This window comes from Hemitrygon akajei, chromosome 3 (assembly GCF_048418815.1).
Source record: "Hemitrygon akajei chromosome 3, sHemAka1.3, whole genome shotgun sequence".
Taxonomy (NCBI): domain Eukaryota; kingdom Metazoa; phylum Chordata; class Chondrichthyes; order Myliobatiformes; family Dasyatidae; genus Hemitrygon; species Hemitrygon akajei.
In genome coordinates, this window is record NC_133126.1 from 62,561,029 (window position 1) to 63,116,574 (window position 555,546).

General features: G+C 40.0%; 4 protein-coding genes across 13 annotated transcripts in view; 2 read left to right on the forward strand and 2 right to left on the reverse strand.

The window, feature by feature from the left end:
- Nucleotides 1-465: 465 nt before the first annotated feature.
- mipol1 (mirror-image polydactyly 1) lies at nucleotides 466-308,504 on the forward strand. Of its 7 annotated transcripts, none has more exons than XM_073039993.1 (14): nucleotides 471-601; nucleotides 10,899-10,950; nucleotides 91,697-91,743; nucleotides 110,138-110,678; nucleotides 126,337-126,472; nucleotides 127,083-127,188; nucleotides 142,436-142,565; nucleotides 147,237-147,270; nucleotides 147,524-147,694; nucleotides 194,272-194,379; nucleotides 198,102-198,152; nucleotides 255,851-255,945; nucleotides 287,994-288,224; nucleotides 307,766-308,504. In XM_073039993.1, exons 3-14 carry the CDS (start codon nucleotides 91,707-91,709, stop codon nucleotides 307,830-307,832), a joined length of 1,707 nt encoding a protein of 568 aa, XP_072896094.1. In that variant the 5' UTR covers nucleotides 471-601; nucleotides 10,899-10,950; nucleotides 91,697-91,706; the 3' UTR covers nucleotides 307,833-308,504. The 7 variants fall into 7 exon arrangements, with proteins under 7 accessions (XP_072896093.1, XP_072896098.1, XP_072896097.1 ...); XM_073039995.1 differs by lacking the exon at nucleotides 10,899-10,950 and adding an exon at nucleotides 54,900-54,956; XM_073039992.1 differs by lacking the exon at nucleotides 10,899-10,950 and having other exon boundaries at nucleotides 466-601.
- A 10,084-nt stretch (nucleotides 308,505-318,588) lies between these two features.
- On the reverse strand, nucleotides 318,589-322,266 carry foxa1 (forkhead box A1). Of its 2 annotated transcripts, XM_073040008.1 has the most exons (3): nucleotides 322,019-322,266; nucleotides 321,312-321,376; nucleotides 318,589-320,650 (listed from the first exon to the last, which is right to left on the reverse strand). In XM_073040008.1, the coding sequence occupies exons 2-3, from the start codon at nucleotides 321,363-321,365 to the stop codon at nucleotides 319,448-319,450; spliced, it is 1,257 nt and encodes a 418-aa protein (XP_072896109.1). In that variant the 5' UTR covers nucleotides 321,366-321,376; nucleotides 322,019-322,266; the 3' UTR covers nucleotides 318,589-319,447. The 2 variants fall into 2 exon arrangements, with proteins under 2 accessions (XP_072896109.1, XP_072896108.1); XM_073040007.1 differs by lacking the exon at nucleotides 322,019-322,266 and having other exon boundaries at nucleotides 321,312-321,542.
- Nucleotides 322,267-347,594: 25,328 nt separating this feature from the next.
- The window catches only part of ttc6 (tetratricopeptide repeat domain 6), a 273,996-nt gene continuing 66,044 nt past the window's right edge, over nucleotides 347,595-555,546 (forward strand). The window contains exons 1-24 of the mRNA XM_073038984.1: nucleotides 347,595-347,685; nucleotides 377,388-378,427; nucleotides 399,503-399,634; nucleotides 402,010-402,255; nucleotides 408,210-408,355; nucleotides 418,752-418,961; nucleotides 442,913-443,072; nucleotides 450,659-450,772; nucleotides 465,566-465,658; nucleotides 471,218-471,310; nucleotides 471,864-472,351; nucleotides 472,451-472,988; nucleotides 478,060-478,189; nucleotides 478,504-478,676; nucleotides 483,991-484,127; nucleotides 486,783-486,952; nucleotides 494,975-495,095; nucleotides 514,075-514,225; nucleotides 525,646-525,728; nucleotides 536,439-536,515; nucleotides 544,473-544,630; nucleotides 550,035-550,175; nucleotides 551,824-551,973; nucleotides 555,080-555,220. Of these exons, the coding sequence (XP_072895085.1) occupies nucleotides 377,411-378,427; nucleotides 399,503-399,634; nucleotides 402,010-402,255; nucleotides 408,210-408,355; nucleotides 418,752-418,961; nucleotides 442,913-443,072; nucleotides 450,659-450,772; nucleotides 465,566-465,658; nucleotides 471,218-471,310; nucleotides 471,864-472,351; nucleotides 472,451-472,988; nucleotides 478,060-478,189; nucleotides 478,504-478,676; nucleotides 483,991-484,127; nucleotides 486,783-486,952; nucleotides 494,975-495,095; nucleotides 514,075-514,225; nucleotides 525,646-525,728; nucleotides 536,439-536,515; nucleotides 544,473-544,630; nucleotides 550,035-550,175; nucleotides 551,824-551,973; nucleotides 555,080-555,220 (4,869 nt within the window). The 5' untranslated portion in view covers nucleotides 347,595-347,685; nucleotides 377,388-377,410. The remainder of the gene's footprint in view (nucleotides 347,686-377,387; nucleotides 378,428-399,502; nucleotides 399,635-402,009; nucleotides 402,256-408,209; nucleotides 408,356-418,751; nucleotides 418,962-442,912; nucleotides 443,073-450,658; nucleotides 450,773-465,565; nucleotides 465,659-471,217; nucleotides 471,311-471,863; nucleotides 472,352-472,450; nucleotides 472,989-478,059; nucleotides 478,190-478,503; nucleotides 478,677-483,990; nucleotides 484,128-486,782; nucleotides 486,953-494,974; nucleotides 495,096-514,074; nucleotides 514,226-525,645; nucleotides 525,729-536,438; nucleotides 536,516-544,472; nucleotides 544,631-550,034; nucleotides 550,176-551,823; nucleotides 551,974-555,079; nucleotides 555,221-555,546) is intronic.
- LOC140725052 (uncharacterized) lies at nucleotides 380,133-383,994 on the reverse strand. Of its 3 annotated transcripts, none has more exons than XM_073040013.1 (2): nucleotides 383,811-383,994; nucleotides 380,133-382,764 (listed from the first exon to the last, which is right to left on the reverse strand). In XM_073040013.1, exon 2 carries the CDS (start codon nucleotides 382,700-382,702, stop codon nucleotides 381,371-381,373), a length of 1,332 nt encoding a protein of 443 aa, XP_072896114.1. In that variant the 5' UTR covers nucleotides 382,703-382,764; nucleotides 383,811-383,994; the 3' UTR covers nucleotides 380,133-381,370. The 3 variants fall into 3 exon arrangements, with proteins under 3 accessions (XP_072896114.1, XP_072896113.1, XP_072896110.1); XM_073040012.1 differs by lacking the exon at nucleotides 383,811-383,994 and adding an exon at nucleotides 383,330-383,780; XM_073040009.1 differs by lacking the exon at nucleotides 383,811-383,994 and adding an exon at nucleotides 382,815-383,780.

Sequence of the window (555,546 nt, forward strand, 5' to 3'; positions counted from 1 at the left end):
TGTTCACCCCTAATTTCTAAATAAAGGGAGTATAAACCAACGGGGCAAGATTTGCTTCCTAAAAGGACACTAGCAAACCGGCGGGATACAAATTCGTCTCAGATCAATGGTCTAGAACTCTGCCTGCTTCTCTAATTTATCATTTGTGCTTCCTGCTCTTCCTACCTGTACGATACAATCTACACAGTTTGCCAACGTTAACTTATGAGAGCTGTAGTTGACGACATGCACGCGTCTTGAGAGTTGGAGCTTTCTGCCAGAATTAATTCCGAGTTGTTATGGAGATAGTGGCCAGCAGAATAAAAACAGATAATATTGGCAAACACCTCTCGTATATTGCGCTTGAATCAATCTAAGCAGACTCCATTTGCAATGACAACGGGCGAAACAGCCGACCGACCCCGAGGTGAGGCGGCGGCAGGTGACGGTGCCTCGTGACCCGGAAGCTCTGCTTGGGTCCGCCTCGAGCTGCGGTGGAGTCGCACGCCGGCGGCTGAAGTGCGCTTGGGGTCTGGGTGGGTGGAGGGACTCCATTCCTCTACAAGTTCGGAGAGTCTTGCAGCCATTAAGTTTCACTTTTAAAGCTTCGAGTCTCCAAAAAGTAAGTAGGTAGTAATCTTCATTTTAATTTTGCAGTGTGGGGGAAGGGGAAAGGGGAGGAAGAAGAAGAATTTGATGTTATGGTTATCGGATGAAAGCAACTGTCTGTAATGCTGTCACTATTTGGAACCGGTCGGTAATCCTTTAAGCGAAGAGAGAATTTTCAGATATCTGACGTTTTTCTCTGATCGAGTTTAGAAGCACATTTGACTTGTTGTAGCTCTTTGATATCCATTAAAACTATAACATGTAGTACTGAAAGTACCCAGCAGATCAGAGAATGTGAGGAGGAGATAAAGGAGTAGATACTTGAGGACTGAACTGTTCTCATTTCGCATACGTTCTCTGACTTGAGTGTTTTCTAGGTTTTTTGTTATTTTTAGATTTCCAGTATATTTTCTAATTTTTTAATTTTTCTAATTTCTAATTTTCTAATCTGTATTTTCACTAATACTTGTGAAATTTAGTCTGTAACAATAGATGCTACAAACTCAAGCAAATGTAATCTGACGTGGTTTGAACGAAGTGTACTTGTTAATTCAGAATATGGCAAAGAAAATGATCGCGTAGGTCCAGTCTTAAGGATTTTTGTTTTATCTACACGGACTCTATTCCACCTTAATATGTTCGAGAAAGAATGGTGCACTTGAATATGAAAGCCGTAGATAACCGTATCGTGTGTTCCTATGCTACATTGGTCGTTTACTTAGTGCTACCATCAATGCAAGCATTACTTTAATTATCTGACATACCGATATGATTAAAGATTTATGGTAATTTATGATCTGATACTAAAAGTAATTTGAACGGTTTTACCGCCTCGCTTTATCGACTTTCTGGTATGAGTGGAAGAATTTTCAGTTTGGAATTACGATTGGTATGCATTGTTAGTTGCTTTGAGTAAAAGTTGAATATGGGTGTGAAATTTTTGCTGTTTGAAATACTCCGCTGCTTGATCATGTTTAGACATTTAATTACATGCATTGGTAGGGGTTATAATATACAACTATATAATGCAAATTTTAGAGGGCATACTTGATAATGAAGTTTGAGATCATGCCAGGATTTGAAAAGATGATGATGCATGATTTATGGTGTTGTGCCAGGAGGTTATTCTGCATAGGATAAAAGTTAAATTATAGATGAGTTTATATTTATACCAAAGAGAGCTTGGGAGTTTGCAAATTAAATAATGAGATCCCATATTTATGGGATTGGGATACAAAGAAAAACTATTTAGTAAAACTATTTCAGTAAAAACTATTTAGACCATATTCTCTTGCTTTTGCTGTTGGATAAGAGATTCAGACGTTTTAGGTTCAAAAACAGTTACTACCCTCCCACTATCAGGCTCCTAAACTAGCTTGGATAACTTCACACCCCTCAATGCTGAACTGATACCACTATCTTTGGACTTCCAATAAAGAACTTTAAACTCATGTTCTCAGCATTGTTTATTTGCTTACCCGTTTATTTATTTATCTATCTATCTATTTATTTATTATTTTTACATGTATTTACATAGTTTGTCTTTTGCATGTTGGTTATTTGTCAGTCTTTGTGTGAAGTTTTCCATTGATTCTGTTTGGTGACATATGCTATAGGTACTTGGATATTTACCTTGAATATACTGGCTCACTTTCAAGGACCCTGCAACTCATGTTCTTTTGTTTTATTTGCACAATTTGTCTTTTGCACATTGGTGGTTTGTCAGTCTCTGTTTATATACAGATTGTTGTATTTTATTTTCCTGCAAGGTAGTATATGGTAACATATACTTTGATAGTAGGTTTGCTTTGAAAGGTGGATATAGACCAGTGGTCCCCAACCACCGGCCCGCAAAGCATGTGCTTCTGGGCCACGAGGAAACAATATGATTTGGCGATATGAAACGATATAAGTCAGCTGCACTTTTCCTCATTCCCTGTCACACACACTGTTGAACTTGAATGCACGTGAGGTCATTACACACGTGTCATCCATGTCAGCGCGGGAAGAAGATCAACTCCTCGAGCTTGCAAATGACAGTGGGCTGAAAAGTATGTTTGACGTAACATCTCTGCCAGCATTCTGGATCAAAGTCAAGGCTGAGTATCCTGAGATAGCCATGAAAACACTAAAAACGTTGCTTCTATTTCCAACATCGTATCTCTGTGAAGCGGGGTTTTCTGCAATGAATGCAACGAAAACTAATTTACGGAGTAGACTAGACATATAAGGAACCCCCATCGAGTTTCACTGTCTCCCGTCACCCCTCGATGGGACCATCTTGTTGCAGGGAAACAAGCCCGGGCTTGCACTGATTCAGCAATATTGGTGTGTTGCAATGATTTTACATGTTCATACGAGGAAAATATGCGCTGTGTGTTTAATATCCAAACGTTACTTAAAATGTTATGATGCTATTGACTTATAAGTGATTTATAATTGACTTACCCCTATATTCATGTGAGGAAAACATATGCTGTGTGTTTAATATTAAATTTGTTAGATAAACCCTTTTAGAAATGAAATTGAGTGTATTAACCACTTATAAGTGACCTGTAGTTGACTTATCACCTATATTCCGGTTGATATTCACACCCCCCCCCCCCCCATCAGCCGATCCACAAGAATATTGTCAATATTAAAGCAGTCCGCAGTGCAAAAAACATTGGGGACCTCTGATATAGACAATTTTGATCACATATAGGATATTCATTAGTTCATCAGATTCAGCCTGAGCAAATAGTTGAAAAGAGAGAATTTGATGTCAGAAGTACAGTACATAATGCCTGAGCTGAGTTGTCAACCAGTTAGGTAGAAGAATTTTAGAGAAAACTCTCTGGCCATGGTATGAATGTTAGTAGGTAACCTTGCAGTGCTCTGCAACCCCCTGAAAGATTCCTTTGGATTTGCTAATGTGATAAATTTGTCATTAATATTCAAGAAAAATAATTCAAAATATTCTTGTCAATTAGCTCCTGAATTATTAACAGTATCTTAATTTTTGGGGGAGGTAAAGATGTCTTGAATTATTGCCCAATTGTTAAAAAAAATAAGAAAATGTTAAGAGTGACAGAAAGGCAAGGAGAGTAAACCATGTATACTGAAAGTTATAAAAATAAATTGACCAAACAAAAAACACTATATTTGGATACTCATAGCATTCAATAGAGGAATAGAGGAACTTGGAATACCATACAAAATTAAGTCAGATCTTTTACCAGTTCCAGAAACATGTCGGTTGGATGATACATTCCTTATTGAAATACAAATTAGGAATGCGGTTTTATTCAGCTATATCTGTGTTTGGCTTGAATGACGATTAAACTTGATTTGACAAGGCAGTCAGGCAGTCAAGTGTTTTTGTGAAAAAGAAATAAAAAGAATTTGAATGTTTTATTGGATTATTTACAACAGTAACCTGTGCATAAATGGGAACCAGTACTTCTACTGTACTTAGTTTTTCCAAAGGTATTTGTTTCTTCATCAAGTTCTCATCAAAGACTATTGCAGAAAATAAAAGCTTATTGCATAGGAGGCAGTGTATTGGCTAGTAGAAGACTAGCTGGCTCCCGGGGATCGAGTTTGGGTATTAATTGGTTTCTTTTATGGTTGAGGAATGCTGAGCCATGTGATTCAGTCTGGGGCCAAGACTCAGGAATTTTATGTAAATAGCTTGTATAAAAACATTGAAGGGTTGGTTGATAAGTTTGTGAATGATGCAAGGTAGGTAGGTTGTGAAGTAAGTTGTGATGAGGAAATAAGAGGCAACAAAGTGGTGTAGATTAAGTGAATGCGAAAATTTCTGGCAAGTAGGGCACAATATTGAAAAATATTGTAATGATCAATTTTGACAGGAATTATCAAAAAGAAGCACACAAATGGCGAGAGAATATAGGATCATCTAGTCCTAGTGGAGAATTCACAAAAGACTAGTGTAGGAGCCTTGAATCTATTTTCTTTTGTATTGTATTTTGTGGCACATTTATTTTGTATTCTGTCATGTGGGTTGGAGTGTGGTAGAAGCGAATGAGCATAGTTACGTATTCCCGCTTTGTCTTAGTTTGTGTAGTCTAGTGGAGAGTGATATTTTTTGTTGACGACTATTCAATTGCTAATTTTGTTTGAATGCTAACTAGATCACTATTATTGTTAGACTGATACTTAGATCATTATGTCACTAATAATAAGCGAACATAAGTGGAGATGTGGAGAAAGCGAACCAGCTGAACAACTTCTTCAACAGGTTCGACAGCTCAATCTCATCCTCACCGCAGAAATCCACACCAGGCTTACTTCCCTCACAGGAAAATAGCCACTCACAGGAGACCTTGCCCACGCCCAGGATTATGGCTGCACAGGTGGAAGGTCAACTGAGGAAGATCTGTACCAGCAAGGCGGCTGGACCGGATGGAGTTTCCCCACGATTACTGAGGGCCTGTGCGACTGAGCTGGGAGAACCACTACAGCGCATCTTCAACATGAGCCTGGAGCAGAGAAGAGTACCCAGACAGTGGAAAACATCCTGTATTGTCCCGGTACCGAAGAAACCACAACCAAAGGAGTTGAATGACTTCAGACCTGTTGCCTTGACGTCGCACGTGATGAAGACCATGGAGCGGCTGATAATACAGAATCTGAGGCCACAAACCAGGCACGCCCAGGATCCTCTTCAGTTTGCGTATAAGGAGAAGGTGGGAGTGGAGGATGCTATCACGTATTTGCTGCACAAATCACTCTCTCACCTAGATGGGTCAGTTGTGCTGTGAGGATTACATTCCTTGACTTCTCTAGTGCCTTTAACACCATCCAGCCCAAGATCTTAAGGCACAAACTAATGGAGATGGGAGTAGACTCTCACATGGTGGATTGGATAGTGGACTACTTGACAGATAGACCTCAGTATGTGCGGTTGGGAGACTGTAGGTCTGACACGGTGGTCAGCAGCACAGGAGCGCTGCAGGGAACCGTACTCTCTCCGGTCCTGTTCACCCTGTACACATCAGACTTCCAATATAACTCGGAGTCCTGCCATGTGCAGAAGTTCGCTGATGACACGGCCATAGTGGGGTGTGTCAGGAATGGACAGGAGGAGGAGTATAGGAAACTGATACAGGACTTTGTGATATGGTGCAACTCAAACTACCTGCGTCTCAATATCACCAAGACCAAGGAGATGGTGGTGGACTTTAGGAGATCTAGGCCTCATATGGAGCCAGTGATCATTAATGGAGAATGTGTGGAGCAGGTTAAGACCTACAAGTATCTGGGAGTACAGTTAGACGAGAAGCTAGACTGGACTGCCAACACAGATGCCTTGTGCAGGAAGGCACAGAGTCGACTGTACTTCCTTAGAAGGTTGGCGTCATTCAATGTCTGTAGTGAGATGCTGAAGATGTTCTATAGGTCAGTTGTGGAGAGCGCCCTCTTCTTCGTGGTGGCGTGTTGGGGAGGAAGCATTAAGAAGAGGGACGCCTCACGTCTTAATAAGCTGGTAAGGAAGGCGGGCTCTGTCGTGGGCAAAGTACTGGAGAGTTTAACATCGGTAGCTGAGCGAAGGGCGCTGAGTAGGCTACGGTCAATTATGGAAAACTCTGAACATCCTCTACATAGCACCATCCAGAGACAGAGAAGCAGTTTCAGCGACAGGTTACTATCAATGCAATGCTCCTCAGACAGGATGAAGAGGTCAATACTCCCCAATGCCATTAGGCTTTACAATTCAACCGCCAGGACTTAAGAACTTTTTAAAAGCTATTATTAATGCTTTTTGAGATAGTGATTTAGATGCATATCATATTTTTTACTGAGTTAAGTATTGTATGTAATTAGTTTTGCTACAACAAGTGTATGGGACATTGGAAAAAAAGTTGAATTTCCCCATGGGGATGAATAAAGTATCTATCTATCTATCTATCTATCTATCTAATTTAGTTTTGTCCTGACAAGATCTTTTGTCTTTGTTGGTTTTGTACTAAAGAATCAAATGTACCTTTTTTGATTTGAAAATTTATTTTGTAGCACGTCATAGTGTTGATTGCCCTGGTTGAGTCGCTCAGTGATTTTGGTTTGTTACCAAGTAACTACTATAGCTAGTGTACAATTACATTAGATAATTTGTTAATCTAGCAACATTTAATGGTAAAGGAACTGAAAATAAAAAGAACAAAAGGAAGCTTCCATGATATACAATACAATCATACTTTGCCCTTGTTGAAGAGTGGATATGAATGAATTGGAAATGGTTTCAAAGAAGGTTTACTGGATTAATTGGGCTGCTTTGTGAAGAAAGGTTGGATTGGCTAGAGTGGATCTGGTGAAGTTTAGGTGAGAGTCAGGTCTTGACAGCGTGGATGTGTGGAGGATGTTTCATGCTGACAGAAGAATGTGGAGCTAGTTTGATGATGGATTGAATCCTTGGGATTAGGTTATCAGATTCATCTTGGGCAATAGCCAGAGTTCCCTCCCTGGATAAAAGTTTAAGGCAGATGGGACAGTCTTTCTGATGACACAACTTTTTGGAACTCTTTCTGAAACTATGGTGTATACAGTCATTGGCTGTTTCTAAGGCAGAGATATGTAAATTCTTGATGCGTTTGAAAGGTTGCCATGAGTGGCTAGGAATGCTGAGGTTATCATAATTGATGCCAGCATTTAGTACTATCATTCCCACAATCCTGATTGAGAAGTTGCAGAACCTGGGCCTCTGTACCTCCCTTTGCAAATGGATCTTCGACTTCCTAACTGGAAGACCATAATCTGTGCAAGTTGGTGATAATATCTCCTCCTCGTTGACAAACAACGCTGGTGCACCTTGAGTACGTGCTTACCCTATGACTGTGTGGCTAGGCATAGCTCAAATACTATCTATAAATTTGCTGACGATACAGTCATTGTCAGTAGAATCTCAGGTGGTGGTGAGAGGGCATACAGGAGTGAGATATGCCAACTAATGGAGTGGTGCTGCAACAACAACCTGGCACTCAATGCTAGTAAGATGAAAGAGCTTGTTACAAGAATCGTCCCTTGTAATAATGCTCAGTAAGGTACAGAGAATTTGTATATACCGGCAAGTAACTTTTATTATTTCAATTAAAAGCACATGGTTTGCAAACTGCCTTTGTGTGCATCCTACTAGAATTCCCTGACCCTCCATTAGCAGTCAATGAAGAGAAAAGGTATTACCCGGGAAAGGAGTCTACGCTGGCCAGGCGTCTCTCTTGGTCCCAATCCCCACACGTGTGAAGAGAAGCCACACGTTAATTGCCCTTAAATCGGTGTTTTTAAAAAGTCCGACCTGCCAAGCCTTGTTCAAATTTTTTTATATAGTGGATTCTGGTTAATTTGGCTATCGCATAATCGGGGAGCCTCTAATTTGGAACAACTCTTTATAAAAACAAAACCTAATCGAGAAAATTGCTGGCGTTCTCTTCATTTATTTGGGACACTTTAGGACCGTAAGATATAGGAGCAGAATTAGGTCATTTGGCCCATCAACTGCTCCGCCATTTTATCATGGCTGATCCATTTTACCCCTAAGCCGCAATATCCTACCTTTTCCCTATAACTCTTCATACCCTGATTAATCAGGAATCTATCCACCTCTACCTTAAATATGACTTGGCCTCCACAGCCGCCTGTGGTAATGAATTCTACAGATTCTCAACTTACTGGCTAAAGAAATTCCTTCACATCTCCAATCTAAATAGACGTCCCTCTATTCTGAGGCTGTATCCTCTAGTCCTAGACCACCCCACCCCCACCCCACCACCATAGGAAACATCCTCTCCATATCCACTCTATTGAGCCCTTTCAACATTTGTTAAGTTTCAATGAGGTCACCCCTCATTCTTCTGAATTCTAAAGAATACAGGCCTACAGCCATCAAACACACTTCATATGACAAGCCATTCAATCCTGGAATCACTTCTGTGAACCTTCTTTGAACCCTTTCCAGTTTCGGCACATCCTTTCTAAGAAAAGGGGCCTAGACTTACTCGCAACACTTCAAGTGAGGCCTCACATACTTTATAAAGGCTCAGCATTCCATCCTTGCTTTTATATTCTAGTCCTCTTGAAATGAATGCTAACATTCGTATTTCCCTTCCTTACCACCAACTCAACCTGCAAATTAACCTTTAGGGAATCCCTGCATGAAGTCACCCAAGTCCCTTTGCACATCAGATTTTTTTGAATTTTCTCTCCATTTAGAACAAAGCTTCACAATCCTTTAACTTTCTACTGTTTTTTTTTGCTCTATTATATGTCCTCTCTTTGGCTTTTATGTTAGCTTTCTCTTCACTTTCAGCCATGGTTGTGTCACCTTGCCTTTAGGATATTTAGAATACTTATTCTTTGTGATGTATCTATCTTGTCTCTTCCGAATTGCTCGCAGGAACTCCAACCATTGCTGCACTGTCACCCCTGCTAGTGTCCCCTTCCAATCAATTCTGGCCAACTCCTCTCTCGTGCCTCAATAATTCCCTTCACGCCACTGTAATACTGATCATCTGACTTTAGCTTCTTTCTTTCAGGTTGCAGGGTGAATTCTGTCATACTGTGATCACTGGCCCTGAGGGTTCCTTTACCTTAAGCTAATCGATTCTGGTTCATTGCACAATACCCAGTCCAGAATTACTGATCCCCTAGTGGGCTCAACCACAAACTGCTCTCAAAAGCTATCTATTAGGCATTCCACAAATTCCTCCTCTTGGGATCCAGCATCAACTTGATTTTCCCAATCTATCTGCATATTTAAATCCCCTATGACAATTGTAAAATGGCCTTTTTCCCAATATTTTTATTAAATTTCATATACACAAATACAGAATTCATTAGGATACTTATTATAAATCAAAATAAGATGGCACAAAATGCACTATATATAAATCCCACTGACACAATCATGGTATTCCATATTGATGATCAATCAAATCAAATAAAATACAATAGTATGGTTAATTATATTATTTAAAAAATCTACACCCCCTACCAAGACAAAGCTGGTTGGTAAAAAAAGTAACAAGAGGAAAAAAAATAGTGTTTTATAATAATAACCCAGATCTATATTTTAATAACAATTCAAAGATTTTTAAAATAGTTTAGAGAGGATCCCCATAATGTTTGAAAATCTTGGTTAGAATCAGAAATTGAACAACTAATCTTCTCTAGATTTAAATATGACATAACATCGCATAACAATTGAGCATGTGTGAGGGGGCAACCTCCTTCCATTCAAGCAAGATCGCCCTCCTAGCCATAAGAGAAATAAAAGTCAGTACACGCGAATGAGAAGGCTCCAAAATTATAACTCTTTCCTCAACAATACCAAATAAGGCAGTCAAAGGATTGGGCTTAAAACTAACTTTTAAAAAGTACAGAAAAAATTTGGAATCCATCCTTTCAATATTTTTCAAGGCTCAAACATAACCAAAACATATGAATTAATGAAGCCTCTCCATTATTACATCTGTCACAATAAGGAGATATATCTGCAATATAATGAGAGGGGTTTTATTTAGACATATGAGCCTATGTACTACTTTAAATTGTAGGAGGGAATGATGAGCACATAATGATGAAGAATTAACCATTTTGAAAATAACCCTCCAGGTTTCAAGTCTGTCAATCCTCTTCCCAATCTTTTTTAATTTTATCTAAAGGAGCCATTCTCAATCCCGACAACAGACCATAAATATAAGATATTGAGCCATGTTCAAAAGGTTTCAAATTAAAAATTACATCTATTATGTTCTTATCCGGGCTAGTAGGAAATGTATGTAGTTTAGATCTTAAAAAATCTCTAATCTGTAGATATCAAAAAAAGTGGGTATTTGATAGGTTATATTTCACTGAAAGCTGCTCAAAAGAAGAAAGATTGCCTCCAACAAACGGATCTTGAAATCGTTTAATGCCTAATCCCATTCTCTTAAAAAAAAAACACAGATTGGTCGTAGTTGGTTTAAAAATAATTAGAAAAAATAGGACTGGAAAAAGAAAATCTCAATAAACTGAGATGTTTTCTAAACTGTGGTCAGATCCTCAAAGTGTGTTTAACCACCAAACTGTCAGTTAATTTATTTACAGATAAAGGAAGAAAGGATCCAAGAAGAGAAATAATAGAAAATTTTGTAACAGAATTGGCTTCCAAAAAGACCCATGTTGGACAATCCTCACGATTAATATAATATAACTAGAACATAAGATTTCGTATGTTAATTGCCCAAAATTGGGTAAAGCAAGGCCACCATTCTTTTTGCTTTTTTGAAGGTAGGCTTTAATTTAATCAGGGTTTTCTGTTCTTCCATATATAGGAAGAAAGAATCGAATCCAGAGAATCAAAAAAAGACTTGGGAATAAAAACAGGTACGGCTGGAAAGAGGTATATAAATTTAGTTAAAATATTCATTTTAATAGAATTAATTTGACCAATCAATGATAAAGAGAGAGGCGACCAATTAGAAAGTGTCTTTTTCACATAATTCATTAAGGTTAAAAAAATTTCTTTGAATAGATCTTTGTAATTCTTAGTGATTGTTATGCCCAAATATGTAAATTGTTTTCTTACAATTTTAAAAGGAAAGTTAATATCGGTTCATATCAAATTATTTAAAGGAAGCAATCCACTGTTAAGTAAATTCAATTTATATCCTGAAAACTGACTAAAATTAGTCAGTAAATGAAACATAGAAAGTAAAGAAGTTGTAACATTAGATATAAAAAGCAATAGATCATCAGCATAAAGCAAGACCTTTCCTTAAGATACTGGTGATATCTTTAGACTCTCGAAAGGCAATTTGCTAAAGGTTCTAATACCAAATCAAAAAGCAAAGGATTCAACGGACATCCTTGTCTGGTTCCACGTTGGAGTTTAATTGGTCTAGAAATCTGAAAATTAGTAAGGACCTGAGCAGAGGGAGATATGAATCCAATTAATAAAATTGGGCCCAAAATTAATTTTTTCTAAGGTTTTAAATAGGTAATTCCATTCAACTCGATAAAAGGCCTTCTCCACATCCAGAAAAATCACACATTCCAATATTTCCTTAGATGGAGAATGCATAACGTTTAACAGTCGCTGTATATTAAAATGAGAATATCAATTTTTAATAAATCCTGTCTGATCATCAGATATTATAGAAGGTATAATATCGAGTCTACGGGCCAAAACTTTAGATAGGATCTTAGCATCAACACTGAGTAAAGAGATTGGTCTATATGAAGAGCATTCAGTGGGATTTTTATTCTTTTTAAGAATAAGCGAAATGGAAGTTTCATAAAAAGACTGTGGCAACCTACTGACCTTGAAGGACTCAGTAAGGGTAGAATCTAAATAAGGTATAAACAATGAAGAAAAAGCCTTATAAAATTCTTCAGAGAATCCATCGGGTCCTGGATTTCCCGGAATGCAATGAACGTATAGCCTCAGCGATTTCCTCCTGAGAAATAGGTTGATCCAACTGCTTTTGATTATCAACTAAAAGTCCAGGAATATTTAATTGATCTAAAAAATTGTTCATTGCAGTATTATCTTTAATAAAATCAGAACTATACAATTTAGAATAAAATTCTGTACAAGTGTCATTTATTTCAAAATGGTCAGTTGTCATTATCACCATTGGTTTTGCAAAATTGTTTAATTTGCCATTTAGCTATAAAGGTCTTCAATTGATTAGCCAATAGTTTACCAGTTTTTTCTCCATGTATATAGAATTGGCTTCTATCTTTTAAAAGTTGGCTTTCAATTGGATATGTTATAAGAAAATCATATTTAGTCTTAATTTCAATACCTCTTTTGTATATAGTTCAGGGTCCGGTGCCAAAGCATATTTCTGGTCTAATTGTTTTAATTGATTAACTAAATCAGTTCTCTCTTTATTAGCTTTTTTCTTAATATATGCAGTATAGGAGATAATTTGTCCTCTGATATATGCCTTAAAAGCATCCCAAATGATGAGACTAGAAGTCTCTTACAACACATTTTCTTAAAAAAAAAAATTGATTCTTCAGAAATTTTAGAAAGTCCTTATCAGATAATAGAGTTGAATTAAAACGCCAGGATTTGTTCATATGAGTGAAACCAGGAAGATTTAAAGATAGAAATACAGTGGTCAGACGCAGCTATTTCTTGATATTCAATGGATCGAGCTAATGGAATCATTTGACTATCAATAAAAAAAATAATCAATCCTAGTATAGGAATGATGGACATGAGAGAAGAATGAATACTCCCTTTCTGCTAGGTGAAGAAAATGCCAGACATCAACAATATCACATCTCATTAGAAAGGATTGAATAAATAAAGCTGATTTATTAGGCGTGGCTGATTTAAGAGAAGAATGATCTGGTACTACGTCTAGACAACAATTAAAATCTCCTCCCATCACTAAAGAATAAAAACTCAAATCTGGCAAGAATGAAAAGAAATGCTCAAAAAATCCTGGGTCATCCACATTGGGGGTGTACACATTAGCAAATACAATCAATTTATTATCTAGTTTCCCTGACACTATGACAAATCATCCATTAGGGTCAGAGACAGGTTAGCAATGACATATACACACACACATTATTTATATATATATATATGTATGTATGTGTGTATGTATATATATAGGAAAACCAAGCTTCTTCGTCTAGGGGTAAATAGATACAGTCTTGCGTTGATGAGTGAAGTTCAGTTCAATTTGTGGTATTGAGTCGAGTAGTGATGGGGAGAGGAAGAAAGAGATCTGTAATCCAAAGGCGTATGTTGTGAGAAGGCAATTATGTCAATATTCCAAAATAACAACAACAGTAGGTTTTATCTCCGAAGTTGTTCCATTCCACACACGAAGTACCACCAACAGTGATCTTCAACGAATATCTTTTCAACACAAGTGGTATCACACCCAAATTCAGCTACGGGTCATCCCAAAGTGGTGGCCACAGGATATTCAAACAGAATCCACGTATGGATTATCACCAACAGTAGCTTATCACTGAGGTACCATCTTCAAGTGGTAAAACTACCAACCCAGGCCAGGATTATCACACACAGGTAGATTCCACAACGTTACCTCAAACATACAACTGTGATAGCCACTTATCCAGTTCCACAACATATGAAATAACTCCTACAGTGTTTTGCCACGGGTGCCTTTCTTCAGTGAACTACCACACCCAAACAAGGGTAAAACACAAGTGGTAATCACAAAGGTTTCCCCCTCACCAGAGAACCCACTCCTGTGGATTAACTACATTACGATCACACCTTTGTATTCAAATGGAACTCAACTCACCCTTACGGGCTACGGAGGAGAGAGTCCAAACAGTGACCTCTTTGTCACTAGGTTTCTTCTGTTTTAAACCTTCCTCTCCCCTCTTTCTTTAAAGTCACCGAATGTAACCACACACAAAGAGGACCGTTCTTCTGTGGTGGAATTATTAACCCAGGTGAGGGTTGGAAACATGAATAACTCCCCAGCTGTCACACCCTTTTCTCTGCTTATCTGCCTACCCTTTCAATACTATGTGTATCCTTGGAAGTTAAACCCCAGATATAATCTTTCAGCTATGATTCAATTATGCCCATAATGTCATACATGCCAATCTCTAACTGCCTAGTTCATCTACCTTATTCCATATACTGTGAATTCAAAAATACCACCTTTACTCCTGTATTCATCACCGTTTTCATTTTCTTTCCTCTTTTATGTTGCAACTCGACCCACTTCTTGCAATTTTGCTCTATCTTCAGTTTGTCCTTGCTAGCAGTCTCACTCTGCATTGCCTCTTTTTGTAAACCAACTGCCCGTCCTCTGCCTTATCATGCCTGTTCCCATCCCCCTGCCAAATTAGGTTAAACCCTCCTGAACAGCTCTAACAAACCTGCCCACAAGGATATTGGTCTTCCTCTGGTTTGGGTGTAATGCATTCCTTTTGTACAGGAGTGATCCCAATGATCTAGAAATCTGAACCCCTGCCCCCTGCACCAGTTCCTGAGCCACAACTTTTTTTCTACAAATGTTCCAATTCTGACCCTCACTGGCACATGGCACAGGTGGCATTCTGCGATTACGAACCTGGTAGTCCTGCTTTTCAGTTTTCTACCTAGCTCCTGAAAGTCTCTCTTCAGGACCTCTTTGTCTTTCCTACCATGTCATTGGTGCCAATATTTACCAAAGCTTCTGGCTGCTCACCATCTCCTTTTAGAATGTTGTGGACCCAATCCGAGACATCTCTAACCCCAGCACCTGGAAGACAACATACTATCTGAGTGATTCTATTGAGTCCAGAAAATCTTGTCTCTATTCCTTTAACTATGGAATCTCCTATCACTATAGCAGTCCTCTTTACTTCTCTTCTGAGTTTTAAATTCCTGGGCATAAACATCACCGAGGATCTCACATGGTCTGTACCTACTGGCTGTGAGGTGAAAAAGGCATAACAGCTTTGAAGAAGTCTGGTATGGGCCCCCAAAACCTAAGAACTTTCTATAGGTGCGTAATTGAGAGCATTTGATTGGCTGCATCACTGCCTGGTTTGGGAACTGTACTTCCCTCAATCGTAGGACTCTGCAGAGAGTGGTGCCAAAAGCCCAGCACATCTGTAGATGTGAACTTCACATGATTCAGGACATTTACAAAGACAGGTGTGTAAAAAGGGCCCAAAGTATTATTGGGGACCCGAGTAATCCCAACCACAAACTGTTCCAGCTGCTACCATCCAGGAAGGAGTACCACAGCATAAAAACTAGGACCAACAGGCTCCAGAGCAGCTTCTTCCATCAGACTGCTTAATTCATGCTGACACAACTGTATTTGTGTTATGTTAACTAACCTGTTGTGCATACTATTTATTATAAATTACTATAGATTGCACATTTAGACAGGGATGTTATAAGGATTTTTACTCATGTAAGAAGGATGTAAGAAATGAAGTCAATTCAATTCAGTGCCAGAGACCTGGACACTTCCCCCGGTAGATCATTCCCCTCAACAGTATCCAAAACAGTCTACTTAATTTTGTGAGGAATAGCCAAAGGGGTACTCTGTACTGGCTGCCCATTTTCCTTCTTTCTGACAATTACCCAGTTACCTGCCTCCTACATCCTTGGGTTGTCTCTCTCCTTGTAGCTCTCATCTGTCACTTCAACCAACACACACAAAATGCTGGAGGAACTCAGCAGATCAGGTAGCATCGATGGAAAAGAGTAAACAGTTGACGTTTTGGGCCAAGATCTTTTATCAGGACTGGACAAAAAAAGATAGGGGGAGGGAAGAAGGTAGCAGGTGATGGGTGGAACTAGGAAAGGGGAAGGCTGAAGCAGAGAGCTGGGAAGTTGATTGGTGAAAGAGATATAGGACTGAAGAAGGGGTAATCTGATAGGATAGGAGAGATGGCCACAGAATGGGGAGGACACCAGAAGGAGGTGATAGGTAGGTAAGGAGATGAGGTGAGAGGGGGGAATGGTAAAGGGGTTGGTCAATTACCAGAAGTTGAAGAAATCAATGTTCATGCCATCAGTTTTAAAGGCTAACTAGATAGAATACAAGGTATTGCTCCTGCAACCGGAGTGTGGTCTCATCACAGCAGTAGAGGAGGCCATGGACTGACAGATTGGAATGGGCAAGGAAGTAGAATTAAAATGGGTGGCCATGTATCTATCACTTCCTCCCTCTCCCATATGTGCTGAAGATCATCAAGCTGCAGCTCCATTCCATAACAGATTTTCTGAGGAGCTGCAACTCGGAGCATCTCAGAAGATGTGGTCGAAAATTAGAAGATTTCACTACTTCAGAAAGTTAGGAACTATGACAGATTTGAAGATATTGAGACTCCGGTGACGTCATCATTGAGAATAGCAGCTTAAGTCACTAGCTCCTCCGGAAAAACGCGTATTAAGCCCCGTTAACCTGTCAAATATAATATTTTTTGAAAAATATTTGAACTGAAAAGAGGGGCAAGAATGGGGAGAAGAAATGGAAATTAAAAAAGCGACACTGCGGATCCTGCGTCCGAGAGGAGTACAGCAAGCGGCTCTCCGACCGGACCGCTTGTTAGCGAGGCGGCTGCTGGGCCTCGTTCAGTTGAAGCGGCGAATATCTTCGAAATCCTGAAAGAAATAATGGAGGTCCAGAAAGATATGAAGCAGCAGCTCCGTGATATTAAGGCAGAGCTCGCCAGCGTTAATCAAAAAATAGCGGTGGCAGAGACTCGCATTGAGAAGGTGGAAGATTGTGTTCAAAACATGGAACGGATACTGAGCAAGTCAATAAAAATAATACATCACCAAGAAGGTAAACTGCTTGACCTGGAGGGAAGATCATGGCAGAAAAATATCAGAATCTACAACGTTCCCGAAAGAGCGGAGGGCTCGTCCATGACGGAGTTTGTTGGAAAGTTACTGCGGGACGCGCTGGATCTTCCCCCGGCTATGAAGCTGGAAGTCGAAAGAGCCCACTGCATGTTAGTCCCGAAACCTACCCAGGGTAAAAAGCCACACTCAATAATAATTAAATTCCTTCGGTACAGCACCAAGGCAGAGATTCTACGAAGGGCCTGGGGTAAGAAGAGAGTGTTTTTAGATGATAAATTAATATATTTCGACCAAGATTACCCCCCCCCCCCCCCGCGGTCCTCCAGAAATGCAAAGAATACTCCGAAGTAAAGCGAGTATTAAAGCAAAATAAGATTAGATTTCAAACTCTGTACCCTGTTAAACTTCGAGTGTTTTATGACAACAGGACGCGGTTGTACCAGACAGTGGAAGAGGCGACTACAGACATGAAGGCCAGAGGGTTGCCCGTCAGCATGACCAAAACGAAGGAAAGCCTGGCTGAGGAATTGTCCCACTCGGCTTTAGAAATAGTGCAAGAAATGAGAAGGCAGGAGACGGGAGGAGGCCGAGAGAAACATGTCAGGAAGAGACCGGGAGTTTCCCAAATTCAGTCCTCACCCCCTTCAGAAGAGCCATAAGGTTTGGCTAACTTTAAAAATGTTGAGAAGCTAAACGGAAGCAAAAGTAGACAGTGATATACCTATCTCGAGAAATACTTATTATAATGTGGATTTTATATTACTTAGTTGTTATTCTTTATTCACTCACTTACTCCTTTTTCCCCCACCAAAATGAGAATATGTATATATGTGTGCATATGTCTGTGTATATATATGTGTGTATGTGTATATATGTATGTATATATACATATATGTGTGTGTGTGTGTATATATAGGAGGAGTACACAGGGAAATCTTTTCTGTGTAATGGATTTGTTCACTGACTTTTATGAATATTGCAATGGGGGCCCTCAACTCACAAGTAGGAGGGGTTATCCCCCACAGCTAGACATTTCCTCTAGCTCAACGCAGGGTCATTTACTAGAGACCACAGCCTTGGAATCACACGTTCATTGCCATTTTTGTTATTATTTGAGCTTCTTGGTTCTTATTTGTTCAGAGAGTAGATCGATTAAGTTTTATTCTAATTTCAATGATACATTGACAGATAAATACAGATGGCTAAGGACAAGGTAAAATTCATTTCTTTTAATGTAAATGGGCTATTAAATCTAATCAAACATAAGAGAATTTTATCCAAATTGAAAAAAGGACAAGCCCATGTAGTATATTTACAGGAAACTCATTTAAGTGATAATGAGCATAAAAAACTAAAGAGAATGGGCTTCACTAATCAGTTTTTCTCCTCATATAAATCAGGACATAGGAGAAGAGTTGCTATTATCTCAAGTAAGCTAAATTTTGAAAAAATATTCAAAATGGGAGATAAAGAAGGCAGATATATTCTGGTAAGGGGGAATATAGATGGAAATTCAGTTACTCTATTGAATATATACGCACCCCCAGGAAGTGATATTGGTTTCTTTCAGAAAATTACTAATATTATGGTAACAGAAACAGAAGGTCTCCTGGTATGTGGGGGAGACTTAAATTTACAATTACAACCAAACTTAGACTCTTCCAATAGAAAAACCTATGAAACAAAATCTTTACATAAGAAAGTTAATACACTTTTTGAGGATGTTGGTTTAATTGATATATGGAGGGACTTTTTCCCTGACAGAAGGGATTACACTCATTATTCTGCTCCACATTCTGTATATACAAGACTAGACATAACATTTGGAAAAGACAAAGACAAAATAAACACCTGTGGAATTGGGACAATAGATGTAAGTGACCATGCACCTATATATTTATCTGTTGATTTTGACCTACAACCAAAGAATACTATTTGGAAACTAAATTCAAGTCTACTCAATGATCCGTACTTTAAGGAACAAATTAAAAAAGAAATTGGACTCTACTTAGAATTTAATGATAATGGAGAGGTTTCACCTCCGATTTTATGGAATACTCTGAAGGCGGTCTTAAGTGGGAAAATTATAGTGATATCTTCATATAAGAAAAAAAAGGAATAAAACTTTAGATGAATTACAAAATAGGCTGAAGGAACTAGAGAAAAAACACAACTTGAATTTGGCACCGGATACATTAGGGGAAATTAAAAGAATTAGGAATGAAATTAATAGTTTGGCTACTCAAGAAATCGGGAAAAACTTAATGTTTCTGAAACAGACATTATGAAAGTGGATCAAAATCTATGAAAATACTGGTGTGGAAACTGAAAAAAAAATAGCAGAAAATACAATTCATAGAATTAGGGACCCAAGAACGAAAATGATAAAAAATAAGCTGTGAAATTCAAGAAACTTTTGAAGTGTTTCACAAAACTCTATATTCCAAAGTTCCAGGGAGAAGCATAACCCAAACTGACACCTTCTTGAATTCTCTAGAGTTACCCACTTTCAGCGAAGAACAAAATAGAAGGATGACTGCTGACATAACTGAAGTTGAATTAAAAGCTGCAATTGGTAGGCTTAAATTAAGCAAGTCACCAGGATCAGATGGGTATATGGCAGAGTGGTACAAAGAATTTAAAAATGAGTTAATTCCTGTCTTACTCCCCACACTGAACTGGGCTCTAAAAACGGCACAAATGCCACCCAGTTGGAAGGAAGCGATAATCTCAGCTATACCGAAAGAAGGCGAGGATAAAATGGAATGCGGGTCATTTAGACCAATATCCATTCTTAATGTAGATTATAGGTTATTTACCTCCATCATGGCCAAATGATTAGAGGAGTTTCTACCCATACTGATACGTAACGATCAGACAGGTTTTATACGACAACGCCAGACACAGGACAATATACAAAGGACACTTCACATTATGGATCATATACAAAAAAATAAAATCGAAGCAATAGTGATAAGCGTGGTCGCTGAAAAAACATTTGATTCGGTTAATTGGAATTTTCTTTACAGAGTTTTACATAGATTTGGTTTCTAAGACACAATTATTAAAACTATACAGACACTACATGACAATCCTACTGCTAGGATTAAAATCAATGGATATTTATCAAATAGCCTTACCCTAGAAAGGGGCACGAGACAGGATTGTGCATGGTCACCACTACTTTGCGCATTGTATCTGGAACCATTAGCTCAATACATCAGACAAAATGAAGATATCAGGGGAATTACTATTAAAGGGACAGAGCATAAATTAGCTTGTTATGCGGATGACATTTTGATCTACCTAGGGCAACCAACATACTCTTTACCTAAATTGATGCAATCCTTTGAACAATATGGTAAGTTATCAGGATACAAGATCAACATAGATAAAACCCATATTATATATATTATAATATTACTATAGCCCACCAAGAGAAATTGGAAGTCGATATCCCTAGGCATGGCACACGGAGTCTTTCAAATATTTGGGCATCATTAAGCCAAAAGATTTGGCAAAATTATCAGAATTTAATTATCAGCCTTTATATAAAAAAATTAAGGAAGATGTGGCAAGATGGAGCCGGATTCCTTTTTTCAGTCTCAGTTCAAGGATTGAGTCTATTAAAATGAATATACTGCCCAGACTGTTATATCTCTTTCAGGCCCTACCAATAGAGATTAATCAAAATCAATTCAATGAATGGAACAAGATGCTATCAAGGTATATTTGGCAGGGTAAAAGGCCTGGAGTTCGTCTCAAAACTTTGCAATTAGCAAAGGAAAAGAAATTATTATTTTGCAGCACAGTTGAGAGCTGTGATATGTTGGTGCATCCCATCATATGACGCTCAATGGAAAAACATTGAGGAGTGGGTACTTCCCATCCCCATACAAGCAATTTTGGCTGATAACAACCTGCAAAGGTACATAAATACTATTGGGTGTTTATGTTTATGGGTGTTTACCCATAAAAACTCATGGGTGAAATTGACTCTTAAAATATGGAAAACTACTATAAAAGAATATGATCTAGAGGGATATATTGCAATTCTTAAATGGTGTGCATATGACTCTGATTTTACACCAAATAAATTGGATGCTAGATTTAAGGACTGGACAGCTAAAGGAATAACAGTTTTTTTTGCAACATAATGAAAGAAGGAACACTGTTCAGTTTTGAAATGCTTAAAGAGAAACACTTATTAGAAAAACAAGATTTTGATTGGTATTTACAGATCTGACAATATGTTAATAAGACACTTAAAAATGAAACCAAGGCAAATACATGCTTGATAGAGCTCTTTAGAAAAGCATATAATTCAGATAATGGTAGTAGACTTCATACATTAAAACAAAATGGGAGAAGGAAGGAGGGATAATTATATCTGAGGAAGAATGGACAACAATATGGAGATATCAATGGAAGTTTACCAGTTCACAGAAATGGAGGGAGTTTGGATGGAAAAACTTGATAAGATATTTTATTACACCCTCTCAGAAATCCCATTATGATAGTAACCTCCCTGTTTGCTGGAGAAATTGTGGAAATCAAAATGCAAATCATTATCATATTTTTTGGGACTGCCCTGTTATCAAAGACTATTGGAGGGGGATACACAATGCCCTACAAGACATCTTTAAATGTGAAATACCCTTGGAGAGTAAGACCATATATTTTGGATATATACCTCAAGAATGGTTGAAAAGAGAGAAATATTTAATGAATATACTGTTGGTGGCTGGTAAAAAGACTCTTACTAGGAAATGGTTATCACAGGAGAGCCCAACTTTAAATACATGGATGGAAATTACAATGGACGTTTACAAAATGGAGAAGATAACAGCATCTGTTAAGCATAAGCCGGAACAATTTGATTCATACTGGGAAAAATGGTTTAACTACATAATGCCTCATAGTCCTGATTTTATTCTCACAAATCAATGAATCTGTTGTAAAAAAAAAAGATTACTCCCTACTTGTACATAGTTCTTCCCTTTTGCTTGTTTTTTTCTTTCCACTCTTTTCTATAAGTGTATACCCCAGATAAATACTTTGTAGAGATTTTGTGGATATATATGATTATATGATATATATGTACAATGTCTGAAATACATCTTATGGAAATGTTTGTTTGAGGAACTTCAATAAAAAAATAAATTACAAAGAAGATATTGAGACTCATGTTGAATGTTTCAATGAAATGGAAGATTTGGAGGATGTAATCATCAATAGTGTTGTATGAAGGCAGTCCATTATCTACACCGTGTCTACATTGATTTTGTTCATTTACAAATGAAAATGGCAGTGGGTGCTGCATTAATAGCTGTTACGAGCTAATGCATAGTTTTGTAGTGTTGTCTCATTGAGAGTTTTCTCATGTCTTCTGTTTTTTCATTTAAATAGATTTTCTTTACCCAGTTAAACAGTAGTTGGTCTTTTTTAAAATATCCCTAACTATTTCCATGAAACCAGATTAGGGCAGCTACTTAATTGGGCCAAAATGTACTGGTGTTGATGTGTCCCAGTTCACTGGAATCCACTGTATTTCACGGAGTTCTCATTCTTGTACTGTAATGACCTAGCCAAGCCAGTCTCTTTTCATTCTTTTCACCAGTCCTGCCATCCCAGGTAAATTCACCAGGGATTTCAATACTTCATTTATGGCAAATATACACTCAGTGAAAACTTTATTAGGTACCCCTTTACACATTGTTAATGCAATTAACTAATCATATGGCAGCAACTCAATGCATAAAAGCATGCAGACATGGTCAAGAAGTAAAGTTATTATTCTGATGTTTGGTCTGAACAAATAAGGTATATGATCTCAGTGACTTTGACCATGGAATGATTGGTACCAGATGGGATGGTTTGGGTATCTCAGAAATTGCTGATCTCCTGGGATTTTTCATGCATAACAATCTCTAGAGTTTACAAAGAAGTGAAAGGGCTACAGTAGCAAAAGACCATGAACATATATCAGTGGCCTCTTTATTAGGTATGGGAGCTACCTAATATACAGCGGCCACGATGTTTTTTTTTGACAAGGGCACGGAAATTTCAGGGTGTAGCCCCACAAATACCCTGTGTGGTGATGTTCTTGTGTTCAAACACTTTTGCAGTGATATTAGCCACATAATTGCTTGCTGCACCTGTTGTGTTGCTTTCAATAACTACTTACAAGAACATCCAGGTCCCTTTCGTACATAAATATTTCCCAGTGTTTCACAAATTAAATCTACTAATTTTTTCTGCTACAGAAGAGAACATAGAACACAGAACACCTACAGCACAATGCAGGCCCTTTGGCCCACAATACTTTGCCAAACATGTACTTCAGAAATACTTAGGGTTACCCATAGCCCTCTATTTTTCTAAGCTCTATGTACCTATCCAAGTGTCTCTTAAAATACCCTATTGTATCCACCTCCATCGCCGTTGTCGGCAGCACATTCCACACACTCATCACTCTGCTTTTTTTTAAAAAAAAACCAACACACTAAAATAAAACTTACTCCTGACATCCCCTCTGTACCTACTTCAAAACACCTTAAAACTGTGCCCTCTTGTGTTAGCCATTTCAGCCTGGGGGGGGGGGGGGGGGCAGGGAGAGCTTCTGACTGTCCACACGATCAATGCCTTTCATCATCTTGTACACCTCTGTCAGTTCACCTCTCATCTTCCATCGCTCCAAGGAGAAGAGGCCAAGTTCATTCAACTTATTCTCATAAGGCACACTCCACAATCAAGGCAACATCTTTGTAAATCTCCTCTGCACTCTTGCTATAGTTTTCGCATCCTTCCTACAGTGAGGTGACTAGAACTGAGCACAGTACTCCAAGTGGGGTCTGACCACGATCCTGTATAACTGTAACATTACCTCTCGGCTCTTGAACTCAATCCCACAGTTTGTGAAGGCCAACACACCATATGCCTTCTTAACTACCCAGTCAACTTGTGCAGCAGCTTAGTGTCCTTTGGACTAAGACCCCAAGATCCCTCTGATCCTCCATACTGCCAGGAGTTTTACCATTAATACTATATTATGCCATCATATTTGACCTACCAGAATAAACTTCCTCACAGTTATCTGGGTTGAACTCCATCTGCCACTTCTCAGCCCAGTTTTGCATCCTATCAATGTCCCGCTGTAACTTTTGACTGCCCTTCACACTATCCACAACACCTCTAACCTTAGTGTCATCATCAAATTTACTAACCCATCTCTCCACTTCCTCATCCAGGTCATTTATAAAAATCACGAAGAGAGGGCATCCCAGAACAGATCCCTGAAGCTCACCACTGGCCACCGACCTCCATGCAGAATATGACCCATCTGCAACCACTCCGCCTTCTGTGGGCAAGCCAATTCTGGATCTGCAAAGCAAGGTCCCTTTGGATCCCATGCCTCCTTACTTTCTCAATAATCCTTGCATGGGGTACCTTATTAAATGCCTTGCTGAAATCCATATTCACTACATCTACTGCTCTTCCTTCATCAATGTGCTTAGTCACATCCTCAAAAAAAAAAATTCAATCAGGCTTGTAAGGCACGACCTGCCTTTGACAAAGCCATGCTGACTATTCCTAATCATATTATGCCTCTTCAAATGTTCATAAATCCTGCCTCTCAGTATCTTCTTCATCAACTACCAACCACTCAGGTAAGACTCACTGGTCTATAATTTCCTGGGCTATCTCTACTCCCTTTCTTGAATAAGGGAACAAAATCTGCAACCCTCCAATCCTCTGGAACCTCTCCTGTCCACATTGATAATGCAAAGATCACTGCCAGAGGCTCAGCAATCTCCTTCCTCACTTCCCACAGTAGCCTGGGGTACATCTCGTCTGCTCCCGGTGACTTATTCAACTTGATTGTGTGGATAGTCAGAGGCTTTTTCCCAGGTCTGAAATGGTTGCCACAAGAGGACAGAGGTTTAAGGTGCTGGGGAGTAGGTACAGAGGAGATGTCAGGGGTAAGTTTTTTTTAACAGAGTGGTGAGTGCGTGGAATGGGCTGCCGGCAACGGTGGTGGAGGTGGATACGATAGGGTCTTTTAAGAGGCTTTTAGATAGGTACATGGAGCTTAGTAAAATAGAGGGCTATAGGTAAGCCTGGTAATTTCTAAGGTAGGGACATTTTTGGCACAACTTTGTGGGCCGAAGGGCCTGTATTGTGCTGTAGGTTTTCTATGTTTCTATGTCATACTTGATTGGTCCTATTCTCTCATGTCTTATCCTCTTGTTCTTCACATACTTGTATTACAGTCCAAAATAAGCATGCACTGTATTTATTGGTCTTGTAATATCTACCAGTTAACTTCTAAAAGATTGTCCAGTGATTTTTTTTCAAACATAACTTCCCTTCCAGGATTCCTTGTTGACTAGGAGATGCAACAAGTAGTCAAAACCTGTTTCTTAATTTCTTCAACTTTCTGTAAAAAGGGGAGAAGTAGGCTGTAAATGTTCACAGACCATTCATGGAAGCAGTGCAGTTGTAGCAATCTTGCAAACCGTGTGCCGCCTTGGAACAATTTAGAGCTTCTGAGCCAGCTGTCAGTTACGGGTCATTTAAAGAATTGGCTTAGTTATTTTGGGGACCAGGGTGAAACTAAGATTGCATGATCCTTTTACAATCAAGTAACAGGATTATATTATTGACTTAGTTATTATCTTAGTCCTAACCTGCTGAACATTTCCAGATCTTTCGTATTGTCAACATGTCTTGTTGTTTTTACGGGGTGCTCTTTTGTGCCTTCAGCTAACCTGAATATTAGTGCAGGGCTTTGGAACAGTTTATTTCTGACAGTGGTGGGTAGCTCTAATCTTAAAATTCTTTACAAGTAGTAAAGCAAGCGCTTGTTTACATTAATGCTGCCGAATTTTCAAACTGGATCTCCAAGATGCTAGCTTGGAAAATTAACAGAAATACGCACTTTGAAAACTGAAGGCATTGCAGTTATTGGAAAGTTGAAATAAAAGTATGAAACCTTGGAAACAGCAGTTCTGGCAGCATCTGTGGAAAGTGCAAACAAGAGTTAATGTTTCAGGTTGATACGTACAAAGGTCAGAGTGTATTAATTAAGAAGGGATAATCTAAAGCCCCTCCTTGGTGCACTGAAGAATTGATCTTGAATGAGCATACCATTATGTGTTTACTGTTGCCTCATGTAACCTTAATTCCTTTTCATCAGTAGTTAAGTCTGCCAGATGTTCTATTAGTAATTCCTTTCCATTATTTCTTTGGGTAATGTAAGGGTATTTCTATGTTTCTTGGATAAAATTTTGACTTGAACCTTGCATTTGAAAATCGTGGAGGACATCATCTAGAGCTATTAATTCTGTTTTTCTCTTTCCACAGATGCTATTTGTCCTATTTAGGATTGACAGTATGTTCTGCTTATAAATTGCATTAGAAACTCAAGTGTTCTTAATTTCAAGCTGCATTTTTGACCAATACAAAACTCACTCTAAATCTTAGGAAATGCTAATAATGTGTTCATCAAAGAAGAAGTAATTTTTGTCAATGTATGGTTTAGTCTTGGACCCTTCTGAAATGAAATCAAAATGTGAAGAATTTTCATAACTGAAAGAGAAGACCTTTTGGCTGGGCAACTTTAAAAAGAATGCTAATGTTCTCATTTAAAACATGACATCTTTATTTAGAAAATAAGTATTTCTTTTGTTTAGGCTTCAGTTATTGAATGTGTCTGATTTTCTGTCCTGCACATGCTTCATATTTCACATTTAAGTGTTTGAAGTGCAAGTGGTTGAGTGAGCCCTGAAGCTCACCTCTTTATATGTGACATAGACCTCTGTCAGAACAGCTTCTGGCCACAGTAGAATTTCTGAAGTGCTGTCATTTTCTTTGACAATATCAAGCTTTTCTTTTGTTTTTGAAAATTTGGTTGTTTCTGCTGAGTGTTACGGATGCTGGATATTACAATAATGATATTTGGTTCTTCAACTTGTTTCTTGGCATTCAGATTAGTGTTGCATCCTTAGCAAATGCCTTGTATGAAAATGTCTAATCATTGTAATGTTGATGACTTCTGACAGTAAAGAGCAGCACCAGCAGTATCTCAGAAGATGCTGTGAACCAGGGCAGGACGAAAGCTAGAGCAACACACTCAAAATGCTGAAGGAACTCAGCAGGACAGGCAGCATCTATGTAAAAGAGTAAATAGTCAAAATTTCGGTGCTTGAGTCCGGCTTCTTCCAGCATTTTGTGTATGTTGCGTTGGTTTTTTTTATTGCATCTGCAGATTTTCTCGTGTTTGAGGGCTAAAGCTAGCATTATTTGAAGAACAGGTTATGAACAAGAAAAGGTAGTTGATTTTTGTTAAAGGAATATGAAGTCAGGCAAAGTAAATTTATGATCAAAGTAGATGTACATCATCCTATACAACCCTGTGATTCGTTTTCTTACAGGCATACTCAGTAAATCCATATTGAATCAGTGAAAGACCGCACCCAACTGGATGGACAAACAACCAAAGTGCAAAAGAATGCACAAATGCAAAACAAAATAAATAAGCAATAATTATCAAGAACATGAGGTGGAAGAATCCATAGGTTTTGGACTTCAGTTGATAGTGTCCATGGGGATGGGGTTGGGTAAAGATTAGAGAGAGCACAATGGATTCCAGGAAAATTGGCCTTCACTTAGTAATTTTTCTGGCTGGAAATGGAAAAACCATCATGGGTTTTCATCATGGAAGGAAAATTCAGGAAAAGGGCCATTGCCAAGGTTTGATCACTGATTCAGTGTTTATATGGCTGAATTCTGTTATTTGACAATAGGAAATGCTATATAATTTTTATCTTTCAATCTTGTGTTTATTCTAGATTTCTTCAGTCCCTTTTCTTAGGTTTCAGTTATCTTGGATCTTTTTCTCCAGACGTGATGTAAACAAAAACAGTCCTTTGATTATTCATTGCTCCAACTCCTTTTCTGGATCTTAACATTTATTTTAATTGTAAATCAAGCACTTAGCAACTGAAAAGTGGGGAGACAAAGATGGGCAATGTATTGCTGGAAAGCTGTTAGTTACATTCTAGCAAATCTTCCTTTAATTATCATTTATCTAATTTTTGTGTGACTGCATTATTCGACTATTTGATTTTGGGAAATAGGCAATAAATGAGAGCTTCAAAGTTCAAACTTGAGCTTTTAAGAAGTCTTTAAGTTTATTTTCAATATTGTTATTAAACTATCATCCTTTCCGCTTGCCTCGTCAAAAAACTTGAAACTATTTTCATAATTTAGTTCTTCAAAAAAAGTTTAAGTATTGAACACTATTGCTTTTGCTTTTTGCCTTGTAATTCAGTACTTTCTGATGATTTGTCATAGTTAAATTATCTTTAACAGTTGGGGAACTACAAATAAATTTACAAGAGGATTCACATAATCAAATTATATCAGACCTCAAGGTGGAGCTCTCTACTAGAGTACAGGTCATATGCTGCTTAACAAGTTTGCTTTATAAACATTTTTGAAGATTTTATTTAGAGGTACAGTGCAGAATAGGCCTCTCTAGCCTTGCCACTCAGCAACCCCTGCCAACCTTGATTTAACCCTAATCTAATCACTGGCCAATTAACCTACCTGTATGTCTTTGGACTGTGGGAGGACACTGGAGGAAAGCTCACGCATTCCACAGGAAGGACATACTGAGACGCCTTACAGACAATGCTGGGAGTGAATTTCAAACTCCAGTGCCCCAAGCTCTAAGAGTGTTGTGCTAACCACTATGTTACATTGGCACCCATTTTACTGTAAAATGTTTTCAATTTCAGAATTGTGAATACATAATAACGTTTCGGGTCTCGGCCCGAAACATCGACTGTAAGTCCTGACGAAGGGCCTCAGCCCAAAACATCGACTGTACTTCCTATAGACGCTGCCTGGCCTGCTGCGTTCCACCAGCATTTTGTGTGTGTTACTTGAATGTCCAGCATCTGCATATTTCCTCGTGTTTGCTTTTTTATTCTTTAGTTGTACAGTAGGGGCATAAAATAATTACTGAATCTCTACAGACGAATTTTTTTTATTTCCTCCTTGGTGACTGCTCTGAATTTTTAAAGTTTTTAATTTTAGATCAGTAGGATATATTAATTTACCTTTTTTCAATATTCATTCTGTATATTTAGTTGTAACTTCTGTGGTTTGGAATATATTGAAGATAAAAATGTACATCAAAATGATAATGAGTAAAAGAAGGTTAAAATATATTATTCAAGTTTTTATCTATTTGGGTGTTAAGTTTATCATGAAGATTTTTGCTCTTATTTCTTTTGATATAATTTGTGATGTTATCTGGGTATTCTCATCAACAAACTCTTAGTTGTTGATACGCCAGACAACATCAAGAAAACTCTGCCCAATTATCACCAGCACGTAACTTGTTGCATCAGAGGACCTAACGCACAGGACTACTGCTGCACTCTGATAATGAATGGCTGTTGTTCCTTTCCAAGACCACATTTTGACAAGTCAGATTATTTGGCTGTGCTCCTGCTATCTGCATACAGACAGTTTAAAGTGCAAGGCTCCAGAGATCAAGACAACCAAGAGGTGGTCGCGGGAGGATGAGGAACATTTACAAAATTGCCTTGAGTCAGTGGACTGGGCTGTGTACAAGAGCTCATCTATTGACCTGAATGACTATACCAGGGTCATAACTCATGTTCCCTCTAAGTTTTAGTAGTCAGTGTGCGCAAAAATCTTCTGTTGTGCAAATTATTTTCCTGTGACAGAAGTATGTGCACACTGAATGCACACATGGTACAGTTTATGTAGGCTTACAAAATATTTGACATAAAACAACACAGAATAATGACAAAACATACATATTTAAGTCACTCAGTTATTTTTTCTCTCTACTGTCCTTGGCATTTAGCTAAAAGATTATTTTCAATAAGTATAATTATTATTACATTAGGTCATAAGGAATTACTGCATTAGGGAACATAGGTCATAACAGACTTTATTAAAACAGCTATGGATGAGTGTGCCTCACGAAATCATACAGGTCAGAAGCCCTGGATGAACAATAAAATCCAGAACCTGCTGAGAACCAGATCAGAGGCATTCAAGCCTGGAGATCAGGAATCTACAAGAGATGCAGATATGATCTCTGGAAAGCCATCTGTTGGACAAAGTGGAGATTCTGGATTAGACTGGAATCAGCGAAGGCTGCTCTACAGCTGTGTAGGGTTTGAATGCCATGACCTCCCTACAAAGCTAAATCTTGCGACACAGAGGACAGTAGAGCTTTGCTCTAGATTATCTCAATGCCTTTTATGCTCACTTTGACCACTATGATGGGGAAGAACCATCTCACACCTTCATGTCTCCCGATGATCATTTGGTTTCAGTTTCTGAAGATGACGTGCAGACTGCCTTTACAAGAGTGAATCCAAGGTCCAGATAGAGTACTGGCTGAGTACAGAAGAGCTATGCTGACCAACTGGTTGTGTATTCACCGATATCTTCAACCTTTTGCTCCAGTAGTGTGTGTGGTACTCAGCTGCTTAAATGACTATTGCCCAGTGGCACTTACATCTACGGTGATGAACTGTTTTGAGAGGCTTGTGTTGAAGTATATTAGCTCCTGTATGATGATTTGGATCCACTCCAATTTGCCTACTTAAGCAACAAGTCTATGGCAAGTGCTATCTTGTTGGCTCTTCACACAACCCTGGAACATCTGAGCAATGAAGATTCATATATCAGAATGTTCTTTATCGATTATAGCTCGGCATATAACATTATCATTCCCTCTAAACGAATCAGTAAACTCCAAGACCTGGTCTTCAATAATCTATTGTGCAATTAGATCCGGGATTTTCTCACTTGTAGACCCCAGTCAGTTCAGATTGGCAAAAGCATCTCCTCCACAATCTCTATCAGCACAGGAGTACTGCAGGCATGTGTACTTAGCCCCTGCTCTACTCGCTTTACACCAATGACTGTGAGGCTAAGTACAGCTCCAACACAGTACACAGGTTTGCTGATGACACCACTGTTGTGGGTTGTATCAAAGGTGGTGATGAATCAACATACAGGAGGGAGATTGAAAACTTGGCTGAGTGGTGTAATAACAATAACCTGTCACTCAATGTCAATAAGACCAAGGAACTGATTGTAGACTTCAGGAAAGGGAAACCAGAGGTCAGAGAGCCTCATCGGAGGATCAGAGGTTGAGGGGGCAGTAACTTAAAAACAACGTCCATCATCAAAGATCCTCACCACCCAAGCCATGCTCTTTTCTTGCTGCTGCCATCAGGTCGAAGGTACAGGTGCCTCAGGACTCGCACTACCAGGTTCAAGAACAGTTGCTACCCCTCAACCATCAGGCTCTTGAACAAAAGGGGATAGCTACTCTCATTTAAGGACTCATTTATGGATTCTGTTATCTTGTTATTTCATGCTTGTTATTTATTGCTATTTATTTATATCTGCATTGTCACAGTTTGCTTACAGTTAATAGTTCCTGATGTTTACAGTTATTCTTTAGTTTTGCTAAGTATGCCTGCAGAAAAAGAATCTCACTGTTGTATATGCTGATAATAAATTTTACCTTGAACTTTGCTGCACAGTATTTCCTGCACAGCTGGATTGTCTTAACAACCACAGATTCCACCTTAGATTTAATCTAATTCAACTCCAATATTGTATATTAGTATTATTTTGTGGGGTGTACATAAGTACTGAGTTTTGCACCTTGATCACAGAGAAATATTGTTTTGTTTCTGCTGTTTATGTGTGTCCAGTTGAACTCGAACCTCTGCTTTTTCACTAAATACTTAATGGCTGTTATTTTTAATTATTTTGTAGTGAAGTATTAAACTGGAGGGTGGCAAACTATGAGAGCATCAGACAGCCCTTGTCAAAAGTTAACTGGATTGTTTTTGGAAAAATCCATATCTGACAAATGGAGATGGATTGAAGACCAGCTGCATTGTATTCAGGACCAGTATGTTCCCATAAGAGGGAAGGATAATGATGACAAGTTATAGGAACCTTGCTTGACAAGAGAGGCAGTTTATTTAGTCAAAGAGGAAGAAGCCTATGTTAGGCTTATGAGGCTGGAATTCAACCATGTGTTTGAGGACTATAGAGGAGCCAAATGGAAACTCAAGAATGTACTTGGAAAAGCTAGAAAAGGCTCATGAAAAGTTGGGTTAAGGAGAATCTCAAAGAATCCTACACGTATTTCAAGGGTAAGAGGACATTGACGGTGAAGGTAGGACTGCTCAAGGATGAGGGAGGGAATTGATGCTTGGAGTCAGAGGATGTAGACAAGGTTCTAAAAAAAGATGCTCCATCATATTTACTGAGAAGGATGTAGAGGTCAGTACAATCATTGTGGACCATGTTAAGATGCTAGGATATTTTGAGATTAGGTCGTGTTAGGTTTCTTTAAAACATCAAGGTGGTCAAGTCCCTCGAACTAATGGGATATACCCCTGGTTATTGGGAAACACAAGATAAGATTGAGGCATTTGATTAATATTTTTGTATCTTTGCTAGCCACAAAGTGTGGTGCTAGAATGCTTGTGGGCAGATAATGATTTTCTTTTGTTCAAGAAGAGAAAGGGGAATGATCCTGGTAATTATGGAGCAGCAATTTTAATAGTATGGAACCAAAAGGGATAGATTCTTTGGGATAGGATTTGTGAATGTTTGGAGAAGCATGATCTATTTAGGGGCAGTCAGTCTGGCTGTCTGTGGGGCAAGTTGCGTCTGACTTATCTGAGTTTAATGAGGAGTTGAAGATGATTGGTGGTAAAACTGTGGATGTTGTATACATAGCATTAAGTAGGGCTCAACAAGGTCCGGCATGGTTCCAGAAAATAAGGGTGCATGGGATCCACAGTGATTTGGCTGAATTGAATCAAATGTTGGTTTACCTGGGGAAGATAAAGGATGGTGGCAATTGGGTCTTACACTGGGTGGAGGTATGTGACTAGTGGTGTTCAGCAGGGAGCTGTACTACAATCTTTGGTGCATATATGAATGGATGAACATATGGTAGGGTGGGGAAGTTTGCAGATGACACAATGATTTGCTTGTAGATTGCATAGAAGATCACCAAATAATACAGTGCATTATAGATCAGATGCAGAAATGGACAGAGGTAGCAGATGGAGTTTAATCCAGCCAAGTATGAGGTGCTACTCTTTGGGAGTTCGAACGTAAAAGAGTACAGAGTTGATGTCTGGATTCTGAAAGAGGGATCTTGAGGTCCAGGTATTTGACTCCTAAAAGTAGTTGGACAGAAAGATGATGTGGTTTTCAAAAAAAAAATGTAATGCTTACCTTCATTATTTGAGGTATTGTTCAAAAGCTGGGAAGTCATATTAAAGTCTGATAAAACTCTGGTTTGGCCACATTTTGAGTAATGTGTTCAATTCTGGTTGCCTTATTATAATACAGATGTAGAGGCTTTGGAGAGTCCAGAGGAGTTTGCCAGTGTAAGACATGGGAGCAGAAATAGGCCGTTTGGCCCATCAAGTCTGCTCCGCTATTCAATTTTTTGCCTAGTTTGGAGAACTCATGCTATGTGAAGAGAATGGACAAGCTAGGGCTGTTTTCTTCAGAGCAGTGGAGGCTGAGGAGAGACCTGATAGAAGTTTATAAAATTATGCAAGAAGTAGATGGTCATAGCTTTTCCCAGCATTGTACTCTCTGGAACTAAAGGGTATGGTATTTAAGGCAAAGGGGCGAAAGTACAAAGGTGATATGCAAGGTAATTTTTTTTTTAACAGTGATGAGAACCTGGAACACACCGCTGAGGGTGGTGGTAGAGGCAGATATATGGGACTCTTAGACAGGCACATAAATATGCAGAAAAGGAAGGGATGTGGTCAATATGGAGGGAAGAAGGATTAGATTACTTAGGAATCATTGGTTTCACTGAGCACCTATGCTTCATCCACTAGAAAAAGCGGGATCTCCCAGAGACCACCAATTTTAATTATACTTCCCATTCCGACATGTTAGTCCATGGCTGCCTCTACTATTGCAATGAGGCCATGCTCAGGTTAGAGGAGCAACACCTTGTATTCCATCTGGGTAGCCTCCAACCTGATGGCATGAACCTCAATTACTCAAACTTGCGGTAATGGCCCACTCCCTTCTGCATTCCCATTTCCCCCTCTCACCTTATCTCCTTACCTGCCTATCACCTTCATCTGGTGCTCCTCCCTTTCCCTTTCTTCCATGGCCTTCTGTACTCTCCTATCAGATTCCCCCTTCTCCAGCCCCTTACCTTTCTCACCAAATGACTTCCCAGCTTGTTATTCCACCCCTCACCCTCTGGTTTCACCTATCACCTACTACCTTCCTCACTCCCTCTACCTTCTTGTGCAGACTTCTCATCTTTTTTGTCCAGTCCTTATGAAGGGGCCTGAAATGTCAACTGTTTACTCTTTTCCATAGATGCTGTCTGGCTTACTGAGTTCCTCCAGCATTTTGTGTGTGTTGCTTGGATTTCCAGCAACTGCAGATTTTCTCTTATTTGTCATTAGTTTAATTAATTTGGCCAATGAGCCTGTGCTGTGCTGCACTGTATTTTTGGACAATAAGACATTGGAGCAGAACTGGGCCATTTGGCCCATCTAGTATGTTCTGCCATTCTATCATGGCTGATTAATTATCCCTCTCAACCCCATTCTCCTGCCTTCTCCCTGTAGCCTTTGACACCCTGACTAATCAAGGACTTATCAACCTCTGCTTTAAATGTACCCAATGATTTGGCCTCCACATGAATTCCACAGATTCAGCACTCTCTGGGTAAAGAAATTCCTGCGTATTTCTATTCTAACTGCAAGTCCCTCTATTCTGAAGATGTGCCCTCTTGTTCAAGACTCCACCATTAGAGAAAACATCATCTTCACATCTGCTCTTGTGGCCTTTCAATATTCAGTAGGTTGCAATGAGATCCCCTCTCATTCTTCTAAACTCCAGCAAGTATAGGCCCAGAGCCATCAAATGCTTCTCGTATGTTAACCCTTTCATTCCCAGAATCATTCTTGTGAATATCTTCTGGACTGTGTCCAATGCCTGCCACATTTCCTGGATAAGGGGCCAAAATCTGCTCAAATACTCCCAAGTGCAGTTTGACCAATGCCTTATAAAGCCTCAGCATTACATCCTTGCCTTTTATATTTTAGTCTTGAAATGAATGCTAACATTGCATTTGTCTTCCTTATCACTGGCTCAACCTGCAGGTTTATCTTTGGGGAATCCTGCACAAAGACTTCGTCCAAGTCCCTTTGCACCTCTGATTTTTTTTAAAAAAATTCTCTCCTTGTTTAGAAAATAATCTATGCCTTAATTCATTCTGCTTTCTCAACACTACCTGGCCCTCCACTATATTTGTATCATCTGCAAACTAGGCCACAAAACCATCAATTCTCTTATCCAAATCATTGATATATAATGTGAAAAAAAAAAGTGGTCTCAATACCAACCCCTACAGAACAACACTACTCACTGGCAGCTAACCTTAGTAGAGCCCTTGTTTCTAACTCTGTCTCCTGCCCATCAGACAATCTTCTATCCAGGTTAGTATCTTTCCTGTAATACCATGGGCTCTTATCTTAGCAGCCTCATATGCAGCACTTTGTCAAGGGCTTTCTGAAAATCCAAGTAAACAACATTCACTGACTCTCCATTTGTATAACCTGCAAAGAATTCCAACAGATTTGTCAGGCAAGGTTTCTGCTTAAGGAAATCATGCACTTCCAGGTACCCCAAAAACCTTATCCTTAATAATGGACTCCAACATCTTCTTAATCACTGAAGTCAGGCAAACTGCTCTATAATTTGGTTTCTTCTTGAAGAGTGTAGTGGCATTTGAAATTTTTCAGTTCTCTGGAACCATTCCAGAATCTAGAGATTCTTGAAAGATCATTACGAGTGCATCCACATCACTTGAGCTACCTCTTTCAGAACCCTGGGGTCCATCTGGTCAAGGTGAATTATTTCCCTCTCAGCTTCCCAAGCACTGTCTCCTTCGAAAGAGCAACTACACTCACTTCTGCCTCCTGACACTCTTGGATTTCTGGCACACTGCCATGTCTTCAGTAGTGGAGAACTGACACAAAATGCTTATTCATTTCGTACTGATCCCCCATTCAGCGGTGTAATTTTCCAGTGGTCCAATATCTGTTCTCAGCTCTCTTTTACTCTTCATATATCTAGAAAAAACATCAGGCTGTTTTTTAAATCAAAGAAGTCCAGAAATGAAACAGGTCATCAATAACAATATCAAAATACTTCAGGTGGGATTGTAGAAAATTGCATGGAAACTATTCAAGGATGCTGTTGAAAACTTTTTTGGCAACTGGAGCACCACTGCAGCTGGTTGACAATGTGCTTCAAGTCTACTAAACCATGAAGTACAACATATCACTAATTTTCTACATTCTCTTTCCTGCAAAGCTTGGTGCTGTCAGTGATGAGCACGGTGAAAGGTTTCACCAGGTCATTGCAGTCATTGAGAAACTGTGTCAGGGCAACTGGAATCCATCAATGCTCGCTGATTATTACTGGACACTTAAGCAAGAAGCCTCAGACACTGAGTACAAATGAAAATCAACAGCAACATTTTTAACTGCATTGAACTATTGCAAAGCATCAGCACAGATATGCAATTAAACACATTATATTCAATAAAAGTTAATTTCTTGTTTCTCCAAATTCCTATGTGATACAAATAGGCTGAAATTATATTTGCATTCACCTTCCAACAGTCTACTGAAAACAAAAAATCTGAGGAAGCAACACCTTTTTTAAAAAAAAACATTTGTTGCCCACTTTGCCTTCATATTTAATCTTTTCTCTCCTTAAGACTTTTTCAGTTGATTTCTTTAGGTTTTTAAAAACTTCCCACTATTTTTTGCTATATTATATGCCCTCTCTTTTGCTTTTATGCTGTCTTTGACTTCCCTTGTCACCCATGATTGCCTCAACCTTACTTTAGAATACTTCATCTTTGGGATATATCTATCCTGCGCCTTCCAAATTGCCCCCAGAAACTCCAGCCATTGCTGTTCTGCCATTATCCTTAATGGTGTTTCCTTCCAATCAACTTGATAGAGTTACATAATACAAATTTCATGATACAAATGTTTGATTCTTTGGATGTGATTTTTTTTTGCTGTGACTTTAACAATGCACCATGTGTATATATAAAAATCATTTGTACAAATGTGACCTTAAAGCATTTAAAGGCAACAATAAATAACTTCAGTACATGCAAGGACAAAAAGAACCTTTCAAATTTACCTCTTTTCAGGGGCATGTATGTGAAGATTAGAAATGAAGTGAGGAACTTGACATTTCTCAATCATTTCATCTGCTGTCGGAATTTTAATTGACTTCTTGGACTGTTACTTCAGTGACTGTATATAAATAAACTTCATTCCGCGCAATTTTTGTGGGTTTCATTTACTCAATGTTCTTTAGTTATTTTTGGAGCTTTTCACCAACAGTTTGCTCGAAACATTAGCATCTTATCTTAAATTTTTGGATATTTAATTTAGAACCACCAAAACAATGTTGGTATAAATAAATCCATACAATGGAATGTTTTCAGCAAAACGGCCGTATTGAATTACTGTAGGGATGCACATGATTGTGTTTAAAAAGTAAACAAATTATTAGTGATATTCTTATTATTGGACCATGCTGTGATAATGGGATGATGAATTGCTGTTTTCAGAGTATTAACGGGAGTTATTAAGGAAGATGGAAACTGTTTGGACATTGATTGGATGCATAGCCAGGCTGAGAAGTAGCAGATCAAGTTCAATCCAGAAAAGTATGAAGTGATTTACTTCGGAAGATCAAACTTGAAGGAAGAATACAAAGTTAATGGCATGATTCTCAGTGTGGAGAGGGATCTTGGGGGTCCATGTCCATTGATCTCTCAAAGTTGCCACACAAGTTGATAAGGTAATTAAGGAGGTATATTGTGTGTTGACTTTCATTAGTCTGAGGATTGAGTTCTAGAGTTGCACGGTAATGTTGCAGCTCTATAAAACTCTGGTAAGACCACATTTGGAGCATCGTGTTTAATTTTGGTCATGTCGCAAGAAGAATACGGAAGCTTTAGAGCAGGTGCTGACGGTGTATACCTGAACTAGGACTTCTTTGAAGTGAAGTAAGATGATAGGTGACTTGATAGAGGTGTATAACAGGCATAGATAGAGTGGACAGCCAGCACCTAGGAAATAGCTTCTGCAAGAGGGCATGATTTAAGGTGATTATAGGAAAGTATAGGCAGTTGTCAGAAGTAGGAATTTACAGTGTTGGGTGCATGGAACGTGCTGCCAGGAGTTGTGGTAAAGGCACATACATCAGGGACATGTCAGACTCAGATAAGCTCATGGATAAAAGAAAAAATTATGTCTATGCAGGAGGGAAGTATCAGATTGATCTTGGAGTAGGTTAAAGGTTCAGCATATCATCATGGGCTGAAGGCTCTGTCCTCTTCTGCTCATTACCCATTGTCTGTTGTGTACCCTCTGGATGAGCTAACCAGGGTCGGGCGTATTGCTTGAATATACAGTAATAGCTGCACTTCTCCAGATTTGAGTCAGAAATAACTCGAACAGAACGTGGAAGAGATTTCAAACTTCAAGTGACAAATGATTGGTCAATTACTTTTGTATACAAATATGTTAACCACATATTTGGGTGGAAAATTAAATGCATGGAATTTTGCCACAGATCAAACTTAACCTAATTGGTCATTGGAATTCGCCTGACAGAGTACAAACTAGCCTGCACTGCCTTCCAGCTTATTGATATACAAATATTAGAAGAGGGATAAGAAAGAATAAAAAATAAGTTACCTCAAACAGTCTAGTGAGCGAAGATCATCACTTCTCCAACTACAGGCTGATTCATCATAGAACCTAATGATCTCATATAGAGTAGTTTGTAGTGGCATAGTTGTCTTAGTCTATTACTAAAAGTGTTCCTTTTTTCAGCCAAGGTTGTATGCAGAGGGTGAGAAACATTGTCCAGAGTTGTCAGGATTTTCCACAGGGTCCTTTGTTCTACGACAGCCTCCAATGTGTCCAAGTTAGACTCCTATAACAGAGCCAGCCTTTCTAATCAGTTTATTGAGCCTTTTGGCATCACCTGGATTGAAAATTGTATCACAAAGAAAATTGTACCGGCAACATCAGACTGGTAGAACATGTGAAGGAGAGGCCTGCATACTTAAAATGACCTTCGTCTCCTCAAGAAGTAGAGGTGATTCTAGCCCTTGTACACAGCCTCTGTGTTGGTGCTCCACTCAAGTATGTCATCTAGGTGCATTACCAGGTACTTGTAGGTCCTCATCATACCAATGTCCTCACTCTCAATAGCAACAGGGAGTAGTGCAGGCTTAGTCTTCCTAAAGTCCATCACCATTTCTTTTGTCTTACTGATGTTGAGCTGAAGATGATTCAGCCCACACCATTTGACAAAGTCCTCCACCAGGGTCTGGTATTCATCCTCCAGCCCTCTGTTTGCACACCCAACTATTCGACCCCGCACACGGTTTAGACTTGCAGGCTCTGGCAAAATGGCCCGGTTTTCTGCAGCTGGAGCAGGTCGCTTCTCGAGCTGGGCAACGGTTTCGAGGATGTTTCACAAGCCCACAAAAATAACACAGCTTTCGGTTTGACGAGTTCGGGGAGTGCGTGGAACCGCGACTGGCAGCGGCGTTGGCGAATTCGCTCGCGGGAACCGGTGGCGGCGGGGTCGGAGGTGTCCATGGACCCGGCGGGGAATCACGCGGCTGGACAGCGTCAGCGTTGTGCAGAGCAGCCTCCAACATATCAGCCGTCTCGATCGCTGAGCGTAAGGTAAGATCAGCCTTTTCCAGCAGCTGCTGGCGCACATACATTGACCTGATTCCTGTAACAAAGGCATCTCGTACCAAGAGTTCCGCATGCTGTTCCGCCGTGAGCATTTTGCAGTCACAAGTCCGCACGAGTGCCTGCAGAGCTTGGAGAAATTTGGCGGTCGACTCCGCAGGGCACTGTCTGCGCGTGGCCAAGCGATGTCTGGCGTAGACGGCGTTCACCGGCCGCAGGTACTGTCTTTTGAGGGCGTCAAGCGCCCCTTCGTAGGTCGAGAGGTCCCTGATGAATGAATAAACTTTTGGGGCGACTCTCGAGAGGAGAATTCTGTGCCTAACAGCGGGGTCAGTTGCACGAACCTCCTCCAAGTATGATTGGAAGCATGCAAGCCAGAGTTCAAAGGCAAGAGCTGCTTCAGGGTCTTGGGGGTCCAAATCCAATCTTTCCGGATGTAAAACGGTTTCCATGTTTTAACTTCCAGTCAATAAAATTGATGCACCATCAATAACTCACTCTGAGACGTAAGAAGCGAGATATCGGCTTTTATTGACTGGAAGAATGAACAACACTACATCCTGGAGAATGAGGCTGGGCACAGGCCTCAATCGCCTTTATACAGGGGTCTGTGGGAGGTGCCACAGGAGCAGTCAGCAGGGGTCTGTGGGAGGAGCCACAGGAGCAGTCCAGACAGGTATATGTAGTTCACCACACACACACAACTATTGTTGAGTCATGAGAGAATTTCTGCAGATGATATGACTCTGTCGATTCTAAAGGCCAAGCCATACAGGGTAAACAGGAAGGGAACCATTACAGTCCCCTGTGGGGCCCTGGTGCTGCTTATAGTCGTGTCTGACACTGTTCTGAAGCCACAGAAGCTGTGGTCTGCCAGTTAGGTAGTCCATTATCCAGGATACCTTGCAAGTGCCAACCCATCTACACGGAGGCTTCGGGGAATTATAGATAGGTTAAATGAATGAGAAAATATATTGAATATAATGATAATTGGGAGCACATTAACTTCAGTGGAAAAATAAAGATTGAGTACTGTTTTTCATGTTTGAAGAAACTGGGTATCTGTATGTTTGATATACTGGATAGGATGGGCTTGTTTTCCTTCAAACAGAAAAAAGCTGTTTTTTTTAAGGTATATTTAAAAAAAGTATAAGGTATATTTAAAAAAAAAATTGAGCAGCATAGATGCCTTAATGACTACCACTCAACAGCCCTGTCATCCACCAAAATGAAGTGTTTCAAGAGGCTGGTCTTGGCCCATTTGAGCTTCAGCCTCCCAGACTATATTGATCGACCACAATTTGCTGCTACTGAAATATGTCCACAGTGTGCACCTTCTCCTTGAAGCACCTGGACAATTAAGGACTCCTATATTTGACCAGTTTATTGACTAAAGCTCCACTTTCAATACTGTAATTCCAAGCATACTCTCTCCAAATTCCTAGGACTCAACATCTTCCTTTGCAACTGGATCTTTGACTTGCAGATCAACAGCCCACAATCTGTAAGGATTAAGAGCAACATTTCTGGAATTTGGAGTGAGTATCTTCAGCATGATATCCTGGAAGGCTGTGTCCTCGGCCCTCTACTTCACTGCCTATTCACCAAAGTCTCTGTAGCTAGATTTGACTCTAACTCCATTCGAATGTTTGCAGTTGAATCCACTGTAGTGGGACAAATCTCCAATAATAGTAAGTTGGTGTACAGGAAGGAGATAGGTTAGCAATGTGGTGTCATAACAACATCTTTCCTCCAATGTCAGGAAAACAAATGAGTTTATCATTGAATTCAGGAAGGGGTAGGGTGTTCACATGCCCCTGTTTACATCAGCATTGAAGTTGAGAGCTTCAAGTCACGAAGAGTGAACACGACCAGCAGCTTGTCCTGGTCCATTCCATGTGGACTCCATGACCAAGTAGGTGCACCAGCATCTCTACTTCCTCAGGAGGTTAAAGAAATTTGGCATGACCAACTTGACCCTCACCAAATTTTATCGATACCCTATAGAATGCATTGCTGCTTGGTGCAACAACTGTTCTGGCTGAGCCTGCAAGAAACTGCAGAGAGTTCTGGACATGGTTCAGCACATCAGGGTAACCAGTCTCTCCGTGGATTCTGTCTACATTTCTTGCTGGCTCAGTAAAGCAGCCAAGGTAATCAAAAACCCCACCTACTCTTTCTTCGGCCTCTTCCTATCCCTCTAACATCTATTACAAAAGCCTGAGAGAATATACCACAAGGCTCAAAGACAGCTTCTATCCCGCTATTAAAAGACTATTGAATGGTCCCAGTATGATAGGATAGACTCTTGATCTCACAGTCTACCTTGTTATGGACTAGTGCCTAACTGTCAGCTTAATTGTGATGAAGTGATCTGTCTGGACAGGATGCAGAGCAAAATTTTTCACTATACCTTAATATTGGTATGTGTGTCAACAATAGACCAGTTTATGTGCCCAAGAATCCCCCAAGTTAAAAACACTTGCAAATGAGTTGGTGAATATGGTATACTGTATAGGATATTTGCCAGCAAGTATCAGCCAAGCTTTCGGGTTTATTTACCGGTATTTTCTGATAGGAGATGAGAACATATCCAGAGTGGGTGGGATTTTTGATAATGTTGACAACTAAGGCTGTGAAGTGTAGATGAAGTCCATGGAGGGGAGACTAGTTCCCATGATGTAGTGAGTTATTGCTGCAGTTTCTTGCAGTCATTGGTAGGGCAGTGATTTCCCACCCCATCACCAAATACTCACCTCCCATCGCCCATTTCTTCTTGATTGGCTAGTCCTCAACCAATTAGGTTTCTGCTGTCCTACCTTGTTTTAAATTGTATTCCAGTTCTTGGAGCGAGACATTCATCTTTGTTGAAGTTCTTATTCTCCAGTTTTATTTCAATGGCTTCCTTCGCCAGGTGGCCCCAAAAGCTATTGGTGCTTATGCGGTCAAAGATAACCTTGAACAGGATGGCTGGCCTTCACAGAATTCGCTGTGAATACAAAGCAGCGTATATTGGCTAAACGGGGTGCACTGTGGAAATCCGCATCTAGTAGCACATAAGTTGTATCCGTTTGGGTTACCTGCAGATATTGGCAGTAGCAGAACATTGCATACGCAATAACTACAGGATTGCCCTTACACAAAACTATTGTGCTGCGCCAATGGCTTTTGGGACTGCCTGCTGAAGGAAGCCATTGAAATTAGACTAGAGAATAAGGATTTCAACAAAGACTGTTGTTTTGCTGCTCGTCAGAACTGGAATATGATTTTAAACAAGGTGGGACAGCAGAAACCTGATTGGTTAAGGACTAACCAATCAGGAGGGTTGGACGACGGGAGTTGAGCATATACACCTCTGGACTAGACATGCCTAGTCATCATCCCTGATGAAAGTGGTGGACTTTGTCATCAAAACATTGGTTAAAATCAATGCCTGGGCCCAGCTGGAAGCTTGTGAAGAGTTTATGTGTCATATACACCAGGAGAACACTAGGTCCTTTTTAACTTAGTTGATGTTTGGAGTAATCACAATTAGTTGATCATTGCATTTTCTCTATTGTGCCTCACCTTCACAATGAGAAGACAGCTGCTGGTTGTTGTCCAAACAATCCACCCTATAATAGGAATGATGAGGATAATGATTTCAGAAATTTTGATGTGTTTTAAAGAAATAATTAAGGGGTTAGTCCACAGATCATAAAATGAGCACAGGAATTTATTTCATTGCCAGCAGTTGATAGCTTTAGATACCTGACAATTATGACCTCATGGCCAAGCAAAATTCAAGAGTCAGATCTCTAGTGTATTTTTCTGGTTTCTTTTATGTTTTTGTTCATTTTCTTGATGTATGAAACATTTTCTATACTGACTTCATGAAAAAAGATTGCCATTGTATACATTGCAGAAAATTTCTTCACTGTATTAAAGAAAACAATCCAATGGGATTATTGATGGTTTAGAATGTTGATGTCTGTCCTTGCAAGAAAACAAACTAATATAAAATGTCCATGTAGTGTGAAATGTGTCTTTGGTAAGCAATTTACAATATCTGAAGGGAAAACTACTGTCAACTGGTGGAAGCTTATTGAGTTATACTTGCAGGGCTGACAATAATTTTAAGTTTCATTCTCAGTTTTTTATAACAGTGGATTTGGAATATGTTATTGAGGCACACAGCATATAAGCAAGTCATTCCGTGCATTTCATCTGTACCAACCAAAGGACATCCTTCTGCCCTACTCCCATCTCCCAGCATTTGTGCTGATTTCTGCGCCATGTTGACCTTCTTGACTTCATCAACTTTGCCTCCAATTCCCCTGCCCTCAAATTTAGCTGATCCATTTCCAACACCTACCTCCTCTGTCTCTCTGTCTCGCTCTCTGGAGACAATTTAGAAACATGGAAAACCTACAGCACAATACAAGCCCTTTGGCCCACAAAGCTCTGCCAAACATGTCCTTACCTTAGAAATTTTCTCGGATTACCCATAGCCCTCTATTTTTCTAAGCTCCATGTACCAATCCAGGAGTCTCTTGAAAGACCCTATCATATCTGCCTCTACCACCGTCGCCGGTAGCTCATTCCATGCACTCACCACTTTCTGCATGTGTATGTATAAATAAATAAATATACCCCTGACATCTCTTCTGTACATACTTCCAAGCACCTTAAAATGGTGCCTCTCGTGTTAGCGATTTCAACCCTGGGGATAAAACCTCTGACTATCTACACAGATCAATGCTCCCATCATCTTATATGCCTCTATCAGGTGACCTCTCATCTTCCATTGCTCCAAGGAGAAAAGGCCGAGTTCACTCAACCTATTCTCATAAAGCATGCTCCCCAATCCAGGCAATATCCTTGTAAATCCTCTCTGCACCCTTTCTATGGTTCCCACATTCTTCTTGAAGTGAAGCGACCAGAATTGAGCACAGTATGAGACACTGCTCCCTAAAGATGTCCTTTGTACTTTGTAGGCTAGTGCCCAAGATGGAGGTGACTAAATTTACAACCTTCTGTAACTGCTTTCGGTCCTGTGTAGTAGCCCCCCCCCCCCCCATACCAGACAGTGATGCAGCCTGTCAGAATGCCCTCCACAGTACATCTATAGAAATTTTTGAGTGTATTTGTTGACACACCAAATCTCTTCGAACTCCTAATGAAGTACAGTCACTGTCTTGCCTTCTTTATAATTGCATCAATATGTTGGGACCAGGTTAGATCCTCAGAGATCTTGACATCCAGGAACTTGAAACTCTCTCCACTTCTGATACCTCTATGAGGATTGGTATGTGTTAACATAGAACATAGAATAGTACAGCACATTACAGGCCCTTCGGCCCACAATGTTGTGCCGACCCTCAAACCCTGCCTCCCATATAACCCCCCACCTTAAATTCCTCCATATACCTGTCTAGTAGTCTCTTAAACTTGATCTTACCCTCTTTCCTCTTACCCTTCCTGAAGTCCACAATCGGCTCTTTCGTCTTATTTACGTTGAGTGCCAGATTGTTGCTGCGCCACTAGTTGGCATATCTCATTCCTGTATGCCCTCTCCTCACCATCTGAGATTCTACCAACAATGGTTGTATCACCAGCAAGTTTATAGATGGTATTTTAGCTATGTCTAGACACACAGTCATGGGTATAGAGAGAGTAGAGCAATAGGCTAAGCACACACCCCTGAAGTGCACCAGTGTTGATTGTCTTTGAGGAGGAGATGTTATCACCAATCCGCACAGATTGTGGTCTTCTGGTTAGGGATTCAGGGATCCAAAGACTCATCAAAGACTTAAATATTCGTCAATGACCATGTATCCACTATTCTCTCAGGTAATGTACATTCCAGATATTTGCCTACAAGGACCTCCTCATATCCTCTCCAAACATCCTCTTCCTTATCCTAAATCTATATCCTCTTTTTTTTCTTCATCTGTGACATAGGAAAAGTTTGTCTTCCCTTCTAATTTAATTAATCCTCAATTGTGACCCCTCTTAACCACCTTTGCTCCATGGTGAACAGATAGGCCTTCTCTAATCTGTCCTCTAGACTGAATCACTCTATCCCAAGCAAAATTTTGGTAAATCTCCTCTGCACCTTCTCCAGCACCATCACATCTTTCCAGAATTGCATGCAGTACTCCAGTGAGGCTTGCCAAAAACACAGCACAACTTCAATGTTTGTGTATTTGATATCCAGACTTAAACATACGTCTAATGATCGCAAGATCCTGCTATACATTAAGAACTCAAAAGTATTAGAAGGTCTGCACCATCAGCGAGTTGCTCGCTGGTGGAGATAATGAAGGAGCTGCACAACATGCTGCTGCCTGTGCCGATGGAGAGGACAGTTATATAGCGAGTGGCCAACATGGTTTTATCTGGTACTCCGCAAGTTAGATTTGCTGATTTATTGGATGTGAGTGGGGCGGATGGAGGGGGCCTTGTCCTCGGTGGTGACAAGGATTAAGCCTGTAGCTTATAGTGTTACCTGTTTGTAGCCGCCCAGAGTGAGGGGACAAAGTCATTGCACTTTGCCAGGGCTGGTGTCCAGAACGGAGATGGAGCTGCAATTCCAGGTTTCACTTGGCAGAAGACAAGCTCTGTTATGGCTGACTGCAGATTATTTTAGCTGCACTCAATGGACTCAGGCAGGCCTAAAGCTGTAGGGTCGCTTTTTAGCCATTAGAGGAGAGGTCTCCGAGCTATTGTGCTCTACCAGGGGCAGCATAGCATAGTTGTGGCGACTGAAGATTTAAAATAGACTGAGGGGTCTCGACTATGTACATATATATTTATCAGGTATTTTGTATATGCAAAGATTGGGCCTCAAAGCCATGGTGTTGCCTAGCAAGCATCGGGGGCTAGTCAACAAATTGTATCAGTATGCTGGGGGTCTGAACTGCATATATACATGCATTTTCTGTGTCGTATTTTTACTGATATTCTATGTGTTTATTGACTTGTATGCATCAAGCCGCTGCATCACTGGGGGGGGGGGGGGCGGGGGGCCTTGGGAGTCTTAATACGTGATTGTGATCTTGTGTGTGATTTCTGTGTTTTGGTAATGTCTTTGCACCTTGACCCCGTAGTAATGCTATCTCATTTGGCTGTATTGATATATTGTTAAGTAACAATTAAATTTGAATTGATAAAGATCTATATCTCACTGGGGACTAATATCCTAGCTGGTAAGTTTGGTAGTGCTGCACAGGGGGTTTAAACTAGACTTGCAGGGAGATGGGAACCAGAGTGCCAGAAAGACAATAGAGAGGGTGTGGAGACAGATACTGTTAATATCTCAGATAAAGTCAGGAATTTCAAGGTTGAGCATGGTGTGACTAATGTTCTGAGCTACATGTATTGCAATGCAAGAAGTATTGAGGAAAGGGCAATAAACCCGGGGCATGGATCAACACACGGAATTATACTGTAGCCATTAGTGAGACTTGGTTGCAAGGGGGCCAGTACTGGCAGCTCAGTATTCCTGGGTTCTGTTGTTTAGATGTAACAGAGTGGGAGGGATTAAAGGGGGAAAGGTATTATTATTAGTCAGGGAAAATGCCACGACAGTGTTCAGTCAGGACAGATTGGTGAACTTGTGAGGCTGTAGGGATGGAACTGAGGAATGAGAAAGCTATATGAAGCTATGTAATAGTCCACAAGATTTAGAGGGACAAATTTGTAGAGAGATCACTGACTGTTGGAAGAAACATAATGTTTTAGGTGATTGTAACTTCCCACATATTGACAGGGACCCCATATTGTGAAAGGACTAGATGGAATAGAGTTGGTCAGATGTGTTCAGGAATATTTCCTTAATCAGTACATAGAAGTCCCAGAAAGAGTGTGTGATACTTGATCTCATGTTAGGGAATGAGACAGGGCAGGTGACAGGTTTATGTTGGGGATCACTTTGCATCTCATGATCATAATGCCATTAGTTTCAAAATAAAAAAAGATAGATCACAAATTGTGATGCTAAATTGGAGAAAGGCCAATTCTGATGGTATCAGAAAGGATCTGACAAGTGTGCATTGTGACAGGCTGTTATCTGGCAAAGGTGTACTTGGTAAGTGGGAGGCCTTCAAAAGTGAAATTTTGAGAGTACAAAGCTTGTATGTGTCCTTCAGAGTTAGAGGTAAAGATAACAGGTTTAGCGACCCTGGGTTTTCAAAAGATATTAAGACCTTGATTAAGAAGCAAAATAGGAGGTACATCACAGGTATAGGAAGGTAGGAATAAAGGAGGTAGTGGGGAGTATAAGAAATGCAAAAGAACACTTAGGAAAGAAATCAGGAGGACTAAAAGAAGGCACAAGGTTGTCCTAACGGACAAGGTGATAGAGAATCCTAACGGTTCTACAGGTACGTGAAGAGCAAAACAAGTGCAAGGAGCAAAATAAGTCCTGCTGAAGATCAGAATGGTAATCTATGCATGGAGCAAAAAAAAATGGAGGAGATCTTAAACAGACTTCATGCATTTGTATTTACTCAGGAGATACAGAGTCTGTAGAAGTGAGGCAAAGCAGCAGCGAGGTCATAGATTCAATGCAAATTACAGAGGAGGAGGTGTTTGCTGTCTGGAGGCAAATTAGTGTGAATATTCCCCATTGCCTGACAAGGCATTCCCTTGGACCCTGTGGGAGCCAAGTACTGAAATTGCAGGAGCCCCAGCAGAGATATTTAAATAATCCTTAGCGACAGGTAGGTACAGGGGGATTAGAGGATAGGTAATGTTCTTCCGCTGCTTAAGAAAGGCTCTAAGAATAAACCAGTAAATTACAGATATCAGGCTTACTGGCATATAGTGGGCAAGTTATTGGAAGGTATTCTAAGGGACCAGATATATAATTATTTGGATGGACAGTGACTGATTAGGCATTTGTGTATGGTTCGTTGTGTCCAAACAATCTTTTTCCAGGAAGTTACCAGGAAAGTTGAAGGTAAGCCAGTGGATATTGTCTACATGGACTTTAGCAAGGCATTTGCCAAGGTCTCACAATGGAGGATGGTCAGGAAGGTTCAGTCGCTTGGCATACAAAATGAACTATTAGATTGGATTAGACATGGGCTTTGTGGAAGAAGCCAGGGAGTAGTAATAGATGGTTCCCTCTCTGACTGGAGGCCTGTGACTAGTAGAGTGCTGCAGGGATTGGTTCTGAGTCCATTGTGTTTGTTATCCATATCAACAATCTGGATGATAATGTGGTTAACCAGATCAGCAAATTTGCGAATGACACCAAGTTTGGGGGTGTAGTGGACAGTGAGGAAGACAGGAAGACTATCAGAGCTTGAAGCAGGATAAGGACCAGCTGGAAAAATGAGCTGAAAAATAGCAGATAGAATTTAATGCAGATAAGTGTAACGTTTTGTACTTTGGTCAGACCAAACAATGTAGTTCTTACATAGTGAATGGTAGGACATTGAGGAGTTTGGTAGAACAAAGAGATCTGGGAATACAGATTTATAATTCATTGAAAGCAGCAACACAGGCAGATGGGGTTGTAAAGAAAGCTTTTAGCACACTGGCCATAAATCAAAATATTGATTACAGGAGATGGGATGTTATGCTGAAGTTGTATAAAACTTTGGTGAGGCTTAATTTGGAGTATTGTAGGAATGATGTAAACAAGATTGAAAGAGTGCAGAGAACAGTTACAAGAATGTTGCCGGGACTGGAGGACCTGAGTTTCCAGGAAAGATCAAATAGGTTCGGACTTTTTTCTTGGAATGTTGAAGTTTGAGAGAACATATGATAGAGTTGTACAAAATTATGAACGGTGTTGATAAGGTATTGACAAGCAGGCTTTTTCCACTGAGGTTATGTGGGACTACAACTGGAGGACAAGGATTAAAGGCTGATTTATATTTGTGCATATGGGCTACACCGCAGCCTACGCCATAGCCCTGATTTTCACTTCTGCGTCGCTCTACGCCATAGCGAGCATACGTTGGTGTGTGCCAAAACACTAGTTGGCAGTGAGGTTTCTATGTCACTGTGTTGAGTTTCTTTGTGAGGGACATGGACGAGGAAATGCACTTCAAACATTTTCGCATGTCGGCAGGTAGATTTGACGATTTGGTTCATCTAACTTGCATCAGTGTACAGACATGGTGGAGAAGAAGCAACCAGAAATGCATAGGAGGAAATGCAATGCTACCAACCACAGTTGTTGCAGTCTGCGTCACCGCAACGTGTGAGTGAGTTTTTTGGGGAGGTGCATGTCACCCTACAGCATAGGGTACGTGGTATGTATGGTGTAGATGCAACGCACAAGTATAAATCAGCCTTAAGGATGAAAGGTGAATTGTTTAATGGAAACATGAGGGGAGCTTCAACCCAGAGTGTGGAATGAGCTGCCGGGGCAAGTAGTGCATGTTTGCTCAATTTCAATGTTTAAGAGAGGCTTCAATAGGTATATGGATGGGAGGGATATGGAAGGCTATGGTCCCAGTACATGTCGATGGGAATAGGTAGTTTAAATCGTTTGGCGTAGACTAGATGGACCAAGGAACCTGTTTCTGTGCTGTACTTTTCTATGACTCAATATACAACCTTAAGTACATTATTTAATTGCTCTGCTACCTTCAAAGATCTCGACTTGTTCTCCAAGGTCCTGTGCTCCTGCTCCCTTGCCTCATTACTACCCCCAAAATATCCCTCACAGTTATTCAGTTTGAATTCCATATGCCATTTATCAGCCCTTTGTGCAAACACATTGAAATGCCTCTTCAGCCTAAGACTCCCCTCCATGCTATCCATGACGGGCAGTCTTTGTCAATATAAACAGTGAAGGTCTTGGCACTGATCTCTGAGGAACACCACTAGTAATAGGCAGCTAGTTGCTAAGGCACCTCTGTCTCCTAGATTTCCAATAGTAGGAAAGTCTCAGTAGGTACAGCCTCGGAATCAGGGGACATCCCTTTCAAATTAAGTTGAAAAGGAACTTCTTCAGCCAGAGTGTGGTGAATCTGAAGATAAATTGCCACAGAGAACTTTGGAGGCCAATTTATTGTCTATATTCAGGCTGAGATTGATAGCTTTTTGTTTGGGAAGTGGGTTAAGGATTATTAGTGAAGGCAGGATAATGGGTTTTGAAAAAAAAAACATGAGCCCTGATGGTGCAGGTTTGATGGGCCCAATTTTGTTACCATGTCTTAAGGTCTTATTGACAAGCCAATTTTGGATCCACATTGTCATCTTTTGTAACTTTTTGGACCTTTTCTAAACCTTACTGAATTCCATGTAAGCCATAACCACTGCACTGCCCTCATCAATATACTTCAAAAGAAATTCAATCAGATTGATTAGACGGGATCCTGACTTAAGGCTTGTTGGCTGCCTCTGACTAGACCCTGTCATTTAAAATCATTGTTAATCCTCTCCTTCAATATTTTCTCCAATAACTTTACTACAACTGAGGTAAGCTCCAAGATCTAGAATTGCCAGGCTTTTTTCCTGTTGCCTGCCTTGAAAAGGGAAACACATTTTTCTGCTGTTCTTGGGTCCACGAGATTTTCACTTCCGGTGAATGAGGATTTGAAAATCTCAGTTTAAGCCACAGCAATGTCTTGCTTGCCTGCTACAGCAGCCTTTGATAGATCCCTTGAAGCTCTGGGGATTTACTCACCTTTATACCTACCAAGACATTGTGTACCTCTTTTATCTATTAAGACTTGCACAATACTTTAACTTTCACCTTTCCTTTTACTAAACTGTTTGACGACCAGGTGTATTTCTTCATCAAATACTGGTGCAAAGTAATCATAAATAAATAATTTTGGAGCTGTTCTCTATTGCCTTTCTTGTCCTTATCAGGACTCAACTCTTTCCCTGGTTGTTTTTTTTGCCCTTGATGTACTTCTGGAATGTTTTCAGATAAATATTTCGTGACATCTCTTCAGCTTCCCAATTTAATTTGAAGCACCTTGCTACACATTAGTACTTTTGACAGGCCTTACTCATCTTTAGCTTTGTTGTCCTTCTTCCATATGGGTTTTTTTTACATTAATCCAACACTCATACATTCAACATCCACAATTTCCTGAACTTGTTTACTCGTGATGTACTGAGCTGAATCCACTACCTTTTCTTGGATTTTCTGTTCAAAAGCATTGGCGTTTTCATACCAGGCAGTAATGCAGCTAATCACTAAACTTTCCACTACACATCTATAGAAGTTTGGCAAGGTTTTTGATGTCATGCCGAATCTCTGCAGACGCCTAAGGAAGTAGGCATGTCGTGGTTTCTTTGCAATTACATTTATATGATGGGTCCAGGATAGGTCCTCTGAGATGGTGACGCCCAGGAATTTAATGTTACTGACCCGCTCCAACTCTGATCCTCTGAGGACTGGTTCATGGACATCTGTTTCCATCTCCTGAAGTCTACAATCAGTTCCTTGATCTTCCTGACATTGAATGAAAGGCTGATGTGACATAATTCATCCAAATTTTCAATCTCACTCCTGTATGCTAATTCATCACCCCCTTTGATACAGCCCACAACAGTGGTGTCATCAGCAATCTTGAATATGGTGCTGGAGCTGTACTTAGCCATGCAGTCATATGTGTAAAGCAAGTAGAGCAGGGGTCTAAGCACACATCCCTGTGGTGTACCTGTTCTAATGGAGATTGTGGAGGAAATGTTTTTGCCAATCCGAGCAAGCTGATTGGGGTCTACAAATGAGGATACCCAGGATCCAACTGCACAAGGGGGTATTGAGGCCCAGGTCTTGGAGTTTATTGATTAGTTTTAAAGAAATGTTGGTATTAAATACTGAGCTGTAATTGATTAAGAGTATTATAGCTGATTGTACCTCTCCACCAAACATCTATTCTGCACCCCATTCCACTGTAAAAACAGTTTCAACATTAATCTCGTCATCATTCACTTGGAATTTGTCACACAAAGAGTCATGCGGACTTCTGTGCAATTGTTGAATATCAATAATTTTATCAATAATCAGTAAGTTTTTATCAGCATGGATTTTTTTTTTACTTTTCATTGCTCACAAAAATGCATTTAAGGTTTTTACTTATGACTTCAAATGTCAAGAATTTCCAATAAATTGCAGTTGTGTCAAAATGTCAAGCAGCCTGAGTGGTACATCCAAGACTGAAGATTTGTTAAGAAATATAATTTTGAATTAAATATTACAAATCATCTGATGTTGTAACTTGTTCAGCCATTTTGACTATTAGTAAATGTATGGCTTACGGCTTGAGGTCAAAAAATTTAGTGCTGCGCCAGCTTTAGTGATGTTTTTTCAGATGAGCTGTCTGTTCTTGTAGATCAAAGTGGCAAATTTCAAATGTTTTTTATTTTTGTCAATATCATACATGCCAAAAAAAGTCATCACATTGCAATCTAAAGACGTTGACTGAAAATTGATTGTTTTTATTTTAATTGTACCTTTATGTTTCACTTCAGGTATACTTAATATCTGAAGTGATTAGGATGTACAGATACATGAAAAGTAGTGTTATTTTAAAAAAATATAACATCTTGTTGAGTTCTGCTAACGTTTTAACTTGAATGAGTAGCATTTGGATGGTTTAGTATAAACTTCATTACGAAGAATCAAAGATAGACTATCATATCATGGAAAAACTGCAAATCAGAAATTACTCTGGGGGCAGTGTTATGTCTTTTGCATAAGATGTAGGAATTCTGGGAGATGAATAGCCTCTCCGATAACCACATGTGCACCAGGTGCACTGAGCTGCAGCTCCTCAGAACGTGTGAGGGAACTGGAGCTGTAGCTTGATGACATTTGGCTGATATGGGAGACTGAGGAAGTGATAAATCAGAGCGACAGGGAGGTAGTCATCCCTAGTTTGTAAATGGATGCCTGTCAGGTGAAGGAAGAAATGGGCAGCCAGTTTAGTAATTATTGAGGCTTCAATAATATGTGTACTATTTTGGACATTACTGTTGGGGGGACAACCTACTGGGGGAGCGCCACAGCAACCAGGTTTCTGGCATTGTGGCTCAGAAGAGAGATGAAGAGGACAGCACTAGTGATAGGAGATTCCATGGTTGGAGGAATAGAGGAGCCATTTATTTATTTTCTTGTCTGTGTTGTATTTTGTGTTGCAAGCTTATTATGGGTAATTTGTCACATGGGATGGATGTGATAGAAGCGATTGAATATAGTTCCATAATCATGTTTTATCTATGTTCAAATTTGTCTGTTTCAAGAGAAGATCGTGAGTAGCTACATTATTTCAGGATTGGAAGTGGCTGGCTTAAATGCTGAAAATTGTGAACGACCTGATATTGATATGCAGGAAAGTATGTGCCTAAACCAATGGAGCCATTGAAAGTGATTTGCAGTATTAATGATGGACCCTATGCAATCAGAACAATGTTAAATTGGACTGTGAATGGCCCACTGAAAGGAGACCATGTTGTTGGGTGAAACTGTGCTCAGCCTTATCTGACAGTTAACAGGATCTCAGTTTTGAACTTAAACTGCTGCTGCCAATGCTCATCCAAGGCAGACTTCCCTGAATGTAGTCAGGATGAATAACCTGGTTTATCAAGAGAAGACCACAAGTTCATATAGCTGGTTTCAAGTTTTCAAAATTGATGTTGATGACTGCCTTGTGCAGTGTCCTCTGAGGAAAAGCAGTGTCTCTCTATCCTGACCTTGTATCCATTTGTGCTAAAGGGGGCTTTGAACTCACAAAGTGGAAAAGCATCAGTCATAGTGTGCTACCTGTGATACTAAAAAGACTTGAAGGATTTGGATTTGGATCAAGATATTCGTTTGGTGGAGCGAGTACTGGGTGTGCAATGGTACATTCAGTTTGATACTTTTTTTGTAATTTTTTTAATTGAAGTTCATTATCAAACAAGCACTTCCATATGATGTATTTCAGATACTGTACATAAATATCATTGATATTTGTCACAAATCTCCACATAATATTTATTTGAGGTATACACTTACAGTGGCATGCAGAAGTTTGGGTACCTCTGGTCAAATTTCTGTTACTGTGAATAGCTAATCGAGTAAAAGATGACCTGATTTCCAAAAGGCAGAAAGTTAAAGATGACACATTTCTTTAATATTTTAAGCAAGATTACTTTTTTATTTCCATCTTTTACAGTTTCAAAATAACAAAAAAGGAAAAGGGCCTGAAGCAAAAGTTTGAGCACCCTGCATGGTCAGTACTTAGTAACACCCCCTTTGGCAAGTATCACAGCTTGTAAATCCTTTCTGTAGCCAGCTAAGAGTTTTTCAGTTCTTGTTTGGGAGATTTTCGCTCATTCTTGCTTGCAAAAGGCTTCTAGTTCTGTGAGATACATGGGCCATCTTGCATACACTGCTCTTTTGAGGTCTATCGACAGATTTTCGATGTTTAGGTCGTGGGACTGTGAGGGCCATGGCAAAACCTTCAGGTTGCGCCTCTTGAGGTAGTCCATTGTGGATTTTGAGGTGTGTTTAGGATCATTATCCTGTTGTAGAAGCCATCCTCTTTTCATCTTCAGCTTTTTTACAGACGGTGTGATGTTTGCTTCCAGAATTTGCTGGAATTTAATTGAAAAGTTGCAGAACAATTATCTATGAAAAAATCTTCAAAGCACCTAATGCCCTTTCTGTACTAATCATGAAATGTTGAGTCTTGCATAGAAGGTAGGAAAAGATGATAGTGTAAAATAGGACTAGAGGGAGAGAAACCATGAAGGCCATTATATTTTCTGAACTGAGCCCATATTCTCAGAGTGTGTCTAATAAGAGAATTAACAATTAGTCTAGGCAAGTGACAAGGAAGTGCGGATCCAAGAAGTGTAGAAATGGAGAGATCCTTACTAGAGTTCAGCTCCATTGCCACTCATTTTGGGCAGTCAAACTGATTATGAAAGAAGGACCAAAAAGTAAGACAACGAATATTGGCTGCCCAATAATATAAATGAAAATGAGGCAAGGCCATACGACCTTCCTTTTTACATTTTTGAATGTGAGCTTTATTAAGTCTGGAACGTTTTACCCTTCCATAGTTAGGACGAAATAATAGAATCTAACGAATCAAAAGAAACTTTAGAAATGAAAATTGGTAAAGATTGGAATGAGAATAAAAATTAGGAAGGATATACATTTAATTCTACCTACCAGAGTCATGGACAAGAGTGACCACTATGTCAAACTCTGTTTTGTAGAATTTTAAGGATTAGCAATATTTTCTCGAAAAAGATTCTTGAATTTCCTTGTTACTGTAATACCAAGCTAAGTGAATTGATTATTAACTACTTTAAAAGGGAGGTCATGAAATACTAATGCTTGTGCTTCTCTATTGATTGGGAAGAGTTCGCTCTTGTGTAAATTAAGTTTGTAACTTAATTGATTAAGAAGTAAAAACATTGGGGGTAAAGAAGTAGTTGGAATTGATATAAAAAGTAAAAGATTATCGGCATAAAGAGAAACTTTGTGCTCAACACCTCCCTTCCAAATCCCCATCAATTCAGCACAGCTACAAACGCAATTGCCAGTGGCTCTATGGCCAAATCAAAAAGTAAGGGACTTAAAGGGCATCTTTGTCAGGTACCACGTTTAAGACTAAAAGACTGGGATTGCTGAGAGTTGGTCAAAAGCATTCTGATAATTTTGCCAAATCTTTCAGCATAATGATGCCCAAATATTTGAAAGATTGTTTGCCAGACCCAGGGATATCTACTTTCAATTTCTCTTGGTGGGTTATAGTTCTATGAGAGTAATTGGGTTTTATCTATGTTGATTTTGTATCCTGATGATTGATCATATTGTTCAAAGGATTGCATCAATTTAGGTAAAGAGTATGTTGGTTGCCTTAGATAGATCAAATGTCATCCATGTAATAGGCCAATTTATGCTCTGTCCCTTTAATAGTAATTCCCCTGACATGTTCATTTTGTCTGATGTATTGAGCTAATGTTTCCAGATATAATGTGAAGAGTAGCGGTAACCATGCACAACCCTGTCTCGTGCCCCCTTCTAGGGTAAGACTATTTGATAAATATCCATTGATTTTAATCCTAGCAGTAGGATTGTCATATAGTGCCTGTATATTGTGTTTTAATAATTGTGTCATGTAAACCAAGTTTATGTAAAACTCTGTAAAGAAAATTCCAATTAACTGAATCAAATGCCTTTTCAGTGTCCATGCTTATCACTATTGCTTCGATTTAATTTTTTTTGTATATGATCCATAATGTGAAGTGTCCTTCATATATTGTCTTGTGTTTGGCGTTGTTGTATAAAACCTGTCTGATCCTTATGTATCAGTGTGAGTAGAATCTCCTCTAATCGTTTAGCCATGATGGAGGTAAATAATCTATAATCTACATTAAGAACAGATATTGGTCTAAATGACCCACATTCCATTTTATCCTTGCCGCCTTTTGGTATAGCTGAGATTATCACCTCCTTCCAGCTGGGTGGCATCTGCACCTTTTTTAGAGTCCAGTTCAGTATGGGAAGTAAAACAGGAATTAACTCATTTTTAAATTCCTTATACCACTCTGCCGTATATCCATCTGATCCTGGTGACTTGCTTAATTTAAGACTACTAATTGCAGTTTTTAGTTCAGCTTCAGTTATGTCAGCAGTCATTGTTCTATTTTGTTCTTTGCTTAAAGTAGGTAACTCTAGACTTAGAGAATTTAGGAAGGTGTCAATTTGGGTTCTGTTTCCTCCTGGAACTTTGGAACATAGAGTTTTGTAAAACACTTCAAAAGCTTCTTGAATTTCACTTAGTTTTTTTTGTCATTTTTGTTCTTGGATCCCTAATTCTATGAGTTGTATTTTCTGCTTTTTTTTTTCAGTTTCCATGCCTGTATTTTCATAGATTTAGATTCACTTTCATAGTGTCTCTGTTTCAGAAATATTAAATTTTTCCTGATTTCTTGTGTAGCCAAACTATTAATTTCATTCCTAATTTTTAAAATTTCCTCTAATGTATCCTGTGCCAAACTCAATTTGTGCTTTTTTTCTAGTTCCTTCAGCTTATTTTGTAATTCCTCGAATGTTTTATTCCTTCGTTTTTTCTTATATGAAGATATCGCAATAGTTTGCCCTCTTAAGACAGCTTTCAGAGTATCCTATAGAATTGAAGGTGAAACCTCTCCATTATCATTGAATTCTAAGTAAAGACCAATTTCTTTTTTAATTTGTTCCTTAAAATAGGGATCATTGAGTAGACTTGAATTTAGTTTACAAATAGTATTCTTTGGTTGTATGTCAAAATCAACAGATAAATATATAGGTGCATGGTCACTTACACCTATTGTCCCAATTCCATAGGTGTTTATTTTGTCTTTATCTTTTCCGAATGTTACGAAATAGTCTGTTCTTGTATATAAAGAATGGGGAGCAGAATAATGAGTGTGATCCCTTCTGTCGGGGAGAAGGTTTCTCCATATATCAATTAGACCAAAATCCTCAAAAACTGTGTTAACTTTCTTAAGTAAGGACTTTGTTTCATAGGTTTTTCTATTGGAAGAGTCTAATTTTGGTTGTAATTGTAAATTTATGTCTCTCCCCCCCCCCCCCCCACATATCAAGAGACCTTCTATTTCCATTACCATAATATTAGTAATTTTCTGGGGGTGTGTATTTATTCAATAGAGTAACTGTGAATTTCCATTTATATTCCCCCTTACCAGAATATATCTGCCCTCCTTATCTTCCATTTTAATACTTTTTCAAAATTTAGCTTGCTTGAGATGAGAATAGCAACTCCTCTCCTATGTCCTGATTTATATGAGAAAAACAAATTAGTGAAGCCCATTCACTTTAGTTTTCCATGCTCATTATCACTTAAGTGAGTTTCCTGTAAATATACTACAAACCCCATTTCCAGAAAAGTTGGGATATTTTCCAAAATGCAATAAAAACAAAAATCTGTGATATGTTTATTCATGTGAACCTTTATTTAACTGACAAAAGTACAAAGAAAAGATTTTCAATAGTTTTACTGACCAACTTAATTGTATTTTGTAAATATACACAAATTTAGAATTTGATGGCTGCAACACACTTAACAAAAGTAGGGACAGAGGCATGTTAGCCATTGTGTTACATCACCTTTCCTTTAATAACACTTTTTAATCGTTTTGGAACTGAGGATACTAATTGTAGTAGATTTGCAATTGGAAATTTTGTCCATTCTTGCTTGATATAAGACTTAAGCTGCTCAACAGTCCGTGGTCTCCGTTGTCTGATTCTCCTCTTCATGATGCGCCATACATTTTCAATAGGAGATAGATCTGGACTGGCAGCAGGCCAGTCAAGCACACGCACTCTGTGTCTACAAAGCCACGCTGTTGTAGCCCGTGCAGAATATGGTCTAGCATTGTCCTGCTGAAATAAGCATGGACGTCCCGGGAAGAGACGTCACCTTGATGGCAACATATGTCTCTCTCAAATCCTAATATATGCCTCAGAGTCAATGGTACATTCACATACATGCAACTCACCCATACTGTGGGCACTGACGCACCCCCATACCATCACAGATGCTGGCTTTTGCACCTTTTGCTGATAACAATCAGGATGGTCGTTTTCATCTTTGGCACGGAGAACTTGACACCCATTTTTTTTCTGAAAACTAGCTGAAATGTGGACTCATCTGACCACAGCACACTGTTCCACAGTCTTTCAGTCCATCTGAGATGAGCTCGGGCCCAGAGAACTCGCCAGCGTTTCTGCATAGAGTTGATGTATGGCTTCCTCCTTGCGTAATACAGTTTCAAGTTGCATTTCTGGATGCAGCGACGGACTGTGTTAAGTGACAATGGTTTTCCGAAGTACTCCTGAGCCCAGGTGGCTATCTATAATTGTCACAGCAGCATGGCGGTTTCTTAGGCAGTGCCGCCTGAGGGCTCGAAGATCACACGCATTCAACAGTGGTTTCCGACCTTGCCCTTTATTCACTGAGATGTCTCTGAATTCTCTGAATCTTTTCACAACATTATGTACTGTAGATGTTGAAAGACCTAAGTTCTCTGCAATCTTGCATTGAGAAATGTTCCTTTTGAACTGACAAACAATTCTGTCATGAATTTTGGCACGAAGGGGTGAACCACGACCCATCCTTGCATGCAAAGACTGAGCCTTTGATGGACGTTACTTTTATACCCAGTCATGATACCTCACCTGCTACCAATTAGCCTGCTTAATGTGGATTCTTCCAAACCGGTGTTACTTGAATATTCTGTGCACTTTTCAATCTTATTTTAACTCTGTCCCAACTTTTGTTGTGTGTGTTGCAGCCATCAAATTCTAAATTTGTGTATATTTACAAAATACAATTAAGTTGGTCCGTAAAGCTATTGAAAATCTTTTCTTTGTACTTTTGTCAGTTAAATAAAGGTTCACGTGAATTAACATATCACAGATTTTTGTTTTTATTGCATTTTGGAAAATATCCCAACTTTTGTGGAAATGGGATTTGTACGTGGGCTTGTTCTTTCTTCATTTTTGATAGAATTTTACCGTTTTTGATTGGATTTAATGGTCCATTGACTTTAAAAGAAATGAATTTTACTTTGTCCTTAGCCATGTGTATTTATCTGTCAACATATCATTGAAATTAGCAGAATAGAACTTGATCTATTTCCTGAACAAATAAGAACCAAGAAACGCAAATGGAAAAAAAAGTAACGAAAGTGTGATTCCAAGGTTGAGGTATCTAGTAGATGACCCTGGGTTGAGCTAGAGAAAATGTCTAGCCGTGGGGGATAGCCTCTCCTACCTCTGAGTTGAGGGCCCCCACTGCAGTGCCCAAAAAAGTAAGTGAAAAAATCTGTAAAAACACAAAATGCTTCCAGAACTCAGCAGGCCAGACAGCATCTATGGGAGGAGGTAGTGACAACGTTTTGGGCCGAAACCCTTCATCAGGAGTTGACGTTTCGGCCCAAAACGTTGTCACTACCTCCTCCCGTAGATGCTGTCTGGCCTGCTGAGTTCTCCCAGCATTTTGTGTTTTTATTTATTTTCAGCATCTGCAGATTCACTCGTGTTGCTTTTGAAAAAATCTATGTCCGTTACACAGAAAAGACTTCCCTGTGTATTCCTCCCATGTATACTCATTTAGGTGGGGAAAAAGGAGTGAATGAATGAATAAAAAATAAAATAATTGAGTAATATAACATCCGCATTGTAGTATGTACTTCTTGAGATAAGTTTTGCACCGTCTATTTTTGCTTCTGTTTAGCTTATCAACACTTTTGAAATTAGTCAGACCTTATGGCTCTTCTGGAGGGGGTGACGGCTGTCTTTTGAAAACTAACGGTCTCTTCCTGATATTCTTCTCTTGTCCTCTTCCCGCCCCTGCTTTCTCGATTCTCTCACTATTTCCCAAGCAGAGCGGGATAGCTGCTCAGCCAGGCTTTTGATCACACTGATGTGCAACCCTCTGTCCTTCATGTCTGCAGTTGCCTCTTCCACTGTCTGATACAGTCGCATCCCGTCTTCATAAAACACTCGCAGTTCAGCAGGGTACGGAGTCTGGAACCTAATCTTTCTTTGCTTTAATACTCGCTTCGCTTCAGAATATTCCTTACATTTCTGCCAGTCTGGCAGACTATACGCATGCCAAGGAGCTGGAGACTACCCAGACGGTATATGATATGTTGCTCCTCCAACCTGAGTTTGGCCTCATGGCAGTAGAGGAGGCCACGTATGGACATACATGGGAATGTGAAGCAGAGTTGAAGTGGGTGGCAACCGGGAGATCCAATAGATTACCCCAACAGACTCACAAGTGAAGTCTGAAGTCTGAAGTCACAAGTGAAGGCTAAAGTCGTATGTTGAAAGTCCGCAAAAGAATGAATGTGGAGAAGATGTTTCCTATGATGGGGAACTGAGGACAGAGAGCACAGCCTCGGAAGAGAGGGGCATCCATTTAGAATGGAGATGAAGAGGCATTTCTTTAGCCAGAAAGTGGTGAATCTGTGGAATTTGTTGCCACAGGCCGTTTCGGAGGCCAAGTCGTTGGGTGTATTGAAGGCAGAGGTTGATATTGATAGGTTCTTGATTTAGTTAGCGCATGAATGGTTACGGGGGGAGGGTCGAGGTGGGGTGGGCAGGAGATGGGGCTGAAAGGGAAATGGATCATTCATGATGAAATGGCAGAGCGGACTGGATGTGCCATGGCCTAATTCCATTCCTCCATCTTGTGGTCTTTTATTTTCCGAAATTGAGCTTAAAACCAGGAATCACTGTATTAAGCTCTGACTGTAATAAATAGGCATGTGGACAGTCGCCACTGTTTCTCCTCTACAGATTGTGGAAACCTGAAATGAAAACAATGCTATGAATACTCAGTAGAGCAGGCAATAATGGCAGAAAGAAAAATAGATTATTTTAGGTTTAAGACCCTTTACCATAACCACGAAAGGAGGGGGAAAACAGTTTTAATTCTTTCTTCCCAAGTTCTGATCAAGTATCCAAAACCGAAAAGGTTCACTGTTTCTCTTTTCACGGATGCTGCCTGAGCTGCAAAGCTTTTCGGCATTTTCCATGTTTATTTCATCCACAATATTATCTTGAATTGTCTCTCAATAGATGCTGGCTGAATGCTGTGTTCTGAATTTTAGCTTCAGCAAGTAGTTATTTTTTTCCCTGATTGCCTTCATTCATCTCTGTATTTAAACTCCTGTTTGATCAGTTATGATTAATGAAAAAGGCATCAGAAGCAATTGTATCACCTTGACAATGACAATCTCCACCCTATCTTAAACATTTCCTTTGTTCTCTCATGGTTGAAACTTAGAATACACTTGGCATGCCAAGGCTGCCCCCTCTCCCCACTGTTATTTACGATTTTTTGGAACCATTGGCAGTCACGATTAAAGCAGATCCAAATATTAGAGAGGTGAAGGGAGGCAGAAAGGAGCATAAGTTGATGTTATATGCTGATAATATTTTATTATTGATTAGTGACCCTCCTAATTCCTTACCCCCACTAATGAAAACAATTCAATTATATTCTGAAGTGTCTGGTTATAAAATCAACTGCAGTAAATCTGAGGCTATGCCAATGTCAAAAATGTGTTATTCAAACTCAGTATTTCAGTTTAATTTCAGATGAGTGCCAGTTGGAATGAAGTATCAAGGGGTCAAACTCAGTCAGAATTTGGATGAAATAATTACTTTAAATTATGATCAATTATTGAGTAGGATAAGAAATAATCTGGATAAGTGGGGGGCACTGAGACTGTCACTCTGGGGTAAAGTCAATGTAGTTAAAATGGTCATAGCACCTCAGTTTAACTATCTTTCTATGATGCTTCCTTTAAATATTTCAGATTTGATCTACAAGCAATGCAACAAAATTACTAGTGACTTACTATGGGATAAGAAGAAGCCCAGAATTAAAATGAGTAAGATGTGTATGTCCAGGGACATGGGTGGGCTCAGTCTACCAGACGTCAGGGCATATAAATTATTCTTTGAAATGACCAAGTTAGCTAAACATTGGGACAGGGCTGATGTTGATTTAGATTGGGTAGTTATAGAATGGAGCTTGGCTGCACCACATTCTCCCCTTAACATTCTATCACAACATGTGGAAAACAAGACTATTCTAAATCCTATACTATTTCACTCAAGGAGTGTGTGGAGTACAATTCATAAAGCTTGTAAAATGTCACATTTAAATCAGTTATACTCCTCGCTCTGGAATAACCCTGCGATATGCATTGGGAAAAGAAGGGTGTATTGGAAAGAATGGAAGATCAAAGGTGTAAATACAGTAGGTGATCTCTATGAAAATGGGATTTTTATGTCCTATGTGGATTTGCAGAGGAAATATAACTTTGTAGTTAAAGGGAATTTCTGGAAGTATTTACAAATAAGACATTGTATTAGTAGCATATTCAAGAATGGTGGCCCACAAAGTAACCCTTTAACTGAAGACGTACAAAAAAGCTGGATGAACTCAGCAGGTCAGATGCTGCCCGACCTGCTGAGTTCATCCAGCTTTTTTGTACGTCTTGATTTGACCACAGCATCTGCAGTGCACTTTGTGTTTGCTAACCCTTTAATTGAATACTTTACACTACCACAGGAAGTTCATAAAGCATCAGTGTTTTATAAAATGTTCAAGCACTCTGTGGGTGAACCGTGTAACAATGTCAAAGCAGTATGGCAGAAGGATCTTGGAAGTGATATTGAAGATAATGAGTGGTCAAATATTTTATCAAATGTGGGTAGACTTATTAGGGAAGCGAGAGGGAAATTTATTCAGTATAAGATAGTACACAGATATTATTGGACACCAACTAGACGCTACAAAATGGGGATTGTTAATAATCATTTATGCTGGAAATATAAAAATGAAAGTGGACATATTTTCACATGATTTGGGAGTGTTCCATGGTTCATCCATTTTGGTGTAAAGTTCTTGATTTGTTGGGGAATTGGTTGGGTCCTACACTGCCCTTGTGCCCACGGCTTTTTCTCCTGGGTGATAGGACAATGATACCTAATGTAAACAATGACAAATTTACTATTTTAAAGGTGGGTCTCATCACAGCTGCAAGAATTATATTGCAAAACTGGAAAAAAACCAGATATCCCACTGTGAGGGAATGGACTGAGGAAATGGTTAAGATTTCATCATATGAACACATATTGGGAAGAATTAACAGTGAGGGAAAAGTGCAAGATGTGTGAGATCAATTTTGATTGTATGTTAATTTAAACTTAAATTAGAAGTTTTTTTTCTGTTTCTTAGTTTTATATGTTTTCCTGTCATGGGATGGCTGTATAAATATGCTGTACTGTATCTGCTCTATGATATGCTGTGCTGCTTTGTAAAATAAGAATAAATAATAATAAAAATTTGAATTACAAGAATACACTTGGTTCCTCATCTTTTCCAGCTCAGATGAGTTATTGATGTCAAATGTTAACTTGGTCCTGTGGTGACCCACTTTCCAGCGCACTCGAACCGGCTCACAAAAGGGCGCGCGCCGGCAGAGAGGCCGGCCCCAAAAAGGGTACCAGGCCTTCTTCACCAGCAAGGGGAAAAGCCCGTTCGCGGGAAGGGACAGTGAAAATGCGCCCCCTATAGCATTCCCGCCCGGGGAGGGCGGAAATGGGAAGGCTTAAAAGCAAGGCCGTGAAGTTTGAATAAATCTTTGTACACAACTGCAACTCACCGTCTGTGTGTCGTTATTCCAGTGCTGTGTGTAGCACACCGCTACAATTGGTGACCCCGGTGGCCCAAATGATATTTGGACCGAAGATGAACGACGCCGCATCTGTTCATGCAGTTTCGTTAAAACTGCCAAGATTCTGGACGCTGCGACCTCACCTGTGGTTCCAGCAAGCAGAAGCCCAATTCCACATTCGGCAGATAACCTCGGATTCCACACGTTACTACTACGTGGTGAGCTCCCTCGACCAGGAGACAGCCACCCAGGTTGAGGAGTTCATACAGTTGCCCCTGGAGGAGGGCAAATACACAGCATTCAAAGCCCTGCTCATAAGGACTTTCGGACTCTCACGGCACGAGCGAGCTGCCCGCTTACTGCACCTGGATGGTTTGGGAGACAGGCTGCCGTCGGCTTTGATGAACGAGATGCTGGCCCTGGCTGAAGGACACAAGCCCTGCCTTATGTTTGAGCAGGCGTTCCTGGAGCAGCTGCCCGAGGACATACACTTGCTGCTGTCCACGGATTTCAGCGACCCCCAGAAGGTGGCGGCCCAGGCAGATGTGCTGTGGAAAGCCAAGAAGGAGAGTGGGGCGTCCATCGCACAGATCACCAAGCCACGTGCCCAACAGCAGACCAGACCAGGCCCGGCAGCAGAGCCCGCAAAACCCAGAGGCAGGAGTGCAGAGGCCAATGAACAATGGTGCTTCTCCCACCAGCGTTGGGGCACAGAAGCCCACCGCTGTAGCCCGCCCTGCAACTTCCCGGGAAATGCCAGGGCCAGCCGCCGCTGATGGCTACAGCGGCTGGCCATCAGGATAGCCTCCTGTATGTCTGGGACAAACAGTCAGGATGCCGCTCTTTGGTCGACACCAGAGCTGAGATAGATAGATAGATAGATACTTTATTCATCCCCATGGGGAAATTCAACTTTTTTCCAATGTCCCATACACTTGTTGTAGCATAACTAATTACATACAATACTTAACTCAGTAAAAAGAAAATATTATATGCATCTAAATCACTATCTCAAAAAGCATTAATAATAGCTTTTAAAAAGTTCTTAAGTCCTGGCGGTAGAATTGTAAAGCCTAATGGCATTGGGGAGTATTGACCTCTTCATCCTGTCTGAGGAGCATTGCATCGATAGTAACCTGTCACTGAAACTGCTTCTCTGTCTGCATCGATAGTAACCTGTCGCTGAAACTGCTTCTCTGTCTCTGGATGGTGCTATGTAGAGGATGTTCAGAGTTATCCATAATTGACTGTAGCCTACTCAGCGCCCTTCGCTCAGCTACCGATGTTAAACTCTCCAGTACTTTGCCCACGACAGAGCCCGCCTTCCTTACCAGCCTATTAAGACGTGAGGCATCCCTCTTCTTAATGCTTCCTCCCCAACATGCCACCACAAAGAAGAGGGCGCTCTCCACAACTGACCTATAGAACATCTTCAGCATCTCACTACAGACATTGAATGACGCCAACCTTCTAAGGAAGTACAGTCGACTCTGTGCCTTCCTGCACAAGGCATCTGTGTTGGCAGTCCAGTCTAGCTTCTCGTCTAACTGTACTCCCAGATACTTGTAGGTCTTAACCTGCTCCACACATTCTCCATTAATGATCACTGGCTCCATATGAGGCCTAGATCTCCTAAAGTCCACCACCATCTCCTTGGTCTTGGTGATATTGAGACGCAGGTAGTTTGAGTTGCACCATATCACAAAGTCCTGTATCAGTTTCCTATACTCCTCCTCCTGCACCTTACCTCCGAGTTACGACACCCGCAACAGAGAACCGGGTCCCACCCTGAGGGCCGCGAACAGCAGCACAATAAGGACCTACGGCACCCGTACGGTGTGGCTACATTTCGGCTCCAGCCGGTTCATGTGGGACTTCACACTGGCTGCCGTAGCCCAACCGCTTCTGGGAGCGGATTTTTTGCGAGCTCACAGCCTACTGGTCGACCTGCCAAGGAAGAGACTGGTCCACACCGAGACCTTTCAAACGTTCTCCGTGGGTGAAGCCAAGTTGCCAGCTCCACACCTGGACTCCATCACGCTGTCCAACAACGAATTCACCGGAGTCCTGACGGACATCCCATCAGTTCTGGCACCGCAGTTCATGGCAGCCATGCCCAGACACTGAATACAGCACCACATTCCGACCCAGGGACCACCCCTCCACGTCCGTGCTCGAAGGCTTCCCCCGGACAAGCTCTGACTGGCGAAGGAGGGTTCAAGAGGATGGAGGAATTGGGGATCATACGGCAGTCCGACAGCCCATGGGCCTCCCCCCTGCACATGGTGCCCAAAGCAACAGGGGGCTGGAGACCGTGCGGCGACTACCGCAGACTGAACGAGGCTACAACACTGGACTGCTACCCTGTGCCACACTATACTATAGTGTTATATACTTTATACTGTATAGTGTAAACTGTTCTTAGAGAATGAATGCAATTCTTTAAAAAAATATGGTTTGATGATGAATTCCTTGCCACTATCTGAGATTCTTCCAATGACAATTGTCATCAGCAAACTTATAGATGGCTGCTTGAGCTGTGCCTAGCACCATAGTCATGAGTGGAGAGGATGTTTGTATTAAAGAGACAGAAAATATCTTAGCAGCTCTTGAGGAGAGAGAAGCAAGCTACTATTTTGGGTCAATACTCTTTCATTTATCATTTCATTTCATAATTGTATTCCGAACCAATGTTGGCTGACTTGCAGAGTATCTCCAGCTTCTGTTTTTATTTCAATTTTCTGGCATCTGCAATTTGCTTTTTGACAATATCTGTGGCCTTGGGGGATATCCACAGCAAAGTGAACATCCATGTGTTATATATGTATATGCTGCCTGCTTCAGTTGACTAAGGGAAATTAAAATAAGACCTTCCCTTTTGAGATTGGGAGTTAGATAACCTCCCTAATACTGCAGTGAACAAGAAATGCGTATTGCAGAGATCAGCAGCAGCCGCTAGGAATGATCCTGAGCCAAAGAAGCTGGGAATGATCATGACTTTTTGTTCAGTGGAAATGTTGTAAAACTGTTTTTGAGATTTCTGATCTACAAGAACTGACTTGGTGAAACCAAAACTACTTTGACACTTATTTAGCAAGACCTCCTGAGAATGGCTTTTCTTTAGATGTCTTGAGTAATGAGGTTTTTTTTTGTCTTCTTCCACATGGTCTCCATAATTCTCTGTAATGTCTCTGAACCTACCTACAGTCCATCTACTTGCCATGCAGTAAGATAAATGATGCTTGGTGTAGTTTGAGTCAGATTGGGAATTCAAGTGCAGAAAAGTTTTTGGAGGATACAAGGAAGGCTCCTTCATAAGTAGTATACTAAATAAGCAGTACATTCTTTGGAATAATCTGATTCCAATGCAGTTGTTCTGGAGGAGAGAGGACTAATGAAAGCTGATAGTTTTTGTTTACTCGTGGTACAATCCCTTACTTTAATAAAGTTGAAATTTTAATATCACGCTCGAGACAATCATTGGACACCAGGATGTTATGCACCAGAATAATATTTCTTGAGAAATGAAAATAAGTTCCATTATGTGCTGCTCCTGATTCAGCTTACTTTCAAAGTGCACATCATTCTGCTAAGTTAATTTAGAGATAAATTAATATAGTATTAATAGTGGAACATTACTGAAGGAGTCCCTCTGCTGTTCAATCCATGCCCTATCATGAGCTTTTTACTAATGATTGCACATTGATTAATTCCCATCACATCTCCTTGTTAGTTGAAGCAGTGCATTTTTGCATACAGCAAGACTTGGACCACATTCAACTTTGAATTGATATACCACACTTAACATGTGCCAGATAAATTCCAGACAATGACCTTTACAAGAGTGAATCAAGCAAGTAGCGAGCAACTCTTGAATGTCATCACTATCGGCAAGTCCCCAACTATTAACATACTAGGGGCACTGTAGAATGCAGATTCAATGGAATCACCAAAATATCATGGTTATGAAAGCAGGTTGAAGGCAAGACACTGACCTCATGACATTGCACAGCTTTTCCACAAAGCACGATAGAAGAGTGTCATGGAATGTAGTCCACCTGACAAAATGGCCTGGAGCTCCAGCAACTCTCAAGGAGCTCAACTCCAATCAAAGGGACATGGTTTTCCACCACAGTAGTTTCAGTGTGCATGATTTAGAAGATGCAGTGCAATTACTTGCCACCACTAAGGACAAGGGCTTTATTTGTATGGCTATATTAACAATTATTTCACTCAAAGTCTCGTAGGTAACACCTTGGTCTAATTACAGGAGCTCCCTCACCAACAATACAGGAAATACCTCTTAAGAAGAACTGCACATTCTTGAGCACTTACGGATGAACAGTAAATATTGGCTTTGCCAGTAATAGCCAGGTGCTTAAAGAAACATATATGGACAATTTGTGAATTTGAATAAAGCCCTCTATAACAAATTTTAGCAAAATATAGTGCTCATCGAAGTAAGCAGTGTTGTTATCCATATAACAGTTAATGCAACATGGCTGCTATATATATTGAATGTGTAAGTATTGAAACTTGTGTATTATTTTGAAAGGATGTCTCCAATTATATAACTAGAGTTTAGACAACAATTGTAGTATTACCACCACTGATTCCCATAGTTATCTTGACTATACCTCTTCCTACTTTATCTCCTGTAAAAATGTTATTCCCTTTTCTCAGTTTCTTTGCCTCCATCATATCTGTTCCCAGGATGCAGTTTTCCATACCAAGATATCAGAAATGTCCTCATTCTTCAAAGTACAAGATGTTTCCTCCCTCCATTATTAATGCTGCCCTCTCCTGTGTCTCCTCCATTCCCCGAGCATCTGCACTCACCCCATCTTCCTGATGCCTTAACAGTGGTAGAGTTCCTTTTGTCTTACCTACCACCCCATCAGCCTCCATTTCCCACACATCATCCTCTGCACCTTCTGCCACTTCCAAAGGGATCCTACCATCCTACCACTAAACATATCTTTACCTCCCACACCCACCTCCAGTTGTCTGCAGGGAATGTTCCCTCTGTAATTTTCTTGTCCATTCCAACCTCCATACTAATCTCCCTTCCGACACTTATCCCTGCAAGAAGTCTAAATGCTACAGTTGCTCATACATCACCTCCATTCAGGGCCCCAAACAGTCCTTCCAGGTGAAACAATACTTCACCTGCAAATCTACTGGGATCATCTGGTACTCCCAATGCAGCTTCCTCTACACTGGGGAGACCCGTCATAGATTGGGACACTGCTTCATTGAGCACCTCCCTTCCATCCGCCACAAGTGGAACTTCCCTGTGGCCAAATTTTAACTTCCATTCCTGTTCTGATATGCTGGTCCATGACCTCCTCTTGTGCCAAGATGAGGCCACCCTCAGGGTGGAAGAGCAAAACCTTATATTCTGTTTGGGTAGACTCCAACCTGATGGCATAAATATCAATTTCTCCTTCCAGTTTAAAAAAAATATTCCCATCCCCTCCCCTCTTCCTTTATTGCCTGGTCTGACACGCTACCTCTTTTCAGCTGCCTTTTACTTCTCTCTGGGTCCTCTCCTCCTTCCCTTTCTCCTATGGTTCACTCTTCTCTCCTATCAGATTCCTCCTGTGTCACTCAACCTTTCCCACCCACCTGGTTTCACCTATCTCCTTCCAGGTAGCCTCTTTCTTTTCACCTCTTCTTTTTATTCTGGCGTTTTTTCCTTTCTTCTCGGTCCTGAAGAAGGGTCTCGGCCCAAAACGTGACTGTATAGTCATTTCCATCGATGGCTGCGTAAACCTGATGAGTTCCTCCAGCATTTTGTGTGTGTATGTGTTGCTTTGGATTTCCAGCATCTTCCGATTTTTCTCATGTTTGTGGTTCTGGATTTGATTGATTTCAGCAGAAAAAATGTAATATGCATTCATCCACAATAATGGTTTGTAAACAATTTGAGGATTCCCAACAATAAACTTAATAAAACAGGTAAGCCATCCAGAAATAATTATTCAAATAGTTAAATTTTGGGTGGTATTTTTATGTGACTATTTTGATACATACTAATAATAAACTCACCTGTCTTTCATTGAGGCACACTCAAAATATTACAAGCCTATAAGATCATAAGATATTGGAGTAGAATTAGGTCATTTGGCTCATCGATTCTGCTCTGCCATTTCATCATGGCTTCATATCCCTTTATGCCCTGACTAATGGGAGTCTATCAACCTCTGCCTTAAATATACAGAAAGATTTGGCTTCCACAGCCAATAAATTACACAGATTCACTATACTCTGGCTAAAGAAATTCCTCCTCATCTCTGTACTAAAAGGATGTACCTCTATTATAATCGCTAAAAAAGAAAATCTGCAGATGCTGGAAATCCAAGCAACACACAAAAAATGCTGGAGGAACTCAGCAAGCCAGGCAGCACCAACGGAAAAGAGTACAGTCAATGTTTCGAGCAGAGACCCTTTGGCAGGACTGTAGAAGAAAAAGATGAGTAGATTTAACAGGTGGGGGGAGGAAAGAGAGAAATGCAAGGTGATAGGTGAAACTGGGAGGTGGAGGGGTGAAGTGAAGAGCTGGGAAATTGATTGGTGAGAGAGATAAAGGGCTGGAGAAGGGGGAATCTAATAGGAGAAGACAGGCCATGGAAGAAAGAAAAGGGGGAAGGAGCACCGAGGGAGGTGATGGGCAGGCAAGGAGATAAGGTGAGAGAGGGAAAAGGGGATGGGGAATGGTGAAGGGGGAGGTGGCATTACTGGAAGTTTGAGAAATCAGTGTTGATGCTATCAGGTTGGAGGCTACCCAGAAGGAATATAAGGTGTTCCTGCAACCGTCTATTATGAAGCTGTGTCCTCTGATCTTAGACTCTCCTACCATAGGAAACCTCCTCTTCACATCCACTCTGTCATGGTCTTTCACCATTCAATAGGTTTCAATGAAGTCATCCCTTATTCTTCTAAATTCTAGTACATAGAGGCTGAGAGCCATCAAGCGCTTATCTTATGACAAGCCATTCAATACTGGAATCATTTTCGTGAACCTCCTTTGAACCCTCTCCAGTGTCAGCACGTCCTTCCCAAGATGAGGGGCTCAAAACTGCTCAATACTATGAGTGAACCCTCACCAGTGCTTTATGAAGCCTCAACGTTACATCGTTGTTGTTGTGTTCTAGAGTTCTGTAAAGAGTTCGAGCATCACATTTGCCTTCCTCACCACAGACTCAACCTACACATTAACCATTAGATTAATGGAATCCTGCACAAGGATTCCCAAGTTCCTTTGTGGTTTAGATCTTTGAAATGTCTCTCGATTTGGGGGAAAAAAGTAGTTTACCATTTCATTTCTTCTATCAAACTGCATGACCATGCTCTTCCCAACATTGTATTGTATCTGCCTCTTCATTGCCCATTCTCCCTAATCAAAGTCCTTCTGCAGCCTCTCTTTTTCCAGAAAACTTCTTGCCCCTGCACGTATCCTTGCATCATCCGCAAACTTTGTAATGAAGCCATTAATTCCATCATCGAAGTCATAGACATAAAAGGAAGCAGTCCCAACACAGACCCCAGTGCAACACCACTAACTGCTGGCAGCCAACCAGAAAAGGCTTCCTTTATTCTCACCCTTTGCCTCCTGCCATTCAGCTATTTCTTTATCCATGCTAATATCTTTCCTGTAATATTGTGAGCTCTTAACTTGTTAAGCATCCTTGTGTATGTCACCTTGTCAAAGACCTTCTGAAAATCCAATTACTCAACATAAACTGATTCTTCTTAGTCTATCCTGCTTGTTATTTCTTCAAATCATCCCAAAAACTCTGTCAGGCAAGGTTTTCCCTTCACGAAACCATGTTGACCATGGCCTATTTTATCATGTTCCTCCAAGTACCCCAAAACCACATCCTTAACAATCGACTCCCAACATCTTCCCAACTCTGGTTCCCATCCTCCTGCCAAATTAGCTTAAACTCCCTGAACAACTCTAGCAAACCTGCCCACAAGGATATTGGACCCCTTCGAGTTTAGGTGTAACCCATCCCTTTTGTACAGACCTCTTCCCCAGAAGCAATCCCAAAGGTCCAGAAATGTGAACACCTGCCCCAGTTCCTCAGCCATACATTCACCTGCTAAATCACTCTATTCTTACCCTCACCGGTACATGGCATAGGCAGTAATCCAGAGATTACTACCTTAGAGGTCCTGTTTTTCAGCTTTCTACCTAGTTCCCTAAAATCTCTCTTCAAGACTTCTTAATCTTGTCCACCCATGTCATTGGTGTTTATATTCACTAAGACTTCTGGTTGCTGCCCTTCCTCTTGAAAATGTTGTTGACCTGATCCTCAACATCCCTGACCCTGGCACCTGGGGGTCAATGTACCATCTGGGTGTCTCTTTCGTGCTGCCAGAATCTCATCTCTGTTCCTCTAATTCTGGAATATAACAAATGTTTGAGACAATTACCGGGATTCTCTTTGTTTATTTGGAACACTATACTGTTTAACTGGGGCAGGAACATGTTGCCAAACAGGTTCCAGCTAATATCAGTCAAGTACATACACTTGTGTGGCCATTAGATGCTACACTGCTTTGAGCAAACAGTTTTCAGATGGTCAAGAATCTGCAGATGCTGGAAATCTAAGCAACACACACAAAATGCTGGAGGAACTCAGCAGGTCAGGCAGCATTTATGAAAAAGAGTAAACAGTCGATGTTTCAGGCCGAAACCCTTCATCAGGACTGAGGGAGAAAGGTGAGAAGTTGGAGCAAGAAGGTGGGGGAGAGGTGGAAGAAGTACGTGGTAAGTGGTGATTGGTGAAACAGTAAAGAGCTGGGAAGTTGATAGGTGAAAGAGGTAAAAGACTGGAGGAGGGAGAATCTGATAAGAAAGAGTGGAAGACCATGGAAGAAAGAGAGGAGGAGCACCAGACAGAGGTGATAGGCAGGTAAGGAGATATGGTGAGAGAGGGAAATGGGAATAGTGAAGGTGGTGTGCGGTGCACAATTAATGGAAGTTCGAGAAATCAATGTTCATACCATCAGGTTGAAGGCCACCCAAACAGAATATAAGGTGTTGCTCCTTCAGTCTTGAGTGTGGCCTCATCGCTGCCATTTAAAATTTCTCAATCTATCTTAAAAAAAAGATTTTAAGTATTTATATACACCACACATAATGCACCCTACAGTACAACAATCCCTTGAATCATTCATAACTTGTACGGGAAACAAATCTTGAAAAGAGACTGAAAGTATTTCGACTTTAACAAAGAAGTTTAAATGAAATGTCAGTTGGTAAATTGTGATTTGTCGAAACATTTGTATAAAGTTGTTACAGCCTTACCAAATGAGGAAAGGTTGATACTCCTGCTTAAAAACATGAATTGAATTTAAGGGTTAATTTTAATTTGCTCCGGTACCAATATAATGAACAAGTGGCTTTCATCTGTGAATGACTCATTACTGTGGAGATAAAAAAGAAATGTGTACAATTGTGTGGCACTCAATAATTAACTTCTTGCATAATAGTTAAGTGAAGCTGAGGAATGTATGAGAAATATTTTTAACATTTCGTAAATTCATTTGTAGCATCAATTCACTTGCTGAGATTTTCACTGTTCTAAAGGTTTTTTGAATTGCCGTTTTACCCAAAAATATGAAAAGAGCAGTAGAACTTAAAATAAAGCAGGTGTTGCTGCAATGTCATAGAATTTACTAACAATTCAATGATTGTTTCCAATCAGATAATATACTTTCTGTAGCTCTTACAAAGTCATGCAATCAAAATAGGAACCTTTTGTTATAGCTTGTTTTTTTACAATAAGTCTGAATAAAAATTATTTACATTGAACTAATTCCTGTTAATCTTTGCTTCATAAATCAAAGCATAACTCATCAAATTAAGGAATGATGGATAGCTTGAACAGTAGCAAAATCACGGAATCAATAGAGTAATCTACCTTCTTGCTAGGTCTCCATCATCAAAACATGCAGGGTAAAAGAGTAAATGTATATAATAGAAGAACAAAAATGATTTTCTTTCTGCTTGCTTTGAGGGAGGTGGAGGGGGGGAAAGTACATGAGTGCAGTTTGTCTACTCATCAGTAGACAGTAAAAGAAAATGCCACTCAGTGACCATTTAAAATGCAGGTCAAAGAAGTGAACAAAGTAAATCAGCAGGTTAAAAAAATCCATGTGGTGGAACAACACACACAAAATGCTGGTGGAACACAGCAGGCCAGGCAGCATCTATAGGAGAAGCACTGTCGACGTTTCGAGCCGAGACCCTTTGTCAGGACTGCTGTGTTCCACCAGCATTTTGTGTGTGTTGTTTGAATTTCCAGCATCTGCAGATTTCCATGTGGTGGAAAATAGTTACATCCCTTGAATCAAAATCAATTTTGGGTCAATGCGTAAATTGATTTTGAATGGATTGGCATTTCGCAGCATCTCAGTTTAATTATTACCTGACTTTCCCAGCTGCATCATTCTTCAAATTTCTTTGTTTTTTTAAGACTCCTCTTCTATCGTATAGTTTATCATTTGCATACTTTGTATTTCATGAAGTCCTAGAATTGTACAACATGAAAGAGGCCATTTGGCTCCATGTGCACACTGTCCATTGGACTCCTTTCTATATTAATTCCATCTCCCAGTAATTGGTCCTTAATTTTCTTTTGCCATTTCAGGTACTCATCTTGCCACTTCTTAAATACAGTGGCAACTGTACTTCAGCCCCTTTCTCAGGCTGTGCATTGTAGGTACTTGCCATTCTTGGGCTGAAGAAGGATCCCCTCATCCCTTGTAAACCTCTTTCGCTTGACCCTAAATCTGTGTTCTCAAGATCTGTGCACACCTGATATGGGGAAAAGTTCCCAGCAGTCTACCATATTTTTACCCAAAATTTGTATACCTCCATCATGGTCCCGCTTAACCTCCTCTGCTCCAGGGAAAATAGACCTTTTTTTTCTAGTCTGCCCTTCAAACTGAACTACTCTGGTGAATCTTCTCTGCACACTCTCCCAGCTATACCACTTTCACCAGATTGGCATACAACACCCCAGCTGGGGTTTGACCAAAGTTTTATAAAGTTGGCTCATAACCTACTTCTCTATTCATTGCCCCGATTAATGAAGACCAATATCCCATGTACCTTGCTAATTATGTCACCTTGAACAGCTAATTTCAAGATCTACAGACATAATCCAATGTTCATCTGTTACTCAATATTCCTCAAGATCCTACTAATCATGTATATTCTAGCCTCATTACTATTGCTAAGTTGCATCACAACTGTTGCTGACAGAATCTCAGATGGTGACAAGGAGGCCTATAGGAATGAGATAGATTGGCAGGTTGAGTGGTGTCATGAAAGCATCCTTGCATACAATGTTAGTACGATGCAGGAATTGATTGTAAACCTAGACAGTAGATTTGACAGTAGATTTGATTGTAAGGCCTACACAGTAGATGTGGAAAGGATGTTGCCCATGAAGGCGGCATGACGCAGTTTGCAGCGGCCACTCCGGAGTTGATATCTGTTATTTGTTAAGCGGGATGCTGTGCACAATTCTAATCTGATGAAAAACAGATGTGGGAGCACGGAGGAACATCTGGAAATCTCCAGGAAGGCCTTCTTTGTTGCTGCTGCTGTTGTGAGGTCCGGGTCTCTGTTGAGAAGAACAGGCCCTCAGACCTCGGGGTCGCGTTGCCGGTGGTCGTTGGTGGGGGCGTCATAGTGCGCTTGGCAGAGAATGGTACTCAGAGAGGCTGTGCTGGAGGTGATGGTCGGAGGCTCAGAGGTTCGATGGACTTGGAGTCCACTGTGGTCGGGGCACTTTCACTGTGTACTGTGTCTGCGAGGCTGGGTCCGGTGGCGCCTTGTAAGTCCATAGCGGGAGTATTCCCTTCTGCCGCCTGCGTGGGATGATGAGTCTATCGGGACCCTGAGGATTTGTGGAAACTGTGTGGTGGTTTCTTTCGAACTTATAGTCTTTTAACATCTTTGGTCTATTTTTACTGTGCCCATGGTCTGTTTTTTTTTAATCAATTATGGTATTGTCTGCACTGTTGTAACTATATGTTAACTATAACTATATGTAACTATGTGGTTTTGTGTAGGTCTTGCAGCTTTAGTTTTTGGTTTGTTGGGTGGTAGAGTTGGTCTCTTGACTTGGTATGTCTGGCTAGTCTTGTTTTGTTTGGTGGATTTGGAGCTCCTTTCAGGGGAATGCGCTAAGTTGGTAGCGCAATATTAATATGCAGCAGCCTCTCCAGACTCTGGATTTGGGGATTACCAAACATTATGTGGATTTTCTGGTGTAGTCTGTTTTGTCGTGTGCTTTTGTGATATCATTCTGGAGAACGTCGTCTCATTTTTTAACTGCATTGCATTTGTGGTTTCTAAATGACAATAAACTGACTGTGGAGGCCAGGTCATTGGGTTCATTTAAGGCAGAGATTGATAGGTTCTTGATTGACTATGACATCAAAGGTTACAGGGAGAAGGCTGGGGAATGGGGCTGAAGAGGGGAAAAAAGAATCAGCCATGATTGAATAGTGGAGCAGACTCAATAGTCCAAATAGCCTAATTCTGCTCTTATGTCTTATAAAATTGCAGGTACTGGAAATTTGACATTAAAGCAGAAGATGCTGCAAGTACTCAGGATATCAGTCAGTAACTGTACAGGAAAGATGAATTAATATTTAGGGCCAATGAATTTTCATCAATACTTTTGATGATTTTGATCAATGTTGTTAATTTCTAACTGGTAGTACCCTTTTCTGATTTTAAGGTTGCAGATCTATACCTTCCTGTGTGAGTAATGAACTTGGCTGACACTTAAGCATTGAGAGAATTCTGTATTACAGGGAATGTTTTTTTTCCAAAGAAGTTAAACAAAACATCATATGCTCCTGAAAAAGAGCATGGAATTCTCATTGTGACCGAGCCAACACTACCAACAATGGCATATTGTCTAGCCATTCATTAATTTGCCTTTTGTAATAACTTGCTCTGTGCAAATTCTCCACTCATTAATTGGTTGTTTATGTCATTGCTCTCTGTGGAACCTTAAACCAACTGGTTGCCATATTTACCCAAAAAGGCACCAGCTGTGGAAAGGAATTTTTATATGAACATGCTTTTGAGTTATAAAATTAGATTTCCATCAGAATATTTGAATTATTTGCATATTTTATTTCCAGTTGTAGTCCAGAGTACCTTTCTACTATGAGAATAAAATCTGTAAATAGTTTCTTTCTTAAATTTCACCAATGTTACTTGAGTGCAGAATTGAATACTGTCTCCATTCTTTTTTGGAAGCTTAATGTAAGATTGAAGTTCATTACATTCTATATGGTGCCTTGTATTATTTAATAGCTGAAATTTAAATATTCCTGAAACAAACAGTTGTTTAATTTGATGCAGATAAATTAAGTCATTATATGTGCCAATTTGCCTCAGAAGGCAATCAAAGATAAAATTAAATCTCTTAAGCATTTTTCACCAGTTTCATGTCTGAATAAAAATTCATAAAGAATATGAAAAATGAGGTGTCATTAGAGCTACAGGATTCATGGGGATTTTATATGAAGCCTGTTTAATCAGAATAGCACAGCCATTAATATTCATAAAGTCAGCTTGAATACAAATGACAGTAGTAGGAAGCCCAGATTTCATATGTTTTCACAGGATGAATATATTAAATGAAGCTTTAAAAAATAGTGCATTGTTGAAATTAAAGGACCATGGAATTTTAGCAGTAGTTGTCAAAAATGAAATTAAAACTTTTTGCCATGTTGTGATTATAGCTGTTTAATGATCCTATAGATTTCAAATGCATTTCATGAGATTTTAAGCTAGAAGTATGAATATTTTGTGGGTGAGGTATGATAAAAGAAAGATTCAGTGCCAATTATAACATAAATGATTAATAGTGTACTGCAAGCTACAGGAAGACATTCTCTAGAAAAAAAATTCAAGGTGCTTTTGGTTTAAAAATAAATGCAATGAATATGCCTTTGAGACTTATTTTAGCTACAATGATTAAAAATTTTGAGGTGAGCTATTGGTGTTGAATTCTATTTCGAACATTTCAGAATCATACTCAGGTTTAATTTAATAACCAGAATATATTGTGAAATTTGTTGTTGTACGGCATTGGTACATTTCGATAAATAGAAATTAAATCTATAAATTACAGTAAGTATATACAGGTTGAGCATCCCTTATCCGATATATTCGGGGTCGGAAGTGTTTTGGATTTCACATTTTTTTTCAGATTTTGGAATATTTGCGTCTATATATTGAGATAACTTGGAGATAAGACCCAAGTCTAAACACAAAATCAATTTACATTACATAAATAGCTTATGGACAGCTGGTATGAAGCTCACAGAAGCTTGTAGTCAGAACACAGTATGACTTAATGGAGCTGGGTCCTCCACAGACTGCTGGAGTTCAATGATTGCCCCCTGACTGCATCTATTACCAGGTTCCAATGCTATGATTGGTTTCATTCCGTCATTGATTTCAAACAGCCACTATTCCACAACAATTATGGGGGATGGGTTAGTTTTATATAACAATTACTGTATCTTAAATTTTCAGTTCATTGTGATAGATTTTTGTATGTTTCATGATCAGCAGACCCTTGTGGCATATGTTCACTTCATTGATGAATCTATATTTTCAATACATGATCGAGATCTTCATTTTTTTCTGCTTTATGCAGTGTCTATTTTTCATTAACTTTTGTTCATCACATATGTGAGGTTACTTCACAGAACTGCCTGTGGTGTGCAGAGACTTGTTCACCACCCAGAAACCTTCCCAGCCCCTTGTGGAATTTTCCATTTGTGACATCATGTCAGTGCTTAAAAACATTCAGATTTTGGAGGCTTTTCAATTTTGGAATTTCAGGTAAGTGGTATTCAACCTGTATTTAAAATAATAAATTAGATAAGCCAAGCTAAAAGAAAGGGGGTGTTAATACTGAGGAACCGTTCATGGGTTCATTGTCCATTCAGAAATCTGATGGCGAAGGGAAGAATCTGTTCTTGAAACGTTGTATACCTGTCTTCAGGCTCCTATACCATCTCCTTGATGGTAACAATGAGAAGATGGCATGTTCTGGGTAATGCCTTTTTGAGGCATTGCTTTTTGAAAGTTCCTGGATGCTGGGGAGGCTAATGCTCTTGATGAAGCGGGCTGAGTTTACAACTTTCTGCCGCTTTTTCTGATCCTGTGCAATGGGCCCTCCATCTCAGATGGTGATGCAAGCAGTTAGAATGCTCTCCATGGTTCATCTGTAGAAATTTGCGAGCGTTTTTGGTGTCATACCAATTCTCCTCAAACTCTAGAAATATAGATTTGTAATGACTTTTTTTTTGTAATTGCATCAATATGTTGGGCCCAGGATTGATGCTTAGAGATGTTGACACCCTGGAATTGAAACTGCTCACTAATTCCACTGCTGATCTCTCAATGAGGACTAGTGTGTGTTCCCTCGACTTCCCCTTTCTGAAGTCCACAACCAATTCTTTGGTCTTACTGACATTGAAGAGTAAGGTTGTTGCTGCTGCACCACTCAACCATCTCATCTATCTTGCTCCTGTATACTTCCTCATCACCATCTGAAATTCTGCCAACAATAGTTACGTCATCATCAAATTTATTCTTTATTTTTAATTTTTTCACCAAATTTATTCTGACTGTTTAAAGTGCCTAGTTGCAAAATATCTTCCTGGAACAAAATGTCTATCAATGAAATATATTGCTATAGATGCTTAAATCAGCCAGCAGTAGAGATTGAGAAGAAATCACTTGAATTGTGAATCTCCAGAAGTTATGCTTCTTCACCTTTTATCGTGGGATAATTTGTATCTTGCCTTAGGCTTCTGTTATTTTTCAGAACTTGTCAGATTTGTACATGAGTAACCCATTAATTTTTTCACAGCACATTTTAATGCTCATAATTAATACCTTTAAGAACCTTTAGAGAAGTATAATTTTTATGTGATGCCAATATGCTCCAGCTCTTGTCTATAAATGATCATTTTCCACAGATGAGTTTTTTGGCCTGAAGCAGGCCAATGAAGCAACTTTGGTTTTTATCCAATTGTGAGAGAAAATGCCAAGCTTTAAAAAAATATGCTTTAGAACTCTTTCTATGTCAATCTCTTTGCATCTCTTTCAGCTCCAAAATTCTGACCATTACTTATTATTCCTGTTCTTGCAGAACTGCCTGCAATTTCCTCCAGTTATAAAAACCCTTAAAATTAATATACTTGCTGCCTGTTCGTACATTCACCTCTAAGCAAACGTTTGCCCAGTTCTTCTAATGTCAACTTTGACTTGGGTATGCATTTTGGCTGATTACACATTTGAGATCCTGCAAAGTTATGTTAAAAGTTCAATATGATACATATAGCTATAACATACACCAATTTCATGCATTGACCTTGTCAGCTGAAACAAAAGTAGAACCTAGAGATGGAAACATAATCTTCCTGGATGATGAGAATCATCAAATGATTCCAACTGCTTACGCAGTACAAGAAATGCAAGAGAACACTTAAGAAAGAAATCAGGGGGCTAAAGGAAGGCATGAAGTTGCTCTTGCAGATAAGGTAAAGGAAAATCCAAAGGGATTCTACTAATATACTATGAACAAATGGATTGCAAGGGACAAAACTGATCCTCTGGAAAATCAGAATGATAATCAATAATAACCAAAATTGATGGGAGAGATCTTAAATTAATTTCTTTTATATGTATTTACTCAGGAGATGGATGAAGAGTCTATAGAAATTAGGCAAAGTAACATCAAATTCATGGGCCTTGTACAGATTACAGAGACAGACAGACAGACAGACAGAGATACTTTATTGATCCCGAGGGAAATTGAGTTTTGTTACGGTCGCACCAACCAAGAATAGTGTAGAAATATAGCAATATAAAACCATAATTAATTAAATAATAATAAGTAAAATATGCCAAGTGGAAATAAGTCCAGGACCAGCCTATTGGCTCAGGGTGTCTGACACTCCGAGGGAGGAGTTGTAAAGTTTGATGGCCACAGGCAGGAATGACTTCCTATGACGCTCAGTTTTACATCTCGGTGGAATGAGTACTCTGGCTGAATGTACTCCTGTGCCTAATCAGTACATTATGGAGTGGATTGGAGACATTGTCCAAGATGGCATGCAACTTGAAGGAAGTATTTATTGCCCTGAGGCTGATCAGGATGGGTGAATCACCAGGCATGAGAAGGTGTTCCCCTTGGATTCTATGGGAGGCAATTGCAAAGATATTTAAATCATCCTTAGTAACAGGAGTAGTACCAAAGGATTGGAGGATAGCCAATGTTGTTCTGCTGTTTAAGAAAGGTTCTAAATATAAACCAGGAAATTATAGGCCAGTGAGCCTGACATCAGTTGTTGAAAGTTATTGGAAGGTATTCTGAGGGACTGGATATGTAAGTATTTGGATGGACATGGACTGATTGAGGAAAATCAGCATGGCTTTCTGTGTGGTTTTAAGGAATTACCAGGAAAGTTGATGTTGTCTTCATGGACTATAGCAAGGCGTTTTACAAAGTCCCGCATTGGAGGTTGGTCAAGAAGTTTCAGTCGCTTGGCATTCAAGATGACTTAGTAAATTGGATAAGACATTGGCTTTGTGGGAGAAGCCAAAGAGTGGTTGTAGATTGTTACCTCACTGACTAGAGGCCTCTGACTAGTGATGTGCTGTAAGGATCGATCGTGGGTCCATTGTTGTTTGTCATCTATATCAGTGATTTGAATGATAATATGGTAAACTGGATCAGCAAGTATGTAGATGACATCAGGATTGGGGATGTAGTTTACAGCAAGGAAGGCTATTGTGGCATGCAGAGGGATTTGCATCAGCTGTTGGAACTTAATGAAGACGAGTGAGGTGTTGCACCCTGGGAGGACCAACCAGGTCGTCTTACACAATGAATGGTAGGGCACTGAGGAATGTGGTAGAACAAAGGGACCTGGGAATACAGGTCCATAATTCATTGAAAGTGGTATCACAGATAGATAGGGTCATAAAGAAAGCTTTTGACATATTGGTGTTCATAAATCAGTGTATTGAGAACAGGAGATAGGATGTTATGCTAAAGTTATATAAGATGTTGGTGAGGTCTAATTAGGAGTATTGTGTGCAGTATTGGTCACCTACATACAGAAAAGATGTAAATAAGGTTGAACGAATACAGAGAAAATTTACAGTGATTTTGCCGCATCTGGAACACCTGAGTTATAAGGAAACATTGAATAGTTTAGGACTTTATTCCTTAGAATGTAGAAGATTTGGAGATGTCAGGGGTAAGTTTCTTATGCAGAAAGTGGTGAGCATGTGGAATGGGCTGCCAATGACGGTGGTGGAGGCGAAAACGATAGGGTTTTTTAAGAGACTCTTAGATAGGTATGTGGAACCTATAAAAATAGAAGTCTAAGGGTAACCATAGGTAATTTCTAAATTAAGTACTTGTTCAGCACAGCATTGTGGCCGAAGGGCCTGTACTGTGCTGTAGGTTTTCTATGTTTCTAAGATTGAGAGGAGATTTGATAGAGGTATACAAAATTATGAGTGGTATAGATAGGGTAACTGCAAGCAAGCTTTTTCCACTGAGGTTGGGTGGGACTACAACCAGAGGTTATGGGTTAAGGGTGAAAGCTGAAAGTTAAAGGAGAATATGAGGGGAAATGTCTTCATTCGGATGGTTGCAAGAGTTTGGAATGAGCTGCCAGCACAAGTGGTGCATATGTGCTTGATTTCAATGTTTAAAAGAAGTTTAGATAGGTATATGGAAGGTAGGAGCATGAAGCACTATGGTCCCAGTGTATGTCAATGTTGGTGGGTAGTTTAAATGCTTTCAGCATGGACTAGATGGGCCAAAGAGCCTGTTTTATACTATACTTCTCTATGACTTTATGATTCAAGCAAGAGGCAATTTGGCCCAAATCTGCCTCTTCTGTATAATTATCCAACTAATTCCACAGGTTTTTTTTGCCATTTTCCAGTAATTTACTTTCTTTAAAGTAATTAATAAAACCTCTTTTGCAAGCTATAATTAGGTCTACTTACAGCTATCCTTCCAAGTATTATCTTTCAGATCACAAAAGCTTATTAAAATAAATTCCTCTTGCTTATAGTGTCTTCTCCAGCATTTTGGCCACTCCTTAAAGTTTCAATCTTTTGATCAGTTCTTTGTACTAATTGTAGCTTTTATGATTTTGAATAATTCCGTAAAGATTCTTCTTAAACTTTTTTCCTCTGTGGAGAACATCACCATCATCTCCTGTCAAGCCATATTGTTCAGGCCTATTATTTCTGGTATCATGCTAGTTGATGCTGTTTTGCAGCCTGTCCAAGGCTTTGCTATGTTAAGGTGTATATTGAATTTTATTAGGTTACCTGAAAGCCAATCCATATTTTAAAGATTTCACATTGCCAGTTTGTTTCTTTTAAGGATTAAAGTCCTCAAAAATCATAATGTTTCAGTTTGTTGCCAAATTGCTGAGTCTTCAAGTAAAGCAATAATCTAGCTGAATATTCGGCTATGCCTTTTGTTCCCCAAGTCTATTTATTATTTAAAACTCAGAAAAATTTAAAGTACAACCAACTAAGCAAAGGAGGTTTTCTCAGTATTTGGAAAAATAAAAATATAATTTAAATCTAATAAACACGAGAAAGTGTGCAGATGCTGGGAATCCAAGTAACATACACAAAATGCTGGAGGAGCTCAGCAGGTCAGACAGCATCGATGGAAATGAATAGATTGTCAAAGTTTTGGGTCAAGACCCTTCTTCACGACTGGAAAGGAATGGGGAAGATGCCAAAATAAAAAGGTAGGAGAGGAGGGGAAGGAGGCTAGCTGGAAGGTGATAAGTGAAGCCAAGTGGGTGGGAAAGGTCAAGGGCTGGAAAAGAAGGAATCTGATAGGAGAGGAAAGTGGACCATTGGAGAAAAGGAAGGAGGAGGGGACCTATAGGGTAGTTATAGGCAAGTGAGGGAGGTAAAAGGTCAGAGTGGGGAATTGAGAAAGGGAGGCAACTTAAATATCACTTGTTTTTCTCTCATATGTTCCCATATCATTTTCCTGAAATTCTGCAGTTTACATCATCACTTGCCTACATTGGAATTACCAATTGATGTGAGCTACTCATTGTTTATTTAATTTGTCATGAATTTTTCTCTAATTTTAAACTAAATTCACTTTTGTTCCCTTCCTTTCCTCCGCTAGCTTGCCTGCTCTTTCCAGAGCAAAGTTTTGTTTCAGATTTTCAAAGCAATCACTTTTCACACCTACCATTCCCTCAATTGCCCACTTAATGTTGGAATAGTAGCTGTGAATTTAGAACAGAGGTACTGACACAGTGAACGAGAATTTGTGGTTACAGTGACTCCAGAGCCCTTTAAAATCTTAAGTGTTGGAATCCTCACACTTTTAATTATTATCACGTCTTTAAATTGGAAAGCCTGTTTCTCCACAGGGTGGACAGCAACAGCTACGATGAACACTATAAGGCATTCAGCACAGGCTAACTTTTTTGTTCACATCATGCCACGAGAAGTAGTGGATGCAGATTCAATGATAGCATTTAGAAATGAGCTGAATGACTATCGGAAAAGAGAGAATTTTCAGGATTAAAGTGTGTAGGGTGGTGGGACTATTGCTTTCACATTGACCGTTTATAAATTTTGAGGGGCTGAGTGGCTTCCTTCTCTGTAATAATTATTCTGCGATTATATGAAAAGCTAACATAACGGAAACATTTATAATGTAAGTTGCATACGGCAGCGGAGATTTTTTAATAATTTTAAATATTTTTAAATAATACTTATATTTATTCTGATACAAGGCTTCTGAAACACTCTACTTTCTAGGTCTTTATGGGAAGAGATTACCATGAAGACAGAAAAATGATTTCAAAGATGTGCAATCAAGGATGTGGAAACTATAGAAAGGGTTAAGAGAAGATTTACAAGGATGTTGCCTGAATTGGGGAGCATGCCTTACAAGATAAGGTTGTGTGAACTTGGCCTTTTCTCCTTGGAGTGACAGAGGATGAGAGGTGACTTGATAGAGGTGTATAAGATGATGAGAGGCATTGATCGTGTGGATAGTCAGAGGCTTTTTCTCGGGGCTGAAATGGCTATTATGAGAGGCCACAGTTTTAAGGTGCTTGGAAGTAGGTATAGAGATGTCGGGGTAAGTTTTTTATGCAGAGAGTGGTGAGTACGTGGAATAGGCTGCTGGCAATGGTGGTGCAGGCGGATATGATAAGGTCTGACAGACAATCTCCCAGTTGTTATAGGGGCCAGAGGACCTAGGGTAACGGAGGAACTGAAGGAAATTCACATTAGGCAGAAAATGGTGTTGGATAGACTGATGGGACAGAAGGCTGATAAATCCCCAGGGCCTGATGGTCTGCATCCCAGGGTACTTAAGGAGGTGGCTGTAGAAATTGTGGACATATTGGTAATCATTTTCCAATGTTCTATAGATTCAGGATCAGTTCCTGAGGATTGGAGGGTAGCTAATGTTATCCCACTTTTGAAGAAAGGAGGGAGAGAGAAACAGGGAATTATAGACCAGTTAGCCTGACATCAGTGGTGGGGAAGATGCAGGAGTCAATTATAAAAGATGAAATAGTGGCACATTTGGTTAGCAGTAACAGGAGGATGTAACTGTGAAAATGGACAAGGGAGAGCCAGTGGATGTCGTGTACCTGGACTTTCAGAAAGCCTTTGATAAGGTCCCACATAGATTAGTGGGCAAAATTAGAGCACATGGTATTGGGGGTAGGATACTCACATGGATAGAAAATTGGTTGGCAGTCAGGAAACAAAGAGTAGGGATTAACGGGTCCTTTTCAGAATGGCAGGCAGTGACTATTGGGGTACCGCAAGGCTCGGTGCTGGTACCGCAGCTATTTACAATATACATTAATGATTTAGATGAAAGGGTTAAAAGTAAAATTAGCAAATTTGCAGATGACACAAAGCTGGGTGGCAGTGTGAAGTATGAGGAGGATGTTAGGAGAATGCAGGGTGACTTGGACAGGTTAGGTGAGTGGGCAGATGCATGGCAGATGTAGTTTAATGTGGATAAATGTGAGGTTATCCACTTTGGTGGCAAGAACAGGAAGACAGATTACTGTCTGAATGGTGTCAAGTTAGGAAAAGGGGAATTACAATGAGATCTAGGTGTCCTTGTTCATCAGTCACTGAAAGTAAGCATGCAGGTACAGCAGGCAGTGAAGAAAGCTAATGGCATGTTGGCCTTCATAACAAGGGGAGTTGAGTATAGGAGCAAAGATGTCCTTCTGCAGTTGTATAGCACCCTGGTGAGACCACACCTGGAGTATTGTGTTCAGTTTTGGTTTTCAAATCTGAAGAAGGACATTCTTGCTATTGAGGGGGTGCAGCGTAGGTTCACGAGGTTGATTCCCGGTATGGCGGGACTGTCATGTGTTGAAAGATTGGAGCGACTGGGCTTGTATACACTGGAATTTAGAAGGATGAGAGGGGATCTGATTGAAACATATAAGATTATTAAGGGATTGGACATGCTTGAGGCAGAAAACATGTTCCCGATGTTGGGGGAGTCCAGAACCAGAGGCCACAGTTTAAGAATAAGGGATAGGCCATTTAGAACGGAGTTCAGGAAAAACTTTTTCACCCAGAGAATTGTAGATCTATGGAATGCTCTGCTTCAGAAGGCATTGGAGGCCAATTCTCTGGATACTTTCAAGAAAGAGTTAGATAGAGCTCTTAAAGATAGTGGAGTCAGGGGATATGGGGAGAAGGCAGGAACAGGGTACTGATTGTGGATAATCAGCCATGATCACAATGAATGGCAGTGCTGGCTCAAAGGGCCGAATGGCTTACTCCTGCACCTATTGTCTATTGTCTTTTAAGAGATACCTGGATAGGTACATGCAGCTTAGAAAAATAGAGGGCTATGGGTAACCCTAGGTAATTTCTAAAGTAAGTGCATGCTCGGCACAGCATTGTGGGCCAAAGGGCCTGTATTGTGCCGTAGTTTTTTCTATGTTTCAATGTGCTCAAATCCTTCTTGAAGAAGTGCAAGATCCCTATTTACTTCTGGCGAATGACTTCTCCACTGGAGTAGGAGCATTCAGAATCACAAGGGCATTGAGGCCATGTTCAGAGGCACACATAGGCCCTGTGTCAGTGCATAAGTAATGTTGTACTCCAGATGCAACCCATACACACCACTGCCCATCTGTCTTAGAGTCTGTGGTTCCCATATCGCCTTCATAAGACCATAAGATTAGGGAGCAGAATTAGGCCATTTGGCCTATCGAGTCTGCTCCACCATTTCATAATGGCTGATCCAATTTTCCTCTCAGCCCAAATCTCCTGCCTTCTCCCCTTATTCTTTCATGTCCTGACCAATCAAGAATCCTATCAACCTCTGCATTAAATGTACATTAAGACTTGGCCTCCACAGCTGTCCATGGCAAAGAATTCCACAGATAGACTACTTTCTGGCTAAAGAAATTCCTCCTCATCTCCATTCTAAATGGACACCCCTCCATTCTGAGGCTGTGTCCTCTGGTCTTAGACTTCCCCATCATAGGAAACATTCCCCCCCCCCCCCATCCATTCTATCAAGGCCTTATTAGTCATTTCAGAATACACAGTGGAAGGAGGTTATCTCGTCCTAAGTAACTGCTGAAGAAATACATTTATTGGCTCCCTATTTCCCTTTGAGGAGTTGATGGCATGCTACCATGTTAAATTACTGCAAACCTATTTAAAGTTTGATGGGGAAATCTAGGATTTAGATTCTAGATTTAGCAATGAATGAAGCATAATTTGAAAAATTCAAAGGAAGTAATTTCTGACTGTGGTGATGAGGCCTTGTGAATTCAGCTTTGATGGACTGGAAGCTGAGACTTGGACAGGCAAGTGTATGGATGGTCTCAGTGTGCTATAACAAAGTCCACAAGCTTCTCCTATTTGTTGGGTGAGGAAATTGGGAGAGGCAGCAAAGCTGAGCTTAAGGGCTTAATTGATGCTAATGTTACTTCCAGACAATCTTATAGAAGACAATTTTGAGAGAAGAAAGTGAAAACCAATTATGTTTGATCTAGACAGAATAATGAAATGATAGATATCTAAATTCACACCAGAAACAGTGAAATGTCTAGAATTGCAAAGTGTGAATGCTTTATTTAGATTAAGTTTTTTTAAATAGAGGAGAAAAACATAGAGGAGAGGTATTGGTTGAGTGGCAAATATGTCAAGATTATTAAGTAGAGGGTTAAAGACTGAATTGTGAGATCAAGATTGTGGATTTTTTGATTTTTTTTGTGCTTTACCTCTGACTTTCCATCTTGTTAACCTGAACATAGCTTTCATAATATAGTCTGCCTAATGAATTTTACAGCAACACGTGCAAAATATTGGAGGAAGTCAGCAAGTCTGGCAGTATCTATGGAAAAGAGTACAGTCAATGGTTTGGGCTGAGACCTTCAAGACCTTCATCAGGAATGTCCTTCTGCCTGGTCTGCTGAGTTCTTTCATTATTTTGTATGCTTTGCTTGGATTTCCAGCATCTGCAGTTTTACTCTTGTTTATAACAAATTTTATAATCATTTTATTATTTCTAACTCATGTTATACTGTTATAGTTGTATAATTCAAATTTCAAGTTGCTTTATGTGCTATTACTTTTAAAAGCTGTGCCTTAAATGTGGGAAGAATTCTGTAATTTAGTTTTGGAGGACTCACTGCAATTCATGTTAATTTAACAGTGCAGTAAACAACATTTTTGATCACCCATGCTTGCTAATTCTTCAAAACACTCATATGGGGCTTGACAAATTTAAATGTTAATTAGTATCGTTAATCTATTATGGGAGGGAGGATCTATCTGGAACACGTTACAGTTTGCTTACAGTTGAATTATGTTGCAAATGTATAAAATGCATGGGAAACAAAATTAAGATTGCTAATTGACTTGGAATTCAAGTTTTCTAAATAATGTTTTTTTAAATTCTTTTTGAAAGAAGCTTGGAGTAATCTTGTTTTTGTATCATGTCACATCAAATTCGAGTTGTCTAGCTTTTGTGTTGCTGTTGCTGTTTTATTATTCACAATACTTGCATCACTTCTCCAGTAGGTGGCAGCCTTCTCATTTAAGCTGTACACCTCGAAAGGATGAACTGAGGATGTCAGTGTTTCTTGTAATTGCTCCCAGTCTATTTGTTGCTTACTTATGAATTAACTTGCATTTATTGAACTAAATCATTTCAATCATTTAATTACACCTGAGGAGCTGAACTATAATTGCCTGCAGCTAACCAGGATCTAATATGGCTTCAGCTGTATTAATTTGATGTTTACTTTTCTGAGCGCTAAAAGCATTAAAATGATTGCGCGATGGGATTACATTTTGTTAATTGCTGGCAATCATTATCTTGGAAATGGTATTGAAGAAAGAGTGTACAATATAGAGGGATGAAATTTATAATTTATGTAATGAACAATAGGGCAGCCTGTCTTCTTTTAAAATGCCCATGAGATTATTAAAAATTGCTTTCTTTCTATGTCTTGGTATATTAAAATATTAAAAGACTGAAATTATTATTCACCTTTTTGTAGTTCTATATCTGCATTGACTGAGACATGCATGGTACATTTAATTAATGTAATAAAACACCTGCATTTCAGCTAATCCAAAAGTAAATGAGGAACGGATGGAAAGATTGCCTGTTTCTAAGAAGCTCCATTGAAGACTATTGGAAATAAAAGAGCGAGACATTTCATTGGAAATATTCTGTAAAGAATTCATTGTATTAGCATTTAGGTGTGAAGATAATGGAACATGGTGAAATCTCAGCACTTTTTGGATTGTAACAATCATGATCCATGTAACTTGTCCCCTAACTTTCCGCAAATGTAATGTTTTCACTCTTTTTTTAAGTAAACTCTACTGAAGCAAATTCAGTTAAATGGCCCAATTCATTTTGCTGTGACTCGTACCATTTTTGTAGCTGGCCCATAACTTAAAGTCTAATATAAATGTGAGAGCTTTCAGGAGATCCCAAAAAACTCTTATAATGACCCTGATTGAGGGATATTGGGTAGTTTGCCAGGAATAACTCATAAGTCCGCTTTTAAAATAGTCTAGTGGGTTCTTGTACATTGACCTATGAAAATAGAAGGATGTCTCCAGCTGTATTATTCCCTTACTATTACATTTGTTCAAGTTTCTGTAGTGGAATTTCCACCCCCAATCTTTTGACTCCTGACAAATTGTGCTATCAATTGGGCCACAACTTGCAAACAGCTAAAAATAATGTAAAAAGATGAAAACTGAAAAGTCAAATGTCTTTAATATGTGGTATTTAATTCACTGTTATTTATTATTGTTCTTTGAGTATATTTAGTATACTATTGCTTTGTTTTGTTGCTATTTCCCAACATGTTATTCAAAAAAGTTTGAGCACACAAAAAATCCTATTTATTGCTTAAACTGTTATTGTAAAAAAAAATCAAGAAGTAGAATGGAAGTTAAGCATTGGTCATGTTATAAGTTCTATACATACTGCATATATTTGAGCTAAAATATTTTAACTGCTGTAAAATATTTTAACTGCTGTATTTAATTATTGAATTTTATATTAATAGATTTTTAAGCAATACTAACAAGTGTGGCAATACTTGTTTTTGAATCTTTTTTTGTAACTTCTTGTTGCAGTTCAGAAGATATGGAAGAAAACGCAAGATCGCAAATACAGACGGAAGGTTGGTAAAATATAGATTTACTTTACTGTCAATGTGAAAAATATTTGTCCTGTGCCTTCCAATTTTCCAATTAAACAAGTGTTTTTCTTGAGGTAATTTACTATAACAATAAAGAAGGAATGTGGGCAAAGTAGTTGGAGAAGCATGCCACCTATTTTGAAGTACTTTTAAAATAATAGTATTATTGTGGCGACCCACTTTCTGTGCAGGCGAACCGGCTCACAAATAGCCAGCGCATGGGGGGAGACTTTGGTAATGCACCTCTGATGTTATTTCCGCCCGGAGAGGGCAGGCGCTAGGGATTTAAATGCCAGCGCCGCGGTTTGAATAAACTGTCTCGAAACAACTTACCGACTGCGTATCGTTATTTCAGTGCTGTGTGTAGCACATCGCTACATTGGTGACCCCAACGGTCCAAACGGGATTTGGACCAAAGATGACCGACTCTTCATCTGTTCACGCAGTTTCGCTAAAACTGCCAACTTTCTGGACGCTGCAACCACGCGTGTGGTTTAGCCAAGCAGAAGCCCAGTTCCAGATTCGGCAGATATCCTCTGATTCCACGCGTTACTACCACGTGGTGAGCGCCCTTGACCAGGAGACGGCTGCCCAGGTTGCGGATTTCATACAGTCGCCCCCGGAATAAGGCAAATATGAAGCATTCAAAGCGCTGCTCATTGGGACCTTTGGCCTCTCACGGCGTGAGCGAGGTGCCCGCCTGCTTCACCTGGACGGTTTGGGAGACAGACTGCCATCAGCATTGATGAATGAGATGCTGTCCCTGGCTGACGGACACAAGCCTTGCCTCATGTTTGAGCAGGTGTTCCTAGAGCAGCTGCCCGAAGACATACATCTGCTGCTGGCCGACGCAGATTTCAGTGACCCCCGGAAGGTGGTGGCCTGGGCAGATGTGCTGTGGAAAGCCAAGAGGGAGAGTGTGGCATCCGTCCGTCAGAATACCAGGCCACACACCCAACAGCAGACCAGACCAGGCCCAGCAGGGGGGTGCACACAACACAGAGGCAGGAGTGAGGAGGCCAGTGAACAGTGGTGTTTCTACCACCAGCGGTGGGGCACAAAAGTCCGCTGTTGTCACCCGCCCTGCAAGGGCCAGGGCCAGGGCCAGCTGCTGCTAATGACTATGACAGCTGGCCACCAGGACAGCCTCTTGTACGTCTGGGACAAACAGTCGGGATGCCGCTTCTTGGTCGACACCAGAGCGGAGATCAGCGTCTTGCCCCCGATGGGGTACGACACCCGCAACAGGAAGCCAGGACCCACCCTGAAGGCCGCAAACGGCAGCACGATACGGACCTACGGCACCCGCACAGTGCAGCTGCAGTTCGGCGCCAGCCAGTTCACGTGGGACTTCACACTGGCCGCGGTGGCCCAACCACTCCTGGGGGCAGACTTCTTGCGAGCTCACAGCCTGCTGGTTGACTTGCAAGGGAAAAGACTGGTACATGCCGAGACTTTCCAGACGTTCTCCCTGGGTGAAGTCAAGTTGCCGGCCCCACACCTGGACTCCATCACGCTGTCGGACAACGAATTCACCAGAATCCTGGCGGACTTTCCATCGATTCTGGCACTGCAGTTCACGGCAGCCATGCCCAGACATGGGGTACAGCACCACATCCCGACCCAGGGACCACCCCTCCACGCCCGCGCACAAAGCCTCCCCCCGGAAAAACTCTGCCTGGCGAAGGAGGAGTTCAAGAGGATGGAGGAATTGGGGATCATATGGAGGTCCGACAGCCCATGGGCCTCCCCCCTGCACATGGTGCCCAAAGCAGCTGGGGGTTGGAGACCATGCGGCGACTACCGCAGACTGAACGAGGCTACCACTCCAGACCGCTACCCCGTGCCACACATACAGGACTATGCAGCAAACCTGCATGGGGCAAGAATCTTTTCCAAAGTAGACCTCATCCGGGGATACCATCAAATCCCGGTGCACCCTGAAGACATCCCCAAAACAGCACTAATCACCCCGTTCAGCCTGTTCGAGTTCCTCCGAATGCCATTCGGCCTGAAGAATGCCGCACAGACGTTCCAGCGGCTAATGGACGTGGTGGGATGTGACCTGGACTTTGCGTTCATCTATTTGGACGACATCCTTATAGCCAGCAGTAGTCGCCAGGAGCATCTGTCCCACCTCCGCCAGCTCTACTCCCGCCTGAGTGATTTCGGCCTCACGATCAACCCGGCCAAATGCCAGTTCAGTCTCGATACCATCGACTTCTTGGGCCACAGGATTACCAAAGACGGGGCAACACCTCTGCCCGCCAAGGTAGACGCGATCCACCACTTTGCCTGGCCCAACACGGTCAAAGGTCTGCAGGAGTTCGTTGGTATGGTGAACTTCTACCACCGTTTCCTCCCCTCAGCAGCCCGTATCATGTACCCTTTGTACACCCTGATGTCGGGTAAAGGCAAAGACATTACTTGGGACGAGGAAGCCTTGGCAGATGCCGCGATGCTGGTGCACCTCAGAATGGACGTTCCGACCGCCCTCACGGTGGACGCATCCAACACAGCAGTCGGTGGGATGCTGGAGCAGCTCATTGAGGGGCGCTGGCAACCCCTGGCGTTCTTCAGCAAGCACCTACGACCACCTGAACTCAAGTACAGTGCTTTCGACAGGGAACTGTTGGCACTGTATCTGGCAATCCGGCATTTCAGGTACTTCTTAGAAGGCAGGCCGTTCACTGCATTCACAGACCACAAACCGTTGACCTTCACGTTCACGAAGGTGTCCGATCCCTGGTCGGCTCGCTAGCAGTGACATCTGTCCTACATCTTCGAGTACACGATGGACATCCAGCATGTCTCGGGAAAAGACAACGTCGTGGCGGACGCACTCTCCAGCCCATCTGTCCAGGCCCTGTCCCTGGGGGTGGACTGTGCAGCACTGGCGGAGGCGCAGCAGGCAGACGACGAGATGCCCAGCTACAGGACCGCAGTCTCGGGTTTGCAGCTGCAGGACTTTCTCGTAGGCCCAGGTGATAGGACCCTTCTGTGCGCCGTGGCTACTGGCCAACCTCGCCCCATCGTCCCGGCAGCCTGGAGGCGGCGAGTTTTCGACTCCATACACGGTTTGGCACACCCATCTATCAGGACAACCGTCTGGCTGGTCTCCAGCAAGTTCGTGTGGCACGGACTTCGCAAACAGGTCAGTGAATGGGCCAGAACGTGTGCGCCGTGCCAAACAGCCAAGGTGCAGTGGCACACTAAAGCCCCGCTGCAGCAGTTCGAACCCACCCACCGGAGGTTCGACCACATTCATGTGGGTATCGTGGGCCCCCTACCAGTGTCCCGAGGAGCACAGTACCTCCTAACTATGGTAGACCGGTTCACATGGTGGCCAGAGGCGGTCCCGCTCACCGACACATCTGCCGATTCCTGCACCCGAGCACTGATTGCAACCTGGGTAGCACGCTTCGGGGTACCGGCCCACATTACCTCCTACAGAGGCATCCAGTTCACCTCCAGCCTGTGGTTGGCTGTGGCTAGCCTGTTGGGAACGCAGCTACACCACACAACTGCCTACCATCCACAGTCGAACAGACTAGTGGAACACTTCCACCGTCACTCGAAGTCGGCTCTCATGACCCGCTTGAGAGGACCTAACTGGGTGGACGAGCTTCCCTGGGTACTGCTTGGAATTCGTACAGCGCCCAAAGAGGATCTGCATGCCTCGTCGGCCAAGTTGGTGTACGGCGCGCCCCTGGCCGTCCCGGGAGAGTTCATACCAGCCCCAAGGGGGCAAGAGGAAGAATCCGCAGCATTCCTGGACAGGCTACGCGAAAGGCTCGGCAACCTGGCCCCCGTACCAACTTCACAGCACGGATGGACCCTGACCTATGTACCCAAAGACCTGCAGAACTGTAAGTTTGTGTTTGTACGAAGGGGCGGACACCGGGCACCACTACAGCGGCTGTTCAAGGTGATCAACAACAACGGGTCCACGTACATTCTGGACATTGGGGGGAGAGAGGAGGTTTTCACAGTGGACCGACTCAAACGAGCCCATGTGGACTTGGCGCAACCGGTTGAGGTTCAGGCACCGCGGCACAGAGGCAGACCTCCCAAACAGAGGCTGATCCAGACTGTGGACATTGGGGGGTGTATCGCCGGTTCTGGGGGGGGGGGGGTTATGTGGCGACCCACTTTCTGCACAGGCGAACCGGCTCACAAATAGCCAGTGCGCGGGGGGAGACTTTGGTAATGCACCTCTGACATCATTTCTGCCCGGAGAGGGCGGGCGCTAGGGATTTAAATGCCAGCGCCACGAAGTTTGAATAAACTAGTCTCGAAATGACTTACCGACTGCATGTCATTATTTCAGTGCTGTGTGTATCACATCGCTACATTATCACCATTGCCTTTCTATGGATAATTATAATTTTTAAAGATATTTTGGGTATAATCAATGCCCTTTACAGCTGATTATTCTGAAATCTAAAATTTTAATGAGTTTTATTGTTGATCTAAGTACAAATAATGAAAATTTTAAATTTACAATATATGGAAAATTTTATGTATTTACCAGATCTTATAATGATCTAAACTATTGTGTCCTTGTTATATTGAACTAGGGAGATTGAAAGTATTACAGAGAGAAATCATGAGAGAAGTTACTGATGTGAAAAGTCAGATTCAGGGAACCACACTGGATTGCAAGCTTAGAGCTTCAAGCACAAGTATCTGAATGGTGATCTCATAGACATTCATAAAGTGCATGTAAAAACATTAATTTAGTTTGAATTATGCAAATGAGTTACTCAACAGAGGTTCAAAATAATAAAATGGAATTTAAAGGCTGTTATTAGTATTTTTCCTTCAGAGAAATTTAACGTGTGAATTAAGCTTCTGGATACATCAGTGAAGAAAACTCTGGCAGTTAAAAGAAAATGACTGGGTGTCTCTGCAGAAGCATGTTAGGATCTCCCTGAATTTTAATTAACATGGGCCGATTGGCTGTAATATTGTGATAATACACTTCCTTAAATACATTTAAATATCTTGATAGTAGAAGGAAAATATATGAATGATGAGAATTTTTTTTCTTTATTTAGAAATAAATTTAAGCTGTCAGCATTTTATTTGTCAAAATAAATACAAGCTTTTGAAATCATAACTAAATCCAAGAAAGATTACTACTATGATAAAAGTATTCCTATCTACTCATAAAGTTTGTGCTTTGATTTTCTTTTTTTTTGTCTTTACTATCATGAATTTTTCCAACGCTCAGCAGTTAAGCATGTGCTACATATAAAACTGTGATATTTCACCACCATTTACTTGTAACATAGCATATTAAGAAATGCAGATATTCTTTTGCAGGTTTTAAATAACCTGTGCCCACTGGTTTTGAAACCAGAGTTTGAATATCTTAGAGCTTTGATTATACATGTACTGAGGTAACTGGAAGGAATGACAATGAGAGATAAACAGAATGTTTACCTATCTCTTATGAGCTGATGCTGATATGTAAATTTATTCTTCTCTGTTGCACAAATATACATTCTGACTCTTGCTTAAACACTTCAGAGGTCTTAGTCAAACAGCTATAATGGTGTTTCCAATATTCTGAATGCGTGACATTTGATGAATGTCTTGTGCAGTTTGATATCCAAGGAATAGTGTGAATGAACAAGTCATTGATAACTACTCTATCACTGGGAAGTAATTTATTATTTTACTGTTCATATTCATCTTGACATTTTTATCTGCAGAAGGCAAATTTCATTTGAAAAATCTAATCTAAGGTTTATTTTGGATATTGGCTTTTTCCTGTTGATCATGGGAAGAGTTCCCAAAGGAAATTGTGCATCCAGTTTCAGATTAAGCAGAAGGTCTGCTGTTGTTAAGGGAGTTACACATTTAGCATTGTGCAGACCACATGTGTATGTATTGTCAAGGAAAATAAAGGTAACAATTCAGTTTTGAAACTGTGTAACTATGACAAATAGTTTTATGGTAGCATTTATTTTCTATTATTTTTTAAATTCAGGCTTAATTCCCGAGATAGGAGTAGTAATAAATGTCTTCAGCTTTCTTATCAGTACAGAAAAATTTTGAAAATACATTTTTGCAACTTGCCTGCTCATTCACACATAATCTGATGAACAAAATGCCTTAGATGTAATGTAAATTGTCCATCCACATATGTAACAATAATATGGTGTTAATATTGCTGATGTTATTGATGAAAGTAATCATTAAGAAAATTTGATGCCAATAATGTCCTCTGATTTAAATAACCTGTGACTGGTTTTGAAACCAAAGTTCAAATATTCTACAGCTTTCATCATGCATGCACAGAATTAAATGAAATGAATGAGAATGAAAGCAAGGATTCATTGTTCTGTGTTCACCACTCTGGTCAGTTACTTTAATTTATGCTAATTTTACATTGAAATTGTGAATTTCAATGTTTGTATCGCTTCCAAGATGTGCTCCAAAATCATCATCTGCCTATTTATGCAACCACAACTATTCATTAAATTTCCAAGATTACCTCACACAATACATGCACAAAAAAATTCCCCTAGTGAAATATCTGAAACTTGGACTAAACCCATTTGATTTGGCATAATTGAGATTCTAGAGTATTTCTAGATTTTAAAAATATTACTCAGACCTAAACCATACTTAGCCATTTGCTTTAATAGGTTTGATTTTTCTTCCCCACTCTTTCCAGCTGTTTAGTGTTTCAGAATAAATGATTATTCTTTCCTATGAAAATAATTGAGAATAATCCTGGTTGGTGTAACAGAAATAAAAAGCAGTGTCAAAAGCAAAAGATGTTTAGTGGTGTATCTAGTTGGGCTGTTACCTCAGAAGATAATTCTGGCATTTTCAGATGTTGAACAAAGGCTCTTCATGCCAGTATTTTACGTTGCCCAACTTAACACCATAGTTGTTGGTATGAAAATAATTATTACGGTTTTTGTCATAAGTAAAAACAAGTTGCATATTCATAAATAAATGTGAAAAACAGGTCAACTTCTTCAACCATTGACCTGATGATAAAATGTCAGATATCTGAATGGGGTAAATTAAATTAAAGCCATTGTGAACTGGGATATATACCAAGATGAATAAATGTGTAGATTGTATACAGTACTGCACAAAAGTCAGAAGCATATGTATGTAGCTAGGGTGCTCAAGACTTTTGCACAGTACTGTATTTATCAATATGGAGCAGAGAGCGAGTTTGTAAATCTAGTGGGAGCAAAGGATGTAGGTGATGGTGGAGTGCCACAGGAGGGGTATGGGACAGCTGGCAGAGAAGGAGTGGCAGGAAATTCAGAACACTTCATAGTTTAATGTGCCACTTCAAGGTCTAATTTCAAACCAAAATGAGTGTTCTTTTATGAATGTTCCAATTTTTGCTTTACCTACCAAGTTCAATATTTTATTATATCAATACTTATTAGTTAAATGCAGGTTGTAGTTATATGAAAACATGTTGAAATCCTATCTGAAGATAAATTTCAATATTTATGTTATCATGGTCATGCCTTCAATCAGCTGAGGCAGAATAGTAAGTTCAATTTAGATAGTTTTTTCAAAGATAACTGTTAAAATTCATTTATGTCAAATTAATATTGTGCAGTATTCTGTATTAATTCAATTTTCTTAGTATCACTGGAATTAATATTTTAACATGTATCAAATTTTCCTAATACATTCCAGATGTTCTCCCAGCCAGTCCAGTCCAGAGCTTTGAAAAGCATCAAAATTTTGTCACATCCTATTAAAAGTGAATGTAGATAATAATATTTTAATTTATTCTGTATCAAATAAACTAATTTTCTTCTTTTGATCCAAGTTCCTTCAAATTGAATGCAGCTCTTAAAATGTGTTTTACTTTCATAATGTGTTTCACGATCATATCACTATCACCAAAATCTTGTAACTATGCCCATCATTCACAATCCACGTATCAAAGGATTCAGAATCGGGTTTATTATCACTGACATATGTCGTACAATTTGTTTTGCGGCAAAGATGCAATACATTAAAGCTTAATATAAGTTACCATAAGAGTGCTTTTAAAAATTATTAAAGAGATAAATTGTACAAAAAGAGAGGAAAAAAATAGTGAGGTTGCATTTACAGGTTCATGAACTGTTCAGAAATCTGGCTTGAGGAAGAAGCTGTTTCTAAAACACTGAGTGTGCATCTTCAAGCTCCTGTACCACCTCCCTGATGATAGTCTTAAGAAGAGGACATAACCAGGATAGTAAAGGTCCTTCATGATGGATGTCACCTTTCAGAGGCATTGCCTTTTAAAGATATCATTGATGGTGGGGAGGACCGTGCCCATAATGGAGCTGGCTGAGTCTATAAAACTCTTGCAGCTTTTTCTGATCCTGTGCATTGACACCTCTATACCAAAGTTCAGAGTAAATTTATGATCAAAGTACATGTATGTTACCATTGACCAATCGTGCAAAAAGACAGGGAAACAATCAATGTTCAAAAGCCAATGAACTATAGAAATACACAACAGGGAAAAAACAAAATAATAATAAATAAGTAAATAATAAGTATTGAGAATGACTTGTAGAGTTCTTGGAAGCGAGTCCATTGGTCATAGAATCAGTTCAGTATTAAGGTGAGTGAAATTATATGCTCTGTCTCAAGAGACTGATGGTTGAAGGGTAGTAACTGTTCCGGAACCTGGTGATGTGGGTCCTGAGACTCCTGTACCACCTCCCTAATGACAGCAGTGAGAAGAGAGCACAGTCTGGATGGTGGGGGCCCTTGAAGATGGATGCTGTGTGCCTACTATAGCGTTCCTTGTGGATGTTCTCAAAGGAGGGAGGGCTTTATTATGTTCTGTAACACCAGAAGCTAATTGAAAAAAAAACACAGGAGCCGAGATAACTTTCTACTTAGTTTTTATTTCCTTTTTTAAGTAAGGTTTCTTTTTTAAGTTAACGTGGCATCATAATGACATATGCCATTCACATACTTAATAAATATAACCCATAATTAATTATGTAAACAGTGCCTAATCAAAGAATAGATTTACAATAGCACTCAAATATTACTGAATTATTGAATACACAAACTCCAACTTAATATGGAATGCATCACAACTCAAATATGTAACTCTTGGCATCTTGTGCATACAGTGTACTGTGTAATACAGCTACTATATAGATGTGCACAGCATAATAAACTTTAATTTGGACTATTCAGGCATAAATATTTAATCGCAGTGGAGGATTTCTTACCTTTGTAGTATAACATCTTTCCTGATTTTGGGGCCGGTGGGGGGTCACTCTGCTTGGTAGGTGAGACTGGTTGGTGTGAAACAATCTCAGGTTTTGGGCCTCCTCTGTGGTGGTTGTAGGAGTTGACTCTGGGACTACAGGAAGTGGTTCTGACAGCTCTGGACATCTTTCTTCTCTGACAACTGACTTTGCTTTCCTCAAATGATCAAGGTGTTGTCTCCAGATGTTATCAGATGCAATCTCCACTGTGTGGGAGAGTACAAGTTCTGTCTTTAATCGTTCCAAATACCCACTTTTTATCATCTCTGTAGTCCCTTGCCAGAATTGCTTTTCCAAGAGTGAAATATTAAACCTCCTTGTTTGAGGAGCCCTCAATTTGTCGCAGTTGTTTGTCCTGCATTCTCCTTAGATTGGATTTGAGGAGATCCAAACATGAGTGCAAAGGTTGACCCGGGAACAACATAGCTGATGAATTGTTGGTTGCGGAGTGGGCTGTATTACGATATGCAAAATGGTTCTGATTCAGTGTAGTGTGTCCTGCTGACAATGTTTGCAGTGCCATCTTTAGATTCTGGACAAACCTTTTCACTAAACTATTTGTAGTTGGGTGGTACATTGCAGATGTAAGATGTCTTATTCCATTCATTTTCAGGAATGACTGAAACTGTTCCGCAGCAAACTGTTGTTCATTGTCACTGACCAAGTGTTCTGGAACACCAGTTCTTGAGAAGAGGCTTCTCAACACATTGACAGTGTGCTGCGAGGCTGTAATGGATGCCATTTGGAATGCTTTGTCGCTGCATCCACTATTAGTAAGAAATTTGTGCCCATCAATGTTCTGGCAAAATGCGCATGAATCATCAGTCAGGGCAATGCAGGCCATTCCTATGGATGGAGAGGCGCTGCTCTTGGCATCTTCTGGACATGTTGGCATCCAGAACAGTGATGGCAAGCTGCTTGGTTTAAAGAGTTCACACTTCTTATGTCATGCTCTGAGCCCCATAATCTGTTTAACACTGTCTTGAGATTTTGGATATGTTCCCTGTTATCCTGACCAGTAACAATAATATCATTCAGCTAAAGCAGTACATGGTTCATAACTTTCTGAGAGAGTGTACGTACATAGGTGCAGATGCTACTCCAAAAGTAAGCCTTTTATAGCTTTGTGAGTGTTTATGGTAAGAAACACTTGCGACTCTTTTATCTCCATCTGTAGGTAAGCCACAGCTAAGTCCAGAAAGGTTTGCCCTTTATCCTGGGCAGATGGTATTGATCTATTTTCACGACTGGGCTGATGGTGACCTTAAAATCACAGATCCTGACAGACCTATCCTTCTGAGCTACTGGGACCACTGGTGGTGTCCATCGACTCCACTTAACCTTGGAAAGAATTCTTTCAGCCTCCATGCAATCTAGCTCACTGGCTACTTTATCACAGATAGTAAAGGAGCTGGGTGAGCTTGGTAAACTTGGGTGTGGCATTTTCATTTAACTCTATTTTACCCTTGATATCTTTGAATTTTCCAGTGCCATCCTTGAACACTGCTGTGGCATCATCCAATATCTTTATTAATTCGTTTTCAGTTGACTGTATTGCAGGCAATGTGGCATGCAAATGATGGATGGATCTCCAGTCAAGTTGTAGTAGTCTCAGCCAATCATGGCCCCAGAATGCTGATCCTCCTGCATTTACCACATACAAGCACAATGTGGTTTGTTGGTTTTTCTGTTTCACAGTTGAGGATGTCATTCCCATTGGAGTTAGCTTTTCTCCAGTATAAGTTCTTAGATTCAGTCCAGTGTCTTTGAAATGCCATTCACCTCTTTTTGTGGAATGAAACAGCCGAGCCAGTGTCCAATATCTTTTTAATTAATTTGCCATTCGATTCTGTTGTATGCCATATTTTTTGTCTCTTGTTAGTTTTCAAATTGTAAATTTCAAGGCTACTCATTTGTGTGTCACTCTTTATGTGAGATACCCAGTATCTGCAGTTGTTTTTTTTTTCTAATTTCCATTATCTTTTGCTCTGTCCTATGCATTTCATTTATTTTTGACTGCCCAGCATGCTCCTCATGGGAATGGGACCCACTCTCAGGGTGTCACACTTGGCTGTTGTTTGGCATGCCAAGGCCTTGGCCTAAGAGTTTGACTCGGCTTTGGAGGCCTAGGATCTTGGGGCTCTGGAGATGGGTGGATCGAAAGTCGGTGTCACAGACCAGTGTGTCAAGGGAGCTGGAACATCTTTGGTTGTGTGCCCAGAGACCTGAGATCTTTGGGCACAGAGCTCAAAAAAAGTGACGCAGCAGACTTTTAACATTCGTAAACTAGCGAATTGTTTGTTATGTCTCCCCTCTTGCTGTGAAATAGAGACATCTCTTTCTGCCATATTAGGGAGAGAGAGAACCTGTGGTATGTTGAATGCCGGGTGAACAATGTAGTCTTTGCAGTACTGTAAGTCTGTTTCTTTACTGTTGCTTTTGCTGCATGCTTGAGTGCTTGGTGACGGGTGCTGAAGTTTTTTTTTGCCGGTAGGAGGAGAGGAGATTGTGCTTGCTGCTGCTTAAGCGCTGGAGGGAGGGGAGCTGATGGTGGGGACTTTGGGGTTCTAACATTTAACTGTCGTTCATTCTTTGGTGCACTCTTCATGGATGGTTGTGAAGAAAAAACATTTCAAGATGTATATTGTGTACATTTCTCTGACATTAAATGTACCTTTGAAACCTTTATATGTACCCTACTTTGTTGCATTTCCTGCAAGTTTTGCCTTTAAACCTGCATAGGTCTGGTGTGTGTGAGCCACTGCCACAATGGTAACATAATTTGTTCGGTCAGGCAGGTTTCTTTCTAGACAGTGCAATTCTGTTCACACCCACTTTCATTCCTAACTCCATTTCAATTTAATCTCTTTCTGCTGTTTCTATTGATACAATGATTTCAATTGATATTTCAAATGTGTGTTTCTCTTCAGTTAGGAGCCGTCTTCAATTGCTTTCCTGTAAGTTTTCACAAACTAAATGATTTCTCATGCATCATTAAGCCCATCATTGAACTGACAATGCTTATGCAATCTCTTCAATTCAGCCACATAATTTGAAATAGAGTCCTCTTCCTTTTTGATTCTACTTATGAAATGTAAAGCATTCTGCAGTCAACTGTGGTTTTGTTTCTAAATGTTCCTGCATCACATTGACAATTCAGCAATGCTCATTTCAGCTGGTTTGGTTGGAGAAGTTAAACTTCTAAGCAAACTGTGTGCTTTTCACTCATTGCACCTGCAATACTGGTACTCATTATTCGTTGTTTATTTTATTTGCTTCAAAATACTGCTCAATTCTTTCAGTATACATAATCCATTTAGCTGTTGTACAGTCAAATGTGTCCATTTTTCCAGCATTTATGCTTTTTAAGAAAAATTGTTGTTGTTATTATTATCATCATCATCACTAGGTACTCGCTGCTTGTTATTTTTCACTCCTTCTCAACCTAGCAAGGGTGGGAAGTGTCCAAGGAGCCAGTTGGATTCGAACCCAGGGCCATTTGCTTCCAAGTCCGGAGCTGATGCCACTACACCACTGGCTGGTTACACATCTGCTTTTGGCTGTATGTAATCTGCGGTCAGGATCACGGAGGAGAACTCTCTTGTTACGTAGAACAGAAGGCACTTAATCATTTGGATGGTCCAGGTTGAGAGACAAGCATGTGACAAGACCGTTATGTCCGAGCATCACAAAAAGTTTATCATAAAGCACAGACACCCCCCTCCCCATCTCTTGCCTTCTCCCAGTCAGCAGTTCGGTCCATCTGGTGGATTGGGGGGAATCCCTCTCTCTGTAGCACCATATCCACATGTCTGGAATAAGCCATGTCTCCATGAAACAAAGATCACAGCATCCCTCATTTCCCTTCAATGCAGTATTCTGGCCTTAGCTCCTCTGTCTTGTTCTCCAGTGAAGGTACATTTGCTAACAAAATACTTGGAAGTGGAAGTTTTACACCTTGACATTTTAATCTGGCTTGGAGTCCTCCCCTCCTACCTCTCTTCCGACTATGGTGATGGCTCTTCATCCACTTAAAGGTGCTGTACCTTCATACCTGAGAGTCAAGTCTGCCAAGTCCATCAGGAGATCATAAAATTGCTAGTTTGTTTCAGCAAGGGATTCCCAACCTACTGTCCATAGACCCCTCGGTTAATGGTAGGGGTCCATGGCATAAAAAAACTTTGGGAACTCCTGGTCTCGATGGTTCAGAAGTACATTACTTAAGGGAAATTACAGGCTGCAGATTGCAGTGATAGTAGTTAAGTACAGTGTATCTTGTAGTTTTGTGAGCTGCCCGCAAAACATCGCCATAAATTGTACAAACCATCTTGAGGGGGAATATAACTGTGTTGCAACCAGTGAAGATGCTCTCCTCGGTACATCAGTAGAATTTGCTAGAGTTTTCAGTGACTTATCAGATCTCCTCAAACTCTTAATGAAGTATAGCTGCTAATAAAAATAATGAGGAATCTCATCAGAACCCGTGATGGACTGCATTACGATGATATCACATCAACAGACAGAAGCTGTAAGACAAAATACTGATTGTCACATCAATAGATAATTGGATAGTGAACAAGTCATGCATCTTGTTGACTTAGAGGGAAAAGAATTAGAAGTAAATGAAAGTTCAAGTATATTATCATTCAGCTGTATACATGTGTACCACCAAATGGAACAATGTTTGTCTAGACCAAAGTGCACCCACCACAGTAAATATACTGTAACATATAACTCACACACAACACAAAGGTAATATTGCCACAAATAAATTAACGAATAATAAGGTTCATTTACACCCCAAGTTAAAAAGTAAACAATATACACGACTAGTGCTCATACGTGATGAGATCTGGGTGGTTCCATGGAGGTCAGTACTCTCATGGCCTGGAAGAGGTGGGGAGGAAGCTTTCTCTTATCCAAACAGTCCTTGTCCTGATGCTATGGTGCCTCCTGCCTGATGCTAGGGGCTTAAAGATTTTTTTGGACATATGAGAGGGTTCTCTGGAAGCAATTTGGAAGGCACAGGATACATACATCCGAAAGAGGAATAAGTATTCTAAAGGCAATATGACACAGACGTGGCTAACAAGAGAAGTTAAAGCAAATATAAAAGCCAAAGAGAGAGCATGTAATAGAGTAAAAATTAGTGAGAAGTTCAAGGATAGTGAAGGTTTTAAAAACCAACAATAAGACAACTAAAAAAGTTGTTAAGTGGGTATTAATTAAGCTAGCTAATAATATTAAAAAGCATACCAAAAGTTTCTTCAGATACATAAAGTGTAAAAGAAGTGAGAGCGGATATCGGACCGCTGAAAAATGATGCTAGATAGTAATGAAGGTCGAGGAAATGGTGGATGAACTGAATAAGTATTTTGCATCAGTCTTTACTGTGGAAGACACGAGCAGTATGATGAAAGTTCCTGGTGTCAGGGGTCATGAAGTGTGTGAAATTACCATTACTAAGGAGAACGTTCTTGAGAAACTGAAATGTCTGAAGATATATAAATCACCTGGACAAGATGGTGTAGACCCCAAGGTTCTGAAAGAGGTGGCTGAAGAGATTGTGGAATGGTTCTGGAAGACTGGAAAATTGAAAATATCACTCCACTCTTCAAGAAGGGAGAGAGGCAGAAGAATGGAAATTATAGTCTGGTTAGTCTGACCTTGGTGGTTGGGAAGATGGATTGTTAAGGTTGTGATTTTGGAGTAGCTGGTGGCACCTGATAAAATAAGCCATAATCAGCATGGTTTCCTCAAGGGAATATCTTGCCTGACAAATTTGTTAGAATTTTTTGAAGAAATAACAAGCAGGATAGACAAAGGAGAATTGGTTGATGTTGTGTAATTGGATTTTCAGAAGGTCTTTGATAAAGTGCCACACATGAGGCTGCTTAACAAGTTAAGAGCCCATGGTATTGCAGGAAAGATTCCAACATGGATAAAGCAGTGCCTGATTTGCAGGAGACAAAGAGTGGGAATAAAGAGAGCCTTTTCTGGTTGGCTGCTGACAACTAGGGGATCTGTATTGGGATTGATTCTTTTTAGTTATATTTCAATGATTTGTATGACAGAATTGATGGCTTTGTTGCAAAGTTTGCAGATGATATGAAGATAGGTGGCAGTTTTGAGGAAGTAAAGAGGCTAAAGTAGGACTTAGACAAATTAGGAGAATGGGCAAAGAAGTGGCAGATGGAATACAGTGTTGGGAAGCTTATGGTCATGGTAGAAAAATGAAAGCATAAACACACATAAAATGCTGGAGGAACTCATCAGGCTAGGCAGCAACTATAGAAAAGAATACAGTCGATTTTTCATCTGTACTCTTTTCTGTAGATGCTACATGGTCTGCTGAGTTCCTCCAACATCTTTTGTGTGTTTCTTAGATTTCCAGCATCTGAAGATTTTCTCTTGCTTCAAAATGAAAGGTTGGCTATTTTCTAAATGGAGAGAAAATACAAAAATTGAGGCATAAAGGGACTTGGGAGTCCTTGTGCATGATTCCCTGAAGGTTAACTTACAGGTTGAGTCTGTGGTGAGGAAGGCAAATGAGATGTTAGCAATCAGTTCAAGAGGACTAGAACATAAAAACAAGGATGCAATGTTGAGATTTGTAAAGCACTGGTAAGGCCTCACTTGGAGTATTGTGAGCAGTTTGGGCCCCTCATCTTAGAAAGGATGTGCTGAAACTGGAGAGGATTCAAAGGAGGTTCACAAAAATAATTCCAGGATTGAACTACTTGTCATATGAAGAGTGTTTGATGGCTCTGGCCCCGGATTCACTGGATTTTGGAAGAATGATGGGTGACCAAATTGAAAACTATTGAATGGTGAAAGGCCTTACTAGAGTGGATGTAAAGAGGGCGTTTCCTATGGTGGAAGACCATAGTCTAAGACCAGAGGACACAACCTCAGAATAGAGGGACGTCCATTTAGAGTAGAGTTGAGGAATTTCTTTAGCCAGATAGTGGTGAGTCTGGAATTTTTTGCCTCGGGCAGCTGTGGAGGTCAAGTCTTTATGTATATTTAAGGCAGAGGTTGATAGATTCTTGATTGGTCAGGGCATGAACAGATAAGCAGGAAGGCAGGAGATTGGGGCAGAGAGGAGAAATAGATCAGCTATAATGAAATGGCAGAGCAGACACAATGGGCCAAATGGCCTAATTCTGCCTCTATCTTATGGTCTTATGGATAATTGACAATGCTAAGGGCCCTGCATATTTTGTTATCTTCTCAGCAAATCATGCAATCCTTTGTAAGGTCATGTGGTCCAACGCCTTACAATTTCCATACCAGATGGTGATGCAACCCATTAGGGCACTCTCAAAGGTTCCCCTGTATAAATTGGTTTGACTGGAGATCCTCAGGAAGTGGAGCTGCTGTTGTGCTTTCATGGCTAAACAGGTGGTGTTGAAAGAAAGAAGTAAATATCCAGTAGAGAAACATCTCATAATTTTTAATAAACTAAAATTCAAAAGGGGCCAGTGCTTTTCTTGCCCTGAAATTATACAGATCATTTCTTAATACTTGCTTTTGACTTAAGTTAATATATAAACTTAATGTATTCAGCACTCTATAGTTGTATTTATGGAATGTGATCACAATTCTTTACTAAAGCACTCCTTTCAGAATCAAGAGTTCATTTTGCAACATGAAAGAACCTTTGTTGCTACAGTAAAAAGAGTAAATGGCACTGTTCTGTTCAAATAAATTCATGTGTGTCTGTGCTTTGCTAGATTTGTACTAATCCATTAATTCATGTAAATTTCCTCTATCATTTCCAAAAACTGCACACAGTCCAAACAGTGCTTCCTACCTTTGCCACATTTCAATGGGCATTTACCAATCGGTCAGGGCATCAAAGGATATGGCAAGAAGGCAGGTGTATAGGGTTGAGTGGGATCCAGGATCAGCCATGATGGAATGGCAGAGCAGACTTGATGAGCTGAATGGCCTAATTCTGCTCCTATGTCTTATGGGTTTATGGTCTTGTACGTTTCCTTTCTCTACCCTGGTATATGCTGCTATAGATATATTCAAAAAATAACAAGGTAATTAAGTTACAAGATTAAAACTAAATATTTATTTCTTAGATACTCCACCCCAACTTCTTGCATCTCTATCTATGAACTTGTGTAGATCAGTGGTCCCCTACCGCCGGGCTGCGGACCGGTACTGGGCTGCAAAGTATGTGCTATCAAGCTGCAAGGAAACGATATGATTTGGCGATATGAAACGATATGAGTCAGCTGCACCTTCCCTGTCATGCCCACTGTTAAACTTGAACACACACGAGGTCATCAGTCACCTAAACGCAGTGATACCTTCGCGCCAGGGTTCACTGGTTGGCCTCGGGTAACCGGCCGCCTCGTGTGGCTGGCTAGAAGTGCCGTTGATACTGGCCTGGAGTGTGGACAGATGGACGCCGCCTCTGAACCTGTTTACTACACCGAATGTTTGTGGGGAACCCGGTGCTAAAATATTCGCAGACGACCTAATTTGGGCTCAGGGATTCGTAAGTAGGAGAGCAGCTACCTCACTGCGATCTACTGAAAGTCATCCCTCCAGCCAAACTTTTGTCGGCTGATAGATCCTACCTACCTACAAGGAGGGCAGGCCCGCGCCCTGTTGCCCTCCTCACTCAGTCAGTTGCTCTCTCCAGACTGCGACCGCTGCAGCCCCGGCAAGGGGACCTCAAGCCCTTACCTTGTTCTCTTTCTGGTGTGTTGCAATGATTTGATATGTTCATACGAGGAAAATATGCGCTGTGTGTTTAATATTAAATTCATTAGATAAACCCTTTTAGAAACAAAATTGAGTGTATTAGCCATTTATAAGTGACTTATAGTTGACTTATCACCTATGTTCTGGTCGTGATTAACACCCCCCCCCCCCCCCCAATGGGCCGGTCGGCAAGAATATTGTGAATATTAAACTGGTCCGTGGTGCAAAAAAGGTTGATGACCCCTGGTGTAGATGAATTCAGACACATGTATACACACAACCTAAACTGTTTATAAATGTCTTTTTACCATGTAACAGTCTCTTTTTACATAGGAAATGAAATTTTTCAATAAATCTGTTTGTTTTCATTGATGCAGATTACAACCATGGATCTCAGAATATTAATGAACGATGGATGCAGGAAAATGCTGAAGAAACCTTTTATAATCAGGGTATCAAGAATCTGAAAACCACCCATTATGAAAAAGATCAGGCTAAACATCTGACTTCTCAAGTTGTGGACACCAAGGATGAACCACTGCAATCCTGTCTAAAAATAATAAATGACTCTACCAAGTTCAAGAATTATACAAATGACAGCTCAAATTTATTACAGGTAAATGAACATGCCCGTTCTTCTGAGAAATCTGAGGTGCCACCTTCTCTTCCAAATTATTCACAACAATTTATTCCTGTTGATTCCAGTGACTTAAAAGATCAGCAAAACTATGACTTTTCTCAAACTTGTAGCTCTTCCATGAAATGTAATGCATCCAGGCATGAAACAGACACCTTGAGCCCTTTGCAAAAATGTAGCACAGTAACAGTCATACCTGTTTTCTCTGCACCGAATTGTCAACAAACAAATTCTAAAATGAAGTTGGATATTCAAAGTGAAATGGATAAAAACAACATAAGGTACTGTATTTTAAGTTATTTCTTTCCATGAAGTACAATATATTGAATAAAAGCATTTTTAAAATGTAAAGATGAATGTAATTGCAGATAATTAGTACAGCTTATCATAAACTTATCATCACATTATTTATGCAACTTTCATCCTCACACAAGGAGTTGAAGAGTTTTAATCAATTTGTGCAGTTTAGAATATTGAGTACTTTGTGCCAAAAGCTACGTTTCATTCCTCAGAAGTGGTGACTTTAATAATGTAACAGGTAACATTGAATAGAATTATAGAATCATTGAGCATGGTTATTTCCCTTCAATAATCGAGTCCATATCTACTTCCACTAATCTTGTGTTGTATTCTCACAAACACGAGGAAATCTGCAGATGCTGGAAATCCAATTGCAACACACAAAAAATGCTGGAGGAACTCAGCAAGCCAGGCAACACCAACGGAAAAGGCTGAAAAAGAAGCTGAAGAGGGTTGTAAATTTAGTTGGCTCCATCTTGGGTACTAGCCTAGGACATCTTCAATGAGCGGTGTCTCAAAAAGGCAGCGTCTATTATTAAGGTCCTCCAGCACCCAGGGCATGCCCTTTTCTCACTGTTACCATCAGGTAGGGGATACAGAAGCCTGAAGGCACACACTCAGCGATTCAGGAACAGCTGCTCCCCCTCTGCCATCCGATTCCTAAATGGACACTGAACCCTTGAACACTGTGTCACTTTTTAAATATATATTCTGTTTTTTTGCATGATTTTTAAACTATTCAATATACGTATACTGTAATCAATTTACTTTATTTATTTTTATATTTTTCTGATGTATTATGTATTGTTTTGAACTGCTGCTACTAAGTTAACAAATTTCACAATGCATACCAGTGATAATAAACCTGATTCTGAAATCCTTCAACAGGGTCCTCTCAGTCCTGATGAAGGGTCTCAACCCGAAATGTCCACTGTTTACTCTTTATCATTGATGCTGGCTGGCTGGTGGGGGGGGGGGGTGTTGCTGTGTTAAACTCCCCTTATTTTCATCAACTCTCATGATTGCATTTTCACCTTTGCACTATAGTCAATTCATATTGGCCAATTAACCACGTTTTTGGGGTGTGGGAGAGATCAGCACTAGAAAAAAACCCATACAGTCACCAGAATGAGAAGCAACCTCTGCACAAACAGCAACAATTGAATTTGTATCACTGGAGCTGTGAATCAGCTAACTGTGTGTGTCATTGTGACACCCCTGTGACCATAAATGTTAGAATTCATATTTTCAGCATGCCATTATGTGGAGTCATGATGCACTTCAAATGCATAAAGATTTTGAAGACTTCAGCCTATGATATCTACAGATGCATTATATAATTTGGTGTACTAGAACTCAAGCTAGTTTTATAGTATTTATGGTGATGATATTGCAGAAACTTGTAGCAGAAATTTTAGTTCTAAGATGCCTGTTTGGCAATGACTATTTGATTGGACATAGATTAGAGACTCATAAATATTTAAAGTTACTGAGTATTGCCTGCTTTTCTGAGGAAGGTAAACCCTACTTAGTTTATTACTGACTTTCTATTGCAAATCTGAAATCAAAATGAATTAAATGAAAATCTGTAAGCAGTTCTGTTAGGCACAATTAATGTACACTCTGCATCTTATAATTGTATTCTGTCCTCATAACTCGGCAATGAAGTATTTGATGAAAGCACCTACTGTGATTAGCAGCCAAATTTACTTCTTGACTTTAAGAAAACAGACTGCGAGTAGCCAGCAAACTTCAAAGTAAATTTATTATCTAAGCACATTTATGTCACCATCTTGAGATTCATTTTCTTGCAGGCATTCACAGTAGAACAAAAAAACATTATAATCAATGAAAAACTACACAGAAAGACTGACGAATAACCAATGTGTAAAAGGTGACAAACTGTGCAAATACAAAAATAGTAATCAGTAAATAGGTGGTGGCATCCGTCAGTCTCGAGAGACCATGGATCTGTGCCTGGAGTTTCCAGGGCGCAGGCCTGGGCAGGGTTGTATGGGAGACCAGCAGTTGCCCAAGCTGCAGGCCTTCCCCTCTCCACGCCACCGATGTTGTCCAAGGGAAGGGCACTAGGACCCAAGCAGCTTGGCACCGGTGATGTCACAGAGCAATGTGTTGTTAAGTGCCTTCCTCAAGGACACAAACACGCTGCCTCAACTGAGGCTCGAACCAGTGACCTTCAGGTTACTAGTCTGATGCCTTGCCCACTAGGCCACGTGCCAACACAATCAGTAAATAAGTCAATAAATAAATACTAAGAACATATGTTGCAGAGTCCTTGAAAGTGAGTCCATACATTGTGGCATCAGTTCAGAGTTGAGGTGAGTGAAGTTATCCACAATGGTTCAGGAGCCTCGCAGTTGAAGGGTTAATCTGTTCGTGATGTGGAACTCAAGGTTCCTGTACCTCCTCCCTGATGGCAGCAACGAGATGAGAGCATGGCCTAGATGGTGGGGTCCTTAATGATGGATGCTGCTCATTGTAGAAAAATCTACACAAAGGAGGCTGGTCGAGAGGGCTTTGCCTGTGATGCGCTAAGCTGTATTCACCTCTGTCAGCTTTTCCATTTTGGGCAAAGCAGTCAGGATACTTTCCACTGTGCATCTATAGAAGTTTGTCAAATGTTTTACATGACATGGCAGATCTGTGCAAGCTTATAAGAAAATTGAGGCATTTTGTAATAGCATTTACATGCTGATCACATGATAGATTCTCTGAGATAATAATGTTTAAGGAATTGAAAGTTACTGACCCTCTCCGCCTTCTATCCCCTAATGAGGGCTGGCTCATGGGCCTCCATAGTCTGCGTGAAAGTACCCACCACCTTCTGAACTTCAGTCAGTGTCCATCCTTAACAAACTGGCTCTCTTTCAGGAGTATTGGCCCTTCATCCTTGGAGCTATTGATCTGCTCAAAGCACTTCTTGCAACAGGGACTCTCCTTCCAACAGCATTTGTGGCATCTTCCCTTGTGTCCCGCTCTGCAGCTTCCTCCAAAAGACCCCAAACCAGACTATGTCCATCACAAAACTCTCTCTACCCGGCTCTTTCTAGAATCTCTCCTAATCCCACCATCGCAATAGGCTGATGCAACATTCCTAAGTTCAATAACATGGCTTCTTAGCTTTAGCTGAGAACAAAACATTCTACCAGCAGGACACACTGCTAAAGTGAAATAATTCTACAGCATAGCAGTAGAAATCTTAACCAGGGCATTACATTGTGAAAGCTGCTTTTGTGGTGCTATGTGCCTGTGATACTGCTGTAAGTAAGTTGCGCATATGACAATAAAAACAAACTGCTGGAGGAACTCAGCAGGTCAGCTAACATTTTATATGTATTGATTCAGATTTCCAGCATCTCCAGTCTCTCTTATGTTTCCATATGACAATAGACATAACTTTGCCACTGACTGCAGCAACCTTTAGTTGTCCATCATTTTTGTTCTTCACATTTGTACTATTGAATGTAAAATCATGAATCACAATGCAAGTTGCAAAAATTTCCCATACCCTTTATCTGCTTTCTTACTCAGCTTCAACATCCTCCCCTTTGTCTTTCAGCTTTCTTTACATGCACATTCATCCAGCCATTAGTGATGCCCGAACCTCATTTTGAAACCTTTCCTTATTATGTAAGGAAAGAGATAGGTAACAGAGACAACTGGTTAAAATTGAGTAGAGTTAAAGAATTATATAGCATGGGAAAAAATTCTCTTAAAATATTTTTCAACTACATTTTGCATCATTTACCCTTTTGCTTTAAATTTCCTTGTATTTAAAATTCTATATAGTTTCTGTGACAAATTGTTTGTGTTCTTATTGAGGGATTGAAGTGTAATGAGTAATTTTATCTATCAAAATATCAATACAGTGTAGTATGCAAATTTTGAAACTTGGGGACTACATACTAATTTTTGCCTTTTCACCACTTGTTACAACTAATCATAGGTCAGCTGTTACATATTAGATGGAAAAATTCCATTGGAGTTAATTTTAAGATGTCCTGCAGTTCTATTCATGCAAATACATGTTTTCAAGAGCACGGCTTTGATAGGCTAGGAAGATCATTTAATTAGTCTTCATTAAAATTGTAAATAATCAGGGAATCCTTAAAAGAGAACCAGAATAAAATTGTCAAAGATTACTGAAGGAAAAAGCAATATTATAATATCTGAAAGTTCTGGCACTCCTGAGGCTTTGACGCTAGACTTACAGATTTTCTGTGCTTTTGGATATTACTTATCCAAATGCATAAGCATACTTTTACGGACCATTTATGCAGCAATAGAATAATTTTTCATTGAACCATGTAAATTTAGATGAGCGTGAAATACACAAGCAATTTGACTTGGCTCCAACCTCAGATCTACTCATGTTTCCTAAGCTATAATATTCCAGATCCCAAACCTGGTTCTGACTACACTGTTAGTCTACAGTACAAGCACAGGCTACACTGTAGATCTTGGTTCTCTGGCTGTACACTGTGTTTATACCAAAGTTACGAATGCAGAGATACTGAATTATTAGCATTTTGAAACCGTCAAATGCCATATTATGATAGGGTAGCTTATCAGTGAAATCATATATATGTGTCTACAGAACTGGCACATTTTTAAATGTTTGTTTATTTTATTTTTATTTAGAGATACAGCACAGAACAGGCCCTTCATGCCCACCTAGCTGCTCCACTGAGCAGCCCACAGATTAAACCCTAGACTAATAATGGGACAATTTACAATTAACCTTCTTAACCAGTACCTCTTTGGACTGTGGTAGGAAACCATAGCACCTAGAGGGAGCCCATGCACATATGGGAAGAGCATACAAATTTTCTTACAGAGGACACCGGAATTGAACTCCAAACTCTGCCCTGAACTGTATCTATATTCTGTTATCACTCTATGAATGCCACACAAGGACAAGCATATATAGGGAGAGGAAACATTTCAAACGTAGCATCGCACATGAAAGGAGGCTAAAATGTAGTGCAGAGCTGTGGTCTGATGACCAACAATGTTTTTGTTACTTTGAGATAGCACAGAATAGGCCTTTCCAGCCCCTCAAGCCCCACAGCCCCAAACACCCCCAATTCAACCCTAGCCTAGTCAAATAGGACAATTTACAATCTATCAAACAGTACAGCTTTGGACTGTGGGAGGAAACCGGAGCACCTGGAGGAAACCCATGCATTCCATGGGGAGGACATACAAACTCCTTACAGAGGATGCCAGAATTGAACTTTGAACTCCAATGTTATGAGCTGTATTAGCATCATGCTAAACAACTACGCTACTGTGGCGCCTGTTTTCAGGCAGCAAGAATAGAAGTGGAACTTGAAAACAATGAGATCGGAGCTCATATCTTAAGAAGATGGCCTAAAATGTAAAAGCTATGAATTAATAGGGATAGAGAAATAATAACATCAATTAAAAGACTGGAAGAAAGTTCTGGCATAGAATCATAGATTAGAAGAGGAGAATGTGTGTAGTAAATACTGGATAAACATCTTGAGCATGTGATCCATCACCTGATTCCTGGTTCATATTTGCTCTAACCTGTTAGCAATTCAACCTCCCCCCTTAGCCTACTTTGTAACTGATGCTGTTAATTTATGTTTCTTCATATCCGACAGGAACACAACTCTTCTCAGAAAGCAAAATCCATTGTACTCCTTCACATGTTTTAAATTGCAGAGGGACGGAGAGAAGAATGTCTGTGGCAGGGTGGACTCAAATGTTGTTTGAGTAAATCATCATTTTTGGGATGATTCACTAACAAAATCATTTTTTAAATTGTAATTGAGATGTAGAACACAACCATTAATAGGAATCTGAAACAAAAGAGAAGGCAGTATTTGTTAAAACACTGAATTAGTGTTACGGTGGATCACCTCACATCAGAACTGGCTGGTTCTGCACAGACAGAAAAGAGTGATGCACTTTAAATCCAGACCAACTGTCTGAAGGATGGTGACTCGGGATCAAAGTTCCCACTCATCTGAATAGGGGTTGCTGACTTCGATATTGGGTGAAAAAAGTACATTTAGATTTTTTTATATTTCATTTTTTGAATGTTTTAGTTATTTTCAAAGATCAGCTTTATCTGCCATATGCATGTACAGTGGATTCCAGTTAATTGGGGCACATCGGAACCAGTACATTATGGCTCAGTTAAGCAGCTGCCCCAGTTATCCAAAGTGCCATGGAAATAGTTAAAAGACATAAAAAAGACAAACCATGATTAAACTGTGTAACAAATTATGTATTTAAATGAATGACAGAACAATTTAGAACACTATCAATATCACTACAGCATTATAAAACTGTATTAGTTCCTAAGATATATATTAATGAATTCTTCCATCACTGCTGTGTTCTTTTGATTGACTGTACGCAACATCAGCGCAAACATGCAGTGCAGATAATGGACTAACTTCATTGCTTTCCTGTATAAATTGAACATAAATAACAAAATTATTAAAAGTCACTGCATTTTGACTCTACTTCTGTCAACCCATATGTATTACACAAGCACCTGCAACTGACCCTATTTAAAAACTGCTCGGTTCATAATGTCTAATGGGAGTTTCTGGCATCTCCAAGCCTGAATGTTTGAAACCATGGTGAGGAAAAGAGTTCTGAATTGTCTTACTGCTTATTTCTCGCCAACTATCAGTGATAAAAATCACTTTTTGAACACAAATACACACAGCTGACACTATTTACAAACTCTTCACTCTTAGCACGGTGTAGGGCAGGGTTTCTCAAATGGGGTTCTGCGAGAGATCGTGATTTTAAAAGATAAACATTGCTTTTTGAACATCACACGATGCACAATGCTAGTGCTTGCAATGGTGGCCAGTGACCAAGCAAACCCATTAGCAATCTGGTTAGAGGTCTGTCAGCTCAGTATGGCAGTACGCAGTAGGACAGTGTTTATTTGATTGAGTCCATTGTCAGTTTTTAGTACAAGATAGGGGAGGCCACTGATAATTCGTCAGCACTATATTGCACAGAGGGGAGGATGGTAAGTTGATGAGAAGCATGAAGTGCGTTTTCCAAGCACCAGATGGACTCATCCATTTTTATTTTTTATTAACCCCTGTGTTTTCCAGACGTCTGACAGTCCAATGTGGCCATTTTTGAATTACAATTTTCTGAGTCTGTGCTGGTGCAACAACAGACAAACTAAAAGTCTGTCTTTACAATGAGAGCTTCTTATCAATAAGTTTTACATTGACTAGTGCTCCATGGTGTCCTGATCCATTGCGCCTCGTCTGTGGCAAACTACTTACAGATGCAGCAATGGCTCCAGCAACATTGTATATACACTGAACTACAAGTAGGCACAACATTGTAGGCTGAAAGGCCTGTAATGTGCTGTAAATATCTGTTTTACAAATCACAGCCATATAACACATAAAGGTGCTGATTATTATATACTGCTATTGGAATTTCAAAACAGTAAAGCTTTTTGAATATAATCACAGTCAGTAAAAAGGCTCAGGAAGCAAGTTATTTAGTAGCAGAACTTATTATCCAGAAAAGGAAAAGTCACACAGTGGGTGAGAACCTAATAATGCAAGCATGTAAAATTATAGTGGGTAAAATGTAAGGACAAGATGCAGTACGAGAAATTGAAAAGGTTTCACGTTCAATGATGATGGCTGGTTCTTCATTTGCAAAAATCAGGAGGAAAGAAGAGTCCTCAGGAGCAACAGCATGATCATTGGTAAATGCAGAGGTCAGTCTGGATCTACAGACTCTGGAGCACTAGGGACACAGGAACAGCTGGGATGCAGGTGTTTGGGTAGTAGGATCCTTTCTAGTTCTCCTCATCTCTTCGGCAGTCACTCTTCTGGATTCTACAAAGTTCTTGGCTACACGATGGATCAGCGATTTCTGTCAAGCCAGCTGCTGCCATTCATTAACCTTGATATTTGCCTGAGAGAGGTCTTTGTACCTCTTGCACAGGGCACCATGATCTCTCTTGGTCTGAGAGAGTTCTCTGTCGAGTACTGCTTTCGGTAACCTGGAGTTGTCCATGCGAGATACGTGGCCTGGCCAGCAGAGCTGCCTGAGCAGCAAAGTGGTTTCAATGCTCAGAAGTTGAGCCTTCTCAGGGACCTTGTTGGAGACATGATCCTGCTAGCTGATATCCACGATGGGCCAGAGGCAGCACTGATGGAAGTGCTCGAGCAATTGGATTTGCTTATGGTACAAGACCCAGGCTTCAGAGCCATATAGCAGTGTTATCATGATGGCAGCCTTGTATACCTGGATTTTTGTGGACAGACACAGCTGGAGGTTCTTCCACACATGTTTCTGGAGGTGTCCAAAGGCACTGCTAGCTCTGGCAAGTCAATTGTCAATGTTGTTTACTGTATACTTACTGCCATAGTATTGTTGGAGATGAGGCTGCCCAGGTAGGTGAACTGCTCAACCATGGTGAGAGGGTGATCATCAATGGTGATTCAAGGTGGGTTATAAATGCCATGAGGGGGCTTCTGATGGAAGATCATTGTTTTCTTCAGACTGGCCATTAATCCGAAAGCCCTTGCAGCTTTGGTGAACTGTGACTGCAGTCTGTAGCCCGTCCTCTGTGTGTGTGGGAAGAGCACAGTTGTTCGCACATGGTAGCTCCAGAATGGGCTCTTGCATGGTTTTTGTTCAGGCAAGAAGGCAGCCATTCTCAAACAGTACAATAAGTTGACATGTTGATGACATATCACATGATGCTGAAGAGTTTTGTGTGATAAACTGAAAAAAAAACTTCTCTATCCAGGTTGATGAGTCAACAGATTTCGTCATTAAATGTCAGGTTGTAGCATTTGCAAGATTTGTAAATGATGGTGAAATTCAAGAATTTTTTCTGTTGTAAAGAACTGCCTGAAACAAGCAAAGACCAAGATATATTTAATGTTTTGTCTTCATATCTGGAAACAAAAGCTCTGTCTAGGAGGAACTGTGTTGGCATCTGTACTGATGGTACCCCATCAGTAGTTGCTCCATGAGGGTTTTCATTTCTCTTGTAAAAAATAAAAATCCTGATGTTGTCACAACACACTGCTTTCTTCACAGAGAGGTGCTGGTGTCAAAAGCTCTTGAAGATGAAATGAGAAAGTTCTGGATGATGCTACAAAAATGGTTAACTTTATTAAACAGAGACCAGTTTTCGCGAGAATGTTTAAAAAACTGTAAACCTGGACAAAGAGCACACTTACTGACAGAAATCCGGTGGCTTAGCAGAGGAGGAGTTCTCAGCAGGGTGTTTGAGCTGAAAGGTGTAATACAGGAGTATGTTCAAGAAACTAGTAGGCCAGATTTTGCTGAGTGCTTTGAAGATGAAGAATGGTTCCAGAAACTAGACAACTTAGCAGACAATTTTTGATCATTTGAACAAGTCTCTGCAAAGCCCTGGAGAAGATGTTTTGACTTAAAATGACAGAATACTTGGATTTAAAAGGAAACTGAATCTTTCAACATATCATGTTGCAAAAGGAAGTCTTGAAGTGTTTCCACTGCTGCTCGGTTTTGAGAGTGAGGAAGGATCAGAAAGTCTCGAGTCTTTTTGAAAATCACCTGGAAGAACTGCAGAATAAAATTGCAGTATTTTGCCTCCCCTTCAATACAAATGTATGACTAAGTGAGAGACCCTTTCTCTGAATCTTCTGCTTAGCCTGAAAACTTGACTTTGAGAGAAAAAGAAGAACTTCATCAGATGCAATCTTATCATGCACTCAAGATGAGATTTACTGACCTGCCATTCATAGGAAAGCAATGAAAATTTTGCTGCAGTGTTCAACTTCTTACATGTGTGAGCAAGCTTTGTCTTGTTTAACAAGCATTAGGAGCAAGGGTAGAGATAGTCTGATTTCAGTTGAAGGTGAAATCCGTATGTGCCTATCTCAAGTTCAACCCAGAATTGAGTATTTGTGCAGCAAAAAACAAGCACAGGTTTTACATGCTAGGCATATATTTGAGCCTGATCATGTCACTTAGTAAGAAAATGTTTTTTCAAAGTCTTCTATAAAATTGTGCCTTAGGCTATATTTTCATTCATATTGTTTTGGCTTATGGCTTTTAGTAATTTTACTATTCAATATTATCAATAAACTTTCATGTTGTAAATACCGTTAAATAAAATCAATTTATAATCATTTAAATTAAATCTACTGAGTCTACCTTTAGAAAACTTAAACCTTATTTTGGCTTAAGCCAGTTATTTAACAGAAATTTATTATGTTTGCCTTATGAGTTTTTAAACTATGAATTTAACCATTCCAAGGCATATCACAAAGATTCTGGTGAAGTATTAATTAAAATGATTGACATCATTATTTCTTGTTAAAGTGTAGCACAGCTATGAAGAGATGAGCAGCATTAAATTTAGTGCAGTTTGTGGAAATTTTTAACAGTTTTCAATTTGAATTTAATTTTCAGAAGTAAAATTAGAATTGACACAGTTTTTTAAAAAAAATAAGTTTTATCCTTAATTTAGATCAAATGCAGCAGTTAGTTTAAATTAACTATAAATCTCTGAGAATTTGGAAATTTAAATGGTTTGTATTCTAGGTTCATTTTTAAATGAAATTATATATTTCATTTTATGTGTTTTGATGCATTTAGTTTTCAACTACATAGTATTTTTTAGCAAAAAAAATGCATTCATTTGAAGTATGTTACAACTTAATTGTAAAGAAGGTAAATGACATGCTTTTCAGTTTTAACACCAGAATGAGTGCTCAGTTTTTAATAGGGAAAAAGTCATTAAATAAATCAGAAATTATTTTTTCTTTTTTATTCCAGGCTGTTATTGGCGGTGTCTAAAACAAAATAATCTTTTTGTTCCTACATCAAGTGAATAGTGTATGGCTGGGAATCAGTGAAGAACTGAGCAAGATCCATTTTGTGTGATAGGGCAAATGCATCAGCATAAATTTTTTGCCAGTTAGGGTCAAAACAAATTTCACAGTTTCAGTAATGCATCAAACATAAAATCTTACAGCAGTGATGCAGGTCCTTCAACTAATTATGTCAGTGATGACTATCAGTTACACATCTGTGCTAATAAGACCATAAGACGCAGGAGCAGAATTAGGTCATTCAGTCCATCAAGTCTGCTCCGCCATTTCATCATGGCTGATCCCAGATGCCATTCAACCCCATACACCTGCCCTCTCACCATATCCCTTCGTGCCCCGACCAATCAGGAAATAACCAACTTCTGCTTTGAATATACCTATGGACTTAGCCTCCATCGCAGTCTGTAGCAGAGCATTCCACAGATCCACCTTTCTGGCTAAAAAAATTCTTCCTTACTTCTGTTCTAAAAGGTCGCTCCTCAATTTTGAGGCTGTGCCCTCTAGTTCTGGTTACCCCCATCAGAGAAAACATCCTTCCACATCCACCTTACCTTATCTTTTCAACATCTGTCATTTCTTTGTCCCCCAGTACTACCTCATCAACATTATTTTCCAGTGGTGCAATATCAATTCTCGCCTCCCTTTTATTCTTTATATAACTGAAAACACTTATTGTATCCTGCTTTATACTGTGGGCTAGTTTGCCCTCATATTTCATCTTTTCCCTTCTTATAGCTTTTTTAGTTGCCTTTTGTTGGATTTTAAAAGCTTCCCAATTATCCAACTTCCCTTGTGCCACTTTTGCTACTTTATATGCCCTTCCCTTGGCTTTTATGCAGTCCTTAATTGAAGTCCTAAACCTTCAATAGTTTAGCAAACTATGCACTTGTTCAGATACTTCTAAATGCTGTAAGAGCTTGTGCTTCACTACGAACACAGACATTGAATTCCAGATACTTACTGTCTTCAAGGTGAAAAATATGCATGCCAGAATCAACTTTATTTATCTTATTTACTCTGAAATTTTATTTAATGAGAAAACCTATGTTTTCTGATTTGCTGGGTAAGATCTTAGTTGTGGATTATTAATGTCTGATAAGAACATCTAAGGACAAAATAAGTTACAATGTATCCTTAGGAGCATGGCTTCTTTTACCTAGAAGCTTCACAATTAGTCAGTTCAAAAAATAGCTTTTGGCATATTATTCTTTAAATCATAGTTCCAAAATATGCCAGTCTGCACAAAGTTCTATTGTACTGCCTAATCCCATACTGTGAACCCGTCCTTCCTTAACCCCATCATACAAACAAGTGATCCAATAGTTCAGTTTTCTGCATACTTTGTTCTATACAATGAAATAGAATCAAGAAATTTCAAGGATTCAGCAAATATTCTTTGTTAATGGAGTGTACAGCTTTGTGATTGTTAGTTTGGGTCTCTTGGCAGCAGGTCTGAGCTTGCAACTTTGTGAATTTAAACCCATTCTCTTTCCTGGAAAGAAGCAATTAATTTCTTCCAGTTTCATTCTCCATTGCATGTGTTCAGTTCTGTGAATAATTCAAACTTCTGGGCTAACATTCCCTCCAATATTCACAGAACTCTGAATTGCCAAGGGCGTTATTCAGCATGTATGGCAATTCTGGTTACTTTGTTTTCCAACAGTTTTTGATTTTCTTGTATCTTCATTTAATGCATTTTTGAATAGGTGAGTGCATTGCCTCTTTAAAAAAATTTTAAGTAATTTTCAAATAACAGTAATTCATATACCAGTATGCTAATTATTTACTAAGATGGCGTTAAACTGACAGAAACCAAAAAGCTCAATGCTCGATATTCTGCAAGTGATCACCAAATCTGTGCTTTATCTCTGTAATGCACAGGAAACCACATTGTGCACAATGTATGGAGCATTTCAAAACTGGAAAAGGTACAAGTAGATCATAATTTTATTTGGAAAGAGTGTTTCAAGAAAGTGAAGCAGAAGAAATAAAAGGATATGTGTTGCATTTCCTGCAGTTGATAAGGAGATGCTCTGAAAATAGTAATGGCTGTTGATGGAGATGGAAAACTGAATCATAATATCAGGAGGAGGGAAATGCTCCCCTTGGAATGGTTAAAGGGGAAAATTGAGTAAAATTTATCTGAGGTTCGCATTGGAGCTTTTGGAAATTGCAGAATTTATTGTTGCAAAGTGAGAATACTAGAAACCCTATCCTGATTCTGAAAAGGCATAGAAGTGGTTGGAAAATAAATGCAAGAAATAAAGTGAGCACAAGGGGTAGAGGTTGAGGAATGTGGAAATATATTGGAAATTCCAAATGGAAGCTTTGCATTGTCAGAAGAGATGCAGTGGATACTATGAAATTGGGAGAACCGGATGGATTGTTTTTAGAAACAGAATAAAAGGTTGTTGAGATAGCTGTGGAAGACTGTGGTTTTTATCATTTAAAAAAAGAGTTAAGTGGCCTATTCCCTGAACTGGAGGTAGAGATGATGCTGAAAGGGAGCCAAAAACAAGCTCTGTGGAAGAACTCTGCAGGTCAGGCAGCATTTGTGGAGGTAAAGGGATAGCCTAAGTTTTGGGTAAAGACCCTGCATCAGGACAGAACTGCTGAGCTTCTCCAACAACTCTCTTTTAACTCTACATCCCAGCATCTGCAGTCTCTTGTATCTTAAGGAAAGAGAAAATTGGAGTTAGACTCTGAAAATGAACACAGGATGAAAATTGGCAATGTGGATAAAGAACCTTTGCAGTTCAAGGGATATAACAGGAATGCACTAGAAAAATATATATGAAGAGTGGAGATCAAAGTAAGATTTAAACAGATTACTCTGAATGTTATAATTGCATATTTCTTATTCTTGAACTCTACCCATATTGCTTTACGGAAAGAGCCATCCTCTCTGTGCCACTAACATTCTCCCTACTCACCAGTGCAACTGCACCACTAATTTTACATCCCTCTTTCTCATGTGTGAATCTTCTGAATTGTGGAATGTTGAGCTGCCAGTCCTGACCTTCTCTCAGGCAAGTGTTTGTTATGACATCACTGTTCCAGGCTCTAAGTCCATCACCCTTCTCTGTGATGATACTTGCATTTGAAACAAATACTCTTCAGCCTTACTGTGTTCATTAATTTAGCCCAGCCTGATCTTGCACCCTTACTTGACCTTAGCCCTCAATGCCACACCCCTTCCATACAACTTTAAACACTCCTGAATAGTGATACCAAAGGTCCCTGAGAGGATATTGGTGCCCCTCTAGTTTAGGTGTAACCCACCCTCCTTTCAATAACTTCCACATTCTTTTGGCCAATCTCCCAAACTACAACCACTTATTGAAATAAAACTCTGCTGTCCGTCTCTAATCTGGATTCATCCCAATGACTTACCTTGGTACTTGCTGACTTGTATAGGTTTCTACTCAGATAATGCCTCAATTGTAAATTTCCTATCCTTGTGCTCAGGTCTCTCTTTGACCACATTTCTTGGCAGTTGCTGTAATTTCCACTTGGCTAGCTGCCTGTCTAGATCTCTGTGCTACAGTGGCACATAAAAAGAACATCCTGTAGGGCTCTTAGATGAAGTGGTATAGGTAGAGCTCAGGAATAAGGAAGGTGCAATTATTACCATGTGTATTGCAGCTTTCCTTGTACAAATTGTTTTTTGAATGCCCTAATTACAAAAATGATGACACTTAACAAGTCCTCCAAGAGTTCCAAAGGGCTTTGAGTTGCCCTGAATTCTTGGAGGTGCTGGACAACATCAAAGCTTCTTTTTAACCAGTTTTGACCAAATAGGCAAGATGGCGCTAGAGTGTGACAATTTATTACAAACTGCTCTCTGCAGCTCCAGTCATTACTTCTTTTATCATAGTTTACTGATGTGATGAAATGATTTGTTTGGATGGCACATAGACAATAATGTGTGGCACATGTGACAATAATAAACAAATTTACAAAGTGAGAGACATGGCTCTGATCTACACATGCTTCTGCAGTCATACAAGTTTTCAAAGATAGACAAGGATTAGTTTGCATTGTAGTTTGGAATAAATTAATTGATGAACCACAAACTATTCTAGTTAACAATTTCATGATGTTTGTAGATCGTTTATCAGCCAGCATAAGAAGTATTTAATTAAGTTTGTCAAAGAAATAATGTTATGTGAGTAATATAAGGTGCATTTGACAATTATGTTTGTGTTTTATCAATAAGACTAATCATCAAAAATGGAATTCTGGTGAGAGGATTTGGAGGAAAGATGAGCAGAAATTCCATGCCATAAATGATTATATCCTATAAACAGAATATGTTGCAAATAGTCAAAAATGCAGTTGTTAACTATAATGTCATAGTTTTTGTAAGAAAAAATATTGAAAAGGATTGTTGAAATACTCTTCATTGATTTTAAATAAGCCTAGAAATACTTTAAGTTTAGTATATAAGGTTGCATAATTTCCTCAATATTTTATTAACATTAGCCATCTTTACATGTTAGTTCATCGTGGTAACTTTTAATTCTTCAGATTTAGATTGCCGGTAGCACTGCTAGTAATATACGCTCCACACATATAAAGTCCCAAGAGATTAAGAATATCATGCTTTAGAATAACTAGCCCACTTTATATGCAGCCATTATTTGCTCAATCCAAGTCTTCAATCAAAAAGGTGCCATGAGCTTCTAAACTAAATCTGTGCATTCAAGTGAACTTTGAGCTCTTCTAAATGATTTCTGTCTTTGATTTGTAATAGGAGGGCTGAAAGTGGAGGTACCATTGCATTGCATGACCCTTTCACTCCAGGTCAAGTTAACAAGCACTCAGAAGATAACAGGAGAATCGCTTTCCTATTGAAGGAACTGAATGCAGTGAAAGAATCTAATAAAAAGGTCTGTTCTTAAAGTTTAGATGAACAGTGCTCTGTATTTTTGGCAAATATGTCACTTGACTTCATTAGCAATGCTTTTCTGAATTTCTGTCTATTAACAATTAAATCATTAATGTGCTGAGTTGCTTTAAAATATGTTCTATAATTTTTATATGAAATGTTTCTTTTGAACTTGCTGTGAAATTTGGAATAGACTTTACAATATAATTAATAATAAGTTCCATTTTATACCCATAGTAAGACAGTTTTACAGATAATCTATTTTATTTTTTTAATTTGATTAATTTGCATACAATCCAAATATTGATATGTTACGGTCACTAATATTCACTACTAAACTAAAATTGAAATAGATGGATTTAATTATCAGCTTAAAATATCAGGGGTAGCTCATGTTTGAATATTACTTCATACTGCAGAATATATCTGTTGAGGGTGAATTAGTAATTTAGTATTTTGTGATTAATTCCCTCTTATAACAACACTCAGAGATTTTCCTAATTTCATTTTACTGGCTTGCTAACTTTTACAATTAATTTATTTCTGACCAGAAAAGTTATGTATTGCTGATCATTCAAATACATATATTGTAATATGTTTGTACTTTTTAGCTTCAAGATCAATTGTCAGAAAATGAAGAAGAAATGGAAATATTAAAACTGAATCTGGAATTGCAAGATAAAGCAGTAGAAGCTAGAGTGGCAGAAAAGGCTGCAGGTACCTTTTTGTAGAAATTCAGTGGTTTTCTGAAGCTGCTGACATGATACCAAGAGTATTAGCTGTATTTGCTAAAGGTGCAAGGGTTTAAAGTTTTTTGGCAGTTTTAAGAGATACATAAAGTGAGTAACTCTGGGATCCTGGTACTAGCAGGCTGGATAGGTTTACCTGAATTCATACTGATATTGGCATTAAATGCATTGTTAACACCATGTCAATTCAATCACAAAAGAAGCTGTTTGTTTTGTTGAAAGGCCTTGAGTCAACATGGGAGAATAATGATTACTAGTGCCTTTACCCTCCATCCAGCAGTTCAAACATTGCTTATTGTTTTAACTGGTTCAAAGCACCAGGGCATCTTTTGTTTGGTTGCATTCACACTTATCTACAACTGAGCCTATTCTTACCAAAGTACTGGCTACACAATACAAGCTGAACTCAAGCTTTGGTATTTCACATTTAATTATTTAGTCCTCTAACTCATGAGTCCGATGAAAGGATTTCATTTAAATTACATTTTTTCTAGCCTCTTTTATCATATATTAGCTTTTAATTTTAGCTCTAAGGCTTTTATTGGTTGATCTGTTTCAACCAGTTGTATTTTTGCTTTTCATTTAAATAGATAAGCTGTTCAAAGTTAATGAATGAACAGGTTATACTGGGAAATAGCTGCTGTTCTGTTTTCCTCGGGTATTTAGTGCAGCACCATTTTATATTGTGATTATTCAGCTTTTTAGTGAAGGAAAATTTAGAATCCTGGGGCTCGTCAAATAAAGCCACCTTTGCAGTTATATAATTGTGTGAATGGAAATGCTCAATTTTAAGTTCAAAGAAAATGTATTTAAAAATGCATATATGTCACCATATACAACCTTCAGATTCATTGTCTTGCAGGCATACTCAAAAAAATTCAATAACCATCATAGAATCAATTAAAGACTGCATCAACTTGAAAGTTCAACCTGTGTGCAAAAGACAGCAAGCTGTGCAAATACAAAAAGAAAAAAATAATAAACAAGCAATAAATATTGAGAAGATGAGATGAAGAGTATATTAGAGCATATTCTGGATGTAGGGGGTATAGCAAAACACTAACTTCAGCCACCAATTTTTAGATCTGATTAAGGACGGTAGGTTAAAATAGCTCTGGACAATGGATTTCTTAAAGCTGTGAATCACAGTTGGAATGCTGATTGAACATTCATTTGGGGATCAGTAGTGTGGGTGCAAAGAAGGAGATGTGAAAGTGTATTACAATCAAAGGAAACATTGTAGATACATAGGATTGTCCTTTGATCTTTAGCATATAAAACGTCATATAATGTTGGGTCAAATAGACCTCTTCCTCCAAAAGGATGTCAACATGATGCCTGCTTTGTCTCATTGTGTCGAATAAAAGAATACTCCATGTCTATCAGCTACGTCTCATATACAACTTTGTCTGCATGACTAGAATCCTTAAAAGTGAGTTCCCAGGTTGTGGGAACAAATTAATGATGGGGCAAGTGAAGTTATCCCCTGGCTCAAGGACTGATGGTTGAGGGGTAATAACTGTTCCTGAACCTGGTGGTGTGAATCCTGAAGCTCCTGAACCTCCTCTTCGATGGCAGCAGTGAGAAGAGAACACGACCTGAATGTGAGAGTCCCTGATGATGGATGTTCCATGTAGATGTGTTCAGTAACGGAGAGGGCTTTACCTGTGATGGACTGGGCTGTATCCACAACTTTTTGTAGGATTTTTCTACACAATCTAAAAATCTACAAATATCTAAATGAATTTTTAGATATTCAGTTACACACCATGCAGTATTTTAATTGGTAAACAGATGTTTTCTTTGATCGTATATTTTGAACAATAATGATTGCAGTTTTTTGAATATAGAAAGAATGGCACATTTTGATACTCTTCGATGTTTAAAAAATAGTGAGGTTGTGCAGTTGCCATTATTTAATGGTACTGTATTTAAATAATGTATATATCCTTTCCAAGACAATTTAGGATGAATTTTCCTCTGCAGCCATCTTGAAATTCGGTGAGATCATGATGTAATTAAACAGAAACTGCTACAGGGAGAATTGATGCCAATTACCTGCCTAAAAAGAATTTCATGCCTTCAAACTCCCACCGCTCTGGTCAAAAAATACAGTTGATAATTTAGACACAGAACATGAGTTACAGGCAATGTTTTTCTTCTATTTTAGTGCTGTTGCCTGAGACCATTTTTTTTGAAAAATCAAAGTTCAAAATTTCAAAGCAAATTTATTATCGATGTATGTGTGTATCAACATCCACCACCTTGAGATTAATTTTCTTGTGGGCATTCACAGTAGCTCAAAGAAATACAATAGAATCAATGGAAAACTACACACAAAGATTGAAAAACAACCAATGGGCAAAAGAAAAACAAAAATACAAAAAAGATAATAATAGTAATAATAATGAATAGATAAATAAATAGTAAGCAAATAATACAGAAAACATTAATTGTAGAGTCCTTGATAGTGAGTGCACAGGTTTTGAAATCAGTTCAGTGTTGAGGTGAGTGAAGTTCTCCATACTGGTTCAGGAGCCTGAAGGTTAAAGGGTAATAACTTCCTGGCTCCTTCCCAATGGCAGTAGCGACAAGAGAGCTTGGCCTTGGATTGTGGGTGTCCTTGAATATGGATACTGCTTTCTTATGGAAGTGCTCCTTGTAGATGTACACTGTGGTGGGGAGGGCTTTTCTGTTTTTGGGCATTAGTCTTTCCATACCATGCAATAGTGCAACCAGTCAGGATACTTTCAACTGTGCACCTATAGAAATTTCTCAAAGGTTAAATGACATGCCGAAACTGTGCAACTTCTAAGAAAGTGGAGGTGCTGCTTTGCCTTATTTGTAATGGCAGCTACATGCTGGTCCCAGGACAGATCCTCTGAAATGATGATGCCAAGGAATTTCAAGTTACTTTCTTTCTCCATTTCCAATCCTCTAATGAATACTTGTTTATGGACTTCAGGTTCCATCTGTCCTCCAGTCAATAATTAGCTCTTTGGATTTGCTGATGTTAAGAGAGAGGTTGTTGTTGTGGCACCATTCAACACGATTTTCAATCTTCATCCTATATGCCAATTGGTCACCAGCTTTGATTCAGCCAAGAACATGGTATCATCAGCAAACTTAAACATGGCATTGGAGCTGTACTTAGCCTCACAGTCATAAGTATAAAGTGACTAGAGCACATGACCAGGCACACAATCCTTGTGGTGCGCCTGTGCTGATGGTGATTGTGGAGGAGATGTTAGAGTTGATAGAGATGTGGAAATGTCAGATCAGTGAAGAACACTCTTTCCCTCTTGTCCTTTCACTTCAGCCCTCAGGATGTATAATGTAATAGTGAGCTCAAGAAAATCCCCACACTTCCTCTCCCTCTAATGTGCACACCCCCATACCATTCTGAGTTTCCTCAAAGCATTCGTTGAAAGCATTTCCTCAAAGCACTCCACCACTTCACTATTGGTGAGTTGCATTTCGGCAATGGACATTCCACCAGGGATCTCTGTGTATTTCAAAAGACCAGTAAGGCAGAAGTCAAAGCTTAATGTAAAATTTATTTCAGAGTACATACGAGTCACCACATGCAACTCTGAGATTCTTTTTCCTGGAGGCATACTCAGCAAATCTGTGGAATAGTGACTATAAACAAGATCAATAAAAGAGCAAGTGGAGCTTAGAAGACAACAAACTGTGCAAACGCAAATATCAATAAATATCAATAAATTACAAGAGCATGAAAACAAGATAAAGAGTCCTTAAAATAAGACTTTTGGTGTGAGAACAACTTAATAGATGAATGTAGTTTTTTAAAATTAAACAAAATATACTTTATTCAAAAATAAAATTATGTACAATAAACCATTCAATGACTCTCAATCCTTTACAAATGTTTCCATTGCGGTCTTTACATTTCCACACTTTTTGCCACCCAGGTGGCACTCTGTTATTCCATATTTACATACCCTTGTTGAGGGATATACACCCCGCCCTCCTACCCCTCAACTGCCATAGGGGAAGAACCCTAAACTGTGGTCCTTCCCCACCGGGCCCTTGCGGTGGCTGCACCAGGTTTCAGTGCATCCCTCAGCACGTACTCCTGCAGCCGAGAATGTGCCAGTCAGCAGCATTCTCCCACGGACATCTCCATGTGCTGGAAGACCATCAAGTTTCGGGCCAACCAAAGAGCGTCTTTCACCGAGTTGATGATCTGCCAGCAGCACCGGATGTTGGTCTCCTTGTGCATCCCCGTGAACAGCCCGTAGATCAGAGAGTCCTCTGTTACGCAGCTGCTGGGGATGAACCTCGACACTGTCCCGTCCATCCTCCTCCACACCTTCTCCGCGAACCCACGGTGTACAAAGAGTTGGGTCACTGACTCCTCCTCACTACAGTCCTCCCGTGGGCAGCGGGATGTGGAGATGACATTCCGGGCATACAGGAGGGATCGGACTGGGAGGGCCCCTTTCACCACCAGCCAGGCAAGGTCTTGATGCCTGTTGGTGAACTCTGGTGATGAGGCATTTTGCCAGATGAATTGGACGGTCTGCTCAGGGAACCACCCCACTGTGTCCATCTCGTCCTTCTCCTGCAGTGCCTGCAGGACCTTACGTGCCGACCACTGCCTGATGGCCCTGTGGTCAAAGGCAATGACCTGGAAAAACTTTTCTATGAAGGACAGGTATGGTGGCAATGACCAGCTGACAGGGGTTTTGCGTGCGAAAGGGGCCAGACCCATCCTTGGTAGCCAGGGCGATAGGTAGAACCTGGGCACATAGTGGTACTTTGGTGCCCACATACCTGGGATCCACACACAACCTGATGCAGCCACACACGAAGTTGGCCATCAGGGTGAGGGTGACATTGGGAACGTTTTGCCCCCATTGTCCAGGGGCTTGTGCATGGTGGCCCATCTGACCTGCTCCATCTTGGATCCTCAGACGAATCTGAAGATGGCTCAGGTGATTTCCGAGCTGAAGGAGCGGGGGACAGGCCACACCTGCGCCAAGTACAGCAGCCCTGAGAGCACCTCACACCTGATGACCAGGTTCTTGCCTGTTATCGAAAGGGAGCATCCTCCCCACAGTCCCAGTTTCTGTTTGACCTTGGCAGTCTGCTCCTTCCAGTTCTTGTTGCATGCCTCGGCCCCTCCGAACCAGATCCCCAACACCTTCACATGATCAGACCTGATGGTGAAGGGGACGCTAGATCGGTCGGGCCAGTTGCCGAAGAGCATGGCTTCGCTCTTCATGCGGTTGACCCTGGCCCCTGACGCCTGCTCGAACTGTTCGCAGTTCCTGATCAGCCTGCGAATTGACCTCGGATCAGAGCAGAAGACGATGACGTCGTCCATGTACAGGGAGATTTTGACTTGGATCCCTCCACTGCCTGGCAGCGTCACCCCTCTTATGCCCCCATCCCTCCTGGTGGCTTCGGCAAAGGGTTCTATGCAGCAAATGAACAAGATGGGAGAGAGGGTAGCCCTGCCTGACTCCAGACCTGTTGGGGAAGCTGTCTGTTTCCCACCTGTTGACCTGGACTGCACTACAGCATGTCTGTGTAGAACAGTTTGATCCAATTCCAGATTCCGTCCCCAAATCCCATTTTGGAGAGTACATTCGCCATGTACATATGTGATATCCTGTCGAAGGCTTTCTCCTGGTCCAGGCTGACCAGGCAAGCATCCACCCCCCTGTCCTGCACATAGACGATGGTGTCCCTCAGCAGCGCGAGGCTGTCTGAGATCTTCCTGCCCGGTACAGCACAGGTTTGGTCCGGATGGATAACCTGCTCCATTGCAGACTTGCCTCTGTTGGTGATAGCCTTGGACAGGATCTTGTAGTCCACATTTAGGAGTGAGATGGGCCTCCAATTTCTAATGTCCTCCCTCTCCCCCTTCTGCTTGTAGATGAGGGTGATGATGCCCGTCCTCATGGATTCGGACATGCTGCCTGCCAGGAGCGTAGCGTTGTACACTTCCAGCAGGTCGGGGCCCATCCGGTTCCACAGAGCCGAATACAACTCAACCGGTAAGCCGTCGCTTCCGGAAGTCTTACCCGACTCAAAGGAACAGACGGAGCCAGTCAGCTCGTCCAGGGTCAGTGGCTGCTCCAGACTCTCCCGCTTGCCGTCGTCTAAGACCTGCGTGATAGACGACAGGAAGCTGCGGGAGGCTGTGGAGTCTGTGGCCTTTTCTCCGTACAGACCGGCATAGAAGGACCTGCAGATCCTCAGTATGTCTGTCTGCGAGGATGCGACTGAGCCGTCCTCTTCCTTAAGGTTGTGGATCACAGAGCTCCCCCTGTGCACCTTTTGGAAGAAGAATCATGAACACGTCTCGTCCTGCTCCACGGTTTGGACCCTTGATCGGAAGATGATCTTGGAGGATTCAGTGGCGAAGTGCTGGGCTTGCCGGCCCTTCACCTCCCATAGTTCCTCCCTGACATCCACCCCCCTCGGCTGCAGAAGGAGGAGTTGCTGCAACTCTGTCTGGAGTTTACGCAGTTCCCTCTGCCCCTGCCTTGCTGTCTGGATACCCTTGCAGATGAAGAACCTCTTGATGTTCTCCTTGGTGGCTTCCCACCAGTGAACGTTATCCCTTCTGGTTCAAGAGCCTGATGTTTGAGGGGTAATAACTTCATGAACCTGGTGGTTTGAGTCCTGAAGCTTTTATATCTTCTACCTGATGGCAGCAGCAAGAAAAGAGCATGGGCTGGGTGGTGAGAATCTTTGATGATGGATGCTGTTTTCTTATGACAGCGATTCATGTAGATGTGCTCAATGGTTGGGAGGACAAAAGAGTGGACATGAATCCTATCTGCAACCATTCTAATTAAGACGGAGGTTTGTGGTTACAGGTGAGGTTAGAGGGAGACTCATATATTGGAATTATGATTGGTAACAGGGAAACAAATGAAATGAGAATGCTGTCAGAATATGTAGAAAATGAATACCAAAGTATGGAGGTTAATCTTCAGTTATATAGTGTTTTGGGACTGCAGCTGGAGTAATGTGTTCAGTGTTAGTCTCTTGGTACAAGAGCTCATCCAGGCTTACTGAGTTGTATTCCTTTCTATCCAGTTCGATCCTGTGTCGGGAATTCTGGTTTCTCTTTTTACCCTGCACCTTTTCTCTGATTTCCCTCAAACATTAATCATTATTCAGCATTTTCTGTTTCACATCTTCATGCCGTACTTAAGCAACAACATTTGAAAATGTTTCTATTTTCACATATACGCTGTCTTAGTCAACATCACCTCTCCTAACCCCATTATTGCCTCTGAATAGTAGGCATCTTTCTAATAATCCTCCAGTACTGTCAGACAATATTAGAACATAGAATATTTAACTACATGAACAGGTCTTCACCCCACCGTGTCTGCATCCAACTAAGGGGTCTGCACCTTCACCTTGACTGCTAGGGCAACCTTGTGCCTTATTTTAATCTTCCTGATTTCTTTCTTAAGTGTTCTCTTGCATTTCTTATAGTCCGTAAGTTTCTCATTTGTTCATCCCTGCCTAAACCTCTTTTTTAACCATGCCTCAATATTGCTTGAAAACCAAGAGTCCAAAAACCTGTTATATTTACATTTTAATTTGACAGGCACACACAAGCTTTGTACTCTCAAAATTTCACTTTTGAAGGCCTCCCACTTACCAAGTACACGTCTGCCAGAAAACAGCCTGTCCCAGTCCACACTTGCCAGATCCTTTCTGATAACTTAGAATTGGCCTTGCTCCAATTTAGAAACTCTACCTGCAGATGTGACCTATCTTTTTCCATATTTAGTTTGAAACTAATGGTATTATGATCACTAGATGCAAAGTGTTCCCCATCACAAACTTCTGTCACATGTCCTGTCTCATTCTCTAATAGCAAATGAAGTATCGCACGCTCTCTCCTTGGGACTTCTATCATCTCATTAAGGAAACTTTCCTGAACACATCTGACACCAACTATCACATCTTGTCATTTTACAGTATGGAAGTCCCAGTCAATATGTGGAAAGTTAAAATCATCTACTATAACAACCTTCTGTTTCTTGCAACAGTCAGCGTTCTTTCTACAAGTTTGTTCCTCTAAATCCTGCGGACTGTTGGGCCGTCTATAATATAGCCACATAGCCACAGAGCAGTACCTTTCTTTTTCCTCAGTTCCACCCATAAAGCCTCACTAAACAAGTTCTCCTGTCTGTTCTGACTAACCATGACATTTTTTCTGACTAATAACTTCTCCACGTTTAATCCTTCCCACTCTATCACGCCAAAAACAATGGACCCCAGATATTTAGCTGCCAGTCCTGCCCCTCCTGCAACCACGTCTCACTAATGGCTACAATTTCAAAATTCCCTGAGCTCATCTGCCTTTCCAACAATACTCCTTGCATTGAAATATAGCTCAGGATATTAGTTGCACCATGTTCAACCTTTTGATTCCTGACTTTGTCTGAGGTCTCAACAACATTTGTCTCCACAACCTCTCCACTATCTGTTCTGACACTCTGGTTCCCATCCCCTAGAACTCTAGTATAACAGCCCCCACCACCTGTGCAAAACTAGCAAACCTTCCAGCTAGGATATTACTCCCCCTCCAGTTCAGATGCAAACTTTCTCTTCTGTACATATCCCACCTTCCGTAGAAGAGAGTCCGATGATCCAAAAATATGATCCCCTCTCTTCTACACCAACTCCTCAGTCATGTGTTAAACTGTATGATCTACTTAATTCTGGCCTCACTGGCACATGGCACGTGTAGCAATCCTGAGATCACAACCCTGGAAGTCCTGTCATTTAACTTGGCACTAACTCCCTGACAACACACACAAAATGCTGGTGGAACGCAGCAGGCCAGGCAGCATCTATAAGGAGAAGCACTGTCGATGTTTCGGGCTGAGACCCAATCCAAAGTGATAGGAGAAGACAGGAGCGGGGTGGGGTGAAGCTAAGAGCTGGAAACACGATTGGCAAAAGGGATACAGAGCTGGAGAAGGGAAAGGATCATGGTCTGGAGGCCTCAGGAGAAAGAAAGGGGGGAGGGGAACACCAGAGGGAGATGGAGAACAGGCAGAGAGATGGGCAGAGTGAGAAAAAAAGGAGGGGGAAATCAATAAATCAGGGATGGGATAAGAAGGGGAGGAGGGACATTAATGTTAGAGAAATCAATGTATCAATGTTCATGCCATCAGGTTGGAGGCTACCCAGACGGAATATAAGGTGTTGTTCCTCCAACCTGAGTGTGGCTTCATCTTCCCCCCCCCCCCTCTTTTTTTCTGTCTCTACCCATCACTCTTTGCCTGTTCTCCATCTCCCTCTGGTGCTCCCCTCCCCATTTCTTTCTCCCTAGGCCTCCTGTCCCATGATCCTTTCCCTTCTCCAGCTCTGTATCCCTTTTGCCAATCACCTTTCCAGCTCTTAGCTTCACCCCACCCCCTCCTGTCTTCTCCTATCATTTCAGATCACCCTTCCTACTTTCAAATCTCTTACTACCTTTTCTTTCAGTTAGTCCTGACGAAGGGTCTCAGCCAGAAACGTCGACAGTGCTTCTTCCTATAGATGCTGCCTAGCCTGCTGCGTTCCACCAGCATTTTGTGTGTGTTGCTTGAATTTCCAGCATCTGCAGATTTCCTCGTGTGTGCCTTTTTAAACAAACTCCCTGAACTCACTTTGCAGAACCTCATCACTCTTCCTGCCTATGCTCTTGGTACCTACGTGGACCATGACCTTCGGCTGCTCAATGCCGAGAGCTCGACCTGAGATGTCCTGGACCCTGGCATTCGGGAGTCTGTGACGTCATCCCCTCCCAATGGTATCTAAAGTGGTATTCCTGCTGTTGAGGAGGATGGCTACAGGGGTACTCTGCACTGGCTGAACTATGTCTTCTCACGCTTCAGTTTTCTGATTGCCGCTGCTCTCACTAACTCATTTAGACTTGATCAGATTGTATGTCACCTTGATACAGCAATAGAGGTGAACATCTCAACACAGTTATTAGGATCAGCTTTTTCCAATTCTACATTGTCACCTGTGTTCAATCAGTTTATCTGCTATGAAGTCCTCATTTATCTATTTGTTTCTCCAGGTTTTACTTTTCTAATGCATACCTGGCCAGTCTTTCTTACTGTTCTCTAAATAAGCCTTTAAATAATCCAAAATTCTGCTGTTTATATTCAAAGTCTCTCCATATCCTTTTCACCCAGTATCTGACAGCGGTTCCTGGTTAAGTAACATTTGCTCACACCCATTCACTCTCTCAAGTCAATTAATCAATCAAATGCCTATTATGCTGCTGGCATTTAGGGCAGCACTCTCTCAAGTACTTTGAGTATAATCATTCCATTATTATTGACTCTGGCTGCAGTTTCCAGGTTTCTGAAATCTGAAATCTTCCCTGAATTGTATCTCTACTTCTCATCAGCTTTTCAAATCTTTAAAACAAACTACGTTAAACAAGCTTATTGCTCATTATCAAATGTTAATGTTATTATGATACATCTTAGGATGTTTTACTATGCTGGAAGTACAATATAAGGAGAAGCTGGTTGCTGAGTCAATCAAGAATATGTTTCCAAAATCCCTCCTGGAAGTTTGCAAGGTTCAGAAACTGAAATACAGTAAACCTACTTATAAAGTTTTTCTTTAAAGTTAAACATGTTACTTGTAATCATGCCAGGAATAAAACATTATTTTGAAGTTAAATCAAAGATAATGCTGATGCTTTTAAAAAAAATTTTTGGAACTTCCAACTGTTTCTGGATTTCTTTATTAACCATTGCCAATATTTCAGTGTAAATCTTGGACATTGTGTACATTGTAACTTGGTTTAAGGTAACTTGCTATTCTTTGTGATTTAAGTAGTTCATTGTTGAATTGTATTTAAATGAGACATTCATGCAGAGAGAAGTACTTGCTCTGTAATTTACTTATTCTCCCACAGCCTTTCTGTGTTATTTAGTACAATTTCCTTCCCACCCCCTAAACAAACAGGTGACTCCATAGATCCTGCAATAAAATATGAAGATCTTTAAAAGCACAAGTGGATCTCACAATAGAATTTGCATTGATGTCTGTCAGGAATATTGTATTCTAATAAAGTCCCCTGACACTGGCTACAACTGGTTAGAAAGGAATGTAACTTGGCAACCCTTGTCCCAGCACTTATAGAAGACCAACACAGCACTCCAGCTGCAGTCCTGCCAGAACACTATCTAACTGAAGCATAACCTCCATTCATTGTTCATATTCTGATAGCATTCCCAATTATTTGTTCAACCTTGCATACTAGCCGTTTGCAGATTATGCACTTGAACTCGCAGATAATGCTGCACCTTAGTTCTATAATCTCTCATTTTTCAGTTTTTATTACCATAATGGACAATTTGTAGTTTTGAATATTATAATCCATTTCTAGATCTTTGTCCAATCTATATCTCAATTATAGTCATCAAAGACTTTTCAGAACTGTAATGTGGCAAGTAAATAATTACTTAACTTCACCTGCACTAAGAATGCTGTTTGTTAATCTGCTCTTAGCAAATGTGTGTCTTGAACATTTACGGTATCTCCTTGATTTTTAGATGGATAGTTTTTACCCTGTCTTTGCTCCCTTGCATTTGTAGATACATTGACTTCACTGCAACACTATTTTTGTTGATATGTCATTCTCAATAGTGATTTTTCATATAACAATCTGTCATCTATTCTGAGAACGACTTTCACTACCCTAGAACAGATATTTCATTTCAGGTGTAAGATCATATTAATGATTAACAATATTCATTTGATTACCACAAATGTCGTTTACACAGCAGTAGAAAGAACATGGATTTGGATTATTCTAGTCTATCCATAAGATGTCCTGACCTAATGGGCTCATTTGCAGTTTATTTTTTTTGAATTACATGGTTGTTCTATAGACATAAGTTTCAAATAATTTGTTCAGTGCATGTTTCGAAACACAAAGTAACAAAATATAACCAACAGCAACTTGCATTTATATAGCACCATTAACAGAGCAAACAGCTGAAGGCACTTTACAGGAACCTGTCAGATGAGGCTATCCCCAATGTTAAAGTGATTTTTGGGTTTAGGTCAAATGCCCAATATCTGGACACCTCCATAAAGAACCAAACTATCAGAATATTATTAAATTCAAAAGTGTGATGTATAAACATACATTTGTTCCTATGAAAGTGCCTAAGAAGAATAATATGAGCTGCTTTAATGACTATTGCCCAGTAGCACTCACATCTACGGTGATGAAATGCTTTGAAAGGTTGGTTATGACTAGAATGGACTCCTGCCTCAGCAAGGACCTGGACCCATTGTAATTTGCCTGTCGCCACAATAGGTCAATGGCAAGCGCAATCTCAATGGCTCTTCACTTGGCCTTAGACCACCTGGACAATACAAATGCCTACGTCAGGATGCTGTTCATCAACTATAGCTCAGCATTTAACACCATCATTCCCACAATCCTGATTGTTAAGTTACAGAACCTGGGCCTTTGTACCTCCTTCTGCAATTGAACTCTTGACTTCCTAACCGGAAGGCCACAATCTGCAGGGATTGGTGATAATGTCTCCTCCTCACTGATGATAAACACTGGTGCTGCACCTTAGGGGTGTGCGCTTAGCCCACTGCTCTACTCTCTCTATACCCATGACTGTGTGGCTAGGCACAGCTCAAATGCCAGCTATAAATTTGCTGATGACACAACCATTGTTGGTAGAATCTCAGATGGTGACAAGAGGGCATACAGGAGCGAGATATGCCAACTGGTGGAGTGGTGTCACAGCAGCAACCTTGCACTTAACATCAGTAAGACGAAAGAGCTAATTGTGGACTTCAAGAAGGGAAAGACAAAGAAACACATACCAATCCTTGTAGAAGGATCAGAAGTGGAGAGAATGAGCAGTTTCAATTTCTTGGGTGGCAAGATCTCTGAGGATCTAATCTGGTCCCAACATGTTGATCCAGTCATGAAGAAGGCAAGACAGTGGCTGTACTTCCTTAGGAGTTTGAAGAAATTTAGTATGTCAACAAAAACACTCAATAACTTTGTACTGTGGAGAGTATTCTGACAGGCTGTATCACTGTCTGGTACAGGCTGGGGGGATGTGGAGAGTGCTAGTGCACAGGACCAAACGAAGCTGCAGAGGGTTGTAAATTTAGTCGGCTCCATCTTGGGTACTAGCCTACGAAAGTACCCAGGGCATCTTCAAGGAGCAGTGTCTCAGAAAGGCAGCGTCCATTATTAAGGACCACAGCACCCAGGGCATGCCCTTTTACTCATTAGGTAGGAGGTACAGAAACCTGAAGGCACACACTCAGCGATTCAGGAACAGCTTCTTCCCCTCTGCCATCCGTTTCCTAAATGGACATTGAACCTGTGAACACTCCCTTACCTTTTTAACATATATCATTTTTGTTTTTGCACGATTTTTAATCTATTCAATATATGTATACTGTAATAGATTTACTATTTTTTTTCTTCTTCTATAATTCTGTATTGCATTGAACTGCTGCTGCTGTTAACAAATTTCATGACACCTGCCGGTGATAATAAATCTGATTCTGAATGGTAGAACTAGTATCCTCTCTCCATTCACTTCTAGTAATTTTTTCATTTTCGATGCCGTTTGTTATTATACTGTATCTCCAAAAGCCAGGCCTCAGGAAGGTGACATCCATCATTAAGGACCCTCACAATCCAAGACTTGCCCTCTACTCATTATTACCACTGTGGAGGAGGTACAGGAGCCATTCTGTTTTTTTTGTAACGTTGTGCTTTTTATGTCCTGTACACTACTGCTGACAAAGAGCGGCAAATTTCACAACATATGTCAGTGATAATAAACCTGATTTGATATTTAGGCAAAGTAGACAAAATTGACTGTAAAAACATAATCTGTTTATTACCAAGGAATGGCCTGTATATATTCAAAGAGTCAAGTTTTAAAGATTGCCTTAGTAACTAAGAGAAAAATAGAAAGTTTTAGGGGTTTAGAAACTTAACAGCAAAAGGTAGGGCATTCAGTATAGTATGACTGGATTTGGGAATGATAGGGGCAGAGTAACAGGTGCACAGAGAGAGAGAGGACTGGAAGAGATTATAATTTTAACCAAAATTAAAAAGGTGGGAAGGAGTGAGTTGGAATTATTTGGTAATCCAAACTAAATTTTTTTGATTCATAATAGTCTTAGTCAAACTCACCGATCATAACTGGCTGTTGGAAAATGAATTTTTGTTGCTCACATTCATAAACATTCAATACTATTTTAATAAATATGCAATCAGAAGTTTTTTCTAATTCATGACAAAAATGCAAGCCAATTATTTTTTAAATATTTAAACATTAAAAGCATGACAAAAAAATCACAAAGGATCTTTTACTTGCCCTTCTCCTCTTTTCAAAAGTAAGGATTTGCAGTTCTTGCATCAGATCTCTCATTCCACAGGAACAGTGGGTGAATTTCACATTGCTGGGAAAGAGCAGTGGAAGTTCACTAGACTAATTCATGTGATGGCGACGCTGTTATTTGAAGCAAGATTGGTTCAAGTAAGTCAGCGTTCGATGTAGTTCAGAAGAATGAGAGGAAATAGTATTAATATGCAAAAAAAATCAAATATGACTTGACAAACTGCGTATAGAGACAGTATTTTTCCTGCTGGGGAATCTTAAATTGTGGATCACAGTCTCAGGATGAGGGGTAAGTTGCTAAAGACTCAGATTAGAAGAAATTTTCTTCACCACAAAATGCTGTAGAGACCAAGTTGTTAAATATTTTTATGAAGGAGTTGGATTTCCTGACACAGAGTACATCAAGGAGTATGGGGAGAGTAGGGGAATGTAGCATCGAGATACACAATAGGCCACAATTAATTTGAATGAAAATGGTAGTACAGATCTGAAGGGTTCAAATGTCCTCATCCTTCACCTATTTCTCTATGATATGGTTCTGTAATTTGTTGCAGCATTTTCTTACTGTGGGTGCAAGGATGCACCAGTCACACCTACCAATGTTACCAAAGTCAACACAGATCAGAATGGTTCTTTGGTATTTTGGAAATGCATCTAAAGCCCTTTAAAACTATAATTATTTCATAATTCATTTGCTGTAGCTGACAGCCAGTCTGTCAAGTGCAAATCTATTCATATCTCACAACACTTGTTAAATGATATGTGTTTTCTCATTGGCTGTCTTTGTTTGCATAGTTTTAGTTGAAGAAATATATGGTGCACAAAGTGAACGGGATGCAGCTGTTATGTCCAGACTCCGTCTAGCCAATGAGGAAAGAGATGAAGCACTTTTGAAAAGTAAACAACTGGAACAGGCCTTTGAGGGGTATGTGTGTCAGATTTTTAAAAAATTTTCAGACATGAGTAATATCCTGAATTAAGCTCAGACTGATTCAAATGCACTCCATGCAGAACTCCCAATTAATTAGTGCACTTATTTTTACTAACATCCTAGATCCAGATAAATATTATACTCAGCGCCAAAGGTATTCAAAGATATGGCTAAAATATTATACTTGTACTTTTTACACTCTTTTATTTTTGCACTACTCAATTAATTAGAAGACAAGAAATCTGGAGTTAACATTTTTGGTACAATGCTACTCTACTATCCAAACAAAACTTAATTAAATTCAATGTAAAAGCAGTATGTAGTCTGCAATCTGCAGTTATATTTAGGAAAAAGGATCCAAAGTATGACTTATTCGCAAATAAAGTAAATTGCAAGGAAGATAAAGGTACATTTAAAAAAATATATATTCTGGTTTTATTTAAACACCAAAACTCCCCAGTGGGTTCTTAAGTTTTCACAAAATGATTTGAACAGATTGATAAAGGTATTTTCTGAATGGAAAGAAAATAAGTTACTTTAGTTATTTAATAGAATACAGGATTCTTTTTTGAAATGGTATTACTGAACACTTCCTAACCAAAGGGAAGAGAACAAAGTTAAAAACCCTGTGCCAGTCTTTATCAAAAAATATCAAACATTTGTCATTTTGGAAAAGGATGCAGGTATCTTTCAGTAATGCCAAGCTTTTCAAAAATTTGTCATTTCTTTTGAGCTTGTTCACAAATATCATTCTTTCTCCTGTCTTTGAACTAATTAAGCACTAGAGCACCCAAGTGCCTTTACTTCCTTGGGTGGTTAAAGAAATTTGCCATGTCCCTCACCAATGTTTATTGATGCACCAGGGAATGCCTTCCATCCAGATGCACTATGTATGGCAACTACTCTACCTGAGCAACACTCCATGTATATGTGCTCAATGGTGGAGATGGCTTTGCCTGTAATGTATGCACCACTTTCTGTAGACATTTCCATTCCTGGACATTGGTGTCGCCATACTAGGCCTTAATGTTAGGATGCTCTCCACTGTGCATCAGTAGAAGTTTGTTGAAGTATTTGGTGACATGTCAAATTTATACAAGCTTTAAGAAAGTGGAGACGCTGTTGTGTCTTCTTTGTGATGGCACTTGCATGCTGGTCCCAGGACAGATCGTCTGATTTAATAATGCCAAAGAATTTAAAGCTACTGTCCTTCTCTACTTCTAATCCCCTGATGTGGACTGGCTCATGGACCTCCAGTTTCTTTCTCCTGTAGTATTTTTTAATCAGCTCTTTGGTTTTGCTAATGTTGAATGAGAGGTTGTAGTTACAGCACCATTCAACCAGATTTTCAGTCTCCCTCCTATATGCCGATTGGTCTCCACCTTTGATTTGGCCAGCAACAGAGGTGTCAACAACAATTTTAAATATGGCATTAGAGCTGTACTTAGCCACACAGTGATAGGTATGCAGTGAGTAAAACATGGGACTAGGCAGACAGCCTTTGTACACCTATGCAGATGGTGATTGTGGAGGAGATGCTTTTGCCAATCTGTCCTGACTGCGGTTTGAAGTGAGGAAATCAAGGATCCAGGAGACTGAGGGCAAACACTCAGTGATTCAAGAACAGCTTCTTCTCTTCTGCCACCCAATTCCTAAATGGACATTAAACCCATAAACATTACCTCACTTTTTAATACTATTTCTGTTTTGCATTATTTTTAATTAACTATTTAATATACATGTATATACTTGCTGTAATTGATTTACTTTTTTACTTTCTATATTATCATATATTGTACTGCTGCTACTATAAAGTTCCACAGTTCCCAGCTTGCCAAAAAGGGCATTCAAGTATACATGAGTGATAGAAGCTAAATGTTTCACTCTGAATTTAAATTCAGAGATAACATATCCTCTTCGCTGATGATCAATACTGGCGCACCTCAGGGCTTAGCCCACTACTCTAGTCTCTATATACACATGACTGTGTGGCTAGGCATAGCTCAAATACCATCTACAAATTTGCTGATGATACAACCATAGTTGGTAGAACCTCAGGTGGTAACGAGAGGACGTACAGGATTGAGATGTGCCAACTAGTGGAATGGTGCCGCAGCAACAACCTGGCACTCAACGTCAGTAAGACGAAAGAGCTGATTGTGGACTTCAGAAAGGGTAAGACAAAGGAATACATATCAATATCAGAGGTGGAGAGAGTGAGCAGCTTCAAGTTCCAATGTCAAGATGTCTGAGGATCTAACCTGGTCCCAACATATCGATATAGTTATAAAGAAAGCAAGACAGTGGCTATACTTTATTAGGAGTTTGAAGAGATTTTGCATGTCAACAAATACAGTCAAAAATTTCTATAGTTGCTCCGTGGAGAGCATTCTGACTGGCTGCATCACTGTCTGGTATGGGGGGGCTACTGCACAGAACCGAAAGAAGCTGCAGAAGGTTGTAAATCTAGTCAACTCCTTCTTGGGCACTAGCCTACAAAGAACCCAAGACGTCTTGAGGGAGCTGTGTCTCAGAAAGACAGCGTCCATTAGTAAGGACTTCCAGCACCCAGGGCATGCTCTTTGCTCACTGTTACCATCAGGTAGAAGGTACAGAAGCCTGAATGCACACACTCAGCGATTCAGGAACAGCTTCTTTCCCTCTGCCGTCTGATTCCTAAATGGACATTGAAGCTTTGGACACTACCTCACTTTTTTTTTAATATACAGTATTTCTGTTTTTGCATGTTTTTTAAATCTATTCAATATATGTAATTGATTGACTTGTTAATGTATTATTATGTTATATTTTATTTATTATTATTTTTTCTCTCTGCTAGAGTATGTATTGCATTGAACTGCTGCTGCTAAGTTAACAAATTTCATGCCTCATGCTGGTGATAATAATTCTGATTCTGAATTACGTCTTGCAAAATGCTTTCTTCTTATTTATGTTTATTTAACATGTTTTTGCTGATATGTTTTGCACTGTTGAAAGCTGTTAGAGTAGATGATGAAACATAGAATTGCAGTTGCATATATATGATGAATTTTATTTTTAATGTGAATTTTGCATTTTTGAAACATGCACTTCTAAGGAATCAAACTTGAAAGCACTTCATGCAGAATTCCATCAAATGTAAAGTATGACATTATTGAAAGATACCTACATCCTTTTTCAATGTTAGTCTTAATATAGTTGTTATTCATTTTAATCATCATCTTTCCTTTTAAAAGAACTACATGATTTAATATATTTCTGACTAAAATATTACTTGTTTGTAATCCACATTAATTATATATTGAAATGTTCTAAGACAATAGTTTTGACTAATATCTCTTCCTCACAGCCTAAAGAAGTAGATTTCTGAACCTGCCTCAATGAGGGAAGCAAGGGAATAATTGCAGTATTTTTAAAAATCTCTATCTTTGTGTTGATTCACTTTACATCATTGTGAAAAGAATATGTTAAAACAATTATTTAAAATTTTGGAGATAAACATCATTACATTTATTATCTCCTATTTAAGAAATGGTTCCTTAAGGTTGTCATAGTCAGGGGAGGTAGTGGAGATAAGTTCCCATTATCTATTAAATGCTCCCAGTGGCGTGCATCTCAAATAGCCGTTGCCAACCCCATGTTCAGCTCTTGGCTTTCAATGGTGGCTCAGCTACTAAGCCTGGCGGAGCCGTTTTTACTGACAGGAGAAGGGACAAAGGCAATTTACTGGTGCCTTAACACCAGTCACTGAGCAGATGGGGCTCATCAGCTGAGGTTGGTAGCTCATCTAGGAGAAGGAAAACTGATCCAAATCCTCTGCTGTCCTGCAGCTATACCCACTTATGGGGAAGTCTTTGGAAGTAAAGCCCAAGGAAAACTGCAGAGCTGGAGTCTCCAAGGCAGTTCAATGCTGACTGGCAACTCCTGCAAAGCTGCTGCTGCCAAACTGTATCAGTCTCTGCTGTTCTTTTTGGATCCATCAGCTGCGTGGAGAGGGTAGTCTGCTGCATGGGCAACAGCTTGCTCTCTATATTGAACTGCCCTGACTTGTGTATCACGCGGATAGTCAGGACGCAATATCCATGGTTGACCCTGACCAATGGAGGGCCTTATATTTAAGAAATACAGAATGCAGTTGTGTGCATACTTGAAACAGATTGTACCAAATTTATATTAAAATGTGACTCTAATTCTGCAAGTCAGACGCACACTTTATTGATGTTGGAAGGTATCAGTACACTTTTGGTTGAGAAGCCACTATGGAAACACAGATGCAAAGCCCTTAGTGTAAATGGCAGACTATTTTTATAAATGTGAAGTGAGACATTGAAATAGATTTATGAAGTCTTAGGGCGGAAGAGGCTAATGCCGTGAGAGTGCTAGTATTGCCGCCATAGCAGCTCTCCCTTCATCTCTGCACATATGAACAGTTGATCCCTGTAGTCATATATAGCAGTAAACATTAATAACTTAACAGTCTGCAGACAGAGCTGAAGATATGGAGCATTATTGAAGGATGGAATAGAGCAGGTGGCACTTTAATATGTTTAGTGTCATGGTTGACTCTAAAGACTAGTAGAATGAAATTACTTGAGGTGGGAAGTGAACTCATTTTGCTGTGCTAAGGAAATGCTACTGATCAGGCTGTCTGTGTCCCTTTTCTAGGTTGGAAAATATTAACCCTGAAGAAAATGACATGGTAAGCTACTCTCTAAGGAGATTTTTTAATGTCACTCTTATATCTTAGAGGCTTAGACACAATTGAGTGGGTTTCCAGAGCTAAGAAGTAGGAAAATATGAATTTGACACAGTAATAATGTCCATCTCGGATGTTTTATAAAATTGAGTAATTCTATTTGGTGTACTTTTGCATGTGGCCATTAATTAAGTCTAAACTGAACAAATTCTAATTCTAAATTCATGTGTAACTATCATGTAAATGTTATTGATAGACATTGCAGGAATTACTGAACCGAATCAACAATGCTGATTCAAGATGTGCAGTTGACAAGAATGGAGATTTAATTGTAGATAAAATTCACAAAGCCAGGGAGCGGAAGAAAAGAATAACTGCTGAAGAAATGAATGCAGTTATTGAGGAAAGGGATGCAGCCTTATCAAGAGTAAGTACTTTTGGTCTTCAAATATTCTTTACATCTTTAAGCAGTTACCTTTTTTCTTCACAATGTCATCAGTTAAGTAAGCATTATTTTTTTCCAAACAAAAGAACAAAATTAAAGTATATAAATTATTCAAGTTCAAATTCAAGATCAGGATGCAGAATTAATTTTCAGAATAAGATATTTTAAAAGGATAATTTCTTCCACCATCTTTAAAACAGTCATGAATGACCATGTATTGGTTATTATTCCTGTGAAATGTGGTACTTCTAATCACCCTTCACCAATCAAATGTTAACAAGCAGTGGCTTCTGCTATATGTTTAGGACTTACCAAAATATTAGAGAGAAGTAAGCCAAAGTGAAATGAGATTAAGGGTCACCTGATAAAATACAGCTTTGTAAGCAAGCATTTCATTAATTAAAGCTGCTTGATTTATTTTTCTGGAAGACCAAGCAGTTGTTATCTGAAGTTGTAGGGAACTGGAAAGTATCATTACCTAGACTGAACCTACCAACCACATTAATAAAATAGGCACCGAAGGAGTGCGTGTAAAGGTACTTGTTCTTCCTGCTCTAAACAGGTAATTTGCCCTTCTGTGGACTGTAACCAAGTCTGAACTAGAGGCTCATATAGATGCATTCTCAACATAACCGACAGGATTGTATCTTGAGGATATTTGAACTCCTAATCTATTGATATTTAGGTCATTTTTTTATTCCATCTAACCTACTGTCAATTTGCCTCTGTAAATTCCAAAGTCATTTATTAGATTGCTGAGTAAACAGACAAACTAGTTGGAATCTGAACAAAAACAAATATTTAAATCTAACCTCAAATATTTGAAATTTTGCAGTGCATTCATATTATTTTCCATCAAAACACACAGACAGACACATAAACACGCAGCTAAATATTGACACCTTGCTCCTTGAACATTATGCGACTAAATCTTAAGCTGTATTTATTTACAACTGTTAACAGATGTTTCACCTATTGACACTTTAATGATAATATAAATGTTTGCTAGTGAAACAAATACAAAGTACATCAACCAGTCAGCAGAGCCTTGCATTTGACTGCAGATGCAGCAGATCAATGACAAAACTGCTTAATTTTGGACTTCAGTTATATGTCAAAATCATGAAAAATAGAAACACTGGTAGATTCCTTTTAACACTGCTCTTTGTAACTTGACTGATGCACTGTTCCTAAGTGGCAAAAATTTTGTACCACATAATTCCATACTATAAAATAATTGACCTTCAAAAGCTCTGGTTTCCTGGGGTATTTTTATGCTGGATTATTTTTGAGATGTCAAAGGAATGGGGCATGTCAATTCATTAACTCTATTGTGGAGCACTGGGTAACTGTTTAAATCTAAGATTTAGTAGTGCCAACAATAATTCTACATATGTTTGGTTTATTGACACATATGTGCCAGCTGAACAGGACTCTGCAAGTCCTATGGCCAGAGATACATAGATAAAACACTTAGTAATTTTCTTGCTGGCTTGGGTTGTTTTTTCTCATTTGAGTAATTATTGCAGTTCCTTTGCTGGTGAATGCTGCTTGCAATGATTGACAGAAAAATTACACAAATAAAGTCCACACTCTTTTATCCCTGAACACCACATGATGTGGACCGTACATTGACTTGGTCATAGAAGCCAAAATGTGATGGCGGAAGCTCATTGCTCTCAAGGTATTGGAGCAGATTTAGGCTGTTTTGGCCCATCAACTCTGCTCTGCCAGACCCTCTCAACCCCATATTCCTGCCATCTTCCCATAACCTTTGACACACTTACTAATCAAGAAATCCACCAAACTTTGCTTTAAATGAACCCAGCGATGGTCTCCCAAACTATCTGTGGCAATGAATTCCACAGATTCACCACCCTCTGGCTGAAGAAATTCCTCCTCATCTCTGCTCTCAAGGGGCTTCCTTCTGCAGAAGGAAGACTTCGTGTTTAAGATGGTGCTGGTGAACCTCTACAACTTCCGGCTGGTGGCTAATGAAACAAAGATAGCAAATAAATACTTAGTTAACCACACTTTTTTTGGCGAAAGATCATTGCAAGTAATGGTTTGTAACTTCCCTTTGGACTTGGAGGCAATTCAGTGTGGCAGAACCAAGGCAAAGCAAGGCAGCGGGCCCATCACCTAGAGCTTGGAAGAGCATAAAAGATTGGGCACAGGCCGAATCAAAGCCACAGGTTCCAGGAGTTGGACACGACTGAGCATGTCGTGCAGATGAAGACTTTACAGGCTGAATCAAAGAGCCAAGCAGCAGAGCCTGCTCTTCATACAGACAGTTATGTGGCGGGCCAGATTGAAAAGGTCAGGGTGTCGGAGCTGGAGGTGAGGTATGGGCCAATTAAGATCACTATTCCAAGGTATTTACTTGGCTCTGCACTAAGCTATGGGATTCTCTTGCGAACTTCAGTTCAGTAACACTATTTGCTTGCAGTTACTGTTTGCATGATGTTTTTTCATTGCACATTGGGATTCAGCATCTTTTTTATGGGTTATTTTATTTTATGAACATGATGAGTTTTTTAATTCTCTGCACATTGGGTGTTAAGCAGGCTTTTTTCATATATATGGGGTTTCTTGTTTTGCGGCTGCCTGTAAGGAGACAATTCTCAAGGTTGTATAATGTATACATTGATAATAAATGCATATTGAACTTAGAACATCCTTCTCTTCCACTACTGGAAACATCCTTTCCATGTCCACTCTCTTCAGGCCTTTTCAATATTCAATAGGTTTCAATTAGATCTTTCTTCTAAGCTATAGCAAGTACAGGACCAGAACCATCAAATGCTCCTCAAATGTTAAACTTTTCATTCCTGGGGTCATTCCTGTAAACCTTCCTTGGATCCTCTCCAATGCCAGCATGTCTTTTTTAGATAAATGACCCAAAACTATTCACAATACTCTAAATATAGTCTAACCAGTGTCTTATAAAGCCTCAGTATTACATCCTTGTTTTTATATTCTGGTCCTCTCGAAATGAATGCTAACCAGGGTACAATTGAGAGCATCCTGACTGGCTGCATCACTGCCTGGTATAGGAACTTAATTGCAGGACTCTGCAGAGAGTGGTGCAGACAGCCCAGCACATCTATAGATGTGAACTTCCCACTATTCAGGACATTTACAAAGACAGGTGTGTAAAAAGGGCCCGAAGGATCATTGGAGACCTGAGACACCCCAACCACAAACTGTTCTAGCTGCTACCATCCGGGAAACGGTACCGCAGCATAAAAGCCAGGACCAACAGGCTCCAGGACAGCTTCTTTCACCAGGCCATCAGACTGATTAACTCATGCTGACACAACTGTATTTCTATGTTATATTGCCTCTCCTGTTGCACATACTATATATTACAAATTACTATAAATTGCACATTGCACATTTAGACAGAGACGTAACGTAAAGATTTTTACTCCTCATGTATGTGGAGGATGTAAGTAATAAAGTCAATTCAATTCAACATTCCATTTGCTGCCAACTGAAGCTGCAAGTTAACCTTTAAGGAATCCTGCACTAGGACTCCCAAGTCCATTCAGACTTCTAATTTGTGTACTTCAAAGGTTAGTTTTATTGTCAAAGTATGTATGTACAGTAAAGCTCATATTTGTCTACTCCAAATAGCCATTAAATACAAGAAAAACCAAGGATGTTGATGAAAGAAAAGATATCAACTCCCCCTTCGGTATGAAAAAGAAAAGAAACAAAACTTGCAGACCCCCAAATCGACCACTCCCCCCCTCCACTTTCCTGCAGCAATAAACAGTCACAATAACAAATCACCGACCCCATACATGTGACGATCCCCAACCTTCTCACTCACAGAAAAGAAAAGTGACAGTAGCACCGAACCCCCAACACTCCCCCTTACACACAAAAAAATTGATAGGTCACCCACCCGCCAATCATCCACAAGAAAGAAACACCGAAAAACTGAAGGAAACCAGTATAAAGTACAGTCCAGTAAACTCTTATATCTCAGAATATGGGAAACATCTTTTTGTCTGCATACGAGGAGAGCGGCAACACAAACTCAGTCCTTCTGTAATGAGTGTCTGCCGACTCAGGGCTGATCGCGCTGATACAGCTGCTGACAGTGGCTGTTGGGAGCCATTGCTGACCTCTCCGCATTCACCTCGATGCTTCAGTCTTACTCGCTGCTTTGGGATGAAATCTTTCATGTACCCATGCCTCATCTCTGGTACTTGCCATGAGTCAGCTTGTGTTCTCAGACCTTTTTGGACCCCATCTCTGATCTCCACAAGGCAGCTCTCCAGGCATAGCAGAGTGTTGGATCCTTCGATCGAGTTCCAAACTCCAACAGCTCCAAACTCACAGGCTCCAACAGTTGCCATAGCACAAACGAGACAAAAAGAACAAGCAGAAGGCATAAAAGAAGTGAAATAATTGGAGAGATTTGCTATCTGGAAGCTGCCACCCAATTTGTATTTGCACCCCATTTAGAAAATAGTATACATTTTTATTCCTTCTACCAAAGTGAAGGAATAAACACTTTCATACACTTACACTTACACATACACTTTCCTATGCTGCTTTCCATCTTCACTCCTTTGACTATTTTCCTGATCTGTTAAAGAGCTTCTGCAGATTCCCTGCTTCCTCAGCAATACCTGCCTCTCCACCTATCTTTGTATCGTCTGCAAATTTGGCCACACAGCCATCAATTCTGTCATCCAGATTATTAAAATATAATGTTGCAGACACCATTCATCACTGACAGCCAACCAGAAAGCCCCCTTTTATTCCCACCCTGCCTTCTGCCAATCAGCCAATCTTCTATCCATGCTAGTATCTTTCCTTTAATACCATGGGCTCTTATCTTGTTTAGCATCTTCATGTGCAACAGTTTGCCAAAGACCATCTGATAATCTGGGTAAACAACAAGCACCAACTCTCATTTGTCTATCCTGCCTGTCACTTACTCAAAGAATTCCAACAGATCAGTGCAGGGATCCTCTGTTGTGATAAATTATCTGGATGAAAGTGGAATTTGATATTTGAATGGAGATATGACAGATGGACAAGTGTTGCATTTTAGGAGATAAAAAATTCAAGAGAAAGTGGCAGGTTTCTGAGGAATACTGATGTAGAGCGGACTGTTGGAACTCAAATCCATAGTTCCCTGAAAGAGAATAAGGAGGTAAAGAAAGCATTTAGCATGCTTGTATTCATTGGTCTGGTCATTGAATATGAAAGTCAGGAATTCATGATGGACCTTAGTTAGGCCTCATTTAAGAATATTGTATGCAGTTCTGGTCACCACACTATAGGAAGGATGTGGATGCTTTGGAAAAGATGCATTAGAAATTCTTCAAGATTTTGTCCAGATTGTAATGTATAAGGTATAAAGAGATTGGATAAAGATATGTTCTTTTCATTTGAGCAACGGAGGCTGAGGAGCAGGCTGAAAGTGGTGCCTAAAATTGTGAGAAGCATGGGTAGGGTAAATGATCATTACCCCAGGATAGAAATGTCAAACACCAGAGGGCATTTGTTTATGGTGAAGGAGGGATAATTTAAAGGAGATTGCGGAGTTTTCTAAGGCAAATATTTTAACAGAATGGTAGTTGCCTGAAATACACCATGAGGAGAGGTAGTAGAAGTAAATATAATAGCAGTGTTTAAAAGACATTTAAACAAATACGTAAACAGGCGGGGAACAACAGAAATGAGTAAGACTAGAGAGAAAAAGCCTGTTTCCTGTGTTCTCCAACTGGTTTCTTCCCTTTAGCTTTACTGGACTGAATATTTCCTTCCTCTGTAGATTAGTCAACTGTAATTTTTCCTGCTGCCTTACATTTGGCTGAACTGTACAATGACAATATTTTGAAATAATGGGAATATCAATTGAAATACAGGTCAGGCCACATGTATGGGAAGAGTTAACATTTCAGGTCAGAACTGGGAAGGAGACAGAAGCTTCTTTAATCTTTAGATGCAGTGTAAACTGCTGAGTATTTCCAGCACTTCCTGATTCTGATTTAGAGTTCCAGTAACTGCAGTTTCATTTTTTATTTTCTGTTATTTGAAGCCATAGTTTTGCTGATGATTCTCCAAATAGTGTAATGGTGATAAGTTTTCATTTTGCAGTATTAGTAAAGGAAACACCTTCTGCTATGTGTGTACAATCTATCGCTTATGCATAACAGCTAGAATTTAATGAGAATCCTGCAACATTGCAAATTTATGAGGATGCTTATGAAGACTGCTACCAGCAAATGAAATAATTTTACTTATGAAAGTATGTAGGCACAACTAATTAATTAATCTTAAACATGAGAAATTCATCAGATGCTGGAAATCTAAAGGAACACACATAAAATGCTGGAGGAACTCAGCAGAGCAGGCAGCATCTATGGAAATGAATAAACAGTTGATGTTTCGGGATGGCACTCTTCATGACTCTCCAGGTCTCAGCCCGTAGCATTTACTGTTTGTTCATTTCCATACAGGCTGCCTGGCCTGCTGAGTTCCTCCAGCAATTTATGTGTGTCACTAATTAATTAATCTTGTAGGTCTAACCAGCTTAACAGTCAAATGCCTTCAGTTCTATTTACCGAGGGAGTTCTCCTCTGTAATCCTGATCGTAGTTTACTTGCCATTGGTGGCCCACTATTATCTGAAATACTGCATGATGCTATCTCTAAGCAAGAAATGTTCCATCCTGATGAGTTTCAGATCATAGTCAGGGACTTCAACCAGACTTGTTTGAAGAAAATTCTGACCAATTACCATCAGCACATAACCTGTAGCACCAACACTAGAACACTGTGGTACTAAGATAAGGACTGCCCATCATTCTCTGCCCAGACCACATTTCGGTAAATCTGATCACTTGACTGTTTTTCTCCAACCTGCATACAGGCAGAGACTAAAGAGTAAAGGTCCAGAGATTAGGACAACAAAGAGGTAGTCGTGGCAGGCAGAGGAGAGGCTGTGTGATCGCTTCAAGATGGTGGATTGGGCTGTTTTTAAGGACTCGGCTGTGGATCTAAATGAATACACCGTGGTTGTCATGGACTTTATTAGAACAGTTGTAGATGAGTGTGTCCCCACAAAATCATTCAGAGTCTTCCCCAACCAGAAGTACTGGATAAACCATGAGATTCGCAATCTGCTGAGGTCAGGTCAGAGACGTTCAAGGCAGATGACCAAGACAGTACAGGATGTTCAGGTACAATATCCATCTCCGTGGCGAAGTGGCAATTCAATACTAAACTTGAATCAACAAAGGATACTCGACAATTGTGGCAGGGCTTAAATGCAATCAACTTTTATAAAGTAAAATCAAACAACATTGACGACAATAGGACTCTGCTTCCAGATGAGCTCAGTGCCTTCTATGCTCACTTTGACCCTCAAAACATTGAGGAACCATCACAAACTCTCACAGCCTCCAATGATCCGGTGATTGAAGTCTCTGAGGCCAATGTGTGAGCAACATACAGGAGGGTGAATCCATGAAATGCATCTGGCCCAGGCACAGTCCATGGCCAAGCACTAAAGACCTGTGCTGATCAACTGGCTGGAGAGTTCACTGATATCTTTCAGCAGTCTGAGGTACCCACCTGCTTCACTTTTACCATTGCCTAAGAAGAATGTGGTAACCTGCCTCAATGACAATGACTATCGTCCAGATGCACTTGTAACCACAGTGATGAAATATTTTGAGAGATTGGTGATGAAACATATGAACTCCTGCCTGAGAAGGGACTTAGATCCTCTCCAACTTGCCTACAGATGTAACAGGTCCACAGCAGATGCCATTTCATTGGACCTTCACTCAACCCTGAAATACCTGGACAGCAAGGATGAATACATCAGGATGCTCTTTATCGACTACAGCTTGACATTCAATACCATCATCTCTTCAAAACTAATCAATAAGCTCCAAGACCTTGGCCCCAATACCTCTTTGTGCAACTGTGTGCTTAGCCCCAAATATACTCACTTTACAATTACGATTGTGTGGCTAAGCACAGCTCCAATGTCATATTCAAGTTTACTAATGACACCACTGTCACTGGCTGAATCGAAGGTGGTGATGAATCAGCATTGTTACTTACCCCATAACTGGGTCACTTACCAGCAAAAATAGAGAGGTCCGTTGAAGTCTGCTGGTACTATTTTTAAAAGTTTTTATTTATAAAGGGGCACAAAAATAAGGTTAATACAAACATTCAGATAATATACGTGGTCAATACTCAATCTAAAGCGCGGGTATAGTAATAATTATCAATAAGAAATCACTCTTATCATTTGTCTAGGGGATAAAATATTGTCCGATGGAGATATAAGAGTCACTCAGTTTCTGCAGGCTTCCAGCTTTTGGGGACCGCTGGGTTTTCACTTGTTGGAGAGAGAGAGATTTGTGAGAAAAGAAACTTGCCCGGGTCTTTTGATGAGGCCAATCCATTGAGTCGGGGGAGTTGGTTCCCCGTTGTTAGTTCAAGAAAATCGTTTCTGTGGTACCCGCCACCGGCTCCCAGGCAAGGGAACCGAACACACGTGGCTTCCTTCAAATGGCTACCTGCTATTACGGGATCGCTAGCGTGTCTTCTGGTGCATCTGAGGGGGCTGTTCCTACAGCCCCTCTTTTATCCTGACTTGCAGGGTTGAAGATATCAATCAGGTTGGTGGATGATGCAATCTCTCCCCGTCGCCCAGTCCATGTTGCCCTGAGGGCTTGCACGTAGCCCAGTCCCCAATCCACAAAGGTGTCTCCAAGAGACAATGGCCGTTATCCGTGGCTTTGTCTTGCTGAGGGGCCAGGACACATTCCAAAACCTTGAGGTTTTCCAAAACCTCATTTCCTGTGTCCAAGACCCGAATTAATAGCGATCTTGCGATTCTCAAGAAGGAGGGGGCTGCGGTCATAACAGCATAAAGGAAAGAGATTGAAAATCTAGCTGAGTGGTGCCATAGCAACAATCTTTTACTCAATGTCAACAAGACAAAGGAGCTGGTTATTGGCTTCAGGAGGAGGAAACGAGAGGTCCATGAGCTGGTCCTCACTGGGGGATCAGAGGTGGAGAGGGTCAGCAATGTTAAATTCCTCAGTGTTGTCATTTCAGAGGACCTGTCCTGGGCCCAGGACATGAGTGCAATTATGAATAAAGCACAGCCACACCTCTATGTCCTTAGGAGTTTGTGAAGATTCAGCATGACATCAAAAACTTTGACAAACTTCTATAGATGTATAGTACAGCCTGGTATGGAAACACCAATGCCCTTGAATAAAAATCCCACAAAAAATAGTGGATATGGCCCAGTCTATCACAGGTAAAGCTCTCCCTACCATTGAGCATATCTGTAAGGAGCGTTGTCACAGGAAAACTGTATCCACCCTCAAGGACCCCGCCCACCATCCAGGTCATATTCTCTTCCCACTGCTACCATCAGGAAGAAGGTATAGGAGCCTCAGTTTCCGAAACAGTTATTACCCCTCAACCATCAGACGCTTGAACCAGAGGGGATAACTTCATTTTCCCCAATATTGAAATGTTCCCACAACCTATAGCTCACTTTCAAGAACCCTTCAATTCATGTACTCAATGTTAGTTAGTTAGTTTACTTATTTATTATTTCTTTCTTTTTTGCACTTGCACTGTTTGTTGTCTTTTGCACATGGCTTGAATGCCCAAATTGGTGTGGTCCTTCATTGGTTCTATTATTGGTTATATTCTATTATGGATTTATTGAGTATGCCTGCAAAAAAATTAATCTCAGGATTGTATATGGTGACATATATGTACTTTGATAATAAATTTACTTTGAAATGAAATTAGAAAAATTCAAAACTTGGGTCTTTCATGCTTACTGTCAGTGGTTGTTGGTAAAGTAATCATTCAGTCAAATTATAAATTGTTACACAACTTTTAGTTCTTCATTGCCACAAGTATCTGAATATATAACTTTTAAGATGTATTAACGGTGATATATTTTGGGTGTAAGAATGTATGAATTCTGAAATTCTCTGGCAGTAGCTGTCCTGTTAGGATTGGTACCCCTGCACTCCCTTGGGAAACATTAATCATACATGTGGAAGGCTATGTTTAAAGGAAGCATCATTATTCCTTTACAAGATGTCATAAAATTTCATTTCATAGTCATAGGCATAAAATTGTCAGGATTTATTGCTGCTTGTGCCCATAATGTTCTACTTTTAGGGCAAGAACTTAATCCATGATTTGGAATTTGGTTCTCAATCATGTTTCTTTTCTCTCTGCAATTCTGTACCTTGTTTTGACCTCTTTCACTATTCCAGCAAAAGATGGATTATGCTTAAAAGTGCCTTCTATTTAATTTCTTCTTCCAATTGAATGCCATCCAAATTTTAGTTCAGGTGCAGTTAAAAGCTGACTGACTCTATTCTGCTTGCATGGCTTAAAAGGTCCTTGATTCTCTATAATCTCTTATTCTGTTGGAATTCTTTGAGGAAATAACAGGCAGGGTAGGCAAAGGAGAATCAATGGTTGTTGTTACTTGGATTTTCAAAAGACCTTTGACAAGATTCTGCACATGAGACTACTAAACAAATTAAGAGCCCATGGTATTACAAAAAATATATTAGCTTGGACAGAAGATTGGCTGACTGGCAGAAGGCAAAAAGTGGGAATAAAGAGGGCCTCTTTTGGTTGGCTGGCGGTGAGTGACTAGTGGTGTTAGGACTGCTTCTTTTTACATTATATGAGAATGATTAAGAATACAGAGTTGATGGCTTTATGGCCAAGTTTGCTACTGATATAAGGATAGGTGTTGGAGCAGGTCGTGTTGAGAAAGCAAGAAGCCTGCAAAAGGACCTACACAGATTGGGAGAATGGGCAAAGAACTGGCAGATGGAATATAGTGTAGGGAAGTGGACAAAATAAAGGCATAGAATATTTTCTGTATTCGGGAAGCAAATTCAGATATCAGAGGTGCAAATGCTCTTGGGAGTCCTCGTGCAGGATTCCTTAAAGGTTAGCTTGTAGGTTGAAACCGTAGTGAGGAAGACAAATACAATGTGAGAATTCATTTTGAGAGGACTAGAAAATAAAATCATGGCTGTAATGCTGAGCCTTTGAAAAGTATTGGTCAGCCCAGATTTGGAAAGTTGTGAGCAGATCTGAGCACTTTATCTAAGTGAAGATGTGCTAGCATTGGTGAATATCCAGTGGAGGTATACAATAATGATCCCAGAATGAAAGGGTTAATAAAAGGAGCTTTTGATGGCTGTTGGCTTGTTTTTACTGGAGTTTAGAATGAGGGTTGATCTCATTGAAACCTAGCAAATATAGAAAGGTCTAGATTGAGTGAATGTGGAGAGGATGTTTTCAATAGTGGGAGAATGTAAGAACAAAGGGCACAGCCTCAGAAGCAAAGTCTGTCCTATATAGAACAGAGATGAGAAAGAATTTCTTTAGCCAGAGGGTGGTGAATGTGTGGAATTAATTACCTCAGATGGCTGTGGAGGCAAATCATTGGGTGTATTTAAAGCTGAGTTTGTTCGACTCTTAACTAGTAAGGGCATCAAAAGTTATGGGGAGAAGGCAGGAGAGTGGGTTTGAAAGTGATCAAGTGCCGAGCGGACTCGATGGACTAAATGGTCTAATGCTGCTCATGTATCATATGGTCTTACTGGTTTTCTGTCCTGTCTAAAAATGTAATTTTCTTCTATACAGCTAAGCACCTAAAAGGCTATATTATTGATAAATCTAGAACCAACCAGGCATTTAACTATAATCCTGTTCATGGTTTCATAACTACTTTGAAAGATTAAATGTAAATCTGAGAACATTTTGCAACACTTGTGTTTTAATAATGCTTATTCAATATGCCTGAATTTGCTTTTCAGTTCTTCTCCTTCAATGTTTTATTCCAGGATGAATAATCCCTGTTGATTCTTCCTGCATTGCTCGTTCACCCTTCCATCCATAGCTACAGGAATCCATTAGACATACCCTTCCCCTATTAAGTTTCACATCGTAATAAAAGGGATTCTCAACATCTTTCTATGAAATAGTAAACTAAATGCAGCAGTATTGAAGTGATAAAGGTTTTCTGCAATTTTAAAGCCCTTTTGATATAGTTTATGCAGAGGTAGAAAACCAGCAACAACATCATTTTAAAATATATTTTATAAATTTCACCATAAGTATGTTATAGTGAGAAAGAAAGCTTCTCAAAAAAGAATGAACTGGTGACTAATGAAGAGAGCTAAAAGTGACATCAAATTAAAACAAAAGACACACAATATTGTGAGGTTTAGTATTAGGCCAGAATACTAGGAAACTTTTGGTATAATAAGTAAAGGATGCTGAGAAACATTATTTTTTTTTTAAATTTTTTTATTAGTTTTTCAAAACATTTTACAAAATTAAAAACCCCAAATCCCAATGAGGAGCATTAATACAGTGCGAGATTAAGCATACAATAACAATATGCTACAAAGGAAGAGAATTTAACAAAAAAGCACCTACATTAAAGACAAGTGAGCTTAGTGTCCTCCCCAAGCCCCACAACACAAGAAAAAAACAACAACAACGCCAGACCAACCACCACACAGTATAAAGAGTATAAGTCCGGACAGTCAAACTCCTAGACTGTGAATACACCTAGCAACAGAGGATAATAATGCCTGCTACCAGAAAAAAAAGGGAGCTGGAAGCAAGGGACCGAAAAGAAGAAAAAAAAGAAAAAAAAACCCTAGTCAAGAGGAAGGTTATGAAAGTACTCGATAAAAGGTCCCCAGACCTTATGGAACTTTAGATCCGAATTAAGAACTGAATAATGAATTTTTTCGAGGTCCAAGCAGGCCATAATGTCGTTAAGCCATTGCACATGAGTGGGCGGGGCAACATCTCTCCATCTAAGGAGGATCAAGCGTCTAGCCAGGAGAGAGGCAAAGGATAGTATTCGGCATTTGGTCGGACCCAGACATAAATCTGTCTCGCCCCAAAGACCGAACAGAGCAATTAAGGGGTTAGGTTCTAGGTTCTGATTCAGAATACCCGATAATGTAGTGAAGACATCTTTCCAGAATTTCTCCAAGCTAGGACAGAACCAGTACATATGAATGAGAGAGGCCACGCCCCTCTTGCATTTATCACAGAGCGGACTAATGCCAGGGTAGAATCGAGATAGCTTAGATTTAGACATATGGGCTCTATGAACAATCTTAAACTGTAAGAGGCAATGGCGAGCACAAAGGGAGGTTGAGTTAACCGATTTGAGAACTGAGTCCCAGCTCTCCTCGGATAAGGAGATATTTAAATCCTGCTCCCAGGCCATTTTAATTTTATCCACAGGGGCCCGTCGTAAGGCTGCTAGTTTATCTCGGATAATTGAAATTAAACCTTTACCTAGTGGATTAATGGAAAGAAATAGGTCCATAGCATTTTTCGCAGGCATTTCAGGAAAGTTAGGAATTAAAGGAGCAGTAAAGTGTCGGATTTGGAGATATCTGAAAAAGTGAGCGTTAGGCAGATTGAACTTAACAGAGAGCTGCTGAAAAGAAGCGAAGCGATTATCAATGAAGAGATCTTCAAAATGTCTAATGCCCTTCCTGTACCAAACGGCATGCTGAATCGTACGTAGTAGGTAAAAAAAGGTGATTATGTGCAACAGGGCTAGAAACGGAAAACCCCTGGAAACCATAGCATTTCCTGAACTGAGCCCATATACGCAAAGTGTGTCTAACCAGAGGATTAGCTATTGATCTGGGCAGACCGCTAGGGAGTGCAGAGCCAAGAAGTGCAGATATAGATAATTCTTTAGTGGAGCTCAACTCCATTGCCACCCAGTTAGGGCACTCGGGTTGGCCGTGGAAGAAAGACCAGAAGGCAGCACAACGTATATTAGCTGCCCAGTAATATAAGCGAAAGTTAGGTAAAGCCATGCCACCCTCTTTTTTAGATTTTTGAAGGTGGATTTTATTAATTCTAGAGCGCTTATTCTGCCAGAGATATGACAAAATAATAGAGTCTAAGGAATCAAAAAAAGATTTAGGAATAAAAATTGGGATAGATTGAAATAAGTATAAAAATTTGGGGAGAACATACATTTTAACAACATTAATACGACCTACCAAGGATGTAGATAGAGGTGACCATTGTACCAGACTCTGTTTTATAGCATATGAAAGATTGACAAAGTTTTCACGAAAGAGATCTTTAAACTTCCTTGTGACTGTAATTCCAAGATAAGTAAGTTGATTATGGACTACTTTAAAAGGGAGATCACGAAATATTAGTTCTTGTGCTTCTTTATTAATTGGGAAAAGTTCACTCTTATGTAAGTTGAGTTTCTAGCCAGAGATCTGGCTAAACTGGTCAAGAAGTGAAAACATTAGAGGTAAGGATGTAGACGGATTTGAGAGAAAGAGTAATAAGTCATCAGCATAGAGAGAAACTTTATGCTCAACACCCCCTCTCCAAATCCCGGTCAATTCAGGACAATTTCGAAATGCTATCGCCAGAGGTTCTATAGCCAAATCAAAGAGAAAGGGACTTAAGGGGCATCCCTGACGGGTGCCACATTTGAGATTAAATACTTGGGATTTCTGAAAATTAGTTAGAACAGAAGCAGTAGGACACAGGTACAGCAATTGGATCCAAGAGATGAAACTTTGGCCGAGGTCAAATTTTTCTAAGACTGCAAAAAGGTAGTTCCACTCTATACGGTCAAATGCTTTCTCCGCATCAAGGGAGATAACACATTCTGGAGTCCCAGTTGGAACTGAGTATAAAATATTAAATAGACGCCGAATGTTAAAAAAAGGGAGACGGTTTTTAATAAAGCCTGTTTGGTCATCAGAGATAATGGAGGGAATAACGGTTTCTAATCTATGAGCCAACACTTTAGCTAAGATCTTTACATCAACATTGAGCAGAGAGATCGGCCTGGGGATGCTGAGAAACATTATAAAGAAGAGAAATTAGATTTAAGAAAATAAGTTAACAAACAATATCAAATTATATCTAATAGATATATAAAAGAGATAGCTCACAAACAAGAGATAGTCTGCAGATGTTGGAAATCTGAGCAACATATACAAAATGCTGGAGGAACTCAGCAGGCCAGGCAGCATCTATGGAGCAAAGTACAGTTGACGTCTTGGGCCGAAACACTTCGGCAGGACTGGAGAAAAAAAGCTGAGGAGTAGATTTGAAAGGTGAGGGGAGCGGAGAGGGAAAAGCCAGGTGATAGGTGAAATTTGGAGGGGGAGGGATGGAGCAAAGAGCTTGGAAGTTGATTGGTGAAAGAGATAGAAGGCAATGGAAGAAAGAAGAAAGGGTGGGGGCCGAGCACCAGAGGGAAGTGATGGGCAGGCAAGGAGATAACAGGAGAAGAACAAGGGGATGGGAAATGGTGAAAGGGGGAAGTGGAGGCATTACTGGTCATCTGAGAAATCGATGTTCATGCCATCAGATTGGAGGCTACCCAAATAGAATATAAGGTATTGCTCCTCCAACCTAAGTGTGGCCTTATCCCGGCAGTGCAGGAGGCCATGAATGGACATATCAGAATGGAAATGAGAAGTAGGATTAAAATAGGTGGCCACTGAGTGATCCCACTTGTTCTGGCAGACGGAGCATAGGTGCTTGGTGAAGCAAGCTCCCGATCTATGTCGGGTCTCACCAATATCAAAGGGCATCAAAGGGTATGGGGTGAAAGCAGGGGAGTGGGGATGACTGGAAGAATTGGATCAACCCATGATTGAATGGCAGAGCAGACTCGATGGACCGAATGGCCTACTTCTGCACCTATATCTATGGTCTTATGATATACAAGAGACCACACCGGGAGTACAAAATACAGTACATGGCCCCAACAGACACACAGGTGAAGTGTCGCCCCACCTAGAAGGACTGTTTGGGGCCCTGAATGGTAGTGAGAGAGGAGGTGTAGGAGCAGGTGAAGCACTTGTTCCTCTTGCAAGGATAAGTGCCAGGAGGGAGAAAATTGGAGAGGGACAAATGGAAAAAATCTGCTCCCAGGATGAGGCTTTTCATTCTAGAATGAAGGAGATGTCCTCCTTTTTCAAAGAAAGAGGCTTCCCTTCCTCCACCGTCAACACTGCTCTCAACCACATCTCTTTCATTTCACGCACATCTGCTCTTACCCCATCCTCTCACTACGCTACCAGGGATAGGGTTCCTCTTGTCCTCAATTACCACCCCACCAGCTTCCGTGTCCAGCACATAATTCTCTGAAACTTCCACCATCTCTAATTGGATCCCACCACCAAACACACCTTTCACTCCCACCCCCTTCTGCTTTCTGCAGGGATCGCTCCCTACGCGACTCCCTTGTCCATTCGTCCCTCCCCACCAGCCATCACCTCCTTGTGGTGCTCCTCCGCCACCCTTCTCTCTTCCATGGCCTTCTGTGTGTTTCACCAATCAAGTTCCTAGCTCTTACCTTCATCCCTCCCCCTCCAAGTCTCAACTATCGCCTGTGTTTCTCTCTCCCCTCCCTCCACCTTTCTAATCTATTCCTCAGCTTTTTTTTCTCCAGTCCTGCCGAAGGGTTTTGGCCTGAAACATTGACTGTACTTTTTTTTTCAATAGATGCTGCCTGGCCTGCTGAGTTCCTCCAGCATTTTATGTGTGTAGCTCGTTAATATTGGCTTCTTAGGTGGAGGGAAAGGAAATAATAATCTGAAATAGAGAAATTATTTTAAGTTGTAATTTTGCATTGACCTCCCATGGACACCACATACTGTATATCCCATCTTATTGTTTTTAAGGAAGTGGCTGCAAAAGTGGTGGAGACAGTCCTTGGTTGTAATCCAGGAATATTCTCTTGATTCTGGAGAAATCCCAGACTGTTAATGTGTTGGAACTGATCAACCAAGAATGGAGACAAAAACAAGGAAACTTGGGAAAGGAAAATGCTGGAATCCATTAATAATAGGAGGAAATTCAGAAAATTTGTACCGATATTATTTAATGAATACAGCAGGGCTAAAGGCCCTTTAGCCAAACCAGTCCTTGCCAACCATGATGCCCACCCTGTTAGTCCTAACTTCCTGCATTCAGTCCATATCCCTCTATGCACTGCTTTTCCATGTACCTATACAAATGTTTTTAAAATGGCATTATTGTGGCTGCCTCAACCAGTTGAAGTAGCAATGGGGGACAATGAAATGGTGGACGAACTGAATAAGTGTTTTGCATCAGTCTTCACTGTGGAAGACATTAGCAGTATGGTGGAAGTTCAAGAGTGTCAGGGGCAGAAGTGAATCCAGTTGCTTTTACTCTTCAGAAGGTGCTTGGGAAGCTGAAAGGTGTGAAGATAGTTAACTCATCTGGACCAGATGGACTGCACCCCAGGATTCTGAAAGAGGTAGCTAAAGAGATTGTGGAGGCATTAGTAGTGATCTTACAAGAATTACTAGATTCTGGCATGGTTCTGGAGGACTAGAAGAGTGCAAATATCTCTCCACTCTTTAAGGGAGAAGAGGCAAAAGACCAGTAAGCCTGACTTCAGTGGTTGGGAAGCTGTTGAGTCAATTCTTAAGGATGAGGTTTTAGGGTAGTTGAAGACACATAATAAAATAGGTCAAAGTTCCCTTATGGGAAAATCTTGCCTGACAAATCTGTTGGAATTCTTTGAGGAAATAACAAGCAGGATAGACGAAGGAGAATCAGTGGATGTCATTAACTTGGATTTCAGCAGGCGTTTGACAGGTGCCACACATAAGGTTGCTTAGCAAGATAAGAGCCCATTGTATTACACTAAAGATACCAGCATGGAAAGAGCATTGGTGGATTGGCATTAGGCAAAGAGTGTGAATAAAGGTGGCCTCTTCTGACTGGATGCCAGTGACTAGACATGTTCCTCAGGAATCGGTGTTGGGACAGCTTTTTATGTTATATGTCAACTATTTGGATGAAGGAACTGATGGTGGAGGGGCATTTTATGTTGAGGAAGTAGGGAGAATGCAGAAGGACTTGAACAGAGTGGGAGAATGGGCAAAGAAGTGGCAGATGAAATCCAATGTTGGGAAGTATATGGTCATGCATTTTGGTAGAAGGAATAAAAGTGCAGACTATTTTCTAAACAGGAAGAAGATCCAAAAATCTGAGGTGCGAGGGGACTTGGGAGTCCTCGTGCAGGATTCCTTAAAGGTTAACTTGGAGGTTGAGTTGGTGGTGAGGAAGGCAAATGCAATGTGAGCATTAATTTTGAGAGAACTAGAATCTAAAAACAGGGATACAAGGTTGAGGCTTTATAAGGCACTAGTGAGGCCTCACGTGGAGTATCGTGAGCAGTTTTGGGTCCTTATCTAAGAAAGGATATGCTGGCATTTGAGAGGGTTCAAAGGAGGTTCACAAAAGTTATTCCATGAATGAAAGGCTTATCATATGAGGAAGGCCTAATGGCCCTGGGCCTATACTTGCTGGAATATAGAAGAATGAGGTGGGGGGTGGGAGTGGAATCTCATTGAAACCTACCGAATGTTGAGAGGCCTAGATAGAGTCGATGTAGAGAGGATGTTTCTAATACTGGATGTCCATTTAGAATGGAGATGAGGAATATTTCTTCCGCTAGAGAGTGGTGAATCTGTGGAATTCATTGACACGGATTACTGTGGAGGCTAGTTCATTGGGTGTCGTTAAGACAGAGATAGTTAGATTCTTGATTGTCAGGGCTTGAAAGGTTACGAGGAAAAGGCAGGAGAATGGGGTTGAGATGGAAATGGATCAACTATCATCAAATGGCAGAGCAGGCTCAATGGGCTGAATGGTCTAATTCTGCTCCTATGTCCTATGGTCTTATTTCCTCTGGCAGCTTATTCCATTTGAACTAGGAGGCATAAACTGCAGTAAATTCCATTGCCATCCACCTTATCTATGCCTCATAATTTTGAATCTCTTCTGTAAGGTTGTGCAGAAGACACAAAGGTTGGGGTGTTGTGGATAGTATAGAAGGTTGTCATAGATTACTGCAGGATATTGATAGGATGCATCACACACAAAAGGTACAGAACTGAAGAAGAAGGAATCTGATAGGAAAGAAGAGTGAACCATGAGAGAAAGGGAAGGAACTTTTCTCTTTGGAGCAAAGGAAGGTGAGCGGTGGCTTGACAGAAGTATATAAGATAATAAAAGACATTAATAGAATGGATAGCTAAAGACTTTTTCCAGGAGATCAATGGCTGATATGAGGGGCATAATTTTAAGGTAATTCCAGGAAAGTACAGGGAAGGTGTCAAGTGTAAGTTTTTTTTACACAGTGGTAAGTGCACAGAACATACTGCTACACAGCCAGGAGTGATGGAGAGGCAGATATATTAGGGACACTTAAGAGACTCTTAAATAGGCATATGGATGAAAGAAACATGGAGGGCTGTGTGGGAGAGAAGACATCAGGGTCAAAGAGCCTGTTGTGTTCTATATTGCTCAATGTTTTATGTAACTTTCCCTTCATTCTCCTGTGCTCCAAGGCGTAAAAATCTAGCCTAGCCAAACTCTACCTATAACTTACGCCCTCTAGATTTGGCAATGTCCTTGTAAATCTTTTCTGCAGTCTTTCCAATTTAACCATGTACTGTATTTCCGACGACAAAACTGTACACAATCCTCCAAATGTGGCCTCTCTAATAACTTAAGCAACTGCAACATAATATTCCCTCTCCTATGCCCTGAATGATGAAGGCCAGTGTGCTAAACACCTTTTTCACTGCCCTGTCTACCTCTAATGCCACTTTCTGTGAACTATGCACTTGTTCTCCAAGGTCCTTCTGTTCCATTACAGTTCCTAGTGTTGTATTATTCATAACATAAATCTTAAGCTAGTTTGACTTTCCAAAATGTATCTCCTTTCACTGATGCAGTATGTTTTGAAATCCATTTGACTCCTCCTAGTCAAACCTTGTCTATCCAACTGCTGATAGATTCTGTTCTTCAGTTCCATGAAGCAATCTCCCCAATACTGATGTTGTGACTTTGTCACGTTTGACAAATTAGCTATCATTCTTTGAGCAGCAGCCAATCAGCCATCCGAAGTGTGAGAAGACATAGCTCTCTCAGGTTCACTGACTGAGTACATAGACCATAGAACCATAGAACACTACAGTATAGTACAGGCCCTTCAGCCCTCCATGTTGTGCCAACCCATATAAAAGTACTAAACCCACACTGCCCCATAACCCTCCATTTTTCTTTCATCCATGTGCCTGTCCAAGAGGCTCTTAAATACCCCTAATGTTTTAGCCTCCACCACCATCCCCGACAAGTCATTCCAGGCACTCACAACCTTCAGTGTAAAAAATCTTACCCCTGATGTCTCCCCTAAACTTCCCTCCCTTAATTTTGTACATATGCCCTCTGGTGTTTGCTATTGGTGCCCTGGGAAACAGGTACTGACTATCCACCCTATCTATGCCTCTCATACTCCTGTAGACCTCTATCAAGTCCCCTCTCATTCTTCTACGCTCCAAAGAGAAAAGTCCCAGCTCTGCTAACCTTGCTTCATATGACTTGTTCTCCAAACCAAGCAACATCCTGGTAAATCTCCTCTGCATCCTCTCCATAGCTTCCACATCGTTCCTATAATGAGGTGACCAAAATTGAACACAATACTCTAAGTGAGGTCTTACCAGAGATTTGTAGAGTTGCAACATGACCTCTCTACTCTTGAACTCAATCCCTCTGTTAATGAAGCCTAGCATCCCATAGGCCTTCTTAACTATCCTATCAACCTGCGCAGCGACCTTGAGGGATGTATTGATTTGAACCCCAAGGTCCCTTTGTTCATCCACACTCTTAAGTAACTGACTATTAATCCTGTACGCAGTCTTCTGGTTTGTCCTTCCAAAATGCATCACCTCACACTTGTCCGGATTGAAATCCATCTGCCATTTTACTGCCCAACTCTGCAGTCTGTCTATATCCTCTTGCAACCTTCAACAACCTACAGCTCCATCCACAACTCCTCCAATCTTCGTGCCATCCGCAAACTTACTCACCCATCCTTCCGCCTCTACATCCAGGTCATTTATAAAAATCACAAATAGCAGGGGTCTCAGGACAGATCCGTGCGGCACTCCACCAGTCACTGACCTCCAGGCAGAATACTTCCCTTCCACAACTACCCTCTGCTTTCTTCCTTTAAGCCAATTATTTATCCAAACAGCCAAGTTTCCACTTATCCCATGCCTCATGACTTTCTGGATGAGTCTCTCATGAGGGACCTTGTCAAATGCTTTGCTAAAGTCCATGTCGACCACCTCCATTGCCCTACCCTCATCAATTTCTTTTGTTATCTCTTCAAAAAACTCAATCAGGCTCGTGAGGCACAATCTTCCCTTCACAAAGCCATGTTGACTATCCATGAGTAGACTATATTTTTCCAAATGCTCGTAGATCCTTTCCAGTAATTTGCAGACCACCGACGTAAGGCTCACCAGTCTATAGTTCCCAGGTTTCTCCCTATTACCTTTTTTAAACAAGGAAACTACATTTGCCATTCTCCAGTCTTCCGGCACTTCCCCTGCAGCCAAAGAGGATTCAAAGATCATAGCTGATGCTCCTGAGATCTCTTCTCTCAACTCCCACAACAACCTGGGGTGTATCATATCTGGCCCTGGGGATTTATTAATCTTAATGTTTTTAGTAAGATCCAGCACTTCTTCTTCCTTACTCTCCACATTGTCCAGCACACAGGCCCGCTCTACTTCAACCTCATCCTGATCACGATCCTTTTCACTTGTGAATACTGAAGCAAACTATTAATTTAGGACCTCCCCAACCTCCTCCGCTTCCAGGCACATGTTGCCCTCTTTATCATCATCTTCCTATTCTTTACATACGCATAGAACGCCTTGGGGTTCTCCTTAATCCTACATGCCAAGGCCTTCTCATGCCCCCTTCGAGCTCTCTTAAGTCCTTTCTTTAGCTCCTTCCTGGCTACCCTATATTTCTCATAAGCCCCTCCTACTTCCTGCTTCTTATATCTAACATATGCTTCCTTTTTCCTCTTGACAAGTTGCCTCACATTTTTCGTCAGCCACGGTTCCCTTTTCCTACCATTTTTTCCTTGCCTCAGTGGGACAAACCTATCCTGAACCCAGCTCTAGTGGTCCCTAAACTTCTCCCACATTACTTCTGTGCTTTTCCCTTTGAACATTTGTTTCCAATTTACTCTCGCTAGTTCCTGCCTCATCCCTTCAAAGTTAGCCCTTCTCCAGTTAAGCACTTTACCATTTCGTCTGATTTTATCCCTTTTCATAGCTAGGCTGAAACTAAGGGAGTTGTGGTCACTCTCACCAAAATGCTCCACCACCAAGAGGTCTGTCACCTGACCAAGTTTATTACCCAAAAGTAAATCCAGTATAGCCTCTCCTCTCGTTGGCCGGTCCACATACTGTGTCAGGAATCCTTCTTGAACACACCTGACAAATTCAGCCTATCTATCCCCCTTGCACTCAGGAGGTGCCAGTCAATATGAGGGAAGTTAAAATCATCCATAACTACTACTCTGTATTTCCTGCACCATTCTAAAATCTGCCTGCTTATCTGCTCCTCGGTGTCTCAAGGGCTATTTGGGGGCCTATAGACTATTCCCAGCACAGTGATTGATCCCTTTCTATTTCTGACTTCCACCCAGACTGACTCCATGGACACTCCTTCTGCAGCGTCCTCCCTTTCTATAGCTGTGATACTATTCCTGACCAGCAATGCCACTCCCCCCCTTTTCGACCTCTCGTCCTATTCCTTTTAAAACACCTGAACCCCAGGACTTGCATCATCCAATCCTGCCCTTCCTCCAACCAACTTTCAGTAACAGCCACAACATCGTAGTTCCACGTACTAATCCATGCTCTAAGTTCATCCTCCGTGTTCCTGATACTCCTAGCATTGAAATAGACATATTTCAACCTCTTTAACTGGTTACAATCATGTTCTGTCCCCTGCCTGTCCTTCCTCATCAACTCAGAACTCTTAGCATCATGCCCTTGTCCTTCTACGTTAATCCCTGCACTCACATTCTGATTCCCACCCCCCCTGCCAAACTAGTTTAAACCCTCCCCAACAGCTCTATCAAACCTGCCCACCAGGATATTGGTCCCCCTGGGATTCAAGTGCAACCCGTCCTTTTTGTACAGGTCACACCCGCCCCAAAAGAGGTCCCAATGATCCAGAAATCTGAATCCCTGCCCCCTGCTCCAATCCCTCAGCCACACATTTATCTTTCACCTCATTCTATTCCTATTCTCACTGTCGCGTGACACAGGCAATAATCCCGAGATTACTACCTTTCAGGTCCTGCTTTTCAACTTCCTTCCTAGCTCCCTGTAGTCTTCTTTCAGGACCTCTTCCCTTTTCCTACCTATGTCATTGGTACCAATATGTACCACGACCTCTGGCTGTTCTCCCTCCCACCGCAGGATATCTTGGACATAAAGCATCGATTCATACAGTTTGGTGTTTTGAGAAGCAGCCAATCAGCGATCAGGATTGATTGGCAAGAACAAATTAAAATACAGCAAGGGCAAGTGGAGCGGTCTTTGTTGGAGCAGCCTTTAGTAAAGTGGACAGTGTTAGAATGAGGATTTTTGAGGGTTTAGCTCTTTAGTGAAGAGAGGCTTGAGTGAGAGTAGGTAAAAAAATACATTAAGTAGATTCTCCCCCCCGTTTATTTGTTGTTTACTACTTTATATTTGCACAGCTAGAAAAGTAGGGATACCAGGCAGGATAGTTGAATGCACCTCTTGTGTCCCTGATGACTTCATCTGCGAGAAGTGCATCCAGCTGCTGCTTCTAATGCTGTGCTTTAAGGAGTTGTATCTGGAACTGGATGAACTCTGGATCATTCAGGAGGCTGAGGGGTTGATAAATAGGCCATTATTGAGGGATAGTTACACTCAAGGTGTAGGACACAGGAAACTGGTTGACAGTCATGAGGGGGAAGGGGGTTAAAAAGCCAGTGTAGAATTAACCCTGTGGCCATCCCCCTCAACAGCAGGTATACCTTGGATACGGATGGGGGCATGGGGGAAGAAATAACCTATCAGAGGGAAGTCACAGTGGTCATGTCTCTGGCACTAAGTCTGGTCTGTGACTCAGAAGGGAAGGGGAAGAAGAAGCGAGCTGTGGTGATGGGGGATTCGTTAGTTAGGGAAACAGAAAGGAGGTTGTGTGGACAAGAATGAGATTCCTGGATGGTATATTGCCTCCCACATGTCAGGGTCTGGGACATCTCAGATCGAGGGTCAGCATTCTTAGTGGAAAGGTGAGAAGCCAGAGGTCGTTGTCCATATAGGTACCAATGACATAGGTTGGAAGAGGGATGAGGTTCGGCAAAGTGAGTTCAGAGAGTTAGGTGCTAAGTTAAAGGACAGGAACGCCAGCGTTGTGATCTCAGGATTGCTACCCTTGCCACATGCCAGTGAGGCCAGAAATAGGAAGATCATATAGTTTAACACATGGCTAAGGAGTGAGGGCATAAGGATTTTGGATCATTGGGGTCTCTTCCAGGAAAGGTACAGAACAGACAGTTTGCACCTGAACTGGAGGGGACTAATATCCTTGTGGAAAGATTTGCTGGCGCTGCACAGGGGTGGGAGGTGGTTTGAAACCAGAGTTGCAGGGGGGCAGGGGCACAGAATGCTAGAACAGATAGTGCAGAGTTTGTGCAGACAGATGTTGTTAAGACCTCAGACAAGGCCAGGAATCAAAAGGTTGAACATGATGTGACTCATGTCCTGGGTTGCATATATTTCAATGCAAGAAGTACTGTAGAAAAGGCAAATGATCTCAGGGGACAAGGAATTATCAACACATGGAATTCTGATACTGTAGCCATTAGTGAGACTCAGTTGCGGGAGGTCAGGACTGGCAGCTCAGTGTTCCAGGGTTCTGCTATTTTAGACATGACAGAGTAGGGAGGATTAAAAGGTGGTGTTACTAGTCAGGGAAACTGTCACGGCAGTGTTCAGTCAGGACAGACTGAAGAGTTCATGTACTGAGGCTTTATGGGTGGAACTGAGGAAAAAGAAAGCTATTACCACGTTAAGGCGGCTATATTATAGACTACCCAACCATCCATGGGATTTAGAGGAACAAATTTGTAGAAAGATCACAGACTGCTGCAAAAAACATAAGGTTGTAATAGTGGGTAATTTAAACTTTCCAGATATTGACAGTGATTCCCATATTGTCCCAAAAGGACAAGATGTGATAGAGTTTGTCAGATGTGTTCAGGAAAGTTTCCTTAATCAGAATATAGAAGTTCCAAAGAGAGAGCAGGTGATGCTTGATCTGCTATTAGAGAATGAGACAGGGCAGGTGACAGAAGTTTGTGATGGGGAACACTTTGCAGCCAGTGATCATAATACCATTAGTTTCAAACTAAATATAGAAAAAAAAAGAGGTCAAGTCTGCAGGTTCAGTTTCTAAATTGGAGAAAGGCTAATTTTAATGGTATCAGAAAGGATCTGGCCAGTGTGGATTGAGACAGGCTATTTTCTGGCAAATATGTACTTGGTAAGTGGGAGGCCTTCAAAACTGAAATTTTGAGAATACCTGTCAGATTAAATACCTGTCCCTGTCAGATTAAAATGTAAAGATAACAGTTTTAGGGAACCTTGGTTTTCTAGAGATATTGAGGCCCTACTTAGGAAAATAAAAAAGAGGTGCATAGGAAGTACAGACAGGTAGGAACAAATAAGATATTTGGGGAGCATGGGAAGTGCAAGCACACTCTTGAGAGGAAATCAGGAGGGCTAAGAGAAGGCATGAAGTTGACTGAGCAAGGTGAAGGAGAATCCTAAGGGATTCTACAGATATGTTAAGAACAAAAGGATTGCAAGGGACAAAATTGGTCCACTGAAAGATCAGAATGGTAATCTATGCGTGGAGCCAAAAGAAATGTAGGAGGTCTTAAATGGACTCCATGCATCTCTATTTGCTCAAGTGATGGACACAGAGTCTATAGAACTGAGGCAAAGCAGCAGCAAAGTCATGGATCCTATACAGATTAGAAAGGAGTAGGTATTTGCTGTTTTGTGGCAAATGAGGGTGGATAAATCCCCAGAACCTGATGAAGTGTTTCCTCTGACCCTGTGGGAGGGGAGGCAAGTGCAAAATCTGCAGGGTCTCTTGTAGACTTATTTAAATCATACCTAGCAACTGGTGAGGTACTGGAGGATTGTAGGATAACTAATGCCTGCTGTTTAAAAAAGGCTCTAAAAATAAACCAGGAAATTATATGCTGGTGAGCCTGACATCTGTAGTGGGAAATTTATTGGAAGGTATTCTAAGGGACCAGATATATGAGTATTTGGAAAGATGTGGACTGTTTGTGGATAGTTAGCATGGCTTTGTGCAAGGTGTGTTAGTTCTGACCAATCTTACAGAACTCTTCAAGAAAGTTAGCACGATAGTTGAAGACAAGACAGTGAGTGTTGTCTACAGGCTGTTTGACTGTATATAGTTGGGTACAGAAAGGAGATAAGCTGAATATCAACAAAAAACAGAATTGCAATATATGGCTTATTTTTGGATTGACAAACAGTAATTGGTGGAGTGCCATGATAATTAGTGCTGGGGCCTCAATAATTTATAGTTACTGTATATTAGAAACAGAGAAAACCTACAGCAAAATACAGGTCCTTCAGCCCACAAAACATGTATTTATTTTAGAAATTATCTAGGGTTACCCATAGCCCTCTATTTTTCTAAGTTCCATATAACTATCCAAGAGTCTCTTGAAAGACCCTATTGTATCTACCTCCACCACCGTCTATTCCTCTTAATATCTTGTACACCTCTATCATGTCTCCTCTCATCCTCCTTCTCTCCAAAGAGTAAAGCCCTAGCTCCCTTAATCTCTGATCATAATCCATACTCTCTAAACCAAGCAGCATCCTGGTAAATCTCCTCTGTACCCTTTCCAATGCTTCCACATCCTTCCTATACTGAGGCAACCAGAACTGGACACAGTACTCCAAGTCTGGCCTAATTAGAGTTTTATAGAGCTGCATCATTACGTCGCGTCTCTTAAACTCTATCCCTCGACTTATGAAAGCTAACACCCCATAAGCTTTCTTAACTACCCTATCTACCTGTGAGGCAACTTTCAGGGATCTGTGGACATCTACCCCCAGATCCCTCTGCTCCTCCACACTACCAAGTATCCTGCCATTTACTTTGTACTCTGCCTTGGAGTTTGTCCTTCCAAAGTGTACCACCTCACACTTCTCTGGGTTGAACTCCATCTGCCACTTCTCAGCCCACTTCTGCATCCTATCAATGTCTCTCTGCAATCTTTGACAATCCTCTACACCAGTGGTTCCCAACGTGGGGCGTACGCCCCACAGGGGGGTAATTTGATTTTTAAGGGGGGAAATTCGAGAATGAGTTATTAACAGTGAATTTTTTCTAGTAAGTCTGTGTGAGTATGAGTGTGTGTGCGAGTTAATACATATGTGTATATACAGTATGCATACATAAAAATACTTGTGTGTATGTACATGTGTAATTGCGTATGTACTGTATATATAGTGTATCACCATCATTACAACCATCAAATGGCTTTCATAATTAAATTAATGAATTGACTGATGTAGGAAGGAACGAATGAACAAGTCCAAACGCGTAAGAAACTCGTACGAGGTCGCGCCAATGCTGCTTTTTGCAGTAGCTTTCGGTTCTTGGTGGTGTGAAGGTGTGTACATTGCATCATCTCTTTTAAACGGTGTATCTGTCTTTGTATGCTGTAGAAACGAATCGGCATTGGTTTATTTATTTATTATTATTATTATTATTTTAATATCACTTAATGTTCTTTTTTTTTACAATTTCTTAGTAATTTCTTCCTCAGAACTTTAACAGTCTTTTGGTTCTTTTATTTTTCTCTTTCATGAATGCCATGTTCTTTGGAAGCTTGTTTAAACCAAGTTAATGGTCTTTTAGGCTTCCTCCAGGTGAATAGGAGTTCACTTTTTGAATAATAAGAATTATATATCACCACAGGGGGCATCAGGATTTTAGAGGTGATTAGGTGGGGCATGGCCAAAAAAAGGTTGGGAACCACTGCTCTACACTATCTACAACACCACCAACCTTTGTGTCGTCTGCAAACTTGCCAACCCACCCTTCTACCCCCACATCCAGGTCGTTAATAAAAATCACAAAAAGTAGAGGTCCCAGAACAGATCCTTGTGGGACACCACTAGTCACAACCCTCCAATCTGAATATACTCCCTCCACCACAACCCTCTGCCTTCCGCAGGCAAGCCAATTCTGAATCCACCTGGCCAACCTTCCCTGGATCCCATGCCTTCTGACTTTCTGAATAAGCCTACCATGTGGAACCTTGTCAAATGCCTTACTGAAATCCATGTAGATCACATCCACTGCACTACCCTCATCTATATGCCTGGTCACCTCCTCAAAGAACTCTATCAGGCTTGTTAGGCACAATCTGCCCTTCACAAAGCCATGCTGACTGTCCCTGATCAGACCATGATTCTCTAAATGCCCATAGATCCTATCTCTAAGAATCTTTTCCAACAGCTTTCCCACCACAGACGTAAGGCTCACTGGTCTATAATTACCCAGCCTATCCCTACTACCTTTTTTGAACAAGGGGACAACATTCGCCTCCCTCCAGTCCTCTGGTACCATTCCCGTGGACAACGAGGACATAAAGATCCTAGCCAGAGGTTCAGCAATCTCTTCCCTTGCCTCGTGGAGCAGCCTGGGGAATATTCCATCAGGCCCCAGGGACTTATCCGTCCTAATGTATTTTAACAACTCCCAACATCTGCTCTCCCTTAATATCAACATGCTCCAGAACATCAACCGCACTCATATTGTCCTCACCGTCATCAAGTTCCCTCTCAGTGGTGAATACCGAAGAGAAGTATTCATTGAGGATCTCGCTCACTTCCACAGCCTCCAGGCACATCTTCCCACTTTTATCTCTAATCGGTCCTACCTTCACTCCTGTCATCCTTTTGTTCTTCACATAATTGAAGAATGCTTTGGGGTTTTCCTTTACCCTACTCACCAAGGCCTTCTCATGCCCTTCTCATTAGTGGGGTAACAAGTTGTAAGGAAGAAACAAAGAGCCTGTGGAGGGATATAGGTAGATTAATTGAGTGACCTAGAAATTGACAGATAGATTCCCACAGTAATACAGGATAAAAATGAGCTCTTTGCCCGACACATCCACGCCAACCAAGATTCTCAAATAAGCTAGTGCCATTTATTACGTAAAACAGCAAAGATTTTGCTTCTGAATACTTCTGGATGTACCTTACGTATTTTGGTCTACTGAACATGAAAAATCACCATGAAATTTCCCTATCATGCCATTTTTTTGAAATCGCTTATATTTATTATTTCAGTTCATAATTCAAGTCAATTATTGATGCTAAGATTAAGGAAGGTTGGTCCACAAATCAAACAGGTCATCAATAACAGGCAATTTGAAAAACCTCTACTGGGACTGGAGAAAATCATATGGAAGGTATTCAGGGATGTTGTTGAAAATGTTCTCGACAGCTGCAGAGCACCAAACTACATGCAACTGGTTGACAAAATGCTTCAAGCATGAAGTGCAACATGTCACTAAAGATTCATTTTCTGCAATCCCATTTGGACTTCTTCCCTGCAAATTTTGGTGCTGTCATTGACAAACATGGTGAAAGGTTTCACCAGGTCATTGAGAAACTGTATCAGGGCTGCTGGAGTCCATCAATGCTGGCTGATTTTTGTTGGAAACTTGAGTGAGAAGCCTCAGATACTCAGTACAAATGAAAATCATCAACAAAACATTTTTAGCTTAGTTGAACTATTGCAAAGCATCAGCACCATTATGCAATTAAATGCATTGTATTCAATAAAAGTTAATGTCTTGTTTTTCCAAATTCCTTTATGAGTAGACAAGTAGACTGAAATTTGCATTCAGCTTCAAGCAATCTATTATAAGCCAATTTCTGAGGAAGCAACACTTCTGGAAAAAAAATCATTGTACAGTGTTATCAAAGTATGTGTATGTTGCTGTGTACTACCTTGAGATTCATTTTCTTTCAGGCTTTTTGGGGAAAAAAGAAATACAGCAAAATTTCATGAAAAATTATACATAAACAAAGACTGACAATCAACCAGTGTGCAAAAGAAGACAAACTGCAAATAGAACTAATACTGACAAATTGTGAAGAATTCTTGAAAATGAGGCTGTCATTCATAGAATCAGTTCAGAGTTATGTTGAATGGGCTGAGTGCGGGTCAGTGGGACTAGGTGAGAGCAAGCGTTCGGCACGGACTAGAAGGGCCGAGATGGCCTGTTTCTGTGCTGTAATTGTAATATGGTTATATGGAATAAAGTTATCCACACTGATTCAGGAGCTTATGTGCTAGTCCCAGGACAGATCCTGTCAAACATTGGTCAGACTGCACTTGGAGTATTTTGAGCAGTTTTGGGCCCCTTATGTAAGAAAGCATGTGCTGGCATTGGAGAGATTCATGAGAATTATCCCAGAAATGAAAGGGTTAGTTTATGTGGTGTGTTTAACGGCACTGGGCCTGTACTCTCTGGAGTATAAAAGAATGAGAGGGAAACCTCATTCAAAGGCCTAGATAGAGTGGATCTGAGAGGATGTCTCTTATAGTGAGGGATACTGGGGCCAGAGAGCATAGTCTTAGAAGAGAAGGATGTCCTTTTTAAAAGGAAAATCATAATTTTCCTTTTATAAATCTCTATTGTTTTCCTAATCTCATTAATATTTTCTGTGTCCTGTACGTCATTTTTTATAAATAGCCTTTAGCAAATCCTCATCATTGATGTTAGACTAACCAGTCTGCAATTCTGTGCTTCTTCCTCTATTTTGTTAGATTTAGGAACTATACCACAATTTTATACTATGAATTGTAGAAAATAATAACCATTCCATCTACCATTTCCACTGCTTTCTCCTTTGGTACTCTAGGTTATAACTTCTCAGATTCTGGAGATTTACCAGCTTTCAAAGCCGTTAATTTCTCTGGCACTAATTTTTATTAATACTAATTTCATTTAGTTTCTCATCTTCAGTAAATTATTTATTCCATAATATTTCTGGAAAGCTTCTTGTGTCCATTTCTGTGAAGGTATAACTAAAATATTTGTTTAATTGTTCTGCCATTATCTTGTTCCCCATTTCCTGTTCTAACTATAAGGAATCTTCTCTTGCCTTTACCTGTCTTTCTTGTCATTAATTTGATTCCTGAGTTTGATATCATTAAGATTTTATCTATAATGCTTCAAAAATGTAATGAGCGCATAATGCTCAGCTTCCTGTTAAACCCCAATGAGCAGGTGTGCATGAGAAATTCACAGGAACCTGGATGTTATTGCTGAAGCCATAGTCCCAGTGTCATTACACTGTTGGCAGGCAAATGTTCACTCTGCTCGCAGAACGTAACTTGTATACTATGTTCATCTAGACGTCAGGGTCCAAAAATGGCTGGCAACTCCAAATGCCAAATTTCAGAGGTGTGATAGCATACCTTCTTTACGACTGGACCTGCTGTTCTGTCCAGGGGCAGAATAGTGAAGTTATAAATGCCGAGTATTATGAAGGACAAGTCTGGATGCGTTTCGTTTCCAATGCTGAGCTATATGCAGGGAAGATTGGTATGCAAATGGCAACACTGTTCATTGAATAGGATCAACAACTCTGAAATAAGGATAGATAAAGGTTTAATTTTATTTTACCTTTTTTTTTAAAAAAAAAAATAATTATTTAATTTGTTTGTGGTTTTTAACTATTTATATATTTAAAAACTGGTATGAAAAATCTTTTTATAGTCTAGAGCTGTAAAAAGTTACTTAGGTGTTCCAAAATGGTCCTCAAATTATGTCACCTGTCATCTTCATGCTACTCAGAGCCCAGCCCACCTTATAAGATGCTTTTCTAGTGAAAAGTAAGTTTGAATAGGATGACCATGGGTGGCAAAACTTGGCAGAAAACCAGGGACAAGGTGATCCATCAAGTCAGACCATTGAAATGAAAGATAATGCTTTCAGATGATGATGAAGATCTTAATTGCAATAAGCTCTGGCAATTTTAATTGATTCTGATAGGCAGGACTTTCCAAACAAAGCAGTCCATAATTTGGTAGAGTCAATAGCCCCAAAGTGAGCTATGGAAATTCTTGGTGTGACAAAATTGTGGTGAATTGTTGGTCCTTGGTTTCTCTGGTGACAAATTTGTGGGTACAGCAGCCACCTTGTTTAATTTGTTTGTCGTATAATGAGCTGTTAATACAACAGGGATCAAAACTAAATAAGCAGAACCACCAAGCAGCAGTACCAGTACCTAATAAATATCACTGGCTCACTTGTTTGCCAAAATAATTAACTAAAAATGTACTTACTGTACCTTGTACAAATAAAGCTCCTGTTGGAGGCAATCTGCAAAGGGCCAGCACAGGAAGCTTGTGATTTCTGGAACCACAGAACATTGAGCATGTGCTGACATTTGAACATATTCACTGGTTCATTGGTTGAGTTACAATCACGTTGTTATCAATCCACTAGAGTTTGTTTGATTTCTTTTGGGAGTCTGAAAAGATTAAGAGTTGTCTTCATAGAAATTTACTTGTGCTTTTATGCTTCCCTCGAGATGATATAAGCTGAGGCAATTGTTCCTTATGGTGTAAACTGCACACCATCTGTGTTGGAAGGAGTGGGCTTTTTCTTATACCACATTTTATAATCTTTTCAAAGTCATGATCTTGTAAACTAATTTTATATATCAATACCGTGTTTAATGTAGAAACAAGTTAAATTCCGATTTTTGACATACCTTTAGCATATTGATCGCTTTGATGATCTGGAGTGTAATTTCTTCCATGCTGTGATTTTAAGTTCTTTAATTTAAAGAATGCATATTGTGGTTAACTGTACCTGTTTATAAGAATGAAAGTGGAAAATCATCAGATTAATCACGTATCTAAGATTAGTTCAGGAGCAGCAAAAGAAAATAGATTTAGGAGAAGGCTATCAATTTATCTTCTTGGGAAGGTCATTTCCTGTGGCGTACACACTACGAGTTCTCACAAAATTATGGATGACTGTTAACACAAAGGTTAGGTCCTTTGCTATGAGTGACAACATTTTTGATTTCCTGAAACCAATTACCAATAAGCAAAGCATAATTCAGATGGTTGGATGAGTGCAGCTCCAAAAGTATTTAAGCAGAACATTATCAAACACAAAGTAATCCACTTGATTTGCACTTGCCACCATCTTATATGTTCACATCTTCCATGACCCATGCACTGAGTATAGTCCAGCAGCTCCCCTAGTTTTATTCATATTTAGAGTACTCTACATTCACTGAGTCTATTTTTAAAAATATCAAGGAGCTGCCTCAGCACAACACTTTTTTCTCCCTGAATAAATTCAACATTAAATATGAAAGGACAACAGTGAAGGTAATTCTAATGAATACATGAGCATATTCCTGCACAAAGGGTTATATTCAAGTCTATAAAGAAAAATTGGCATCTGGTCAAAGCACTTCTTCAATTAAAATGCAAATAAAGCAGGCGTCTTCTGCTTTGGGATTCTAGCTAGGAGCAGACTATGAAATTTCACCTTTTTGTTGACATTTATCTGATGTGAAATAGATCAGAGAATAGTTGGAAAGTTATTTTGATTTCTTAATTTGATGTATAAATTTAGTTTAACACAGAGATCAAAGCAATGAAAGACAAATTTTGAGCAAGTCATTCTTTTCAGTGCCAGTGATAGTAAAACCTCAACCAACATTTGTAATGTCATGTCATCTGATTTTCCAATAATCAATATATAGTGAAATGACACTGAATTAGAAGTCAAAATTTTCAGCTAATAAAACTACATTTAGTGGCCACTTTATTTTACCTGTACTGCTTATTAATGCAAATATCTAATAATCATGTAACAGTAGCTTATTGCATAAAAGCATGCAGGCATATCAGGAGGTTCAGTTTTTGTTCAGACCAAACATCAGAATGGGGAAGAAATGTGAACTCAGTGACTTTGACTGTAGAATGATAGCTGGTTCCAGATGGCGTGGTTTGAGTATCTCAGAATCTGCTGATTGCCTAGGAATTTCACGTACAACAGTCCCCGGAGTTTACAGAGAATGGTGCAAGAAACAAAACATGTCAACTGAGCAGCAATCAATCCCATTTCTGATGTCCTGTTGTGTTTATTATTGAGGGATAGTGTGGAGCACACCAGGACCCCAGCATGCAGGATACTTAACTGAACTTTATTGATAACTCTGCTTGTACAGTATGTGAACTCCTCCCATGTGGGATTGGCTAACTGAGTGGCATAGAAATAACACTAGTAACCACCACTACAGTGCTGTAGGTGAAAACACCTTGTTAATGACAAAGGTTAGAGAGAAACACCAGACTGGATCCAGCTGACAGGAAGGCAGCGGCAATTCAAATAACCACGTGTTACAACAGTGGTCTGCAGAAGAGCATCTCTAAACATACAACATATTGAACCTTGAAGTGGATAGGCTACAGCAGCAAAAGATCACAAACATACACTCAGTGCCCATTTTATTAGGCACAAGAATATCTCTAATATGATTGTGTTTTCACCTACAGGAGTGAAATTGAATATAAAAAAGTATTATTATTACCTCCTATGCAATTCAAACAGGTGGTTTAATTTTTGATAACTAGCATTTTTATAATTTTGATAAATCGTAAGTTTTCTCTTTAGACCTAGATGCTGGAGTACTTACATTGATATCTGATTATAGCTTACCAAACTAATAGTTTGACTCTGTTTCTTTATGCATGTTGTTGTACCAGCTAAGTATTTCTAGCATTTTCTGCTAAATTTAGCAAATTTCAGCTATCCTTATAATATTAACCTATTGTTTGTTAATTACAAATGCTGATTTAATTCCAGTGAGGCATCTGATGCCTGTGCTTTTTTAAAGCAGGGTTTGTGCCAGCTGTATGACTTGGTAGGTTGTAAATATCGTGTGCAGTAATGGCCAGCAGCAAATGCAGTGTGTGGATCAGTGCCTGAATAATTGTGCAATACCTGCATTAGAGGGTGACAATATTCAATATTGCAGCTGCTGAGAGTGGTCAACAGATATGGAAGGTCAGTACTGGTATTGGTTTATTATTGTCACATGTATTGAGACACAGTGAAAAGCTTTTGTCTGCATGCCATACTGACAAATGATGCCATACATAAATACACTGAGGTAGTTCAAAAAAAAGCAGATTGCTGAATATGGCGTTGTAGAGAAATAAATAAAGGCAAGGTGGATTGGGAGATTGAGCATTCGTGTTTTAGCAGATGAGACGTCCATTATAGAGTCTAGTATTAGCATGATAGAACCTCTCCTTGAGTCTAGCGGTAAAAGAATTTGTATCTTCTACCGAATAGGAGAGGGGAAAAGAGAGAATGGCAGGGCTGGGAGGAAATCAAAATTTTAGTAGGAATCATTGAGTTCTTCCAAGTTTGTTGCTGAAACTTACTTTGAGTGATTTGACACTTGGTTTGTAAAGATTGTCCGCATTTTACAAGAAGTGGGACACCAGAGAGTGAAGGAATTTATCGTAACTTTGAGCTTTCTTCAAATCTCCAAGTTATTCGTCAATAACCAATTACTCTGAGAGACAGGTGGTTTAGGTAGCATTTTCATAGGAGAACAACATAAAGGAGATGGAGAGTAGAATAAGCTCCAAGAAGAGCTTATATGCGAGAGGACTTTCAGTAGAAAGTTGAATTTACATGGGATATTCAGATTGTAACTTTTTTTTAAACAATGTCTCAGTAAGGAAAATTACAGAAATAATCTGCACTGTAGTGATGATCTTATAAATAGAATATACCACATATTGCAGCCACAACTCCAACCACAGAGCAGGGTACAGGCCACTTTCCCACTGGCTGTTAATACCCTGATTACTGTGAACTTCTGTGCTGGAGTGGGAGATGCTTGACCCTTAATTGCCAGAACACAAAGTGGAATGAACACAGAGGGCACCCATGAAGCCAAATTTCATTGACTTCATATACACTGCGTTGTGCACGCCACACATCAATACAAAAGGGATTTCACCAGTGATTAGTTGCACAATACTGTATATCATGAAGGGCAAAACATGGTGTTGTTCTAGCAGTAATAGCACCTTCTTTCTGTAGGAATCAGCTGATAATTGGTGTTTGATGCACCATCAATAACTCACGCCGAGACTTAGGAAGTGAGATATCGGCTTTTATTGACTGAAGAACAACACTACATCCTGGGGAAAATGAGGGAGAGCAGCAGGCCACAGTCGCCTTTATACAGGGGTCTGTGGGAGGAGCCACAGGGGTATTCAGCAGGGTCTTGGGAGGAGCCACAGGAGCAGTCAGACAGGTATATCTAGTTCACCACAGTGTTTGATCATATGACAAAGAAAATGTTGGCCATTTGGTGACATGAGTAATCCTGTAAAGCTCGCAATTCTGTGAAACAACTAGCATCAATGAGATCATTGTGTATATTAAATGTCAAAGTCCTTTCGGCAATGTGACAGAGCAAATCATTGGTTCCAAAATTGCTCCAGAAGGGTTCCAACAGAATTGGATCATGGCTCCAGAGTAAATATCTGTGCAACGATAGGGTCTTAGCTCTTGCTACTAGCTGCATTACAGGCAGCGATAGAGGAAGAAAAGAAGGTAACATAGAAAATCTTTCTGGACAAGCTGTCCAAGATGAACTATCAAGTTTCACAAGAGACAACACCATTTCTCTTATAGCAGCAATTCCTTTCTCTGTAGAACAGGTGTTAGCCACTACAACATATGCTTGTCCAGATGGCAAAAGAAAAGTCTTCAAAAGTATACAGCACTTTTTTTTTACAGTTTCATGAATGTCACCAGCAGTTTCAATAATTCAGTCTGACTTCTTACAAATTTGAACTTGAGCAATGTTTTTGAAGGAATAAAATGCAAATTTGAAGTGGTAACTGTTCTTTTCAGTATACTCATTGACAAATTCAGGATTATCTGCTCTTGGCCTAATCTTCAACAATTTGATTATAACTCAGTGTTTTGGTTATTACTCACCCTTTGTTCACTTATTGTATTCAAGATTTAAACAGCTCTCTTGTAAAACAGTGAGACATAATTGTAAACTTATGGAATGCTAACTTTTGGTAATGAGTCAGCTACACCAACAAAACACAGTTCTTACTGGAGTTCTGCCAACCAATGCTGTTTGCGATTCTAGCTTGAGGGTGTAATCCTTTTCAATATTCTATACAGCCATTGTTTTTAAATGTACAAAAACATGTTGTATTGGCTTTAGGGGGTTATTAAGTCCTTGGGGTGGCTAGAGGTTATTTCAAAAACTTCTGCTCAGCAACAATTTTGAGAAAATTTAGTGCAGAACTGTTCTTCATTTCATTCTGAGACCATTGTTGTAGTGTAGTCTTTGTAATGTGATATGTTAAAGGTCTGGCATTCTAACGTAACTTTGTAAAAGCAAAATAAAGATTGTTAATGTGAAAAGAGAGATACATGGTTTCAATCCTCTTGAGACTTGGCTTAAATCATGCCTTTACCTTTCTCCCATCTCCTACAGTGGCAATACTATTATAAGCAAAAAAAATTAGTTTCGATGTTCGATGCTCTGAGATTTACGTGATTGGACTGTACTTTATATTGATCTCCCTTTTTTTTTGGTGTTTTCTTTCTTGTGGCCAATTGGCAGGTGGATGATCTGTTAATTTTTTGTGTGTGAAGCGGAGGGGTTGGGGTTTTGATGCTACTGTTAGTGTTCTTTTTATGAGTGAGGAGGGTTATTGTCACTTTTTTTTCTCTGCTGGGGTTGGGGATTTGCAAGTTTAGTTTCTTCTTTGTGCGGGGTGAGTTGATGTATGGCCTTTCTGTAATTCACAACTATCTGGTGAAGACAAATATCAGAATTGTATTGTACATGCATACTTTGACAATAAAATGAACCTTTGAATCTTTGAGTTTGAGATGAAACACACTATTTCAATTTCAAGATGTTATTTTCTAATAGAAGAGTGCAATTTTGAAAGCTTCTTTGTGCAAGTGTGGATTTTACATATTAATCTCAGTAAAAGTTCAGACAGTCTCTTGAGTGTTCAAAGGAACACTTCATTACAAAAGTCAAAATGGTTCTTATCCGATGATTCTTTGGCATTTCCATAGAGAGCCTTATAGTATGCAGATTAGATTATGTGAATGTTTTTGCATTCCATTTTATGTGCATTGTTAATTGTTTTTATAGATCTAATCTTGTGCAGTTCATTTGCTCACTGAACTTCCATTGTGTAACTTATTACTAATAGGAGAAATAACTACAAGAACACGTTTGAATATTGATGGTCAGTTTAAGGTATTCTCAACAATGGAAAATGGGCTAGAAAGAGTGAAGGAATTACTAGTGTGATGCATTATCTTTGTTTGAAATACTGAAGATACTTATATTAAAAAACCTTGCTGCAAACAAAAACACTTCTTGAAATTATTTAAAATGATAATTGCTGGATGGCGAGTTTCCTATATAGTAGTGGTGACGGGTGGAGATATGTCTGTACCAAAGGAAGTGTAAGGTGCTCCTTCCCTCTGCTAGCCCACAGGTCACCCTTGGGCAAAATGCAGCACTTGCTTAAACCCCCCCCCCCCCCAGATCATGGTCACGTGAAGCCATGGTAGCAGGTGGTGGATGGTCGTGCATGCAGCTGGTGCAGATCACAAAATCCAGGTTATGCAACCACTGACACGAGGCAGACAATCTCTGAAGATAATTAATAATGATCTGTCTTGTAAAGACTGCCCAGAAGAAGGCACTGGCAAACAACTTCTGTAGAAAGTTTGCCAAGAGCAATCATGATCAAAAGACCATGATCACCCATGTCAGGACATGGCACATAATGATGATGATGATGAATGTACAAAATACAACAATATTTATTTTGTTTTTACAAAGGTTAGAATGTCAAACCTTTAATGGTGGATATCACTATTACTAAGACTAAACTTCAGAATTTAATCTGAAAATAGTTATTTTGATATATTCAAATTGGTGGGAGAGAGCAGTTTCTGAAGCATTTCTTGAATGAGGTAGTAATCAACCAAGTAGTTTACTACAGTTAGGCTAATATTCTAAAATCTTATAACTCAGCAACTCTGAAAAGATATGTGAATTAAGCAAGTAGCTTCTATATCATACACAGTAGCTCATTGTCAGTGTGTGTGAAGCAATTCAGAGCTGATAATATTTAGACATGAATTTATTTCACACTAAGTATTCATGGCAATTCTAAACAATTATTTTCCTTTTTGTAACAAAATGTTTATTATATATAGTCACAAAGGAATCCAAAATTTTTGTTCTGGACTACTTTTTAACAAACCATATTCTTCAAATGTCAGAAGGTTAAATTAATGCATTTTCTCTGATAGGACTGTTTCCTTAAGAAGTTGCAGAGTATTGTGGCCAGACTGATTTCAGTAACAAATCACATAAAAAGATAAATCTAAGCATCCAATGCTGTAATCAGAATATAGTAATATACGGTAGCTGAAGGTTAAAGGAATTATTTGCCTTGGAACAATCGGACACAGAAAATTCAGGACTGTAAGATTTCAACATTCATATCAGCATAGTTTTATTATGGGAATTCAGGCAATGATATACTCACATTTACACATTAGTGAAATGGTTCTGGGATTTCATTTTGATTCGATTGTGATGTGACTACGTTGGTCTCTGCTGTCATAATAGGAAGCAAATTTGCCCAGGATGTTGTCTAATCTACTGGTGTAGAACTCACTGTTCTGTGATTCCTGGTACTCACTTTATATAAAAAAAAGAGTACATTTTAAAAGTAAAGAAGAAAAAATTCCGGCACTTTTCAGTTAAAAAAGGCCAAACCCCATATCTTATCTGTAGCTAGACAATGGATCCTGTGTCTGCTGATTTGGTAGATGTGATTTCCCTTATCATTTATGCCAATAACCTCAAATTCAAATTCAAGTTCAATTTTATTTTCTTGTTATTCAACCATACAGATCTATACCGCCAAATGAACCAACAGTCTTCCAGACTAAGGTGTATAACACAGTACATATAACTCACACACCTAACACATAAAGTAATATTCCCACAAGTCGATTTACAAATAATAAGGTGCATTTATGACACAAGTCAAAAAGTAAACAGTGTAACACTACTGGCACTTCATGCGTGATGACACCTGGGTGGTGCCAGGGAGTTCAATAATCCAATGGCCTGGGGGAAGAAGCAGTTTCCCATCCTAACAGTTCTTGTCCTAATGTTACGGTACCTCCTGACTGATTGTGGTCTCAATAGGACAAGTCAAACCTACTTAGTCCAACAAGCTAGAGCCTGCAATGCTTATGTCTTAAAACAAACCTATTAAACTGATGTTCGTGTTTGAACAGTTCTGAGTCTTTAATATTATAAATATAAATGTAGACTGATGTTAAGAAAGTAAAGGAGGAGATATTGTTGGGTTTCTTAAAGAGCATTAAGTTGGATAAGTTCTCAGGGCCTGATGAAACATACCCCAGGTTATTAAGAGAGGCAAGAGAAGAGATTGCTGTGTCTTTGTCTCCTCTACACCCACGGGTGAGGTGCCGGAGGACTGGTGAGTAGCTAATACTATTCCATTATTCATGAAGCAAACCAGGGGTAATCCTGGAAACTATAGACCTACAGGTCTCATGTCAGTGGTAGGGAAGTTACTGGAAAGAATTTTTTAGGGATAGGATTTATGAACATTTGGAAAACCATGGCGCAGGGAGAGCCAATGTGGCTTTTTGTGGGGCAAGTCAAGTTTCACTAACTTGATTGAGTTTTTTGATGAGGTGACAAGAGTGACTGATAAAGGTAAGCTGAGGATTGTTGTAAGGGGATTTTATTTTTGTTTTTCGCACTATTCTCTATAAACTCCAGAGACTGTTGTGCATGAAAATCCCACGAGATCGACAGTTTCTGAGATACACAAACTACCCCATCTGGCACTATCAATCATTACATCGTCAAAGTCACTTAGATACATAACTGAACCTCTTTTCCTTGTCTGCATGCTTTTATGTATTGAGTTGCTACCTCATTAGATATTTGCAATAACAAACGGGTTATATAGATTTATCTAATAAAGTGGCCACTGAGTGTATACATGAATAGACTGGCAGGCAATCTACGTGTAAAAGAAAACAAATAGTGCAAATAAAAAAAATGAATCAATAATACTGACATGAGCTGTAGAATGAAAGCAAATTAATGTACCCCAACAATACTGAGAACTGCACCCACCATTTCCAAAAAATCACAGTAAGTTGTAAGCATTAACATAATCTGGATATAATCAAAAGTGTACTGTAGATTTAATTTGTCAAATCTTGTAGCAATTCTAAGCAAATAGAAAAGAATAAAAACTATTGTCTAAAATGTAACCCTGAAAGTGCATCCTGGGCATTTAGAAATTGATAATTCTCTGAGAAGACTACCAACCTGGCAAATGAAGCTGTGTGTTTGAAGAAGCAGGGAAGGATAACATGTAAGAGTTATTGGAATCTCACAGTTGTACAGCACAGAAACAAGCCTACACAACCATCAAGCACTAGATTTCACTTACCCAACGAGATTTTTCTAAACACTAGTTCTCCACAAGGCTGCGTCCTCAGCCCCCTACTCTACTCCTTGTACACTCACGAATGTGTGACCAGATTCTCCTCCAACTCCATCTAAAAGTTTGCACGTGATACCTCTGTTATGGGCTACATCTCAAGTAATGATGAGTCAGAGTACAGGAAGGGGATAGAGGGCTTAGTGACTTGTCACAATAACAACATCTCCCTCAATAAAACAAAATAGCTGGTCATTTACTTCAGAAAGGACACAATGCACATGCAATATCAACAGTGTTGAGGTGTCAACATTACCTATAGCTTCTCCTAGTCCAATCAGATTGATACCAAGTCAAGAAAGCTTACCAGTGCCTCTACTTCCTCAGGCATCTAAAGAAATTTAGCATGTCCCCATAAACTCTTTATCAATTTTTGTTAATGCATTATAGAAAGCTTGGTATGGTAACTACTCTACACTTCACTGCAAGAAACTACAGAGCTGTGGGCACAGATCAGCACATCATGGGAACCAGCTTCTCTAACATTCCTCTTGTCCTCACCTATCACCCCACCAGCCTCCATGTCCAGCGCATAATTCTTTGGAACTTCCGCCATCTCCAATAGGAACCCACCACCAAGCACATCTTTCCTCCCCATCCCCACTTTCTGCTTCCTGCAGGGATCGTTCCCTATGCGACTCACTTATCCATTCATCCCTCCTCACTGATATCCCTCCTGGCACTTACCCCTACAAGCGGGACAAGTGCTATACCTGTCCCTACACCTCCTCCCTCACTACCATTCAGGGCCCCAAACAGTCCTTCCAGGTGAGGTGACACTTCACCTAAGAGTCCATTGGGATCATGTACTGTGTTCGATGCCTCCTGTACATTGGTGACACCTGACATAGGTTGGGAGACTGCTTTGCCGAGCAACTACACTCTTCACCAGAAGAAGCAGAATCTCCCAGTGGCCACCATTTAATTCCACATCCCATTCCCATACTGATATGTAATTCCATAGCTTCCTCTACAGTCACAACAAGACCACACTCGGAGGAACAACACCACACTCAGTTGGAGGAACAACACCTTATATTCCGTCTGGGTAGCCTCCAACCTGATGGCATCAACATTGATTTCTCAAACTTCAGGTAATGGCCCCACTTCCACCCCCTCTTCACCATTCCCCATCTCCTTAACCCTCTCTCAATTATCTCCTTGCCTGCCCATCGCCTTCTCACTTTTCTTTCTTTCATGGTTTTCTGTCCTCTGTTAGACTCCCATTTCTCTAACCCTGTATCTCTTTCACCAATCAACTTTCCAGCTCTTTACTTCATCCTTGCCCCTCCTGGTTTCACCTATCACCTTTGTTTCTCTCCCCTCCCCCACCTTTTAACTCTACTCCTCATCTATTTTTCTCCAGTCCTGCAGAAGGGTCTCGGCCCGAAACGTCGATTGTACTCTTTTCCATAGATGCTGCCTGGCCAGCTAAGTTCCTCCAGCATTTTGTGTGTGTTGCTCTAAGGGCTTTGTCAATAATGCTCACAGTCTCAGTAAAAGAACCATCATAATCAAAGATACCACTCACCCTAGACTTTCACTCTTCTCCCCTGTCCCACTAGGCTGAAAGCATGTTCCAACAGGCTCAAGGACAGCATCTATCCCACTGTTGTCAGACTCTTGAATGGACCTCTTATATGATAAGATGGACTCTTGGCCTCACAGTCTACCTTGTTATGATCTTGCACTATATCATTTACCTGCACTGCACGTTTTGGTAGCTTTTACACTTTATTCTGCATTGTTACTGTTTTACCATATTCTAGCAGTGTAATGATTTGATCTGTATAAATCAGAATTGGATTTAATATCACTGGCATGAAATGTCATGAAGTGTGTTGTTTTGCATCAGCATTATATTGCAATGCATGGTAATAAAAACTATAAATTACAATAAGAGGTACAGTGTATATATAAAAATAAGTAGTGCAAAAAAGAGGGAAAATAAAATACTGATGAAGTGTTCATTATCCATTCAGAAATCTGATGGCAGAATGGAAGAAGCAGTTCCTGAAACACTGAGTGCGTGTCTTTGGGCTCCTGTACTACTTCCTTGATAGTAACAATGAGAAGAGGGTGATGGGGACCCTTAATGATGGATGCTGCCTTTCCAAAGGATCATCTCTTAACTAGGCCTCGATGCCGGGGAGGATAGTGCCCATGATGAGGCTGACTGAGTTTACACTTATTGTAGCTTTTTCTGATCCTATACAGTGGCCCCTGCATACCAGAGAGTGATGCATCACCACATGATGTGAGTAGTTTTGAGTAGCAGAGGGTTGTATGACAACTGGAGAGGATAGAATAAAGGAGGCCATCCATCAGCATATTGCACAATGTGACTTTGTCGTGTCTTGGAGTTAGGTAGCAGTGTATGGAGGAATTTAAGGTGGGGGATTATATATGGTAGGCAAGGTTTGAGGGTCGGCACAACATTGTGGGCCGAAGGGCCTATAATGTGCTGTACTATTCTATGTTCTATGTTCTATACGAAATGGACCCTTTGGTCCATCGACATTGACCCGCATTAGTTTGTATCCTTCCATGCCTTGTCCGTTTAAGCATCGTCTTAAATGTTTCTTAAGTGCTGATTGTGTTTCATTCTACCACCTCATATGACAATGAGCTTCAGATGCTACCATTCTCTTTTTAAGAAAACATGCCTTCCAAATCTCTTTTAAAATTCCTTCCTCTCACTTATTAAAGCAGGCTTAAAAAAAGATTTAAAATATTTATAAGGCAAGTTGTTTAAAAGAAAAGTGATAGGAGCCTGGATTACACTGCAGTGAAGATGGTGGAAGCAAATATTAAAGCGGTGTTTAAGAAGCATTTAGACAAGCCCGTGAACAGGTAAAGAATAGCGAGATATAGCCCACATACAGGGAGGTGGGATTAGTTTCCATTAGTGTCATGCGTCACAACAGACCTCATGGCCCCAAGGGCCTGTTCCTGTGCTGTACCATTTAATGTTCCCACCTTAAACCCATGCCCTCTAATTTTTGATAACTTTATCACAGTAAGAAAATTCTATCTACCCTACCCATTAAGCTTATAATTTCTAAAGCCTATTAAATCTCTCCCCATAACTTAAGTCCTCCATTCTAGGCCATGTCTTGAGCAGTTCCTCCAGCATTTTATGCTTTGCTCTTGGATCTAACATTGTTTTTGTGTCTCTCGTCCTTCCTTCCTATAATGTGGTAACCGGAATTGTACATAGTACTTCACTGACCTTTTTTTGCTGTCTGAGTGGAGTTTGCACATTCTCCTTGTGACAGCATGAGATTCCCTTAGGTGCTCCTGTTTCCTCACACACCCCATAGTACTGAGTATTCTCACAATCAGCGTTAAACAAGTTGATACACACATGTGACATTCTATAGCTCGTAGCGCAACGATAGCTTAATAGTGATAAACGATAAATATAATACTTACTTCAAAGTGCATCAGCATCTGCAGAATTTCTCTTGTTTACATCTACTAAATGTTTACCAATATCAAGAAAGCTTAAGACTCACAGATATTGTTGTTTCAAGGCCAAGTAAAAAGTGGATGAAGATGAATGTCTTTCTACCGTGTGCTCTAAGAGTTGAAATCCAAATTACCCCATGCAGGAAGTGTTTGTTCAAAAAAAAACAGCACCTCCACAAGCAGAACAATTACTCTATGTTGTCTAACTAACAGTTTGTAAATCAGTATTTTGTAATTTTTTTAGCTTTCAAATTTTGTGCCCTGTACAAATAAAGCAACAATGCCATATATCTGCAACAAACACAAATTGCTGATCTTTTCTTTCAGTTAGTTCTGACGAAGGGTCTCGGTCCGAAACTTTGACAGTGCTTCTTCCTATAGATGCTGCCTGGCCTGTTGTGTCCCACCAGCATTTTGTGTGTGTTGCTTGAGTTTCCAGCATCTGCAGATTTCCTCGTGAATGCCAAATATCTGTTTACTGTTTGTCAGCCCATATTTGACTTTCCAAAGTGCATAACTTTACATTTGTCAAGTTTAGTTTCATCTCCACCCAACCTTCCATCTGATCTATTTCCCAATGTGAACTTCGACCAACTTTCCTCTCTGCCTATTATGCCACCAAATGTGTCATTGGCAAACTTACTAGTCATAGCTCCTACACTTGCATCCACACCATTAATATATATCATAAGTAACTATGGGCCCAGCACACAACCATATTGTACACCACTAGTCACAGATTTCCAATCAAAAAGCATCCTTCCACCCTACCCTTCACATCTGATCATGAAGCGAATTTCAGGTTCAAATTACCCATCTTACTTTAGATCTTGTGTGCCATAACCTCCTGACCCAGCCTACCATTTGGGACCTTATCAAATGCCTTACTCAAGTCCATTGAGACCATGCCTACATTGCTATCTTCAACAACCAACAAAAAGACCAGCAGCATTTGAGCTGAAGCAAAAGTATTGTTTTGCAATTGAAACTCAAACAGGTTCTTTTAATATTGATATAAATGAAAGTTTATATTGACGAGTTAATGACATTTAAATGATTGATTTTGATTAATTTACTCAAGATTTCCAAGTTTGTTTTTGGTAATTCAAAAATGCAGCATATTTTATAAGAAAGTAGGTCTTCAGTAAAATTGAGTGTATTTTTTTAAAAATTAGGTGTTAGAAGCTGAATGAATTGATTTCTCCATCAAACATTTATGTGTTCAACAACAGGATATTAAAATTGGTTACTATAAGATATTGGGAGCTATATACCTCTGTTGATCATTTTAATATAATTAATAGGTTCCAGAAATGCTTCACCATCTATAAGCTAATATGTTGCTTTATTTGTTCGTAGTGTAAATGGTTGGAGGAGGAGCTTCATCTTTTGAAAGAGCAGAACCAGTCATTGGCTAATAACACAAGACAGCTGAATACTGAAAACAATCAAGAATGTGTTTTGAAGGTAAATCTTTTGCACACTCTGTGAAGTTTGGGTGAAGTTTTTACTCTCCTCCCATCCGGTAGGCGCTACAGGAGCCTCCGCTCCTGCATCAGCAGGCACAGGAAGAGCTTCTTCCCTGAGGCTGTGACCCTGCTGAACCTCACATCACAGTGCTAAGCAGTATTGCACTCATATTGTACTGTCTCAGTACTTTTATATTTGTGTGCTGTAGCACTTACTTTTTATTCACAGTTATTTTGTAAATAACACTATTCTTTGCATTTCTGGTTAGATGGTAACTGCATTTCATTTGGCTTTGTGTTTGTACTTGGCACAATGACAATAAAGTTGAATCTAATCTAATCTAATCTAATAACCCACGGATGTCATCCCTGTCCTTTTGATATCTATTGCTTACATTTCAGCACTAGTACTTTTGCCAACAGACTCTTTTTTAAACAAGAAGTGAAGTATTCTTTTTGGGGGTTTTCATGTCCCCTAAAAACTTCTTGTAGAATGTTAAATTGGAAAATAGATTAAACATCTCAGTGTCAACATCTGATCAATCTTTTGAAATCTTTTCTAGGTATATATTTTGTGATTATTTTGAATTAAACATTGTATTCAAATATCAGAACATTCAAATTTAACTTCATTGTTTAACTAATGCTAATTTTATAATTAGCATCCATTTTCTAAAATTTATGCTTTTTTGTATAGTGACTTGGCATTGATGCACTGATGCATATGTTCATAAGGTGAACTGAAGAATTAAAAATTCTGGTGCTCTGAAAACAACCTCTTACTCTTTTTATCTGGAGTAGACTGATATTTGAAGTATAGCTGCTATTCGCTCACTGGAAACAATACACGTTTTTGCACAAAAATAATCTAGCTATTTATAGATCGGACTGACCTATATCTTACTGAGACCAGGCAGCACTCTCAGACACCTCCTCATACCTACCCCTTGAAGAAGACCCCACTCCGAACCATCAGAAGACTGTCTCCGACACCATCACTGACTGCATCAACTCTGGGGAATTCCCATATACTGCCACCAAACTCATAGCTCCCTTACCCTGCACTGCTTGCTTCTACCTCCTACCCAAGATCCACAAACCTGACTGTCCGGTTAGGCCTATCGTCTCTGCCTACTTCTGCCCCACTGAACTTGTGCCCTCATAGCTCAATTCCCATTCTATCCCCCTTGGTTCAGCCCCTTCCCACCTACCTCCACAAAACTTCTCATGCTCTTGATCTCCTCACTTCAAATTTTCTGGCATTGACCACCTTATTTTCATCATGGATGTCTACTTCTATCCTCCATCAAGAAGACCTTAAAACTCTCCACTTCTTTCTCAATAAAATAACCAACCAATTCCCCTCCATCACCACCCTCGTCCTTCTGGCAGAACTGATCCTCTCCTCAGCAACATTTCCTTCAGCTCTTCTCACTTTCTCCAGGGCCCTAGTTATGCCTGCCTCTTCGTTAGCTATGTACAACAGTCCGTGTTCCAAGCTTTCCCCAGAAATACTCCCCAACTCATCCTGCGTTATATTGACAACTACATTGGGGCTGCTTCATGCAGTCATGCTGAGCTCGTTGATTTCATTCTCCAACTTCCACCCTGCCCTTAATTGTACTATGGAGAGCATTCTGACTGGCTGCATCACCATCTGGTATGGGGGTACTGGTATCACCATCTCATTGCACAAGATCGAAATAAGTTGCAGAAACTTGTTAAATAAGACAACTCTATTATGGGTACCACCCTCTGTAGTATCCAAGACATCTTCAAGGAATGGTGCCTTAAGAAGCCAGTGTCCACCATTAAAATCTGCTTCACCAGGATATGCCTTCTTCACAGTGTTACTGTCGAGAAGGAGGTACAGGAGCCTGAAGGCACACAGTCAGTGACTTAGGAACAGCTGTTTCCCCTCTGCCATCCAATTTCTAAATAGACATTGAACCCATGAACACTACTACTTTTTTATTTCTGTTATTTTGCAGTTCTTATTTTAACTTAACTATTTAATAGACATATATCTGTATGTAATGCAACTTAATGTAACTCAGTTTTTTCTCTATATTTATCATGTATTTCATTGTACTGTTGCTGTAAAATTAACAAATTTTACAACTTTTGCCAGTGATATTAACTCTGATTCTGATTTTGAGATTCACTGGTCTATTTGTGACACCTCCATCTCCTTTCTTGATTTCTCTGTCAACATTTCTGGAGAAAAACTGTTGACCGACATCTTTTATGAACATACTAATTCCCATGGTTATCTTGGCTATACCTTCTCCCACCCTATCTCCTGTAGAAATGCTAATCCCTTTTCTCAGTTTCTTCGCCTCCATGGCATCTGTTCCCAGGACACGGCTTTCCATTCCAGGACATCAGAAGGGTTTTCCTCCCTCCGCTATTGATGCTGCCTTCACCCACTTCTCTTGCATTTCCCAAGCATCTGCGCCTGCCCATCTTCCTGCTGCCTTAATAGCGACAGCGTTCCTCTTGTCCTTATCCCATCAGCCTCCGCATCCAACACATCATCTTCCGCCACCTCCAAAGGGATCCTACCACCAAACATATCTTTACCTCCCCCTTCTCTCTCTGCTTTCCACAGGGATTGCTCCCTCTGTGTTTCCCTTGTCCATTCATCCCTCCCCACTGATCTCCATTCTGGCACTTGTCCCCGCAAGTGGCCAAAGTGCTACACATGCCCATTCACCTCCTCCCTCACTTCGATTCAGGGCCCCAAACAATCCTTCCAGGTGAGGCAACACTTCACCCGCAAGGCTGCTGGGGTGGTCTATGGTGTCCGGTGGTCCCAATGCAGACTCCTGTATGTTGGTAACACCCGTCGTAAATTGGGGAAACATTTCATTGAGCACCAAAAACAACTTCCCAGTGGCCAAATATTTTAATTCCGAATCCCATTCCCATTTTGAAATGTTAGCCCATGGCCTCCTCTCTTGTCCCAAGAGGAGACCGCCCTCAGGGTGGAGGAGCAACACCTTATATTCCATTTGGGTCGCCTCCAATCTGATGGCATGAATATCCATTTCTTCTTCCGGTGAAAAAATTTTTTTCTCTCCCTCCCCTTTTCTTCCATTCCCCAATCTGGCCTCTCTTACCTCTTCTCACCTGCCTGACATCTTCCTCAGGTCCCCTCTACCTTCCCTTTCTCCTCTGGTCCTCTCTCACGTTTTATTAGATTACTTTCTCTCCATCCCTTTATATTTTCAACCCTCCTAGCTTCACCTATCACCTTATAGCTATCTTCCTTCCCCTCCCCCCACCTTTTTATTCTGGCTTCGTCCCCCTTCCTTTACAGTCCTGAAAAAGGGCATCGCCTGAAACATCAACTGTTTATTGATTTCTGTAAGATATAGGCACAGAATTAGGCCATTTAGCCCATCGAGTCTGCTCCACCATTTCATTATACTGATCCATTTTTCCTCTCAGCCCCAATCTCCTGCCTTCTCCCTGTATCCTTTCATGCCCTGACCAATCAAGAATCTATCAACTTCTGCCTTAAATATAAAGTCTTGGCTTGTGGCAATGAATTCTGGAGATTCACCATTTTCTGGCTGAAGAAATTTGCCCTAATCTCCATTCTAAAAGGACACTATTCTGAGGCTGTGTCCTCTGGCCCTAGACTCTCCCACCCTAGGAAATATCTGCTCCACATCCACTCTATCAGGCTTTTCAACATTTGATTTATTTGCATAGATGCTGACTGACCTGCTGAGTGTGAGCATTTTGTGTGAGTTGCTTTGGATCGTGAGTATCTGCAGACTTTCTTCTATGTATAACTATTTATTTAGCACTTTTAACACAACAAAACATTCTTTTCAGGAAATTTGAATCAGAACTGCATATGGCAATACTAGGCACTTGAACAAGACTGTCAGAGAAAGGTTGAAAGATCAATCTCAAAAAAACAAATAGTAATGAAGATTTAGGAGCACTTGGAGGTAATAGGAAGGAAAGAGATTTGAGAGAAAGTGATGCAAGTCCATGAGGAATTTGAAAATAATTAGGGCTACTTAATCTGGAAGGTCAATGAGTACAGGAATGAGAGATGAATGCAATTAGGTGTAGGTTAGAAAATGACACTAGTTTTAGATGGTAGAGTTTAAAGAGCATGGATGGCCAGCGTGATTACTTTGTAATTTTAATTATAGCAAGGGCACAGAAATGAGCTTCAAAACCAAATGAACTTTTGCTTTTGTGGGGATGGGCTTTCACGATGTTGAACTCTGTGTGGCCAGAACTTATTTCAAGGTCTAATATGACGCAGTGGTTCTGCACATCACTTGTGAATAAAAGAATGGAGCTGATGGCTGTGGCAAATATTTGTGACCAGGACTAGAGCAAAAAACCCTCCAATATTTATGAGGGGAATTTTACTCCAAAGCTAGTGGTTTATTCAAGAGAGGTAATGATGAAATGAAGCTGAATGTTATCAGTATTCATAAGGACACTGGTGTATTTTCAGATGATGTCAGTGAAGAGTTGCATGAAAATGAGAAATAAGAAGAGGTTAAAGATATTTTCCTGAGACTGCCAGGGTACTGATCAGTTTTGTTACCCCAAAAATAGACATTTATTATGTGACTCTATAGTAAAACCATAACACATTTGGATTCTCAGGTTTAGCAGAGGCATAAAGAAAATTCATAGAAGCACAGAAGCTAACTCCAACTATTCCAAGCAAGCTAATTCCGATATAAGCATCACACTTGTTTTAGATTTCAAGTTGAATATAAGTTGCTAATATTTTTGTATCCTATGGCTCACCGTGGTTTCTCACAGGTTCCTGCGTTAAAAAATGCAGAGCTGTGAGTGAGTTATTCTGGTGTTTATTGTAATACACAATTGATTGTAATACTGGCAAAAGGGTTTTATCTGTTTATTTTTTCTCTAGCCTGCATGAGTGTATTCTCAAGTGCTCCTGGATTCTCTTTTGAATTGCTTGTAGATTTTGAGGTCAATCTGGTTAAGCAAAATAAAATTACTTCTTAAAGCTACTGCCTCAAACCTATTATAATAAACACCGTACTTGCATTCTCACCTCTACAGCTCTCAGTTCAATTTATGATTGGTTGATGTTTGCGATGGCACACTTAAATGGAATCAGTGACCCTTATACTATATTCTCCTGAGTCCTTTCTTCCAAATTAATGCTGCTGCTTTGTTTAAAAACTGATATTTGTTTGCTGCATACTCGTCTTTTTAGTACTGTTTTGGGTCCATATTTATGCTATAAGTCTTATTCAGTGGTGTGCACAATGGTTCCATTTTTGCAATTGCATTTTCATAGCAATGTGAATTTTTTGTGTAAAAGAAGGATGCAAAGGAAAACTGAAAAAGCTAAGTACAGTACTTTTTGAGTAACTTTATTTGTTATATGTCCATCGAAACATCAAAGCTTTCAGTGTTGCCATGCTTCTGGTACCAACATAGCATGCCCACACCTCACCAGATGTAACCGTATGTCTTTGTACTATGGGAGGCAACCAGAGCAACTGGAAGAAACCTATCTTGCACTATGCTACTGCCACAAAACAATAAATTTCATGATGTATGTCAGTGATGATAAACCTGATTCTGATTCAGTAGCTTGAGTCTGCATTCCGAGAAGTTCTTGGTCAGGCATCTCAGTCCATAAAGCTGTAGACTAGATGAGAGAAAGCAAAACTGTGAGAGCCTGTGTGAGAGCAGGGAGAGAAATGAGAATCAAGAACATTCTGTGCAGAAACTCAGCTCTGTTTCACATCTTTTCCAGTTGTGTGATAATACTACTTTCAGAACAACACAGCAGTTCCTAGTGTGGTCTGATTAAGGCTCTATACATTGTTCATCAACAATAACATAGAAACTTAGAAAACCTACAACACAATACAGGCCCTTCAGCCCACAAAGTTGTGCCGAACATGTCCCTACCTTAGAAATTACTTGGCTTACCTGTAGACCTCTATTTTTCTAAGCTCTATATACCTATCCAAAAATCCCTTAAAAGACCCTATCGTATCTGCCTCCACCACCGTTGCTGGCAGCCCATTCCATGCACTTACCACTCTCTGAGTAAAAAACTTACCCCTGACATCTCCTCTGTACCTACTCCCCAGCAACTTAAACCTGTGTCCTCTTGTGGCAACCATTTCAGCCCTGGGAAAACTAACAATAGAGAAACAAAATGGCTTACACCAGAAGTGAACTGTAAATTAATTAAAATGGAATGGGACGCTGGCTCAGCTACTTCAGTCATTGCACAAAATGAGTTTGAATGGCATTTCAAAGATACTGAACTGAAACCTGTAGATATCTTACTAAGAACTTATACTGGAGAAAAGATAGCTCCTGTAGGAATGACACTTGTAACAGAGAAATACAACAACCAACAAGCCACTTTGGGGTTGTATGTGGTAAAAACAGGAGGGCCAGCATTGTGTGGACATGAATGGCTGAGACAACTACAGCTTGATTGGAGATCCATCCACCATTTGCATGCCACATCTCCTGTAATGGAGTTAACTGAAAGTGAATTGAGAAAGGTACTGGATGATGCCACAACTGTTTCCATGGTGTACACCATGAACCATTACAACAGTTTTTGTAGTTGCTGAAGTTGTAGTTTTTGTAGTGGGCTAAAAGTTTATAGCTAAGCAGGGAGGAGTATTGTGTATTTAATATTTCTGTAGTATTTGAGTAATATTGTAAATATATTGTTTGATCAAGCACTCTTGTTCGTTTAAATAATTCATCTTGGATTATATGTAAAAATACGTGAATTGCGTTCGTCATCATACTACCCCGTGATACGCCTTGCTTAAAGTAAAAATAAGGTACTCAACTAATCTTCCTTTCGATTAGATTTTGTTTTGGAGACACAAAACGTAACAAGATAAAACCCCATGGCTGACTAATTGTCTCCTGGGACCCTGTGGGAAGCAAAGGAAGAAATTACAAGGATCCTGACAGAACTTTATGTATTTTCCTTAGCCACAAGTGAGAAACCAGTAGACTGGAGAGCAGCTAATGGGTACAAGTACAGAGTTCCCTGAAAGGAGCATTTATTCAAGAGGGGCTGCGAGGTCAAATCAGAAAACTACAAGCTTTTGAGCCTTACATCATTGATCGTTTCCATGACTTTGTATGTGGAAAATTGTGTCTCACAAATTTAATTGAGTTTTCTTTTAGAGCTGACCAAGAGGATTGACGAGGGCCATCCAGTCAAAGTTGTGTACCTGGGATCCAGCAAGGCCTTTGACAAGATTGGCTTGTCTATCAGATGCAACCACATGGGATTCAGGGTGACCTAGCCAACTGAATACATAAGTGGTTTGGTACAAGACAGGGTGGTAGTCAAGGTTTGTTTCTCAGATTGGAGACCTGTGGCTAATGGTGTACCAGATCTCTTTTAAAGTTTCTTTGCAGCTCACACCAACATTTGTGGTGTGGTAGGTAGTGTAGAACAGTGACTTAAGTTACAGCAGGTTCAAGATCAACCTTGAATGTGGGCACAGGAATAGCAGTAGGAATGTAAGTTGGACTAGTGTGATGTGATGCATTTTGGGAGGTTAAATCAGAACAGTTGATACACAGTGAATGACAGAGTCCTGAGAAGCGCTGCAGAAGAGACCTATCTCTGAGTACAAGTACATTGTTCCCGAGAGTGTTCAGTAACATAGTTAGACAAGATGGTGAAAAATGCTGATGGCATGCTTGTCTCTACAGAGTATTGAATATAAGAGGATGTTGTGATATAGCTATACACAATGGTGGTGAGATCTCACCTGGAATACTGTGTGCAGTTCTGGTCGCCAGACCATTGGAAGGATGTAATTAAGTTAGAGAGGGTGCAGAAAAGTTTCACAAGTATGTTGCAGGGACTAGTGGGTTCAAGTTATATAGAGAGACTAGATAGGCTGGGAATGTTTTTGCTGAGGAGTGATCTTATAGAGTTTTATAAAATCATGTAGGAATAGATAAGCTAGATGGTCATGGTCTTTTCCCCAGGTAATGACTAAGAGGAGAAAGATTTAAAAGGAGTCTCAGGGAGCAAGTTTTTTCAGATCTCTGCCAAATTCATCTGCTGCAAGATCATAAATGGCAAAATTTGTCAGCAAGAGGCCAGTGTAGAGCAGAGTAATAGTTTAGTTGGACCTAATTATATCTAAGCAAAGGAAATTAAGAAATGATTATGTCAATGCACAGTCAAGAGTCCCAAAGAAGGGAACTAATGAGAAAGTGGTAGCCAGCAGTTTTCAATGAAATTTTTAACATGTGAACATGATCTTGCCCAGTTTATTAATATCACTTTATAAAACCATATAAATGAAAGCATTCAATTACAACGTCACTTACCTTTGTGTATTTGGCAAATTTGAATCTGTAGGTTGCTATCCCACCATCCAAATTATTTATGAATAGTGAATAGTCGTAGCCCCAATACACATCCTTTCAGGTTGTTGCTGATTACATCTTGCAAAATCCATATAAACTGTAACTGATTTGCTGAAAATTTTCAAGGTACTCAGTCACTCTATTCTTAATCATCCATCCAAATATTTTGGTATCAGAATCAGGTTTATTATCACTGGTATGTGATGTAAAATTTGTTATCTTAACAGCAGCAGTTCAATGCAGTACATAATCTAGCAGAGAAAGAAAAAATAATAATACATAAACAAGTAAATCAATTACATATATGGAATAGATTTTTTTTTAATGTGCAAAAACAGAAATACTGTATATTAAAAAAAAAAGTGAGGCAGTGTCCAAAGATTCAATGGTCATTTAGGAATTGGATGGCAGAGGGGAGAAGCTGTTCTTGAATCACTGAGTGTGTGCCTTCAGGCTTCTGTTCCTCCTACCTGATGAAGAAAAGGGCATGCCCTGGCTGCTGGACGCTGCCTTTCTGAGATACTGCTCCCTGAAGGTGCCCACTTACTTGACAGTTGGTCTTAGTATAGCAGATCTTTAATTCCCAGACTGAGGAAATAGTTAAAATAATTATAGCTATGCTCAGGCAATTTACTTTTATACCCTGGGATTAATGCTTCCTGGTCCTGAGGATTTATCATTTTTAAGCTTTTATTGTGTGCTGCATCTGCGAGGCTGAGTCGGGCGGCGCCATGGAAGTCCTTAGTGGGGGTATTCCCTTCTGCCACCGGCGTGGGATGACGAGTCTATTGGACCTTGAGGACTTGTGGAAACTGTGTGGTGGTTTCTTTCGACCTTATAGTCTTTTAACATCTTTGGACTATTTTTACTGTGCCCATGGTCTGTTTTTTTTAATCAAATTATGCTATTGTTTGTACTGTTGTAACTATGTGGTTTTGTGCAGGTCTTGTAGCTTTAGTTTTTGGTCTTGTTTGGTCTGGTGGATTTGGAGCTCCTTTCCAGGGAACGTGTTAAGATGGTAGCGCAATATTAATACGCAGCAGCCTCTCCGGACTCTGGATTGGAGATTGCCAAACGTTATGTGGATTTTCTGGTGTAATCTATTTTGTCATGTGCTTTGTTGATATCATTCTGGAAGAACGTTGTCTCATTTTTTAACTGCATTGCATTTGTGGTTTTTAAATGACAATAATCTGAATCTGAAGTGTCATCATTTTGTTTGTTAATCTTGCACATCATTCATCTCATTACAATATTTTGTGGACATCTATGATTCTTTTCTAATCCTCTTCTGTAAATATTAATGTAAAGTTGTCAACAAATTTTCATAGTTTATTTTATTTTCATTCTTATCCTTTTTACGAAGATTGAATGTAAAATGGTTTAGACTGCAATCAAGAGATTGTTTCTCACACCATGGGTTCTGTGACTGTAGAATTCAGTTTCATTCTGCACGGTGAAAGCAGAGACCATTTCAAGCCATGTTTGCTGAAAGAAATTAGAAAGCTTGCTTTTAAATAACACGTTTTCAGACCTATGTACATTGCCAAGCACTCAAAAACCTGTAATCATTGTTCTAATATCACAGTATGAATGGTTGGGTCTTGGATAGTGGGATGTTATGCTTGCAGAAGGCATTGGTGACACTGAATTTGGAGTATCCTGTGTGCAGTTTTGGTCACCCTACTATATGAAAAAAATTATTAAACTGGAAAAATTGCAAAGAAGAGTTATGAGGATGCTTCCAGGACTTGAGGCTTGAGTTATAGGAAGAGGTTGGGCTGGTAGGAGCTTGGGGGGGGGGGGGGGGTGACTCAGCAATGGTACAAGTATATAAAGTCATTAAAAGCTTAGAAAGGGTCAACACATAAGTCTTTTTTATTTCTAAGAAAGGTAAAAAAAATAAGAGGTGAAAGATTTAAAAGAGACCAGGAAGCAACTTTTCATTCAGAGAGTGGTTTACATATTAAATATAAAAACATAGAAAACCTACAGCACATTACAGGCCTTCAGCCCACAAAGTTGTGCCAAACATGTCCTTACCTTCAAACTACCTAGGCTTACCCATAGCACTCTATTTTTCTAAGCTCCATGTACCTATTTAGGAGTCTCTTAGAAGACCGTATCGTTTCCGCCTCCACCACCGCCGCCAGCAGCCCATTCCATGCACTCACCACTCTCGGCATAAAAAAACTTACCCCTGACATCCCTTCTGTATCTACTTCCAAGCACCTTAAAACTATACCCTCTCGTGCTAGCCATTTCAGCCCTGGGAAAAAGCCTCTGACTATCCACGTGATCAATGCCTGTCATTATCTTGTACACCTCTATCAGGTCACCTCTCATCCTCTGTCGCTCCAAGGAAAAAGGCCGAGTTCACTCAACCTATTCTCATAAGGCATGCTCCCCAATCCAGGCAACATCCTTGGAAATCTCCTCTGTGCCCTTTATATGGTTTCCACATCTTTTCTGTACTGATGCAACCAGAATTGAGCACAGTACTCCAAGTGGGGTCTGACCAGGATCCTATATAGCTGCAACATTAACTCTCGGCTCTTAAACTCAATCCCACCATTGATGAAGGCCAGTGTATCATATGCCTTCTTAACCACAGAGTCAACCTGCGCAGCAGCTTTGAGTGTCCTATGGACTCGGGCCCCAAGATCCTCCTGATCCTCCACACTACTAAGAGTCTTACCATTAATACTATATTCTGTCATCATATTTGACCTACCAAAATAAACCACACTTATCTAGGTTGAACTCCATCTGCCACTTCTCAGCCCAGTTTTGCATCCTGTCAATGTCCAGCTGTAACCTCTGACAGCCTTCCACACTATCCACAACACCCTCAACCTTTGTGTCATCAGCAAAATTACTAGCCCATCCTTCCACTTTCTCATCCAGGTCATTTATAAAAAATCACAAAGAGTAGGGATCCCAGAACAGATCCCTAAGGCACACCACTGGTCACCAACCTCTATGCAGAATATGACCCATCTACAACCATTCTTTGCCTTCTGTAGGCAAGCCAGTTCTAGATCCACAAAGCAATGCCCCCTTGGATCCCATGCCTCCTTACTTTCTCAATAAGCCTTGTATGGGGTACCTTATCACATGCCTTGCTGAAATCCATATGCACTATATCTACGGCTCTACCTTCATGCATGTGCTTTGTTACATCCTCAAAAAATTCAATCAGGCTCATTAGGCACGACCTGCCTTTGACAAAGCCATGCTGACTATTCCTAATCATATTATCCCTGTACAAATGTTCATAAATCCTGCCTCTCAGGATCTTCTCCATCAACTTATCAATCACTAAAGTAAGACTCACTGGTCTATAATCTACTGGGCTATCTCTACTCTCCTTGAACAAGGGAACAACATCCACACCCTCCAATCCTCCAGAATCTCTCCCGTCCTCATTGATGATGCAAAGATCATTGCCAGAGGCTCAGCAATCTCGACCCTGGCTTCCCAAAGTAGCTTGGGGTACATCCCATTTGGTCCCAGTGATTTATCCAACTTGATGCTTTCCAAAAGCTCCAGCACATCCTCTTCCTTAATATCTACATGCTCAAGCTTTTCAGTCCGCTGCAAGTCATCCCTACCATCGCCAAGATCCTTTTCCATAAGTGAATACTGAAGCAAAGTATTCATTAAGTACCTCTGTTATTTCCTCCAGTTCCATACACACTTTTCCACTGTAACACTTGATTGGTCCTATTCGCTCACGTATTATCCTCTTGCACTTCACATACTTGTAGAATGTCTTGGGGTTTTCCTTAATCCTGTCCACCAAGGCCTTCTCATGGCCCCTTCTGGCTCTCCTAATTTCATTCTTAAGCTCCTTCCTGCTAGCTTTATAATCTTCTAGACCTCTATTATTACATAGTTTTTTGAACCTTTCGTAAGCTCTTCTTTTCTTCTTGACTAGATTTACAACAGCCTTTGTACACCATAGTTCCTGTACCCTACCATCCTTTCCCTGTCTCATTGAAACGTACCTATGCAGAATTGTGATCTCTACCTCCAAAATGCTCTCCCACTGAGAGACTTGATGCCTGACCAGGTTCACTTCCCAATACCAGATCAAGTACAGCTTCTCCTCTTGGAGGCTTATCTACATATTGTGTCAAGAAACCTTCCTGAACGCACCTAACAAGCTCCACCCCATCTAAACCTCTCACTCTAGGGAGATACCAATCAATATTTAGGAAATTAAAATCTCCCACCATGACAACCTTGTTATTATTATACTTCTCCAGAATCTGATTCCCCATCTGCTCCTCAATATCCCTGTTACTATTGGGTGGTCTATAAAAAAACACCCAGTAGAGTTATTGACCCTTTCCTATTCCTAGCTTCCACCCGCAGAGACTCTGTAGACAATCCCTCCATGACTTCCTCCTTTTCTGCAGCCGTGACACTATCCCTGGTCAACAGTGCCACGCCCCCACCTCTTTTGCCTCCCTCCCTATCCTTTCTGAAACATCTAAAGCTTGACACTTGAAGTTACCATTCCTGCCCCTGAACCATCCAAGTCTCTGTAATAGCCACAACATCATAGCTCCAAGTGCTGATCCACACACTAAGCTCATCCGCTTTGTTCATAATACTCCTCGCATTAAAATAGACACATCTCAAACTATCGGTCTGAGCAAGTCCCTTCTCTATCACCTGCCTAACCTCCCTTTCGCACTGTCTCCAAGCTTTCTCTATTTGTGAGCCAGCCCCCGTTTCCTCGGTCACTTCAGTTCAGTTCCCACTCCCCAGAAATTCTAGTTTAAACTCTCCCCAATACCCTTAGCAAACCTCCCTGCCAGGATATTGGTCCCCCTAGGATTCAAGTGCAACCCGTTGTTTTTGTACAGGTCACTCCTGCCCCAAAAGAGGTCCCAATGATCCAGAAATCTGAATCCCTGCCCCTTGCTCCAATCCTTCATCCACGCATTTATCCTCCACCTCATTCTATTCTTATACTCACTGTCACAGGCATTAATCCAGATATTACAACTTTTGAGGTCCTGCTTCTCAACTTCCTTCCTAACTCCCTGTAGTCTGCTTTCAGGACCTCCTCCTTTTCCTACTTCTGCCATTGGTACCAATATGTACCACGACTTCTGGCTGTTCTCCCTCGCACTTCAAGATATATGGAATGAACTGCCAGAGAAAATGGTTGAAGCAGGTACAATATTTGGATTTAGCATACCTGAATGATTGGCACCCTGTCACACTCTCATTTATAAGCCAATGCTTTGAGAGGCTGGTTAAAGACTTCATCTGCAGCATACTACCACCCACACTGGACCCCCTGCAATTCACCTACCGACACAACTGGTCTACCAATGATGCTATAGCCACAGCACTACACACCATCCTCACTCACCTGGAGAAGGGGGATGCATATGTTAGAATGCTGTTCCTGGACTACAGTTCAGCATTCAACACCATAATTCCTTACAGATTTGACAGGAAGCTCAGAGACCTCAGCCTGCACCCCACCTTGTGCAGCTGGATCCTAGACTTCCTATCGGATTGACGACAGACTCCTTCACTTCTGTCCCCCTGACCCTCAACACACATGCCCCCCAGCGTTGTGTTCTGAGTCCCCTTCTCTACTCCTTTTACACCCATGACTGTACAGCCACACACAGCTTCAATCTACTGATCAAATTCGCAAATGACGCAACTTTACTCAGCTTTATTTCTAGTAGTAATGAGACAGCCTACAGAGGAGAGGTTGATACCTTGACACAGTGGTGCCAGGATCACAACCTCGCCTTCAATGTCCAGAAAACAAAATTGCTGAATGTGGATTAGAGGAGGAATGGAGACAGGCTCAGCCCGATCAACATCAATGGGTCTGCAGTTGAGAGGATGAGTAGCTTGAAGTTCCTCAGTGTACACAGCACCAAAGATCTCACCTGGACTGTATACACCGGCTTTCTGGCAAAAAAAGCACAACAGCATCTCTTCCACCTCAGATGTTCGGCATGGGCTCCCAAAACCTCAAGACCTTCTACAGGGGCACCATTGAGCGTATACTGACTGGTTGTAGCACCACCTGGTATGGGAACCCCTCCTTGATCACTGGGCACTACTCAGCACATCTGTGGATGTGAGCTTCCCTCCACTGAGGACAGTTATAGCAGCAGGTGCATAAAGAAGGCCTGGAAGATCATCGGGGACCATAAACTGTTTCAGCTGCTTCCATCTGGCAAACACTACCGCAACATTTAAGCCGGAACGAACAGGCTATGGGACAGCTTCTTTCTACAAGCCATTAGACTTTTAAATTCGCATGTCTGTACATTGCAACTAAGTTATAACGCAAAGATTTTTACTCCCTCACGTTGTGGGATGGATGTAAAATTTAAATAAATTCTAATTCTAAACAAGGGATTTGGATAAGTACATGGACAAGAAGGGTTTGAAGGAATATGGGCCAAATGTGGGCAAATGGAACTAGCTTGGTAGACATCATGGTCAACATAGATAACTGGGCTGAAGGTCATGTTTCTATGTTGTATTACTCTGGCTCTACCAGAAAATGTGATAATCAATTTGCATATAAGGACCAAAATTTCACTCAGCACCGTGCTGAAGTGTTCTTGATTTTACACCTAACTGGTAGAGCTCTCTATCTAAAATTGTTTTCACCAATGACTACCACGTACACAGCTTTAATCCTTCCTCAATAAATTGCCTCCATCATTACTAGCTTAAAAATCAATCGAAGATATTTTTGATTGTCTGTCCAAAAAGACTCAAGTCTGTTTGCCTTCTGCCAAAAGTTTATTGGGAATTCACATATTGATTAAGCTGTTATGGTGTGCACTTGTGTGAATGAGTGTGTGAGAGGGAGAGAGACTGAGAGACGGACAGACAGAGTAATGGAAGGGTGGTAATGGTTAGTGGGGTCATTAGGTGTAACACAGTCACTTTACCCAACTTAGAGGAAAAAGTCATAGGAAATGGTCTCCATAAGTGCTTGGAAATAGCCATTAGAATGCTAATACAACAGCAATAATGGAATTGTCCGGTCAAAACAGGGAGAAATAAAACTAGTTATTAACAATAATGCTACGCTCTTTGTAATCACAGATATAGTTCTCTATGTGGATACATTCTTGATTTTGAGCAAATATGGCAAAATAAATGACTGTCTTTCCATCAGGTAACAGAACAAAATTAAGAAACTGATGCAAATATAAAAGAGAGAAAAAGACATTTCAAGTGCTATAGTTTGAGGCCAGTGCAGTTATTCCTGACAGCAGCTCCAGATCTACAGCACCTGTGTTTACTCTGTAGCTTTTCCTGATTTCCCTGCAAGTAGCCAAAGAATGATAGTCACTGATATCCAAAACCAAGGGCTTTTAGTGATGTTAATCATTAATGTTACTTTTCTTTGTGACTGTAGGCATTGAGAATGTTTAATTTGCATTACCTTCCGAATCACAAGAAGGGTTTGGTCATAATCATTTACCTGGTGGATCATTCAAATACGAAAAACAAATTTTCTAATTTAAATTTTTCATTTTTTGATCAATATTTGATACTATTATAGCTGTTTTATAAGTCTACTTTTTAATGCCTTGGTGATTTATAAATTTAAAGATAAAATTTAGTTTTAAACAATATGGTGAAAGAAATATAGCAATACATAATAATATTAAAATATATAAACGTATTGCATTTCAACCATTCTTATTTGGTGATAAATTGATAAAAACTCACTTAATTGCATTTTCTTCTATCTCTCATAGACACATTCACAAAATAAGCAAGGACAGTACATTTTTGAATGTCCTTGACATTGTTATGCTGCATTGAGGATAGTTAAGTAGTTTTTTTTTAAAGCTTTAATGGGCACTGCAGTTGTAAGACAGTTTTTATCAAATGTAAACCAAACTGATTTCTGCAAGGTTTCCATGTAAGAAAAATGGGAGAGCTGAAACTAAATCTGTGCATCTAGTTCAGCTTATAACAATAAATCTCAGTTCATCAACTATCATAAGCACACTGATGAAACAGATGCAGCAATTAGTGAACATTACAATATAACCTACTTGTACTTTTGTTCATGGTTGGGTGAAATTACTGGTTTTAAAATTTTGCACAAATAAGTGGAAGACAATAATTAATGTAAAGCTGCTTACGATCATCTAGGTTCTAAAAAAGTGCTTATTATAAGCTTTGTCTTCATATACTCAAGAAACCCATTGTATCACCCAGAAATGATTAAAAAATGACTTTAAATTGTTTACATAAATCAAAAGCATTTGCATGAATTTGAAATTGTTAATCCTGCTTTTTTATGATGATGAATTACTTTTTTTTGCTTAAGGCAGGGTTTCAATCAAACTCTTCTCAATTATATTTCAACTTGCCTCCCTATTCTGTGTTTTTAATCATTAACAAAGAGACGTCTCTTGTTACTCTAGTAACATTTTGTTGCTTGTAGTAGTTGCCAGGTGATATATTCCTCTTGCAATTTTATTTGGAGCAATACTATTTTATGACATAGCAAAAAGATCTCTTATCATGCTGTCATCTGTGTGCCATGTTACTGATCCTTTACTTTTTAATTCAATTATGTTAAATTGTAAAGAGAACAGGCTCAATTAGTTCTGCATTACAATATTATTCTTTATCTCTAATTCATTTAACTGCATTCTATATCTTTGCTGTCTTCATGTTGTCACAGAAAACTAACTTAACGCTGTTACATTGTTTGTCAATATCAAAACAATTTTATGCTGGTATCTCATTACTTTATACTTAGGCAGAGCAGACTTCTTGTTCATGTTCTCTTGCTTTTATTCTGAACTTTAGAAACAGATTTCTATTTGGTCTGTGATTCAGACTTAGAGATGAGGATAATGACATCTGTTACATAAATGCAGAGACCACTCTCTTATGTTGGTTCACAAGATTTAAGGACAGGACTTTACACTGTAGTGAAGATCCTTAACCTAGTACCTTCATTAAGAATTTGTTACAGGGTATTTGTTTTGTTGCAGTGTGGTTAAACCAGAAAACGTGTTCATGAGAATTCTACATGTGGCTTCCAAATAATTAACTATTGCATTCTTAGTGGTATGGGGTTAGAAAAGTGTTTGGGGAAGAAATAGTGTATTTGCAAAAAAACTCCATTTGAGGGGTTTCATCAAAAGAAGTAAGTATAGTTTGTGCAATTTTGATATGTTGATTGTCTAATTCTTTAGTGAAAATACTTCACTTTTTGGCATGATAAATGTATACTTAGAAGCAAATAATATTATTATAGCTGCTTAATATATTTCATTCAGTGGTCCATTCTGATTAAATAAATTGGAATAATGTGGTGGTGTTTAGTATTTTGTTGCAATTGCTGGTTTTCAGGAGTACTTAGTGATAATGTTTGTGAGAAAATAATTATAATTGCCTTGAAGAGTAGTCCTGCCAATCTCTGTTTGATTTCATTCCTCATGGTAAGCATTGTCCTACCTATAGTCTAACATCAGCCACATCCTTTATTAATGCGGCAAGAAAATCACAATATCACCTATTAAAATTTTACTAATCACAAGAATTATTGTCAGATCTCTGAACTTCTACCAAATGTTTTGAAAGAAAAGGAAAATTTGGACAAACAATATATGCAGGAAAAGAATTGAAACTGCAACGTTATTACCAGTTACATTTTCAATCTATAGATCTTTGAGCACTGAGTGAGGAAAATTTATTAATTTATGAATAATAATAATTGTCTATTAAAACTTTATGCAAATCATAAAAGATCATATCTACTACAGTCCTCCAACAAAATGTTGGTATTAGATTGTGCTTTATACTATTCTAAACCAGTTAGCTTGCTACCTAATTGAAGATTAGCTTTGGGTCAAATCTATGAATCCTTAGGTTTTTGGGCAGTCTTTTCAAATAGTACACAGGATTATGTTGGAATGGTCATCGTGCAAGTGGTATATGTATTTCTTAATTAGTTAAAAAAAAATTCCAAGCACTTTAAAAGAGACAAGGGAAGAATACATTGACACCAAAGTTGTTCTCAAATTTATTTGAAAGTTACATAAATGTGGACATGTTATTGGATTTGTTTTTTGAAATAATCTATGTTTGCTCAAATTTAAGCTCTGCTTTTGTTCTGAATTTTTAAAGAAATTGCTTTGCATTGATTCTAATTATATTTCCAGCTGAGTATGAATCCCTAGCATTGTGAATAATTTTCTGCAAGACTATGCCCTGCTATCAAGATTTACCTTTTCTTTGGAGCACTAAATATATGCCCCATTTAGCAGTAAAATAAAGTAATGCATAGTTTTCTTGCTTTATTTCAGCAAAAGTGACAGTTTGCACCCAAAAGTTCCATTTAGCACTGGCAAAGGACAAAATATGTTTTGTGAGATTTGAGATATTGTTTGGTTTGCAACTAATGCTGGAAAAATATCAGTTGCACAAGTGCTCAAAGCAATTTCCCATAAAGTCCATTTTTGATAATGCAGTCTTTGTTCAAATCAATTTTTATACCCAACTTGCACATAGAGCATGTGCAGTTGCCTCCAAATGTTTGCTTTATTGCAAGCTACTTAAATTAAGGACAATGGGATGTACTTGTGGCCAACTTCCTCCATACCAGCAGCTCTCAAGACCTCTTATTAATCCAAATAAAAAAGAAATTGAGTCCAAATAGAGAATCCTCACCCGAGTAGAAAAGTCCTTCCATTTGCAGCTTAATGCCGAATAAAACCACCCAATAGAAATGAAAATCATATAGGTTATATAATAAATATAATAATTATATATATGATTTTGTATCCAAGTACTAAACTGGCAAACCAACCCTATGTCTGCCCTGACTGCTTATGATGAACCTTTTTGATATTATGTGCCAAAATTGTAATAATTCTCTAAAAAAAATACTGTTGTGTTCCATGGCATTTTTTTCTTTTTCTGTAAAGCCATCATAAAGAAAAGGAGCACATTCTAACCATGATTCTTTCACATGTTTCCCATCATTGTCATTTATTGCTTCATTTAGCAGTAAAATTAAATATTATGCATCATTTTTAATTATGGGTGGGGTTTGAAAAATCAAGGGGTGGCTCTGCATACTGCATACCCATAAAACTTTTGCATATGCCTTCTTGGGCATGTATGCCGTAGGATCACTACCTATGCCTTCTCTTTGTTGCAAGGTCAACTAAATCCTAGTTCTAGAAAATAAGATAGTTATTCATTTGGAGGATTAAGAAATTCCCTTCAATTCTCAACATTCCTTCCGATATCACATTCCTTTTGTTGAAGGGGAATTGATACCACACGGGAAAAGAAAGAAGTTAGTGAGTAATATACAAGCAAAGCTATCAAAGCTATGGTTGAAAAAAGGGAGTAAGAGATCAGAATATCAAAAGAAGAACTTACTGAAACATCAAAAAATATCAGATAGGAAGTGAGTGTGTTATCATGTCACCATTATGGTGTCAGATAAATCTTGTTCAATCTGAAAGCCTTTAAAACATTCGGTAGCTGCTTAGTTGATTTCAACAAAAAGAATATTTGTGAGATTTTACATTCAGGAAGCAAAAAGGAGGATTAAGAGTTCTTTAGCTTCTGGGAAGGGCACCCAAAATATTTTCAGAGAGGAGCGATGAATAACACTATTTCAAATAATTGTAATGTAATGTTTATGGCTTCTGATTTATTGTGCAGATAAGTAATATGTTAAAATGTGTGTCCGGAATTAAGTTGTTTGCTAGAGTGCTTCGTTTCATAAGTTGTTTTAATATAGGGGTTTAGCAGATCCATCTTTCATGCAATTTTTGATCTTCTGTTCATCTCAAAAATCACATTTACTGGTAATTGACTAATATGTCTGCAAATGAACTGTAAATGCTTCGGATGTTTACAATGTAAGAATCACATGCAGAGGAAATGTTATCATAGTTCTGAATAAAATTATGGTAAATTATAATTACAGGATCAGAGGCTGCAAGTTACCTCAGTAACTCCTGAACACAAGAGATTCTGGAAATGAAAGCAATACCCCCAGAATGTTAGAGGAACACAGTAGGTCAGGCAGAATCTATGGAAATGAATAAATATTTAAGGTTTTGAGCTGAGACCATGGAATACAGAATTTCAGCATGGAATGCAATAGACGACCCCAACAGATTCCAGGGAAGAACTTTTTGGGGACCTGACTGGAGGTAAAAGAGGAAGGGAATGGGCATGTGTAGCATTTCCGTTGCTTGCATGGATATGTGCTGGTAGGGAGAATGGATGAGGGAATCATGGAGGGAGCAATCTCTATCGGAAGTGGAGAGTGGCAGGGAGGTAGAGATCCAGTTGAAAATGGTGGAATTTGCAGAGGCTCATGGGGTGGTAAGTGAGAATAAGAGGAACTCTATCTCTGTTAAGGTGGTGGGAAGATGGAGTGAATGTGGATGTCCAGGAAGTTGAGGAGATGCAGGCAAGTGGAGCATCATTGGTGGAGGAAGGGAAACCCCATTCTCTGAAGATGGAGGACATCTAATGCCCTGGAAAGGAAAGCCTCATCCTAGGAACAGATACAGCAGAGACCAAGGAACTAAGATAAAGAAATAGCATTTTTACAGGAGACAGGGTGGGAAGAGGTATAATCAAGATAGCTGTGGGAATCGGTAGGTTTATAAAAGATGTAGAGAGTTCGTCTCTAGAGATGGAGACAGAGAGATCAAGAAAGGAGAGGGATGTCAAAAATGTACCAAGTGAATTTAAGGGCAGGGTGGATATTTGAGGCAAAGTTGATGAAATTGATGAGCTCAGTACATGTGCATGAAGCAGTATGAATGCAGTCATCAGTGTAGTGCAGGAAAAGTTGGGGAGGATTACTAGAGAAGGCTTGGAACATAGACTATTCCATGTAGCCAGTGAAAAAGCAGGCATAGTAAATCGTAAGTACTTTACCATTTTGTGGTCTGTTTAAGGTTCTTTTTGCAAGAATCCAAGACTTCAACATTTAAGCCAAACACTGCAATTTTTCTGTAGGAGTACAATGCATTTCTATCTTAAGCAATTTTTTGGTAAATTGCTTTATTATTATCAGATGTACCAAAATACAGTGAGAAATTTGTCTTGTATACTGTTTGTACAGATCAATTCATTACAATAGTACATTCAGGTAGTAGATACTAAAGCAATAACAATGCAGAATAAAGTGTTACAGTACAGAGAAAGTACAGTGCAGGTAGGAAGGATGTCCCACAACTCTGAGGCTGTGCACTCTGGTCATTGGCTCATCCACTATAGGAAACATAAACTCCACATCCACTCCATCCAGACTTTCAATGTTCAATAGGTTTCAGTGAATTACCCCTTGTTCTTCTAAACTCCAGCAAGTATCATCCCAGAGCCAATAAATGCTCTCATACCTTAACCTTTAATTTGTGGAATAATTCTCATAAGCTTCCTCTGGATCCTCCACAATGCCAGCCTCATCTTTTCTGAGAAAAAGGGCCAAAAACTGCTCACATTTCTCCAAGTGCAGTCTGATCAATGCCTTATAAAACCTCAGCATTACATCCTTGCTTTTGTATTCTAATCTTCTCAAAATGAATGCTAACATTGCATTTGCCTTCCTTACCACCAACTCAATCTGCAAGTTAACTTGCACAAGGACTCCCAACTCACATTGCACCTCTGGCTTCTGAATTTTCTCCCCATTTAGAAAATAGTCTGTGCCTTTATTCCTTCCACCAAATTGTATGCAGACTCCCTGTTTCCTCAACACTCCCGCTTCTGCAATTATTTTCATATCAATCTCAACCTTGGCCACAAAGGCACCAAGTCTGTCATTCAGATCATTGACATATAACATGAAAAGAAGTGGTCCCAACACCAACCCCTGTGAAACACCTCTAGTCACAAGCAGTCAGCCAAAAAAGACCCCTTTTATTCGCACTGTTTGCCTCTTTCCAGTCAGCCAATTTTCTATCCATGCAAATATCTTTCTTATAATACCATGGGCTTTTATCTTGTTAAGCAACCTCATATGTGGAACAATGTCAAATGCCTTCTGAAAATCCAAGTAAACGACTTCCACTGACTCTCCTTTGACTATCTTACCTGTTATTTCCTCAAAGAATTTCAACAGGTTTGTCAGGCAAGATTTACCCGTAAGGAAACCATGCTGACTTTGACCTATTTTAATAATGGACTCCAACATCTTCCCAACCACTGAAGTTAGGCTAACTGGCCTATAATTTCCTTTCTCAATCCCTTCTTGAGTGGAAGGAGATGTGCAATTTTCCAGTTTGCTGGAATCATTCCAGAATTTTGTGATTCTTGAAAGATCATTACTGATGTCTCCACAATCTCTTTAGCTACTTATTTTAGGACCCTGGGATGTAGTCAATCTGGGCTATGTGAGTCCTTCCCAAGCACCTTCTCCTTAGTAGTAGGAACAACATTCACTTCTGTCCCCAGATAATCTTGAATTTCTGGCATACTGCTGGTGTCTTCCACAGTGAGGATTGACGCAAAAGTTTGTCTACCATTTCTTTGTTCTCCATTATTACCTCAGCAGCATCATTTTTCAGTGATCCAATATTCACTCTCACCTCTCATTTACTCTTTAAGGCGCATTATCTTGTTTCTCTGAGGTACTAGGATGATAGTGGTCTCCTTAAAGTAGCTGGAGCCTCACAATGAAGCAGGGAGGCATTTAAAATATCTCCAAATACACCTGCCAGCTGATCCACACAAGATCTAGGGACATGGCTAGGGATATCATCGAGGCCATGGATTTACTATGACAAATTACATCATCAAGTATTTCAGTTTATTTACCATAGCACAGCAATAACTGTATTGCTGTACTGAAGATTGGCTGACTGGCAGGAGGCAAAGAGTGGGAATAAAGGGGGCCTTTTCTGGTTGGCTACCAGTGACAGGGGTCAGTGTTAGAACCACTTCTTTTCACATTATACGTGACTGATTTGGATGATGGAATTGATGGCTTTGAGGCCAAGTTTTGCAGATGATAACAAAGAAAGCTGGAGGGACTGGTATTGTTGAGGAAGCAGGGAGTAAGCAGAAAGATTTAGTGGCTGCAGTAGAACCCATTATCTCTGTTTTTGTAAACTGCATGAGGAGACAGAAGACTTTCTCTGTTGAAGAGTTCATCAGAGCAAAATAAAGGAAACTTTCAGAATGTGCCAGAGATCTTGAATAAGTATTTTGCTTCTGCCTTTACTCCAGTAAACATAAAAATTGATAATTTCCACCCTCCAAAAACTGGGATGATCATTAAATGCAGTATTTGGTTGCACTTAAAGCTTGTCACAGTGTATGAGCACAGAAGAGCAGGTGTAGGCCATTTAGCTCTTCGAGTCTGCTCTGCCATTCAGTGGGGTTACGTCAGTATTCTTGATCACTTCCCACTCCTTTGATGTTTTTATTATGTCCAGAAATCTCTCACCTTAAAACCATTTGGCAGCTTATCATCTTTCACTTTTTGTGTTGAGAATTCCACAGGTTACCATCTTCAATGATTAAATTTCTCGTCCTGGTCTTACATTGTATCCTGAAACTATGACCCTTCATTCAAGACACCTCAGCCAGGGGAAATGTCTTTCCACATCGAGTAAGCCTGGCCCTGTTCAGATCTTGTACATTTCAATAAGATCCCCTCCTATTCTTTCAATCTCTTAAGAAATATGGGCCTGGTCAGCCAATCACTCCTCTTACTGAGGCCTTGCTATTCTAGGAATCTGTCTGCTCCTGTATTTAAAATGTTTTGTAATGAAAACCCACATAACATTTGCCTTCTTCTGATTATCACACTTGTATATTTGCTTTCAGTAAACTGCTGCACAAGGACACCCATGTGACCTTTGATTCAAATCCATTGGTTGTCTCTTAACTATTCTATATGTTATCATAAAAAAACCCAGTACCTTTCCAAACACAATTTCCCTTTTATATGTTTATGTTGACTTTGTCAAACCCTTTTGATATCTTCTAATTAACTGTTATCGCATAGTACTTTAATAATAGACTCAAGCAATTTTTATATTACTGACATGAGGCTAAGCAGTCTGTAGTTCCTTTTCTTTCTCTTCCTCATTCTATCCTTATGGCTCTAATTAAAATAAAGGGTTTCAATCAAATTCAGCTGTCCTTCTGACAGTATTCACCCTGAACAGTCAAAGGAACAAGTAACCTTTTTCAGGAAACTGTCATGGTCCTTTCTGGCAATCGCCCACCTGGCTATTTTCCTCAGGAATTGGGCCTCAATTACCTCGTTTAGTTTCCAATCATTCCCAGGTTCCACTAACTACAAACACCTGCTTTCCATCAGCAAATGTAGTATAAAAATCCTATGACCACAACAAGGAGCTGCCAGTTCATTGGTCGACTCTGGTGTGAGTAACCTCAATTCATGGGTCTTAGGACTATCAGTTCTAGGTCTAACATCGCTCCTGGATACCAACTCCACGCTCGCTACGTTAATAACGCCTCCCAACTCTGCCTTCACGCCAATGTTCTGCTCTTGGGTTCGTCCACCACCACGCTCATGTAACAGAATGAACTGGCCATAATCAACCCAGTGGACATGAATCCCCTGCAACAAGCCCTCACCAGCCAGGGCTCCCTACTGGGCCTGCACGATCATCTGCTCCGGGATGTCATGGAGAACCTCTGTTCCCTGTCAGCGGACGTAAGAAAGGTCAGTGAACAGGTCGACCAAGTATCCGCCCATCTTACCCTGTCGACTCCGGGAACTCTGTCTGAGCAGCCCGGACAGCCTATAGTGGCGACGCCCGATACATCAACAACATGTCCGCCAGGTGAGCCGCACGTACCTGAACCAGAACCCTACGCCGGAGATCTGAGAAGTGCTGGGCTTTTCTACTACAATGTTCCTTGGTGTTCGAGCAGCAGCCATCCACGTACGCCAGGGACAGATCAAAAATAGGGTACATCATGGAGTTGTTGCGAGGAAATGCCTTAGCATAGGCCATGGCGATTTGGGATATGCAGCCAGAGACCTGTTCTTCCCCACATTCATCTCAGAAATAAGGAAGATTTTTGACCGTACCGTCCGTGGTAAAGATGCCGCTAAGCGTCTACTCACCCCCTGTCAAGGCTCACGCACTGTTGCTGAATGCTCCATGGAGTTCTGGATGCTAGCAGCCGACTCGGACTGGAATGATGAGGCACTCCAGGAGGTATTCCAGCAAGGCCTCTTTGACAAGGTAAAGGACGAGTTGGCAGCTAGGGATGACACTAACAGCCTGGATTCAGTGATATCCCTAGCTACCAGGCTGGACAACCGACTCCGAAAATGTCTGAGAGAGAAAAACTTATCCCGTTCCTCGGGCCATCCCACGGTCCACCTTACCTTCTTCCACCAGCCCTAACCTCTCTCCCCCTTCCGTTCCTCGCACAGTTCCCACTCCTACTGTTCTGGTGAGTCCGATGACACTCCCTTCAGTCCCTCAGACTCGGATGCAGATCCCGGCTACTGTGAATTACCAACGACCGTCTCTGTCCCTATCTGCTTTGGTGGATTCTGGTGCCGAGGGCAATCTGCTGGACGAGGACATAGCCTCCCAGGCTGGAATACCTTGCAAGCCGCTAACTACACCCCTGGAGGCCTGGACCCTGGACGGAAGACTGCTGGCTCAGGTGACCCACAGTACGCCTCCCCTGACCTTGATCCTATCCGGCAACCATCGGGAGGAGGTACGGTTCAGTCTCATTCGTTCACCTCAAGCTCCGGTAGTTCTAGGGTACCCATGGCTGACCCAACACAATCCCCACATCAACTGGTCTACCGGGAGGATAGCCAAATAGAGCCAGTCTTGCCACGCCAACTGTCTGTGGTCAGCCCCAACTTCCAGGGAAGCTACTGTGACCCCGCCTGTCCCGAGTCCCCTCAGAATACCATGACCTGGGACCAGTATTCAGTAAACAACGGGCTCTTTCCCTGCCTCCGCACCACACATTTGATTGTGCCATCGACCTTCTCCCTGGGGCCTCGCTACCCACCAGTCGCCTTTTTAACCTATTCTGACCGGAGAGAGAGGCCATGGAGAAGTACATCAGTGAGTCCCTCGCAGCGGGCATCTTTCCCGGTAGGCGCCGGTTTCTTCTTTGTTGAAAAGGATGGGTGGCTTCATCCTTGTATTGATTACAGAGGCCTAAACAGTATAACAGTTAAAAACAAGTCCCTTTACCCCTCATTAGTTTGGCTTTTGAACCACTGCATGGAGCCACCATTTTCTCAAAGCTGGACCTTCGGTACGCATACCATCTAGTCAGGGTGAGGGAGGTGGATGAGTGGAAGATGGTCTTTAATACACCTGTGGGCCACTTTGAGTATTTGGTGATGCTGTTTGGCCTCACCAAAGCTCCCGCCGTTTTTCAAGCCCTCATTAATGACGTACTGAGGGACTTTATTAATCAGTTCATATTCGTTTACCTCTGATATCCTGATATTTTCTAGCACCCCCCAAGAACACATTCACCGTGTCCATCAAGTCCTCCAGAGACTATGGGAAAACCAATTATTTGTGAAGGCGGAGAAAAGTGAGTTCCACGTTCCTTCGGTCAGCTTCCTAGGTTATATCATCGAGAGCGGGCAGGTGAGAGCAGAGCTGAGAAGATCCGGGCAGTGGAAGAATGGCCTAGGCCCATGACCCGCAAACCACTTCAATGATTCCTGGGGTTTGCAAATTTCTGCCGCTGATTTATCAGAGACTACAGTCTTACCCAGCTTACCTCACCTACTACCCCCTTCTGCTGGGACTCTGAAGCTGACTCGGCGTTCACCGACCTGAAGAGGCGGTTCACCACTGCTCCCATCCTGGTCCATCCGGACCCAGCCCGTCAATTCATTGTCGAGGTGGATGCCTCTGACTCCAGGATAGGATCAGTCCTGTCCCAACGATCAAGTTTGGATGAAAAGCTTCACCCCTGTGCCTTCTATTCTCGCCAACTGTCCCCCACCGAGTGGAATTACGACGTGGGGAATTGGGAACTCCTGGCGGTCAAACTAGCATTGGAAGAATGGAGGCACTGGCTGGAGGGGGCAGAACAACAGTTTGTGGTATGGACTGATCATAAAAACTTGGGTATATTCAGACCGCCAAATGTTTGAACTCCCGCCAGGCCCATTGGGCGTTATTTTTCGGATAGTTCAAGTTTTCCCTCGCGTACCGTCCAGGGTCCAAGAACGGGAAGCCAGACGTGCTCTCCTGCCAATACGACTCCAAGGAGGACACTTCCAGCCCAGGGACGACCCTCCCACCATCCTGCATGGTTGTCACCCTCACTTGGGAGATCAAGTCGAAAGTAAAAGAAGACCTACGGGATGACCCCGACCCCGGCAATGGACCCGGCGATCGCCTGTATGTGCCCATTTCCGTCAGGTACCAGGTTCTTCAGTGGGGGCACACATCTCGGTTCGCCTGCCACCCCGGGAGGGATCAGACCCTAGCGCTCCTGAAAAAGCACTTTTGGTGGCCGTCCATGGAGGTGGATACGTGTTCCTATGTTTCAGCATGTTTCATTTGTGCCCGGGGAAAAGCCTCTCATTGGCCACCCGCGGGTTTACTTTGTCCTCTACCTGTCCCTGGTTGTCCCTGGTCACACATCGCCCTAGACTTCGTCACCAGTCTACCCCCTTCACATGGGAACCCCACCGTACTCACCATGGTAGACCGGTTCTCCAAGATGGTGCACTTCATAGCCCTCCCAAAATTCCCTTCTTCTCAAGAAACCTCAGATCTTCTCGTCTGCCTCCACGGAATCCCCGCAGACATCGTCTCCGATCGAGGTCAGTTCGTCTCGCAGGTATGGAAGGCCTTCTGTCAAGCCTTAGGTGAATCGGTCAGCCTGTCATCTGGCCTCCACCCCCAGATGAAAGGGCAGACGGAACGGATCAACCAAGACCTGGAGGCGACGCTACATTGTGTAACGGCAAACATCCCGTCGACCTGGAACGACCACCTCCCATGGGTTGAGTACGCCCACAATTCTGTAGTAAGTTCGGCCATTGGAAAGTCTCCATTCGAGTGTTCCCTGGGGTACCAGCCCCCGCTGTTCCCCGCACAGAAAGAAGAGATTGAGGTACCATCGGTTTAGGACCATATCGATTGCATATGGCCCTACTCAGATCAGCAAAACATAATAAGAAGACGGCCGACCGACACCGGACTCTGGCGCCTGAGTACCTACTGGGGCAGATGGTGTGGCTTTCATCCAAGGACATTTCGCTGAAGAACGAGCATAGGAAACTCGCCCCTCGCTTCCTGGGACCAGTCAAGGTCGAAAGTGTTATCAATCCCGCAGCGGTCTGCCTAAAATTGCCAAGATCCATGCGCATCCACCCGACTTTTCATGTTTCCCAGTTAAAGCCAAGCTCCATCAGCCCCTTGTGTCCCCCGGCTGAGACTCCCCCACCTGCCCGTATCATTGACAACCATCTGGCATACACCGTACGAAGACTACTGGATGTGTGCCATAGGGGCAGGGGTCTCCAATACCTGGTAGACTGGGAAGGGTACGGTCCAGAAGAGCATCCCTGGGTTCCCTGCTCCATCATCCTAGACCCTTGCCTCATCCAGGATTTTCATCGGGACCAACCAGACAGGCCTCGAGGATCACCTGGAGGCTCCCGTTGAGGGAGGAGTACTGTCATGGTCCTTTCTGGCAATCACCCACCTGGCTATTTTCCTCAGGAATTGGGTCTCAATCACCTCGTTTAGTTCCAATCATTCCCAGGTTCCACTAACTACAAACACCTGCTTTCCATCATCAAATGTAGTATAAGAATCCTGTGAGCACAACAAGAAGCTGCCAGTTCATTGGTCAACTCTGGTGTGAGTAACCTCATTTCATGGTTCTTGGGATTACCAGTTCTAGGTCTAGCATCACTCCTCGATACCAACTCCACGCTCACTATGTTAATAACACCTCCCAACTCTGCCTCCACGCCTGTGTTCTGCACTTGGGTTTGTCCACTGCCAGTCTTGTGTAACAGAAATACCTATACAGGTATTTACAAATATCCTGGAATCTTTTTCTAATAGACTAGAGATTCCTGAGAAGCCAGTGTTTAAAAAGGACCACAGGCAGAACCTGGTAATTATAGGTCCACCATTTTAACCTTAGTTGTAAAGGGATCATTGTTGCAGTCCTACAAATAACCAAATATTCATTATGACCCCATGCACCCTTACTCTTCCCCCCCCCCCCCCCCCAGTGATCCAGTCTCTAATGGCCTATTTAAATTTTAGGTCTCCTCATCATCTGGAAAGGTGATCCTTTAGCAGGAGCACATGACCTAAAACACTAGTTCTGTTCCTTTCTCCACCTATTTTCCCTTTGTATATACCATTTTTGTTCTTATTCTAGACCTTCAGCATCTGCAGTATTTTGCTGTGGGAGTTGACATGCAACAATTTATTGATTTCCTCCCTCCATCAAGTTGGTCAGTCCATCCATACAAGGTGACATTGTAGTGTCCTGTGATATAAACTTAGCTCTGCTTAAAGTAGAATACAGAACTGTGGTCAGTGCACTTGAAGTGCTAGCATTACATAGCATGTTCTTGGAGTTCCTCACTAATTATCATTTTATTGATGACTGTGAAAATGCAGCATTTATGTCCAACCATATAAAGGCAAAGTCATGTGCATTCTCCACTGTAAATTCTGACATCACGATCTGTTTTGGCTCCCTTGTGAAATGTGACAACCCAGTTGGAATGCAAATATCTACCAGTAAGGACAAATATTGTAATGTTGCAGCTATAGAGGGAATTTTTTTTTCTGGGGATGTATACTTAATGAAATTATGTAATCCTGCTGTGTGTAACAAGGCTTTCCTTTGGACAAGATATAGGTTAAGAGCATGAAATATAGGAGCAAAATTGGGTCATTTGCCCACCAAGTCTTCTCTGCCGTTTCATCATGGCTGATTCTTTTACCTCTCAGCCCCCAATCTCCTGCCTTCTCTCTGTATCCCTTCAAGGATCTATCAACCACTTCCTTAAATATCCCAGTGACATGGCCTCCACAGCCGCCTATGGCAACGAATTCCACAGATTCACCACTGGATAAAGAAATTGCTCCTCATCTTCCTTTTATTTTGAGGCAATGTGCTTTGGTCTTAGACACCCTCACCGTAGAGAATATTCTCTCCACTTCCACTCTGTCTCAAGGCCTTTCAACATTCAACAGTTTCAACTAGATCCCTCCCTCATTTGTCTGAATTCCAGTGAGTACAGGTCAAGAGCCTTCAAATGTTCCTCTTATGATAAGCCCTTCAATCTAGGAATCATTTTCATGGACCTCCTTTGAACCCTCTCCAATGTCAGCACATCCTTTCTTAGGTAAGGGGCTCAAAACCACTCAGTTTTTCAAGTGAGGCCTCACCAGCACCTTATAAAGCCTTAACATTACATGGTTGCTTTTATATTCTAATCCTCTCAAAATGAATGCTAACATTGCATTTACCTTCCTCACCACTGACTTAACCAGCAAATTAACCTTTAGAGAATCCTGCACAAGAACTTCTAAGTCCCTTTCCATCTCAGATTTTTGAATTTTCTTTCCTGTTAGAAAATTGTGTACACTTTTACTTCTGCTAAAATGCATGACCATACACTTCCCAACACCGTATTCCATCTGCCAATTCTTTGCCCATTCTCTTAAACTGTCTTAAGTCCTTCTAGAGCACCTCTGCTTCCTCAACACTGCCTGCTGCTTCACCTCTACGTATCATCCACATACTTGGTCATGTAGCCATGAATTCCGTCATCAAAATCATTGACATATAATGTAAAAGATGTGGTCCCTGTGGAACACAACTACTCACTGGCACTACCACTGTCTCTACCCAAACAGAAAAGGCTCCTTTTATTCCCACTCTTTACTTCCTGCCAATCTATCCATGCTAGTATCTTTCCTGTAACACCATGGGCTCTTAACTTGTTAAGCAGTTTTATTTTTGACACCTTGTCAAAGGCCTTCTGAAAATCCAAGTAAGCAACATCCACTGATTCTTCATTGTCTATTTTGCTTGTTATTTCTTCAAAGAATTCCAACAGATTTGTCAAGCAAGATTTTCCCTTGAGGAAACTATGCTGACTTTGGTCCATTTTGCCATATGCCTCCAAGTACACTGGAACCACATCCTTAACAGTTGACTCCAATATCTTCCTATCCTCTAACTTCCCACTAACTTTTACTATATTTGATGCCCTCTCTTTGGCTTTTATGTTGGCTTTGACTTCTCTTGTCAGCTGTGTTTGCATCATCTTGCCTTTAGAATAATACTTTTTCTTTGGGATGTATCTATCCTGCACCTTACAAATTGCTCCCAGAAACTCCAGCCATTGTTGCTCCACCATCATCCCTGCAAGTGTTCCCAAACAAACAATTTTGGCCACTTTCTCTCTCATGCCTCTGTAATTCCCTTTACTCTGCTGTAATACTGATAGCTTCTGACTTCAGCTTCTCCTTCTCAAATTGCAGGGTCAATTTTATCATATTATGATCACTGTCTCCTAACGGTTCCTTTACCTTAAGCCCTCTAATCAATTCCGGTTCAATACCCAGTCCAGAATTCCCCTAGTGGGCAAACACAACTGCTCTGATTAAAACAGGGTATTGCAACTTCATTATAAAGATGATATTTCCTGCTAAAGTTAAAACTGAAGTTTTATGACGTATATGGATATCAACAGCTAGCTGCATGGACCCTATATCTAATGGCTGGGTATACTGAAGTTTTGCTGATCTCCTTTTCTTCCTCTGCAGTTGTTAGCAGTACGATTTGTGAACAACCAGCTCCGATATCTTTCTCTCGTATGTTAAACCAAAGAGCTGAAATATGAGTGAGTTATGGACATGATAAATTGAATGTAGTTGACTTGTCAAGGAAAGCTAGGAAGATGGAAAAGATTAACAATGAGTCAAAATGGTGTGTGTATAGCTAGCAATATGTAGAAGTGCAGAGAATGAAATTAATATGTATGCATAAGAGTTGGTGTTGTAGCAAAGTGATGGAGTAGGCTCAACAAGTGAGGTTGGGGTAACACACATTGTCTCATTTAGGTGAACATGCATTTGTCCAAATCTGAGCAAAGCATTATGTTCCTGCACTTGGCCTCATCTCCAGCTACAATACTTTCTGTGTCGGCAGCAGGATTTTTCCTCTGAAAGTTGCCCTGTTACCAGTTCAGCAGTCCAAGGGAGATACCATACAGACTTTGGCTGCATTGTCCCCACTTTCATTTTCATAATCTCTTGATATCTCAAATGTTAACTCTTCAGATTTCTCGATTTGAAACATTTTTACTTCTGTTTCTAACATCTGCAGAGTTTTTTGTTTCAAATAAACAAGAAATTGTACTAAGTTCGTAGGATTTTGAAATTAAGGAAGTTTTACCAATGGGGCAATGCTACAATAAATCAGGATTCACTTGATATATCAGCATTATGTTGATGCTCATTAACAACTTTCATGAATATTTTTTAATATCTTATACCTGTCGCTGTACAAATGGACACGTTTGTTTTTATTTATTTTAATAATCACCCAAATGGTTGGATGCAAATGTAAATTCACTTGGCTTTGAAGTGAGCTTCGACTAGATGAATCTAACTAGTTATAAGCAGAATCTGTTTCCTTTCTTCAGCTTGTGCAGTTAGTATTGATCAGGCCTGAAGTATGAATTATCATTTCAGAAAGGTGAACTTTTTTATTGCCCCTGTGTTAGTTTCATTAAAAATGTAAAACAGTGCAGATGTTCCTGCCATGTAAAATGTTAACAGTGTTTGCTATTATTATGGTCTGTCTGTGAGTAAATATTCTACATATTTGTCATGGAAGAAATTTGAATTGTGACTTACCAACAGTTGCTGGATGATTTACACCATTCTATCGTTGCTCCTGTGAGACACCCACTGTCAATCAGATAAGTTATTAATTGTACATGTTTATGAAACTCACTCAATGCTTCATTCTCCCTGCTGTTTGTTAAAATATTAGACAGCTATTCATTAGAGCTAATACATTTTACTTCAGTTGCAAGCTATAAGTTTAAGTTTGTAAATTAAACATTTCAAATTGTAAATTATATGAACATTTCTATTGAAGAGAACACATGAGCAAAAGTAATGTAAACACTTGGTAACTGGTAATACTGGTAGCAAGCCCCTACTGAGCTGGTTTTCATCCAAACTGTCAATTGACAAAAGTCCCATTTTTCGCCATTTCATAATTCACGCAACCACTCCATCCAATCAAATAAGTATTTGTACTCCCCTTACTGTTTTTCCCTCTCTCCTACAACTTATGGACTCAATTTCAACTACTCTGCAACTCATGTTCTTAGTATTATTTATTTGCTTTTTTTTATTTACACAGTTTGTCATCTTTTGCACATTGGTTGTTTATCAGTCCTTGCATGTAATTTATTATTTTCCTGTGAATGCCTGCAAGAAAATGAATCTCAAGGTAGTATATGATGACATATGCACACTTTGATAATAAATTTACTTTGAACTTAGAATTATTCCCTCATTTGCCAAAGTGATGGCTGATGGTTAGTGAGTTAAGTAAGCTGCTAAGTACATTAAATATGCAGTCCACATATGACATGAGTAGTGGGTAAGACACCAGGACTTCAGTACAGTGATCTTGGTGGATTTTTAGGTTTGATTCAATCACAAAGAAATGGAGAGTTGAGACTGACGAGGTATATTAATACAAGGATAGCAAAATGAGTAGCAACAAAAGAATACTTCCAAATTCAGAATTTGCTGGTCCTGAGGCTACATAATCTGCAAGCATAGAGGTAGTAGGAGATGAGCATTGGAGTTTGGGATGTGTTCAGATCACTAGTTGGTGGAAATAGGAGGCCAACCAGAAGTCTATTCTAATAGTCTTGAGATTATAAATAGTGTGAAAGTAGAAAAATAAAATACAGAAGTTCGTCAAATTACTAATTCTTTGATTGTAAACACAAAGACTAGATCAGCACAGTGTGAAGAGAAATATGGTTTCATTGGCAACAACTGAATTACCATGCTTAATTACACTAGCTACATAGCACACACACGCAGACAAAAAATTCAATTGTGCAGTAATGTTCATTTTAGGGCTGTTCAATCAAATATGAGCTTTTCTGGTGTGTTTCATTTCATCCTGGAAATTCAACTAGATGCTTTACAGGAATTGTATTCTTGTACTTGTTGCAAATGCTTCTTCACCTATTCACTAGATGATGTTTTCCCCCCACCCCCCACCCCAGCCCCCATACAGAGATGCTTTTGACATTGCTAGGGACATAGGTCAATTTTTCACTGAAGTAGTCTCTGCTACACTGAAGCCAATTCGGTTTAAATAGTACTACTCTGACTGGAGATACCATCAAAGAAAGTTCCATTATCTTTGTTCTCCAGGCTCATTCTCTAATCCCCTGATCTACCCAGGTAGCATGTTTTCTTTCGTATACTGTGCAAGAACTAGGAAAAAAAAAGGTATCTAATGACAATTTGGGCATGGTCAGTGATCCCACCTAACTTCGCTGCAGGGGACAGCAACTGAATTCATTGTCAGTGTGCGGAGGAATTAACTGATGCCTTGTTTTCCACAATGTACATTAATTCCTCTACACAGTGATTTGTCAGTTTCACAGTGTATTGATGGCAAGCACTACCATTCCTTGAAGTTAAAATCATGAATTTCAAGCCCCTTTCTCGAATTATTTTCAGTTTATATGCTCAAATTGGCTTTTGTTTTTTCTTTATAGTCTTTCAGTGTTAAATACCAGTTTTAACAACGAGCTTCAAAACCTGGCCTTCTGTACCTCCCTCTGCAAGTAGATCCATGACTTCCTCATGGATCTAATCGCAAATCAGTAATAACATTTCTTCATTGGTGATAATCAACACAAGCACACCTCAAGGATGTGTGTTTAGCCCACTGCTCTACTCTGAATAAACTCATAACTGTAAACACAGCTCTCAAACACCATCTATAAATTTAGCAATGACACCATTGTTGTTGGCAGAATCTCAGATGGCAACGAGGAGGTGTACAGCAAAGAGATAGATTGGCTGGTTAAGTGCTGTTATAACAACATTCTTGCGCTCAGTGACAGCGAGACTAAGGAATTGACCGTGGACTTCAAGAAGGAGAAGATGGGAGAACACATACCAGTCCTGATTGGTGGAAAGGGTGAACGGTTTCAAATTCCTGGGCATGAGCACCTCCGAGGATCTGTCCTGGGCCCAGCACATAGGTGCAATCACGAAGAAGGTATACCAGCAGCTATACTTCATAAGGAGTTTAAGGGGATTTGGAAATGTCACCAAAGACTCGTTGCAAATTTCTACAAATATATGGTGGAAAGCAGTCTGACCGGTTACATCACCTTTTCGTATGAAAGTTCCAATGCACAGGATCAAAAGAGGCTGCAGAGGAATGTGTACTTGGCCAACTCTATCACAGTCACAGCCCTCCCTATTATTGATGGCATCTTCAAATGGCCTTTGGAACGCTGGCCTTTATAAATCAGAGCATTGAGTACAGAAGTTGGGATGTAATGTTAAAATTGTACAAGGCATTGGTAAGGCCAAATTTGGAATATTGTGTACGGTTCTGGTCACCGAATTATAGGAAAGATATCAATAAATTAGAGAGAGTGCAGAGACAATTTACTAGGATGTTACCTGGGTTTCAGCACTTAAGTTACAGAGAAAGGTTGAACAAGTTAGGTCTCTATTCATTGGAGCGTAGAAGGTTGAGGGGGGATTTGATGGAGGTATTTAAAATGTTGAGAGGGATAGATAGAGTTGACGTGAATAGGCTGTTTCCATTGAGAGTAGGGGAGATTCAAACGAGAGGACATGATTTGAGAGTTAGGGGGCAAAAGTTTAAGGGAAACACGAGGGGGTATTTCTTTACTCAGAGAGTGATAGCTGTGTGGAATGAGCTTCCTGTAGAAGTAGTAGAGGCCAGTTCAGTTGTGTCATTTAAGGTAAAATTGGATAGGTATATGGACAGGAAAGGAGTGGAGGGTTATGGGCTGAGTGCGGGTAGGTGGGACTAGGTGAGATTAAGAGTTCGGCACGGACTAGGAGGGCCGAGATGGCCTGTTTCTGTGCTGTGATTGTTATATGGCAGTGCCTCAGTAAGGCACATTATCATTAAGAAACCTCACTATCTGGTATATGCCCTCTTCTCATTATTAAAATTGGGGAGAAAGTATAGGAGTCTAATGACCCACATTAAACATTTTGGGAAGAGATTCTTACCCTACGCCATCAGATTTCTGAATGGTCCAGAAACCACAAACATTACTTTGCCATTCCCCTTTTGCACTTTTTATTTATTCATTTATTGTAACCTGCAGTAATACTTGTATCTTCCACTGCACAGTGAACACAAAATCACACAACGTACCGTATGTTGGTATTAGTAAACCTGAGTCTGATTCGATGTGGCTGTGACGGAGAGCACTCGGTAAATGCTCTTCTTACTCACACACAAACATTGCCTTGTCAGTGAGTGTATGTACTTCAGTGTCTTCCCCGATATATTCCCATAATTAATCCACCGCTTTCTCTCACATTGCTACGTACGTTCAGAGTCGGACACCAAAGTTTAATTTCATTCTTTATTTGTACTTAACTGTAAGTGTCGATTGTGATGAGCTTTCTGCTGTTTCACACTGTTGTTTCCTGGCAGTCACATGGCATCTACTGGGTCCTAAACTGAGCTGATGCGCTTGGGTTGGCTTTATGGTGTCTTTCCTGCTAAACACGGTGGAATATTCCATTTCTTTAGTAATGGAGATGTGTATATGTTGTTTCTATATTGTATTTAATGTAGATACTAACATTTATTTTGAAATATGATTGTAACTACTATGTGGGGTGCATCGAATTAACTTTAGTAATTAAAAATAGTATGTCCTAGTACCAAAAAAAGTTCTTTGTTTTCAGTAGGAGAGTGGGATAGGGGCTGCCAGGAGTTCACACTGAACAAGTATAATGCTATTATTGTGTTTTGTTGTACATATCATTTTGTAAATGTTAGCATTTTTTCTTTTCACTATTGTCACTAATTTTTGTAAGTTTTGATTTTGACTCGCCTAATAAGCATCCTTGCATAAAGTGCTAAGCAACTCCAGCACTTTTTTCTTTGATCATAATCCACGTTTCTAACATATGGTGGCAGCTGTGGGATGGTCAGTTGCAAAGGTGTGCATTTAACTCGGAGAAGAGTGAGATTGCAGTCCCAAGTCAGGAAATCACTGATGCTAACAAAGCAAATGCCTGGTAAACAGTGGAGACTTCAGAGGAGGAAGAACTTCAGCCGCAGACAAACTCAAGCCAGAAGTAGAAGAGCCTTCAGTCACACCACCTCCAAACCCTCCCTGGCAAATACATTCAGAGGCTTTTTATCTGCAAAGTAGAGGAGAGATGACGTTTTAGAAAGGACCTCAAACCAAGCCAGTGATCATTAATGGAGAATGTGTGGAGCAAGTTAAGACCTACAAGTATCTGGGAGTACAGTTAGACGAGAAGCTAGACTGGACTGCCAACACAGATGCCTTGTGCAGGAAGGCACAGAGTCAACTGTACTTCCTTAGAAGGTTGGCGTCATTCAATGTCAGTAGTGAGATGCTGAAGATGTTCTATAGGTCAGTTGTGGAGAGCGCCCTCTTCTTTGTGGTGGCATGTTGGGGAGGAAGCATTAAGAAGAGGGACGCCTCACATCTTAATAAGCTGGTAAGGAAGGCGGGCTCTGTCGTGGGCAAAGTACTGGAGAGTTTAACATCGGTAGCTGAGCGAAGGGCGCTGAGTAGGCTACGGTCAATTATGGAAAACTCTGAACATCCTCTACATAGCACCATCCAGAGACAGAGAAGCAGTTTCAGCGACAGGTTACTATCGATGCAATGCTCCTCAGACAGGATGAAGAGCTCAATACTCACCAATGCCATTAGGCTTTACAATTCAACCGCCAGGACTTAAGAACTTTTTAAAAGCTATTATTAATGCTTTTTGAGATAGTGATTTAGATGCATATCATATTTTTTACTGAGTTAAGTATTGTATGTAATTAGTTTTGCTACAACAAGTGTATGGGACATTGGAAAAAAAGTTGAATTTCCCCATGGGGATGAATAAAGTATCTATCTATCTATCTATCTATCTCCCTATGGAGGTCTGCTGAGGCTATCGCCTAGCTTGTGTCACCTGCCTTCCCATCTGACTAACCCTTCAACATCCCCTGCTCTGCTGCAGTAGGGTCCCAAGGTGCCTTCTCATCAACAAGGTGATGATATTGGAAACTATCTCCTCAGGTTCAAGAGGATGGCCTGGATATGGCAATGGCCAGAGGAGGAGTGGGCCTGCCAGCTAATGCATCTGCTGATGGGTAAAGCTCTTGAAGCCTATGATGCAATGGATGAAGAGAGGTCCAACAACTATCCTGACCTGAAGGAGGCACTGCTGGCTAAATTTGATATCTCACCAGAACCCTATCACCAACACTTCTGTTCTAATGCTCTATCACTGAGACATATCATCACCTGCAGGATCTCTACAACTGATGGATTTGAACAGAGCAGAAGTCCAAGGAGGAGCTTGGTGAAGCCATTATTCTTGAGCAGCTGCTGCAGATTCTTTCTCCAGACACCAGAACATGGGTCCAAGATCAAAAGCCAGTGGATGGGCTCACTGTGGCCCAACTTGCCCTGCAGTACCTCAGTGTCCACAAGGGGGCATCATGATGGCCATCATTCTGAAGCAACAGAGACTAATCTTCCAAGGGACTGTAAACTCAACTCTGTGGAGGTGAGTCGGGGGGGGGGGGGGGGGGATGGAGAAAAGAGGGTAAAGAACCTTTGGTAGTTTCTTCTAAGACTTTCGTTTGCACTGCAGACATCTCCCCTAAAACTTTACTCCATTCACCTTAAACAGATTATCTCTCGTATCGGCCTTTGCCGCCCTGGGGAAAAGGCGCTGGCTCTCTGCCTTTCATAATCTTATGTAAGATACCAAATCATTTCTCATCATCCATCATTCCAAAGAGGAAAGCTCAAGCTCAATCCACCTTTCTTCATAAGACATGTTCTCTAATCCAGTTAGTATCCTGGTAAATTTCCTCTGCATCCTCTCTAAACCTTCCTTATCATTCCTATAGAGTGGCGACTGTAATGGAACACAATACTCCAAGTGTGGTCTAACGAGTTTTATAGAACTACAACATTCCCTCAAGGCTCTTGAACAATCCCCAACTAATGAAGACCAGCATTCCATATACCACCTTAGCTACCCTTTTAATTTGCACAACAATTTTGAGAGATCTATAGACCTGGATCCCAAGATCATTAATTCCTCCTCTCTGCTAAGAATCCTGCAGTTAACCTTGTTGTCTGCCTTCAGGTTTGTTACTTCACTTTTCTGGATTGAACTCCATCTGCCACTTATCAACCTAACTCTGCATCTTTTATATATACCATTGTGAACTACAGAAACCTTCTACACTGTGTAGAACACCTCCGACCTCTATGTCATCTGAAAACCAACTAACCCATACATACCCTCTGAAAGCCATGCTGTCTATACCTAATAAGGCGATGCTTCTCCAAATGCCCGTAAATCCTGTCCCCTAAGAATACTCTCTGATAGTTGTCCCACCAATGATGAAACTTACTGCTCTATAATTCCCAGGGTTATCCCTATTACTTTTCTTGAACAATGAAACAACATTTTCATCTTCCAAACAGATCATCATCAACAAACCCTTACCTTGCTTCCTATAATAACCTTGGGTATATCCCATCCAGCCCTGGAGACTTAACATGTTTTTCAGAAGCTCCAAGACTATTCTTTCTTAACCTCAGCATGCTCCATTATATTAGCCTGTTCTGTGCTGACCAGAACTCCATCTTCCTGAAGAAAAAGATCCATTAAGGACCTTGCCTACCTTCTTCATCTTCAGATCTATGCAGAACCCTACACAAGTCATCCCTAAATGGATACCCAGTTCGGCATGGACTAAAAGGGCCGAGATGACCTGTTTCCATGCTGTAATTGTCATATGGTTAAACAGAAAGTGGTAGGTGCGTGGAATGCACTGCCAGTGAAGGTGGTAGAGGTGGATACAATAGGGTCTTTTAAGAGACTTTTAGACAAGTACATGGAGCTTAGAAAAATAAGGAACTTCTAGGCAGTTTCTAGAGTGGCTACATGGTTAGCACAACATTGTGGGCTGAAGGGCCTGTAATGTGCTGTAGATTTCTATGTTCCTATGTTAAACAACCTCAACATTCCTGCTGTGTAATTCCCTAGAATATCTATTCCCAATTATGCTCATAAGATCCTGCCTTATACCATTGTAATTAGCACTCCCCCAATTAAATACTTCCCCATATTGTCCACTCCTACACTTGGCTGTGGCTATTCAGGTTAGGGAATGTAGTCACTATCTCCAGAATGCTTGCCTATCAAGAGGTCTGTCATCCGACCAGGTTCATTGTCTGGTCCTAGATCCAACATGGCCTGTCCACATACACTGTCTGAATCCTTCCTGGACACACTTAACTAATTCTGCCCCATTGAAACATTTAGGAATAAATAAGGATAAATATTTAGGAAGTTGAAGTCACTCATGACAGCAATCCTGTTATTTTGCACCTTTCCAAGATATGCCCGTTTATCTGCTCCTCAGTTCCAGTGACTACTAAGGGGTCTACAAAATACTCCCAATAGAGTGATTGCTTCCTTTCTTCCTGTTTCTGACTTCAAGTTATACTGACTCAGTAGGCGATCCTTCCACGATGTGCAGTGGTGATACTAACACTGATTAGCAATGCACTTACCCCCCCCCATCCTGTTTCTTACCTTTAATTCCAGGTACCTATCTGTGCTCTAAGCCCTTCAACCGTATTCTTAATCCTTCTATTAAAGTAAACACATTTCAACCCATCCAACTAACTGCATTTAATCCTGATCCACTGTCCATCCTTCCTCACAGTTTCTGCATATTGCATCTATCTTTGCACCAACTGCTCAGTCGTGTTATGTATTTCACATATGCCTTCATAGATCTATAAACCAGATTGACTTTGTATTTTATATTATTTTTATGTGCAATCATGCTTGCTATATTATGACTTGACGATGTAACATTTAAACATTTCTCATTTTCTTGCTTCTAAATATTTCAGCTATGAATACTGTGGCAGGTACTGGAATAAGTAAATGATTTCTTTTGATTTGAAGAATATGTCTTCAAAAACATATTTTCAACTGATTTCTCGTTTGGAATAAACAAGGAAACTTAAAGACTGAAGATGCATCATTAAAATGAGTCACTGCTTAATGGTGTTGTAGTTGAGCATTAATTAGTTACAAATCAGAAATCAAGATATTTAGTTGGCCTTTAAAATTCAATATATTTAGAATAAACATGCTATGATAATTGATAATCAATTCAGGTGTACAGACATTATTTACAATGTATTGCTTCTGTAAGATTTCTGTCCTTGTCTCCTCTACTACTTACATGACCTATTTCACAGTTAATATTGTTTAATAGGTCAGCATTGTATGGATGATATTACACACGATTTACTTTATAACAATCCCTAATGTCCAAATGCTGCATATAAGCATGTGATGTTTTTAATAATCAAAACAATTGGCCTACTAATTATGGAACTCCGTTATGACACTTTAACAGCACCACTGTGGACCCCTCCATGATTTTAATGATGCAATTTTATGATAACCTCGGTAACCCTCTGCTTTGAAATAAATGTCTCTAAATTAATTCACTCTTTTTTGTGGTAGTATTGTATGTGTACTTTCACTATCAAGTAGAAATTGTTTTCCCCAGTTACCTAGATTGTCTGTTACAATTTAAAATATCTCTATTGAAATTTTCTTCCTCGAGTCTCTTCATAATAAAATCACCTACTGAAATTTGTATAAGGAAGTAACCACAGTTATGAAGAAGAGTGACGTGGTGAAGCTCAGTGGGTTGAGCCAAGTCAGTCACAATGCACTGACTGAGCTCTAAAACCCACTCAAAAGCAAAATCAAGCAAATTTACAAATCAATTGCAGAAAAGTGCAAAGCTGAAAAGGGAGTGATCCCAAGGTATTTCAAATCTCTTACTGCTACAGTCCTGTTAGTATTAAATTACTGTGTATAGAAGGTGTGGATATATAACAGATATAGAATTTCTCTCAAACAGTATGTTGCATGCTAAACAAGAAAAGCAGCAATTGGGAGCAAATGGTCATAATTCATCATGTGTTAGCAATGTTTCAGAAATAAACAATTATAAACTGGTGCAAGATCATATCAAGCAATAGTAAATCAAGGCAATTGGACTTGCAGTATTGTCTAGAAGAGGTTTCACCACTCATCTGAGAGGCTTCTTCAGTTCAGAACCATGGTGGGTAGTTTTCTGGCTTATAAACTTAGTGAGTTGTTTAAAGGTTTAGCAATCACATAAGGGTCATTAGAAGTCTCAGAGGTAATGAAAGGGTCATTAGTCTTACCTTTGCATGAATGGAGATGTGAACTGTTGTGGAGATGCTGGGGTAGAGATGTTAGGACTGCATTGTAAGTAGCTGATAGGTGGCGTTGTACCCCACCCCCTCTGTTCATAAGCCAGAAAACTACCCCCGTGGATCAGAACTGAAGAAGCCTCTCGAATGAGTGGTGAAATGTCTTCTGGACAACACAGCAAGTCAGTTGCCTTGATTTACAATGACCTGGATGACTGAGAACCTTCATAGACATGGTGCAAGGCTGATTTTAGTAGCCTGTTATTTGTTTTATCGTATGTGGCTGTCAGGAAAAAATAATGAGGATTCAGATCAAAAATACTTCCAATAATAGAAAAGGAGGTTTTCAGCGATATTAAGGAACACATAGTATGTGATAAATGAGGAATCATCACAATTACCCAGGGCTCATCACTATGGAAAACAAATGAGAAATTAAAAAGGAAAGAGGATTCAGAAAAAAAAGTATAACATTAAGGAAAACCCTAACACATTTTGTAAATACAGTACATGAAGGTCTGATTACCAAAGAAGTATACTAAGTTGGAAACCAATTGACTTTTGTAGTTGAGAATAAATAATAAGCATCAATCTTCACAGAAAAGGAGAAATTATATATATTGACATTAAGAAGGAAGAAAGGAGTCCAAAATCTTCAAAAGCAAATAACTGGCTGTGGCTCAGATACCTCAAGCTGCAAAAAGAAGCAAAGGAATATATCATGCAAACTCTATCATTTTCTGATGCTCTTTGACTACAGAATAGTATAAATGCAGTGTGATGGAAATAACAACAAGGCTAACCATATATTGCAAGCAGATTAATTGAGAATGTAAAAATCCATGGAATTGATGAGAAAATGGTAAGTTGCACTACAAATACATTTAGTAGGATAAAACAAAGATAATGAACAAGAGTTTTAGTAACTGGAATGTGGTGTGTGGTGGGGCATCAAGGAATGTAGGAGTTTACTGTATACTGTTTGTCAAGGATTCATTTGCAAAGAGGGGTGTTGAGCCCCAGGTCTTGGAGTTTGGAGACGAATTTGCTTGGAATTGTAGTATTGAAGCTGGAGCTATAAACTGTAAAATCTTTACTGTTCTAAGTTTGAGTCGAGAGTTAATGTTGCAGCTATATATGTCCCTGGTCAGACCCCACTTGGAGTACTGTGCTCAGTTCTGGTCACCTCACTACAGGAAGGATGTGGAAACTATAGAAAGAGTGCAGAGGAGATTTACAAGGACATTGTCTGGATTGGGGAGCATGCCTTATGAGAATAGGTTGAGTGAACTTGGCCTTTTCTCCTTGGAGTGGCGGAGGATGAAAGGTGACCTGACAGAGGTGTATAAGATGATGAGAAGATAGTGTGGATAGTCAGAGGCTTTATCTCAGGGCTGAAATAGCTAACACAAGAGGGCACAGTTTTAAGGTGCTTGGAAATAGATACAGAGGAGATATCAAAGGTAAGTTTTTTTTATATACAAAGAGTGGTGAGTGTGTGGAATGGGCTGCCAGCGATGGTGGTAGAGGTGGATACAACAGGGTCTTTTAAGAGACTTCTCGATAGGAACATGGAACTTAGAACGATAGAAGGCAATGGGTAACCCTAGGTAATTTCTAAAGTCAATACATGTTCAGCACAGCATTGTGGGCCGAAGGGCCTGTATTGTGCTGTAGATTTTCTATGTTCTTTGCTCCAAAGATGAGAGTAGGGCCAGAGAGATGGCATCCATCGTGGATCTGTTTCAGCAGTAAGTGAGTTGTAGTGGATCACATTTATGCGGGAGGTTGGAGTTAATACAAACCATGACCAGTCTCTTGAAGCACTTCATGATGTTGAATGTCAGAGCCACCAGGTGATGTTTCCATGTTTTCCTAGATACTGGGATAGTAGTGTTTTTTTTTAAAGTAAGTGGGAACTTCTGATTGAGACGGAGAGGAGGTTAATAATGTTTGCAAATACCCCCACCAGCTGATACGTGAAACATCTAAGGACACAACCAGCATCACCATCCAGGGCAGATGCTTTCTGCAGTTCACTCTCTGGAAGGTAGTCTATGGGTTCAGTTGCATTGGAAACTGTCAGGACAGGGGGAGGGGTGTATTTCAATTACTTTCTGTTCAAACCATGCATAGAGTGTGCTAAATTCATTGGGAAGGACTATTCTGTTGTCCGTAATACTGCCTAAATTCATTTTGTAGGCTTTTACAGTAGGTAAGCCTTGCCACAATTGATGGTTGGTCTAAGACTCAGTTTTGAATGGGTATTGTGTCTCGGCATCCCTGAAAGCCTTATGAAGGTCGTATCTCAATTTCTTGTATTGGTTAGGGTCATCTGATTTGAACACCACAGTCATAGACTTTAATAGGGAGTGGATTCCCTTGTTTATCCATGGCTTCAGTTTGGGAACATGGTCCTCAACACACTTGTTGAAAGAATCCATGACAGTGGTAATGTACTAATCTAGGCTGGCTACTGAATCTTTGGACAGGAACCAGTCTACTGACCCAAAACAGTTGCATTAAAACTCAACTATTTTCGCAGACCAAAACAACACTTAATAATCTTAATAGTTCTGCATCCACAGCTCTCGAGTGGAGAATTTCAACATTTCATAACCTTCTGAGAGAAAACTTCATCTCATCTAAGTCTTAAAATGATAATCATTTTCTTTGATATCTATGAAAGGAGTTACTGCGTACAGACATTTTGCCAATGCAACTGAAGATTTAATTGAGGTTTAAAAATTATGGAGAAGTTAAACAGGGCGAAGAGGCTTAACTTAGTTCACTAGGCAGAAAACTAGATTACTAGAAGAAATAGATATAAGTTAGAAGGGTTAGAAAGGAGTTTAAGAAAAATATCTTAAATGTAGCTGAATGTATCTCATTATTGAAAGGATGATGGAGGCTGACACCACCTTTACATTTTTTTAAAAAAAGGCAAGAATGAAGGGCCTTGACATGCAAAGCTGCTGAAAACAACTTGGACATTTGAGTAACTGTATTAGCTCAGTTATTGGCTAGTATGGACATGATGGATCAAATGACTGCATTCTACACTACATTCTATGAGTCAATAGCTGTAACTTTCTGGGAAATACCAGAGCATTTATTCCATCCATATCCAGTCACAGAATAAATATTAACTACAATTTTTTTAAATTCCTAGCCAAGTTGACATACACTGTTTTCAAAAAGTCAGATGTTTGTGGAAAGAGCAGAGGAAGTAGCATTGCTTCTTGACAAAAACCTGAAAGCAAAGGGCACACGCTCAAAATGTCAACTCCTCTCATTTCTATACTGATTTTTCTTGAATTTTGGGGGGGGGGGGGTGGGGGGGTAGAGGCCAAGAGGGGAATGTGGTTGTGTGTGGTTGGTGGATTCAAATACTGATTTTGTATAACACTCCTATTATCAACTGATTTTTTTCCCCCTTGTTGGTCAATTAATACTTCATTTTGTCTAAAAAGTAATGTAGTGTTGTCAGTATTGCCAAGTAGCAAAGGCGGTCTTCCTGTCACAGACATGTCATTACATTTTCATGAACTTTTGTTATACTTGGAACTCTGTAATTAGATATAATTTTACATTTTGTTATTTAATCTTTATATAGTATGCTTAGAAATAACTGCAAACTCACTTCACACTCAAATTAATTCATAGTAAATGGGTGTAACTAGTTAAAACCAGGATCTATTTCCTGTTCTGGGATTATGCAAATAAAATTCTAAAGAAAAGTGCAAATTGGATTGATTCATGCAATCAGATCATGAGCTTTCTGCTGGGTTTACAGTCTTGATCTTCATGCACGTTTCCCTCTGTTAGTCTAAGAAATGCTGTTCATTGAAGACAGTGTGGATTTCAGCCTTTATTGAGACTCCTGAAATATGGAACTAGAACCACATTGGCAAACCAAAGTTGAGCTTTGGTTGTGGAGTACAAGACTCATTCTCTTGATGATTTAGAGGTCAGCCTCTGAAGGTGTGCATGCTGAAGAGTTGTTAGCATGTTGCAATTTAATGACTGAGGTTGGAGTGGCCTTGTTTCTGGAGTGAAGTAGAGTGTACAGTTTCTATTGGTCCTGTAAATTATCTCAGAAATTACCACTTAAAAATGTCCTTCCTGGTATTGTCACCTAGACACAACAAAATCATTGTTTCAGTGTTTAGTTTCTGAAAAAGAAATGCTTTACATTTAACTATTTACAACCTGCATTTTCAATGCTCCAAGATATTCAGATGACTTCCAGAAGAAGAGATGAAGTAAAGAACATACAAACTCACTCATGAAATTGCAACAAATATGCTGTACTATTTTCAACCAATATTAAATGTACAAACAGATAAAGTGCACCACACCCTCAAATAAAACAAGGCACCATATACGCGCAGTTAACTTGTGTAAGTAGCCTTTAATAGGAAAGCTGGTGGATACTACCAGGATGTGAGGTATTCATGAGCAGAGGTGGTTGGTTGAGTTAGGAACCTGGTGATTGGCACTGTGTCAAGAGTTCTACGAGGTAGGTATTAACTATGGCAGTAAAATAACCCAGCCTAAAATGTGCCATTCTAAATAGATACAGTTTTAATTTTAAGGACGGATTGTTGCACTGCTCCCCAGAAAATCATTCATTTCAGGTTTTTACAATTTTTTTTTCAAAGTGTTTGCTTCTAGGAAATGAGCATTTGTTACATTTATTCACTGGATATTAGAAATGCAAGCAAGCAATGCCAGTATTTAATACTCATCCATAATTGCCTTTTGATGGGTAGCAGTGAACCGCCTCATTAACCTACTGCATTCCTCCAGTGCAAGTGCTGTTAGTTCCAGACTTTTGCCCAAGTTGACTAAGTAAGAATTTTTAAATATTTCTAGATCAGTATTGTGTGTAGCTGTGGGGGGAGGGGCGTGTAACTTGGACATTGAGGTACCAATGAGTTATAGAACAATATGGTATGAAAACAGGAAACAGGCCCTTTTACCCAACCAGGTTATACCAATCACAGTGCCCACCCAGCTAGTCCCAATTTCCAGCATGCCTGCAAGATCCCAATAAGCTTTCCCCTTCATTTACCCATCCAAGTGCTTCTGAAATGATACTATTGTACCTGTGTCTCCTCTACAGCTTGTTCCATATGTTCACCACCTTCTGCATGAAAACATTGCCCATCTGGTCCCTTTCCAGTCTTCCCTTTCTCACCCTAAATTTGGGCTCCTCTACCCGAGGGAAAAGATTGCTGCCATCCACGCTGTCTATGCCCCTCGTGATTGTATATGTCTCTTTCATATCGCCCCTTATTTTCCCATGGTCCAAGGAATAAAGACCCTCTTCACCTCTGATCCCCCAATGAGGGCTGCTCATGGGACTCCAGTTTCCACCTCTGAAGTCAATGATCAGCTCCTTGGTCTTGCTAACAGAGGGAGGTTGTTGTTATGGCACCACTCAGCCAGATTTTCAGTCTCCTTCCTATATGCTCGTGCATCACCACCTTTGATTCTACAGTGGTGTTGTCAGCAAACTTAAATATTGCATTGGGGTGCTGCTTAGCCACATAGGCATAAGTGTAAGTGAGCAGAGCAGGACTAAGAACACAGCCTTGTGGTGCAACTGTGCTAATGGAGATTGGGGAGGAAATATTGCCAATCCAAACCGAGTGGGGTCTGCAAATGAGGAAATCGAGAATCCAATTGCACAGAGATATTGAAGCCAAGGTCTTGAAACTTATTACATTCGGCCCTCCTTATCCGCGAGGGCTTGGTTCCGGGATTCCTCGTGGATACCAAAATTCGTGGATGCTCAAGTCCCTTATTCAACCTGTATCAATGCTGTGGACCAACCCCAGACCTTATTTAACCGTCTCAGTGCAGTGGACATTAGGACCCGGCGGCAGAGATCTGAATCCGCAGTGTTTCTGTTCACAAAAATAATCACAATAACGATTGAAAATAAAGTGGAAATAATAAAGCGATCAGAAAGAGGTGAAATGCCATCGGTCATTGGAAAAGCGTTAGGCTACGTCGGTCAATGATTGGTACAATTTTAAAGGATAAAGTGAGAAAGGCTGTGCCCCGATGAAAGCTACAATTATTACTAAGCAACGCAGTGGTTTAATTATGGGGTTTTGGGTTTTTGATCCTCCACATCAACCCGGCACGGTGGAGAGCGCACTTGGGAGTGCTCTGTCACTAGATTGAACTTGGGAACTTCTGTTCCCGAGCCCAGCGCTGAAACGTACATTCTCAAGTGTTTTATATGCATAGAAAGGTAAAATATATACTATATACAAAGACAAACGTTTGACTAACTGACACTAAATAATACCAGATGTACCTGTTCCGACTTACTTAGCAAGAGAACTTCCGATTTTTTTGATCCCAATCCACGATAACCCACGCACATCCTCCCGTATACTTTAAATCATCTCTAGATTACTTATAATACCTAATACAATGTAAATGCTATGTAAAATAGTTGTTATACTGCATTGTTTAAGGAATAATGACAAGAAAAAAAGTCTATACATGCTCGAACAACAAGTGGTGGAAGAGCACTTCCAGGTTTTCGCGATTCGTGGTTGGTTGAATTCGCACATGCGGAATTCGCAGATAAGGAGGGCCAACTGTAATTAGTTCTGAGGGGACAATAGTTTTGAATGTCAAGCTACAGGCAAAGAAGAGCATCTTGATGTTTGCATCTTCACTGTTCTGATGTTCCAGTGAAGAGCAAATGAAATGACATCCGCTGTTCATCTGCTGTGATGGTAGGCAAATTCGAGCGGATCCAAGTCAATTCTCAAGCAAGAATTGATGTGTTCCATCACCAACACCTTTAAAAGCACTTCTTCACATGGATGTAAGTGCTACTGGACGATAGTCATTATGGCAGGTTGCCACGTCCTTCTTAGGCACTGGTATGCTGTGGTGCTAGAAAGTTTGTGAACCCTGTAGCATTTTCTCTATTTCTGCACAACTATGACCTAAAATGTGATCAGATCGTCACGTACGTCCTAAAACTAGATAAAGAGAACCCAATTAGATAACACAAAAAATTATTCTTGGTCATTTATTTTTTGAGAATAATGATCCAATATTACATGTATTTATTGGAAAAAGTGTGTGAACCCTTGCTCTCAAGTAACCCCTTGTACAGCAATAACTTCAATCAAACATTTCTGTTTAACTGTTGATCAGTCCTGCACATCACCTTGGAGGAATTTTAAGCCATTCCTCCTTACAGAACTGCTTCAACTCTGGGATGTTGGTGGGCTTTCTTGCATGAACTGCTTGCTTCAGGTCCTTTCACAGCATTTCCATAGGATTAAGGTCAGGCCTTTGACTTGATCATACTAAAACCCAAATTTTCTTCTTTTGTTGCTTTACTCTTGTCTTCCGGATCATTGTCTTGTTGTATTATCCAACTTCTATTAAGCTTCAGTTGATGGACTGCTACCCTGATATTCTCCTGTAAAACATCTTGATAGAATTTTGAATTCATTATTCCCTCAAAAATTGCAAGCTGTCCATGCCCTGAGGCAGCAAAGTAGCCCCAAACCATGATGCACCTTCCACCATGCTTCACAGTTGGGTGAGATTTTGGTGTTGGTGTGCAGTGCCCCTTTTCCTCCAAACATAGCAATGTGCATTTTTTTTGGTAATTTATTTTTTTTATTGAAGTTCATCATCAAACAAACATTTCCATAAGATGTATTTCAGACATTGTACATATACATCATATAATCATATATATCACAAATCTCCACGAAGTATTTATCTGAGGTATACACTTATAGAAAAGAGTGGAAAGAAAAAACAAGCAAAAGGAAAGAACTATGTACAAGTAGGGAGTGATCTTTTTTTTAACAACAGATTCATTGATTTGTGAGAATAAAATCAGGCCTATGAGGCATTATGTAGTTAAACCATTTTTCCCAGTATGAATCAAATTGTTCCATCTTATGATTAACAGATGCTGTTATCTTCTCCATTTTGTAAATGTCCATTGTAATTTCCATCCATGTATTTGTGATAACCATTTCCTAGTAAGAGTCTTTTTACCAGCTACCAACAGTATATTCATTAAATATTTATCTCTTTTCAACCATTCTTGAGGTATATACCCAAAATATTTGGTCTTACTCTCTAAGGGTATTTCATATTTAAAGATGTCTTGTTGGGCATTGTGTATCCCCCTCCAATAGTTTTTGATAACAGGGCAGTCCCAAAAAATATGATGATTTGCATTTTGATTTCCACAATTTCTCCAGCAAATAGGGAGGTTGCTATCATAATGGGATTTCTGAGAGGGTGTAATAAAATATCTTAACAAGTTCAACTTTTGTCTCATCTGTCCACAGAACATTGTCCCAGAAGCATTGTAGAACATCCAGGTGGTCTTTTGCAAATTTGAGATGTGCAGCAGTGTTGTTTTTTTTTGGAGCAGTGGTTTCCTCCGTGGTGTCCTTCCATGAACACCATTCTTGTTCAGTGTTTTTCTTATAGTGGACACGTGAACAAAGGCTTTTAGCAAGTTCCACAGATTTCGGCAGGTCTTTTGCTGTTACCCTGGGGTTCCTTTTGACCTCCTTCAGCTTTGCATATTGTGCTCTTGGTGTGATTTTTGCAGCATGCCCACTTCTAGGGAGAGTAGCAACAATGCTGAGTTTCCTCCATGGTCTTTAGAAATGCTTTTGTAGCCTTTTCCAGTTTCAAGCATCTTTACAATTCTTCTAAGGTCCTCTGAAAGTTGTTTTGATTGAAGCATGGTGCACATAAACAGATCTTTCTTGAGAAGAGCAGGCTCTGTCAGTAACCTGTCTTTTTTATAGGGCAGGGCAACTCTACTACCCATACCTCCAATCTAATTGATTGGAACACCTGACTCCAGATACATTTTGTAGAAGGCATTACCCCAGAGATTCACATACTTTTTGCAACAAATGCACATAATATTGAATCATTTTTCTCAATAAATAAATAAACAAGTATAATGTTTTGTGTTATTTAATTTGGTTCTCTTTATCTAGTTTTAGGACTTGCATGAAAATCTTGCATATTTATGCAGAAATAGAGAAAATTCTACAGGGTTCATGAACTTTCTAGCACCACTGTAATTGAAGCTTACTTGAAGCAAGTGGGTACCTCAGGCTGCCCAAGCAAAAAGTTAAAGATCTCAGTGCACACTCCAGATCAGCACAGGCCTTTAGTACTTGACCTTGTATCTCGTCTAGGCCGGATGCTTTCCATGGGTTTACCCTCCTGAAGGATGCTCTCATGTCGGCCTCAGAGGCTGAAGTCTCAGGGTCTTCGGGGACTGTGGAAGTTCATGAAGGTTCATCCATGTTGTGACAGTCAAAGCAAGCGTAAAAAGCATTGAATGTCACAACCACAGGTCTGCATGCCCTTTGTAGGTGGGTTAACGTATGGGTTTGGCAATCATGCTCGTGTGTTTGCCAATTAGTGTTTCATTTCATTGTGGTAGTATTTAATTCCCTTCTTCTCATTTGTCTTGTCGGAACTTGACCAAAAGCAGCAACAGCAACGCTCCGTGATTACTGTTGTCCTGGTTCCAGGAAAGAAGATGCCTATTTAGACTGAAGATCTTAAGGAGGGGTATTAATTCAGTATTAAGCTACTATTACTGAGCACTGTATTAGTGTTAACTTTAGTTTGGAAGTTTTACTCTACAGCCCTGTTGGCCTAGTGTTACTGTTGATCAGCTTCAGTGAATCTGTCTCAGGATTTGGGCCATAACTGCACATTTCTGTCATTGAGCTCATTTGAGAACGAAGCCTTGTTGTCACCTATGTCACTTGGTTTCACTTTGTCAGAGGTAATAGCATTCAAGCCAAGCAACAGCTGTTGAGCATCCTTCATTGATTCAAGTTTGGCCCAGAATTGCCTGTTCGCATCTAAGATGGCTTTCTAGAGATCGTACCTGGACCTCTTGTTCTTGGTCAGCAGACCTGAACGCCTCTGATCTGGCCCTCAACAGATTGTGGATCTCATGGTTCATCCAGGGCTTCTGGTTGGAGAAGACGCTGAATGATTTTGTGAGGACACACTCATCTATGACTGTTTTTATAAAGTCCATCACAACCATGATATATTCATTCAGACCCTCTGATAAATCCTTGAACAAGGCCCAGTCAATCAACTTGAAACAATTCTGTAGCCACTCCTCTGCCTTCCAGGACCACCCCTTTGTCGTCCTTATCACTGGAGCTTTACTCCGTATGTCTGTATGCAGGTAGGAAGAGGACAACCAAATGATCAGATTTCCTGAAATAGTCTTGGCACGGAACAGTAGGTATTATAATTAGGCAGACTTCTACAAATAAGCCTGAATGAAGCCCCCAACAGTGATTTGAAATGCGTCAGGGTAGGCTCTTTCTTGTTTGCTGTTGGCAGTACTTAGTACCTTGAGTGCCTGCTTAACGTCAGCTTTTGGCAGTACGTAAACTGCAGTCAGCATCATGGAGGTGAACGTTCTTGATAAGGAGAATGGTCGACACTTAATTATTAGATGTTCCAAGTTGGAGGAAACAAGAGTGTAATAAGACCACTGCTTTCGAACACCACAAAGAGCTTATCGTGAAACACAGATCCCACCTTTTCCCTCACTGAATCAGAAGTCCATTCTATCCTGTGTATCAAGAAACCCTCTGGTCTTGCCAAAGTATCTGGCTTGTCTGGAGTGAGCATGTCTCTGTGGAACAGAACACAGCAGTTCTTCATTTCCCTCCAATACAGCAATCTTGCCCTTAGGTCCTCAATCTTGTTCTCCATCGATTTGTATATTTGCTACAAGGTACTGGGTTGAGAAAGTTTCATACCACAGCATTTTAGCCTGGCTTGGAATCCTCCTCTCCTCCCTCTCGTCTGGCCATGGCGTGTACCTTCGTCTGCTTAAAAGTACTGTACCTGCATGCTTGAGTGTTAAGGCTGATTTATACTTGTGCGTACAGGCTACGCCACAGCCTATGGCATAGCCCTGATTTTCACTTCTGCATCGCTCTACGCCGTGGCGAGCATGCGTTGGTGTGCGCCAAAATGCTAGTTGGTGGTGGAGTTTCTATGCCACTGTGTTGAGTTTCTTCGTGAGAGACACGGACGAGGAAATGCATTTCAAACATTTGCGCGTGTTGGCAGGTAGATTTGACGATTTGATTCATCTATTTCGTATCGATGTACGCACAGCCTACAAACATGGTGGAGAAACAACTGGAAATGCGATGCTACCAAGTGGACCAATCACAGTTGTTGCAGTCTTTGTTGGCACAACACGTGAGTAACTTTTTTCGAGAGGTGCACATCACCCTATGGCGTAGGGTACAGCGCAGGTACGGCGTAGGGTATGCGATACCTATGGCGTAGATACAACGCACAAGTATAAATCAGCCTTAAGTCTGCCAAGTCCTTCAGAAGATCATGGAATTGCTAGTCTGTTAAGACAGTTCAAAAGTTCATTACTTAAAGGGAAATTACAGGCTGTAGATTGCAGTGAGAGAAGTTCAGAAGAAATATATTTAGAAATTTTATAAGTTGCCCACAACATGTTGCTGAAGTTCACTGGCCCCATCTTACAATGATCAAAGGTTTCAAAGGTACATTTAATATCAGGGATATGTATACAATATACATCCTGAAATGCTTTTTCTTCACAACCATCCACGAAAACAGAAGAGTGCCCCCAAAGAATGAACAACAATTAAATGTTAGAACCCTTCAGCCCCACCAGCTCCCCCCCACGCATAAGCAGCAATAAAGCAATGGTCCCCCCTCCCCCACCAGCAAAATAAACACATCAGTACCCACCACCGAGTACTCAAGCGTGCAGCAAAGACACAGACTTGCAGTTCCCCAAAGACGACTCGATCACCCAGTATTCGACATTTCACGGGCTCTCTCTCTGTCTCTCTTTCTCTCTCTCTCTGTCTCTCTCTCTCTCTCTCTCTCTCCCTCTCTCTCTCTCTCTCCCTCTCCCTCTCCCTCTCCCTCTCCCTCTCCCTCTCCCTCTCCCTCTCCCTCTCCCTCTCCCTCTCCCTCTCCCTCTCTCTCTGTCTCTCTCTCTCTCTCTCCCTCTCCCTCTCTCCCTCTCTCCCTCTCTCCCTCTCTCCCTCTTCCTAATAAGGGAGAAAGAGGTGTCTCCGTTTCACAGCAAGAAGGGAGACATAACAAACAACTCACTGAATTATAATGTTAAAAGTTCATTGCATTACTTTTTCCGAGCTCTATGCCCAAAGATCTCAGTTCTCTGGGCACATTGCCAGAGATCTTCCATCTCCCACGACACACTGGTCCTCAACACCAACCTTCGGTCTGCCCATCTCCAAAGCCACAAGATCCCGGAACTATGAAGGCGAGCTCATCTCTTAGGCTGCATCATTGGCATATCAAATAATGGCCAGTCGTGAAACCTCGAGAGTGGGTCTCATCCCTGCAAAAAAACGAAGTCAGCGTGTAACTCCAGGTCCTGGTCATCAAAAGAACTCTGAAAGGGAAAAATAGAGATATTAAGGATGGAAATCAAGCCGTTTCTGAAGATGCAAGCAAAGGAGTCTCCATTAGGCACCATTGTCTCCTCCTAAGCAGCTACCTTAATCATGGATTCACCTTTGGGTCTGAATGAATATGTCATAACTGTCACTGACTTAATTAAGACCTCTGTGGATAAGTAGGTGTCTTTGAGAGCATACTGAGTGTTTCCAAACAAGAAAACTTGGATGAACCAGGAGCTACTCAGTCTGATGAGGGCTAGATCTTCAGTGTTCAAGACCAGTGATCCAGAACCCTACAAAAAGTCCAGGTATGACATGCAGAAGATTAATTATAAAAGTGAAAATGCAATTCCTTATGAAGTTAGAAACACAATCAGATGCACAACAGCTGTGGCAGGGTTTGCATGTGATTACTTCTTGTAAGTCAAAACATAACAGCATGAATGGCAATAATGCTTCACTTCCCAATTAATACAATGTCTTTTATGCATGCTCTTAAAGGGAGAATTAATACCATACCTGTAAGATAGGTCGGCTGGTTGAATGGTGTTACAATAACAATCTCGCTCTCAAAGACAGCAATACCAAGGAATTGATTGTGGACTTCAGGAAGGGGAAGCAGGAAGAACATATAATACACTAGTGCTTATTGAGGGGTCAGTGGTGGAAAGGGTAAGTGGCTTCAGGTTCCTTGGCATCGGCATCTCAAGAGGATCTGTCCTGGGCACAACATATTCGTGCAATGCCAGTGGCTGTACTTCATGAGGAAATTTAGAAGGTCACCTGACTGGTCGCAGACCATATGGTATGAAGGCCCCAATGTACAGGATTGACAGGAGCTGCAGAGGACTGTACACTCAGCCAGTTCCATCTCTGGCACAGCCCTCCCCACCATCGAGGACACATTCAAGAAGCGGTGACTTGGAAAGGTGGCATCCATTACTTAGGACCCTGTGTTATAGCTTTGTGAGTTTAGCAGCTTATATTTAGGCAAATCTTTGTTGCAATTAGTCAAAGTCAGCATGGTTTCTGTTAAGGGAAATGTTGTCTGACAAATCTGTTAAAGTTCTTCGATGAAGTAACGAGCAGGGTAGGCAAAGGAGAGGCAGTGGATGTCACTTACTTGGATTTTCAGAAAGCGTTTGATAAGGTGCCACACATGAAGCTGCTTAACAAGGTAAAATCCTATAGCATTACAGGAAAAATACAGGCATGGATAGCAGAATGGCTGACAGGCAGGAGGCAGCAAGTGGAAATAAAAGGGGCCTTTTCTGGTTGGTTGCCGGTGACTGCTGGTGTTCCTCAAGGGTCAGTATTGGGACTGTGGCTTTTCACATTGTTTGTCAATGATTTACACAATGGAATTGATGGCTTTGTGGCAAAGTTTGCGGATGATATGAAGATGAGTGGGGGGGAGTAGGTGGTGTTGAGGAAGCAATGCAATTGCAGCAGGACTCAGACTAATTGGAAGAATGGGCAAAAAATTGGCAGATGGAATACAGTGTTGGGAAATGTATGATAATGCATTTGGTAGAGGAACAATAGTGCAGACTATTATCTAAATGGGGAGATAGTTCAAACATCAGAGGTGCAGAGGGACTTAGAAGTCCTCATGCAAGACTGCCACAAGGTTAATTTACAGGTTGAGTCTGTGGTAAGGAAGGCAAATGCAATGTTGGCATTTATTTCAAGGGGAATAGAATATAAAGACTCAGCATCATCTGATTGCTTTTATAAGACACTAGTCAGGCTGCACTTAGAGTATTGTTAACAGTTTTGGGCCCCATATCTCAGAAAGAATGTGTTATCATTGGAGAGAGTCCAGAGGAGGTTCATGAGGATTTTTTCAGGAATTAAAGAGTTAATGCATGAGGAGCATTTGGCAGCTTTGGGCTTGTACAAGTTGCTGTCCAAGTCGCGTGCCATCTTGGACAATGTCTCCCATCCACTCCATAATGTACTGGTTAGGCACCAGAGTACATTCAGCCAGGGACTCATTCCACTGAGATGCAACACTGAGCGTCATAGGAAGTCATTCCTGCCTGTGGCCATCAAACTTTATAACTCCTCCCTCGGAGTGTCAGACACCCTGAGCCAATAGGCTGGTCCTGGACTTATTTCCACTTGGAATAATTTACTTAATATTATTTAATTATTTATGGTTTTATATTGCTATATTTCTACACTATTCTTGGTTGGTGTGACTGTAACAAAACCCAATTTCCCTCGGGATCAATAAAGTATGTCTGTCTGTACTCTCTGGAATTTAGAAGAATGCAAGGGGATCTCACTGAAACCTACCAAGTATTGAAAGGACTAGATAGGGTAGATGTGGAGAGGATGTTTCCTATGACGGGTATCCAGAACTAGAGAGCACAGCCTCAAAATTGAGGGGCGACCCTTTAGAACAGAGGTAAGGAGGATTGTTTTTAGCCAGAGAATAGTATAGCATTCTGTGGAATGCTCTGCCACAGACTGCAGTGAAGGCCATGTCCGTGCATATATTTAAGGCGGAAGTTGATAGTTTCCTGATTGGTCAGGGCTTCAAAAGATTTGGCGAGAAGGCAGGTATATGGGGTTGAATGGGATCCAGGATCAGCCATGATGGAATAGCGGAGCAGACTTGATGGGCTGAATGGTCTAATTCTGCTCCCATGACTTATGGTCTTCTGGCTTACACTTCTGCTTTCCTTATTGAACCTAGGCTGGTTTCCAGGTTTGTTAGTGATAAAGTGAGGGAAGTGCCAGGTTAGGTCACAGATTTAGAAATGTAAATGGAATACATTTCTACAGTTATTGATGGCCCACAGCCCCTAATGAATACCCTGTTCTAAGCTAATAGATCTTGTCAGAATCTGACTGCCATGGACTGCCACACCTTAGTTCCACACAATGGTAAGTGTCCTTAATAATGAAAATAGGACTTGTCTGCAGAACCCTCTGCATTGTGATGCTTACTTCTGCCAAAACTGTTGAGCACAAATGTATCTGCAAAAGGTTATTTGATGAGGATGAAGTCAAGTAAGTTGTGCTCATATTTTGTTGTCTTTCTATACATTTAGTTTGACAGCAATGTTCTTAAGGTCTGGGCCAGATTGACTAGCATAATTGCTGTTAAGCCACTTCTAGTAATAGACAATATAACACCCCACCTTGATGACATGGTGTACCCTAGATGCCTTTGGTGTTTCTTCTAAATGGAATTTAACTTCATTAGCTGAGGAAGATGGCTGGAAATAATTGGAAGTTTGTTTGCTTGTATCTGACCTGATGTCATTAGACTTCATTAGTCAATGTTCAGTGTTGAACTCCATTTGATTCTGTACACCACCTCTAGTCTTTAGTTAAGACCTCTTTGGGCCTCTAGTCTTTAGTTAAATAATCATGAAAAGCCTGATTGTCCTAAAAGTTATTTGGTTCATAAAAACATTGTCTTGAGCTAATGTTTGGCTCATTTGGTTCATTGATGTCTTTCAGATGGCTATTACTTGAATTGTATGGGTTTGTTTGTATGAATATGATGATAATATGTTACCTGCTCATCTGTCAGACTATACTCTCAAAATTTGAAACACAATTTAACTCCAGTAATGTAATAATATGTAGCATAAAGGGTATGAGTTGTGATTTAGCTTGCAAAGTGCAAACCACTGAGGTGTTCACTAATTCATATTGCATGTTTATAACTTATTTTGGGTAAATTATGCAAAGTATTTTAGAACTGTTGAAAGAAAGTAGAAGCAAATATCCTTCTAAACCGTATTTAATGTTGCAGAAAATGCAAAAACAGTGATGTGATCAACTGGCCATTCAGTCTTTTGGGGTTGCTATAGTGATTAAGAACAAGAGATTACTGCAGTTATACTGGTTTACATTCAGTACATCAAAGTTTAAGTCTTTCCCTTTGTCTGTGGGCAGGCTTGTTAGCTTGTATCACCAATCTCTGAAAATCATAGTAAAATAATATAAATCACTAATTTATCATTTACATATTATTGACTTAAGGAATTGGTTCTCTGACATAAATCCTTATTTTTGTTTTACACTGTATTCCCTTCTGACTAATAATTTAATAAATGATCTTCATTAAATTCCTAATCAATAATACTTTTAACAAAAGTCAGTTTTATTGCATGTGTTGCAAATAATTGGCAAATTTTAAATGAGACAAAAACAAGTTTTATGATTGTCAGTCTGTTAAGCTTCCTTAACAAATTATTTGTAATAGTTTAACACTCTGCAACCATATTTTGTTGTAGCTGACTATCCCTTTCTTCATGTACCAACTATGCTTTATGACATGGGTAATTACTGGAGGCAGCTGATGTTGGTTTTGGTAAATCCAGTTGTCCTCCCTCCCAGCTGTTGATCATAAGAGTAGTTAAACACATCTGTTTCAACAGCTGGCAATTAAATGAATCTGATACCTTTGGTTAAGCAAAATTTATTCAATCCTTCAAAAGCTATGCATGCTGAATCACATTAATAATTTCTCACAGTACACTTTCTATTGGTTAAATTTGAAAAATAGTTATTTTGAATATTGTCAAGGGGAAATGAGTTCTTACTTATTATTTTCATGTATAAATTAATAAAATAATAAGGAAACCATCCATAGTAAAGTAAAGAATAGTTTTGATAGCAATGTAGCCAACAAAATGACAATAGAAAGGGTCTCAAAGATCTACAGCCTTGGAACACACAACAAATTTTTAATTGTGTCTGTGCTCTTTTTTCATATTGGACACATTATCATAGAAAACAAAGGGGAATGAATTCACTTAAAAACCATGTGAATTTACATGACTGATACAGACATTGCAGTACATTGCTGCTTTATAGAATACCTCAGCTTACACACATATGATAAAGAACAAATTCAGTAGAGTTCTTATATACCATAATGTAAATTTGATGGCACATTATTTTTATAATGACATTATAATAGCATATCATGAATTATTCTACTGCTAAGGAAGAGCCCCGTAATGTCAGTCCAATTTCTATAAGCAAACACAGACTGAGGTCACCCAGAGCTTGATTGTTTGGTTCAAGAATCTTGCAGATTGACAAGAAACACCTAGCATTCTCTCCCTATTTTGCATCTGTAATTGAGTGTGTCATTGGAGTGTGACATCTGTCAGAGTTTTCATATACATTTCTAAAATATATGTTGCTGTCAATGTAATTTTCTTGTTGTAAGCTGTTGCAAACATTTGAAGCCATGTTTTTCTTCACTTTTTTGTGTTCTCTGTGATTTCTCCTGAACTTTCAGGGTCTTTTTCATTGATTTGTTGTATCCATAAACTTGGAGACCCCAATCTTATCACTGTTGTATTTATTCTCTTTTGAAGTGCTTTCAATAGCTCATTGACTCATGGTTTATTTTTCTATCTCTGAATTCCATTGCTTTATTGTTTAAATGCTGCACTTAGCTTGATGTCCACTAATTGTATGGCAATTCTGATCCTTTTAGAGGACCTGAAGAGGGGAGGGCACAGTGCTTCTCAAATAGTGACTCTATGAAATAGATTCATCTGTACTGTTGCATAGTGTGAGCAATGTGCCTCCAAAAACTGCAGAGGGATCATTTCCAGCACAGGGAAAGCTTACAACCAACAGACACTGGCATCAGTTTAATCAGTGGGTCTTTGCTTCCCAGTATACATTTTTGATTTCTGTTTTTTGAGTTTCAAGGCCAGGTCTTATTAAAAACATATATTTCTATTTTATTCTTTAACCTACTTCAGGCATCAAAGCTTAAATATTCCTGGTATAGGCATAAACTTGTTCATTCGTAAAGAACAAAATCAATTAGTGTTTCTTTTAGCGTGCAAAAGTAGCAGTTTATAGTGTTATATAACATACAGTACAACAAATGTGCACTTTGAATTTAAGCAAACAACCAAATGATAAATCAATGAGTGTGTGATGCAGTGAAACTAAATAAGTGTAATATTTTGCAGGCCCAACTAATATCAATGCAGAAAGAAAGAGATATTGCATTTCAGCAATGTAAGAAACAAGATGAAGAAATTCAGACACTTAGGCTTTATTACAGGTAAGCTGCACAATTTATCTTCAATGGATTGAGCAATATTTAACATCTGTTTTCAATTTTAAATGGTTGTTTTAGGATGCATCTAAGCTGGTCAAAGTTTATTTTGCAATCAATCATTATTCAAGGCTACTATTTAATGTTTGAATGCATAAGGCATTTTTACTTTAAAAGTACTGTACGTTATCCACAAATAAGTTCAAATGCTGAGCATTTTTTTTAAATGAAGTAGTTACATGTAGGCATCCATCATTGCTTCTTATGATAGTAAAAATCTTAAATATTGTTTACATGAATAAACAACATTCATGTGGAACCAGAATAAAATAGTGCCAGACCTATAAGGCTGGGTAACAGCTTCTTTCCCTAGGCTGTTAGAATTCTCAACACCCTGCTGCCACCCAGCACACACATACACCCTGTCTGTATGCCTTGCCATTTCCCCCACTCTGCAACTCACAGACACACTCTCATCCTGCACTGGTCACTTTTCATCTTTTATTGCTGCTCTTTCACATATTTGTATGACTGTTGGTTTTATTATAATAAAACCAATAGCATTATACTGTCTTACATAAGCATGCACCTTGTAGCATCTTACTGTATGCCAACATGTCAATCTTTAGGCCATGCCCCTCAGGGACTTGTTCTAATATATTATTTTATGGCTGCATGCGTTGGATCGTAACTATATGTGCTATGTGTACTGTGTTTTTCACCTTGGTCCCAGAAGAACTTAATAAAACAAAGTTTAATGAAAGGCATAAAGAAGGATTAAAGTGAGATAATAATGGAAGATTAGCAAGGAAATTTCAGAACTTGTTGCCCAGGAAGTTGAAGACGCCAGTAGAGGGGAGATAAAAACCAGGAATGCATCAGTCCTGGTGAAGGGTTTCAGCCCAGAATGCCAACTGTATACTCAACTCCATTGACACTGCCCATCTTGCTAAGTTCCTCCAGCATTTTATCTGTGTTGCTCAAGGTTTCCAGCATCTGCAGACTCTCTTGTGTTTTGAATCTTGAGGTTTCTAATGTTTAGGAAGCTGGGTATGAGAGAGCTGTAATAGCTGGGAAGTAACTGAAACACAAATGATAATCATGAAGTAGGAAGAACTCTGAGAGAAAAAAGGTGACAGAATGTTGAAGTATGAGCATTAGAAGCAATTTATAAACAGTGTTATGCTAAAAGTTTAATAAACCAGGGGAGCAAATTCTGCACTTCCTTATAGCTATGTTAAGAAAAATGCTCTTCCTTTTTTCAATAATGATAAAATATATATCACATTTTGTTTCTTCACCTCAACCTCCAGCCCAGGATATTTAATTTGAGTAACATTTTTGAAGGTTGCATTGTGAGGAAATAGTATGATGGAGTTAATATTTAACAAGAGACTATGATGTATAAGAACAAGAACGGTCAGGACAAGAAACAGTTTCTTCCCCCAGGCCATTAGGTTTCTGAACTCCTGGCCGCATCGTATTCGATGTGTCACTGGTTAATCTGTTCTGTACCTTACAATATTTAGTATTAATGAACTTTAGTTTCTTATTTATGTGTGGTAGTAGATTCTGTCCGTACCTTCATAAGTTATCATGTGTTATGTGCTTTACACCCTGATTCGAAGAAACTTTGTCATTTCTATATATGTAGTTAAATGACTATAAACTTGACTTGAAGTATTTGTGTTTTAAGTTCTGGCATTGTCTTTCATGTATTGAAAATTTCCAACTTATTGCTCTGAGGTCAAGAAGATCACAAAGTAATTGAAATTGAATAGAAATAATGATAGGTATCATTCAAAAAGAACTTTTTCTGGGTGATTTTCAAATGAAGGGAATGGATAAGCATGACTAAAATATGTAGAAGGTAAAATACATGATAATTATTGAGGACACTGTCAATATTCTCACAAATTTCTCATAACATTCTCACAATATTCTCATAAAGAACATGACAATTCTAAAACAGTATTCTGAATTTTAATATTCTGAAGCACAGGAAAACAGAAAGGAAAGTACATTTGGGTAAGCAGTTACACCATACAGTGGTAAGATCATTTAGCAGTAGCATGGGTTAACTACTGGTTTTCTGCACACATATATTGAACATTTTCAAGTCAGATTTACTACTTTAATGTCTTATTTTGGTTTTCCTTGACCTACTGATTTCAATAGGCATGATGACGAGCAATAAAAAAAAATCCACTATTTATAGGGGCATCACAAATGCAGCATTTGATAAATTTTAATATGAAAAAAATGAGTTTAGATAAGCCATGTTCTTCCAAGGATTACGTAATCCTGGACTCTGAGGGGTTATACAAAATCTGACAGAAAGACCAAGATAGGATAGAAGCCAAAAGCTATACAAGACATTGGGGAGACTGCACCTGGAGTATTGCATACAACTTAGTTGCCCGTTTTAGGACAGACATCATTAAACTGGAAGGTTTAGGGCACAAGTTAACGTAGATGTAAGTTTATTAAAAGGAGTAGTGTCCCTTGTCCTTAATAGTTAATATCATTAGCTATCATAATCTACATTTAGTTTTTATAAAGAGATACAGTTTAGGAACTGCTGGCCCAGCAAGACCATACTGCTCATTTACACCATGTGACCAATTAACACACTAATCCATATGTCTGTAGAACGTGGGAGGAATCTTGCGCAGTAATAGGGTGAATGTACAAACTCTTTACAGACAATGGCAGACTGTTTACCCCTGTCAAGGGCACTGTAATAGTGCTATGCTACTGTGCTGTTCCTTACACGTACAAAGAGAAAAAGCCCAGTTTTGTAAATTGTTTTACTTAGCTAGCTCAACAGAATCCACTTCAAGTGTTCATAGTGAAAATTATTCATCCTCTGAAGCCTCAGTATGACTCTAGTGGTCCCATGGTGCCCACAACAATTGATGTTATCTGTTTTCATGTTAATTTCATGTTTCTTCATTTTTTTTCCATGACCTATTCACTCATGGAAACAGATCCTGGCTTGCAATAAAATAGTTTGGTCTCTGATTTAATGTCATTTTAATTTATTAATTGATTATTTATTATTTTATTTATTAATTGGAAATTAATTGGTTATTTAAGAGCTGCTCTACCCAACAACCCACCTGTTTAACACTAGCCCTATCACAGGACAGATTACAATGACTAAGTAGCCTACTAACCAGTACGTCTTTGGACTGTGGGAGGAAACCAAAGCACTCAGAGGAAACCCACATGGTCATGGGAAGAAAGTACAAAGTCCTTACAGATGGCATCAGCATTGAACTCTGAACTCCGGAACACCCTGAGCTGTAATAGCATTACACAAACCACGACACTACCATGGCACTCTAAAACAGTGTGGTTTATTACAGAACAACCTGACAATTAGTATTCAGTTCTACTATGAAACTGCTATACAGCACTAAGTGTTGTCATGCATGAAACATAATGCATTGGCAAACATTTGCCCTAACATATGGAGAATTTCTACTAAATACTGTACGTCTTCAGTGGGGCAATGCTTTTGTCAGTTATACTAATAAAATTCTATAAACCTCTGTCCTGAATCATAATAGAGCAGTCTGCAGCCATTATCAATCTTCAACTTGATATGTTTTGTAAGCTTCAACAACCGTTTTGAAATCTTGACTCGCTTAGGTTCATCATATTCACTCACATAATGCATGCCATGCAGATCAGTTCTTGTCAGTTATCATCTAATGAAGTTTATTGTGACCTCACCTTGAGCTGCAACCAGCAAGTTACTTCAGCAGGATCCTTACCTCAGCATTTGTACCATTCAGCTTTTTGAATTTGCATTGTTCTTTTGGGAGATCACTATTGCATCTTCTGTAACTAGATTACCCAGATATACACTTCACTCTCTCTGGCTCTCTGATACTGAAGCTTACTTGTTAGTGGACAATGTGGAGCCTAGGCTTACAAACACCTTATTTCTAAGTGAATCCTTCCTGCATGGCTTTGTATTCCATCACCTCTCCAGTCATTGCTAAGTTAAATTATACCCTGTCTGCCTGGTTTTCTGTACTTATCCTTCTCAGCACCTATTCTTTACGTATCTATAAGTTCTTTCCTAAAATTCTCAATCCCTGGCATCAATCCGTACACCATAAAAGTTCATCCAAGTATCTTCAGTGGTTTCCTTCTCTGTCTTTTCATGCTTTCCTCTCCTCTCTCAATCTCTGCTCAGTATGAATCCCCAATGCATATGCACAAACTCATCCTTTATCTACCCATCTCACATTGCTTGATACAGCTATTGTTTCAAACACCGGTAAGGCTGTCTCTGATCAGTAATTTGTCTTCTTTTCTATCCACCTTCCCAGATCTTCCTCCTGGCCATACTTCCTTCTTTGTCCCTTCTTAGAAATCGATTCAACTACAAGTTTATTTTAAAATTCCAACTGCTTAACCTCCAGCTCTCCTTACTTTTGCATCTGCTAATCTGTTCAGCATTTACCTCAGCTCACTTTTGAAGTGTTCGTGCCTATTTTTTTTAAAAATCCGTTGGAATCCCTGGTCTTGCTTTCTATGTGCTTCCTTTTGTCCACAAACAACAACCCTAAATAGATGTGACACAAAATTCATTTAGCTATTCATTATCAATAGCATCTGGACTAAATTAACACAAAGCTGTAAAGCCTATACTTATTACCCCATGGGGATGAATAAAGTATCTATCTATCTATCTATCTATCTAATAAGTCTATACTATTCCGAGATCATATCTTTCAGAGATTATTTAAAAATTGTTATTGTTAAGAATTGTAAATGTTAAATGTTAAAATTGCCATTCTAATTGAATTATTTAACTGGGTTATGGATGCATTTTTGAAAAGAGAGAAAATTCACAAAATAATTTAGTTGAAGTCTTAAAAAGTCCCTTTTTAATATGATTCAGTTGTTTGCTTTGCCTATACTTCATTTTGGTTTTAGAACCTGTCGTGCAATCTGCAGGTATATATTGACCTATAATTTATGGCATTGGGTTAATAACAGTGCTGAAGACTGAAAGATATTGTATTTGTCTTGTTTTGCTTGCTATGATGGATTTTCAAAATTCTTCTACAAAATGCGATTAATATATATGCATATCAAGTAAAGAAGTTATCAATTCAATAAATGTGCAAGTTTATTGCCATAAATCTTTTTTTTATTTAACTTATAATGGAAAGGTTAGAAAAGTCATGTCCTCTAAACTATTGGAGGTGTTGAAAGCTTTTGGTGCAGATAAATAATGGATAAACTCATTAAGGAATAAAGGATGTTTGAACAGCCTTTAATTCAGCCATGCTAATTTGGGTCAGAAGTTCACTAGTAGGTAGGGCAGCCTGTGTAAAATGTTGGACATATTTGGTAGAAATACTTGATTTATTTAGTTGCATGTTTAAAAAAAAACTCGAGGAGCTGGTTTAACCAGTCATTTATATGTTCTTTTAGAGTAAAGATGAATATTAAAAATAATGAGTTAGGAAACAAAGGCCAAGTTATGTGAATTTTATATGGTTCCTCACTCAGCCCGACCAGGCGCATTTAGGCAATAATGTATTTTTTTAAATTTCACTCTCAATCTAATTGAAAGGCAACAGAAAGAAGTAATGATTTTGAACATCAACCTGTGGAACATCAGAATCACAAGAGATTCTACAGATGCTTGAGGTCCAGAGCAACACAGACAAAATTCTGGAGGAACTCTGCAGGATGGGCAGCATCTATGCTAATGAATAAACAGTCAACTTTTCGGGCCAAGACCCTTCTTCAGGACTGGAAGGGAAGGGGGAAGGATGACTAGCTAGAAAGTGATGGGTGAAGCCAGGTGGGAGAGAAACGTAAAGATCTGGAAAGAAAGGAATCTGCTAGGAGATGAGAGTGCATCATAGCTGAAAGGGAAGGAGGAGGAGCACCAGGGAAAGGAGGTAAGAGGCCAGAGTGGGGAATGGAAGAAGGGGAAAAAATTACTAGAAGAAGAAATTGATGTCTATGCCATCATGTTGGAGGCTACCCAGATGGAATATGAGGTGTTGCTCCTTCACCCTAAGAATGGCTTCATCGTGGCAAAAGTGAAGGCCAAGGACCAACATGTTTCCTCTGGTGGAAGTATCCAGAACTAAAGGACACAGCCTCAACATTGAGGGGGAACCTTTTAGAACAGGAGTAAGGAGGGATTCTTTTAGGCAAAGATTGGTGAATCTATGGAATGCTCTGCCATGGACTGCTATGGAGGCCAAGTATGTGGGTATATTTAAAGTGGAAGTTGATAGATTCCTGATTAGTTTGGGGCATCAAGGAATAGGGTGAGAGGGCAGGTGTATGGGATTGAATGGGATCTGGGATCAGCCATGATGAAATGGTGGAGCAGACTCAATAGGCTGAATGGCTGATTCTGCTCTTACATCTTATGGTTTTATGGACATGTCAGAACAGGAGTGGGAATAGGAATTTAAATGGTTGGCCACTGGAAAATTCTGCTTTGGGGGGGATTGAGCGGAGGTGCTCGGCAAAGGAGTCCCCCAATTTACCTCAGGTCTCCCCGATGTGGAGGAGGACAAATCAGGAGCACCAGAATGTTATTTTTTAAATGGCCATAGTTGCACCATCACAAACTTGGTAGCCAATTTGTGAACAACATTAACTTGGCTGCAATTCTGATTCTGATTTCTTAATGATTATTGATGTATTAGCAGAGTGCATACCTGTTCCAATTGTCAGCTGGACTCATCTGTTTCTTAATATTACATGGAATTACCAGCTTTATTTGTTATTTATAAATATGGTATGTCCTCAGGAGGAAATCAGCACATTTTCCACAGCACATTCCAAACACTTTGTGAAGCTCAGAGTGCAAAGAGTTTCACATGATTTCTGCAACAATTTTTTGGTGTTTTCCATATACCCACCACTGTCTGGATGGAAAAGTTGCTTTGCAGATCTTTTTTTTAATCTTTCTCTTGTCACCTTAAACCTAGATCCCTTAGTTTTATAATCTCAGATTGCATACCTGTTCCAATTATCAGCTGGACTCAACTGTTTCTTAATATCACATCCAAGAAACATATTCCCAGACTAGCCAGTCTCTCCTTATAATTCAAGCTGTCCAGTTGTAGTAATATCCTTGTGAACCTTTTCTGCGCCATTTCCAGCTTAATGACATCCTTCCTATACCCAGGCAACCAGAACTACACACGTTTTACAAGTGTGCTCTCACCAGCATCCTGTACAGTTGTAAAATGATGTCCCATTGCTTGCAGCCAGCTCCCTGACTGATGAATGCAAGAGTGCTTTTGTCATCACCCTGTCCACCTGTGTCTCCACTTTCAGGGAACTGCCTGCCTGTACCTCTAGGTCCCTCTATTATTCATTATCATGTGTATTAAGATGTATGTTCTTTCCTAAAGAGAAAACCTCTGTTTTCTTCTTTTAGAAGCTATTCCCACTGGTTATACTGCTCTGACAGTGATAATTACATTCCACCTACATTATACAGTGTACTTAAGAACGTAAGAAATAGGAGCAGGAGTAGGCCATCTGGCCCGTCAAGCCTGCCCCGCCATTCAATAAGATCATGGCTGATCTGGCTATGGACTCACCTCCACCGACCTGCCTTTTCCCCATAACCCTTAAATTCCCCTACAATACAAAAATATATCCAACCTTAAATGTATTTACTGAGTAGCCTCCACTGCTTCATTGGGCAGAGAATTCCACAGATTCACCACTCTCTGGAAAAAGCAGTTCCTCCTCATCTCCATCCTAAATCTACTCCCCCAAATCTTGAGGCTATGTCCCCTAGTTCTAGTCTCACCTACAAGTGGAAACAACTTTCCTGCCTCTGCCTTATCTATCCCTTTCATAATTTTACATGCTTCTATCAGATCTCCTCTCATTCTTCTGAATTCCAGCAAGTACAGTCCCAGGTGACTCAATCTCTCCTCATAGTCTAATCCCCTCATCTCTGGAATCAACCTGGTGAAACTCTTCTGCACCACCTCCAAAGCTAGTATATCCTTCCTCGAGTAAGGAGACCAACACTGCACACAGTACTCTAGGTGCAGCCTTACCAGTTCCCTGTACAGTTGCAGCATAACCTCCCTGCTCTTAAATTCAATCCCTCTAACAATGAAGGCCAACATTCCATTTGCCTTCTTGATAGCCTGTTGCACCTGCAAACCAACCTTTTGTGATTCATGCACAAGCACTCCCAAATCCCTCTGCACAGCAGTATGCTGCAATTTTTTACCATTGTACTCCACTTGACATAACCTATCTATATCTCTCTGCAGACTCACCATATCTTCTGCACAATTAGTTTTTCCACTCATTTTCGTGTGATCAGCAAACCCAGATACACTTCACGTGGTCCCAACCTAATGTATATCGTGAACAGTTGCAGGTCCAGCACCGATCCCTGTGGCACACCACTCACGCTGATTGCCAACCAGAGTAACACCCGTATATCCAACTCTCTGCTTTCTATTAGCTAACCAATCCTCTATCCGTACTAATACATCACTCCCAACTCAATGCATCCTAACCTAATGGGTAAGTCTTATGCGGCACCTTATCGAACACCTTTTGGAAATCCAAGTAAGTGATGTCCATCTGTTCCCCTCTATCCACTGCGTTCATTATATTCTCAAAGAACTCCAGTAAGTTTGTCAAACAGGACCTTCCTTTGCTGAATCCATGCCTCGTCTGCCTGATGGATCCATTTATTTCTAGATGCCTCACTATTTCTTCTTTAATGATAGCTTCAAGCATTTTCCCAACTACAGATATTAAACTAACTGGACTACAGTTACCTGCCTTTTGCCCATATCCTTTTTTGAACAGTTGTGTGACTTTCACTGTCTGCCAATTCGCCAGGATCTACCCAGAGTCCAGAGAATTTTGGTGAATTATCACCAAAGCCTCTACTATAACTTCTGCCATTTCTTGCAGTACCCTGGGATGCATTCCATCAGGACCAGGGGACTTATCTGTCTTCAGGCCCGCAAGTTTGCTCAGCACTGATTCTTTAATGATAGCTATTGTATCGAGGTCCTTACTCGCATTGCATCCATAATATCTCTCTTTGGCATGCTAGACATGTCCTCCACCATGAAGACCAACACAAAATAGTCATTCAAAGCCTTGGCCATTTCCTCATTACCCAATATCAATTCCCCCTTCTTGTCCTCCAAGGGACCTATGTTCACTTTAGCCATCCTTTTCCGTTTTATATAATTATAAAAACTTTTACTATCCATTTTTATATTTTGTGCTAGTTTATTTTCATAAGCTAGCTTCCCTTTCTTTATTGCTGGCTTAGTGGTACTTTGTTGCTTTTTTAAAAAAATTCCTAATCTTCCAGTTTCCCACTACTCTTGGCAACTTTGTACACATGAGCTTTTAGTTTGATGCCTTTTTTTTTATTTCCTCAGTTATCCAAGGCTGGCTCTCCCCACCCTTACTGTGTCTGCTTTTAACTGGAATATACTTTTGTTGAGCACCATGAAAAATCTCTTTGAAAATCACCCACTGTTCCTCAACCATCCCACTATTTAGCCTGTGTTCCCAGTCTACACAAGCCAAATCCTCTCTCATCCCATTGTAGTCTCTATTGTTTTTTAGGCATAATATACTGGTTTTAGATCAAACTATTGCACCCTCCATGAGAAACTCAGTGTTATCACTCTTTCCAAGAGGATCCCTAACTACAAAATCACTAATTTTACCTGTCTTATTGCACAGGACCAGATCTAAGATAGCAAATTCCCTTGTTGAATCAGTAACATGCTGTCAAAGAAAGCCATTACTGATGCATTCTATGAAGTCTTCCTTAAGACTGCCTCGACCAACTTGATTCATCCAATTTATATGCAAGTTTAAAGTCCCCCATGATAACTGCTGTTCCATTCTGACGTGCCTCAGATTCTTGGTTTGTTGCCTTTGTCACTGTGATGTTATTACTCGGTGGCCAATAGACAACTCCCACTGGTGTTTTTTTCCCTTTACTGTTCCTAATCTCCACCCAAATGGATTTGGCATTCTGCTCCTTAGATCTTGTATCGTCTCTCACTATCACCCTGATTTCATCTTTAATTAAGAGTGCTATCCCACCTCCCTTACCTTCCTGCCTTCCTTATTTTGAATACTATGGGCATTCAAATAAAGTGCCCTTACACTCATTGTGCTTTTAAAATCTTGTAATCTTTTTCTCTTTTGCACTTGACTTTACTTCACTCCACTCTTTCTTTTCTCTTTTTTATCTTTTGCTTTAATTTTATCTTTATCCACACTTTACCTTTTTACTTTATCCATACTTCTCCAATCTGTTGAACCCACCTCCCCACTATTTAGTTTAAAGCCCTATCCACAGCCTTAGTTATGCAACTCGCTAGGATCCAGGTCTCGCCACGGTTCAGGTGGAGCCTGTCCCATTGGAACAGCTCCCTCCTTCCCCAATACTGGTGCCAATTTCCCATGAATTCAAACCCACTGCTCCCACATCAATCCTTGAGCCATGCATTTAACACTCTAATCTCTTGGCCCTATGCCAATTTGCACATGGCTCAGATTGTAATCCAGAGATTACTACCTTTTTGGTTCTACTTTTCAATTTAGGCCCTAGCTGCTCAAATTCCCTCAGAAGAGCCTCTTTACTTTGTTCTGCCTATGTCTTTGGTACCCACATGGACCACGACAACTGGACCTTGCCTCTCCCACTGCAAATGTCAGTCAGATAAGATGTTCTGAGCCTATGCACCAGGCAAGCACCACAGCCTTCAGGACATTCTATCCTCATGATAGAGAACTCTGTCTACTGCCCTGACTATACTATCCCCAATTACCACTACATTTCTCTTCTCTCCCTGCCCCCCTTGAGTGACTCCCTGAACTACAGTGCCACAGTTAAGTTGCTCATCTTTCCTACAGCCCACACTATCAGACCGAATTTGAGACAGCTAATCTAATGAGTGTGACTGCCTCCTGAGCATCCAGGTAACTCTCCCCCTACCTGATGTGCCGCAGTGTTTGTAGCTCAGATTCCAGGTCATCAACTTTGAGCCTGAGTTCCTCGAGCAGCCAATACTTGCTGCTGCGGATGTGGTCGCCAGAAACCACAATGGGGTCCATCAGTTCTCACATCATGCACCTACAGCACATCACCTTCATTGAAGATTGAAGATGATTTTTCATATCAGACAGGCACCTGTATGCCTTTGGCAAATGACTGATAAGTCTTTTGAAAAAGGAGAGGAATACAACACTAATACATACAAAAGAAGTTAAAAATTTTAAAAATGTGTCATTTGGGTTAAATCTACACTTTTGATGGCTTTGCAATATTCAACTTAACCCCCCACCCCCATTTACTCCAGCCTCTTAAAGTACAGGCTATGTAGCACTAATTACAAACAATTATGCACAGTGGTATGAGATATTATGGAAATTACAACGTACATCATCAAAATAAAGTCCTATTGTCCACAGTTGACAATGTATTGGTCACTCCTATTCCTGCCATATGAATGATGGCCTTTGCTTGTGTTAAGTATCACTAGAAGAGTTCTGAAACTAACACTGGTGGTCTGTAATACTGGAAGAGCATTGCAAGTTACTGCATCTAATGAATCATGAAATCTTCTGTCCATCAAAAAAAAGATGTGGACGGGGACGTCACGTGATGACGTAGGATCGAGACGTGGAAATCCAGCTCTCCCGTAAAAAAACAGTAAAATAACGTTTAAGTGAAGAAAAGTTAGTAAATACTTTTTAAAAACTAGTTATAAACTATTCAGGATTGTCTTAAGATATGCCTGCTAAACAGAAGCAGAAGAAAACTACTACTCTGAAGACAACACACGTTGGAAAAGAATCAAGGCCGGTCGCTATGAAAGAGCCTCGGGCTCAAGTGCACTTTACCTCTGGCGATACAGAACAGGAAACTGCGGCAACATCAATCGTTTCCAAAAAAAAAAGAGCAACAGGAATTGCGCATGTGTGAAGGAAAGGGCATGCGCAAACACGAGCAACCCAAACTACAAACTCCAGCTACGATCGGAACTGAAAGTGAAAGTGAAGATGAGGTGGAATCAGATCCTCTGGATAAATCAGATGAAGATGAAGAGACAAACAAAGAAGAGCAACAGGAAGAGGTTGGAGGTGATGGAGACATAAGAAAAACTTTGGTGCAAATAATGCATGAATTAAAAGCATTAAAAGTAATAAAAAAGATATTAAAAATATGAAGATTATGTTTGATAAAATGATGAGAAGACAGGACAAAATGGACAAGAAAATTAAAAACTTGGAAGAAACAATGGGAGACACCATTGACAGAGTGAATAAAATGGAAGATAATATTTCTGCCTGGACATCAGAAAGAAAACAGTTGTTGGAAAAAGTGGATGTGCTTGAAAATTTTAGCAGACGAAACAATATTAAGATTGTTGGACTTAAAGAAGCTATAGAGGGAGAGGATCCAATAAATATTTTTCAAAAATGGATCCCGGAAATTTTGGAAATGGAAGAAGGAACCCAGTTAATTGAAATTGAAAGGGCTCACAGAGCCTTAAGACCAAGACTTAAAGTTGATCAAAACCCACGATCAATCTTGATAAAATGCTTAAGATATCAAGATAAAGAAAAGATCCTGAAGGCGGCTGCCCAATGTGCCAGAAAGAGAAAGGAAAGCAGTTCTTTTCTATCCTGATATAAGTTATGACCTTTTGAAGAGAAAGAAGGAATTTAACCCAGCGAAAAAAGTTTTATGGGAAAAAGGCTATAAATTTATATTGCACCACCCGGCAACCCTGATAATTTTTTTGGATGACGGAAAAAGAAGATTTTTTACTGATTATCGGGCTGCAGAAGAATTCACACAAGAACTCCCAAATATTCGCTAATTACAGTCAAAGATTTAAAAGTGAAACGGATTAAAGATGAAGATAGGGACAGTGAATGGAACTGATGGATGTTTAAGGACAGAAGAATATTTAAATATATTCTTAATTATATGATACAGGGGGAGAAAGGTTAAAATTTGAGAAATATTAATCGAGAGTAGTGATATTATTTTTCTTCTCTTATATATACTTTTTTATGTTACGGGGAGCTGGGGGAACTTCGGATCGATTGCTACAGGATTCACGTGTGTAATCACGGCGATTGCCATGACCCATACAACGGACGGGGGTAATGTTGTGTTCTTCTCCATTCACAACATTAGTAGGGGGGTATTTTGTTATTTTTTTCTTTATAATCTATTTTTCTTTTATCTTTCTTTCTTTGCCTGGACAATCGGGGTGGGGGGGGGGGGAGACACATAGCAACATGAAGAATTTTAAAAAGATTCCCCAAGGTACTACGAAAGTTGAAAGATTAGGTATTATTATAGATTGGAGTAACCCTGTTAAAAATAATGACTAATTTTCTGAATTTTTAAAGTTTTAATGTTAGTGGGCGTAATGGACCGGTGAAAAGAAAAAGAATTTTAACATATGTTAAGAAAATGAAAATAGATATAGCTTTTTTACAAGAAGCACACTTAACAGAGATAGAACATCAGAAATTAAAGAGAGATTGGGTTGGAAATGTTATCGCAGCTTCATTTAACTCAAAGGCGAGGGGAGTTGCAATTTTGGTTAATAAAACTTTACCAATTAAAATACAAAATGTATTAATTGATTCTGCGGGGAGATATGTAATTATACATTGTCAAATTTTTTTTCAAAACTATGGACTCTTATGAATATTTATGCACCAAATGAAAATGATGTAAAATTTATACAAGAGGCCTTTTTGAACTTGGCTGACGCACATGACAAAATATTAATAGGTGGAGATTTTAATTTTTGTTTAGACCCAGTTTTAGATAGATCAACAAAGGTTGTTACAAAATCAAAAGTAGCAAAATTAACTTTATCATTGATGAAAGATTTAAATTTGATTGATATATGGAGAAGAATTAATCCAAAAGAAAGAGATTATTCATTTTATTCAAATAGACATAAAACTTATTCAAGGATAGATTTTTTAAATTATCAACAAATATTCAAGACAGAGTGAAAAATATGGAATATAAAACAAGAATATTGTCAGATCATTCCCCCTTGATAATGACAATGATAATGATGGATAAAGAGGAATCGACTTACAGATGGAGATTTAATTCAATATTATTAAAACGTCAAGATTTTTGTGATTTCATGAAAAAGCAGTTTCAGTTTTTTTTAGATACTAATTTACACTCAGTTGATAAATTTATAGTATGGGAAGCAATGAAGGCATATTTGAGAGGTCAGATAATAAGTTATACTTCTAGAATTAAGGAATATATGGTAGAAACAGATCAATTGGAGAAAGAGATTACAAAATTAGAAAAAGAATCTCAAAGGTATATGACAGAAGAAAAAAGAAGACAACTTGTTAACAAGAAGTTACAATATAATACACTTCAGACTTACCGAACAGAAAAAGCAATTATGAGAACTAAACAGAGATATTACAAACTAGGTGAAAGATCACACAAGATTCTTGCTTGGCAGTTAAAAACAGACCAGACTTCCAAAACGATAAATGCAATTAGAACAAGTGTAAATAAAATTACTTATAAACCTTTAGAAATTAATGAAATTTTTAAGAATTTTTATTCTGAACTGTATCAATCAGAATCACAAAATGATAATATTGAGATAGAAAGGTTTTTTATCACAAATAACTCTTCCAAAATTGAATTCAGAAGAACAGAAGAGATTAGATATGCCTTTTACATTAAAAGAGGTCGAAGAAGCTCTAGGATCACTTCAGAGTAATAAATCCCCAGGAGAAGATGGTTTTCCGCCTGAATTTTACAAAAAGTTTAAAGATTTACTAATTCCTCCTTTTATGGAGTTAATACACCAAGCGGAAAGAACACAAACTTCAAGAATCTTTTTTGACAGCTATTTTAATAGTATTGCCAAAAAAAGATAGAGATCTTTTAAAGCCAACATCATATAGACCTATTTCTTTGTTGAACACTGACTATAAAATAATAGCAAAAATTTTATCTAATAGATTATCTAAATACTTACCAAAATTAATACATATGGATCAAACAGGATTTATCAAAAATAGACATTCGGCAGATAATGTAACTCAGTTACTTAGTATAATTCATCTGGCACAAAAGAGGGAGGAAATGAGTGTGGCAGTTGCTTTAGATGCAGAAAAAGCATTTGATAGATTGGAATGGGATTTTTTATTTAAGGTATTGGAAAAGTATGGGTTAGGAAACTCTTTTATAAAATGGATTAAAACCTTAAATACTAATCCCAAAGCTAAAGTAATGACAAATGGTCAAATTTCAACATCATTTCAGTTAACAAGGTCAACTAGACAAGGTTGTCCATTATCACCTGCTTTATTTGTGTTGGCAATAGAACCATTAGCTGAATTAATTAGAACAGACCCAGATATTATGGCTTTCAGAGTTAACCAGGAGGAATATGAGATTAATTTATTTGCTGACGATGTTTTGCTTTATTTAACAAACCCATTGTATTCACTGCATAAATTATCTTCTAGATTGGAAGAATATGGGAAAATATCAGGCTACAAAATAAATTGGGATAAAAGTGAAATTCTACCCCTTACTAAAGGAGATTATAGTCAATGTCAATTAATAACTCAATTTAGATGGCCGATAAATGGTATAAAATATTTAGGTATAAGAGTTGATAATGATATAAAGAATTTATATAAATTAAATTATTTACCATTATTGAAAAAAATTCAAGAAGATCTTGATAAATGGATGATGTTACCAATAACATTAGTAGGCAGAGTAAATGCTGTAAAAATGAATGTATTCCCTAGATTACAATATTTATTCCAAACACTACCAATACAATTATCGCAGCAGTTTTTTCAAGAGTTAAATAAATGTGTGAGGAAGTTCCTTTGGAAAGGTAAGATGTCAAGAATATCGTTGGAAAAATTGACATGGAAATTTGACCTAGGAGGGTTACAACTTCCAAACTTTAAAAATTATTATAAAGCAAATCAACTTAGATTTATTGCATCTTTTTTTGATTAAGATAAACTGGCATGGATTAGAATAGAACTAAATAAAATAGGAGAAAATATACCAGAAGATTTTATATATAAGTGGGAATCTAAATGGATACGGGAAAAGAAAGAAGCTCCTATATTAAAACATTTGATTGATTTATGGAATAAGATAAATGTTGATGATGAGATAAAGAAATCTTTATTAGCAAAGAGACCTTTAATTCAAAATAAACTTATTCCTTTTACAATGGATAACCAACTTTTATACAACTGGTTTCAAAAAGGGATTAGATATATAGAAGATTGTTTTGAAGGAGGTATATTAATGTCATTTGATCAATTAAAGAATAAATATAAAATATCAAACAACACTCTTTTTTGTTATTTCCAATTAAGGGCTTATTTAAGAGATAAATTGGGTCAAACAATGTTATTGCTGAAACCTAATGAAATAGAAATTTTAATTCAAAAAGGAAAAATTAAAAAAATTATTTCTTGTATGTATAGTTTGATTCAAAAGCAGGCAATTAAACAAGGAATTCATAAGTCAAGACAAAAATGGGAAACTGATTTGAATATTAAAATTGAAGAAACAAATTGGTCAAGACTATGTCTTGACAGTATTTCAAATACAACAAATGTCCGGCTAAGACTAGTGCAGTATAATTTTTTACATCAATTATATATTACACCACAAAAAATAAATAAATTAAACCCAAACTTATCTGATCAATGCTTCCGATGTAATCAAGAAATTGGTACTTTTTTACACTCTACTTGGTCTTGTTTTAAAATTCAACCTTTTTGGACAAATTTAAGAGTTTTACTGGAACAAATTATTGGAATACAACTTCCACATAATCCAACATTATTTTTACTAGGCGATAAAATTGAAATCCAAATTGAATAAATATCAAAAAGAATTCATAAAAATTGCATTGGCAGTAGCCAAAAAGGCTATTGCAGTTACTTGGAAATCGGATTCATACTTAAGTATAGATCGATGGAAGAATGAAATTTTTAGCTGCATTCCACTTGGAAAAAATTACTTACAATTTAAGAGATAAATATGAAATATTTCTGAACATTTGGCGTCCTTATTTACAAAAGATAGGATTAAATATATAGGTGCTCCAAAGATAAAATTATTGATTACCTGGGGAAATAAATAAATATACATATTAAAGCTATTATGAACTCCATGGAGCATATGGGGATCTTCCGATGTCCAGGCATTCTTTCTTTCTTTTTTCTTCTCTTTTTTTTCTATAGGGATATGTTAGGGGGGAGGGGGGGAAGGGTTGATTTTTTTTTCTTTCTGTAACCTATTTGAAAATTCAATTTAAAAAATTTATTTAAAAAAAAGATGTGGACTAGGGAAATGTGATTAGCTGTTTTGGAAATATAAGCACAAATGTATCTCTTTCCATTTGGGAAGATGCAGCAAAAGGTGTGCCACAGATCACTGCTGGAGGCTCAGCTTTTCGTAGTATTCATAAATGACTTGGATGATGGCACCAAAGGCACGGTTTTCATAGGAAAACAGTATCAATTCAGGAACAAAGGGATATTTCTACAAAATAACCAGCTAGTCATTTACAACTGAAGTGTGTAGAAATCTTTTTATGAATCTCTGGAAATCTTTGCCCCTGGGGGTGGTGGAGACCAAATCATTCGATATATTTAAAGATTGTGGAATTGTGAGTTGTAGGAGAGAAGTTGAGACCAGCATAGATTAACCGTGGTCATTTTGACTTGTGGGGCAAGCTTGAGAGGTCTGGTAGCCTATCCCTGCTATTGTGTGAAATTGCTGATTGCATACTATAGGCTGCTAAGAAAGTAAGATGCAAAGAGAATGCGAGGGGGTTACAAATGAGAAAATTAAATACGCAAATATATGGCAAATGTCATATTATGGTGGAAGTGTGAGGTAGTAATTTTGGCCAGGATAAATTTCTTTAAAAGCACTGCATACAAACGATTAGAAATGGCAGATCTCTAAGAAACATTGAGATCTGGGAGTCAAACTGCATGATTTGCAAAAGGCTAATAGGCAAATAGAGCAAGTACTTCTTTCCAAAAGCTAACATAAACTACGAGAAGTATTGGAGGCACAAGGTCTTTCAACCACCGCCCCCCCCCCCCCCCCAGCAAATCAAGTGACTTAGGTGATAGACAAGGCTTTAAACTAAATGGTGAGAGAGTTCAAATAAATAATGTCAGCAGAGACTGAGTCAATACTGGGCGTTGCAAACGCTTTGATTTTAGCTTGAAAAGAGAGTAAAATCCAGGAATTTTGTGAAGTTAGATATATAAAGAGAGAAGGCAAGCTAATTATTAAAAATTAGTAAGACTACAATAGAAGCAAAGCTTGACAGGAGGGAAACTGCTAATTAGTACTGATAAGTCATGAGTAATCAGTCAAATTGAGGAAAAATAATTCAAAAAGGATATTTATCTAAATACATAAAATACTATTAACAAGATGTAAATTTGTGGCACAAGAAGAAATAAATGTGTTTGGCATATCTGCTATTAAAGGCATTTGTTGCAAGGTGATCAAGGCTTAAAGCAGAATATTCTGCGGATATTCATGTATGGAAAAGGACGGAATGTAGCTCCGATAATGAGGGATTTCAGGATGGTGTGAAGAAGGATCATAGCTCAGGTCAGGAAGAAGAATCAATTTGAATGAAGATAAAGAATAAGCAAGAGCAGAAAACATGAGTAGGTGTTACTACTTATATTATTGAATAGATTATGGGTCGACTGATTATGGGTGATTTTAATCTTCATGTAGATTGGACAAGTGAAATCTCAGTTAATAAAATACAGTTTAGGCTTTTGTGGAAAACTGAAGAACAATTTAATTTTGATGTGGTGTTATTAGAGAGAACAATAGATCAGAAATCACTTCATTAAATGGTTCAAGGGATAGGAAGATAGTACAGGAAATTGGCATTGAAGTAAAAGATCAGCCATGGTTTAATTAAATAGTTGAAGGGCTGATTTCCCTCTTCATGTGTTTTTTTAAAATATATTAAATAGTAATCTTAAGAGAAAGGATATGTTGGAGAAGAGTGATCATAATTTGACAAGAATTTACATTCAGTCTAAAAGTAATAAACACAAATTTTTATAACATAAAGTAGGCATTCAGTTCATCATACCTATGCTGACTCTCAGAGCAATCCCATACCTCCACTTACTCTCCTGCAACCTGTTTTCTCTCTCAGATGGCCATTAACACTTCTGCAATTTTCCCACCAGCTGCCAACATCAGGGTAAATAGCTGATTAATGCCACGTGTGAGGGAAGTGTGAGAAAGCTGCACTACCTATAGCATACTGTGTTTGCAGACTCAGTCTCAAATTTAACAAAAGGTTAAATTATTTGTGTGTGAGTGATGATTTGGCTAAAGTACATTAGGAAATTAGATTAAAAGATCTGATGGTGATTGAATGACTGGATTGATTGGGCTTATACTCGCTGGAATTTAGAAGATTGAGGGGGGATCTTATTGAAATGTATAAAATTCTAAAGGGATTGGACAAGCTAGATGCAGGAAGATTGTTCCCGATGTTGGGGAAGTCCAGAACGAGGGGTCACAGTTTAAGGATAAAGGGGAAACCTTTTAGGACCGAGATGAGGAGAAGCTTCTTCACACAGAGAGTGGTGAATCTGTGGAATTCTCTGCCACAGGAAACAGTTGAGGCTGGTTCATTGGCTATATTTAAGAGGGAGTTAGATATGGCCCTTGTGGCTAAAGGGATCAGGGGCTATGGAGAGAAAGCAGGTACAGGGTTCTGAGTTGGATGATCAGCCATGATCATACTGAATGGCGGTGCAGGCTCGAAGGACCGAATGGCCTACTCCTGCACCTATATTCTATGTTTCTATGAATGTTCACAAACCTTTAAGAAAACACTGCAATTGATAGTAAATGCTTAATGGAAATTATAATTAATCTATAGCTAGTTTAAGTTATGGATGGAATTAGATTGGAAGAAAATACTTATAGGATTGAAGAGTATTGCATACACCCTGCAGAAAGAAAGAATTAACAGACTGGCAAAAGACCAAAAAGTATTCATAATGATGAGACGATGAAATTTAAGGGTAAATTTGTTGCAAGGAATATAAAAGTAGATTCTAAAAATTGTGCAAGTCTATTTCATGTTTATTTCTGGTTTTAAACAACCCAATTCCTGTTTTATGTTGAATTTCAGCCAATTTTGCAAATATATTCAGTGGTAAGCCAATTTGTAATTTGCTCCAAGCACAATACTTCAGTGCATCAAACACTGGTGAAAGTTCAAAGCAAATTTATTATCAGAATACCTATATGTCACCATATACAACCCTGAGACTCAGCTTCTTGTGGGCAATCACAGTAAATACAAAGAAACATAATAGAATCAATAAAAAGCACACACATACTCAAGACGGACAAACAACCAACATGTAAAAGCTAATAAACTGTGCAATGACAAAAAGAAGAAGAAAAAGCAAGCAAAATAAAAATAATAAATAAATAAGCAATAAATATTATGTCATGAGATGAAGAGCTTTAGAAAGTGAGTCCATAGGTTGAGTGATGTTCAGTGTTGGGGTAAGTTAACTTTTCCCCTCTGATTCAAGAGCCTGATGGTTGAGGGTTATTAACTGTTCCTGAACTGGTGGTGTGGGTCCTGAGACTCCCATACCTTCTCCCTGATGGCAACAGTGAGAAGAAAGCGTGGTCGGGATAGTGAGGGTCCCTGATGATGGATGCTGCTTTCCTACAACACTGTTCTTGTAGATATGTTCAATGGTGGGGAGGGTTAACCCGTGATGGACTAGGCTGTATCCACTACTTTTTGTAGGTTTTTCCAGTCAAGGGCATTGTTGTTTCCATACTAAATTGTGATGCAAACATTCAGTATAGTCCCCACTGCGGATCTATAGAAGTTTGTTAAAGTTTTAGATGACATGCTGAATCTTCACAAACTTCTAAGAAAGAAGAGGCACTGCCGTGCCTTCGTTGTAATGGCATTTACATACTGGACCCAGGACAGATCCTCTGAAATGATAATGCCAAATAATTTAAAGCTGCTAACCCTCTCTACCTCTGATCCCCTGATGAAGACTGGCTCATGACTTCCAGTTTCCTCCTCATTAAGCCAATGATCAGCTCTTTGGTTTTACTGACATTCAGTGAGAGGTTGTTGTTGGGACATTATTCAGCCAGATTCATCACCTTTGATTCAGCCAATGACAGTGGTGTCATCAACAAACTTAAATATGGCATTGGAGCTATGCTTAGCCTCACAATCGTAAGTATAAAGCAAGTAGAGCAGCGGGCTAAGCACACAGCCTTTCTTTGCAATTTCTTTGCAAAAGTTTCTGCACAGTGATGTAGTCAGGTTAAGTGACTTTGGCGGAAAATGGCAAATGGAGTATAAAGAGGGAAATATAAGGTTCTCCACTTTGATAGCAAGATTAGAAATGTAGAATATTCCTCAAATGGTGTAAGGCAATTGCACCTTGATCCTAGGAGAGATGTTAGTGACCTTGTATCAAAAATAAATGCTCGCCTTTATTATAAGGAACCTTAAGGAACTCTTGCTTTGTTGAAGTTCCCTCATTATAAGGAATACATAGTTTGCCTTGGAAGAAATGTTATAAGAACTCTACATCTTCAGAACTAAATAACTATGGTGACACTCGTGGCATGAGTGCTTTGAACAGCAAGTAATACATATCAAAAACTCCATTCCTGCCACACTGGACACTCCCCAATATGGTTATCAACAAAAGTACTCTACAACAGATGCCAAGGCATCTGTCATGCACCTGGCCATGACACACCTAGAAAACAAGGACACTTATGTCAGAATACGGTTTCTGGATTTCAGTTCAGCTTTCAACACCGTTGTACCACAGACCTTGGTGAATAAACTCCTTGGACTTCCTAAGCAACAGACCTCAGATGGTCAGGATGCACAACCACTCCTCCATCTCCATTGGGTGCCTCAACACATGGGTGCCCCTCAGGGCTGTGTGTTGAGCCCATTATTATACATTCCACTCACATGTGACTGCATGGCCAAACAGCTGAGTAATCACATTGTTAACTTCACCAATGACCATGGCTCATCACCAACAACAATGAGTTGGCCTACAGAGAGGAGATGGAACAGCTTGAGGCCTCTTCCTCAATATCAACAAAGCAAAGGAGAGATTATTGACTTCAGGAGAACTCACGCCCCTCTTTACATTGGCACTGCAGTGGAAACTGCGAGTGCACATCTCTCACACCCTCTCATTTTCCCAGAACATATTCTACACAATCAGGAAAGCTCACAAATGTCTCTACTTTCTGAGGAGGCTGAAAAGAGCTGGACTATGCATATCTATACTCACCTCCTTCTACAGATGTGCAGTAGAGAGCATCCTATCTTGCTGCATCACTGCAGGGTAACTGAAACTGCACTGTGGCCAACAGGAAGGCTCTACAGTGGGTAGTCAAAACTGCCCGGCATCACTGGCAGCAGCCTACCTGACATCAAGGACAGAAAAAGGGCAGGTAACATCATGAAGGATCCCACCCACCCTGCACATGAACTGTTGGTCCCACTCCTAAAAGGAAGGACTCAAAAATAGTTACTTTGCCCAAGCAGTAAGGCTGATCAACACTTCCAGCCAGTAACCCACCCCTCCATAGCCCCCACCTCCACTACTTTATCATTTCCTGGCAGAGACCCTTTAAGTAAAGACACTCCTGTACCTAGTGTCACTTTATCCAGATACAATCAACCTTTGTATAGTATTTAAGCTATACTATGTATTTATATTAATTGTGTTTTTATTATTGTGATCTTTATTTTATTGTGTTTTGTTTTATGCTCCGGATCTGGAGTAACAATTATTTTGTGTTCCTTTACACTTGTGTACTGGAAATGACATTAAACAATCTTGAATAAAGTTTCAGTAGATTGACTCCTTAGTTAAGGGATTTGTCTTAATGATGAAATCTTATTGGAGATTGACCTACAGTATACTCTTCAAAGTTTAGGAAAACGAGAAGTTATCTTAATGAAACACGCAATTCTGAGAGGTGATGTTGTGGGAATGTTTCCCCATATTGGGAATGCCTAGTATGAAGGGAATTTCTGAGAATTTCAGAAATTGTGAGAATTTCTGGCACATACTGCTGCAATAGAGAGAATAAAATTGCATATACAGTATATTTGGTCCACTTCAATATTCTGCTGACCCTGGGTGTGTATGCCTGTCAATCTTTTATAAAGGCTGTCCCACATGTACTTATTAATTTGATGAGGTGTACAAGGTATACTATACTTAGAGTGGCCGCTCCACAGATCGAAACATCATGTGATAACACTTGGACAGATTTGGCTCTAAAAATTGATTTGAGACAAGTTGAAACCTTCCTGTGTAAATGGAACAATGAGTTACGTACGTTTTTGAAGAACTATCCACAAGAAAATAACTTTGGATAATCTATCTGCACATCTGATAGCAATCACCGGGGGTGCATAGGAATTGAAGTAAAAGGTCAGCAATGAGAAGATTGCAGCAGAAGCTTGGGGATGAGTGAGGAGACAAAAGACATTCAATTCCATATATGGCTTTGATGCGTACCATTTGTTTAGAGAGTTTTTTTTATAAAATTGCTTTTAAACACACAGCCTGATAAAGGGTAAAAACACCTTTGTTGTGAGTAAATATTTGTCAAGTCATTGATTTTTAGACTGAACTCCAGTTCAATGTGGAATCTTGGTTTTTGTGCAGTGTCATTGATTAGCTATCAGATGAAAAATGTTAATCAGTAACTTTGGCTGTAACTGATCAGTCAAAATGCATTTAGCTTGCTTCAGAAATGATTTAAAACCTACCCTTTCAAACTGGAATGTGTGATAAAGTTAGAAGGAGGCGCAATTAGGTTTGAGAACATTTGATCCGAAGTGAAACAGTTCATAATGCAAAAATTAGAGAAGTAGTACTGCAAGAAGAAAATGTGCAGATACTGTACATAATTAATCTGTTTCCTCTAGTCTTTTTCTCATTATTACTGAATTGTCACGTGCCTTTTGTATACATTTAATTCATTTACAGCTATCAAAATTGAATATAACTTTTTTCTATGTAAAAAAGAATTTGGATAGAGTGACAATGTGTATGATAACATCATTGGTGAGAAGCCAACAAAGGAAATAACATCAAGTACTTAGAATGTTGCAGGATGATACAAATAGCATATGCTACCAAGGGTAGAAGTTAAGATTGCTAAATTTATGTTTTGAAGAACAGTTAATGTGTTCAGCAAAATAAAATGAAAAGGTTTATTATAATGAAATTATTTAAAATAAATATCTAATGCTGCTAGATTAAGAATGCAAAAAGACTCCATTGAGACAATACTTTGTTTATACTGCTTCTGTCTAATTTCAGTCTTCTACAGGAGATAAATTGCTGAAGTTAAATGTTTTGAGAGGCTAATGGTAATACAGTCTTGTTACCTTTCTGTATTTAAGTATGGTTTTTAAAAAGTGCTTTGGGTATCCAAAGGACACTGAGCACATATTAAGCATCAATTAACTTCACACCAGAGTTATATTCTGGCCAGTCAACTGGGCAGTGTGAAACAACCTTTGCAGAATTTCTTCTTTCCATAATGAAAAGAAACCACCTATTTATAGATTATTTTAAAGTTATTCCAAATAAGGCAAGAATTAATTACAGAACTGAAAATAGATTCACCTGAATTATTTTTGAAGTATTTGTGAATTCAGATTGGTATCTTCGAAATGAAATAGTCCAATGGTTAAATGTAGTTTTTGAGCAATTTAAACTGGGACAGCCTTGCACTTTTGTTTTTAATTTATTTTCTTTTTTCCCTTTCCACATGATTGTAACAGGCTAGTTAACATTCTTCAGATGCTGGTAGCTATCTAAAATCACTATTTAAAGTGCCTGGACAGTGATTCTCAGCAGCCAATTCTAATCACAGTTTGGGCTTAGTCTGTACTATTGGTTGATCTTTTACCTAGTCTTCACTTTCTTCACTAAGTCCATGTAAAATGATTCTTTCAATATTCAAACTCTATTGATTTTGTGAATACACACAGCTCTCACATCTGTCTCCGGTAGAGATTTCCAACTTCCTGTGTCTGTGTTGAGTGGTTGTTCTTACACGTTGAAACTGTGATGCCTGGACCTAGAAACCCCAGTTAGTGTAAATATCATCCCTGCATTTACTGTTCCAACCCCTATATGGTTCAATGAGATTACCTCTCAATCTTGTAAGCTCTAATATATGTATACCTGGTCTAATTAATATCACTTCAGTACAATGCATCCTCTGCTTTCTGGAAATTATTCTGGTAAACCTTTGTTGAACTTCCTCAATCGCATGTACATATTCATTCTTGTACAGGGAGATGAGACCTGTACATGGTATTCCAAGTGTGGTCTCACCAGAGCTCTATGTAATTGCAGTTTTAACTCTTGTACTTAAATCCTCTAGCAATGAAAGCCAACATACTGTTTACCTTTCTTATTGCTTGCCATACTTGAATATTAACTTCCAGAGATTCGTGTACAAGAGTGCACAGGTCCCGAACACTTTTTAGGCAGTCCCTTGTGACTGAGGATGACTTATTTCCACTCTATTCAGTAATTTCTGAGATGACTGATGAGGCTAATTTCGGAAGCACAAATTCTTCCACAAATGGTGCCTGATTCCCATCAGCACAACATCATTAACATCCATCTGCAGCAGAGCTTCATCTCCAGTCATTTTGTTCTCCTTTGTTCTGATAGTCACTCCACAATAGAGCATTAAATGCCAAGACTCTCATGACTGTCCCAACAGTGATACAGCCAAACACCCTTCCCTATCATAGCTCAGGAACTCAGATGCTTTGACATCGACGTCACTAGTCTGAAAAGAATATCGCGGACAAAAGATGGCCAGCATATTGAAAAGGCAATGAATACACGACCTTCTGGAGGGACAGATTGGAGAAGAAACATTGTCCTCATGGACAGAGTTTTGCATTGAAGTTCATTCGACGTTGCAAAGGTCCTACAGAGGAATTGATGAATGGCTCATAATCCTGCAGTTCACTGAAACATAAACCAAAACAACGTGGTCATCGCAATACACGCCAACCCTGAAAACAAGAAACAAGGCCAAGGAACATTTCTTCTCTGACCTTGAAATGATGCTGGTCCAAGGCCCAAAAGGAGGCAGATTGGTCTTCCTGAAGGATATCTATGCCAGGGAAAAATGACAACCAAGGCATGGTTGTCAAGGCAAGGCATGATGATTAAACAGACAGTTGAGAAAGTTAACTTCAGTAGAGGTGTTTTCTTAGCAAAATGCTCGGATCAAAATTAGGTCATTTAGCAATATCCTGTTTTCATTGGAGAAACGAGCATGGGACTTAAAGGCAATGCACCTGTTAGATCTATTATTATCTAAAGGATGTCTTCATCACATGCAGCATGACAGATCCTGCTGACTGCTGGACTGATAGCCACGTGGTCCACTCTGATCCCAAAGTAACGTCATCAACAAAGATGTTGCCACATTCCTTGTTTTCATGGAGATTTTAATTTTTTCCTTTACACATATTTCATTTGTTTTTGTATTTGCCATTTTACATTGTCTTTGGATTCTTGCTTATTTTCACTTGTAATACCATATTTAAATCTCATTGATAAAGGAAATATATGAATACCTGCACTTGACTGAGATCCCAGATTCTCTATGGCAGGTGCCAATGCACTTTTTCTAATTTATTTTACCAAATATATTGTACACTAAACAGGTTAAAATCAGATTAATTAATATTATTTGTTGTTTCCTGCCACAGAAACCTTTCCTGCTGCAGGAAATAATTTTAAATATAATTCCAATCACAGTACTTTTGCCCATTTCGATATGAACTAATAGATGCACAAAGTGTCGTCTAGTTAAGCTACTGTAGTTTATATCTTTTATAAAACAGTGAAATATCCTTAAACTGTATATATACTGCTCCAACATGTTGCTATCCAATTGACTTGAAATATGGTGCACAAATAGAGAGGGAGCGAGTATCAATATTAATCCAAAGGAGCAATATTATTCTCCAAAACTGCAAAAACTATTTGGTTCTATAGTGTCAGCCATTTTTTTTCTCTTGCCCACTGTAAGATTATGATATCATTCTAATAATTCAGGGTAGGGATATACTTAATAGGACAAACCAGCCTGTGATCTGTCATGGTGAAATAATAATGCAATCGTGTTTGCTAGAAGATAAATTCAAAAGGGTTGGTCAAAAAATGTGTTCCTCAGCTACATCAGAACAAGAATAGCTGCAAATTCAAGTTAAAGGATGATTCAACATCCCTGATAAAAATTAAGTCAAGTTTGTTTTAGTGCAATTTGTTGCAGATCTAAAGAGAATTTGAAAGGGAAGTTAAATTGTTTCATTCTGCAAATTGGATGCATTAAAATAATTTCAGTCCCCATTGCATTTCCCTGGTTGGAAGAAGCCTAATGAAAGGAGCAGAGAATATTAGAATCTGAAGCTTTAGATCAACTATTTCTTTATTTGAATATGTCTGAATTTCAGTGGAGCCAAAGGAAGCAGCTATGATGGCCATATAGAGGCTCTCATGATCGAGGTAGTGTGAAGGAGGTGTGCCTTCTGTTTGTTAGCTGGGGACTATCCCCTAGGCTGCATTGCGCTCATCCATCAGAGCATGTTTGGTAGTCATACAACATAGAGCAGAGCACACTACAGCACAGTATGGGCCCTTCAGCTCACAATGTTGTGATGACCTATATAAACATTTTCAATTATCAATCTCATCCTACACAGCCCAAACACCTCAATTTTCTTACATCCATGTGCCTGTTCAAGAGTCTTTTAAATGTTGCTGTTGTATCACCCTCTACTACCAACCTGTCAGTGCACTCCAGGTACCAACCACTCTCTGTGTAAAAAAACCTACCTCTGAAATCTCCCCTAAACTTTACACCACTCACTTGAAACAGATGTCCTCTTATATTAGCCATGCTACCCTGGGAAAAAGTGCTGACTGTACACACTTGTCCAGGCCTCACTTAACCTTAAACACTTCTATCAAGTGCCTCTGATCCTCCTTTTCAGCAAAGGAAAAGGCTCTAGCTAGCACAGACTTTCCTCATAAGACATGTTTTGTAATCCAGGCAACATCCTGGCAAATCTCCTCTGCGTCCTCTCTGAAGCTTCTACATCCTTTCTGTAATGAGGCAACCAGACTGAACGTAACTAGCTAAGCATGATCTAACTGGAGTTTTATAGAGCTGTAACATAACCTCGTGCTCCATTAGTTTCAAGTCAAGTCACTTTTATTGTCATTTCGACCATAACTGCTGGTACAGTGCATAGTAAAAATGAGACAATGTTTTTCAGGACCATGGTGTTACATGACACAGTACAAAAAACTAGACTGAACTACATAATAAAAAAAACAACTCACAGAGAAAGCTACACTAGACTACAGACCTACACAGGACTGCATAAAGTGCACAAAAACAGTGCAGGCATTTACAATAAATAATAAACAGGACAGTAGGGCAAGGTGTCAGTCCAGGCTTCGGGTATTGAGGAGTCTGATAGCTTGGGGGAAGAAACTGTTACATAGTCTGGTCGTGAGATCCCGAATGCATCGGAGCCTTTTCCCAGACGGCAGGAGGGAGAAGAGATTGTATGAGGGGTGCATGGGGTCCTTCATAATGCTGTTTCCTTTGCGGATGCAGCGTGTAGTGTAAGTGTCTGTAATGGCGGGAAGAGAGACCCCGATGATCTTCTCAGCTGACCTCACTATCCGCTGCAGGGCCTTGTGATCCGAGATGGTGCAATTTCTGAACCAGGCAGTGATGCAGCTGCTCAGGGTGCTTCAATACAACCCCTGTAGAATGTGATGAGGATGGGGGGGTGGGAGATGGACTTTCCTCAGCCTTCGTAAAAAGTAGAGACGCTGCTGGGCTTTTTTTGCTATGGAGCTAGTGTTGAGGGACCAGGTGAGATTCTCCGTCAGGTGAACACCAAGAAATTTGGTGCTCTTTACGATCTCTACCGAGGAGCCGTCAATGTTTAGCGGGGAGTGTTTGCTTCGTGCCCTCCTGAAGTCACTACCACTGACATAAGACTCACTGGTCAATAATTCCCAGGACTGTCCCTATTATCTTTCTTGAACAACAGAATATTTGCCACCTCGTGCCACTCCAGTGGCTCGGGAGGGGGGGCGCGTAAGTATCATCATCAACACCCCAGCAATTTCTTCCATCACTTCCCATAGTAACCCGAGATATATCCCGTCCAGCATCGGGGACTTCATTTATCTTAATGTTCCCTTTCATGGCCAAAACCTCTAGTGGTAGGTAGATTTACATGAATTTGATGATACTCATCAACTTAATGCCAGCACAAAGATAGTGGCTGCATGTATTGTTGGCCAGTGGAACAGCTGTATATCTAGTTTTCAGGAGGTTTTCAGATGTGTAGCTAATTCTTTGTGTTCTTTGCCAGATAGCTAATTCCAGGTCCACACAGTATGATTACTAGTTTTATCAATGGTACAGATAATCAGTCTCTTCTGACTTTTGATCACCCTGTCATTCTTGCTTTTATCCAATTGTAAAAGAATAAAATAATTTGACTGGGGTACTTTAAATATATAACACGGTATCTGTGTTAGTGAAGTTTAAATTTGTTAACATATTGAGAGTATAATTTGAGAAAAGCACAATTATTACTTGTTTTCTTCCAGGAAAGTTTTTTTTGTGACTGTGGTATAGAATATAGTAGCCACCTTGATACATTGATGTTCTGCAGATCAGTTTGTGTTCCGCTGGAGGCATGGAATGAGTTTGAGGCATAAGAGCAGGGAGCTGAAGTGAACTTGCTACCCATTGGCAATGTGTGCTTCTGGTGGAGTTTGGCTGAAGGTCAGACTACAGAGAGTACTCAAATCTGTAGTTCTCCTTGTGAACCTTCACTTTTGCACATTCCTGAGCAGGAATTCTCAAATTTGCTACCCATTATGTGTACTGACTAGGTGGAACCAGACCGTATTCTAAAACTTGGAAATGATTGTTGTACATCCTATTATTTGGCAGTCTATGCCTAAGATGCTATGGACATTGTAAAATTGGAAATCATTATGCATGGAGATTGATTAAAATGTGATCCTTTGAATAAAATCCAAAAAACAACCTCAATTCTGCACCAGTGAAAATTCTAGTTTAATACAGCCATTCTCTAATTTCACCCTTCCTCATTAGAAACTAGATAATTATTTAATTTGTTAATGTCAGAGCACATTCTTGCAGCAGCTAGAAGTCTGTACCCATCGCAATTATATTGACATTATGACCAGCTAAGAAAATTTAGACTAAAGGCATTTTTGTTATTCTGATTGAGTTTTTTTGTTATTTTCTTTCCAGTAGCTCTCTAGCAATTCTGTTAATTAATTATTATTAATTAATACTTTTATTAATTACAAGTGTATAGCAGTTCACATTCTACATGAATGTTGGGAAACTGCAAGAATATCTAATAATCACCATCTCCCTCTCTTCCCCCACCCCCAAGAGTATCAAAATGAAGCATAAAACAGACAATAATAAAAAAGCACTCTTTGATTAGGTTTAAATTCAGGCATTAATGAGCTCCGCTCTTATTTTAAAACTAGTAAAGTCTGGTTATAATTCTTTATGATGTGCAAAGGTACGATAAAGTCTTATCAGTCCATGAAACTATTCTAGACATGACAAAACCTAACCTTTCTCAGAAGGAAGTCTTGGAGGAACCTCTTTTGTATCCGTCACCCCATCCAGGTGAAATCTTTGTTCATGAATATAAGTACATACAAGATTCTCTTTTCATCTATTTTGAGGTTTAACTTGTACTTATCTCATAACTGGCTCATCAGGAAGTTTAACAAGTGGCTAAGTGATCCAATAGATTATGAACACACTCTTCACCAGAACTGGCCAGTTCTAATGAAAGCTTATCAACCTGCTACATTAATTCACTTTCTTTCTCATCACAGGTTATTTCCAGAATAGTCTTTTATTTTGGATTTCTAACAACTGCAGTTCCGGCATTGCATTTTAGTTGTCTCTGGCATTCACCTTTCTCTATTTGCATGTCCAGATGGATTAGCTGTGAGTAACAAACCTTCATTGCCCTCTCTGAACTGCCCCACAACCTGGGGTCATTCTAGTGGCTTTCAGTCTCTCTTGGTCTCCACTCTAGGCATTCTCTTTGGTTTCTCATTCACTTCTCTGAAATTTAAAACATGCATCTTTTCTGAGTTCCCCTTGTTCTGATGAAAGGTTGTTTACCTGAAATGTGAACACAGTTTCTCACCTCAGATAATCCTGGCGCATGACTTTCAACAATATTTTCCATTTTCATTTTAGCAATGAGAGTAGAATGAGCATTCATTAAATGTGTGCTACATTTTTAGAGTTATGTCGTTTTCGTCCTGCAAAATATTGAAGCAAACAAACCCAGGAGTAAAACAAGGTTTATTGCACATTTCATGTGATCCTTATCTGAGGATTTAATGTTGTACAAATAACAAAAACTTAAATTTATTCAAAATACAAATTCTGCCTATGTAATAAAGAGGCTAATGGAGTTGCATATGACACTTCAACCTGTATCCAAATGAGTATAACTTAGGTTATCTAAATTTCTCATTTAGTTATCTTTAAATTACTTTATGGCAAAATGAATAAGCAAAGTTCATAACTACCAACTTATCATGCTTCATGATATGTTTCATGTTTAGTTCTACCATAAGAAGCTCCATTTAACCACAATTTATGTAGACTTCTGTGCTCTGACTTATATTAAGTGAAATATCTCAGTAGATATAACTGATTAAATATATTTTAACAAAGAAAAAATAACTTTTTAAATATGTTCATGTTGTTTCAGCTTACACAAGTCATTATCTCAAGAGGCTACACTCACAGACCAATTAAACCTTACCCTAGGCACTTACGACAATGCTTTACGTGTCAGTAAAGACATCATATCAACCACATACCACCGAAATGAAGATCTTGCAAGCCAGTTACAATTAGCCATGACTGAACACACAGACATGGAAATGAAACTACAACAAGCATTGGGAGAGAAAAATGAATTAATTGAAAAAGTTCAGAAGTGAGTACTTTGACAATCTTTTTTAAAGTTGGAAGTATACTTCTTTAATTCTTCAGCTCTCCTTTTGACCATGATCAACACGGGTTAAAAATAAAATACTAAAATTCTAGATGATTTGATATTTGCGTACAATATATTTTCTAAATGTCTTCAAATTACTTAAAGAACTTAAATGGGGAACCAGGGAGGCTAAAAAGTTCCATGAAATATGTTTGGCGAGTAGGGTTAAAAAGAATCCCAAGGCACTTCGTCCATAACATTGAAAAGGGAAGTAGATAGGGAAAGAGTAGAACCAATGAGGAGTAAAGAGGGAATTTATGTTTGGAGCCAGAGGAACTAGGCAAGAGGCAAACTGAGTATGTTGGTGTTCACCAAGAAGGACATAGAGTATAGTGAGATCTGGAAGGGCTAGGCTGATATTCTAGGGCACAATGATAACAAAACGAGGCATTGGGTCTTTTGGAGAGCATTAAGGTGGATGTCCTCAGGGCCTGATGGGGTCTTTGCAGGTTATTGAGAGAGACAACAGAGGAAATAGACAATGTTGTTCCTTTGTTTAAGAAGGGGAATATGGACAGACCAGGAAATTATAGGCCAGTGTGCTATAGGTAGAGAAATTATTAGAGAAGATTCTTGAGTGTAGGACTTACTCACATCTAGAAAAGCATAGACTTAAATGAGATAGTCATTATGCCTTTGTGCCAGGAAGGTCATGTCTTACAAATATTATTGATATGATATTTTTGAGAGGTGACAAGATGGTTGAGGAGGGTAGGGCAGTGGATGTTGCATTGGTCAAAGTCCCTCAATATAAGCTGACCAGAAGATTAAGGCACAAGGGATCCTTAAAGACTTGATAAATTGCATTCAAAATTGGCCTGTCCTTAGAAGACAGAGGGTATTGGTAGATGGGTATTATGCTGACTCAAAGTCTGTGACCACAAGGGTCAGTGCTAGGACACCTGTTGTTTACAATATATGTAAATAATTGGGATGAAAATGTAGGTGGGATAATTCGTAAGTTTGTAAATGGTGTTAAAATTGGTGAGTTGTGGATAGTGAGGAATGTTATCAATGGATGCCATAGGATATAGATCAATTGGAAATATGAGTGGGAAATGGCAGAATGAGTTTAGTTTGGACAAATGTGAGGTGTGGCACATTTGGGAGATCAAATGAAAGAGGGAAGTATACAGTAAATGACAGATTCCTTAAGAAAAAATAATATACAAAGGAATCTTGGGGTGCAAGTCCATAGATCCCTGAAAGTGGCTTCGCAAGTAGAAAAGGTGTAAAGAAGGTGTGGGTCATATTTGCCTTCATAGATCGGGGAATTAAACACAGAAAGTGGGGAAGTTATGTTGCAGCATATATATCTTCGATGAGGCACCATTTGGACTGTAGTGTGCAGTTCTGGTTTTGAATTGTCAGAAAGTATGTGGAGGCTTTGGAGAGAGTGCAGAAGAGATTAGAGAACATTAGCTATAAGAAGAGGTGGACAAGTTTAGATGGTTTCTCTAGAGCTTCGGAGGCTGAGGGGCAACCTGATAGAAGTGTATAAAATCATACAAGGCATAGGAAGTTGTTTGTCTTTTTCTTAAAGTAGAAATGTCATAGATTCAAGATGAAAGGAGTAAAGTTTAAAAGAGATTTGCAAGGCAAGAATGCTGGTGGAACACAGCAGGCCAAGCAGCATCTATAAGGAGAAGCACTGTCGACGTTTCGGGCCGAGACCCTTCGTCAGGACTAATTGAAAGGAAAGATACTAAGAGATTTGAAAGTAGTGGGGGGAGGGGAGTGATAGCCAGTACAATAACAATATTTGAATGGAGGAATATAGATAATGTGCAGGCAGCAACAATTAGTTTAAATTGCCATTGTGGTCAGCACAGGTATCATGAGCCTTCAGGCCTGTTCCTGAGCTGTTTTTCTGCAATGAAGGGGAAGTTAGAAAAATTATACTTCCAAAATACTACTTGGTTGAGCTTCCCACTAACTCAAAAGTTGTGCATTTGAACAGTAGGTCTGGATTTAATAACACAATCTAGGCTGACACTGCATTATGATACCATGAGCTTGCTGCATTGTTAGGTGATGAGTAGCTGTAAATTGCTTTTGGATATCTTGTGTTTATTTTTCACAACATCATTCACAAGCATCTTAAACATTAGCCTTTTTAAGAGTTTCTCATCAGCAGATAATCTATTAAGAATTTATTAATTATTTATTAATTAATTTTATAATCTAAAATGTAATAAAGATGAGATGAAGGGCACTGGTAAAATACAAGTTTGTTTTTGCATACTATCTCCTGTAAAAGGATGTAAAAATGAGGTTTTTGATTGTTACAATGGCTATGTAAATAATAGTAAGGCATCATGTAAAGAGTAAGGAGCTCGTGGGCCTTCTCCAATATAACTGGTGAACATCATTTCAATTAGCATCCCCAATTCAAATTAGTCATTACTGTTTGATAAATTTGAAGTGTTTAATTTGATCCACATCTGTCTGTGTAACAGCCAGTTACCAAGTAAACTAATGTATGTGAAGTAATGTACATTTCTGGAACATATATGGTGAGAACTACTTCCAGTTTTGTCAATATTTCTTAAAAATTACCAGTAATTGGAAAATACTAGTTGGACCTTTCTCACTCTTTAGTGAACAGTGTAACATAAATAAGTCAGAGAAAGTGGAATTTTCTTACAGTGTTATCTGTACAATCTCAGAGAGTAAGAGGCAATTGGAAATTTGGTGGTGAGGGGTTTGTGATTATGGGGAAAGGAAATAATCATCTCTATACTAATATTACACAGCAGTCCAGAACTCATTTGTAGTTTCTAGCAACCTTTGTGCTTAAAAGGAAATTCCTATCATTTGGGAAGTTAATTGTGTGATGAGTACATTTTCATCACATAATAGCTGCACCTGTAATTTTTATCACACATGTTAAATATGAGAACATGTCAAAGTGCATATAGTGATGCTGCTAGGATGTAATTAAAGCAATTGCTAATGTGGAGCAACAGCACAGGAGTGCCAGATTCACAAGACTTGATCTCCCTCTGCACCAAAGGTAATTAACAAAGTGTTAACAGGTGTATCAGTTGCCAACATTAACAGAGACAGACAGGAGTGTTATACTGTGGGACATGCAGCTCAAAGAAACTTTGTGGAGTGAATTCTAGAATTCCAAAAGAGCTTATGAAGCTTATATTTGTCAGCAGCCTTTAGTGAAGATGGTCTCATCTGTAAGGAGTCTGTACATCCTTCCCATGGAATGTGTGGGTTTTCCCAGGTGCTTGGGTTTCCTCTCACAGTCCAAGATGTACTGCGTAGGTTAATTGGTCATTGAAAGTTGTCCTGTGATTAGGTTAGGGTTAATTGGGTTTGTGGAGTTACTATGGAGCATGGCTCGAAGGGTCAGAAGGGCCTACTCTGAGCTGAACCACTAAATAAATAAATAAATGGTGTGTGTGTGTGTGTTTTCTCCTACATAAGAACATAAGAAATAGGAGCAGAAGTAGGCCATCCGGCCCATCGAGCCTGCCCCGCCATTCAATAAGATCATGGCTGATCTGTCCGTAAACTCAGCTCCATCTACCTGCCTTTTCCCCATAACCCTTAATTCCACTACTATGTTAGTCATCTCCATCCTAAATCTTCTCCCCTGAATCTTAAGGCAATGTCCCCTAATTCTAGTCTCACCTACCAATGGCAACAACTTTCCCACTTCTATCTTATCTATCCCTTTCAAAAATTTGTATGTTTCTATAAGATTCCCTCTCATTCTTCTGAATTCCAGAGAGTATAGTCCCAGGTGACTCAATCTCTCCTCATAGGTTAATCCCTTCATCTCTGGAATCAACCTGGTGAACCTCCTCTGTACTGCCTCCAAAGCCAGTATATGCTTCCTCAAGTATGGAAACCAGAACTGCACACAGTACTCCAGGTGCGGCCTCACCAGTACCCTGTATAGTTGCAGCATGACCTCCCTGCTCTCAAATTCAATCCCTCTAGCAATGAAGGCCAACATTCCGTTTGCCTTTTTAATAACCTGTTGTACCTGTAAGCCAACTTTTCGCAATTCATGCACAAGCACTCCCAAGTCCCTCTGCACAACAGCATGATGCAATCTTTCACCATCTAGATAATATCTGCTCTTCTATTATTCCTTCCAAAGTGGATGATCCCGCATTTACCAACATTGTACTCCATCTGCCAGACCTTGGCCCAATCACTTAACCTATCTATATCCCTCTTCAGACTTTCCACATCCCCTGTACAATTTGCTTTTCCACTCAGTTTAATGTCATCAGCAAATTTTGCTACTCTACACTCAGTCCCCTCTTCCAAATCATCAATGTAAATGGTAAACAGCTGGGGGCCCAGCACCGACCCCTGTGGCACCCCACTCACCACAGTCTGCCAACCGGAGAAACACCCATTTATACCAACTCTCTGCCTTCTATTGGTTAACCAATTCACTATCCATGCATCCGTATCTTATTTATAAGTCTGTTGTGTGGCACCTTATCGAACGCCTTCTGGAAATATATGACATCCACCTGTTCCCCTCTATCCACTGCACTTATTTTGTCCTCAAAGAATTCCAGTAAGTTTTTCAAACAGGAGTTCTGAATCCATGCTGCATCTGTCTAATGGAACTACTCCTTTCTAAATGTTTAGCTATTTCTTCCTTAATGACAGCTTCAAGCATTTTCCCAACTACAGATGTTAAGCTAACTGTCCTATAGTTGCCCAACTTTTTTAAAAGTGGCGTGACATTTGCTGTCTTCCAATCCACCGGGACCTGCCCAGAGTCTAGAGAATTTTGGCAAATGATTACCAAAGCGTCTACTATAACCTCCGCCAATTCCCTCAGCACCCTGGGATGCATCCCATCGTGACCAGTGTCTTATCTACCTTCAGGCCCTCTAGTTTGCTTATCACTACCTCTTTAGTGACAGTGATTTTATCGAGGTCCTCACCTCCCATTTTGTCCATAACATCATTCTTTGGCATATTAGACGTGTCTTCCATCGTGAGGACTAACACAAAATAGTTGTTCAATACCTCAGCCATTTCCTTATCACCCAATATCAATTTCCCCTTCTCATCTTTCAAGGGACCTACGTTGACTTTAGCTAAATTTGAATACAACATTTTTCTTAACAGAAATATCGAACATTCACTAGGTTTTCAGTTCTTTCCCTCGACTTTGCAAGGAAGATGGTAAAGAGAGAAACAAGAATGGCTACATTTTATTTTTGAGGTGATGTGCCTTTTATTTTTCATCCCTAAATGACTTTGAACTCAATGGTTGGCAGACCATTCATTTAGATGGCTCAGAGTCGCTTATATTGCTAATGGTCTAGAATGACCTGAGACTGCAGAGCTCCTTCCTCAAAGGATGTTAGTGAACCAGATGGATTTTTAAAATGATGTTGTAGTATTGTGACCACCGTTGCTTATACTATGGTTTCATTTAATTAATTTCATATTTTCTTCAAATAAAGTGGTTGAAGCTCTGAAGAAGAGTTTGCTCTTGGATCATTGCCCCAGGCCAGCCCATTCCAACGGTTTATGTACATGGTGATAGGACTTTTACCTTGCTGTCATGGATTAATGTCCATTCAATGTTCAGATTATTACAAATTTATTTATTGTTTCCTTCTATGGAATTGCACAGTTAAAGCAGTAGGGATGCCAGGCAGGATAGTTGAATGCTCATCTTGTGGGATGTGGGAAGACACCTCCAGTGTCCCTGACAGCTACACTTGCAAGAAATGCATCCAGCTGTAGCTTCTAACACTCATCTTTAAGGAGTTGGAGCTGGAACTGGATGAACCCCGGATCAGCGGATGTTAAGACAGGATGTTTAGAACATTTGGAGAGGCAGTTACACTGGGTGACAGTCAGGAGGGTGAAAGAGTGAAAGCCAGTGCAGAGTACCCCTGTGCCATCCCCCTCAACAACAGGTATACTGTACCAATTTGGATTTTATTGTGGGGGGGGAGATGACCTAGCAGGGGAAAGTTACAGCAGTCAGGTATCTGGCACTGAGTTTGGCTCTGTGGCTCAGAGAGGAAGTGGTGATAGGGGATTCATTAATTAGGGGAACAAAAAGGAGGTTCTGTGGACTAGAACAAGATTCCCAGATGGTATGTTGCCCCCTGGGTGCCAGGGTCCATGTTATCTCAGACTGAATCTTCACCATTCTTAAGTGGGAGGGTGAATATTCAGAGACTATGGTTCATATAGGCACCAGTGACATAGGTAGGAAGAGGGGAAGTTAAAGGACAGAACATCCAGGGTTGTGATCTCAGGATTGCAATCCATGCCATGTGCTAGTCAGGCCAGAAATAGGAACATCATACAATTTAACACATGACTAAGGATTTGGTGTAGAAGGGAGGGCTTCAGATTTTTGGATTGTTGTGTTCTCTTTCTGGGAAGGCGGGACCTGTACAGAAGAGACCATTTTCACCTAAACTGGAGGGGGACTAATATCCTAGCTGGAATGTTTCCTAGTAGTACTACTTAGGATGGGGGGGGTTAAACTAGCATTGCAGGTCGGGGGGTGGGAACCAGAGTGCTAGAACAGAAAGTGGAGAGGTTGTGGAGACAAATGTTAAGACCACAGACAAAGTCAGGAATCAAAAGATTGAGCATGGTGGGACTAATGTTCTGAATTGTGTATCTTTCAATGTAAGAGGTATTGTAGGAAAGACAGATGAGCTCAGGACATGGATCAACACAGGGAATTATGAAATTGTAGCCTTTAGTGAGACTTGGTTGCAGGAGGGTCAGAACTGGCAGTTCAATGTTCCGATGTTTTAGACATGATATAGTTGGGGGGGTGGAGTTTAAAGAGAGATTACTAGTTCCCTGATTACTAGTCAGGGAAAGTTGAAGACAGTACTCAGAACAGACTAGAGAACTCATGTACTGAGGCTTTATGGGTGGAACTAAAGAATAAGAAACGTATGACCACATTAATGGGGCTATATTATATACCACCCAAAAGTCCTCAGGATTTAAAGGAACAAATTTCTAAAGAGATTGCAGACTGTTGCAAGAAACTTAAGTTTGTGATTGTTAGTGATATTAACTTTCTACATATTGACTGGAAATCCCATACTGCAAAAAGACTAGATGGGATTGAGTTTGTCAAATGTGTTGAGTAAAGTTACCTTAATCAGTACATAGAAGTCCAAACGAGAGAGTGTGTGATACCTGATCTCCTATTAGGGAATAAGACAGGGCAGGTGACAGAAATTTGTGCAGTGAAACACTTTGCATCTAGTGATCATAATGTCATTAGCTTCAAAGTAAATATAGAAAAGGATAGACCTGATCCTCGAGCTGAGATTCTAAATTGGAGAAAGGCCAATTTTGATGGTTTCAAAAAAGATCTGACAGGTGTGGATTGGGACAGGCTGCTTTCTGGCGAAGATGTACTTGGTAAGTGACAGGCCTTCAAAAGTGAAGTTTTGAAAGTACAAAGCTTGTATGTGCCTGTCAGAATAAAATGTAATGATAACAGGTTTAGGGTATCTTTGTTTTCAGGAGATGTTGAGGTGCTAGCTAAGAAAAAACAGGAGGTGCACTGCAATTATAGGCAGGTAGAACAAATGAGGTAGTTATGCAAGTGAACACAGGAAAGAAGTCAGGAGTGCTAATAGAAGGCATGAAGTTGCTCTAGTCTAGCAGACAAAATGAAGGAGAATCTTAAGGGATTCTACAGATATGTTAAGAGCAAAAGGATTGCAAGAGACAAAATTGGTCCACTGAAAGATCTGAATGGTAATCAATGCATGGGGCTAAAAGAGATGGGAGAGATCTTAAGTGGATTTTTTGCATCTGTATTTACTTGGGGGATGGACACAGAATCTATAGAAGCTGCAGTGAGGTCATGGATCTTATAGACACTACACAGGAGAGGGTGTTTGCTGTCTTGAGGCAAATTAGGGTGGACAAATTCTAGGGCCTAACAAAGTGTTCCCTTGGCCCCTGTGGGAGGTGTGCAGAAATTGCAGGGGACTAGCCTGAATGACGGGAGAGGTGCTGGAGGATTGGAGGGTAGCTAATGTTGTTCTGCTGTTTAAGAAATACTCGTAGAATAAACCAGGAAATTGTAGGGCAGTGAGCCTGACGTCAGTGGTGGGAAAATTACTGGAAGGATTTCTAAGGAACTGGATATTTTAATATATAGATAGACAAGGACTGATTAGGGATAGTCATCATGGCTTTGTGTGAGGTGGGTTGTGTCTAACCAATCTTACAGTTTTTTGAGGAAGTTACTGGGAAAGTTGATGAAGATAAGGCTGTGGATGTTATCTACAGGGACTTCAGCAAGGCATGTGACAAGGTCCCCTATGGGAAGTTGGTCAATAAGGTTCAGTCGCTTGGCATTCAAGATGAGGTAGTAAGTTGGATTTGTGGGAGAATCTGGAGAGTGGTAGTAATTGGTTGCCTCTCTGACTGGAGGCCTGTGACTAGTGAAGTGTTGCAGGGGTCAATGCTGAGTCCATTATTGTATATCAAAGATCTGGGTGATAATGTGGTTAACTGGATCAGTGAATTTGCCAATGACACCAAGACTGGGGGTGTAGTGAACTGCGACTATCAAAGCTTGCAGCGGGATCTGGACCAGCTGATAAAATAGGCTGAAAAATGGCAGATGGAACTTAATGCAGACAATTGTGAAGTGTTGTACTTTGAAAGGACCAACCAGGGTACATATTACACAGTGAGCAGGGGGGCACTGAAATGTGTGGTAGAACAAAGGGATCTGGGAATACAGGTCCATAATTCATTGAAAGTGGCGTCACAGGTAGACAGCGTTGTGAAGAAAGTTTTGGCACATTGGCCTTCATAAATTTAGTACAGCATTGAGTACAGGACTTGGGGATGTTATGTTGAAGTTGTATAAGATGTTGGTGAGGCCTAGTTTGGAGTATTTTGTGCAATTTTGGTCATCTACATATAGGAAAGATGTAAATAAGATTGAAAGAGTACAGAGAAAATTTACAACAATGTTGCCAGGACTAGAGGACCAGAGTTATAAGGAAAGATTGAATATGTTAGAACTTTATTTCCTAGAACATAGAAGACTGAGGTGAGATTTGAAGGAGGTATACAGAATTATGAGGGGTAAATGCAAGCAGGCTTTTCCCACTGAGGTTGGATGATACTACAACTAGAGGTCATGGGTTAAGGGTGAAAGATGAAATGTTTAAGAGGAACATGAGGGGAAACTTCTTCACTCAGGGTGGTGAGAGTGTGGAATGAACTGCCAGCACAATTTGTAGATACAATTTCAATTTCAAAGAATAAGAGAAGTTCGGATGGGAGGGGCTTGGAGTGCTATGGTCTGTGTGCAGTTCGGCCAAGTAGCTTGTTTCTGTGCTGTAGTTTTCTATGACTCTATAATAAACACTAATCTATCAGAATTACAATAAGGGCATTAGATACCTTTATTGCCTGAAAGATGAAGGAAATCTTCTATGCTTCAGATCATTTGTCCCAAGTTGCAGTTTGCAGTGTTCAAGATAACTTTGGTATTCAGAAAGGACGTTCCTTAGAGAGTGGCTCTTGTTTTTTGGAAGCCCTTTAACTGGCAAAGAAACACAAAGAAGACCATCTTTTAAATAACTCCTCAGACACTGCTACAGGGATTCCTCAATTATCAACCAGATGCTTTTTTTCTAATCAGTTCAAAACTATCTTTACATTTTAATTCTTATCTCCCATTTTCAAATAAGTGAGAAATTGATCAGCCTAATATCTACCCACCATGCCCACTACATGAAGAACCCTTTGCAATGTGTGACCACCGATGTGAATGAATAAATGGATATGATATAATTAGCTTTCCTGAATGACTATAAGCTCCATCATTAGGTAACCATGAAAAATCTATTCTTTTTACTGTAAAACCTAATCTGAACTCATAGTGTCTTTTCCCTAAATTTTAAGCATATTGTTCTTTCCCTAGTATCATACTAATTGATTGGCGTTTGCAACTGCACAAATTGATCAGGCAGTAGTGGGTCTCCTATGCTCATTTAAAGCTAGAAGAGAGCCACAGCTCACTTGGTCTCTGGTTTTCTGCAGGACAGACTGATGACATCTACAAATGAAGACAAGCACCAGAGAAAGCTCACAGATATGTTCAGAATAGTTAGAAGGCAACGTACTGCCCCTTCTTTCATTTATTGTGTGGATAATGTTATGTGAATGATTATCACTCTCATCACTATTTCTCCTTAGCAAGTGTACAGAAAACTCCTCAGTTGCAGTGTAGCTATGGGCTCGCTATCTCAGTGACCTATGCTAAGAATTTCCATCTCCTTGACCTGAATTGTTGGTATGCAGAATCCCTTCAAAGCTATTCCTTCAGCTTAACACAGTAGAAATACCAATACTTTTTGTTTAAAAGTAGTTATATTTTGTAAAGCAAGGGCAATTGAACTAAGTTGTGAATCTGTTGAAAACCTTCAACATGGGCCAATTTTATTTAAAATTCAACAAGGTAACTTTCAGACCAAATCAATCTATTAGTTTGACTTAACAAAAGGTAATTCCACCATGGTCACTTATCCATTTAAGAAAGGTTGGTCCTTTTTTTCAGAAGCTTTGGTTTTAAACCATTGCTAATCTCAGTAGATGGCTTAACACACCAATACAGTTCTCCCAGTGATGCTAGTTCAATCTGTAAAGAGTACTATAATGGTTCTTAAAAGAGCAAACTGACTTTCTACAAACTCAGCTGCTTGATCTATTTGGTGGTTGAATTTGTTAGTAAAATGGATAGGCATGAGTGCTGCAAAGTTAGAGAGCATTCTGTGGCTTTCGAGTAAAGCAATGGTACTTTAGCCTCAGATTGTATTGAATGACTGAGTATTGCATGGTTATGGTAATAAGTATCCCAACCATGTGATCGTGCAAAATGATCATAGTTAATTCAAATACATAATTTTAATATAAACATATATGTGTGTATACTCACCAGGAAAATTTAATGATTTGGCTTATTTTACTTTTATTACCAGAAGTTAACAGTTGAAGCATATAGAGGTTCATGATACGTTCTGATCATTGATAAGACTATCTGTAATAATTTATTGTCTTCTCACCATCTACTTTTACACACTTACCTCCTACCTGCTAATTGTCTGTCTCTAAAGAAAATGTAGTTCCTACTAACTGGCAACTGCTTCTTTTTGACAATTACTGTCACTACCTCCTATTCTCTGCATTACTGGCAATGTTCTGTTTTCATGCCAGAGTTTTGTAGAGTTGAGTGCCTGTGACCAACGAAAATCTTGACATCCTTAGAGTTGTCAAACATCCCATCCTCATCACCAAATCTGATCTATTACTGAGATCATCTGGGAAAATAACAACATTTCCTGATACTTTACTTTGTTGTCACCAAACAATTGATACTAGAGCGAACAATCATCACAGCGATATTTGATTCTGCGCTTCGCACTCCCTGAAGTACAAATCGAAGTAAATATAATAAAAATATAAATTATAAATCATAATTAGAAAATAGAAAAGGGAAAGTAAGGTAGTGCAAGAAAGGTCCGGATATTTGGAAGGTACGGCCCAGATCCGGGTCAGGATCCGTTCAGCAGTCTTATCACAGTTGGGAAGAAGCTGTTCCCAAATCTGGCCATACGAATCTTCAAGCTCCTGAACCTTCTCCCGGAGGGAAGTAAGGACAAAAAGTGTGTTGGCTGGGTGGGTTGTGTCCTTGATTATCCTGGCAGCACTGCTCTAACGACATGCAGTGTAAAGTGAGTCCAAGAATGGAAAATTAGTTTGTGTGATGTGCTGGGCTATGTTCACGATCTTCTGCAGCTTCTTCCGGTCTTGGACAGGACAACTTCCATACCAGGTTGTGATGCACCCTAGAAGAATGCTTTCTACGGTGCATCTATAAAAATTTGTGAGGGTTTTAAGGGACAAGCCAAATTTCTTCAGCTTTCTCAGGAAGTAAAGGCGCTGGTGGGCCTTCTTGGCAGTGGACTCTGCTTGGTTAGACCAAGTCAGGTAATTCGTGATATTCACCCTGAGGAACTTAAAGCTTTTGACCTGTTCCACCTGTGCACCACCGATGTAGATGGGGTCATGCGGTCCGCTACTCCTTCTGAAGTCAACAACCAATTCCTTCGTCTTGTTGATGTTCAGGGATAGGTTATTGTCTTTGCACCATGCCACCAGGTTCTTAATTTCCTCCCTGTACTCAGACTCATCATTACCCAAGATATGGCCTACAATTGTGGTGTCATCAGCAAACTTATATATTGAGTTCGATGGAAACTTGGCTACACAAACATGGGTGTACAGTGAGTACAGCGGGGGTTGAGTACACAGCCTTGTGGGGCACCAGTGCTCAGAGTGATTGTAGGGGAGAGCTTGTCCCCTATCTTTACAGCCTGGGTCCTGTCTGTGAGGAAGTTGAAGATCCAGCTGCAGATCTGAGTGCTAAGACCCAGGTTCCGGAGCTTAGGAATCAGTTTATTTGGAATGATGGTATTAAAGGCAGAGCTGTAGTCAATGAAAAGGAGCCTTACATATGCGTCTTTATTCTCCAGGTGTTCTAAGGAGGAATGTAGTGACAGAGAGGTGGCATCTGCTGTTGACCTGTTGCTCTGGTAGGCGAATTGCAAAGTGTCAAGTTTGACCGGTAGGTTATGGTTAATGTGTGCCATAACTAATCGCTCGAAGCACTTCATAGCAATTGATGTTAGAGCCACAGATCGATAGTCATTCAGGCATGCCAACTTGCTTTTCTTCGGCACTGGGATTATCGTTGCCTTCTTAAAACACGAGGGGATCTTAGACTGAAGCAAGGAGCAGTTGAGGATGTCGGCAAACACTAGAGCTAGCTCGCTTGTACAGGCCTGGAGAACCCGTCCTGGGACGCCATCTGGGCCAGTCGCCTTCCTTGGACTTATCTTCAGGAAGGCTCTTCTAACGTCTTCCTCGATGACAATGAATCGCGATGCCTCCAGGTCTGGTTCATCCGGAGGGGGCGGGACGCTCCTCTTCTGTTCGAATCTTGTGTAGAATACATTAAATTCATCAGGAAGAGAAGCACTACAGTTATTGATATTCCCAGCCTTTTCCTTGCGCCCAGTGATCTCATTTAGACCCTGCCATAGTCTACTGCCATCCCTCTGGTTAGCCTGGGCTTCCAACTTGTCTCGATATTGCCTCTTGGTGCCCTTAATGGCTTTCTGGAGTTCACGTCTGGATTCCGTGTAGCGACTGGTATCCCCGGACCTAAAAGCCGCAGCTCTAGCCTTCAAAAGGGACTGGACCTCATAATTCATCCAAGGTTTCCAGTTAGGGAATACCTGGATCGTCTTGCCAGACACACAGTCCTCTGTGCATTTCCAGATAAAATCCATGACTGCTGAGCCATACTCATCAAGGTTTGCTGCCGAGTCCTTGAATACTAACCAGTCCACCAATTCAAAGCAGTCACGGAAGACCTCATCCGTTTCCTCTGTCCAATGCGACCCCACTTTTGACACCGTGATCTCCCGTTTCAGTTTCTGTTTGTAAGCTGGGAGGAAGAGTACGGCCTGATGGTCCGATTTTCCGAAGTGAGGTCGTGGGACAGAACGGTAGGCATCCTTGACTGCTATGTAGCAGTGGTCAAGTATATTCAGGCTTCTAGTGGAGCAGGAGACATGTTGGTATAATTTTGGCAGCGCTTATCTAAGGTTGGCCTGGTTAAAGTCCCCGGCTGTAATGAGCAAAGCCTCCGGATACCTGGTCTCAAGTTCACTGATGTTGGCATACAGTGTATTCACAGCACACTCCACATCCGCCTGGGGGGGAATGTAGACCGCTGTCAGTATGACCGAGGTGAATTCCCGTGACAGATAATAGGGACGACACTTCACCGACAGGTGTTCCAGGTCCGGACTGCAGGAGCTTGTCAGTGACATTGTGTCCGAGCAGCACGCAGTGTTGATCAGTAGGCAGACACCACCTCCCTTCGTCTTGCCCGAAGACGCCGTGCGGTCCATCCAATAGATCGAAAATCCCTCTGGTTGGATGGCACAGTCGGGGGTGGCAGGGGAAAGCCAGGTCTCTGTGAAACAGAATACACAGTAGTTCTGCATCTCCCTGCAATAGGTGAATCTCCCTTTAAGATCATCCACATTGTTCTCTATGGCTTGCACATTAGCTAGTAGGATGGTGGGCAGAGGGACTCTAAAGTCCCTCCGCTTCAATCTGACCAGCAGCCCAGCTCTTTTCCCACGCTTGCTCGGTAAATAGTGCATCTTTCCAGGTTTCCATCGATGCAGTGTGTTGTTGACAGCTCTTTGAGGTTGGTGGACGCGTCCCGCAGGGATCGATCGGCGGGTCGCGTCGTCAGGTGCTCCAGATCAGGCCAAGTGACGGGGGAGGCTCCGCTGCCACTTTCAACTGCCCGGGGCCCGGGCTGTCGATCAGGTCGGGCCCTGAAACCGACACTTAATCCCGGAAGGCCAGGCTGCCGGCTGAAACAAGTCCGTGAACTGAGTCACGGTTGTGGAGGCCTCTGCTCCAGCTGAGCCCCGGGCTCGATTTCCGAGGTTGGCGGCGGAGGCCTCACTTCCAGCATCTGTGGATTGCCACCAACGGGGCTCTACGGTGGTCACTCCAGGGAAGCGTCTGGGGTACCTTGAGGTCTCCGACGTCACTTCTGTGTGGTCGTCTGATTCGGAGAGGTGCTGATCGGAATGGGCCGCGTCTCCAGGTGCTCCGACATGGTAACAGGCCGTGGGCCTACAGGAACGTGGTGGACCTCGGACCAGGCCTCGCTGATTGGGTCCAGGTGTGGTCCGGAATTGAAGAAGCAGTTCTGGCGCGTCGGTGATCTTCAGCTGGGTCAGTAGCTTCGCCAGGGTGTTGTTTATCTTGCTAAATGTAGTAAATTGGAGGTTTAGAAGGGTTTTTCAGGTATAGGATAGTGTAGAGGGCAGTTTGCTTGGGAGAGCACATGCAGTCGCCAGATACTGGCACCATCTTAATATTAATTCTCCTTTAATAAACAACTTCCCCTAACCCCACTTCTTTTCTGTATTCATTGTTGCCTTCAAAACCAAGCTCAGGAAGTTCAAGGTTTTTGATTTCAAGAATGATCCTATAAAACATGAGTATCCACACTGCTTATGAACTTTATGATGGCTCTGATTCTTTCTCCCTTCCTTTCCCTATTTGCCTTCATTTATTTCATTCTAGTTTTCTGTCTCTCCCCACCTTGTTCTCAGTGTGTTCCAACTCTGCCTTCCTTCATTCTATCTCCCTATTCTGTCCTGTTTGAATTTAGTGATTTGCGATATTTTGTGTGGTAACTATAAAAGCTTGACTAGTGTTCATTTCCAATTTACAGCTTCACTACTCATTTTCTTGCATCTGCAGATGATGAAGTTATACATATGGTTTCACAGTTAGTTAGCTTGTATGCCACATAAATGTCCATTCCTTGTGAGAGGCTGGATAGTATTAGTTCCACCTAGTTAATTGACCACAGAGACACTGAATCCAGTCCAAATCTTGCTTGGCATCTCCATGCACTAACTTATGGGAGTGCCTGGACAGCAACGGACCAGAGGAGTGGAGTGGAAAGGAGCTGGAGCAGCTGGGTGTAAACTTCATGGTCCACAGAAAAAATATGCAGCCTCCAGCCATGTGTGGAATTACATACTCTCCCTGTGATATGTTTATAAATGTTGAGCCATGTGGAGATGTCAGAATTCCTTTTTGAGGATATCCCGCATCCTGTATTTAGCCCAGCAGTATCCAAATTGTTTCTTTTTAAATGATACAATTTTAGAGTCATGCTCCAAAATGAAATCTAGTTTTCCATTAATATACAGAACCTCATGATGCTAATGTTAAATGACCCTGATGTTTTAAGTTCAAGTTTATCCACCACTGGTGGCTCTTTGTAAACTGGTGGGCCTTAATATTTGTATAAATAGCTGTCACTTGTGAGAGTTACCTAAAAATAACTCTACATTTTATACCAATGTCCAGAACTTCAGCTGTGCACATCAATGAAATAAGATGTCTGAGTTTACAAGCAGCATGACTTCAACCTTATTCTTGCATATGCTGATGTAATGTTATTAGACCTTTAAGTGTAATGAATGAAAGTAATTCAATATAAAGTGAGATTAATTTAATCCAGTAACATTTAATAGCTATCTTTAGCTTGTAAGCATGTTGTCGCTTATCTCTGACATGCACTGTTAAACCCTGGGTAAAGGACGTTCCCCTATAAGTAGATTGAAGTCACACAACTACTGCTCAATTTCTATTGGACCTCAGAAATGGAGATCAGAGAGCTGGAAATAGCATCTCTTTCTAATGGTCATTTGTGGGCAGTAATGATTGGAGAGGAATATTGTCCAATTTGGCTGTGGTTCTCCTGGTAAAACATCAGCAAGTCCTGAAGTCACTATAGAGTGATGTACATTTTGCCTTTGTGCACCAAAGAGCACCATTTATAAACCTTAATGCTCACATCCCTCTTTATAGTAACTGATAATGTCCCTGAAGTTAGATCCAAACTTAAAACCACTGCTTTGGCACAGTGCATTATTATCATAACATCTCTATTTTTGTGTTTGAGCAAAAACTTCTGACACAACAACAAAAGGCACAGTGTCAGAAAAACTGCAGTAGAGTATAATACAGTATTAACATATCAACATAATGTTAGAATGAAGGGCAGGAAATTAACCAGATATTAACCTAGATATTAACAAAGTGGGTCAAATGGGAGAAAGGTAGAACTACAGGAAGAAATTGCAAATCTATCATCATTCAGCACATGTCTTTTTCATTGAAAGGTTTATGGCCTAGAAGTCAGCCTGTCTGAAAGGCTGGGGTTCCAGACGTTGGGAATTAATATGTTAAAACTGGCTGCCAGATTTACAAAATGACTCAATCCTTCTTTATGGAACAAGAATAGCCCCATACCTGACATCCAGAGATCAGCTCTCTAACCACAGATTCCTGCATGGAAGGATGACAGGGAGAACTTAAAGACTGGGGAAAATATTCTTGCTCCTCAAGGGCCATTGCAGGGTTGTGAAAATGCTTATATTCCAACTACCCCCTCCCCAACTAAACACATTAAACCACCTTTGCTTCTATCTAATGATCTGTTAATAGACTAATGATATATTGGTTAATACAAGGATAAACTGCCAGCCTCGTTAAAATATATTAATTACCAACACAGTCCACGAGAGATTTAATTGCACAACCCTGCTCTGGTCCTTTTAAACTACAAGTAGATAATTCTGAAGATCTTCAAATAGTTCGTATCAGTATTGACCCCAACTCAACCACTTGTCACTATTTTCATTTGAGATCTTGCTGTGGGACATATTTTTGCAAAAAGTGTATCAAGGGTATCAAAAGTGTTCAAGTTAACCTTCAAACTGGAGGGAATACTGAGCTTTGCTGGAAAAATTCAACAACTTATAAGTACAGAACTGTACTTATAACTACAGTACTTCAATGAGAAAATAATATCATATGAATATTAATAAACAGTTAATCTGATTTTGTTAAATGCTGTTGAGCTTTGTTGAAGAAAATGAGTTGTTGGAGGTGTGTAGAAAACTCTGGCTTTCTTGGCATTATTATATTTTGATATCAACTTGCGAAAAAAGAGCAGAGTGTGGCATGTCAGACTGGAATAAAGTGAACGTTGAGCTATGATCTTTCTAGCTAATAAATGTTGCATAATATATCAATATATATGATTTGATAAATAACATGCTATTGGCCCTGAAAAGACAGAAAATTATTAATTTTATCATTGTGAAGTAGAAACATTTGCTTAATTGAACAAGGTCAAACTAACTGTAAAGCAATTCTAAAGGATACAAGAATATAAATCAAGACTATGATTTTGAAGTCATATTTTAAAATCATTTTTAAATAAACTTAAAATGTTTTGAAAGTTTTCCTCACTTTTTTCCTCAAATTTTAAAGACAATATTACATGAGACTTATTTATTTATTTCAACCTGGTTCATTAGTATCATAATTATTTCAGAATATTGAAATACTTGTGCATTCCCTGTGAAAGGTGTCAGTACTCAGTGGTAGCTGCTAACATCCTTCAATTTGTCTCAATGGAATTCAGCGATGTAGTTTGGGAATATGAAGGAATATGAAATAATTACACATCATTGTGAAATGACCTCTAAACCTTGAAATCCGTAAGATATTACATGAATTGTTCAAGGAAGTTCTAACACTGTTTCTAACATGGCTGTGAGAAAAATGTGATTGAAATCCTGAGTTCCTTATGGAATTTTATTTGCAAAGGAACTCTGGAGGAACACAGAATTTAACACATTAGTGTAGAATGTGGTTTCATTGATTGAAGGTTAGGAATATTGAGTGGACAATTTTGGCAATGAGAATCTAGGCAGTGCTCATTTCATTTAAAAGTGAACAGTGCTCACCCAGAAGTTAAATGTTAAGGATTTTTTTTTGGTCTGATAGCGGGTTGTGTTGCATTTGGGGAGAAAGTGGGATGTGCTTTTGATTATTGACCAAAACTGAAAAAAAAATGCACATCAAAACTGTTTGACAAGAGTAGTTTCTTTTTTAGAAATTTTCTGAAAACCCTCAAAAACAAGTTTTTTTTGTTGTTTTCGCTGCATTGACTTCAATCCTTTTTATTAGTTATTTATATTCATACAATTGGTTATATTACACCATTAATCTTGCAATGGTCAGTTTTATGGCTGTCTTTTTGAAACTATTCAACAACAAGCTGTTATGTTACCATTTCTAGAGAAACATTTTTGGAGCAACCTCTTTGCATGAGTTTTACTGTTAAATCAATACAGATATGAAGTAATGTACAGACTTTCACCTTCCATCTAACAGTTTTAGGCAAACTGAAAATGAACATGCAGGTCCACAGATTTCTGCAAAAATGTAGTAGTGTGTAGTGAGAAGTTGACATTGTAGTAACTACTACAGTTGTGTCACAGAGATGACCAGTACTTACAAACTGGTTCTTTTTTAAATGTATTCAAATCAGTCTCACTTACAGTGACTGATGCCTGAAAGATTGGAGTGTTTTGAAATAAAATATCAAACTTATTTTTGAAGAAATGGTTCTGATACAAAATTTGAATGGTAAACATTAAATATTTACATTAAGGTTGCCAACAGTTTTATTAAGATCTATGTTTGGAGAATTTAGTAAGCTGTAACATGTTATTTGAATTGAGAAGAGAGAAACTGTGCAATAGAAAAATTAGCTTGAGCATTTTAATAAACAGGTTAACTAGTTTATCTGTTTTGAGAACAGTAACAATCTTAAAAACAAAATGTAGGTATGGTTTTGTATCCTGGACCAGTGTCTGTAATGCACAGCACATCTTTGTTTCCTAATGACCATCAGACAAGCTTCTCTACTGTGCAAACACTGTTGCTTTCAGCCTATGAATTTCTAATGCTAGCTCCTCTTTTTCCTGCAGGTTGGAACGCCTGGTAGATGTCCTGAGAAAGAAGGTTGGGACAGGGAACGTCAGGACAGTGACCTGATTGAATTAGTAGTCACATCTGGTGACCAGGCTGTTCTATTCATCACTATACAAATAAAAAGGCCTGGTCTTAGCAAAGAGTTGCTGTAATTAGCACATTGACATAGCAATACAAAAAATAAATAAAATGTGTATTTTTAAAGTGTGGAAACTTGGAAGCATTCCATATCAATGATGTTTGTAGACATGCAAAAGAAGCTTTCAGATTTGCCAATTTAACAGTAATTTTTAGAATGCATGTCTATAAATGCATCACATTTTAATGCATATTTAATTAAATGGTATCCAGAATTATTAAGTTCTTTGTAAAAAAAAAATGCTTCCTTAAATCCAGTATAAATCCATAATGTTGATCACCATTAATAGCTGAAAACAGGACAATAGCCAAGATACATATTTTTACACATCTGAACCAAAATTAGGACATTGCAGATTGAATCGATTTTTATGCTCTTTGATGTTTAATTTTGTTTTAACATAATGTGCATGAATTAGTACCTTTGTCTTTTCTTCTAATATTTAAACTTTTTAGTAGTTTAGTTATAGTGTAATAGTAGCTTATTCAGAACTGTAATGTCAATTCTTTGTCCTTGTCTCACGATTTTAATTTGCTCAGAACTTACATCTAATCCGCTATAGCACTGAAATAAAGAACAATGTAAATTTGCTAATATTGAGTAAATTTTGACTTTTGGGGTGTATCGTGAGTTTTGCATCATGAGTTAGTCTTTTGCGATCTCTAGTTATACTCGAATCAAGGAATAATTGCAATTGTGGTATCATCGATGTTTCGTGTTTTTTGAAGTGATATAAAAACTACCATAAATATGAAAAATAGAAAGGTAACATGGATAGTGAAGATGGATAATTAGAACTATTGTAGCAAGTCCCAAATCTATTAACAATCTGCCATAACTATTTGTGTAAGAAAATGTTATCCCTAAAATATATTAATATTTTAAATGTAATGAATAGGCTGTTTTAACGTCCAAAATCAAAGTCAAATTAATGTGTTAGCAAATTAAAATTTATGCAGTACATTTAAGTCGGTACCATCTACGAACTGGGCTGCTCTGCATGTGCTCTAATTATGTGAAGGCACGAAGTTTTTAAATTATCAGCACCACCAACCGTAATGCTAATAAACGATTACAAAGAAAGAAAAGGGGAGAATTATCAAACGTGGACTGTTTAAGTGCGGATCTGCAGTTTACTTAATATAATCCGTGCAGGTTCGTTGCTATGATTCTACATGGAAAAAAAAAGTGGTTCAGTGAAAAAAATGTGAAACGATCTTATATATTGGAAGTTATTCATTCAAATGGCGTTGGGAAGGGAGCGAACTATTTTTCCAAGGAGTTGGTCATTATCGTGAGGTAATATACAGGAAGGATTTTCAATTGCATCTGTGCAGTTTATGATGCATTCGCGGTTTTCAGTTAGATGCAACTGTTCTTAAAGGAATCTGTTTTCAAATAGCACAGATCATTATTTCCTTAAATAACACAATAACCCCTCTTGAATATACCATTCACCATTAACGTATGTTTTAATATTATATTCTTGTTCTTTTCCAATGCATCATTAAAAATCAAGTTAACGGGAAGGGAGAAGGTGGAAAGCCCAACCAAGAGTTAAGTTGTCTGGATTTAGTTGGGAATTACATTATATTCTAATGTATGTTAATATTAAGGCAAAAAATGTATTTTCAGTAGAACTATCAATTTGGACAAAAGCTGTTTAAAATCTCCGCCATCAAAGATATTTAGAATCTCAATTACTCCGCTATGTTTTCCCTGCACTTTATGTGCACACTTTGTTTTGTTTTATCTTTTGGTAAACAGTAATACAAACAGAGTGACGATATATCTATTCATGATCCAAATCTTCTCACGTCTTTCAAGAAAGGATGTGCACTGGAAATAAGGCGGAGAAGTAAAACGGTTCTAGTAGAACGGTTGCAAAGTAAACGATTCTGTGCAGGAATGCAGAAAAGCAATTCTTTTAAGTAGAAATACGCCATTTACATATGTTTGCCGAGATGAGCAAGGTGAAATTAAGTAGAGGAGAAATGAATTCGGGAACAATGTCATTACCAACTCTTTGTACACCGTAAGAAAAAAAGCATGGATATTGACACTGTGGGGATCACATGTAATTACATAATGTGGAATAACGAGGTATTAAACGTGAACCGTACCATCCGCGAGTGAAAGTTCATAAACAGACTTCAGTCACCTTGCTCATTACATAGGGGGAATTCTAACTTGCATTAAATGGAACTTAAAAACTCAGCTCGAAACGTTATAAATAAGTGGCACGTCATCGTTTTTAATAAGAATGTTAGAAGAAATTTCTAAACAGGATCAGCAATATCACAAATTGATGGGTCATATCTGACATTTTCCATCTGCGATGTTAATGATATTCCAGTCGTTTCAGTGCCTTCAGTAGGAAATTGCGGAGAAGTAGTTGCCCATCTAAGTGCACGTGTGTCAAATCATCTCTTCTTTGATTATTAGCACCCCTAACTCTCCTAAGGAGCTGGACTGCACCTTTTGATACGTGTCTAGACGGCCACGCAATCTATTATTCAGCTTGCCAAATAAATAATACCCAAATCCAAATCTGCCTAAAGATCTTGGAGTTCGTTTAAACGTAATTTTATTCAATTGGCTCATTTTCTGATTACTGTTGGAAAGTTCGGCACCTAGAACTGCGATAGGCCCTAGTTATTGAACATTTTTTGGTATAATTAGCTCGTGACTGCATTTATGACTATTTCATCACATATATCAGCTTAGTAGACAATGTACATATTGTTCGCCTTGAGGTTGCTGTTCAATGGAATCCTGAGATTGATCCCTTTTCTGCAATATAATTTAAATTCCACTCGACGCAAAATTACATAGGAATTCTGTTTTTACAAAACTGTTTATAAAGAAATCAAAATTGGAGATATTGACAATCAATCCGTGGAACGTGAAAAACTTTTTCTCATTCAAAGTTTGCCTTTCAGAGTTTACATTGCTGCTACAGTAATCTGAAATTGTGCATCTGCCTTTATCTAAACCCTAAGAGCAGTGTTTCAGTGTCTGCGTCCTGCCAACTGTAATGTATAGTTAGTGAGACAATTGATGATGTGTGAATACTGTCACTGGTTTTATTGGATTTCCCCTTTCGCATGTGACGGTGCAAGTTTTTGTTCTGACAGGAGCTGGCTGCTGAGAGCACCTCCCCTCCAATAAAGAACACCATTAGATCTTGTAGAATTCACCTCCAACCGTAACCCTGGAGATGGCACAACCTGGGTGTCCTTTCTCTAATTCCTAAAGAGTCGGCACTGCATGTTTTCGAGTTTAAGTCGTTTTCTGTTGTCGGTAATCCCATGCTGCCAAATAAATACATTGTCTCAACTGTTCAGACCAACATCAAAAGAAAAGTGTCTGTCTGAAAGGAGGACGAGAATATTTATCTTCAATTTTTTTCGTTGAAGACTGACAAACGTCCTTTGTCAATTATGACACCAGCGGCAAATTATTTCAGAATAGATACTATATGAGAAGATCTAATGAAGTGATAACGCTTCAGTTGTTGCAAATACAATAGATTATGTTGCACGCTTGCTCATCCAACAAAAGGCGATGAAGCCTGATTAACCATTTTGAGACCAAAAAGATGTCGACAAGGCTACAAAACAACTTTTTATACGGTTTAATTAAAAACGTGTTACGAGCACAGAAAGGATGAATGCGATCTGAGAAAGCGTGGCTGAACTGGTTGCTATAACGACAGTAAATCTTTTACGCCTGTAGTGTTTCATACACTCCCATTGCAACCAGTAATCAGCACCTGCTACTGCACCAACCAAAGTCCAAAAAAAGTCCGGAACACATTAGCAATATCACACCCATTTATTGTTGTTGCATGTAGGGTCAATATCTGGGAGTCGCGTGCAATGCGTCGACCAGTTTCCTGCATTATCCCAAGTGCAAAAGAATTATCCTTCCCGATACTGCGCTCGCTGCATCTGTAGATTCCACTGAAGGAACAATCCCGTCAAAATAATTTCTCTGTGAGTGTTGGGAAGGTGGCCATTCCGCCATTTCAACGGGTTTCTTTTGCGCGACATTTAGTTCCATTTATATTAAAATTTAAAAATAAGAAAATTCTAAAAAATGAGATTTTATGTGTCGTTCTCTTACTAATTACTACAGCATAACATTTAAGTGTGTTTATCCAATCGTATTACTTGGCTCTAGCGATTTTTTTTGTAAAATCATCACACCTTGAATTCGGTACTTAATGCGGGTTTCTAACAGTTTGCCTACCGGGTTTCCAAGACATACGCAACTAACTAGATGATATCTCAATCGGTTCTTCCTTTGTAGTCTTGGTCTGTTGCTCTGGAAAGCTAAATACAGTTAAATCGGTTGTTCTTATATTTTTGTGAAGCTTTAATAAAACTGCCCGTAAACTTCTGATAAAAAGAGCAGCTGTTCCACAAGGAGACTTCGATAGAGATCTTCTCTCCACTCCTCTCACTTCTTTTTCCCCTCCTGCTCCGAAGGGTTTTGCTTTGCTCTTTTCGTTGGCCAAGCACAATTGTGTTATTGGAGATAATTAATTCAATCCCGATCAAAAGGCATTAACACGCCTTTGGTTGTAGTGGGTTTAAAACCAGAAGAAAGGGAACACAAAACTCGCCGAGCAGCCATACTGATAACTGCTTTGAAGTGAAGGAGTTGAAGGACTGTAGTCGAAATTTTTGCCCATACGGCACAAAAAAAATAGTCGGAGCTTTTGATGGACATATGAAGACTACCTCATAACGGGAGCAACAAGTAGCTCCCTCGTCGTCATCCTCCTTTGAGTCGGTGCTTTGCCTGCTGATAACATATGTCAGCTCTTAATACAGAACCCCCAATCTAATTACTTCTGCTCACCGACTACACTGGCGTGGAGCTAAATGCTAATTCTCAAGAGAGAAAAAAGTCGTGTCCAGGGAGCATTCCCAACTCAGAATGGAAAGTGGAGTTAGGGCACTGTTAAAAAGAGTCCAATAAGGTCCTTTTATATCTGCTATTGCACTTAATGAAACACTAACGAAGGTCTCTAGAGTCAAGAAGGGTGATGTATTACTTTTTCTTTAGATCGAAAGAAAAATTGGTCATAATAAGCAAATGTGAACAAGAACCGAGGGTCGTTATAATAGATAACTTTGTGAGGGGATGTTAGAAAATGTACTTTGGCAAGATTCGATATTAAAACGTTATTGACGAAAGAAACGTTTCTGAGTGCTGTTTCTCGATAAACACGCCGTGAATTGGAAATTGGTTTAATATTACTTGATTATCATTTACAAAACAATTTATACAATTACATCTTGTTTCGCTCTAATCTGAGAAACATTTAAACGAGCATTACCAAAATATAAACACGTGGAACAAAACAACCAGTATCGATATAACTAACGGCAGTCTTTAAATACGTGACGAAAATTCGTGCTCTTCTACGCCCAGGAAGACGATATGCGCATATATTCAACTGTAATATTTCAATGGGTGTTTAGACAACTTGAAAAGCAGTATTACTCAAAAGAGAATTGCTCGATCCTAGAATTATTGTCTTCGCAATTTAACATTTCACGACATTTTTAATGATCTTGGAAACAAAACAAAAGATATTCACAAAAATATCTCCTTTTATGTCTGCCATTCTGAAATCAATCCTGCATAATTACCAGTTTTCAAAAATTCAAAAGAAGTACATTTTAAAATGATTTCAACTCAACACCATCAAATTTAAATAAAAATAATAAAACGAGAGCTGGAATCATAACAACATGCATAAAGTTTCGGGTCGTCTGTAGGTCTGGCATTTAAAATAATCTGCAACTATAAAGAGGGCATTAAGAAATCGAAGTTGAAGGTTGAATTCGTCGTTTGCCAGTCTGAACCAATGCAGTTTCAAAATAGACAGTCAGAAGTAATGCAAGAGATAAGCAAGCAGCGCGAATATCAGGTTATTCCGAGACTCGTCGCTTGTGTACAGATTTCACTGTTTTCGTATAATCGTAAATTATTTCCAGGGTTGAAAGTCAGACTGTTGACAATTTGAGAGCGAAAAACACACAACACTGGTAGGTTAGATATACAAAGAAGGGGCATCATGCCTGGCGGGGGGAAAACGTTCACGGCTTTGCATCCTCTCCAGAAACAGTTTCTCAGATGTACGTAAGTTAACAAGGAAATGTGAAAAATACAGAGGTTTAAAGTACAGTGACTTCTGGATCCTCTCGAAATTAGATGAATTGCATATGGAAAGGGGTGATTTATTTTAAATTATTACAGGTTTCAGCTTCCAGTTCAATATATTTCCATTTTATGAAGGGACAGATTCTTTACCCAGGTAGTGATTGTTAAATCCAGTTCCTGTCAGAGGTCAGGAGACGTTGTTTGTCCTGTCCAAAGTTCGTATTGAATGGATTTTGGCACCCTGTCTGGTGGATTAGAAGTCACAAAGAGAGAGGGGGAAAAACAAGCAAGACTGGACCCAAGAAACTGGTGGCATGGAACAAAATGCTAAATGTCAGAAGAAGACCAAGTGCTCTCGCTCAGATCTGCCTTTATTAGTTTTGTTCCTTCCTTAAAACTGGAAGATTTATCTTAAGAGAAAAAAATACTGGGCCGGGCTGGGTGTCCATTAACCGACATTGTTCGACCTTGAATCTCTAAAGTTAACTACCATCGATTTATTTGCATGTTGCAAATGCACATTCATCTCGTACTTTTCCTTTAAACTTCCGATATTTTACTATCCTTTTCGATGGAACGGCTCGTTTTTTTTAATCACACGGCAACTTTTAGCTCACCCCGTTTCTCTCCTGTGCCATTATCGTTTCCAAGAAAGATCGAAGGCGCCGAAGAACCAACGACGATGCTCTTCGTTAAAGTTTTCATGGAAAGGAATGAGAAATGCAATATGTATATTAAATCCGATGTGTGGTTCTTGCGGTGTAGGTAAGATCTCTGAGGAAGATGTTCAGTCATAATTTAATATTCAGGTAGGATACATCGTTGACAAAATGATCAAATGTTCTGTGTAATTTTTAATGAGTGCGTCCTTTTGAGTTTTATTTAAAACCCTTCTAGGTCTTACACAACGATACGAATCATGTACGTTTGACAGTTAATGTAACAATGGTGATAGAGTATCTATTAATCGGAACTGGACTTGGTGTTCCGATAGGACTGAAAAGCAGCACCTACTCCAGCTCATTTTAGCCTGTTATTTCACTGAATTTACGAACAGTGGCTCATCCAACCCCCATGTTTGCACTGTCCATATTGAGTGTTTATATATCGATTTTAGTATTAAACTTGTAAAATAATCAGAAAATCTATCGATTAAGGGGAAGTGGTTCGCTCAAAGTCATGACGGCCGAATGTTCAGACGCATAATCCGTGCCACCAGCGAGCACGCCAACCCAATAGATTTTCATGCATGTCTCATTTTATCATACATCAGGAGCATTCACTTTTTGTAGAGTAGAAAGCTTTAAAATAAAGTATTTCCTCGATTTGTTTTAAAGAAGCTCTGTGGATCTCGAACAAAGGCTGCAATTACAATGAACCACCTTTAGACATTACGAAATAAACAACTACCTGTAGTATCAAACAGAGGACAGCCTGCAAGCAACAATTCGTTTCGCAGTATACTGATCTTCGGCGAATGTGCAGTTATGCAAGAGTTTGAGAGTAAATTAAAGTGATTGTCCTTCTGTTACTATCAAAGAATATGAACAACGCAGCTTAGAAATCAGCTTCAATGTAAACCGACGGTGTCTTCAGAAAAGAAGAATGCAGAACTTCAAAATCCGTCTCGCCTCTCATAAGGAAAATTATTAACCTGAAAAGCTCTCGGCCCCTCACTGATGGATTACAAATCACAAAGAGAAGAAAATCAGTTTGGAATAGAGAATGAAGCGTGTGTGAACAGGGCAAAGTCCTAAAAGCAAAGCAGTAAACGCCTTCAGTCAGTATTTGCCTTGATCTGCAAACACAATCCTTAAAATATTAACGGAGGAAGTACACTTTGTATAGAAAATTCACATAAAAAGATCTCACATCCAACCTTGACTACTGGTTTTAAAGTTGGTGTCGTGCTTTTGTCCACCCCTGAAGCTGGTATTTTCAGAACTGGAAATTGTCTGTGAGTGCATTTGGAAATATGTAGTAGATCAGGGTGTGTGGTGGAAAGCTGGGGGTTGAAACCGAAACCTACATATCTCGCCCCATTAGGGTATGTAAATTTAAAAAAAGAATTTATAAATGTTTTGATGGAAAGAACAAATAACACTCCACTATTCGTCATATCATTGCCATGTTTGAGAACCGAGCAATTTAATTCTTTCTCCCTTTCTGGGCATGCTCGACATCTTTATTGTAAAAGGGCAAATGCACGTCATCTGGCGGTGTAATGAAAACTATCAGTATTCTTGCTGCTGGAGTGGGGGAGGGGCAGGGTTGAGTTCTTTAAGGGGTTTCCATACTTTGCCCGAACGCTAGTTTGTTCTATTGACTTTAGCACCAAAGAAAACAACCTGCGCTTGTACAATTCAATATTACATCGGACTGTCAAACGAGATTGATCCTTCTTACATATTTACCGTTGAGAAGAATTCAAGAACGGTCGATGCATTTTCTTCTGCATTTATTTCAACGGGGTATTTCTGATCCGAACAGAGACAAATGTCAAAAAGAGTTCATCAGCTGATTTACTTTTTTTTAACTTCTGATGTTTTTGCGCCATTCTAAAATTATTATACCAACAAAAATGAAATTTAAATGCAGGTACAATAATGTCACTAGTAGACGGAGAGGAAATTTCTGAAGTGATTTCACTAGTTACTGACTTCTACTTCGCTAAAGCGCTAACATTAACAAGGTCTCATTTGGAAAAGTTGCACGGTTGAAAATGCGTTCAGTTACTATCAAATTAAATACCATTTTATTAAAACAAATACAAATCTGTTTAAGGGTATATGAAACAGCGTAAAGGCAAAACCTCACTTGCACTTACTGACGGCGGTGTTTTGATTAAAACAAGGGGTTTCATCAGTAGGCGAAATAAATCCAACACCTAACACCCTGCGGTTCAATATTGTACAATGGAATTTCGGCAAGCTATGTAGTGGTAGGGTTTTAATGTATCGGAACTTATCCCAATAAACGCTGAAACCAGTCATAACTTGATAATTGGTTCATACATCAATAAAGAAAATTGATAGCTATCTGATTTTATCTTTGTGACCAAATGTATCTTTCGTAAAAATGCGTTTTGTTTTAAAATGGCTTTTCTGGAAATGTATTTAATCGCTGAATCGATTTTGTGGCCAAAATTATACTCTGGCCAAAATTACACTACAGCTTTTCCAGATTGTGTTTATGACTAAGTACTCATAAAATATTTTCAAATTTACTTTCCAAATATCGTAACTCACTAAGACTTGTGGATGAAATAAACAGAGTTTAGCAAGGCTCACATCTCTGACGCACGAACGTGGATCTTGGAGATTCAGTGGATTCGCTACACCCTCTTAATTTCGCACTGCGTTTTTTCACTCATCAGGGGGCAATTACGTGATAATTAAAAGAATTTCACGGTTACTCTGACAATGTGTGTGTCCCACCAGTGATCAACGATCAAAGCGAAAGCTATTGATGTCCAAAATCCACTTGGTAGATCGAAATTACAGAGTGTTTTGTGCCCGGACACAAAGAAATGCAATACTGTTACACATTGCAGCAATTGTATTAGACAATACTTTGTCCTTGTTCTCAGCGTGACTAAGTAAATCTCTTTCTCTCTACAGTGTACCTAATTGTTCCGCGCATTCTTTATCAATTATCGGTTTCGATGGAGCTCTGATTTCATTTCTGTCCGGTTTTGTTGGTTGTGGTTGATTGTGTTTCCGGCGGAGATATTTTGCCGGAATGTTTAAGACACAGCATGCATGAAAACGATACAAGATAACCTCAGATCACTTAATTAACTGTCACTATGAAATATAAATTTATAACCACATATAATGGTCCTTTTCGTGCACGGGGTCAGGGCATTTGCAGCAGTTTCCCAGAAACGGTGCTGCCGATACTTATAAACAATTACGTTACCTTTTAAAGTTCTTAACTGTAATTGAAAATGTTATTGTTGTGACATTCAGTCCCTAGATCTACCTTAAATATGTTGAATGCGCGGAAATATTCTGTGCTAACCTCTTTTCTTTTAATTATTCTGGTGAGTTTTGATTTCTTGACTACGTATCCATGTAGCTCTTTTTAATATAAATTGTAAGGTCTGAACCCGAACGACTAAATTGTCGTTTAAGGGAAAGTGTTGAAGGAATCCAATCATAGATCTCATGTGCCTGGGAACCTTTCAATGAAAATCTGATTATTGTAAAGAGACACAACAGTTATTGCAGGATTAAAGAAACATAATTTAAGATATATGACCACTGAATAACAATTTTAAATCAATCTTACGTTTGCTTTTATCTGTTATTTTCGTAAGATCAACATTCTATTTGTTATAATCATTTTACCGGCAAAATTACCTTGCGAAATGTCAGATCGATTTTAGTCAATATAAATCGCCGCTAGTGCCGAATTCCATATATCAGAAATAATTTGAATACTTTAAAGATAAGCACATCTAACGCTGAACCATCTAGTAACAACTTACAAAGTGGGTGCGAATTATCCTTTTATTTTCTCATCAAATCAAAATAATTTTATTTTCATAGAATTACAAATACAAAATTAACAACTCCTTAAATTCCATTTGTAATTTGTATTATTATTTTTAAACAACGTAAGACTATAAAGGACCTAGAGTTGACCATGCAATAAATTAGGCACATAGAGAAAAGCTGTAAGAACCCGCCTGGCTATTTACTAACACCGACATTTCTAGACAGCTAAACACAAGTGGGAAAAGTGCATACACACCGAGTAGAAATTATAATTAAAAGTCATTGTCGAACGATAAAAAGGTAACTTTTCGAGGTTCCTGATGCAGGTAACATTTGGTTCATTTTTTAACAATAAACCCGCTTTTTTAAAAATTTATTCGCAAAAGTTGAAATGATCATGCAAACTGAGTCAAGAAACAGTCTTCCAGGCTCATTAAAACTGTACTGCATCCAAAAAAAGCTGCGAAACAGCAGTTTCGTATAACTAAGATGCAATTATTTTCTCCAAGCAGCCCGTTTAGTTGATTTACTACCACCCGCACGCTCATCTTTTCAAGTCTTGAACCAACTTCTGTGCAGCTACTGGGAACGTTGAGTGGAAACGGAGAACAATATATCACAAGTAATTCTAAAATCTTACAGCACGTCTGAAAAATATTAAATACATTCTGCAGGTGTCTGCCATATATACAACTGTGATTCATCGGCAAACATTGCAGCTACTTTACACTTGCACAGTTTCTATACATATTAACGTTACAAAGTAACAGTCCTTGCACACGGGGTGCATTTATGAGCAATCCCAATGAGGGAAAAGTGTTTGTCATTACAATTGCGGAACGGGTTTAGCTTCGTGACTAAGAAGTGTTGAGAACAGGTCTGGAATACACACCTTGGTAATAGGAAGCTTCGCTGGCCAGCATCGAGGGCTCCATGCCGTTCTTGCCCACGGAGCCGAGAGGCAGCCCGCTGGCCATGCTGCTCCCGTAGCCGGAGTAGTGCATAGCCTGCTCGTAAGCCTTCAAGTCCATCTTGTGGTGATGCTGCTGCTCAGATGACATGAGGTTGTTGATGGAGAAGGGGTGGTTGAACGAGTAGTGTGGATCCGCCTTCAGCTGGTGAAGCTGTGGCGGTTCGGCCGCCACCGACACGTGGCTCAAGGGCTGTAACAGCGGGGTTACGTGAGAGGACTGCGGGCCCAGGGCGCCGCCGATAGCCGAGGCCGAGCTCGCCGCCGGCGCCTGGCACTTGAGGTCGAGGCGGGGCGCCGTGTCCGGATTGGGCTCAACTCGGTTACGGGTCCGGCCGCCGGCGCTGTTGTTTCCAGCCGGGGGCGGTGAGCCGACCGCTGTCTCTTCGTCCTTCCTCAGCCCGTCCGGGCCCGCCTTCAGCGGAGCCTTCTTGTCGCACTTGAATCGCTTCTGGCGCCGCAGGTAGCAGCCGTTCTCGAACATGTTGCCCGAGTCCGGGTGCAGGCTCCAGTACGAGCCCTTACCCGGCTTGTCGGGCGAGCGCGCCACCTTGATGAAGCAGTCGTTGAAGGAAAGCGAATGGCGAATGGAGTTCTGCCAGCGCTGCTGGTTCTGCCGATAGTAGGGGAAGAGCTCCATGATCCACTGGTAGATCTCGCTGAGGGTCAACATCTTGCTCGGCGCTTGCTGGATGGCCATGGTAATGAGCGAGATGTAGGAGTAGGGCGGCTTGGCATGCGGGTAGGTGCGGCGCAGGCTCTTGGCGTCGCGGGGTCGGCTGACGTTGGCCTGCGGGTAAGTCATGGGGCTCACGCCCGGGTATGGGCTCAGGCCGTTCAGCGAGGCCTGCTGGCCGCTCAGGCCGGGACTGAGCGCCGCGCCCATCGCCGTCATGCCAGCACCCATTGCCGGCCCGCTGCCGGCCATGCCGCCCATACCGGAGCTGAGGCCGGCGCCGATGGCCGGGTTCCCGTAGGTCATGTTAAAGGAGCCGGAGGTCATGTTGCTGCCGGAGCCCATGGTGTTCATGCTCATGTAGGTACTTGCTAGTCCCGGGTTCATGCTGCTCACCGGCACCGACGAATAGGCCTTCACAACAAAATAAAGGTGTTAGTTGTACGGATCAAAACTCCTCTCCTCTTCCTCATTCCCCACTTTGTCACCTGCTGCCTTGGCAGGAAACTGACTTTTTAGCCCAGACTGGTGGGTCATTTGAGTTTAAAAAAAATAGGCGAGTAAGCCACGCCTCTTAAAATAAAGTACAAACGTGTATAGCACCTTTCTCCCTGGCATTACTGTAACATACAGAATCGCGCTACAACTGGATGTTTGTGAAGACCCCCACCCCGCCCCAGCTGTCTCTCTACACCGGAGCAGACCGGCCGCTCCAGGGGTCCCAACTCCACTCCCCCCACCCCCAGCCACCCCGTGGTCAATAAACTTGGAGACTCCCGCTTAGCCCCTGCGCGTCCTCAAATGAGCAACATGAAGCAGTCCTGTGAACCATTGGTGCCCACTGAGCTGATATCCTTCCATTCTGAGGTTTCCTAAACTGCCCACATGATATCGCCACACATACTAAAAAAACGTTCTTATTTCTTTGGGGGGGGGGGGAGGGAGAGAAAGTTCCCCGGCGGATTGCCTATAACCTTGTCATGAAAACGGTATTAGAAAACACACAATGCCCGGTGATAGTTAACGATCGCAAGTGCTCACCTCAAAAGGAGGTTCAAACGATACTTTTACTTACCTCCTGTGGTTCTCCGTAGAAATTGCTCCACTCGGAAGCTTCGTGCCCTTCCATCTTCACCGTACCTAACATCATGGGGGCAAAGCACAATAAAGAAACATCAAGGCTTGCCCCCAGAATAAAATCCCACCGCGGATGCACTCTGGCTGAAGCCGAGTGAGAGAGATAGACTGCGGGAGTGGGGAAGTGTTGGGAGGTGAACACTTTGAGTGGCGCTGGGGACATGCGTAGTGATCCAACTACTCACAGATCCTGCCTCCTATTCCGATTTGCGCAGATTTTTCTTTATTTGAATAGTTAGCTCTCACCTAGGCGTTAGCATACCCTGCTCCGATTGCATACCTGCCTTAACGACAGCGGCAGCTTGTGTCCCAACAAAGCTGCCAGTCAGCGGGGCCGATCTTTAGCCATTGAAAATAGTCCCTATTGGTTTTTGTAAAGAGACTAATTGGTTTAACTCGGAAACAATAGAAAAGACAAACTCCTGCAATGGGACAAGAAGCGATAAATTAATCGGGCAGCAAAAAGCTAACCGAGGATGCGTTTTCGCCCGGAGATTAAATGGGTGAGGAAAACGGAGGACGTTTTGTGCATCTTTTTCTAGTTTAACCTTATCTCTGGTACTGCGACATTCTTTTTCAAACTAGTTAATTAATGTTTTTCTCAGTCATTTTAATCAAACATTTCCAAACAACGACGTCCTTTACCTTAAATATCTCCTGTGGCAAGTTGAAGAAATGGGACATCAGTAAGGGGATAAATGCAAAAATACTCTGACACTTTCCTGGTTTGTTTGGCCTTCCGGCGGTCTAAATCTGACTACTAGCACTCCCGAGTCCCACAGATGTAACGCACCGCCACAAATACATCAATACAGGTTTCGGAGAGGAACGTTTTCATCAGCCTAAGATAAACTGGTGAAGGTTGAAGCGATTGTTTCAACTGCATTGCTCCGGCCAATCAGTAATCTGTAAAATTGATAGTTGGTCTGGCAGCCTGTCTAGCGATAGCACTGTTAGCAAACCTTTGGCCGGCAAAGATTTTATCTCGATTAGTATCAGTAAGCGTCCGAAAGCAAGCCATTTCTGGGAAATTTTCCGGATCCCAAGTGATTCGTTAAATTCCACGGTTATGTGAGCTACAATCTGAGCAGCACATGTTGGTTGGACAGGCTGGAAAGGGCGAAGGACCTTTCTGTCTGCTGTTCATTTAGAAATCTAAACAAATGTATGTTTAATAAGGCTTTAGGGCCAGCGACATTCCTACCGTGAAAGAGAGGAGTCGGCCTGAAAGTGGCAGATGTAATTAGCCCGAGGAAGAATTTACTCTGCAGCGTGACGTCTTTGAGGAATGGTGTTAAATAAACGCATTCTTCGCCCTTCTTTCGTCGGGATAGGTCGTAAAAATGCAGATTGGAAGAATAGTTTGCATTCAAGATCACGTACCTCGGTTACCCTCTCCGAAGTTTGCAGCCAGCGACAGCCCTCGCTTCAAATCACCAATAAGTGGGACTGCAGCTTACCCCTTGGCTTTATGTAGCGCCTAGCAACGGGACTGCTTTTGGATCAGAGATGTTAACCGCAACAAAATGAATGGTATTGGACTCCTTTCTCGGTGTGTCTTAAGAAGAAGTTTGCTGTCCACCCATGAACGGCCCTGAGTACATTAGAGAGAACATTGTGCTTTACTGCTGAAAACACAAGCCCTAACATCTCATAGATCAGGAAGCTTTGGTCAGTGACTAGGTCTTCAATTTTACGTCTTTGTGAAAGGAATGTGGTTTTAAATGTTGTTAGAAACTCAAAGCTTTGCGAATGTGAGGTAGTTGAGTGGATTAAATCTTCTTTCTGAGAAGAGAGGCTGGTGCAACAACACGATGCGATTCTATGAAGGGAAACAACCTCTGACTCAGATAGCGTTATAACTGCACTTCAGATGCGCTGAGAGCGGCAACGTGTCTTCCAGTGGGGTATTGGTCAACGAATTCAAGAATGAATGTCGGGAAGAATATAATTTCCAGCATATCCCCGTACGAAATGTCTACATAACACATTCTCAACAATCTAATACTTTGTGAAATAAAAAATACAAAATCTTGTCAATTTAACTAATCCGTATGTAATGTCTAGGTGACATCATCAACGGAGATTTCCATTGGTTTTGAAAACTTTGATTTTGGGGAAAACGTTGTCAAAGATCATAGTTTTAAGTAAATTAGCGATAGACGAAATTACAACTTGGCGTACTTGAACAGGCTCAACCAATATGCGCCAGAGGAATTTGTGACCTTTTCATTTCATTTCCCTGGAGGGTCTGGCTGAGTGTGCAACATCTCGCCTAGAAATGGGTGGTCAGCTCTACCTGAAAATAATTTAGGGGACAGTTCTTATCTGTGACGGCACACAACACGGGTTCCTAAAGAAATATTTGAAAAATTTCAATTTTAAAGCTTTTGAGAACTATTAAAGAATATCGAATGAAATGTTTGTGTAATATTCATTATTTTAGGTGCAGTACGAAAACATTTTCAACTATAAAGTGTAATTTGTTCACTGATTTACACGGAGTTTGCAGCATAAGCGGAGGGCATTCTGCCCAACAGGCCCATGTCGGCGTTCGGGCTCCACCCCTACCCTTTCCATCCTCTGTCATTTAGTAGTGTCCAAATAATTTCATCTTCCTTTCTGAGTGAAGGCTTCCCCAAATCCATTCATTGTCGTTTCATTGGGCATTTTCCCCAGTATTACTGTTCGGATAAAGAATTATGTCCTCAAACCCTGTTTGATAGCTCAATTACTAATTCATATTCATTGCTCCTAATTGAGATTTGATTCCTATTATTGTTACCATTTATTCTGTGTCATTTAAGTAATGATTTCAAAGATCACCCACAGATCGTCCGTTCGTCGTTTAAGAAGTAAGGAGACCCAGCTTGTTGCTAGTATAACTTGGTATTTTTGCTACCACGTTGGTGTGTCTTTTCAGACACTGCATTCCTTTTTAAAGGATAAAATATGGCGACCAGACTTACACATGAACCTCCAAGGGTGGTTTGACCAAAGTTCAATATAAGTTTAGAATAACTTCTTGACTTTTCAATTCAATACATCTAGACATAACAAACATTTGATTTGCTTTTTTATGCCTTTTATTCACCTGAATCTCTACATTTAGTGATTTGTGTGTCTGTATTCCAAGATTCCTTTGCTCCTCTGTGCCAGTAGTTTTACTTTTCTTAGCAAAATGTAATTCCGCACAAGTGACGGAGTTAAAATTCTGCGAATACAGTGCCCATTCTGGATGTTTATTGACGCCTTCTTGTAGTTTGAAGCAGTCCTTCCCGTTGATGACGTCTCGTCCACAAGTTTGGCGTCATTCACAAAAAAAGTACAAAATCATTTTTGATTCCAAAACCTAAGTGTTAGTACAAATTTGTAAGTACATCTATCCCAGTGCAGCCGTAGCTCACCTCCTTGTTGCTGAACCCTTTACTGTAGGCTTTTTGTTTGAAGCCAGCTGTCCTGACTTGTTTCCTACTGACACTTTATTCACTAGTCTGTAAGTGAATGCCTGATATACAAGCAGGTTGCAAAATGTCAAAATAGATTTACAATAAAAAATTTAAATATTGAAACAATAAAACCACTTGACTTCTCACTGGTCCTGCAATCTATTGATGATGTTTGTTGTTGCAATTTCTACATCAGAAAACTGTGGCTTGAAATTTGCCTTTGGCCCCTATCATCGTCGGCAGCTCATCTGACCTCGCGGAGCCATTCTGAACAGCAGTTCTCCACAGAACCGCCGGCTGAAACTTCCTCAAGCTATTCATCTGGTTGCACCCTCTGTAGGTGCTTCCTGATCTGTTGAATATTTCTTGTACTTTAATGTGTGTTTTATAACTCCGTCGCTTCTGTCTTCCTTCGGTGCTTATAGTACTTTAGCTGTACTATACTTCTGAACTGGCAACACTAAATATGGGCAATAATGTCTCTACTGTTTATTTTCTGGATTCTTTTCAATTATGCAGACGCAATCTTATTTAACCTGATTTCAGCCTATTAATCAATCATTAGTCAATAATTCCTTATGTGTTTTAAATACGGTTTCAGATTTTGCCTTCCATTGGTATATCCACCTGACCGTTTCCCGAAGCAATGTTACTAGTTAACGTTTCCATCTTCTGGCTGCGACGAACCCTGGTGTTATCCCGTCCATTCTTCAGCGGGCATGTTTGCCTTTTGACCCTTCGATTCATACTTTTGTGGAATATGTTACCACTTCTCCTTATGCGCGAGATTTCCACCACCCCTATAGAGTTTTCCTGTCACTCCGGGTTTCGTTAGTTTGGGGCTTTTTTAAGGGAAAAGATAGTTATATTTAGCTCTGCATTGTTTGAAGTGTGACATAATTTCGGATAAGAATACCGCAGATGAAAAATACTCTTACTTCGTCCCATCGTGCAAAGGAAGCAAATTAATTGGCCATAAACGAACAATTTAATATATTCACGTGTGTAATTTAAAGTAGTGTTACGGATTACCTGCTGAAATAGCTTCTAGTAATTAAAGGGCCGCTCTCATAATAACCAACAGAGAAAGGGGCCGGAGTATTACCAACCGAGAGCAGAAAGCAACCATCTCGAGAGAGCGTCTCCGGGGACGCTGACGGTTTCAGAAAGGTCTCATTAGCATCTAAAGAGCAATATGCACTGAGTGGATTTTCGTAACAATGTTGCAAAATTAATTGGACAATTCCAATTCAACCAAGCCATCTATAACCAACAGTGCAAATCTCGGTAAATTTGAGTGTTGTGGCTCCTAATAGCCACTCTTAATGAACTAATACGTGTTCTGTGCTTTTTTTGGTTAATCTTTATATTGTACAATTAATTATAAAGTGTTTGGCCTCCAACACCAAAATAACAAGTAAGGTCGAGAGTTACTTATTAACAAATCCGCATTCCCTTCATCATTCTACAACATTTAATGTATCTCATTGTATTAAAATAAATTATGTAAGTACAGGAAGCGCTCGGTGCGGACGTGCGGGGAGTTTTTGTGGTGTGATGCAGGGCGGAGCCTGACATTTGCAGCGGTACGCGGTCATTCATAAACACGTCCCAATGTTTTAAGGAAACGGGACTGAAACTCCACGATTTTCACATCGATTGATGCCATGTTCAGCTTCGGTTGTATAATTTCGATTGCCGCCAAGGTAATAATTTACGAGCACCTTATGACCAATAGTGACATGATAAAATTGGAATTTACTTTCTACATCCTTTTTGGAGACACGGTACAAATAATACGACCTTTGCTTGTTACCAGAATGCCCTTCAATATTTTGTACCAATCTTCCACAGTACATTCGGTACTGATTTTATTAATCTCGTGAACTCTTAAAAATTCTTTTCTTTACAACACAGAAAGTTTTATACTCCCGCTACCGAATTAGCAAACACTCTCACTGGGCTTCCAGATTCTTATAGTCAACTTCGCCTCTGTAAATGCCAAGCCCCGCCGGAAAAAAACAAACTTACCCAACAAATCACCACGCAGAAACAGTTACGGCTGTGACATATGAGTACTTCTGTTAACACTTGGAGTCACAGAGTTACACTACACGGAAGGAGGACGAGACATAGAGTTATACAACAAGGAAACAGGCCGTAACATAGAGTTATACAACACGGAAACAGGCCGTAACATTGAGTTAGTTATACAGCGTGGAAACAGATCGTTCGATCCAATTCGTGCTTTCGACCGTGTTGTTCAGCGAGTTAGACCCATCTGCATACGCTCGGCCCGTAGCCCTCTGAATGTCTGCTATCCATGTCCTTATCTCGATGGCTTTAAAATGAATACTAAGGTGTCCGTCTCAACCACAATTTCTGACAGCTCATTCCAAATATGCAGCACAGTTTATGTGAAAAAGCTCGTTTAAATACCCCGCCTCTGATTTAAACCCCCCCCCCCCTTGTTTTCAGCACGCTTATTCAGCGAAAATGGTTCTGTTGTTTCATTCGGTCTACGCTCCTCATCATCTTTCATCCCTCCAGGCTCGGTCCCCAGCCCTCCCACCTCCCCCCCCCCCCCCCTCCTGCATTCCAGGGGATGAAATAACGCAACCTGTCCTTGTAACTTAGGGCCCCAAATTCAGGCAACATCCTGGTTAATCTATCCTGCACGGCACCAATTTCAAGCGATGAATTTTCAGCTGACTGACTCTAAAATTGTACTGTCATACTGTAATTAGTAATGCTGATATTAGTAAACATCACTCTAATAAAACGAACACAAGAGTATTATTTTACTTCACACCAGCAACATTAACGGCAGTTTTACCGGGCCAGCATGAACGCTGAGAACTGCAATCATCCGAGGATATCGGAGAGAAGTGAGTTCTCGGAGCCGAATACCCAATTCTTGCTCTCAATTTCTAAATTCATGCTATTTGCTTAACAACGCACTCAGCGGTTATTCTACAACATGGAAACTGGATGAAATTCAATGCAGACTGTACAGAAGAATAATTTTGAAACTGGCATACAAAACGAAAAAGACAAAAAGTAACATGCAGAATTGAATTCTGACCGGCGGACACGTTGTAATTACTGGTCCTTATCTGTCAGCCTACGTAGGCGTTCAGTTATGCGCGCTGGGAATGCCGAGGCTTTGAACTGTCTTTTATTTCTTTACTGGGCTGTTGATTAGCACAATCAATACTTTTCTCTTTTAAATCCCGCCATCAGAGATAGTCGTTTCCGCTCTCCCTCCTCCTGCTACTCTGGACTTCGCCTTGGAACATTAATTTGTTTTTTTCTCTTCAAAGAACCTGGCGGACATTTCTCGTATTTCCGGTTTTGATTTGGACCTCCCGTTTCCACGTTTCTGTTTCGGATTTGGGCTGTTTATGTCCCGGTGTCTGTAAGCCAAGTTTTTTTAAAAAATCGTAGAAACTAAACATTTCAAATAATCACAATATGAGAAAGTCAACATATAATATGGTTTCAGGTAATACTTTTACGTAAAGATTTCGTGAACTAAAATGTGTACGGAAACTCTGTGAATCAATTTGTAATGTAGAATAAAATGCCATCTAGTGCACTATCAAGTTATTAAAGTGCTTCAAAGGATGTCTCTGTTACAGGTGAACAATAAGGATCACCTTACAGGTTGAAGCATAATATTAGATAAGAAGAGTTAGATTTTGGTGATTAATGTATAAAGTCTCCAACACATTTGCAATGTTGGCAGATTTAATCCCTATTTTCAGTGAATTTTTGTGTTCTATTTAGGCACTGTAAATTATCAGCTTAAATATTGATTAATTACACAAGGCAAAACTATGCATGAAACCCAGCAAGCTACAATTCATGGAAATCACAAATACTGGAATGACTTGATAATCTGCAGCAAAAAAAAAGCTCTCAGTAAAAATGAACACGGACGATTGTAAAATCCAAAAACAGCTGAGCCTGAAAAATTCCTGAGATGGTGTGAAGCCCATTTGAGGCAAGGGGCGGTATATTAGATCTCCTCTCTGAGCATTTTATTGCAATTTTCTTCAGCGATACTCACCTGCTGTAATCTGGTTCCACTAACAGTGCCTGCCCTCTGATACCTTGGTTTGTGATCACTAACCTTGAAATGATTGTTGATAAGCCATTCAGTTATTAGAAAGAGTTTTCAGTCATTCTACGATATAGACTTCTAACAAAGACTGCTAGATAGCAATCAAGAGCAGAACTTACAGCTTAATGAACTAGTTCTGATTCTGTCCCATCTGAGATCAAATCTAAGATCCTTGTGTACTGCATGGGTCAGCTGGTTGTCTTATCCTTATTCTAAAATAGGGTTTGATAACGTGGTGATCTGTCCTATACCCTGCAGTTTATATGGAATGACCAGATTACAAAAGGTTTCAAAGCCAATCACACCAATGCCAACACAATCTCTTTATTATAGCACCTCATTATTGACATTGGAAAAAAGTTGAATTTCCCCATGGGGATGAATAAAGTATCTATCTATCTATCTATCTATCTATCTATCTATCTATCTTATTACAACACCTCCTGTAATGTGATCAGTCTGCTGGAATTCTTTGAGGAAATAACAGGCAGGACTGACAAGGGAGTGTCAGTGGATGTTGTTTACTAGGATTTTCAGAAGATCTTTGACAAGGATAAGACTCATGATATTACAGGAAAGATACTAGCAGGACCAAAGATGGGCAAAGAGCAGGAATAAAGGGGGCCTTTTTCGGTTGTCTGCTAGTGACTAGTGGTGTTCCACAGGGGTGGGTGGTGGGACCGCTTCTCTTCACTGTACGAGTCAATGATTTGGATAACAGAATTAATAGCTTTGTGGTCAAGTTTGCAGATGATACAAAGAAAGGTGGAGGGGCAGGTAGTATTGAGGAAGCAGTGAGTCTGCAGAAGGACTTGGACAGATAGGGAGAATGGTCAAAGAAAGTGGAAGATGCTTACAGCACAGGAAAGTTTATGGTAGAAAGAATAAAGATGTAGACTATTTTCTAAACAGGAACAAATTCAGGAATCAGGGGTGCAAAGGGACTTGTGAGTTCTTGTACAGGGTTCTCTGGAGGATAACTTGCAGGATGAATCAATGGTAAGGAAGGCAAATGCAATGTTAGTATTCGTTTTGAGATGACTAAAATATAAAAGCAAGGATGTAATGTTGAGGCATTGGCCAGACCATTCAAAGGTTCATTTATTATCAAAGTATGTATCCAAATACAACTCTGAGATTCTACTTCTCTAGTTAGCCACGAGACAAAGAAAGAACATGAAAGTTGTTCAGAAATATCAAGCCCATCCCCCACTACACAATAAAGAACGACATCCTGACCATCAACTCCCAAACCCCCTCTCCCCGCACAAAAAGGAACAAGAATTTTGACCCCCAAATCGCTCTCACCCCACACAAAAAAGTAACAGAATGCATAAAGATCATCAATCCTCAGAGAACTCCTTTTGCACAACAAAACAGAAAGTAACGGGTGAAAATAAAACAGAATATAAAAGCAATGGGTCTGAGCAAGTCACCAGCCTATAAACACCATAGTCCATTCCACAATGCAGAACCACAGTAATGTCCTCCTTCATCATTAAAAAAGAGGGACACCACACGAGAGGCCTACCTGCCTGCCATGATGAGCCACACAGTGAATTCCATTCTTGGACTATTGAGAGCAATTTTGGGAAAGGATGTGCTATGTGAGAAAGCATGCGGTGGCTTTGGAGAAGGTCGAGAGAAGTTTCATGTGAGGGATCCTGGGAATAAAAGGGTTAATGTGTGAGGTATGTATGATGGTTCTGGGCCTATACTTGCTAGAGTTTAGAAGAATGAGGGAGGGATCTCCATGGACCCTATTGAATATTGAAGGACCTAGGTAGATAGAGTGCATGTGGAGAGGATGTTTCCAATATTGGGGGAGTCCAAGACCAGGGGGCACAGCCCCAGAATACAAGGATATCCCTTTTGGACGTAGATGATGAGGAATTTCTTTGTCCAATGTGTGGTGAATCTGTGAAATTTATTCCTGCAGATGGAAGTAGAAGCCAAGTCATTGGTATACTTAAAGCAGAGGTTGATAGGTTCTTGATTTTTTGAGGTGTCAAAGGCTACAGAGAGGAGGCAGGAGAATGGGGTCGAGAAGAAAAACAAATCAGCCATGATTCAATGGCGGGAAAGATTTGATGGGCCAAATGGCCTAATTCCACTCCTGTGTCTTATGGCTTTGTAATTGTATCGGCTGGTCCCAGCTCAGTAGCATTGGAAATTTCCCTCCCATTCCCAAACAAAAGCCGAACTTCTATTTTAAGATCACAATAGAACCAGTCTCCATTATATACGAAGGCAATGCACTCCATACCATAGGCATGTCTCTGAAAGAAATATTAATTATGGTATTGTACCTTGCAGTCATGTCCGTAAAGAACTGGATAAATGTTGCAAAATTTTACTTGTTCTGTCATTGGATTCTTTTCACAAAAGCTGAGCTCAGTTCACAAATCTTTTGACATTGGGCAGATTCAACTAATTTCACTGAGGATGGGCACTTTCAGGGGACACACACTTCTCTTTAGATTGCAAAGGCCTTGTTTCCACCTCATGCTGAAGGGAGAATTTCAAAGTGTAGTTTAGCTCAGATTTTAACTCTCATCAGTGTGGATTCTGTTGTCATCTCTTTGAGCAAAACAGTGACTTCGTAAAAGACAAGTGGAAATATTATTGAGACACCAAAGACCGGAATTCTCGAGCACCACATCCACACTGCTGGGAGACCTTAGCGCATCATGCATCATCTATAGAGGGAAATAAAGACTCCATCAGCACCAGATAAAATAGCAGAAGCCAGAATAAAAGGGTTGGGGGGTTTGGGGGGGGGGGGAAGATGAGCACAAGCTGGTGGTGGGTGATAGGTAAATCCAGGTCAGGGGGAAAGATTGATAGGTGAGGAAGAGGGAAATGAAAATGATATGAGGAGTAGGTGGAAGTGACAAAGAGCTAAAAAAGTGTCTGATAGGAGAGGGCTGTGGACTAAGAAATAATAGGAAGAAGGTGTTGAAACAGACAGAAGCTGAAGAAGAACATAATATCGTGAATTGTTCTTCATGTGGTCTCTTACAAAAGGGAATTAAGTTAGGCCATTCATAGCTATCTTACGTATTTAAGAAACACAAATATTATTAATAGATTTTTATACAAATTGCACTGTAGTATGGATCCCAGAGGAGAAATGTAAGTCTGTTAATTCAACAGATCCTTTTCATTTCTGAAGGATGTAATAAAAAACAAAAGGAACCCTTGGGATATGTTATTATTTCATATCAATAATGTTATATATTGCACAAATATGATGAAAAAATTAAAGGTATTGCCAATGTACTAAACTTAGTTTAGTTAGTTAGGACAATGCCATTGGCAGTACAAGAATGACACACATAAATACTACTATTTAAATCTGTGTTGACAAGATTAAACCTAGTTATTTTAAGTAACTTCAATTTCAGTTATTTTAGTACTGTAGTGTTTGACAAGGTTCTCCATGGTAGGTTCTTTCAGAAACTCGGGGGGCATGGGATCCAAAGAAACCTGGGTGCATGGATTCAGAATTGGCTTGTCCTTCAGGAGGCAGAGGGTGGTAGTAGATGGAGCATATTCTGCCTGGAGATCAGCAACCAATGGTGTTCCATAGGGACGTATTCTGGAACACCTACTCTTCATGATTTTTCCAAATGACAAATGGAAGGCTGGGTTAGTCAGTTTGCAGATAACATGAAGGTTGGTTGGTAGTGTTGTGGACAGTGTAGAAGGTTGTAGGTTACAGTGAGACACGATAAGTTGGGCTAGGAAGCGGTAGATAGAGTTCAATCCAGAAAAAAGTGTGAAATTATACACTTTGAAAGGTATCTTGGGGATCCTGGGGTCAACATCAATCACTCTAAGTCACTGCAGAAGTTGATAAGGTGATTAAGCAGCGGTTGTGCTGGCCTTCATCAGTCAGTGGATCGAATTCAAGAGCTGCGAGGTAATGTTATAGCTTTATAAACTTTGGTCACTCTCAGAATATTGTGCTCAATTCTGGTTGCCTCATTATAGGAAGAATGAGAAAGGGTGCAGAGGGGATTTAAAGAGGGGATGCTGCCTGGATTGGAGAGCATGTCTTATGAGGAGAGATTGAGTGAGCGAAGGCTTTTCTCTTTGGAGTGAACGGTAAGCAAGGTGATAAGAGGCATGGATCGAGTGTACAGCCAGAAGCTGTTTCCCAGGGTGGAAATGGCTAATATGAGAGGTCATATTTTAAAGTGATTGGATGAAAGCACAGAGAGATATCAGGTGTAGGATTTTTACACAGAGAATGGTACTATAGGTGTGTGGAACGTGACACCAGGGGTGATGATAGAGGCAGATACATTAGGTACATTTAAAAGACTTTTAGATAATCACATGGATGAAAGAAAAATGGGGGGCTATGTGAGAGGGAAGGGTTAAGGGGCTGTGTGGGATTGATTTTACAGTAGGTTAAAATCCAGCACATCATGGGTCGAAAGGCCTGTACCATGCTGTACCCTTCTATGTTCTACTTCAACGTTCTAAATCACAAATGAATATCTAGGTGGGCTTTATACAGATACAAGATTAAAATTAAACTATATTTCTTTGTTTACATGAACACGAATTTACAACTTTGCAAATCGTTCTATATGGCATGCCTCAATGAATTATTTTATAAAGAACATTTATATTTTTATATGCATTAGGATATAGAACATAGAATAGAGAATAGTATTACACAGGGTCTTTGGCCCATAATGTTGTTTTAATCCAATGCCCTGCCTATAAAATATCCATATCAATTAATAGAAACAATCCCAATTTCATGCACCTTTCAGAATTTTGATTGATTTTCTGACAAAAGATAGAAAACAATGAAAAGATACCAGAAGGTTAATGTGTTAAAAATAGATTCCAAGTGCATTCATACTTAACAACCAAGAAGTCTTTGTTTTGTATTGATAATGTAAGTATTAATAATAATAATAATTCTTTTGTATTGTGTCCATGTAACATTTTACATACCACATGCAAAGTCTGATTTGGAATGAAGAATGGATAGAACATTGAAAGTATCCCATCTACTATCTATACCTATTTATAGTGCTTGTGTTAGATCTAAACCGACTTGTTCTAAATATCGATTTTTGCTGCTATTTCCACTTTCTGTCATTTTGTTTTTCCATGCACACTCTTATTTTTGTTGTAGTACCAAAACCACCAGCTACTTGTACAATTAGAACATTGAGACAATCTGCAATCTTTAACATTCCATTTCTTGAGAGACAAATATTCGCTTCTGCAATAGAGTAAATTTGACATTTTTGTCTCATAGAATGATACCTGGCCAAATCAAGATGGAAGCCAACCTGGCTGAAGAAAAGGAACTTAAATATTCTTCCAGGTGAGCAGACGGTTTTCTGCATATTTAGGGTGACTTTGTGGTGACAGTAAAGAATTGGGCTTTTATACATGTTTTCACCTGTTGAAAATTTCTTTTCTTTGGTATTCACTAAGGAGAAGGATATTGAATTGTGTAAGGTAAGGGAAACAAGTAGGGAAGTTATGGAAACTATGACAATTAAAGAGGAGGATGTACTGGCACTTTTAAGGAATATAAAAGTGGATAAATCTCTGGATCTTGACAGGATATTCCCTAGGACCTTGAGGGAAGTTGGTGTAGAAATAGCAGGGGCTTTGACAGAAATATTTCAAATGTCATTAGAAATGGGGATGGTGCCGGAGGATTGGCATATTGCTCATGTGGTTCCATTGTTTAAAAAGGGTTGTAAGAGTAAACCTAACAATTATAGGCCTGTCAGTTTGACGTCAGTGGTGGGTCTGACACGGTGGTCAGCAGCACAGGAGCGCCGCAGGGAACCGTACTCTCTCCGGTCCTGTTCACCCTGTACACATCAGACTTCCAATATAACTCGGAGTCCTGCCATGTGCAGAAGTTCGCTGATGACACGGCCATAGTGGGGTGTGTCAGGAATGGACAGGAGGAGGAGTATAGGAAACTGATACAGGACTTTGTGATATGGTGCAACTCAAACTACCTGCGTCTCAATATCACCAAGACCAAGGAGATGGTGGTGGACTTTAGGAGATCTAGGCCTCATATGGAGCCAGTGATCATTAATGGAGAATGTGTGGAGCAGGTTAAGACCTACAAGTATCTGGGAGTACAGTTAGGCGAGAAGCTAGACTGGACTGCCAACACAGATGCCTTGTGCAGGAAGGCACAGAGTCGACTGTACTTCCTTAGAAGGTTGGCGTCATTCAATGTCTGTAGTGAGATGCTGAAGATGTTCTATAGGTCAGTTGTGGAGAGCGCCCTCTTCTTTGTGGTGGCGTGTTGGGGAGGAAGCATTAAGAAGAGGGACGCCTCACGTCTTAATAAGCTGGTAAGGAAGGTGGGCTCTGTCGTGGGCAAAGTACTGGAGAGTTTAACATCGGTAGCTGAGCGAAGGGCGCTGAGTAGGCTACGGTCAATTATGGAAAACTCTGAACATCCTCTACATAGCACCATCCAGAGACAGAGAAGCAGTTTCAGTGACAGGTTACTATCGATGCAATGCTCCTCAGATAGGATGAAGAGGTCAATACTCCCCAATGCCATTAGGCTTTACAATTCTACCGCCAGGACTTAAGAACTTTTTAAAAGCTATTATTAATGCTTTTTGAGATAGTGATTTAGATGCATATCATATTTTTTAATGAGTTAAGTATTGTATGTAATTAGTTTTGCTACAACAAGTGTATGGGACATTGGAAAAAAAAGTTGAATTTCCCCATGGGGATGAATAAAGTATCTATCTATCTATCTATCTATCTAATGGAAAGTATTCTTAGAGATGGTATATATAATTATCTGGATAGACAGGGTCTGATTAGGAATAGTCAGCATGGATTTGTGCGTGGAAGGTCATGTTTGAAAAAATCTTATTGAATTTTTTGAAGAGGTTACGAGGAAAGTTGACGAGGATAAAGCAGTGGATGTTGTCTATATGGACTTCGGTAAGGCCTTTGACAAGCTTCCGCACAGAAGGTTAGTTAGGAAGGTTCAATCGTTAGGTATTAATATTGAAGTAGTAAAATGGATTCAACTGTGGCTGGATGGGAGATGCCAGAGAGTAGTGGTGGATAACTGTTTGTCAGTTTGGAGGCCAGTGACTAGTTGTGTGCCTCAGGGATCGGTATTGGGTCCAATGTTGTTTGTCATATACATTAGTGATCTGGATGATGGGGTGGTAAATTGGATTAGTAAGTATGCAGATGATACTAAGGTAGGTGGAGTTGTGGATAATGAAGTAGGTTTTCAAAGCTTGCAGAGAGATTTAGGCCAGTTAGAAGAGTGGGCTGAATGATGGCAGATGGAGTTTAATGCTGATAAGTGTGAGGTGCTACATTTTGGTAGGAATAATCCAAATAGGACATACATGGTAAATGGTAGGGCATTGAAGAATACAGTAGAACAGAGTGATCTAGGAATAATGGTGCATAGTTCCCTGAAGGTGGAATCTCATATGGATAGGGTGGTGAAGAAACCTTTTGGTATGCTGGCCTTTATAAATCAGAGCATTGAGTATAGGAGTTGGGATGTAATGTTAAAATTGTACAAGGCATTGGTAAGGCTAAATTTGGAGTATTGTGTACAGTTCTGGTCCGAATTATAGGGAAGATATCAACAAAATAGAGAGAGTACAGAGAAGATTTACTAGAATGTTACCTGGATTTCAGCACCTAAGTTACAGGGAAAGACTGAACAAGTTAGGTCTTTATTCTTTGGAGTGTAGAAGGTTGAGTGGGGACTTGATAGAGGTATTTAAAATAATGAGGGGGATAGATCGAGTTGATGTGGATAGGCTTTTTCCATTGAGAGTAGGGGAGATTCAAACAAGAGGACATGATTTGAGAGTCAGGGGGCAAAAGTTTAAGGGTAACACGAGGGGGAATTTCTTTACTCAGAGAGTGGTAGCTGTGTGGAATGAGCTTCCAGTAGAAGTGGTAGAGGCAGGTTCGGTATTGTCATTTAAAGTAAAATTGGATAGGTATATGGACAGGAAAGGAATGGAGGGTTATGGGCTCAGTGCCAGTTGGTGGGACTAGGTGAGAGTAAGCGTTCGGCATGGACTAGAAGGGCCGAGATGGCCTGTCTCCGTGCTGTAATTGTTATATGGTTAAAATGCAATTTACATTACCTGCATGAGTTGCCGTGATAAACCTGTTCCTGCATCTTTGCTCAAAAATATCACAGATCCACCCAAGTTTTATTTTCGGAGCTGAAGTACTTGTGAGGATTTTTAGAGTGTTTCATCACTTGGGAAATCAAATACTGAGTTTTCATTGCCTGGTGAACACGATTAAGCATTGCAAGTTGATTTAGGGAGTCATAAGCACAAAATACTCTGCAGGTGCCGGGGTTGAATCAACATGCACCACACGCTGGAGGAACTCAGCAGGTCGGGCATCATCCGTGGAAACGAACAGTCAACACTTCGGGCCGAGACCCTTCGTCAGGACTGAAGAGGGAGGGGCAGGGGCCCTATAAAGAAGGTGGGGGAAGGGTGGGAAGGAGAAGGCTGGTAGGTGCCAGGTGAAAAACCAGTAAGGCGAAAGATCAAGGGATGGGGGAGGGGGAGCAGGGAGGGGTTGGGAAGGAAAGGTGAAGAAGGAATGTAAGGGGAAAGCCCTATGGGTAGTAGAAGAAGGTGGAACCACGAGGGAGGTTATAGGCAGCTGGAGGAGGAGGCAGAGTGAAACTGGGATGGGGGAAGGGAGGGGGAGGGAATTACTGGAAACTGGAAAATTCAATGTTGATGCCAAGGGGCTGGAGACTACCCAGACGGTATACGAGGTGTTGCTCCTCCAACCTGAGTTTGGCTTCATCATGGCAGTAGAGGAGGCCATGTATGGACATATCGGAATGGGAATGTGAAGCAAAGTTGAAGTGGGTGGCAACCGAGAGATCCTGTCTGTTGTGGCAGACGGAGCGGAGGTCTGACACGGATTGGGGGATCGTTTTGTCAAATTGTTCCAGGTTAATTTCCAATAAGTAAAAAACAATATGCAAAATATTGTGGTTTAAATGTCACCTACTCTATTTATGATGGAAGTTTCTGGGGAACAAGGTAAGAGTGTGCGAGCTGAGGTACAAATTCTCCCTTCAATTTATAACACAGATTTCAGTGCACTTAAAACCGTGGAAAAGTTAAACAATATAATGATGCACGCTGACACCTTTATTTTCATTGCAAATCTATGGAACTTGAATGGAAGGGTCAATAGTACGGAAGAAGCGGGCAGTTTCAATGAGCGCTGGTTTACAGCTGTTTGTGGTACTTTGCCGTTTGTTCAGGGCCAGCTGCGGTAAGAGGTGACCTGAAAGAAGGCAGAGACATGCACTGGGAAAAGACACAGATAAAGGCAACTGCCATTTGAGGCTTTTAATGCCAAAGTAGGCAACATGGTGATGTTGATGGAGAAGCCAAGTGGCATTGCACGACTGACGGTTCACTGGGTACAAAGGGCTTCTTTGCCACAAGAGGAGGGGCCGGACTGAACCTGATGTTGGGTAATGAGCCCAGCCAGATTTCTGACCTTACAGTGGAGAATAAAGAAAAAGTGGAAAGGAAGGTGGGAGAATTCAGAATAAAAAAGTAGGGGAGGGTGAAGGCAGATGTTTGGGAAGGAATGATGTAAGAAGCAAGGAGGGGATAGGTGGAAGAGGCAAAGGGTTGAAGAAGAAAGAATCTGATAGGAGAGGACAATAGACCATGAAATGTAGTGAAGGAGGTAGGAACCAGAAGGAAGTGATGGGCAGATCATGGGGGCAAGGGAGGAGAAGGGAAGGACTGAGAAGTTCAACAGAATGAGGGGAAACAAGGGGGGGGGGGGTTTGGAATGAAAACAGAAGGGCGTGGTTTCCAGAAATCAGAGAAGTTGATGTTGATACCAAGATGAGACCAGGTGCAGGATGGAGGAGGAGGCTAGATGCTGCTTGGATGAGCAACACCTCATATTCCATCTTGGTAGTCTTCAATGGCATCCTTAATGATAGGTTCAAGAATTTTCTTGACTACAGACATTAAGCTAACTGCCATTTTCCCACATCCTTTCTTAAACAATGGCATCATATTCATTGTTTTTCACTCTGCCAGGACCTGCTCAGAGTCCATGAAATGTTATTAACTTATCACAAATACATCTTTTATAACTTATTTCAGTGCATCCCATCAGGACCAGGAACTTGTCCATGTTTAAACCCACTGGTTTTCTCTTAACTACCTCTTTAATGTCAGCGATTATATTGAGGTCCTCATTTTCCATCACAACCATTACATCTCAGTTGGTATATTAGATTGTGTCCTCCCCATGAAGAGTGACACAAAATTATTGTCCAATTCCTCCTTCTCATCTTCGAAAGGACCTACATTCATTTTAGCCTCTCTTTTTGGCATTATTTAGTCAAAAAAGCTTTTACTAACTGTTTTAATATTTTGTGCTATTTATTTTCATAATTTAGCTTCCATTTCCTTATTGCTTGTGTAACTTTCGTTTTGGCTAGCGGCTGATAGCCCCTGGCCCGGCCAAGCTTAAGAAATCTCGTTTGGGTGGATGCTGCATGATGTATCCCCTGTTACAAATCTGTACCCCAAAATAACAAACAGTACACAATATGTGATTAAACAATTGAGCTTTATAATTCTTACTTTGACTATATGGTTAGTGAAGAAAACAAAAAAAAAAGAAAAGGGCCCATTCTCATGAAACAGTCTATTGCACAATGTTGGAGCTCACTGATAAGCCAATTGTCCACCATCGAACTTCTCTGATTGTCGCTCACTTTCGGACCCTCACTCCAAGTCCACTCCGTCCATTCTCTCCATTCGCGTCTTTTCTCCTCATCTCTCCCCGGCAAAAGACTGCTAAAATTTCTCTTCCAGACTCACCAGAAAGAATAACATTTCTCTCATTGGATAGCCCCAGCATTCCAAACCCCGTTATCTCTAGTCATAACCCAAATATTTTGACTACAGAGAAACCATTACATTAGCAGTGAAACCTTACAGCATGTTACACTTGCTTAGTTATTCTTTATTACTTTTTAATGGTTTCCTAATCTTCCAGTTTCTCATAACTCTAGGCAACTTTGTATACATGAGCGTTTAGTTTGATGCCTTCCATATTTCCTCAGTTATCTAAGGCTGGCTCTTCCTTACCCTCAGTGTCTTTGCTTTTAACTGAAATATACTTTTGTTGAGTAAGGTGAAAAACTTCTTTAAAAGTCTTCACTGTTCCACCATATAGAGTAGGCTGTGTTCCAAGTCTACGCTAGCCAACTCCTCCCTCATCCTGTATTAGTCTCCCTTGTTTAGGCATAATATGCTGGTTTTAGATCAAAATATTGGACCCTACATTTATATGAAAAGTTCAATCCTACTGTGATCACTCTTTCCAAGATCATCGATTTTACGTGTCTCATTGCACAGGGCCAGATCTAAGATAGCATTTTCCCTAGCAACACAAAATGGTGGAGGAGCTCAGCAGGACAAGCAGCATCTATGGAATTAAATAAACAATCAACATTTTGGGCTGAGATCCTTCATCATTTTAGCTTTTCTCCTTCATGTGTTTAGCATTGTCCCCTGTAGATTCATGAACATGCTGTTCAAGAAAGCTTGAGGCATTCTACAAAGTCCTCCTCGTGTCTGCCTCGCTAACTTGATTCACCCAATCTATGTGTAAATTAATGTCCTCCATGACAAATGTTGTTCCATTCTTATATGCATCAGATATTTCATGATTTATTTCCTGTGCCACAATAATGTTATCAATTGGTGACCAATAGACAACTCCCGCCAGTGATTCCCATCCGCATGCCATATTAATTTAATAGCACTAGCGAACAATCCTCCTAGGACATTGATGCTGGTCCTGTCCAGGTGTAGACTGTCCAGTTTGTACTGGTCCCTCTTCCCCATGCCTGTCCCTGTCTGATATGTCCCGCAGCTTGGGGTAACCAGTTTCAATAATGCGGATGGCTATTACAGATCCAGGAACCCAACTTTTCCTGCATGTGAACACCTCCACAGCAACATTTATAGATCTAGGCCAGCTGATGCTCTTGTCTGGGGGAGATGACAATAGTTCTGTGATGTGCAGATTGGCTTTTCAATTTCAGGATGACAGCTCTTGTCATTCCAGCATTATCTTCACAGTTGCTTCTCAGCTGGGTAGCAATCCCAGATAGTGGGAACAGCCTTATAAATAAAGATTTGCATCTCTCACTGCAATATTCACAATGTCTAACATAGTCTTCAAACCACAGCCTTGAATCTGATCCCCACTTCTAGAGCAATATGTTCAAGGGGAATGGAGCAAATTCCTTAAACAGCGAGTAGGTGCAGTAGAGAGCTGAAAACTAAGATATGCATCACATTTATCAACTATCACTACCTGGTATGAATCAAGTCTACAGACTACAGTGATCTTCAATTCTACTGGCAGTATAATGCATGTATGCCGAGTTCTGGCTATAGAAGGACAGATCAACTTGAAAGACTTGAAAGTCTTTGCTTTTAGATTCTTGCTCCTTGGATTAGTTGAGGTATAATTGCTTTCAGAAGACATGGAGGTCAGCATTCCTGGACAATACAAAAAGTGAAGAAATAATAATAAATAAATTGTCAATCTTAGAAAGGATGTGCTGAAACTGGAGAGGGTTGAAGAGAAGTCCACGAAAATAATTCTCGGTTTGAACAGCTTGTCATATGAAGAGTGCTTAATGGCTCTTGGTCTGCTTTCACTAGAATTGAGAAGAATGAGGGGTGACCTCATTGAAGCCTATTGAATGATGAAAGGCCTTGATACAGCGGATGTGGAAAGGATGTTTCCTGTGGTGGGAGAGTCTAAGACTAGAGGATACCACCTCAGAAAAGAGGGGTGTCCTTTTAGAAAGGAGATGAGGAGGAATATCTTTAGTCAGAGTGTGGTGAATCTGTGGAATTCATTGCCACAGGGAAATGTGGAGGCCAAGTCATTGGATATATTTAAGGCAAAGGTTGATAGATTCTTGAGTGGTCACCACATGATGGATATGGGAAGAAGGCAGGAGTTTTGGGCTGAAAGGAAAATTGGATCAGACATGTGGAAGCAAGAGGGAAAGTAGATATGATTGGCAGTAGGATTGCTTTAGAGATAGCGGAGTTTGAGGAGGACTCATGGTGTTGGATGCGGAGGTTCATGGGATGATAGATAAGAATACGAGGAACTCTATCACTGTTAAGGCGGTGGGAAGGTGGGTTGAGTGCAGATGTTCAGGAAATGGAGGAGATGCAGGTGAGGGCAGCATCAATGGTGGAGGAAGGGAAACCCCGTTCTTTGAAGAAGGATGACATCCCTGGTATGAAAAGCCACATCCTGGGAACAGATGCGGTGGAGATGAAAGAAATGAGAAAGGGGAATAGCATTTTTACAGGAGGCAGGGTGTGAAAAAGTATAGTCAAGATAACCGAGGGAATTGGCAGGCTTATAAAAGATGTTGGTCATTTTGTCTCCAGAGATGGAGACAGAGAGATCAAGAAAGTGGGGAGAGGTGTCAGAAATGGACCAAGTGAGTTTAAGGGCAGGGTGGAAGTTAGAGACAAAGTTGATGAAATTGATGAGCTCAGCATGGGTGCATGAAGCAGCACCAATGCAGTCATCAATGTAGCAGAGGAAGAGTTAGGAAGCATTACCAGGGAAGGCTTGGAACATGGACTGTTCTACATAACCAATGAAGAGACAAGCATAACTGGGTCCATGGAGGTGCCCATGGAGAAAGTGGAAGGAGCCAAAGGATAATTTGTTGAGGAGAAAATTTGCTAAGTCGCCAGACAGAGGAGGATGATGGTGGAGGGAGGCCAACTGGCTGGTTCTTTTATTGAGAAAAAAATGGAGAACTTCGATGGGGGATAGAAGTGTATGAATATCCATGTGAAAATAAGCAGTCAAGGCCAGGGAATTGAATGTTACTGAGGAGATCAAGGGCATGAGAAGTGTCACAGATGCAAGTGGGAAGGGAGTCAAACAAGGGGATAGAATGGAGTTGAGCTGTGGGGACATGTTCAGTTGGGTAGGAGCAGACAAAAACAATAGACCTGCTCTGACAGTCAGATTTGTGGATCTTAGGATCAAGGTAGAAGCAAGCAGTGCTGGGCAAGGGAACTCTGCATTTTGTGGCAGTGGATGAGATCTCTCCAGAGTTGATGAGGTCAGTGATGGTATTGGAGGCAGCTTTTTCATCCTCTTCAAGGGGTACATATGAGAAGGTGTCTGAGAGTTGTTGCCTGGGCTCAGCAAGGTAGGGATCAGTCCGCCACACTACAACAAACACCTCCTTTGTCAGTAGATATGATGGTGAGGTTGGTATTGATGTGGAGAGAGTGCAAGGCAGTGCAGCCAGAGGGATAAGGTTGAAAGAAGTGAGAGAGGAGGCTGAAGGCATGATGTTTGATGTCTCATCAGCAATTCGAGATAAAAAGATCCAGAGCACAGTGTCCAAGAAGAGGAGGGGAATTGGATATGGAAGAAGGGTCATCAGTGTGGGGTGTGGAATTTTTTCTAAAGAAGGGGGCTCAGAGACAGAGGCAATGGAAGAAGAACTTAGCATAATGGCAAAGGAGACGAAGGTAAGGCCCTTTCTGAGGACAGAACTTCCTGCCTCGGAGAGGGGAAGGTTGAAGGGAATGGTGAAGACCCAGCAATGATTAGAGTTGGGATCAGAGGAGTGAAGAGAGCTGGCGGTGCCAGAGGAGAGAAGAGGTTTGGGGTGTTCAGGGAAGGTGGGCTGGGAGGAAAATGGAGGATCCAGGGACCGAAGAGGTGGTGGTGAGACCTGAGAGACATGGGGTTGGAGAGTGATGGTGGGGAAGGGAAGCCTGGGGGCTCAGCAGCAGTGAGGAAAGTCCTGGCCTGGAGGTGCTGGTGGTTGAGGTCCGGGATGAAACCAGAGCTAGAGGCTGTGCAATTTGTAGTTTGAAGGCGACCAGGGTCATAGGAGCCAGCATTGTTAGTGTTAGATTAATCAATGGCATCTGTTCTAAGAAACACTCAAGCCTTCATTTAGAAAGACACAGATTAATCAAGGAAAATCAGCATGAATTTATTATGTGATGATAATGTTTCATTAATTAATTTTAGTGGATTACAAGGAATACAAATGAAAGTCATGAATGTCGCTTTAACAAAGATTTTGACATGAATTCATTTGACATGCTAACCAACAAAATAAAGACTGAATTGTCTCAGTGATAGGAAACAAATTTCTACAGGTGTACTGTTGGAAGTATCCTGACTGGTTGTATCATGGTCTCGTATGGCAATTCAAATGCATAGGAATGTAAGAAACTGCAGAGGGCAGTGGCTTCTGCCCAATACATAATGAGCACTTTAATCACTTTGTACTAAAATGGACTTTGTTTGTTCCAGTTTTGTTTGTCATAAAGTTCATGTATGATTTATGTTTATGTTTTTTTCTTGTGAATGTTGTTTATATGATGCTATGTGCCTGTGATGCCGCAGCAAGTAAATTTCTCATTGCACCTGTGCATACGTGTAGTTGGCAGATGACAATAACTTGACTTGGCATTTATCAGAGGGTTCTGTGCAATTCAGGACCTAATCCTTTGCTCTGTATTAAAGTTCTGGACCTAAATCTGGGAGGTATAATAAAGGAGTTCTCAGATGATATAATGAATAGCTGGGCAAGTAGAAGTAAAGAGGAAATTTTTAGACTGCAGGAAAATATGGACGATCTGTTCAGCTGTGTGGAAATATGACAAAATGGAGTTTTATCTAGAGCATTTGATAGGGAGTTCAACATGGTAAGGGACATAGATGATAAAGAGTCTTGAGAGGTCTTGGCTCTAATTGTTGAACATTTATTCCCCTCCATAGATGCTGCCTGACTTTCTGCGTTCCTCCAGCATATTGTGTGTGTTGCTCAAGGTTTCCAGCATCTGCAGAATCTCTCCTATATTCTTTTGAATACAAAACACTGAGGGGAATTTGACAAATAGATAACATTTTGAGAGACCTAGATAGAATAAATCGAAGTCAAATTCCTGTCCCGAGCCTTTGTGGCTCATCAGGCCGGTGCTTATGCAGTTTCTGCGGCGTGAAGCGACTGAGAGTAGGAGACTCTCCCCACCCCCCGGAGAGGACGCCAGTCTACCGCGAGGTTGACCCCCAGCATTTTTTTGTGCCGGTACCCATTTTTTAGCTGGGTAGAGTTAAGTGCCAAGCTCAAGGACACACACTGCCTCAGCTGGGCTCAAACTCACGACCTTCAGATCGCTAGTCGAACAACCTAACCACTTGGCCACGCGCCACACAGATAGAATAAATAGGAAGGTCCTATTCCTCTGAGCAGTGGGGTTCAAAAATCAGGGGAAGAGAGTCAAAAGGAGTGCAAGAAATTGCAGATATTGTAATCCAGAGCAATGATATTCCGGAGGAATTTAGCAGGCCCAATATTATGGGAGTTAGGGAAGAATTGTTGAGGTTTCAGGTCAAAACCTGCATCGGGATTCATCAGGAATAGATTTAAAGTGCTGGTGGAAAGATATTAGAAGATAATGATGTAATATTTATTTGCCAGAGGTTAGTAGAAGCAAGAACCTTTATTACTTTACGTGCATACTTTAAGAGCCAGGAGCTGGAGAGCTGGTGTCTGAAGTGGAATCAAAGTGGGTGGCTGCTTTTACAAGGGGTAAATTTATGATGAGCTGAATGGAGTCCCTGTGTTGTAATTCAAAGTTCAAAGTAAATTTATCAAAGTACATATATGCGGCCATACACAATGCTGAGAATCATTTTCTGTGGGCATACTCAATAAATCCATAATAGAATAATAACCATTATAGAGTCAATGAAAGACCACACCAATTTGGGTGTTCAGTGTGGAAAAGACAACAAACTCAGCAAATACAAAAAGTGAAGAAATAATAATAAATAAATTGTCAATAAGTATCAAGAACATGAGATGAAAAGTCCTTGAAAGTGAGTCCATGGGTTGTGGGAACATTTCAATGATAGAGCAAGTGAAATTGAGTTAAGTTATTCCTTTTGGTTCGAGAGCCTGATGGTTGACGGGTAATAACTGTTCTTGATTCTAGTGGTGCGAGTCCTGAGGTTCCTGTACCTTCTTCCTGACAGCAGCAGCAGGAAGAGAGCATGCTCTGGATGGTGGGGTCCCTGATGATGGATGCTGCTTTCCCATGACAATGCTTCATGTAGATATGTTCAATGGTGGGAAGGGCTTTGCCTGTAATGGACTGGGCTGTATCCACTACTTTTTGTAGAATTTTCTGTTCAAGGGCATTGGTGTTTCCATACCAATTTGTGATGCAGAGAGTCAATAATTTCCCAATCAGGATCAATAATTTACTTTTTCTTCTTCTTATTAATATTATATACTCTCCTCCACACATCTATAGAACTTCAGAACTAGAATCAGAATCAGATTTTATATCACCAGCATAAGTTATTAATTTGTTGTTTTTGTGACGGCAGTACAATGCAACAGAAAATGACAGTAAATATTTCTGTGCAAGCATAATAAAAAAGTAGTGAGGTTGTGTTCATGGGTTCAGTGTCCATTCAAAAATCGGATGGCAGACGTGAAGAAGGTGTTCCTCATTCGTTGAGTGTTTGCTTCCTTCCTGAGGTAGCAATAAGAACGAGCTGTGACCTGGGTGATGAGGGTCCTTAATGACGGATGCCGCGTTTTTGAGGCATCGCTCCTTGAAGATGTCCCGGGTGCTGGGGAAGCCAGTGCCCTTGATGAAGATGACTAACTTTGCCGGTCTCTGCAGCTTATTTCGATCCTGTGCAGTAGCCCCCCCCCCCCCCCCCATACCAGCCGGTGATGCAGCCAGTTAGAATGCTCTTCGCAGTATAAGTGTAGACATTTTTGAGTGTCGAATCTCTTCAAACTCCTAATGAAATACAGCCGCTCTCTTGCCTCTTTGTAACTGCATCGATATGTTGAGCCCAGGATAGATCCCCAGAGATATTAACACCCAGGGATTTGAAATTGCTCACTCTTTCCACTTCTGATCCCTCGTTTTGCCCTTCCTGACGTCCGCATTTAGCGCTTTGGTCTTACTGACGTTGAGTGCAAGTTTAAGTGTTAGATGTCACGCCGAATCTTCGTAATCTCCTAAGGAAGTTATCCTTTTGTCCCTACGATTGATTGTCAGCATGAAGCAACAACAGCTTAATAATTCAAGCAAAAAGTTCCAAAATAAAATGTATTAATTGGCAAAATATTTTGGTTTCGGCGCAAACTACTCATTTCACTGTATGTTTCGATGTACATGTGCTAAATAAGTATATCAGAATCTGGTTATATGATATAGCCAATACGGATAGCTTTGGAGCCGAGTTTGAGTTCTGCAGAGAAAGCTTGGAGCGCTCACTTCCGCAACCGAGGCTCCAGGCGAGGCTTTCAGCTTCCCGGTTCCTAAGCAACGACACCCAAGGAGCTCTCACTTCTGCAACCGAGGCTCCAGACGAGGCCTTCAGCTTCCCGGTTCCTAAGCAACGACACCCAAGGAGCTCTCACTTCTGCAACCGAGGCTCCAGACGAGGCCTTCAGCTTCCCGGTTCCTAAACAACGGCGCCCAACGGCCGCGACTAACGAGAGGCCTCGAGCCGCACGGCTGAAGGACGCGATGGGCAGTGGCAAGCAAAGCTTTTTGTGAGCAACCCCTGTCTTCATAGCTTCCCACCTAAAGGTGAGAGGGAGGAATTAAAAACAAGCATCGCAACCAATTATAGACAGGTAGTTATAAGAGGAGGCAAGCGGGATACACAGCGATGAACTCGGTTCTATTTGTTTGGAAGTTGTTTGCCCCACTGTAATATTTTCATTTCCGCAGAAGACTTAACTAACTGCACCTGTGGTGTGACTTTGTATCTTGCAATCAGGGCCAGATGAGAAAATGTTTTAAATATTAGTATTTTAAGTTATGCAAAACTTTATTGATGGCAGTGTTCACAGTATGAAATTGATTGAAATTGATACTGCAAATGTGGAGGAACTCAGCAAAGTAGTTTTCTTATCAAAGCTTATGACGATGTTGCTGGCATTTCCAAAGCGAGATTAGAGTATGGACATTGGATATGAGACAGGCTATTTCACCATACCAACTGTACATAATCGTCACATCCAGTCCTTACTCGCCACTTAGATGGGCATACCTCAATGGTATTGGGTCAATTAGAAGTAAAACTATGTGATCCAGTTGGCAGAAGTATCAATGGCACTCCACAGTGAGAAATATCACGTCATATGTCAGTAAAAATAATCTGATTCTGAATATATTTGTGCTACTGATCATAGTGTCTGCATTAAATAAAAATGCAGAATATTTCATCTACATTTTATTTAACTTTTCTCAGCAACCAAAAATAATTGATAATCTCGTGTAAAAGGTATGGAGGGCACAAGGTTTCTAACTTTGAAATTGTTTTTATTCAGTTGCAGTTTGCTCAGGAAAGGTATGTGGGAATGTTGTTTTTGTGATGCAAATGTGCAATTCCGAATTTAGCCTTTGGGAATGAATGAGCTGGATACACAGCAGTATGAGTTGAGCATTTCTGTCATGTGATCATAACTCAGTTAGATTTAGCATAGTTATAAGCAGTGGCAAAAAAAAAGAATAAATTTTTAAGTTGGGGGCGAGTAATTTTACCTGACTAAGAAGTGATTCAGCAAAAGTGGACTGGAAGTGGCTACCTGACATTAAAATAGAGCTATGAACCTTATTTAAATTTATAATCTTATATACCTCTGTCAAGTTGCCTTGCATCCTCCCTCACTCTAAAGAGGAAATCCTTAGGATAAACATGCTTCCAGTGCAAAAAAAAAGGTAGGGCTACATCTTACTTTCAAGGAACATGGGGCCAAGAAAAAGCATTTAAAGCTCACCTGAGCTACCAAGAATTTAATAGAAAAAGCCTAGAGGAAGGTTGAGTGAGTTGGTGCTTCTCTCTTTCGAGCAAAGGATGATGTGAGGTGACTTGAAGAGGTGCAGAAGATTGTAAGATGCATAGATAGAATGGACAGCCTGTGCCCTTATTCCAAAGCAGCAATGGCTAATAGCAGTGGATATACTTTTAATGTGAGTGGTGAAAAGACTTGGCTATATTTCCACGGCTTTTGGAAGGATCGCTGGGATCCTGAAGAAATAATGGATAAATACCATCCACAAACCCGTAAGGAAGCTCAAATCCCAGTGGGTCAAAGATGGCCCTGGGACTCAGGGTGGCTGGCATTTACAGGGTTCCCTGTGAATGCAGAGCAGTGCATATCAGCCAGAGGGGGCCAATGGTGGAAATCCGCAGCAAGGAGCACAGGAGGTATATCTATTTGAATTACCCAGAGAAATTGTATTTACAGTGTTCTGCTACTGCCAATGACCATAGGATTGAATTCAGCGGCACAGAACTATTGTGTTGTACCAATGGCTTTTCAGACCACCTGGTGAAGAAAGCCTTTGAAGTAAGACTGGAATTTCAACAAAGACAAATGTCTCACTCTAACTAAGAACTGGAATCTGACTTTAAATATGGTGGGACAGTGGAAACCTGATTGGTTGAAGACTAATCAATTAGGAGGGACGGACGACAGGAGTTCAGTATACATACCGTCATACAGGACATGTCTAGGCATTATCCCTGATGAAGGTGGCAGAGCTTGTCATTGAATTGCCGGTTAAAAATCGACACTTGGACCCAGCTGCAAGCCCAGGAAAGGTTTATGCATCATATACACAGGGAGGCATGAGATCCTTTTTGTTTTTGTTTTAGATGTTTATTTTTTGTCTTCTGCATTAGTGTGTCAGTAGAAAAGAGCAAATTTTAGATTTCCAAACATTAATATACTGAGAAATGTTTGCATTTCATTAAAGAAAGTAACACATTAAGTCATCAGAATCAGGTTTAATATCACCAGCATATGTCATGAAATTTGTTAACTTTACAGCAGCAGTACAATGAAATACATGATAAATAAATATAGAGAAAAAAACCTGAATTACAGTAAATATATGTATGTTTATTAAATAGTTAAGTTAAAATAAGTAGTGCAAAACAAAACAGAAATAAAAATGTAGTGAGAGAAACTTGATTAATTTGTCGGTATATAGTCCAGTGTATGATTAAACAAAGATACCAGACAGGTGCTAATGATCAATGACATAATGAGTTGAATGAACTAAACCGATTAACTGTAACGGAAATAGGTGTAGAAGGAATAAAAATGGGTGAAGGACAACCAAAATAAAAGATGAAGGTGTGGCAGATATGACATTTTAACCTTCAAATAATCAATTCTTACACTATGGCAAGAGTGAGCAAAGCAACAAGACACAAGGTGGTCATCCTACATCAGCAAGGTCTCTTCCAAGCAGAAATTTTGTAGCAGACAGGTGTTTCAAGATGTGCTTTTTAAACTCTTCTAAAAAGCACTTAAAACAAGCAAGGTTGAGGACTAGAATGTAGTGGTTGGCCACAGAAACTGAGTGCAGCAGACAAGAGATGTATCAAATTGATGTCCTTTCTAAATTGGAAGAAGTCCAGTGCTACTATCTGCTCTGAATTCACAGAAACCACTGGAACCCAATTACACCTCTCTACAGTCTGGAGAAGTCTTGTCAGAAGTGGTCCTCACGAAAAAGTTGCTGCCAAAAAGCCATTCCTCTGAAGTGGAAACAAACCCAAGAGACTCACCCAAGCAGAAAAACACAAGGACTGGGGTGTTGAACAATGGCAGCAAGTGCTCTAGACTGACGAGTCAAAATTTGAAGTTTCTGGCTCAAACAGGAGGCAGTTTGTCCGTAGAAAAACTGGAGAGTGCTACATGGATAAGTGTCTACAGCCAACAGTGAAACACTGCAGGTTTGTGACTGCATTTCCTCAAATATAGTTGGTGAACTGGTTGGAATTAATGGAATCTTCAATGCTGAGAAGTACAAGCAGATTCTCATCCATCAAGGAAAGATCTGATTGGTCCTAACTTCATTCTGCAGCAGGACAATGACTCCAAGCAGATGACCAAGGTCATAAAGAATAATCTTAAGTGAAAAGAAAACAAGGAGTTCTTCAATAATTGTATGGCCTCCACAGAGCCCTGATCTCAACATCATCGAGGCTGACTGGGGTTACATGGAGAGACAGAAGCAAGCGAAACAGCTAAAGTCTGCAGAACTGTGGCAAGTACTCTAAGAATCTTGGAACAACCTACCAGCCGATTTTCTTTAAAAACTGTATGACAGAATTGATGCAGTTTTAAAGAGTGGTCACGCCAAATATTGATTTGACTTAGTTTTTTTTTTACCATTTTGCTCTTTAGAGTAAATTTTTGATATTTAGAAACTTTTCATTACTTTTTAAAGCATCTTCGGTTTACAGAATTTTTTTTACATGTGCCTAAGACTTTTGCACAGTACTGTGCATAAAGAACAACAGAAGTGACAAAAGAATCAAAAGGGGGTTGTTGGCCAATGAGAAGTGAAATAATTGAACTAATGGGATTGCTCAACTGTCAATCATCGTGGTCTTGATAGGCTAAATGGTCTTGTTCTGTGTCACAGTAATGAATATTCTGAAACTGTTTACATAAATGAAGAGGACAATGCAGATGTAATAACTGATGTATTAGCTAAAGATGGGGAATTGTGATATTGTGTGGGATTTTAAAAAAAGTAAATAAGTACATGTCAAAATGTCAAAATTACTATCAATTAAAAATCAATTGCTCAACAAGATGAAATATATCTAGACTATTTGAGGAAGTGAGAGAAAATATGAGGGGCTGTGACTAAAATATATCAATCTCATCAGCTGCAGAATTGGTGCCAGAGTTTTAGAAGACTGCTGTTGTATTGTTTCAAAAGAGAGAGGAAAGTGAACTGAGTACAGCCAGTTCCCAGGTTATAACAGGATTGCATTCCTGAAAATTGTTCACAATGCACATGGAAATCAACAACAAGAGAGTGGGAGAGGATCACAGAAGCAGCTGTGATAGGAGAGATAGCAGGCACAGTAAGAACAGACACCATCCTGTATCACTGCCTCAGTCTGCTCAGCGCGCTCCGCTCTGCTCAGCCTTATAGATGATAGGTGCAGGAGTAGGTCATTCGGCTCTTCGAGCCAGCACCGCCATTCACTGTGATCATGGCTGATCATCCACAATTAGTACCCAGTTCCTGCCTTCTCCCCATATCCCTTGACTCTGCTATCTTTAAGAGCTCTATCTAACTCTTCCTTGAAAGCATCCAGAGAATTGGCCTCCATTGCCTTTCTGAGGCAGAGCATTCCATAGATCCACAACTCTCTGTGGGTGAAAAAGTTTTTCCTGAACTCTGTTCTAAATGGCCTACCCCTTATTCTTAAACTGTGGCCTCTGGTTCTGGACTCCCCCAAAATCGGGAACATGTTTCCTGCCTCTAGCGTGTCCAATACCTTATCTAACAACTAATTGTTGCAGCTGAAATGGGGGTTGGTTGGGACAGTTGGGATAGCATGTGGAAGTGCCTTGCTCTTCGTTCCATTTCCATCTGGCAGATGATGCCTGAAGACCCACCACAATTGGCAAATACAGCATGCCAGTCTAACTGACACTTGTTTGCAGGGGGTTTCCATAAGTTGGGCGACATAGTCAAGGGAGGGTGTTTGTTCAATTTTGATAATGGATACATGGTTGAAATTGATTCTAAGAAATCCCATGGCCTTGTAGTTAAGAGAGGCATAGATTAATCAGGGAGCATCAGTATGGATTTATTAAAGGATTGCCTAATTTGATTGACATTTACTGCAAAGGTAATGGGAATATTGATAAGGGCAGTGAATTTGATTAAATCTATATAGATTATTAACCAAGGATTTCAACGCCCATGTTGTAGACTGATCAAAAAAGTAAAACGTCTGGAATTCAAGTGAGAGTAGGAAATTAGGTCCTCCGTTGCTTTACTGGCAGGAAGCGAAGGTTAATGGTTGATGGGTGTTGTTCTAAGTAGTAGACTACTAGTTCTTAGGAATCAGTAGTCAATCCCTTGTTTTATGTAAAGCATATTAATGACTTGGTCCTAAAAGTAGGGTACATGATAGAGGAGTGTGCAGCTGATACAAAAATACTCCGTAGTTGTAGATAGATAGATAGATAGATAGATAGATACTTTATTCATCCCCATGGGGAAATTCAACTTTTTTTCCAATGTCCCATACACTTGTTGTAGCAAAACTAATTACATACAATACTTAACTCAGTAAAAAAATATGATATGCATCTAAATCACTATCTCAAAAAGCATTAATAATAGCTTTTAAAAAGTTCTTAAGTCCTGGCGGTAGAATTGTAAAGCCTAATGGCATTGGGGAGTATTGACCTCTTCATCCTGTCTGAGGAGCATTGCATCAATAGTAACCTGTCGCTGAAACTGCTTCTCTGTCTCTGGATGGTGCTATGTAGAGGATGTTCAGAGTTTTCCATAATTGACCGTAGCCTACTCAGCGCCCTTCGCTCAGTTACCGATGTTAAACTCTCCAGTACTTTGCCCACGACAGAGCCCGCCTTCCTTACCAGCTTATTAAGACGTGAGGCGTCCCTCTTCTTAATGCTTCCTCCCCAACATGCCACCACAAAGAAGAGGGCGCTCTCCACAACTGACCTATAGAACATCTTCAGCATCTCACTACAGACATTGAATGACGCCAACCTTCTAAGGAAGTACAGTCGACTCTGTAAGTTGCAGATTGCAGAAAGTTATCAATGGCCTGATCAATCATACAGTAAAATTGTGAAATAGAATTTAATACAGAGAAATTCAGACTCAGTTTATTGTTATTTACAAACCCCATTTCCAGAAAAGTTGGGATATTTTCCAAAATGCAATAAAAACAAAAATTTGTGATATGTTAATTCACGTGAACCTTTATTTAACTGACAAAAATACAAAGAAAAGATTTTCAATAGTTTTACTGACCAACTTAATTGTATTTTGTAAATATACGCAAATTTAGAATTTGATGGCTACAACACACTCAACAAAAGTTGGGTCAGAGGCATGTTTACCATTGTGTTACATCACCTTTCCTTTTAATAACACTTTTTAATCATTTTGGAACTGAGGATACTAATTGTAGTAGATTTGCAATTGAAAATTTTGTCCATTCTTGCTTGATATAAGACTTCAGCTGCTCAACAGTCCATGGTCTCCATTGTCTGATTCTCCTCTTCATGATGCGCCATACATTTTCAATAGGGGATAGATCTGGACTGGCAGTAGGCCAATCAAGCACACGCACTCTGTCTACAAAGCCGCGCTGTTGTAGCCCGTGCAGAATTTGGTCTGGCATTGTCCTGCTGAAATAAGCATGGACATCCCGGGAAGAGATGTCGCCTTGCTGGCAACATATGTCTCTCTAAAATCCTAATATATGCCTCAGAGTCAATGGTACCTTCACATACATGCAACTCACCCATGCCGTGGGCACTGATGCACCCCCATACCATCACAGATGCTGGCTTTTGCACCTTTCGCTGATAACAATCAGGATGATCGTTTTCATCTTTGGCTCGGAGAACTCGACACCCATTTTTTCTGAAAACTCGCTGAAATGTTGCCTCATCTGACCACAGCACACAGTTCCACAGTCTTTCGGTCCATCTGAGATGAACTCGGGCCCAGAGAACTCGCTGGCGTTTCTGCATAGAGTTGATGTATGGCTTCCTCCTTGCGTAATACAGTTTCAAGTTGCATTTCTGGATGCAGCGACGGACTGTGTTAAGTGACAATGGTTTTCCAAAGTACTCCCGAGCCCAGGTGGCTATAATTGTCACAGTAGCATGATAGTTTCTTAGGCAGTGCCGCCTGAGGGCTAGAAGATCACGCACATTCAACAGTGGATTCCAACCTTGCCCTTTACGCACTGAGATGTCTCTGATTTCTCTGAATCTTTTCACAATATTATGTACTGTAGATGTTGAAAGATCTAAATGCTCTGCAATCGTGTGTTGAGAAATGTTCCTTTTGAACTGACTAACAATCCTCTCACGAATTTTGGCACAAAGGGGTGAGCCACAACCCATCCTTGCTTGCAAAGACTGAGCCTTTGATGGACGCTACTTTTATACCCAGTCATGATACCTCACCTGCTACCAATTAGCCTGCTTAATGTGGAGTCTTCCAAACCGGTGTTACTTGAATATTCTGTGCACTTTTCAATCTTGTTTTAACTCTGTCCCAACTTTTGTTGAGTGTGTTGCAGCCATCAAATTCTAAATTTGTGTATATTTACAAAATACAATTAAGTTGGTCAGTAAGACTATTGAAAATCTTTTCTTTGTACTTTTGTCAGTTAAATAAAGGTTCACGTGAATTAACATATCACAGATTTTTGTTTTTATTGTATTTTGGAAAATATCCCAACTTTTCTGGAAATGGGGTTTGTAGAAACCACAAATGCAATGCAGTTAAAAAATGAGACAACATTCCTCCAGAATGATATCACAAAAGCATATGACAAAACAGACTACACCAGAAAATCCACATAATGTTTGGCAATCCCCAATCCAGAGTCCGGAGAGGCTGCTGCGTATTAATATCGCGCTACCGTCTTAGCGCGTTCCCCGGAAAGGAGCTCCAAATTAGATCTAATGTAGTTGGATAAGAAAATGCATAGTTAATAGGAGGATATTGATTGGTGGGGAGGAACAAATAGATCCTGACGTGCATGCTCATTGATGCTTAAGATAGCAGAACAAATCATTTAAAGTAGTTAGAATGGCACATTGAATACTTTCCCTTTACTTACCAAGGCACAGAGAGCAGGGAGATTTGGTATATAATACTAATTAGGTAACTGCTTGAGTAGTGCATGCAATTCTGGTCATCAAATTATAGTGAACTTATAATGAACTCATTGGTGAAGGTGCAGAGGAGAGCTAAAAGGACAAAAAGTTTTTAGATCCATGAACAGTTTGGTTAAATATGATTAAATTCTTTGGAACAGTAAAGCCAAAGGGGAGACTTAACTGAGATGTATGGAATTTTGATAAATTAAGGGGTCTCTTACCCCTTAATGGAGGGATCAGAAACTGGGGGTGGGGGGCATAGACTTAAATAGGTACGTAAAGATTAAAGTATAATTGACAGGTCTGGGAAGAGAATTTAAGATGCTTTGAACATACTGCCAGAAAGAGTGGTCATTATTGAGACAGTCATCACATTTTACAAAAACTTGGAAGTGTACTTGAAAAGCTGTGACCAGCAGAACCTTAGGTCAAGTGCTAGAAAATGGGATTAGGATGGGCAGAATTTTTTTTGGATTGGCATGCATGCAATGGGATCAATGGCCCTCTGTATCCTACATTTTCTATATGCCTATATCATTGGTTAACTATAAAATGCAGTATCAAGAGGGCATTGCATTGTGAGAAGGTTATTTTTACTTTGCTTTGTTCTTTTATTCTACCGATTTGTGCAGGAACAGATGCACAGTGACATTTATATTGAAGAAATACACAGGGATGGTGTTAGATAATTTATGGCACTCTATTGTCTTCATAGGAAGAACTACAAGTAAATTGCGTAAAAGAGACCCCCATGTCATGGGAGTTTGTGGCAAAGAAATTTGCTTTAGAGAATTCACAGATCACTATCAAAACTTCTGGGATATGGAATAAAATCTTGTGAAATTTATATGAAAAATGTAAACAAGTGCAATATTTTTTTCAACTTTCATTTCTTGATGAATGAAGTGGCTTTGTGTTATGCAAAATGTTGGTAAGGACTGTTTTCTAGGAAAGCACACAGTATCCGAGGGTTACCTTTATTAACTGAAGATTTCTTTCGAGAGCCTGATGTCCTATTATTGTACTATTCCCTAAATTATTGGGGCACTCTTCCATCATTGTCTCCTTTCTGGTTAAGAAATTGAAGACAATTTATTTTGGAGACATTGGTGGGACAGCCTATCATACCAGTTACATGAAAATGAAGCATCGATTCTTTGAAGCCTATATGTATACTCAGCACTTAAGAGGACTGCTTGGGACTTGGGTCATTATATTTTTGATGCTCAATGTTGTTACAGTGATGCCAGATTAACATTTTAAGTTATCATCTTATTTCATTTGTTGATTGCATTGATTATTTGATATTGCTTCTGTGCATTGTAATAATTTGCAAAGACCTTGTGGCAAAACAGAGAATGCGGTAGCAACTTTCATTACATCTTACAGCGCTACCTACATGGCTAATAATTACAGTTTAATTCCAGCAGATGATATATCATTGTCCCCTTGATGAAGCAAATGTATATAGAGCCAACTGTTGTCCATCTCTTCTAAGATGTAAATTTGTATATGGGTCTTAGCTATTTTTAAACTGAGAATTTTTCAATGAATAAAGTAATTCCTCTTATAAGAGGATACTTTCTAGTAGGCAGTTTCAAATTTCAAAAAAAATTATGCCAAAAAATTCGCATTGGAAATTACGCCACCTTAATGTTAAGGGGCCAAAAAACACTGACAGAAATGAAGAGCAGATTAAGAACAGATGTCATGACATTGACATTGGCATTCCCAATGAAGAAATTTATTATGTTTTTGCAAAACTCACTCATCTTTTCCCAACCACCACTGTGATACATCCAGTCTGAAAGTGAGTAGAAATCATTCATCTATAAAGTTAGCAATGTGTGGAAATAGATATAATGTCATTCCATTCTTGTAATATAGACAACATTATGTTGTGAACTGTCATTGATTTTCAAGAGTGTTTTACTTTAGTGAATTTGAGGTCCTCTCATGATATTAAGGGTTATATACCTTGCTTTAGGCATTAAGGGAAATTATGATGTGGTTCTATCCTGAATTCCAGTACTTGGTTAAGACCAATGTACTCTGGTGATAAGGAGAAAATTAATGGAAGGAATAGTGGTAATACTGACTGAATTAGGTACCGTGGAACAAAGTATAAAAAGTAAAAGTAGAATAATGATGGTTCTGGGGCCTATGATTAGGTTTCCCAATGATTATAAGGGCTATCAGACCTAATAGACATGGGGGAGATTTTGCGTAGTGGTAATTACCACTGGATCAGTAATCCAGAGACCCAGTTATACACAGGGGACATGAGCTTGAACCCCACAATGGCAGAAGTTGAATTTGAATTCAATAAATATCTGATGGCTATGAAACCTTGTGAATTGTCGTAAAAACTCATCTGGTTCTCTCATGTCCTTTGGGGAGAAATCTTGCCAACCTTACCTGGTCTGGCCTCTCTGTGACTCCAGACCCACAGCAATGCGGTTGACTCTTAAATGCTATCTGAAAAGGCCCAGCAAGCCATTCAGTTGATTACAACCGCTAAAAAGAAAATAAGAAGGAATGAACCCGGACAGACAACCCAGCATCAACCTAGGCACTGGAAATGACAACTGCAAAACCAGCCCTGTGACCCTGCAAAGTCCTCCTTACTAACATCTGGGAACTTGTGCTAAATCTGAGACAGCTGTCTCACAGACTAGTCAAGCAACAGCCTGACATAGTTGTATTGACAGAATCATACCCTACAGTTAACATTCCAGACGTCACCATCACCATTCCTGGCTATGTACAGTCTCACGGGCAGGACAGATCTAGTAGAGGTGGTGGCAAGGTGGTATACAGTAGAGAGGGAGTTGCCCTGGCAACTCTCAACATCGACTCTGGACCCCATGAAGTCTCATGGCACCAGGTTAAACATGGACAAGGAAACCTCCTGCTGATTACTACGTCCCATCCTCCCTCAGCTGATGAATCAGTACTTCTCGATGTTGAGCAGCATTTGGAGGAGGCATTGAGGGTGGCAAAGGCACAGAAGGTACTATGGGTGGGGACTTCAGTGTCCATCACCAAGAGTGGCTCGGTAGTAGCACCAAGACCAAGCTGCTTGGGTCCTACTGGGCATAGCTGGAACTAGTCTATAGCTGGAACATAGACTGGAACTAGAGCAGGTGGTGTGGGAACCAACAAGAGGGAAAAACACACTTGACCTCCTTCTCACCAACCTGCCTGCCACAGAAGCATCTGTCCATGACAGCATTGGTAGAAGTGATCACTGCACAATATTTGTGGAGAATAAATCCCATCTCCAAATTGAAGAAACCCTCCACTGCATTGTGTGGCACAACCACCGTGCTAAATGGGTTAGACTTCAAACAGATCTAGCAGCCCAAGTCTGGGTACCTATGAGGTACTGTGTCATCAGCAGCAGCAGAATTGCACTCAATTACAATCTCTAAACTCATGGCCTGGCATATCCCCCACTCTGACATTACCACCAGGTCAGGGGATCAAACCTGATTCAATGAAGAGTGCAGGAGGGCATGCCAAGAACAACACCAGGCATACCTCAATATGAGGGGTCACCCTGGTGAAGCCACAATACAGGACTACTTGCATGCCAAACACCATAAGCAGCAAGTAATAGAGAGTTAAGTGGTCTCACATCCAACGGATCAGATCTAAGCTCTGTAGTCCTGCCACATCCAGCTGTGAATAGTGGTGGACAATCAAACAATTCACTGGAGAAGGAGGCTCCACAAATATCCCCATCCTCAATAATAGAGGAGCCCAGCACACCTGTGCAAAAGATAAGGCTAAAACATTTGCAACAATCTTCAGTCAGAAGTGTAGAGTAGATGATATAGGTGGAGGGGCCGGTAGTGCTGAGGAAACAGAGAGTCTGCAGAGAGACTTGGATAGATTGGGGGAATGGGCAAAGAAGTGGCAAATGAATTACAATGTCGGAAAGTGTATGGTCTTGCACTTTGGTAGAAGAAATAAACAGGCAGACTATTATTTAAATGGAGAGAGAATTCAAAGTTCTGAGATGCAACGGGACTTGGGAGTTCTCGTGCAGGATACCCTTAAGGTTAACCTCCAGGTTGAGTCGGTGGTGAAGAAGGCAAATGCAATGTTGGCATTCATTTCTAGAGGAATAGAGTATAGGAGCAGGGATGTGATGTTGAGGCTCTATAAGGCACTGGTAAGACCTCACTTGGAATACTGTGTGCCGTTTTGGGCTCCTTATTTAAGAAAGGATGTGCTGACATTGGAGAGAGTTCAGAGAAGATTCACTAGAATGATTACGGGAAAGTTATAACATATGAGGAAAGTTTGACCGCTCTTGGACTGTACTCCTTGGAGTTTAGAAGAATGAGGGGGACCTCATAGAAACATTTCGAATGTTGAAAGGCATGGACAGAGTGGATGTGGCAAAGTTGTTTCCCATGGTGAGGGAGTCTAGTATGAGAGGACATGACTTAAGGATTTCAGGGCGCCCATTCAGAACAGGGATGCAAAAAAATTTTTTAGCCAGTGGGTGGTGAATCTATGGAATTTGTTGCCACGGGCGGCAGTGGAGGCCAAGTCATTGGGTGTATTTAAGGCAGAGATTGATAGGTATCTGAGTAGTCAGGGCATCAAAGGTTATGGTTAGAAGGCGGGGGAATGGGACTAAAGGGGAGATTGGATCAGCTCATGATGAAATGGTGGAGCAGACTCGATGTGCTGAATGGCCAACTTCTGCTCCTTTGTCTTATGGTCTTATGATCCATCTTGTCCTTTTCCAGAAGTCCCCAGCATCCCAAATGTCAGTATGCAGCCAATCAGATTCACTCCATGTGATATCAAGAAACGGCTGAAAGCACTGGATACTGCAAAGGCTATAGGCCCAGACAAAGTCCCGGCAATAGTCCTGAAGACTTGTGCTCCAGAACTTGCTGCACCACTAGCCAAGCTGTTCCAGTACAGCTACAACACCGGCATCTACCTGGCAATGTGGAAAATTGCCCAGGTATATCCTGTACACAAGAAACAGGACGTCCAAACCAGCCAATTCCCACCCTGTTAGCCATCAACACCCTGTCTCAATCATCAGCAAAGAATTGGAAGGGTGAGAGTGACAGACACCAACATCAAAGCAGCATTTGACTGAGTATGGCGTCAAGGTGGCCTAGCTAAAATGGAGTCAATGGGAATTAGGGAGAAAACTCTCCACTGGTTGGAATTTTATCTGACACAAAGGAAGATGGTTATAGTGGTTTGAAGTCCATCATCTCATCCTCAGGACATCACTGTGGGAGTTCCTCAGGGAAGTGTCCAAGGACCAACTGTCTTCAGCTGCTTCATCAACGATCTTCCTTCTATCATAAGATCAGAAGTGGAGATGTTCGCAGATGACTGCATAATGTTCTTCACAACTTGTGACTCCTCAGATAGTGAAGCAGTTCATACCTAAATGCAGCAGGACCTGAACAATATCCAGGCTTGGGCTGACAAGTGGCAAGTAACATTTGAGATATGCAAGTGCCAGGCAATGACCATCTCCAGCAAGAGAAGCTCTAACCATTGTCCCTTGACATTCAGTGGCATTACCATCACTGAATCCCCTACTATCAACATCCTGGGGTTTACCATTGACAGGAAACTGAACTGGTACTAGCCATAGAAACCAGAGCAAGTCAAAGGCTAGGAATTCTGTGGCACGTAACTGACCTCCTGACTCACCAAAGCCTGTCCACAAGGCTTAGGTCAGGAGTGTAATGGAAAACTCGCCTACACTCCATCAACACTCAAGAAGCTTGACATCATCCATTACAAGGCAGCCCACTTGGTTGGTACACCTTCCACAAGCATCCAATCCCTCCACCATTGACAAACAGTTGCAGCAGTGTGTACTATCTACAAGATGCACTGCAACAACACACAGAAGTTCCTAAGGCAGCACCTTCCAGACCCACGACCACTACCATCTAGAAGGACGAGAACAGCAATTACCTGGGAACACCACCACTTGGAAATCCCCCTCCAAGTCACTCACCATCCTGACTTGGAAACATATCACCGTTCCTCCATTGTCGCTGGGTCAAAATCATGGAATTCCCTCCCTAACAGCACTGTGGATGTATCTACATCTCAAGAACAGCAGTGGTTCAAGAAGGCAGCTCAGCACCACCTTCTCAAGGGCAACTAGGGATGGGTAATAACTTAGCTGGTGACGCCCACATCCCATAAATGAATAAAAAACTAATATAGAAATGTAGAAACATAGAAAACCTACAGCATAATATAGGCCCTTCGGCCCTCAAAGCTGTGCCGAACATATCAGATATAAGTGTAAGTAACATTGCTGAGATAAACATAATCCATTGTGGATTGTTGTTGTAGGAATGAAAATGGAGCAGGTCCGTTGCAGGTGATAAAGTAAAGACCAGGACCTTGGGTATGGAAATTTCAGGATTAGCACAGTTACTGCCTTTAATTTGGTGCAGAAGTAAACAGATCAGGGAGGTGAACTCGTTTCTATAGGAGGGATCTGGCAATGAGCAGCTCAGTCTAGAGGACACCAGTGCTTTTTCCTTAGCAGGACAGAGATGATTAGCTATTTGTAGCTGCATAGTTAGCACCAGTTGCTCTTTAATTTGGATCCCAGTGAAAGGTTACATTGGCTGTTGGAATTAATTTTAATGACTGGCAATGGGTGATTCTGTGGAGAGTGTTAGAGTGATTTTTGGGTTTAGGACATGTACATTTAGCAATTGACATTGGCTACCTGTCTTCACATCTGAATATGTATTGTATATTTAATTTGGAGTGCAGCTGTGAACAATGGGTTCCTAAAGGCAGTGAAACACAAACCAGACAACGCTGATTAAAATTCATTTGGATGTCTGTGGTGTCGATGCGAATCAGGAGATGTGAAGGTTGTGTGTAGTTTCAAAAAAACTATTGTCCATACATTGTAGATATGGAATTGTCCAATGATGTTTGGCACATTAAATATTAAACTGCATTTTGGGCCAGCAGACCTTTCAACCGAAAGCATCTCCATGTGATGTCTGCTGTATCTTGTTTTGTCAAATATCGAATAAAGAAGCTGCTTTATATCTACCTGTACTTTTCTCCAGAGGCTTCATTTATGCAACACCAGAGAGGGTTGATCTAGAAACAAAAATAACACCAATAGTTTCAAGATTAGAACAGGGAAACAAATTGAATTCAGATCTCAAATGTAGAAATTCAGGAAATGGGAATTCTCAACTACAAGCAGCATGGAATTTAGCCATGATATGTAAAAAGCAATGGCAGGGCAGAGGGGTAGTTTAATTTAGGGTTATTTATGAAAATAAGAGCTTTATGACTGGCGAGGTAGGAGGGGAGGACTCTAAGCCAGGCTGAAATGCCGAAGAATGAAACTCCCTCTACCCTCTGTTAGCAAATGTACAGTCACTGGAGAACAAAGTTCAAAGTATTTTTCAAAGTAAATTTATTATCAAAGTCCATACATACCATTGTATGTAACCCTGAGATTCATTTTCTTACAGGCATACTTAATAAGCTCATACTAGGAAAATAGCCATAATCGAATCAATGAAAGACTGCACCAACTTGGGTGTTTAACCAGTGTGCAAAAGACAACAAACTGTATAAATAAAAAAAAGAAATAATAAATAAGTAAATATTGAGAACATGAAATGAAGAGTCCTTAAAATTGAATCCATAGCTTGTGGGAGCATTTCATTGATGGAGCCAGTGAAGTTGACTGAAGTTATCCCCTTTGGTTCAAGAGCCTGATGGCTGAGGTGTAATAACTGTTCCTGAAGCTGGTATAAATCCTGAGCTGTCCTGATGAAGGGTCTCAGCCTGAAAAGCCAATGGATGCTGCCTAGTCTGCTGAGTTTCTCTAGCACTTTGTGTGTATTGGTTTCATTTCCAGCACCTGCAGATTTTCTCTTGTTTCTGAGGCTCCTGTACCTTCTTCCTGATAGCAGCAATCAGAAGAGAGCATGTCTTGGTGGTGGGGGTCCCTGATGATGGATGCTGCTTTCCTACACTTCATGTAGGTATGCTCAATGATGAGGACAGTTTTACTCATGATGGACTGGGCCATATCCACTACTTTTTATAGGATTTTCTATACAAGGCCATTGATGTTTCCATACCAGGCCGTGATGCAGCCAGTCAATACACTCTCCACTACACATCTATAGAAGTTTATCAAAGTTGTAGAGGTCATGCGGAATCTTTGCAAGCTCCTAAGGAAGTAGAGGCACTGCCATTCTGATTGAGATTGAGGACATAGGGGCAAGATTGCTGTATCAGCAGGAAATGAGGAATTGCTTTGATTGGTGTTTCATGAGACCTGGCTCACTCCAGACATGCTGGATATGTCAGTAAAATCCGAGGGCTTCTTGATGAACTGGATGGACTGGTAATTCAGAGAGGCAAAAGGTGGGGTGGGGGGGGGGGGTCTGTGTTTCATGATAACAACCTTGTGCTTGGATGCAGTGGAATATCTGATGACTAAGTGCCATCTGTACTACATACCAAGAGTTGTCCTCTGTGACTTGTTCCTGCTGAACTGGACTTATTTTTAAATAATTTTCATTTCATGTTCTCTTATTTCTTTCTTTCTGTCTTTCTTAATTCTTTTTTCTCTGTATTTGCTCAGTTTTTTTGCACATTGGTTGTTGTGGTCTTTCATTGATTCTATTGTGTTTCTTGTATTTACTGTGATTGGTTACAAGAAAGTGGATCTCAGGGTTGTATATAGTAACATATATGTACTTTGATAATACTTTGAACTTGAGCTTTGAACTTTATGTTTAATGTGCAGAGTGTAAGAAATACATCGAGTCAATTAGAGGCACAAATAAAAATGGCCTTTGAAACTTGAGTACAAGTTGTTCAGAAATGAGAGTTAATTACAGGTATTCTACATTTTGAGTTTTATAGAAAGGTTAGAGAAAGTGGAAGTGGAGAATTTCTATTTATTATTTAATTATAGAATTATATATAATTATATTATTATATACCAGAATATGGATAAGGGAAAACAATCCAACAGTGACTGTATGGTTGGATTAGAGAAATTAGAATAGACCTAAAATCTTAAAATTAAATAAGCGGTATGCTATATTAGTAATGTTTCATAGTTTCTGTGACCTGGAATTTGCAATCAGTGGGGCAGCAGCAACAGTTATCTCTGGATAAATCTCTGGATATCAGTGGTAAGGATTAACTTTTTCAGATATTCTCGCTGTGGAAAAAAAAGCAAAAATTATACATTTGTTTTCAGGTTTCTCAAATGTGATTTGAGTGTGCTGTAAAAGCCGCCCTCTTGTGGCCATAAATATACTATCAATCAATACAGAATTGAAAAAATCTTTCAGTTGCCCTATATTTGGGCCTGATTAGTTAAAACAGAAGTTTTTGAATTGTTTATTTGCTTAACTATGATATGCCTCATAAATATGTGGATTCCAGACTTTAGTCTTAGAGTCATTGAAAAGTACAGCACAGAAACAGGCCCCTTGGCCCATCTAGTTTGTGCTGAACTATTTTTAACTGCATATGAGTCAGAATCAGATTTATTATCAGTTATGAAATTTGTTTTACAGCAGTACAGTGGAAGATGTAGAAATTATAATGCTACAAAAAATAAACAAATAGTGCAAAGGAGGAATAGCAAGGTAGTATTCATGGGTACAAACAAGCTGGATGAACTCAGCAGGTTGGGCAGCATCCGTTGACTGCTCCTTTCAACGGATGCTGCCCGACCTGCTGAGTTCATCCAGCTTTTGCACATGTTGATTTGACCAAACCCTCTGCAGTGTACTTTGTGTTTAGTATTCATGGGTCATGCACCATTCAGAAATTTGATTGTGGAGGAGAAAAAGTTGTTCCTAAGACTTTATGTCTTCAGGCTGCTGTACCTCCAGCCTAATAGTAGTCATGAACAGAGAGCATTTCCCAGATTGTAAGGGTCTTTAATAATGGTTTTATCACACTCCTGTATGCCTCATTGCCATCTGAGAATTTCCCAAAACAGTGGTGTCATCGTCAAATTTATATTTGAGTTATACGTTAATTATACCATAAGACATTGGAGCAGAATTAGACCACTCAGCCATCGAGTCTACTCCGCCTTTCAATCATGACTGATTTATTATCCCTTTCAGCCCCATTCTCCTGCCTTATCCTCATAACCTTTGACACCCTGACTAACCAAGAACCTATCAACACCTGCTTTAAATATGCTCAAAGGCTTGGCCACCTCAGCTGTCTGTGGCAATGAATTCCACAGCTTCACCACCCTCTTGCAAAAGAAATTCCTTCTCATCTCGTTTCTAAACGGACATCACTCTATTCTGAGGCTGTGCTTTTTGGTCCGAGATTAATCCACTAAAGGAAGCATTCTTTCCACAGCCACCCTGTCAAGACTTTTCTATATTCAATAGGTTTCAATGATGTTCCATCCCCCTCCATTGAGTAAAGGCCCAGAACTGTCAAACACTCCTCATACGTTAACCTTTTCATTCCTGGAATCATCTTATAAGCAACCTCTGGACGCTCTCCAATGCCAGCATATCTTTTAGATAAGGGACCAAAAACTGTTCACAATACTTGCAAGTGCAGTTTAGTAAATGCCTTAGAAAGCCTCAGTGTCACATCCTTGCTCTTACATTCTAGCCTCCTCAAAATGAATGCTAAATTTGCCTTCTTTACGACCAATTCAACCTACAAGTTAACCTTCAGGACATCTGCACAAGGACTTCCAAGTCACTTTGCACCTCCAATTTTGAATGTTCTTCCCATTCAGAAAGTCACTTTTATTCCTTCTACCAAAGTGTATGACCTTGCACTTCTCTATACTATATTCTATCTGCCATTTCTTTGTCCTTTCTTCCAGTCTTAGTTGTTCTGCAGATTCCCTGCTTCCTCAACACTACTTGCTCCTCCACCTATCTTTGTATCATCTGCAAGTTTGGCCACAGAGCCATCAATTCTGTCATCTGTTTCGTTGATATGATGTAAAAAGAAGCAGTCCCAATACTGACTCCTAAGGAACACCACTAGTCACCAGCAGCCAACTAGAAAAAGTTCCCTTTATTCCCACTCTTTGCCTCCTGCCAATCAGCCATTCTTATATCCACGCTAGTATCTTAACTCAGTAACACCATGGGCTCTTACCTTCTTAAGCAGAGTCATATATGGCATGTTGTCAAAGGCTGTCTGAAAATCCAGATAAACAACACCCACTGACTCTCCTTTGCCTATCCTACCCGTTATTTTCTCAAATAATTCCAATAGATTTGTCAGGCAAGATCTCCCCTTAAGAAAACCATGTTAACTTTGGCCTACTTTATCATGCACCTCCAAGTACCATGAAACCTCATCCTTAATAATGGACTCCACCATCTTCACAAGCACTGAAGTCAGGCTAACTTGCCTATAATCTCCTTTCTTTTGTCACCTCCCTTCATTAAGAGTGGAGTGTTATTTGAAAATTTCTGGTCCTTAGGAACTATTCCGGAATCCAGTGATTTTTGAAAGATCATTACTAATCCTTACGCATTCTATTCAGCTACATCTTTCGGAACCCTGCGGTAGTCCATCTGGTCCAGGTGACTTATCTACCTTCAGTTTCCCAAGCACCTTCTCCTTAGTAATAGCAATTGCACTCACTTCTGCCTCATGTCACTCTCGAATTTCTGGCACACTCTAGTGTCTTTCATGATGAAGACTGAATCAAAATACTTATAAGTTTGTCTGCCATTTCTTTGTCCCACATTGCTACATCTTTAGCATCATTTTCCAGCAGTCCAATATCCACTCTTGCCTCTCTTTTACTCTTTATGTATCTGAATGAACTTTTAGTCCAGGTGTCCCCCGTTTTTCGAACGTTCGCTTTACGACACCTCCCTGTTACGAAAGACCTACATTAGTTACCTGTTTTCACTAAAAGAAGGTGTTTTCACTGTTAGGAAAAAAAGGCAGTGCGCGCCCCGAGCAGTTAAGTTCCTCCCCTGGAACTGCGTTCTAGCCGGCATTGCTTAAACATGTGCCTGTGAGCATCTGTGCTTTATGTCGATTTATTTTGTGCATCCGTTAGCAAGATGAGTTCTAAGGTATCGGAAAAGCCTAAAAGAGCTCGTAAGGGTGTTACACTTAGCGTAAACCTAGACATAATTAAGCATTTTGATCGTAGTGAACGAAGTAAGAACAAAGTGAGTTTAGCTTGTGGAAGTTGACGAAGGTGATGTTGAAGAGGTTTTGGCATCCCATGAACAACAACTGATAGATGAAGAGCTGATGCAATTGGAACAGGAAAGGATAACAATCGAAACCAAATGCAGTAGCGAACGGACCGAAAGTGAAGTTGTCCAGGAACTGAACGTGAAGCAACTGTGTGAGATTTTCGCTGTGAAAAACAACGCTACAATGATTGCAGAAAAGTACAACTTTAATTTTGACAGGGTATGTAGGTTTAAGGCATATTTGCAGGATGGTTTGAGTGCTTACAAAGAACTGTATGATAGAAAATGCGCGAGGCTAAGCAGTCAAGCATGCTGTCATTTTTCAAGCCTTCCACATAAGCCACAGCAGATGACGAACCTTGACCTTTGACATCGAGGCAGGCAGACATAGAAGGTGACCTGCCCGCCCTGATGTAAACAGACAACGATGAGATGACACCCCAGTCTCCTGTACCTCCCACCACCCCACCCTCCGATGACTCAGCCTAACACACCACCATCAGTGTGCTCACTGTCTTCCCAATTCTGGTAAGTGATATGACACTGTACATAACGTTATTTCTACTTTATATAGGCTGTGTATTTTTATGTGTTATTTGGTATGATTTGGCAGCTTCATAGCTTAAAGGTTACTGGAGAGCGTGCTTATGTGAGAGCGCTTGTGCCGTGTTTCTGCCGAGAGCACTTGTGCTGAGTGTTTCTGCTGCGAGTGCTGCCAAGAGCGCTTGCGTGAGATTTTCACTATGATGGACAGTGCTGCAATAATTGCAGAAAAGTTATTTCTACTTTATATAGGCTGTGTATTTATCATATCATTCCTGCTTTTACTATATGTTACTGCTATTTTAGGTTTCATGTGTTATTTGGCATGATTTGGTAGGTTATTTTTTGGGTCTGCAGACACACAAATTTTTCCCATATAAATAAATGGTAATTGCTTCTTCACTTTATGACATTCCGGCTTATGAACCGTTTCATAGGAATGCTCTACCTTCGGATGGTGGGGGAAACCGGTATCCTCTTTGATACTTTTGGCTAGCTTACTTTCAAATTTCATCTTTTATCTCATTATAGCTTTTTTTAAGTTGCCTTCTGTTGGTTTTAAAAGCTACATTATACAGGTGTTCCCCCCACCTTTACAAAGGTAGAGTGTTCCTATGAAACCTTTCTTAAGCCAAAATGGCGTAAAGTAAAGAACCATTAATTTATATGGGAAAAATTTTTGTATAAGCGAAAATCTTCTTTGTAATGCGAAAACAGGTTACTAATGTAGGTCTTCTGTAAAAGCGAAGTGGCGTAAAGCGAACATTCGTAAAGCGGGGGATACCTGTATGCCATCTCTTTTGCTTTTATGCAGTTGTTGACTTCCCTTGTCACCCACAGTTGCCTCATCCTCTCCTTAGAATACTTCTACATCTTTGGGATGTATCTATTCTGTACCTTCCAAATTGCCCCCAGAATCTCCAGCCATTGCTGGTCTGCTGTCATCCCTGCTAGTGTTCTTTCTAGTCTACTTCGGCCAGCTCTTCTCTCATGTCTCTGTAATTCTCTTTGCTGCACTGTAGTAATGATACATCTGATTTTTATCTTTTCCCTCTCAAACTGCAGGATGAATTCTATTACTGCTTCCTAAGGGTTCCTTTACCACAAGCTCTGTAATCAAATCTGGTTCATTACACTACACCTTTTTGAGAATTACCTTTCTCCTAGTGGGCTCAACCACAAGCCTCTCTTAAAAAGCCCCCTCTTAGGTATTCTGCAAATTCTCTCTCATGGGATCCAGTACCAATGTGATTTTCCCAATCTACCTGCATAATGAAATACTCCATGACCATTGTAATTTTACCCTTGTTACATGCCCTTTGTATCTCCAATTGCAGTTAATATCCCATATCCTGGCTACCATTCAGTGGCCTGTATATACCTCCCATCAAGGTCTCTTTACCCTTTCAGTTTCTTTACTCTACCCATATGGATTCTGTTAGGGTCCGGTCCGGAACCCGCCTTCCGGGTCTTGCTCCGGTCCACGTACTCCGGACTCTGGGCCTTGCAGCCCGCCCTCCTGTCACATGGAACCATTGGATCATCTTGGCTTAAGGAGGTACAGCTGTTGCCTATTAGGGGGCAGGTGTTTATAAGGGGCTTGGGGAACTGAGCCTAGTTGTGGGGTCATCCTGCTCCGAAGCCGGTTTAACCCGCACTGTACCTGGACCACCGGCTCTGAATCCTGTCTGTATCCTGTTCTGCCCTGGTTGCCGCCCTACTTGGAATCCTGTTCTACCCTGGTTGCCGCCCTGCTGGGAATCCAGCTCTGCCCTGGTTGCCGGCCTGTTCTGTATATGCTCTATCCGATTGGTCTTGTTCCCCTGCTTCTCTCCTGTGCGCTGGTCCCACTGTTCCACCTTATTCTTCTTGCTCGTGCTGCCACGCTGTCGGTTGCCTTTCCCAAATTACCTGTGTATCACGGTAGTCCTGCTGTTCACCCTGGACCCAGCTTCCTTCTGATCCCTTGCCTCCATCGGGCAGGTCCGGCCGGACTGCCGCTGGCTGGCAGGGGTTTCTGCCCTTTCCATCTGTTGCTCCCTAAGGGTTGTGCCCCGCACCTGCCCAGGTGTCCGCGACTGGCCCAGGCCTCTGTGTTTCCACCTGGGAGGCGGCCCTGCCCAGGATCCATCCGGCCCGCCCTAAGGACTCCTACCCTTTCCTCCCCTCGTTTCCCATGGGTTGTGCCCCGCACCTGCCCAGGTGTCCACGACTGCCCAGGCCTCTGTGTTTCCGCCTGGAAGGCGGCCCTGCCCAGGATCCATGCGGCCTGCCATGAGGTATCCTCCTGCCCTGCCTTAACACTGGGATCCTCCTGCCTGCCTCGTCTGAACTCTGGGATCCTCCTGCCTTACCCCTGACATGCCATGGCATCCCCATCCTGTCCTACCCCTAGCACTTCAGTGTCTGCGTCCTGCATTTGGGTCTAATCTTGCCCCTGTTCCTGACAGGATTCTACATCTTCCAGTCCTATGTCACCTCCTTCTAAGGATTTGACTGCATTTTTATCAAACAAGCCACATCACCCTCTCTGCCTACCCACTTGTCCTTTCGATATAATGTATTTTCTTGCATGTTAAGCTTTCAACTATGATCTTCTTTTAGCCATGTCTCAGTGATGCCCACAATGTCAAACTGCCAACCTGTAACTGCACTACAAGAACATCTACCTTATTCCATATAATGTGTGCATACAAATATAAAATCTTCAGTCCCATATTGATCACCTTTTTGATTTTGCCCCCATGTTACACTTTACCTCATCTGTCTAACTGAAATTTTGCCTATCACCTGTTCATCCTCCCAGTCTCACTACACACTGCAGTGACTTGTATACCAACTACCCCATCCTCAGCCCTATCACTCCAGTTACCATCTCCCTGCCAAATTCGTTTAAACCCTCCCCAGCACCTCTAGCAAATCTGCTGCAAGAATAGTGCTTTGCTTCAAGTGCAATCTATCCTTTTTGTACAGGTCACCCCTTCTCCAGAAGAGATCCCAATGATTCAAAAATCTGAATCCCTGCCCCCTGCACCACTTTCTTAGCCACTCATTCATCTGTACTATCATTCTATTCCTGCCTTGACAGCACGTGGCACTGAGAGTAATCCAGAGATTACTTCCCTGAAGGTCCTATTATCTAACTCGTTATACTCACTGTGTAGGACCTTTTCAAATAGATGGCTTTGTTGCCAAGTCTGCAGACGACACAAAGATTGGTGGGGGGGGGGGGGGGCAGGTAGTGTTGAGGAAACAGGTGAGATGCAGAAGGACTTAGACAGATTAGGAGAATGGGCGAGAAAATGGCAAATGAAAAACAATGTTAGAAAATGCATGGTCATGCACTTTGGAAGTAGAAATAAATGTGCGGACTATTTTAAACGGGGAGAAAATCCAGGAATCTGAGTTGCATAGGGACTTGGGAGTCCTTGTGCAGAACACCCTGAAGGTTAACTTGCAGGTTGAGTTGGTGGTGAGGAAGGCAAGTACCATGTTAGCATTAATTTCAAGAGGTCTAGAATACAAGAGCAAGGATGTGATGCTGAGGCTTTATAAGACACTGGTGAGGGCTCACCTTGAGTATTGTGAACAGTTTTGGGCCCCTCATCTTAGAAAAGATATGCTGGCATTGGAGAGGGTCCAGAGGAGGTTCACAAGGATGATTCCAGGAATGAATGGGTTAACATACAAGGAACGTTTGATAGCTCTGGATCTGTACTCACTGGAGTTCAGAAGGATAAGGAGGGATCTCATTGAAACCCTTTGAATGTTGAAAGGGCCAGATGGAGTAGATGTGGAAAGGATGGTGGGAGAGTCTAGGACAAAGGGCACAGCCTCAGGATAGAGGGGCGCCCTTTTAAAACAGAGATGCGGAGAAATTTCTTTAGCCAAAGGATGGTGAATTTGTTGCCACATGCAGCTGTGGAGGCCAGGTCGTTGGGTGTATTTAAGGCAGAGATTGATAGTTCTTGATTATACATGGCTTCAAAGGTTACGGGGAGAAGGCCAGGAACTGGGTTTGAGGAGAAGATAGAAAAAAGGATCAGCCATGATTGAATGGCAGAGCAGACTCGATGGGCCAGTTGGCCTAATTCTGCTGCTATGTCTTATGGTCTTGTGATCTTTCTCCCTTTCTGCATATGCCATTGGTGCCAAAGTGCACCATGGCTTTTGGATGTACACCCTCCCTTTTGAGAGTCTTCTGCAGCTGCTCTAAGACATCCTGAACCCTAGCACCTGAGAGGTAACACACTATTTTGGCTTCTCTTTCTTGGTCACAGAATTTGTCCTCCTGATTATTGAGTCTCCTATCACTGTCGCTTTGCCTGACTTTACCCTTCCTTGCTGAGCCTCAGAGCCGGCCACAGTGCCACTAGCCTGGCTGCTGCTGCTGTGCCCTGATAGGTAATCCCCTCAGCAGTATCCAAAGGAGTTTTCTTATTTATGAGGGGAATAGCCAGAGGGGAACCCTGCAATAACTGCTTACTCCCCTTACTTCTGATGATCACCCATTTTCTCTATGAAGTCTGCACACTGGGTGTGACTACCTCAGTAAAAGACTTATCTATGAGGTTTTCAGCCTCCTAGATGGTCCTAAGTGCATTCAGCTTCAGCTCTAGTTCCTTGTCAGTCAGGAGCTGATGTTGCGTGCACTTCCTGCAGATGTAATCAACAGGGAGACTGTTAGGTTTCCCGATACCCACATCTTATAGGAGCACCATTCCACTGTTTGAATTACCATCCTGCCTGCACTGTTTTGCCTCTAACCTTTCAAACTTACGTTCTATCCTGCACCTGTTCTCGCCCAAGTCTGTTGAGCCAAAGCCTAGCCACTCTAACATTAATCTTTATGCCTTTGTGCATATATCAGTTATTCTAGTTGAATTTGAATTTTTTTTCCACTTATTTCTAGTGCAGAACCTATATATTATTTTTCCACCTCCTGAATATTCCCACTACCTTTCTTTCCTTCATCTCTTTCCTCAAGACTGCACTTATGATTACCAATTTCTGTAGTGCAGAGAATCTGCTTCTAGCCCACATAAAATGAGCCACGAGGAAATTATGCAAGATGAGCCTGCTGAAGCACATGCCTAATTTACTTAGCAGGTCGGGCAGCATCTGTTGAAAGGAGCAGTCAATGTTTCGGGCCGAGACCCTTCGTCAGGACTAAAGGAGGGGGCAGGGGTCCTATAAAGAAGGTGGGGGGAGGCTGGAATGTTCCAGGTGGAAAACCAATCAGAGGAAAGATCAAGGGGTGGGGGAGGGGAAGCAGGGAGGGGATAGGCCGGAGAGTTGAAGAAGGAATGTAAGGGGAAAGCACTATGGGTAGTAGAAGAAGGCAGAATCATGAGAGAGGTGATAGGCAGCTAGAAGAGGAGACAGAGTGAAAGTGGGATGGGGGAAGGGAGAGGGAGGAAATTACTGGATGTAGGAGAATTTGATGTTCATACCAAGGGGCTGGAGACTACCCAGACGGTATATGAGGTGTTGGTCCTCCAACCTGAGTTTGGCCTCATTATGGCAGTAGAGGAGGCCATGTGTGGACATATCTGAATGGGAATGTGAAGCAGAGTTGAAGTGAGTGGCAACCGGGAGATCCTGTCTGTTGTGGCAGATGGAGCAGAGGTGCTCGACGAAGTGGTCCCCCATTCTGTGTCAGGTCTCGTCGATGTAGAGGAGGGAGCACTGGATGCAATAGATTAACCCAACAGACTCACAAGTGAAGTGTTGCCTCACCTGGAAGGACTGTTTGGGGCCCTGAATGGTGAAGTGAGGAGGTGTAGGGACAGGTGTAGCACTTACGCTTGCAGGGATAAGTACCAGGTGGGAGATCTGTGGGGAGGGACATGTGGACCAGGCAGTCGCGGAGGGAACGATCCCTGCGAAAAGCAGAGGGGGTAGAGAGGGAAAGATGTCCTTAGTGGTGGGGTCCTGTTGAAGGTGGCGGAAGTTGCGGAGGATAATATGCTGGATCCGGAGGCTGGCGGGGTGATAGGTGAAGACAAGGAGAACACAGTCCCTGTTGTGGTGTCAAGGAGGATGGGGTGAGGGCCAAAGTGCAGGAAATGGAGGAGATGCGGGCGAGGGCATCATTGATGATGGCAGAAGGGAAACCACGATTCTTAAAGAAAGAGGACATTTGGGATGTTCTGGAACGGAAAGCCTCATCCTTGGAGCAGGTGCAACGGAGGAACTGGGAATAGGGAATAGCATTTTTGCATTTGGCAGGGTGGGAAGAGGTATAATCAAGGTAGTTATGGGAGTCAGTGGGTTTATAGATGTCAGTGGACAGTCTATCTCCAGAGATGGAGACCCAGAGATCGAGAAAGGGGAGAGAAAATCTGAGATGGACCAAGTGAATTTGAGGGCTGGGTGAAAGTTAGAGGCAAAGTCAATGAAATTGACGAGCTCAGCATGGATACAGGAAGCAGTACCAATGTAGTCGTCAATGTATCGAAGGAAAAGGACATTCCAAATGTCCTCTTTCTTTAAGAATCGTGGTTTCCCTTCTGCCGTCATCAATGATGCCCTCACCCACATCTCCTCCATTTCCCGCACTTCGGCCCTCACCCCATCCTCCTGTCACCGCAACAGGGACCGTGTTCCCCTTGTCCTCACCTATCACCCCACCAGCCCTCCTGATCCAGCATATTATCCTCTGCAACTTCCGCCATTTTCAACAGGACCTCACCACTAAGGACATCTTTCCCTCTCTACCCCTCTCTGCTCTTCGCAGGGATTATTCCCTCCGCAACTGCCTGGTCCACACGTTCCTCCCCACAGATCTCCCACCTGGTACTTATCCCTGCAAGTGTAAGTGCTACACCTGTCCCTACACCTCCTCTCTTACCACCATTCAGGGCCCCAAACAGTCCTTCCAGGTGAGGCAACACTTCACTTGTGAGTCTGTTGGTATAATCTATTGCATCCGGTGCTCCTGGTGCTGTCTCCTCTACATCAGCGAGACCCGATGCAGATTGGGGGACCACTTCGTCGAGCACCTCTGCTCCGTCCGCCACAACAGACAGGATCTCCCGGTTGCCGCTCACTTCAACTCTGCTTCACATTCCCATTCGGATATGTCCACACATAGCCTCCTCTACTGCCATGATGAGGCCAAACTCCGGTTGGAGAAGCAACACCTCATATACCGTCTGGATAGTCTCCAGTCCCTTGGTATGAACATCGAATTCTCCAACTTCTGGTAATTCCCTCCCTCTCCCTTTCCCCATCCCACTTTCAGTCTGTCTCCTCTTCTAGCTGCCTATCACCTCTCTCATGATTCTGCCTTCTTCTACTACCCATAGCACTTTCCCCTTAGATTCCTTCTTCAACTCTCCTGCCTATCCCCTCCCTGCTTCCCCTCCCCCACCCCTTGATCTTTCCTCTGATTGGTTTTTCACCTGGCACATTCTACCCTCCCCCCACCTTCTTTATAGGGCCCCTGCCCCCTCCTTCTTTATAGGGCCTGATGAAGGGTCTCGGCCCGAAACGTTGACTGCTCCTTTCAACGGATGCTGCCCGACCTGCTGAGTTCCTCCAGCTTGTTTGTACATGTTGATTTGACCACAGCATCTGCAGTGTACTTTGTGTCTAATTTACTTGTTTTTAAGGATTGTGGCTTAATCAAGCATGGGAAGTACAGTATTCTGCATTCATTGTATATCTAGATGCAATTACCTTAAAAGAACAAACCGTTCATTCATTATTAGTACTATAGTAAAAATTACAGTAATGGATGTAGTTCTTGCTTTAAACAATGGTGCAATGGACTCTCATAAGGAATTGTAACCACCATTCCTTGAATTTGATATATAGAATTTATGTTACTTATTTGCTGAGTTGCAAAAATAAAACATGTTGAAATCTCTCAAATATTATCTAGGAGGGAGGAATTATTGCTTGGGGCTACAAGTGGTGCAGAACTACTGGGAACTGAACCAGAATACAAGTCATGCTACGTAAATTACAAAACAGCTCTGCCAAGCGTCTCAGTGAGCAGAGGCAGCTTGAGGAATATTTTTCTTGGTTTTATTTATCCATCTACTTAGTGACATTTGATTACAAATATTTCATTGAAATATGAAATTGAAATGTGTAGTATATTTTTATCAGGTAATGGAGCATTACTACACTTGAATACATTATTTCACCATCTATCATGGGCTAGTGATTCTGAGCTACCTGTCACAAACTTTTAAGAAAGATTCATAATAAACAAAAGAGGAAAATTTCCACCCGTTTTCTGGATTAAATCTGAGATCCCTAAGCATTAGTTTAGTTAAGGTTGACTTTTTGCATGTGTGAGCAAAGAAATAAAAATATTTCAAGTATTTCAAAATGTTAAAAATTTATTTTTCAATCTAGTTTAAATATTATTGAGCTAAGATCTTCAACCTGACATTTTCATTACATTTTTAAGTGAAGAGATCTTTAAGCATTTTTTAAAAAGTGGAATCAAGTAGAATGTACAATGAATTCTTATTTGCCATAGTTCATCTCAAGGTTTTGAAAAAGATAAAGATGAACTGAATTATAATGCTTGGACAAATATTTGAATGTAATATAGAAAAAATAATTCTTGAACATTCTCTTTCTTTTTAATTTGTTGATAACATCTATGGTTTGATTTGCAAAGTAAGATCAATTAAGAATATTATTTAGGTTTGCATGTCTAGCTTGATTTTAAAGAGATCTTGCTGTAGCTCAGTCTGTGTTGTACAGTGCTTGGTACACAAATAATTTGGACAAAATGTGTGCAGTAATAGAATTAACTGTATAGCTTTTGTCCCCACAGATCAATACTGCAAGAGTCTTGAGATGTCTGAAACACAGAAGAATTTTGTTTCACATCTCTCTGAAGATATACAAGTGCAGGACAGTTTATACATGATGCCACAACCAGACTTACACCATTTAAGTAAGACATCATGTACTGTGCTTCCAGCAGCAGGAAATCATGTACAAGAAAAGTTCAAGCTGACAACTGACAGCCCTATGCAATTATCTGAAGATACACAAATAAGCAAGACTTTAAAAAGTAATAATGAAGATGACTCCCGGCTACTAAGTCAAACAACCAAGGCAGATCCCCAACGGAAAAATAAGAGATCCGTTGTTGAAAAGGGATATCCATCTGGTAAAAAGAAATTGATAGGTTTGCAACTGCATGAAGTAGATGGTAAAAAAGAGGATGTTTTCAGGTCAGCAATAGCTCCTGTTGCAGGTACGGTTAAAGGTTTATGTATGACAAGAAGGCCTGAACCACCACCTAAACCTAGTTCTTTGAAACCCATTAGTACAAGGAAGTCTCCTACACCTGAATCATCTGCTCTTGTTTCTGAGCAAGCTGGTAAAGTTTCTGCTTCCAGCCTAAGATTACATGGTAGTAATGTTAAAGTTGACTATGACGTTAGTGAAAGAGGTAATGTTCCTTCAGACACAGCTGAACAAAGTAATAAAAAGGAAAATCTCAAAAAATTCATTTCTCCAACAAAACAAACATCAGATGACGCAAGTGTCCATCTTGATAAAGAAGATGGCACTCATTCCATTCATTCCCAAGGTTTGAGGTCTGTTTCTGAACTGCTGGAAGAAGCTAAATATCTCGCAATGTCAGACACACCAAAAATATATGAAAGAAACTTCCAACTGAGCAAGCCCGAGCAGTCCCTGACCGCAGCCCAACAAACATTTACAGCTAAGGCAAAATCTGTAGATGAAATCATTGCTTCACTGTGGTCTGTGAGACAAACCACCTCCCAGTCTGCTTCAGATCTAAAGATCAAAGGACTGTTGGACAGAGTGCTTGGTTACAGTTATAGCAGTAAAAGTGAGGTAAGTGAACCATAACATACTTGTACTTGCTTTTAACTGGAAGTTGAATGTAGATTTTCAGAAGTGCAGTACTTTTGATGCAGTGTTTGAGACAAAATCCTCGAGATGTAATATGTGATGGATCCGATGCTTTAAAGTATTTAACAAAACCATAAATCTAAATGCACAAATACAGTATGATTATCATTATGTTGAGGAAAGTAAATTGTAGTTTACTGTAGTGGAATAGAATCCCATCAACATTGATTATTTCACTGGGATATGCTGACACTTTATAGAGTCAGTCTCTGCTTTAGGGGCTGGGGTGGCATGTGAAGCTGCATCATCTGTCCAAGCATCAAGAAACACGAGTCGGGTTGGGTGGATGCGGATGAAGGTAAGGCATGATTCATACAGATTGATAAGTTAGTTGTTAATATAAGGACAGGCAACACAAATTTATTCAAGGCAAATTATGGTCAACTAACTTGATTTTCTTTGATAATGTAGAAAATTAATACAAGTTGATGTTGCTGTTGTTGTGGATGTTCAGAAAATTATGGATAATACATTCTCTAATGGGTTTGCTAGCAAAATTACTGCCTGTGGAATTAAAAGTGTAGTGACATCATGTATATAGAATTGGCCAAGACCCAGATTGCAGCATGCAGTGGTGAACAGTTACTTTTCAGACTGAGAGGTGCACCAAGTTGTGTCATCCAGGGACTTATACAGATAAGGAGAATGAGCAAAAAAGTGGCAGATGGAATATAATGTTATGGATATGCATGTTCATGCATTTTTGTAGAACGAATAAAGACTATATTCTAAATGGGGAGAAAATTCAGGAATCAAAGGTGCAAAGGGACTTGGGAGCCTCCATACAGGATTCCCTAAAGGTTAACTTGCAGGTTCAATTGGTGGTAGGCAAATGCAGTGTTAGCGTTCATTTTGAGAGGATTAGAATATTAAAGCAAGGACGTAATGTTTGGGCTTTATAAGGCATTGGTCAGATTGTATTTTGAGCAGTTTTGGCCTCTTATCTAATAAAGGATGTGCAGACATTGAAGAGGTTCCAGAGGAGGTTCATGAGAATGATTCCAGGAATGAAAGGGCATGAGGAGTATTTGATGACTCTGGGCCTGTACTTGCTGGAGGATAAAACATTGGGGGTGGGTTTCTTATTCAAACCTATTGAATATTGAAAGGCCTAGATGGAGTGGATGCAAATAGAATGTTTCCTTTAGTGGAGGAGTCTAAAACCAGAGGGTACAGCCTCAGCATAGAAAGATGAATCTTTAGAACAGAGATGAGGAGGAATTTATTTAGCCAGAGAGTGGTGAATCTATGGATGCATTACCACAGATGGCTGTGGAGGCCAAGTAATTGGGTAAATTTAAAGCTTCTCGATTAGTAGGGCCATCAAAGGCTAAAGAAAGAAGGCAGGAGAATGGGGTTGAGAAGGATAATAAATCGAAAATGTAATACAGTAGAATGGTGGAGCAGACTGGATGAGCTGATCGCCCGTATTCTGCTCCTATATCTTATGGTCTTTTGTACCACTGTTGACAGTTCTCCTATTTATATATACTATTGGCCTAGACATTGTTGGGCTTGAAATTCTGCCCTGTGTTCTTTTAGGAAGAGAGACAACTAACACCGGAATATAGCAAAACGTGGCTTTATTGCAGAATTCGTAACTGGCACAGCGAATCCACGGAGTCGCTGGAGAAGGCGTTCTGTTTTCCCCTTACAATCTGCTCTTATTTATACCCCTTTTCCCCCCAGCACAACCCCGCTACATATTAGGTAATATCGGGCACTTGTGTCCATCTTATTGGCCCGCAGCCATATGCTCACGAGTTACCTGTTTCTTTTGTTTACTGAATCGCGTGACACTAATAGTATCGGTGTAGCGGGGTCCCCAGTTTCGCTCCCCCCTCCCTCGCATTCCGGCCTCCTAACATTATGTGTGTTACGTGAGCCACTCCTGATCTGTAATGGCAGTCTCGAATTAACCCCAACACTAAATAACCCTGACACGAATTAACCCCAACACTCCCTCCCTTGGCCTCCCAGAGGCCACATCCCCACATCCCTTACAATCTTTTCCGCGGCTGCCGGGATCAGGCAGAGAGGTGAGCGTCCCCCGGCACTCTTTGGCGTGTCCTCCCTATTTGCTTATCCTGATTTGTCCGACCTAGGGTCACAAAATATGGGTAGGGGTTCCCTAAACATCCGCAATTTTTACAAGTAGCATGCAACATTTCAGAAAACTTAATCAATAACAAATTCACAATCCCCCCCCTTTGCCATGGTCCATTTCAGTCCGTGTCCTCCCATAGCGCGTCCACTTTCCGGGAGGGCCGTGTCCTCCCCTTCCACTGGGAACAAGGGTGCCTGGTACGCCGGTGGAGGTCCATCCTTTCCGGTCAAGGCTCGATCTATAGTCCCGCAACAACAACCACACGTGATAAAGATAGCAATTGAAATAGACAGTCCCAGTGCCAACTGTCCAAGTAGGACCCCCCATTCCCCAAACGTACGTTTCAACCAATTCAGCACTGGGTTATTGACTCCTGATTGTTGCTTTAGCTCATTGGCCAGGGATCGCAATTTAGTCAAGCCCTTGGTTAGTGATCCGTCCGGGCCTGTATTGTTCGCTATGGTCATACAGCACATGTCACCAAACAGGGCGCACACTCCGCCCTTCTCTGCTAAGATCATATCTATGGCAATTCTGTTCTGCAGGGTCATTAGGGACGTCTGTGATAGCTGCTCGTGGACGGCTTCCGCGATGTCCCTGGTTAGATTAGCCAGCCTCTGAACGTTATAGTGGATCAGGTTGATCCGGTTGACATTTTTATTGGTCGTGATTGGGAATATGGCTGAAAAAAGTGGAAAGCTCTCAAAGCCTGCAGCTACCTCGTCTGCCAGTTTATATTCGTCCGGGATGTTTCTAGCCTAACCGATAGCATCGATCCATATCCCATCGGGGTTCCTTTCCCCCCTTTCAGTGAGCGCCCTCTTGTTCCTATACCACCTCCCGATTTCATCAGGGATTGGGTTGAGGGTGTAGTCCCCTGGATTCTTTGCCGCAATGAAAAGAGGTACATTTAGAGTGATCAGGGTGCAGGTCCCCTCCCAGTTTACAGGTAGCCAATTATATAGGACCTGTTTCCCACAGTACCACCAGAGGTCCGCTCTGCTGACAGACAGCATGGTGGCGTTTTCGGTGCCAGTAAGACTGATCCAGGTAGAACACGCACTGTCAGGTAGGTTGCCCACTCTGTAGGGCTGATCCGACGGGGACAGGTTAGTAACGCAAGTGATGTTCCTGATCGGGTCCACCCTAAAGGCTGGTGGGGTCCCATTGGCCGGGGCCATGGGGAAATAGGTTTCCCAGGACTTACACCCGGCAGAGGGGTTGGTTAGTGACATGAGTTCGAGGGCGCAACGGAAGGTGTCGTTTCCTTCCTCGAAGGGGCTGGGACTCATGAGGAGTGTGGGTTTCCCCGTAGCACATACCCAGCAGTCCCCTATCGCTGCCTGGGTGGTGTATTGGACCACTCGGTCAACCCAGGCGTTTGCTTCCACGTACCCTGTCTCAATTGCAATGTACTCCCGGGGAGTTATCTTATTCGTGTCCGAACTCTTTACCAGGACAGGGCTGGCTGTGGGACCCAATCCTGGGTCTGTGTGGGTTCCCAGATTAATCCGGATAATTCCCCATGGGTCTCGGCCTGTCACGTCCGCCCTTATGATCAGATAGAGCACGCCCCCTGCCCCGTTCTTTGACCCGCGATGAGTGGAGCAGGTCTGTGACGACCATCCCTCCATACTAAAAGGGTTGTGTATTCCTTCCTTGAGTGTCAGGATTAACGGGTTTGCTCCCTGCTTTCTTCCCCAAACGGAACCCCTGTAAAGGCTCACCTTCCTCTTAAACTCATAGTAGGGTTTGGAGGACCCTTGATTGGTTGGCCTATTATCCAGCCAGGACTGGTCTGGGCCCGTCCACCACCATACATTCATCCATGCGCTACACTCCTTTACCCATGGGTTCGGGTATCCCAAGGTGAATGGACACATGTAGACATTATACCCAGTCCAGGCTTTCTTGTCGCCCCAACAGTTGATCACATCGCACAGGTCGAACTGGAATGTCCTACCTGTATGAGGGTCCGCATTAAGGATGATATTCGCTCCGCACGCATCTCCTCCCCTTCCCGCTTCGGCCATCGGCGCCTTACCTAGGAGCATTACTCCTACCCATATCAGGGTTTTCCATGGCGTCATCTTCCTCGGCTTCCTCCTCCTCTATGTCGGAATCGGGATCAATCGGTCTTCCTTTCTTTGTCCTGGAGCAGTGCGAGAAATGGTGCCAGTTATTGTCCCCCTCCCTTCTTACCTTTTAATGCCCTGTTGGAGACCTCGGTGACAGGGTATGGACCATGCCACCGTTTTCCGTTCCAGGTGAGCTTCCCTGGGCCTCGGAGGAACACTTCCACTCCTACCTTGATGGTGTCCGACCCCTGCGGCTGCTCACTGTTAGTTTATTGAACTCGCACAGTTATCAATTTTACCATATTTCTAAAAACTCTCATATACTCTGTTACTCAACACACAAATGTCTGAGTTTCGGTAACTCGAAATTGAAGTGCTCCATGGCTCCCTAGTACACAGAGAGGATCAAATGTGGGACGGTCGCCTTTCAAAACCTGACCTTCGCGTGGGAGATTTCTCCTCTTAACAACCAGTCTAAGGTAGGCGCCGTCAGTATCCCTGTGTACTACGGTGTACCGCGACACTTTTCTCCTCACTCCTGAGACTTTTATGCCCATCGTGGGCGGCGGGTACCCTCACTCAGAAGACTTTTCCACGGGCGGAGAATTTTCCTAAAAACAGATAAGAGTTAGTACTTACCAGTCACGATTCTGCACCGGGAATGATCTCTCCCAGGGTAATTTGGGGTTGGTGAGGGTCCGTCAGCAGACAAGATCTAACTCAGTGATTTGACTATCTAGTGGAAGTCTTAGATATAACAGGCACTTCCTGACCTTAGTCGAGCTTGCGGCCGCAAGTTGTCTGCCGTCGGACCCGCCAGCCTGTGTTGTCTCTCCCTCCCCACGTCGGGGTCACCAAATGTTGGGCTTGAAATTCTGCCCTGTGTTCTTTTAGGAAGAGAGACAACTAACACCGGAATATAGCAAAACGTGGCTTTATTGCAGAATTCGTAACTGGCACAGCGAATCCACGGAGTCGCTGGAGAAGGCGTTCTGTTTTCCCCTTACAATCTGCTCTTATTTATACCCCTTTTCCCCCCAGCACAACCCCGCTACATATTAGGTAATATCGGGCACTTGTGTCCATCTTATTGGCCCGCAGCCATATGCTCACGAGTTACCTGTTTCTTTTGTTTACTGAATCGCGTGACACTAATAGTATCGGTGTAGCGGGGTCCCCAGTTTCGCTCCCCCCTCCCTCGCATTCCGGCCTCCTAACATTATGTGTGTTACGTGAGCCACTCCTGATCTGTAATGGCAGTCTCGAATTAACCCCAACACTAAATAACCCTGACACGAATTAACCCCAACAACATGTAGTCCATTTTAAAAATAATTGTAGTAAACAATGAGTAGGATTGTTTTGCAGACTTTTGAAAGGCATAGACCAATGTTTCTAAACTGATTTTAGCCTAACACCTCTCTAAAGCACCTTCATACTTGCCAACACCCCTTCTGGGCATAATATACTTTATGGCGCCTCCACAGTGTAAACATATGTCGACCATATACTAACATAAGTAAAATGACTCTGCTTTAAATTGTTATTTGTCTTTAAACCTAGCTTACAAAGTACCTCTGCACTGTTCAGCAGCTTCAAAATCAATGTGATCATTAAGCTTGACAGCTCTAGCAAGTGTTGAATATCTGGTTCAAGTTGTGACAGTAAGACTTAAGATCCCATGTGTAACAGTGTCCAAGCGGTTTCTGTTTTTTGTGAGTAGGTGGTTCACTTCTCTGAAGCTTCTTTCAACAAAGTTGAGGATGGAAATGAAATGAAGAGCAGTTTGGCTCTTCTCCATAGACCAGGAAACTTCATATGACATTGTAGCCACATACCACAAATGCCCACATCTTTGAAAAACATTTTTTCTTCATCATCTTTCTGAATTTTGATAATTTCATCTTGTAAGCTCTCTTCTTGTTCTTCCACCTTGCAGAGAACTGGGTTAATTACCCAGTCCAGAATTTCCATACTGTTTAAATCCTTGAATCAATTCTAAAAATCCTTCTTCAGGTGTAAGCAGTACTCTTGCAAATCACTGTCTATGAGAGGGCCATACTCTCCATGCAGGGAAACCGCAAGAACATTCTTCTTCCAATGTTTTGCTTATATATTTCCAATTTTCCAATAAAAGTGGACACTGTGCTTTTTGCCTGAATTAAATTGAAATTCTCACCATGTAGTTTCATATTTAGAATGTTCACTTTGTCATTCAGATTGGCTTGGTATGCCACATCTTCATGTGGAAGTTTAATCTTGTTTCCCAAGCTCTTGTTGACTTAGAGCTTTTGCTCTACCACAGTGTCAAAAAGGTCAAAGAAATGTTTTAAGCAGCAACCTTTTGACAGCCTACACATGTCAGTGTGAAGAAGCAAGCTTTCAAACTCTTCATCATTCTCTCGGCATAGTTGGGGAAATATTCTGCTGTTTAACAGAAGAGATTTAATTTTGTTGATAGTAGAATCTGTATTACACGAGTCATGCTTGGAAAAACTTGCTGGCTGAGGTTTTTGGCTGAGAGATGCTGATGATGAATTACACAATGGATTGCAAACAGACTTGAGATTTCTGTTTTCATAAATGCCATTAGACCAGCATGGTAACCTGTCATATACAGTGCTCATCTACTGCACAAGAAATCACGTTCCTAATCGGAATACTTTTGTCCTCAATGTACATTTGGATTTCATCCTAGATTGATTCTCTGTTGATATTTGTTTTTAACTTTTTACAAAAGAAATCTCTTCATAAACTTAAACTGTTTAAGAACAGTGGTGAGCACTCAGATACAGCAGGCACTATTAATCTTCCACCAATGGTATGAGATTTTCCACACTTCACTATCATTTTGGAAATGTTATAAGAAGCAATGAGACCATTATCAAGGTTATTTTAGCTTTCTTGCAAATGACTCAAGTGTGCAATGCTTTTAAAATGCTTCTTTCCTCTTCTGGAACTAAGTAATACCATAAGTAACCTTTTCAGAGTGTCTTTTATGGAAGTCTTTCTGTAATCGTAATGATTTCATGGCTTCATTAGACAGTACAGTATTACAAATAAGACACATGGGCATTGCTGATCTGACGGGAACAGAATAAAACCATACTCCAGGTATGTAATATTGTATTGGCATACTTTCTGTAATTTCTGGTAGGATTAGACTTCAAGGTTTCACCACCTTCAGACTCAAAGAGATCACGCTGTACCTATTTATCCATTATTAACAGGGCTAAATTAAAATTTAAGAAAACACAAACTGGGAATGCCTATTGGATGTTGATAACCGAAGCAAGTCAACTCGGATGAAACGATTGTAGCAGCATGCAAAGGAACAGCAAGGTGAAACATAGAAACGTCAAAAACCTACAGCGCAATATAGGCCCTTTAGCCCACAATGCTATGCCCAACATGTACTTACTTTAGAAATTACCTTGGGTTACCCATAGCCCTTTATTTTTCTAAGGCCATGGTTCTTGACCACACATATGAAGTCGAGGTCATTTTAAACACCTCAAGTGAAATCCTTGGGGTTAGCTGGTTCTCTGATTGGCTCTATTTCATCATTTTGTTCCAGCTATCACTGTATTGCAGTACAATCTGTTTTCTGTAGAGGAAGTTGAGAGAGTGTGCTTGACTTGCTAGCTGTTAAATTGCATGAACTCATTCCATTCCGTGAGTCAAGGAGAACCATTAGGCACGCTAGTTGCTAATTTGTGCACCCCCAATAATGTCTGTTTGGTTGGTAAGGTTGGATGAGATTGCCAAGTTTCAGATGCATTGTGACGATGAGTCATGCAGAGCTGTGTTTCTTCCTGTGTTCCAGTCTCTCATCCTTTTCTTTTGGAAGTGTCCGCTCTACTAATGGTCACTCAGGTCTTGTGCCTCAAGTTAAGCTGCCGCTTACTGCCCACCTCCCTGAGAACCTTGAAACCCCCCCATGACTTCTATTTCCCCTAATGCCTCCTTAGGACATGTAACCACCCACACTGAGAATCACTGGCATAGACTAATAAAGCACTGGAGGATGAATTGTTGAATTTCAGAACTAAAGTTTGAGAGTAGCAATATAAACTGAATGGTAACATTTCAAAACATGAGTAGATCTGAAGCCTCACATTTTCAAGACTCTAACAAGTATGTTGAGTTCTTGCTTTAGCAATAAAGACCTGGTGTGCAATATCGAGAAAGTTTTTCAATTATTGGTTAGACATCCTTAGCATATCATGTGCAACTGTGGGCAAGATACTAAATATAGGATGTCAAATGTGGAAGAGGTTCCATGAATAGTTCAGAGTCATCATGTTTCTGTAATTTTAAGAAGCAAGATTAGTAAGTTTGCAGGCAAAATAAACAATTGGTAGTGTCTTAGATAGTGAAGAAAGTTTTATAAGGATACAGTGGAACAGTGACAGATGGAATTTAATTCAGACAAGTGTGAGGGAATTCTGGAAGGTCAAGTTCTGGTGTTGTTAATTATAGGGAGCTTAGAGGTGTTGTACTGAGATATCTGGGGTGCAAGTCCATAGCTTACTGAAACTGGTGTTGCAGGTGGATATGGTACTGCAAAAGACATCTGATAAGCTTGAGGCATTGTGTATAAGTTTCATTCCTTTGTACAAAATGTTGGTTAGACAGCACTTAGATTTTTGAGTACAGTGCTGATCATTACACTAAAGAAAGGATGTGGTAGCAAAAGTGACAGTGAAGCAGCGTCCACTGGGATGCTGCCAGAAAAAATGGGCTGTAGTTATAAGGAGACATTGTACAGGCTGGGTTCATTCCCACTAGAATGTAGGAGGCTGAAGGGTAACCTTTAGTAATCTCACATGACAAAGTTCAGAATAGAACTTCAATGTTCTTCAGTGTTGTGTGTCTGTGCAGGCATCAAGTGACTTGGCCAGGTGAGCAAAGTTGGCAAAGTGTGACAAGGGCCTCAAAACTGGGAATGTTGACTTGAGAGAGAATGTTGATGCTGTTTTGCTTATGGTGAATTTGGAGGATTTTGCAGAGATAGAGTTGGTGATTTTTTAAAATGCTTTGGGATTCCGGCTGTAAATAGTCATAGGCCTCAGAATTATGTTGTAGGGGGTGGGGGTGGGGGCTGAGAGCAAATAGTCTATCGTACAGCTGTAATTTCTGCTGTCCTTTGTGCTTCTACAGGAACTCATTGGTGAGCCCACTGGTAAATCTTTGATATTCTGCCACATGACCTCTTTTGAACTTCTGCCATTCTACTATTCAACCACAAAGAAACTTCAAAACATACTGAAGCTTGAACAATTGATAGCCAGACTTCCCTATTGAGCCATACTTAACAGATAGCACAATTCGGCCTATTAGCAAACACTTTTATATGTAAAAGATGGTAGAAGTTTGAAACATCCACAGATGCCAGAGCAATTGTTAAATTTAAATATAAGATTGCTCACTGTTTTGGTAACCAGAGATAGTAAGAGATAAGGGCAAAATGTAATTAGGCTGGATACCTGCTGTAATCTCATTGATTGGTGACACAGAATTGAGGGAGGAGCCTAAAGACACACACTCAACATTTCAGGAACAGCTTCTTCCCATCCCCCATCAGATATCTGAATGAACCATGAATCCATTTACACTGGTTATTTTTTTCTTCTTTTTTGCTCTCTTTTTGCATTACTTATTTAAATTAATTATATATTGTATATGCATTTCTTATTGTAATTTATAGTTAAAACTTATTACTATGTATTACGATGTACTGCTGCCACAAAACAACAAATTTTACGACGTAGGCCAGTGATACTGATACTGAAACTGATTATGACTAAAGGATTCATTTGTGTTTATATTCCAACCTAAAGTGTAAATATATCAGTTGTTTAGGGGAAACCAAGGTAGAGAGTTTGTTTAGATACCAATGTGATGGGTCAAAAAATTTCATCTGTGCAGTTTGATTCAATGCACATATTAATGCAGATGCTATTTTTACCTTGAGCTTCTATCCTCGTATGAAGACACAGAATCTTGACAAAATAACTTTTACTGGTATTGGCTGTACTCCAGTAATATGTGTGAACTGGGGCACACATGACATTTCAAGAATGACATATATGGTAATAATCAGAAAGGTATTCTGATTGACATTGATTCCCGTTCAGCCTATTAGCTTAGGAACATGAAGTACAATATATATCTATTATCTCAGCATAAAGTAGGAACTGAAGTAATGATATTTTGGTTTGTATACTTTTTTTGTTGTATTTTGCAGAATGTTATTGAAGAGACTTTTAGGGATCCAAATTTATAAACAGGAGAAAATATGCAGATGCTGGAAATCCAAGCAACACATACAAAATGCTGGAGGAACTCAGCAGACCACGCAACATCTAGGGTAAAGAGTACAGTTGACGTTTTGGGCCGAGACTCTTCAGCAGGACTGGAGAAAAACAGATGAGGAGTCAGAGTTAGAAGGTCGGGGGAAGAGGGGAAGAAACAAGGTGACAGGTGAAACAGGGAAGGGGGAAGTAAAGAACTGAGAAATCGATTGGTGTCTTTCACCACTCAATTTCCCAGCTCTGTACTTCACCCCGTCCGCACCCAATTTCACCTATCACTTTGCATTTCTTTCCCCTCCCCCCATGTTCTTGCTCTGATTCCTCATCTTTTTTTCTGCAGTCCTGCTGAAAGGTGTTGGCCCAAAATGTCAAATGTACTCTTTTCCATAGAAGTTGCTTGTCATGCAGGGATCCAAATTTCTATTTGTTTTGTCTTTGTTTTTAATTGCTGTCTGGAATGTCATCACTTCCACATGCCGTTACATTTCTTCCTTTGTTTTCCAAAGAGTTCAATGATTGTCTGCCTAAAAAGTTAGTTTCAGATTCTTACATATAATTTTCATATTAATTTGTATAGCAACCTGCTGAACTTGCATAAACATTTGCAGTTGATGCCATGCATGTAATATTGATGGAGTGACCTGAGTGCTAATTACTGGCAACAGTGAAATTAAAATTACAAGTAATTTAAAATGTAAATGGACAATATTTTATTAGTATTTCTTTCCTTGGAGAGAAGGATATCTTTCTCATTGATGGGAATTGAACTTGCAACTGTATTACCATGATAAGGCTAGAAAATTATTATATTTCTTTATAAAATTGATAGCCATTTTTGAGTATTGTTGTATGTGAGAAGATGGGCAGCGTAAAGGAGACTAAGTATAAATGGAGTGTGAGTTAGGTAGATCGCTGAGCTTGTTAACTATCTGACCAAGTATCATTTAATCACTATATTTCAGCTGGAAATTCCGAGCACATCAAGCAGCATCTGTGGAAAGAAAGAAAAACAGTTAAATTTTCAGGTTGTAGCTACTTTGTCATAACTGAGAAAGAGAGAAAAAATTAATTCTTGGACATGGAGAGATGGAGCTTGGGGAGGGGTGGGTTGAATATTGAAGGAACAAATTTAAAGAAATTGCTAGAAGAATTGGAGAGAAGTTGAGGAAGAAAACAAAGTGAATTAGAAGATGGTGAGAATCTAACTCTCAACATAGATAGAGTAATGAAGAAGGCACTTGGTACGCTGGCCTTCTTCTCAGTCAGCCTACTAAGTATAGGAGTTAGGAATTTGTGTTGCAATCATATAAGATGTTGATGTATATGTAATGTATAGATGCTGTTGGGGTATTGAGTGAAGTTTTGGTTGCCCTGTTCTAGAAAGAATGTGATTGAACTAGACAGAATGCAGACAAAATATACCAGACAACATTTACCTTGGACTTTGGTGCCTAACTTACAAGGGTGGGGGGAAGCTTGTGTAGATTAGGATATTTTGGTTATTATTGGTTGACACTTGGACCAGATGAACTGCACCCTAGGGTTCTGAAAGAGGTCGCGTTAGAGATAGTGGAGGCGTTAGCAATGATCTTTCAATAATCACTGGACTCTGGCATGCTACCAGGGGACTGGAAAATTTCAAATTTTCCTCCACTCTTTAAGAAAGGAGGAAGGCAGCAGAAAGGAAATTTATAGATCAGTTAGCTTGACCTCAGTGGTTGGGAAGATGTTGGGAGTCATTTGTTAAGACTGAGGTTACGGAGTACTTGATGACACAGGACAAGATAGGACAAAGTCAGCATTATTTCCTTAAGGGAAAATCTTACCCGACGAACCTGTTAGAATTATTTGAGGAGATTACATGTAGGATAGATAAAGGGGATGCAGTGGATGTTGTCTATTTGGACTTTCAAAAAGCCTTTGACAAGGTGCCACACATGAGGCTGCTTACCAAGTTAAGAACCCATGGTATTACAGGAAAGTTACTAACATTATTAGAGCATTGGCTGATTGGAAGAAGGCAGCAAGTGGGAATAAAAGGATCCTTGTCCAGTTGGCTGCCAGTGACTAATAGTGTTCATCTGGGGTCAATGTTGGGACCGCTTCTTTTTATGCTGTCTATCAATGATTTAGATGATGGAATAGATGGCTTTGTTGCCAGGTTTGCAGATGATACAAAGATTGGTGAAGGGGCAGGTAGTGTTGAGGAGACAAGTAGGCTACAGAAGGACTTGGACAGGTTAGGAGAATGGGCAAGATGGTGGCAAATGAAATGCAATGTTGAAACTAGAATGCTCATTCAATCAGATCCCTTCTCATCCTTCTAAATTCTAGTGTACACGAGCACAGTTGCTCCAATCTTTCAACATATGACAGTCCCGCCATCCCGGGAATTAACCTCATGAAGCTAAGCTGCACTCCCTCAATAGCAAGAATGTCCTTCCTCAAATTTGGAGACCAAAACTGCACACAATACTCCTGGTGTGGTCTCACCAGGGCCTTGTACAACTGCAGAAGGACCTCTTTGCTCCTATATTCAACTCCCCTTGTTATGAAGGTCAACATGCCATTAGCTTTCTTCACCGCCTGCTGTACCTGCATGCTTACTTTCAGTGACTGATGAACAAGGACACCCAGATCTCGTTGTACTTCCCCTTTTCCTAACTTGACACCATTCAGATAGTAATTTGCCTTCCTGTTCTTGACACCAAAGTGGATAACCTCACATTTATCCACATTAAACTGCATCTGCCTTGCATCTCCCCACTCACCCAATCTGTCCAAGTCACCCTGCATTCTCATAACATCCTCCTCACATTTCACACTGCCACCAAGTTTTGTGTCATCTGCAAATTTGCTAATGTTACTTTTAATCCCTTCATCTGAATAGCTGCGGTCACGGCACCGAGCCTTGTGGTACCCCAGTAGTCACTGCCTGCCATTCTGAAAGGGACCCGTTAATCCCTACTCTTTGTTTCCTGTCTGCCAACCAATTTTCTATCCATGTCAGTACCCTACCCCCAATACCATGTGCTCTAATTTTGCCCACTATTCTCCTTTGAGGGACCTTATCAAAGGCTTTCTGAAAGTCCAGGTACACTACATCCACTGGCTCTCCCTTGTCCATTTTCATAGTTACATCCTCAAAAAATTCCAGAAGATTAGTCAAGTATGATTTCCCCTTCGTAAATCCATGCTGACTCGGACCGATCCTGTTACTGTTATCCAAATGTGTCGCTATTTCATCTTTTATAATTGATTCCAGCATCTTCCCCACCACTGATGTCAGGCTAACTGATCTATAATTCCCTGTTTTCTCTCTCCCTCCTTTCTTAAAAGTGGGATAACATTAGCTACCCTCCAATCCACAGGAACTGATCCTGAATCTATAGAACATTGGAAAATGATTACCAATGCGTCCACGATTTCTAGAGCCACCTCCTTAAGCACCCTGGGATGCAGACCATCAGGCCCTGGGGATTTATCAGCCTTCAGTCCCATCAGTCTACCCAACACCATTTTCTGCCTAATGTGAATTTCCTTCAGTTCCTCCGTTACCCTATGTCCTCTGGCCACTATTACATCTGGGAGATTGTCGTATAACTTTAGCAATATTATTCCCTCAAAAATTCTGAAATTGCAAAATTCTTCAAAGAGGCAACAACATCTCTCTACAGTCAATTCCAGTAAACTATCAAGAAATTGAGGTTCCATTCAAATGGCAGATGCAGGGTAGCTCTTATTGCATCAGAATGCTCTTCTTCATTCAGGCAAAATTTGGTATTAGTCACATCATTAAAGCCCAATTTGGCTGCTCTAATGTCAAATTAGAATTACACACTGATTATTGTCACAATCTGTCTACACTTATATTTGTAGCAAGCATACAATTAAATGAGCCATGATATATGTGATAAAAATGGTGTGAGTTTTGCTAAAAATGTGCAGTTGCATGTGGTCCATAGCATTTCATCCAAATCAGACCTGCTTTATCTAAGCATGACATGTGACAGAGCATAACTTTGGAGGTTTAGATGTTTTGTTTACACGGGCTTGTGTGCATTATTCTTTTCTCTTCATTATTAAAATATCATGCTTGGTATGTACCCATCACCTGATGATTAATTGTCTCTTGCATTATCTAGGAAATGGCTAATTTCAAGTTAGAATGCCAGTAATTACTATGGAGAAAGAAATAGAATCAGAACTTCTGATGCCAAGCTACTAAATTGAAATATCAACTCTTGTGTTTCAATCTGCAGATGTTTGCCTACCTAATAAGTTTTTCTAATGTTTCTAGTGTTTCTCAAGATTTTCATGTTTGTTTTTTTTTAGTGCCAATAGCAATGTATTTGCCATTCTAAGAAAGTTCCCCAGCACACTTCAGCCTTGTCTTGGAAGTCTTGCTCTTTGGGCTTCAGGGAGGCTACTCAAACTGCAGTAGGAGCATCTCACTGGCGCTTAAGAGAAAGCACACTGGAAACTCAGTCTCCTTTTGTGCATTGAAAACACATTGCTGATAGTCCGTGTGTACCACACTGGTAGTGCCAAAATCCAAATATATTTGAATTCCTTCTCCATAAGTGACTTTAACTGAGATTATAGAAAAGCCATGATTTAAGATGACAGGCAACATATCAGTTTCAGAATAAGTGGGAATTATCAAGAATATTTATTGAAATATCAGTTTGAAAGTGAATTGAGAATGGATCTGATGAAGAAAAGGGTTAAAATGCACTATATGCTTGTTTTAACGCAGGGTAGCACTGTGCTGATATCAGCAAAATTGTGAATTTTGAAGCTTTAAAAGATTTAATTTTTAGATAACAAAAATGGGGAGAGGAACAAAGTGGTAGTTCATGCGTTTAAGCAATAGGAAAGTATTATTGTCAAATGATTTATGTTCATGGTTATGGGCTAGGTTGGGCTGAAATGCAAATTGAGCTTTAGGCTACTAAGTTGATAGAATAATTAATTAAATTTATTGGAGAGGGCAGGATTATTGTTTTCAGTTGGTCATCTGCTTTCATGTAAAATAAGATACATGATATAATTTACATGGAGATGTTTGTGTTGTGATAGTTATAGTTCCATACAGTTGTTTTTAAGTTGAAAGTTGGTGCAGATTAAGTGTCTGTATGCATAATAGTATTCTAACTAAACTTGATGATAAGATTAGAAAAAAAATTAGTCACTTTTTAATAGATGCCTCTACATTTTCATGTTTGCTTGAGTAAGGTTGAAAGCTTATTTTGGGGAAAGAATGAACAATGTGCTTTTCTGGCTAGACACTTGCTTCTCTGTCTGCACTACATCTGGAAATACATTAAAATAAACTGGAAACTAGATCTTTCCCATGGTTAATTATTGCACATCTGCCCACGTTTTACATCTATTGACTCATTCCATATGTGTAGATCTTTAAGCTGAACTTATTCTGTGATCTAACAATATCCAGAATGGGGATGATAGCAAAAATGGCCTGATATATAAGGTTCAATTTGAACTTTCACTCTGCACTCTTAATCATACTGAATAAATAAATCATAGAAGACACAATTGGTGTGAAGTGTTTTGGGGTTAGCATGAAAATAAATTAATTTTGTAGGGATTCTATTCTGACAATTTCACTGTGTCTTGTATTGACTCTTATCTCTGGTCAAGAAAATGTTCTAAAAATAAGAAAGTAAAACTAAATTGCTGTTGTGTGGGCTGTCACTATCACAGGTTAAAGACTCCTAATGCCTTGCCTGTTATAACTACTGGAATATCACTGTTTATTTATCTACAAAAAAACAGTGGAATCCCGGAAGTTAGACATTCAGATGTTCTATGCGCCTTGTACGTAATGTTAGATAGTCAAAGTGGAAAACTATAAGATTATAATAGTTACCTCCTCTGCTATCAAATTTCCTTCATCTACTTGAAGTCTGTCACCATTTTGATTCAAAACTGCTAAAAGAATCTCAAAAATATAGGCATTGGCCCTTAGAGGTAATTGGAGCACAGGTCAAAGAGTATCATTTGGTGGTGTGATTGCTTCAGGTGTGACCTTAGCAGGGCAGTGATACCACCAGTGTTATACTCCTTTTGGGAGCATAATTTGTCCATGCATTGATGACAAAGCTCCCAATAAAGGAAACCATATAATAGATACAGTGCTCCATATTCTTCATTGCTGGAAGTGCAGCAGATATTGAAACCATTCTGAACACAAAGTTTTTTGGCACAGATATAGGGAATGGTAGGGAAGCAACTAGAAAGGATTCTTTGGGATAGAATTTATGAGTATTTGTAAAACCATAGCCTAATTAAGGAGAGTCAGTATGGCCTTATGCAGGGCAGGTCATGACTTGCTAACTTACATGAGCAAGTTAGCTCATTGCCTGCCTGGATATAAGTAATCTGATTTGATAAGGTAAATTGGCTTACTATTGTTACATGTACTGAAATACTGTGGAAAAAATTGTCTTTCATGTTTTTCGTACAAAATCAATCCATTATACAGTGCACAGAGGTAGTACAAGGTAGAGCAGCACATCCAGAAGATTAAAATGCATGGGTTCATGGTGGATTGGCCATTTGGATTTAGAATTGGTTTGTTCATAGAAAACAGGGTAGTGGTTGATGGAACTTACCCGACTTTAGGTCTGTGACTTGTGTTCTACAGGAACCTCTGCTGTTTATGCTATGCCCAAGGATACAGTGGAATATAGATTAGTTACAAATATGAGCAGTAGAATGACAGATGGAGTTTAATCTAGCCAAGTGTGAGGTGCTGCGCCTAGGAAGATCTAATGTGAAGGGTAATGTACTGTTTATGGCAGGACACCTAACAGTGCTAATGAGCAGAAGGATCTTGAGGTGCAAGTTCATAACTCCCTGTAAGTGGGGAGGATGGTAAAGAAGGTGTATGGCATGCATGCCCTTATTAGTTGAGGAACTGAGCTTGAGTTCGGAAGTATTATTCCAAACACAAGAAGAACTGCATATGCCATATGCTGGAAATCCAAGGTAAACTCAGCAGGTCAGGCAGCATCTATGAAAAAGAGTAAACAGTTGATGTTTCAGCTGATACACTTCTTCAGGATGTTATATTGCAGTTTTATAAAACTCTAGTTAGTCCACATTTGGAGTATTGCTTTCAACACTGGTCATTCCATTGTAGGGAGGATATGGGTGGTTTGGAGAGGATGCAGAAAAAGATTAGTCCATAAAACATAGGAACAGAATTAGGCCATTTCTCCCATCGAATCTGCTTCAACTTTCCATCATGGCTGATTTATTATCCCTCTCAACCCCATTCTCCTGCCTTCTCCCCGTAACCTTTGACACCCTGACTAATCAAGAACATATTAACCTCTGCTTTAAATATACTTAATGACTTGGCCTCTACAGCCACCTGTGGCAATGAATTCCACAGATTCACTATCCTTTGGCTAAAAAAAATTCCTCCTTATCTCCGTTATAAAGGGATGTCATTGTATTCTGAGGCTGTGCCCTCTGGTCCTGGACATAGCTACTAAACGAAACATCTTCTCCATATACACTCTATCTAGGCCTTTCAATGTTCAATAGGTTTCAGTGAGATACCCCCTTATTCTTTTAAGCACCAACAACCACAGGCTCAGAATCATCAAATGCTCCTCATACTTAACCCTTTCATCCCCAGAATTTTTCTCGTGAACCTCCTCTGGACCCTTTCAAATGCCAGCACACCTTTTCTTAGATAAGGGGCTCAAAACTGCTCATGATACTCTCAAGTGCAGTCTCACCAATGCCTGATAAAGCCACAGCATTACATCTTGGCTCTTGTGCTCTAGTCCTCTCAAAATGAATGCTAACATTGCATTTTCCTTCCTTACTACCAACTCAATCTGCAACTTAACCTTTAGGGAAACCTGCACAAGAACTCCCAAGTTTCTTTGCATTTTGATTTTTAAAAATTTTTCTGCCAGTTTAGAAAGTAGTCTATGCCTTTATTCCTCCTCCTAAAGTGCATGACTATGCACTTCTCTACATTGTATTCCATCTGCCACTTCACTATCCATTCTTCAATCTTAAGTACTTCTGCAGATTTCCTGCTCTCTGAACACTACCTACCCCTCTGCCTGTCTTTGTATTGTATGCAAACTTGGCCACAAAGCCATCAATTCCATCATCCAAAACATTGATATAATGTGAAAAGAAGGGGTCCCAATATCAAACTCTACAGAGCACCATTAGTTACTGGCAGCCAACCAGAAAAGGCCTAATTTATTTCCACTCTTTGCGTCCTGCCAGTTGGTCAATCTTCTATCCGTGCTAGTGTCTTTCCTCTAATACCATGGGCTCTTGTTAAGCAGCCTCATATGTGGCATCATGTCAAAGGTCTTCTGAAAATCCAAGTAAACATCATCCATTGATTCCCCTTTGTCTATTCTGCTTTTATCAGAATGCTTTCTGGATTTGAGGACATTACTATAAGTAGAGGTTGGACATACTTTGGTTTTTTTCTCTGGAATGGCAGAGAATGAGGGGAGATCTGATTGAGGTTTCTAAAACTGTAAGAGGCACAGGTAGAGTAGGTGACTAGTATATTTTTCCCAGGGTCAGAATGTCTAGCATAGTGGGCATTCATTGAAGATGGATGGGGGGTAATGCTCCTTCTAATGTGTAATGAAGTGTGTACAAAGATCTTACACTGTGCAATTTTCTGCATGTGTGCACTGAATTTTTAAGTGGAAGTAAACCTGAAGCTATTCTAAGGATTATAAACTGCCAAGTTCAGCTTGTTGGTTCATTGTATAAAAGAAAAAAATACATATCAATGAGTCTTATTTCTCATATACTGTACAACAGCATGTAATAATATAAATCTTTTCACGTTGCTAAAGTTGTTTGAAATTGTCAAACAAAGCTTATAAAATTACAAATCTAGTTGACAAAATATTAAGATAGGTATTTTATTTGGCAATCATTGCATTCAGCACATATTTTGTAGCTTATAGATGTATTCCTTTTAACAGAAACATAGAAAACCTACAGCACAATACAGGCACTGCAGCCCACAAAGTTGTGCCGAACATGTCCCTACCTTAGAAATTACTAGGCTTACCTATAGCCCTCTATTTTTGTAAGCTCCATGTACCTATCCAAAAGTCTCTTAAAAGACCCTTTCGTATCTGCCTCCACCACCGTTGCCGGCAGCTCATTCCATGCACTCACCACTTTCTGAGTAAAGAACTTACCCCTGGCATCTCCTCTGTTGGCAAAACACTGTCAATAAGAACTTTGATCTGCTCTGGGTTTGATCATTTTTGCTCTCATTCATCTGCACTCTCACAAAACATATATAGCAGGCCTGTAGTGGGTAATGAAAGATTTTCTCACCAGAGTTTTTGCACACTGTCCATATGTGACTTGCTTGTTAAATGACGCTTTAAAAGGACAAATTTCCGAATATCACTCCATTTCTTCCCACTTGCAATTTCTCCATCAACTTTTGCATTGTGACAATTCATGCAGGTAACACCAGTTTCTGTATAATACATAAACATTATTCGTAGCTGCATATTTCTGACCTCATGAGCTTTCGGTGTAGCAGTTTCTACTGTTTCATTCAGCCATTCTGCTTTAAGTGAACTAGCAGTTTTTTGGTGCTTTGTGTCCTTTGTTTCTCTAGAATTCAACATAATCAATAATTTCTTCAATAAAAACAGTATAAATAAGCCAGTCCTAAAATCTGCAGACAAATCATCGCAGATTCCACATTGACAACACTGTCTGCATCAGAAACTGGAAAAAGAAATGTAATTGTGAATGATTGTGAAATATACTTAATATGCCAACGAAGTAGAGGGTGACAACCTTTTGTGCATGGTTTAAATTCCTTTGTACGTTAGTAGCAAAAGATGTGTGCACATGCACACCTTAGAAGGAACATGGTGGGGGGGGGGGTAACTTCAATGGAAGATGTGTGGGGCAACTGTTTTACACAGAGAGTGGTGTGTGCCTGGACTACAATTGCCAGGGGTAGTGGTAAGGGAAATATGACAGAAGTATTCAAGAGGTTCTTAGATCGGCACATGAATATACAGAGAATGGAAGGATATGGACATTGTGTAGGCAGAAGGAATTGGTTTAATTGGAGATTTAATTAATAGTTTAATTAGTTTGCCACAACACCGTGGGTCGATGGGCCTATTCCTGTTTTGTACTCCATGTAGATATAGCTTGCTTTTGATGTGTTCAAAGATCATTAAAGTACGAACAAAAGGTGAGCATTAGTGTATTATTTTTGAACTGAAATATCCTTCATAATTTTGATACAGGATTTAAATATAAATATGAGGTTTGAGAATTAAATACAGGTTTCAATTGTCAATTCAAGAATGGAATTTTCTTAAAATCTAAAAGTGAATTACAGGGGCATTTCTGCCCTCTAGTGTTCAAGGATTAGAGCGCTAATGTAATATGAATATTAATGTTAAAATAACAATACCTTATCTTAAAGGAATCTCCAGAAGTAACAACTGTGCATAAAGAAGAAGATAATGTAATAAATTCACAATCTGAGTATGTGGTAATTCCACAATCTGAAGAGGAAGTATTAATGCAAGATTTTCAGCAGATGGCTGAAAAACAGGTGAGAAAGATGTAGTTTAATCATAAAGGGACTGTACCAGATAAATATAGCTGTTCGATTGGTATTTTGTTTTCAACAGAAGATGAAGAAGTAATCTATAGTTTATTTAATTTTAAATAATATGTAGAGTTCAACTGACAACTGATTTGCAACTGCATTGCTGATTTTTATTTGTGGAATTCTTGGACATTGAATGTTCTTGTGACCCTGTTCTACTTAAGTTTATGTGTTAATTGGATGATCTAGTGTAACATTCACACATGAAGGACTTTTCAAGAAGGAAGAAAATTCAAAGAGCAAATTTTCATTGTATTCCTTTGGGACATTGCTGGCAGCATCGTAAGCTACATTTTTGAAGCCTGGGCCAGCCACCTCCCAATTCTTCTACTGAATTATTAAAGTTATTGCTTATATATGATCCAAGCTAAACAACTATCATTATAGGAGTACCTTCCATGCTCTCGCTAAATTTGGCAAGCTGTTTTGTTTTCAATATCCCAGTGATAATATCTACAATAATTAACATTCGAACTTTCACTAAACTGTTCTTGCGTACCTGTGCTTTCCATTATCTACTACAGATGTGTAGGATGGTCAACTGCACCTTGTAATAAAAACAAATAAATTCTGTAGATCTAACAGGAAAGGAGGACCTGTATTTTGCTGTCTTGTTTTTCTCTTAAATGAAAAATCATGGAACTATAATCATTCCTTTTTAATAGGTCTTTAGTTTTCATTTAGCTTGACTGTTAAGGTGGCAGCAACATCTTTTGTTTACTTAGAAATTGTTCATGTGGAAGGAGCTTTGTCAAAAGCTGACAGAGAGTCAATTTAATGTCTTGTGCAATTTTACCATTTGTTTTATCCTTCATGTTCTCAGTTGCGTAGAGATGGATTTCAGCCAGTACTAAATTCACAATAGTGGGTTTCTATTTTAGTTATTCTACATTTTTGCTCTCTACAAACCCATTTATTTTTTACTTTTAAGTTTTTTTTCTTGTAATAGATCAAAGATCTATAATTTCTTGGAGCAGTTTTCTCACCTTTCTTAAGTACACTTATTAAGCATATATCTCTGCTTCTATGCCTGCTAGATTTCTCAAGAGAATAAAAAGTCCTTCAGGTCGACAATTAGCACTTTAAAGTTCTTTTGACATGCTCCCCAATACCTTGGGAAAATGTGCCATTTAAACTGCAGGACTTCCTAAGTCACACTTTTTCTAGTATGTTCATCTATTCTATTAGAAGGCAGTACAGTGACCTGAGCTAAGGAGTGCCCATTGGTAAATGATTTAAAGTAGGGAATGCCTCGTTGATGGTTACACTGAATCAGGTGTGGTGAGGAGCTATTTAGCTCAGTTATGCCACTGGGAAAAACAGTTGGGCAAACAACATTTGCTTCAGATTACTGTGTATAATTTGGAAAATATTGCATTACAATGTTTGTGCAACTATATTTAAGAAAAGATGTGATTTTATTGGAAAGAGTGAAAAGGAAATTTAGGAGGATGTTGCCATGACTAGGAAACTATGGCTATGATAAAAGATTGAATCAGCTAGCATTTTTCTTTTGGAAAAAACAAGGCTGAGGAAAGACTTACGTCTTTCTACCAATGTAGTTGTTAATGTAGCAGAGCAAGAGTTGGAGTGTTTTACCAGGAAAGGCTTCGAATATGGACTGTTCTACAAAGACTCATTCATTGGATGGTTGAGATCTGGAACATTCTGCACTAAAGGTGGAGAAGGCAGAAACAAACATCACATTTGGTCCCTTATCCAATTCATCAATGAACATTTTGAATGGCAGTACCCAAGTACTGATCCCTCTGATGTTCCTCTAGTTACTGCAAGCCAGCCTGAGCAAGACCTATTTATTTTCACTTTATTTCCCAACTGTCAACTAATTTTCAGTCCATGTTAGTAAGTTATGCCTAACTTCATGGACTTCAATGTTGCACACTAACCACTCTGGGAATTTTTAAAGGCCTTGTGAAAATCCACATATACCAGAATAGAGAGAATCTATAATGTCCCATACACAGCATAAACAACAAGATGTGGTATCAATCGACCTTAGCGGCCTGGAAAAAATCAGGAAGGGTGAAATGTACAGAGTGATAGTGACTTTTATCTCTACTGGTAAAGTGGTCCAGATGTGAGGACATACTTGGAGATCTGCCTACTTTCAAAATGTAAGCTGTTAGACTAAACTTTAACTCTGATTGAAGGTTCACAATGAAGAGGAAATTTTTAATTTTACATCTCTGGTGAGTGCCTTGCTTTCTGATGTTGTATTGTGCGTGGTTTTGCAAATAAAATGTTCCCTCTTCAGGACTAATTTTTTAAAAGATTAATATTGCTATTTTATTGTTTAGATTGAAGAAGAGAATATGGGATCCCTTCCAGAAATTGGTCATAAGGTCAAACTGGAAGAAGAAGCCACAAAGGATTTGGATGACACTTTATTAAATGCAGTTAGTTCTCCAGCACCCAAAGATGTAACTGCATCTATTTATGAAGAGGAAGCATTGTTAAAACAGAATGTCTTTGAAATTACGGAGAGTTTGCAGGATACTCTAACTAATGAAGAAGCACTAAAGATTCTTGCATTACCTACAGAGGTAGGTTTTAAATCCATTTAGCAGATGTTTGCCATTATTCAATCTTGTTAACAGTTTTGACAGTAAAGTCAAGGTATGACAATTGTGGACCTTTACCTTGATTCCATTCTATCCCACTTGGTTCTGTCCCTTCCCACCTACATCTACAACACATCTCATGCTCTTGATCTCCTCAGTAAACTTAAATTTCCCTGGCCCTGTCTGCTTCATTTTCACCATGGATGTTCAGTTCCCCCATCGAGAAGGCCTCAAAACCCTCTGCTTTTTTGACAAAGGAACCAACCAATCCCCTCCATCACCATCCTCCTACATATGGCAGAACTTAACCATTTTTCCTTTGGCTTCTCCCACTTTCTCCAAACTTGAGGGGCATGGGCCCCAACTGTGCCTGTCTCTTCTTTACCATGACACTACATTGGTGCTGCTTCATGCACCCATGCTAAGCTCGTCAATTTCATCAGTTTTGCCTCTAACTTCCATCCTTGGTCCATCTCTGACACCTCCCTCTCCTTTCTCAATCTCTCTGTTACCATCTCAGGAGACAATCTGTCCATTGAACCATAGAACCATAGAACATTACAGCACAGAAACAGGCCTTTTGGCCCTTCTTGGCTGTGCCGAACCATTTTTCTGCCAGTCCCACTGACCTGCACCTGGGCCATATCCCTCCAAACCCCTCTCATCCATATACCTATCCAAGTTTTTCTTAGATGTCAAAAGTGAGCCTGCATTCACCACTTCATCTGGCAGCTCATTCCACACTCCCACCACTCTGCGTGAAGAAGCCCCCTCCCCACCAATGTTCCCTTTAAACTTTTCCCCCTTCACCCTTAACCCATGACCTCTGGGTTTTTTTCTCCCTTAGCCTCAGTAGAAAAAACCTGCTTGCATTCACTCCATCTATACCCATCATAATTTTATACGCCTCTATCAAATCACCCCTCATTCTTCTACACTCCAGGGAATAAAGTCCTAACCTATTCAACCTTTCTCTGTAACTCAGTTTCTCAAGTCCCGGCAACATCCTTGTAAACCTTCTCTGCACTCTTTCAACCTTATTAATATCCTTCCTGTAATTAGGTGACCAAAACTGCACACAATACTCCAAATTTGGTCTCACCAATGTCTTATACAACCTCACCATTACATTCCAGCTCTTATACTCAGTACTTTGATTTATAAAGGCCAGTATACCAAAAGCTCTCTTTATGACCCTATCTACTTGTGATGCCACTTTTAGGGAATTATGTATCTGTATTCCCAGATCCCTCTGTTCTACTGCACTCCTCAGTGTCCTACCATTTACCTTGTATGTTCTACCTTGGTTTGACCTTCTGAAAAGATATCTGTCAGCCGATATCTTTTATAAACCTATCAATTTCCAAGGTTAACTTGACTATATTTCTTCCTACCCTATGTCCTGTAAAAATACTATCCCCTTTTCTCAGTTCCTTCACATCTGGCGCATCTGTTCCCAGGATACTGTTTTCTGTATCTGGACATCAGAGATGTCCTCCTTCAAAGAAAGGGGTTTCCCTCCCTCCACTATTTATGCTGCTTTCACTCACATCTTCTCTATTTCCTGAACATCCTCACTCATCCAATCTTCTGGCCGCCTTAACAGTGATAGAATTCCTCTAGTCCTTACTTACCACCCCATCAGCCTCCACATCCAACACATCAAACACATCATCCTTTCATCCTCCACAACTTACGCCATCTCAAAGGGATCTTACCACTAAATATATTTTCATCTCTTCCACCCACCCCCCACCAACTTTCCACAGGGATCTCTCCCTTCATGATTCCTTTGTCCATTCAAACCTCCCCACTAACCTTCCTCTAGGCACTTATCGCTGCAAGCGGCCTACGTGCTACACCTGCCCATACATTTCCTCCCTCACCTCCATTCAAGGTCCCAAACAGTCCTTCCAGGTGAGGCAACACCATCTGTAAATCTTCTGGCAGTTCTCTATTGTATCCAGAGCTTCCAATCAGGCCTCTTCGACATTGGTGAGACGAGTCATAAATTGGGGGACTGCTTCATCGAGCACCTCCGCTCGATCTGCCAAAAGCAGAACTTCCCGGGCCAAACATTTTAATTTTGATTCCCATTCATGTTCTAACATGTTCATGGTCTCCTCTTGTGCCAAGATGAGGCCACTTTCAGGGTGGAGGAGCAACACCTTATATTCCATCTAGGTAGCCTCCACAATGATGATGTGAATATCGATTTCTCCTTTAAGTAAAAAAAAAACCCTCCCCCTCCCCTCTTCCTCTATTCCCCACTCTGGCTTTTTCCTTCTTCTCACCTGCCTATCACTTCCCTCTGGGTCCCCTCCTCCTTCTCTTTCTCCTACGATTCACTCTCCTCTCCTATTAAATTCCTTCTTCTTCAGGTTTTTAACCTTTCTCACTCACTTGGCTTTCCCTTCTAGCTAGCTTCCTTCCTCGCCCCTCCCCCACCTTTTTCTTTTAACCCCTTACCCCTTCCTTCTCAGTCCTGAAGAAGGGTCTTGGTGCAAAATGCTGCCTGACCTACTAAGTTTCTCCAGCATTTTCTTCAGCAATGATTTCCTTTAAGTCATTGATGAGGTGAAAGCTACCTTGTAGAATGGGAAAAATTCTGCACTGCTTAAGACTTTTTTGAAAGATTTTAAAACTTGTCAAGAACAAATGGCTTTATTTCAAGGGTGGCTATTGTCAGGAGTTCACTGTAAAAAAGGAAAAAGAGGCAAAAAATGATCAAATTTAAAAGATACCCAATTGAAAACTGGAAGTTTCTAATCTACAGAACCACAGTCAAAGAACTAGAAAATGAGTTTTATCAGAATTGCTCCAGTTTTGTTGAGCAGCTTGGAATTGGTTTCTCAATGACGATTGTATCTAAGGGACACTTAAAAATGCTTTTAGAAATAGGTGATGAGCTAACATGATTGCAAAAGATTGGGGCCTTGCTCTTCATATATGAGTGCTGTGAAGAATGGTGAAAATTTCACTTGTAATTATAAGGATGTTATAAACATTGTGAAGTTGTCTTTTATTTAAAATGCATTTTATACCATTCAACCGAATGGAATCTACATACAGTACAAATTCAACCTATAAATATATTATTTTTAATTTAATATTTTGTACTTATTTACCACTGAAGGAACACATTTTGTTATGAACTGTAACTTATAAAAAATGATCATTACAATGTTTTAACTCAAGATGCATTTTAATACAGATTTGATGTTTACTTTATGTTTTGGTTTCAGTTAAATAACTTCAGAGTTGATGGTGAAAAGCACAGTGATCACCAACAGAAACAATCTTATTCAGATATGCTGAAACAGTATTTTCACAGACATCTCTTTGTAAACAAGGTTTAATAAATCAGATTTAATGCAAGAAGAACATGACAGCAATTAGATGTTCCTAAGCCTGGAGAGTTTTAATTATTGGGGAAGATTGGCTAGGTTAAGGTTGTTCTCTTTCAAATAATTGAAGTTGAGGAGAGATTAAACAATATGAAAGGACTGAGTGGAGGGGAAGTAAAAAAAAAAGACCTGCTTCTCAGATTTTAAATAACAAGGTAACCTCAAATTAGGGTAATTGGTTGAAGGACCAAAGATGAGTCGAAGAAAAATATTTTTATCAGAACTAGTGGACGTTGTCAGGAATTCACTGCTTAGTATATTCGGTACAAAGGCTAGCAAATCAGTTTGCACTTGTATAAAACTTCTGTGAGGTTACGTTTGTAGTATTATGTACAGTTCTGTTTGCTACATTACAAGAAGGGTGTGGTGACTTTGGAAAGGGTGAATAAAAGGTTCACCAAGATGTTGCATGGATTGCAGAGTATTGGCTAAAGTCAGAGATTGAACAAACCAATTTTCTCTGGACTGTGGGAAGCTGAAGGGTGACTTGATAAAATTATGAGAGACATAGGTAGGGTAGGTACATAAAAAATAGGAGCAGGAGTAGGCCATCTGGCCCATCGAGCCTGCCCCGCCATTCAATAAGATCATGGCTGATCTGTCCGTAACTCAGCTCCATCTACCTGCCCTTTCCCCATAACCCTTAATTCCCCTACTATGTAAAAATCTTTCTAACTGTATCTTAAATATATTTAGTGAAGAAGCCTCAACTGCTTCCCTGGGCAGAGAATTCCACAGATTCACCACTCTCCTCATCTCTGTCCTAAATCTTCTCCCCTGAATCTTGAGGCAATGTCCCCTAGTTCTAGTCTCACCTACCAATGGAAACAACTTTCCTACTTCTATCTTATCCATACCTTTCAAAATTTGTTATGTTTCTATAAGATCCCCTCTCATTCTTCTGAATTCCAGAGCGTATAGTCCCAGGCGACTCAATCTTTCCTCATAAGTTAACCCCTTCATCTCTGGAATAAACATGGTGAACCTCCTCTGCACTGCCTCCATATCCTTCCTGGATACCAGAACTGCACACACTGCTCCAGGTGTGGTCTCACCAGTACCCTATATAGTTGCAGCATGTCCTCCCTGACTTGAATTCAATCCTTTTAACAATGAAGGCACTTGCAAGCCAACTTTTTGCAATTCATGCACAAGCACTCCCAAGTCCCTCTGCACAACAGCATGCTGCAATCTTTCACCATTTAAATAATAATATGCTCTTCTATTATTCCTTTCCAAGGGGATGATCTCTCATTTGCCAGCATTGCATTCCATCTGCCAGACCTTGGCCCCCTCACTTAACCTATCTGTATCCCTCTGTGGACTCTCCACATCCTCTGTACAATTTGCTTTTTCACTCAGTTTACTGTCATCAGCAAATTTTGCTATGCTACACTCAGTCCCTTCTTCCAAATCATCAATGTAAATGGTAAACAGCTGCAGGCCCAGCACCGAGCCCTGAGGCACCCCACTCACCACTGACTGCCAACCAGAGAAACACTATTTATACCAACTCTCTTCCTTCTATTGGTTAACCAATCCGCTATCCATATCAATACACTCACTCCGACTCCATGCATCTGCATCTTATTTATAAGTCTCTTGTGCGGCACCTTATTGAACGCCTTCTGGAAATCCAATTATACGACATTCACCTGTTCCCCTCTATCCACTGCACTCATTATGTCCTCAAAGAACACGTGTAAGTTTGTTGAACAGGACCTGCCCGTTCTGAATCCATGCTGTGTCTGTCTAATGGAACCACTCTTTTCTAAATGTTTCGCTATTTCTTCCTTAATGACAGCTTCAAGCATTTTCCCGACTACAGATGTTAAGCTAACTGGCCTATAGTTGCCCATCTTTTTAAAAAGTGGCGTGACATTTGCTGTCTTCCAATCCACCGGGACCTGCCCAGAGTCTAGAGAAATTTGGTAAATGATTACCAAAGCATCTACTATAACCTCCGCTAATTCCCTCAGCACCCTGGGATGCATCCCATCAGGACCAGGAGGACTTATCTAGCTTCAGGCCCTCTAGTTTGCTCATCACTATCTCTTTAGTGACAGTGATTTTATCGAGGTCCTCACCTCCCATTTCGTCCATAACATCATTCTTTGGCATATTAGACGTGTCCTCCACCGCGCAGACCGATACAAAAGTTTAAAGTTTTCCCAATCCTCCAGTCTCCCACTACTCTTTGTGACTTTGTACACATCTTTGTACACAGATAGTTCGAGTCGTCTTCTCTGGGTGGAAATGTCAAATACTAAAGGTGAGGAGGAAAGTTTAAAAAAGATGTGCAAGGCAAGTCTTTTTTTTAAGACAGAGTGGTGGGTGCATAGAGAATGCTGCCAGGGACTCCGATGGAAGCAGATATAATAGCAACATTTAAGAGGCATTTTAGACAGGCAGGAAATGCAGGCATGTGAGATTATCTTAAATTGACATCACAACACTGCAGGTGTCATGGCCCAAGGTTCTGTTGTGATGTTGTACTATTCCATGTTCTATATTTTGTCTCATTTCTAGGTTACATATTCTGATATAGTTAATGCTAAAGGGAGTGCATTTGGATCATTGAAGAAGTCTGCTGGAGACCAGCAAATCCGTGTTGAAGAGAATGAGAATCTTCTGAAACAAACTTCAGTGCTGGCCACGTGGACTCCAAAAAATAAGTAAAATACTGTGTTTTAAGCTTCAGAATGAGTCTTGTGTAGAACTATTATGAACTAAAGTAAAACTAGCTTAAGACTCTATAACCTTGAAACTGAACTAACTTGTATTTGATCACAAACAAGAGAAAATCTGCATGTGCTTGAGAATTTTGAGCAACACACAAAATGCTAGAGGAGCTTGGCAGGTCAGGCAGCATCTGGGAAAAGGCTCTTTTCCTAGATGCCGCCTGGCCTGCTGAGTTCCTCCTGCATTTTGTATATGTAACTTGTATGTGGTTTTTTAAAAAATCTGTAGATTGGGCATAAAAGTAATTTTGCCCTTTTTTGAAATATTTTCATCCATTTCCTGTTGTGGTCCTGTCCTTTGGAAAATAAAGTGGGCAACTGCCTATTTTCTGCTCCCCATTGCACTTTGTGTGCCTCAAGGCAGCACAAACAAGTGTGGTTCTTAAAATAATGTCAATGTCAGAAATTTAGATTCAAAGAACTAAATAATATGAGGGGTATACTGAAAGAAGAGAACCATGCATGAATTGAAAACCCCCTTGATACATTTGTATGTTTTTTTTTGATTTTGTATGGCAGATAGCATATCTGTTAATTTTTAAAATGACGAGAGGTACTCATTTGTAAAGGCCAAGGCTTCTGAGTATTGCTAACTTAAACTCGCAGGACTTTTGATTTATGAGCTCAGTCCTATCACTGATCTTTGTAATGCAGTGTGATGTTCTTTGTAGTTAGACAGAGCCTGGCCCAAAAGATCTTACAAAAAATGTTAACTAAGGCTACTTCCACACTACACCGGATAAATCCGTAACTGAAGCTTTTTCTCTTCATTTTTACCCTTCGTCCACACTAAAATGGTGTTTTCATCCCCCGAAACCGGAGCTTTTCAGAAACACTCTCCAAAGTGTGTATTTTTGAAAATGCCAGATTGGCCGGATCAGTGTGGACAGGGTAACCGGAGAAGTCTAACAAATGCTGTCAGACAGTAGCACGCTATTTCATTGTTTTCTTGAACGCACCCTAACAATTTCAGAACAGATGGCAACGAAACTGACGCCAGAAGAGTTAGAAATGTACTCACCAAATACTTTGACCCATAACTTACTGAATAAATAAGTATACTCACTTTGCCCTGTTTTCTGTCCTTGCTCGTATGAAGGTGGTTTACCTATTTATGCAAGTACTTCTCTGACAATAGATGTGTAACAGCCTAATGTAACATTGTACAGAAATACAAGATAATACTGATGCAGACATGTTTTATACATTTAACAAGGTGCTTTATTAATGCAACAGAGTTAGTCAGTTTTTCAATGTTCGTCGTCAGCCGGGTCAAGCTGACCGTGAACTCCCTGTCGGTTGCCTCCATACGCTCCAGTATTTGTTTTTCTTTTACTTTTAAGTTCTCCTGCACAAAAGCCAACAGCTGTCCGTCGTTTTGTTTTTCTACTCTGTAACTACACAAATGCGCACTTTTACGGCGAGATTCGACACCAAACATGTCGCTTGTTTTCGGGAGATGTGTCCTGCGCATGCGCAGGAGGAGGAGATTTGCTGAAATCTCCATTTCAATGTGGATAGAGATATTTTTAAAAACGCATAGTGTGGACACCTATCTTTTTAATGCGAAACCGGCATTTTCAAAATTATCCGGTCTAGTGTGGACGTAGCCTCAGTAGGTCAACATGCAAATGAACCAAAGATCAGGTTTTAACATTTCTATTGCAAGTAAACTGTGATAATGTTTTCTTAAGGCAAGGTTATCCCAATTTCAGAATTCCTTTGCAATTACAGAATTTGTGGTAGCCATAGCTCCCTACGAAGATTTAAAAAGTGAATTTTTGAGTCTTTTAACTTAATAACTCTAAGGATGAATTAGATTCCTTGCCTTTTCACTTCTCTGTATATAAGCTTGAGAGAACTTATTTCACATTAATAATACATCTTAACTTACAAGCCTTACTTTGGATGCTTCAGTGTATAGATTTCAATTGCTGTAATTATTCATCTAGATACTATTTATGCATCAGTTGGTCTGTTGGTTATGTGGTTTAAATGAAACTTTTGTTTGCTCTTTTCCAATAATACTTTTATAATTAGCAGCACTCTACAATGGCCACATCTTATTTCCTCCCAAACTTTTAAATCTTAGCTTTTGTATCCAATACACCCTGAAAGAATTTGATTGGAAAGCAGTCTTTATTTGGGTATTTACAGATCCTAGATGGTCTGCACTCCCAAATACATAATTCAGAATAAACTCATGGGGAAAAGATTGCTCATGAGCTGAGAAGGTGATATTCAAGTAACCATCAGGACATTGTTTAGAATAGGAAGATTTAGATTGTTACTATATGAAGTCTTATGATTAAATCCTTTTTACAGTATGATTTAATTAGGTTGAGAGTATGTCTACCTGACCAACATTTGAAAAGGTTGTATTCTATGTCGATATTCTTGCAAGCATTTGATATCAGGTTGAGTCAAGTTATGCAAGGTGGTGTTATTTATGCCACTTGACTCAATGCTTTAATCATGTAAGGAATATTTGGTTGGTACAATGGGTTATGTTTTCTTTCTTGGGCAATAGCAGCATATAAAGAAGTTTGACAAGTCATATTTTTTCAGCCTTATGCAAATAGGCTTTGGGTCATGTATAGAAAATTATAAATACAATGATTCTGGTTATTTGGGGCAGTCACTTATTTGAGGCAGTTCTTGAACAAAGATAATCCAGAAAATAGTCAGGATTCCCATTGTTTATTTGGGTCACTATGCTGCTTAAATGGGACAGGAGATTGTTGTCAAAGAGTTTCTAACTAGCATCTTTCACATGCATTTGTGTGGCTGCTAGACACTACGTCATCCTTAGAGCAAACAAATTTTATATAGTGTCAGTTGTGTGTATTTGTGTTCAAAAAGCAGTGGTTTTTATCACATGGTTGGCAAGAAATAACCAGTAAGGTAATTCAGAACTGTTTTGCTCACTGCGGTTTCAAGCATTCAGACTAGGAGATTCCAGAATAGGCCAGGAGTGAAAAGAAAATGATTTCACTGCTTCAACAAATTAGGAACTATGAATAATTTGAAGGTATTGAATGTTACAGTGTTACAATGACAATGAGGAATTGGAGGAAGCAGTGTATGAAGGCAGTCCATTATCTGCACTGATTTTGCTCGTGCACAATCGATCAAAAGAACATGGCAGCGTGCAGCGTACACTGGCTGAATTCCTCTGTTGATAACTGTTAGGAATTAATATTTAGTTTTATATTATTGTAGAAGTATTGGCAGTTTGGGCAGACTAGACTTCATTCCATGGAACCTAGGAGCCTGAGGGTGACTTTGTAGATCATTAGGGCATAAGCAGGTGAATGCATGTAGTCTTTTTCCCCAGGGAAATGGAATCAAAAACTAAAGGGTGTACAATGAGAGGTGAAAAATGTAAAAAGGACCTGAGAGGCAACTTCTTCATGCAGAAAGTAGAGGTATGTGGAGGGAACTATCAGTGAAAGTGCTTGAGGTAGGTACAGTACAATAACAATATTCAAAATATATGTGAACATTTTCATAGAAAGGAAAAGTTAAGAGAGATGTAGGCTAAATGCAGACAAATGGGATGAACATAGATGAGCATCTTGGTCAGCATAGATGAGTTGGGCCAAAGGCAGTAGAACTCAACAACTATACTGAAGTTACATAGAGTCAGAGAACACTACAGCACAGAAACAGAACATTTGGCCCATCTGGTCCATGCCGAACTATTATTCTGTCTCGTCCCATTAACCTTCACCCAAATTATAGCCCTCCATACCGCTCCCATCCATGTAGTTATCTTCATTTCTCTTAAATGTTGAAATCTAACTCGCATCTACCACTTCCATTGGCACACTCCACCATCTTCTGCATGAAGGAGTTCCTGCTCATGTTCCCTTTGAATATTTCACCTTTAACCCTCAACCCATGACCTCAAGCAACCTTAGTGGAAAAAGCCTGCTTGCATTACCCAATCTATCACGTATAAACAAGCTGGAGGAACTCAGCAGGTCGGGCAGCATCCATTAAACGAGCAGTCAACGTTTTGGGCCGAGGACTGAAGAAGGACGGGGCAGGGGCCCTATAAAGAAGGTGCCAGGTGAAAAACTAATCAGAGGAAAGATCAAGGGGTGGGGGAGGGGAAGCAGGGAGGGGATAGGCAGGAGAGGTGAAGAAGGAATGTAAGGGGAAAGCACTATGGGTAGTAGAAGAAGGCAGAATCATGAGAAGGGTGATAGGCAGCTGGAAGAGGAGGCAGAGTGAAAGTGGGATGGGGGAAAGGAGAGGGAGAGAATTACCTGAAGTTGGAGAATTCGATGTTCATACCAAGGAGCTGGAGACTACCCAGACAGTATATGAGGTGTTGCTCCTCCAATCTGAGTTTGGCTTCATCAAGGCAGTAGAGGAGGCCATGTATGGACATATCCGAATGGGAATGTGAAGCAGAGTAGAAGTGAGTGGCAACCAGGAGACCATGTCTGTTGTGGCGGACCGAGCGGAGGTGCTCAACGAAGCCATCCCCCAGTCTGCTTCGGGTCTCGCCGATGTAGAGGAGGCAGCACCAGGAGCACCAGATGCAATAGACAACCCCAACAGACTCACAAGTGAAGTGTTGCCTCACCTGGAAGGACTGTTTGGGGCCCTGAATGGTGGTAAGAGAGGAGGTGTAGGGACAGGTGTAGCACTTACGCTTGCAGGGATAAGTACCAGGTGGGAGATCTGTGGGAAGGGACATGTGGACCAGGCAGTCGTGGAGGGAACGATCCCTGTGAAAAGCGGAGAAGGATAGAGAGGGAAAGATGTACTTAGTGGTGGGGTCCTGTTGAAGGTGGCAGAAGTTGCGGAAGATAATGTGCTGGATCCGGAGGCTGGTGGGGTGGTAGGTGAGGACAAGGGGAACACGGTCCCTGTTGTGGTGACGGGAGGATGGGGTGAGGACCGAAGTGCAGGAAATGGAGGAGATGCAGGTGAGGGCATCATTGATGACGACAGAAGGAAAACCACGATTCTTTACATTTGAGATGTCCTGGAATGGAAAGCCTCATCCTGGGAGCAGATGTGAAGGAGACGGAGGAACTGGGAATAGGGAATAGCATTTTTACATTTGGCAGGGTGGGAAGAGGTACAGTCGAAGTAGTTATGAGAGTCAGTGGGTTTATAGAAGATGTTAGTGGACAGACTGTCTACAGAGATGGAGACCAAGAGATCGAGAAAGGGGAGAGAAGTGTCCGAGATGGACCAAGTGAATTTGAGGGCTGGGTGAATTGACAACTACATTGGTGCTGCTTCCTGCACCCATGCTGAGCTCGTCAATTTCATCGACTGCCTCTAACTTTCACCCAGCCCTCAAATTCATTTATAATTCAGGTCCTCAAGTTCTTGTAATCTCCTTGTGAATTTTCTCTGTACTCTTTCAATCTTGCTAATATCTTTCCTTCACACAATACCCCAAATTAGGCCTCACTAATGTCTCATACAACTTCAACATGACATCCCAACTCCTGTACTCAATACTTGGGACTTATGAAGGCCAATGTGCTGAAAGCTCTCTTAATGACTCTCCATCTGTGATACCGCTTTCAACGAATTACGATCTGTATTGCCAGATCACTCTGTTCTATCACACTCCACTGTGCCCTACTGCTCACCATGTAAATCCCACCCTGATTCATCCCTTACCCCATCCCTGACATATTTAGTTCGTTTTTTTCTCTCTCTCTGCCCATCACTCTGCCTGTTCTCCATCTCCCTCTGGTACTCCGCTCCCCCTTTCTTTCTCCCTAGGCCTCCTGTCCCATGATCCTTTCCCTTCTCCAGCTCTGTATCACTTTTGCCAATCACCTTTCCAGCCCTTAGCTTCATCCCACCCCCTCCGGTCTTCTCCTATCACTTCGCATTTCCCCCTCCCCCTCCTACGTTAAAATCTCTTAGTATCTTTCCTTTCAGTTAGTCCTGACGAAGGGTCTCGGCCCAAAACGTTGACAGCACTTCTCCCTTTTAAATGCTGCCTGGCCTGCTGTGTTCCACCAGCATTTTGTGTGTGTTGTTTGAATTTCAAGCATCTGCAGATTTCCTCATGTTTAAACTTCACACTTGTCTGCATTAAATTCCATCGCCATTTTCAGCCCATTTTCCCAGCTGTTCCAGATCCTGCAGCAAGCTTTATATCTTTCCTCACAGTTCACTATGCCCCCAATCTTGGTGTCATCTGTATATTGCTGATCCAATATTCCATATTATCATCCAGATTATTGATATAAATGACAAATAACAATGGACCCAGCACCAATCGCTATGGTACACCACAATCCTTCAGACAGAGTGGAAACCATCTTCTACCACTCTCTGACTTCTGCAAAACCCCAATATCTAATCCAATTTACTATCTGATCCTGAATGCCAAGTGACTGAACCTTCTTGACCAACCTCCCATGTGGGACCTTGTCAGAGGCTTTGCTAAAGTCCATGTAGACAATCCACTGCCTTTCCTTGATCAACTTTCCTGGTAACTTTCTCAAAAAACTCTATGAGATTGACTAGATATGACCTACCATGCACAAAGCTGTGTTGACTATCCCTAATCAGTTCTCGTCTATATCAAAATGCTTATATATCCAGTCCTTTAGAATACCTTCCAATAACTTACTCATTACTGATGTCAGGCCCACTGGTCTATAATTTCCTGGCTTATTCTTAGAGCCTTTCTTAAACAAATGAATAATATTAGTTATCTTCCAATCATCTGGCACCTCACCTGTGGCTAAGGACATTTTAAATACTTCTGCTGGGCCCCTACAATTTATGCACTAACCTCCCACAAGGTGCAGGGGAACACCTTGTCAGGCCCTGGGGAGTTATCCATCCTAATTTGCCTCAAAGCGAGGACCTCCACCTCTGTACTCTGTAGACGGTCCATGAACTCACTGCTCTTTTGCTTCACTTCTATAAACTCAGTGTCCATCTCCTAAGTGAATACAGATACAAACAACCCATTTAAGATCTCCCCCATCTCTTTCAGCTCCATGAATAGATGACCACTCTGATCTTTAAGGAGGCTAATTTTGTCCCTTGCTATCCTTTTGCCTTTAATATATCTGTAGAAACCCTTGGGATTCTCTTCCACCTTGTCTACTAACACAACCTCATGCCTTCTTTAGCGCTCCTTAAGTGTCCTTGAACATTTCTTATACTCCTCAAATACCTCCTTTGTTCCTTGTTGCCTATACCTGCTATGTACTTCCTTCTTCTCCTTAACCAGGGCCTCAATATCTCTCAAAAACAAAGGTCCCTTAAACCTGTTATCCTTGCCTTCTATTCTGACAGGAACATATGAACTCTGTACTCTCAACATTTCACTTTTGAAGACCTACCACTTATCAAGTACACCATTGCCAGAAAACAACTTGTCCTAATCCACACTTGCCAGATTCTTTCTGATACATCAAAATTAACCTTTTACAAAATTTGCAATCCCAACCCAAGGATCCGTCCTATCCTTCTCCATAATTATCTTGAAGCTAATGGCATTATGATCTGTAGATTCAAAGTGTTCCCTTATACACACTTATGTCACTGTGACCTCTGATACAAAATCTCTGTTAGGAAACAGGTATCTCCTTCCTTCCTTCCCATAATATCTTGGAGTTGATCACAGCTGGCCTTGGGAATTCATCAAACTTTGGTATTCCATACTGTCTGTAAACAACTCCCCTCCCCTAGTACTAAAATGTTCCAAACTATCAATACAACCTTCCCCAAAGTTAATATATTCCATGTTCTTCCCCATGCTGAATATACATGAGGTACTTATTTAGAACCTCACTCATATCCTTTGGCTCCACATGCAGCAAAACTGATACTGTAGTTAATAGTGAGGAAGAAAGTTTTAGGTTACAATAAGGTATCAATGGACTGGTTAGATGAGGGAGTGTACAGAATGGTAAATGGCATTCTCTCCAAAGTGTAAGGCAATGCATTCTGGGTTGTTTAACAATAGAAGAAAGTTAAAATTAAAGTGTAGGTTGTGGAGTAGTGTAGTGATGGAAGGATAATGAAATACATATTTCATAAATCTCTTAAGGTAGCAAAACATTACCCCCACTCTGAGCATACTGTGGTTGCATTGTTTACCATGTGAAATGCATTGTAGCAACACATTGAGTTCGTAATGACATTCCCAAATCTACAACCTCTGTGATCAACAAAAACACCATCAGTAAGCTCTACTCAAAAATTCACAACATCCCGACATTAAAATACATCACTATTCCTTCATCATTGGCTCAAAATCCTAAAACATCAATGCTTACAGCTATAAACATTTACTTCCTAGATTTCAGAGTTCAAAAAGAGGGCTCACATCTACATTGTCAAGGGCAATTAGTTCTAGATAATTGATGCTGGTTTTGCCTTCTCTTCAAACTATAAATGAATAAAATAAGAACTGTGCATGAACTCTGTTGGCATTTGAGCCAGCTCTTTTTGGTAATCTTGGAATTCTGAATTTTCTTTGCCCCCAAAACTGACACCCATTTGTCAAAATTAACCAAAGGAAACCAGGAGATGAATGTTCAGTGACCAAACCATTAGCCTCAGTAGCAGTTCAATTTCTAACCTTTTATTTCCTAACTAAGATTTGAATAAATAAAATGAAAAATTCATTGGTAAACTCTAAAATTCTCTCCCTCAGTTTATGATGGAATAACAGATTAACATCTTGTGAACAAATAATTTAAAAAATCATGGTGGTTAGCAGTTCAAATTAATTAACAATAGTTCAATGTGTGTTTGCATAAATTTACTGTTTTTCAACTGTTTCCAAATATCTCTCATTCATGGAAATGGTGAAAAAGGTCTTTTTTGATAGTGCCTGCTATGGAAGCACCAATGTCCTTGAACGGAAAAAACTTGCAAAGCGTAATAGATTGAGCTTAGTCCATCATGCATAAAGCCCTTCCCATCACTGTGCACATTTACAGGGGGCGTTGTTGGAGGAAAGCAGCATTCATTGTCAGAGACCCCCCCCCCCCCCCACCACTATTCAGGCCATGCTCTCCTCCCATTGCTGCCATCAGGAAGGAGGTACAGAAGCCTCAAGACCCACACCACCAGGTTCAGGAACAGTTATTACTCCTCAACTATCAGCCCCATGAACCAGAAAGGATAACAACGCTCAACTTCCCACACTTCAACACTGAACGTTTCTTCAACATATGGACTCACTTTCAAGGACTCTTCATCTCATGTTCTCAATAAACAGTACATTGCTTATTTATTTATTATTTTGCTTGTGTTTTTTTGTTTCTTTATATTTGCTATAAATTCCCACAAGCAGATTAACCTCAGGATTGTATATGGTGACATATATGTACTTCGATGATAAATTTAATTTGAACTTTGAACTTTATTGTAGCAGCTGTCAGGTGGTCATCCAGGCAGTCTTTGCGTGAACCTGAAGCTGGTTATGGCTCATGGTCAGCTTGGCTTTGCAAAACTATCCCAGTGATAATGCTCCAAAGTTGTCAAGATCATGGATGCAAAAGGGTGGTATGAGCTTAGGGCCAGCACCAAGGACTCTGTAAGATGATGGCTGTGTTCAGTACAATTTCTTTTAACTCTGTAGTGTGTCTGCTTTAAGAGGAACCTAACAAATAAGGAAATAAAAAATGTTCCAGTGAAAAGTACATATATTGTGGATATTGTTGTATCTCTCATCCACTTCCACAGTATTCCCATTGTCTGGTTCATGGAAACCATGATTCTTGATTGATTATAAAAGATTATAAAACTGCCATTTTGGGCTAGCTGTATATGTGGCAAGGTGGTCTGAATGTTGCAGTTGTAGGTATTATAAGTAGTGTACAGTTCCACATGCTTAGAAGCATTCTAGTACTGCATGCAGGAGAGTGTTGAGTTACTTCTTAAGAACAATGTCTTATGAAGCTCCTGCAAGCTTTTCTAGATGTTAACAATCTCCTGGCATCTTTGTACAGTAAATATACCTTTACTTCATCCTCAGGTGTGAAGAGAACACAGTTAACTGGGTGTACATAACCTCACTCAGAAGCTTCTCTTTCTGCCATTTTCTCCCTGCATCTGCATGATTTCACAATGTTTACACTAATTTGCCAAGCTGCATTAATGTAAATAGCATGGGTGAATCCTGCAGCACAGAATCAACACAACTCTTCAGGAACAAGTGTTATTTTTGCAAGTATTTATGCACAAGATTTTTTTTTAGAAGTTAAAAGCTGCTAACAAATTTTTTTTTAAACTAAGTATAATTTATTACATTGGTGTATTTGTGCTGTAAAACGCAAGCATTATTTTTTTATTCATGTGGATTTTTCCCTAGAGATCAAGGATATCAGACAATCCATCATCTTTGTGTTGCTGAACCTAGTCACCTATTGCCCATTGATTTACAACATGCTTCAAGGCTTTATTTTACTCCAAGCAGACTAGGACATGGTAGTAGTAAACTTCCAGAGTTCGTGCAGCAAGTGGAATCAGATATTTGTTCAGATGATGACTTTTCTTCCCTGGAGCAACAGAAGATAGCAAGGTAACCACAATTATTATATTTGGTTTTAAATTCAACGGTTTTGAAAATTCACTCTGGATACTCTTTGGCTTCAGCATAGAGATATATAATTATAAACTGCAGGATCAGCTTCTGAATGTTACATTTTTCAGGGTACAGATCAAAGTTATCCACTGACAAGCATGACCAGATTCCCATTTTAGAACTCCGATATATCAAAGAAACTGTAAAGTTGGGAGAGAAGAATGTGAGGATACTTCCATTCCTTTATTGCTCTTTCTACTTATTCTGATAGCTTTCTTTTCTTAAAAAAAAGGAAGGCACAATCTGAATCTTGAGCCCTTAACAGTGCCAATGAAACTCATTATCAAGAGTTGAATCTGATCTGACTACATATTGAAACAGCACACACAAAATGCTGGTGGAACACAGCAGGCCAGGCAGCATCTATGAGGAGAAGCACTGTCGATGTTGCCATGTTGTTGTAGCCGTGGGCACCCGCATGGGTCCCAGTTATGCCTGCCTTTTTGTTGACTTTGTGGAACAGTCCATGTTCCAAGTCTATACGGGTGTCCGTCCCCCTCTTTTCCTTCGCTACATCGACAACTGCATTGGCGCTGCCTCCTGCATACATGCTGAGCTCGTTGACTTCATTAACTTTGCCTCCAACTTTCACCCTGCCCTCAAATTTACCCGGTCCATTTCCGACACCTCCCTCCCCTTTCTTGATCTTTGTCTCCATCTCTGGAGATGGCTTATCTACTGATATCTACTATAAGCCTACAGACTCTCACAGCTACCTGGACTATTCCTCTTCCCACCCTGTCTCTTGCAAAAATGCTATCCCCTTCTCCCAATTCCTCCATCTCCGCCACATCTGCTCTCAGGATGAGGCTTTCCAGGATGAAGGAGGTGTCTTCCTTTTTTAAACAAACGGGCTTCCTTTCTTTCACCATCAACTCTGCTTTCAAATGCATCTCTCCCATTTCCCACACATCTGCCCTCATCTCATCCGCCCGCCACCCCACTCAGGATAGGTTTCCTCTTGTCCTCACCTACCACCCCACCAGCCTTCAGGTCCAATGTATAATTCTCCGTAACTTCCGCCACCTCCAACGGGATCCCACTACCAAGCACATCTCTCCCTCCCCACCTCTTTCTTGCTTTCTGCAGGGATCGCTCCCTACACGACTCCCCTATCCACTTGTCCCCCTCAACCCTTCCCACCAATCTCCCTCCTGGCACTTGTAAACGAAACAAGTGCTACACCTGCCCTTACACTTCCTCCCTCACCACCATTCAGGGCCCCAGACAGTCCTTCCAGGTGAGGCGACACTTCACCTGTGAGTCGGCTGGTGTGGTATACTGCGTTCGGTGCTCCTGGTGTGGCCTTTTATATATTGGTGAGACCCGACGCAGACTGGGAGACCGTTTCACTGAACACCTACGCTCGGTCCGCCAGAGAAAGCAAGATCTCCCAGTGGCCACACATTTTAATTCCACGTCCCATTCCCATTCTGATATGTCTATCCATGGCCTTCTCTACTGTCAAGATGAAGCCACATTTAGGTTGGAGGAACAACACCTTATATACGGACTAGGTAGCCTCCAACCTGATAGCATGAACATTGACTTCTCTAACATCCGTTAATGCCCCTCCTCCCCTTCTTACCCCATCCCTGACATATTTAGTTGTTTGTTTTTTTTCTCTCTCTCTGCCCATCACTCTGCCTGTTCTCCATCTCCCTCTGGTGCTTCCCCCCCCCCCCCCACCCCCTTTCTTTCTCCTGAGGCCTCCTGTCCCATGAACCTTTCCCTTCTCCAGCTCTGTATCACTTTTGCCAATCACCTTTCCAGCTCTTAGCTTCATCCCACCCCCTCCAGTCTTCTCCTATCATTTCGCATTTCCCCCTCCCCCCACTACTTTCAAATCTCTTAGTACCTTTCCTTTCAGTTAGTCCTGACGAAGGGTCTCGGCCCGATACGTCGACAGTGCTTCTTCCTATAGATGCTGCCTGGCCTGCTGTGTTCCACCAGCATTTTGTGTGTGTTGTTTGAATTTCCAGCATCTGCAGATTTCCTCGTGACTATATATTGAGTCTCATTGAAGGGATAAGAACTTCCAGTAGACTTCTTGCTGAGCTCAGTCCTACGTCAGTAACCATGCTTGGTGGATGCTCTTGTGCAGATTTCACAGACACTGTTGAATCCCTAGTATGTGACTAGAGTTAGTCACATCTGGGTCCAAGCCTTTTTCTGGACCAATCTGACAAACCACTGCTTCATTAAATATTACAGCAGGACTATTTCTGTCTTTCCTTCAATTGTTTTGCTTTTCTTTCTGTACATTGGCTTCTATTGTGATGATAAATTAGAGCATAAATAATTTGTATATTGGAGAAATAACCTGTGAAGAATTCTATTTTCAATTCAAATTTTAGAAGTGAGTTATTATTAAGTTTACAACGATAGAGATAGGCATCAGATGGAACTGTAGAATTGTTGTTTACTTTTAAAAGGGATGGGGTCAGTCATGTTATATTACTGGATAAATGATGTAGAAAAATGGATAAATAAATTAGAGAATGTGAATTGAACCAAACTAGATCAGTTTGAAAAATTTAGGTCAATTTAAAAAGAAATTAAAAGCTGGCTAATGCAATTGGAGTAAAAAAACCAACTGATTATTACTTTGTCTGGCATATATATTATTCCAATCCCACACCAATTATAATTGGCTTTTAATTACCTTCTATAACGGCTGTACAGGATTACAGGAAATTCCAGTACAACTTCAATGCATCTGGTGATGTATGATACATGCCAGACTTGGCCAGATTCTGACAAAGAATCAGAAAAATAAACATTATTCCTGGTTTATGCTTGTATTCTCGATTTTGATCCCTTTATCATAGACTGAACTTTCAAGAATGAGGTTGGAATTTCATATCAAAGCAATATTGTTTTATTCAAGCTGGTAACTTTTATTGATTTGGCAACTGAATTATTAACAATCAGAAGATTAAAATTTGTTTCATTCCCTCTTTCTATTTGCCTGAACTATAAGTTTCTTCCTTGTCTGGAAGTTCTGAAGACTCCAGACTAAGGTAAAAATGTGTTTAGTATGCTACAGAAGTTTAGTGCTTTCTGGCTCAAACGTGAATAAAATGTAGGTACTGTGGGAAATTGATGGAATTTGTCTCTGAAAATTGTTCTGAGAGAATTTCCACTTCAGGGCTGTGTAATTTATAATTACACATATACCATTTGACGCCTTTCACTGCATGTTTTGATATACAGGTGTCCCCAGTTTTTCGAATGTTCGCTTTACAACAACTCGCTGTTATGAAAGACCTACATTAGTACCTGTTTTCACTAACCAAAGCGGATTTTCGCTTTTACGAGAAAAAGACGCCCGCTTTATACGTGTGTTTACCCCGAGAAAGACTACAATGACTGAAGCCTTGTGCGGGCAGTTGTGTGCGCATATGTGTACGTGCGTACGCATGTGCTTACATATGCATGTACGTACACATGCATGTATGTGCTGATTTTTTTCTCCAAATCAATTTTGGCTCGCTGTCTTTCCGATTTTGATAAGTGAAACTACACCGTACCTACAATATTTCTACTTTATATAGAATGTATATTTATCATATCATTCCTGCTTTTACTATATGTTAGTGTTATTTCAGGTTTTATGTGTTATTTGGTATGATTTGGTAGGTTATTTTTTGGGTCTGGGAACGCTTAAAAATTTTTCCCATATAAATTAATGGTAATTGCTTCTTCGCTTTACGACATTTCTGTTTACAAACGGTTTCATAGGAACGGTCTACCTTCAGATTGTGGGGGATACCTGTACATGTAACACATAAAGCTTTATTTTCCCATTTGTCATCACATTTTCTGTTCCTATTTTTAGCAAGGTTTGTATTATTCAGCTACTTAACCAGAGTGCTTCTTCAATGCAAATGTGGAACATCAACAAGTTCCTTGTAAATATCCAACTGTTACCTCATTGATCACATTCATCATTGACATAGTAATGAAAATGACAAGGCTGAAAAAATCTCCATCTATCTAACATAATTTTTTTTCTATTTTGAAGATGATATCTGCCCTCATTCTTTTTTCCAGTTTATTAGACCTTACATTTTTCAGACCTTACATTTTTCTGCATTGAAAATAATTCACTTATTTTAAGCTAATTCTGCAAATGTCTTAATTTCTTACTTTTTTAAATTCCTCCATATCGACAATTTTCTTTGAATGGAGTCATATGCTAATTTAGAAATTGTGTCCGTATCATTAACAAAATTTGAATACTATCATTCCAAGAATGGTTGTCATAAAATCCTATTTTTCATTTGCACGAAACAAACACATTTCCACTCTTGTTCATCATGATATATGGTTGTAATGCTCTGGAATTGAAACAATCATTTGGGATAAAATAGTTAAACCACTAAGGCAGTGTTTCCCAACCTTTTTTAGCCCAGCACCCCCCTAAAGCACTTTCATACTTGACAATGCCCCTCTTAGGCTCAATATACTTTCTGATGTTCCCATAGTGTAAAAACATGTCTACCATATGCTAACATGAGAAAAATGATTCTGCTTTAAATTTTTATTTGTCTTTATACACAGTACCTGTGTGCTGTACGGCAGCTTCGATATCAATGTGATCCTTGGGTTTGATGGTTTTTAGCAAGAGTTGAAATACAGAGAAGGCAGAGGACTGAATGTATATCTTGCATCAGTGGAAGATATCTGCAGTATACTGGACATTCAAGAGTGTAAGGGAAGTGAAGTACGTGCAGTGAAAATTACGACTGAGAAGGTGCTCAGGAAGCCTGATGCTCTGAGAGTTGATAAATCTCCTGGACCTGATGGAATGCACCCTTGGGTTCTGAAGGAAGTAGCTGGAGAGATTGCAGAGGCATCAACAATGATCTTTCAAGAATCAGTAGATTCTGGAATTGTACCGGATGACTGCAAAATTGCAACTGTTACTCTGCTATTTAAGAAGGGTGGGAGGCAGCAGAAAGGAAACTATAGACCTGTTAGCCTGACATCAGTGGTTGGGAAGTTGTTGGAATCGATTGTTAGGGATGAGATTATGGAGTACCTGGAGGCACATGACAAGATAGACCAAAGCCAGCGTGGTTTCCTGAAAGGAAAATCCTGCCTGACTAACCTACTGCAATCCTTTGAGTAAGTTACAAGCAGGGTAGACAAAGGAGATGTAGTAGATGTGGTGGAACTTGGATTTTCAGAAGGCCTTTAACAAGGTGCTGCACATGAGGCTGCTTAGCAAGATAACATCCCATGGAATTACAGGGGAGTTACATGGGTGGAGCATTGGCTGATTGGCAGAAAACAGAGAGTGAGAATAAAGGGATCCTATTCTGGCTGGTTGCCGGTCACCAGTGGAGATCCACAGGAGTTGGTGTTGGGACCACTGCTTTTTACAATGTATGGCAATGATTTGGACTAAGGGATTAATGGATTTGTGGCTAAATTTGCCAATGATACAAAGATAGGTGGAGGAGTGGGTAGTGTTGAGGAAACAGAGAGCCTGCAGAGAGACTTAGTTTAGGTGAATGGGCAATGAAGTGGCAAATGAAATACAATGTTGGAAAGTGTATGGTTACGCACTTTGGTGGAAGATATAAACAGGCAGACTTTTATTTAAATGGGAAGAGAATTCAAATTGCAGAGATGCAAAGACAGAGACAGAGAAGCAGTTTCAGCGACAGGCTGCTATCGATGCAATGCTCCTCAGACAGGATGAAGAGGTCAATACTCCCCAATGCCATTAGGCTTTACAATTCAACCGCCAGGAGTAAGATATGTTAAAGTGCCGGGGTTGATTGTATTTAATGTATTTAAGTAAACTACTTAAGAACTTTTTAAAAGCTATTATTAATGCTTTTGGAGAGAGTGATTCAGATGCATATCATATTTTTACTGAGTTAAGTATTGTATGTAATTAGTTTTGCTACAACAAGTGTATGGGACATTGGAAAAAATGTTGAATTTCCCCATGGGGATGAATAAAGTATCTATCTATCTATCTATCAAAGGGGCTTGGGAGGTCCTTGTGCACGATACCCTAAAGGTTAACCTCCAGGTTGAGTCTGTGGTGAAGAAGGCGAATGCAATGTTGGCATTCATTTCTAGAGGAAAAAAATATAAGAGCAAGGATATGATGTTGAGGCTCTATAAGGCACTCATGAGATCACACTTGGAGTATTGTGTGCAGTTTTGGGCTCCTCATTTTAGAAAGGATATACTGACATTGGAGAGGATTCAGAGAAGATTCACGAGAATGATTCCAGGAATGAAAGGGTTACCGTATGAGGAGCATCTGGCAGCTCTTGGGCTGTATTCCCTGGAGTCCTGGAGAATGAGGGTGGTGAGTGGGTGGAATGGGCTGCCAGCAATGGTGGTAGAGGTGGATATGATAGGGTCTTTTAAGAGACTTTTGGATAGGTACATGGAACTTAAAAAATAGAGGCCTATGGGTAAGCCTAGTAGTTTCTAAGGTCTTACAAATAAGAAACATAGGGCATTGCTGATCTGACAGAAATGGAATAAAACCATACTACAGGTATGTAAAATGCTCTGCAATTTCCATTTCTTAGCCAGATTAGAATTTAAGGCTTCACTGCCTTCAGACTCATAGAGATTGCATCATAAGTATTTATCCATCATTAACATGGCCAAATTAAAATTAAAAAAAATAACATAAACTGGGAATGCCTATTGAATGTTGATGATGGCAGCGAGTTGACACGGATAGAATGATGGTAGTGGCATGCAAAGGAATGGTGAGGCAAAGATGAAGACAATCATAACAGCAGAAATTACATTAACAAGGATTCAGATTGGAATCTGAAAGTTAGTTAGGATAGAGCTTTTTTTCGGCAAGCTGCCTTTAAACTATTCCAGTTAGCATGTTTGACTAATCATGTAAGGTCTTATAATTCCCAAAGATGGTTCTTGATCACACATGTGAAGCCAAGATTGCTTTGAACACTTCAAGAAGAATCCTTGGGTTCAGCAGGTTGACTGATTGGCTCTATTTCACCATTTGGTCCTGGTCAGTGCTGTATTGTTGCGCAACCTGTTTTCTGTAGATCTGTAGAGGAAGTTGAGAGGGTGTACTTGATTTACCAACAGTTAAATTACATGAACTCGTTCCATCCCACGAGTCTCAGAAACTGTTGGGCACCCTGGTTGCTAATTTCTTTCTTTCTTTTTAAATCTTTTTATTAATTTTTAAACAAACATAAATGAAACATGAATACAGAGAGTTTGAGAGTACATAGTTAATAGTTTAAATAAACATTCAAATAGATGATAATCAATATATAATAACCTCCCAAACTCATGGTAATTACGAACAAAAGAAGTAAAACAAACCCCAAAAAAAGAGGGAAAAAAACTAACCAACATGGGCCATTGCATTATGTCAAATATATACAGTAGTGCCAATAACTCCGAACCTCCATCCAAATAATTAAGGATAATAAAAGTGAAGTTTAGGAAAAGACAATTTAACTCATATGAAAATGTTGAATAAATGGTCTCCAAGTTTCTTCAAATTTAACTGAAGGATCAAAGACAACACTTCTAATTTTTTCTAAGCTCAAACAAGAGATAGTTTGAGAAAACCACTGAAATATAGTTGGAGGATTAATTTCTTTCCAATTCAATAGAATAGATCTTCTAGCCATTAATGTAACAAATGCAATCATCCATCGAGCTGAGGGGGATAAACGACTATTATTCGCCATTGGTAAACCGAAAATTGCAGTAATAGGATGCGGTTGGAAATTGATATTCAGAACTGTCGAAATAATACCAAAAATATCTTTCCAGTAATTTTGCAAACAAGGGCAAGACCAAAACATGTGGGTCAATGAAGCAACTTCAGAATGACATCTGTCGCAGGTTGGATTAACATAAGAATAAAATCGAGCAAGTTTATCCTTAGACATATGAGCTCTATGTACAACCTTAAATTGTATTAAGGCATGTTTAGCACAAATAGAAGAAGAATTGACTAATTGTAAAATTTTCTCCCACTGCTCGGTGGGTATAAGACAATGAAGTTCTTTTTCCCATTCCTTCTTAATTTTTTCTGATACTTCTGGCTGTATTTTCATGATCATATTATAAATGATGGCTACTAAACCCTTCTGACAAGGATTCAGAGCTAAAAAAAATTCCGTAATGTCCGATGGACATAATTTCGGAAAAGACTGTAACTCATTATTCAAAAAATTTCTAACTTGCAAATATCTAAAAAAATGAGTTTTAGGTAAATTATATTTATTAGATAGCTGTTCAAAGGACATAAAACTATTATCTAAAAATAGATCACGAAAACATGTTATACCTTTTGTTTTCCATAAAACAAAGGCTTGATCCATAAAAGAGGGCCGAAAAAGAAAGTTAGATATTATAGGGCTTGATAAGATAAATTTATTCAAGCCAAAAAATTTATGAAATTGAAACCATATTCGCAATGTATGTTTAACTATAGGATTAGTTATTTGTTTATTCAATTTAGATAAAGAAAAAGGAAGTGAAAATCCTAAAATTGAAAACAGTGAAAAGTCTTGTACAGATTTACATTCCAAATTTACCCATTGTGGGCAAGCTGCTATAGTCGATTCTTGTGTCCAAAATATTAAATATCATATATTAACTGCCCAATAGTAAAATCTCAGGTTTGGCAAAGCCAAACCACCCTCCTTCTTAGGCTTCTGTAAATATTTTTTGCTTAGTCTAGGATTTTTATTCTGCCACAGATAAGAAGATATTTTGGAGTCAATAATATCAAAAAAATATTTAGGAATAAAAATTGGTAATGCTTGAAATTAATATAAGAATTTGGGTAATACCATCATCTTAATAGCATTAATTCGACCAACTAATGACAAAGATAATGGAGACCACCTGGTAACAAGTTGCTTAATTTGGTCAATTAAAGGTAAAAAATTAACTTTAAATAAATCTTTGTTTTTTGGTAATTTTAATACCCAAATAAGTAAAATAATCTGTGACAACTTTAAATGGTAAATGTTTATAAATTGGAACTTGCATATTTAGTGAAAATAATTTGCTCTTATTAAAATTAAATTTGTAACCAGAAACGTTACTAAACTGAGCAAGCAAGGACGAAATAGCAGGAATAGATCTCTCAGGGTCGGATATGTATAGTAACAAATCATCAGCATATAATGATAACATACGTCCCTTCCCCATGAGTAATACCCAAAATATTAGGTGATTCACGAATGGCTATGGCTAAAGGTTCCAAAGCAATGTCAAATAGTAAAGGACTTAAAGGACAGCCTTGCCTTGTACCACGGAATAACTGAAAAAAGGAGATCTTTGATTATTGGTAAAGACTGAAGCCAAGGATTTATAGTATATTAATTTAATCCATGATATAAATTTTGAACTAAAATTAAAATGCTGCAATGTATTAAATAAATATGGCCATTCAACTCTATCAAATGCTTTTTCAGCATCTAAGGAAATGACGCATTCTGGTATTTTGGGTGAAGGAGTATAAATAATATTAATTAATTTTCTAATGTTAAAAGATGAGTAGTGGTTTTTAATAAATCCAGTCTGATCTTCAGAAATAATTTGAGGTAATATATTTTCTAATCTAGTGGCCAAAATTTTACTAAAAATCTTAAAATCCGTATTCAGCAAGGATATAGGCTGATAGGATGCACATTCAGTGGGGTCTATATCTTTTTTAAGAATTAAGGAAATAGAGGCTTCATAAAAAGATTGTGGCAATTTACCTATAGTTAACGCATCTTTTAAAATTTTACAAAGCCAAGCAGAGAGTATAGAGGAAAAGGATTTTAAAAATTCTACAGTATAACCATCCGGACCAGGAGCTTTACCGGAATTAATTGAAAAAGTAGCCTCTTTTATTTCAGTTTCCGTAATGGGTGCATCTAGGAATGCACTATCCTCTGTTGTTAATTTTGGGATATTCAATTTTCTTAAAAATTCATCTATTATAGAAGAATCATCAACAAATTCTGATTGATATAAAGAATTATAAAAATCTTGAAAGGCTTTATTTATCTCTTGATGGTCGATCGTCAGAGTGCCATCTCGTTTACGAATCCTAGTAATTTGTCGTTTAACTGAAGCAGTTTTCAATTGATTAGCCAATAATTTGCCAGACTTATCTCCATGTACATAAAACTGGGTTCTAGATTTAATTAACTGATTTCCAATCGAAGAGGATAATAACAAACTGCTCCATTTGAAGTTCAACTCTTTCTTTATAAAGTTCTTTGCTGGGGGTCACTGAATAAATCTTATCAATTGCTTTGATTTTATCAACCAATGTTAATATTTTAGAAATAGTTTGTTTCCTAACTCCAGCAGAGTATGAAATAATCTGTCCACGAATAAATGCTTTAAAAGTGTCCCATAAAATTCCACGAGAGATCTCTGCTGTAGAATTTGTTGAGAAAAACAAATCAATTTGTTGTTTAATAAAATTAAGAAAGTCTAAGTCCTGCAATAAAATAGAGTTGAACCTCCAAGATTTAGCATTAGTAGATGAGTCCATTGTCTTAATAGATAGCTTCAAAGGTGCATGGTCAGAAATGGTAATGGAGTCATATTTACAATCAATAACATCTGTAAGTAAACGGTGATCAATGAAAAAGTAATCAATTCTTGAATAATTATGACAAACATGAGAAAAGTATGAAAACTCTTTGTCATTGGGGTGTAAAAAATGCCAAATTTCGAAAATTCCAGAATCAATCATAAAGGAATTAATAAGAGAAGCTGATTTATTCGGAAGAGCTTGAGTGGGCTTAGATCTATCCATCGAAGGGTTTAAACAACAGTTAAAATCCCCACCCATTATCAACATGTACTGATTCAAATTAGGAAAGGATGTAAATAGACACTTAAAAAATTCAGGACAATCAGTGTTTGGAGCATAAACATTAACTAAAACAACTTTCTGATTAAAAAGTAGACCAGTAATAAGCAAAAATCTACCTTATGGGTCTGAAATTGTTTCATAGTGTATAAAGGAGGTTGAACAATCTATAAAAGTGGAAATGCCTCTTACTTTGGCTTGGGAATTCGAGTGATACTGTTGGCCTTTCCAAAACCTAAAAAAAACGTTGACTATCCACCTTCCTCACATGAGTCTCTTGTACAAAGATAATATTAGCATTCATTCTGTGGAATACTTTGAATTTTTTTTCCATTTGATCGGATGATTTAAACCATTAGTATTCCAAGAAACAAAATTAATAATCTTATCCATATTGCCAATATTTATTACAATTAACACATAAGGTTAAAAAAAAGATGAACTCATGAATCCGGAAGAGGGAAGTAAGTTCAAGGAGGAACTGGAAGTCATGACACTGCAACCATTTTTGTAGTTTTGAATCAGCCCATGAAGTAAAACTAAGCGTGAAGCAAGCAAAAAGAAAAATCCCCCTCCCTCCACCCTCAAAACCCCAGGAAAAAAAGCCAAAAAGAGGCAAGCAAGTGATCTAATACTAAATTTACCCCCATGTGTCAAGACGGCAACTGAAACAAAAAAGTTAAATAAAAGATACCAACCACCTCAGGTACTAACTCGTAACCTCGGAGAATGGCCTCCTTTACTTGGTCATAATTCCCTTCCCCTTCTGGGGGCAACGCGGCATATGCCCGCTGTGCTTTCCCTCGTAACACACTTTGTAACAACGCCACCCACTGCTCTCTGGGCCACTTCTGATTCACTGCCACCTTTTCAAAAAGCAAGAAATAACTATCAACATCCGTCTCCTCGAAGGGGGGGACCAACCTCAACGCCCGACTAACATCAAACCCCTCCTCTCTCTCTTGCCCTTGAGCTCTTCGCTCTTGCTTTTGCCTGTCCAGCTCCAATTCATGGCTCCTTTGTTTCTCTTTCTCTTCTGCTTCTGCTTCTAGCTGCTTTAGCTGGAGCTCATGACCCCGTTTCATCTCTAATTCCTTGAGTTTGAACACCTGCTCCCTTTCCTCAGCCTTTTCCTTTGCAGCTCGTTCCTCAGCCTTTTCCTTTGCAGCTGCTTCTAGCTGCTTTACTTGAAGCTCATGTTCCAACCTTACTTTCTCCAACTCTACCTGATCTGTCCCACTCGCTAATCTCTTTTCGGGGATATTTTCCAAATCCTCAGCTGCAAACACCTCCTTCCCAATGTAATACTGATTTATGACCCTTCGCACTTCCTGCTTTTTCATTGATGACCTCACCTCTGCGAGGTCTAACCCTTTTGCCAGATTTACCAAGTCTGATTTGGTAGCCGTGCCTAGCGCCTCTACAGTCGGGTTTCTCATAATTTCACCCACATCCATCTTTGCTGGTTTCCTGTCTGGCTACCTGCGTAACCAGATTTAAGTTTGGACTTACAGCCCGATTCACTGACCCTCCCCTTTGGTTTCAAATCCGGGACGAGCAACCCACTTGTTACGTTCCCCAGTAACCGGGTGACTTACCAGCAAAGATAGATAGGTCCGCTGAAGCCTGATGCTACTATTTTCAAATGTTTTTATTTATAAAGGGGCACAAACATATGGTTAATACAAAACATTCAGATCATATACGTCATCACAACTCAATCTAAAGCACAGGTATAGTAATAATCAATCAGAAATAAGCTCTATCGTTGTCTAGGGGTAATGTAGATATATATTGTTTGCTGGATATCTAAAAGTCTTTTGCGGTCACTGCAGTTCCACCAGCTGCCGTCATTGTGGTGTCGCGTTGGTGCACTTTTGTTAGAAAGAGAGAGATTGAATGAAACATTTACCCGACAGGTTTTCCAACCTGTAGGAGTTCGTCGGAAGTCTCGTTGGGGAATGGACTCTCATCTGTGGCCTCCCCTGTAGCTAGGCCGTTCTTCCGTGGTGAGGTCGCCAATCCCAGGCAAGGAAAAGACGCACACGAACCCCACCACCGGCTGTCGCTATCAAGACGCTGCCGCAGGATTTCTAGCGTGTCTTCTGGTGCATCTGTCGCCCCGCCTCGGCAGCCCACCTTTTATCTGGACTGGCAGGGTTGTAGATGTCCATCAGGGTGGGGGGGCGAGGCAATCCTTCCCCCATCACCCATCTCACATTGCCCTGAGAGTTTGCACGTAGGCCAGTTCCTTATCCCACAAAGGTGTTTCACAAGACAATGGCTATGTCCGAGGCTTTTGTCTTGTTGAGCGACCAGCCCACATTCCAAACCGTAAGGCTCTCTCTCTCTCTTGCGATTCTCACAAAGGAGGGGGCTGGGGTCATAACACAGGTCACTTTTGGAGATATTTCATATGTGGATTTGGAATGTCACAATGGACAAGATCTACGGCGACTGTTATCTCGTTTTACCAGCGTGGAACCTGTGGAATACTTCGTACTTACCTTCTCTCTCCAGTACAACGTGGATTACAAATATCTCTCCCCCATGTTGTGGATTACTGAACTTTCCTACTTTATCATCTCAAGACTCTAAGCCTTATTCCCCCAAGCTCAATAGTTTGGGAGTTATAATACACATAACACTGTTAGCTTTTGTTTATCTTGTTTAAGTTACTATATTCTAAGTAGTTACTAATAAAGAGAGTGGTTTTAACATTAAAACCAGACTCCATGTGTAATCTATTGCTGCTGGTTCGTTTCTAAAATGTTACATTTCATAACAGAATCAACAAGTTGGGTGTAGGAGTCTTTTTATTATTTTTAACCATACATGAGTATCATTAGTACCTTTGGAACTTATGAAATGGTATTGAGTTGAGTAATTCTACGATTTTGATTGAGTGGCAAGGAATGGTGGTATTATTCCTTCAGTTAATGTAGGGCTTGAAGTTGAACTTGTAGGAGGTAGCACTTAAATGCATTTGATGAGTTGTCCTTCTTGCTGGCAATGCCTGCAAATTTTACATCAATGTGGTAGTCTCCATTTGATGAAACTTATTAAAAATGGTGTATTGTAGTATAGATATTCCTTGGGAGAGGACTGGAATGAGACCTTGTTAAGTTAGTAGGCACAGCATAAGTATATACTATCACTAACAAGGGAAAATCTGCAGATGATGGAAATTCAAGCAACACACTTAAAATGCTGGAGGAACTCGGCAGGCCAGGCAGTATCAATGAAAAAAAAGTGTAGTCGACATTTTGGGCTGAGACCCTTTGGCAGGACTGGAGAGAAAAAGATGAGTATATTTAAAAGGTGGGGGGAGGGGAGAGAGAAGCATGAGGTGATAGGTGAAACCAGGAGGAGGGGGGATGAAGTAAGGAGCTGGGAAGTTGATTGGTGAAAGAGATACAGGGCTGGAGAAGTTGGAGTCTGATAGGAGAGGACAAAAGGCCATGGAAAAAAGAAAAGGGAGGAACACCAAAGGGAAGCGATGGGCAGGCAAGGAGATAAGGTGAGAGAGGGAAAAGGGAGTGGTGAAGGTGGGAAGGGCATTACTGGAAGTTTGAGAAATCGATTTCATGCCATCAGGTTGGAGGCTACCCAGACAGAATGTAGGGTGTTGTTCCTCCAACCTTTATATGGCCTCATCACAACCCACCCATAGGCTTACAATAAATTGGGAAAAAGTGGGATGAGGAAATGGCTGAAAAATAAAGAATTTTATGCTTGTCTTAATGCATGAAAATATAGAAAACCTCCTGGAATTAGTGGAGGTTCAGAGAAAATGAGGAGATCCAATTGTGATTGTAATCAAAGTCACCCGAGAGACACCGAAGCTGGTGATATAGCAAGCAGGCACCATTCTGAAGACGTTCTCAGTAGAGGTTCACAAACTCAAAGTATATCACAGTTTTATACCCTTAAGATCAATGGCAACAGTAGGTGATTCAATAGAGTTTTAATAGTTTCAATGACATCATTTATTTCAATGCTTTGGGTTGACAGTGCTTCCTTTGAATAGCACATCTACAGTGGGAGACACCTCTGAATGTTCAAATACTTTTCTAATTGCAAGCTTCCCTGAAATTATGTATAATAGTGCAAATTACTTAAGCCCTTATTTGCCTGGATTACGCAGGACAATTAACATAACTCTGTTGTCTGACACATATATAAATGTCTCATGTGCACTATTTTGCAAACCATATCTCTTTGTCTGTAGGCTAGCTTCTATTTACTGCTTACAATTTACAATAAGAACTGAAGATTATTTCTTCTTGAATTATTATCTGTTATATTCACATAACTCCAGAATACTCCCTAACTTACCCTCCTCTCGGCTCCCAGACAGAACTCTATACCAGGAAGGCCGAACATTAATGAGGATCTAATTAAGTAAGGCAGCAAAACTACCCTTCTCTTGGGATCCCTTCTCCAATTACTAATCTATCATGTCCCTATGTGTACCAACACTATCTAACATCCCTAATAGGCTATCTACAAGACTGTGCAGAGATGGCATTAAAACATTCTAGAAATTTGATCATATTCTCTTTGCCCCATCAGTATCTTAACAGGTAAAACTCAGAAGTGGCTGTCAGTAGCTACTCTGTGTAGGGACACCAGCAGGTGACTGAATCAGGTTCACAGGCAATAGTTCACATTCTGTGCCCAAAATCAGAATCAGGTTTAATATCACTGACACCACACACAAGATGCTAGAGGAACTCTGTAGGCCAGGCAGCATCTATGGAAAAAAAGTACAGTTGACGTTTCGGGTCGAAACCCTTAGGCAGGTTATCAGCGGCAATGTCATGAAATTTGATGTCTTTGTGGCAGTAGTACAATGCAATACATAATAATAGAAAAACATTTGTGAATTACAGTAAGTGTGTGTGTATATATATAAAAAATAAGTAGTTCAAAAATAGAAATAAAAAATAGTCAGGTAGTGTACATGGGTTCAATGTCCATTCAGAATTTGGATGGCAGAGGGGAAGAAGCATTCCTGAATCATTTAGTGTGGGCCTTCAGGCTTCTGCATTTCCTTCTTGATGGTAGCAATGAGAACAATGCATGACCTGGGTGATGGGGGACCTTGATGATAGATGCCACCTTTTTGAGGCATCACTCCCTGAAGATGTCCTGGATTCTACAGAGGCTAGTGCCTATGATGGAGCTGACTAAGTTTACAACTCTCTGCAGTTTATTTTGATTTAGTGCAGTAGCACCCCCTGCCCCCATACCATACGGTGATGCAGCCAGTTAGAATGCTTTCCATGGTGCATCTGTAGAAATTTGCGAGAGTCAATGGTGACATACCAAATCTTCTCAAACTCCTATTGAAATATAGCTGCTGTCATTTCTTTTTTGTGGCTACATTGATATGTTGAGTTCAGGTTAGATCCTCAGAGATATTGACACCCAACAACTTGAAACTACTCACTCTTTCCACTTCTGTTCCCTTCATGAGGACAGATGTGTGTTCCCTCGTCTTACCCTATCTGAAGTCCACAATCAGTTCTTTGGTCTTACTGAGGTTAAGTGCAAAGTTGATGCTGCGACACCTCTGAACTAGCTTGTATACCTTGCTCCTGAAAGCCTTCTTGTCACCATCTGAAATTCTGCCAACAATAGTTGTGTCATCAGCAAATTTATAAATGGCATTTGAGCTGTGCCTGGCCGCACAGTCATGGGTATAGAAAGAGTAGAGCAAGGAGCTAAGCACACATCCCTGAGGTGTGTTAGTGTTGATTGTCAATGAGATGGAGATGTTATTTCCAATCTGCACAGATTCTGGTCTTCCAGTTAGGAAATTGAGGATCCAATTGCAGCAGGAAGTATAGAGGCCCAGGTTGTGGAGCTTTTTGATTTGAACTATAGGAATGATGGTGTTAAATGCTGAGCTGTAGTCAATAAACAGCATCCTGACATAGGTATTGGTATTGTCCAGGTGATCCAAGGCTGCATGAAGAGCCAATGAGATTGCATCTGCTGTAGACCTATTGCGACAATAGGCAAATTGCAGTTGGTCCAGGTCTTTGCTGAGACAGGAGTTAATTCTAGCCATAACCAATCTCTCAATGCATTTTGTCACCATTGATGAGAGTGCTATTGGGTGATAGTTGTTAAGGCAGCTCACCCTGCTCTTCTTGGGCACTGGTATTATTGTTGCCCTTTTGAAGTAGGTGGGAACTTGCGACTGTAGCAATGAGAGATTGAAAATGTCTTTGAATACCCCCATCAATTGTTTGACACAGGTTTTCAGAGCCTGAACAGGTATTCCATTGGGGCCTGTTGCCTTGCTTGGGTTCACTCTCTTGAAAGACAGCCTGATGTCAACCTCCAAGACAGAGATCACTGGGTGACTGGGTGCTGCAGGGATCTTCATAGCCATGACGGAAGGTTATCAGAATAATCTGACAAGTCTCTCAGTCCCTTTGATTGATATATAGGATGGTTTGTGATGGTCTCTACTTGAATGGCTGCAAGGACCTCACCCTGTTAGTCCACCCTCCCGAAATGTCCTTTAGATAGCCTGTCTGACCTCTGAAAGTGCCCAGCTCACTTGTGTTCACTCCCATTCTAAGCTGAGTGGCTGCCTTGAGACGTTATGTGCAATTCTTCTCTTTCTCAGTCTGCCTTGCTATCAAAGTTGTGGATCTTGATGTCTCTGCCATAACTTGGATCCCTTCCCATCTATTTTCCCTATTCTTATCTATATAATTATCATCTACCTCCCAGAACCAGCCTTCATTACAAATTACAGTTACCGTTATCCTTTAACACTTTATTCACAGTTTACTGACACACTCTGTTGGTGTGTCTGTTCTCTTTTATCTGTGGGTCTACTTCCATCAGGTGTGCTTAGATGTGATGCAGTAGGCTATTGTTCATCATTTAGGTTCTTTGTAATGACACTGTTAATGGATGGACTTGATCCCTTGTTCTGTCTGTGAGGGAAACAAGACTTTTTCCACTGGCTGCCTCGCTGGGTCTGTACGCAGACAGAGTTGTCATTTGTCAGAAGCATCACCTGTGTTTCTATCCACTGGGAGCAAACCCTATCTTTGCAGGCAGCTCCCTTACCATGACTTTGTCACCTGGGTGCAGGGGAACTATCTTACCTTCCTCAGGCTCTCTTTGAACAGCAATATCTTGCTGCTTTTGCTTGATCCCTCGATGGTCCTTCACATTTCCATATAATTTGACTAAATTGGCTCCAGTAGCTTTTTCCTGTACACCTTCAATTTCTGTTGACTTGTTCCTCTGTTGCTCTCTTTGCTCCATAATCTGCACTTCTATTCCCTTTCTGCATCTTTCTCTGCCCTTTCTGGTAAGCCTTTAATCGCTGCTGTCTCTGCAGGCAGCTCCACTGCTTCTAACACGTTGCTTGTGTTTACCCCCTACCCTTGGGACTTCCTGACATAATTCATATACATTGTTGTGTATCTTGCCCCTGCTTGGGGTTGCTGCTCTGTGAATAATACATGTTTGCTGTCCCTGTCTTGCCCATGTTATGTCTCCCTTTCCTGTAAGAATGATTAGCATCTGCCTTACTTAGAGTGTCTATCTCCAGACCTCATTGTTGGGCACACCCAAAGTTTTGCAGGAAGCTGCCCTCCCTCAATCTCAAGTAAATGAGGCTCATTTCTCTCTGCTTTCATTGTTTCATCTCCTGCACTGGTAATGTAAAGTACCGCTCCAGTTTGGGCAAGGGTAGATCAAATATCAATACTGATGATCCTGTATCCACTAACATTTCACATTGTTGACTCCCACTGCAATTTGCCTAGTGCCACAGTAGGTCTACAGTGGATGCAATCTCATTGGCTCTTAACACGGCCTTGGATCACCTGGACAATCCTAATACTTATGTCAGGATCAGGCTGCTGTTTATTGAATACAGCTCAGCATTTAACACAATCATTCTTACAGTTGTCATCAAAAAGCTCCAGAACCTGGGCCTCTGTACCTCCTCTTGTAACTGGATTTTCGGTTTCCCCACCAGCAGACCACAGTTTGTGTGGATCAGAAAAAACATTTTTATTTTGCTGATAATCAACACTGGCACATCTCAAGGATGTGCGCTTAGGCCCACTGCTCTAGTCTCTCTACACCCATGATTGTGTGGCTCGGCACAGCTCAAGTGCCTTCTATAAATCTGCTGATGACACAACTATTGTTGGCAGAATTTCAGTTTGGGATGAGAAGGTATACAGAAGCAAGATACATCAGCTGGTTGAGTGATGTTGCAGCAACAAGACCAAAGAATTGATTGTGGACTTTGAAAAGGTTAAGATGAGAGAACACACGCCAGACCTCATCAAGGAATCTAATGTGGAAAGGGTGAGCAATTTCAAGTTCCTGGTGTCAACAGCTCTGAGAATCTGTCCTGGGCCCAACATATTTATGGAATTACAAAGAAGGTATAACAGTGGCTATATTTCATTAGGAGTTTGAGGAGATTTGGTATGTCACCAAAGATATTTGCAAATTTTTACAGATGTACTGTGGAGAACATTCTAACTGGCTGCATCACCATCTGGAATGGGGGTGGCACTGCACAGCATCGAAATAAGCTGCATCACCTAGCACGTGCCCTCTTCTCATTGATACCATCAGGGTGGAGGTACAGGAGCCTGAAGGCACACACTCATGGGTCAGGAATGGATTCTTTCCCTCTGACATCAGATTTATGTATAACATTGAATCCATGAACACTACCTGACTACTTTTTTCCCTCTCTTTTTGCACTACTTATTAAATTTAACTTAAAAATATACTTCCTACTGTAATTTACAGTTTTTTGTAATACTGCAATATTGCTGCTGCATAACAACAAATTTCATGACATATGCCAGTGGTATTAAACCTGATTCTGATTTTGATGTTAGTAAACCTCTTGTATATATCCGTGAGTGACGAGTACTGACAATGGTACTTGTTGCAAGCTATTTGACTTGGATGCTAGCTTTGTAATCTAGTCAGCAATGAAATTGAACAGTGAGGGTGCTGCTTTCATATCTGCTTGTTTTGGTGGCTGACTCTCACACCTGTCTCTCCTTTTACAACACTGTCTCAAACTATGGCCTGATAGGCCACAGCTGTAACATATCATCTCATTCTATATCTGTTTTGGCAGTTTCTTGCTAGGTGTCCCAGTTGCTAACATACAAGTCAAGGTTGATCCCACTACTAAACCCAAATCTAAATCTTCCTGGTGGCCAGAGTTGAGGCCTTACTTCAGCATTTTCAGGAAGACTGGATCATCCCTTCCTGCATTGTCCAACCCAGAGTATTTGTCATATGCTCGATATTTACACTCTAAATAATCCCCCTACATAATCCTTCAGCTCTCTGAACCACCAATGTTATCATTCCCCAGTTACTCTCATCGTCAGTCACTGCGTCACTTCCTCCTTATTACAGCTGTTCCCACTAGTTGCCGATGTACCATTCCACCCTCCCTGAGCCATATTATCTCACTAGGGCAGTTTGCTTTTATTAGCACGTGAATTTCAATATTTATCTTCAAGCTTGCACCAAAATTCTGAATTCCCACAAGCAACTTTAAGTGAGGGGAGCTCAGACAAAATGCTGTGCTTCTCCCTGGGGTGAAGGGTCTGTGAATGGTGTTAATCAATGTCAAGGGTTGGGTCTGGTCATCAGGATTCTCGATTCGTTGTTTGACCTCAGTAGGTATCATCCCAACAGATATACCTGGGTATAACCTCTCCCTTAAATATTCCCGCACTAATTCCTATATTAAGCAAAATGTAAGGGATGGATAAAAAATTAATCAGTACATTTTTGAAACCACAGAGTATGCACTCTGTGCCATTGAACTCATGATATCTTTGTTGTATTCCTTTCAATATGATACATGCACCTCTCTGGCATCCTGAACAGTGAGTCACCACCTTTCACAACTGGTGGCCATCTCACCAAGCTACTCAAAAACTGTCTGAAAGCTGGTCACTTATGCAAATACACATGCATGCACACACACTTTGTAGGCCTGAACAGATTTAAGCATGGGGTGCTACTGTTAAAAAATACTCACCCTCCCTAGACTGCTGAAGTTGCTGGCCACACAGTGGGTCACAAATGTATCTCGAATGAGCCCCCAAATGTTGTGACTGTGATGGAAGTCACCAGAGGGACACTGAAGCTGGTGATACAGAAGTCTTTATTCATCACACAAGCAGGCATCATTCTGGAGATACTCAGTGGAGGCTCATGAACTTATTACATGATATACCTTTAAGATCAATGGTAACAGTATGTGATTCAATACATTTTCAATTGTTCCAATGGCATTGATTACTTCTGTATTGACAATGCTTCCTTTGAATTGCACATCTACAGTGGGAGACAACCCTGAATATTCAAATATCTTTTCTAATTTCAAACTTGGCTGTATTTTGTAGTTACAATGGTGCAAATTACTTAAATCCATATGTGCCTGGATTGCTGCAGGTCAATTAACACAACCTCATTGTCTGATGCATATCCAAATGTCTCATGCTCACCATTTTGCAAAGCTTAGTCTCTTAAAATGAGAAAATCTGCAGATTCTGGAAATCAAAGTAATACACACAAAATGCTGGAGATACTCAGCAGGCTAGGAAGCGTCAATGGAAAAGAGTGAACAGTCGACATTTTGGCCCGAGACCTTTTATCAGGACTTGTAGATGGTGGATACTCTAGTAATCTTCCAGAATTGCAGAGATGCTAGTACAGTTTCTGGATATTAGAAGACAGTAAAAAAGCTCAGAGGCCACTTTATTAGATACAGAAATGTAACGTGCTGTGGTGTTTTGATACTGTAGCCCATCTGCTTCATGGTTCGTTATGTTATGCATTCAGAGATGCTGCTCTGCACATTATTGTTGTAAAGTGTGGTTATTTGAATTATTGTCACCTTCTTGCCAACTTGAACCAGTCTGGCCATTTCCTTCTCCCCTCTCCCCTCTCATTAACAAGGCATTTCTGCCCACAGAACCTTTGGTCACTGGAGTTTTTTTTGTTTTTTTTTGCACCATTCTCTGTAAACTCTAGAGACCATTGTTCCTATAAATCCCAGGAGATCAGCAATCTCTGAGATACTTAAATTATGGTCAAAGTCACTTAGATCACATTTCTTTCCCACTTTGATGTTTGGTCTGAACACCAACTGAACATCTTGACCATGCTTTGATGCATTCTGTTGCTGCCATGTGATTGGCTGATTAGATATTTGCATATTAACAATAAGGGGCACAGAATGCCTTATAGTGGCCATTGAGTGTATATGCTGCTGAAAAGGCAAGTGAGAAAAAAAATTGGAAATTTTAAACTTTGTAAACTAATAATACTATTGACTGTTCAATATGGATGCTTGAAAGTGAAAAAATGTTTATATAATGCATATGAGGAGAAGTTAAATTCATGCAATTTATGTTAATTAATTTTTGGAAGAATGATGTGCTGCAGAACTGACCATATTCTAAGATACAGTGAAAATCTTTGTTTTGAATGCCTTCCAGGCAGGTTATTCCAAACATAAGTATATTGAGATAGTGCAAAAGGAAAAACTATAACAGAATGTAGAATATAGTTTTAAAAAAAATGCAGCGCCAGTTGACGGCTAAGTACAAGATCATGACAAGGTAGATTGTGAGATCAAGGCTATTTTGATTGTACAAGAGTCTTATAACAGCATGATCAAAGCTGTCCTTGAGCCTGGTGATATGAGTTTTCAGTTTTGTGTTTTCTACCCATTGGGGGTGGGGTGGGGTGGGGTGAAGAAAGTAAGTTGACTTGGGGAGAGGGTTCTTTTATTGTATTGACTTCTTTTCTGAGATAGCTGGAAATGTTGATGGTCAATGGAGGGGAGACTGGTTTTCTTGATGGATTTGCTGTGTTTACAGTCCTCAACAACTTCTTGTGGTGTTGGACAGATATAACCTCAAAAGGTTGCACTGATATAACTGTAACATTGGCAGATACTTAAGAATATGTAAAGTTGACAGTTATATTCTAACCACACCAAACAGGATAAATCTAATCTCAAGTTATTGCCATAACTCTATCCTTAATTATATGAAATGTATTTGAAGGCATCATTATCAATGCTATAGGCTAGCATTTACCAATAACAAGTTGTTAATTCTCTGTTTGGTTTCTGCCCCTTTCCTGTAAAGCTAATTTTATATGTGCTGAATATTATTCTTTGAATTTTAAAATAATTTAAATATTTTATTTTGCTTTTAAACTATTGGTTATGATATTTCATTTTCAGTATAAAATATGTCTATGGTCCAATCTTTTAAAAGGTCTCTGTTAAACAGGAAAGCTTTCTGTTTAAAAGGTCAAATTAAGAACAATTTGCACCTGATTAGTAACTGTCTGTCAGGACTCTGCAACTTGATTGACTGTTCAGCGTGTTTGATCACATTATTGTCTTTGGGAGTTAAGAATTCCCTACAGAAGCAACTTGCTTCAGGAAAGGAGATGCATGTTGCAGAGCCTACTTAGTGGGAGGGTATTTGTGAATCTAGAAGCAAGTACTGTCACTTTCAATCCACTGAAATGTCTGAGCTGATATTCTGGAAAGTTTACTGCATTGCCTTGTTGCAGGATGGTAAAATTTGATATATACCTTTCATGTTAACTGTGTATTAAGTTCCTTCAGAGAATATTGAGTGAACTTTTATGTGATCTGTTGAAGAAACAAGAAGAATGAACATCTGTCATTTCTTAGGAGTTTTAACTGTAACATTTCATTGTTTAGCTCAGTATAATTTAAACTTAAAATTCAAGAAACTGTAGTATAAATAGTGTCTGCATTAACCTGTGAAATTGCATAAGCATCGCAGAAATACCTTACTAAATATGTATTGATAACATAGAAAATACCTACTTCTATAGCATTTTGTTTTGTGTTACTTGGTTACTGTGTTTTGCTGCAAGTCTTCTTGTTCATGCTATTTTCTTAAGTTGAAACTAAAATGTTATTTCCTAATTTTAGATATGTTTATGAAGGAATTCCTGTATCAGAGGCGATTCAGGAAAATTTCCAGGATAGTATTAAGTTATTGCCACCACTTTCACCAGAATATTTGTATGAATGGCAAAGGATTGCAGAATATTACGTGGAGAGACCTAGACTGATACTTTTGGGAAAATCGGTAGGCAATTAAAGCATTAATCTTGTTTTTTAACCTCATAAAATATAAAGTTGTAATAAATGGTAAGCTTTGACTGTTTTCAGAAGTGATGTAGAGTTATTTTAACATTACTGTTCAGTAAAATACCATCTTAAAAAGTTACTACACAAGAGCTCATAACATTGAGTGTAATGTATCATCTTAAACAGAGGATTGTCAAAAGAACAAATAATATGGAGACAAGAATTAATTTCTTCTCTCACTTGTGGATCTTTATAATTCTCTACTCCAGAAAATGGAGTCTGAATGACTGAATGTATTCAAGATGAAGTTAAGACACATTTTCTTCTATATTTGTAGTCATTGTTAGTGGGAAACAAACAGGTATGTGGAATTTCCAAGATAGGTTACATTGAATGGTGAAGTTTAGCATAAGGGGACATATAGTCTATTCCCTCTCCTTTTTATAATGCTTTCGATTAAGGTTATTTATTGAAAGATAGAGGTGTTCTTTGTGTATGAAGAACTGTACAGTTATTACAGACCCAGGAACTACAGCAAAGCATGGCCTCTTATCCAAGGATCTTTTGTTCCAGCAAGCCTCTACAGACTATTCTTATAACCCACAGAGTAACTTTTATGTAGTACTGTACTAATCAAGATTATAGACTTAAAACCTCACTGCTCCTACTTTTGAAAAGACAGGAATGTTGTTTATTCATATCCAGTACAGTTGCAGATATAACCATATCATGGGTCTCCTTGTGATGTTGAACCTTTGGAACAGGATTAGTGTGATTGAAGACAGAAAGAACTGAAAATTCTGGATTTTGGAACAAAAAAAAACATCCTGCTGAAAGACTTCAGCAGACCAGGTACCATCCGTGGAAGCAAAGGGATAGTTGACATTTTTGGTTGAAAACATGCATCAGTTGGGCGGGTCATTTGCAGATGTCAAAGAACAGATATGTATGACAAACAAGAGAAAATCTGCAGATGCTGGAAATCCAAGCAACGCACACAAAATGCTGGAGGAACTCAGCAGGCCAGGCAGCATCTATGGAAAAGAGTAGGTTCAATAGGTTCAAAAGGTACATTTAATGTCAGAGAAATGTATACAATGTACATCCTGAAATTCTTTTCCTTTACAAGCATCTACGAAAACAGAGGAGTGCCCCAAAGGATGAATGACAGTTAAGCATTTGAACCCCAAGGAACCCCCCCCCCCAGCTCCCCCCTCACGTGCACAAGCAGCACAAAGGCAATGACCCCCCTCCCCCACCTGCATAAAAGCATCAGCGCCCTCCACCGAGCACTCAAGCATGCAGCCAAAGCATCAATAAAGACACAGACTTGCAGTACCCCAAAGACTACTCGTTCACCTGGTAATTTGACATACAACAGGCTCTCTCTCTCTTCAATAAAGGAAAAAGCGGTGTCCCTGTTTCACAGTGAGAGGGAAGGCATAACAAACAACTCACTGATTTATGGTGTTAAAAGTCTGTTGTGTCACTTTTACTGAGCTCTGCTCCCGGAGAGCTCAGGTCTCCGGATACATGGCTAGCCTGGTGCTCACGATGCCCATGTTCTCCCATGATGCCTCAGTCAGGGACACTGCCTTGAATCAGCCCAGCTCCCTGATGGCGCACGAGTCTTCCAGACCGCGTCCTTGGCATGTCAAAAAGCAGCTGGTTGTGGGGCTCGGAAGACACGAAGAACTGAAGTCAGCGTGTAACTCCAGGTCAGGGTCTTCAAAAGAACTTTGAAAAGGGAAAAAAAGAGATATTATAGATAGAAATACAGTAGAGCTGTTTCTGAAGATGGAAGCAAAGGAGCCACTGTTTAGCATCATCGTGACTTTGCTCTGCCCTCCGTCACAGTCAAGATTTTGGGCCAAGACCCTTTAGCAGGTCCTGGAGGCTGTTCAGCAGGTCACAAGTGAAGCAGACCAGTGCCGTTTGGCCATACTGGTTGCATCAGGCTGATGCAGCTCATCAACTATCTTTATGCTGCCAAATCTTTTCAAAAGTTAAAGATAACACACAGAAAAGGAGTTGGTCTCTCTGACTTTCTGCAGTAAAGTAACAGAACACAATGTTATTTTTCATTTTTAAGTTGTGATATCATTGGCATTATTGATATTATTGCTCATCCTAATGGTAGTATTAAGTCTCTTCTTGAAACTTTGTTTTTACACTATAATTATAATATTAGAAGCTTACTAGCCTACTTCAGAGGGCATTTAAGAGCCAATCATAGTGCTGTGAATGGAGACACAGAGAGGCCAAATGGAGTGAAAGAGTAGTTAATGATGAAATTTTTATCACAGTCTAGTAGTTCGTAGTCATGTTACCAAAGTTGGTCTTAAAAAAAAATTTGGATTATATAATTAACTATAAATTCCAATATACTGTGTTGAGAATTGAAATTTCTTCTTTGGATTGTTAGTCTAGGTCTAAAAATTATCTGGTTTTGTATTCACTGTGTTCCATTTCTTCTGCTCAGTATCTTTCTGAATTTCTGTGTAGCACTACAAAAAAAATTATCTGATGCCTGGCTCAGTTCTCTTCCCAACAATTTCTCCAGCCTTAACTATTTTCATTAATCTAAACCCTTAATATATTCTCAGAATCATAGCCGGTTTATTATCACTGACATATGTCTTGAAATATGATATTTATAGTAGTAGTACAGGACAAGACAAAACAAATTACTATAGGTTACCTTAATAAATAAATAAACAGTGCCAAAGAGGAATAGCAAGGTAGTGTTCATGGGTTCATTGACCACTCAGAAATCTGATGCCAGAGGGAAATAATTTGTTCATAGAACACTGAGTGTGGGTCCTAAGGCTCCTGTACCTCCTTCCTGATTGTATTAATGGAAAGAGGGCATGTTCCAGATGGTGAGGGTCATTAATGATGGAAACCGCCTTTTTGAGGCACTGTCTTTTGAAGACGTCCTCAATGGTAGGGAGGGTCATACTTGTGATGGAGCTGACTAAGTCTACAACCCCTTGCATCCTCTTCAACTTTGTCCATTGGAGCCTCCATACCAGGTAGTGATGCAACCCATCAGAATGCTCTCCACTTGTCTGTACAAATCTGCTTGAGTCTTTGGTGACATATAAAATCTCGTCAAATTCTTAATAAGGTAGAGCCACTGTTGTACCTTCTTCATGAATGTATCAATGCGCTAGGCCTGGGAAATTGGAACCTCTCACTCTGACCTCTCAATGATCATTGATGTGTGTTCTTCCTGAATTCTACATCAACTCCTTGAGCTTGCTGGCATGGAATATGAGGTTGTTGTTGTGATACTACTCAATCAGCAGTTCTATTACGCCTCCTTGTTGCCAGCTATGATTCTGCCAACGACACCAGTGTCATGAAGTTTTCCATTCTGTAATTTTCCTTTTGTGGTTTACAAGCAGATGAGCTCATTCCAAATTTCTGAGTTAAAATTCATATTGGCAAGGCCACCCACCGCACATCCCAGACCAGGTTAAAATTTAGGAGCTGAATTAACATATTTGGTCCCTAGAGTTTGTTTTGTTTATCATTCAATCATGGTTGGTTTTTTTTCAACTCTATTCTTCTGGGTTCTCCTTGTAATCCTCAACTCCTTTACCATTTGAGAACCTATCAATTTCTACTTTAGCACGCACAATGACTTGGCCTCAGCACCCCTATGCAGTTGAAGAAATTCCTCCCTATCTCAGTTTTAACGGGGTGCCTCTTTATTCTGAGTTTGTGCCTTGGATCCTATACTTTTCTACTAATGGAAACATCTTTTCCATGTCCACTCTGTCCATCCTTTCAGTGTTCAGTCAGTGGCGTATCTAAGGTATGGCACGTGCCCTGAGCACCACTGGAAGGTGGGGGGTGCCACTGAGCAGTTTCTATTAAAGTCAGACAAGCCATCCTCGGATAGTGAAAAAAGAATTTTCTTCAGATGTATGATCTGTCTTTGATTATCATGGGTGAGAAGCACTTGGATGGCCTTATTTCAGCATTGTGTAAGAAGACCATGAAACGTTTCTTTATGAAGAAGAAGGAAGGTGAAGCTGAAGGACGGAAGAGACGAAAGTTGGAGGCAAAAGAAGCCAAGAAGTCAAGCAAGTTCTTCATGCCCTTCTTTGAAAAGCCCGGAACAAGTTGTTTGACACGTTCCATGGAGTCGCCTGCACCTGCTACAAGATTGTTAGAATCTGAAGGTGGATCAAGTACAAATGCATCATAAGCCCAGAAGGAAGTCAAGTCAGATAAATCTGAGTATGACAAAATTAAGGGTAACTCGCTCATGGCTGATCTATTCCCCTTCTAAAAAGTCTGCATTTTGTATCTGTTGTCTTCTCTATTCCCGGTCAGACCATCAATCCTCATTGGAGCAGGAAAGTGGATTCAACCAATGGAAAGCACCTGAAAGGATTAGTGTTCATGAAAATGCCAAGAATCATTGGGAATGCTTCACACAGTGGAAAGAAATGGAAAGAAATTTGGCTGGAAACAGAGGAGTTATTGACGCGGTATTTCAGTCACAGATTGAGAAGGAAAAGCAGAAGTGGCGTGATATCTTGATGAGAATCCTTCACTGCAGAAAATTCCTTGCGACTCAGAACCTGGCTTTGTGAGGACACAGGGAGTCACTTCAGGCAGACAATGGCTCCAATGTGGGAAATATCCGTGGTTTACTGAAACTACCGGCCATTTTTGACCCTGCCATAAAAGAACACCTCACTCATTTGGAAAGTCATCCTGAATCCACGTCTTACTTTTCACTGGGTGCCCAGAATGAATTCATCCACATGATGGCATCCACTGTTCACCAGAGTTTACTGAGAAGCATTCATAAAGCCAAGTACTATGGTCTCATGTTCGACTCGCCTCCTGATCAGGCACACCGTGAGCAGATGTCAGAAGTAGTGAGGTATGTAGAAGTTGATTTTGAGAGGAAAACAATCCATGTTAGATAGTCCTTCCTTGGTTTTATCCAGATAAGTCAGAAGGATGCTGAGAGCTTGGTTGAAGACATCTTGAAACAGAGCTACAAGATTGTTGGTCATAGTGTTATGACAACACTGCTGTGATGGCTGGACACAGAAGTGGTGTTCATGTTCATCAAAGAATAATTGAGAAAAACAACCTGGCAGGGTTTGTGAATTGCGACAATCATTCACTCAACTTGGTGGGTGTACATGCAACCAAGCTGGATACAATGATGGTCACTTTTTTTGGAACCATTGAAGCTCTTTACATGTTTTCTCTCGTTCAAAACTCAAAAACGCTCTGCCTGTGGTTGTTAAGTCGGAGTCCAAAACCAGGTGGAGTGCAAGGGCAGAAGCAGTGAAGCCCAACAACAAGTACCTTGAGGCGATACTTCAAGTTCTCCAGGACATGATAGACAATGAAAACAACACCAGTGAAATAAGAAGTGATGTAAGGCAGCTGTACAACTGCATGTTGAGTTATGATTTTCTGATTTTGCTAGGATTTTGGAACCAAGTACTCATTTGCATTGACCGTATTCATAAGAGACTGCAGGATCCTAGCATGAACTTCCATGATACTGCCCTGGATTTGAAAGCCCTCCAAGATAATTTTTATGATGAAAGAGAAGTGTTGGTCAGTGAGTCACTTGAAGAAGGCGTCGGTCTCTGTCAGGAATGGAATATTGAAGTTGAAAGACGTCAGAGACGAAAGAAACGAATGGCTGATGAGAACTCGAAAGACGCTGGGTTAACAGCTAAGGAGGAAATGGAAAGAGTCATGAAGGGAACACTTGACCGTCTTCAGAGAGAAATGGGTGAAAGGTTCGCTCGTTTGCACGACACTGACGCCAAGTTTGGGTTCCTTCTGGATGTCGAGGGATTGTGTTATGGCGCTGACAGTAACGACCTAAAGAAGAAGTGTGAAAATTTAGTCGAATTGTACAGCTCTGATGTTGATGGACAGCAGCTATATGAAGAAATTTTGGATTGCAGAATGTTGCTATCAAGGCAGGTCAACATGAAAATATCAAGACCTGAAGAGCTTCTTGAAATTATTGTTTAGTATAGAGATGAGAGTGTCATCCCCAATCTTCGCATTGCTATTCAGATACTGCTAACCATCACAGTTTCCATCGCCAGCTGTGAGAGATCATTCAGCAAGTTAAAACTAATACTTTCGTATTTGAGAGCCACCATGGTGATGCACCACCAATAACTCTCGGAGACAGGAAGTGAACGATAAGCTTTTATTAGCAGCAAAAAGGGAGCACAACATCTCGGAGACTGGGGGAGGAGCAGTGCCCCAATCGCCTTTATACAGGGGTCTGTGGGAGGAGCCACAGGAGCAGTCAGCAGAAGGGCATGTCCAGACAGGTATACATAGTTTACCACACATGGGTCAAGGCAGACTCTGTGATCTTGCTCTGCTGAGTGTAGAAAGAGAAGAAACTGAAAAAACTGACTTTGATCACATCATAGACCAATTTGCATCAGTGAAAGCAAGGAAGGTGCAGTTATAATTTTCATGTAGTGCCATAATTTGTTAATTAAAAGATTAACAAGCTTGACTTGTATTTTTGAGCTGATATTATGGTAAGATTATCTAAAAGATAAGTGTCAGATGTTTAGACGGGCGCAATTTCAGTGCTTTCCATAGGCGCTATTTTCCGTAGATATGCCCCTGTGTTCAGTAAGTTTCAATGAGACTCCTCCAATTCCTTCTGAACTCCATTGAGTACAGGCCCAGAGCCATCAAACACTCTTCTATTCTGCCACTGTCTGCCTAATGAATAACATTTTTCCTTTATTTTCCTGTTGCTTATATATTTTTAAAAATTTCTCTAATTTACACATTCTGGAATTTCAATTTTAAAAGTTTTTTTCTTTCACATTTACTGTTAGTCTTTCTACCATTTTATCTCCAAGCTATCATTTTGTTTCTTGAGGAAGAAGCAAATCTCATGCAGGCAATTAATAACTTTGGGGGAAATAAATGATTAGATATAGGATTGTAGTTGAAGAATTAATACTTAAGTATTAGGCTTTGATAGGGTAGTGGAGACACCTTAAATATTCAAGAAAATATCTTAAAAGGAGTAAATTTATGGAAGAGAAGTGTATTTATTAATAAGATTGTTATTAATCCATGTTCTTCAGGGCCATGAGAATTTTGGACTAGAGCCCACTGGAGAGGGACCAAAATAGTTTTGGAAAGCTTCTGTCTACCAATTAAATTCAATGTTGCCCTGCTTTAAACAACTTGCCAAACTATGGTGGAGAGCAAAACTGAGTGTTAGTTTTTCCAAAGTTTCATGTGTGGGTCTTGATCTGGCCCCCGTTTCCCTCTTCCATAATCTCCTTCCTCCCCTGCATTGTTCCACATCATGGCATTCATAGATGGAAGCCTGATTTGCCATCAACATTTAGGTTTGCAGTTTGGAAATTGTAATCGATAGTGTTCAAACCACACAAGTTAAATTTAGGAGGTCAGCACGGAGAACAGGTAAATTGTTAAGTGAAGATAGAGTTTTCAACATCTTGATACATTACTGCCATTCTTTGCTTTTACAATAGTTTCTTGCATAGATATTTGACTCTTTGTATTTGTTTTGAATAGATGAAAATCCACAAAGATGCCACAAAGCTGTTTTGGACACCAGCATTTCCTAAGTTTGCAGTTCCTATTTCACGTATACAGGAAATCCTGTACCCAAAGTTGCAAATGGAATCGGTAATAAGAAAAATAATCAGATATTGTGCTTTTTTCCATTTTGTTATTCTTTATGAGAGGTTTGGATGTAAACCTTGTATTATTACTAACAAATAGATGAATTAAACAAAGATAAATGGAATTAATGATGTCTAGCTTAACCTAATCTTGAACTACCGAAAACTAATATAGATTCAGGAAGTTCAATAGTGTCTCTTTCTTCTGTGTTCTTACATTTCTGGAAATGGTAACTAGGTGCCTGGGTTCAGTTTATTAATTAATTTCATTGGATTATTGTATGATACAGCAAAGAAAGGTGTCACTTGGGCCACATGTCTAAAAATGGAAGTAAAAACAAAATTGCAGATGCTGGAAATTTGAAGTAAAGACAGAACATATTGGGAACATCCAACATATCAGGCAGAATCTATGGAAGAAGACAGTTAACATTTCAGGTCTGCGACCTCTTTGTTAGAACTGGTCATTTGCATAGAGGGTCTAGTGGAGAAAAAAAAATCTTTAATAAGATGAGACCAAATGGGGTTTATGGCAGTTTGATGCAGATTATGTTTCTTTATTTGTGTTATGTGCTGCTAACAGCAGGGCTGTGAGATATGCCCAGCAGTCAGGCTGCATTAATGAACAGAAAAAAATGCCAAAAGCACATGGCAAAATTAAAATCCAAGACTAATGTAAGGTGATTTATTGGATACAAATTCTACTAGTCAGAGGATATCAGAGTGTCCTGGTACATGGATGTGTTCATCAAATTCCATATTCCAGGTTGCAGAGAAATGTACAATATTTTCTCCTAGGAGTTGTATTTGCTACTAATTTTAATGCATCCTTTAACTAATGAAGGCCAACACACCACACACCCTTTTAACAATTCTATCAACTTGAGCTGCAACTTTGAAGGATCTATGGATGTGAACCCCAATATCTCTCTATTCCTAACCCCACACTGTCTACAACTCCATTGACCTTCATGTCATATGCAAACTTACTAACACGCCTTTCTACTTCCTCATCCAAATCATAAAAATCACAAAGAGTAGGCATCTCAGAACAGATCCCTGTGGAACACCATTGGTCACTGACCTCCAGTCAGAATATGCTCCATCTAATATCACCTCTGTCTTTTATGGGCAAACTAATTCTGTATCCACAGAGCCTAATTTCCTTAGATCGCATGCCTTTTTTCTGAATGAGCCTACCATGGGGAAGCATATCAAATGCCTTATTAAAATCCATATACACCACATCCACTGACCTGCCTTCCTCAATATGTTTTTCACATCTTCAAAGAACTTAATCAGGCTCGTGAGGTATGACCTGCCCCTCACAACACCACACTGATGATCCCTAATTGGACAATGTTTCTGCAAATATTCATAAATCCCGTGTCTAAGAATTCAATATTTTGCCTACCACTGAAGTAAGGCTTTCTGGTCTATAATTCCCAGGATTATTCCTACTTCCTTTCCTGAACAAAGGAATAACAATTAACATCCTCCAATCATCTGGTATTACTCCTGTGGCCAGTGAGGATGCCAAGATCATTGCCAAAGGGACAGCAATCTCTTCTCTCGCTTCCTATAGTAACCTGAGTTAAATCCTGTTCAGCCCTAGGGATTTATCTACTCTAATATATTTCAGAAGTTCCAGCACATCCTCTTTCTTAATGTAAACATGTTCTAGCATGTCAGCCTGTTTTACTTTGTGTTCCCAAATATCAAGGTCCCTTTCACTGATGAATACCGAAGCAAGCTCCCTACCTCCCCCAGCTCCTCGAATCCAGGCACATGTTTTCTCCCTCAATCTAGCCATCCTACTTTTCTTCACATATGTGTAGAATGTCTTGGGGTTTTGCTTAATCCTACTTGCCGAGGCATTCTCATGCCCCCTTCTAGTTCTCCTAAGTCCATTCTTCAGCTCCTTCCTAGCTACCTTGTAATTCTCTAGAACTGTGACTGATCCTTTGCTTCCTCTTGACTAGGTGTTTCGTGTTTCTTGAGAACATGGTTCCTTCACCATAAATCCTTTCCCTGTCTCATTAGAGCCAAGCTATTCAGAACCCCATGCAAATGCTCCTTAAACAACTTGCTCATCTCTGTGTATTTCCTTGAGTACATCCATCACGAATTTATGCTCCATTCTTGCCTAAGAGCATCATAATTCTCCCTCCACCAAATAAATACTTTGCAGTAATGTCTGCTCCTTCCCCTCTCCAAGGCTATAGTAAAGGTCAGAGAGCTGTGGTCACTGTCACCGAAGTGCTTACCCACTGACTGACACCTGACCTGGTTCATCACCTGGCATCAGATCCAGTATTGCCTCTCCTCTAGTCAGTCTGTCTACATATTCTATCTGGAATCCTTCCTGGACACACCTAACAAATTCCACCCCATCTATATGATGGGGTGCCAATCAATATGAGGAAAGTTGAAGTCTCCCATGACAACAACCCTGTTAGTTTTTACACATTTCTAAAATTTGCCTCCCAATCTGTTCCTCAGTGTTTCTGTTGCTATTGGGAATACTCCCAATGAAGTGATTGCTCCCTTCCTGTTTCTGACCTCCACCCACACTGATTCAGTAGATAATCTCTCCATGACATCCTCCCTTTCTGTAGCTGTGATACTATCCCTAATTATCAATGCCACTTCCTCACCTCTTTTACATCCCTCCCTCTCTCTTGAAACATCTAAATCCCGGAACATCTCGCATACTTACATTAAAATAGACATATGTCACTCCATCCTCCTGTCTGCAATTTTACCTTAACAACTACCTATCCTGTCTCATAGTATCTCCACATGTTGCATTACCTGTACACCAACTGCCCCATCCTTTGACCTATCATTCTAGTTCCCTTCCCCCACCAAACTAATTTAAACCCTCCCCAACAGTTCTAGCAAATCTGCCTGCAAGAACATTTGTGCCTCTGAATTTCAGGTGTAGCCCATCCTTTTGTACAGGTCATATCTTCCTCAGAAGAGATCCCATTGAATCAGAAATCTGAAACCCTGCCCCGTGTACCAACTCCTCAGCCACACATTCATCTGTCAAATCATTCTATTCTTACCTTCAGTAGCGCATGGCACAGGCAGAAATCCAGAGATTACTACTCTTGAAGTCCTGTGTCCAGCTTCCTACCTAGCATCCTGTATTCTTTCTTCAGGACCTCATCTCTTTTCCTATTTATATCATTGGTACATTGTGACATTTATATCAAATGTATACATCTTCTGGATGTTCACCCTCCCTCTTTGGAATGCTATAGTCCTGATCTGAGGCTCACTGCAGCTTTTTAATGGTAAGTTGCTCCTCCAATGATATCTAAAGAGGTAGAAACAAGAGAAAATCTGCAGATGCTCTAAAGTAGTATACTTGTTATTAAAAGGAATGGTCACAGCAGTACTCTGCACTATCTGCTTATATCTTTTCCCTCTCCTAATAGTCACTCAACTACCTGCCTCCTGCAACTTAGGGGTGACTACCACCTTGTAGCCCTGAATGAGCCTTCTGTCATCCTGCTGCAGCTCTATTTCCTTAATACATTCTATAAGCAGCTGCTGATGGATGTACCTCACGGGTTTGTAACTATCAGGGAGACTCAGGACTCCCACACCTGACCTGAATAACACATCACTGACCCTAGACCCATTTTCACTATACTAGCTAGGCACTAAAAGAGAAAGAAAGAAACTTACCAGCAGCTTCCCTATACCTTTGCCTCTCTTCGCTAAAGTCTCTTAAGCCAAAATCTCAAATCCTTCACCTCAACACCGGCTCACTCCAACAATAGCCACTTCTACAGTGTGTTCCACTTAAATCTAACTTTTTTTTTGGCTCTTGCCAAGTGGCTAATTATCCTGTGATCTCAGGTGCTCAGAATGTCCCATCTTGCTTTTTGGAATCTTGCTCCCACCATGCACAATCCAACAGCTCCTTGTGATCTCAAGCACACAGAAACTTTGAAGATGACACAAACTTTGCAGATAGTATAAATGTTTGATATATAGCATATTATTCACTCCAGAGCAACTAGAGTAAGCAAGTTTTTGTGGAACAGTGGCAGACTAAATTTTGTGCAAATCTGTTAGATTAAAACTGTAGGCTGCCAGTGTGCCCTATCATATGCTTAGATTTGGTTATGTTGAAGAGAGTGATTTGTTTTTCAAGAGGATGGTTACATGTTACTAAACATTATTGAAGGTGGAAATATGCTCATATCTAATCATTCTTCTCATGTCACACTTTTTCATAAATCCACCTGATGCTATTATATCTGGCAATTGAATTCATTATTGCTAGTGGCGCATTGATCCTAATTAATCAAAAAATGTATACATGTGAGTTGCACTGGATGTTCTGGTTTCTGTCATCCAAGCTCATCAAAGTAATGCCCAAGCTCAGCCTACAAACTTAGATCTTTGTCTTGACTTTAAATTCTATCATTCAAAGGAACTTCCGAGGCTGCAATGATATTTCAGCAGGTTGCTAGACTTACGAATGTCTTGCCCTGGATTGCTTACGTTTGGGCATGCCCTAGTTCTCATGGGTTTAGAAGAATACCTTAATTAGACCACGGTTGTGATCTCAGGATTGCTATTCATGCCATGTGCTAGTGAAGCCAGAACTAGGAAGATTATACAGTTGGGTAAGTGGCTAAAGAGCAGGTGTAGGAGGGAGGGCATAAGATTTTTGGATCATTGGGCTCTCTTCTAGGGAAGGTAGGAACTGTACAGATGGGAAGGTTTCCACCTGAATTGGAGGAGAACTAATATCCTAGCAGGACAGTGTGTTAATATTGCACGGTAGGGTTTAAACTAGAGTTGCAGTGGGATGGAACCAGAGTGCCAGAACAGTTATTTGAGAGGTTGTGGAAGTAGATGTTGGTAAAACCTCAGACAAGTTTAGGAGTCAAAAGGTTGAGCACGGTGTGACTTGTGTCCTGAGCTGAATATATTTCAATACAAGAAGTATCAGAGGAAAGGCAGATAATAATGCTGAAGATGAGGTAGATTGTTTTGAGGCTTAGGCAATGTGTAGTTAGGAGAGGCTATTGATAGGGCAAAGCTGCAGTCAACAGGATGAGTTGCAATGTAAAAAGCAGTCAAAATCAAAAAGGGTGAATACAGGAGTGAAGATTTTGCATTTGTAAGCATGCAGTATACTGAATAAGGTAGATGAACTTGCAGCACAGTTGTAGATTGGCAGGTATGTTGTTGTAGGCATTGCTGCATCATAGGTGAAAAAAGATTATAGCTGGGAGCTTAATGTCCAAGGATACACATTGTATCGAAAGGATAGGCAGGAAGGCAGAGGGGAGCAGTGTTGTTCTGTTAGTTAAAAAATGAAATTAAATCATTAGAAAGAGGTTACATAGGCTCGGTAGGTGTTGAATCATTGCGGATAGAACTAGGGAACTGCAAGGGTAAAAAAAAACTTTGATGGGAGTTGTATACAGACTACCAAACAGTACAGTACTACTAACAGTACATCCTTACTAGGATGTGGTCTACAAATCACAACCAGGAGATAGAAAATGCATGCCAAAAGGGCAATGTTATAATAGTCATGGGGGATTTCAATATGCAGGTAGATTGGGAAAATCAGGTTAGTACTTGATTCCAAGAGAGGGAATTTCTAGAGCGCCTATGAGAGCAACTTGTGGTTGAGCCCATTAGGGGATCAGCTATACAGATTGGGTGCTGTACAATAAACCAGCATTGATTAGAGAACTTAAGGTGAAAGAACCCTGAGGGACAAATGATCATAATATGATCAAATTCACCCAGAAATTTGAGAAGGAGAAGCTAAAGTCAGATGTATCAGTATTACAGTGGAGTAAAGGGAATTATGGAAGCATGAGAGAGGAGTTGACCAGAATTGATTGAAAAGGAGTACTAGCAGGGATGATGGCAGAGTAGTAATGGCTGAAATGTCTGGAAGCAATTTGGAAGGCACAGGATATATACATCCCAAACAGGAATAAGTATTCTAAAGGCAAGTTGACATAACTGTGGCTAACAAGAGATGCCATAGCCAACATAAAAGCTAAAGAGAGGGCATAAAATAGAGCAAAAATTAGTAGGAAGTTAGGGAATTGAGAAGATCAATAAAAAAATTATTGAGTAGGTAAAGATAGAATATGAAAGTCAGTTAGCCAGTAATATTAAAGAGGATACCAAAAGTTGCTTCAGATACATAAAGTGTGAAAGAAAAGTGAGAGTGTATATTGGACCAGTGAAAAGCGATGCTGGACAGTTAGTAATGGGGAACAAGGAAATGATGAATGAACTGACTAAGTATTTTACATCAATCTTCCCCATGGAAGACACTAGTATATATAGTGGAAGTTTCAGCTGTTAGGGGTAATGGAGTTTATGAAGTTACCATTACTACAGTGAAGGTTCTTGGGACACTGAAAGATCTGAAGGTAGATAAATCACCTGGACCAGATGGTGTATTCCCCAGAGTTCTGGAAGAGAGGACCAAAGAGATTATGGAGGCATTAATAATGATCTTTCAAGAATCCTTAGATTCTGGAATGGTTCTGGAAGACTGGAAAATTGCAAATGTCACTCCACTCTTCATGAAGGATGAGAGGCAAAAGAAAGGAAACTATAGGCCAGTTAATCTGACCTCAGTGGGTTGGGAAGATGTTGGAGTTGATTATTAAGGATGAGGTCTCAGGGTACTTGGAGGGACATAATAAAATAGGCCATAGTCACCATGGTTTCCGCAAGGGAAAAATCTTGCTTGACAGATCTGTTGGGATTCTTTGAAGAAATAACAAGCAGGATAAACAAAGGATAATCAGTTGATTTTATGTACTTGGATTTTCAGAAGGCCTTTGACAATGTGCAACACACGAGGCTGCTTAACAAGCTATGAATCCATGGTATTACAGGAAAGATTCTAGCATGCATAAAGTAATGGCTGATTGGTGGGAGACAAAGCGTGAGAATAAAGGGAGCCTCTTCTGGTTGGCTGCTGGTGCCTAGTAGTGTTCCACAGAGGTTTGTGTTGGACCAATTATTTTTCTGTTATATGTCAATGATTTGGATGATGGAATTGATGGCTTTGTTGCAAAGGTTGCAGACGATATGAATACAGGTGGAAGGGTAGTTTGATGTAGTAGAGGGACTATAGAAGAACTTAGGGACAGATTAGGAGAAGGGACAAAGAAATGGCAGATGCAATACAGTGTTCGGAAGTGTAGGGTCATGCTTTTTGGTAGAAGAAATGAAGGGGTTAAATATTTTTTAAATGGAGAGAAAGTACAAAAAACTGAGGCAGAAAAGGACTTGGGAGTCCTTGTGCAGGATTATCTACAGGTTAACTTGCAAGTTGAGTCAGTGGTGAAAAAGGACAATGCGTTGTTAGCATTCATTTCAAGAGGACTAGAACATAAAAGCAAGGATAGACTTTATAAAGCACTGGTGAGGCCTCACTTGAGGTGTGAGCAGATTTGGGCCCCATATCTTAGAAAAGATGAGCTGAAACTAGAGAGGGTTCAATGGAGGTTCATGAAAATGATTCCAGTATTGAACAGCTTGTCATATCAAAAGTCATATCATGCTCTGTGCTTGTATTCACTAGAATTCAGAAGAATGAGGGATGACCTAATTGAAATCAATCGAATGGTGAAAGGTTTGCTCAAACCTGAGCAAATCTAAGCGCAATGAGTAGATTAATTGTATAACTTTACACTTACCTGAGTAGTTATTTGACAGAATAAATTAATATGGAATAAGTTAATGTATATATAGTAAATAGTTGATCATTTACTTAGCTTTGTTTCTTTATTTCTCGTCTGTAAACTCCACAGAAATATCTATCCTTGTTTGAGCCAGATCTCTGGATTTACTGTTTATCATAATCCTGTTTAACAATTTGAGATAGCAATACCTCATCCTTATATACAGTTATCTGGTACTGATGTTTGTATGAAAGAGATCTTCCAAGGCAAAACATTTTAGACAATGTCCCCTCTGTAACAAAACAAATAATTTTGAAAATTCTCAATTGGTTTGCCAATGTCAATGGAGAGGAAACATGGTAATTTTTGATAATCTTTCAACTGCCCGAACAATGATATCCCATACCACATGGAGTGACTCTCAGTCTTAACTTAAATGAGATCTAATAAAATCATCTTACCTCAGATTATCTGCTAGATATTATCTTAAGGCATTGCTATAAACTGGGAGAAGGAAACCCACATCACTGAGCAGTGAACAGTCTGGAAGATCTTTCATTGTCTGCCTCATGTATTCAAAGGTTTTAGGCTCTATTGACTTATGGGCTCTTGACTGGGTAACTTGGGTCTAAATAAACTTGAAACACTCAGCACATCTTTGGTAAGGAAAATAATCAATATTTCAGGTCCAAAACCATTCACCAGAACTGGGTAAGAGAAAAAAAAAAGTTTTTGATAGGAGGGGAGATGACAAAGTGATTTGCAGATCAAAGGAAATAAGTCTGATGAGATGAACCACATCTGTTAGTGGGGGCATGTAGGACATTATGCTTCCTTGTATGTATGATGAGTGATATATAGGGTACATATAGGAGTTATATATAGGGTACCTCTTCTGGGGGAGATATGATCTGTTCAAAAGAGATGGGTTACACCTGAACCTGAGGGGGACCAATATTCTCGTGGGCAGGTTTGTTAAAGCTGTTGGGGAGGGTTTAAACTAACTTGGCGGGGGGGTGGGAACTGGAGTGAAGGGAGTCAGGAAAGGACGGGTGGTAAAAAAAGTAAAGATTGTCAGGAAGGGCAGACTTAATTGTAGCCAACAGGTTGAGTATCAAATCATTAGGAATGCAGAGTCAGAAAGGACAGCAAATACGCTCCTCAAGGTGTTGTATCTAAATGCATGTAGTATAAGAAATAAGATGGATGATCTTGTTGCAGTTTACAGATTGCCAGGTATGATGTTGTAGCCATCACTGAATTGTGGCGAAGGATGATTGTAGCTGGGAACTGAATGTCCAAGGTTATACATTATATTGGAGGAATAGGAAGGTAGGCAGAAGAGGTGGTAAGAATGGTAAAGAATAGCATCAAATCAGTAGAAAGATGTGACATAGGATTGGAAGATGTTGAATCCTGGTGGGTTGACTTAAGAAACTGCAAGGGTAAAAGGACGTTACAGGCAGTTTTATACAGGCCTCCCAACAGTGGCTCGGAGGTGGACCACAGGTTGCAATAGGAAATAGAAAAGGTGAGTCTAAAGGGCAGTGTTATGGTAGTCATGGGAGATTTTAACATGAAAGTCGATAGAGATAATCAGGTTGATTATGAATCTCAAGAGAGTGAGTTTGTTGAATGCCTAAGAGATAGGTTTTTAGAGCAGTTTGTAGTTGAGTATACTAGGGGATCAACTATACTGGATTGAGTGTTATGTAATGAACTGGAGGCGATTAGGGAGCTTAAAGTAAAAGAACCCTTAGGAACCAGTGATCACAATATGAATGTATTGAACTTGAAATTTGATAGGGAGAAAGTAAAGTCTGATGTAGCAGTATTTCAGTGGAGTGAGGGAAATTACAGTGGTACGAGAGAGGAGTTAGCCAAAGTAAGTTGGAAGAAGCTGCTGGCCGGGATGTCAGCAGAGCATCAATGGCGTGCATTTCTAGGAAAATTGAGGAAGGTGCAGGACATGTGTATTCCAAAAATGAAGAAATACTCATGATAAAATACTACAACCGTGGCTGAATTGGAAAGTCAAAGCTATTGTAAAAGCAAAAGAAAGGGTATACAACAAAGCAAAAATTAGCGGGAAGATAGAGGATTGGGAAGTTTTTAAAAACCTACAGAGAGCAACTAAAAAAATTATTAGATGAAAGAAGATAAAATATGAAAGCAAGCAGCAAATAATATGAAAGTGGATAGTAAAAGCTTTTTCAAGTATGTTAAAAATAAAAAAGAAATGAGAGTAGATATAGGACCGATAGAAAATGAAGCAGGAGAAATAATAATGGGGGACAAGGACATGGCTGATGAACTAAATGAGTATTTTGTATCAGTCTTCACTGTGGAAGACACTAGCAGTATGTCTGATGTTGTAATGTGTGAGGGAAGAGAGGTGGATGCAGTTACTGTTCCAAGAGAGAAGGTGCTCAAAAAGCTGAAAGACCTAAAGCTACATAAGTCATCTGGACCAGAGGAACTGCACCCTAGGGTTCTGTAAAAGGTAGTGTTATAGATTGTGGTGGCATTAGAAATGATCTTTCAAAAAAATCATTGGAGTCTGGCAAGGTGCCAGAGGACTGGAAAATTGCAGATGTTACTCCTGCAGGAGGAATGCAGCAGAGAGGAAATTATAGACCAGATAGCCTGATCTCAGTGGTTAGGAAGATGTTGGAGTCAATTGTTAAGGATGAGGCGATGGAGTACTTGGTGACACAGCACAAGATAGTACAAAGTCAGCATGGATTTTCAGGGAAAATCCTGTCTGACAAACCTTTCAGAGTATTTTGAGGAGATTACAAGCAGGATAGATAAAGGGAATGCAATGGATGTTGTATACTTGGACTTTTAGAAGGTCTTTGACAAGGTCAAGTCAAGTCAAGTCAAGTCAAGTCACTTTTATTGTCATTTTGACCATAACTGCTGGTACAGTACATAGTAAAAATGAGACAGCGTTTTTTCAGGACCATGGTATTAAGACACAGTACAAAAGCTAGACTGAACTACGTAATAAACAACACAGAAAAAAAAACTACACTAGACTACAGACCTACCCAGGACTGCATAAAATGCACAAAACAGCGCAGGCATTACAATAAATAATAAACAAGACAGTAGGGCAGTAAAGCGCAAGTCCAGGCTCTGGCTATTGAGGAGTCTGATAGCTTGGGAGAAGAAACTGTTACATAACGTACAAACAAGCTGGAAGAACTCGGCAGGTTGGGCAGTATCCGTGGAAACAATCAGTCAACGTTTCAAGCCGAGACCCTTCGTCAGTCCTGATGAAGGGTCTCGACCCAAAACCTTGACTGCTTGTATCCACGGATGCTGCCCGACCTGCTGAGTTCCTCCAGCTTGTTTGTACATGTTGCTTTGACCCCAGCATCTGCAGTGTACTTTGTGTAAACTGTTACATAGTCTGGTCGTGAGAGCCTGAATGCTTTGGTGCCTTTTCCCAGATGGCAGGAGGGAGAAGAGTTTGAATGAGTGGTGCGTGGGGTCCTTCATAATGCTGTTTGCTTTGAGGATGCAGCGTGTAGTGTAAATGTCCGTAATGGCGGGGAGAGAGACCCCAGTGATCTTCTCAGCTGACCTCACTATCTGCTGCAGGGTCTTGTGATCTGAGATGCTGCAATTTCTGAACCAGGCAGTGATGCAGCTGCTCAGGATGCTCTCAATACAACCCCTGTAGAATGTGATGAGAATGGGGGGTGGGAGATGGACTTTCCTCAGCCTTCGCAGAAAGTAGAGATGCTGCTGGGCTTTCTTTGCTATGGAGCTGGTGTTGAGGGACCAGGTGAGATTCTCCTCCAGGTGAACACCAAGAAATTTGGTGCTCTTAACGATCTCTACCGAGGAGCCATCGATGTTCAGCGGGGAGTGGTCGCTCCGTGCCCTCCTGAAGTCAACAACCATCTCTTTTGTTTTGTTCACATTCAGAGACAGGTTGTTGGCTCTGCACCGGTCTGTTAGCCACTGCACCTCCTCTCTGTAAGCTGACTTGTCGTTCTTGCTGATGAGACCCACTACGGTTGTGTCATCGGCAAACTTGATGATGTGGTTCAAGCTGTGTGTTGCAGCACAGTCGTAGGTCAGCAGAGTGAACAGCAGTGGACTGAGCACACAGCCCTGGGGGCCCCCGTGGTCAGTGTGATGGTGTTGGAATGCTGCCTCCAATCTAGACTGACTGAGGTCTCCCAGTCAGGAAGTCTAGGATCCAGTTGCAGAGGGAGGTGTTCAGGCCCAGTAGGCCCAGCTTTCCAATCAGTTTCTGAGGGATGATTGTGTTGAATGCTGAACTGAAGTCTATGAACAGCATTCAAACGTACGTGTCTTTTTTGTCCAGGTGGGTTAGGGCCAGGTGGAGGGTGGTGGCAATGGCATCATCTGTTGAATGGTTGGGATGGTACGCAAACTGCAGGGGGTTCAGTGAGGGGGGGCAGCAGGGTCTTGATATGCCTCATGATGAGCCTCTTGAAACACTTCATGATGATGGATGTGAGTGCAACAGGACGGTAGTCATTTAGGCAGGACACTAAAGACTTCTTCGGCACGGGGACGATGGTGGCGGCCTTAAAGCATGTTGGAATGGTGGCGCTGCTCAGGGAGATGTTGAAGATGTCAGTGAGAACATCTACTAGCTGGTCTGCACATCCTCTGAGCACACTACGAGGAATGTTGTCTGATCCAGCAGCCTTCCATGGGTTGACCCTGCACAGGGTTCTTCTCACATCGGCCATGGTGAGACACAGCACTTGGTCATTTGTAGGAGAGGTGGACTTCCTCACCGCCACGTCATTTTACACCTCAAAACAAGGGTAGAAGTTATTCAGCACATCTGGGAGGGAGGTATCACCCGCACAGTCAGGTGATATTGTCCTGTAATTGGTGATGTCCTGGCTGCCCTTCCACATGCACTGCATGTCGCCGCTGTCCCGGAAGTGGCTGTGGATTCGCTGGGCATGTGCACGCGTTGCACCTCTGATGGCCCGGGACAGTTTGGCCTTTGCTGTTGTTAGGGCTGCCTTGTCGCCTGCTCTGAAGGCGGAGTCACGGGTCCTCACATGAAGGTGCCGCACATGAGGCTGCTTACCAAGTTAAGAGCCAATGGTATTACAGGAAAATTATTAACATGGTTAGAACATTGGCTGATTGGTAGGAGGCAGTGAGTGGGAATAAAAGGATTCTTGTCTGGTTGGCTGCCAGTGACTAGTGGTATTCCTCCGGGGTTGGTGTTGTGACCACTTCTTTTTATGCTGTATATCAATGATTTAGATGATGGAATAGATGGCTTTGTTGTCAAATTTGCAGATGATATGAAGATTTGTGGAGGGGTAGGTAGTGGTGAGGAAACAGGTAGGATGCAGAAGGACTTGGACAGATTAGGAGAATGGGCAAGAAAATGGCTAATGAAATACAATGTTGGATAATCCATGGTCATGTCCTTTGGTAGTAGAGATAAAAGTGCGGACTATTTTCTAAATGGAGAAAATCCAGGAATCTGAGATGCAGAGGGACATAGGAGTCCTTGTGCAGAAGGTTAACTAGCAGGTTGAGCTGGTGGTGAGGAAGGCAAATGCCATGTTAACATTCATTTCAAGAGGTCTAGAATACAAGAGCAAGGATGTGATGTTAAGACTTTATAAGGCACTAATGAGGCCTCACCTTGAGTATTGTGAACAGTTTTGGGCCCCTCATCTTAGAAAAGATGTGCTGGCATTGGAGAGGTCCAGAGGTGGTTCACAAGGATGATTCTAGGAATGAAAGGATTATCATACAAAGAACATTTGATGGCTCTGGGCCTGTACTCGCTGGAATTCAGAAGGATGAAGGTTGAAAGGCCTGGACAGAGTAGATGTGGAAAGAATGGTTTCTATGGTAGGAGAGTCTAGGACAAGAGGGCATAGCCTCAGGATAGAGGGGTGGCCTTTCAAAACAGAGATGTGGAGGAATTTCTTTAGCAAAGGGTGGTGATTTGTGGAATTTGTTGCCACATGCATCTGCGGAAGCCAGGATGTTGTGTGTATTTAAAGCAGAGATTGATAGGTTCTTGATTGGACATGGCATCAAAGGTTACAGGGAGAAGGCTGGGGACTGGGGTTGAGGAGGAGATAGAAATAAAAAATCAACCATGATTGAATGGCGGAGCAGACTGGATGGGCCAGATGGCCTAATTCTGCTCCAATGTCTTATGGTTTATGACCTTACATGGCTAACAGACCATACAAAATGAATAGGCTAAGAAAAACTGAGCAAAGTGGTTAGCCAGTTTTGAGACAGACAAAGAAAAAGTGAACAACTTGCAGTTAGGAAATTCAATATTTAATCCAGAAGGCTGTAATGTGTCCAGATGGTAGATAAACTTGTATTGGGCCTGATTCTAACCGTATATCTTTCTCTGTGGGGTATGGGATGGGGTGGTAGGGGTGCACAGAGAGAAAGTACAGAGTGAGAGCAAGATAGTGAATTAAATTGGCAGCAACGAAAGCTCAGGGTCATTCCTGTGGACTAAATGTGGTGATCCATAAAGCAATTGTCCAGTCTGTGTTTGTTTACTCCCATGCAGAGAAATGCTAGTGAATTGCTGTTTTACCTAGAAGGACTATTTGAATCTTTGATGGAGGGAAGGAAAGAGGTGGAAGGATAATAAGCTCTTATATAGTTCCAAAAATGCAACAATGCTTTTTCTGCAGATCTTTAACTAGCAATCTGACTTTGCACAAATGTTGAACACTCTCAACAGCCATATCTAACCAAGATATTTTTATTTATGCACTGTTTACATCACATGAAGTCCTGTAATCTTGCCCATCTGCATGCTGTGTACATTGGGTGTTGCGGCAGGAACATCCATACCACCACCTACCATGTCATTTTGACCGTTAAACTTACTTTCATTATTCACAGCTTAAGCTTGTGAGTAATTGTTCAGACAAGAATAGGTTTTGATCCTAGATTTTGAAGTCAACAATGTTATGATAGCATCACTATCAACATTCAGACCTAATATTTTATAAAGTTGATTATGTTCTGAATTTAACATATGGACTCTAGCTGTGAGGATATAACCTTATTGAATAATCTTTATACTAAATCTATAGGATCAAGAGAATCCTTGTGACTTTCATATGAATCAGGATGATGATTATGACATTGAAGAAGAACAGGAATATTTGGAAGATAAAGCCGCTCTGGTATGTATCGCTCCTTTTACGATTCTGATATGACCAATCAGATTTTTGTTTTGTGAGCTAAAAGTTGATTCTTTTTGGATGCTTGCATCCAGAAATAACCTGCTGCCAAGTGCAAAAGTTGGAAAAATGGAATGGAGATTGACTCTGCTGGGTGACTGGGACTATTCCATGATTTCAGGCCCTGCCTTGAAGCTTGTTCATTATCGGTCCTGATCCTTCAACAGTGACTATGCCTGTGTCGGATGTAATTAATGTCACAACACAAGAAAGAGAGTTGTTAAAGGTCAGCTAGTCAGAATTCAGGTCAGATATGTTCCAGTGAAGGGGTAGAAAAGGCTCCGACGGCAAGGAAGGAAGAAATTAAACAGAGTATCTGGAAAGCCAAAAAATGCCATAACATGCCCTTGACAAGTTAGGTTAAAGAAAATCCCAGTGTGTTTTATGCATCTTTAAAAACTTATCCATAGCTAGGGAGAGGGTAGAAACAATCAAAGACAAAAGGTGGTCATTTATGCTTAAACCTTAAGACCATAAGACATATAAGAAGAATTAGGCCATTCAGCTCACTGTTCCTTCATGGCTGATCCCAAATCCCACTCAACCTCATACACCTGTCTTCTCGCCATATCCTTTGATACCCTGACCAATCGGGAAATGATCAACTTTTGCCTTAAATATACCCACGGTCTGGACCTCTACTGTAGTCAGAGCAGAGTATTCACAGATTCATCACTCACTGGCTAAAAAAATTCCTCCTTACCTCTGTTCCAAAAGGTCACTCCTGAATTTTCAGGCTGTACCTTCTGGTTCTGGATACCCCCACCATAGGAAGCGTCTTCTCCTCATCCACCCTATCTAGTCCTTTCAATGTTTGATAGGTTTCAATGAGATCCCCATACAATCTTCTAAATTCCAGTGGGTACAGGCCCAAAGCTGCCAAACGCACCTCATATGTTAATCCCTTCATTCTCGGAATCATCCTAATGAACCTCTTCTGGACTCTCGACAATGACAACAGATTCTTTCTGAGATATGGGGCCCAGAACTGTTGACAATACACCAAGTGTGGCCTGACTAGTGTCTTGCAAAGCTTCAGTATTATCTCCTTGTTTTTATATTCTATTCCCCTTGAAATAAATGCCAACATTGCATTTGCCGCCTTTACCACAGACTCAACCTGTACATTTATCTTCTGGGTGCTTGCACGAGGACTCCTAAGTCCCTTTACACCTCTGATGTTTGAACCTTCTCCCCATTTAGATAATAGTCCGCACAATTGTTCCTTTTAACAAAATGCATTATACATTTCCCAATACTGTATTCCATCTGCACTTTTTTGCCTATTCTTCCAGTTTCTAAGTCCTACCTCAACAGTGCTTCCTAGTGCTTCCTCAACACTACCAGCCCCTCCACCTATCTTTGTATCTGCAGACTCTGCCAGAAAACGATCATTTCCATTATCCAAATCATTGACATTGTCCAAAGCAATGTGAAAAGTAGCAGTCCCAATACTGACCCTGAGGAACACCACTAATCACTGGCCACCAACCAAAAAAGGCCCTCTTTAATCCCACTTCTTACCTCCTGCCTGTCAGCCATGCCTCTATCCATTGCAGTATCTTTCCTGTAATGCCATAGGATTTTAGATTGTTAAGCAGCCTCATATGTAGCACCTTATCAAATACCTTCTGAAAATGTAAGTAAATGACGTCCACTCCCTCCCTTTTGTCCACTCTGTTTGTTACTTGCTCGAAGAACTCAGATTTATCAGGCAATGATTCCGTTTACAGAAACCATACTGACTTTGACTTATTTTATCATTAGTCTCCAAGTACCCTGAAACTTCATCCTTAATAATAGACTGCAGCACTTTCCCAGCCACTGAGGTTAGGCTAACTGGCCTATAATTTCTTTTCTTTTGTCTTCCCCTTTCTTAAAGAGTGGAGTGACATTTGCAATCTTCCAGTCCTCCAGGACCATGCCAGGATCAAGTGATTCTTGACAGATAATGACTAATGCACCTGTTATCTCTTCAGTAACCTCTCCCAGGACTCTGGGATGTAGTCCATCTGGTTCAGGAGATTTACCTACCTTAAGACCTTTGAATTTGCCTAGCGCTTTTTCCTTTGTAATAGCAATGACCTCCCTCCTGCTTCCTGACACTCATGGACCTCTGACACACTGCTGGTGTCTTCCACAGAGAAGACAGATGCAAAATACCCATTAAGTTCTTTTGTCATTTGCCATTTCTTTGTCCCCCATAACTACCTCACCAGCATAATTTTTCAGTGGTCTCACCTCACTTTTACTCTTTATATAACTGAAAGTACTTTTAGTATCCTGCTTTACATTATTGGCTAGTTTACCCTCATATTTCATCTTTTCCCTTCTTATAGCCTTTTTAGTTGCCTCTTGTTGGATTTTAAAAGCTTCCCAATCATCCAATTTCCCACTCATTTTTGCTACCTTATATGCCCTTTCCTTGTCTTTCATGCATTCCTAAACTTCCCTTGTCAATCACGGTTGCCTCTTCTTACCATTTGAGAACTTCTTCTATGGGACATATCTATCCTGTGCCTTGTGATCTATTCCCAGAACCTTCAGCCATCTCCGCTCTGCCGTCATCCCTGCTGGTATCCTCCTCCAATCCACCTGAGCAATGTCCTCTCTCATGCTCTGTAATTCCCTTTGTTCCAGTGTGATACTGATGCATGTGACTTGTGCTTCTCCCTCTCAAATTACAGGATGAATTCAACCATATTATGATCACTGCCTCCTAAGAATTCCTTTACATTAAGCTCCCTAATAAGATCTGGGTTATTACACAATACCCAATCTAAGATGGCTTTTTCCCAAGTAGGCACGAGTTCGTCCACCTTATTCCGAATGCTACCTCATTTAAATATAGCATCTTCAATACTGCATTCTTCGCCCTTTTGAATTTTGCCTCTGTGGTACAATTTAACTCTTTGCTCTGTCTGCATTTATACCCAATCATTGGCTTGTCCTTCCTTATGTTCATGTTACATCCATCATGTACTTGTAAACCTGCTGAGTCATCCTCAGCTCTATCATACCGGTTCCCATCCCCCTGCATTATTAGTTTAAACCACTCCCAACGGCTCTAGTAAACATGCCCACAAGAATATTTGTCCCCCACAGATTCAAGTGTAACCCATCCCTTTTGTACTGGTCCCACCTGCCCCAGAAGAGGTCCCAATTATCCAGAAATCTGAATCCCTGCCCCCTGCTCCACACAGCCACATCTTCAGCCACGCATGTATCTGCCACCTCATTCTACTCCTATCCTCACTGTTGTGTGACACAGACAGCAATCCCGAGATTATTATCATTGATGTCCTGCTTCTCAGCTTCCTTCATTACTCCCTGTATTCTTTTTTCAGAACTTCCTCCCTTTTTCTACCTATGTTGTTGGTACCAATATTTACCACGACTTCTGGCTGCTCACCCTCCCTTTTCAGGATATTGTGGACGTGTTCAAAAACATCACGGACCCTGACACCTGGGAGGCAAACTACTAACCGTGTTTCCTTTTAGTGTCCACGGAATCGCGTATCTGACCCCCTGACTATAGAGTCGCCTATCACTGCTGCCATCCTCTTCAGTTCCCTGCCCTTCTGAGCCTCAGGGCCAGATTCAGTGCTAGGGGCATAGCTGCTGTGGCTTCCCCCAGGAAGGTGGCCCCCAACAGTACTCAAAATGGAGTACTTATTGTTGAGAGGGATAGCCACAGGGGTGTTCTCCACTTTCTGACAATCTTCTTTCCCTCTCCTGACAGTCACCCATTTATCTGTCTCCTGTAGCCTTTGGGTGACTACCTCCCTGCTGCTCTGGTCTATCACTACTTCATTTTCCGTAACAAGCCGAAGGTCATCGAGCTGCAGCTCTAGTTCCTGAACACAATTTCTAAGGAGCTGCATCTCGATGCACCTGGTGCAGGTGTGGCCATCAGGGAGGATGGAAGTCTCCTGGAAATCCCACATCTGTGTGGATATTCAATAATCACATTGTACCAGAAACATACAGTAGTTTTAAAACAAAAGTACTGTACTTCCTAAATCATAATTCTGAGCCTGTGTTGATAAGTACTCTTGCCCCATGTCTTTCTGCTTAGAAAATTTTCATTAGAATTATAAAACATAAATGCCTCCAATTTTAGCTGTATCGATCCCTCCTTCCAGAAGTTCTCTAAACTTTTATATTCTATTTCTAAGCTACATGCAACAATACTACAATGTCAAATTTTACTGAATACTAACAGTTCTATTTTGCTACTTCATCTCCCTCATTGGGTTCAATTTATCACACTCCTCCATCATAATATATGCGAGAGCAGAAATTTTCTCCAAATATACATCAGAAAGATTAAAGTGACAGCATCATCCTTTGACTACTGTTTTCATCTGTAGTGTCAATTTGAACTTGAACTGGACCATTCACCACCTTGTTAACTTGTTTGAACCACCAAGTGCTACAAGTTTTTGAGACCTAATTGTTTCATCCAATTCTTCATTCTAGATTAACATTTAATCTTATGTGAACCGTTGTCTTTGCTACCAATACCTTACATTGTCTTACCATAAACTCTGAAATCATCTCCCCATATTTAAAGTGTTGTTAAAATCAACTGGTAGATCCTTTTAAGATTCAGGCAAAAAGAAATACCTTCCTTTATTAAACATCTGAGTATGTTTTGTCACATTTTAGGTCCTTATATAAATGCAAGTTGTTACTGTGAATAATGAATAACTGGGTAAGTGAGCAGACCATTGGCAATTGGAGTTTAATTCAGATACGTGTGAGGTGTTGCATTTCTGAAGGCAAATCAGTGTAGGACATTCACAGAGAATGGTAGGGCACTGGAGACAGTTGTAGAACATAGGAACCTAGGAGTTACAAGTAGTGGTTCCATGTAAGTGGCATCACAGAGATAGACAGGATGGTGAAGAAGACTTTTGGCACACTGACCTTCATCAGTCAGAGAATTGAGTAAAGCAGTTGGGATGTTATGTTGCAGTTGTAGAAGCTGTTGATTGGGCCTCATTTGGAATATTTTGTTCAGTTTTGGTCACCTTGTTATTAAGAAAGATACCATTAAGCTGGAAAGAATGCAAAGAAGGTTTATGAGGATATTGCTGGGAACAAAGGAGCTGAGTTATGGATTAATGATAGGATTAATAGATAGATAGGATTAATGTGCAGTGTTTTTTTCTGGGGTTTGGGAATCAAGAACTAGAAGGCACAGGTTAGAGACAGAAGGGAGAGATTTGATAGGAACCTGACAGGCAGTGTTTTCACCCAGAGGGTGCTAAGTATATGGACTCAGCTGCCAGAGGAAGTGATTGAGGTAGGTACATTAACAACATTTTAAAGGTATTTGGACATGTACCTGGAGAGGAAAAATTTAGAAGGATAAAGGCCAAACATGGCAAATGGGATTAGCTTAGATGGGAATTTTGATCGGCATGGATGAGGTGGGCCACTGGGCCTGTGTCCATGCTGTATTACTCTATGACTCTATTTCTGTTTTTATTTCAGCTGAGAACAGTCCTGAAAAAGCATAAATCATTATCAGATCTACGACCATTTTCATTTTATTCTTCTGACACATTTAGAAATGGTGACTTTAAGGTACTTTTGATGAATTTGAAGAATAAAATTTGTGTCTTTTTTTTGCTTTTCTTAACCATGTTGCTGAACTCGTAGCCTTCTGGATAACAAGCAATTTTAATTTTTTCTGTCAAATATGAGAAAAATGTGCCAACTATATATACATATATGTATAGAATTGGTTGAATGTCCAGGTTGGTGTGGTCTTTAATTGATTGTATTGTGATTATTATTCTATTGTGGATTTATTGAGTATGCCCACAAGGAAGTGTATCTTTTTCTTGTATATCGCGACATATATGTACTTTGATAATAAATTTATTTTAAACTTGTTACGAATGTTATTTATAAATATTGATTTATAATGCTTTATATGGTCCCACTGTCTTTATAAAATCTACTTATAATGCATTATTTTAATCGATTGGCAAATTTGAAACCGTGTCTTTTTCATAATTTATTTACAATCTTCCTTATAAAATGCAGTAACATCTTTGTATTAACTTGGTTTTATATTTGGTACAGACAATGCAGTAAAGTAAAATAAATTTAGTTTATTTTTGTTTGCATTCAGGCAACAATTCCTGCTCATCAACTTGAAACAAGGGACAATGAATTTCTACTTACAGATTTGAACGAGACTAATGACAAACCTTTGATGCACATTTATAAGTCTTCACCAAATCTCTGTGTTTATGATGCTGGGAAGACATTGAAAATATCTAGTCCTTTTCATCAAACCATTAAGGAGATTGAATACCAGAGAGTACACCTACTAGAGTCTTCATTGACTAGAATTCAAGAACGTACACTTTCAAAAACAAATTCAGAAGATTTGATTACAAAGGATATTCAATTGCAGGTTTCCAAATCAAAAAGCAATATATCCTTTGAGAATAAGCAAGTTCCAATCGTGAATCTTAAAAATGTTGTTGAAACAAATATTGAAAAAAAAACAACTCATCAAAAAAAAATTGAAGCATATATGAGAAAACCTGTACTACCTCGGAAGTTAGCTTTTGTTTCCAATGCACTTTCAAAGCCTCCAAACATTCTCACAAGGTTACTACAATTTATTTTAAAACAGTAAAGTTATGACATTGTATCTAAAACTAAATAATTGTATATAATGAATGCCATGTTTTAAACCCTCTTAAACAGGTCTGCATCTTTGCCATCGCGGATTTGTTTGAATGTGATCAATGGGAAAACATCTCAGCCTATTAAACTCAAGCGGAAGTACAGTCTTCCTTCCTTAATTAACTTTGAAGCATTTGTGAAAACACAAGGAGGAATTGCTGACAGAACTCCTGTTAGAGAGTGGGTCAGAGATATATGGAACAAGTGGTTTGATGAGGTTTTGCCACCTTTGAAACCACCCAGAAAAACAGTTACTGATCAAAATGATAGACCCCTGCTTTACAAAGGAAATGATTCTCAGCCTGTAATAGCCAACTTGGGAGAGATACACTTGCAGAACTTGCTGTTACCAACTGAATCAGAAAAAACAGCGGTGTATCCTTTGTATTCTGAGGTCTCTACATTTGAAAACACTCAGGCTGCCTTGCTTTCTGAAGTTAACAAGCTTATAAACCTCATAAATGTAAAAGGTGGATCAACTGCTTTTAATTACTGTCGGCGAGGAGCTTTGTATAGAAAATTAGGACAGCTGCAGTTAGCCATGGACGATTTAAATAAAGTAGGTATACAGTAAGCTTTTGATACCTGATTTTTAATAATATTGCTGGATGTTGCTCTGTATTGCCTTCCATTCAGTAAAATATAATGTAGCATTTAGTCTTTTAATGTTTGCTATTTGTATTAATCTTAAGTGTATACCGTAAGTACGTAAATGTCCTTTAATAGCATGAGCTAAAATATCTGAAGATATTCCAAAATAATCTCTGATACATAGGCAAATATATGAACAAAATTTTCATGCAGCATGGTCACTCAAAACAAATGATTAGTCAAATCTTGGTTTCTTAGACTAATATCTTGAGGAATGAACAAGGGACAGTTAGTCCGTTATCATATGATAAAACTGGATTATTACTGATCTTATTGTATAAAGTCTAGTATAGTTTCAAATTTAGATTGCCATTGAAAAATGATTTTGAAGTAAAAGCACTTCAGATGCATGAAGACAGAATGGAGAGTGGAGTAGCTCGTAGAGTTTGTGCTTTATAGTACTTGAAACCTGATTTCAGTCTTGATCTGGGGCACTGTTTGTGTGAAGTTTGCACATTCTCCCTGAGAACATGGGTTTCCTCCATGTGCTCTGATTTCCTTCTACCATCACAAAGATGTGGGTTATTGGATAAATAGGTCACTGTAAATTGCACGTAGTGTGCAGCTGAATGTTAGAATCTGAGGAAGGCTGATGAGAAAATAGAATTAATGTAGAATTAGTGTACATGGATGATTGATGGTCAGTACAGATTTAGTAGGCTGCAGGGTTTGTTTTTATTGCTGCATTTCTCTATGGCTCTCTATAACTCTAAAATAGGTTAGATCAGCAGTGACAAACATCAAAGAAATATTTCATAAAGGCCACAAAAAGTATATTCTCGTGAAATGGAAAAGCTGTATGGAAGGATGCATTTGGCATGCTAACTGAAGAGGTTATGGATAGCAGTAAATTAAGAGGAAAGGTGTACAATTTTGCAAGGATTTGTGGTAGATTCAAAGGATTGGCAATTACTAGAAACCAGAAAATGGTGACAAGCATTATAAAAAGAGAGAAGATAGGATATGAGAATAAAGTAGTAAATTATATACAAATAATAAGTAAGAAGTGAGATATATATGAAGAGCATCCCAATAATTATAAAATAATCAAGGGATCGTAGGAAAGGAATTGAAGCAATCTCCATAATTAGAGAAAAAGTGCAAGGCAAATTAATGGGACTAAAGGAACTAAAGGCAGACAAGTCTTGACGCAATAGCCTGTATCTTAAGGTCTTAAACAAAATGGCTGTAGAGAAAGTGAATGTGAATGCTTTTATTGTGATTACTAAAGTTTCCCAAATCCCAAAGATGTCCCAAAGAACAAAGTATGGTGTGTTGCAAATAATAGCTTGAGAATTGCTAATAGAAAGAAAATGTGAGTAGTATCACAAATGGTTGTTTTACATCAAAAATGGCCAGTTCTGACACGTACAGAGACACTGTATGTTAGAGAGATGCATTTTATTTATTTTACTTTTAAAATTTTATCTAGAGATGCAACACTTTTGGCCCTTCAAGCCATACTGCCCCACAACTACCAGCAACCTCTAGCAACCCCAACCTAATCACAGGACTATTTACAACGACCAGTTAATCTACATGGTGCATCTTTGGAGTGTGGGATGAAACCAGAGCACCCGGAAAAAACAAAAACATTCCACAGGGAGGACATAAAGAGACTTCACAGATGACACTGGAATTGAACTCCAAACTTCAATACCCTGAGCTGTAATAGTGTTGTGCTAACCATTACGCCACCATGGTGCCCAGTCTAGATGGCTGTAATGTCCCATGTGATAGATGAGGTGCTCATCCTCAAACCTGCCCTAAGCCTTCTCAGAACACTTAAGCAGGTCATAGACACACAGGCCAGGGTTAGAACAGGCTGAAGAATTAAAGTGGCAAGCAACAGGAAACTCAAGATTGCTCCTGTGTACTTAGTGCAATTGTGTTTCGCAAAGCGATCATCCAGTCTGTGTTTGGCTTCTCAGTAGAGAGGAGACCACGCTGTAAAATACTGTACAGTAGATTGACAGAAATGCAAGTGAATTGCTACTTCACCTGGAAATACTGTTTGATTCTCTGATAATGAAAAAATAGATGGAGGGGCAGGTAGTGTTGCGGAAGCAGAGAGAGAGAGCAGGACTTAGACAAATTAGGAGAATGGGCAAAGAAGTGGAAGATGGAATACAAAGTTGGGAAGTGTATGATAATGCACTTTGGCAGAAGAAGTAAAAGTGTAGACTATTTCTGAATGGGGAGAAAATTTAAAAATCCAAGGTGCAAAGGGACTTGGGAGTCCTTGTGCAGGATTCCCTAATGGTTAATTTGTAGGTTGACTCAGTGGTGAGGAAGGCAACTGTGATGTTAGCATTCATTTTGAGGGGACTAGAATATAAAAGCAAGGATATAATGTTAAGACTTTGTTATGGTATTGGTGAGGACTCACTTTGAGTATCATGAGCAGTTTTGAGCCCCTATCTAAGAAATGATGTGCTTACATTGGAGAAGGTTGAAAGAAGGTTTATGAAAATGATTCTGGGATTGAAAGGCTTATCATATGAGGAGCAGTTGATGGCTCTGCACTCATACTCATTGAAATTCAGAAGTATGAGGGGGATATCATTGAAAACTACTGAATGTTGAAAGGCCTGATAGAGTAGATGTGGAAAGGTGGAGGCATCCAGGACTAGAGGACATAGCCTCAGAATAGAGGGATGTCCATTTAGAATGGAGATGAGGAATTTCTTTAGCCAGAGAGTGGCAAATCTGTGGAATAGCCAGATCATTGGCTATATTTAAGGAAGAGGTTGATAGGTTCTTGACCAGTCATGACGTGAAGGATTACATGAAGAAGGAAGAAGACTGGGCTTTAGAGAGAAATGGATCAGCTATGATGGATTGGTGGCGCAGACTCGATGGGCCAAATAGCCTAATTCTGCTCCTGTGTCTTATGGAAAAGGATAGAAATGAAAGGATGGATGTTGAGTTTCTGCATTCATATGGGAAAGTGCCGTGGAATGTAGAGTGTTTGATAGGAATTGAGATGCTGGTTGGAGAGCCATAAAGGGAACCCTCCTTTGAAATGCTAAAATGGAAGGTGGGGAGTGGAGATGAATCTGATCATAGAAACTTCCTGGTAATGACATTAATTGTGAAAGATAATTTGTTGAATGGTTAGGTGGAAGGTAAAGACATCAGTAAAATGTATTCTTGGGGTTTCTGATCAGAGTGGTAATCAAGGTTTTTTTTTACTAAGCTTGTGGGAGTTGAAGGATGAATAATTAAAACTACAGGCACTTAATACATTTACTTTAAAATGTTTAAGCATTTTTTGTTTTGAAATACTGAAATCAATTCATCTCATTGTTTACCCTTACTGTTTGCCAATCATTTAAAATCTTTTTTATTATTATTGCTCTTTGTTGGGGTAGGCACTTTTGAACATCCATGATAAGTTAACCTCCACAACTGAAGAAAAAGATCCCATCTCCTTCAGTCAATTCATGTGACCTAAATATCTCAACCCTAAGCCCATTGTGCCAGTCTGTCCTCTGGCCTCTATAAATCCTTTTCCAGTCTGTCATCCATTCACTGGAAATGAATTCAGCTGACCCATGTTTTTTACTAGTTCAATATCATGTCCTTGGTTTGGTAGACTAAACAAATAGCCCACAATCCTGTATACTTTGGCCCTCTCAATTTCATGCACATACACTAAAGTTTCTATATTTTGTTTCCTCTATAACTCTTTGCTTCATCATATATAAAATTCTGCAAATATTTATCAGATGTGTGTGTGCACGCGCTAGCGAGATAGAGAGAGAGTGAGAAAATTTTAAAAATGTTTCAGTGACCCTTTCTTGCGTCATCAAAGGGCCACTGACCTGAACTACTAGCTCTGTTTCTCTCTTTTCAGGCATGCTGAATGGTCTGCTGAGTATTTCTATTATTTTTTGTCTTTATATAAGATTCCTAGCATCTGTATTTTTTTCATTTTCACCTCAGTTCCTTTTCTTCAGACTTTCTTCTGAAATTTGTGTTCTATTGTATCAGCCATGTATTTATCCATTCCAGAAGATAGTCTTTATTCTCTTGAAATACTGTATATTGATATTTGCCTCGTGTCAATAAGTGTAGATAAAGGTGCATCTGAACAGGGCAACAATATGCATGTGTTTCTAATCAAAGTTGTGCTATAATAGCTGAAGGGAAAGCTGGTGTTTCTCCTCCATTTCTTCAATGTTTATAATGCCAAAACAATTTCTAATTGTCTTTTCTTTTGTGCAGATTATAATTAAATTCAGCATATAATTAAATTGAATAACTTTTATTTTCTGTTTGATAAGTATACAAATCTGTACAGTTGCAGAATATCACATTGTTTTATATAGAATATAATAGCCATCTGTTCTATTATATAGAATAGACATTTTCAGGCACCGCCTCTTTTAAGTTGTCCTGGATGACAGGAAGAGTTGTTCCTGTGATGGAACTGGCTAAATCTGCAACACTCTGCAGCCTTTTCTGATCCTATATGTTAGAGGCTCTATATCAGGCAGTGATGCAACCAGTCAGAATGCTCTCCACTGTACATCAATAGAAACTTGAAAGAGTCTTTCATGGAATATTGTTGGTGACATGTTACTTGGTGACATAGTTTCAATTTATTTCAAAGAACCATGAATTTATAACTTATTGCAGCAATCAAATGATTTTGTAATATTGGAGATTCTGAACAAAGTCTATTGGTTTTTCTTAAACTTGAACTTTTCATTTTCTGTGTACATTATTATTAAAACACAAGGTTAGACTACCATTAGCAGTATGATGAATATGTACTTGAATGTGTTTATTGTAAGAATATATTATATTAACAGAAATATATAAAGTCACTGTTTATATGAATTTATTCTAGTGGTTTGAATACCTCATTAATTCCAAACACAGTATCAGTTTACTACTAATGCTTATCCCTATTAATTGTCAAAATTCCGAACAAAAATTCAATAATAATGCAATTGCTTTTATTTATTTAGGCCATTCAGTTAGAACCAATGCTACTTGATGCTTATTGGCACAGACATTTCATTTATCTTCTACAAATGAAAACATCTGATGCATTAGATGATCTAAATTTTGTACTTAAACACAATAAAAGTCATGCAGGTATGATAAGACACAAATTTTTTAGATTGTTAAATATAATATATTTATGACTGAAAAATGTACATTTAATGTTATAAATTCTGAATAATTAAATAAATGCACTGCCTCTTGGTTTGTTTCAAATGCCATTAATATACATTGTAGAATTAATATATGGAACATAATATGTAAGAGTAGACTAATAGTTTTAAGCAATCTTTTAGTTTGCATTTCCTGTCCTGTCCTTCAGATGTAGCAATGAGGATTTTTCAAAACAATTTTTGTTTACAAGTCCTGTTTAAATAATTATTTGCTATCTGTTTTTGTGTCCTTAGATGCTTACACGTCAAAGGGAGATATATATAGAAAAAAAGGGGACATTACAATGGCAATCATAAATTATTCTCAAGGACTCAAGTGCAGACCTGATGATGATGTTTATTTTCGAAGAGCTGAGATGTATGAAGCCAGTAATGAGCTACTTCTGGCTATGGAAGATTATCGCTTGGTAAGTTTTCCTATATATTTTCTCAAATAAGTACAGCAGTCACATAGGATTGCAAAATTTTACATGAATGTAAATTTTTAGTGGTTTCTTCCTTTTTTCAAATGCCATAAAACAGCTTTCTGCTGTTCATTATCATTATCAGTTGTCTGAAAATTGTCACTAATATATAAAGTCAATTAAAATATTATATAGAATTCATTATATATTAATAATAAACTCTAAATTATATTCTGGTTGACTTCATGTTTATATATTAATGTTTAATATAATATACAATATATAAATATAATAATAAGCTGTCTAAGAAAGGGAAAACAGTGAGTTAAGGCATGTTACTGAGTGAAAAGTGGAGCATAGTATTTGCAAAGATTAATGCAAGCATAATTTTTATTCATTATTAATTTAATTTTAATTTCAGGATTGAAAAGTCTGATTCAGAACTAACAGATAATATTACACTGGACTGTATAGATAATACAAAGATGTATATTGATAAACTTGAAAATGGGTATGTTATTGAAAATGCACTTAGAAATAGAGAAATGTTAAGTAGTATATTTTTGTTAGAAAAGCCCAACTAAATCTTACATGGGATTTAATAATATCAATGAGATAGAGAAGCAGAGAGCTCTTGCAGTAAAATCTATGAATCATAAAAGTAGCCCGTCACATTTTTATTCATTCAAGGTTGTTTAATGTCATTTCCAGTACACAAGTCTAAAGGAGAATGAAATAATTGTTACTCTGGATCTGATGCAGCACAAAAAATATACAAAAAGATAAAGAACATAATAATAAAACACAATAAACATAACTACATGCAACAGCTTTTTACACACACACACACACGCACGCATGCACACACGCGCGCGTGTATTCACCCCTCTTGGAAGTTTTCATATTTTATTGTTTTACAACATTGAATCAAAGTGGATTTAATTTGGCTTTTTTGACACTGATCAATAGAAAAGGACTCTTTTGTGTCAAAGTGAGAACAGATCTCTATAAAGTGATCTAAATTAAAACAAAGTAATTGATTGATTACTATATCATCACTGTTGTGTCCAATTGGTTTTAGAAGACACATAATCAGCTAAGGTGTCGGAGTTGTATATAAACCTGTGTGCAGTCAAGGTGTTTCAATTGATTGTAGTGAAGATACACCTGTATCTGTGTAATGCCCTGATTCATGTTTTTACTGTTATGCTGTATGTATTTCGTTCTGGCAGTTCTGTAAGAGCAGTTTGTTTGGGTTACTGTTGACGATAAGGGATGATGTGGAATGTGTGCCATCCAATTAGCAAGTGGTTTTCTTGATGAAGAACAATAAGGTTGGGCTTGTTTTTTTTTGTGTTTGGCGGGAGATGAAGAGAGAAGGTGCTGGGGAGAACAGTCGTAGTGTACGATCCAGTGGGAAACCTGTTTGAGATGGTTTGTGTGCGTCATTCGGAAGCTAGTGTGAGTGTTCATGCTGACAGGGGCCCAGCTCGTGAGTGACAGAGAAGTTCAAGATGAGCTTCAACTTGTGCATATTTGATGTTTAATTAGAATGGGCCCTTTTCTTTTTGTTATTCTTTACTAACCTTTTAGCTAAGTTAAGATTTATAAATATAATTACTTTAATCGTATGCAGTGTCTGTTATTAGTCTGTTATTTCATGGCACCAGTTTGTAACAGGGTAGCAAATGACACAGCATCCACACAAGCTGGGGGTTTAGGGTGGGAGAGCACTTCAGTCTTACTAGTTTGGCAGATCGGAGGTTGTCTTCCTTAGACTTACGCAGCCAAGGAAACCAGAGTGTTTCATTTCAGGATCAATTTTGTTGGATGCTGTGAGATTGTCCTGAGCATTGATCCAGTGGGTTGTATATTTAAGTCTGTGTTAAACTATTGTTCGGTAAAGTGATTACAATATGTGGTTATGGATGCTGCAGGGTTTGAGCGGTGGTTTGAATCCATGGAGTTACTGATAATGAATATGTGTGTGTATTGAGTGGGGTAGATATTCGTATTCCTGACGAATTGTTAATTCGAACTCTAAATATTGTTAACCCCGTAGGAGCAGTCACGATTGTGGAGCGGAGGTTTGATAAAATGGTGGGCAAAGACTTTGCTTTAGTTCAGACTAGTGCAATGTAATGGTGGTGTAACTGCCTGGTATTATTGGGGCTCTGGGAGAGGGGGGTGGGGGCTGTGGGCTGTCCATATTTTCTGGGGCCCTGGGTGAGGGGGTGGAGACCGTGGGCTGTCCATACATTCCAGGAGGAGGAGAGTGTAGGATAGTGGGCTGAATTGTAAGCCGAGTCTCTCGTAGCTGGGGGCGGAGACAGGTTTCTGCGGAGCAAGGGGAAGGAGTGATCTGATTTGGAATGTCTAATGAGTGCCCCAGTGAAGATTGAAATTTCTGAGTTGGTACCAGCCCTTACCACCCTGGCAAATAAGTGGCTTGATGACCAGGCAGAGGGTCCTAGCTATCGACAGCTGAGAATGTTCTCAGGGGTGAAGCCCACCCCTGAGGGGGAAGAGGAGTATGAGGCTTGGGCGGAGCAGACCTCTCAGTGGTTAGATGAGTGGCAGTGCTCTGATGACATAAAAAGACAGTGATTGGTTGAGAGTTTGAGGGACCGGGCTGCTGATGTTGTGACATCTGTAAAGATCCAGATCTCCTTTGTGGCCTACATGAAAGTGCTAGAAAAGGTGTTTGGCATGATGGGAAGCTCAATGTAGCTTATGACGGGGTTTCAGAACATGTTTCAGGAGAAGGGAGAAGAAGCTTCCTGCCTACATTTTTTGGCTAGAGAGGCAGCTAAATTGTTTGTGGTGTAGGAGGGTCATTCAAACGGCTGAGGTGAATCAGCTAAGGATAGAGCAAGTAGCAAAGGCACCCATTCACTGGATCTGATCGGTTGGGGTCTCTGAATGTCTCGTAACACACACCCCTCCCTTATTTGTTGAGCTGATCAGAGAAGTAAGAGAGGAGGAGAATGCAATAGAGGCACAAGAGGTACAGTCCTCAGTGGTGGTCCCCTTGGTTGAGGTGACCACTGATAACCCACCATGGGTAGTGATAAAGCAGCTTGTGGCAGAGTTTAGGACTGAGATGTACCCAGTTGTTACCAGCGAGTGCAGCCCGTCCCCCATATGATAGAGCTGATAGGGAGGCGGATCTCCTAAGGGGACGGGCTACGCAGAGGGCTGCTAGGGGCCGGGGTTCTGTGAGAAGAGGAGCTGGTATTGTCTGTTACAACTGTGGTGAAGAGAGACACGTGGCAGAGTGTGATCGGTGGGAAACCCTTTGGAGAATGAGCCCCCGGGCACCTAAACAGAAGGACCCAGTGAGGGAATGGCCTGACATATCGCGAGGGAATATGTTCCCTGCAATATATCAAGGAACACCCTAAAGCAAAAAACCCTATCCTGAAGGCTCAGTGGGGCCAAGCTCCAGTGTATTGCTATGGATCAAGGGTATTTGTGCTACAGCCATACTTGACACCGGTTCTCAGGTTACTCTGCTGTACTGTTCGTTTTACAACCGGTATTTGACCCTTGACGCCACTCAGTGCGCTAGAGATCTGGGGTCTTAGTACGGATGACTATCCGTACGATGGCTACTTGTCATTGAAGCTGGAGGTTTTGGAGGCAGATGTGGGAGTAGCTGAGGTCTTTGATACATAAATATTGGCTTGTCCGGACCCGGTCGAGAGGGATGAATCTTCAATTCTCGTGGGGACGAATACTCCTATTGTGAGGAGGCTAGTGGGAGCCTGTAAGGAGAAAGTTGGAGAGAGCTTTCTGAAAGCATTGTCCATTCACCTTGTGTTCTGAGCTGCTTTTGAGGAAGAACATGGCCACACTGGGCTGGATGATGAGCAGAAGCAAGGGACTGTGTGGCTCACCCAGTCAAAACCAGTCATGTTACGGCCTGGGGAAGTAGTGAGAGTGATGGAAAACCCCAAATTTCCCAGAATTCCCGAGGCCGAGCCCCTCGTGGTGGATGCTCCAGAAGACCACGAAGAGGAGTCAGGCTTACCTGCTGGGGTACTGGTGAGGCCCGAACTGCAGAAGCCCTCGGTTGTACAGGTGAACAGGATGACAGTGAGTGTCAGGAGGTCACCCTCAGGCGGGAGATGCCAGTGGCGCACCTCTTCCTGGTGACAGAGCTTGAGCAGTTTTGTAAATAAGAATGGGGAAAAATGCAGTGTCTAAACGTACAAAGCTGATAGAGACTTATCCACACAGCCTCAAGGCTGTAATTGCTGTCAAAGGTGCATCTACCAAATACTGACATAAAGTGGAAGAGTAATTATGTAATCAATTATTTTGTATTTAATACTTAAAATAAATTTAGATGAATCTGTAAAATCTGTTTTCACTTTGACATGAAAGAGTCTCTTCTGTTGATCAGTGTCAAAAAAGCCAAATTAAATCCACTGTGATTCAATGTTGTAAAACAATTAGACATAAAAACTTCCAAGGGGTTGAATACTTTTTAAAGGCACTGTATGTCAATAATGTAATGCTCGGCACAGGAGTGTCTGCACATAAGGTGACTGACAGAAAATAGTAAAGTAGTGGTGGTTGGGCGCGTGGAAGGGTGAGTTAGTATCAGCCTTACTGCTTGGGGACAGTAACTGTTTTTGAGTCTGGTTGTTATAGCCTCCTCCCTCATGGGAGTGGGACAAACTGTTATGGAGCAGGGTGTGTGAGACCCTTCACAATGCTACTGACCCTTTTCTGGCACCTTTTATATATGTCTTGATGGCAGGTAGGCTGGTGCCGGTGATGTGTTAGGCAGTTTTGACTGATTTTTGAGCTTTCCTGCCTGCCACAGTGTAGTTTCCATACCATGCAGTGTTGCAACAGGTTAGCATGCTTTCTGCTATGCATCTGTTGAAAGATGTGAGTATAGATGTGCTCTTCAGCCTCCTCAGAAAGTAGCGGAGTTGGTAAGCTTTCTTGATTGTGTAAGATGTTTTCTGGAACCATGAGAGTTTGTGCAAGATGTGCACTCCCAGGAGATTGAAACTGCTCACAGTGTGCACTGTTGTAAAAAGAAGTGTGAATGGTGCCAGTTCCCCTGAAGTCGATAACCATCTCCATTGTCTTGTTGTCATCGAGGAGCAGATTATTATACTGCAAGGAGTAATTGTTGTGCAATTGTTTTTGGTTCCTTAAAAATTAATGTGGCCATTTTGATGTTAAACCATTAGCCAAATTTTATATTTTAATAAAATAATAAGTAGCTGATCAAAAAATGATGAAAGAGATTAATGCAGGTACTAATGTCATGATTGATACTTTTGTTTAATTCTAGGCTTTTACCTTAAACCCCAAAAGAACAGATGCTATGATGAAACATGGCCAATATTATTTTAAGAATTCTAGCTGGCCTATAGCAATTAAAGATTTTACAAAATTAATTGAAGCGGAGCCTAACAATTCTCAAGCAAGGTAAGCTATGTAACTTTAAAATAATTTTAAAACTTCAGTTCTATAATGCACATTTTTAAAGATAAAAGTGTGTTTGCTGTATATTTCCAATTTTTTCTGTAAGCTAGTGGAAAATCTTTGGAATATTTAGCTAATCCTCATAAATAGAGTTAATTCTGTTTCTTCTTGATTTCCTTATGCCTTCTACCAAAATGATGGTAGTTGATTGGAAAGCCAATATGGAAATTTAAGAGTCAATGTAAGTAATAATAATTAAGTTTATGTTCTAATATCAATACATGTTTAAAATCAGGCATCATACCAAGAATTGTGGTGTAGAAAAATATTTTCAACTTTCATTTCAGTTCATTTTTGGAAATTGTTGCCGTTTTACTTCACAGCAATACAGAGTGTCGCCACCTTTTCTTGACTTTCACTAGCATTACCACTGTCAATATCTTTGGGATCATCATGGATCAGGATTTCAACGGGAACAGTTAAATAAGTACAATAGCTACAAGAAATAGTCAAAGACAGGGTATTTTGCAGTGTGACTAGCCTCTTGACACCCTATGACCATTCCGCCACCTAGAGGACAGAAGTCAGGATTGTGATGGTGCTCTACTAGAATGAAATCAGCTCTAACAACATGGAGTATTGTGTGCAATTCTGGTTGCCATGCTATAAGAAATATTCACAGAAATATTGCCTGGTCTGGAAGGCTTAAATAATGGGGAGCCTGGGACTGTTTTTTCCTGGAGTGAAGGAGGCTGAAGAGTGACGTGTAGAGATTTTTTAAAATAATGAGGGGGTATAGAGAGGGTAGATTGTCACAGCCTTTTTCCCAGGACAGAGTCTGAAACTGGAAGCTACAGGTTTAACGTGAGACGGGAATATTTTTAAGTGGATCTGAGAGGCAATGTTTTCATATAGAGGTTGGTGGTTATATGGAGTGAGCTGCCCATAAAAGGTAGTGGATGAAGCGCATTCTGCCTGGAGGTCGATGGCTACTGGTGTCAGACTCAGCGGTTCAAGCAAAGGGATGATTGGTGTTTCAGGACTGAGTGAGAGAGATTATAGCTAGTACATAGATGTGAAAGTGAGGAGGTGCAATGGACATAGAATGGGAGCTGGTGGGGGAGAGGTGGATTAGACAGTTGGGAATAGGTTGGGAAAGGGATGGAGTAGGAAAGATGAATCATCTGTCCATCATCCACATATGTATCATCTGGGTTGATAGGTATGTGGTTGATGGGCAGATGGAACCAGATGGGAATTGGTAATGAGTCTAAGCATCAAATAAGAGAGGGAAGGAATGGAAAATGTGAACAAAGAGAGAGCACTGGGGTGGACAGGTAGGAATGTGAAAGGAGCATAGTGCATTGTAAGTAAGTGAACATTTATTGCATTCATTGTAAATTCACAGCAACAAGCAAAAAGCTGGCAGAACTTAGTGGATCAGGCAGCAACTATGGAGGGAAATGGACAGTTGTAATTCGGGTTAAGCCCCTTCACCTGGACTTTATTTGCCTCTAGAAGATAATAATAATATGCATTTTTCTATAACCCAGTAAAATTATGAACTTTTATGGAATGTTTTGTGAGTAAGCTATTCTTAAAGCTAATTATATCAATTTCCTTATTGATTTTAGTTAGATACAAAGAGTAAAATGAAGTTTGTTAAGAAATTAGACTAAAGACTATTTAGTTTATACACTCTTTGATGAACTGTATGATAGAGCCTTGTTTCCAATGGACAATGAAGGCCTCTGCATTGTCACCTACAGTATTATTAGCTCTTAAAGGAATTGTCTCATTTTTATGTCCATTGTATGAAAAAATAATGCAGCTATACCAATATACTGCCATATGGGACTTATTTTTGAATCTGTGTTAAGGCAGATGAAATCTTTGACAATTATTTATGTCATGGCAAAACTTGTCCACATACTTCCTCTTATTTTCCCTCTAATTGTTTTGACAATTGGTGCTGTATAAAAGCACAATGACAGCCAGTAGGGAAATAATCCAAAGAGTCATAGAACAATACAGCACAGTTATAGTCTGTTTGACCCAACAAGTCCATACTACCCATGCTGCCCACCCAACTAATTTCAATTTTTCCCTATAGATCTGTGCAATGGACTGCTATTGATAAAAAATCAGTTGCACATGAATGTAATCAAAACCTTTAATTTTCTTGAAAACAGTGTGGTAATTGACTGAGTGTATAGGATCAATGCAGTCAAGGTCATTATAGATGTGATAACCTACTTTCTTCATCCATCCCAGAGCACAAAACAAGTATTAATCTTGGGGAAATGTTATTTATTTTAGAAAATGCAGTACAGTATAATTTAACAACATTATGAATGTATGAACTGTAGACTAGTACTGATATTTCCTACTGACATCAGGAAAAGGTTGGAAAATGTAAGAGAATGGTGATTCTAATTAGGAAAATGAACAATATAAATAGATTTTTGACAGGTATGCTTTGGGTGCTCCATTCACATGATTATCACAATTGATGCTTTTTATTCATTGTCAACTGACCGTGATTACATTTTATTCAAGGAATAAGATTAATTGATCACCTATGCACAAGCAAAATGGGCTGAATAGGTTCCTCCTATGAATGTAATATGTATTTCTGAGATTATTTTTCTATTTTAGGAATTATCGTGGACAAGCATATGCTAAGCTAGGATTGTTCAGAGAAGCAGTTTTGGACATGTCTTTTGCTATTCATTTGAAACCTGACAACTGGGTGGCTTTCTATCACAGAGCCTGCCTATTACGAAAGGTTCATCCACATAAAGCTCTACAGGACTTCAGTGTTTCAGGTAGAGTGTATATTAAGTATACAATGTAGTTAGTGGTTATACAAATAATATGAAAAGCTGATTTGTCTGCTGCAGATAAGATACTTAGAAATTGTAAACAGCCTAATAATGATGACCATGAAAACTACAGATTTTTGTTAAAAAAAATCCTTCAGTTCAAGCAATCTATGATCATTATGTTGGCCCATTCCATGTGATTGAGTTTTAAAGTAACCCAACAAGCTATGTAATTGTACTGTTATAGCTGTGTGCAAACAGAGAAAGAATAAAGCTGGACAAACTACCTAGTAAGGAGTTCTCAGTTCAGTCAACCTACCTGTCACAAATACGGTGTCTAGGGAAATAGTTTCAAACACGTAGAACTGTTCCATGAACTTGTTAGGCAACAGTCTGACAAAATTCTACTCTCAGTATTATGTGCCACTGGCAGAGTCCCTTGATGAAGTGTAACATGGAGGCAGCCTGAAAAAGGATGATGAATACAGGACTAAAAGCGTTTTATTTGAATGTATACAGAATAAGGTAGATGATCTTGTAGTGCAGTTAGAAATTCGAAGGTGTGGCTTTGTGGGCATCACTGAGTAGTGCTGAAAGAAGATCATGGAGCTTAACATCCAAAGATAAACCTTGTATATTGAGAAGACAGGCAGAGGGAGTGGGGTAACTCAAAGTTCAAAAGTTCAAAGTAAATTTATTAATGTATATATCTGTCACCATATATAAGCATGAGATTTATTTTCTTGTGCGCAATCATAGTAAGTACCAGGAACACAATAGAATCAATGAAAGACCACATCCAACAATGGACAACAAGCAATGTGCAAAATAAAACAACAGACTGTGCAAATGCAAAAAGAAAGAGAAAAATACAGGTCGACCACTGATTTTCCAGCACCCTCGGTTCCTGAGCCTTGTTGGATTAATGTTTTTGCCAAATTAAAAGAGGTCACAATATAATAATGGCAAAAAATAGACTGTAGAAGCTTAAAAATAATTATTAATTAAACAAAATTAAATGTAAATGTATTAATTACTGTGCTTAGAATGTTGCTTCTCGGTTATCTTTTTAAACATTTTATCCAGGTGGAGTTGTTTCATGTGTTTTGAACTCTCCCTGTGTAACTTTTCTTGCACCAAATAAAAATTCATTGGCACTTGTTCCACCACGAAGGTATGTTTCTCTAACCCTTTGATTAAATCACCCAACAACTCAATTAACTTGTCATTAGTAAATTTTTCAGGTTCATCTGTTTCATCACCATCCCTGCCATCTTCATCACTTACAGTGTTTTTATTAGCATTCAGAATACTGTCTATAATTTCCAAGTCTGTAAGATGATATACAATAGGTATTTCATCATTGACAATCATCCACTCACGTAGATTTTCTTCATTAAGACTACTTACTATATCCTTGAAAGCAGGTCCTGTAACACTTCTTGCATACGCAAACAATCATGAACAACTATTTTCTCTTTGGTACACGAAATCCTGTAAAATCATCGGCAAGCTTTTCTTCAGGCACATTATCAAACATCAAGGCAGGCCACAGCTTATGCCAGTCATTCTTTAGTGTTGAAGTTTCTACCTTCTCCCACCGCCAAGCAATGAACCAAAGAACATCCTTCATGTTAAATTATTTAATGTCTGTACAGAATTGCCAGCATTCACCTCATCTAACAGATGTTTCATGAGAAGTGAGCCTTTAGAGAGCACAGTATTCCTTGGTCTTGGGGTTGGATAAGCAATGTACAGTTTGGTGGTAAATACACTGTAAAACATGATTCTTACACAGGAGTTCAGCTCTGGGGTGAGCTGAACAGTTATCCAAAAAAAGAACTTTGCAATCTTCGGGTAGGCTTACGGATGGGCAATGCACTCAGGCTGCTGGCACAAAATATATTTCAAACTACTCTAACATAATATCGGTGGTAATCCAGTTATTTTTATTCGTGCAATGTGTTACTGGGTAAATTTTAACACCTTTTAAGGCCCTAGGGCATTTACTTTTTCGATCGCCAGTGGTGTACATCTGTGAGTATCTACAGTGTGGACCACTTGTCCTTAGATTGCTTGAATCCTGTGGGATCTTTTTCATCTTCTTTTACTAATGTTTTCCTAGCTGTGCATCACCAGTCTCATGCAATTTCATCTGCAATATACACCTGCTTAGGACAGAGGTTTTCGTCAGCTATGAGCTTTGCAAATTTGACCACTTACTTGGTAGCTCGTTCATAGTTTGCAGACCATTTTTCTCCACACACGTTATGCATGGAAATTCCATGGTGATTCTTAAACCTTTGTAGCTATCCTTCACTATAGTCACATGCACGTTCTAATTTAAGTTCTTTATGGAACAACTTACGGTAGCTTAATTTGTTATCATACTGCTCAACAAATCAATTCCATCACTCCAACTCTGGTAAAACCATTCAGTCATCATTTGATCATGCTCAGTGCTCTTATCAACTTTTATAGTTTTTTAATGCTCATTTGCTTTAGTGAATCACTGATTTCTTTGGTGTTTTATATCATACACAGTTGATGAACCAATGCCAGTTTACACACCGAAACACCTTATTCCAGTTTTAAACATTTCAACCTTCTCTTGGATTGATATGTACTGATGTTTACATTTGACACCACCACTGTTACATACGCTTATCTTAGAAACCAAACCTAGGGTTAAATTTACATAAAATAAGCAAAAATAAGCACAAAATATTGGGACTACCACCAAGCACAATGTGAACAATAAAAATAGTGTGCTTTGTCAAAATGAGTCTTGCCACAGATGGTGCTGCATGTGCTACACACAGTGCCATCTGGTGACCGGCAAGTAAACTACATCTCATAATTTCACCCAAATTAAAAGAGGTGCCAAACCATCAGTTTCCGGAAAATCAGTGGTCAACTTGTATAATAGTAATGAATAAATAAGCAATAAATATCAAGAATATGAGATGAAAAAGTCCCTGAAAGTGAGTCCACAGGTTATGGGAATAATTCAGTAATGGAGTGACAGGAGTGAAGTTATCTCCTCTGGTTCAAGAGTCTGACATCTGACGGGTGACAATTATTCCTATACCTGGTGGTGTGAGTCCTGAGGCTCCTGTACCACCTTCCTGAAGGCAGCAGTAAGAAGAGAGCATGGCTTAGATCATATATGTCAAACTCAAGGCCCGCGGGCCAAATCCGGCCCGCAGTGGAATTATCTTTGGCCCGCGAGATAATATCTAATTACTATTAAAGCTGGCCCCAGTAATCGAAGCGCCTATGGCGTATGATATGGCTAATGCTGAGTTTATTCAGGTACCAGGTTTTCAGGGTTTTTAGTATTTATTCAGCAGTCTTCTTCATAAGAAACGGAATTTGTAAAGTGAAACACTTTGTAGTTATAGCAGAGACTGAGACACATGAGAGCAGGCTGAAAAAACAGAGGCAACGAAAGCTGCGTTCACACGCGTCCGACTGATCCGGCCCGCATGAAGCTGCATTTTGCTCAATCCGGCCCGTGACCTAAAATGAGTTTGACACCCCTGGCTTAGATGGTGGAGACCCTTGATGATGGATGATGCTTTCCTGTGATAATGCTCCATGAAGATGTGTTAATTGTGGGGAGGGCTTTACCCACGATGGACTGAGCTGTATCCACTAATTTTTGTCGGTTTTTCCATGCAAGTGTATTGGTATTTCCATACCAAGCCATGGTACAACCAGTCAATGTACTCTCCACTACACATCTACAGAAGTTTGTCAAGGTTATAGATGACATTTCAAATATTTGCAAACTTTAAAGAAGTAGAAGTGCTGCAGTGCATTCCTTGTAATGGCACTTGCAATGCAGGACCCTCTGAAATGATAACACTGAGGAGCTGCTGACTCTCTCCACCTCTGGTCTCCCAATGAGGACTGGCTCACAGACTTCCAGTTTCCTCCTCCTGAAGTCAATAATCATCTCCTTGGTTTTGCTGACATTGAGTGAGAGGTTGTTGTGGCACCACTCAGTCATATTTTCAATCTCCCTCATATGTGCTAATTCGTCACCGCCTTTGACTTGGCCAGTGACAGTGGTGTTGCCAGGAAACTTAAATATGGTGTTGGAGCTGTGCTTAGCCCCATAGGCATAAGTATAAAGTGAGTAGAGAAGGGGTTAAGCACAGAGCCTTGTGACACACCAGTGCTATGGAAGGTTATGGAGGAGATGATGTTGCCAATCTGAACTGACTGGAGTCTGCAAGTGAGAAAATTGAGGATCCTGTTATACAAGGAGGTATTGAGGCCTAGGATTTGAAACTTGTTCTGTGCTTATTATTAAACATAAATGCTGTTGGTAAAAAATGAATTCAAATTCTTAGGATAAAGTGAAAAAGCATCAGAAGATGTAGAATCCTTGTGGTAGATTTAAGAAACTGCAAGGGTAAAAGACCCTAATGGGAGTTATATACAGGCCCAGGATATGGGATATAAATCACAATGGGAGATAGTAGAGGCATGTAATAAGGGCACTGTTACAATACTGATGGGGGATGTCAATATGCAGGTAGATTTGGAAAATCAGATTGGTGTTGGATCCCAAGATAGGAAATCTGTGTGAGATGGCTTTTTGGAGTGGCTTGTGGGCGTTGGTGTAATGAACCAGATATGATGCTGGAGCTTAGGATAAAGGAACTCCTGGAGATTGTGATCATAATATGATAGAATTTACTCTGCAGTTTTAGAGGGAGAAGCTGAAGTCAGATGTATCAGTATTACAGTGGAGTAAATGGAATTACAGATGCACGAGAGAGGAGCTGGTCAGCATTGATTGAAGGGTACCCAATGAGGAATGATGGCAGAACAACAGTGGCTGGAGTTTCTGGGAGCAATTCAGAAGGCACAGGATAAATATATCCCTAGGATGAACAAGTATTCTAACGGGAGGATGAGACAACCGTGACTGTCAAGGGAAGTTATAGGCAGCATAAAAGCAAAAGGGAAGGCGTAAATTATTGGGAAGTTAGTGATTGGAAGGTTTTAAAAACCAACAGAAGGCAACTAAAAAAAAAAACAAAAGGAAATAAAAGATGAACTAAGAAGGTAACCTAATATAGAAGAGGATATCAAAAGTTTTTCCAGATATATAAAGAGTAAAGGAGAGGTGAAAGTAGATATTAGACTGCTGGAGAATTATGCTGAAGACGTAATAATGGGGGACAAAGAAGTGGCAGATGAACTTAATAAGTATTTTGTGTAAGACTTCACTGTGGAAGACATGAGAAGTATGCCAGAAACTCGAGAATGTCCAGTGGAAGAAGTGGGTGTAGTTGCAATTACTAAGGAGAAGGTGCTTGAGAAGCTAAAAGGTCCAAAGATAGATAAGTCACCTGAACCAGAGTTCTGAAAGAGGTATCTGAAAAGATTGTGAAGGCATTAGTAATGATCATTCAAGAATCACTAGATTCTGGAATGATTCTGAGGACTGGAAAACTGCAAATATCGCTCCACTCTTTAAGAAGGGAGGGAGGCAGAAGAAAGAAAATTACAGGCCAATTAGCCTGACTTCAGTGGTTGGGAAGGTGTTGGATTCCATAATTACAGACAAGGGTACTTGGATGTGTATGATAAAGTAGGCCAAAGTCAGCATGGTTTCCTTAAGGGGAAATCTTGCCTGACAAATCTGTTGGAAATCTTGAAGAAATAACAAGATATAACAGGCAGAATAGACAAAAGAGGGTCAGTGGATGTTCTTTACTTGGATTTTCAGAAGGCTTTGCTAAAGTGCCACACATGAGACTCCTTAACAAAGAGGCAATGGAATTGCAGGCAAGATACTAGCATGGATAGAAGATTAACTGATTGGCAAGAATCAGCATGAATAAAACCTTTTCTGGTTGGCTGTCAATGACTAGTGGTATTCCGTAGGGTCGGGCTGGGACCTTTTCTTTTCACATTATATGTCAATGATTTGGATGACAGAACTGATAGCTCTGTGGCCCAGTTTGTGGACAATATGAAGATAGGTGAAGGAGCAGGTAGTGTTGGGGAGCAGGGATCTTCAGGAGGACTTAGGCAGGTTTGGAGAATGGGCAAAGAAGTGGCAGGTGGAATATAGTGTAAGGAAATGTATGGTCACGCATTTAAAAGCATTGACTATTTTCTAAATAGGGAGAACATTCAAAAATCAGGGGAATCCTTGTGCAGGACTCCTGAAGGTTATCTTGTCACCTTGAGTCAGTGGTAAGGAAGGCAAATACAATGTTAGCATTCATTTTGAGACGATGTGATGCTGAAGTTTTGTAAGTTATTGGTCAGACCACACCTGGAGTGTTGTGAGCAGTGTAGGGTCCCATATTATTAGAAAAGATGTGCTGACATTGGAGAAGGTCCAGAGGAGATACACTAGAATGATTCTGGGAATGAAAAGGTTAACATTTGAAGAGCATTTGATAGTTTTAGGCCTGTACCAGTAGTTTAAAAGAATGGGGGGGGGGGAATCTCATTGAAACCTGTCTTATATTGAAAGGCCTAGATAGAGTGGATGTGGAGAGGATGTTTCCACTACATAGTGGGTGAGTGTATGACCAGTGGGTGCAGACTCAGAATAGAGAGCAATGTCCATTTAGAACATAGATGAGAAGGCATTTGTTTCAGCATAGTGTGGTGAATCTGTGGAATTGAGTATCACGATGGCTGTGGAGGCCAAGTGTTTGAGTATATTTAAAGCGCAGGTTGATAGGTTCTTCATTAGTCAGGGTGTTAAAAATTATGGGGAGACGGCAGGAGAATTGGGTTGATATGGAATTGCAGAGTGGACTCTATGGGCTGAATGGCCTAATTCTGGTCCTACGTCTAATGATGTATTACAATTCCTGGACATGTTTTGTCCTACTTGTAGAATAGACCCACCAGAGGTTGGAGCACCATGAAATATTACTCGAAAGGAGTAACCCTTAGCGTTCTCATTATGGGCTCTGAACCCCATAAGTTTCATGGTAGTAGGTCTAGTATCGTGTGGATCGTGGGTAATATTAGGGTTAATATTGCCAAAGTGGAGTAATCAAGAAATTGTTATGAAGGAATCGATAACAGGGTGACACAATTGATTAGTGGGATGATGGAGGTTAGATATCTGGGAGTTGCTGGCTGGGTGCTTAATGTAAAATTCAACAGATGTTATGTGATACTGTCTTTATCAGTAAGAAGCAGGACTAGTCAAGAAAAGAATAATAGCCTGTGGAGATGAGTAATATGGGGTCCTAAGGAAAGCCAGCCAAGTATTTACTTTCAGAGGATGCTATCTGAGGTGCAATCCAAGTGCTATCTTGAACCCAGCTGTGAATGAAAATAAAAAAATGGAGATCCTGAAAATTGGAAATAAAAACAAGATCTAGAAACACTTTGTGGATCAGCCAAAATCTATGGAAATAAGAACAAAGTTGAAACATTTTGGGTCCATTGTTTTCTATCATTAATCTGGTTGTGAATACCTGCTTCTGCTTGAATGACCTGTAGATGGCACCGACCAGGGATATGCTATGAAAATTACAGATGCAGCATCTGGGCATGTTTTACTTGCCTTTTGGATGTTACTTCTCAAGTCCCGAGCCTTCTGTGCTTTAGTGCGTTTAAAACTTGGAGGATTTGCAACAAAAATGATGGGGCATGCAACTAGCATAAAGTCCATGATTTTCAATAGTTTTATTTTTCTTTGAAACTAGATCACATTGTACAAACAGGTACTACACACTCCAGTACAGGTGTCTCCCCCCACCCTTTACAAAGGTAGAGCATTCCTATGAAACCTTTCTTAAGCCAAAATGGTGTAAAGTGAAGAACCATTAATTTATATGGGAAAATTTTTTGTAAAAGCGAAAATCTTCTTTGTAATGTGAAAACAGGTTACTAATGTAGGTCTTTTGTAAAAGCTAAGTGGTGTAAAGCAAACATTTGTAAAGCGGGGACACCTGTATTTAAATTGATACACTATACTTTTTGTATGCTTGTTAAACAGATTTAGGAGTTTATGTGCTTCCTTTACAGTGCTTATCAATAATGACGTTGAGAATTTGAATTCATTTTTACATCGTGGAATTTTGTACACTGAGCTTAGTCAGTGGAAAGCAGCAATATGGGACTTTAAATATGTACTCAAGCTTGACAGGTACCTACTTAAATCTACTTTCACTTATATTGTAAACTTATTGGATGAGAAACTCATGTGATGTATTGTTTTGCAGAAAGATAACATTGTGACTTCTGGAATTTTCAGTCTGATGGACTGAAGTCTCAATATGTCAATAGTTTATGAGAGAAACAACCGATAGAAACAGATAATCTAAGAACAGAAAATGTTGGAAGAACTGAACAAGTCAAGCAGCATCCATGGGGAAGGAAACTGACCCAATATTACGGATTAAGGACACTTCTTCAAAATGGGAAAAGTAGAAAACAAATGTTTTAAGAAGCAGAGTGCAGGAGGGATAGAAAGAATGGAGGGAATATCTGCAGCTGCATTATTTATTGGATAAAGGGAATTAATGCTTATGTTGCTATAGTGCTGCCAACTAAGTGAGCTGATTTGTCCCGCATATCATTGAAATTCTTCAGTACTGTCTCATTTGTACACTACCAGTTCAGTACAGGAAGTTTCATGATATTCTTAAATCTCTCTTGCCAGCTATCACTTTGGTGACTTAATACCTTCTTCTCAGGTTATGTATTCAGGTGGAATTACAATTTTCCTGCTTCTGATAATGATCTGTTGCAGTTTATGGATACCAAGTAGTGAGTTGCTAGAGTCATGGAGTTATGAAGCACAGGAAACAAGCCCTTTGGCTAAACTCATACATGCCAACCAAGATATCTATCCAAGCTAGTGTGATTTACCTTCATATGGTCCATATTTCCTCTACACCTTTTCTATCTTTGTACCTATCTAAATGTCTTTTAAACACTGTAATTTTATCTATCTCTACAGCTTCCTAAGGCAACTCATCCATTGTCCCATCACCATGTTTGAAAACAATACCCTTTGGGTCCCTTTCAAATATTTCTCCTTTCGATTTAAATCTATCTCTTATAATTTTAGACACCCCTACCCTGCTAAACAGACTGTGACTCCCCACCCTGCCTACAACCATCATGATTTTATATAGTGCTAGATGGTTACTGCTCAACATCCTACTTTCTAGGGAGAAAGGTCCCAGCCTCTCCCCAGTTCTGGTAACATTCTTGAGAATCTTTTCTGTACCTTTTCTAGCTGAATGATATCTTTACTCTAGCTAAGCAACCTGAACTATGCACAATGCTCCAAGTGTGGTCTTACCAACAACATGCACAGTTGCAACATGATGTCCCAGCTCCTGTACTCAGTGCTGACTGATGAAGGCAAGTGTGCCAAACACCTTCCTCCCCATCCATTCTCCCTATATTGCCACCTTCAAGAAACTATGTAACTGTACTCCTAGTTCTTCTGTTCTACAATACTTTCCCTACTATTTACTCAGTTAGTACTGCCCTGGTTTATCTTATCAAAGTGCAACATCTAGCCCTTGTTCAAGTTAAATTCCTTCTGATCTATTCAGAACCTGCTCAATGTGGTATGGTGGTTTTGCCACATGACATGATAGAGAATACTCTCAATCTGAAGATATAATTTCATCTCCAGGATTAGAGTAGTCACTCCTATCAATAATCTCACAGAGAAGTGCTCTATAACAAATAGGCCGATGACCACAAAGTTACTTTTTCTCTCAAACTGGTATCTGGCAATAATACCTTGTAGGACTTGAAGAGATTACTAGTAGTTCCAAGCTACTGTTGCTGAGAAATATGGAAATTCCCCAATGTGAATATATTTAGTGACTGTGCTCTACCATCATGCTTTGTCCAATTAGTTTTCAACATAATGTAGAACTCGATCAATGGGTGTCTTCTTGACAGTTTTTGAGGGCATGTAATGTCATAGGATCTCAAGTCAATATTGAGAATCTCTGAGTCAGAAATGAACCTTTCTGGCTTGCCTGTAGCTGAATACCAAGATTGATATTTGTAAAGAAAATCTTGAAGATGCTTCACCAAAATATGAAGCACCAGCAAGCCATGACAAGGCTGGTAAGAATAAGTATGAGGGACAATGTGTGGGTAATGATGTGGTTTGTGGCAACCTGAACAAACTGTAATTTGTGAAGGGTCAAATGTGAGGAGGTCAATTCTTCAGCTAACAATGATTGTTTTCCTACTAATACACATGTCAGTAACAAAACTTACTTGTTGATTCACTGGAAACAAGTAAACAAAAATGCTTGTGACAATTTTTGTTCTCTGGTTTTATTTCAGTACTCACGACCTGTAAGAAGGCTATTTTTAAGAAGTGTAAAATGCAGATTATAAAATATGTACTTGTTTACAGGAAAAGCTGAATTTAATTCACCTGGATTCATATAATCCTTCAAAAAGAAACATATCATTTGTCTTATGTTGAGTGCCTTATGCAGATGCACGCAGGAGAACAATTACATGCAAATACTAAAATCAATTAATGTCTTTTTATTGAGCTACTGGAGCAGCAGAGCTGATTCAGGGGAATGTTAGTTGGGATCATGAAATTTCCCCCCAATTAAAATAAGCTAATTATATACTCAGTTATTATTCATCACACATAACTTATTTTCTTTTAAATTCCTGTTTAACTATAACGCTACAGATTAGGAGATCTCATATGTACAGCAATATTGTATCAGAGGATATACCAAAGCTGTGCTGCAACAAGGTGAACAATTTTGGATTTCAAACTCCAGTCCCACAAAACCTTCAACTGCAATTTTATCAGGGCTAATCACTAAATTATCAGCCTTTCTTTTTATTAGCAGTGCTGTAACTGTAATGTCTTCATAAGGACATAATTACAAAAAAAAAGGTGCTGGAGAAAGGGAACATTTTGCATACAGCTCCCAAGAGAATCATCAGATATTCCCGTTTGGAACTATTACAGCTGAAATCTGTTGCCACAGATGGGCAGATAAATGGGCAGACTCGGGAATCCAGACCACCTCAGTAACAAGTATAGCAGCTGTAAACTCGGGGGTGGTATCCAATGTCTCAGAAAACACTGTTGCCAGGAAGGACCATAAGATAATAAGATATAGGAGCAGAATTAAGCCCTTTGGCCCATTGAGTCTGCTCCGCCGTTTCATCATGGCTGATCCATTTCCCTCTCAGTCCCAAACTCTTGTTAGCTGCACTTCTCTGGAATGCATATATGGGTATTGTCCCATCTCCTCAAAATTCTGTTACAGTGGAGGGTATTTCATGATGCTGTGCTACCCAGTCCTACTCACTTGTGAATGTGCTTGTGATGTTGTCAAGGAATGACTTAACTTCTTTACTCGTCAGTGGTTCTCATGCAGTCCAGACAATTTCCTTAAGGTTTTAGGGATTGGTGGGTGGGGGAGATGGTATGGAATCAGCGCACTTAGGAGGCTCCATTGGAGGTTGAGGGTGGAAATGGGGAACAGAACAATATTTGAAACTGGCAGAGGAGTGGGTGGTAGGCAGCACTTGATATTGGAGTATTGGCTTAGTATTACCACATGTACCGAAACGGACTGAAAAACTTAGTTTTCAAGCCATCCATGCAGACTATTTCAAAACAAGCGCATGGAATGGGCTGCTGGCAGTGGTGGTGGAAGCAGAAATGATAGGGTCTTTTAAGAGACTCCTAGGTAGGTATATGGAGCTTAGGAAAATAGAAGCTATGGGTAAGCCTAGGCAGTTCTAAGGTAAGGACATGTTCAGCATAGCTTTATGGCCCAAAGGGCCTGTATTGTGCTGTAGGTTCTCTATATTTCTTGTTTTTCTTCATATTCCATCATGCCCTGACTAATCAAGAATCTTTCAACCTTTGCCTTAAATGTACCCAATAACTTGGCTTCCACAACTACCTGTGGCAAGGAATTTCCACCACCTTCAACAAAATTTGATCATTAAATAAAGTTTTTCATTATGCTGCATTACAGCATCCCAAAATGTCAACCCCTCCTCAAAACTCTGGTTCGCTTTTCTCACCCTTTCCCATCCAAAAAAGGAGATGCACCACTTGTCCTTTTACCGGGTTCTTCCCACCATCTAGGGACCAAATTGTTCTTCCAAGTGAACCAACAATTCACTTGAAGTCCAGGTAAAACTGCAAGTTCCTAAGGCCACCCCTCCCTGCCATCTATCCGACTAATGTTCAATCTGGATTATAAAACCGAAAACCTCAGAGCAAGACTGCAGTACCAGAGGGGCATCAGGGATTGTTGTGTACTCTGCTTCTCAGAGACGACACACGCTCCAGGCCAAGGGCTGCTTCATCAACCGCATGGAGTTGATAGCAACATCAGGTAAAGGCAGAGGCAGTGGTGTTCGCTTCATAATTAACTCACAGACGTAGCAGTTCATTCTCATTCCTGCTCCACTGACCTGGAACATCTGGCAGTCAACTGTCATATACGTTCAAGATAATCATTGGGTTTGTGGCTTGGACTTATTCTTTTAGGTTTATAGGAATGGTTTGTGGGGACAGCATGGGAAGTTAAGATAGAGATAGGATTGTGGTTTATGAGAAATCAAGGGCATTAAATAAAGAGCCAGAGGTCAGAGTGCTCCACGGTCGGAGGCCAGTGATCCCCGGGATGGAGGTTTGAGGACTGTAGGCCCCGAGAACAAGGATGGGTGATTCCTGAAGTCAGTGACTCCTGGAACCAGAGGCCTGAGGTTGGTTGGCTGATCCTGAAATCAGATTTGCATGATTGGCAATTCCTAAGCCCTCAAGTCTGAAGGTTGAAGCCCAAATATTGAGGACCTTATTCGCTGAGACCAGAGGTCAGAAGCTAATGTCTGCAAGTCCACAGTCACAGTCTGGAATTGAGGCTTGGAGGCAGCCTGTACTGGGATTGAAGTTTGGAGGTTGAAACCCCATTGTCGGTGATTTCAAAGTCATATCCTATGATTGACAAGTCAGGAGGTCAAAGCCCCTACGTCATTGAGTCCAGAGGTCCGAGGTCTGTGAGTTCAGGTCATGGTCATGAGGTTCCCCAGAGGTGGCCTGTCCTGAGGTTGGAAGCCCGTGTGTGTTTGTGGGTAGGCCAGGGGCATGTTTTGCTGTTATTGCTTGTTATATGTGATTGCATGTTGTTCTGAACATTGTGGACATGCAATGTGGGCGCTGGAATTTGTGGTGTCACTTGAAGGCTGCCTGGTGCACATCCTCTGATTATATTGGTTGTTAATGCCAATAGTGTATTTCATTGTATGTTTTGATGTACATGTGATAAATAATAAATCAATCTAAAAATCTGTATCTAAAATCTACTTGCTGAGGGAGTTCTCCATCATCATTCTTTAATGGTGTACTTTCCACCCTGATGGATATTAAGCTGATACCAGAGGGGCTGAGCATTATGATCAACAGTCATGAAACTGCACACCTTGATCCATTTCTGATCTTTAGGATGTCTGCAACCTGGCTAGCTTTAAGAAGTCTCTGATCAACAACCACCAACATGTCACTTGCAGAATTGGAGGAGCTAGCGCGCTCGATCACTGTTACACCGCCATCAAAAACACGAACTATACTGCCCCATGCCTGCACTTTGGCAAGACTGATCACTTCTTCCAACAAATATCAAGTTTTACACCAAGTGAAACTCCTTTACATAGCCGTTTAGATTTACAATTTGTACTTAAGCTTGATGGCCCTGTTTCAGCCATCTTGAGACTAAATAATATGGAAAACTCTTGAAAAGAAAACTACTGGATAGCACAATTTACCAACTGTGCTGAAAAATCTAACACATTATTTGCACATGTATTAAAAAGTGCGAGTTGCAAAACAAGACAAAATTTGCTGCTTCTTTCACATTTTGTGTTTATTTATTCCCCCCGCACTCACATTTCAATCCTGTAAGAGTTAATTTTATTACTATCTTGGTTTTTTGGGTTGTGATTTATGAATTCTCCAAGGGTGAATTTTCATATCTCAAATTCCTGTAACATGGGCTCACCTGTGTGGAGCTTAGCTAATTTTTTTCTCTCAAGATAGATGGCATTAATGCTGTAACCCCACCTGATGTACCACTGTTCACATTGCAATCGTTGAAGATGATTTCAATTCATTGTCAGTTCACTGGTCAGATTCAACTGTTCAATACAGGTTCATAGACCTTTTTGAACACATATCTCTCTTTGAATTACGATGCAGTTACTGAAGTTACATCAATTACATTTAACCTGTTGATCACATGTTCACCTTCAACATAAGTTTCCATGTGGTGGGAGGAACAGAGCTATTACATTTGGATTGAAACTGAGTATTGAATTATATATTTGTACTACGATGGGATTGTTCATTTTGCATCCCTAGTGACACTGCAGTAGCAATGCTGATTGGCAGCGTAATATCACTGGTATTAATTTATAATCTGCTACTAGGATAAACAATTTGCCTATTAAAAATAATGACTTTATTTATTCCAAATACCATTCCAAGTGTTTCTTTCTTGATTTGCACTGACTTTTGTGCAAAGGCAAAGTGATAGGGTTTCCTTTCTCAGTATTCATCATTTATCATTAAGTAACTTGACACATCAGTTGAAAGAGTACAGTGAAAATTTACAAGGATGTTGCTGAGTCTGAAAGACCTGAATTATATGGAAAGATTGAATAGATTAGAACTTCATTCCTTAGAATGTAGAAATTTGAGAGGAGATTTGATAGAGGCATTCAAAATTATGAGGGGTATAGATGAGGGGTAATTGCAAGCAGGTTTTTTTCCACTGAGGTTGGGTGGGACTGCAACTAGCGGTCATTGGTTAAGGATGAAAGGTGAGAAGTTTAAAGGGACCATGAGTGAAACTTCTTCAGTCAGAGGTTCGTGAAAGGGTAGAATGAGCTGTCTGCACAAGTGGTGTATGCAAGCTCAATTTCAATATTTAAGTGAAGTTTGGATAGGTACGTGGATAGTAGGGATATGGAGGGCTATGTTCCTGGTGCAGGTAGATGGTGTAGGCAGTTTAAATGGTTCAGCACAGACTAGATGGGCTGAAGAGCCTGTTTTCATGCTGTACTTCACTATGCACTTTTTTGCTCCTGACTCCACATCACTTCATACCCTTTAATATTGGTGATGTAATGGTGTGAGTATCATCAAAGGTCAGGAACAAATCATGCAAACTATGGCAGCATTCCTCTGATTGGAATGAAGACACCTGCCTCTGGAAGGCTAAAGAGTGGGGAAGTATTACACTTGATCAGAGAAAAAAAAAATCATAACCTCTAATGATTAAGTTCCATGGATACTCTAGTTGAATCCCTGGGTTAGCCTACCCTATTCAATTCACATTGTATCAATAATATTCCACTGTCTCCCTTCCAGGGCCTAGAACTTTAATCTTACAACACACACAAAATGCTGGTGGAACGCAGCAGGCCAGGCAGCACCTAAAAGAAGAAACACAGTCGACGTTTCGGGCCGAGACTCTTCGTCAGCACTGTTTAATCTTACAATGTTTCTGGCCTAGCTATAGTTTGAAAGTGCTGAGCACCTCTGTGCATTAATCTTTAGCCACCAGGCTAACCTATTCAACTTAATATCTGGTGGATCTGAGTTAGTGTCAGATGGAATGACCCAGTACATTACTTATCTGTGATGTGGTGGGAGGCAGTGACATTGATATGCACATAGTAATGTTAAACAGTGTGGTCAAGCCATATTGAATTCAATTCAAATTTAATTATCATCCAACCATACATGAGTACCCATGAATACAGCCAAATGAGAGACCGTTACTCCAGGGACAAGCTGCAAAATACAGTACCAACAGTCACATAGCACATACAACCATGCAATCAAAGAGCCCAGGCTTGAGCGATCAATGCTGCAGGAATCTGAATTTGACCACAATAGACCTTGTCTTCTCACAAACAAGAGAAAATCTGCAGATGCTGGAAATCTTTGTGTGAGAGCTTGTCTTTTGCCAAGCGAACACTGGAGACAGCACCGATTCCAGCCTGGATGCTGCACCACATCATCCCTGGTGGAGCGTATCAGCTCTGATGCCTCTCCTTGCAGCTCTAAACAGGTGACACAATGGCTTGAGGCCCTGAGTCCACTGAATGCTGCAAAATCTGCAGTCGACCACAATAGAGTTTGCTTCTGGCGAGCAAACACTGGAGGGTGGGGGCCTGGGGGGGCAGCACGGACTCCAGCCTGGAAGCTGCACCACACTGGCCAAGCTGGAGTGCACCGACTTTGCTGCCTTACTTCTGGTGGCTGTAAACAGGTGACACTGCAGCTTGAGGGCTAGAACTCACTATAACTGAGGCCATGCAGCTCCCCCACTGTCTGTCCTTGCTGTCAGCCAATAAATCAATGAATCAAACTTGCGGGATTTCACATTAACAATGTCCAAAAGGGTCTTGCAATCACAAGAAAAGCGACCAAGATGGTCACTCTCTATTAGACTTCATGCCTCCTTCGATCAGGCATCAGCACGATGTGCCGCTACTTCATTTTCTTCAGTAATGAGCAACTCACTGATGGGATAGACCTGCAGAACTTTAAGCTCTTAATGATCTTGTGATCATAAAAAATATGTTTACAGATGCATGTAGGTAAATTTTCAGATAAATCTCTGTTCTGCAACAACCGCCTCTGTCTGTCGATGGAGTAGCACTAATTCTGTGCTGCTGTTAGTTTTCTCTCCCTCCCCACAGCTTAAATTTTGAATTTAAAATTTTTAATTGCTGATTCTTGAAGGGGAGTAATATGTCTATGTCTATGAGAAGTGGGAAGAATCTGCATGAACCTACTGACAAAGGTAATGGAAAAGGAAAGATGCCGAAGGAAATGCCAGCATGGGCTGAAGATATCGTTCGGACACTGAATTCAATTCAAGATTAGAATAAGGTAATTAAAGATCAACTGGAAAAAAATAATAATGAAATGAAGTTATTTCTGGGAAAACTTAAAGATGTGGAAACTCAGGTTTCTAAACATGAAGAGGAATTGAAGTCAACTAAGCAAAAGCTATCTGAAACTACAACCCGTTTGGAAAAGTATCATAATAAGATTATTGATCTGGAAACTAAGTCTCGCCGAAACAACATATGAATTGTTGGATTGCAAGAAGGAGCTGAAAATGGAGACTTAACGGTTTACTTTGGTAAGCTCTTTCATGATCTATTTCCGACTATTTTATCACAGCCGCCTGCTATTGAAAGAGCGCACAGGCTGTCCACTTTGAAATTTAAAGACTCAACCAGACCAAGATTTATTTTGGTTTGTTTTCATCACTTTAAAATTAAAGATCAAATAATGCGACAGGCAAGAAAACAGAGTTTTCAGATTCAATGAGTCTGAGCTCTGTTTTTATGATGATTATCCAAAAGAAGTAATGGAACAAAGAGCAAGATTTGCTTTAGTAATGAAACAAGCATATGATAAGAAACTATTTCCCTCTTTGAGTTACCTGACAAGAATGGAAGTTTTTCCTCCTAAATCTTCCCCACACACTTTCTTTGACCCAAAAGTCGCGCTGGACCGCCACTAACGTTACTACCGAATGAACTATCTGAAAAGCTGTTTGATTATCTGTATATTACTCACATTTTGAAAAGAAGATATATGAAGGCTATTTGGATATTTCATTGACAGATTAATAAAAGAAGATAAGAAAACCTGCTCATCATTACATTCTATTGGATTTTTTTTTGGAAAGATTTACGGTTAAAGTTTGACTGTTTAAATGGTCAATTACATATTTGACTGAGAAAAGAGGATAAAAGGATTTGTTCCTTTTATCTAATATTTTGTTTGTTTTTTTTGTTGTTTCTTAACTTACTAACTGGTAGCTTTTTTTCCCTACCAATAGGGTTTCTTTTTACATATATATATCTGGGAGGGTTTAATTACTATGATATTACTAATTAATATTTTCATAAATTTAGTTCAGTTAAATATACTATTAACCTTTTTTTATCTGTTTTATTATAGCACCCTATAGCTGAATTTAAAGTTTTCTGAGAGATTTAAAGCTAAACTTAAGATGGCGCTGGTTTTTCTCTCTAAGAGATTATATTATTTTGGTTCTTTTTCTGTTTAATACATGATGGAATGTAAACACTCTCCTTTGTCAAGACATTACTGTCTTTCTTGCAAGGTCATTTTTATTTTCTTTGTGTGCTGGCTGGGGGGAGGGAGAGACGAGACCGACAGAGCGGCCTGTGGCTTCGTATTCTATCTTAGTTCGCTTGCCTTTTTTTTGGGCTTGTGGGTTTAGAGTTAGGAGTTCTTTCCTATTGGGTGGTTCCGGAGCATGCGTATTTTCTATGTGGTTGTATTCTTCATCACTGCCATCTTTGATAATCCCGTATTGGTATGTGTTCTGTGCATGTATAAAGTAAATTGGAATAAAATTATAGTATGGCAGTTAAACGGATTAATGTAATAAGTTGGAATGTACATGTTTGGAATCATCCTATTAAATGAAAAAAGACTATTAAAATTATTAATCGATTCCAACCTGATATAATTTTTGCTCAGGAGATGCATATCAGGGCGGGAGATCAATATAGATTTTTTTGCTGGTGGAATGGAATACAGCTCCATGCTACTTCCCAGAGCAAAACTAAGGGCGTGTCTATCTTTATTAAATCTAATATATTTACTCAAGAGGATATTGAATCAGATTCTAATGGTAATTGTTAAAGGAGTGATTTGTAATAGAATGGTTGTTTTGGTTAATTTGTATGGTCCTAATTTAGATGATCCTTTTTTAAAAAAAATATTTGCTTTGCTGCCAGATTTAAATGAATATATGTTGATAATGGGTGGGAATTTTAACTGTTGTTTAAATCCTATGATTGACAAGAGCTCAACTAATCAGCGATTTCCAAATCGTTCTGCATCAATTATTAACTCTGATTGACCGATTTTGGGTTGATCGAATTATAGAGGCATTTACACCCTGATAACAGAGAATATTCCTTTTTTTCATGTTTATAAAAAATATTCGAGGATTGATTATATTATAGTTGATCCCCGTCTTTTGCCTAATGTTAAAAACTGTGAACATGACGCTATTGCTATATCTGATCATGCGCCTTTGAGTTTGTCCTTTGAATTTGACGATGTCATTTTTGGCTGTCCAACATGGCACATGTCTCAGATTTTATTGCAAAACTCTGACTTTATCAGTTTTATCCTTGCAGCTCTAAACAGGCGACACAATGGCTTGAGCCCCTGAGTCCACTGAATGCCGCAAAATCTGCAGTCGACCGCAATAGAGTTTGCTCCTGGGGGGCAGCACGGACTCCAGCCTGGAAGCTGCACCACACTGGCCAAGCAGGAGTGCACTGACTTTGCTGCCTTACTTCTGGTGGCTGTAAACAGGTGACACTGCAGCTTGAGGGCTAGAACTCACTATAACTGAGGCCATGCAGCTCCCCCACTGTCTGTCCTTGCTGTCAGCCAATAAATCAGTGAATCAAACTTGCGGGATTTCACATTAACAATGTCCAAAAGGGTCTTGCAATCACAAGAAAAGCGACCAAGATGGGCACTCTCTATTAGACCGCGCCTCCTTCGATCAGGCATCAGCACGATGTGCCGCTACTTCATTTTCTTCAGTAATGAGCAACTCACTGATAGGATAGACCTGCAGAACTTTAAGTTCTTAATGATCTTGTGATCATAAAAAATATGTTTACAGATGCATGTAGGTAGATTTTCAGATAAATCTGTTCTGCAGAACTTCATAAGTAAGTTTGATGAAGTTATATTCAATTTTTGCTAAAGCTGCAAGAAAGAACTCCAAGTCTAACTGCAGTTCCCTAAGCCTGTCCCTCCCTACCATCCTCCTGGCTACTGTACAATTTCTGGAGAATAAAACAGAAGACCTGAGAGCAAGAGCTATCCAGTCCATGCAGTGGATGAAGCAGCCCTTGGGCTGGAGCACTATGTCCAGAGTGCTGGAGGTGAGAAATATATCTGAGAAGCATAGTACTTAACAGTCTCTGATGTCCCCCTGGTACTGCTATTTATGGCAAGTATCTGGAAAATAATTTATTTGCCCTAAATTTCTTTGCAGCTACAGCATTCATTACTTGCCTACATAAGTCTTCATTGATCACATATGGATCACCTTACCACCATCACCAACCGTTCTATCCTACCACTTGGCTGTGCTGCTGCTTTCCTGTATACAGGCAGAGACTGAAGAGCATGCCACCGGAGATGAAGATTATGAAGAGTTGGTAAAGAGATATAGAAGAACAAATAATACAACTGCATTGAATCAGTAGACTGGGCAACAGATTTCACATCACATGCTGCTGATAATAAACCTGATTTTGATTCTGAGACCTGAATGCATCTGCCACAGTTGTCACTGACATCATAAGGAACTGCATGGACGGGTATGTACCCACAACAACTACCATTTGAGTCGGCACAGTCGTGCAGCAGTTTGCGTGATGCTAGTGCAGCTCAGGATGTTCTGGAGTTCAGAGTTCAATTCCAATGCTGTCTTTAAGGAATTTGTATGTTCCCCTGTTACAGCAACTCATTGATCTGTAAGGGTCTTTTCTGCAAATAAATAAACAAACAACTAAATAAATAAACAGACATTTCAAGTCTCCCAACCAGAAGCCTTGGATGAACTGGGAGACTTACAATCTGCTGAAGGCTAAACACCATATCTGCCAGGATAACCAAGGGCTTGAAGAATTCAAGGGCTTTTTCAACCTCGCCCTCTGTGGTCTGTGGTTCCCACCTGCTTCAAAAGAATATCTACTTTATCAGTGCCTAAGAAGGGCTGGTGACCACCATATTGTAGCATTAGAATTCACCATAACAATGTGCTCCAAGAGATTGCTTATGATGTGAGTGAACTCCAGATTCAGAAATGACTTGGATCCTCTTCAGTTTGCCTATCATCACAACAGGTCAACAGCAGATGCCTCTCACTGTCTGCTCACTCAGATCAGAATCAACACTAAAAACTCCTCCAACCTTATCACCAATCCACAAGACCTGCACCTCTGAATTGCCCTTTGCAAATAGATCTTTTAATTTCTGATCAACAGATCTTAATCAGTATGGATTAGTAACAATATCAATGACCCTGATTGCCTCACAATGGATGTCCAACCCCTATAGACGTCTTCCTTGATCAGGTTCTTTCTGAACAACAGACATAACCAGTTCCCCTCCACCACCACTCTTCTACGTCTGGTGGAGCTGGTTTGCACCCTCAAGAATTTCACTTTCTTCTCCTCCCACACGGTGTAACCTTGGTCACATGCATGCAACCCAGCTAAGGCCGCCTTTTTGTTGGCTATGTGGAATGGTCCATGTTCCAAACCTACACTGGTAAAGCCCCTCAAACTCTTTCTGGGCAACATTGGTGACTGTATTACTGCTGCTTCCTGCATCAATGCTGATCTTGTCATTCTAAGTAACATTGCTTCCAATTTCCATCTTGACCTCAAATTTACTTGGTTCATCTCTCTCACCCTCTCCTGTTTCTGAATTCCTTTGCCTCTATCTCTGGAGACAGACTATCTATTGATATATTTTATAAACCTATCTTCCCATCCTGTCACCTGTAAAAATGGTATTCCTTTTTCTCAGTTCTTCTCTCTCTACTGCATCTGTCCTCAGGGTAGCCCCTTCATTCTAGAACATCTGAATTGTTTTACTTCTTCAAAAAAATGGGGTTCCTCTTCCACGACTATTGATGCTGCCCTCACCTGCAACTCCTCCATTTCCAGCATATCTGCCCTTAGCCCGTCCTCCCACTGCCATAAATGGAATAGGGGTCACCTTATCCTTAACTACCATCAGACAAGCCTCAGTATACATACATCGTTCTCCCACTAAGCACATCTTTCCCTCCCCGTCCTCTCCAACTCTCTGCTTTCAGTAGTAATCACTCTCTACATGACTGCCTTGTCCACTTGTCCCTCCCCACTGATCTTCCTCATGGCACTTATCCCTGTTAGTGGGACAAGTTCTACTCCTGCCCCTATACCATTTCCTTCACCACCATTCAGAGCCCCAAACAGTCCTTCCAGGTGAGACAGCACTTCACCTGTGAGTCTGTAAGGGTCTGTATATTGTGTCCAGTGATCCCAGTGTGGCTTCCTCTGTATCGGTGGCAACCTCTTGCACTGCCATGGACTTGTGTTTGATTAAGTTTTTTCATATACTAATATATTGCTTTTGCACATTGTTTTTCACTGGTATGATTTAATGTATGTTATATTTTGTGTGTTACCCTTATCAGTATGTCTGTGCTGCTGCCCCAAGCAAGTTTATCATTGTATCTGTCCCTTACCATGCTTGTGCACAAGATAATAAACTCAATTTGATCTGACTAGTGAGAACTTCCCTGTGAAAGCTGTGCCAATCCCCTCATTGACAGACATGGCACAGCATATAACCACATAACCATATAACAATTACAGCATGGGAACAGGCCATCTTGGCCCTTCTAGTCCATGCTGAATGCTTACTCTCATCTAGTCCCACTGGCCCGCACTCAGCCCATAACCTTCCATTCCTTTCCTGTCCATAGACCTATCCAATTTTACTTTAAATGACAATACCAAACCTGCCTCTACCACTTCTACTGGAAGTTCGTTCCACACAGCTACCACTCTCCGAGTAAAGAAATTCCCCCTCATGTTACCCTTAAACTTTTGCCCCCTAACTCTCAACTCATGTCCTCTTGTTTGAATCTCCCCTACTCTCAATGGAAAAAAGCCTATCCACGTCAACTCTATCTATCCCCCTCATAATTTTAAATACCTCTATCAAGTCCCCCCTCAACCTTCTATGCTCCAAAGAATAAAGACCTAACTTGTTCAACCTTTTCCATGTAACTTAGCTGCTGAAACCCAGGTAACATTCTAGTAAATCTTCTCTGTACTCTATTTTGTTGATATCTTCCCTATAATTCGGTGACCAGAAATGTACACAATACTCCAAATTCGGCCTTACCAATGCCTTGTACAATTTTAACATTACATCCCAACTCCTATAGTCAATGCTCTGATTTATAAAGGCCAGCATACCAAAAGCTTTCTTCACCACCCTATCCACATGAGATTCCACCTTCAGGGAACTATGCACCATTATTCCTAGATCACTCTATTCTACTGCATTCTTCAGTGCCCTACCATTTACCATGTATGTTCTATTTGGATTATTCCTACCAAAATGTTGCACCTCACACTTATCAGTATTAAACTCCATCTGCCATCGTTCAGCCCACTCTTCTAACTGGCCTAAATCTCTCTGCAAGCTTTGAAAACCTACTTCATTATCCAGAACGCCACCTACCTTAGTATCATCTGCATACTTACTAACCCAATTTACCACCCCATCATCCAGATCATTAATGTATATGACAAACAGCATTGGACACAGTACAGGTCCTTGAGGCACACCACTAGTCACTGGTCTCCAACCTGACAATTAGTTATCTGCCACTACTCTCTGGGCATCTCCCATCCAGCCACTGTTGAATCCATTTTACTACTTCAATATTAATACCTAACGATTGAACCTTCCTAACTAACCTTCCATGTGGAACCTTGTCAAAGGCCTTACTGAAGTCCATATAGACAACATCTACTGCTTTACCCTCATCAATTTTCCTCGTAACCTCTTCAAAAAATTCAACAAGATTTGTCAAACATGACCTTCCACGCACAAATCCATGCTGACTGTTCCTAATCAGACCTTGTCTATCCAGATAATTATATATACCATCTCTAAGAATACTTTCCATTAATTTACCCACGACTGATGTCAAACTGACAGGCCTATAATTGCTAGGTTTACTCTTAGAACCCTTTTTAAACAATGGAACCATATGAGCAATACGTCAATCCTCCGGCACCATCCCCATTTCTAATGACATTTGAAATATTTCTATCAGAGCGCCTGCTATTTCTACACTAACTTCCCTCAAGGTCCTAGGGAATATCCTGTCAGGACCCAGAGATTTATCCACTTTTATATTCCTTAAAAGTGCCAGTACTTCCTCCTCTTTAATCATCATAGTTTTCATAACTTCCCTACTTGTTTCCCTTACCTTACACAATTCAATATCCTTCTCCTTAGTGAATACCGAAGTAAAGAAATTGTTCAAAATCTCCCCCATCTCTTTTGGCTCCACACATAGCTGTCCACTCTGATTCTCCAAAGGACCAATTTTATCCCTCACTATCCTTTTGCTATTAATATAACCCTTTGGATTTATTTTGACCTTACTTACCAAAGTAACCTCATATCTTTTAGCTTTTCTAATTTCTTTCTTAAGATTCTTCTTACATTCTTTATATTCCTCGAGCACCTCATTTACTCCATGCTGCCTGTATTTATTGTAGATATCTCTCTTTTCCCTAACCAAGTTTCCAATATCCCTTGAAAACCATGGCTCTCTCAAACTTTTAACCTTTCCTTTCAACCTAACAGGAACATAAAGATTCTGTACCCTCAAAATTTCACTTTTAATTGTTCTCCATTTCTCTATTACATCCTTTCCATAAAACAAGTTGTCCCAATCCCCTCCTTCTAAATCCTTTCGCATCTCCTCAAAGTTAGTCTTTCTGCACTGGCAAGGATTCATGGCATCCTTACCAGGCATTGCACATGGCTTACATTGTGGAAATTGCAACTTATATTGGGGCCAGAAGATCTGAAAAGAATAATAGTTCTTTCCCCCTGAAAACCCCATCCTTTAACCAGCAGTCATAACTACCAAGGTATCATAATAAATGCATGTGTTTATTTTGAGAATGTTTAGTTGAGCTGCTACTCTCATGTTCCTGACTACCAATGTTTTACTATTTATGACAAGGTTTCAATACTATTTCACAAGCAATCTAAAGCATGGGAGGTGGTAAGCAGAAGGTATATGTTTTTGGTGCATAATTCATTATAGGAACTGATGTTCTAGGACCTTCCTCAATTATCTGCTTTTTATTACACCAGTATTTGAACGATAATTTAATTAAAAATGAGTGCAGCACTGAAGATGTTTAATTTCCTAGTGAAATATATGTGAAATTGGAGGTAAACGTGTTGATTGATTCTCTATATTTGTTTTAGTAAGTGCCAATATGCTAACTATGGGTGCCAATCTTGGTATTTTTCCTATGACTCAGGTCCTTGACTCTGAAATGTACAGAAGATAGGGTTCACTACTAATCAGCAGACCATGAACTTGGTGATTGGTTAAAGGTTTTGTTTTTTGGACACCCTTTTCCTCAGTTAGCTCAAAATTGTAGTGGTGCATGAGGGGAATCAGTTAACCCTAAACCTGCAGAAATGGAGTGGAAGCAGGTTATCCTTGAATCCAATGGACTGCCAAGATCCTGCCAGTCAAATATAGTTTTAGAACTTTCTTTTACTCCTTCCATCTTAAATATTTGAATAAATTTATTTTGTATTTTTAATTACCGTGATTCCTGATTAAATGTTTGCTGATCTTATTCTGTATTATACTGTGATAATCAATAGAGTCGACCCTTGAAAGCTGTTTGATCTTATTATGTACCTGGCCATGTGCTGATGACTGTGCGGGCTAGTTAACAGAGGTTTGACAAAAGCATTTTCAACATCTCTCTGGAATAGTCCACTGTTCATCAAGTTGGCAGATGACACAACAGTGGTTAACCTCATTAACGACTATGATGAGACAGCTTACAGAGAGGAGGTGGAGTGTTTGGTAGAATGGTGTGAGCACAACAACTTGATCCTCAGTGTAACAAGGACCAAATAGATGATCATGGACTTTAGGAAGGTGCAAACTGACCACTATTCACTGCACATGTTGGTCCTCCATGTAGAGAGTTAGGAGCACCATATGTCTTGCAGTGCACGTAGTAGACGAGCTCACCTTGTCCCTCAACACCACCTCTTTGGTCAAAAACACAGTTGTACCTCTACTTCCTGAGAAGATTGAGGTGAGTAAGGCTCCTCCCCCATTCTCCCATTGTAACCAGTTTTTACAGGAGCACCATTGAGAGTGCCTTGACCAGCTGAATCACAGTCTAGTATGGGAATTGCAAGGCATCTGACTGCAAGTCCCTACAAAGGATTGTGAGGACTGCTGACAGGATTATTGAGGTCTCTCTTCTACTCATTAGAGATATTTATCAAAGGTGCTCTCAGCATTGTCAATAATCCCTCTTATCCATCCAAAAATCTCTACAATCCCTATCATCAAGCAAGAGGTACCGTAGGATTAGAATAAGATCTGTTTGAATGGGAAGCAGCTTCTTCCTCCAGGCTGTAAGGCACTGAACTCCCTGCCAGCACCCAAGTATCATCACGTATGAAGCTCCAGTAGCATTATACTGTTTTCTTTTTAACTTGTGTTATAAATGCATCTTATTATTTGCTAATTTATTTGTGGTAATATTACTTTATTGTTATGTGTGTGAAGTATATATATGTATTGTGCACCTTGGTCGAAAGAAATGTTGTTTTGTTTGGCAGTATACAGTTGAATGACAACAAACTGAACTTGAATTTGATAATGCTGAAGTGATCTAAACTGTGTGTGCAATAAATCAACCACTGTTCATTTTACTAAAGTTAATTATTGTTAGGATTATTATCAGGTTTATTATCATTGGCATTGTTGTTAATTTTTTGTTGTTTGTGACCACAGTACAGTGTAATAAGTAAAAAGTTACTGTGAATTACAATAAGAAATACAACAACAATCAGAAGAGTGATAGTTTGTAAAGATTTCCATGATTACAATATCTGTTGACATTAATTTTGTACATTCATTCCTAAGAAGTGACCATATGAAACCACCTCTGACCCAACAGTATTTAGTGTTAGGGTTGTTTTTTTTACTAATTGTATGCTGTTCAGTGTGCCTTAGCAAAATTCAGTCATGATGATGTTGCTCAAAGCTCTATTGCTCTCACTATAGGTGAATATTTTCAGGTTTACCTCCAATGAATATAAATAAATGTTAATTGAATAATGAACTTAAAATTTTAGATGCTGAATATTATGAGTAAATCAAAGCTTTTCTGTATGATTAATATACTTGGTGCTTTATTTCCAGAGCCGTTTGTTTAGCTCATATAAATCTTGGGCTTATTTTCCTCTTACAAACGAATCACTATTATGAAGCAATCCGCAGATTTACAGATGCCTTAAAAGTTGAGCCAACTTCCACAAAAGCATATGTGTGTCGTGCAGAGGCACACCATAAGGTATGCATGTGCTTGAAACAAAATTGTTAAACCTGAATTTTGCTGCTCGGTTAATCGCTTTTTAATCACTTTATATTTTAATTGATAAATCACAATGATTTCCTCATCTAAAAATAATTTTATTGAAGATTAAACTGAAATACCTTCATTTTGCTTGGTAATCTTGAACTGTGAGGGATAAATCAAGTGTTCATTTTGCACATTGTTTGTGCCTACTTCTAATACAAAATATTTTGTATTAGTAGGATGGCCACTTGTGATGTTTCCCATAGTTAGATAATCTACTGACTTTATGTATGCCTCTGGTTGTGCATAATCTTTAGAAGCACAGTTAATTTTCAGAAGTCACACAATAAACTTTCTATTGCTGCAGTATTATGGCAAATTATGTAGTTTGCATGAGAAGGGAGTCAAGCTTGTCAATTCTAACTTCCATGAATGACTGTAATTTAAATAGATGGCATGGTTTCTAGCAGGTGCAAATTGAGTCTTGTTTAAGAAACTACATCTAAGAATGAAATGTATCACATAGTATGACTTTAATCCATTGTTATATGAGCCACCATTGACATGTGTGAAGCTGTGAGTATATTACCTTAAGGAAAGTAGATAGCTCTCTCACTTTCACTCACTCTCTCTCATGCTCACTCTTTATTTGCTCTTGAACCTATAGTAATGCTAAGGAGCCTACAGGAATTCTATTGGTTTGAATTTAGGAAGTTACTGCTTGAGGAAGAAGCAGGGCATTGATCCATTTCACGGCAAGTAAAGAATGGCGGTGTGAGGAAGCAGACCAGAAATTATGGTAGACGTGTTAGTGAGCTAAAAAAAACTAAACACAGTTAACTTGTTCTGCATATGGAACAAGTAGAGGTGTTTGTGAGGGTGTATATTATTTCTGAGATCCTGGTGGAAAATGCAGAAAGAGTAGCACGGCAGTATAAGACCAGAAGACCATAGATATAGAAGCTGAATTAGGTCATTTGGCCCATGAGTCTTCTGCTCCACCATTTCATCATGGTTGATCTAGTTTTCCCCTGACCAGTCAAGAATCTATTGACCTCTGCCTTAAATATACATAAAGACGGCCTCGACAGCTGCCTGTGGCAAAGAGTTCCACAGATTCACCACCATCTGGCTAAAGAAATTCCTCCTTACCTCTGTACTAAAAGGATGTCCCTCTATTCTGAGACTGTGTCCTCTAGTCTTAGACTCACACCATAGAAAACATCCTCTCCACATCCACTCTATCAAGGTGTTTCACCATTAGATAGATTTCAATGAGGTCACTCCTCATTCTTCTGATTCCCAGTGAATACAGGCCCAGAGCCATCAGATGCTCTTCATATAACAAGCCATTCAATCCTAGAATCATTTTTGTGAACCTCCTTTGAATCCTCTCCAGTTTCAGCACATTCTCTCGCAGATAAGGTGCCCAAACCTACTCACAATACTCCAAGTGAGGCCTCACTAGTGCCTGATAAAGTCTCAGCATTACATCCTTGCTTTTATATTCTAGTCCTCTTGAAATTAATACTAACATCACATTTGCCTTCCTCACCACAGATTCAACCTGCAAATTAACCTTCAGGGAATCTTGCACAAGGACTCCCAAGTCCCTTTGAACCTCAGCACTTTTTGTATTTTCTCTCCATTTAGAAAATAGTCAACCCCTTCATTTCTTCTACCAAGGTGCATGACCATATACTTCCTGACACTGTATTCTATCTGCCAATTTTGCCCATTCTTCTAATCTGTCTAACTCCGTCTGTAGCCTCTCTACTTCCTCAAACTACCCTTCCACCTGTATTCATATTATCTACAACGTTTGCAACAAAGCTATCAATTCCATCATCCAAATCGTTGACAGGTAATGTAAAAAGAATTGGTCCCAACACAGATCCCTGTGGAACACCGCTTGTCTCCGGCAGCCAGTCAGAAAAGGCTCCCTTTAATCCCACTCTTTAACCTGTCAAATCAGCCACTGCTTTTTCCATCCTGCAATACCATGGGCTTGTAGCTTATTAAGCAGCCTCATGTGTGGCACCTTGTTAAAGGCCTTCTGAAAATCCCAGTACACAACATCAACCAATTCTCCTTTCTTTATCCTGCTTGTTACTTCTTTAAAGAATTCCAACGGATTTATCAGGCAAGATTTTCCCTTGAGGAAACCATGCTGACTACAGCCTATTTTATCATGTACCTCCAGGTACCCCAAAGCCACATCCTTAATAACCAACTACAACATCTTCCCAACCACTGAAGTCAGACTAACTGGCCTATACTTTCTTATCTTCTGTCTCTCTCTCTTCTTGAAGAGTGGAGCGATATTTGCAATATAACAGTCTTCCAGAACCATTCCAGAATCTAGTGATTCTTGAAAAATCATTACTAATGCCTCCACGATATCTCAGCCACATCTTTCAGAACCATTGGGTGCACACCATCTGGTCCAGGTGACTTATCGACCTTCAGACCTTTCAGTTTCCCAAGCACCTTCTCTCCAGTTAAGGTAACTTCACACAGTTCATACCCCCTGACAACTGGAACTTCCACCATATTGCTAGTCTCTTCCACAGTAAAGAATAATGCAAAATATTTATTTAATTCATCCACGATTTCCTTGCCCCCCCCCCCATTACTAACTCTCCAGCATCATTTTCCAGAAGTTCAATATCCACTCTTGCCTCTCTTTTATACTTCATGTAACTGAAGAAACTTTTGGTAGCTTCTTTAACATTATTGGCTAGCTTACTTTTGTATTTCATCTTTATCTTTTTAATGTTTTTAATGTTTTCCTGTTGGTTTTTAAAAGGTTTAGAATCCTCAAACTTCCTATTAATCTTTGCTCTATTATATGCCCTCTCTTTGGCTTTTATATTGGCTTTGACTTCACTTGTAGCCATGGTGGTGTCATCTTTCTCTTAGAATCCTTCTTACTCTTTGGGGTGAATATATCCTGTGACTTCCAGGTTGGTTCCAGAAATACCAGCCATTACTACTCTGCCACCATCCCAGCCTGTGTTCTTTTCCAATCAAGTCTGGCCAACTCCTCTTTTATGCCTCTGTAATTCCATTTACTCCACTGTAATACTGATATATATCAGGGATTGTCTACTGAGTCTCTGTGGGTGGAAGTTATGAACAGCTAGGGGTCAATAAATCTACTGGGTGTTTTTTTTATACACCACCCAATAGTAACAGGGACATTGAGGAGCAGATAGGGAGACAGATTCTGGAAAGATGCAATAATAATAGGGTTGTCATGGTGGGAGATTTTAATTTCCCCAATATTGATTGGCACCTCCCTAGAGCAAAAGGGTTTAGATGGGGGGGGGGAGTTGCTTAGGTGTATTAGGTGTGTTCACAAAGGTTTCCTGACACAATTTGTAGATAAGCCTACAAGAGGAAAATCTGTACTTGATCTGGTATTGGGAAATGAACCTGGTCAGGTGTCAGGTCTCTCAGTGGGAGAGCATTTTGGAGATAATGATCATAATTCTATCTCCTTTACCACAGCATTGGAGAGGGATAGGAACAGATCTGTTAGGAAAGTGTTTAATTGGAGTAAAGGGAAATATAAAGCAATCAGGCAGGAACTTGGAGGCATAAATTGGGAACAGATGTTCTCATGGAAATGTACAGCAGAAATGTGGCAAATGTTCAGGAGATATTTGTGTGGAGTTCTTCATAGGTACGTTCCAATGAGACAGACAGGATGGTAGGGTACAGGAACCATGGTGTACAAAGGCTGTTGAAAATCCAATCAAGAAGAAAAGAAAAGCTTACGAAAGGTTCAAAAAACTAGTTAATGATAGAAATCTAGAAAATTATAAGGCTAGCAGGAAGGAGTTTAAGAATGAAATTAGGAGAGCCAGAAGGGGCCATGAGAAGGCCTTGGTGAGCAGGATTAAGGGAAACCCCAAGGCATTTTTCGAGTATGTGAAGAGCAAGAGGATAAGACATGAGACAATAGGACCAATCAAGTGTGACAGTGGAAAAGTGTGTATGGAACCGGAGGAGATAACAAAGGTACTTATAAACCAGAGAGTCTTACTTCAGTGGCTGGTAAGTTGATGGAGAAGATGCTGAGATGCAGGATTTAAGAACATTTGGAAAGGCATAATATAGCATGGCTTTGTCAATGGCAGGTCATGTTTTACAAGCCTGATTAAATTTTTTAAGGATGTGACCAAACACATTGATGAAGGTAGAGCAGTAGATGTAGTGTGTTTGGATTTCTGCAAGGTATTTGATAAGGTATCCCATGTAAGGCTATGATGCACCAGGGCATCAGGCCTCAATCGCCTTTATACAGGGGTCTGTGGGAGGAGCCACAGGAGCAGTCCAGACAGGTATATGTAGTTCATCACAGGCTATTTGAGAAAATAAGGAGGCATGGGATCCAAGGGGACCTTGCTTTGTGGATCCAGAATTAGCTTGCCCACAGAAGGCAAAGAGTGGTTGTAGACAGGTCATATTCTGTATGGAGGTTGGTGACCAGTGGTGTGCCGCAGGATTCTATTCTGGGACCTCGTCTCTTTGTGATTTTTATAAATGAGCTGGATGAGGAAGTGAAGGGATAGGTTAGTAAATTTGCTGATGACACAAAGGTTTGTGGTGGTGTGGCTAGTGTGGAGGGCTGTCAGAGATTACAATGGGAAATCAATAGGATGCAAAAATGGGCTGAGAAGTGGCAGATGGAGTTCAACCCAGATAAGTGTGAGGTGGACCGTTTTGGTAGGTCAAATATGATGGCAGAATATAGTATTAATGGTAAGACTCTTGACTGTGCAGGATCAGAGGGATCTTGGGGTCCATAGGACATCAAAGCTGCTGCGCAGGTTGACTCTGGTTAAGAAGGCATACGGCGCATTGGCCTTCATCAATTGTGGGATTGAGTTTAGGAGCCGAGAGGTAATGTTGCAGCTATATAGGACCCTGGTCAGACCCCACTTGGAGAGCTGTGCTCAGTTCTGCTCACTTCACTACAAGAAGGATGTGAAAACTATAGAAAGGGTGCAGGGGAGATTTACAAGGATGTTGCCTGGATTGGGGAGCATGCCTTATGAGAATAGGTTGAGTGAACTTGGCCTTCTCTCCTTGGAGTGATAGAGGATGAGAGGTGACCTGATAGAGGTGTATAAAATGATGAGAGGCATTGATTGTGTGGATAGTCAGAGGCTTTTTCCCAGGGCTGAAATGTCTAACATGAGAAAACACAGTTTTAAGTGCTTGGAAGTAGGTACAGAGGGGATGTCAGGGGCAATTTTTTTATGCAGAGAGTGGTGAGTGCGTGGAATGGGCTGCCGGCAACTATGGTGGAGGTGGATACGATAGGGTCTTTTAAGAGGCTCCTGGATAGGTACATGGAACTTAGAAAAATAGAGGGCTATGGGTAACCCTAAGTAATTTCTAAAGTAACTACATACTAGAAATTCCCTCTCCTGAAATTCAGCACCGCCCTGATTTTCCCAATCGACCTGCATATAGAAGTCTCCCTTGACTATTGTAACATTGCCCTTTTGCCATGCATTTTCTATCTTCCACTGTAATTTGTGGGCCACATCTTTACTATTGTTTGGGGGTCTGTATACAATTCCCAGAAGGTTCTTTTTACCATTGCATTTCCTTAGCTCTATACACAATGATTCACACCTATGTCACCTCCTTCTAATAATTTTTCATTTTTACCAACAAAGCTATGCTGCCCCCTCTGCCTTACGCCTATCCTTTCGATACAATGTGTATGCTTGGACATTAATCTTTCAGGTATGATTCAGTGATGCCTACATCATACAATGTGCAAATGCTGCAAGTTCATCTACCTTATTTTATATACTGTGCCCATTCAGATACAATGCCTTCAGTCCTGTATTCACCCTTTTTGATTTTGTTGCAACATGCTCAACTTTTTGATTCCTAACTTTGTCTGTGTTACCAACATCTGCTTCCACGACCTCTCCACTAACTGTTCTGTCACTTTGGTTCCCATCCCACTGCAACTCTAGTTTAAACCCCACCATACAGCATTAACAAATCAAACCACTAGGGTATTAGTCCCCTTCCAGTTCAGGCACACACTGTCCCTTCTGTACAGGTCCTAACTTCCCTGGAAGAGAGCCCAATGATCCCAAAATCTTATACCCTTCTTCCAACACCAGCTCCTTGGCCACATATTAAACTGTATAATCTTCCTAATTCTACCCTCACTAGCATGTAGCATGGGTAGCAATCCTGAGATCACAATCCTGGAGGTCCTGTCCTTTAACTTAGCACTTAACTCCCTGAACTCCCTATGCAGAACCTCATCATTTGTTCTACCAATGTCATTGGTACCTCCATGGACCATGACTTCTGGCTGTTCACCCTCCCATTTTCGAATGCCGAGGACATGATCCGAGATATCCTGTACCCTGGCAACTGGGAGGTAACATACCATCTGGGAATCTCATTCTCACCCACAGAACCTCCTGTCCTTTCCCTTAACTAATGAATCCCCTATCACCATAGTGTGCCTCTTCTTCCCCCTTCCCATTTGAGTCACAGAGGCAAATTCAGTGCTAGAGACTCGACACTGTGACTTACCTCTGTTAGGTCACCCCGCCCGACAGTATCCAAAGGGATATGACTGCTGTTGAGGGGTACTCTGCACTGGCTCCTTAACTACTTTCCCCTTCCTGACTGTCACCCAGTTTCCTGTGTCTTGCATCTTAGATGTAACTAGCTCTCTATGTGTCCTATCTATCACCCCTTCGGCCTACTGCATGATCCGGATTTCATCCAGTTCCAGCTCCAACTTCTTAATGCGGAGTGTTAGAAGCTGCAGCTGGACGCACTTCTCACAGTTGTAGTGGCCAGGGATACTGGAGGTCTCCCTGCCTTCCCACATCCCACAAGAGGAGCATTGCACTATCCTGCTTGTCATCTACTTAGCCTAGCAGATATAAAGAAGAGAAGGAAAAACTTGGGCTTTACTTTGCTTTCTCTAAGTGAAGCCTCTCTTCACTGAAGCTTCAAAGAACTGAAGCCTTGAAATCATCACTGTGACTGTCCACACAGACGATGAAGTGGAGTCAGTCATTGCTGGTCGTAAGGTCAGGAAATGAATAAAATTTTAGTAAGTCTACTAGCAGCATAGTTTACAGATGATATCTCATCCCAGGGTTTTGTGCAAACCTTGAAGTAAAGTTTTACTTCATTGTCATCAGAGATTTTTGAGAACAAGTCCAGAATTTGCAACTGGAGATGAGAAGAAACAGTTAGGTTGTAGATTCTGACAAGGGCTTATAATTTCAAGATGTTTTTGGTTGAGGCAGTGTAAAATTACTTAGTGTTTCTACTGGCAATGAGAGATCAGGTGGAGGTTTGTGGGAGCATATAAAAAGCTAGCATGTTAAGTCCCCTTCAGAAATTAATGTACAAAGTGTAGATGAAGAGTAGCAGAGGATACATAAGGTTTACAGAGAAAAATCCATGCAACTTTTTGGCTTGCCAGTGTTATATAATGCCTCCATCTATAGGGTGTAATTACTCACATCAAAACATGAACCATTAATTTCAAGTGCTTACTGTATCCTCATCTTCAGAGAAGAAAAACTGAATAAGTGCAAATGTCACATGATTTCAGAGATTTCTGTTTGACAGATATATCACTCTAATTTCCAATTATATGTCACTGGTATCAATATTTAGATCACAGTTGGCAATTCCAACAATGATGGCATACCTGCTATTCTCTATTGAGCACTGCACATCAGAGTAGAACTCTAGATTCACTTAGTCAGCTACCTTATGAGCAGGCAGTCACTAATTTGGAGCAGGGTATTTTCAGTTACAAGGTGTTGATGATTATTTTCTAGTGATGATAGAAAAGACAAAGACCACTCATAAGAAATGTGCCTTTTATTCAGGTGGACTGAATTGCAGCTGGCAATGAGTAAAATTGTTTTTTCTGGAGTAACTGGAATAAGACCATAGGATATAGGAGCTGAGTTAGGCTATTTGGCCCATTGGGTCTGGTTCACCATTCAATCCTGGCTGATTTATCTTCCCTCTCAACACCATTCTCATGCTTTCTCTCCTTAACCTTTGACCCCTGAGGAATCAAGAACCTATCGACCTCCACATTAAATATACCCACTCAATTGACCTCCACAGCTGTCTGTGGCAAACAGTTCCACAGATTCACCACCCTCTAACTAAAGATAGCTCTCTTCACCTCTGTTGTAAAGTGACGTCCTTGCATTCTGAGCTTGTGCCCTCTGTCCCAGACTTTCACACTATTGGAAACATACTTTCTATATCCATTCTAGCAAGACCTTTCAATATTTGGTAGGTTTCAATCAAATGTCTCCTCTTTAAACTCCACTGAGTAACAGCCTAGAACTATCAAACACACTTCTTAGACATTAGCCCTTTCATTCCTGAGATCATTCTTGTGAACTTCCTCTCCAATGCCAGCACGTTCTTTCTTAGATATGGGCCCAGTGGGCGCCACAATAGTGCAGCAGTTTGTAGGACACTATTACAGTTTTGGGTGGTTCCAGAGTTCAATTACGGTGCGGAAGTACAGCACACAAGTACAGTACAGCCTACAGCCTATTGGCCCATCTAGTCCATGGAGGACCATTTTAAGTTGCCTTCTCCCATCCACTTGCACCAGGATCACAGCCATCCATATCCCTACCATCCATGTACCTATTCGAACTTCTCTGAAATGTTCAAATCAAACTCACGTGCATAATTTGCACTGATAGTACACTCCACACTCTCATGACCCTCTAAGTGAAAATGTTTCTTCTCATGTTCCCGTTAAACTTTTCACTTTTCACCATTCACCCTTAACTCATGACCTCTGGTTGAGCTCCACCAAACCTCAGAAGAAAAAGCCTACTTTCACTTACCCTATCTATACCTGTCATAACTTTGTATATCTCTATAATATATCCTCTCAATCTACTACGTTCCAAGGAATCAAGTCCTAACTTATTTAATCTTTAGAAGAATGAGAGGAGATCTTATAGAAACTTACAAAATTATGAAAGGAATAGATAAGATAGAGGCAGGAAAGTTGTTTCCACTAGTAGGTGAGACTAGAACTAGGGGACATAGGCTCAAGATTCACGGGAGTAGATTTAGGATGGAGATGAGGAGGAACTGCTTTTCCCAGAGAGTGGTGAATCTGTGGAATCCTCTGCCCAATGAAGGTTGGATATATTTTTGCATAGTAGGGGAATTAAGGGTTATGGGGAAAAGGCAGGTAGGTGGAGATGAGCCCCCGGTCAGATCAGCCATGATCTTATTGAATGGCAGAGCAGGGTCAACGGGCCAGATGGCCTACTCCTGCTCTTATTTCTTATGCTTTTATGTTTCCTTATAATTTAGATCATCCAGACCCAGCAACAACCTTGTAAATTTTCTCTGTACTTTTACAGTCTTATTTACATCTTTCTTGTATGTTGGTGACCAAAACTGTACATAATACTTTATGAAGGCTGATGTGCGAAAAGCTTGCTTTATGACCCTATCTAACTGTGACACCACTTTCAATGAATTATGGACCTGTATTCCCAGATCCCTTTGTTCTATCACACTCCTCAGTGCCCTGCTGTCCACTGTGTAAGATGTACCCTGGTTGGTCCTACCAAGGGGCAACACCTTGCAGTTGTCTGCAATAAATTCCATCTGCCAATTTTCAGCCCAGTTTTCCAGCTGGCCCACATCTCACTGCAAGCCATGATAGCCTTCCTTGCTACCCACTACACCCTCAATCTTGGTGTCGTCTGCAGCTTTGCTGATTCATTTAATCATATTATCATTCAGATTGTTGATATAGATGACGAGAAACAATGGACCCAGCACCAATCCCTGCAGCACTCTACTAGACACAGGCCTCCAGTCAGACAGGCAACTATCTACAACCCTTCTCTGGTTTCTCCAACAAAGCCAATGTCTAATCCAATTTACCATCTCATTTTGAATGCCGAGCAACTGAATCTTTTTGAATAACTTTGTAAAATGCCTTGCTAAAGTCCATGTAGATAACATCCATTGCCATGCCTTCATCACCTTTCCTAGAAACATCCTTGAAAAAACTCTATAAGATTGGTTAAACATGACCTACCATGCATGAAGCCATGCTAACTATCCATAGATATCTCCTAGTCTCTGTCCCTTTGAAGACTCCCTGCTTCCTCAACATTCTCTGCTCCTCCACCTACTATATCTTTGTATCATCCACTAACTTGACCAAAAAGTAATCAATTCCATAATCTAGATCATTAACATCTCATGCGAAAAGTATTGGACCCAACACCAACACACGTGTGGAACACCACTAGTCACCAGCAGCCAACCAGAGAAGGCTCCCTTTATTCCCACTCTTTGTCTCCTGTCCTTGCTAGTATCTTTCCTATAATACTATGGGCTCTGATCTCATTTAGCAGCCTCATGTATGGCACTTTGTAAACAATACCCACTGACTCCCCTTTGTCTAATCTGCCTTTTATTTCCTTAAAGGCAATTTCCTTAAAGACTTGTCTGGCAAGATTTCTCTTTAAGAAACCTTGCTGCCTTCGGTCTCTTTTATGATGTGTCTCCAAATACCCTGAAACCTCATCCTTAATAATGGACAACCACTGAAGTCAGGCTTGTTGACTTTTCTGTCTTTTGCCTCCCTCCATTCTTAAAGATTGGAGTGACTTTTGTTATTTTCATGATCTCTGGAACCATTCCAGAATCTTGTGATTCCTGAAAGATCACTTACTAATGCCTCCACAATCTCATCTGCTTCATTTAGAGTCTTGGGGTGTAATCCATCTTGTCCATGTGACTTCCAGACCTTTCAGCTTCCCAAGCATCTTTTTAGTAATAGTGACTACACTCATTTTTGCCCTGACACCTGAATTTCTGGCATACTGCTGATATCTTCCATAGTGAAGACTGACACAAATGATTTATTAATTTCATCCGCCATTTCTTTGCCCCCTATTACTACCTCTCTAGTGTCATTTTCCATTGGTATGTTATCCACTCTACTTCTCTTTTACTCTTTACATATCTGAAAAAACTTTTGGTATCCTCTTTTATATTTTTGGCTAGCTTACCTTCATATTTCATCTTTTTTCTCCATGTTGATTGAAGGACCTGTTATAGAGTCAAGGTTGCAAGAAGTAGGTCGACATTTCAAGGGTATCCATACTCAGCTTTTGGGAGCTGTTCCCATGTGACCAGAGGTTTTGTGTGCTGGTTTGGATTGATCAGGAACATTGCAAAGTCAATGAAGTTTTGCTCCTCAGAGCTGTGTATTTTGTGATTAAATTTTTGTAAAAAATAAAAATGGCTCTTTTGTTCATCAAAATTTCAAAGAAACTAATAGAACTGATGACATATTTTATGACTGAATGTATTTGTGACAGGTACATAATCTGAGAAATGCTTTGAAAGATATAACGTGCGCCATTCACCTTCAACCTCAAACACAGAAACTGTACCTCTTAAGGTGAGAATAAAAGATTACTTTTTTAACCTTTTCATAGATCAGAAACAGAATCAGAATCAGTTTTATTATCACCGGCATGTGACGTGAAATTTGTTAACTTAGCAGCAGCAGTTCAATGCAATACATAATCTAGCAGAGAGAGAAAAAAATAATAAATAAAATAAAACACAATAATAAATAAACAAGTAAATCAATTACATATATCGAATAGATTTTTTTAAATGTGTAAAAACAGAAATACTGTATATTAAAAAAAAAGTGAGGTAGTGTCCAAAGCTTCAATGCCCGTTTAGGGGAAGAAGCTGTTCCTAAATCGCTGAGTGTGTGCATTCAGACTTCTGTATCTCCTTCCTGATGGTAACAGTGAGAAAAGGGCATGCCCTGGGTGCTGGAGATCCTTAATAATGGGTGCTGTCTTTCTGAGACACCACTCCCTAAAGACGTCCTGGGTAGTTTGTAGGCTAGTACCCAAGATGGAGCTGACTAGATTTACAATCTTCTGCAGCTTCTTTCGGTCCTGTGCAATAGCCCCTCCATACCAGACAGTGATGCAGCCCGTCAGAATGCTCTCCATGGTACAACTATAGAAGTTTTTGAGTGTATTTGTTGACATGCCAGTCTCTTCAAACTCCTAATAAAGTATAGCCACTGTCTTGCCTTCTTTATGACTACATCAATATGTTGGGACCAAGTTAGATCCTCAAAGATCTTGACACCCAGGAACTTGAAGCTATTCAGTCTCTCCACTTGTGATCCCTCTATGCTCCTTTGTCTTACCCTTCCTGAAGTCCACAATCAGCCTTTTCGTCTTACTGATGTTGAGTGCCAGGTTGTTGCTGCGGCACCATTCCACTAGTTGGAATATTTCTCTCCTGTACGCCCTCTTGCACCACCTGATATTCTACCAACAATGGTTTTATCATCAGCAAATTTGGAGATGGTATTTGAGCTATGCCTAGCCACACAGTCATGTGTATACAGAGAGTAGAGCACGCACCCCTGAGATGCGCCACTGTTGATCGTCAGCAAGGAGGATGTTGTCACCAATCCGCACAGACTGTGGTCTTTCAGTTAAGAAGTTGAGGATCCAATTGATCATGTGCTCATAACAATAGCAATAAGCATGAAACAATCATATTTAGATGCTCACTATGTTCTCAGCTTTTGCAATGGGACAATACAATTGGCTGGGTAAAAATCAAACTGGGGAAGCCGTGGCACTTGGCTTCTGAGAGCTGGGCTCCAGTATCTACTTCTGAAGTGAGAACTCCTCAAAACTATGTATGGCATCTCATGATATAACATTCTGTTTATTTTCTTTCTCAAAAGTCAGGTGAAAGTAATTTAGCTGCCAATTGTGGGCCAATTAAAATTTGAGCGCATAAGGAGGCGTATTAAAGGAGAGCAAAGTTCTAAGTAAATTTATTATCAAAGTACGTATATGTCACCGTATACAAGCCTGAGATTCATTTTCTTGTGGGCATGCTCAATAAAACCGTAATAGAATAATAACCATAATAAAATTAATCAAAGACCCCACCAACTGGGGCATTCAATGACTGTGCAAAAGACAGCAAACTACATGTACATAAAGAAAGAAATAATAATAAATAAATAAGCACTAAATATCAAGAACATAAGATAAAAAGTCCTTGAAAGTGAGTCTACATGTTGTGGAAACATTTAAATAATGGGGCAAGTGACGTTGAGTGACGTTATCCCACTTGCTTCAAGAGCCTGATGATTGAAGGGTAATAACTGTTCATGAATTTGGTGGTTTGATTCCTGAGATTCCTGTACCTTCTTCGTGTTGGCAGCAGCAAGAAGAGATCAAGTTTTAGCAGGATTTTCTGTGCAAGGTCATTGGTGTTTCCATTCCAGGCTGTAATGCAGCCAGTCAATATACTCTTCACCGCACATCTATAGGAGTTTATAAAAGTTTTAGATGTTATGCCAAATCTTTGGAAACTCCGATAGGAGTTTAGGTGCTGCTGTGGTTTCTTCATAATTGCACTTCTGTGCTGGGTCCAGGACAGGTCCTCAAAAACACTGAAGAATTTAGAGTTGCTGACCCTCTCCACCTTTGATGCTCAATGATGACAGGCTCGTGGACTATTGGTTTCCTCCTCCAGAATTCAATAATCAGTTCCTTAGTCTTGCTGACATTGGAATAAGAGGTTGTTGTTATGGCACCACCTAGCCAGATTTCCAATCTTCCTACTATTTAGGCTGATTCGTCACCACCTTTGATTTAGCCTACGATAATGGTGTCTTGAGCAAACTTGAATATGGCTATAGAGTTGTGATTAGCCGCACAGTCGTAAGAATAAAACAAGTAGAGCAGGGAGCTAAGCACATAGCCTTGTTGTGCACCTGTGCTCAACAACCCAAAATATTCACTCCCCTTCATATCTGTTTCTAGCTCTCTTGCAAATAACAATTCTTGAACCATGCTTTCATCTTTTATAAAGTGAACTTAACTAAGAAGCAAATTTTGTTGCATGGCAAAGTTGACTCATCCAACTGCAGAGCAAATTCTAAGCATGTTGCACAATGTGTCTTCCTCATTCTTAAAGATTTCATCAATTCATCTTTGAACAGAGATGTTGCTGAGTGGAAATGCTTGAATTACTTAGCCTGGTGACTCGTGCAAAACTGTACTTGGAAGCTTCCTTACTGCTGGCAGAATCAGTTCTTCTCCAATTGTATGGGACATTCTAGATTTAGCAATGTACAATGAAATATTGTATGAAGCATGCAAGCCATCACTGTTTCATTGTGAAGTGCTGGAAAACATGTTTTGAAGTGTTTTCCGTTTCATGAAGTGACTGAAAATAAGCCAAGTTTTTGTTTGCTTTATCAGAGAGTATTCTTTTCAAATGTTCACAGAGCTGGATGGTTTCATTGCCTCATTTGAAAAAAGAAAACTTTTTCACACAACAGACACATTGGCTTCTGCTGGTTGCTTGGCGCTGGGATACTGTAAATCCATATTTCAGATACTCCACACTATACTGTCCACACTTTTTTGTTTGGTCTGCTTCTGCCATTTTCATTATGGATTATTAATCACAGTCAATTGCCCATTGTTTAAGTCCAGCTGCAAGGGCTGCAGTCAGTAAAGGGGAAAGTTACAATGTCATCATAACTTGGGCAAAGCCTGACTCTTCGCCTGAAGATACATAAAGTGGGACAGTGTTATCTGGGTTTGGCTAGAGAAATGTGGTCAAGACCATTTGAAGGAAGATTCTGAATTTTACCCCATTGAACCTCCTTTCCTAATTCACAGGAATTGCGTTGCTGCATGATTAGAATATTGGACTTGTGCTAGTTAACACTGTAATACAGAAGTGAATGGCAATAAGGTCGGAGCCGATCCCGGAAATGGCATGATTACTTCAGTCCAGATTTCTCATGGTATACCAAATACAGAAGTGTCACATTAATTTTCAACAACTGTAACGCGCTTCAAGCAAAGCCTTAAGAAAACGATGGGGTAGCAAAAGATGAGGTGATTATGTGATTATGAAGCACTAAGGATCAAATGCTTATGTAACCCCCTGGGTCGCCTCAGGCTCGTTCAGCTCGTTCTTGTCTAGGGGGAGCAGCCTTCGGCCCCGCCAAACTGGGTAATCAGCTTGTGTGGATGCTGTGTGATGTCCCCGCCTCGCCAAAGAACAGACAGGACACCATATGCGATTAAATGATTACAGTTTATAAAGATTACTATAATTAAGTAATTAATAATGATACAGTATACATGAAGGAAAAGAAAGTAAAGAAAAGGCGCCAAACTTATCAAAGTCCAAACCACTTCATGCACAACCGTTGGAGCTCAATTACTGAAGTCTTCTGGCCACCATTCGATCCCCTCCGAACTCCTCGACTCGCAGCTCAGGACCACCCGAAGTGGTCAACCAAGCACATCTATCTTTGTCTCCTCTCCTCAGGGTATCTCCTGGCCTTGGACCCCCACTTGGGGTCCATTCCTCATCCAGTTTACAGCATCACGTCTTCTCTGTCTCACCCCCTCGCACTGGTCTCCCCAAAAGCTGGCCAACAATAGCTTACAGACTCAGAAGAAAGAACAACATTAATCCCAATCGGTTTACAAAGGAATACAATTCTCGTTATCAGTAAATTTTAACCCAAACAAGCTTCCAGCACTCTCGCATCAAAGAAGCATTCCTACTTTTAACAAAACAAAGAAGCCATTTTGATTAACGTACGCAGTAACAAAGAAAAAGAAGAAGCCCCCTTTACACTCTCCCCCCACCAAATAAAAGTCATGTCCTCATGACTATTAAATAACTCGCACTTCTGGTTAAGATGGCGGTAGCTTAAGTCGCTAAAACTATTGCTCCGCTCCATTTCATATACTTGCATTTATTTCTTACTCTTCCTCCCACTATTGAAGTTGCTGGCTGCACAATGAGTGTTTCTAAGCCTACTAAATCGGCAAAAAAAGACACTCCATCGGGAGCAACCTTGAGTGAAATTGTGTCGCTGTTAGAACAAACTCGACAAGATATGTTTTCTCAATTTAGTTCATTGGAACTAAAACTGGATAAAATCAACTCTACACTGGAGAATCACGCTCAATGTTTATGACATGTTGAAGAAGTCACGGAGAAACTAGACCGTCATTGTAAAGACCTGGAAAGAGTTTGCTCTACCCTAAAGGAGCATAATAGCAAGTTAACTCTTAAAGTTATGGACCGTGAAAGCAGGAGTAGACACCAAAATCTTCGAATTCTCGGCTTGCCTGAGACTGTTGAAGGGGGATCTCCTGTTGAATTTTTCTCAAACTTTCTATTTGAGATTTTTGGAAGCGAAATACTTTCCAGTCCTCCAGAGATTGATCAAGTGCACCGTATCTTTACATCTTGCTCAGTGGATGGCCAGAGACCACATCCAGTGATAATTCGCCTCCATCGTTACCAAATCAAGGATTTACTAATTAAAGAAGCTCGCTAATGTAAAACGCTTCAATATAGAGGTCATGCTATCCATTTAGTAGAGGACTATGCACCTCAAGTTATGAGTCAACGTGCTGAATACAGAGGAGTAATGAAAGTTCTCTACGATCGTGGACTTCATCCATCTCTCGCCTATCCAGCCCGGCTCCGAATCAAGCTTAGGAACAACGATTTTAAACATTTCGATTCAGTTGCAGAGGCGCAGACCTTCATTGTTGGTTAGCCTATCTGCTACTTCAAGTTCCTCAGATACGATATGATATGATTTTTTTTTTCTTTTCAGCCTTTTTCGTTTCTGTTTAGATAACAGTTATCTTTTTTCTAATATTCTAATCTTTATTTCTATCTTTTTCATTATCCATTTAACTCAATATATTTCGATACGATGGATTTCTATTTTTCAGTATGGGCATTTTCATTTTCCTTAAATAGAGCTGATTGTGAAACTATGTAATTAGACACCTCTTAAAGGTCTTTGGAGACTTTATTTCAAAATGGAGTCGGTGTTGCATTAAAAAATTGATATCGATTCGTGAAGTGACGACGTCTTTGAATGGTTTTTTGTTTTTCTTTTCAGACTTCAGTCTCCAATTTTTACAAATCTTGATATCTTCTTTTTTAAATTTAAAACTGTAGCTGTTGTTGCATCTATTTAATTAGTAGCTTAATTATGTTGCATTGTCCTATTGAAGTGTTTTTTTTCCATTTTCTCAATTTTAGTTTCTATCTTACATAATTTTAGTTCTTTAAAGGTGATTTTTTTCTCTCTCCGGTTAGATTATTTTAACCTTAAGCAGCAGTTGATGCTGTACCTTTAAACTCAGTTTCGGGTTTGGATCAAATTCCTCTCAAATGGATTTTTGTTTGGTGGTTTTTTTTTCCTGTGTTTCAAAATGCTATTTGTGTTTTTTTTCCTTATTTTTATGATTCGTTTGGATTACTTACTTTGACATTAAAGTTTTTTTTTCTGTATAACTGAGTTTATAGATTATCTTTTTTTCGGTTTATCAACTCTAGTGGGAAGGTTGAGGTAAAGTTTTTTTTTAGACCATTATTATACTTTAAGATTTACAAACTTTGAATGTATTGTTTTTTCTTGTTAAGGTAAATCTTTGTTTGTAACTCTTAAAGCTTTTTGGTGTTTATTTCCATTACTGTATCAAAAGTTGGAGTGGAGATAATTAAGATGTTACCTAATTGGAAGTCCAGTAGGGGTTATTTTTTCTCGGGGAGAGCTTGCTGCTTTATATTTGCAGCTTTCTTGTTGTAGGTTTAGAGGGTGTGAGTGGGAACTCCAATGCTAATATTATATATGGAATTTTGACATATTTGTACTATACAGGATGTAATTTCATCCTGTTTTTTTTCTTCTATACTTTTGCCCCAGAATTACATATAAATTTCAGATATGGTTTAATGCCTGCTATCCTTTTTTTTTCTTATGTTCAATGGTTAGTCCATTGAACTTTGTCAGCTGGAATGTTAAGGGTTTGAATCATCCAGTTAAAAGGGGGAGAGTGTTCGCACATCTTAAACAGCTTAGAGCAGAGTTAGTCTTTTTACAAGAAACACATATTCGTCACTCAGATAATTCTCCTCTTATGGCACGATGGGCAGGACAACACTTACATTCAACTTTTCAAGCCAAGGCAAGGAGCGTTTCAATTCTTATAAACAAAAATGTTTCTTTTGAGCTTCATAATAAGATATCTGATCCTAATGGTCGTTTTATTATTGTTTTGGGGAAACTTTATAATACACGGGTGGTCTTAGCCAACCTCTACGCTCCTAACTCGGATAATGTAGGGTTTTTTGACCGTTTTTTTTCTTCATTGCCAGAACTAAGTTCATACTCTCTTATATTGGGTGGTGACTTTAACTGTTGGCTGGATCCAGTTTTGGACAGATCTTCTTCTATCCCTAGACAATTAAGTAAATCTGCTTTATTTATTCAATCTTTTCTTTCTAATTATGGAATATCTATTTGGCATTTCTTTCATCTACATGAAAGAGATTACTCCTTTTTCTCACAAGTTCACCATACATTTACTAGAATCGACTATTTTTTAATTGATAATCAATTGATCCCATTCATCCATTCTTGTGACTATAAGAGTATATTGATTTCAGATCATGCCCCACTTACATTGTCCATAGTTCTCCCCGGCCTCCCTCAAGTAAATAAACACTGGTGTTTTAATCCGACCTTGTTGTCAGATAACGACTTTGTAAAATTTATGGAGGATCAGAGAACTTTCTTTTTAAATACCAATGCACTATCTGAAACCTGTAGTCAGGTAGTTTGGGACGCAATGAAAGCATATCTAAGAGGTCAAATAATTTCCTATACAGCAAATTTGAAAAGATTCACAAAGAACGTTTAGAACTGATCAATCAGATTAAAGCTATAGACCAATTATACACCCAGGTCAAGGATCCAGAGTTATATAAGAAAAAAATTGATCTTCAAACTAAATTTAATCTTATTTCTACTTATCCGATTGAACACCAACTTTTGGGCAGTCGGAGTAAGTTCTATATTCGCGGGGATAAATCTGGTAAGTCCTTAGTTAACCAACTTAGGCGCTCTAAAGCAAAACAACACATCACTAAAATTCAAATGAGTAATGGGAATATTAGTGTGGACCAGTCTGAAATTAATGATACATTCAGGAATTTTTACTCTCAACTTTACACCTCTGAATCCTTTAATGGTAATACTACTGTAATGCAATTTTTAGATAGTTTAAATATTCCTAAACTTTCTTCTGATCTTAAACATAAATTGAATGAGCCATTATCCTTAGAGGAAATACCCTCTGCTATTTCTGATTTGCAGCCTGGTAAATCTCCTGGTCCTGATGGGCTCTCTACAGAATTTTATAAATCATTTTCCTCATTGCACTTATCCCAACTTAGTTTAGTTTTTTCTGATTCTTTTAAACAAAATAAATTGCCTGCATCATTTGATGAGGTTTGTATCATTCTTTTAGTGAAAAAAGGCAAGGATCCATTAGAATGTGCTTCATACAGGCTGATTTCGCTATTAAATGTAGATGCTAAAATTTTAACTAAAGTTTTGGCCTGTAGGCTGGAGACTATTTTACCCTTAATTATCTCTGAGGATCAATCTGGTTTTATTAAAAATTGCCTTCCCTTTTTCAATATTAGATGTCTTTTTAATATTCTATATTCATCTTCATCAGGGACCCCTGAATGTGTTATCTGTCTTGATGCTGAAAAGGCATTTGATCGGGTGGAGTGGCACTATTTATTTGCGGTTTTTGAAAAATTTGATTTTGGATATAATTTTATTAAGTAGATTAAGTTACTATATTCCCATCCAATTGCATCAGTTTTGACTAATTCCCAGCAACCCCAACCGTTTGATTTTAAACATGGCACCCAACAGGGATGCCCTTTAAGCCCTCTGTTATTTGATCTGGCTATCGAGCCATTGGCAATTGCGTTTCGCAGTTGTACTGAACTGACTGGGATCTGGAGGGGCAGTTTTGAGCAGAAAGTCTCTCTATACGCCGATGATTTGTTACTTTTTATATCAAACCCGACCACCTCCTTACCTTTGTTGTTTTCACTTCTCAATAAATTTATTCAGCTATCTGGATACAAACTTAATCTACATAAGAGTGAACTTTTTCTGATAAATAAGGAAGCACAAGAATTAGAATTTCACAATCTCCCTTTTAAAGTAGTAAACAATTGTTTTACTTATCTTGGTATTATCGTAACAAGGAACTATAATCAACTGTTCGATGAGAATTTCAATAATCTTTTAAATTTTACAAAACAGATTAGCACAGTGGTACCTTTGTCCATGTCTTTAATTGGGTGAATTAATGTATTTAAAATGTATATTCTCCATAAATTTTTATACTTATTTCAATCTTTACCTATATTTATTCCTAAAGTTTTTTCTGATTCTTTAGATTCTATTATCTCGTCATACCTATGGAAGGGTAAACAGCCCAGACTCAATAAAGCTCATCTCCAAAAGCCAAAAAGAGAAGATGGCTTGGCGTTGCCTAATTTTCGTTCATATTATTGGGCAGCCAGTATTCGTAATATTATCTTTTGGTCCTACTTTTATAATCAGTCTGTTTGTCCAACATGGGTGGCAATGGAATTAAACGCTTATAAGAAATTATCTATTCCAGCTTTACTTGGATTTGTTCTTCCTTGCCAATTGCCAAAATCTATTATTAATCCTGTAATCAGGCATACTCTGAGAATATGGGCTCAATTTAGAAAATACCATGGTCTTTATAGTTTTTCCTTCTGTAGTCCTATTTTATACAATCATTTATTTCAACCGTCTATGCAGGATTCCACATTCCAAGACTGGTGTAGGAGAGGTATCAGGCGTTTTGAAGATCTTTTTATAGACAATCGGTTTGCGTCTTTGAACAGTTGTCTATAAAGTTTAATTTACCGAATACTCATTTTTTTAGATACCTTCAAATTAGACATTTTATTAGCCCTTTAATACCACATTTTCCTGAACAACCTGATAAAAATGTTGTAGACTTGTTTCTTCAAATGAACCCCTTGGGCAAAGGCGTAATTTCTACAATTCGTGTTAAATTTATGATTCTCAGATGAACCCCTTGTGATAAAATTAAAACTGCTTGGGATAAAAAAAAGCCTTCCCCTGACATTCCCCTATACCTTGCTCCCAACACCTTGAAGTTATGTCCCCTTGTATTAGCCATGTTCACCCTTGGAAAAGTGTCTGGCTGTCCACTCCATCTATGCCTCTTATCACCTTGTACACTTCTGTGAAGTTACCTCTCATCCTTCTTCTCACCAAAATGAAAAACCTTACCTCGCTCAAGCTATCTTCTTAAGACACACTTTCTAATCCAGAAATCATCCCAGTAAATCTCTTCTACACCCTCTCTAAACCTTCCACATCTTTCCTATTATGAGGCAATACTCCGTCTAACCAGAGTTTTAAGGAGCTGCAATATTACCTTGCATCTCTTGAACTCATTCCCCCGACTAATGAAGACCAACACACCATACACCTCTTAACCATCAACATTGGCATATGGATGTGGGCCCCGAGAACTCTCTGTTCCTCCACACTGTTAAGATGTGTGGAAATGATGAATAATCAGCACAGAGCATTTTGGAGAAATTACAGTATGCAATTAAATTTCTCGGAATAGGAGCTTAAACTTAAATGTGAGAAGCAAGTTGACTAAACTAGATTGGGAAAGCCAAAGATGTATCTGAATTTTTATTTAAATCATTTCCTCATGAATTCCAATATTGTGGCTATATTCATCACCATGATCTCGTGATATCAAAGCTTGATTTTGTTTCTTATCATTGCTCTTTGTATTCATTCCTCTGTGCTCCTTTCAGACTTCTGCTGCTTGGTAACCAATTCTATTTTTGAGTTTTGAATTCCTGGATCTGATTGGATGTACACTTTCTGGATTATTTCCACAAGAGTTACAATTTGGAAATGGGTTGGGATCATGGTTCAGAATTTTTAGATGCCTATCGCATCCTTTTCTTGTTCTGAACCCAGCTGCTTTTGTCCGTTGCAATAGTTGTATTTTTGAAATGTTAGTAGACCAAAATTATTCCATGTTGTATGTAACAATGGTAGTTCAGTGAAACAGCAAATATAGTATAAGTTGTAGGAGAATATTTGTCTATAAATATAATTAATATTTGATTTTTTATTCTTTTTGTGTTCAAGAGGTCAATATCTACTTGAAATGAAAAAATTTGAACTTGCAAACTTTTGTATCCAATATACTGCTGAAATCGATCAAGGTACATATTTGTATAATGATCATGTCATCAAAATTCCTTCATTTGTATTTAGTTAGAAGAAGATTTGTATATCTTGGTTTGATTAGTTTATTACCTGTTTGCAAACCATGATTTTGCGACAGATGCAGTTGACAAAAAATCTGAATTATTCATTTATCTGAAGTTAAATAAGTAGATGGGTGGATATAATGTGATTTTAAGATCTGTTCTAATTAATTCCATAGTATAATGCTGTTTTTTCATACTTTTTTGGCAATAGATCTTTTTTTAGCAAAAATACAAGAGAAGTGCCTATTCCAAATGAATTTAAAACCTTATATTTATGAAAGATCTGAAGGGATTAATATAGCAATATTATCAAAGGAGATCAGTAAATAGTGACAAATAATTTTAGCAATGGTAGGTTATGATGTAGAGTTCAGAATTAATTTGGGTCAAGCTTTGAGAGACTTTAAACTATATATATGGCCATAAGACCGTAAGATATAGGAGCAGAATTAGGCCAGTTGGCCTATCGAGTCTCCTGCTCCACCATTTCATCATGGCTGAATCATTTTTCCTCTCAGCCCCAATCTCCTGCCTTCTGCTCCTATATCCTTTCATGCCCTGACCAATCAAGAATCTATCAACCTTTGGTCTTAGACACTCCCACCAGAGGAAACATCCTTTCCACATCCACTCTATCAAGGCCTTTCACTATTTGATAGGTTTCAATTAGGCCACCCTTCATTCTTCTAAATTCCGGTGAATACAGGCTCAGAGCCATCAAAACGCTCTTCATGTGACAAGTCATTTAATCCTGGAAACATTTTCGCAAATCTCTTTTGAACCCTCTCCAGTTTCAGCACATCTTTTCTAAGATAAGGGGCCCAAAAGTGCACACCATACTCCAAGTGAGGCGTCACCAGTGTTTCATAAAGTCTCAACATTATAACCTTGCTTTTATATTCTAGTCCTCTTGAAATGAATGCTAACATCGCTTTTGCCTTCCTCACCACAGATTCAACCTGAAAATTAACCTTTAGGGCATCTTGCATAAGGTCTCCCAAATCTCTTTTTGCCTCAGATTTTTAATTTTCTCTCCATTTAGAAAATAGTTAACTATTTCATTTCTTCTACGAAAAAATGCATTGCCATACACTTTCTGACACTGTATTCCATCTGACATTTCTCTGCCTATTCTCCTAATCTGTCTTAGTCCTTCTGTAGCCTTCCTATTTCCTCAAAACTGTCTGCCTCTCCAGCTATCTTTGTATCGTCTGCAAACTTTTCAACAAAGCTATCAATTCCATCATCCAAATCATTGACATATAACATAAAAAGAATCAGTCCCAACATAGACCCCTGTAGAACACCACTAGTCACTGGCAACCAACCAGAAAAGACTCCCTTTATTCCCACTCTTTGCCTCCTGCCAATCAGCCACTGCTTTATTTGTTTTAGAATCTTTCCTATAACACCATGGACTCATAGCTTGTTAAGCAGCCTTGTGTGCGGCACCTTGTTAAAGGTCTTCTGAAAATCCAAGTATGCAACATCAACCAATTTTCTTTTGTCTATCCTGCTTGTTATTTCTTCAAAGAATCCCAATAGATTTGCAAGACAAGATTTTCCCTAGAGGAAGCCATGCTGATTATTGCCTATTTTATCATGTGCCTCCAAGTACTGAGAGACCTCATCTTTAATAATGGACTCCAACATCTTCTCAACCACTGAGGTCAGACTAACTGGCCTATAGTTTCCTTTCTTCTGCCTCTCCCCCTTCTTGAAGTGTGGAGTGACATTGGCAATTTTCCAGTCTTCTGGAACCATTCCAGGATCTAGTGATTCTTGAAAGATCATCACTAATGCTTCCACAATCTCTTCAGCCACCTCTTTCAGAACCCTAGGGTGTACACCAACTGATCCTGGTGACAAAGCATTCACCGCCTTGGAAGTTTTCATGTTTTATTGTTTTACAACATCGAATCATGGTGGATTTAATTTGGCTTTTTTGACACTGATCAATAGAAAAAGACTCTTCTGTGTAAAAATGAAAACAGATCTCTACAGAATGATCTAAATGAATTACAAATATAAAACATAAAATAATTGCTTACATAAGTATTCACCCTCTTCAAGTCAGTATATAGTGGATGTACCTTTGGCAGCAATTACAGCCTTGAGTCTGTGCGAATAGGTCTCTATCAGTATTGCACATCTGGACACTGCAATTTTTCCCCATTCTTCTTTACAAAACTGCTCAAGTTCTGTCAGAGTGCATGGGGATCATGAGTGAACAGCCCTTTTCAAGTCCAGCCACAAATTTTCAATTGGATTGAAGTCCCTACTCTGACTTAGCCACTCCAGAGCATTAACTTTCTTGTTTTTAAGCTATTCCTCTGTAGCTTTGCCTTTATGCTTGGGGTCATTGTCTTGTCAAATCTTCTCCCATGTCTCAGTTCTCTTGCAGGCTGCATCAAGTTTTCCTCCAGGAATCCTCTGTATTTTGCTGCATTCATTTTACCATCTAGCTTCACAAGCCTTCCAGGGCCTGCTACAGTGAAGTATCACCACAGCATGGTGCAGCCATCACCATACCTCATGGTAGCAATGGTGTGTTTTTGATGATGTGAGGAGTCTGGCTTACACCAAATTTAACATTTAGTCTGATAGTCAAAAAGCTGAATTTTGGTTTCATCAGACCATAGAATCTTCTTCTAGCTGACTTCAGAATCTCCCACGTGACTTCTTGCAAACTCTAGTTGGGATTTCAGGTGAGTTTTTTCAACAATGGCTTTCTTTTTTGCCACTTTCCCATATAGCTGCAACTGGTGAAGCACCCGGGCAACAGTTGTACGTGCAATCTCTCCCATCCCAGCCACTGAAGTTTGTAACTCCTCCAGAGTTGCCATAGGTCTCTTGGTAGCCTCCCTCACTAGTCCCCTGTTCGCACGGTACCTCAGTTTTTGAGGACAACTACTCTAGGCAGATTTATAGCCCTGCCATATTCTTCCCATTTCTTGATGATTGAATTACCTGTACTCCAAGGGATATTCAGTGACTCGGAAATGTTTTTGTATCCATCTCCTGACCTGTGCTTTCCACTAACCTTTTTGCAGAGTTTCTTAGAATGTTCTTTTGTCTTCATGGTGTAGTTTTTGTGAGGATACTGACTCACCAGCAGTTGGACTTTCCAGATACAGGTGTATTTTAACTTTGTTGTTATTAAATTATTTCTGTGCAGCTTTGGCTTTATGCTTGGGGTCATTTTCTTGCTGGAAAATAAATCTCCTGAGTCGCAGTTCTCTTGCAGACTGCATCGGGTTTTCCTCCAGGATTTCCCTGTATTTTGCTGTATTCATTTTACCCTCTACCTTCACAAGCCTTCCAGGGCCTGGTGCAGTGAAGCATCCCCACAGCATGATGCAGTTACCACCATATTTCTCGGTAGAGATAGTGTGTTTTGGATGATGTGCGGTGTTTGGCTTATGCCAAACATACTGTTTAATCTGATGGACAAAAAGCTCAATTTTGGTTTCATCAAGCCATAAAACCTTCTTCCAGCTGACTTCAGAGTCTCCCACATGCCTACTGGTAAACTCTAGGTGAGATTTCAATGCAAGTTATTTTCAACAGTGGCTTTCTCTTTGCCACTCTTGTGTAAAGCTGTGACGGGTGAAGCACCCAGGCAACAGTTGTTGTATGCTCAGTCTCTCCCATCTCAACCTCTGAAGCTTGTAACTCCTCCAGAGTTGTCATAGGCCTCTTGGTGGTCTCCTTTAGCAGTCCCTTTCTTGCATGGTCACTCATTTTTGAGGATGGCCTGCCCTAGGCAGATTTACAGCTGTACCATGTTCTTTCCATTTCTTGATGGTTCACTTAACTTAACTTCCAAGGGATATTGAGTGACTTGGAACTTTTCTTGTATCTATCTCCTGGCTTGTGTTTTTCAATAACCTGATCACAGAGTTGTGTGGTGTGTTCTTTTGTCTTCATGGTGTAGTTTCTGCCAGGATACTGACTCACCAACAGTTGGACCTTCCAGATACAGGTATATTTTTACTACAATCAATTGAAGCACTTTGACCGCACATAGGTCGCCAAAGGCAGATCTCCATTTAACTAATTATGTGTCTTCTAAAACCAATTGGCTGCACCAGTGATGATTAAGTGGGTCATATTAAAGGAGAGGGTGAGTGTTTTGTATTTGTAATTAATTTAGATCACTTTCTAGAGATTTATTTTCACTTTGATACAAAAAAGTCTTTTTCTGTTGATCAGTGTCAAAAAAGCAAAATTAAATCCACTCTGTTTCAATGTTTGAAAACAATAAAACATGAAAACTTCCAAGGGGTGTGAATACTTTTTATAGGTACTTTATCTACCTTCAGACCTTACAGTTTGCCAAGAATCTTCTCTCTAGTAAAGGTAACTTCACAGAATTCATGACCCATGACTCATGGAGCTTCCACCATACTGTTAGTATCTTTGACAGTGAAGACTGATACTTATTCAGTTCATCCGCCATTTCCTTGTTCCCCATTACTACCTCTCTATCATCATTTTCCAGTGGTCCAATATCCACTCTCAACTCTCTTTTACACTTTATGTATATGAAGAAACTTTTGGGATCCTCTTTAATATTATTGGCTTGCTTAGTTTCATAATCTGTCTTTACCTTTTTAATGACTTTTTAGTTGCTTTCTGCTGGTATTTAAAAGCTTCCCAATCCCTTGACTTCCCATTATTTTATGCACTATTATATGCCCCTCTTTGACTTTTACGTTAGCTTTGACTTCCCTTGTCAGCCATGGTTATGAATACTTCTTCCTCTTTGGGATGGATATAACCTGTGCCTTCTGGATTGCTTCCAGAAATTCCAGTCATTGTTGCTCTGCCGTCATCCCTGCCTGTGTTCTTTTCCAATCAATTCTGGCCATCTACTCTCTCATGCCTCTATAATTTCCTTTACTCCTCTGTATTACTGATACCTCTTACTTTAACTTCTCCTTTTCAAATTTCAGGGTGAATTTGATCATATTATGATCACATGCCACTAAGGGTTCTTTTACATTAAGCTATCTAATTAATTCCAGTTCATCGCACAACACCCAATCCAGAATAGCTGATCCCCTATTGGGCTCAACCACCAGCTGTTTTAAAAAGCCATCACATAGGCATTCTAGAAATTCTCCCTCTTGAAATCCTGTACAAGCCTGATTTTCCCAATCTACCTGCATATTGAAATTCTCCATGACTATTGTAACATTGCTCTTTTGGAATGCATTTTCTGTCTCCCACTGTAACTTGTAAACCACATTCTTACTACTGTGCCCACAGAATTTCGCCTCTGTTCCTCTGACTTAGGAATCTCCTATCAACACTGCAATCCTCTTCACCTTTCTGCTCTTCTGAGTCACAGCACCAAACTCAGTGCCAGAAACCTGGTCACTGTTGTTTCCCCCCCAGTAGGTCATCCTCCTCAATAGTATCTAAAGTTATATACTTATTATTGAGGGGAATGGCCACAGGTATACTTTGCACTGGTTGTGATTTTCCCCCTATTTCTCCTGACAGTCACCCAGTTACCTGTCTCCTGCAAGCTAGGGGTGACTACCTCCCTGTAGCTCCTGTCCATCACCTCCTCATTTTCCCGTATGAATTGAAGATCATCAAGCTGCAGCCCTGTTCCTTAATATGTTCTCTCAGGAGCTGCAGCTTGATTTACCTGGTGCAGATGTGTTTATCTGGGAGACTGAATGTCTCCCAGACTTCCTGCATCCCACACACAGTAAAATAAACACTGACCCTGGAGCCATTCTCTCTGTACTATGCACTTATAGATGAGGAATGAAGAAATAAGAACAGAGAGAGAGTAACTTACAAGACAATCTACCTCACTCAAGCCTGATAAGCCAAAGTCACTCTAAAGATTGGCACAGTCCAAATGTATGCTCACTCTGCTTGTACTTGAATTATTCTTATTGGCCCTTTTTAATGACTCCCTCTTGCAAATTGGTCGCTCCTCAAAATCGGAAAAAAACTGCTGCAACACTCTGCCTTCAAAATCTTGATTGCCACCATGATTTAAAAAGTAGCTCTTTTCATGCACCTCTGGTGTAGATTGTCCAACTAAAAGCAGTATGCACCATATGGAATAAGATGGAAGATGAGTTCATGGAATCCATACAAGAAGCTTTTCTAGATTAAGATATTGAAGAGTCAAATAAAGATAAATGCTTTCTTTCTATCTTGTTTAGTGCACTGAAAATAAATGAAGCACAATTATGTTATAAAGGGGTCTTTGAGGAAGAGTAAAATATAATGATTGAATTATATATCAAGTCTGGAAGTGATGTAGTTCAATACAAATCTAGGCAAGATAAGCAATAAAATAAAGAGAATAGAATTGCTGTGGTTGATTGGAAGGGAACATTGAAAACTAACAAAGAACAGGCAAAGGTTAATAGTCAAAGCAATTATACTTAAGTTGCAAAATGAAAATTCCTTCAAGGCACAAAAACCTAAAGCAAAAGTGATTCATCTGTGACTGACCAAGTAAAGTTATTATTCAATAAAAGCAAGACGATTACAGGAAAACTCCAGAACCCTCAGGACTGTGCCAGATTGGCAGATTCTTAGACAGACTCCAGATTCCAAACCCTTAGATATTACTTCTAATGATAGATTCAGCTAGTTCAGTTTGTTAATATATTAATGGAAGTAATATCGAAGAGGAAAATAGTAATAAGTTAGAAAATAACAGTATAATAACATTTTCAGTGAACCAGGTGTGTTTGGTGAGCTTGAGGAAAACATGGGAATAGGGCTCCATTATGTTTAAAAGGAGTATACCAACAGAGCCATGGGAGTTTGGAAACAAGATTTTGTGGAGGCAGATGCCAAACAATCAGGATTTCCAAATAATGTGTTAGTGAGTCATCAGACTTTTATTGTATATACTTTCCAGAGAAAGTAATAGTCTAAGGAATGTGATTATTTTAGAACTCAACAAAAGAAAGCCAACAAATTGATAATGAAAGGCAAAATAGAGTACTACTCTAGATAAGTAGAAATGTAAACATGAATTAAGAATTTTTATTAGTTCTGTTGAAAGGGAAGGATTATTGAAGGTACAAGGGGTGATTGATAAGTTCGTGGCCTAAGGTACAAGGAGTCAATTTTAGAAAACCTAGCACATTTATTTTTCAACGTAGTCTCCTTCTACATTACACACTTAGTCCAGCGGTCATGGAGCATACAGATCTTGGACCTCCAGGAAGTGTCCACAGCAGTGTTGATTGATAAGTATGTGGCCTAAGGTAGAAGGAGATGAGTTATTAACTTCAAACTTACTGCGTAATCACTCAAAGAGTTCACCTGCATGTGCATGTAACGAGAGCTGTATAACTCATCTCCTTCTCCCTTAGGCCACGAACTTATCAATCTCCCACCTGTGGACACTTTCTGGAGGTCCAAGATCCGTATGCTCCACGACCGCTGGACTAAGTGTGTAAATGTAGGAGGGGATGATGTTGAAAAATAAATGTGCTAGGTTTTTTAAAGTTGACTCCTTCTACCTTAGGCCACGAACATACCAATCACCCCTCATAAATGTGGTCCCATATAAAGAGTCAGGTGAATTTATAATAGGGAATAAAGAAATATCAAAGGAATTAAACTATTCCTTTACACCTGTCTTCATCAGATTAATTGACAGATAATGTGGCAGATTAATTTAAAATGATCATTTTTGCTCTATTTAAAATTTGTACATATAAAAACAAATTAATATGACATTATTTTGTCAAATTATTCATTGCTCTACACTTCATATGAACAACAAGAAGATGTATGTTTGTATTGGTTGTAGTATTTCATAAAACAGAATTCTGTAGCTAATAACTTCATCAAGGTTTTATGATATAAAGTCATATAATATTGTCCTAATAAATCTTGTTTTGGCTTTCGCTAGATAACACAGCTCTTAACACTTCACCAGTTCAACAAGCTACAGTACAAACCTTTTTAAAAAATTATGATAAAGCTGTACATAGTTTGGAAGGATTTGAAAAATCTCCTTCAATTTTGACCTTACTTGGAAAAACTAAAATGAAAACTGGAAAACATCAGGTAATATACATTTACTAATGTTTTCATCACTGTGACATTATCAGAAGAGGGATATGAGATTTTAATGTCATGTGACATTTTAATGTGAAATGGGTCTAGGTTGGACTATGTTTATGAAAATGCCATCTTGTTAGGAAGACATTTCTGAGCTCAAATGGAGATTCTAAGCACCATTTGAAGGAGGAATGCTTCTGGAGGTATCAAAGCTAAAACCTAGGGACAAGATACTGGAATATGGAGCAACAGAATGCTTGGGGAACTCAATGATTCAGACAATATCTATGGAGAGAAATGGACAGTTAACGTCATAGGTTCAGACTGTTCATATCCAGATGACCCACTGAGTTCTTCCAGAAGTAGTATCAAAACTATGTTGCCCTTTGTACTGGTGTTGATATTAAAAGCTGCCAAAGGATTATGCACAGTCTTTTACCCACAGTTGGGGATTCATCATCCCTTCATTATTAATCAACAAACTTCAAGACCTGGGCCTCTATACTTTCCTCTGCAATTAGATTCTTGACATCCTCATTGGGAGACCACTGTCAGTGTAATTTGGTAATAAAATCACCTCCTTGCTGACAATCAACACAGGCATACTTTAAGAATGTGTGCTTAGCCCACTGCTCTACTCTCTCTGCTCTGATGACTGTCTATCTAGGGACAACTCAAAACCATCAATGAGATCACTGCTGTTGGTGAATGTTGACAGAAGGGGCAGCATGGTAACATAGTGGTTAGCATAGCATTTTACTAGTGACTGGGGTTCAATTTCCACCACTGTCTGTAAGGAGTTTGTAGGTTCCCCCCATTATGTTTCATCCCAGTTTCCTTCCACAGTCTAAAGGTGTAACGGTTGGTTGGTTAATATTCATTGTAATTCATCCTGTGATTATGCTAGGGTTCAATCGGGAGTTGCTGGGCGGCATGGCTCAGCTCAAATGGTTGGAAGGGCCTATTCTGCGCTATATCTCCATAAATTAAAAAAAATCTCAGGTGGTAAAGAAGAGGCATGCAGGAATAAGGTAGATTGGCTGGTTGAGTGGTGTCAAAACAACAACATTGCAGTAAACATCAGCAAGACTAAGGAATGAATTGTGGACTTAAGGAGGGATTGGCTTTGAATTAGCTCCCCACCACCAACCCCTCTATCTATTACCTCAATCACTGGACTGCACTGTAAGCACTTTAAACCAGTTTTTAAAAAGCTGTTTACATTGTAAATACAAGCTGGTATTAATGTATTTTTGCACACTTATTCCATATCTGTCCTTCTAACTTTATTTTTATTTAATTCTTTATAATTGTTGAATGTTGTGCCACATACAGTGGATCGTGGTTAATTGGGCCTTTGGCTAATTGTGACCTGACCTCTGTGACTTTCCCCTGCTAGGTTGCTCACCCCCCCCCCCCCGCCCCCACCAACAGTATCCAAAGTGGTATAACTGTTGTTGAGGGGGATAGCTACAGGGGTACTTTGCACTAGATTTAACCCCTTTCCCCTTCCTAACTGTCACTGAGTTTCCTGTGTCCTGCACCTTGGGTGTAACTACCTCTCAGTATGTCCTATCTTTCACCCCTTCAGCCTCCTGAATGATCCAGAGTTCATCCAGTTCTAGGCCCAACCCCTTAATATGGATTGTTAGAAGCTGCAGCTCGATGATGTTCTTGCAGGTGTAGTTGTCAGGGACACTGGAGGTCTCCCTGCCTTCCCACATCCCACAAGAGGAGCCTTCAACTATCCTGCCTAGCATCCCTACTTTTCCACCTGTGCAAATATAGAGAAGAAAACAATAAATAAACTGGGGGGAAAATCTAACTTCAGCTTTTTTGCCTGCTCTCACTCCAGCCTCTCCTCACTGAAGCCTCAAAGAGCTAAAGCCTCAAAATCACTGTCCGCTCCAATGATGACTGCTCCACTTGCCCCTGCCTTATTTTAACTTGTTCTTCCTAATCAATCCTGATCGCTTATTGGCGCTGCTCAAAACATCAAACAGCTGCAAGTCGCTGCCTTATGTACTCAATTGGGAAACCTGAGTGAGCTGCGTCTTCTCAGACTTAAGATCTCCGAATGGCTGCTGCTCAAAATTGTAGTAAGCATTAAACTAGGAAATAGAACATAGATTAGGCACAGCCACCTGAAGTAGCCAGAGGCCGAACAGATGACTAAAACTGATCTTTAACCAACTGCCAGAATAGTCTAGGCAGGAGTATAGCCTACAGTTGAGGCCACAGAATGTTGCAGATTTCACATCAATTATTTTAATAAACCTGATCTTGCAAAGATAGCTCTAAGAGCAGTTGAAATAGAAATGTACGTCTCTGCAGAGACTGGGAGAATATAGTTTTCAGTAATGAGTCTTTCTTTGGCAAATTACTTAGATTTCTTAGACATCTGGATTTGTATTGATGCCTGTGGTCCAGCACCAAGCCTCTGAGCAAAATTGCTGAAAATATCCTGTATGATCCATTGTCAGACAGGATGGATCAATACCTGTTTCAGTGGAGATTAGAAATAAGTTTTAGAATAAGCAAAGATCTTCCCACATATTTTACAGCAGAGAACAAGTAAGCATGTGGGTGGTCATTGACATAGAAAGGCAAACATCATTTTGAAAACCTTATTAGTTTGTACATGTTCAGTGATAGATGAGTTTTTGAAAATAATCACTGAGCTTCACTCTGCGTAGCTGAGAGATGGCATTGCACAGGGAATAACATCATATCATTCTGCTGTAAACATCCAGTACCTACGCAAGAAAGCTGGTAAAGTGCCTGGTTGGGTGTGGTGATTGTCTTTTACTTTGAGATTGTATTTGTATTGTGCTAGATTTTTCGAGAACTGCTGTCTGCTGACTCTAATTGCATTATAAATGGCTGTGAAAGTGTTCACTGTCCTTAATTTTCATTGCCCCAGATAGTTCCAATTCCCTCGTGGATATTCATTCAGCATTTCTCTGTCATGTGCTCATATGTAAAGTAGCTTATTCATGAACTGCATGACAGATAAAGATAACAGAATTGCCCTGGCATGCAATTCTGTCATCTTCATCTGTGATGATACAAGAAAATGAACAGGCTCTGGAGTTTGCACTATTAGCTTTCTAATGGAGTTGAGTACCATTGACTACAAGGGGAGAAAAATGTATGGCTGGTAATGTGTTATAGGGAAATACGAGTTCCCACATGGACCTCTTCTAGGCAGCCACTGAATAGTGCATGACTTATAAATCCACAACGTAAGAGTCATCTCTTAAGTGTTCTTATCTTTATGTTCTTATAAAAATACAAGTGTTTCTGATGGTGGATGACAGTTAAATTTAGTGGTAATTTAGCAGTGCTGACATTATAGAACATAAAACTTTGTAGCACAATACAGACCCTTCAGCCCATGATGTTGTGCTGACCTTCATCCTACTCTACGTTTCTATCATCCATATGACTATCTAAGAGTATCCCTAATATATCTACCTCTACCACCACCCCGGCAGTGTGTTCCATCCACTCATCACACTCTGTGTAAAAAAAATCTTACCTCTTATATCCCTCCCATACTTTTCTCCAATCACTTTAAAATTATGTCTCCTTATGTTAACTATTTCTGCCCTGGGGAAAAGTCTGACTATCTACTTGACCTATGCCTCCTATCATTTTGTACAACTCATCAAGTCACTGCTCATTCTCCTTCACTCCAAAGAGAAAAGCCCTAACTCATTCAACCTATCCTCATAAGAAATGCTCTCCAATCCAGGTAGCATCCTGGTAAATTTCTTCTGCATCCTTCTTGAAGCTCCCATAATTTTCCTGTAATGAGGTGACCAGAACTGAACATAATATTTCAAGTGTGGTCTAAACAGGGTATTATAGAGCTGCAACATTACCTCGTGGCTCTTGAACTCATTCCCCAGCTAATGAAGACCAATAAAGCATACACCTTCATAACAACCCAATTAACTTGCATGGCAAATTTGAGTGATCTATGGACATGAACCCTAGGATACTTCTGTTCCTGCACATTGCTAAGAATCCTGCCATTAATGCTGTATTCTTAATGCAAATTTGACCTTCGAAACGGGATCACTTTATACTTCTCCAGGTTGAACTCTGTCTGCCATCTCTCAACCCAACTCTGAGTCCTATCAATACCCCTTTGTAACCTAAGCCAACTTTCTGCATTGTCCACAACTCCACCAACTTTTGTGTCATCTGCAGATTTACTAATCCACGTTTCCACTTCCTCATCCAAGCCATTTATAAAAATCATAAAGAGCAGGGGTCCAAGAAGATCCCTGTGGGGTAGCCTTAGTCACTGACCAGGCAGAATTTGCTCCATCTGTAACCATGAGCAAGCCAATTCTGAATCAACACAGCCAGGTTTCCCAGGATCCCATGCCTCCTGGCTTTCTGAATGAGCCTTTTGAAAGGCCTTACTAAAATCTATGTACTCCACATCCCCTGCTCTACCTTCATCAATGTGTTTTGTCACATCCCTAAAGAATTCAGTCAGGCTTGTGAGTCATAATCTGCCCCATATAAAGCCATGCTGACTATCCCTAACCAGATTATGCTTCTCTAAATGCTTGTAAATCCTGTCTTTCAGAATTGTCCCATTAATCTGTCCACTACTGTAATAAGACTCACCGATCTGTAATTCCCAGGGTTATCCCTACTCTCTTTCTTGAACAAAGGAATAACATTTGCCACCTTTCAATCATCTGGTACTACTCCTGTGGCCAGTGAAGACACAAAAATCATCACCATGGGCTCAGCAATCTCTTCCCCTGCTATCAATAGTAACTTGGAGTATATCTTATTATATATGCTGTTATAAAATATACAAATAAAATATATATTCTTTCAGCATGAATTATACTGCAAAAATTATGTTAAACAATTCAAAGTGACTGACATAATTACAAAATATAACAATTCATTCACAGAAATTAGTCATATCTGATTAGTGTAAGACCTTTTTAACTATGCCATATTTAATATCTTATAAACACTGGTTAATTTTGTTTTGATATTCCTTAGTGGGAGTTATGATTAACAGCCAGACTTTAAGCAAAACCTAACACATTTATGCTACAACCCAGCAACAACATTTAATATCAAAATTAAGTATTTGATTATCTAGCCCACTCAGTGTGATTCAATGTAATAAGCTTGTCAAGGCAATATTGCATGTTTATAAATTCTTTCCTATGTTTAAAGTTGTTCATTTAAAATTTTTGGAGAGATTAACAATTTCTTCTGTCATTTTGATGGCACTTATTATTCTGTCCTGTATCCCTTGTTCTCTCTAGACCTTTTTCCTACACTACATTATGTTTCTCCAAACATTCTCAAATCTTCCAATCCCAATACTGATTTTATATAATAAATATTATATTTGCCAATGTAGGAAGCCCTGATCAACTTTCAGAAAGCTTTGGATATTGAACTTGAAAGATGTGAAACACAAGTTATGAACCCATCAATGGAAATTGCAGAATTATATTATCTCATAGGTTGCTGCTATTCTGAACTGGATAAGCTGACAAAGGTAAGAATATTTGCCTAGAAATTGAATGGTGCTTGCACAGATGTCTTACTCAATTAGTACACAGTGACTCAATGAGCCTGTCTCCGAAGAAATACAAGTCTAGGTGGTTGTGTGTGCTGTGGAGCAGGCCTTGCATTTTAAAGGTCATTCTTTTGTGACAGCGGGTGCCAAGAAGGTAGATATCTGGGATTGTTGCCTGGTATTCAGAAAACAGAGAAGGTTGGTTGGAGCATTCAGGTTCAAAGGGGTATGGGTCGGCACGAATGTAAGGTAAAGGGGTAGGGATGATAGGCTTTGTGATGGTGGTGGTGCTAGGTTTGTGTTTCTGGAATTTTACTAAAAGTGCTCAGTAGGTCCAATCAGTAGTCAGCAGTACAATTGGCAGATCAGAGAGGAAATTGGGTTAAGAGTTGTTCTTGGATGGGGTATTTGGTGCTGCCTTCCACTCACCACCAAAGGAGTGCTGCATTCAATATTTAAATAGTATGTGAAGTAGTTCTCAGTATTAGCAGTGCTGGATACCACTGTCTATGTCCAACCCCTTTATGTTTAGTTTATTAGATGTATAGAAAATCCAAAAGGAATATCCACAGATGTGATGCTGGAAGAAATTTGCTGCTTTATAACTGAAATCTGAAAGTAATTTTTTTATGAAATTGAATCGTATTTTTAAACTTTTGTAGCCTGGGGAAAAACACACACACACAGGACAACAAATACTTTTTCAGGTCTTAAATTCCTTTATCTGTTTTAGATGTTTTATTGCAGAAAGAAGGTATCAGAATAAAAACACAAAATAAATTTTAAAAAACTGTTCCCGCTGTTACAATCTCAGCTTTACTTCAGACCACACTCTTGTTACGTATGCAGTATGAAAATAACTAAAACGAAATATACAAAACTATACGGTCGTGGCAATTCTAACAGAAACAATACAATGTTAGAATCCCACCAACCCTGTACCTTATACACTACATTGAAAATATGAATATATACATCTCATCTTAATTAAGAGATTTACTCACATTTGGCATACACGTGTTTAACTTCCAAGCACATATAGGCTAGACCTTGAAATGAGTTCTCCTCGCTCACGCTATGTGCACAGAGATTAATACGTTCACATTACTCTGTTGCGTTCACATTTGGTCATGAAACAATAAAGAAAGTCAAATAAACTTTTACAATATATTGCCTTGTAGTTGAATTACTAAGAAGACTAACCTAGTAGACCGATTAAGGAACTTTGCAATTACGCTATCCAGTGCTGATCAATTTACTCGCGAAAATCTAAAGCATCCACATGTAAAGTACATCAAATTACTGATATTCTAGATTTACAAACAAGTATAAATGAATTTCCATGGATATTATCAAATACTATTCACCTTTTCTCACCAAACTTGGGAAAAGCATTCGAGCGTCGTCCTTTCTAGAACATGATAACTCTTCGTTCTACTCCACCCATGCAAAATGGCATCACTGTTTTCTCTTTAAGGTTCAGGCAGCTATTTTAGCATTACAAAGATGAATACATAAGTGGACTCTAACAATAAAAAAAATGATATTCAATGGTCACCTGGTTACATAAATATAGTTAATGCTTGTTAATACTTCTTCCTCAGAATTACTCTTTGATACTTTTCAGGCAGTGGATTCATTTGATAAGGCACTGAAAATATACCCAAAATTTGCTAAAGCATATTATCAACGTGGCCTGTGCAGAATGAAGCTTCATGAAATTAATTGTATCTATGACTTCCACAGAGCACTTGCAATCAACCCTGGACTTTTTGAGGTATTGAAGTTTTCCTTGTAATTGCTTTGAACATAATTTATTGATAATTTAATGAATCAGTTAATAAATATTCAATTTATGACTGAGAGATGTTGATACAGAATTTATAATTTTATAACCCTCCAAAATTTATAACCGTTAACTTTTTATAGCAATAGAATATATTTGAACTTTTGGATGGGAGACCCACTGAAAGAGACAGTCTGCCACAAACCCTAACAGTAGAGGGTAGAACTAAATTGTTTAGTTGCCAATTAATGCATCATACTATAAAACACATCAGACAATGACTTTGCCTAACAACTATATTAATTGCAATTAGTTCAAACAACTCAAAAGTGAGCTATATGGTTTTACAGCCCTTTTAGTTCCACAACTCTTTAACTTGCTTTCACAATTTCCAAAATCTACTATTTGTGTTTAGATATTGCCACTCCTGTTGAACCTGCCCAGGATTTGATCGTGCTGATTTATTCTCTGAGTCCCTGACTCAGGGTTGTTTTTTTCAGTGGTTAGTCTCCATTGTCACTGCTGCAGGTCATCCCATAAGACAACTTTTCATATACCTTCCAAACATTGTTTAATTCTTTAATGCCTCTGACACAGAGGCTATTCTAATCCTTATTCATATAAGTATACAGTATGTTTCTTTAACTTCAAATTCTTGCTAGCACATTCCACTGTTGTGACTGTGATTTAAGTCACTGGAGAATCTGGAGAAGTCATGGAAATTAAAGTCTTTATTCACCATGACAAACAGACATTCCTCTAAATACTCTCTCAGTAGAGTCATAAATTCAAAGGTACATCACATTGTTTATATCCTTAAGATCAAAGGTAACAATAGGTGATACAGTACAATTTCAATAGTTATAATGCCATTGTTTACTTCAATACTGTACTTTGGGTAAACAAATGGGTCGTTTGAGGTACATTTTTACAATGGCAGTACATTGTAATTGATAAGACATTTTTAAAGATACAAACATCTTTGTTGGGAGAAACTAATTGAAACAGATATTCTGAAACTTCTGATGACAGAGAGCCAGATGTTCAATTATTGATATTTGATATGCTAACTGATTGTATCAGTGTTGTCTGCAAGCTTCCTTGAATGTGTTTACAATGGTGCAAATGACTTAAACCCATAGTTGCCTGGATGGATGCAGGCAATTAACACAACCTCATTTTCATACCATTTGGCTGTTGCTTATGGAAACGTCTCATGGTCACCATTTTACAAAGGTGTGCTCTTAACTTTAATTTACTGCTTGTGATTTATAATTTACAATAGGAACTGAAGACTGGTTCTTGCTTGAATTAAGATCTGCTTTATTCACAGAATACTCCTTAACACCACAATGACCTTGACCATTGTTTCCTGATTTATTTGAGTGTCTGTGCTTTGGCAGTTTCCAAGTCAGTTCCACAAAATTTCAGTTTCCAGAACATTCCCACTTGCTTGGCCTGTCCTCTGGATCATTTACAGTCGGGTAGTGCACTTCGCTATAAATCTGTCTTGAGTTACGTTCACATGCTGATAATTGACCAGGAGTTAATCGTGTAACCCACCTTCCACTGTGCTGCTTTGTTATATGGCACTCAGCATCTCTTTCTGCCCAACAAAGTGGCTTCTCAGAGCCTGATGGTATATTTGACATTGCTCTGGCTGCTATAGTGTAAGTGAATCAGTCAGCTGACCAGCCAAACAAGTTACTATCTTTGCTTTTGAGTACTTATTATTTTTTAAATAGATTAAACACTAGTTGTATGGAAATTCACAATGAATGCAGAAAATTATATTTCAAGTGAGTGCAATAGAAATATAAGGAAATGTAAAACATGTTGGAGGGGAAATGAATTATCAGTACGGAAGCACTAATTTTATGTGGACGTTCAAGAATGGAAGCAAGGAAAGTTATAGTTTGCAACAGATGCTAATATCCAATCAGTAATTTGTTAATTGAAACTACTGTTTCCTCAGCCCAAGACGTCGACAATGCTTCACCCTATAGATGCTGTCTGGCCTGCTGTGTTCCACCAGCATTTTGTGCGTGTTGTTCCCTTTTAAATGCCGTTTGGGCTACTTAATCATCAGGATATTTCATTCATGGGATATAATTTTATCTTTGATAGTTGATCTGAGAACTACAGTACTGCATTAAGATAAACCCAAAAAAAAATTCAGGAGAAAGATCTATTATCAGTAAATGATTATAATGTGGAATTTATTACTATGTATACAAAGAGCCGGCTGATGGTGTAGTGGCATCAGCCCTGGATTTCAAAGTAGATGGTCCTGAGTTCAAACCCAGCCAGGTCCCAACCTGGGCAGCAGCAATATCTGCATAGAAGAAAGGCCTGGCAATCTACTTCTGTATCTTGCCATGAAAACCTTGTGGACTCTATGGTCCATTAGATCATGAGGAGACGGACTTGACTTAACGACTGAACAACAAAATAAAAAGTTGAGGTGAATAATGTGAAACTTTTAAGAAGTAGTTGGATTAAATGACATGAAGATATAAGATCATGCTGAGAGGATTAGATGATTTGATTACTTCTATGCTATACATCAGATGTAGCCATTTTGTTTGTCAGGGCTCTGGCATTTAAACAACAACCAAAGTGTTCAAAGCTTGCTGGATGGTTAATGCTTCATAAATCAGAAATACTATTTTGTTTGTATTGATCTCTGTCCACTCGTGAATTTGTTATTGATGTTTGATCAACAGAGAGTCTCAAATTTAGCCTTTTGCCAGGATTCTTTGTATCCCACCAGCAGGATCCCTTCCCTGCAGGGACCATATTAGTCAAATCCATAAAAAGTAGAAGCAGGAATCAGATGTTCAATCCCTCCTGTCAGAGACCTAATTTCCTACACTTCTTGGAAAGAAGTTTGAAGAATATAAAAAAAACAGTGAAAAAGAAGTATAGATCAATCAATATTGTTTTCCATATTCAACAAACCTAGAAACTGTGCCTCAGAAGAAAAAGAATTGCTTTATGGCATTATATATAAAAGGTTATTTCATGTACAATGTTCCCAATAACTAAGAATTACAAAGCAATGGTCTTTTTATAATAATCTCCGTTATTTCTGTAGGTCTACCTAAGTCGAGCTGTGTACTATGCAATGCAGCGACGCTACCTTAAGGGTATTCTAAGCTGCAATGAAGCACTGAAGCTTCAGCCCCAGAGCGTAAGAGCCTTTCTTTGTAGAGGAGCACTGAAATATTGTGCTAAGGTACTGTATGTATAACCCTTTTGCTATTTATATTAGTAGTTTATAGATAAATGATTTGATGGCAGTGTAATTTAAGTTGTTGAATCAAAGATAAACTTTCAACTAAATCTGTGGAAATATTAGCTGGTTGGTATGAGATACAAACATTTGTTTTCAACCATTACAAATGCAAAGACTATCAATGGTGAGGTGAGGATGCTGGTAATGGTAGAGCTAACCAAACACATAAATGAACAGAGGCAGGACATACATTACAATAAGGGGAATAATCATTTGAAAAGATACATTTGCTGCATATACTAACATTCATTTTATTCTTGGATCCT

Excerpts from the sequence above, each read along its gene's own strand:
- mipol1 (XM_073039992.1), top strand. The coding sequence starts at position 91,707 with ATGGAAGAAAACGCAAGATCGCAAATACAGACGGAAG. Across the intron at positions 142,566-147,236 it reads CTGGAACAGGCCTTTGAGGG|GTTGGAAAATATTAACCCTG; the intron begins GTATGTGTGTCA and ends TCCCTTTTCTAG. Across the intron at positions 147,695-194,271 it reads GGGATGCAGCCTTATCAAGA|TGTAAATGGTTGGAGGAGGA; the intron begins GTAAGTACTTTT and ends ATTTGTTCGTAG.
- foxa1 (XM_073040007.1), bottom strand. The coding sequence starts at position 321,536 with ATGTCCCCAGCGCCACTCAAAGTGTTCACCTCCCAACACTTCCCCACT. Across the intron at positions 320,651-321,311 it reads TCTACGGAGAACCACAGGAG|GCCTATTCGTCGGTGCCGGT; the intron begins GTAAGTAAAAGT and ends TTTGTTGTGAAG.
- LOC140725052 (XM_073040013.1), bottom strand. The coding sequence starts at position 382,702 with ATGACGCCATGGAAAACCCTGATATGGGTAGGAGTAATGCTCCTAGGT.